This window comes from Mus caroli, unplaced genomic scaffold, assembly GCF_978045245.1.
Source record: "Mus caroli unplaced genomic scaffold, Mus_caroli_1 scaffold_2, whole genome shotgun sequence".
In the NCBI taxonomy this organism is placed as follows: domain Eukaryota; kingdom Metazoa; phylum Chordata; class Mammalia; order Rodentia; family Muridae; genus Mus; species Mus caroli.
Genome location: NW_028227257.1, coordinates 112,062,434 through 112,614,099, shown reverse-complemented (window position 1 = coordinate 112,614,099; position 551,666 = coordinate 112,062,434). Strand labels below are relative to the sequence as shown.

The 551,666-nt window shown below is 42.0% G+C and overlaps 2 protein-coding genes across 10 annotated transcripts in view; one reads left to right on the top strand and one right to left on the bottom strand.

Annotated features, from left to right (window-relative positions):
* B3galt1 (beta-1,3-galactosyltransferase 1) overlaps positions 1-115,624 on the top strand; it is a 569,427-nt gene extending 453,803 nt beyond the window's left edge. For 5 of the 8 annotated variants that reach the window (XM_085834810.1, XM_029469650.2, XM_029469661.2 and 2 more), the window contains 2 exons: positions 62,052-62,176; positions 110,665-115,624. In XM_085834810.1, coding sequence (XP_085690936.1) covers positions 110,895-111,875 — 981 coding nt within the window. In that variant the 5' untranslated portion in view covers positions 62,052-62,176; positions 110,665-110,894 and the 3' untranslated portion in view covers positions 111,876-115,624. Of the gene's footprint in view, positions 1-4,324; positions 4,493-6,162; positions 6,263-62,051; positions 62,177-110,664 lie in introns of those variants that run through there. The other 3 variants (XM_021155605.3, XM_029469656.2, XR_003834954.2) reach the window with 2 other exon arrangements.
* A 99,289-nt stretch (positions 115,625-214,913) lies between these two features.
* Positions 214,914-482,485, bottom strand: Stk39 (serine/threonine kinase 39). Of its 2 annotated transcripts, XM_021156379.3 has the most exons (18): positions 482,036-482,483; positions 421,607-421,719; positions 408,206-408,314; positions 401,824-401,965; positions 400,627-400,682; positions 381,960-382,069; positions 381,533-381,634; positions 379,263-379,396; positions 372,043-372,091; positions 371,871-371,936; positions 316,087-316,209; positions 315,970-315,999; positions 310,565-310,627; positions 308,605-308,672; positions 268,883-268,935; positions 265,110-265,178; positions 225,403-225,467; positions 214,914-216,467 (listed from the first exon to the last, which is right to left on the bottom strand). In XM_021156379.3, the coding sequence occupies exons 1-18, from the start codon at positions 482,277-482,279 to the stop codon at positions 216,393-216,395; spliced, it is 1,671 nt and encodes a 556-aa protein (XP_021012038.1). In that variant the 5' UTR covers positions 482,280-482,483; the 3' UTR covers positions 214,914-216,392. The 2 variants fall into 2 exon arrangements, with proteins under 2 accessions (XP_021012038.1, XP_085690934.1); XM_085834808.1 differs by lacking the exon at positions 310,565-310,627 and having other exon boundaries at positions 482,036-482,485.
* Between the last annotated feature and the right edge of the window lie 69,181 nt (positions 482,486-551,666).

Below are 551,666 nucleotides of genomic sequence, written 5' to 3'. Positions count from 1 at the left end.
GCGTCATCATTGTGGAATTTACGAGGCAGAAAGGAAAGAAACTGTGGATGCCCAAGGAACTCTTGATCAGAATTCATCTGGAAGGAAGAGGCAATTCACTGCACTTACTGCAGAAACTCATGCTCATGGCCTCCTTTCTGATCTCTTTGTAAGAGTGGAAAATGTCTTTTTCTAATGTCAGAGCACAGTGGATGAGAAGAGTAAACAGAGGGTCTTCTCTGACCCAAATAAGTAGGTTCTTTTCAGCACTCCTCAGCCATCTTGCTTAGGACAAAGTCCTTGTTCTCTCAAGCATCCTTCCCATCTGTAACATGAACTAACAACAGTTATTACCATCCACTCCCTCAGAGGAAGTGATGAGGAAGAATTTATGTTGAAGGAGCCTGGCACACTAGAGCATTCGCCAAGTGGAGCTATCATTAGATGGAAAGAAATAAGTCGGCGGCCTGTTCAGTTGAGTGTAATAACAGGTTATGTGAACAGCATCTTAGCCTGCCCACCCAGACAGAATCATTAAATTCTAAGCCAGCTCTGTTGTCCCCAGGATCATAGGTCTAAAGTTATGAGATATGTTACTTCTCCATGCTGCTAGTCGGTGATGTCAGGTTTCTTCCAGTAGATTAGTCACATGCCGGGAAAAGATGAGTGATTAGTCATATGGAAGGTTGTGACCATCTCCCTCATAATCTTAGCACAAGACTGATTGCAATCTGAAAAAGACAAGGGCTTCTTTCCCAGCTAGGCCTTGTGTATCCAGAGGTCAGCCTGGGGTTGATTTGACTTGATTTCCTAGTTGCCTTCTCATCAGATAGTGTAGCTGGCTCGTGAGCATTCGGGATGTGCCTTACAAAGCCAGCCTTCAGTCATACCATGATTCTGTTCCCACAGGGAAGAGGACACTCCCGGACTCCAGCTCTGGATGTAGGAGCTGCTACGGGCTCCCTTCCCGTTATTCTCTGCTACAACTAGCTTGCTGCTTGTCCCTTGCTCTACGGAGCTCAAAATATGCAGGGTTGTTTTTTTGCTGAATACGATATTAAGAAAACAAGGTTAACTTCTCTTTTAGCAGGGCAGGCAATTGCTGAAATATGCTAATTCAAATAAGAGGAGAACTGTGATAGGTTTTTGTCTCTCTTTCTTGCTTGCTTTTTTTGGCTTCCCGTTTATGTTAAGTCCTATTCCTCTCCCTTCCCTCCTTCCAGCTCTGTCGGATAAAGCCATAAAGAGAGAAGGAAATTACATCCCAGGAGTCCCTGTGAGGCAGCACTGTGACAGAGCCCAGCCTGTATCAGCACACATAATCCTACCTTATATTCACCCCTGTGTATCTCAATCTGCCATGCTAGATTATGCATCAAAAGGACCATAGGGGTTTTATTCCCAAATTTTAACTCCAAGCCTCCACTCTTCTGTGGTTCATCATCTGGCTTAGGGATGTTCTAAGGTGATGTTAGTAATAGGACACAGGTGGGGACATGAAAGAAATGAGGACATTCAAGGTATACCTCTAAGGTCTCACAACCTGATGCTTCTTTAAAAAAAAATGTCATAGCGAGGGCCGTCTGGCATTTCTGTAGGCCAAAATATCACCCAGCATCCTCTGCTATTTTGCAGACTCCCCCCCTCCCTCACTACTGCCTTCTCTGCCCCCAAATCCCATGACATCATGTCTTCTAGTGTCTCTCCTTCAGCGCAATGCTTGGTGATCTCCTTGTTGGTCTCTTATTTTGTTTTCTGTTTGGTTTTAATTTTTATCTTGATATGGATGTCTTCTTTGTATTTCTGAATGTGGTTCAACTGGGCTAACAGGTCTCCTTACTTAAGCTACCCTGTCAAAGTTGCAGGTTTATGTATGTGTGTAAGACAGTCAGCTTTTCCAAGGCAGCCTAAGCTCTAAATGTTAAAATGAAAGAGTAAGCTCTCTAAAGATGTTTTCTGTATGGTCACCTAGTTGTGGGCTGGGCCTCTGCCTTAGGTGTGGCCAGTGTAATTTGAGCATTCTCTCTTCTTCTTTCTTTCTTTCTTTCTTTCTTTCTTTCTTCTTTCTTTCTTTCTTTCTTTCTTTCTTTCTTTCTTTCTTTCTTTCTTTCTTTCTTTTTTTTGGACATAGATATGCTATTCACTGCCAACTGGTTTTAACACTCCATGCTCCTATTTCCTCCAGTTTCTTATGTGTAAAGTACGGTTTGGTACAGAGCAGAAAATGGGAAGGAATGCATGAAGCCTGGAAGTTTATAGAGGAAAGAAGCTTGTTCAGGCACAGGGCTCTGGCAATTAAAGGGAAAAATCAAGATGATTCATCTTGTTAGGGTCTTGTGCTTTATATCACGGCAGCAATCTGAAGACTGGTCATGCATGTGAGGAAGGAGGCCAAACTGGGTCCTTTAAGAAAATATCAATTTATTTTTAAGGGTTCTTCACCCATGACACATAAGTTTCCATCAGGCTCCATGCCATTGATGCACAAGTATTGAAAGGTGGTTCAAACCTAAATCTGGGGGCAACGCATTTGACCCTCACATCCAAGGAATGAGTTCTGCCACACATGCCGGGGTTTTGTAGTGAACTGGAACAGAAAGCCAACAGCCCCATTGTTTAGAAAATGCTACAATTTGTACCTAAAGCACTCAACACTGTGCCTGGCCCACAGAGAACAGCCTTGTATTTTTCCAAGTCAAAATGAAAGAGTTAATAAGTCATGAAGGAACAAGAAGACACAGGGTCAGAGAAACCTCTACTCACAACGCATTCTTAGGAGCAAGCTGGAGCTTAGCAGCATAGAGGCTGAAACACATGGATACAGTGTTTTTTTGTGGTACCATCTTGAGCTATTGCAGCTTCTCTCCTTACTCTGACAAGAATCTAGGGGAAATCAACTCCAGGGGTGGAGAGGGATGGGGGTGTGAGTGTGCTGAAGGGCAATGCAGTCCTGTCTGCAGTGCGTGGCTCTGTTTTCCTGCAAAGTACATATACTGCTCTAAAGGGAGAAACCCAGAGCTTCCATAGATTTGCATTGATTTTGTGCTCATGTGGGCGTCTTAGGGTGTTGTTATAGCTGAGGCACTGTTGCACGGGTTTGTTTACTTAAGTTTAACTGCTCTTAGGCAAAGAGCAGCTTGAAAAATACAAGACTGGCCTCAGACTTATTTAACTCAGATTTTCTGTTGTCACTAGGGACCAGAACAGAGGTACTTGTTAAAAAGTCTAAGTAACAGCCAAGAAGGTCATTAGATGAGGATGCTCATGTAAGGAGGCAGCTACACTTAGTATAAGTCACACAGAAATTAGACAGAAAATTTATCATCACAAAGACTGGGTTTTACTATGTGGCGTTCTTTTAGAAAAATTTAACCCTGCAATTAAAGTAAAAAGACCTCTTTCATGATAAACTCATGACACAGAACTGATTTTTGACTGGGGGTACAGTTCATAATATGAAAATGACCGTAATTGTGATGGCTGTGGTACTTGTGTGAGCTGTGGACAGTGTAAGAACCACGGGTGTGAGGAAACGAATTGTTTTGATGAATGAGGGAGCTAGATGTCACAGGAGCAATTGTCCCCTATAATAATCAGGCCAGCCTACTACCTACAACATGCTGAGCAAGGAGGTGATCAGGGACAGAGTGATGCATTAAAGTGACAAGGAGAATCTGCCACAAGCCAGGCTCAGAGCGTCACAGCACCATTTTTTTTGTAACATAAAGTAAAATGCTGAGCTGTGTGAAGTCCCTTTTCTTTTCCTTTATGTATAAACAATTATCTTCTATTAGATCAGATCAGTGTTGCCCCATAGATTTCTTAAGACGTGTGCTATCATGAAGAATAACAATTGGCTATTGCAGGGATTTGACTTCTCCACTACTTTCTTAAGCTACCTAGTAAATGTAAATCTCATCTTATAATCTGTGCACTGGGGCGCTTAATAAGTATAATGAGGAAATATTATAAATTTCTATAGAATGAAGGAATAAGGAGACAGGGCTGTTACCCAGATTATTGACACTCACTCTGTAAAGGGTATATAATATTTTTTAATGTCGACACCATTGCATATACTAGAGATGGTAGTCTAGATACAGAACATTTAAACTGGGAGTGCAGAGGGTGCCTTATGTGTTCTGTGCTCCCGTTTGACCTGAGATTCCCTGAGAGCTTCAGGCACACGCATCAGCAGCATGATCCTGAAGATGTACAAATCTTTACCAAAGGCAGAGAGAATATAAAATGATGTAGAGCATTGATTACAGAATGGTAGTTTATCTATTATAACATGTTTTTCAGTAATAAGAAAAAAACCCAGGTTTTATTTTTTTTCTTCTAGAGCAAAGGAGAGAATTTTTTTAAAGTATGACGATGGCTAAGACAAAGGTTGGCCTTCTTCAGGACCTGTCTCTTTGCTGACCCTCCCTTTCTGAAGAAGTGGCATACATGAGAAGGGGCTACATTCCTAAAAGCTTGGACACGGGTTATGAGAAAGAATGCATTTCAGGTCAGGAGATTCACCACATTGTTTCTCCCTCTCAAACATTTATTTCATTTTATTCATTCTTATAGTGTTGTTCAGTGATAAAGCAAAATAAGATATTTTTCCTTGAGACATTTAAAGAGAAAAGGAAATTGTGTGAAAGAGCTGATATCTGGCAATCCAGAACACTGAACCAGTACTTCATAGGTTTGTAAACAACCAGGGCACCGTAAGCCCCTGTATTTCATAGCCATCCTTCTGGCATTTTGTTCCGAGCCATTCTAGAAGAGTACAGTTCACAATATGGGAGGGAAGATAAGACATCAATGCTCTTCTGCCTGAAATATCTTTCAGAGGATAAAAAAGTTTCCAAATCCTATATATATATTCAACCATGATATTTAATCTACACATATTTGAGACAGGGTCCAAAATGATAGGCCCTCACATGTGTTATACATGAGACATTTCACATATGTTACATAAGACAATCTGCCTCTCGTTCATTGTTGATTTTTCACCAAAGGACCCAGAATGTAACATACGCAGCAGAAGACAGTTGGTTAGACTCAGATGTTTGAATCATATAATACATTTGAAGAGGGAAGTATATACAGGCGTGATGTTTTTCTTTTCTTCTACTAATTAAAAATTAATACTTAATAATACCATAATACATATAGAATGATAGGTGTGTGCTGGATTTTTTTTAATCTGTTATATAAAACAGACTATTTAAAATGAGCATCTTTTAACAAACACCCAGTGATTTTCATCTTCTTTTTTTGGTTTGCTTTTATGTCATAATGACATGTCACTCAATATTTGATTAAGATTTTAAGTATATCTTCATGTAAATCCATTGAAACCATATCAATACTTCCACGAATTTTGGATTGCTATATCAAGAATACAGCATTTTCAGTGAGCGTTGTTCATTTTCCTACTCAGGTTCCTTTGCAATTGAAAGTATCTTCTCCGGGAAAATTGAGCATCCTCTAAGCAATGCTGAGGATATAAAGGCTGCTTTTCCTAGAAAATAAAAAGCGAGTCTTCTTCTAGCAACCCCCTGTCTTGGCAGCCAAATGTCCAGGAGGGTTTTGAAAGCCCTTTAAAGATAGAAGTTTCTGTGTGAGTAGAAGGAGGTGGAGTCCCCAGTAAACGGAAATGATGAAACTTAAAAAAGCACCTACCGATTCCCTACTTGGCCATGGTCTCAAATACTGGTGTGAAGGGAACTTTAGTCGTTGGGGTCTGTTTCCTTTTCTTCTCTTTGAGAATTTTTCCCACTGTGGTGTCTAAACTGACCCACCTCCTGAGCTTTGGTGATATTCCTGCCACAGACTCAAAAATAGCTGGGATGACAGGCATGGTCCACCATCTTGGCCCTAGGCTCCCTCTGCAGGGAGGAGAAATTACACCTTTTTTTTTTCCTCTGAGGGACTGGACAGAAACTTTCATTAAATATCTCATAGGAAGGATTTCAGAAATGACTCATTTAACTAACCTAAGCTTGATACAATGGGGAAAAATAAAAATCCCAAAGGCAAAACGCTTCTGTAAAATGAAGAACAACAACAACAAAAAACAAAACAAAACAAAAAAAACAAAACAAGAACCAAAACCCTTACTTTAAAGCACAGAAAGAACTCAGAGTTGTGATTTTTAAAACATTTTACTTTTTTTTTCCCCAGGGGTTGGTTAGACCTGAAGTCCATCACTCAGGAGTGAAATTTGCATATATTTGGTAATAAAAATTGTTTTTAGTTCCTTCATAGGAACAGCTGCTTTGTAGTCAGTAGTGATCATTTGCTTCCTTCGTTATCAAGCTGCATGTATGGTTGACATAGCTTAAAACAACAAACATTCTTTAAGTATGCTGACTGTACACAGAACAATACCAGGTTTTCTGACAATGTACAAATGAATAACTAAGTATACATTATCTTTAATTATAAATTAAATGTTGAATGTTCTATGAAACGTATAGTCCTTGGGAAATTAATATTTTATTACAATTTAGTATAGTGATCTTCAGTTGGTTTATCAATGATCAGAAGGGCATAAAGAAACAACTTTGGGTTGGTAAGTTTAATGAGTTTATATCTTGTAAATAAACAATTTACAATGTGCATAATATCTGTATTGTTAATCCAAATATAGACTAGATAGTCTCTGCGGAAACAACTGAGGAGACCAATTATGTTATTGTTTTCCTTCTTTGTGAACCACTCTCTACCCAACATAATCATGTTAAGATATCTGGTAAGCTAGTAAGGGGTGAAAGTACAAAGTGCCTTAAAAGAATAAATGAAAGTACTATAAGCATATCCTAAAGACAGTGGTTGTGCAGGCCCAGGGCTGTGAGCTAAGCTGTAGCCAAGAGGTTTTTGCATGGAACTCTATGAGAGGTGCTGAGAAATGAAATCATCTTACACATCAAAGATATGCAACATAGGGGTTGGGTCTCCACTTTTGAGTGAGAAAAGGTAGAATCATGTATAGAATTACCTCCACTTTCAACAGTCAAGTTTACTGTAATAGAGATGTGTAATATTTTTTTTCTTGCATAATGGCTCCAAATACCACAGAAGTATCCATTATACACCAAGTATCTTTTAAGAAATGTTTTCCCATCTATTCACTGAGTACAAGTAGTTCCCACTTGAGGTACCAACATTAGTGCCCCTCATCATTTGCTGAAATTATTCTAGCAGGTTTACAATTCTTTCAATGTATGGGGCATGCATGTGTTTCACTAGCATTGTTAATAATTCAGAGCTGTAGGGTAGCAACTGTTTACCCAGCAGAGGAAGAGTTTTGTACCCAGACATAAGTATAGTAGGTACAAATCTAAGCCTGAAGATAGGAAGGAATTGCTCCTGGAAATAGTCTGACATTATTCTATTGTCTCAGAAGGACTTAAATTAAGATGATGTAAACACAAAAATCCCTCCTAGTTTTTGTTTATGCATCTTGAATACACTTTTATTAATATGGAAAATGAATACATGTGGAGAGTTTAATAATTCTATTCTTAAATAAACACACTTTTTGATAAGAAAAAGAAAAACAATTATTTCTTGATTTATTCCAAATGAGCTACAGGGCCTAAAACATAACACAGGCAATAATGAATGCAAATAAGAAAGAAACCACAGTTTTCCTTCAGGCCTTGATTTATTAGAATGTGAGGGTTTGGAAATAACTAAAGGCAATCTGCAAACTATGCTGTAACCTGAATGTCTGGGCCTGAGCCCCAAATGCCTTGGTAGTCCTTGCTGCCCAGTGGTCAGGAAGAGCAGTTCAGGGACAGCAGCATGCATTCTTTCTTTAGGAATTGCAGCTCCCTCCTGTTTATGAGAAACCCATCACCAGAGAATCTCAAGATGGAGTCATGTGGGTCAAACTTCCCCTCGCCATGAAAAACTACTTGTGTAAGAATTTACATCATTTGTTGATCTTTTCAGTATGCCCGTGAGTGCACAAGGGTGGAACATGGTGTGCATGTGAAGGTTGGAGAACATCCTGCAAGTGTCAGTTCACTCTTCACTGTGAGGGTACTGGCTATTGAACTTAGGACTTCAGGCTTGGTAGCAAGCACTTTAGCATCTGTGCCAACTTGCCTGCAGCCGCCTAGCAGGTTAAAGGAAGAAACTATATATTGTGCCTCATGGTTTCATAAGCTTCAGCCCATAGTCCCTGTTCATGTGATGAAGAAGGATGTCACAGCAGCAAAAGCGTGAGACAGATGGACAGATGGACAGATGGTACTCATGTGGCAGATGGGAAGCAGACAGTAAGGAGGGAATGTGGGAACAAAGTGAGACTCATTTCCTCATGCCAGGCTCTAGCTCCTCAAAGATCCGACATCTCTTAAAATAGCATCAGTGCCTGGGAGCCAAGTGTCCACATAATTTCATGGAGGACATTTCACATTGATGGCACAACAGAAGGCTTTTCTCTATCCCAGAAAACACTTTATGGTGCTGTTTGGAAATAAGCAGAGAGTCTGGACAGCTCTAAGGTCACCAACTTGATCACTTTGCAACATGGATTAACCATATGCATATAGCTTGTGATGCCAGCAGAATGTGTTTGTGATGGGCTGGTGCCAGGCCTTGCACACATCATGATTCCCCGTCACCATGGGATTATTCGCTAGGTGTGTACACTGTTGTTTGTATTTGCATGGACGAAGGATGGGCAGACACACTACAGGGAAACAGAGGGCACGTAAAAAGTGCAATGAGGACCCTCTCATTACTCTTGGAGTTACAGCAAGTTTGAATCCAAAAGAAAATGAGAGTCCTCCAAGCATAACACCATCAAAGCTAACTGGAAAGGTGGCATAATGCTAGGGAAAATAGAAATAACCAGTAAATCTCTCACTCTTAGACCAAGGTTTGTGTGTGTGTGTCTAAATATTCAGGTTTTTAACTAATTTATTTTGCTTTGCCATTTGATTAAATAAAAAATCATAAAGATAAGGGGAAAATACTTTTTCACTGCAGAGTATCATCACTGCATGGCCAAATCCTTGCTGGATAGTACTAAATGGGGGAAGAGTTTGCCTTGGCTCATGGTTTCAGTCAGTTGAGTTCATGATGGTTGCCCTTACACGCAATGGTTTGGGAAGCAAAAGTCATGAGAGTTATGAATTTTATGGATGAAAAGGAGCAGGTACTGAGAGCCAGAAAGGTAAAGAAAGTGAATGGGCAGGAATAAATCAGCCCATGACACACTTCTGACCAGTAAAAGCATACAGCCTTGACCTGGCAGCCGGCAACTGTGCAAGCATCCTCTATCCAATGAGGACAGGAATAGGTTACAAGCCATGATTTTTTTTAAAGCATTCCAAAGTTTTGAAACAAGCTCTTCCCATTATGTCTAGAAGGCAAGCTGCCAAACCACTGAGCTCCCTTCAATCCTCAATAACTGTAGAGATGCTTCAAGCTGTGTGGGTTTATATCCCAAGAGGGAACACATATAGGACCTGGTGTGACAGCTCTATCAACAGGAAATCAGAGTGGAAACCTGTGTCAAAGAAGAGATTTATGAATGGCAGGAGAATCATGTAAAATTCAGTGATCTGAACTTGCCAGTGACCCCAGAGTCTCCAAGCGTCATTTGTATTCATTACTCCGAGGAAATGACACATAACTCAGGGAAAGAAACCTTTCTGCGGAAACTTCAGCCACATAGAAAATTCTCATACATTCGCTAACTTGCCATGTTCAGATGAAACCTAGCAATTTATTTGAGGCAAGTCTGTACCAGAAACACCTCCAAAATAAACGTGACTTGCTATCGGCCTCCCCTAACCTATATTGTCTGACAGAAAATTAAATGCAGGGATGGTATCTGTCAAATATCTGAATAAACATAACACTGTGGCACTGTATTTACTCCATGTTCCCAACTAGGCAGTATTTTGTTCTTCTGCTCTCAATGAGTTTATTAGCATCTGGTTGGATTTTTGTTGTTGTTTCTGTTTTTGCTATTGTTTTTAGTTTGGGGAATTTTTTCCAAAGCAAAGAATCATCAACTTTCTGAAAAATGCTAGATTAAAATCTTCCCACTTGGTATTTACGTTGGTACCTCCTATGAAAGTCTGCTGATTTCTGTGACATATGGCCTACTGCTTCAGGGGCCATGGAATGATGTTGCAATTACAAATCCCCTCCTGATAAGCAAGGCAATTATTTTGATAGCAGAAGAATTTAGTCTTGAAGATATCAAGTCAGAAATTAAAACCTTAGACACTCAAACTGACATACAGAAAAACAAAGGTTAATCCTAGTGGGCCGGGGAGATGTTGTGCCTCTGGCAAACTCTTAAAATTCACCTTTTCCAAGGCTTCATCGCCAGTAACTCTCCCGGGCACCTGAATTTTCCTACTTTTAAAATGCACTTCAAGTCTATGGCAGACATTTGGAGATGACAAGATTTTACTGAGTGTCACAGCAAATCTGAGAAGAGTCTGACCATAGCCAAGGTAACTTTGGACCCCGTTTGCTTCCACTAAAGCCATCTTCAGCTGAGAATCTTGTTACTTTTGCTATGTCATGTTGAAACCGTGACCTTAGTCCTCTCAGAACAGCAATATGCTTTCAGAATTACCTAATTTTCTCACCTAATTCTCCTGTAATTGAAACAATTTTTAATTTTTTTCTATCAAATCTATCCTTAATAGGATTGGTGGAGCAGGCACAACATATATTTGAGGCCATATTACATAGTTGGATTCTCTTGGCCATGTCTGGTGCTCTGGGCCAGGTACCTCTGGGATCCCAGGCCAGCCTTAGCAGGAACATTTCCACATGTCTTTGAGATCTGATTCCTTGTAGCTACAGCCTCCAGAAGCACAAATACTACACTGTGCAGGTGTGGGTAGTGGTGGGCACTATTAGCCTTCATCCTACAGTGTTTCCCATCCCTCATCAAGGCTCGGCAACGAAGAGTCAAATCCAAGTCCTATAGATCTCAGGATCCTCTTTGTGTTGGCTTCAAGCTTTCGTTCCCATCATCATAAAGTTTATGTACAGTAAAAATTGCTTTCTGCCGTAGGTTTTTATAGCAAGTGACAAACGCATACACCTGCATAATGACCACCACTATTGATACACCAAGGGCTTCTGTCATCCCAGCACTACATACTACCACACAGCTCATTTTTAGTCAGAGTCTGAATCCTTGATGAGTAGAAAACTATCATCTTCCTCTTTAATTTTGGCATTTCAGAAATATCGTGGCCACAGTGTGGTTACTGGATATACTCCAAAGGCCTATTGAGAGATCTTTCCCGGTCTGTGGTGCTATTGGAAGGTGGCAGAACATTCCCAAGGCAGGGCCAAGTGGAAAGAAAGTAGAACCTTAGGGTAATGCTCCAGAGGAGAGCCTGAGACTCCAGCCCTTCCTCTTCTTATGTCTCTGACTTCCTGGGTCATTTATGAGGTAAGCAGGCCTCCACCACATCCCTCTGATAGGATCAGTTGGGCTGCTACAGGCTGAAAACATCAGGGTGACATAGCCATAGACTGAAACCTCTGACAGTGTAAACCATTGCCTCCTCATGGCTCTTTGGAGTGATTTTTCTCAGACATTTTGCTATCGTAACAGAAAATCAACTAGAAGTTGTCTGGGCTGAATTTCCTGACTCAAAACTACAGACTATGAAAATATCTAAAGGAAATCACATAGTAAATGCTTGGGTTTCCTTCTGCTTAGCGCAATACACTTGCCATACATGCGGCATTAATTCATGTACATATATTGGCAATTTGCTCCATGCAGTGTTGCGTACTATTCCATTAGGTGGATGTATATGTTTTTGCTTAAGATATCTACCTCAGTGAGGGGCTTCTGTAATCCAGAATCAGATACGTGTGAAAAATATGGATTTCCATTGCATTGTAATTGTCTGTGAGTAAAATTTCTGCATCACATGGTAAGCTTATCTTTAACCTCATGAGGAAATGTCAGGCTGCTTTCATAAACAGGAGACTACCCGTTTGACAAGTGAACTAGTTACCTATGCCATTTCTAGTTGTCCAGTGACTTCCTTAGTGCTGAGTTTGTGGTCCTCTGGTTTGCTTGTTTGGTTGATTTAGATTTGAGTTACAGTTAGCCATTATACTGAATAGACATTGAAGTTTCATTGCTATTTACATTTCCTTGAGAACTAACAGGATTGCAAACATCTTCATGGACCCACTTGCCACTTCTTTTTTTTTTTTTTTTTCTTTACCAAGCTATCTGCTTCTTTCGCTTGTTTTTAATTGGTTATTTCATTTATTTACATTTCAAGTGTCGTCCCCATTCCCGGTCTCTATGAGGGTACTCCCCCAGCTACTCCATCAAGCCTCCACAGGACCATGGGCCTTCCCTTCCATTAATGCCAGATAAGGCAATCCTCTGCTACATATGAGGCTGGAACCATGGATTCCTCCATGTATATACTTTGTTTGGGAGCACTGGGCGGGGGTGAGGGGTGGTTAGTTGATATTGTTATTCTTTCTATGAGGTTGCAATTCCCTTCAGCTCCTTCAGTCCTTCCCCTAACTCTTCCATTGGGGTCCCCGGGCTCAGGCTGATGGTTGGTTGTGAATATCTGCATCTGATTAGGTGCTGGCAGGGCCTCTCAGGAGACAGCTATACCAGGCTCCTCTCAGCAAGCACTTCATGGGCATCCGGAATAGTGTCAGGGTTTGGTGTCTAATGATGTGATGGGTCCCTAGGTGGGGTGGTCTCTGGATGGCCTTTCCTTCAATCTCTGCTCCATTTTTTGTTCCTGTCTTTCCTTTAAACAGGAACAATTCTGGGTTAGAAGATTTGAGATGGATGGGTGACCCCATCCCTCACCTGGGGGCCATGCCTGTCTACTGGATATGGTCTCTACAGGTCCTCTCTCCCCTTCGTTTGGTATTTAGGCTAATGTCATCCCTGGTGGGTCCTGGTTTTTGTTGAATAAATAGATAATTTAACTTAAAAGATTTGGAAATAACTTTTCTAATACATGACAGAAAATTTCATTCCTTTAACAAGCTCGTGGAGGGAAAAAATAAAAAACAGAAAAACAAAAAACAAAACAAAACAAACAAACAAAAACCCTTAATGAGCGCTAATTTAACAACTCTTTTCCTTATTGGAAGTCTTTACTGAGCCCCAAGTCACAAAGATTTTTCTATTTTCCTCTAAGTGGTTTAGAGTTTTGATATCACCAAGTCCTCCTAATGGGGGTCATTAAGTGTTTTTGCATATTCTGCGTGTCAAAAAGAGAAAGGGGAAAGTTATAGTAGCAGAGAAGACCTTTTGTTCCTCTGCTTGATTTTTAGCTCCTTGGAGACAATAGCTTCATCTCACAGTGACATCACTGTGTCCTGTGCTGTCCCCTCCTTGCCAATTCTTTATTATTAACTGCTACTCTTTCTGATACACCAGCTTCATATTTCAACACTGGGCCATAAAACCAAAATGGATTTACAGTCAGCTTCCTCTCTTGTTTGAACATTGATTTCATTCAAGTTCCCTGGAGGTTCTAGCTTAAAAACTAGGTGGAAAATGCATTCTGAGATAGCTGTTTAAGGATGGTGTAACTGTAGGTGAAAGTGTCTTCCTATTATTTCATAGATGCTCGAATTCTAAAGACCTATTTTCTTCCCATCCCCCTCTTCTATTTTTTATTATTCTAATGGATAAATACCTGTGCTTGAAGATGACTGATGTTTGCCTTAATGTTTCTAGCCAGTGCCCTCTTTCCTATCTTCCTTGGTGTCTGTACCTTTGACCTTTTAGGAAAGAGAACTAGGATGACTCCATGTGACCATTTTCAAAGGACATAATACATAAATGTAGAGGAAGTGGAAGGGTCCTTTTGAAAAGGACAAGAAGAGAAAAAAAAAAAGCCTGGAGGACAGTTTTGTAAGAGGACCTCTTCTCATAAGTATTGGAATTTGGCAAGGAAGTCTTGCTCATAACCTGGCAAGCAAAAACCTAAACCAATAATTATTTTTATTTATTTATTTATTTATAATTAGATATTTTCTTTATATACATTTCAAATGCTATCCCGAAAGTTCCCTATACCCTCCCTCCACCATGATCCCCTACCCACCCAATCACACTTCTTGGCCCTGGCATTACCCTGTACTGGGGCATATAAAGTTTGCAATACCAAGGGGCCTCTCTTCCCAGTGATGGCCACCTAGGCCATCTTCTGCTACATATGCAGCTAGAGACATGAGCTCTGGGGGGTACTGGTTGGTTCATATTGTTGTTCCACTTATAGGGTTGCAGACCCCTTCAGCTCCATGGGTGCTTTCTATAGCTTCTCCATTGGGGTCCCTGTGTTCCATCCAATAGATGACTGTGAGCAACCACTTCTGTATTTTCCAGGCACTGGCATAGCCTCATAAGAGACATCTATAACAGGGTCCCTTCAGCAAAATCTTTCTGGCATATGCAATAGTGTCTGGGTTTAGTGGCTGATTATGGGATGGATCCCCAGGCAGGGTAGTCTCTGGATAGTCCATCCTTTCATCTTAGCTCCAAACTTTGTCTCTGTAATTCCTTTCATGGGTATTTTGTCCCCTATTCTAAGGAGGAATGAAGTATCCACCCATTGGTCTTCCCTCTTCTTGATTTTCTTGTGTCTTGCAAATTGTATTGGGTATTCTATGTTTCTGGGCTAATATCCTCTTATCAGTGAGTGCATATCTAATGACTTCTTTTGTGATTGGGTTACCTCACTAAGGATGAAACATCCATTTGTCCAAGAATTTCATAAATCTATTGTTTTTAATAGCTGAGTAGTACTCCATTGTGTAAATGTACCACATTTTCTGTATCCATTCTTCTGTTGAGGAACATCCGGGTTCTTTCCAACTTCTGGATATTATAAATAGGCTGCTATGAACATAGTGGAGCATGTGTTCTTATTACCAGTTGGAACTTCTGGATATATGCCCAGGAGAGGTATTGCTGGATCTTCCAGTAGTATTATGTCCAATTTTCTGAGGAACCTCCAGACTGACTTCCAGAGTGGTTGTACAAGCTTGCAATCCCACCAGCAGTGGAGGAGTGTTTCTCTTTCTCCACATTCTTGCCAGCATCTGCTGTCACCTGAATTTTTTATCTTAGCCATTCTTACTGGTGTGAGGTGGAATCTCAGGGTCATTTTGGTTTGCATTTCCCTGATGATTAAGGATGTTGAACATTTTTTCAGGTGCTTCTCAGCCATTTGATATTCCTCAGTTGAGAATTCTCTGTTTAGCTCTGAACCCCATTTTTTTTTTGGTTTTTTCGAGACAGGGTTTCTCTGATAGCCCTGGCTATCCTGGAACTCACTTTGTAGACCAGGCTGGCCTCGAACTCAGAAATCCACCTGCCTCTGCCTCCCGAGTGCTGGGATTAAAGGCGTGCACCACCATGCCCGGCCTGAACCCCATTTTTAATGGGGTTAATTGAATTTCTGAGGTCCAGCTTCTTGAGCTCTTTATATATATTGGGTATTAGTCCCCTATCAGATTTAGGATTGGTAAAAATTCTTTCCCAATCTGTTGGTGGCCTTTTTGTCTTATTGACAGTGTCTTTTGCCTTACAGAAGCTTTGCAATTTCATGAGGTTCCATTTGTCAAATCTTGATCTTACAGAGCAAGCCACTCACCTGCGCAGACTATTCACTGAGGGATCTGGGACCCAAGATGGCTCCTCCAGGTGCTCTGACAAAGCCCTCCTGGTGGGGGCTGACACCTCTCCTCTGGCCAGGAAGGTGCCCAGATGTCTGGAGACTGAAAGGTGTCTGTCCCAGAAGCTGTGTTGCTTCTGCCTGTCCCAGAAGCTGTGTTGCTTCTGCCTGTCCCAGAAGCTGTGTAGCTTCTGTAGTCCTGCACTCTCATCTGTGCAGATTAGTCACTGAGGGATCTGGGATCCAAGATGGCTCCCCCAGGTGCTCTGTGGTTCTAAACCAATAATTAAATACACACTGCAGAAGAATAAAGTCATTCATGGTTTATATAGCAAATCATCACCATCTTGTTATGTGAAAATTGCTTGTTGAAAATTCAAGACTATTTTCTCCTGAAAGAAGAAGGTCTCACCAGTTCAAAGGGCTTACTAATAAGCATTTAAAAGCCTCAGGCAGGGTCAGGGGGGATGGGATAAGGGCTTTCTGAAGGGGAGACCTGGAGAGAGGAAAACATTTGAATGTAAATAGAGAACATATCCAGTAAAAAAAAAAAAAAAAAAAAAAAGTAAAGACAGAGACAGAGACAGAGAGAGAGAGAGAGAGAGAGAGAGAGAGAGAGAGAGAGAGAGAGAGAGCGCTTCCAATCCCAGATATACAAAAATCAGGAAACCAAACCACCATGTTGCTTGATTGACAAGCTGCAAAATAATCCTCAAAATCAAGTAGCTTGAAGAGGGGACACTTGGATGTCTTAAGGGCCTCTTAAAAGAGGCTCTTTGGAGAAATGGCCTGGAAGGAACCCTTCAGTAGCATCTTTTATGGCAGCACTGCTGTTTCCTTGAGCACTTGGTAGGTGCTATGCATAGTTTCTCATTTAGTCCTCATAGCAGTCCATGAGAATGGAGTGTTATTCTCCTTATTTCATGAACATAAGAAGTTTGGGTTTGCCTTAAATATCTGTATCCAGGTCACACTACTAAAATTTTTCTAATGGAGAATTTGAACTCAAGTTTTAAATTGAAAAGTCCCCGTTTTGAAGAGCTATTATTTATTATCTTACCCTGAATGCTTAACAGCTTGTAATAATGCTCTCTGAGCCATGCAGCGCACACTTAAAAATGCAGTCAACAGGGGATGTTCGCAACTTTTAGACATGCAGCACAAGGCCTTTCATTAGGTGCGTATGTATTTCACTTGCAATTACAAGAGTAAAGGTCACTCTAGTCTTATGTTTCCTTATTAACCTCCAAAACATTTTAGCAGTCTCAAATACGTGACTTACAAAGTCTGTTACTTGTCTCAAACCTTTCTAAATATACACTGTGATACTGATTATACATTATTGATATCTATCAAAAGGTAATTATCACTTAATGGAGCCGTCCGATGTTTCTTAATTTCCTCATTGCAGAATTTCCCCAGCCAGAAGAGAGCACCGCTTTAATCCATCATGCAGAGAGAGGGTCTGAAGTCTGTAATGTCACTGTTACCAAAAATATCTGTGAGCTTCTTCAAGAAGGAACAGAATTCTGTTCATTGTAGCCTAGCATATGACTCTGTGGAGATAGCCAGAAATGTCTGTGATGTGTATAGATGGATAGATGAATGAATGAATGAATGAATGAATGAAGTAGTCTTTCAGCAAACTGTAATGAAATACATAATTATGAGATGGATGAGCTAAAGAGTTCTTTATTCTTCGTTCTTAGAACTTAGTTGTTATTTCTTTCGTTCATAGAGCAGCAGTTTTCCCCTACTAGAAATGAACTATCATTGGTACTTTGGTTTATATTTAAATATAAGGGGCCTGAAGAGCTGGCCCAGTAGTCAAGAGAACACTGGCTGCTCATCCAGACAGAACCAGTTCAACTTAAAGCACCTACATTATGGCCTATAACTATATATCTGGTTTCTGTGAGCAACAGTCACACATGTGATGTAGAGACAGACACACAAGCAGAACATTAAAGCAAATAATGTCAAATAAGGATAATTTTGAAAATTATATTTGAAGGTAAGATTACAAAGATATACATATATAAATGAATACATCTCATCAAGATTAACTTACCATAATAGGATCTGTATTTTTAGAGCATACTCATAGCTCATAACTATATCTTCATGGTCTACACTTTCAAATCATTTCTATAACCTAGATCACCTACAACAGACTTCCATCAAAGGCTCATAACACAGTGTAAGTCTCAAGCAAAAGATGCATATTAGTTTTAAGACCTCTCATAAATACAAATAATAGATAAATAAGTTAGCTGAAGAAGAGCAAGACTTGTGTATATGACCATGTGAAGACCCTTCAATTTTACAAGACCCTCTCCAACTGACAATATGAAAATCTATAACCACATGATTCAGGCCTCTTACAACTTGGCAGATATCTCACACCACAGATGCTACTCATTGGCAGTCCAGTGTTTCTTCCCAAGACAGTGTTAGCCACCCAGCTTTGTATGTTCATCCCTGGTTATTCACTTATTAGATGGCTCCAGACTAAGGCTGTGGGGGAGCCATCATAGCCATGTCATACCTGAAAAATCTGTGAATCAGTACAAGTCCAGAGATGGTCCATCCCTGGATCCAAGTCTGGATGCATGGTTAATGAGCTGATGGTAAGGATAAACTGATAACCTATGACTCTGGATACTCACTTCAAAGACCAACACCTTATATAGTCTATCTATCTATCTGTCTATCTATCTATCTATCTATCTATCTATCTATCTATATATATATATATATATATATATTATGCCTATTAAAACTGTTCCCTTTTCATAATCTACTGGTCACTTGCTTGTTTATTGAGCCATCATATGGGTGTTAAATGGGTGATAATGGAATCACTGAGAAAAAAAATCTATTTGGTTCAAAAATCCAACGGAAGAGTAAAGCAACCACGTGAAAAGCATGCTCAATTCTATGATACTCATTTGAATATTTTCTCAGTGTTAGAATCATTTAAGAGCAAAAGGCCCATACATTTCTCTTAGGTTACCTTGGTAAACATCTATAGCTCACATTAAAATCAGAATATTATGAAAATATGCAAGATTCAAAACCATTCTGATTATCATTCCACAAGTTTCCTCTTTCTTCCTATACTTGAGAAGTCACTAACCTCTGGATACTTGCCTTTTAACTTCCCTGATTTTATTCTTAAATTAAACTTAAACTAATGAACTTGGTTTTCTTAATTACCTTAATAAACTTTAAAAAAAATTCAAATCCACTAACAACCAGAGGAATGCAAATTAGAGGCGCAATGGGATCTTATTCTTTGCCTATCAGAGCAGAAGCTCCAGTATTTAGATGATAGCGTTTAATGGTGATGAGGTTACCTTTCTAGATAATCACTCCTGTGTGCAGCTTGAGATAATTTAGGTCTCTTGGAAAGCCTCAAAATGTTTCTACTCTTTGATCTAACAGTCTGCTTTTTCAGACCTCTGTGAGGAAGAAGGCAAAGACAGATGTAGACCAAGATTTTTTCAAATAATGACATGTACTATTATCATTTGAGACCAAAAAAATTTAGTTACCTAAATACTCACAATATGAAAATAGTTGAATTGTGATGCATATAAATGGCAGTGCATGTTTCTCATAATGAAAGCTGTGTTAAAATGCTAAACATTTGAAGACTAGAGTGATGGCTTAGCAGTGAGCAGACCCTACTGCTCTTAAGCAGACCTGGTTGTACCTTGGCAGCCATCCCAAGTGGCTCATTACCATTTGTAGCTCCACTTGGCCTAGATCTGATGCCCTCTCTGGCCTCTGTGGCCACCTGCATACACATGGTGCACATAAACACATGCAGATGCTCAAAAATTAAAAATAACTAGATCTTTTCTAAAATAAGAATCTATAATGTGGTTATAGAGAAATATATGCTACAGAAAGTATAATTTTAATTTACTCAGATTATTTTCATTTTTGTTTCTGATTGTTGTTTGTATGTTTATTTCACTTTTCCTTCTGGGCCTGTCTTTATGCATCCTTTTGCATGTGAGTGGACATGCGTACAGGTACATGCTTATGTGGAGGCATTTGAGGTTGATGCTGGCAACCATCTTTTAATAATGATCACTCTCCCACCTTACTCATTACGAAGGGACCTCTCAACCGAACCCATAGCTTGCTTAGCTAACTTGCTCAGCAGAACCTCTGTCTCTGGCTTTCCAAACTAGAATTACAGGCAAGCCATTATACCCAAGAGTTTTTATCACTGAGAAATCTCCCCAGCCCTTGTGTTGATTATTTTGAAGCAGAGTGTCATGTAGCACAGGATGGCATTAATTTTTGCTATATAGTCCAGGTTGGTCTTGAACTCCTGATATTCCTGCCTCTGTTTCCCAAGTTTCAGAATTACAGGCCTCAGTCACATACCCTGTTCTCGTGTATATTTGAAAGTACATGCATATGCAGAGAAACTTAGATAAGAATCTCCATACCCAAATAAATGAAGTAGGAATAATATATGTTTTAACAATTTCTACACTACTGACAAAATGACCATCAGATTTTTTGTTTTAATCAAAGCTTAATAGAATATGCACTTTCATTAGATTTATAACTCTACCCTAGTTACTGTCAAAAGAAGCAAAGTAGATAATCAACAGTCTTTATGGTTCATGGGTCTTTCCCTAGGAATAGGAATATAAAAAAAACAAAACATAGGAACAAATATTAGTTAACTATGCAATGAGATGCTATAGTACAGGCACACATATGAATACATAATGGCATCTAGAATGTTCTCTCATCTTCACTGAGAACTTTCTGACATCCATGTTCACCACTAGCCCCTCCAGGCTCCCACATAGCCTTTTTTTTTATTTTTGGTCATGTATGCAATCCACATGCCTTGACACAGATAAATGAATAAGGATATGGAAAGGAAACCATGTGTATCAATGTTGTGTGGAAGAACTTAAACACTGTGCTACACCAAACATTTCTCTGTAATGATTAGTAGGGTATAGAGGATCAAAAGACCCCTTTCCACATCCCAATTCTGCCACTCACCAAGATTCCTCAATCGAGTCACTGGGCCTGTCTCCTCTTCTCTAAATTATGAATGACAGAAGTGGTGCCCTGGAGTTCTCCTGACAGTAAATCAGGGGAAATGAATGAATGGGATTGTGTGTAGTCTTGGCCCAGAACTGACACTTGAAAAGTTTACTTGAAATTGGGTTCAGGGCCTAGGCATGGATGGACCAGAATTGGACAGGATGAGAACTCCACTTTGACATGGTCTCTGACATAACTGTCATAAGAATTATTTTCATTGGTGCCCTGTAGTGGGTTCCTGGTCTATGAAATGGGATACTGTGTAACTGTAATTTCTACTTTTAAATGTCTGAGGGACTGTGATGGCAGATATGCCTTAAATCATGAGAGAAGTGGGACTGACATGTAGAAAGCTTTCTAAGTACATTTTAGAGCTCTTCACCCTGAGTTCAGTGGGGCTTTTTGTTTTGTTTCGTTTGGATTAGTTCTGGGAGAAAAAAAAATGTATAAAATACCATCCTTTAGTGTTGCTGTCCACCTATGAATTATTCCTCCTACTTATGTATATACTAACTAGAGATTGGTGTTATAAAAGCAGAGTAAGCAAAAGAACATAAAAAATCTTGTCTAGTCATTATCTGTATCAAATTCCTCACCAGGGACTGTTAGAGAGAAAATGGAATAAGAGACAAAATCACCATTCAACTTGTCTGAAATTTCAAGAAGGTACCATACCTGGGTATGAGGCTCTGCAGCAGACCACTTACCCAGCAGACACTATGCCCTGGGTTCAATCCCTAGGTTTATAAGAGAAAAATAACACATAACAATCAACTGAAAAAATAAAAGTATACAGCCCCATTGTTTAAAGTAGTTTAAGAAGAACAGAATTTCTAATGGAGCTTTTATAATAATAAAAGCATGAAATGAGCATATAACTGTATATATAAACTGAAAAACAGCATTTTGTAACACGTATCAATATAACACTATGAATGGTAATTATACATAATCACAGCAAACCAATAAATAATTTTCAATTGCAAACCTTTTATTGAGATCGCATTGCTCCCAAAAGAAGACATGGACAGGAAAAACCAACCATTTCTCAATTGTAAACAGTGTACCATATCTCTTTTTCCTTATGTCTAAGCAGCTTAATGTCATAGTGGCAAGTAGCAGGGTCCAGCGTAGATTCATGAGAGTGGTTCTCACATGGGTCATTAAGGCATCGATGCCGTATCCTTCATGTGGTGAAAATCCAAGGGGGTTGCCACAGAAGTCACACTGACTTTCGGTGCGTGGATATCTACACTTGGATTGGAATGAAAGCTGCAATGGCTTTCCTCCTCCTGACTGAATGTGCTGAGTACTTTCCTTAATTGATCTCATGCTCTAACCTCTAGAGGCTAATCTGTATTTTCTTTTCTCCTTTCCCTCCCTCTGCTTCTGTCCCTCACTGCCACCATGCCTTGTTTTCTTTTGCTTTCCTGCAGCTTCCCTTACCCTTACCCTTCCCCAACCCCTTATACAGTTCACCTTTCTGACATATTTTAATTTCTTTTTTTATTGGATATTTTCTTTTCTTTATTTAAATTTCAAATGTTATCCCCTTTTCCAGTGCTCCCCACCAGCCCACAGAAACTCCCAATCCCATCCTCCCTCCCTCTGCTTCTATGAGGGTGTTCCTCCACCCAACCACCCACTCTCGATTCCCTTACACTGGGGCATCTATCAAGCCTTCATAAGACCAAGGACCTCTCCTCCTATTGATGCATAACAAGGCCATCCTCTGCTACATATGTAGCTGGAGCCATGTGTACTCCTTCGTTGATGGCTGTGATGGTTTGTATATTCTTGGACCAGGGAGTGGCACCATTTAGAGGTGTGGCCTTGTTGGAATAGGTGTGACCTGGTTGGAAGTAGGTGTGTCACTGTGGGTGTAGGTTTAAGACTCTCACCCCAGTTGCCTGGAAGTCAGTCTTCCACTAGCAGCCTTTGGATGAAGATGTAGAACTCTCAGCTCTGCCTGCGCCATGCCTGCCTGGATACTGCCATTCTCCCACCTTGAAGATAGTGGAGTGAACTTCTGAACCTGTAAGCCAGCCCTGATTAAATGTTGTTTTTATAAGATTTGCCTTGGTCATGGTGTCTGTTCACAGCAGTAAAACTCTAAGACAATGGCTTAGTCCCTGGGGGTTCTGGGGTGGGGGTGGGGTTGGGGGTCTGGTTGGTTGATATTGTTCTTCCTATGGGGTTGCAAACCCCTTCAACTTCTTCAGTCCTTCCTGACTTTGGATTAATTTTAATCTTATAAATTCAAAGTATGTAAAACTCTTCTCTCTCTCTCTCTCTCTCTCTCTATCTATCTATCTATCTATCTATCTATCTATCTATCTATCTCTGTGTGTGTGTGTGTGTGTGTGTGTGTGTGTTCTGTGTAGTGGATTCAGGCAGAAGGGAGCAAAGAGTTCTCCACTGGCACTTATTAAAGGAGATATAATATGTGTTTGCAGCTGTTTCATCCTGGTGCTAACATTCTGAGAGAACAGGATGCATGAACAACTTCTGTCCTTTGAAGGAGCAGAGTCTTGTGGTGTTTTTTAGGCCCCATTTTCACAAGGGGAGGTGGGAAGAAAACTGATTTATGCATAGCAGCTTGAGCAAGTGGATGTAGGTGGCAAATTGTTCAGCATGAGCTTCTGCAGAGACTCATAAAAATATTAAAGCAATGCATTTTTTTTAGCTCGCCATCTTCTGCATGGTTGAGGAGAGAAAGGTTGGAGTCCTCACATCTTCTATGTCCTGAGGAAGTTATGACCGTTTTTTCTGTCATCTGGCAGTTTCTATAATTCACAATAGAATCCTGTGCAAGGTCTATGGCTATAGGACTGGAAAGGGGAGTGGGGTAGGTCTCCATTGCAATAATATAGCAAAAAGCTCTGGAAAGCATGGAGAAAGATGTAGCAAACAGAAAGACATCATTAGTTCCCCACTCACACCTTGAATGAATGAAATGCTAGACAGGAGTGAAGAATTTAGATTGTGTGCACAAGATTCTTGGTGGCTTTTAAAAGAGAACTCGAGGCAGAAGAGAGACATTTGGAGCCACTTAGAATTACGAGCATGTAGATATAATCTGAATGTAATGAACTGCATGATTTGGGAGAATGACAGGCTCATCAGGGAGCAGGGGAAAATGTTCCTTGTGGTAAATACTTTTTAGACCAATGGATTTCTTAAAGTTACCTGCTACAATAGATGACATTTATCCCATTTTGAAATGGCTCCAGGTGGCAGGAAATACATCCACAAGTAATTTCCTAGTTTTCTGATGCAGTTAGCCATGATCGATAACCTTTCTTTCATTGTTTGGTATTTATTGATCATAGACACTTTAACTGAGAATGACTGTTGAGACACAGACTGCGGCATGCTTTCTGATGGAGCATTAATTAAAGTGTGCAGTAATTTGCAGGCACTTCTCTTTACATCTGTCCAAAGTTTTGGCAACCCAGCGTTCAACAAAGCAAGCGAGCTCTGAATGTCTGCTTATGAAAGCAGCCATCCAAAAGAGCAGTGAGAACCGAAGTATCTCATGCTATATTGTTCTCTCTGTGCTGCTCACGCTATGACTGTCACTAATGCCCCAGTAATCATTGGATGATAGTGTGCTCGCCATCTGTTCAGAAAACTGAGGGAAAACTAGGAAAGATGGGCCACATTTGTAGTCCCTTCAACTTAACATTGCACATCCTAAGATATTCAGCATGTTGTAACATATATTTCAAATAGCAATTTGAACATTAGTAAAATTATTTGATTGCTAACTGCCAAGATCTTTTTGCACATATCGAAAGTTGCAGGCAATTTTCAAACAGATTAAGAAAACACAATAAAAGAGTTTTTTTTTTTCCTTTGCCTTGTGACATCCATCATATTCTTTAAAGTACCTCCAGGTAGTTAATTAAGTGCTCAGAGAAATTTTTTATAAACAGGCTTTTTCCTATCTAAAGAATATTTGAATAGCATATATTGTTAGGAGCTATGTAGGGGAGGCTAAGGCTAGAAGGTGACTCTTTGGGAGGTGGCCCACCATTTTTGCATGGCCTATGATGGGTGACCTCAGAGAGGCAAGATCCCAAGAGACTTCATCTAAGGATTGCTTCTTGTAGCTGACATGCCTTTTCCTATCATTCTAATTCTAATCTAATTATGGCTAGGCATGAGTCCACCCTATTGGGCAGTTTTTATGCAGATCAACATAAAGATGAGCATTCATGAATTAATGCAGTTTAGATGCGTTAATGATTTTATAGAATTCCTGGTTTAATTCAAATAATTTTAGGAAGAATGTTTTAAGAGCTGGTGTTAGTTGTTTTGGCAAAAAGATGTAATAAACTTAGAATGGAGAACAGGATGTGCTTACTCCTCATAGAACAATAAGTGAAGGCTGCACTATAAAAATTACAATGAGCTTTCTTGATTACAATGAAAGTAGAAATAGGTTTAGGACAGATTTGTGATCAAGGAAAAACATCCATTCAAGGTCAGATCCAAGGATAAAGCTGCAGGTGTGCACTGTGATAAAGCAAGGCCATGTGAAACTGTTGCTTTGAACTTATAATGAGCTTGTAGAATGAAATTACTTTGAACTTAACAATCAACATCCTTCTGTAACTGCCCTTTGTGTAACATTTTTATCTCTGTGATGTAATTTTCTAAGAACTTTTGTCTGAGAGGGTATAAGAAAGCCAGAGAAAGGGAATAATGTGTGGCATCTGGGGCTCTGCCTCATCCACCCACCAAATGGATGTGTGTGGCTTGCAGGGTTCTGCCTGATTCCCCAAATGTATATATCTATGTGTCTATTTGTATACATAAATGTGCAAATATATGACCTGTATACACATGATCGCTTGTGGAGTTGATGAGACAGGAAGAGCTGATGAGTTCCAAGCCTCTTGTCTGGCCAACAAGAGGTTCTTGAGTAGGAGAGAAAGGAAACCAACACTTATCAAATCACAAAAAGGAAGAGAGTTACAGAGTAAAAAACCAGTGCTTATTAAAGCACAATTTGTAAGAGAGATTGTAAGCCTTCTTCAGACACTGTGTCCCAATCAATATACTTATGGAGGATAGTGCATACCACACAATGTTTCAGGTCAGAGCTTCCAAAAGGATAAGATACTGAACTCTGAGCCCTAATAGTGTTCAGATACCACAGCCTAGCCATTTCTAGGGATGACCAAATAACCAGTGAGCCAAACCTACTCTCCTATCATTCCCTCTATGGAAAAGTGCTGATTTCAACCATCCACATGGATGGTTATGTTGTTTGTGCTAAATACGGTCTGTTAAAGTTGTAAGAAGTGTTTTGGAAGAGGAGAGGAGACAGCTACAAAGGTGGAACCTAAACACAGATGTCCACTGCACAGGACTTCCAAGGAAGTACTCAATTGTAACCACCACACCCCATCCACAAACTCTAGATGCTCTGATTGACATCTTCCTCCCTTCTTCCCCCCTTGCTTCCTTTCTTCCTCCCTTGCTTCCTTCCATTCTTCCTTCTTTTCTTCCTTTCTCCCTTCCTTCCTTCCTCCCTCCCTTCCTTCTTTACTTCTTTTCTTCCTTCCTTCTCTTTTTTTATCTGGTTTGAGAGCTGAACCACCAAGCAGATATTTTGATGCTGAACTATATTTTCTCCAAATCTCCTTAATTTTTTTTTTAATTCTGAGAAAGATTTTTACTAACTTGCCCAGATGAGTTTTGAACTTGTTTTACATCTCAAGCAGGTTCTTTGACCTTGTGATACACCTGCCTCAGTTTCCCATGTAGCTGTGACTGTAGGCCAGAGACACCAACCTAGCCCCGTTGGTGTGTCCATATTTTCTTGTAAACTATATATAGTCTGTTGGTACATTTAGAAACATAGTAGCCCTCTGGATTATTTCCTGACAAAAGGTGCCACATTTCTGAAGCCCAAAACATCATTCTTTCTGGGTTTCAGGTATGGATACCAACTTGATTTCAGCTCTGCAGGTATCATTTCTGACAGGCAAGTTTAGTTAGTATGTGAAATGTTGCTCTGTAGTCATCAACAGAGTACATCAGAGTAACTCACAGAAATTGCTATACCTACATATGTGAATCAAAGAATTGAAAAATGATAGCAAGATATTTTTCAAACAAAAAAGAATATCAAAGTTAAGATCTTCAACTGAGTAAGGTTCTCTGTTCTTTCAACATGAGGACTGACCCAACATATGAAACTATCTTATGACAGAAGCAGTGATCCTGCAGCTTTTGGCTAAATGTGTAATGTCTATGCTAGTGTAGTTTGATTAAAGTATGAGTTATGACTTTTTGGTTTTGCTAGTTTTACATTTAGTTTTCAAATCATGTCTGGGAAGAATTAAGGAGTCATATGCTATTGAAAACCATGAATAGGCTAGAGGTGTAGCTTAACAGTAGAGAACTTGCCTAGAATGTATGAAGATCTGAGATCAACTCCTAGCGCTGCAAGAAAGTCAAAGGAATGTGAAGACCCAATGTTGATGCATGCAGGGGACAAGCTAAAGTGAAAGAAGGCAAACACAGCAACACACTGGATGCCTCCGTGGATGTGGAATATCTGAGGCAGGTACCACAGAAGCAGAAATTACTTCAGAGGCTGAAAACAGAGCAGAATTGGGAACAGCAGCGTCATGTACATAGGGATTCGGGGGTGGGGGGTGGAGATACTTTTTTTTTAAATTCAGTGATAATAATGGTTGGATAAAATTAACAACAGTGACCTTTCCAGTTTAAAATGCCTAAGTTTATATCATGTGACTTTTCCTTTAAGTTAAATAGCTAACAGTTTTTTAAAATACATTTGAAGTCAGGCAAATATGATATTAGAGAGAGCTATCCTAGCCTAACACATGCTTGACAAAAACATTTCATAGGGACACAAAAAACTTTACATAAATAAGCATATTATATTATTTATATAATATTATATTATATAGTATAATATTATATTAATATAATATATAAATATTATATAATATATTATTTACATAATATATATTATTTATATATTATAATATATATTGCTTATTTATATAAAATTAATGACTAAAATGTATCCTTCTTAAAGGATTTTTATTATTTTTGGGGATTTGGGGCTCTGAAATATGGGAAACAGTGATTTTTGACAATTTTTTAAATATACATTTTATACACACACACACACACACACATATATATATATATATATATATATATATATATATATATAGAGAGAGAGAGAGAGAGAGAGAGAGAGAGAGAGAGAGGCTCATAAGAGATGCATGGCCTCCTCTATTCCTTAAAATCTAATGGATTTCTTCATAAGATTTTTCACAGAGTTTTAGATTTGTCCCCAAACTCTAATTTAATTTGAAGATTACCAATATAGTACCCCATTTAGTTGAAAGTTGTATCTGTATGTAAATCTTCAGGGGCCAAATAGGAAAATCGTGATGCCAAGAGCCTGAATATCCTAAAAGACTTTGCCTCAAACTCCAGTAAAACCTTCTTCCTTTCTGGAAGGAGACAGAACATATTTGGTTTCTCCTGTCTGTACTCATTGGGCTGTGTAAGGTGTAGGCTGCTTCTTTTTATGACTGGGATAAGAGAAACCATATATAAAAGACCAGAAAATTTAAATCTAAGTCAAGCTGAAAGGGAACACTAGAGTAGAGAGTCTAAAGCAAGGACCTGGAGAGAGAACTTCAACAGGATTCCCAGTTCTACAAAAAAAAAAAAAAAAAAAAAAAAAGGTATAAGTGAGCAGAGGCAGAGGAGACAAGAGTCACTAGGGAATTCTGATGAGGAACTAGTGTGAACTTATTGATGGCTCTAGTGACTTTATTTAGCATCCCTTCATGTGACTTGGTGGACAAGCATGGATCTTGAGTAGAACAGACATGGGTATTTTGGACAGTTCCTAAGTGCACAATCAAACACTATTACACCAAACGTGGTGGCCCATTTCTTTAATTCTGACATCTTATAGGTAGAGAGAGGAGGATCAAGATTCAAAGTCAACCTAGGACATATAGCAAGTTGAGGTCCTGTCAAAAAGAAAGAAGGATGGAAAGAAGTAAGGGAGGGAGGGAGGGAGGGAGGGAGGGAGGGAGGGAGGGAGGGAGGGAGGGAGGGAGGGAGGGAGGGAGAAAGGAAGGAAGGAAGGAAGGAAGGAAGGAAGGAAGGAAGGAAGGAAGGAAGGAAGGAAGGAAGGAAGGAAGGATGCAAGGAAGGATGCAAGGAAGGATGCAAGGAAGGATGCAAGGAAGGATGCAAGGAAGGATGCAAGGAAGGATGCAAGGAAGGATGCAAGGAAGGATGCAAGGAAGGATGCAAGGAAGGATGCAAGGAAGGAAGGAAGAGGAAACAGGAGAAAAAAGAGGAGGGGAGGAAGAATATGAAATGCCAGTATTCATCAGAGAACATGGGCTACAAGTTATAATTCCCAGCTGCCATACTTCATGTGTTCTATAACATGAACCCTACAAATAGCTTTTCAAGTGAAATCATCTTGAGAATTTTCAATTCAACAATAGCACAAAAGAATTTTCTCCTTCCCATGGATGTAGTATACTTAACTTGATATTCCATAAGTAAAGCAGTAAAGGGTACAGATAGGATCTTCCTTGCCCCTGGAGGGAGTTAAAGCATACTTGTTAACATTTTTTGACAATTCTTTTTCTAAATATAATTTCTAAAGAACAATAGAACTATTTGTGAATGCCTCTAAGCTTGCACAATTATATTTCCTGCCAATGTTCCTTTGAAGGCTGTTTTTAAAGTCAGAAAATTATTTCAGCACTAAAATAGAGATCACAATAAGACAGCATTAAAGAAGTACACATTTTAGGTTAAATACTAGACATGACTTATGACTCTATGCTTTATTTGATTACTAGGAAGCTATCACTCCTAAATATGTGGCCACATAGTGGTGGGATGTTTAATTCATAATGGTTTGGCAGAGAAGGCAAAAGCGAGTTGCCTGCCACAAATTCTCTATTCATAGGGGAATAAGACAGACAATTTTAAATTGAACACTTCTGCCTTCTACAATGCTTCTGATTTCATAATTCCCAAGTAAAGTTTGAAACAAACGCAGAAGTGATTAGGAAGAATGAAGAGCCTATATAAAAAAAAAGAATGCCTCTTTCAATGAGATTTAATCATGGAACACAACAGGAGTACACGGAGAAGAAAAAAATGCCACATGTTTGTGGCGCACAGGGGATATTTTTCTACTTATCTTTGTGTCAGCTAAAACTGATGATAGTGAGGGAGAAGATGGTAGAAGCTGAGGAGCCCTGTAATTATTATTTCCTTGAGCCAAGCGAGGTGTAAGATCCATTATAGTTCCTTCCCACCTCTACCTGACGCCTGACTCTGAGTCACTGTGTAATGATTCCACCCGCAGAGGAGGAGTTATTTTTCTGGAATCTGAAGTGGGAAAAAGTACAGTCATTTTCCACACATTCTCTTACCCTAAAGCTAGCTGGGAATTTATTTTCTTATCCCCAACAGAGCTGATGTTTTTAAGAGTAAATAAGAAGAAAGGGCAAAGTGACTACTTTGCATAGAGTATGGGGGACAAGGGAATGCTGATCCTGACCATATTAATGTCCTGGTGAGAGACAGGGAGAAGGGGAAGGGAGGGAGAGAAGGAAGGGAGAGGGAGACAGAGAGACAGAGAGAGAGAGAGAGCAAGAAGAGAAGTTAGAGATCATGTGCCCTTTGGGTAATCTTGGTTTCTAATGCCACGTCTTGTGAAATAGAATTCAATGAAGTTGCTGTGGTCATTAACTTTCTCTTTCTTGAGGACAAAACCCCACTCTTTAGATTTAAAAGCAGTTATTCCAGGCCAATAATCTCTGGCAGAAGCCAGGGCTAATGGCTACACAGAGTAAAAGTAATCATGATTATCTGCAGGGGCAACACTGGCAGGATGTAGGGAGGAACTAACCGAGAGAACTGCAAATTGGTATGAAGCAGGTGGTGCTGAGGAATTTGGAGCTGTGAATACCTGGAGAATTCCAAGCCATCTTACTTCCAAACCATTGCCCCTTGACTGTCTTTTTTTAACTTTATTTTATTTTTAATTTAATTTTTAACTACATATTTTATCCCCCCTCCATCCACCATCCGACTGCTCCACATCTCACACTTCCTCCCCACCCTACCCAGTCTCCATATGGATTCCCCTACCCCCACCCCACCTGACCTCTAAACTCCCTTGGGCCTCCAGTCTCTTGAGGGTTAGGTGCATCATCTGAATGAACACAGACCCAGCAGTCCTCTGCTGTATGTGTGTTGGGGGGGCTTGTATCAGCTGGTGTATGTTGTCTGTTTGATGGTCCAGTGTTTGAGAGATCTCGGGGGTCTGGACTAATTGAGACTGCTGGTCTTCCTGCAGGTTCGCCCTTTTCAGCTTCTTTCAGCTTTCCCTAATTCAACAACAGAGATCAACTGCTTCTGTTCATTGGTTGGGCACAAATATCTGCCCTTGACTGTCTTCTTAATGATCCCCACTGTACCAAATCCCAACATGTCAGCCCAAACACACAAGGGATCAGAAACCTGACAATCACTCTACTCTGTGCCTTATGCTGACCATTCCCAAGAGACACATTCTTCTGCATTGCAATCCACCCGATGTGCTTGGTTGGTTATCTACAGACAAAGTATAATAGAAGAGATGGCTTAATGCTTTTGGAACCATCCAAAATCATGTTTCTTTTCTCCTGATAGTATATTCTTAGAGGTTAAAAGAGAGACAATGAGAAGCAGAGAGAGAAATGCCCAGGTGCCCTCTTTTCATTAACAGTGACACTGCTAATTAGGATGTTATTTTTAGAGAGCATTCTGGCACCACAAGAGCTCAATAAAGTGATCGTGCCCCTCAAGCTAATCATTCCCACCTTGGGGAATTATCTTAAGCAGCAACATTTAAGCCTACTTGAACAAAGATGTTTATAGCCACCCTATTTGTAATCACACACAACTTGAAACAACCCAAATGCTCAACAATTAGAGAGTGATTAAGCAAACTCTGGAATTTCAATATGGAAACAAAGTCTGTGGCAATAAAAATGATGAACACTCCGTCTACATAAATACTGTAAAAAGCCTACGGAAAACAGCACCAGTTACAAAGGAGGCCATATAATATTCTAAGCACAGTATAAAATTGTGTGCTTGCTAATAGCAATGCCAGTGCCATTCTTAACAATAAGAAGGGACCATAGTCTGAAAGAGGTTATGTATTCCCTCAGTGCTCAGACCCAGAAATGTTCTGGATTTCTGTAATTTGGGATGTACATATACGTTATATGTATATGCACACATATAATGAGCTGTTCGAAAAAGGACCCCAGTCTAAGCAAGGAATTCATTGGCTTCATGGATACTTTACTCACACAAACTGAAAATGATTTTATGTAGTATTTCCCGCTTTGACTAGGATCGGTCACAAGAGGTCAGACATTTGTAGAATCCCACTGACAATCCAAAGGTTTCTTGTTTTAGAACACTTCAAATTTTTGATACTTGAATTAGAAACATTCCATCGGTAAACAGTTACTTCTCAGAATGAGCAAAGAATTCATATTCTTACAAATAATTTGTGTTTTTCCTTAGAAACTACAAACCTGCTATAAAACACACCACTTATAGGCACTTTGGCTCTATAATATGTGCTCTAATTACATTTATTTAATACTCTGTATGTTGAGTTATGGTATTCTTCTGACATAGACCATAAGCCCCCAAAGAAGCCAGTGCTTTAAAACATTGTACAATTAGATTTACCTAGAAATAAGTACCAACCTTGCCTTCAGTGACATTTACCACTTGCATCAAGATAAACCAAGGTCAAAAATTCTGTAGCAAAGTATTCAAACAAAGTGGGGCTCAGAGCGTGAAAAAACAGATCTGAGTAAGAAACACAAGGTAGAGGCCAGGGAAAGGTGATGGCAGTTATTGACACAAAGCAAGGAGAAGATGCTAGACTCAAAGACTGCAAAGGAGAAAGGACAAAGGGGCAGGTTCCTTGAAGAGCTCTGTGTACCATCCCGACCCAATGCTAGCTTTGTATTCATCCTTAGTCTTTGTTCTTAGAGATCATAAATACCTCCTGGAAATGATCTACCTTAGATTTCCTAGAAAGTTTTTTATTCCATTCTAGTCAGGCCCCATGTTAGCAAAAACAAATCAATTCTAAGATTTAAAAGAATAGAATTGGTTTCACTGGTGGACATCATGTTACATGGGCCTGTATCTTTATTAATGATATTTTATTTAGTGAATTATGGTTGGAATGAATCATATAGCTGATTATATATATATTATATATATATATATATATATATATATATATATATATATATATATATTCCCCTGAATGGCATGCTTCCCTGAGCATCTAGAATTATACCTAAGAGTTCAATATTATGTCAAACTCCAGCTTCCCTGCTGCTGTGGGCCTTCCCCTTTGGGAAGCAACAGCGTTTATAATATGATTACTGTTCATGAAGGCAAAGGAGCAAAGTCAGCAGCCTTTTATGAATGTTGACAATGCTATGTTCACCATTAGAGCTTTTCCACAACTACATTTCCAATTTTGTATCACTAAACTCTCAAATGTTCAAATCAGCAAGAACCATTGATTCATGGGTGCTACGTTGAAATCAATTTCCACCGGTCATTTCCGATCATTCCTACAAGTCAGCCTTTTTAAATCACTGTCGATATTAAATCAACATGGATACAAATGAAAGACCTGTTTTATGCCCAAATGTGGATGAGCTGAAACCACAAAAGATCTCTTGAATCCAGACCTTTTCTCTAAGTACAGAGTGAGGAAGTAAGGGTGAATTTTAGAAGAAATGGGTTGGACATCCACTCTCAGATAGAAGTGGGTTGGAACTCTGGTCTTGGGTAGATATTTCACTCTAAAAACCATGGGTCTTCACCTGTGATGTGAGATTAGTATCTCCTATCTTACAGAACTGCCACAAGGGCCTGACAAAATGCATAGGAAAACAGTAGGTCAGCTATCATATGGTATCATTTGAGTCTCTTTAAGAGAATGAGGCTGTGTTAGCTCATGGATTCATTGTCTACACTGCCTTCATGCTATTATCTTTGTTCAAAGCAGATTTAATGATATGACTTCTAGCCACTGCCAGAAAAATCTTCCTTCTATTTTTTCTTCCTTCTATGTTATGATAAGTACTTTGATAAGTTCAATGTTCATTGGAAATAAGCTAAGTGACAAGCACAAATAAATGTAAATAAATGCATGTCCATTTCTTTGTCAGGCATATTAACACACAGGAACACACAGACTATGATGACTTTTCAGGAAGTATCAGAGATGTAATATTGTGTTACTTCCTTCTTGATGGTATGAATGCATCTCTTGGTATTTCTTCTTCGAAACATGTTGTCTGTTTTGTTAGCAATCACAATTCTTACAGATAGCCCAGACCAATATTTAAAGTAAGCAGGGACTGACTTGTTGTCATGGATGCAATTAGAAACATCAAGGAGCTTGGGGTACTGTGGGCTAAGCAGATTCTCAGGCCCAGAGATTCTGACTTAAGTGATTTAGCATGGACCATGGACCTCTAACATGGTGTGACTGTGTGTGTCCTCGGGCACACGCATGCATGCTTTTAGTAATTAAAACATACACTACTCACTGACTAGAAACAAAGACATCCTTGGCTCGTTAGCAGTCAGGCCATACACAGGTTACAGGCATTAACTGGGGAATGGATATACAATCTGTATCATGTATCAGGAAGTGAGTGTACTAGCAAGTTCTCAAACAGACAACAAAGAAGCAGCTCTGTTGGTGATTAGAGCAACAAATCAGGACACCCAAGTTCTTCATCAGCAGTAGACGGATTAAATTGAGAAAATCATAAAAAATGTCCTAAGACTACCGTCTGTCATATAAGTCAATTTTTAAAAGAAATAAATGATGGCATCTAATGATACTTCTCTTGAAATGGCAAGAAGTTCAAAGGGCTGTCTAAGTCTCTTCTGCATCTTCTAAGCTGACATGTCAGGAACTCAGATTCCATCATGCACAAAGTATTTGCCTGTGTGCCCAAATCACTTCAGTATGAGGCAGACTTAGTTAACTTACCCATCACCCAGAACAACACAGAGCACATTGCTAAAGGATGCCAAACTGGAGCCTTCTCCAATGGACCATTCTCTTAGAGACCTCCATTGAAAGTAGAGTAGGCACTGAGAAGGCCCACACAAGGTATCATGTGTGTCAGCAATGAGGACCATGCACGGGGATCCTGTAGAGGTGAATGGGATAAAGGCAAGAGACCCAGGAAAACCACAAACTTGTCCTTGAGCCAAAGGTTCAGTAACCAAAACTTGACCCACATGGGTGGAGCCTTGCCCTCTTCCTTGCATCTCTCTGCTCTTTCTCCATGCAGAGATAGATGTGAGATAGATGATAGATAGCACGGAGTAGATGTGAGGAGTATCTGAGGAGTAAGTGAGGGGATAATGCTAAAGACAAAGACACACCCAGCCCCCTCACCAATGACTGCATCTGAGGCCAGAGCTGGGATAGAGTTTCTTCAAACCTACTGAGAAGGTGAGATTTTTATTTATGTGGTACTTGAATCTTTACATCAAATGAGACTCTCTTGTATAACAAAGCAGGTAGGAAAATCTCTGGAATGCACACAAAATAATAACCAAGGGAGAGGAAGGCAGAACTTGCAGACTAGATCTGGTGCGAAATGTGAGAAGAATAAGTGTTAATTTGTGGCTGCATTTCAGCAGGTCCAGCCCACTCCATATGCCTGTGTCTGCTTCCTGGGCAGAGAGATCTCCCTTGCCACCTCTAGATTCAAAGGGCTGAGACAACTTGAAATGGCATTTGGCCTCTTCAGAAACAAATCTTTCTAGTTCTGTAGAAACTTCTTCAATTTTTCAGGCTGAAGGCTTTTCTGACATTTTAAAGCTTGGTGCCAGCCATTGGCTCTCATGTCGCATAAATTACGTAACTCTTAGTCTGATGCACAGTCACTATACCACGTTCTCTCTCTCTCTCTCTCTCTCTCTCTCTCTCTCTCTCTCTCTCTCTCTCTCTCTCTCTCTCTCTCTCTCTCTCTCTCTCTCTCCCTCCTTCCCTCCCTCCCTCCCTCCCTGTCTCTCTCCCTCTATCCCTCTTTCTCTCTCCTTGGCAGAACTATATGGTTTTGTGGTATAACTGACTCCTCCTGGTGGGTTCTGAATCCCTGATAAAAACAAGAATGTAGATAGTTAGAAACACAGGCCCAGGAACCTAGCATTGTGTCTTTACTCTGCCTCTGCCACCAGCTGAACTATATTGTTTGTTTCTAACACTCCCTGGACTTAGTTTCCATATCAAAAAAATAAAATGGTCATCATATCTGCTTAATGGGTTTGTTTTAAGGATTACTTGCAATCAGGCCTTTTGCATGTGTCTGGGACCCACATGCTAAATGAAAGTAGATTGGTAGTGTCCTACAAAATAAGATAGTGAAGTTTACAACAATAGCCATCTCCATTGAATGGAGACTACCAAAGCAAACAGATAGATTTATTATTGGCTTGTAAATGTTATAACATCAACACAAAAAGAACACTTACTTCCCTGTGTATACACTACAGAACAGGACTATGCCAGTCAGTCTCTCCAGAGGTTTTCGCTTCGCTATCTGCCTCCTTTCCCTTACAGCACTATCATGATCAACAAGCTCTTCATACCCTCTTGTCATTAGCTATAAGTATAGACCCAGGACCCTTAAGACAATGTCATCTGACCCACACAAATTGTAACAGGGTTGAAGAGGGTAGATGCATTATACTTATACAGGATCCCTTTGTCTTCTGTATAACACACAAGGACCGACAAGTGGCTGAAGATAGACAAATGCTTTGAACTTCCCCGAGGAAGAGCAGCAGCTAAAGAGATTGGTGAAGCAGAAAGACTTTTTCAGTCCCATGTTCTATTAGTTAACCCCTAGTCTGGGAAGATTCTAAGTAAGGAATATTCATCATCTCACTGGCACATCCTGAAGTCACACTTTGTTGCTGGTCTTAAGGATCTTAGCTCAGGTGTGATTCCCTCTCTTCTTACAGAGAGCTTATTCCCCTTCCCTTTGACAACTCCATCACCTCTCACTTCTCCACCAGTGAAGGTCTCAATAGGCTTGTTAGCTAGCATCTTTTCCTGCAGGCCGAGTTGTTCAGTCTGGAGTCTTCTCCCGTGCTGTAAACAACTAAGAAAACCAAGATGAGCTTTGAATTCTATGTAGCTGGCACAGTGCAGCCAGAATGAGCACTGAGTTTGGTTCTGTGGAAGGAGACTTCTCCAAACTGAGACTTGTCTGGATCCATAACAGGTGGCTGGGGGTGGGGGAAGTCCTCATCAAACCACACACTATCCATCTTTGAATTATAGCAACATCCTCCTCAAGTGCAAACTATCTCTCAGATGTCAGATTAAAACCTTGAGAGGACAGGCATTTCTTCCACTGTAAAATCAAAAACAAATGAATGAATGGCATCATCTACACATCCCTCCAGGGATAGGTATCTAATCTTCCCTGGGAGACAGAGCCTGACTAGCTCCTCCCACCAGCCATGGCTTCTCTTTCTTGCCTAGTGCCATTCCTTGTTGGTTAAAATAATGAAGTTTCCTCCATCTAATTGATGGTCCCTTGGCTAATAAAACCCTCCTCGGAAGCTTTGAGATAATGGTCTGTGTTGACCTAATTAAGTTCTTAAGTAAGGTGCTCCCACTTTTTCCTAGTTGTGTTATTTATTTCCTCCTAGGTTGCCCTTTTATGGAGATGTGGCATAAATTCAAGGAGATCCACTTCAAATCCATTTGTTGGCTCTGCTTCAAGAGATGAATACAAATTACTGTTTATCCACCAAACACTTACATTGCATTCCTGCGTGCTGGGCAGCATTCTAAGTGTTTTATAAACATCGGCGATTTTCATGCTCATGACAGCTCTGTGGATAGGCATCTCATTACCTCCACATACATTTAGACATGGGAAATGAAGCAGAGGGAGGATAAGAAACAACCAGTGCTGCACAGCTGGTGGCAACAGGATGCGTAAACAGGTAGCCTTGCTCTAGAGCCCTTACACAGCCAAGGATGATCCTACCTGGTTTTGTGATACAAGCCAGTTTCTCTTTATCTCAATCAAATTACATTGCTGATCTACACAATTGGTCATTACTTTTTTTCTATATGGAAGGAAGATAATTTCTAAATGGCTAAGTGGCTTTTCTGAGTAATAATTAAGCAGATCTGAAATTCAGTGCATTGTGTCTAAATCCAAAAGCAAGCTACCATAGATACCTTCTGCTTTGTTTAGGTCTATGCAGGATGTACACAAGGGAATTTCTGCTGTAGAATCTTATTTCCTTACTTGACTTTGCTATCAATACAGTCATTGGATCAGGCCTTTAACTAATTCAGAGCACATATGCCCAGAGGGTACTGTAATGAATCCATTTGTAAATTACAGAGAAAGTCATAAATTATTTCCACATAAAGGGAGCATAGATCAAGGCTGCTGCATTCCTATGAGCATTGTGGTCCACCCTTAACCTAAATCATATTTTCTCCTTGTAAATGGGAAGGAAAATTACATTGTCTTGACCTTTGGATCGTTGGATCTTGTATTTATTTTATATATTTCTCTAAAGAATTCACAAGGAAATACAGTCACTTAACCTTCTCCTAGAAAAGGGTACAAAGCAAAAATCCTAGGCATGAAATAGACACACAGTGGCCATTGCTTCTTTATGGATTGAACTATTGAACAACTCATACTTTGATCATTATTTAGCACAATTTATGACTTCTAAGAGGCCATTTATCAATAACTCCTGAATGATTTTTTCAAAACAAGTACAAATAAAAAAAAGAACAATTTACTCTAATCTCTTTGATAGATTCCTGATTATCGTCTTATTGATCTCAGCCTGCCGAGACAGCATTGTTAGGTCCAGGTAGAGGCTACAGAGATGCTGAATACTTTTCTCACACTGAGGCAGAAGCTATTTCCAGTTTGGTTATCCTGCGGTCACCCTGTAGCTACCTCTCTGGGAGCATCCATCCTTGATCTCCATGGTTTGTATAAGCCAGCACATAGGTTTGTGTGTTACTTAGATTCATCTGCACATGTGCTTTAAATCATCTATAGATTGCGTTCAGTATCTAGCACCATGCAAGTAGCATGCTATATTATACTGTTTCCAGAAACAAGGAGGGAGGGAAGTGTGCACATGTTTGATGTACATTCCACTTAATGTTAGTAAGTTAATAGATGGGGTGTCGTGGTTTGAAAACATGAACCATGGATTTAAGGATTTTGTGGACTGGTGAAGACATGGAGTTAACAAAGAATATTGTGAGAGATGCCCTAGTAAAGTACAAGGTACTGAAGTGAGAGGAAGAAGGGATGACCAGCCAACCAAATGAATCAGCCCACACTCTTTCCTTTTGCTAGGTCTTGAGAGCTGAGTAGGAGATACTTAAACAATGTCTAAAAAGAAAATTGTGTGATAGAAACCTTGGCAAGGTACAGATCATACAGCATCTTGTACACCATGAAGACCTTTGAAATTTGTTTATAAAAAATGTCAGGACATTGGTCCTTTACTGGAAAAAAAAGAGAAAAGAAAATGACAAAATTGAATCTGCTGGATGGGTGGAGATTGCAAGAGTTGGGAATCAATGAGAAATCATCCTAGGAGCCCAAAAGAATGACATTTAAGGGCAAAACAAAGGCAATGGAAGAGCAATCAGGAGATAAATTGCTAGAACTGAGAGGATAGAAATATGGAAAGCATGGTAGATGACCTTCATTATATGATGTGTTGTGAGGAAGGTAGGGCCAAGCACTAAATTAGGTCAATTATTATTAATCACCCTTTTTTTTGCACCATCAAATAACAAGGAACTTAATTAAGACATAGTAACCATGGAGAACTATCACTATTGGGAAGCATAGCCCAAAAGCCATTTAAGCTCAGGATTGGCTCGTTCAGCCACACCTGCCAGAGTCCTTATTTCCTTTCTACCCAAGCTTCTATCTTTCCACCGTTCACACTGCTCACAGGCATAGGACAGGGAATACTGGGAATCCTCAAGGATTTCACGCCAACCTATGGCAGCAAAAAGGGGAGGGGCTTTATCCAAGTATCGATTTCAAATACAGAGATGTATTCCCATTCTTCTGCAGCTGCCCATGCAAGTTTCAGGTCTAGAACAGAATCCAGTGCCCAGGTGTCAGCCCTGACATCAATAGGAAATGAAGACCTACAGAGCAGATCCAGGGTCTACCTTTTCTAGCTCATAGTAGGGATAGAGAGGGGGAATTTTTTTTTCTACTAAAGAGGGTTTCAAAAGAATGAGGCTACATAGGGAATGGGCTGAATTCCTGCAGGAAAGACAAGAATTGAGAGATTCTTCCACAGTCTATTGTAGAGGTAAGGAAAGTGGACCCAATGAAAAATCTATAAAACCAAGATGGAAAATATACAAGAGTGAGAGACCTTGCAACACACAGAAGGGATGTCTCCATACAATCCTCCTCTCTATACCCTCCACACTTCCAGGGCTCAGGGAACTCTGTGGAAGTGAAGGTGGAAAAGGCTTAAGATCCAGAGAAGATGGGGATAGCAATGAATAAGGCTTTCTAGATGCAACAGAGCTAGCGCACATATAAACTCAACAGAAACTGAGGCAGAGTGCAGAGGGCCTGTACAGGTCTGCATCAGATGGGATGCTAGGGCTGAATGTGCAAGAGAACATATCCCTTCATCCCTAAACCAGATCCTATTTGCAATTGATAGCCATTTGAAATGAAAAATATAGTTTTCTCCTAGGGGAAACAAATCACTCTCAAGAACAGGCCCCATCCTCACCAGTAGATGGCCAACGGGAAATAAATTCAGGGGCATCTTTGGAAGTTCTTCCTCTCATAATGTTGTCAGGGCATTTTTTAAGCTTTACATGTCCTTTATGTATATATTATAGCTTATAGTTTTGTGTTTTTATAGGATTTGTAATGTGCAAGTGTGCATGAGTGTGTGTGTGTGTGTGTGTGTGTGCATCTATATGTGTGTCTTGTGTGTTTTCTTTGTCTCTTTCTCTTGTTTGCTTGTTCTTTTTCCTATTCCAATTTATTTGGGTTTGCTTTATTTTATTTTATTTTATTTTACTATTTTTTTCAGATGCCTGTTTGTTTTACAAGGAAAGACAGAAAGGATGTGGATACAGATGAGAGGAGAGGTGGAAAGGAATTGGGAGGAATAAGGGGAGAGAAAACAAAAATCTATATAGAATCTAGTGTATGAAAAATATCTATTTTAAATTTTAAAAGATATCAATACTCAAAAATAGTTTCCAAAATGTGAGCAATGTAACTAACCCATGTTTTAGGCACTGTGAGGACCACGCTGATGGCTTGCATAATTTTGATTTATAGCAGTATGTGTTCAGGCTTCAAACTGACTTGAGCTGACATATCTCACACCACACATGTAGCAGACACCTGGATCATAGACATTCATTTCCTGATTTCAAATGTCAAGATTTCTGTAGCTACAGACTGCATTTCCCTATGAATTCCATATACTTCCTCTTTGAAATACAGTGCCCTTGGCCTGCCTGCACAGGGAAAACACGAAGAACTTGGGCTTGCTTTAACATCAATACCAGCCTTTCCTCCAATGGGATTTTCAGAAAAGGAAGGAGTTTGGGGGAAATTTCTCCTCTGCTGGATGCTTTAGTCATGAGGCATCTAAGATGGTATATTATGCCCTATCTGACACCAAAAGTACTGTGCCCAGCAAGGAGACCTTAGTGCTCCAATGTCATAGCCTGGAGAACTGGTTCTACCCCAAATATTCTCAATCTCCTAGAAACACAAACATTTTCTCCTGTGTTTAACCTTCATCTGCTTCAGTTACCTTTTTCAGCTTTACTTATTGCTAAAGGAGCTAAATCCTCACAGTGAGCCTGGCAAACGCGATGTTTTTTTTTTAATAAAGAAACACACAACCTGGAACATGTTGCTTTAGTGTATGACGCAGGTTAGAATTATTTCTGTTGATTTACAACTGTATCAAAAATTACAGCAGAATTGGCTGCTATGTTACTCACCTCCATATCATTTTAACTAGATCGTCTAAGAAGCAAATTATATGTAGAAATTTCCCTCATTTCATGGGAGGAGTAAAGGGAGGGAAAACCAAAATTAGAATATAGTGTATGAAAAAAGTCTATTTTCAGTTTTTAAAAAGACAACACTGAAAATGTTTAACTGATATATTAAAATGTTGATTTCTCTAAATGACCCCCCAAAAAAGATCAGAAAGCCAAAAGGCTTTGTTGTGTCCCCTATTTTCTTTACCCTGAAACCTACCCACAAGGTACTTGGTAAAGCCCCTTTGATGTGTCAGAAAGGTCAACTTCATTGTCACGGTTTGTCTAACAAGCTATTTGTTGAACAAATTCATTTCGTTTCCCTTTTTAAAAGTTAAGTTGGAATGTACCAATGTGATAAACTCCTGACTTTCATCCTGGTCACCCAGCTCTGCAAACTCAAACTCATTAAAGATCTGACCATTTCCCACCTTGCTTTAAACTCCCTGTCTCCATTGAAGTAAGAAGGTAAATAGTCACAGCAGCTCCAAATTCCAATGTCAAGATAAAAGGATGTGGTTCTCCTTTTCCCACCTTTGAAATTATAAATGGATTGATGCAAAAACAAATTTCAGAGCCTTGAGTACTTGCTTGCTTGCTGTTTGCAAACAATGAGTTCCTAACAAGAATAAATAAACACGTGACTCAGTGGGCACCCTCAAAGCATAGTAAAGTTAGGGCAGGTCTCCGTTGTCAAACTGCCTGGCATTTTCAGTATTTAGATTAAATTTAGATTACCATAGGCAAATAATTATTCCTATATTCCCAAGAATATATAAGATTCAGAGATATGATTTAAAAGAGCCAAAATTATAAGGAAAATAACCTATAACAGAAACCTTAGGGAAAGATATTTTGGGACCATTTGGTCCCTTTTGAAAATTCTAATTAGGAAATATTCACTCTTAAAGTCTGTCTTTTAGACCTGCTTGTACCTATCACCCTGGCTTCCATACCTTTACCAGAATTGCATTTTTTATTTGTCTAAATTCACTAAAAGATTGGTTAGATTTTACCTACATTTAAAGAACCACACCCCCCAACTAAGCCTGTTCCTCTGTTCTATAGTACTATGAAGGCCTTTCACTCCAGTCCAGCGAACCCCATGCTATTCTGTAAGGAGGATCCTGAAGCCTGGACTCACCTCTGTTCTCTGATCAGCAGTCCTTACTTTCATTGGCTTTCATTGGCTTTCATTGGCGGTGATTGGAACATGCTTTCATGTGGTGGATGGAGCTCATGAGAGAATTCATCTCTCCCTCTGCGAAAAATAGTGCTAGAATTATAATGAGAAAATCCTTATCTATATAAAACAACATTTTTTTTCTAATTTTCAGATTTTAAAAATCAGTATAAAAGTAACTTATCACATTTGTTATCATTGCTTTGCCTGCCAGAGAGCTCCCAGCCATAGGGGGAAGTGATAATGCTTACAGATGCAATATCTGAGTCTTTCATAACCTGGGTCTGTTTTCCCACTTATTATTTGCCTTGTGATGGATATTTTATGCTCCTAAGTCTTTGGTTGAAAGAGATGAGGTGTATGTGTGTGCAGTCAACACTAAAATGGTCACTTTTTTGACATAAAGATTTTCTTAATTTACAGCTTATGGATGATTTTATCTTCCAAGACAGAGTTTCTCTGTGTAGCCCTAGCTGTCCTGGAGTTAGCTCTGTAGTCCAGGCTGGCCTTGAACTCAGGGATTTGTTTGCCCCTGCCTCCAGCTGGGATCAACGACATGCACTGCAGGATCACTTCCCAACTTACGGAGGATTTTATAAAGAATTACAACTGGGTATTTTATCCTTTTATCCTTTTTTCTGAAAACAGAGAAAACAAGAAATGATCATAATGGATCATTCTAGACATTAAAAAGCAATTACTAAAACAATGAAGGTTTTTTTGTTTGTTTGTTTTGTTTTTTGCCACAGTGAGGTAGACTGACAAGGGAAATTGTGGAAACGTTTCCCAGAGGCCAAGGACTAAATGGAGGATCTCAAATGTGGATGTTTTGAATATGTGATTATTATAGCCTGAGCATCACTTACATTGTTGAGACTTCTGATTCTTCTCTTGATCTTTGGCCTCTTGAGAGTCTGCTCCACCGCTCTGTCACTCCTGCTATGTGGAACAATATACTTCCTGTATTTGTTAGTTTTTCAGATGCTGTAACAAAATATCTGACCAAAACTACTTACAGCGAAAAAAGGTTCATTTTGGCTCACAGTGCTCTGGGCTCACAGAGCACAGTCCATTGTGGCATGGAAGGCATGGTAGCAGGAGTACACAGCATCTGGGCACAATACACTCATAACTAGGATCAGGGGACTGAGGATACCCCGCTTCCTCCTGTGAATTCAGTCTAGAACCTCAGGCCATGGGAGGGTGCTCCCCACGTTCAAAGTAAGTCTCCCAACTTCTGTTTTAAACCACTTTGAAAGCCTGCACTGACTCACCTAGGGCTTTATACCCTAGGTGATTCTAAATCCCATCAAGCTAACAAGGATAATTGGCCATGACATAAACCATATAGGACTTCAATGCATTTTTTGAAATGCCAAACAATTTTTTGTCTACTCAGAGTCTTCTCTTCATTAAAAATAACTGAGGGAGCTTGGATATTTCAGGGAATGCACTTTCATCTTATGTTGCTTTAGATGCCATTTCTTTAATATGGCACCTGTTGAAATCCTTCGGGTTCTTTTTTTAATTCATATAATCTATGAGCAAGTCATTATCTAATTAAAAGACACCTACACTCAGGCATTTCTCTCTCTGTTCATTAAAAATCAACTCCAAAACACAAACAATCATTTTTGAGCCCAGATTTAACATCATAATTAACATTAAGAGGTTTTTTTTAATTATAAACTGATACAAATAATGATTTTCTCACAAATGTAAACCGTTTAGAAATTGTTTCAAGCCATATCATTAGGCTTGATTTCTCATTTTGAAAGTCACTTTATGGAACACAGTAACTGGCACATCATAATTTCATTTCTTTGCCTGGTGTCTGTACTTATCAAACTGTGAAGAGACTGTAATCTCATTAAAAAACGAGGTGGAAAGTTTGAAGCAAATGTTAAAGGGCAGCCTAATTGCTTTATGAAATAGGAAACAGGGATTTCTTAGTTATAAGCAGAATTCTGACTTCACCAAAAGTTCTATTGATGAAATATTCACACACACAGAGAGAGAGAGAGAGAGAGAGAGAGAGAGGACAACATATGCAATCCCCCTCAAAAGAGCAGGGATTTTATTTTCTCTGCCCAATGTATGTTGAAAGTCTAAAACTTAGTCTGACTTAAACCTACTCTCAGCCCATTTACTGAACAAATACTAGAAGTTCAGGATGAGAGAAAGCAGGCATTTCATTATCAACTTCACTGACTAACTTTCATCTATTCCAGGAGATCAGTGCTAAGCAGCAATGTGTGATGCCTCCTACAGTTTGGAACTTCAAGATTGGTTGTCCCCATGATGGAATAGCCTATGGAGGTTCTTCTTACCATAAAAGCATATGTTTTGGGAAATTCTATCAAAACCTCTTAACCCATTCTTTTCACAGTTGTCCCAAGTCCTCCTCAAATGAGCAAAATCTAAAGAAATTAAAATATCAGCCATAGCCTTAAAGAAAATTATAACATACTCAAAAAAAAAAAAAAAGCTACCCTACCTAACCACAGACCTCTAAAAGTGTAGCATTATTCCTTGGTATTGAAAGCTCCCTTGGCTGGATGAGACAGTCCTTCAGCTCATGTTTCAGCTTCAGGAGGTCACAGAGAGACCTCGGGGGATTGGGGTGAGTACCTAGAGAGATGTTCAGTCTGCACGTTGTAGCCTAGAGAATCAAAGAGCATAAAGTGTTGAAAGGCAAAAATCAAGAGAAGGCATTTATAGAATGGGGAAACTTTCTGGACCTGTACCCTGAAACCCAATGCAGAGAAACTCCTGGAGAGGAGTCATATGCTGAGTTGACCCATGTAGAGTTGCTTCCATGAGACAAATTCATGACTGAAGGATAAATAACAAATAACACATATAAATTGGGAGCTAATGCATTGGCTCCTCAACAAAACTTGTTTTTAGGCTTAATTTCAAGAAAAATCTCTTGGGTAGTCATACACAGAGATTTGACACACCATTGCAAAGATCAGCACCTAAGATGCTGGCAATAAAGGTCCTTAAAGACAGTGATTAAAAACAAAGAAAGCTAACTCTTTTGACTCTAAACAAAATAAGTCTGTCAAATATAAAATCCACCGCATCAATTTTTGTCTTACCTTTGAATGAATAAGAATATCACTACAAGCTGGGCTGTGGTAGCACACGCCTTTAATCCAGGCACTTGGGAGGCAGAGGCAGGTGGATTTCTGAGTTCAAGGCCAGCCTGGTCTACAAAGTGAGTTCCAGGACAGCCTAGGCTATACACAGAAACAACAACAACAACAACAACAAAAACAAAAAGAATATCACTAGAAACATAGGAGGTAGAAGACAAAATAAGAGCCTTAATTTTTATGTAATTAAATAATTAAATTTCCCCAGACTACACTTAATATTTAAAAGGTCTGTGCAATGAGAAACATGAGCCTTATACTTGTGATGTCTTTTTTATTAATCATTTTATTTGTTTATATTTCAAATGATATCCCCCTTCCCTGTTTCTCCTCCACCTCCCCACATCCTATCCACCTTTCCCTTTGCCTCTATGAGGGTGCTTCTCCACCCACTCATCCATTCCCACCTCACTGCTCCAATATCCTTCTATGCTGGGGCATAAAGCCTCCACAGGACCAAGGGCCTCCCCTCCCACTAATGTCAGATAAAGCCATTCTCTGCTACACATGTATCTGGTGCCATGACTCCCCCCCCCCCCATGTATACTCTTTGGTTGGTGGTTTAGTCCCTAGGAGCTATGGGTGGTCCTGTTAGTTGATATTGTTCTTCCAGTGAGGTAGAAGTCCCATTCCACTCCTTCACTCCTTTCCCTAGCTCTTCATTTATGTTCTCCCGGCTCAGTCCAATGGTTGCTTGTGACTATCAGTATCTGTATTAATCAGGTGCTGACAGACTCTCAGGAAACAGCCATACCGAGCTCCTGTCAGCAAATGCTTCTTGACATCAGCAATGGTGTCAGGTTTTGATTTTTGTATTTTCTTTGACTGGTGTGTCAATGTCTTCTATGGTATCTCCTATGCCTGAGATTCTCTCTGCTATTCTGTTGGTGATGTTTGTATCTGTGACTCCTGATCTCTTTCCTAGGTTTTCTATCTCCAAGGTTGTCTTCCTTTGTGATTTCTTTAATGTTTCTATTTGCATTTTTAGGTCCTGGAGGGTTTTGTTTAATTCCTTGACCTGTTTGATTGTGTTTTCCTATATTTCTTTAAGAGATTTATGTGTTTCCCCTTTAAGGGCTTCTACTTGTTTACCTGTGTTCTCCTGTATTTCTTTTTTTAAAAAAAAAATATAGATATCTATTAAATCCATTTGGTCTTTCACTTCTGTTAGTTTCACTGTCTCTGTTTAGTTTCTGTTTCCATGATCTGTCCATTGATCAGAGTGGAGTGTTGAAGTCTCCCACTATTATTGCATGCAGTGCAATGTGGACTTTGAATTTTAGTAAAGTTTCTTTTATGAATGTGGGTGGCCTTACATTTGGAGCATAGATGTTCAGAATTGAGAGATCATCTTGGTAGGTGTACTGGCTGGTTTTGTGTGTCAACTTGACACAAGCTGGAGTTATCATAGAGAAAGGAGCTTCAGTTGGGGAAGTGCCTCCATGAGATCCAATTGTGGGGTATTTTCTCAATTAGTGATCAAGGGAGAAGGGCCCATTGTGGGTGATGCCATCCCTGGGCTGGTAGTCTTGGGTTCTATAAGAGAGCGGGATGAGCAAGCCAGGGGAAGCAAACCAGTAAGAAATACCCTTCTGTATCAGCTCCTGCTAACTGCCCTGCTTGAGTTATAGTCCTGATTTTCTTTGGTGATGAACAGCAATGTGGAAAGAGTAAGCTGAATAAACCCTTTCCTCCCCAACTTACTTCTTGGTTATGATGTTTGTGCAGGAATAGAAACCCTGACTAAAACAGTAGGTTTTTTTTTCTTTGATGAGTATGAAGTGTCCTTCCTTATCTTTTTTGATAACTTTTGGTTGAAAGTTGATTTTATTCTATATTAGAATGGCTACTCCAGCTTGTTTCTTGAGACCATTTGCTTGAAAAATTGTTTCCTAGCCCTTTAATCTGAGGTAGTGTCTGTCTTTGTCACTGAGGTGCATTTCCTGTAAGTAGCAAAATGCTGGATCCTGTTTACATATCCAGTATGTTAGTCTTTATCTTTTTATTGGGTATTGAGTCCATTGATGTTAAGAGATATTAAGGAATGTGATTTTTGCTTCCTGTTATTTTTGTTGTTAGAGGTGGAATTATGTTTGTATGACTATCTTCTTTTAGGTTTGTGGAAAGATTACTTTTTTGCTTTTTCCCTCCTTGTGTTGGAGTTTTCCATCTATTATTCTTTGTAGGGTTAGATTTGTGGAAAGATATTGTGTGAATTTGGTTTTTTTTATCATGGAATATCTTCGTTTCTCCATCTATGTTAATTGATAGTTTTTCTGGGTATAGTAGCCTGGGCTGACATTTATGTTCTCTTAGGATCTGTATGACATTTGCCTAAGATCTTCTAGCTTTCATAGTCTCTGGTGAGAAGTCTGGTGCCTTTATATGGTACTTGGCCTTTTTGTCTTACTGCTTATGATATTCTTTCTTTGTTTAGTGCATTTGGTGTTTTAATTATTATGTGACAGGAGGAATTTCTTTTCTGGTCCTGTCTATTTGAAGTTCTGTAGGCTTCTTGTATGTTTATGGGCATCTCTTTCTTTAGGTTATGGAAGTTTCTTTCTGTAATTTTATTGAAGATATTTACTGGTCCTTTAAGTTGGGAATCTTTCCTCTCTTTCACTATTGTGTCTAGGCTTTCCATGGTATCTACTGCACCTGAGATTCTCTATTTTATCTCTTGTATTCTGTTGGTGATTCTTGCATCTATGACTCCTGATCTCTTTCCTAGGTTTTCTATCTCCAGGGTTGTCTCCCTTTGTGATTTCTTTATTGATTCTATTTCCATTTTTAGATTCTGTATGGTTTTATTCAATTTCTTTACCTGTTTCGTTATGTTTTCCTATAATTCTTTAAGGGATTTTTGTGTTTCCTCTTTAAGAGCTTCTATCTGTTTACCTGTGTTCTCCTATATTTCTTTAAGGGAGTTATTTATGTCCTTCTTAAAGTCCTCTATAATCATCATGAGATGTGATCTTAAGTCAGAGTCTTGCTTTTCTGGTGTGTTGGGGTATCCAGGACTCACTGTGGTGAGAGAACTGGGTTCTGATGATACTAAGTAGCCTTGGCTTCTTTTGCTTATGCCCTTGCCTCTTGCCATCTGGATATTTCTGTTGATAGCTGGCATTGCTTTCTCTGACTGTGGCTTATCCCTCCTGGCAGCCTTGTGTCAGTACTCCTGGGAGACCAGTTCTTTCCATGATGAACTTGGGTATGGAGAGCTGTGGCACTGGGTCAGCTCCAGGGTGCAGTCAGAAACTGGAAGGATCCTGTACCAGGCTGCTCCTAGATTCCTGTATCCTGAGGTCTCTGGGCAGGTACCTCAGAGCAGAAATGGTGATCTTACCTGTGCTCACAGGTATGCCATAACTCCTGGGAGACCAACTCTCTCCTGGCAATATTTGTGTATGGAACGCTGTGGCACAGTTCAGCTCAGTTTGCTGTGGCACAGACAAGATTCTGATTCTCTGAAGAGAGACATGGAGAAGCAAGCCAGCATACTTCAGAGACTGTGGGAGTCACAAGAACAGCAAAACTGAGGCATACTGATGAGTTTTTAGCTGTCTTTGCTTTCAGATCCTAGTTCATCACTGGAGGTAGTCAGGACAGGAACTCAAGCAGGGCTAGAATCTGGAGGCAGGAACAGATACAGTGACCATAAAGAGTGCTACCTCTTCATGGCTTGCTCCTCTCCTGAATCTTTATAAGGGAGCAATTCATGTCCTTCTTAAAGTTCTCTATCACCTTCATGAGGTAGAATTTTAGATCTGAATCTTGCTTTTCAAGTGTCTTGGGGTATTCAGGGCTTGCTGCTGTGGGAGAACTGGGTTCAGATGTTGCCAAATAGCATTGGTTTCTTTTGCTTGTGTTCATGTGTTTGCCTCTTGCCATCTGGTTATCTCTGGTGTTAACTGGCCTTGCTCTCTCTGACTGGAGCCTGTCCCTCTAGTAAGCCTGTGATCCTGGGTGTGTCAGAACTCCTAAGGGTCAAGCTGTCTCTGGTGTGGGTGGGTTAGGTGGGGATCTGGAACACAGGATCCACTCCCCAGGTACAGTGCAAACTGGAAGGCATTTGTGATGTCTTATTCTCTACTTCACACACACATTACTAAAACTTGGCTAAATTCCTTACGAAAAAGCTAATAATATATCTGTTTTCTATTACATTTCCTCAAAAGATAAAAATGTTTTGATTTGCTACAGTGAGCAGCCTCAATGCCATGCCATAATAAGTTACAGACATACTTAATCTAGGATGATTCAGCATGGGGATATTTTACTTTCTTTAGATTCACTTACCACATTAGCAAAGGTTTCATGGAAATTGCAACCACGTGATTCCCATCTATTCCTAACATCATACACCACTTTCATTGAATTATCCCGGAAAAAAACCACCATGAAAAACCAACTATAATGTCTTGACATTGGGCAGAGAAGGATTCCATAAGTGTTTCTTTAGTGTCCCAACATAAGTTGAATAGCAAGATGAAAGAATTGTTCATTCTCTTCAGTCATCAATAAGTAGGTCACAGATACAGTAGTTAATACTGTAGTTCTCTCACACATGGGTATATTAATATGACATCTTGTAGTGAAGTCCTCCTGTGAACCCAAGCTTCATGTAAATTATACGAGCTAGTCAATGCCTGGCATATGAGTTTAGAAATTGGTGAATATGATTGCAGGCAGTTTCAGAGAGTATAAGGTAGGAAAGTAGATCTCAGCTTTGGACTTTACACCTAGTGGAAAATAAGGCATAGGAGAGAGAGGGCCTGGAGGCTGGTCTTTCCAGATCCCAGTGGGGCAGTCGATATCACATTATTTGATTGTTTCCTTTTTATTAATTTCAATTATAAATTAATATTTGAATGCACATTGTTATAAATAGTTTAAGCAACACAGAAGCATAGAGAATAAAAAGAAAGCCCTTTACACTGGCTTTCACATCAGCCCCCTTCTCTCCCCAGAGGTCAACCCTGTTAATTACTTCCTAAGTGTTTTAGTTTGGGATCATGCCTAAATATTTAATGCAATATAACCAAGCATTCTTACTATTTATGTAATGGGATGAAGGCATAATTGAAAATCTCATCATATTTATTATCTCCACATTTGATTATATATCCCTGTGATATTGCAGCTATTTCATCAGAAATTCTAGAAATATTCATGGAATTCATCTACTGCAGGACAGATGGTCCCTTAATATTTAAAATGCTGCAATCAGTGTTGTCGCAATGTTTTTATGCTACCAGGTTGAAAAATAATCATAACTAAATTCTCCAATGAAGCTGACAGTACTTTGGTTGAGTTTGTATTTTTTAATCACAAAGGTATATATGCATATTTGAAAAGTTAGTCGTGCCTAAAGTATGAGATATAATTGAAGCTACACATATTGATTGGTGTGCAGCATGGGGAAACCCCAACCACCCATTCACACACCTCCTAACCCCTGCCACACCGTCACCACACACAAATACCTTGGCTGGGACATACCAGTGTCAGACTTTAGAAAACTCCCTTTGAGCACAAAAATTCACTGAAAGTAACTCTTTAAAATCATCAACAATATAATTCTAAATGGGTCATTGTTTGATTTTCAGATATTTATGTAAGAACAGATAAGACCTTCTATTCCAAAATAGCTCAGTTATATTTTGATTACAGCATCAGAGTTTCCAAGGATCTCACGTCTCAAATAGTGTAATCACTTATACATAAGTTGATAATTGCTGTACAAAAATAAAAACTGTTGCTGAGGCAGAGGCATAATGTGGGCCTATGTAGAATCTTCTTCCAACCTTCAGGTTTCAATATATGCTTAGCTCTATTGTTTTAGAAAATATATTGCTGGATTCTGGATGTTAAAGTATTTATACTCTTCATGTATAGAAGAGAGAAAAGGACACTTGTGCCTATACTTTCTGGTAGAGCCTGGTCCATGCCAGGGCTGTATATCTTCTTACACAGTTCTCTGACCTTCAGCAGATGGTTTAGCTCTGCATAGTTGGTTTTATTAGCTTCCTAAACAAAAGCCTGAGAAATGAAAGAACACTCAGTTCATTCATCCAAATCTCTCCCAAGAAACACATTCCTGTTTATGGAGAACTCTCTACCTATCCGTTCTTGCTCGTATTGTGAACAGGATGGACAAGGCCCACATTTAGCCACATGAAAGGGTTGTCTTTTCACATGGAGGTAGAAGCCACAGGTCTCCTGAGTTCATTACTGTGTCTTTCCATGAAATATCACCCAAAGTATAAACACATTTGCCCTGAGTTATCATGCCTCAAATTTTCTTCCCCCCTACCCCCATGGAAAAAGAAAGTCAACTTCCATATATTTAGAAAACAGATCAGGAGTGTTTTAATCCTTTGCTTGAAGTAACTGCTATGCTTAGTTTAATATATACAGGTGAAAGTGGGTAATTCAGTGTAGCTGTTAAATTTAACACTGATCTCTCTAGCCATCTGTGTACCACAAAGCACATTATGGTTTATGGCCTAGAGTTTAAGATCCAGTTGCATCTTCAAAGCCTCCTAGCTCCTACTTGATGCCCCAACAGAACAAAAACACACAGACTCAAAGACAGCTTATCAGATAATTTTTAATAGAGTCCCAGAAAATTCTACACATATTCCCCAAGGTCATCGATTGCTATCTTGGCAGAAAAATGGTTTGTTTATCTCGTATCTGTCCAGATAAATGTATGACTTAGTCATGGTAAGAAATCAAGCAAAAATAATCACACAAGAACAAAGCATTAGGACTTAGCACCCTTACCCTGATCTGAGCCAGAATAGGTTGCCCAGACATCAGAGACATTCAAGGCATAGAACTGTGCACAGCAAGGTGATATATTTCTGCTGACAGAGAAAGGCCTGAGTGGCTGCAAAGACCCTTAGCTAACAGAATTCTCAAGCTCACAACATGGAAAAATAATGTAAAGTATTTATGAAACATGGAGTAAGTATGAAACTGTATTCATGTAGCATAACTGTAGGGGACATGATAAGATTATAAATGTTCCCTTATGAATGAACTTCTTTCTTTTCTAATGAGTGTGTGTGTGTGTGTGTGTGTGTGTGTGTGTGTGTGTGTGTGTGTGTGTGAAGGTGTGCTGCTGGGAGCTTCTAAAGGTCAAAGGACTACTCAGAATTATTACTTTCACTATGTGGACCTCAGAATTAAACTCAGGTCCTTAGGCTAGGCTGCAAGCACCTTTACCCAGTCAACCATCTCTTTGTACCTGAATTTTAGTCTTGAGTATTTGGTTGATATTCAGACTTACTTCACCCTGGAGATCATTTATGTTTATGGGCTTCAGCCATCTTCGTTTTCCAAAGGAAATGACTTAAACAGTGGTTCTAACCATTGGATTGTCTATTCCATTGCGTTCCTAAACTTGTTTATTCAAAACCTTAGTTAAGGCCTGACAGACACTTTTACACTTGATCTTAGCCAAAAGGACGAGACGCGATCATGACAGACACTTTTACAATGTCAGGTTAATCTATCTAATCCTTCTGCAGCCTATAGAGGAGAATATGTTTAACGTGGGTGTAACATGAAAGCTTTTTGTTGTTGCTAGTGTTATTGTTGTTTGTATTGTTTGAGATGGAGAATTGCTATATAGTGCAGGCATGGCCCTCTGTGTCTACCTCCTGGATATAAGAATTGTAGAGATCTACTACCATACCCAGCAGGTGTGCAATTTCTGTTCACATCAAAGTGCTCATTAGAGGTTGGCCTATTGTTGCCAGGCCTCAACTCCAACAAGTATCATTAATCTTAGAATATAGAACTCACTGTTCAGTGTGTTCATTAAGTACAAAGGGGCATTTCTTGGAAAATCCTACTCTCCAAGTGCCTACCTCCTATGTATTGTTGAAACTCCCTATCGTGGCAGTAAGGTCAGTATAGCTTCTGGAATCCAGACTTAAGCAAGAGAAATATTCTGTTAGAGTACATGCTACCTCACAATAACACCGTTGGATCAGGAGTTATTGCTGTTCTGCTGTCTGTATGGCATGTCATGTAAGGTTTATGCTACCGGTTTTGGTTGGATGTTTCTTGCTCAATGTGGATATTAGCTGAATGTTTTTCCAGTTGTCCTTAGTAATGGATGTCATATATATTTGTAAAAAGATAGATCTAAAGCAAAGTGTCCACAGAAAACTGAAGCAAAGAATTTGCCCAGTGATAGGTCAACCTTGTCTCATTATTGTCAACTGCATCTAGAATGTTGATGCCAAAAATCAGATGTGCAGTTCCATGAGTAATCATAGCATGGTTGACTGTTATCAGGGTTTGTAAAATGGTTGAGTGTGGCCAAAGAAATGCATCTGGCAGTAGTATACTCAGTCCAATAATCAAGTCTTTTCGTTCCCTAGGATGTTTGTAATTTTTAAAAGTAACTTCTACCATCAAGGCGGGGGGAGGGGGGAATCCCTTACCTTCAAACTCTGACAACCAAGTGTATACATGGATTGATTTCATTCATCAGTGTTTGCTTGGGACAAGGTTAAACTCACTTGACAAGATTCTTTGTAAACAACTCACTTAACAAGGCTTATATTTTCTAAGTCACTAAAACTTTCACATCCCCCAAAAGTATTATAAATTATATCAAAAACTTTAAAGATTCATGGCATAATATGTTATTTGAATAGTAAGATCTCACAAACAAGTTGAATTTTTCTTTCTTCCTTTTAAATCTCCATGATCTAATATATCAATTACATATAATATGAAATAGAAAACAAAGAGGTTGAATACTGAAAAAGTAGCTCCATTTAAAATCTAAAGATCAGATCATTCTTAGGAGTCCATTGTATGTGATTGAGACTCTCCAGAGCCCCTCTTGGCTGAACAGCAGCATTATCTTCATTCACATTTTACTGTCAATGACATTTTGCTCTTAATCGTGTGTATTTTCACTACATTTTTCAAAATCAAATGTGTTTACTTACACACTAAAACACACGTGCTCCCAGACATGCACACACAATTATTAGGAGTTGTGGGCATATTCTGCTGTCTCTATCACAATCCCTTGTTATCTGGATTATGCCTGTCTTTAAAAGGACAAGGGCTATGAAAATGGCTTAACAGGTAAATTACTTGCCCCGTAAGCATGACGACCAGAGGTCAGAACCCAAGTGAAATCTAGGTGAGCTCGGTGATCTGCCTTTAGCCTCAGCCCACAGGAGACAGAGACAGAGAGTCCCCAGAGTCAGCTGGCTATCAAAACCATCCAAAATGGCCAGCTCTGGAGACACCTTACCTATGTGAGGTAGAGGATGATCTATGAACATGCTCAACATCAAACTTGTACTACCACATGAAGGCATACAGAAGAGCTTCTATACCAAGACACATACAAATGTACAACTACACATACATAAACAAATTCCACACATGCAAAAATGGACATAAGTTCTTCTAGATTCCCAACTTTGAGAATAATGCAACAATATAGAAAAAACAACACAATATTTGCTCAAAGAAGTTTTGGATACAAAAGGAATTGTGATGGTCAATATTGATTGTCAGGGTAAGAGGATCTGGCAGAGTTAAACGTTTCTGGGCAGGCAGGTCTTGGAGGGATTATCTAGATTAGATTAATTGAGATGGGAAGGCTCACTTTAAATATTGGTAGCACCAGTCCATGCATGAGTCCTTGACTGGATAAGATTTTCTGAATTGGTTCTTTCTAATTCTAGTTGCATGTGCTAAAATTACCACTGCTTGGGCTAGAAAAATAATTCAGTTGGGAAAGTGCTTGCTACCCAAGCAGGAGAACCTCATTTGGATCTTGAGATTCTACATAAAAAGCCAGGCAAGGCAGCATGTGCTAGTATTCCTCATGCCTGGGGGACAGAGACAGAGCATCCATTTGGGCTTGCTAGCCAGCTATTCCAGAAAAATTAGCAATCCCTGGATTTACTAATAGACCCCCATCTCAAAAAGTAAGATAGTCACTGAGGAAGAGACCCCAGTATCACCTTCTGGCCTTTACAAGCACATGCACACATGCCTGAACATCCATGAAGAACAAAGCTGAGAGGGATTTCTGTATTGTCTGTGTCTGTCTGTTGATTAAATATTGTGTCTGCCTTTGTTTTGTACATGCCGTCTCCCATGGCATATAAGGATACACACCATTCAAAGGTACTTCAAGTAAAGAACATTGTAGACAGGCAGACTTATTTAGAATTGTGCCTTCAAAAGCTCCTGCTGCCCCTGTAACTAGTGAGTTCTCTCACACCAGCTTTCTGAGATTCCAAAACGTATTGGTAACTGTAGATAGCAACTTGCTTAGTTTGCCTTCATAGAAATTAACTTTGAAAATAGCTGGACACCTTTAAACTGAAACCTTATGTGAACTGGACAATAACTCTAATATCATCTCCCACTTAGCCTAACTTGGCTCCAAATGTATTTATGTTATTAAGCAAAGATATGGTATAATTAATGTCATTCTACGTCATTGGGATACGTGAAGAGCTGTATTAGTAGGGAATGGTAATATCATCTAAGTAAACTTATCTCTCAGATTTTCTTATATTTTTTTTCAGGACATAGCTTAGTCATCACTGGTGTGTAAACATTAACAGCATCACATAAACTTTGGAGCTCATTCCAATAGGTGGTGTACCAGAACCATATACGTGTGTGTATGTGTGTGTGTGTGTGTGTGTGTGTGTGTGCACGTGTGCGTATGTGTGTGTATATATATATATATCACCACCTGTTTTATATATACAAGATATATGCATGTATATATAAAGATACATGTATGTGTATATATATATATATATATATATATATATAATAATCTTTTATATAACTAAGAGGACTAGGCCTGGAGAAACTGAAGCAGTATAAGACCTCTTAGTATAATATGCAATTCCCCATTTGTATATAACCCTTGCAAGTCCTTTTGTATACATAACCTTTAGTATAATATGCAGTTCCCTCTCTATAACTCATATATAATGAAGAACTGATCACAGGGATCTGGGCCTGAAGAGATACAGAAGCATTCTCTCTAATCCAGGGTTTGCTGGTCAATCAGCTTTCCAGGGATTAAGTACTAGAGTGTAGCAGACTGACTCCTGGGACTTACCTATGACTTTTATAAACGCCCCATCCCAGCCATCACAGAAACCACTAAACTAATGCTATGAAGTCAGAAAGCATCACGCAGCACTGTGGCGCCTGTGCAAGCAGCCTGTGGCACACACTAGAATCTGCAGGGCCAGCCAGGATCTGTGAGAGCATCTCAAGTCTCACATCTACAACAAGCATTGTTCCTAGGACAGGACCTAATGCACAGAAGTCTTGGAATCTCGAATCTATTTGTCAGAGACAGCAGCTTCATTATTGATGAAACTTAGAGTTCGGAAGCCCTCTGTCCTCTCATCTGAGCCAACTGACTAATGAGATCAGCTGTTTCTTCCACTGAGCCTTCCCACTGAGTCACAGAAATCACCTTGATGAGTTTGCGAATAGGCAACTGAGCGCTGTGCATTCTGTTCCTTTCTACTGTCTCTATCCGCTTATTTTATCCCAAAAACCTGGATCCAGTGTGGCCAAAAGCTGAGACTAGAGATTTGCATGCAAAATCCTTTATCACAGTGAGAGATGGGAAGACCAGGGAGGTTAAACCTTATCGCTGTCTTATTTATCCCATAATGTCACCAAGATTCTCACTTAGCTCACACGTATAAATATACTCACAGAATAAGTGAATTTCTCACCCATAATTGACACTGGCAAAATTTCATCTTGCCAAGAGAGAAAACAAAAAGAACAATACTGATGGAATGTAACAGAATAATGTAGTGAGAGAACTATCATTCTTAGTCTGCTGAAAGTGAAAATTAAATTAAAATGGAGGTGATAAATGTAAGTCTAAGTTATTTCCTTATTAAAACACACACACACACACAACAAATTATGTAGTCAGTTTTCAGTGATTTGCCCAAAGAGAAATAGCTATAATGGCAATTACCCAACAGAATAGACAATGAACAAATTAATTTCTACTTGACTTTGAAATACTGCTTTGTATTCTAGAAGCAACATTTGAATGGGTTTGTAGAGTACATTCTAGAAAGTTACAGTGCCTCTAGCCTAATTACTAAAATTACATGGGAGAAGTCAAAGTGGCTTGTACTTTTCATCTTGTCCTATACAGCTTGTCTCTGTGGTCTGTGTTACTTCTGTGGTTAGATGTCTTTGCTTTTAGGATAATATTAAGTTTGCATCTATTGCATTAAGTTATCATCATCATTATTATTATTGCATTAAAAATTTTGCATCTCTGTGTTTTCTGGTTTCCATTTTACAGGTACTGGTGAAAATTAATTACTGTAGTTAAAAGAAAGCCACTCCCACATTTCCCCTGCTGTTGTTTGGTGGACTTGAATTTTTTTAGTATCTTAGTAAAAAACACATAACTACTTCAGAATAGGTATGCAAAATACAAAGTGTGTCTAAATAAGACTTAAAATATTTCAACTACAGTATCTGCCTATGGAAAAGTTAATTTAACAACTTGTAAGTTACCTCATCCTTTTTGATGGTGATTTTTTTCTCTTGGTAAAAATTGTGTTAAATATAACTGAAGAGTAGCTGGTCTAGGGAGTTGCTTATGGTTTCCCTCATTAGCATTATCTCCTTCAACCTTTGATTCCTTCCTCTTTTATCATTCAATGTTTTCATAAAATGTAACATGTTACCACTGCACATAATTCAGCGTTTATGTTATATTTAGCTCTTTCTTTTGCACATATTTTTAATATAAACAAGGGAAAATATTTAATAGTCTAGAGAAAACTCTTCCAGGTGTTATTTTCTTGAATTCAACACCCAATACTCATTTGAGTTATTAAAAGTATGTCCATGGCCATTACTTTATCAAAAGGCAAATAGTCTACTAAAACTATGGAATTTTACATTTACATTTAAAACTAATTTAGCCTAAAATCAACTAGTTATAAAATGTCCTGTTTGTCCATAGTTATATGGTACAATTCCATTTCGAGACTAATAAAGTTTTTCATACATAAGACGTTACAAAGATTGTAGTGACAGAGTGCTTCCTGTACGACTTCCTTTGCCTTGCCATTTAACTTAATAAGTATTTGGTGTGGGACCACATTCAATTTACTGTCTTTGAATACCTGAAGGGTATCTTGAGTTGGACCCTGCCAAAGCTCTGGAGAGGTAGGCTAAGCAATAGAAGTCTACATAGACCCATGTTCAAACACTCTCTTCTCTAAAACCATGAACAAGGCATTTCTTTTTTTTTGTTAAATTAGGTATTTTCTTCATTTACATTTCCAATGCTATCCCAAAAGTCCCCCATGCCCTCCCCACCCACTCCCACTTCTTGTCCCTGGTGTTCCCCTGTGCTGAGGCATATAAAGTTTGCAAGACCAATGGGCCTCTCTTTCCACTGATGGCTGACTAGGCCATCTTCTGATACATATGCAGCTAGAGACACGAGCTCCGGTGGGTGGGGTGTGGTGGTACTGGTTAGTTTATATTGTTGTTCCACCTATAGGGTTGCAGATCTCTTTAGCTCCTTCGGTACTTTCTCTAGCTCCTCCATTGGGGGCCCTGTGATCCATCCAATAGCTGACTGTGAGCATCCACTTCTGTGTTTGCTAGGCCCAAGAATAGCCTCACAAGAGACAGCTATATCAGGGTCCTTTCAGTAAAATCTTGCTAGTGTATGCAATGGTGTCAGCATTTGGAGGCTGATTATGGGATGGATCCCCGAGTATGGCAGTCTCTAGATGGTACATCCTTTCGTCTCAGCTCCAAACTTTGTCTCTGTAACTCTTTCCATGGGTGTTTTGTTCCCAATTCTAAGAAGGGGCAAAGTTTCTTAAAGGACAAACAGTATAAAAACCTAATAAGGATTTATTTATATATTATGGTAACAATTACAATGACATTCAAGTTTAATCAGCATTCAGTGAATGTTAGCAATTGCTACAAATACCCTTAGAATTTGTTATTATAATATAGTGAGGATGTTAAGATGGAACACAGGGCCCCCAATGGAGGAGCTAGAGAAAGCACCCAAGGAGCTGAAGGGGTCTGCAACCTGATAGTTGGAACAACAATATGAACTAACCAGTGCCCCCAGAGCTGTGGCTCTAGCTGCATATGTATCAGAAGATGGCCTAGTCGGCCATCACTGGGATGAGAGGCCCCTTGGTATTGCAAACTTAATATGCCCCAATACAGGGGAATGCCAGGGCCAGGAAGCGGGAGTGGGTGGGTAGGGGATCAGGGTGGAGGGAGGGTATAAGGAACCTTTGGCATTGCATTTGAAATGTATATAAAGAAAATAATAAATAAATAAATAAATAAATAAATAAATAAATAAATAAAGTGAGCATGCATGCCTACCTTGTGCAAACACTATTCCATCAGTAAAAGAGACACTATTATTTTCATTCTTTTGCATGCAGAAACTAGATAGCTTCTGTCATATTTAAGTTGAACCTAAAAATACCCATTACACAAGAATAAGTCTTGTAAAAAGAAATCATCTTGAATTTGAACAACTTGAACCAGCATATGGCTCCGGAGAACCCACTAGACATGCCTCTGTCCATACCCTACACTTCTACCCCTTATATCTGGATGCAGCTGTTCAAAGCCATCCACACAGATGCCCATGATTGGAGTCATGTTTCAGATATGGGGCAATATGCACTGTACTCAATAACTTTCTCAGCAGAACTGGGAGACTAGAACACTATTACTCCTCCATCAGAAAGCTTCGTTCTCTAGAAGTTTAGAAATCAAGAATCAGATCAGTGGGAGGTAGCATTTTGTTGGTCTTCAAACAATAATTTCATCAGGTCTGGTCAGTTTTAGCCAGTCGTAGAATGATCAGGAGTGAAAGCGAAGATCCTACTTGAAAACTATAACACTCCTACCTAACAGCTCAGCTCTACCTTGCTCAAGTATCTTCCCCTCTCTGGATGCATTTGGCCATCACTAAGAAAGTGAGACTATTACACTAGAGCAGTGGCTCTCAACCTTCCTAATGCTGCAACCCTTTAATACATGCCGTGGTGACCCCAACCATAAACCTACTTCACTGTTACTTCATAACTGTCATTTTGCTACTATTATGAGTCATAATGTAAATATCTGATATGTGACCTTGTGGGTATCACGATGCACAAGTTGAGAACCACTGGACTACATCATGGGTAACTCTGATTTTTATGTAGCCTTTGGTTTTATCTTTGCCTATATAAAGATTCATTTCTTTAATCAAATCCCAACATGTACACTTTAATAAATTCCACATAAAGTATATATTTCTAGGGTCCTTGAAAATCTTAATGTATGACGTCATGGGCCTGTTTTTCCTTATGACATCAAGGGTAACTAATCATCAGCTTGGCCTGAGTCATGCTTGGCTCTCCAGCAGGTCACATGATCTCTAGACAGACTCTGTCCCTGCTACTCCTCCATCCTACTGATGAGGCCTTACATCCTGCCCTAGAACTGGCTCAAACTCTCTTTTATTCTGTTTAAGCTTTTAAAACGTCTATACCCTAGTCTTGGCATGCCCCATTCTACTAACTACAAAATCTTCTTAAATTGGAGGATTCTATCCTTGGTCACTCAAACCCAATGAACTTCTTTTACATATAAACTTTTCCATCTTTCTGGTGTCTACTTAGGATTCTGCAATTTGGTGTGCATCAGCTTTTGGAGTGAGCCTCTCAAATCTCTACAGACCAATGGAGACCAACCAAGATGCTCTCTAGCTGAACTAAGAAGAAAGGCAGCAAGTTTGGCCCAAAAGGTAGGAGAAGATCTCAGTGCTCAGTATGGGTCTGGTCACAGAGGAAAGTTACCACAATGACACAAGACTAGAAGTCATTCTGTAATAACGAGTGAGTGATAAGCAATGTTGACCTTCATTTATTAGTGTCTACCTGCTTTGGTATGTAAAACACCGTTGCTATCAAAGTCCAGAGGAAAAAGAATCATGGTTCTATAAATACAGCTTTAAACACCATATTTACAGATGTATTTGAAACTTTTGACTGCTTTGAGTAAGTGGCCTCCTTGAACATGAACTTCTAGGGTTCATTAAAGATTTATTTATTTACTCATTTTATGTATATGAGTACACTATAGCTGTCTTCAAACACACCAGAAGAGGGAACCAGATCATCTTACAGATGGTTGTGAGCCACTATGTGGTTGCTGGGAATTGAACTCAGGATCTCTGGAAGAGAGGCCAGTGTTCTTCAGGTGACCCCAGACAGTGCTTATTTAAAATCCATTCCTCCAAAGCCATTGCTAATTGGTTTTTGAATCTTTGTTGAAATAACCTTGTCTCACAGGGCAATTATACTCCAATCACTTCTTATTTAAGTTGAACACAAGAAATTTGTATACAAAAATGATGGCAGGGTTATTAAAAATATTTACAATGCAAATGATTGTTAAAATAATCTTATTGAAAGTAATAAGAAGGACAACAAAGAGAGAACTCTTTCATATGTGATCTGTATTAAATAGCATGAAGGCAATAAAATGTTTTTCAAACCTTCTTTATTGTGATTTGGGAAGAGCACAATCCCTGCAGAAGGACACTGGATTCTACTTGATTCTTGCCCAGAACCTTCCTAGAACTTGTTGCATATCCCTTATCCTGTCTAAACTCTAATGTCCTTATCCACGAGGTGACCAGCTATCTCCAAGTGCCTTCTAAGTTCCAGTTGGACCATGAGGAAGCCTGCTGGTGAAGGGAATGAAATAGTTCTGAGTTAATTCCCAGCAAGATGATTTTCCAAAATCAAACTCAACAAAATGTCAGTGCACACACACACACACACACACACACACCTCTATGTCTGTGTCTTTGCTGTCAGCATTTTGAACCAGCTATATTGGTTTCCATGATTGTTTGGTGGGTGGGCTTTGACCCTTTTCTTCTTGACAGCATGCCCACTCATTTTTGTCACCTCATGGCCAGAGGTAAGATGAGGGATGGTGGAATGGACTTAGCAGCGACCGAAAAGGACAGATGTCAACGAATGTTCATGCTGTTATAGCCATAGTACTCCCTGAGTCCAAACCAATGCACTGAGCATTTAAATATGCAAGGTAGATTCAGCACAGAGTCAAACTGCAAAGACTGTCTTTTCTTGTAGAGTCCTAAGAGGTCAATGAAAACCAACTCCAAATGAAACTAAACAATAAAATGATAACACAACTACTAACTGTGATGAGTACCAGGAAGCAACATGAGTGCTCAGGGTGTGAGTGACCAGATCCTGACGTAGAAAGGGAAACCAGCAGAGGTATAAGAACCCAAGTGTGATGGTTTGTGTATGCTTGGCCCAGGGAGTGGCACTATTAGGAGGTGTGGCTTTGTTGGAGTAATTGTTACCTTTTTGGAGGAAGTGTGTCACTGTGGGTGTGTGCTCCTTTAGCTCTTTCAGTCCTTCCCCTAACTCCTCTATTGGGTGTCCCTGTGCTCAGTCCAATGGTTGGCTGTATCTGCATCTGTATTAGTCAGGTGCTGGCAGAACCTTTCAGGGGACAGCTATACCAGGCTCCTATCAGCAAGCACTTCTTAGCATCAGCAATAGTGTCTGGGTTTGGTGTCTACAGATGGGATGGATCCCTAGGTGTGGCACTCTATGGATGGTTTTTCCTTCAGTCTCTGCTCCACTCTTTGTCCATGCATTTCCTTTTGACAGGAAGAATTCTGGATTAATATATTTGAGTTGGGTGGGTGGCCCCATCCCTCAGCAGGGGCTGTGCCTATCCACTGGATATGGTCTCTACATGTTCTCTCTCCCCTTTGTTGGGTATTTCAGCTAATGTCATCCTTTTGGGTCCTGGGCATGTGGGACTTTCTAGTGGCTACCCCTAGTTCCTCATTCCCCACTGCTATACACCTCTATTCCAATTCCTGACCCTCTGTATTTCTACCATGTCTCCTCCCACACCTGATCCTGCCCCCCTTTTCCCACTCCGTCCTGTCTTCCTCCCAGATTCCTTCCTCCCTCTACCTCCCATGATTATTTTCTTCCCCCTCTGAATATGACAGAAGCATCTACATTTTGGTCTTCCTTCTTCTTGAGTTTCATATGATGTGTGAGTTGTATTATGGGTATTCTGAGCTGTCTCTCTCTCTCTCTCTCTCTCTCTCTCTCTCTCTCTCTCTCTCTCTCTCTCTTTCTCTCTCTTTCGACTAATATCACAAGTGTGTCCTCCATTTCTGTATTGTAATACATTTCAGATTAAAAGTCCAAAATCCAGATCATGAGACTGGAAGACACAGGCTTTTGATCTGGATTTTGAGGAAACTGTGGCCTTGAAAAGCTTAGGCCCAGACATGGTGGTTTATGGTTTATACTTATAATCCTAAGAGGCAAAGCCAAGCAGATCTCTTAGTTAAAGGCTATCCTGGGACAGAGCAAATTCTAGGTAAGAAAATCTTAAGTCCAGGCATGCTATTACAGGCCTCTTAATCCCAACATTCAGGAGACAGAGCCATGCAGATCTCTGAGTTTAAGGTCAATCTATGGAGCATTTCCAGGACAGCCAAGCTTAGACAGTGAGGGAGTTGGAAAAGAGAAAGCTGGTAGTAGAATAAGGGTGGCCATGTTCCAGCCGCAGCAAGCAGAAGAACTTTGGCCATGTAGCTCTGATCTAAGATTCAAGAATATAAGGGACTACTAGGACAACTGATGCTGCTTATCTGGGGATAAGAAATTTGAGGTGATTAAGAAGAAACCAGCATCACTAAGGTAAAGTCTTCTGGGAAATGTTTGATATGATCTTGTAATCCTAATGCCTGTTTGGGAGCTAAGAGCCGTTGTCTTGTCTTGTCATGTTTTTTCTTTTCTTTTCTTTTCTTTTCTTTTCTTTTCTTTTCTTTTCTTTTCTTTTCTTTCTTTTTTTTTATTTTGCAATTTACTTAGTTTTTTTTTTACTTTTTTTAATCTTTTTTTATTAGATATTTTCTATATACATTTCAAATGCTATCCCGAAAGTTCCCTATACCCTCCCTCCACCCAGGTCCCCTACCCACCCACTCCCTCTTCTTGGCCCTGGTGTTCCCCTGTACTGGGGCATATAAAGTTTGCAATATCAAGGGGCCTCTCTTCCCAGTGATGGCTGACTAGGCCATCTTCTGCTACATATGCAGCTAGAGATATGAGCTCTGGGGGTACTGGTTAGTTCATATTGTTGTTGTACCTAAAGGGTTGCAGACCCCTTCAGCTCCTTGGGTGCTTTCTCTAGCTTCTCCATTGGGGACCCTGTGTTCCATCTTATAGATGACTGAGAGCATCCACTTCTGTATTTGCCAGGCACTGGCATAGCCTCATACAAGACAGCTATAACACGGACCCTTCAGCAAAATATTTCTGACATATGCAATAGTGTCTGGGTTTGGTGGCTGATTATGGGACAGATCCCTGGGTAGGGTAGTCTCTGGATAATCCATCCTTTCGTCTTAGCTCCAAGCTTTGTCTCTGTAATTCCTTTCATGGGTATTTTGTTCCCTATTCTAAGGAGGAATGAAGTATCCACACATTGGTCTTCCTTCTTCTTGATGTTCTAGTGTTTTGCAAATTATATCTTGGGTGTTCTATGTTTCTGGGATAATATCAACTGGTCAGTGAGTGCATATCTAATGACTTCTTTTGTGATTGGGTTACCTCACTAAGGATGATATCCTCCAGATACATCCATTTGTCCATGAATTTCATAAATCCATTGTTTTTAATAGCTGAGTAGGACTCCATTGTGTAAATGTACCACATTTTCTGTATCCATTCTTCTGTTGAGGGACATCTGGGTTCTTTCCAGCTTCTGGCTATTATAAATAAGGCTGCTATGAACATAGTAGAGCATGTGTTCTTATTACCAGTTGGAACTTCTTCTGGGTATATGCCCAGGAGAGGTATTGCTGGATCTTCCAGTAGTATTATGTCCAATTTTCTGAGGAACCTCCAGACTGACTTCCAGAGTGCTTGTACAAGCTTGAAATCCCACCAGTAGTAGAGGATGGCTATCCTGCTGAAAGCAATGTACAGATTCACTGCAACCCCTATCAAAATTCCAACCCAGTTCTTCACTGAGATATAAAGGGCAATCTGAAAATTCATCTGGAATAACAAAAAACCTAGGATATCAAAAACTATTCTCAAAGATAAAAGAACCTCTGGTGGAATCACCATGCCTGACATTAAGCTGTATGACAGAGCAATTGTGATTAAAAACTGCATGGTACTGGCACAGTGACAGACTGGTAGATCAATGGAATAGAATTGAAGACCCAGAAATGAATCCACACATGTATGGTAACTTGATCTTTGACAAAGGAGCTAAAACCATCCAGTGGAAAAAAGACAGCATTTTCAACAAATGGTCCTGGCACAACTGGCAATTATCATGGATTAGAATGTGAATTGATCCATTCTTATCTCCTTGTACAAAGCTCAAGTCTAAGTGGATCAAAGACCTCCACATAAGACCAGAGACACTGAAATTAATAGAGGAGAAAGTAGGGAAAAGCCTCGAAGATATGGGCACAGGGGGAAAATTCCTAAACAGAACAGCAATGTCTTGGGCTGTAAGATCAAGAATTGACAAATGGGAACTCATAAAATTGCAAAGCTTCTATAAGGCAAAAGACACTGTCAACAAGACAAAAAGGCCACCAGCAGATTGGGAAATAATTTTTACCAATCCTAAATCTGATAGGGGACTAATATCCAATATATACAAAGAGCTCAAGAAGCTGGACTCCAGAAATTCAAATAACCCCATTAAAAATGGGATTCAGAGCTAAACAAAGAATTCTCACCTGAGGAATACCAAATGGCTGAGAAGCACCTGAAAAAAATGTTCAACATCCTTAATCATCAGGGAAATGCAAATCAAAACAACCCTGAGATTCCACCTCACACCAGTCAGAATGGCTAAGATCAAAACTTCAGGTGACAGTAGATGCTATCGGGGATGTGGAGAAAGAGGAACGCCATTATCTTTTCAATTCACACTGAGCTGCCCTGAAGACTAGGATAGGCGGCCCTCAATAGTTTCCACTAAATAATTTGTAATATTGGGGAATTTTGGAACCCTTTCATTTCTTCATATAAATTTTGAATTTTCTACCAACAAAACCCAGGAAAAAAGCACAAATGTTCAAAGGACCCTTACAGAACCTCTAGGGTTTACAAGGTGTGGGTATTGTCTTTTGCACCTAAGGTTTTGTTTGCAAGCAGAATATGGTCCCCCCCCCACACACACACACACATACAGAGAGAGAGAGACAGAGACAGAGACAGAGAGAGAAGAGAAAAAGCACTTTGTATTGTGACATGCAGTCCATCCTCTTTGGAAGGAAGGGCTGAGTCAGGCCTCCCCTGAGATTAAACAGCCCAGGGACTTACTTATCCTTGACACTGCTCAGATAGAGCCACTAATGTGGAGAGGGCCTTTATTGGGCTTCTGAGGGTTTAGAGGAAGCCCATTCATCTGATATCTCAGCCATTCTTGTAGCTTAAGGATTTTTATTTGAGGTGAATGAAATCTTGATAAAGGAAACGAAAGCGGGAGAAGAGAAGGGAATTGGTCTAAGATTAAAAGTTACTTTTTAATACAGCCTCAGCTCTGGGCCCCGTGCTTTCATATACACTATTATCTCTAAGGAGTGTGGGAAAGAGCTCACTGAATATGCTCACCAAGCCAAGGCATGGGAGACCACAGACATACCAGGCCTCTTCTCCTTACATGGGCCTGCTATTTACCCATCACCATTTAGACTAGATTGTAAATGCCCTCTATTCTGTCACCATCATCAAGTAAAAGGTGACCAAGTCTGGAGTTTCTAAGGTCACCGAAGTCTTCTTCCAAAAGTGATGTCCTAGAAGACTATTGTTCTAATACAGACATGAATTCAGCAAAGCTCCTGAAGAAAACTGCTTTGCAGGAAGTGCTGCTCTGCTAATTGCTGCTCTTCCCTTTGTTCGGTCTCATCCTCTATAATTAGCGCAGTCTTGAAAACAGAAGTTGTCTATGCCATTAAAATCCTTACACAGCAAATCCCCTAATTATTTCATATTTTCACATTAGGGACTAAGATATTTGTGGTGAAGGGTTGAATCTGTTTGTTATTTAATTACTTATAGAAGGAAGACAAAAAAAGCAAGACAAAAAGATTATTAAAAATTTTTCTGCCTGACTCTCACACATACAAAGGCTCACTTCTCTTTCCCTGCCTTATTCCCTCCCTCTCTTCCTCCCTTCCTGTTACCACCCCTTGCTGTCCTTATCCCTCCTGCCCTTACTCCATTCTGTCCTCAATTCTTCCAGGCCCACCTCCTCCTATCCTTATACCCTCCTGTCTCTACCCCTTCCTGATCTGTCCCTACCCCTTTCTGCCCTCACTCCTCCCTGTCCCTAACCCTTCCTGCCCTCACTCCTCTCTGTCCCCACCCCTTCCTGCCCTCACTCCTCTCTGTCCCCACCCCTTCCTGCCCTCTCTCCTTCCTGTCCTCATCTCTCTTGGGATCAACTTCAGTTATGACTGTTACCTTTTCGTATTAAGAATATCACTGTTTCTGCCTGACCCACAGGCAAAGCTTCCCCTTTGACCTTCCAGGGCCTTGTGTACTGACCTCAAACATACCTTTGCCTTGCTTGATTGAGAGGAGTGGAAGGAAGACAACCAGGAATTCACCCAACTAGTTTCTCTCTCTCTCTCTCTCTCTCTCTCTCTCTCTCTCTCTCTCTCTCTCTCTCTCTCTCTCTCTCTCTCTCTCTCTCTCTCTCTCTCTCTCTCTTTCTTCTGTGCTGACAAATAGCATTTTCCTGTGTCCCTTAGAAGTCCCCAGAGTTAGACTTTCTAGCAAAGAGGAGCAAGTGGGAATGATGCACTTCATTTGGAACCAGAGTTTTAAGGACTCAAACATGCCCTTCCCAGGACCTCTTGTAGTATCTGATGGGAAAACAAGGGCAGCAGTTCTGTGGATCCCCAGAAGGAAGTAGCTGGCCACAAACCACCAGGGAAAAGGCTCTCTATCCAAGCAGTAAAACCATGTTGGGTGGCTACACAAGTATATAGTCCTCTCATGTTCAGATTCAGAAAGTTCCAGCTTCTAGTACAGCTACAGGTTTGGATCTACCTAATACAAGATGCAAGTGCCTTTGTGTGTAATTGTGAGTGTGAGTTCCTCTATTTCAGGAGCCCCAGAGGACTAGAAGGGAGGGGGAAGCCCTTTCATCTTTAACTGTGAGCTAAATTAAACTGAATTGGTACCTCATTTGGAAGTGGAGCAGATGGTCATCAAAATGAAGAGTGGAGGATGTTCCACACCATCTCCAGGACTGTGAATGCCATTTTTCTCATTTGCAAGCATCTGTCTAGAATTTTGTAAACAATCTCATAGGTGACTGACTTGGATTGCAGAACAAAAGGAATACCCAGTTACTTTCCATATGAAAATGTGTCCTACTTCATTACGCATTCAAATGCTCATTATCCCAATCAGTAAATACATAGTGGGCACATTGTACATGCCAAGCTGGCTTCTAAAAGGACTGATCAGTAACAGACCTGGCTTTAGCTCTCTCCAAGTTCAAAGTCCTAAGGGAGATCCAAGTATTCTGAATTAGATGATCGCACAACTGAAAATACATTCAGCTTGTGATTTGGGCTATTGGGTTTGTCCTACAAGATAGTAAGGATAACATTGCTTGTCTCTCAGATTTTGCTATAATTTTAGTTAGCTAAGATTTAAATACCATGATTGTAAACACATTTGTACTGTGATTAATGCTTGAGCTTTAATACCCAATAAATTGTCTCTGTTAGTGTTCACATTAATTTAGATAAAAATTATGATCTTGAAAGATAAAGGGGGCATTGGAAGTTGCAGGCTTTCGGGGTTGGCGTTCTCAGGGAGATGAGTCATGCTGCTATCTTTGGCCAGTCCCCACCAGACGGTAGCCATGAACAGTGGCATGTATGGCGGAAATGAGGTTGGTGCTCTTGTTTTTATGAAGTCATTGTTTTTAATAGCTGAGTAGTATTCCATTGTGTAAATGTACCACATTTTCTGTATCTATTCCTCTGTTGAGGGACATCTGGATTGTCCAAAGAGTTCCCATGGAGGGACCCATGACTCCAGCCACATATGTGGCATAGGTTAGCCTTGTTGGACATCAATGGGAGGAGTGGCCCTTGGGCCTGAGAATGTAGCAGCCTCTGGTAGACATATGTGAATTTCTTTTCTGATAAACCAACAGTTTCCCAATGGAGCAAGGCCCTCTGCAGAGGAGACTTTCAGAAGGCCTGAAGAGGCTTCTGGTAGGTAGAAATTAAGGAGGCAGAGGAAGAGGTGGGGAGGTCAGATGAGGGATGGAACAGGAAGACTAGACTGTGCATATTATATGCATGCTACATATGGTTTCAATGAAGGAATTAGGCACCCTGCCACTATACAGTATACTTTAAATGGATTCCAAATCCTTCAAATGCTTGTTTTAAGTAAGCATTAATTTTAAGAGTTTGTTATTTTCCCTACAATAAATCAAAGTCATTTGCCAGCTTCACACTGTCCTACAGCCCATGGCTAAATTATCTTACTTCCTTGTCTTCTTACATCTGAGACAAATATATAACATTGGGTCTCCCCTGATCAGGAAAGTTCAGAATGCACCTCACTCTTCTCTGCTTAGGAAAGCTTAGAATGCACCCCACACTTCTCTCCAAAGAATCCCCTCCTCTGAGTCTTTCAGGACTTGAAGAAGACTCTTGAGTCTCCATCCTTGAGTCTGCTTTTGACTTCTCCAGACACCGAAAGGGTGTTTGTCAAACTGCTAAGTCAAAAATCTAATAGCCAGTGTAAGGTTGGAAGGTTATTTTGTTTCGCTTTAAAATTAAATATTTATGAAGACTTTGGACTATGAAAAATCAAAGCAAATTATTCACACTTCTCCTCTGTCCCTTTCAGCACCATATACTAACCCCTTAATGTCAACACCACTTCCTCAGGCTCAGAGCATGGACTGGAGTCATCCAATTTCTCTAAAGTAAGGCTTCCTGACAGTCTTTATCAGAACAGAAGAGAGGCTTCTATGACATTTGGCTTCCATAGTTACCTGCCTCATGTCTTCAATTCACTTGAGGCCTGAATCACACAATGGGAATGTACTGGGTCACCTAAACTCTACCTTGTTTTATGTGTTCAGTGACCCCAGTTACCAGGGCTTAAGGCATGTCCCTCCCCTGACTTCATACCAGCACTTGGCCCAGCTTCTTCCATGTCTCCAGAGCCCAAGAAGGAGGAAAGCAGAAGCACAGGCACATTGGCCTCTGGTGTTCATGAATCTCTTCTTCTGGGACAGTTCTCCAAGCATGTAAGTAAGCCATTATCCAAAGAAGAGAAATAATGGAAGACAGTGAGATAGACTCAGACTCTGAGCTCTGCAAACACTTTGGGAAGGCAATAAAATATCATTTTTCCTGAAGAGATCTTTGAGGGTCAAGCCTGAGAAGAGTCCTTGTCAGGGATGGGCTAAGGCCTTAGAGGAGATGATGGAGGCTGATAAATAAAGTCAAGAGAGGGCCTAAAGTCAGGAATGGGGTGAGAGGCATGAACTTGTATAAAATGCAGGAGTATTTGAACATTAAACAGTCTGCCAATGTGGCCTGCAAAATGTCCTTTGCATTAAGACAGACAAGCTTCCTTTTCTGAGGCAGAGCACTCCGGGCTCAGGAATACCACTGTGGCAGACTTTACAGAGGATATATGCACTGTGAGGCTGCTGCCCTGCACTTGGCTTTTCTCATGGTCTGTTTGTTTAGGGCCTTGGAAGGGCTGTAATCAAATTCCTTCCAAACTCTGCTTTGGCCACTGAGCACACTGGATTGCAAAGCATCCCATTTCACAATTCCTGGGTTTAAGACGTTTGCTAAAGCACTCCTGAGCAGTTGTTGAGCTAGGATCATCTGCACAGAGGTGTGCTTTCCTGGAAATTGGTGACAGTTATTCCCAGCAGATGCCAGTGGTCTCTAGAGAGACTGCTGGAGAGACTGCACAGAGAATTCTAGAAGCACTGCAGGTCATAAACTTGTCACAGCCAAAGCCATCATCTCCTCCTTGCTTCTTGCTCTTAGGGCAAATGTCCTAAAGTCTCAAACAATGCTTAAAATAAGTATAGACTTATATCCCCAGCAGAGATGGATAGATAGATAGATAGATAGATAGATAGATAGATAGATAGATAGATGATAGATAGAGATATATACACATACATACATACACATATATATGTACATATATGTGTATATATGTTTACATATATGTGTGCATGTGTGTATGCATATGTACATACATACATAAATTCATATTCAGCTACTAGTAAAGCTTCTTATTTGGCTCTACCCTATGAACACCATGGTTTACCTTTGACTCCCTGAACCCAGAGCTAAGAGCCTGCGAGAGCCCCTGTCTCCGTAGATGTTCATCAGATGAGTCAGCATAGACTCTCAGAGCCAGCATTTGGAAGTAGAAAACTGTCCTTCATGAGGTAGTCTTCCTACACCCCTAACCCCCCCAAACACACACACACACCAACGACTTCTGTAAGCTTCCCTAATGTCATAAAATATTCCTTACAATCTAATGAAATGTGTCTAGTGTTTGATGAACTGTCTTATGAATTAATGAGCAACCACAGCATGGAACATTGTCTGTGGTTTTTTGAAACAGCCAGAAATCTGATCAGGGGAGGTGACTTGCTTGATGAGACTGTCCACAGTGATGGGCGACCTTTTCCTGTACTCTCTACATGAGAGCTGTTAGTCACTGTTGCATAGTCCCAGCTGAGCAATTCAACTGTATCCTTTCCTTTGTCAATTAGGAAAGTAAATCAAAAGGCAAGGAAGATGAAATGATAATTTTACGAACTGGAATCCACTCTGGTTTTCAAAATTCTAGTCCTAACTAGAGAGATCATTATGCAACTGTTACTGTGTAATGTGTGCTGTGCATTCAGTGAGCTGAGCCTGTCATGTAATATCCCGCTTCAACTAGAAGTAACTCTGGGTGGTCCATTTCTTTGAACCTTCATTTCTCAGACTAGTACTCAGGACTACTGAGCTTTCTAAGAGTAGTGAATGCCTCGTGTGGAATTGGAATTCAGACCTTTACATTAACGTGCTCATGTTTCAAAACCTAGTGACCATAGTAAGTTATGGCATCATCACAACTGACTGGAATAATTGGTAAATCAAAAATAACACATAGAATTTTCTCACAAAGCATTGCTGCTTCTAACAAAGGAATCTCACTACCTTGTCTCAACCAATTTCTCTTATTGATTGAGCCACTTTAGCTCTTGAAAAACAATACAAAAATAATAATAATAATGTTTTACTAAATGTCAATTATGTTTACTCACTATATTAGACATTTTAGAGATTTTTTTTTAATATAATGTCACACTTTGTAACCATGGCTGGCCTGGAACTTGCTGTGATGAGGCTAGCTTCAAACTCACAGAGATCTGCCTGCCTCTGCCTCCTTAATACTGATATCAAAGGCAGATACCAACCATGCCCAGCTAGAGGCATTATTTGTAACATACCTGAAAATTGTATCTGAGGTATCTAACATTCTAGCAGGACAGAAACTAGAGAGTGAAATCTCATTTAAATATTAGTGTCATTGTTTCAGCATCCAACACTAGCCTTTCGGTTTGTGTTTTCTCTACCCTCACAAGATCATTCTTGGCCAGTGGCCTCCTCTGTAGTTTTCCATCAGTTGAGATTCAGGCAATGGTTTACAAATAGGGCAAGATGAGATGGTCTAATGTCAGAGAGCAGTCCTCAAAGACCAGTAGGCATAAGAACCTATGTGTAGGAGGGTGGGATAGTAAATACTTTCAGAAAGAGAAACCAGAAGAAGACTAGTGCTCTGAAGAAGGTCCAAACTCCCCAGGGGATAGAGAGGAAGGCGTGAAGGGGTGTGGCTGGTAAGCAAGTAGAGGACATGGTGAGGGGCATCTCTTTCCAACGGGAGAAGCCAGGAGATCAGAAGAGTTGACTCTATATTCCACAGAGTCCTTGATGGGGAGACAAAAGAAATCTCTAGAATCTAGAAGGCATGACAGATTTCAGGAAGGAGACCCACACAAAAATAATAAGTAGCCTTTTTCTAACCAAGTTCTGACACTTGTCGGGGAGTTCTGTGGACACATGACTAGATCAAGTCTGTCTGTCTTTCTCACCAATCACCATTCAATCTAAAGTTCATGGACCAGGGACATGGGTACAAATGACTAAGCAAAACAAAGTACCCAAGAAGCTAAAGGGGTCGGCAACCCTATAGGTGGAACAACAATATGAACTAACTAGTACCCCCCAGAGCTCGTGTCTCTAGCTGCATATGTATCAGAAGATGGCCTAGTTGGCCATCATTGGGAAGAGAGGCCCCTTAGTCTTGCAAACTTTATATGCCTCAGTACGGGGAACGCCAGGGCCAAGAAGTGAGAGTGGGTGGGTAGGTGAGTGAGGGGGGAGGGTCTGGGGGACTTTTGGGATAGCATTTGAAATGTAAATGAAGAAAATACCTAATTTAAAAAATTAAATTAAAAAAAAAAAGTGAATTCTCCCCAGCCCTTAACACTAGAGCAGCCTTCTGAGTGACAAGCTGCATAGGGATCAGGCTTTTCAAAACCACTGAGCAGGGCCAGAGTGGGGAATTTATGGGGCAAGCATTCCCCGATTGTCACAGCTGGAAGGAGAAAGATGGTAAGTGGGAACGAGGTAGGGTAAGAATCAAGGGATGATTAAAAAGAGCAATGTTGGTCAGAGAGGAAAGTCAAGCCTTCAGCAAAATGCTTCCAAGTTTCCAGCTGAGGAATAAAAATGTTCACTTCCTGCCTGTTTGCCTACATGTTGGCACTACAACAGTCTGGGCACATTGTGATGCACAACTGAACATGATGCTACCAGTGGTGATAATCCTGGAAAGGCTTGCATAGGTCCAGTGGTGCCTTGTGTTGTGCAAAGAATTGACTTCCAAATGGCCAAAATTGAGTGTCTGGGGCTAAAATAAATAAGTTCTTCTTCACCTATGTTTTCATGAAGAGCTGATATAATCTCTTTGATTTTTTAAATTAACAAGTCAAAAGATCAGCCTATTTGATTAAGCATGTATGTTCACAGCAAATTGATCTGCTGATGAGATTTGGTTCCCAGGAAGAAACAGTATGGTCTGAAGCTAAGACACGTAGCACGTAAGCCAGTCAACCTAGACTTGGCCCTGGCGCCTGCTACAAGCCAGTTGTAATAACATGGTTGGTGAAACCTCTGAGCAGCCAGCATCCACATCCTGAATTTTACTGATAATCTAATCAAAGACCAAGGCTCATTAGAACAAGAGAAATCTCTCTTCAGATGAAAATTCATCACTGAGGCTGGGGAGATGCTTCAGTAATGAAGAGCACTTACTGCTCCTGCAAATGACTCAGGTTTGGTTCCAAGCACCCACATCAGGAAGCTAACAGCCAACCATAACTCTATCCTCTGAGTATAGAATGTCATCTTTCTGCCGCAGTCACACACATGCACTGCACATACATCAGCACAGGTTCAAACATACACATAAACAAAAATTAGATAAATCTTTAAAAACTGGTGTCCCTTTTGAGGACTGTCACATAACCCAAGACATTTGAACGGAAGACCTCACATGATCATCAGTCCTTTGAAGTATCAACACTGTATCGGATGCGCTAACTCATGCAAGGCTTCCCATGTTTGACTCTTAGTTCAGTCGTTCTTCCTAACAGTTTTGAACAATAGCCTTTATAAACAGTTTAATCCTGCATGGCTGAAGACTGTACACAAAGCAGTATAATCCCTAATGCAAACTCTTATTGTTATGGGTTGCAGCTGCTGTGACTTCTGTCTGGAACTCAGCAAGGACTTAATGTTCACAAGCAAATAGAGTAACTACTATGTAATTACAATGTAGTCATTCAACTACTCTCAAAGTTTACTTTTATTTTTTGGGATATACTCAATTTTAAAACCACACGGCTTCTTCCAGAACAGGCAAGTGTGTTCTTAAAATGCTGCATAAAGAATTTGAGGTAAAAAATCTGTAGCTCAGACATTAAGATTACAAATGCAAAAATGAAGGTGGAAGAGAGAATAAATAAGATTGTGGGGAGAGGTATGAATAGAGAGGGAAAGACCAGAGAGATATTTTAATAGTGGATTTCTGTTTTCTTAGTCATCTCATAAAATCACTAAATATCTCTGTTTGGAGAAAGCACAGAAGAACAAAAATCAGATATGCAAAATTGGATTTGTTACAGGTACAGCCTATGCTTATGACAACTATTGGGGTCTCAGAAAACCACCCCACATGTATAGAATATATATTTATTAGCCTTCTATCATGTTGGATGTATATTATATACCATCTGGTCTATGAAAATAAGACACTATGTAAATAGATAACTCAGTAGGATGGAAGGTCATCACTGTATCCTGGCTAATCCAAATTTGAATTCTGACCTCACCAAGGAGCCAGAGGGGAACCAACAAGGCTTTTGATAGTGTTCACCTTCTTTGATGCTGTGTTAATTGTAATCTTATGCACCTGCTCCACATAGGTTCAGAAGTCACTAAATATACCAGCTTTCAATTTCATCATTCCTCAAAAAGAGATTAGGGGGAAACGTCACTAAATTGCCAAGTAGTAAGAAGAGTCGCAGTTGCTACTAGTTGTGATCACTGTGTGAAGAAATGGCAGAAGAGATGTAGACACTCCTGATAGAGAGTTGTAGCAGTCCCCTTGGAGTACACACTAGATAAAACCATCACTAAAAGCTAAAAGTAGGCAAAGTAAAGGAAAGTGCAGTAAGAAGTCGTAGGATTTTGCTTTTGACCAACACCAGTTTAAAAGTTCAAACCACACAATAGGTGACAAGATGAAAGGATTTGTTTAATAAAGCACACGCACATTTGCACAACCATTCAAACAGTTATGTGTTTAGTTTCTAAACCTAAATTCTGTAAGGAGCAGTCATCTGCTAGCAACAGCATGATAAAATCAGTGACCCTGCACGGGTGCTGATAAGAAATGGTAAAACTTTAACAGCTGACTACCTTCCTAATAAATATGTCTTCTGTTGTCTTCACGGGGCCTGTTTAGGGGTGACGTGTGGGTGGGATAGTACAGCAGTTAAGCTCAAAGGAACAGATCATAAGCTGGTGAATCTCAAAGAACGAAAATTCTTTCCTTTGGAGAAGGGATGGCTACAGATGGCAGCATCATAGGTGGACATGGGTTACTGAGTCATAGAAGCCTGGGTTACGAGTCAGCCAACTTGCTAAGCAGTGACAAGAAGCAAGGCCAGTGGAGCAGAAAGGTCCCTGGCTACAGAGTTGATGCGGAGAGAATACTTAGGTTCTTGAGTGACGGTGCATAATTTCAGACCTTCCCTCCTTCACTAAACAGGCCTCCTCTGAAATGAGTCAACACCTTAGATTATGCATTATGCAAATGACAGCAGTGGTAGCTTGCCTCCTAATGCAGTCTCCCTGCCAGAGTTTTCATCTACTCCTACCTTTCCATTTTGAAAAGTTAAAATAAGTATGGCTCTATCTCTCACTGACTTCTTTGCCCTTGAAATATAAGGGCAAAGAAGTAAGCTCACATCTCAGGGTCCAAGCTATAAGGCAGGTGGCAAGGCCTCCTGAAGAGGGTTTGAAACTGGAATGCATGGGCTAGGCAATAAGTGGAACGAAAGTATTGGAGGCACCAGTAAATCTTGCAAGTGAGGCTATGAGTATCCCAGGAAAATCCACTGCCTTAAAAAGACTCAGAAAGCACTGCAAGATGCTTCAGTGACCAAAGTCAGGCAAAAGGTACTGTCCTGAGAGAGCTCATCACAGAACGAGCATGTGTGAATTAAACTCTTCCTTCTTCCCTCAGAAAAATGGATCTTAATCTAGAGGCAAGAGAGTTGAAAGCTGCCTGTGTCTCCTCACATAAGTGCTATAAAGGCATCATGAATCTATCTGAGCCCATGAAACTTCTGATACACACTGAAATTATGCAAAGCGCTAGTCCATATAAGAAAGGTGGCATCTACTAGAAGCTTGGTCAGGTCCTTGCACTAGTTCCCAGAAAAACAGTAAAGATTCTCTTTCTGTGAATCCTAAGATCCATTTGCATGGAAACTATTTTTTGCCTTATGTAGCTGATTATTCTCAACTCTTTGAGAATACTGCTTCAACACTAAACTTTTAGCTTTAAGGATAGAATCATTTTTTTTAAATCAAGCTTAATGCTGGGTCTATGTATCACTGGGAGACTGAACATAAAACATTAGTTTATTAGTTTTCATCTCAAAACATTCTCTAAACTCAGTCACGTCTAGGCAATGGCACTCCTGTGGGTCCTAAGGTCTTCATATGTGCTCACCCTAACTTGCACTCTGAAGTCTTGGTGTGTGTGTGTGTGTGTGTGTGTGTGTGTGTGTGTTTGTGTGTTTGTGTGTGTGCATAGAAACTTAAATACCTGCATCCATTATATTGACGCATGCTTGAAGTTAATAAAGTAGGTCTTGGTTTTGCTTAATTGAACATCAGAAGCTATGAACTTGACTTTGTCTTGGTCTTTAAGCAATTGAATGCAATGTGGCTTTTCATAAATGATAATATATATATTTCATGTATATAATATTAATATTATATATATATATATGAAAGAAACAAATGAATTAAAATTCATTCCGTTAACTACAGTATACAAAGATATATTATTGCCCAGCCACTTCATATGGAGGATGATAGAGACCTATTTTATGGGATGTTCTGCAAGCAGAGTAAAGGCAACAATCAAAAAAAATAAAAACATGTGAGTTCTTGCCAGTTCTTTAGACTTGATTCTGAGTTTTAAAAGCCTGGCAGGAGAGAGAAGCCATAGTCTATTGTGACACTCACTGTCACAATTGCCTGGCAAGTACAGGTCCTCTGTGCATATCATGTGACCCCAATAAATTTTTCCCACATGTGTGTACCCTGTGGAATGCATCTTCATATCATTGCCTTCCTACATGATATTAAAATGAATCAGAAGTGATTAATCTCTAGTGCTCTCTATTGTCCTTCAAGGATGATACCACCTGCATATATTCAGGACAATATGAAAAAAACAGCATCCATAATGGCTAACAAATTGTATTAAAGTATTTAGATGCAATTGATCATTTCATCTAAATGCTAAAATCAATATACTGATTTACTAAGTTATAGTGTATATTATATGCCTACTTGGCACTTATTTTATTTTTGTGCCTCTGAAGTGGGCAACTATATCCCAATTTAAAAGTGAATAAATTATTGCAGAGCAGTGGTACTGATACTAAACAGTAGAATTTGAATTCAGGTTCTCTTACCACGTGATCTGTAGCTTTAAATTCCTCAGTAACGCCGTAACAGATGCTCTATCCAAATTACTGACATGATCTATAATCACAAGAAGTAAAGCATATTTCTAGCTCAGATTTTCATAAACAATTGATCCTAACAAATAGCCAGAGTATTTCTAGTCCCATCTGACTAACTTTATGACAAATTTTATTTCAAAATGCTTCACATTTGGATCACAATTTAGAAACTGTCCCCACAACTTAACGTACCTATAGTAAGATTCCATTCAGACAAGGCCAGGCTAGTCCTCCAGGATCCATCAGGAACCTGATTCACTGAGGATTTCTGTGATGATTCTAGAGATAAGAATTTTCATACTTGACCATCAGATCAAGTCATTTTTGAACTAGCTCATCACAGACCCCCATGATCACTGATTTAGCCCTAAAGAACTTCCCCATGGTACCACAGAGACCTTAGGTGAGATGAATGCTCACTGGAGAATAAACTCTGATAAGCTCTGAGATAACGTGAGAGACTTAAAACAAAAGTAGAAACACACACACACATAACGTGGTTTTGTGTGTGTGTGTGTGTGTGTGTGTGTGTGTTACTATCATAAAGACTACAAATGCTATACTGTTCTCATACCAGCACTACAGGGGTTAATACTAAGCTGGTCTGTGAAATTTGCTCTTACCTTATAGATTTCAATTGCTTCCAACATTTTTTATGACATACGTGTGGCCCTGGACTAAGTCATAGTCACAGATTAATGATCCGGGTGGGGAAATCATGTCTGTCACTAGTGCCATGAGAATGATTTGAGAGGCTCTAGGCAGCAGATCATTGTTAGTGCCTTTGTTCTTTGACACAACAATTGAGACATGTGAAATTTCTAGGACACCAGGAACACTGTCATCTGTTCCAAAAAGTCATGTCATGGCAGTCTCTGAGAATACTAATAGGGCAAAGTTGGGAAGAGGGGAGAGTCTATTAGACTACAAATCCAACCATGGAGGAATGACGGCACAAATGGAATACAACAGTCAATGAAAATAAATGGTACAAGAATAGGCAATAGCAGGCAAGTGATGATGCTTGTTAAATGGAGGGGGAAGAAAACACATGAAAGGATACAAACGACACAATTCCATATGACTTCATGTTTATAAATGAAACAATAGAAAGCACAAATGGAAAATTATCCCCTATCTGCTTGTCAGTCGTGCTTATATCTTCACCATAGGGTTACAGTTGATTTTTTCTCCTTTTTGTTTTAGTGTTTCTTTTCTGTCTGGTGCTGGTAGCATCTTTGTAACACTAAAAGCCTTCTTAAGAGCAACAGAGCTTCAAAATGTATTATCAGAAAGAGAAAGGTTAAGAAAATCTAGAATAATATTTACTACACAGAGAATTCAAAAGAAAATCTCCAGTCCCCCATTGAATGAGGTCTCATTTGTAAAATGAAAACAAAAACCAAAACCAATGAGAACCATAACAAACCAGTGAGATAATCATTGACAATTGCAGGAGGGAAAGCCATGACATCCTAACTATCCAGGTGCACACAGCATCCCAAACTATGTCCTTAAAATGTCCCTAGTGAAAACAAAATTCTGTAGCTATGGTATAGGTCTATCTCAAGTACTCAAAGGCATTGATCATGTCAAAGAAACTGAACAGTCCTGCAGTGAATAAGCCTGATAAACTTTGTTCAGCTAATGTTTCTACCCATTGGCATCTCTCAACCCAAAATAATCAGTTGAAATCTTGACATTGCTCCTTTAGGCTTTGTGAATACTTTAATCCTATACTGAGCACTTTAGTCCCTAGTTATTCTAACCAAGTATAAGATAAATACTGATTCTGGCTTCTTATGTCTGTCCTAGGAACCATGTGCTAGGGCTCCCAGAGAACCTGAGACAAGAACACTTTTCCATTCATCTTCTGGGATCTACATGGGCCATGAAGCCCATTTGTACAGTTGTGTATCGTGCCTTGAAATATTTCCAGTTATTAAATTTCTATTTTTACCTTATTCCTATTACCCCAAAATGCAACGTATCCTCTTTAATATGGCGGTAAATGGCCCTGTAAAACGTTTTTCAAGCATATACTAACCAACTTGACAGTAGGTCTGAGGAGTACTTTCAGGAAAGCCATCAGCCATGAAGTAACATCATCTCCAAACTTTTCAATGTAAATATTCTTCTCCTCAGTAGTTTGGATGTCACACAAGGGAAAGCACCTTGTGAGGGGACTTCATAGAAAACACAGCACAGCAGCAATTTCAAATCATGGCGGTGGCATGGGAACCCAAGGTGAAAAGTACCATTTGCATCACATTATCACTCCTTAGAGATGCAATGTACACATGTTGCTGCTGGAGCTGGCAAGATGGATGGAATCACAAATGACCCACCACAATAGCAAGCCAGATAATTTATAAAAATCAGTTCACAAAGATTCAGGGTAGAATAATTCAATACTTTGACAGCTGACAACCTGAGAAAAAGTGAAAAACGATGAGGAAAGATTGAGACTCTATATTGTATGTCCTGAATTTCTCTTGTATGTATGCCGTGTGTGTGTGTGTGTGTGTGTGTGTGTCTGTGTGTGTATGTGTGTGTGTTAGGACGTTGTTGTGTGGGGGTGTGTTACTGCTTCCCAATAGAGTTGCCCTTAAAAACATCCATGTTTCAATATTTCATCCTGAACCTTCTGTTTTGCTGTTTGTTTGTATGAGACAGGGATTCTCTGTGTACCCCTGGCTGTCCTGTAACTCTCTCTGTAAACCAGGTTGGCTTGGAACTCACAGAGATCCCTCTGCCTCCCAAGTGCTGGGATCAAAGGTGTGCACCACCACTACCTGGCTCAGAACCTATATTTTTATTCTGGAAGCATAACAATTAATTTGTAATGGGCTTTAGGGATTAATTCCAAGATATAAATTTCCCTGGAAAGGGAAGAGATAGAGGATACCATATACTCAAAATGTAAAATAACTCAGATATGTTCCCATATAACAGAAATATTTTTAAATATATATATATATACTTCATATACATATACATATATATATATATATATATATATATATATATATATATATATTTCCATTACCTTTACTATCTCAGCAAAGGACACTTGCTGATGCAGTTATTGGATGACAGCTTACTGTTTGTGGCTAGCTAGGAGCTATTTCTCCAATTACTTATTCATTGATTACAATATATCTTGTACTAAACTATTATGCAAAAGCATAGCAATAAACATAATCATGAGGGTGATAAAAAACAGGGAGAAAGCCAGGTAAAATCTTGGCATTATAGAGGTTACAGCTGATCAAAGAGGCATAGTTAAGAGCAATTGAGAAAATTAGCCTATTGATTGCGACATCTTCCCAAATGACAAAGTAAGCAATCAGCCTGAAGCACAATCAATTGCAAAGTTATGAGGACATGTGGAAGTGAAAAGTGATAAAGGAGAAGTAAATAAACAAATACATCCATGAGCAATGAGCTTCCTGTTCTTAGCATACACCACATTCGGCTATGAGCCTAATTGCCTACTATATTTGCAACAAATCAAGTAACTTATCCCTTATCTTTCTTTGTAAGTGCTCTCATGCCAGTGAACGTCTACTGTAGATAACCCATTTCCCCCTAGAAAGCTTTTGGGAATCATTTTTTACATTTGAGATCAAACTATGAATCATCAAATCATTTTTCATCAAGAATATTCCTTTTAGTTTTAGTACCTTATAATCTGTACCTCAAAGTCTCCCTTACATCATCCCATGTAGGTGACCATCAATATCTGCCTTGGCTCCTTAGTTGCAGAGAACTTGTAGTTTAGTTTTCATAGGTAGTATGTTAATGCATTTTTAAGGTGGGGGTTGTTGAGGTTGGGGAGATAATGACTCAGTCCCTAAGTGTTTTGTTTGCTACACAAGTATGCATGAGCACCTGAACTTCATGCCTAGACAACACATAAAAAGATAGACTCTGGGAAAACCGGAGATGGATGGATTACTGGAGCTCAGTGACCGACTACATTAACCTAGTGAGTGAACCCCAAGGCTTTGAGGGAACACACATGCGCACACATGCATACCTCAAGGTAGACACCCAATGTTTTCCTCTGACTTTCATGTGTATATACAAACAAACATATACAAAATATAAGATTGTGAAATGTACTAAATGTACTAAATATAAAGAGAAGGATAATGGTCTATTTTAAGTGCAAAAGATGCAGAGAGAATAGTAAGCTGTCAGGACATTTCCACACTCTCCAATAGGAGCGTGTATGCTGGCGTGTATGATTAGATACTAAAATTAGATATCACAGAAAAGAACCAAATGAATCCCCAGCAATTTAAATCCCATACTTATAGTGGCCTATTTTAAAATGAAGATTGTAAGCTTCCAGTGAATTGACATTGAGGGAAGAGTTCCCTGCAAAAGATCTTTCAGGGTATGATCACCTTAGTGTCATGGGACATCTAGTCAAAGGATAACATGGTACACATTTTGAAAATCAGGATTTTTAAGTAAATCTTCTATTCAAACAACTCTTCTTTACAATGCTATACACCATTGTCCAAGATAAACACAGTTCAGATTTGTCTCCTTTGCGGTGACTTTTCTCTTTTGAGAACAATCTAAACTTATATAACAATAATTAAACTCCACATACCATGTTAAAGTAGACCACCTGAAATGTGTATTCTCTTAATCTCATTTCATGTTAAAACAGTAGAGAGAATTCCATGTGATGTGAGACTCTTAATTGCAAACAACAAACCCCATTCTATAAGGCTAAGAAGGAAAAGATACCTTTAAAGCAGTTGGCACCCAGGAACCTTGGCAAAGGTGTGGTATGGTTTGGGCAAGTTAGCAATCAGTAAAACATGGCCATGCGCAATGCAGCCCTCAGTCCTGGGTGATTCTTTGGGAGCTAGCGTAGCGGACATCCCATTGCTGCCACCACCAGCAAACTATCACTTCTGTTTCTAGAGAGCCAGATATTTTTATGAGTCTATCTGTTTTCTAGGTAATCCACCAGCCATAAAGTAGCTGCATCTGAGTCTTACCCAGAGACATCTGTGAGCTCTCTTTCTCTAGTTCCAGTTATAAAGAGGCCTAGGAAGTTACGTTTTAGCTTCTTTTATGTTGGCCTATTACAGGAAGAAAAGCGAAAAGTGGATTGGAATGAGAGATAAATGACCAAGTCTTCTACAGATGACAAGTTTCTTAGACACAGTCACACAGCTAACAAATGGTAGTATCTTGGATCCTAAGTAATATGGTCTTCCAAAGATAAAATAATGGTCATCACCTGGCCTTTAGAGCTCAACTCAAGTATGCCTTAGTCTAAGCTACTTTTTTCACTTCTAGAATTACATACATTTATAACATCATTACTAATCTAGATAGAACAATAATATCCTAATAGGAGCAGCCCAGTGAATGGAGAATTCACAAAAGATATATTCTTCGTGCTTTGCCTGATTCTCATTAAAAATGTCAGCTGTCATAGCTGTGTGTGGTAGTTCATGTCTGTAATCCCAACACTACAGATGTAGCAGCAAGGGGACCAGGAGTTCCAGGTTATCTTTATCTGGGCTACCTGAGACTCTGCCTTATAAAAGTGAATAAATCTGACTGACACAAGCCAGGCTAGCCTTTGAAAACAGAAACTCGGAGAGAAGATGTGATGCAAGCAACTCTGAGCCCATTTTTTCCTAGCCTTCACATTCTACCACATATAAGGAGAGTAAGAATAAAGTAACCCAACCACCATATAAAAAATAAAAAACACACGGGCTGAAAAGATAGTCCAGAGGTTAACGGTTTTGGTTGCTCTTCAGAGGACCCAGGTTCAATTCTCAAGAGCTGGCAACTATCTGTAACTCTGATTCCAATGGGCCTCCACAAGGGCTGTATGCAGGTGATTCACACACACACACACACACACACACACACACACACACACAGGTACTCACACACACACACACACAAACAAAATGTACTTTAAAAGATAAGTAGACACTATATTGTGATGATCCACACATTACAGTCTAACAGGCAGTACTCAGATCCAGGTTTAATCACCCTGTAGTTGTGTGAACCTGGAGCTATACTGTCCACTTCATAGAGGTAAGTGTTTCTAATATCTTTATTTCTTTTTTTTTAATATTTTTATTACATATTTTCCTCAATTACATGCTATCCCAAAAGTCCCCCATAGCGCCCCCCACTTCCCTACCCACCCATTCCCATTCTTTTGGCCCTGGCATTCCCCTATATTGGGGCATATAAAGTTTGCAAGTCCAATGGGCCTCTCTTTCCATTGATGGCCGACTAGGCCATCTTTCGATACATATGCAGCTAGAGACAAGAGCTCTGGGGTTCTGGTTAGTACTGTTCCAACAATAGGGTTGCAGATCCCTTTAGCTCCTTGGGTACTTTCTCTAGCTTCTCCATTGGGAGCCCTGTGATACAGCCAATAGCTGACTGTGAACATCCACTCCTGTGTTTGCTAGGCCCCGGCATCGTCTCACAAGAGACAGCTATATTTGGGTCCTTTCAGCAAAATCTTGCTAGTGTATGCAATGGTGTCAGCGTTTAGAAGCTGATTAAGGGATGGATCCCTGGATACGGCAGTCTCTAGATGGTCCATCCTTTCATCACAGCTCCGAACTTTGTCTCTGTAACTCCTTCCCTGGCTGTTTTGTTCCCAATTCTAAGAAGGTGCACAGTGTCCACACTTTGGTCTTCATTCTTCTTGAGTTTCATGCGTTTAGCAAATTGTATCTTATATCTTGGGTATCCTAAGTTTTGGGCTAATATCCACTTATCAGTGAATACATATTGTGTGAGTTCTTTTGTGATTGTGTTACTTCACTCAAGATGATGCCCTCCAGGTCCATCCATTTGGCTAGGAATTTCATAAATTCATTCTTTTTAATAGCTGAGTAGTACTCCATTGTGTAAATGTACCATAATTTCTGTATCCATTCCTCTGTTGAGGGACATCTGGGTTCTTTCCAGCTTCTGGCTATTATAAATAGGACTGCTATGAACATAGTGGAGCATGTGTCCTTTTTACCGGTTGGGACATCTTCTGGATATATGCCCAGGAGAGGTATTGCTGGATCCTCCGGTAGTACTATGTCCAATTTTCTGAGGAACCGCCAGACTGATTTCCAGAGTGGTTGTACAAGCTTGCAATCCCACCAACAATGGAGGAGTGTTCCTCTTTCTCCACATCCTCGCCAGCATCTGCTGTCACCTGAATTTTTGATCTTAGCTATTCTGACTGGTGTGAGGTGGAATCTCAGGGTTGTTTTGATTTGCATTACCCTGATGATTAAGGATGTTGAACATTTTTTCAGGTGTTTCTCTGCCATTCGGTATTCCTCAGGTGAGAATTCTTTGTTCAGTTCTGAGCCCCATTTTTTAATGGGGTTATTTGACTTTCTGGAGTCCACCTTCTTGAGTTCCTTATATATATTGGATATTAGTCCCTTATCTGATTTAGGATAGGTGAAGATCCTTTCCCAATCTGTTGGTGGTTTTTTTGTCTTATTGATGGTGTCTTTAGCCTTGCAGAAGCTTTGTAGTTTCATGAGGTCCCACTTGTCAATTCTCGATCTTACAGCTCAAGCCATTACTGTTCTATTCAGGAATTTTTCCCCTGTGCCCATATCTTCAAGGCTTTTCCCCACTTTCTCCTCTATAAGTTTCAGTGTCTCTGGTTTTATGTGAAGTTCCTTGATCCACTTAGACTTGACCTTAGTATTTGTTTCAGATGAGGTTTCCTTCTTTAGCCCAGGCTATCCCAAAGCTCATGGGACTTCTCCTGCAAGCTCAAGAGCTTCTCAAGTGCTAAGAGAGTAGGTATATTAGTCAGAGTTCTTTAAAGAAAAAGAAATGATAGAAAAAATATATGTAACATGTATTATATATTCTAGAATATATATGCACACACTCTAATATAACATAGATATATATAATATCTATGTTATATAATATATATATATATATATAATCTAACAAATGTGTGTGTGTTTGTGTGTGTGTGTGTGTGTGTGTGTGTGTGTGTCTTACAGGCTGTAGTCAGGGTAGTCAAACAATGGCTGTCTCACAATGGAGAAGCCAAGAATCTGATAATTGCTCAATCCTCAAGGCTGGACATCTGAGCAGTCCCAGCCTAGTACTGAAGGCTTTCATAACTCCTGGGAAGCCACTGGTCTCCAGACTCTGTTGGACAGGAGAGGAAGCTGGTTGGAACATCAGTGCGGGAATTCCATAGGAACAGAGTTATAGGTGTGAGCTACCACCCCATATTTTCCACAAGATTACATATGCTATTTGAACATGACTTTGTATAGTGCTAGGAAACTGATAGGCATTCGTTAAACAGAAACCACCATTTAACTGAAAAATATCTAAATGTCGTAAAGTTGATTTAATAAATCTTAGAAATGATGTGCTGTAGAATTCTACTCAGCCATAAAGATGGCAATCCTTCTGCTTGAAAGCGCAGAGAAAAGAAAAGAAAGGAAGGTATTTTCCCCTTTAGTTTCTGATGGAGTTACATTTGTATGAGCCTCGATGTTTAAAATGAATGAAATGACTATTTCCTTATAACTGACCTGATTCAAATTGTACTTGAGGTCTTTTCTAATTTCTCCTACAAGACCATCAAACTATCGGATGGACTCTCAAACTGTGTGCTAAGAAATGGAAAGCAAATAATTTAAAGTTCTTAGAAAAAGCACTTGTACCATCTGTCTAGTACATGTTGGGGAAAAAAAGACTATTAAAATGAAGTCTTTAAAGACAAAATAGCCTCAGAATTTCACAGAAAGTCATCTCTAATGGGCCAAGAAAAATGTGCTTTAAATGGGACTTTTTACAACATTCAAGGAGTTTCAGAAACAGCCTGCCATTTCAGATGTAAAGAAAAGTAAAAGTTATGTCTGTGTAAGTGCAAGAATCACAGTGAATTATCTTTTAACTTCACATTGTCATGAGCAAAACCTGTGCATCTACTTGTTTTGTTTGTCTCTGATGTACACTCACCAGTCCCAGAAACTGGATTTAAACATTTGAGTTATGAAATATATTTCTAGCAATAACGAGGCACAAAGAGAAAACAGAAGGAAACCTCTTCCTTTCGGGACAAACTCAAGTTTGTGTCCAAAGGCAGGGAGTGCTGCTAAGATTGAGAGTGTTACATACAAGACCTCTGTGCCACCGTCCCACGCATTTGCCTGGGAAGATAGTGTCAGAGCCTTGTTTTTAAGGAAGAGGTGCCCGGTGCCAATGATACTGGAGCAAGGGCAGAGTCCTGGCTTGTGGAAGTGGGATTTGGGGCAGTCCGGGAACCCTAACGACAGAAAGGGACATTCTGGGAATGTCACACTGCCAAGAGACTGCAAGAGCCACAGAGGTGAGGCATGGGGTAAAGAAGAGAAAACTCGGGTGGGGCTGGTTAGAACCCAAGGGAAGAAGGATGGCAATCATGGGAGGTTTGTCAGGCCATGGGCAGGCGGCTGTTGGCAGGTACTATTCTAAAGAAAGAAGCCCATGGAAATAGAGACACTTAAAAACTCCAAGTGTGGAGACATTCCTTCTCTAAGAGCTTTCTAAAGCAAATACAAGTGGCAGGATTTCTGATCAGGAAAAATTAATGATATTTTTAGAACAAAGAGATATTTGAGGGGAAGAAATTCTCAGCTGATTTCATGAGCAGCTTATGCCTACAATCTTAATTTCTGTTATCTGTTGCTCCTGTGCCCTATCCAGAAGACTAGATGTCTGCAAGTCTCTATGACTATGAAACTTCAACCTCTGAACATCCTAAAGCCCAGGTATGAGGAGAGAGATAATTGATAAGTATAGAATACAGATGGGAAAACTGAGATGAGATAAATACAAGAGACTTCATAACGAAAAGGACCAAGGGAGTTTAAGATTGCAATCTCTGTTTGTGGAGTCCCTGTTAGAGAAGAGGCGATAACTTAGAATACACGCAGGAGTGACTCAACATGAGAGGGATGAGTCCAAGCGCCAGGGTGATTAAAAAATACCTGGCCTCTACGCATAGGTAGAATACAAACACTTTGTCGGTAGGAAGTCATAAACAAAAGAACTAAGAGAAAGGAGGACATGGAGACAGAAACCTATGTGGAAGGTAGTGCTCACTGCAGAGGAAGATGGACAAACATTTAGTGGTCAGTTTGTGTGGTAAGAACCCAGGGTGGGAGGGGGCAGGCAGAGGTGAGGACAGTGAGGAAGTGGCCTTGATGACCGGATAATCAGTAAAGAAAAGAAACAAGTTACGTTTCATATATCCTGTGCCTGATAAGGAAACCAGGCACAGAGCCCATAGTTTCCCAGAGTAGGAAGAGAGTGCCTCCTGTGGCTACTAAGTCTGGCCCATCACACTGGTTTTCATTTGTAAGCATTTCTGTAATAATTTGTACCATTTTCAGTCCAGACAGTTAATAGGTCTATTGGGTCTTTGATAGAATGATACACTTTGCAGCTCTGCATTCTAGATTGGTGCCATCCCAATGTTAATGAGCTATACAGGAGGAATGCGAAGTTACAGTTGATATCAAGTTTCTTAAATAACCAAGTTTCTGAAAATAAATCGTGGTATAGCTACCTCGGGATAATTTAGTATGTTTATAATGTTAATTATGACTACATGTGTGCTATTTAGAAGGCTGAATTTGTGGACTTCTAGTGTTCTAAATTTACATACGAAAAATCTCAAAGCTCTGTCACACAGTACTAATAATAAATAGTCATGATGACATTTCCTCTAGCTAAATTTTACTCTTGACTTTTGAGCAACAGCCAAATTTAAAAAGAAAAAAAACCTGTTTTTATGCCAATTATTCAAGGTACACTGGCTAGTAAAATTCCACATAAAACATTTGTGTGTGTGTGTGTGTGTGTGTGTGTGTGTGTGTGTATACATATGTGAGGGTGCAGCCAGAAGCCAAAGGGTGGCATTGTGTGTCTTCCCTATCACAACCACCTTGATTTTTGAAACAGGGTCCCTCACTGAACCTCCAGGTTTGGCTAAACTGCCTGGCTGTCACACCCCCAGGGTCTGCCTGTCTTTCCCTCCCCTGTCCCCAACACTGGGGACATCAACATAAGCTGTAGCATTCAGTGTTTTTATGGGGGCTGGGAATCTGAACTCAGGTCCTTAAGCTTGTACAACAAGCACTTAAGTCACTGGGACATCCCCACACTGTAAACGTTTTACAGGCAAAACATTCTGTCCTTTTCTTTATTGTGTTTGCATTAACAATGATAATTATTATTAACAATGATAATTGTGTTCTTGAGGTAAAAAAAAAAAGTTTATATAAGATTTTCCAATAAGTTATCTCATTGAACATTACAGTGACCTTGCAAAGTGTGACTGCCTGCTAATAGTCTCTTGTGATAGTTGAAGAAATAGAAGCCTAGATTTGCAGGCTTCAAAAATGATGACCAAAATTCTAGAAACTGAATTTAGGTCTTTCCCTACTGTAAGATTAATGTCCACAGAATCATTTTGCACTGACAGCAGCTGTACTGAATTATTTTAAGCTATTATGGTTCCTAATAAATTGTTCAATAATGAAATATTTCAATTAGGAAACAAATGTGAAGAAAATTAAAACTCACACATTCTTTTCTAGATGTTATCAGTTGCTATATCGTACTGATCTCATTATTTGTGAAATAGGACCCAAAATTATACCACCCTTCTGTATTGGGCTAAGAAATATCTCCCTAGACATTGTGCATTATACAAATAGTTAACATACTAAGATTTTTTTCTGATTTATATACTTATCCATTTATATCACCCTATAGACCCCCCCCCCCAGTAATGGACACGATTTTGGTAATGCAGAGTTCAACTATTAACTTGTCCCAGCTGCTATTTCTATTAATTGGATGTCTCTCCTCTCATCTTCTCCCACAGTTCTAGTAGAAACTACTGGCAATCTCTTTTCCCCACAGACCCATCAAGTGGCCAAGCTTCTAGGTGCCCCTGACTAAATAGGTAGTTGCCCTGCCTGTTTTTAAAAGAATGTCTTCTCTAAGGCAGTCAGGATACAATACCCATGGCTACCAAGGAACCGAATCATTTATTTAACATAATAACCTGGTCTCATTTTCATCTTTTTTTTTCCTGAGAGGATTGTGTGATATTTAAAAAAAAAAAGAAAAATTCTCTGAATTCTAGAACTAGGGCAACACATTGATTTTGAGAAAGCTGTAATCTTCCTCTCTAATTCCAAGTGCATGCTCTCAGCTGCTGTGAAATAGAACATGGTTTGCAAAATGCCCTGAGCCCATGCAAAGATATCCTTGCCCTGGCCACTCCTCTCCCAGGTTGGCCCCATTCTTCTAATCGTTGGGGATTCACAAAGATCTTTGCTATAAATGCCAGAGTGTATTAAACTGAAAAGGAGAAAGATCCAAATCTTTTTCTTTTTTTCAATCTGGGGAGGAAAATAAATGATTTCAACTGCCAACCCCTGTTTGAAAAAAAAAAAAAGTTTTGTTTTGTTTTGCTTTAGGCTATTTCCTTATTGTTTGTGATCGACTAAGTAAGTTCAATCCTGGGGCCTCTCTGAGAAGATTCATAATTAAAATTTTAAAGGGAACAAATTAGCTCTTAACCTGTCAGCAACTGACAGTCAGAACTTTTCCTCCTACCAGCATCCAGGGGATCACTCCTACAAGGGCATCATTTCTTTCCTAGTAGGAGATTGGCTAAAAAGAACTACTTAAGAGAAGCCAGCATGCTGAGATGAGGAGGGATAATCAGTCAGCTGGTTGGGTTCCTTCAAGGACTATTATCTGGTGGTAAGCATGTTTTATTTCTTCCTCTCCTCTGCTTATTTACAACATAATTACAAAAATGAGAGAAAAGGAGGGAGCCAGGCATGAATATAGCCATATGCCGGATTAATGCAGCCTGCTAGAAGCTCCACCCGATGGGGCTCATTTGTCAGTTAGTTCTGTTGCAGACTGAAGGTGCTTTGATTTCACTCATACACCTAATTATACTAATTATGAGTTTTTCACCCTTTGAAATCTTGAAAATTAAATGTGCAGGAGGGAGGTACATGAGGCAGAGCATCTCATCTTGCTGCTACCTAGGAGAGTGGAAAATATGCTAAACTGGGCCCCTAGGGAAGACAGGTTGACTCTTAGGTGTCCAGACCTCAGAATGCAATTTTACTTGGAACAGTTTTCATGGTTCTGATTTAGATAACATAGGGTCATTATGATGGCCCTAATCCAATGTGGCAATGTCCTTGTACAGGAGAATATGAAACACACAGATTCATGTACAAGACTACCACATGTAAATGGAAAGAGAAATCATGCTGTCATGTCTACAACAACCTTCCAGAAGCCAGAAGGCAGTCCTGGAATAGATTCTCCCTCGTGATTCTATGAATTTCCTCAGTGTCTGTTGTAATGTCTCTCTCTTCATCTCTAATTTTATGAATTTAGATCATCTCTTTCCACCTTTCAGTTAATTTGACTAAGAGTTTGCCAGTCCTGCTGAATTTCTCAAAAAACAAAACAATTTCATTGATTTATTATATATATATATACACATATATATATATATATATATATATATATATATATACACACATACATACATACATACATACATACATAGTTTCTATTTCATTGATTTTATCCATGAGTTTCTTTCTTGATGGTTGCTTCTTTAGAGGAATTATTTCTTCTTATTTTAGGACTTTCAAGTCTTTCAATAAGTTATTAATATGAAATCTCTCCTGTTTTATATATTTATGTTTATTTGTTTGTTAGTTGACTTGTTTATTATGAAGACACTTAGAGCTATGAACTTGCTTCTTAGAACTGCCTTCACTGTGTCCCATAAGTTTGGGTATGTTGTGTTTCAAACTTCATTTAGTTCTAAAATGTTTTAATTTCCTTCTTCATTTTTGTCTTGACTCATTTTGCATTCTGTACTAAGTCATTTGGTTTCTATGAATTTGTGTATTTTCTGCTATTTTGTTGTTGGTGATACCTATCGAGCTTTACCCCATGGCAATCAGACATGATGCAGGATGTTATTTCAATTTTCTTAAATCTGTTAAGACTCTTTTTGTGTCCTAGTTAATGATCAATTTCAGAGAAAGTCTGTGAGCTTCTGAGAAGAAAGTATATTATTTAGTGTTTGGATGAAGTATTTAGTAGATGCCTGCTATGTCCATTTGACTTCTTATGCCATTTAACTCCAGCATATCGTTGTTTAATTTTTGACTCAATGATATTATGAAAGTGGAGTGTTAGAGTCACTCGGTACCACTATTTGAGAGTCGATGTGTAATTTTAGCTGTGTTAGTGTTTTGTTTAATGAAATTGGATAGCCTTGCGTTTTGGTACATAACTGTTTAGAATTGTAGTATTCTCTTGGTTGGTTTTACCTTTAATGATCATTTAGTATCTTTTCTGATTAGTTTTGGTTTAAAGTGTGGTTTGTCTAATATTAAAATAGTTACAGCTGCTTACTTCTTGGAATGTCGTTACTTACTTCTGCTTGCTTGGAATGTCGTTTGCCATCCTCTTACCCTAACATAATGTCTGCAGTTGATGATGCAGCGTGAGTTTCTTGGATGCAGTATAAATATGGATCCTGTTTCCAAATCCCATCTGTCAATCTGTATCTTTTTATTGGCTAATTGCTATCATTAGTATTAAGTGTTCTCAATGAAAGTGTTTATTAGTTTCTGTTGTCTTGCTATGATATGGGTTTTGCCCTTTCTTTTGATTTTCTGTTCTGTGATGCTTTGTTCCTCTGTCTTCTGAGGTGTGATTAACCTCTTTAGACTGAGGTTTTCATTTTAGTGCCCTTTGTAAATCTGGGTTGGTAGATAAATATTGCTTAAATTTGCTTTTATTTTGGAATGCTTTTATTTCTCTGTAGACGGTGCTTGACAGCTTTGCTGAGTATAATAGTCTGTGATGGTAAATGTAGTCTCCTAGAGTTTGTGGAGCATCTGTGGTCTCTCAGCATTTGTAGAACATGCATCTATACCCTTCTGGCTTTCAGAGACTCCACTGAAGTTAGGAGTTATTTTAATGGGCCTGCCTTCATGGGTAATTTGGTCTTTTCCTCTTGCAGCTCTTAATATCCTTGTTCTGCATGTTCAGTGTTTTGATTGCTATGTGCCCCCTGGAGTTTACTTTCTGGTCCTGTCTGTTTGCTCTTCTTTATGCTTCTGAAGTTTTCTGTGTTTTTTTGCTAGAAATATTTTCTAATTTTGTGACTTGGGTTTCTTTTCAGTCCTCTATTCCTGTCATCCATAGATTTGGCCTTTCAATGTTGTCCCACATTTTCTGGATGTTTTATGCGACTGTTTCTAGATTTAACATTTTTCTTTGACTGAGCTATCCATTTCTTCTACCTTGTCTTCAAAACCTGAAATTCTTTTTGCCATGTCTTACAACCTGTTAGCTAAGCTTACCTCTGAGGTTTTAATTTTATATCTAAGGTTCTAATTTCCAGTTTTATTTCAATTTGAGTTATCACTGGGGATTCCACTTCTACTTTTGTGTCTTTATTTCACTCAAATATTTGCTTTCATGTTCTTCATTAAGGCATCTGTTCATACCATCTTCGAGGCTCTTGAACATATTCATAAGCTGCTATTTAGAATTTCTTGTCTTGTGCTTTAGCTAAATCACATTTCTCAGGGCCTATTGCAATATAGATACTAGCTTCTAGGTGGCATATATTGTCTTGGCCATTCATTTCTGTGCAAGTTCCATTCTTTTGTTGCTCTTGTCTGCTCTAGGTTTTAGGCAAGTATGGTGGCTATGGTGTACCTGGTAGAGAATGCTTTGTGTGAATGGTTGATGCAAAGCAATGCAGATGGGCTAGGAGGCAAAACTTCAAGGGGCAGCCTTAATGAAGAACATGAAATTGAGAAGATGGGCTCCTTCAGACAAGCTTCCACAGGAATAGGAGTAATTCTAGAGAGACCCACATGGAGGACAAGAGTGAGTAAAAACCGTCTACCTACATGTCAACCTATTACAGCACTGGGAGTTCCTGGTAGAAAGAATTTCTGCAGGTTTTCAGATGTCATAATGGAATAGAGATGGGCTAAAAGGGAAGGCTGAGGAAGTCTTCCAGAAAGAGCTAAGGATATCCAAATCTGTCTACAAATGGCAGAGGCCTCAGGGAGTAGAGGTAGGGTAAGAAGGAGGGACTACAGGCAGGCTACCCTAGGACAAAGATTAAGGATTGAAAGACAGGAATGAAAGGGCTAAGGGGACCTGGTTTGTACCAAGAGGCAGAGTCTACAGGAGTGGAGGAGGGAGTGAGAGAAAGCACTTCTGCAAACAGGATTAAGTCTGCAGAGATTGGAGTCCATAGGGTGTCAGGATAGTGAAAGAATGCTTACCTATATCCCAGCCCAGTGTGGTTGCTGGGGTCCCTGACAGAGTATTTCTGCAGAGTGGCAATTGTCACAAAGGAGTGGGCCTGACCTATCAGGGAGGACTGAGAGGGTCAGTGGGAAAGGGCTAAGAGGATCCTGCCATTCAGACTCTCAGATTACTTGGTGCCCACCTGCCTTGGTGAGAGACTGTTTTTCATTCTCTAAAATTTCTAATACTTTCAACACCTGAAAAGACATATACAGAAGCTCTTTGGGCATCCTTTATTCCAGCAAAGATGAACAAAATAATTAGTCCTTACCCTACGTGCCCCATGATGGACATAGACACAGGAGTATGCTGGGTTCACTAGTGACAATGACCACTCCCTGCTAGGATTCCCTCTGGTCAAACAAAAGAATACTTGTTTAACGAGTTCAGGGGTCTTAAAATTAAATCATTCAAAGTAACAGGCAACCCATCATGCCGTTTCTTCGAGAAATGTGTGCTTCTTAAATTGAAAATTCTGCCCCATTAACTCCCTGAAAGGTGAAGGTGGCTATTTACTGGAGAGCTCTGTGATTGAGCTAATCCGCAGTACAGTGAGGCCCCTGGAGGGAACGTCTTTCAAATGTTCTAGCTGAATGTTCCTATTGGAGGGATTTGTAGTTAACGGCTGACAAGTTAATGTGTCTTCAGTGTCTTAACGTTGTGGTAAAACTGCTAAAAGCTATGATAGATGTTATGTGCGCAACTTTCTGTTTTACTGATATATGAACTTGCCCATTAAATAGGATTCTAAAAATGTTCTCCAACTCACCAGAAGGTTCTACTACCATCCTCAACTCTCTAGCTGGCTATGATTTTCCTTTTGACTTTCTTTTTTTTTTTTTCTTTTTTTTTTTGTAGTTAGGAAGACACAGTTTATTGTAAGTAAAGAAACACAGGCTTACCAAGGATGAGATTGGATAATGACCAGAAACACCATTGTGCCAATCCATTTGTAGGTAGACTCTATATTGTTTCTAAAGGCTCTAGAACAGATAGCTTCCCTCATGATTGACAAGCCCATGTGGGTTGACCTTCTGGAGAAGGCAATGGTCCATGAACTATTCTTCTGGATAAGAATTACACGAGGTTGGGCCTTCTAGAACTAGGTTCATTTCGTTATCAATTAATAAGCAGGCACTCGTGGTATGTAACGTCTCCTCCTGGGATATGATTCAGACCACATTTCTCTGACCAGTAGCATCCTACAGTTCCCGTCCTTGTCTCTACAACTGTGGTGTAGGAGGAGGGCTGTAGCCCTAATATCCTTCAAGGTGGCTAGCTACTTAACAATAGTAGGTAACTCCTTTTGACTTTTAATGGATCTCTGGCTTTGAGTTTTTGAGGACAAAAAAAAAAAAAATGTTTCTCAAACATCTTTATTGGCATCTCACAAACTTAGAAGTGCAAACACAAACACTGAGACAAACTCTGACTACTTAAAAAGAACCAATCAATCTCCATGCTCAGAGCTTTGGAGCTCTGTGTATCACATGACTCTGTCTCAATCTTTAGTCTCACTACTTCCTGGCCCAGAGGTATATCTCTGAGGACCACCCAAGAACTCGAATTTGTTTATCCATTAGCTATAAGTACACATTACTGCTGGCCAGTCAAGATTCTTCTACTCAGGCTCCCTTTCATATTTCACACGATTCTGTTTATATTTTCTAATTGGATAAATGCTACCTTGCATTTAGTGTTGATTGAGGTGTGAGGCTATGCCAATATTTGTTCTCATGTCTGATGAAAAAGATGGTCAATAAAAACAGTGATTCACTCTGTATGTACGTGGGCTTCAGGACTTCAGAGAAATGCACTGTGAAATGCTTCTAACTCCTTCAAATATTGGCATCCCCTCACCCCACATCACCACCTCCATTAAATGCTAATGTGCTTTCTGCAATGAGCATGTTCCACTAATCAAATACCGCCCCCCCCCACATACACACAGCATTGGCTCAGTACAGTGCATGCACACGAGGATGAACCATGTAGTATCTTGGTGTTTACGTGTTTTCTCTCATTTTATGCCTGTTGCATATGCTGTTTGCCCTGCCTACAATGCCCAGACTCCTTCCAGATAATTTCTGGTTGGTTGTGCTTCACATTTAGTTTAGCTGAGGGGCCACAAAGAGTACTGTGTCCTGAGATGTACCAGCATAGACTAGGGTGGCTTTTCCATCTACCACAAAGCCTATTATCTCCCAACAAGCCTTAGGAAATTGGAGAGTGATCACTTTTCTGGTCACTTACTAGCTGCAATCTTGAAGGAGATGTTTAACATATCTGAGCTTCCCTTATTTCACCTATAAAGTGAGGAAGACATGCCTTTCTTGTAACACTATAGGAATGGTGATCTATAAAGCAGAATAAAATGCCATAGAATACCACACATCACACAACACCTGGTCTGGTATGTGTATTTTATTTTATTTTATTTTATTTTATTTTATTTTATTTTTTTTTTTTTAATATTTTTATTACATAATTTCCTCAATTACATTTCCAATACTATCCCAAAAGTCCCCCATAGCGCCCCCCACTTCCCTACCCACCCATTCCCATTCTTTTGGCCCTGGCATTCCCCTATATTGGGGCATATAAAGTTTGCAAGTCCAATGGGCCTCTCTTTCCATTGATGGCCGACTAGGCCATCTTTCGATACATATGCAGCTAGAGACAAGAGCTCCAGGGTTCCGGTTAGTACATCATGTTGTTCCAACAATAGGGTTGCAGATCCCTTTAGCTCCTTGGGTACTTTCTCTAGCTTCTCCATTGGGAGCCCTGTGATACATCCAATAGCTGACTGTGAACATCCACTCCTGTGTTTGCTAGGCCCCGGCATCGTCTCACAAGAGACAGCTATATTTGGGTCCTTTCAGCAAGATCTTGCTAGTGTATGCAATGGTGTCAGCGTTTAGAAGCTGATTATGGGACGGATCCCTGGATACAGCAGTCTCTAAATGGTCCATCCTTTCATCACAGCTACGAACTTTGTCTCTGTAGCTCCTTCCCTGGGTGTTTTGTTCCCAATTCTAAGAAGGTGCACAGTGTCCACACTTTGGTCTTCATTCTTCTTGAGTTTCATGCGTTTAGCAAATTGTATCTTATATCTTGGGTATCCTAAGTTTTGGGCTAATATCCACTTATCAATGAATACATATTGTGTGAGTTCTTTTGTGATTGTGTTACTTCACTCAGGATGATGCCCTCCAGGTCCATCCATTTGGCTAGGAATTTCATAAATTCATTCTTTTTAATAGCTGAGTAGTACTCCATTGTGTAAATGTACCATAATTTCTGTATCCATTCCTCTGTTGAGGGACATCTGGGTTCTTTCCAGCTTCTGGCTATTATAAATAGGGCTGCTATGAACATAGTGGAGCATGTGTCCTTTTTACCGGTTGGGACATCTTCTGGATATATGCCCAGGAGAGGTATTGCTGGATCCTCCGGTAGTACTATGTCCAATTTTCTGAGGAACCGCCAGACTGATTTCCAGAGTGGTTGTACAAGCTTGCAATCCCACCAACAATGGAGGAGTGTTCCTCTTTCTCCACATCCTCGCCAGCATCTGCTGTCACCTGAATTTTTGATCTTAGCCATTCTGACTGGTGTGAGGTGGAATCTCAGGGTTGTTTTGATTTGCATTTCCCTGATGATTAAGGATGTTGAACATTTTTTCAGGTGCTTCTCTGCCATTCGGTATTCCTCAGGTGAGAATTCTTTGTTCAGTTCTGAGCCCCATTTTTTAATGGGGTTATTTGACTTTCTGGAGTCCACCTTCTTGAGTTCTTTATATATATTGGATATTAGTCCCTTATCTGATTTAGGATAGGTGAAGATCCTTTCCCAATCTGTTGGTGGTTTTTTTGTCTTATTGATGGTGTCTTTAGCCTTGCAGAAGCTTTGTAGTTTCATGAGGTCCCACTTGTCAATTCTCGATCTTACAGCACAAGCCATTACTGTTCTATTCAGGAATTTTTCCCCTGTGCCCATATCTTCAAGGCTTTTCCCCACTTTCTCCTCTATAAGTTTCAGTGTCTCTGGTTTTATGTGAAGTTCCTTGATCCACTTAGACTTGACCTTAGTACAAGGAGATAGGAATGGATCTATTCGCATTCTTCTACATGTTAACAACCAGTTGTGCCAGCACCATTTGTTGAAAATGCTGTCTTTCTTCCACTGGATGTTTTTAGCTCCCTTGTCGAAGATCAAGTGACCATAGGTGTGTGGGTTCATTTCTGGGTCTTCAATTCTATTCCATTGGTCTATTTGTCTGTCACTATACCAGTACCATGCAGTTTTTATCACAATTGCTCTGTAGTAGAGCTTTAGGTCCGGCATGGTGATTCCACCAGAGGTTCTTTTATCCTTGAGAAGAGTTTTTGCTATCCTAGGTTTTTTGTTATTCCAGATGAATTTGCAGATTGCACTTTCTAATTCGTTGAAGAATTGATTTGGAATTTTGATGGGGATTGCATTGAATCTGTAGATTGCTTTTGGCAAGATAGCCATTTTTACAATGTTGATCCTGCCAATCCATGAGCATGGGAGATCTTTCCATCTTCTGAGATCTTCTATAATTTCTTTCTTCAGAGACTTGAAGTTTTTATTATACAGATCTTTCACTTCCTTAGTTAGAGTCACGCCAAGATATTTTATATTATTTGTGACTATTGAGAAGGGTGTTGTTTCCCTAATTTCTTTCTCAGCCTGTTTATTCTTTGTGTAGAGAAAGGCCATTGATTTGTTTGAGTTAATTTTATATCCAGCTACTTCACCGAAGCTGTTTATCAGGCTTAGGAGTTCTCTGGTGGAATTTTTAGGGTCACTTATATATACTATCATATCATCTGCAAAAAGTGATATTTTGACTTCATCTTTTCCAATTTGTATCCCTTTGATCTCCTTTTGTTGTCGAATTGCTCTGGCTAGGACTTCAAGTACAATGTTGAATAGGTATGGAGAAAGTGGACAGCCTTGTCTAGTCCCTGATTTTAGAGGGATTGCTTCAAGCTTCTCACCATTTACTTTGATGTTGGCTACTGGTTTGCTGTAGATTGCTTTTATCATGTTTAGGTATGGGCCTTGAATTCCTGATCTTTCCAAGACTTTTATCATGAATGGGTGTTGGATCTTGTCAAATGCTTTTTCCGCATCTAACGAGATGACCATGTGGTTTTTATCTTTGAGTTTGTTTATATACTGGATTACGTTGATGGATTTCCGTATATTGAACCATCCCTGCATCCCTGGGATGAAACCTACTTGGTCAGGATGGATGATTGTTTTGATGTGTTCTTGGATTCGGTTAGCAAGAACTTTATTGAGGATTTTTGCATCAATATTCATAAGGGATATTGGTCTGAAGTTTTCTATCTTTGTTGGGTCTTTTTGTGGTTTAGGTATCAGAGTAATTGTGGCTTCATAGAATGAGTTGGGTAGAGTACCTTCTGTTTCTATTTTGTGGAATAGTTTGTGAAGAACTGGGATTAGATCTTCTTTGAAGGTCTGATAGAACTCTGCACTAAACCCATCTGGTCCTGGGCTTTTTTTAGTTGGGAGACTATTAATGACTGCTTCTATTTCTTTGGGGGATATAGGGCTGTTTAGATCATTAACCTGATCTTGATTCAACTTTGGTACCTGGTATCTGTCTAGGAACTTGTCCATTTCATCCAGGTTCTCCAGTTTTGTTGAGTATAGCCTTTGGTAGAAGGATCTGATGGTGTTTTGGATGTCTTCAGGATCTGTTGTTATGTCTCCTTTTTCATTTCTGATTTTGTTAATTAGGATGCTTTCCCTGTGCCCTCTAGTGAGTCTGGCTAAGGGTTTATCTATCTTGTTGATTTTCTCAAAGAACCAGCTCCTTGATTGGTTGATTCTTTGAATAGTTTTTCTTGTTTCCACTTGGTTGATTTCACCCCTGAGTTTGATTATTTCCTGCCGTCTACTCCTCTTGGGTGAATTTGCTTCCTTTTGTTCTAGTGCTTTTAGGTGTGTTGTCAAGCTGCTAATGTGTGCTCTCTCTAGTTTCCTTTTGGAGGCACTCAGAGCTATGAGTTTTCCTCTTAAAAATGCTTTCATTGCGTCCCATAAGTTTGGGTATGTTGTGGCTTCATTTTCATTGAACTCTAAAAAGTCCTTAATTTCTTTCCTTATACCTTCCTTGACCAAGGTATCATTGAGAAGAGTGTTGTTCAGTTTCCACGTGAAGGTGGGCTTTCTATTATTTATTTTGTTATTGAAGATCAGCCTTAGTCCATGGTGATCTGATAGGATGCATGGGACAATTTCAATATTTTTATATCTGTTGAGGCCTGTTTTGTGACCAATTATGTGGTCAATTTTGGAGAAGGTACCATGAGGTGCTGAGAAGAAGGTATATCCTTTTGTTTTAGGATAGAATGTTCTGTAGATATCTGCCAGATCCATTTGATTCATAATTTCTCTTAGTTTCACTGTGTCCCTGTTTAGTTTCTGTTTCCATGATCTGTCCATTGGTGAAAGTGGTGTGTTGAAGTCTCCCACTATTATTGTATGAGGTGCAATGTGTGCTTTGAGATTTACTAAAGTTTCTTTAATGAATGTGGCTGCCTTTGTATTTGGAGCATAGATATTCAGGATTGATAGTTCCTCTTGGAGGATTTTACCTTTGATGAGTATGAAGTGTCCCTCCCTGTCTTTTTTAATGACTTTGGGTTGGAAGTCAATCTTATCAGATATTAGAATGGCTACTCCAGCTTGTTTCTTCATGCCATTTGCTTGGAGAATTGTTTTCCAGCCTTTCATTCTGAGGTAGTGTCTATCCTTTTCTCTGAGATGAGTTTCCTGTAAGCAGCAAAATGTTGGGTCTTGTTTGTGTAGCCAGTTTGTTAGTCTATGTCTTTTTATCGGGGAGTTGAGTCCATTGATATTAAGATATATTAAGGAAAAGAAATTGGTGTTTCCTGTTATTTTTGATGTTAAAGTTGGCATTTTGTTCTTGTGGCTGTCTTCTTTTAGGTTTGTTGAGGGATTACCTTCTTGTTGTTTCTAGGGCGTGGTTCCTGTCCTTGTATTGGTTTTTTTCTGTTATTATCCTTTGAAGGGCTGGATTCGTGGAGAGATAATGTGTGAATTTGGTTTTGTCGTGGAATACTTTGGTTTCTCCATCTATGTTAATTGAGAGTTTGGCTGGGTATAGTAGCCTGGGCTGGAATTTGTGTTCTTTTAGTGTCTGTATAACATCTGTCCAGGATCTTCTGGCTTTCATAGTCTCTGGTGAAAAATCTGGTGTAATTCTGATAGGCTTGCCTTTATATGTTACTTGGCCTTTTTCTCTTACTGCTTTTAGTATTCTATCTTTATTTAGAGCATTTGTTGCTCTGATTATTATGTGTCGGGAGGTATTTCTTTTCTGATCCAGTCTATTTGGAGTTCTGTAGGCTTCTTGTATGTTCATGGGCATCTCTTTCTTTAGATTTGGGAAGTTTTCTTCTATAATTTTGTTGAAGATGTTCGCTGGTCCTTTGAGTTGAAAATCTTCATTCTCATCCACTCCTATTATCCGTAGGTTTGGTCTTCTCATTGCGTCCTGGATTTCTTGGATGTTTTGAGTTAGGATCTTTTTGCATTTTACATTTTCCTTGATTGTTGTGCCGATGTTCTCTATGGAATCTTCTGCACCTGAGATTCTCTCTTCCATCTCTTGTATTCTGTTGCTGATGCTTGCATCTATGGTTCCAGATTTCTTTCCTAGGGTTTCTATCTCCAGTGTTGCCTCATTTTGGGTTTTCTTTATTGTGTCTACTTCCCTTTTTAGGTCTAGTATGGTTTTGTTCATTTCCATCATCTGTTTGGATGTGTTTTCCTGTTTTTCTGTAAGGACTTCTACCTGTTTGATTATGTTATCATGTTTTTCTTTAAGGATTTGTAACTCTTTAGCAGTGTTCTCCTGCAATTCTTTAAGGGATTTTTGTGCTTCCTCTTTATTGTCTTCTTCCTTTTTAGCAGTGTTCTCCTGCATTTCTTTAAGTGTGTTATTAACGTCCTTCTTGAAGTCCTCTATCATCATCAGGAGATATGCTTTTAAATCCGTGTCTAGCTTTTCCGGTGTGTTGGGGTGCCCTGGACTGGGTGAAGTGGGGGTGCTGGGTTCTGATGATGGTGAGTGGTCTTGGTTTCTGTTAGTAAGATTATTACGTTTACCTTTCGCCATCTGGTAATCTCTGGGGTTAGTTGTTATCGTTGTCACTATTTAAAGATTGGAGCAGAAGCTGTGTTCCACTCACCAGCAGTCCCAAAATCCTGCGGCGGGGGTCGTGGGTAGCTGGCGGGTGTCAGGCAACCCTGCGCTCCCGCTACCCTGGCGCTGATCCGGCCGGGTGAGGCCTGTGGCCCTACTCAGGCTGGTTTCTGCTTCCCTAACTAATGCAGTCTCAGGTCCCGCGCAATTGGATTGGAGCAGAAGCTGTGCTCCCCTCACCAGAAGTCTTAAGATCCTGTGGCGGGTGTTGTGGGCAGTTGGCGAGTGTCAGCAGACCCTGCGCCCCAGCTGCTCAGGTGCTTTTCTGACCGGAAGAGGCTTGTGGCCCTATGTAGGCCGGATTTCTCTCTCCCCAACCAGAGCAGTCTCAGGTCCCGCGTGATTGGACTGGAGCAGAAGCTGTGTTCCACTCACCAGCCGTCCCAAAATCCTGCGGCGGGGGTCGTGGGTAGCTGGCGGGTGTCAGGCAACCCTGCGCTCCCGCTACCCTGGCGCTGATCCGGCCGGGTGAGGCCTGTGGCCCTACTCAGGCCGGTTTCTGCTTCCCTAACTAATGCAGTCTCAGGTCCCGCGCAATTGGATTGGAGCAGAAGCTGTGTTCCACTCACCAGCAGTCCCAAAATCCTGCGGCGGGGGTCGTGGGTAGCTGGCGGGTGTCAGGCAACCCTGCGCTCCCGCTACCCTGGCGCTGATCCAGCCGGATGAGGCCTGTGGCCCTACTCAGGCCGGTTTCTGCTTCCCTAACTAATGCAGTCTCAGGTCCCGCGCAATTGGATTGGAGCAGAAGCTGTGCTCCCCTCACCAGAAGTCTTAAGATCCTGTGGTGGGTGTTGTGGGCAGTTGGCGAGTGTCAGCAGACCCTGCGCCCCAGCTGCTCAGGTGCTTTTCTGACCGGAAGAGGCTTGTGGCCCTGTGTGGGCCGGATTTCTCTCTCCCCAACCAGAGCAGTCTCAGGTCCCGCGTGATTGGACTGGAGCAGAAGCTGTGTTCCACTCACCAGCAGTCCCAAAATCCTGCGGCGGGGGTCGTGGGTAGCTGGCGGGTGTCAGGCAACCCTGCGCTCCCGCTACCCTGGCGCTGATCCAGCCGGGTGAGGCCTGTGGCCCTACTCAGGCCGGTTTCTGCTTCCCTAACTAATGCAGTCTCAGGTCCCGCGCAATTGGATTGGAGCAGAAGCTGTGCTCCCCTCACCAGAAGTCTTAAGATCCTGTGGCGGGTGTTGTGGGCAGTTGGCGAGTGTCAGCAGACCCTGCGCCCCAGCTGCTCAGGTGCTTTTCTGACCGGAAGACTATTTTATTTTATTTTATATTTTACCTATTTTATATGCATGTGTGTTTTGCCTGCATGTCTATGTATGCATTAGTTGCATGCCTGGTGACTGTAGAGGCCAGAGAGGGAATCAGATCTTATGGACCGACAGTTACAAGTGTACAAGTGGTTATGAGCTTCCATGTGGGTCCTGGGAATCAAACTGGGTCCTCTGGAAGAGCAGCCAATGTTCATCACCACTGACCCATCTCTCCATCCTCTTGGGATATGCATTTTAAAATGAGAGATAATGAGCTGGGTATGGAGATACATTTCTGTGGTCCTAGCAAATCAGGAGGCTGAGGAAGAAGGTCATCAGTCCAAGGTCATCCTACACTATGCAACAAAACCTTGTCTCAAAACTCAAAATAATAGTAATTTGGAACCACTGAAATGAAAACTGAGTAATGATGCTAGGATTTATCACGTGCACTAGCTGTGGAGGGAAGAGTGTTGCTTCTTTTGTGGAGAATATCTGTAAATATACAAACTTTCTTTGCACACTCATTTACCACTCTTGTGTTTCTAAACTCTCCATCTATCTGTATTTACACAATCCTTTTGTGCAGACTGAAAGAAGAAAACTCACTGAAACATGTCCTAAAATGAATTCTTACTCCTTTAGGACATATCTCTGTAAGAGAAAGAAATGATTAATATGTAAAAATGGATTGCTACAGAAATCTTTGGATGGGATTTGGAGAAGGTAAATCCTCCCTCATATTCTTAGAATACACAAATAAGCAACTGACTTTTCCACTCAGAAAGGTTTGTGGATGCTGCTTACTATAGGACCACTGCATCTCTCTATAGTCCCACACATCTCATGGCTTTCATCCTTACCTTGGCCTCTAGCTTTACCCTACTAGTTAGTCTCTCATACACATCATGTTCTATGAATGTGCTCTTTATTTTGTCTGTGCAACCATTATCTAGATAACTCCTACTTGTGTTTGAAGCCTCAACTTAGCTTACTTTTTTCTGATTTACAGTCTCCATTCATTGTTCCATCACTGCTTGACCCTAGGATGAGTAGAGAATGGTGGCTTCTGGAAGTTTTCTGTGCCTGGTCTATTATACTGTCCCTTTTCTTCAAATACTCTCTTTCCCAGTCCACTACTATGCACTTCAAAAGTTCCAGGCTGAAAATTATTTTAATTATTTGCTTGAAATCTAAACTGTTAGGCAGGATTTCCCAGAGCAAGGATTTGAATGCTAGTTCTCTTTTCTCAATACTCTGTAGGAAAAAAAGGAAGGAAGGAAGGAAGGAAGAAGCCAGGCGTGGTGGCGCACGCCTTTAATCCCAGCACTAGGGAGGCAGAGGCAGGTGGATTTCTGAGTTCAAGGCCAGCCTGGTCTACAAAGTGAGTTCCAGGACAAAACAAAGTGAGTCTGGAAAAACAAAACAAAACAAAAGGAAGGAAGGAAGAAAGAAAGAATGAACGAATGAGAGAGAGAAAGAGAAGAAAGTGTTTCAAGTATTTGATTAATTGGTAGATTCAGGGTTAGTAAACCCCACAAGTGAATGGATGAATTTTGAATGAAGACGGCTGTGAAATGGGGGCTAGTAACTTGACTCTGTAGGGACAGAAAATGGATAATAAACCCGGAGATGAAATAACTAAGGAAATCCTCCACTAATTGCTTGATTACTTTGCCCTGAAGATAACCTGGTTCCTTACCAAGATGCTTCTGAGTCCCCTGACATCTTAGTCATGGTTGGCTCACAGTTTAGTAGGATAAGGGTGAAGAACAAAGGGATGATAAAGATATTCTTAACAAATGGGATAGACACGATGAAATCTTGGTCAAGTTGGGTTTCCAATACCATCATGATTCTCATTCACCAGTCACTGTGATTAACATGAAGTCAGTATTTGTGTACCCCAAACTGAAAGTCCCTTCTCACGTTCTCTACTACTACTAGTTTTCCTCAGTTCCTCTTCTTACCTCTAAAGCAAGGGTTCTCAGCCTTCCTAATGCTGTGACCCCTTTAGTATAGTTCCTCATGTTGTGGTGATTCCCAACCATAAAGTTCTTTTGTTGCTACTTCATAACTGTAATTTTTCTACTGTTATGAGTCATAATGTAAGTATATGATATGAAGAATATCTGATATGTGATCGTTGAAGGTTGTGATCCACAAGCTGAGAACTGCTTGCCCTAAAGTATCACACTTCCTTATTTGCTTGAATCCATTCATCCTGACCTTCTCGTTATCATCTTCTAGTGCACCTTAAAGCAGAAATGTTCTCTAGGAGGCTACTGGATTATATATTTCAGAGTTCTTACTGGATGGAGACCTGATTATGCAAAAGTTATGTGGTTTGAACCCACTATACTATTCAGTTCAATAACAAAAATCCAGTATTCAATAACAGAAATGAATTATTGTTGATCTCATGGTTAGCTCTAAGCTTATACAAGAATATGGGTTCTAAGTTGGCAAAAACTAAACAGGCCAAGCGCATAGTTGTCTCTCAAGGAGACTTTGTTGAAATTAATATTACCACCTTTGCTTTCCAGCGCTATTGAATTATGCTCTAACTAGGAAGGAGGAAATAATTTTTTACATGAATGGACTGTAATTTGACACATGTTTTTGACTGGGATATTGTTTATAAGCTATAGAAAACAATGCTAGTTTTAGAAAGGATTACTGTTTCAAACAACAACTCCATTTGAATGCCAGTTTGTTTTTTGTAACATCTTCATTGAATTTGTGAACTTTAAGCTCAACTGTCACTTTTATTATATGCTTCCAAAGTGTATAGACATGTCACTCAGCAAAACAAGTTAATAAATGAATTTATGAACAAATTAAAAAGACCAGTCTAATTTCCTCAAAGAAATATATAGGGTCATTGATAACAGAGAATTCCATGTCATTTGGGACAACTCTGAAATCAGTATAACTAGGGTGGTTAGTTGGTAGTTTCCATGTTTTGGTTTGTTTCACATAACTATAACCAGTGTACTTCAGAAAACAACATACAAAGAAGAAAGATTTCTTTTGGTTGATAATGTCAGAGGTTTGGCTTCATAATTTTTGGCTTACTTCTCAGTCTGAACACCTCTTGGTCCCTGAGACCATAGTTGAAAGAATTCAGACAAGACATGTAAGCCTAGTATAGAGGAGGTATAGAATTTGTTTGCTCAGAAGAGCAAAGCCCGGTCTGAAGAGAGGTGGCAGATGACAGTCAGAGGGATCAGAGTATCCATCTACATCTTAGGAAGAGTTTCACCATTTCTACAATCTTTAGCTCATGCAGCTCTACCAGAAGAACTCTGTCATTGGCATTCAAAGAGTGGGCAGAACACTTGGATTGGCTCGTACAGGAGCAGGCAATCTTATCAGAAAGCCTTCTGAAGTGCAATATGCACAAGGTTTAGGATTCCTAGCTCAGACTTAGACAATTATCTACTAACAAGACCCCAGGTACTTTAACAAGGCAAGTCTCCTCCCATAGTGAGAGGTATGATTCGGGTACCAGTCTTCTGACCAATTGTTAGAGTCTCGAAATCACAGTCTTTGTTTTCTTGGCTGTTGACTATAAGGGAGGGGTCTAATTCAGTGTCCTCCAAGCCCACAAATTTCTAAGTGGTACTTAACAGTAAGAAAGATGAGTATGGTCATGGGAGAATGCAGGCATGGATGCTATTCACTTCATGGAAGAAAGGATGCAGGCAGTAACGAAGGGATCAGAATCATGTATCTGCTCAAAGCTATGGTTTTAGAACCTCCTTCCTCCAGCTATGTCCCATCTTTCTAGGGCCAAACTTTCAGTAAACGAGTGTCTTTGGAAGGTACTTTATTCCCAGCCATCAAAGAATAAGTCTATTTTCCAAAGCCTTGGAGAAAGCAGAATTACATGGTAAGAGCTGTGCCCACTGCCAAATCAGGAACAGGTAGCAAGTCTTCCTAAGAAAGCAAGGTATTAGCAAAAGTTTGTGGGCAGTTATCAACACATTCTCAAACAGAGAATTGGAGAAAACTAAGAAATGTTAAAGGTCAAATTTTTTTAAAGATTTAGTTCTGTATTTATTTTATGTATGTGAGTACACTGTAGCTGTACAGATGGTTGTGAGCCTTCATGTGCTTGTTGGAAATTGAATTTTTAGGGACTCTGCTTGCTCTGGTCAACCCCACTCACTCTGCTGAGCCCCACTCTGGCCCAAAGATTTATTTATGATTATACATAAGTACACTGTAGCTGTCTTCAGACGTGCCAGTAGAGGGTGACAGATCTCATTACTAGTGGTTGTGAGCCACCATGTGGTTGCTGGGAATTGAACTCAGGACCTTCAAAAGAGCAGTCGGTGCTCTTACCCACTGAGCCATCTCGCCAGCCCAAAAGTTAATTTTTTTTAATCAAAATCAAACGATTAAAAGCTCAAAGTCAGAAAAATGAAAGCAATATGAATTGAATGTGAGCTTGTCTGATTTAAGAGCAAAAATTGTGCCTAGCTGCAAAAAATAGCCTTTTGTAAGAAGCAGACCCTTTGTGGAAAATTACTGATGTTAGCTTTACTCCAGAGTCACCAGTGCTCGTGGTCAATGTATTCATGTATTGAATATCAATACACATAAACAATTTCTGTTCATGGGAGAGGAGAAGCTAGGAGGTTATTTCTGGGGCTTCTTGGGTCTTATGAAGATGAATGACCGTGTTTACTTTAGTCATTGCTGGCAATTCTTACACCCTTATTGTGTTTATTCAAGAATATGAAAATGGCTAGGTAAACATGAATAAAACTGTACTTTATTGATTTTGCAGAGTTCTGAGGAAGATTTCTGAGGCATGGAGCTTCCAGCAGGTTTGGAAGAAAGTAAAGTGAATTCCGTGATGCAACAACACAAGTGAGGTTTGTGGGCACCCACCAAACCAACTCCTCTCTGGCAGGAATTTTAGATTGACGAATACTATGCTGCCTTTGCAAAAGGACAAGAAACTAGTGCCCAAAAGACGTGTTCTTCAGCATTTGGATTAGACCTGTTCTCAAGACAATGGCTTCAAAGGTCTCCTGCCTCTATGTATTGACCGTTGTGTGCTGGGCCAGCGCTCTCTGGTACTTGAGCATAACCAGACCTACTTCATCCTACACTGGCTCCAAGCCATTCAGTCACCTAACAGTTGCCAGGAAAAACTTCACCTTTGGCAACATAAGAACTCGACCTATAAACCCACATTCTTTTGAATTTCTGATAAATGAGCCCAACAAGTGCGAGAAAAACATTCCTTTTCTCGTGATCCTCATTAGCACCACACACAAGGAATTTGATGCCCGCCAGGCAATCCGGGAGACATGGGGGGATGAGAACAACTTCAAAGGGATCAAGATAGCCACACTTTTCCTCCTGGGCAAAAATGCTGATCCTGTTCTGAACCAGATGGTGGAGCAAGAGAGCCAGATCTTCCATGACATCATCGTAGAGGACTTCATTGACTCCTACCACAACCTCACCCTCAAAACCTTAATGGGGATGAGATGGGTTGCCACTTTCTGTTCAAAAGCCAAGTACGTCATGAAAACCGACAGTGACATTTTTGTGAACATGGACAACCTTATTTATAAACTCCTGAAACCCTCTACCAAGCCAAGAAGAAGGTATTTCACTGGTTACGTCATCAACGGCGGGCCAATCAGGGATGTCCGCAGTAAGTGGTATATGCCTAGAGATTTGTACCCTGACAGCAACTACCCACCATTCTGTTCAGGGACTGGCTATATCTTTTCCGCTGATGTGGCTGAACTCATTTACAAGACCTCGCTCCACACCAGGCTGCTTCATCTTGAAGATGTGTACGTGGGACTGTGTCTTCGAAAGCTTGGCATCCATCCTTTCCAGAATAGTGGCTTCAATCACTGGAAAATGGCCTACAGTTTGTGTCGGTACCGCCGCGTCATCACTGTGCACCAGATCTCTCCAGAAGAAATGCACAGGATCTGGAATGACATGTCAAGCAAGAAGCATCTGAGATGTTAGGACTTCTATGAATGTAAATAACTTTCTTTTCTAAGAAATGGGGACTAAGATGTTGGTATTTACAGGTGTCACCAAGGGAACATGAACTGGTCAGGGGTTTGTAAATGTTTTGCTTTCTGTTCCTAGTTCTTTCTCGGATCAGTATTTTACGCATATTGGGCTCGGCCATGGAAATGGTGAGAGAGTTAGAAGGGCCAGATTTCAGTCTCAGGTCCTAAGACATTGCCATTTATTTCAAAAAGTGACTCTATATAACTGCCAGGATTGGTGCACTGTGCATCTGAGATAAAGATCTGGGCCAGGAGATAGAAACTCAAAGTAACGTCCTCATACCATCTCTGCAAACGTAAATAGTAATTCTTTCTTTAAAAAAAAAAAATCAAAACAAGTCAGAAAAGATACGCAGTCAGGAACACACACTAGATGTGATCACTAATGCTGTGTGCTGTTGTCATGTAACATTTTTACATACATTGCCATAAAATGTGTATAGAATTTGAGATTCTACCAATAATTGATTTTATCCCTAGAGTAGGGCATCAATGACGAAATAGATGAGGATGTACACTTGTGGATCAGTTATCCTGTATGTATAGAAAACATCTCGGCATAGATTCACAAGAATTAAATCTGGTCAGCAGGTGGGTTGTACATAGAAATGCTACTTTAAGTAAACAAGTAAACGTTTTTTTCCCCAGAACAAATATTATATGATGCCACCAAGGAGACTCCAAATGTAGTACTCTCACCTACTTTCTTCCATAAATGCCTTTAAGTGCATTTTATGGTTTTTGGATCAGTCAGGCATATGTCTCCATGTGTAGAAAACACATTGGTAGGCGGCCCAGAAATAATGCATAACAATTGATAAAATGCAAATCTAGGTATCCATTCTAATTAACATGAGCTTGGCAATAGTGTACAATGCCCCTTTCACACATTTGCAAAGCACATGAGAACATCTTTAAGGAGTACCAACCTTATTAAAAGATGTGCCCCTGCTACCAGTAGAAGAAATGCTCTCTTAGCATCTACAGCATTCACATATGTTTAGTTAGCAAAAGTGCGTTGAGATGTTCTGGGGATTCTGTGGCTGAGATCCGTGGGAAGGAAGACTAGGGAAGCCAAGTTGGGATCCCATTGATGCCACAAATTTATATGGACCATTTGAACAGGCATCTCATTTTTGATGTACATCTGTAGGCTCACTTGTAAAATGGCTAAAAAGAAAAAAATCTACCTCACAGGTACTGTGAGAGCAAATCACATTTGCTAATAAGTATTTCGAGATCTTTTAGTTTAAAAGGTGCTACATAATGCCATGTATCATGCACAATGCTAAATGCTAGAATGATTTACAGTAATGATAAAGATGGTTATCCATTGTGGCAGCATCATCCTAATATCACAATTTACCATAATAAAGATTGACTGTGAACTATCAACGTACCTGATTCTTCCAAGACTGGATGTTTCCTTGGCTATACGTTAGTTGATTGGAGGAGCTTCCGTTTCTCCCCCAGTATCTCGTTTTTGGTGACAAATTTTTCACTTCAGTGTGTTGCCTTGGCATCCCAGGATGTTTAAAGCAAAAGAATCTATTTTGCTTTGGGGAGGAGCTTTGCATAGGTTTTGCAAAACACAACTGAAATCGTGGAAACGTTTGCCCTGTATTCTTAAAACTCTTTAGAACAAGTAGGGCTAATCTACTCCCTCAGAGGACAGATAAGCACTCAGCAAATCTCCACAGTGGCACATCTACCGTTGGTGCACCACTCCTTGTCGTGATGCAAAGAAAGCTGGAAAAGTTGCTCATTTGAGCTATTTTCTTTGCACCTTGACCTCTGCAAAACCCCCCATAGAAGCTGATAGTAATGGGGAGACAAAGGAGTACACGGAGTCCCATAATCACGGAATCCCTCGCTAGGAAACACTTAATATTTCATCACCCCCAAAGTACTGACTAATATAGGACTTCCCATCCTTTAATGTGATGGTGTCAAGTGACCTGGGAAAAGATGAAGCAAGACAAGGTGAGCCACCCTCCCACCATCTAGCCTCAAACCCTATGAGCTCCAATGGCTGAAAGCCTCCCACCCTCAGGCCTCTTTGGCCTCGCAGCAGTAAAGCTGAATGCAGTCTCTGTCTCCTGCCCTGGCCTTGCATCTAGTCCATGCTCAGCCCAGCCACTTTCCATGTCCAAAATCTCACACTATAATAACGACGTCTGTACATCTATGAATTGCTTTATATGTGTGTGTGAAGTATGTATAGAGCCCTAATCTTGAAAAGGAGCAAAAAAAATCAACCAGAAAATCACTTGTCTTAAAGAACTGTTTCTTAACTTTTTTTATGCTACATAATGCCCGTATGACAAACATGTAAATAGACATCCAAGAGTACATGTACATATTTTAAAGGCGCTTTTCTTGTCACCTCAATTGTATGTATGGCTAGAACCTGCTTGATATGTAACATTTTCCTCTGCATGGAACTTGATGAGGCAAGGCCATTTGTCCAGTATCTCAATAGCCTTAAGCATGTTTGTTCGCTGTTTGGTTTTTTTTTTGAAGTTCAAAAAGAAAAAAAATGGTTAATTTGTCAAGGAAGAAAAGTTCTAATTTTCTACTTTTGTTAATTCTATGACAAGAAGCTGGTCAAATTATTGTCATGGTTATTTATTAAGCCATTCATAACATTTGTTTAAGAAAAATATTTCATAATAATGGCAGTATTCTGGGGCTGGGGGGTTTCACTCAGTGGTAAAGCACTTGCCTAGCATGCAAAGGGCTTTGGGTTCAGTCCTCAGCACTGCAATAATACAGTTAAAATAATGTCAGCCCTACTGTGCCAGAAGTCACTCAAAGAATTTTTCTAAGTACTGTCTGGTTCCCCATTATTTCTCCATTATGTACTGGATAATATCAGCACCTAATCTTAAAGGTTTTTCTTGTATTTCTTAGAGGAAAGGATGCTTTCTCTTTGGTGCCTCGTTTATGTGGCTTTGTGACCCCCTTGGAGCAGTTTCAGTCTACAACAATGTGCTTTTAAATAACCAGATTCAAAACATGAAGATCATTTTTGATTTGAATTAAATATGGAAGGGCAAAACCCCTTGTGTGATAAGAAATGGAGGGGAAACAAACTCTTTACAGAGAAGTCACAGAAGGAGTTTTTCAATCAAATTTCTTCTAACAAAAGACAATGGGATATTTATGTACAGTGTGTGGAATTCATTTTCTACCTTTGCTAATATGTGCATTCAAAGCGGGGAATTGATTGTATCATTTCTGTAAAGGGGAAGGTACTTTTTATAAGCCACAGGTAACTTGTGAATGAAAGACGAAATCCACTAGAGACGCTTGATGATAATTGACATTTAGGTATATTGTTATATATGAATGATTGTATTTATGTATTTATTTGTTCAAAATTGTACATATGGTTTTACCAAAAGTAACTGTGTGTTAAAGTGCACTCTTTGGGTTTGTAGTACTATTTAGGGTTACAAGGGTTGCCAATCAAGCTGCTAATCAGAATACTATTTTTTTGTATCGGTGTTACAACATGTGACGAATAGACAACACTGTCTTTTCATTCATCCTCTTTCCTTTCCTCTTGAAATGTAAACTGTTGGTTGAAAGCACGATGCAATTGTACAGGCCCATCTGCCAAGAGGAAGATCATGGTTTCATAAGACTGATTTTTTTTTTTAAACTCCTGGGACAAATAAACAAAAGAAGAACTCAGCCCGTTTTTCTGCTTCTTTCAAATGGCTCTCTTTGGGGAGATGTGATTGTTTATGCCCACCCACTATAATCTTTCTAACAATTTCAACATAAGCAATGCTTTAAACAACTCAGAGCTTGTTCATAAAAGCATGAAGCAAATTAGTTGTATGCTTAGAGAGCTTTTGGTCCAATAAATAAGCTATGGACGACCTCTGGGTTTAGGAAATGTGCTTCTCACCTGCTTCTCATTGGCTTCAGAGAAGTGTTTTACTATCCAATTAAGTGTGTGTGTTGAAAACCTCAACAAATTCCACCTACAGAGGGACATTCTGTTGAGAGCCTGCTTAGCACACCAGGGCACATTAAATCTAAGGCAAAAATCTCATTTAGTGTTGTATCCATATATCTACTTAGGAATATTCACATATGGTTTAAGAGTTAATTTATGAATGAAAAAGTTCTTCCACCATTCTGTAGCACAGGTGAGTACATGCTGACTCCTGATTGCTAACTGTTAGCAAGAGACTAAGAGCTAAGAGACTAAAGCACTTTTTAATATTATTATTAATTTTGATCCAGCTAAACAGGTCTTCATTTTCTAAAGAAGATGTTAAGTTTGGGTTTAACTTCTCCTCCCGTGATGCCTCCAATTTCACAAGGGCAAAATATAAGCTGAAATATGTGAGAAAACAATAAAAAAACCATAAAATATGCAGTTTTGTATGCCATGTGACTTTTTAAAGAGCAATATTCTCAGAGTATTGTAGCAGATCAGAACAATCCTATTCATTTGTGGACATCATAGAAATGCAGATTCTTTACCTGTACCACAGACTTGAAGCTCAGTCATCTAATGTGAGAACTGTAGGCGACCCAGACAAAGTTGAGGGCACAGATCTGTGAGTTTAGAAGCTGTGCTTCTCGCCTTATTCCCATCGACTTCAGAGAAGTGTTTTACTATCCAATTAAGTGTGTGCGTTGAAAACGCCAACAAATTCCACCTGCAGAGGGACATTCTGTTGAGAACTTGCTTAGCAAACCAGGCCATGTTAAATCTAAGGCACAATCTAAGGGAAAGGAAGAGCAGTGACCGTCATGCCACAGCCTATGAACTGCATCCAGCCCACTTCTAGTGAGCTAAGAAGTGTTTCACAATGAACATGTGGGCACTTGCACTGAACTCAGCCTATGTCATCTATTATTCTAGCAATGGGAAATCTATTTTTTCCAGTAGTAGATGCATCCTGAAAAATAAGCCATTGCTATATTATGTTTTAAACTTCAGCAATCAAAAAAAGCAACTTTACTTTGTCTTGCTTTAAGTGATATATATGTATATATATATATATATATATTTGCATGACTTAACCTGTGAAGTTTAAAATATTTATTCCTTGGTCCTTTATCAGAGAAGCTTACCAACTTTGATCTAGACAAAGAAACACTATGAAAGGTGTTAGACACAAAAGCCCTACATTATGAAGAGGGAATCACATGGATCAAACATTCTAGCATTGTCTCCCCATGTCGCCAGAGAAATGACAATCTGGTCATGATAATGAATAATGCTGAAAACCAACAGCTGCGTGTATTTTTAAAATAATTCCTCTCTCTCTCTCTCTCTCTCTCTCTCTCTCTCTCTCTCTCTCTCTCTGGGTGATTTTTTTAAAAAATTATAAAGCTTGATTTTAATTATAACAATTACCCACAGTTTAATTAATATATTGCTTAAAGATGTGTGGGTATCAGACCAAAGAGGGTGGGTTTCAAATAGCTTGATTGTCATAATTACAAGCATTCTGTTTTCTCATTTACTTAATTGATTGCCATAGATTTCCAGATGAATTCACACCGTTGGAAGAGAATTGAATGTGTTTCTAAAGGAGGAAAGGGCAAAACAAAAACGGAGGTGGGCTGTTTAGAAAAACGGCATGTAATCCGTGCGAGCCTGAAAATTGCCCTTGATAACATCTCCTTACCTTTTTGCTGATTAAAATAAGAATTGTCTAAAATGTAATAGAAATGAATTTTAAAGGTATTATTGATTCAATACATCTTTAATAGCAGTGACTCTGTCTGCAGCCAGTTGCCCAGCGCTCAAGAAACTTCTGCATCTCATTTTCCTTATGGAATCTATCAGTCGAACATTACATTAATGATTTGTTAGGTCTCTTGCAATGACCCAAGTCCTCACCTGAAGAGATTATGGCATAAGAGGTGATTTATTCTCCCGCTGAGGTTTACCTCAGTGTTTACACAGCAGTAACTACTGGACTGACTTGGCCGACCTGGAGGAATTACTTGCAATGGGGCAGTAGGGGGCGCTAGCGATGAATACTGTTTTTCAAGCATGACCTCAGCAGGGTAAATGGGGGAGGTCAAGGCGGGTGGGGGACGACGGGAGGGGGGGGAACACACTAGAGATTTTCTGCCACTGCAATATCTTAAAATGTGTTTAATCTTAACTGTCGCCCCGTGCAGTGAATGCTGCTATCTCCACTTGACAGTTGGGGAAGCAGGCAGCAGAGAATTTGTCATTAAAATGGTGAATTTAGGTCCCTAGCGCTAAAAGCCCATGTTCATTGTCAAACCTGAAAAGACAAAAACAAGCAAACAAACAAACAAAAAGATAAAGAGAACAGAAAACAAACCAAAACTATGAGGTCACATTTAAGCAACACGAAACATAAGTGAAAGAGTCAGGAATGTTACATCATTGATTTGATTCTGCCCAAGTCTAGTGACTATGAAAAGGATCAGAAATCCGTGACCCCGCTCACTTGGGTGAGCCCATATCATGAGGAAGTTTAATCGAGCTTCCAGCCCTCAGAGCTCACCCATGTTTCAATCGAGGGAAGGGACGATCTATAAGTTTAATTATCCATTTTCCCTCATGGAAGCAAAGGGTCCCCTGGAGAGACATTCATCATGAGCTAGCTGCGTTAAGAAGACAAGCCCTCTGCACTCTGGGTCTGTCCCACCCTGCCTCAGACCACACTCAAATGGGCTCTTCTGTATCTGTTTTTGCTTTCCTTCTCCTGGTTTTTGCGATGTACGTTAATACACATTTCCTGTAGGGGGAAAAAAAAAAACCAACTTTAAACTACAACCTCAGTCACTGAAGAGCATTTCACCTGTGATAAGACACCTTTTCTCCCAGGAGGATACAGACCACAGGCAGCACACACGGTAAGCAGCACGCTGGATAAGGGAACGTTGTAGTTTCAGATAGCTCTGTGCCTAGCCTCTATCTAGAAATCCTACTAAAGTGATGAGTGGTGGTTCTGAGATGCAGCAGTCTGACTTTCTTTTATTCTCTCAGACAATTCTGATGCCATTGCTTTATGGTTGTACAAAACTAGATTATACAGAGCAATACTACCATTCATTAAGCATTCATGTGGGATATATATATATATATATATACATATGTATGTATATATGTGTGTGTGTATATATACATATATATATACATATATATGTATATGTGTGTATATATACATATATATATATATATTCCCTTTGTAAACATTCACAAAAGGAACAAAAACTTGGAAAAATTAAACATTAAGGTCTTGAATTTCTAACCTCTGTGATCCCAGCACTTGGGAGTTAAAAGCTGGAGGTTCAGGAGTTCAAGGCCAGCCTTACTTACATAATTGGTTCCATCAAGGGCTGGAGAGATGGCTCAGCAGATAAGAGCACTGTCTGCTCTGCCAGAGGTCCTGAGTTCAATTCCCATCAACCACATGGTGGCTCACAACCATCTGTAATGGCATCTGCTGCCCTCTTCTGGTGTGTCTGAAGACAGCTGCAGTGTACTCTTATAAATAAAAAATAAATAAATCTGTAAAAAAAAAAACCGACAATACAAACACTGAAACACTGATAGATTTTTTTAGGTCAGAAACTGACTCTCTCTCTCTATCTATCTATCTCTGCTGTGTGTGTGTGTGTGTGTGTGTGTGAGTGTGTGTGTGTCTGTGTGTTGTAAAGTTTACCCTAAGACCTGATGAAGAAAGTTAAGGTTCCACAAGAAAAAAAAATGAAAATAAAAGTTTTTAAAAATAAAAAGTAAAAAGTTAAAAAGCAAAACACCATGCTCCTATTTTGGTATTTGCTGTAGTTTAAACAGGAAGTAATGAACAAAGAACTCATGTAATGAGGCTCGGGTTCCATGCTAATGGATCCAATGTCTCACAGGTAGCTTAACTAATAAACTCATTCATTTCCTGTTAGCGTCTTGACGTTTTCTTCTCATTTGATCATGAAAGCCATACTAGGATGTCCTAGACAGTCTCCTGTATCCTTGGCCCCTTTCTGCCTACCCTTTTGGCTTGTGGCCTCCACAGGTGAGCAGCTTCACTCTGCCACACATTTCCACCATGAATTTCTGCTTCTTCAAGGCTCAAATCAAGTCGGCTGCCCTTGCTCATAAACCTGTGAAACTGTGAGGCAGAATAAATCCTTTCTCCTTTTAAATGTTTTTTCTCAGGCATTTGCCACACCAACAGAACACCAGCTGACTAACGTGCCCAGCAGCCAAATACAAGATGCAGTATTAAAACTAATTGGAAAAGGTAGAGGCTCATGACCTACGTACCAGGTGACAGTCAGGTCTAGTAGCTTTGCCTTCCAAATAGCTACCACTTACCAAGACAAAGAGTAGACCCACTGATTAGCACAGAGAATAGGTGATTCTGCAGCATAAACAGAAAGCTAAAAGGAAAGCATTGGAGAAGGCCACTAAAGCCCACTGTATGTCAACACATGTTAACCACCTCCACATATGCTACCTAGAGGGTCAAACTCTTCCCTGGGAATATGACCAGTCCACTTAATATACCTCTCAGAAGGACTAATGTTTAGGGAGAGATGTTTGGGAGTTAGGAAAGAAAGAAAGAAAGAAAGAAAGAAAGAAAGAAAGAAAGAAAGAAAGAAAGAAAGAAAGAAAGAAAGAAAGAAAGAAAGAAAGGAAGGAAGGAAGGAAGGAAGGAAGGAAGGAAGGAAGGAAGGAAGGAAGGAAGGAAGGAAATCAAAGTTAGTCCCTCACCAAAAATAAATTCAATATTTATTGTTGCCTTCGTTTGGTAATTAAGAATTTAAGTAGTCCCTATAATGTTAAGAAAAACAATGACTAGAGAGAAACCACTAAAATCCCATATCTTTTGATTTAAAAGCCATGATCCCCCTTGAAAATTAAGTATGGGGAAATCCTGGCTTAAAAGTCCTAGTATGTCCAAGATCATTTGGGCAGAACAGTGTTTGGGGTTTACAAGTGAGTCTTTCAAGTAGGGGGGGAAAAGGTCTATAATCAAGACACAGAGCCTAAAGAACACACAAATAGCCAAGGCAACAGGGTCAGAGTCTAGAGAAGAGTCAGAGAAACAAGCTCAGGGCATCTGCTGAGATTACCATGATTAAATTGCCAAACACTGAGACTCTGATTTTCCTGCAAAGCTCCCACCCATGGAAACCCCTATTACTAGGAATTGAGATCCTAGTACAGAGCACGGAACTACTGCATTAGGATCTAGAAATAACCTAGGTCAGATAAAGCCAGACATAAATGCTTTCAATGAAAATCAAACTTCATGGTTTTCAGTGATGTAATGTATACTTCCCACTTAAGGTCATAACAAGAGGAAGAGAAAATGATGCACTAAAGAGTGAGTGATTAAGGCAGTGAGAATTTTCAGAAGCCATGATGAGTATGGAGCAGAGGGTGGGGGTGGGGGTAGACAACAGTGATTCAGGGAGACATGGGAGAGTATCACCGTGTACCAGTAACTCCCAGAAATAGTCCTCTGCCTTTGCCTTTGTGGAAAGCAGTTACCACATGAAATTCAATCCACTCTCACATCAAATTCTATTGCAGATAAGAATGGAGGTGTTCCCCAAAGCTAGATTCCAATCTGTGTGGTTTCTGAAGAAGGATTTGAAGAAATCATATTCTCCTGCATTTCACTTTGAGTATTTGCCTGTGTGTCCTTTGCTTTGCTTCTGAGATCCATACCAAAACCACTACACCCTTTTGCATTAAACTCTCATGCCCTGAAGATTGTAACTCAGAAATTTCACAGACGACATGCCCAGCATTATAAATGGAGGAGGTTGTTGTACACGCTTGTTTCTCATCATGATGGAAGATCATTACCACCCAAATAACCCCATTTTAAAGAATAGCTTTAAAGTGAAATGATGAGATTCCCATTAAATCCTAACAAACTTTATGACTTTGAACAGTTTCTATTGAGAAACTTGCCATTTTGTATTTGTGACTTGGGTAATCTCCCATGGCAGACTGTTGACGCAAGTCTCTGGAGGCATCTCCATTTATTCATTCAAGGGTTCACTCGGAAATATTTCTTAGAGGTTAATGAGGGACCAGACACAATGGTAAAAACAAGAAATACATATTGACAAATGTACTGAGCAATGTTCTTTTGAAACCCCATGTTTACTTGGAATAATATTTAAGATCAGACTATTTCTTCATCTTCCTAATCCATGGATGCCTTCCCAAGTGATGCTTCACGCGAACAGGACTTGTGGTCCACATTCATCAAACAAGAAGATCTCAAGTCATTGTCTGTGGGATCATCCCTTTTCTCTCTCAAGAATGAACTCCAGTGTACCAATGTCTATTAACTAGAGAAAAGATAGTACTGTACATACCAGTATTACATATACTTGAATCTCCAAAATAGAAACCACATTCAAATACAAAAAAAAAAAAATACATTTTAAGCCAGGCAGTGGTGTACAAGTGAGTTTTAGGGCAGTCAGGGATACACAGAGAAACCCTTGAAGAAGAAAAAAATGTGTCCTAATCAATACATTGTGGTGATAGGTTCTTGTGCCCTTGAAGAAATGAAAGGTTACATAGAATTCTAAATTCTCAACAGGTTTACTAATGTAAAATAACAATATCTTTTTGTGAAATTAAAGTAAGCTACTGCACAAACGAGCAATGCATATGATTCAGTGAATCGCTCCAGCCAAGCAGACCCATCCCAGCCCTTTATCCCAAGTCAGTAACTGGCCAGTCTGCGCTCGCAGCCATAAGTGTGCGAGTAGACATAGTCTGAAATCTTACAGCACTCCACAGTTGTGCTGCTAGGGCTGAAGTGTCTCTCACTCACTTTGATTGACTATGGCATAAATACTGAACAAAAGCACACTTGAAGTCTTTTCTCCTTCACAAAGTAGCTGCCTCATGTTCTAAAATGGTCTACGCCACTCTCAATGTCTCGAACATTCAGACCTAACCCAAATACTACTTATTCATGGCGTTCTCTATTATACTTTGTCATGACAAAAATAAATAAATAAAGTGCATTCAAGTACACCAATCTGTTGTGTATTATGAGGACTGTGAAATCTCTATACATTTGATGATGACCCTTATTGTCCCCAAGTAAGGCTCACCAGAATCAGTGTGGAAGCACTGAACAACCCCTGGTATAAAAGCATACACTGGATCCTCCATTGCCTGTTTAAGGAGCTGGTAAGTTTCTTTGGAAAGGAGAAAATCAATGATAGCCAACAATAGACTTTGACAATATGATTGATCTTCTCCATAAAACTGCTTTTTATTTTCAATTTTTCCTATCTCAGTATTTGGGCAATTAAGCCTCAGTGACATTGGAAGTCCAGGAAATCAGCCTTAATAAGTTTTCTAGCTTTTGAGAATATATATATATATATATATTTGAGATTTTATATATATATATATATATATATATATATATATATATATATACTGCTTGGTCTGTATAAAAATACTCTCATTTATGTTTTTAGGCATGACCATTTGCTGTGCCTTTTTTCTGGGGAAGACTATCTCTCCCATTCCTTACTTGCCTTTAGTTATTTGGGCTTTCCCCTGTCTGGGTTATCATGTCTATTATTGTTTTCTTTGTTCAGTTTGTGCTTAAGCAGTCCTTTGATGAGAGTGAATGGGTAGAGTTTCTGACATTCCTAGGAAAGACAGTCTCACAGCAAACTCCCAGATCCTCTGGCTCTTGCAGTCTTCCCACCCATCTTCCCCAGTGATCCCTGAGCCTTTGTATTACAGATGTATCTGCTGGTACTGGGCTCCACACCTACTGCTTTTGATTGGTTGCCTTCTATAATGTTCTCCGTGCGTTGCAAAGAAAAGCTTCTTTGATGAGTGGTGAAGACTACACTTATATCTCAGGATTCAGAGCTAGGAGCCTCAAATGAGAGAGGATTGTAACATTGCCTTTCTGAACTTGGGTTACTCACACAACACGATTTCTTTCTGGGTCTACCTATTTACTGGGTCTCACCCTGGAGAGAAATGAAAAAGAATTAAATCTCTGCCTATTGCCTTAAGGGTCTTCCATGTTGGGATCTCTGTTTGGAAACCTCTGCCATGTTCCCAAGCCCTCCTCTCATTGGATCACAATGACCTCTCAGTGCCCAGCTCTCTCCTTCCCCAGGACCTAGTCTTCGCTCCACCCTGGTAATCTTTTCTCTCACAATTCCCCTACCCATGAATTCTGAGAATTTTCTCTCCATCAAGGCACTTACTCTAAGTATCTCTCTTCAGAGATACTGCCCCAGCAGAAATCTCTCTCTCTCTCTCTCTCTCTCTCTCTCTCTCTCTCTCTCTCTCTCTCTCTCACACACACACACACACACACACACATTTGTATAGCACCTTATTAGATTTCTCTATCCGAATTATCAGTGTTTATAGTTGTCCGTTGATCTGAGCATTCCTTGGCTCCATCTCCTTTTCTAAAACACAATCTTCATGAAGATCCTTGCCTGCTTTGTCCGCATCAGATATCCAGCCTCTCACATGGACTTAAACAAGGACAGTGTTCAGAAAGCAATTGTGGAGCTCCTAAATCAATTAAGTTCATGGGCACCTCAAGGTAACTGCCAACATTTCAAGCAGTTCTCAAAGCAAAGAATATTTCTCCCTCATTGTAATTTTTTTTTAATTTACTCTGTCCTTTCGAAGTAACAAAAGTCAAAAACCCAATTTAGGAAGTTTCAATATCCAAATGTATGTTTAGCCACTAGTGATTTCCTTCCAAAGGCTTACACACAGCACAGGCCCTGTCTGCACAGGAAATAACTACCCTTGTTGTCCATTGGTCCTCTATTTTTTTCCATAAGCCTCCTACCATTGAATATAATCTTTCTAACACTCAGAGGTCTGATTCTATTATTTCTTACCAGTTACTCTTCCAATGGGAGAATGAGGGATGAAGGTTAAGATTCCTTAAATGTGATTACCTGACCCTTGGGAAGTCAGCCCCTGTTTTGCCTCAATCTTCCCTTAATATCCTGGACTCTAACTTTATGTCCTGCATTTTTCACACAGGCTATCTTTTCTGCTTGAAGCCTTCCTTCTCCCTCTGTCTTACAGTCCTCGCCTGTTCGGCTGGTAGTTGATTCTCACACTGTACCTCTGAGCTCTGAAACCTTCCTTGTGGAAGTCCCCCTCAATGCTTCTGTCTGCCTCTTAGGAACTACATTAGACAGGCATAGAAAGCAGCTTTCTCTGCTGGGCCACTGTCCTGCACTCATTACCCCTGCACCTCTGTGGATCTCACCCAGACAGACCTCCACAAAGGCAACTGTCACACCTGCCTTCATCTATTTGTGTAGTCTGTCACACATGTATGCAATAAAATTTCGCTGGCACCTGTTATGTGGTGTGAGACATATCATGTGGGCACTGCGGACAGAGCAACAAACACAGAAGCCAGCAACAGAAGTCCAACCATTACAATTATGACTTGTTCATAGAATAATTCTATGTCCAGTTTTCAGAACAATGCTAGGCCAAAAGCATGCGATGCCTACTGCATTTCTCAATTCAGCTGTTACACACTGAGCATTTATAGTCTGCCTGGAAGAGCAGCAAAACAAATTTTTGAAATTCAGGTTTTTTTGTAGCTCCTTAGAGTACATCAGAGAAGACAAATGCCAAGCTAATCACATACAATTAGACGTTGAACACTGAGACTTCAGCTACCTGACTGTCAATCACTTATTTGCATGCTGTTTATTTTGCATCTCTATTGGGGTAAAGGTCAGCAAAAATATAACACCCTGTGTATTTGTAAATAATGTTCCTTGGAATGTAGCCATCTGGTGATCTGTTTACAGGTTGTCTGAGCATGCTTTGACTCTGCCAGTTAGAAGTGAGCCTTTGCAACCAAGATCATTTGTCTACAGAACTTAAGGAGTTACTTTGTGGCTATTTACCATCAACCTCCACATTAGAGGAAAATGAAATCTACTTATTCATTGGTTAGCATGTTTTTTTTTTTTAATAAAATAGGGTGGAATGGAATGGTTCAAAAATTGATGAAACTGTGAAGAATAATGGAGTGAAATGGAGAGGAAGAGAAGAGGAAGGAAGAAAAAGGGCTGGATGAGGGGAGGGGGAGGAAGGGAGGAAAGGGAGAAGAGGAAGGGAGGGGAGAAGGGGCAGAGAGGAGGAGAGTGGAGGGGAGGGGAGTGGCGTGCCAGCCAGGGCAGCAGGAGAGAGCATTGAGAGTCTGCTCACACTGCATCTGCAGTCAGGAAGCAGACAGAGATGGCTGCTGCCTTTGTGCTTACTCCCTCTTTATTCAATCCAAAACTTGAGCCCAGAGAAGAGTGTTGTTCTATCCAGGGTCTGCCTTCCTTTGTAAGTTCCCACTTTCTGAACATATCTTTGTAGACACACCTAGCTGAGTATTTTTATGAGTGACTCTAAACCTGTGAAAATCCACCACTGTGTTAGGACTGGAGTCTATCTCAGAGAAAAATACTTACCTGCATGAGTGTGTGCAGCATCCTAAACACCAATTTTGGCAGTAAATAGCTTTCAGTGTTCTTGTTGTTTTTTGGGGTTTTTTGTTTTTGGTTTTGGGTTTTTTTTTTTTTTTGGTTTTTTTGTTTGTTTGTTTTAAGATGGAAAAGATGTTTAGACATTTATCCCACTATTCCATGAAATAATATTTGGCAGCTCATTAACCCAGTCACTCACATAACAACTGAAAAAATGAACAACATGAATCAATGAGTGATTGGCAGATATTTCTCATTCAACAAACATTTGCAATTCTTTATTTAAATTAAAACTTTATCATGGTGTTGTCTAGATGAAAATTACTAAGACATAACCCTCTTCTAGGAGGAACTTAGTGTGTACAGAAAGAGTAAATCCTGATTATATATAATGTGGTTGTTTTGTATTAGAGATATAAAGAGAATCACACATAAAGATGAGAAAGCAATTCATGCCATGGGGCTTTGTGTAACCACAGTAAAATAGCACAAACAAAGACAGGTGAAGCAAAGTTAGCAAGAATACATATGCACCTAAGAGGGAGAACAGTAGTGTGAGAGGAAGCAGAAGGAGAGAATGTTGCTAGCATTTTATGAGGCTGAAACCTAATAGCTGCTCTAGAAAGTGGAAAGTGTACTCATTGGAAAGTTTTAAAGCATTGTGGTGTTAATACTGGGGTATTCAAGTAGGTTTTAGATTTTAATGAACATTTATTTGGGCACAAGTGACAAAGGCTAGACAAGGAGACTAGACCATTCAACTGCAGGACTGAGTGGGTTAAGTATTTGATCATTACACATTCATACATGAATTGAAATTTCACACTATCGTCCGTGCATATGTACAATTACCACATCAACTAAGAATACTGCAGGTGCAGCAGCTACATACCAGAGTTCCTCCTTGCTGAGATATTTTGTCATGGCATGCATGGCAGATTGCCTCATTACTTAGGAGAACAGGCTAAGAGTGCTGCATGGTCCATCACCCATACATCAGCTTAGTCACTGTGGATCAGCAAGACTAGCATTAAACCTACATTCCACTCGAACCTCTAGATCTCTTTCTCATGTAAACGCACATGCCCTTCCTTTGTTAGTAATGAAGAAGTGCTCAGGGAAAGGATGGGGTTAGAAGAGGTGACTCAGGTGGTCAGGTGGGATCTGCACTCAGCTGCTCCTTATTCTTAACTAATCCACAGCTTTAATACACACACACACACACACACACACACACACACACACACACACCCCAATCCCCTCTGTCTTAGGGTTTCCATTGTTGTGAACAGACACCATGACCAAGGCAACTAAGGTCCAGTCCATTATCATCCTGGCAGGAAGCATGGCAGCATTCAGGCAGACATGATGCTGGAGGAGCTGAGAGTCCTAGAGCTTTATCCAAAGGCAACAGAAGGGGACTGTCTTCTGCAGGCAACCAGGAGGAGGCTCTGATTCCATAATGGGTGGAGCTTAAGCATAGGTGACCTCAAAGCACACAGCCACAGTGATACATCTCTTCCAACAAGGTCACACCTACTTGAACAAGGACACATCTCCTAATAGTGCCTCTCTCTGTGAGCCAAGAATTTAAACACATGAGTCTATGGGGGCCAAACCTATTCAAACCACCACACCACCATTGCAAGATGCTTATTATTTAATTTTTTTATATTTAATAGTCATGTGCTAATTGTACATATATATGGATTATAGTATGGTATTTCAATACATGTATGTAATGTATAATGATCAGATCAAATACTTATCATTTCTTTGGTTTGAAAACTCTATGACCTATTTGACATATTCAACTAGATGTTGTGAAATATAGAGCTTCTTCTTTTTATGTACTTATTAATTCATTATAGTCCCTAAACTTTTCTAAGTCTATAGTTATGCTTTTGTGATAACACTAGTGATATTTTCCATTATCTTGAACCCTATTTTATTAAAGGCATAAATATTTATGTTTTTTCACTTATTGCGTATATCATTTATATCTTTGCTGTGGTACATATAATTTAATCAAAATGTCTCCCAGCATCAGATATTTCTGACAAATAATGTTAATAATCATTCCAAGAATTCCTGGGTTAGGAAATTGCATATTAACATTATGCATTTTCTTGCTTTCAAGATGCAACTTCTCCTGCCATGAATACTGCTAACTTGATGGAGGAGAGGCGAATCGGGAAGCACAGCCTGGGCTTGGCTTGTTCTTTGAGAATAGAGCATTTCTCCTGTGCCTTGGGAGAAGTCACGCTGTCGCCCGCCACTCCTTACCTTTCCTGGTAGAAGCCTACCTAAGCAAAGCTTGGCCTTTGGCATCCAGAGGAAGCAATTTCTTCCAGCACCACAGAAGCCGCTAGCATTCGGCCCATCACATTGATCTCTGCTTCCCCTTTAGAGACCTAAGTGAGTCTTTATTTCTCACAAAGGGGAATCAAATGCCTGTGTTTGAGCCAGAGCATTTATGTGGTGTGAGCAGCTCTCTGCCACAGTTATCTCAGAGTTTATTTTATTGTATTCCCAGGAAAGCAGTCAGTGGAAATCATTAAGCAGAACCTGGCTTGCGGAACTCAGTGTGCACTTTGGATGTGAAAGGTCTTCTTCAGTTCACTTTAAAATAAGCCCATGCTGGGAGGCATCGCTTTTCTAAGACTTGGGGCAGGAAGGAGACAATAGCAGTTGTTCGCTTGCAGGTCCAGGAAAGACACAAGGATCAACATAATAGCCATCCTACATATTACATAATTAACAATATTATCCCCTTATCAAGTTCCAGTGTCACAAAAAAAAAAGGATGTATTTTTCTTTGTGACATTCCCAATTCTCATTCTGTCCTACACCCTAGGGAGTTGGTGCAAGCTAAGTCTTATATGACTTCACAAATATAGGCCAGAAACCATCTTTTCTTTTGCTTGAATAAGCTGCATGTTCAAAGACTCGGGCTCCACATGGAAGTTTGGGGGGACTATCAGCACACAACCAAAAAGCTTTTCTCTGCTGGAAGAAGAATGGAAGAGAATAATCTCAGTGCCGACAGGGCTTTTGAGATGCTCTAGCCCCAGTGACTCTCCCATGGCTCCCACTCACTGGGCCTCCTGAGTACAAAACATCAGTACTCAAGCCTTCAGAAATATAAACAGCCACATCCTGGCCCCTGGGGTTCTGAAAGAACCGAGCAAGATCATAGGTTACTCTGCTGCAAAGCCAGGCCTGAAAACCAATAAAAGAACCCAACTTATTATATTGCAATAGAGGAATGGTCACCAGAGAGGAAGGTATTCAGCCAGGTACATACAGAGGCAAGAACAAAATTGTAGACCTGTTACACTAAAACTGTTTTTTACCTAAAACTATAACCACATGCCAAAGCTTTCAAGCATAACTTGAGAGTTCACTGAAACACAGGAAGAAAATAAGTAATCCCACTTGTGGGGACTCAGTTTCAGAGGCTACTTCTATGCCTTCTTCACCAAAAAGAACCCTGGTAACCAATTACGTAGACACAGAGTGATAGTCACTGTATCTTCCGTCTCCTATGCTCGCCCTCATTTTCCTAACAGAGATTCACAGGGAATAGGGAGAAGAATGGCAAAAATGTGTTTAAAAATATATATTTACGAGAAGTCTCAGCACATCCAAATAGACCAGACTTGGCTAGATCCTAGCAATATAGCTAATGAACAACAACAACAAAAAGAAATAGTCCCTGCCTTAATAAAGTTTATACTTAATGGCGTTTAAAATAATTACATAGGCAGTTTATAACTTAGGATAGTGAATATTATGATACGCTAATGGGCTATAGAAGTGACTATCAAAGCCTTCATATAGTGACAAAGAAATGCCTTTCACTAGCAGACATTTCCTATTGATTCATAACACTTAGAGAAAAGAATCTTAAAATGCATACATAGCCAGCTATAATCTCAGCAACTCAAAATTCCATCCAGGGCTATGATGAAATAGCCAGCCTAGAACTCCCACCCCCTTGAAAAACAAACAAACAAACAAACAAACAAACAATAAGCCTGGATCAAATGATCACCAACAGCTCTTCCAGAAACCTGGAAATGAGCTAAAAGCAAACTACTATTTGAGGAGTGTTTATTCATTAAAAGAAAGAAGAAAGAAAGAAAGAAAGAAAGAAAGAAAGAAAGAAAGAAAGAAAGAAAGAAAGAAAGAACGAGGGGGAGGAGGAGGGGTGGCGAGAGGGGAAGGGGAAAGGGGATGGGAAGGAGGAGGGGGATGGGGAGCGGGAGGGGGATGGGGAGGGGGAGCGGGAGGGGGAGGGGGAGGGGGAGGGGGAGAGAAACCTGCCAGAACTGTACATTACAGCAATGGCAGCCAAAGGCCTTCTTACTTTTTCCTTCCTCGTTCCTCCTTTCTTCGCGGACCCTGGCTGGGGTAATGCTTTTTTCCTGGGTGAGGCTAGCCATGGTAGTAGGAGGTGGCCAGTGTGAACATCATCACTGAAATGTGCTGAATCACTTCTGTTTAACATTTTATTGGATGTTTTAACAAGTACAATGAAAGCAAACAAACAAACAAATAAACAAAAAACACAAACAAAAAAAACAGAAGTTCAGAGAATGAAGCAGGCGAAATAAAAGTGTCTTTATGTCTAGACAATGTGAGCTGAAGGGTAGAAAAACGCCAAGAACAATGACCAAACAAACTCTCCAAACTACCAGACGCCATCAGTGGATTCAGTGAGCCTCTGTTTTATACGATCTACATACAAATCATTTGTAATTCTTTATAATAGCAGTAAACAGTTCAACATGAAATTTTAAAACAGCGCATTGTCTAAAGCATCAAAAACACTGAAATATTTAACTTGCTAGCAAAAATAGTCTAAGAGCTATATATCGAATACCGTTATAAGTTACTGGTTAATAAAATATTAAATAAATGGAGACATCTCATGAGGGTGGCAGAGATTGGGTGGCTAAACACCTCACTGGTTTTCTCTTAATTGGAAGCTTGACTTTAAATTTTACATAGAAATATATGAAACCTTGAACTGAATAATCAATACAATTTAAAAAATATATAAGTAAACTTGGAGAACATGCATCAAACAATTTTAGAAGTCAATACAAAATAAATTGATAAACCAAGATCGTGTGATATTAATGTAAGGCAAGAAACTGAGTTTAGGAAATAGAACTAAGAATTCCAGAGGAAATCCTTCAATAGCTGGTCCAAGAAATCCTTAACAAATAATCATCAATGGTCAGATAAGACCTTAAAAAAATGGCTTCAGACCTTTACCTCACGCCTCACACACACACATGAAATCCATCCAAAAACTAATTATAAAAGCTTTAAGTATAAGGGGTTATGTTAAACCTAACATCAGAGAGGTGGTAGGCAGGGCAGATACCTGTCCATAAATGTCTCTTGACTGGTTGCAGAGCTTGAATACTTGGGAGGGACTTGCCTGAGGACTAGAGAGCCTCTGGGGAGGACTCTGGTGTGGTGAGGAGAGGAGGGAAGACAGGATTCCCAGCTGTGAAGGAAGGGATGAATTCCACACCTGGCAGCACAATATCAGAACTGCATCTCCTCGAAAGCTCCATTTTCTCCTCACTGAGCACACTTGGAGAAGAGAAAATAAATTCTCTCCGTTGGGGGAAAAAAAAGGACACACTGTAATGAAAAAGAACTTTAAAGACACTTTAGCACATAAAATCTTTGAGCTCCATCACTGACAATGCTTTACAAATTTATTTCCAATTTGCAGTTATGCTGAGCAGACATTCTGGGCTGTGCAGCAGCAATTCGGGCTGCGAGCTTCAGTCTCATCAGCTGAGCATCCAAGACTGCACAAGAGTACCTGTCACAGGCCATCAGGTGGCCATTTATCCAGAGGTATCACCATGAGATGGCCAGCCAAGAGAGCCCTGAAGTTATTTCCCTCACCATTTTTTTGCTAAATATACAACTCCATGAAAGCAGATTTCTTAGCAAAGAATTTTTGCTGCACAGAGAAGACTTTGAACAGAAGCAAAGAGAGCATTGAGTTTTCCTGGATCCCCAGTCCTGGCACTTGCTAATTGGCAACCCTTGGGTAAATCAAGCAAACCCTGTGAAGACAACGCCCTCTTTATAACACCAAGGGTACCTGGTTTATAAAACAGTGCTGCAGAGAAAAATCAAAAGAGATAATAGCCTTTTCCTCATGTTCTATAAAAAGGGGGAATATTTTTATCTCACTATTATGTCCCCAGCAATTATCATTGCAGAGGCACAAAAGAGTCCCTTAGTAACTAGGGGCTGCACAGAAGAAGGTATGAATAGACACTCTTTAGACTCTGACACTTGGGGACATTGCAAGCCTTGTTTATTTTTAATTATTTCTTCCAGGGGGGAAAGCTAGTATTCTTTTTCTTTTTCCCTCTCTCAACTTCAGCTCCTCTCTGGAGTAACTGCTCTTTACGATTGCTGCCTGACTTTCATCCTTGGAATTGCTTCCAATATGGTTTCGTTTGTGTTTTTCTGCTTTCTGCACCCTGTGGCTTCTACTGTATTAGCATATACCCTTCATTGAGCTTTCTGAAAGGAACATATTGAAGGGAAACTTACAGTGGCTTCAGATCTAAGCGTGTCTCATTCTGTCCTCTCATTGATAAGTGAGCAGGCTGCCATAGAATTCCTCACGGAAGACTCTTCCCTTTGAAAATGTAAAAGCAATTTCCCATTATTTTCTATAAGTTAATTTTAGAATTAGTAGAGGGTTTTTATTTTTATTTAAGAAGGAAGACCAAGAACAGCAAATTATTCCCACTCAGAAACAACCCTATTAATGTTTCCATGTGTGCCCTTTGATGGCAAACATACATAGTCATATTTTAAATATTTAATATTTAAATACCTTCATATATATATATATATAATATACATATATATGAATATATATACCCAAACATACATGTGCATATAGTTTTACATCATGAATGATATAATGCTGTAGCATGCCATTCTCAAGTCAATATGTATCATTAAGTTACTTTAAGGCCCTTTTCGACACTAAAGATCAATGACTCTATGATTTGTTTAGGCTAGATTGTCACATATGGATTGTTTCAGTACAAGCAGCCGACAGCTTAGGAGCTGGATTCATTGATACTAGCATGAAATAGAACTGTGGCAGAGGGAGATAAGGTTAACTACCTGCCAAGTGCTTTTCATTTAAGGATACAGGAGGTTCTCAGAGAGCATAAAAGAATCAAAGACATATTACAGATGTGGTTCAATAAATCACCTGTGTCTAGCCTACAGTCAGGAAAGCCATGTTAGGTTTGGAGAAAAGGGCACAGCTGGGTCTCTGGAGGAGAAAACACATTGTGTCTAGCCTTTAGGATGAAAGCAGACCATGTTTTCACAGAGTGCTCAAGGTTGTGAATTGGAGGCAAGCAACTAAAGCCAGTTTCAAAGGTCGACAATTATAGATGACAAATGACAACGTAAGTAGCTGTCCAACTGAACCCAGACAGGCTTTGGTGCAGTAAGAGTTCAGAGAAGAGATGGGCTTCCGATAGAAAAACAAAGCAAGTGCCACAGGTGAGGGGTAGTGTACAGAGTGTGGTTCCCGCTGAGGACACAACCAGGTCTCACAGCCACAGTACAGCTACCTTTGCAGGCCTGACTTCCAGGTGGAGGCAATGGAGCCCACTCACCCTTCTTAGCATTCTGACTGCGATATCGTTAAGAGACCGAGGTGAGTCACAGAGGTGGGGCAGCGCTGGAAATTGGAGATATTTATCAGCAAGTTGACAGTCTGGAAGAAATTTCTACTGACAAATCCCAATAGGGAAAATAACAGCAGGAAGCAAATGTTTTAGCATGAGAGGTGGACAATGGATCCATTCAGAAAGAAAAGGGGAAAGAGGGAGGGAGGAGGGAGGAAGGAAGGATAGGGCTGAGAGGGGTCTGCCTCCTCTCTATCCAAATTAAATTCATAAACTGAGTAAGCACAGGTTTCTAGAGGACCATTGGAGTTCATTTTCTTCTCGGTCACATCTACTGACTTTAGATTGACAGCACCCCAGGTCACATTTACTAAACATCCCTAGAACCCATCCCTGCTGTAACAAATTACCAAACATTTAGCAGACCAGGGTACAGGTCTGTAACTTTATGGTTCTGCAGATCTCAAATCTTACTGGGATCTTGTGGGGTAAAATGAAGACGCTGATGGCTCTGCATTCAATGCATTCCAGAGTATAAGAGACCACCTTACCTTTCCATACACAGTCTTAGCACAAGGCGCCTTCCCTCTGTCTTCACAGTCAACAGAAGCAGCCAATCTCTCCTCTCTCTCTCTCTCTCTCTCTCTCTCTCTCTCTCTCTCTCTCTCTCTCTCTCTCTCTCCCCTCTCTTCTCTCTTCTCTCCTCTCTCTTCCCTCTTTCCTTCCCCTCTTTCTCTCCTCTCTCTCTCCCCCCTCTCCTCTTTCCCCTCTCTCCCTTCTCTCCCCTCTCTCTTCCCTCTCTCGTCCTTCCTCACATACTCCAACAGCCTCTGTGCTTTCTTTCCACTCAATAACTAATCCAGAAAGGTCTACTGACATTAGAGTCAACTGGCTAGCAATCATAATTCTATCTGCTGCCTTCATTCTCCTTTACTGCCTGGAAGAACATGTTTGCAAATTTCAGATATTAGAATGCAAACATCTTTGGGAAGGGGCATTATTAGGCCCACCACTGCCATGAAATGGGGATTATTAGTAAAAAGAAACACTTTTGAATGCAGCTATGAAACTTCCACAGACTGTCTCTCCACATGGTCCCTACCAGGTACACAGCCTACAAACACATGATTAATTATTAGCTTTGGCATGATCTAGTCACTGGTTTTATTTGTTTTCGGTAAATTACCAAAACATTATCACGGCAGGAAAATAGAAAAATATTAATATATTATCGGGCATCCTATAGTGCCTATGCATATTCAAGGAATTAAAATATTTGTACATTTATTAGCCTTTTATGCTTTAGAATAGTCTTACTTTCACAGAAAAATTGAACTAGAGGCACACAAATGTCTCACTAATAACCAGTCAACCTCCTTATCAGAGTCTACCATCAGACTGGTTACGCTTGTTACAATAAACAAATACCTACACTGACAATCATCCGGAGTTTGTGGTTTACATTAGGTTCTACTCTTCGTGCTATACATTCTGTGGCTCTAAATAGACGTATATGTTCATGTCTCCAACACTAAATGGGAAAGTGTTCCCACGGCTCCACAACCCTGTTGTCTGCCTTAATTATCTTTCGTCCCCTACAACCTGCTGATAACCACTGACCTCGATATTTTGCTTCTTCAGAGCAATCGAGCTGGGATTACATGACACTGTCTTTTTTTTTTTTCTTTGTTGTGATCATTTATGTTTTTGTACATTTTTCTCCATGGCCTGAAAGGTAATTTTGTTTGTTACTTAAACACTAGTGGATTCTTGCATACACACCAGTTTATAGTTAATCTTATCATCTCTCTAGGCTGATTCCAAGTTATTAAACCACTGAAAACATCAGCAAGCAAGTCTTTGTATAGACAGAAGATTTTGATTCCTTGGGGTAAATAGCACTGATGCTCGGGGTTTGAACCTTGCTTGTGGGTACTGGTACCTAATCACTGTTTTACTTTGAATTTCTCTGATGGCACAGGCATCTTCTCAGCTACTATTTGCCACGTGTAGACCTTCTTTTTCAGGTATCTTTTTCCATCTCTGGTCTGTTTCTTTACTCTTGTTTGGGTTAGGTTTTTGTTTATTTGTTTTGTTTTGTTTTTCTTTAAAGAGTTAAAACTTTCTGGCGTCTGGATAATGGTTCTCTCTGAATTGTGTATCTTGTATCTTGTGGATATGAATTCTGTTTTCTTTCCATCTGTGACTTGTCTTTTAAGTCTCTTGACAGTTTCTTCCATAAAGCAGAATATTTATTTCTAGAAGTCCTTTCTGCCAGTTCTCTCTTGGAGCATACCTTCAGGGTTACAGCTGAAGAATCTCTGTTAAAATCAGGACCCCACAGACTTTCTCCACCATTATCCTCTGAGAGTTTTATAGCTTTGTTTTATGCACTGAGTCTGTGATCCATTTTATATCAAGTTAATATTTGTGAACAGCGTAAAGCTTGTATCTAGATTCATTATTTTTCCATGTGGATGCCTAGTTGCTCAGTGCTATTTGTTGTTAAAAAAAATCACAATTTTTTTACCCACACACTATCCCTAATTTTTCATACTCTGTGCAATATTTTTGTGATAAAAATAAAATAACAAAATTTGCCATCTTTTCAAAGTGTAAAGGTTGACAGTATTAAGCAACCAGTCCTCTGAATTTTTACTCTTACAAACCCGAAACTCTACTCATTAGATAGTCCCCAGTCCCCAGCCCCTGGCCCCCAGTTCCCAGCTCCCAGGCTCAGAGAAGCATCATTCTGGTCTCTGTTTCTATTGGTTGAAATATTTCACACAGGCAAAGAGAGTATTTGTCCCTTTATGATAAAATGTGTTTCATTCAGCAAAATGCTCCCACAAGTTAATTTACACTATAGTTCATGTCAGGGTTTCATTCCTCTTTAATCTGTATAGCATGTTTTATCACATCGTATTTATCTACCAGCTCACTGATGGATGGACACTTGAGTGGCTGTTACTCCTCTCACATGAATAGTGATGGTTTGAATATCCATGTATAATACATTGATGCCTTTGTTGCATTGATGCATTCTAATTTGGAGTTCTTTTAGTATTGTGTATGGAGATTTTTGTTTTTTATTTATTCTTTGAAAATTTTATACCATGCATACTAGTCCTATTTTCCCCATCCCCTAACTCTTCCCAGATCCTCCCTCTATACCTACCGAGCTTCATGTTCTTTCCCTCTCCTAAACAACAACAACAACAAAAAGAAATAAACAAAAAGAAGAGAAAAGAAAAAAACACTACAAAACATGGGTTACTGTTGTTGGTGTAGGTAGGCCCTGGTTCTTCCTCCTAACCCAATATTCCTAGAAATAAGTATCAGATTCAACATATATTTAGAAATACCTTGGCCATATAAGTTAGACTATGATCTATGATTAGATCATAACTAAAGATAACCCATTTATTTTCATCTACATTCTGCCATGTTACTGGTTATCTGAACTCAGGTACCATATGTCCAGCTTCTCACATCTTTCCTGTAAATCTCCTACCTGGCTCTATCCCAGAATTTTTTCTCCTCTATTTTCTGCCTAAGCCACAGGCCATAGATTTTTAGCTAACAGGTAATGAATCCATACAATTCCCAAGATATTCTCTCTATAGGGTACAATTTGTACTGGCTAACTGCTCCTGAACACGGGGCTTATCCTAGAATATGGTTACTATGCCCTGTGTATATTTACATCATAGAAGAAAAATATCTTTCCTTTTTCATCAGGAAACTGTTGTTCGTGAATAGCTATTTGAATAGGTGTGGGACTTTGTGCCCACTTCTCCTTCTTTGTATTGGAGTTTGCTCTGACTTGAGTTGTGCAGGTCTTTGGCACACTGCCATACCCTTTGTGAGTTCATATCTGCCCAGTCGTGCCTGAAAATTGCTGTCTCCTTAAAATCATCCACCACCTCTGGCTCTTACCATCATTCTGCCTCCCACCCCTTCTGCATCGAGCCTTGAGCCTTGAGAGGAGATGCATGATAAAGACATCGCATTCAGAGCTGAGAATTGCAAAGTCATTCACAGTCTGCATGTTGTCCAATTGTGAGTCTATATGTTAATTACCATCTACCTCATGAAGAATCCACTCTGATAAGCTTTCTATTTTTATCAAAGCTACCATCGTACTCTTCTTTATTTTTTTAAAATTTTGTTTAAAAATTGACAGAGCACTACATACTTATAGTCAACTATTGACAGATATCTAAGTTACTTCCACTTCATTGAATTTTGGAGATGAAAACTATGTATCCACCTAAATCTGTTCCAGTGTCTTTTATAGGAGAAATCAGCAGTAAGGATACTGTGTATTTTAAATGAACCTCTCTGAGGTAGTTGAATTGGCAGTCCAGTTGATCTAACAAATATAAAAATCTAGCTCAGCAGTTCCTTCAACAATGCAAAAATAAAACATATAAAATTCTATATTGGCTAAATATTGATAGATAGAATGGAAAGCATCTTTCAGAGGGTAAAATAACAATTATTTTATAATATGTATATGTAACTAAATGTATCTTCAAGTAGAAATTAAATAAGATTCTATATTAATTAGTTCAAAGTAGCATGAATGAAAGTTCCAATTTTATAATAAATAGTAGAAGCCATTATAAAATTGGAGACAATATAGATTTAGTAACATCATCTATGTTGAAAAATGCCAAAGGTTTTGTTTTTTGACTATTCAAAACTATAAATCAAATTACAGTTTATATAAGGATTACAAATATTATAACTTTAAATTATATGTGTGTTATGAGTTAACAGAAAATAATGATATATGTGAATATCTGTACCAAAAATCCTAAGAAGAGCATGGGCAAGAACATTGAAAAATACCGAAAAAGAATAAAAGTATCAAAGAAGAGCATAAAATTACAAATATAAGATAACATGAGACCTTGGGTTCAGAGTCTGCAGACACTCCCAAGGTCCACACAGGACTCTCCACAGGATCTTAGGACCTCTGGTGAGTGGAACACAACTGCTGCTCCAATCCAATCACATGGGACCTGAGACAGCATTAATTAGGGAAGCAGAAAACCCGGCCTGACTAGGGTCACAAGTCCCTTCCAGGCGGCACCAGCACCAGCTCCAGGGCACCTTGGGTTCAGAGTCTGCGGACACCCCCAAGGTCCGCAGAGGACACTACCTCTCCTGGGCATATATCCAGAAGATGTTCCAACTGTTAAGAAAGACACATGCTCTACTATGTTCATAGCAGCCTTATTTATAATAGCCAGAAGCTGGAAAAGAACCCAGATGCCTCTCAAGAGAGGAATAGATACAAAAAACTGTGGTACATTTACACAATGGAGTACTACTCAGCCATTAAAAAGAATGAATTTATGAAATTCCTAGGCAAATGGTTGGACCTGGAGGGCATCATCCTGAGTGAGGTAACCCAATCACAAAAGAACTCAAATGATATGTTCTCACTGATAAGTGGATATTAGCCCAGAAACTTAGTATACCCGAGATATAAGAGACAATTTGTAAAACACATGAAACTGAAGAAGAACGAAGACCAAAGTGTGGACACTTTGCCCCTTCTTAGAATTGGGAACAAAACACCCATGGAAGGAGTTACAGAGATAAAGTTTGGAGCTGAGACAAAAGGATGGACTATCTAGAGACTGCCATATTCAGGGATCCATCCCATAATCAGTCTCCAAATGCTGACACCATTGCATACACTAGCAAGATTTTGCTGAAAGGACCCTGATATAGCTGTCTCTTGTGAGACTATGCTGGGGCCTAGCAAACACGGAAGTGGATGCTCACAGTCAGCTATTGGATGGATCACAGGGCCCCCAATGGAGGAGCTAGAGAAAGTACCCAAGGAGCTAATGGGAACTGCAACCCTATAGTTGGAACAACATGATGAACTAACCAGTACCCTGGAGCTCTTGTCTCTAGCTGCATATATATCAAATGATGGCCCAGTTGGCCATCACTGGAAAGAGAGGCCCATTGGTCATGCAAAGTTTATATGCCCCAGTACAGGGGAACGCCAGGGCCAAAAAGTGGGAGTGGGTGGGTAGGGAAGTGGGGGGGGAGTATGGGGGACTTTTGGGATAGCATTGGAAATGTAAACGAGAAAAATACCTAATAAAAATATTTTAAAAAATAAAAATTAAATTGAAAAAAAAGATAACATGAGAAACGATGCAGAGGGGATTCACGGATCCTGAGTGAACAGAGTAAGATCAAAGAAATGATTAACTAAGCAAATAAAGTCACCTAAATCGGATAATATGCACACATAGAAAAGGTCATAATCACCTACATTATTAAGTCATATGGAAAGAAAACCACAGAGATCTTGTGTGAGATGAATAAGACAAATGTACTTCATTAAAGAGAACTCAGAATTGAGAGATACTATCTTCCTCAAATGCCTGCTAGGAATGAGGAGACTAGGGGGTGCAATTCCTGAGTGCAATTTTGCCTACAAAGACCCTGGATGACCTATGGGGAATTACCTGAGCTGAGGGTGCACATATGTGGGTTGGGCCAGCATACACTAAGGCTGGTCCAATAAATTAGCTCCCAAAAGAAATGTGCAAAGATGGTGAGTTAAGGGTCCACTCTACTTCTCCGTATGAGATACCATAACCAATCCACTGCTTGAGACAAGCCTGACAAGAAAAACAAAACATACAGCGTTGTATCTGAAATCATGATTGGATTAAGAACTATTCCAAAAACAGAAACACAAACCTAACACTGCTGTAGTCAAGAACATGAAGCAAGATAGGGATGGTCCCTAGGGGAAAATATACTATTACCTGTCTGCTAAAGCAGCAGCTCCCAACCTGTGGGCCAGAACTGCTTCGGAAGTGTGAAAATCCCTTTCATAGGGGTTGTAAATGAGATATCCTGCATTATGATTCATAAGAGTAAAAAAACTGTAGTTATGAAGTAGCAACGGGAGGAACTGTATTATAAGCTTGCCCCATTAGGAAGGTTGAAAACCATTGTGCTGAAGGACTTTGGCAATAGAATTTCTCCAATAGAATGACACTGGGTATGTCAACCACACCTCAGGTCAGGGCCTATGCTAAAGAGCAGTTGGCCAACAGAATTCAGACGCTGTGGGGTGTTTTGTTTTTTGGGTTTTTTTGGTTTTTGTTTTTATGGTGTCTTTATTTGTTCATTTTGGTTTAGTTGGTGCTGTTTGTTTCCTGTCTAATTAGCCTTTTTGTTTTAATTTTTTTTCTTTTTAGAAAGAGAGAGAGAACATGAAGTTAGGAGAGTAGAGAGGTTGGAAAATGGGAAAGAATATGATCAAAATATATTGTGTGAAAAAAATTAAATAATATTCTTTAAAGTCACAAGAATCCTAGTCAAACCTTAATAAAAGATTAAAATCATTGTAAGTGACATGTTTGAGGAAGGACATGACTTCATCCATTTTAAGAGGCCAGAAAATAATTATAGGAAAGGAACTTGGCTAGTAACATTTAGTACAATTAATTTGGAGGTAGGAGAAAAGTTGTTAAACATAAAGCAAAAGTAGAATCTCTTTTTGATGATGCTATGAAATTGAGAAAAATCCATTTATTAGGAGCTAGGGATTTTAAAGTTCACATGGAAGAGGAGACAAGTCCTTGTAATTATAATAGTTCAAAAGGGAATCCTTAGATAACATCCATGCTAACCATTAGAAAATTAAAATGAGATCTATGGCCACAGAGAGAGTAGTAGAAAGTAAACCAGCTTTTATCGTCACCAGCAGTGGCCGGGCTGGTCGAATTTAAAGCATCACGCTTCTCAAGAAAGAGCAAAAAGGAGCTATAGGTGAGTGTCTTAGTTAGGGTTTTACTGCTGTGAACAGATACCATGACCAAGACAAGTCTTATAAAAAAAAAAAAAACAAACAAACATTTAATTGGGGCTGGCTTACAGGTTCAGAGGTTCAGTCCATTATCATCAAGGTGGGAGCATGGCAGTATCCAGGCAGGCATGGTGCAGGAGGAGCTGAGAGTTCTATGTCTTCATCCAAAGGCTGCTAGTGGAAGACTGACTTCCAGGCAACTAGGGTGAGGATCTTATGCCCACACCCACAGGGACACACCCATTCTAATCAGGTCATACCTATTCCAACAAGGCCACACCTTCAGGTGGTGCCACTCCCTGGTCCAAGGATATACAAACCATCACATTCCACTCCCTGGTCCCCATAGACTTGTTCAAAAACATGAGTCTATGGGGGGCATACTAACATAGCATAATGCAGAATGCATTTAGTCCAACTTTCAAAGTTCTCATAGTCTATAGCAGTTGCAACAATGTTAAAAGTCCAAAATTCAAGGTCTCTTCTGAGATTCATTCAACTTAATTAACTGTAATCCCCAAAGCAAGGCAGGAAACCAGCTGGGCAAACTCCAAACTCTGCATCTCCATGGCTGATGTCAAAGCGGTCTCCAGATCTCCACTCCTTTTTCATCTTTGTTGACTGCAACAAACTGCTTTCTCCTGGGCTGGTTCCACTCCCTGTTAGCAGCTTTCCTCAGCATGTATCCCATGGCTCTGGCATCTTTAAAATCTTTGAGTCTCCAAGGCAATTTCAATGTTACAGCTTCTTGTTTCAGTGTCTTGGATTCCACTTGATCTTTTGGACTCCTCCTAAGGGCTGGCATCACTTTTTCAGCTCTGCCCTCTGTAGCACTCTAAGCTCAGGTTGATCCACTCCACTATGGCTGCTGTTCTTGGTGATCATCCCATGGTACTGACATCTCCAATACACTGGGGTGTTCCGCTCCAACTAGGCTTCACCAATAGCCTCTTGTAGACTCTCTTCAGGGTGCCAAGCCTCAAATCCTTTGCATGACCCCTTCAGTCCTGGGCCATCAACTACAGCTGAGGCTTCACCTTCTCCAATGGCTTTCCCTGGCCTCTCACAGTGCTAAGCCTCAGCTTCTCTTCATGATCCCTTCATTCCTTCACTAGCATTACCACCTGAGTGACTCTTACACATTACCAAGTCCATCCGTAACATAAGGTACAATCTTGGGTATCTCTGGAACACAGCTTCTTTGTGCTCCCAGAAAACAATTTCCAGAAGATTTCACCTCAGTGATGCTGGTCTCTTCTTAATCACTGCTAATTCCTTAGCTCCAGCTAACCAGCATCAATTTTCCCAGTAGTTCCTTCCATTCTTAACTCTAGAGCCAGAGCCACATGGCTGAAGCTGCTGAGTTCTGCTGCTTGCATGACCCCCTTGTACTATTACATTGTCACTGGCTTTCTGTTTTCCAACTCCTTCACTGCCTAAGCTTGGCTCTCCTGGATCTTTTTTCTGTAGATCATCCTTGAACGTGGAGATCAGCATGCCTGTCTCCTGGGATTAAAGGTGTGTATCACCATACCTGGATCTAAATTTAGCTGGGTAGGATCTTGCCCCAAGGTCCTACTCCCTTAATCTTTTATCTCCTAGAACACAAGATTTTGCTCCATTTCACTTCCTGGTACCCCTTTAATACTCAAACCATATATTTTATATTTTTCCTTTCTAAGCTTGCTATGCTTGTTCAAATTTCTCTTCATAAGACTTGACCAGAGAACAAAGTCTCTGCTGGGCTTTTTTGAAACTTCTTTTGTCAATGCAATTAATCCAAGTCTCTTCACCTTAGCCTCAGGCAAACTTTTCAGACAAGGGCAAAAAGTAGCCACATTCTTCACCAAAATACCACAAAACCAGTCTTTATGCCACATTCTGAAATTCTTCTCCTTTGAAATCTCTTGGGCCAGGTCAACACAGTTCAAATCACTCCCAGCAACAAAGTCTTCCATATTCCTACTAGGATGACCCATTAAGCCCCATTTAAAGCATTCCACTGCTTTCCAAATCCAAAGTCCCAAAATCCACATTCTTTCAAATAAAAGCATGGTCAGGCCTATCACAGCAATACCCCACTTCTGGTATCAACTTCTGTCTTAGTTAGGGCTTTATTGCTGTGAACAGACACCATGACCAAAGCAAGTCTTATAAAAAAAAAAAAACAAAAAACAAAAACACCAACATTTAATTGGGGCTGGCTTACAGGTTCAGAGTTCAGTCCATTATCATCAAGGTGGGAACATGGCAGTATCCAGGCAGGCATGGTGCAGGAGGAGCTGAGAGTTCTATGTCTTCATCCAAAGGCTGCTGGTGGAAGACTGACTTCCAGGCAACTAGGGTGAGGATCTTATACCCACGCCCACAGTGACACACCCATTCCAACCAGATCACACCTATTCCAACAAGGCCACACCTTCAGATGGTGCCACTCCCTGGTCCAAGTATATACAAACCGTCACAGGTGAGAGTTAGGTCTTCCTTACAAATGAGCACAATGATGGCACACACAGAAAGTGGGAAATCAAGAGAAAAGAATTTCAAAGATAGTGTGTGTGTGTGTGTGTGTGTGTGTGTGTGTGTGTGTGTGTATTCATGTCCTGTGATTAAGAAGGAGGAAGTTGCTGAAGATGATGGCATAATCCTGTAATCCCAATACTAAAGAGGTGGAAACAGGAAGCCTCAAGTCAAGGCAGAAGAAACCTGTAGGTGGGAGGGGCTAAGAAAACTCCCACTAGCTTGAGTTCTACAATGAAGAATGAATGACCAGGAGTGAAAAGCAGCCTAAGTCCACAAGTCCAAGACCAGCTCAGTTTACATTGTAAATTCTAGAGTAGCCAGGGATACATAGAAAGGTCTTATTGCAAAGAGAGAATGTGGAGGAAGAGAATAACAGGGCACAAGAACTAGGCAGCTAGCTTGGTGAATAAAATGCTAATTTCCCAAGCACACAGACTACAGATTGGTTCCCAGCATGCACTAAGTTCAGGGAGGGGGTAAGGTGGTCTGACTTCATTTCTGAGACGATAGAAGATGAATTCACAGATAATATGGAAGTCTCCAGCCTCAAGTCAAGGCAGAAGAAACCTGTAGGTGGGAGGGGCTAAGAAAACTCCCACTACCTTGAGTTCTACAATGAAGAATGAATGACCAGGAGTGAAAAGCAGCCTAAGACATGTTAGTGACATGCCGACAGAGGAGCCTGTCAGCCATGGTGTCTTTTTCTCCTCATAAAACTCCAAAGCTCAGAAACCAGAATAGTGAGAAATTGAGCAGATTTGCCAACATGCCAGTGGGATTTCTCCAAAAAGGAGGATTTCATACTAACTCTGCCAGGGCTCCTCTGTGCAGCCCACTTCATTAGGACTGTTGGATCAGAGCACAGGTATCTATGGTTCCTTCCCTCTTGGCTCAGTACCCTGCAGTTGGGAAGCCATTATCCTCTCCATGGAAGCCATCAGAAGAGGCACCTGGCTCCTTGGAACAGAGGCCAGGAAGCCCCCCTGCTAGCCTGAGCTGCCTCTGTGACTCAGCAGTCCTAGGCTCCTTCCACAAGCTCTTCCGCGCTTACTCTAGCATGGCATAGCCTCTCCTCTGACCTAGGGAGCACCTCTCCTCAGGGTCTGGCCAAGCCCTTCATCTTCATTAAGTCGTCATTCCCCAAGGAAGCCTGGCCTGACTTCTCTTCACAGTCCCGTTCCATCTGTGTATGAATGATCAGAATCTGATCAATAAGAGGGATATTTGATCACTTTTGGATCTTCAATACAGAGGAAAGCAGCTTTAAATAAGTATTGGATATGTGAATGAATGAATGAATGAATGAATGAATAGTGATCTGTCAGGGAAATGATACCTCAGAGCACCAGTTCTCAGCATGGTCCCTCACCCTCCAATAGCAGCATCATTTAAGAACTTGTTGGAAATGCAAACTCTGGCTCCCTACCTGCATAACTCTGGGGACTAAGCCTTTCCATTTATGTTCTAGTCAACGCTCCCTGGGATTGTAGTATTTGCTGAGGTTTAAAAGCCACAACCCTGTAGATAAGTATTAAATTGGTTTCAGATTCTGGGGCAGGGGCAAATGACAGAGTATTAAGGAAACAGGTGCAAAGCAGCGGGGACAGCTGGGGACTGTGGTGAGACAGAGCAAGAGAGCAAATGCCCCCACCAAAGGTGACCCGGGGCTCTGCACTCTGAAGCTCTACATGAAGGTTCTGTCTGTTTTCTAGGAGATTCTGGGTTTCTTATTTTAATGTGACATTTATGCATGGTTAACTTTTAGAGGCTACATGCAGTACATTGGCTGGTCTGATGCAACCTGTGTGTTGTGCTATCTTAAATGAGGCATACAAGACCTCAGGTGAGTTCCAAGCAATAGGAGAGATGTGCCTATGTGGTATTTTTTTCTGGCCCTGTTCCTGGTTGTGAGACAAGGGGGGAAAAAAAGGAAATATTTGGCTTTAGCCAGCTAAGTCAGCTTTACTTCAGCTTAGCGGCAGACTTGTATAAAAGCCTAATCAATACTGCCCTTGCTTGTAGAATTCTCTGGAGAATTGGATATAGAAATTTCACAGGAAAGACTATAATACACATTCAATAAAATGATAGGTTTTTATTCTGACTATCACCCCAGCCCCAAATTATGCAGAGAGAGGTTGAGAGGAATAACAAGAAAGATTTCACTGTTAGCTTCATTTTCGGATAGGTTTTTAAAATTTATTTATTTATTTACTGTATGAAATTGTTCAAACTTTTATAGATATAGCTAGACCATTAAGATCAGCATCAAAATAAGACTAGCAACAGCAATAACAACCTACAATCAAAACTCATCCTACCCCCGCCCTCGCTCAACACTGACACAGTGAAAAACGCCCACACATTTCATACAGGGCTGAGAAACTGACAGATGAAGAATTTGTTGAAGAGGAGCCCTGGCTGGACCACAAAGCACAAATCTTTAGAGTTCTTTATGGAGATTGTTTCAAAGACATGGTTTTAATTTCTTAAGAGGTTTTGTAATGATAGCCTGTTTCTCCACATCAACTGGTAAAAGGACAGCAAAAAACTCAGAGGAGTTCTAGAAAAATTCACACATTAAAAACACTAATGAGACAGCTAAATTGTCCACTGAAGGAATAGAAAAGCAAAATCGACAGGTTTTTATTCAAAGGAATGTCCTTGTCTTTCTAATAAAAAGAGACTTGTGAGCAAATAGAATAGAAAGAAGAATTCCTAGGTGTCTGGGGACTCTGCTGAGGAATTCATGGAAATGAGCAGCTACCACAACCTGTAGGCTCAAATAGGCCCTGTCGTATGGTGAGGCTGTGTATCATGGTGAGGCTGTGTACAATGGGAGACTGAGGGGCTGTGGACCACGGGAGACTGTTTACCATAGTAAAGCTGTATTCCAAGGTGAGACTGTATTCCATGATGAGTCTGTGTACCACTGTAAGGCTGTATTCCATGATGAGTCTGTGTATCACACAGTAAGACTGTATTTCATGGTCAGGCTGTGTACCATGGTCAAATTATATAGCATGGAACTGTGTATACCTTGGTGTAACTATATACAATTATGATGTTGTCTGCATACCATGGTGAAATTATATACCATAGGAATGGTATTCCATGGTGTGGCTAAGTACCATCGTAATGTCTGTATACCATGGTGAGGCTGTGTTCCCTGGTGATGGTGTATTCCATGATGAAGATGTGTTCCCTGGTGAGGCTGTGTGGTAAAGTGATGCCATGTACCATGCTGTACCAGAAGGCTGTATACCATGGGTAGATGTGTACCATGCTGGAGCCACACACCATGCTAAGGCTACATATTATGCTGAGGTTGCATGCCATGGTGAGGGTGAATACCATGGACTAGAAAAGGAACAGAAAGGAGGGTCTGAAAGAAAATTCCTCTTCAACAGCATTGTAAATCACTGACTTCCCTTCAAGTGACAACAGCTACTCAAGGAAGAACACATACCTCCTAGGTTCCTGCTACAACACAGAGACAAGTGACAAGTATTGGCACACTCTTTATTTTTGTTTCCTTCTTTATTGAAAACAATGTAATACAATATATTCTGATTACATTTTGTTTTTCTCTTTTAAAAAAATGCCAGAATTGTCCTACAGATAATAACACTTCCTATAAAATTTCATTTTTAGAGAAAAATCATGTTTGGAGATTATAAAAAATATATGTAATTATGAAAACCTTAGAATATAATAAAAAGCACTGAAAAGGAAATCAAAGTCATCCATAATGCTTCCACTTGGAAGCAGCTATTGATATTTCATATACATCATCCAGCCTTCATGTAGCTACATTACACAGCAAGAGAGAGAGAGAGAGAGAGAGAGAGAGAGAGAGAGAGAGAGAGAGAGAGAGAGAGAGAGAGAGAGTTAGGCATAGGCATGGGCTTTGATTTTGAGACCAAACTAAGCCATTTTTTCTCATAACTGGCCAAATCACTTAATATGCTTTCTCCTTTTCAAACATAATACTATCTCTTTAAACATTTTGCTGTTATGTGGTACTCTTATTCAATATGTTTTTATGTTTCTTTTCATGTATTTTGAGTGTAGTATATTTTAATCAATTCCTTTTATTATTTGTTCTTGCATGTGAATATTTGTCAATACTTCTGGCTCTTTTCTCAAGTAAACAATTTAGATTGGAATGGTTAAATCAACTGTGCTAAAAATCCCCAGACGAAAAAAAGCTATTCAAATACATAAGGAAAAAAGAAAAGTTTGGCCCATAAACTCATCTGTGGGAGGCTGTAGCTGAGACAGGAGCCAGGGGCCCAGGAGGCATGGCTGAACACCTGCCATCCCTTAGGGTTACTGGGGTTCAAGGCCTGTGCTTTACTGGGGACCAGGCTGTCTGTGCACAGCTCAATGCCCCATACCCATCAAGCAAAAAGAAAACAAGAGCACGTGGTCCTCTGGAAGGTCCCAGAGATGGGTGGAGCTGTCACAGTCCCCTGTGACTTGTGAACTGAGAGTTGAAACCTGGAATAAACCTTATCCTTCACAAGTTGATTTTGGTCTTAGTGTTTTATCACAGCAATAAAAACCTAAGACAGCTAAGACAGACCCTATTGCTGGAAACACCACATACTTGAGTCATAAAACATGGAAAAAACCAAGTAGGTGCTGAGCTCAAAGCTTCATCTGTATTGACTAGCTTTCCTAGTGCTAGAAGTTGCTATGTACACTACCGGTGGAGTAAAAAATAATGACTGGCCTGGGTAGGAGTGGCCACTGTTGCAATAGTGGCATGAGCATCATGAGAGTAACCAATCACGTTCTGGTTGTAGGTAAGAACCACTCTACAAGATAAACCCATCCTTGGCATGGTAATCAGGCCACAAACCTATGGGTACACAGGTAATAGACCCTAGAGGAGAGCCTGCTACTATTACTCAGCTAAATGGACAACTGAAACAACTCCCAATTACTTATTATTATTATAATCATAGAACAGTGCATCTCTCAACTCTCAACAGAGAAGTCTCTATTTGTAATAGGTGGTGATTAATACTGAGACTCATGATTGGTCAATGTGAAGAGAATGAGAGCACAGAATACTCAACTCTGATTGGAGCATATATACTGCCTCCTCCTCCCAAGGTTCAGGAAACACTACAGAAGACAGAGGGGGTGAAAGCAGGCAGGAGCCAGGGGAAGTGAATGAGTACAAGGAAACAGTATTTTCTGCATGCAGCAGCGCAACTGCACATAAGCTGCACACAATGGTTGTGATGGTATACACAAGACATATGCAAGACCAATCCAGACTAGATGTTATCATGGAGAGGGAACTTGATCCCTAGATGAGATGCAATCAGCAACTGTTAGTATCTTGGGAAAGGGAGGTGTCAGCTTTCTCTGAAAGTATAGCTCCCAGTGAATCAACATTCTTCAGTGGAAGGCCACACATCAAAGAATATTTGGGTAGCACAAATTTGTCTTGATGGTTAAAAAAAACAAACCCACAAAGTTGGGTAAGAAAGATAAGGGAACTAAATCTGAGAAGAATTATGGGAGGGCAGAATATAATCAAAACACAGTTTGTAAATGTCTCAAACAATTAATAAAATTTTAAGAAAGTAAGAGCCTTTATTTTAATATAAGAAAAGGTATAATTCTAGACAAAAGCAATAGCAAGGCATAGAGGGCATCTACAGAGATAAAGGCAGTAATACATTAATAATCTCAGGCCATTTCAGTAGCTATGAAATCACTAGAAGAAACAAGATGTTTGGGGAAAAAAATAATTTCAAAAGAGGAAGGATTTCTGGGTTGTGTATAGTTTCTGGCTAGTGTGAATCAAGCTGCAATGACTATAGTTGAGCAAGTGTCCATGAGGCAGGATGGCACTATATGCCTAAGAGCAGTATAGCTCAGTCTTGAGGTAGATCGATTCCCCATTTTCTGAGGAACCACCATATTGATTTCCATACTAGCTGTACAAGTTTGTACTCCCATCAGCAATGGAGGAGTGTTCCACTTGCTCCACATCCTCGCCAGCATGATCTGTCACTTGTGTTATTGATCTTAGACATTCTGACAGGTGTGAGATGGGATCTTAAAGTAGTTTTGATTTGCATTTTCCTGATGGCTAAGGATGTTGAACATTTCTTTAAGTGTTTCTGGGCCATTTGTGATTCCTCCATTAAGAATTCTCTGTTGAAATCTGTATCCCATTTTTAAATTAGATTACTTGGGTTTTTTTTATATCTAGTTTCTTGAGTTCTTATTTTATTATACTAAATGTTTATAAGATGTGGAGTTGGTAAAACATCTTTTCCCATTCTGTAATCTGTTGTTTGGTCTGACTGATTGTGTCATTTGTCTTACAGAAGCTTTTCCATTTCATAAAGTCCTATTTATTAGGATCTTGGTGCCTATGCAATCAGTGTTATGGTTAGAATGTTGTCTCTTATGCCAATAAGTTCAAGGCTATTCCCAACTTTCTCTTCTTTCATGTTCAGTGTGTCTTGTTTTATACGGAAGTCTTTGATCCACTTAGACTTTAATTTTGTGCAGAGTGATAAAGATGGATTTATCTGCACTCCTCTACGTGCAGATATCTAGTTTAGCCAGCACCATTTGTTGAAGATGCTTTCTTTTTTTCAATTGTGTATTTCTGGTTTCTTTATCAAAAATCAAAAGTACACATATTTATGTTTGTATGTAGGTCTTCAGTTTGATTTCATTGATCAACATGTCTGTTTTTATGCCAATACCATGAAGTTTTTATTGTAATAACGTTGTAGTACAACTTGAAATCAGGGATAGTAACACCAGCAGTTCTTTTATTGTTCAGGTTAGTTTTAGTTATCTTGGTTTTTGTTTTGTTGGTAGTGGTGGTTTTGGTTTTGGATTTTTTGTTCGTTTGTTTTGTTTTTCCATATGATGTTGAGAATTGTCCTTTAAGTTTGTAAAGAATTGTGTTCAACTTTTGATGGGGATTTCATTGAACCTATAGATTGCTTTTGGTAAAATGGGTATTTTTTTCCTTTGGGTTTTTCAAGAGAGGGTTTCTCTATGTATCCCTGGCTCTCCTGGAACTCACTCTGTAGACCAGGCTGGCCTTGAACTCAGAAATCCACCTGCCTCTGCCTTCCAAATGCTGGTATTAAAGGCATGCATGCCATTGCCAAGTTGGAATAATTTAAGGAATATTGGTGTTAATTATTCTTCCAAAGTCTGGCCCTATGGGAGTTTATTGTTTGTTTATTTGTTTGTTTATTTGGCCTGGGAAACATTCTTTTAACTTTTTATTTTGAGTTCCACATCATGTACCCTACTTGTACTCATATGCACATTCTTTGTATCCATCCTTTGCCCTTGCAACCTCCCTCCATAACATAAAATTAAATTAAAATAAGAGAATAAACTAAGCGGTACTGTGTCACAGTGTGTCATACAGTATACACTTTTGTCCACACAGCTTTACTTATAAATAATCATGCAATGAGTCATTGATCTGGTTCGAGTCCTCTGGCTTCTGCTACACTCTCAATACTGGATACTCACTAGGACTCCTCTCTGATGACCTGTTGTTGCCCTCTGTCATGGAGATCCTGTAGCTTTGGATCTGTAGGACCCGTCCCCTCAAGCATTTCAGAAGACCATAGATGGAGTAGATGTTGGAGTGGGCCAACTCAAAGCCTTGGATCTGGGCTCAGAGGTAATTGAGATGGTCAGCTCACCAACCTGTGCCCACACCACCAGGGAGAGTTCTCCAGCACTACCCGGGCTAGCTCACCCAATGCTGTAGCCAGCAATGGGCAGGGTCAGCTCTCCTACTCTCATATCCTCTGGGCCGACACTATCTATCACCCTCTGCTATCAGGGTCAGCTTTACTGTGCTGCCCAGGTGAAGTACGGGGACTTGGGAGGCTTTTAATGACTGCTTCCATTTCAAAGGAGATAGAGAAGGATGCTACATACTCAGCAAATGAAAATTCCTCTGAGAAGACATTTCACAACTTAATATCTATTCCCCAAACACAAGAGCACTGACTTTTATAAAGAAATACTACTGTAGCTTAAATAACATATTGACCCTTACAGACTGATGAGAGAGACTTCAATACCACAATCTCACTAATGGTCAGGTTACTTAGACAAAAACTAAACAGAAATTCTGAAGCTAACTGATATTATAAGCCAAACAAACCTAACAGACATTTACAGAACATTCCACCTGAACACAAAAGAATGTACCACCTTCTGGCTACCTCATGGAACTTTCCCCACATATCCAGACACAAAGCTAGTCTCAATAGATTAAAAAAAACTTCCTGCATCCTAATCAGACCACCACAGATTAAAGCTGGATATCAACAAAAACAGAAACAACAAAAGTCTTACAAACTCACAGAAACTGAAAAACTCATTACCGAATGAAAAATGTGTCAAGACAGAAGTAAAGAAATTAAAAGACTTTCTAAAATTCACTGAAAATGAATACACAAACTTATGAGACATAATGAAAGCAGTGCTAATAGGAAAGTTCATAGCACTAAATGCCTTCATAAAGAAGTTAGAGTGATCTCATACTAGCAACTTAGTATCATACCTGAAAAGGTTCTTGGTTGTTTAATTGTTTGCTTACAAAAGTTACTTTAATGAAGACATGCTCTTTTAAAATATGCATGATTAACAGTCAATATATTTGAAATGAAAGGAATAAGTAAAAGAATGTCACACTCTACTAGAGTAAAATAGTAGCACAGTATACTATTATCATATAGAAAGAAAGGAAGTAATATCTACAAGCGTTTTCTTGCATAACATAATACAGATCTTCAGAGAAACAAAGGAAGTTCTCATGTTTGCTACCCCTGGAAGTGGCAGCTTTGTTGAAGAGACATGGGTAGTAATGAGACTCCTCCCGTTAGAGATACTCAATCCTCCAGTTGCCAGAAGTACCTGGTGCCCAGCTCATCCCTTGGGAAGTGTCCTAGATGGCCATGGATACATGAAGCTATGCTATGCTGCTCCTAGTGCAGATGGTATAAGGTAGAAGGAGTTGTGGGTGGTCTCTTGCCTTTAAGAAGGACACGCCATACTGGATATCAGAACCCCAGGACCCCAGGAGACACAGGTTGTCCTGAGCTCCAGCCTTTGTATTTAGCTGCATCCCAGTTCTGCACTTCCCTCTGCCTCCACTGGTTTCTTTCCACTTTGGCTCTCTGTATACAACTCTCCATCCAAGAGTCTATTTACCTCCACAGTATAACCCAAGACAATGCTTTCTTGAATCCTTTGAATGTTGAATGCTTCTGCTAGGATCCATTCGTATAAATAAATATCAGGTAGGATTTTTTTAAAACTTTCTATTACTTATTTAAAATTTAAAAACTTTATTATTGATGTTGACTATTAAAAATACAAAAACTGTTCATACTTTTGGGGTACCTTATGATATTGAAATGCATGTATACATTGTGTATTATTTAAATCATGCTCATCATTGTCTCTCAGACATAATTTCTGTATGCTAAAAGATCAAACTTATTTTTCACAATGACAGTAAGAGTTTCCTCTCATAATTTATTTTCTAATTTTATTTGTGTCTCTTTATGTTTTTAAATCTTTGTAGCATATCATTCAGTCACTATTTTTGAACATTAAATTTGTTGATAATCTATGCTTTTTACCCTAGGTTGTACATGGGGGAATAAGGTGGGATTATTGCCACCAACTTAAAAAGATCATTTTTAAATAAGTTGACTTTAAAGTATGTAATATGTAAGACCTGTCTGTTTTGTTTTGTTTTGTTTTGTTTAAGTTGCAAAAGACATAGCTTTCATAATAAAATATTGTCAGGAAATGGGAGGCACTAAATTGGCAGTCCTTGCGATAGAACTCAGAGGCAGAAGATTGTTCTGGGGGAATGTGGTCATGATGTATTGATTGAATATACATAAACAGAAGCTATTGTCTGCCAGAGAGTGGGCAGTGGAAAGGAAGTGGAAGAGGGTCCCAGAGATAGAGAGCAATGCCGTGGACAAAGGAGAGAGCCGAGCGTGTTTGGGTATGAGCGAGAGCCCACCTGCCTCATGGAACTGGAAAGATAAATTATGGTCAGATTAGAAAGGGCACTAAATGCCAGGCTAATGAGTTTGGGTTTTGTTCATCAGAAGCTGCCTCAGATTTATGGGCAACGTAATAGCATGATGGAAGTGGCATTTTAGATTTTGGCAGCCAGCCATATAGATCGGGGTCAGGAAGAGAGGCAGGAAGGTCAGTGTCTGGCTTCAACTATGAGCTGAACATGAACTAATAAGGGCAGTGAGAGGGTGCTGGAGAATGAAAGAAGTGTGTCAGAAATAGGAAATGTATGGAAAAAAACATACAGCATACATTAGATAAGATCGTGACATATGGTGGTGATGGACAAGTTCTTCAAAAATGAAATATACAGTAGAAGCCTTGGTAGCCAGACAAGGCTCAGCACCACTGGCCAAAAACAGAACAATGCCAAAGCCCACTTATTTATAGTAAAGATCCACTGTCCATTTGGCCTGACCCACCCAGCACCAAAGAGAACAATGAGCCAGAAATTTCAGAGTTTAAACCGAAGACTCACAAGCAGATGATACATTGGGATAATAAAGTGAGGGGTGAGACTGTATGTATATTGGGTTGTTCTCACATTTTCTAAGAAAGAAAAATATACAGATGGAAGAGAATGGATAGGTATCACATTATAGGTCATGTTTCAAGAGAAAGTCAAAGGAGAAAAGGAAGTGATTTTTTAAAAAGGTAGGGATGGGAGGTTAGCTGTGTGAGATCCTTCAAAAGGGATGCAGAGAGTGAAAATTTAGTAAGGTCTATGTCCATAGATTTCACTCTTGAGATGGCAGTACAAGCTCTGCATAACAGTTCACAATGCTGCAGGCATAGTCCAGGGTGCTGCTGCACTGGCAGAAAGGCAACATGAAAGCCTAGCACGAGCTTTGGACCTTGAGATCAGCTTACCTGGGTTTCAATCTTATGTTTCCTAGCTGTGTGGTCTCTATGCTTCTCTTTTTCCCACCTTTAAAATGACAGAAACAATAGTTTTCACAATCCTTCCTTCACAATGTGGGTGGAACTAAAGGTGATGAACGTAAATTATCGAATTCAGTGTAGGGTCCAGAATAGCACTGAAATGTACTCATTTATTGTTGCTGGTATTACTGTTCATGGAATACAACTGGGTGGCATTAAACTAGGGTCTTGGTAGAAAAAAAAAAGAGAGTAAACCAGAAGGAGAGCTGGGCAAAGCATCCAGACATAGGTATGCACCTATCTGGATGGAATTGGGATAGTGCCAAGACAGGAGTAGAAGTTGCCTGTGCCAAGACGAGGAGGAAGAAGACAAGGAAGAAAAGAAGGAGGAGGAGGAGGAGGAAATGGAGGAAGAAGAAGAGGAGGAGGAAGAAGAGCAGGAGAGAGAGGAGGAGGAGGAACAGGAGGAGGGGGAAGAGGGACGGAGGAGGTAGAAAGGAGCACACATCTGAATCGAAGTAGAGTAGACTGGTGCTGAAAAGAGGAAGTGACTAATCACCCTAGCAAAGAAGAACCAGTCACCTGAGATGAAAGAAAAGGGAGACTGCTTTGGTTGGGGAGGGAGAAATTCGGCCTACATAGAGCCACAAGCCTCTTCCGGTCAGAAAAGCACCTGGGTAGCTAGAGCGCAGGGTCGGCTGACACCCGCCAGCTACCCACAACCCCCGCCACAGGATTTTGAGACTGCTGGTGAGTGGAACACAGCTTCTGCTCCAATCTTTAAACAGTGACAACGACAACAACTAACCCCAGAGATTACCAGATGGCGAAAGGTAAACGTAATAATCTTACTAACAGAAACCAAGACCACTCACCATCATCAGAACCCAGCACTCCCACTTCGCCCAGTCCAGGGCACCCCAACACACCAGAAAAGCTAGACACAGATCTAAAAGCATATCTCCTGATGATGGTAGAGGACTTCAAGAAGGACTTTAATAACACACTTAAAGAAATACAAAGGAACACTGGTAAACAGGTAGAAGACATTAAAGAGGAAGCACAAAAATCCCTTAAAGAATTGCAGGAGAACACAGCTAAAGAGTTTCAAATCCTTAAAGAAAAACAGGATAACCTAATCAAACAGGTAGAAGTCCTTAATGAAAAACAGGAAAATACATCCAAACAGATGATGGAAATGAACAAAACCATACTAGACCTAAAAAGGGAAGTAGACACAATAAAGAAAACCCAAAATGAGGCAACACTGGAGATAGAAACCCTAGGAAAGAAATCTGGAACCATAGATACGAGCATCAGCAACAGAATACAAGAGATGGAAGAGAGAATCTCAGGTGCAGAAGATTCCATAGAGAACATTGGCACAACAATCAAGGAAAATGTAAAATGCAAAAAGATCCTAACTCAAAACATCCAAGAAATACAGGACACAATGAGAAGACCAAACCTATGGATAATAGGAGTGGATGAGAATGAAGATTTTCAACTCAAAGGACCAGCAAACATCTTCAACAAAATTATAGAAGAAAACTTCCCAAATCTAAAGAAAGAGATGCCCATGAACATACAAGAAGCCTACAGAACTCCAAATAGACTGGACCAGAAAAGAAATACCTCCCAACACATAATAATCAGAACAACAAATGCTCTAAATAAAGATAGAATACTAAAAGCAGTAAGAGAAAAAGGCCAAGTAACATATAAAGGCAAGCCTATCAGAATTACACCAGATTTTTCACCAGAGACTATGAAAGCCAGAAGATCCTGGACGGATGTTATACAGACACTAAAAGAACACAAATTCCAGCCCAGGCTACTATACCCAGCCAAACTCTCAATTAACATAGATGGAGAAACCAAAGTATTCCACGACAAAAACAAATTCACACATTATCTCTCCACGAATCCAGCCCTTCAAAGGATAATAACAGGAAAAAACCAATACAAGGACGGGAACCACGCCCTAGAAACAACAAGAAGGTAATCCCTCAACAAACCTAAAAGAAGACAGCCACAAGAACAGAATGCCAACTTTAACAACAAAAATAACAGGAAACAACAATTACTTTTCCTTAATATCTCTTAATATCAATGGACTCAACTCCCCGATAAAAAGACATAGACTAACAAACTGGCTACACAAACAAGACCCAACATTTTGCTGCTTACAGGAAACTCATCTCAGAGAAAAAGATAGACACTACCTCAGAATGAAAGGCTGGAAAACAATTTTCCAAGCAAATGGTATGAAGAAACAAGCTGGAGTAGCCATTGTAATATCTGATAAGATTGACTTCCAACCCAAAGTCATCAAAAAAGACAGGGAGGGGCACTTCATACTCATCAAAGGTAAAATCCTCCAAGAGGAACTATCAATCCTGAATATCTATGGTCCAAATACAAAGGCAGCCTCACTCACTAAAGAAACTTTAGTAAATCTCAAAGCACACATTGCACCTCATACAATAATAGTGGGAGACTTCAACACACCACTTTCACCAATGGACAGATCATGGAAACAGAAACTAAACAGGGACACAGTGAAACTAACAGAAGTTATGGATCAAATGGATCTGGCAGATATCTACAGAACATTTTACCCTAAAACAAAAGGATATACCTTCTTCTCAGCACCTCATGGTACCTTCTCCAAAATTGACCACATAATTGGGCACAAAACAGGACTCAACAGATACAAAAATATTGAAATTGTCCCATGCATCCTATCAGATCACCATGGACTAAGGCTGATCTTCAATAACAAAATAAATGATAGAAAGCCAACATTCACGTGGAAACTGAACAACACTCTTCTCAATGATACCTTGGTCAAGGAAGGAATAAAGAAAGAAATTAAGGACTTTTTAGAGTTCAATGAAAATGAAGCCACAACATACCCAAACTTATGGGACGCAATGAAAGCATTTCTAAGAGGAAAACTCATAGCTCTGAGTGCCTCCAAAAAGAAACTAGAAAGAGCACACATTAGCAACTTGACAACACACCTAAAAGCACTAGAACAAAAGGAAGCAAATTCACCCAAAAGGAGTAGACGGCAGGAAATAATCAAACTCAGGGGCGAAATCAATCAAGTGGAAACAAGAAGAACTATTCAAAGAATCAACCAATCAAGGAGCTGGTTCTTTGAGAAAATCAACAAGATAGATAAACCCTTAGCCAGACTCACTAGAGGGCACAGGGAAAGCATCCTAATTAACAAAATCAGAAATGAAAAAGGAGACATAACAACAGATCCTGAAGACATCCAAAACACCATCAGATCCTTCTACCAAAGGCTATACTCAACAAAACTGGAGAACATGGATGAAATGGAGAAGTTCCTAGACAGGTACCAGGTACCAAAGTTGAACCAAGATCAGGTTAATGATCTAAACAGCCCTATATCCCCCAAAGAAATAGAAGCAGTCATTAATAGTCTCCCAACTAAAAAAAGCCCAGGACCAGATGGGTTTAGTACAGAGTTGTATCAGACCTTCAAAGAAGATCTAATCCCAGTTCTTCACAAACTATTCCACAAAATAGAAACAGAAGGTACTCTACCCAACTCATTCTATGAAGCCACAATTACTCTGATACCTAAACCACAAAAAGACCCAACAAAGATAGAAAACTTCAGACCAATATCCCTTATGAATATTGATGCAAAAATCCTCAATAAAGTTCTTGCTAACCGAATCCAAGAACACATCAAAACAATCATCCATCCTGACCAAGTAGGTTTCATCCCAGGGATGCAGGGATGGTTCAATATACGGAAATCCATCAATGTAATCCAGTATATAAACAAACTCAAAGACAAAAACCACATGGTCATCTCGTTAGATGCGGAAAAAGCATTTGACAAGATCCAACATTCATGATAAAAGTCTTGGAAAGATCAGGAATTCAAGGCCCATACCTAAACATGATAAAAGCAATCTACAGCAAACCAGTAGCCAACATCAAAGTAAATGGTGAGAAGCTTGAAGCAATCCCTCTAAAATCAGGGACTAGACAAGGCTGTCCACTTTCTCCATACCTATTCAACATTGTACTTGAAGTCCTAGCCAGAGCAATTCGACAACAAAAGGAGATCAAAGGGATACAAATTGGAAAAGATGAAGTCAAAATATCACTCTTTGCAGATGATATGATAGTATATATAAGTGACCCTAAAAATTCCACCAGAGAACTCCTAAGCCTGATAAACAGCTTCGGTGAAGTAGCTGGATATAAAATTAACTCAAACAAATCAATGGCCTTTCTCTACACAAAGAATAAACAGGCTGAGAAAGAAATTAGGGAAACAACACCCTTCTCAATAGTCACAAATAATATTAAATATCTTGGCGTGACTCTAACTAAGGAAGTGAAAGATCTGTATAATAAAAACTTCAAGTCTCTGAAGAAAGAAATTATAGAAGATCTCAGAAGATGGAAAGATCTCCCATGCTCATGGATTGGCAGGATCAACATTGTAAAAATGGCTATCTTGCCAAAAGCAATCTACAGATTCAATGCAATCCCCATCAAAATTCCAAATCAATTCTTCAACGAATTAGAAAGTGCAATCTGCAAATTCATCTGGAATAACAAAAAACCTAGGATAGCAAAAACTCTTCTCAAGGATAAAAGAACCTCTGGTGGAATCACCATGCCGGACCTAAAGCTCTACTACAGAGCAATTGTGATAAAAACTGCATGGTACTGGTATAGTGACAGACAAATAGACCAATGGAATAGAATTGAAGACCCAGAAATGAACCCACACACCTACGGTCACTTGATCTTCGACAAGGGAGCTAAAAACATCCAGTGGAAGAAAGACAGCATTTTCAACAAATGGTGCTGGCACAACTGGTTGTTAACATGTAGAAGAATGCGAATCGATCCATTCCTATCTCCTTGTACTAAGGTCAAGTCTAAGTGGATCAAGGAACTTCACATAAAACCAGAGACACTGAAACTTATAGAGGAGAAAGTGGGGAAAAGCCTTGAAGATATGGGCACAGGGGAAAAATTCCTGAATAGAACAGTAATGGCTTGCGCTGTAAGATCGAGAATTGACAAGTGGGACCTCATGAAACTACAAAGCTTCTGCAAGGCTAAAGACACCATCAATAAGACAAAAAAACCACCAACAGATTGGGAAAGGATCTTCACCTATCCTAAATCAGATAAGGGACTAATATCCAATATATATAAAGAACTCAAGAAGGTGGACTCCAGAAAGTCAAATAACCCCATTAAAAAATGGGGCTCAGAACTGAACAAAGAATTCTCACCTGAGGAATACCGAATGGCAGAGAAGCACCTGAAAAAATGTTCAACATCCTTAATCATTAGGGAAATGCAAATCAAAACAACCCTGAGATTCCACCTCACACCAGTCAGAATGGCTAAGATCAAAAATTCAGGTGACAGCAGATGCTGGCGAGGATGTGAGGAAAGAGGAACACTCCTACATTGTTGGTGGGATTGCAAGCTTGTACAACCACTCTGGAAATCAGTCTGGTGGTTCCTCAGAAAATTGGACATAGTACTACAGGAGGATCCATTAATACCTCTCCTGGGCATATATCCAGAAGATGTCCCAACCGGTAAAAAGGACACATGCTCCACTATGTTCATAGCAGCCCTATTTATAATAGCCAGAAGCTGGAAAGAACCCAGATGTCCCTCAACAGAGGAATGGATACAGAAATTATGGTACATTTACACAATGGAGTACTACTCAGCTATTAAAAAGAATGAATTTATGAAATTCCTAGCCAAATGGATGGACCTGGAGGGCATCATCTTGAGTGAAGTAACACAATCACAAAAGAACTCACACAATATGTATTCACTGATAAGTGGATATTAGCCCAAAACTTAGGAAACCCAAGATATAAGATACAATTTGCTAAACGCATGAAACTCAAGAAGAATGAAGACCAAAGTGTGGACACTGTGCACCTTCTTAGAATTGGGAACAAAACACCCAGGGAAGGAGTTACAGAGACAAAGTTCGTAGCTGTGATGAAAGGATGGACCATTTAGAGACTGCCGTATCCAGGGATCCGTCCCATAATCAGCTTCTAAACGCTGACACCATTGCATACACTAGCAAGATTTTGCTGAAAGGACCCAAATATAGCTGTCTCTTGTGAGACGATGCCGGGGCCTAGCAAACACAGGAGTGGATGTTCACAGTCAGCTATTGGATATATCACAGGGCTCCCAATGGAGAAGCTAGAGAAAGTACCCAAGGAGCTAAAGGGATCTGCAACCCTATTGTTGGAACAACATGATGTACTAACCAGAACCCCGGAGCTCTTGTCTCTAGCTGCATATGTATCGAAAGATGACCTAGTCGGCCATCAATGGAAAGAGAGGCCCATTGGACTTGCAAACTTTATATGCCCCAATATAGGGGAATGCCAGGGCCAAAAGAATGGGAATGGGTGGGTAGGGAAGTGGGGGGCGCTATGGGGAACTTTTGGGATAGCATTGGAAATGTAATTGAGGAAAATATGTAATAAAAATATTAAAAATTAAAAAAATAGGAAATAAAACATTCAATAAACAAAAAAAAAAGAAAGAAAGAAAAGAAGAGGCGTCGTCATATAAAAAGGGCATTTTTAATATCCACTTATCAGTGAGTGCATATCTAATGACTTCTTTTGTGATTGGGTTACCTCACTAAGGATGATTTCCTCCAGATACATCCATTTGTCCAAGAATTTCATAATTCCATTGTTTTTAATAGGTGAGTAGTACTCCGTTGTGTAAACGTACCACATTTTCTGTATCCATTCTTCTGTTGAGGGACATCTAGGTTCTTTCCAGCTTCTGGCTATTATAAATAAGGCTGTTATGAACATAGTGGAGCATGTGTCCTTATTACCAGTTGGAACTTCTTCTGTGTATATGCCCAGGAGAGGTATTGCTGGATCTTCCAGTAGTATTATGTCCAATTTTCTGAGGAACCGCCAGACTGACTTCCAGAGTGATTGTACATACAAGCTTGCAATCCCACCAGCCATGGAGGAATGTTCCTCTTTCTCCACATCCTTGCCAGCATTTGCTGTCCCCTGAATTTTTTGTCTTAGCCATTCTGACTGGTGTGATGTGGAATCTCAAGGTTGTTTTGATTTGCATTTCCCTGATGATTAAGGATGTTTAACATTTTTGTCAGGTGCTTCTCAGCCATTTGATATTCCTCAGTTGAGAATTCTTTGTTTAACTCTGTGCCCCATTTTTAATGGGGTTAGAACACCCAAGATACAATTTGCAAAACACAAGAAAATCAAAAAGAGGGAAGACCAATGGGTGGATACTTCATTCCGCCTTAGAATAGGGAACAAAATACCCATGAAAGGAGTTACAGAGACAAAGTTTGGAGCTAAGATGAAAGAATGGACTATCCAGAGACTACCCCACCCGGGGATCCATCCCATAATCAGCCACCAAACCCAGACACTATTTCATATGCCAGAAAGATTTTGCTGAATGGACCCTGTTATAGCTGTCTTATATGAGGCTATGCCAGTGCCTGGCAAATACAGAAGTGGATGCTCACAGTCATCTATAAGATGGAACACAGGGTCCCCAATAGAGAAGCTAGAAAAAGCACCCAAGGAGCTGAAGGGGTCTGCAACCCTATAGGTGGAACAACAATATGAATTAACCAGTATCCTCAGAGCTTGTGTCTCTAGCTGCATATGTAGCAGAAGATGGCCTAGTTGCCCATCACAGGGAAGAGAGGCCCCTTGGTATTGCAAACTTTATATGCCCCAATACAGGGGAGTGCTAGGGCCAAGAACAGGAGTGGGTGGGTAGGGGAGCAGGGCGGGGCGGGAGGTGTGGGGAACTTTTGGGATAGCATTTGAAATGTATATAAAGAAAATATCTAATAAAAAAGAAGAAAAAGAAAAGGGCATTTTTGAGGAGCTCAGAAGGAGCATAAACAAGCATATACCTTTGTCCTCTAGGTAAAGAGAGCAACAAGGTCATTGGCCATAAGTGAGAAAGGCTAAATAGCAGAGAGGCTCTGCACATGTTGACAAATATTGGTAAAATCTAGTTTTGAGCTGCCTTCAACTTTTCTTTCTTTCTTTCTCTCTTTCTTTCTCTGTTTTTCTTTTTTTTTTTTTTTAAGTCCACTAGTGGTCCAAACAGAAAGAGAAGAACAAAGGAGTGTTCAAAGCAAGCAGGCATTGTAGTGGGGTTAACCTGGACTGACCCTGCAGTACTGAAAAGGGAACTGGCAGTGGGAAAGCAGCCCTCTACCCAACCAGTCCATGTCCTCCTGCTAGGAGGCAAACCAAGAAGAGCCTCCCTCCCCCCTAAGAGGAGGCCATGCTCCATCAAAGCTCTAAGAGGACCACACAGACACCTTTAATCTGACAGTGTGAACAATGATCCCACATGGTAGAAAGCTGAATCTTCAAGGACCTTTTAGATCTATAGTTTCAGAGAGTGGTCCATTTTAGCCTAGAATAGAATTAGATACCAGGTGGTCTCCCTGGTTCAGCTCCTTTATGAAAACAGAAATGGAGAACAAAACAAAACAAAACAAAAAGCGAAAACTCTCCTCTCAATCAAAGAAAAATCATTTTAACAAAAGCTATATCTACTGGGAACAATCCAACTTAATCTGGCAGGTCGGTCCTTTGTTTTCAGAATGGTGTTGGCCAGTTGGTGGGCAGCATGTGGTCATTTTCAGCAGTGGGCTTCGTAGTCAGATGTCACCCATGTGTGCTTTCCTGGGCTTTTTGAGTTTTCTCTATGCAATAATTTCTCTGTGTGCAATAGCATCAAATATTAACACAGAAAGTGCATGGGAGAGAGCTTATCCTGCAGGGCTCCAAGCCTATTTGATCTTAAGAGAATATGAGGGCTTCCGATGCTATAAACAGGCAAACAGGTGGACCTGATGAAGATAAAGTGCTGTGTGCCAGAGCTCATTATTCTGAGTATCGTTGAGGCTGCCTGACCATTAGACTGGTCTCTATTTTTGCCATCAATACCACCCTGGAGATGGCTTATTTGTAAAAGGAGCAGGGTGTAAGGATATGCATTTATTTGTAAAAGAGGCCTCCACATACACTTTGGAGCTAATACTGTGTTCTTGAACTTTACCTGTGACTAAATACATTTTATTTCTTACAGCTGAGCTTCAGTAATTGGTTTTTGCAGGCTCAGACACATCCAGCAAGGAAAATATGAGAAGCCGAGCTTTCCTCCCCGCTTTCCGAAATGGCTTTTACTGCAGATGGGAAAAGCCATCTCAGCTCCGAGCTGGCAGTTCCCAAGGTCAAACCTCAGAGAGCTGGCACCCGGGAGCCCAAGCGAGGAGCAGGTGGCTTTGGAAAAACAAATGACCCTAAGTATGGGAAGCATCAAAGGAGGGGAGAATGAGAGGAGTCAAGAGAGGCTGTGGTCAGAGAAGAGGGATGGACAGAGTCTCACATCCACAGTTGGTGGCAGCTCAGCATGGTTTCTTTTCCTGGTTCTGATGCAATCAGAGCTGTCTGGAACTGCTTAGTAAGCCATCAAATCACACAGCCCAGTCAATTCCAGGCCCAACTAGGATTGGAGGCTGGGGAATCATTCTATTTTGTGAGATTCAGCTGTGAAAAGAAAACGCAGGCTCATCCAATAGATTGATTCATTAAATTCATTCAGGGGGGAAAAAGGCTAAATATACAGCAGTTGATTTGGCCTGGAAAACATTGGTCCATAGGTCCCACATAACCAGGAGATTTTGACCAGTTGCTCTTCTTCCATTAGGTTTAGAAATTTGAGACTAAAGCAGGCACTAGGAACTATATGTGCATCAGTGGCTACACAGAATCAGCAGGTTCCCCCTCTGGACTAAATTCATAGCACAATGTAAGGACTTCTGTAGTTCCCAGGCCCTTTCCTAAATAATCTCATAGCTCCCGCTCCAAACACTCAACATCTATTCTTTTATGCCCTTCTGCAAGGGACTCCTTGTTGGGGACACCTGTAAGACCCAATCCTTTGCAAACCCTTTCTTCCCTGAAACTCACTTTATAAACCGTTCCGCCTGATACTGATAGAGAATGGCCGATGGAGAACTGCTCTCTTGCTACCTTTTGTATTTTTCTCAACCTTCAGGTTATAAACAGAAGCAGGGCCAGGAAGGAGTGTTGGAGTGTTGGGAACACTGGAGTGTTGGGAACACTGGAGTGTTGGGAACACTGGAGTTATTCAGAGGGCACTGTATAAAGCATCACAAGGACTATTAAAATCACTATTCACCTCTGAATGTCTCCGTTTGTTTCCTTGCCCTTCATAAACTGTAGAGCTCTCTGCATGGTGAGCTGTTCTGCTCATATGTATTGTGCTCATATGAGCTGTATGGGAGGAAAAACACAGTTTTCCTCATAGGCTTCTCATCTTGAGGAAAGACAAGTACCTGGAGTTTTTCAGATGTTAAAACCATAATGACCTTTTAAACATATTTATTGTTTATTTATTTCCATTAACTTATTTACTTTACATCCTGATCACAGCCCCCTCAAAGCCCCCCTCCTACAGCCTCTCCCCCATCCCCCCTTCCAGTTGGCCTCTGAGAAGAAGGAGGGCCCCTCCTAGGCACCAAACCACTCTGGCACCTCAAGTCACTGTAGGATTAGGTAGATCCTCTCCTACTGAGGCCAGACAAGACACTCCAGTCAGGGGAACAGGATTCACAGGCAGGTAACAGAGTCAGAGCAAGTCCCACCCTCTCCAGTTGTTGGGTGACCCTCATGAAGACTAAGCTGTACATCTGCTACATATATGCCGGGGGCCCAGGTTCAGCCTTTGTATGGTGTTTGGTTGGTGGTTCAGTCTCTTGGAGCCCCCAAGGGTCCAAGTTAATTGACTCTGTTGGACTTCTTATGGAGTTCCTATCACTCCAGGTTCCTAAATCCTTCCCCCAACTCTTCCCCAAGACTTCCCAAGCTCCATCTAATGTTTGGCTGTGGGTCTCTGCATCTGTTTCAGTCAGTTGCCAGTGGAGCCTCTAAGAGGCTAGGCTGCTGCCTGCAAGCATAACAGAGTATCATTAATAGTGTCAGGAATTGATTCTTATCCATGGGATGGATGTCAAGTTGGGGCAGTCATTGGTTGGCCATTCCCTCAATCTCTGCTCCATCTTTGTCCCTACACTTCTTGTAAACAGGACAAATTTTGGACAGAAGGGTTTGTGGGTGGGTTGGTATCCTTATTCTTCCACTGGGAGTCCTGCTGGGCTTCAAGAGGTGGCCACTTCAGACTTTATGTCACCTGCTGCAAGTCACAGCTCGAGTCACCCTCAGACTCCCTGGAGCCTCGCCCATTCCAGGTCTCTGGCACATCCTAGAGATTCCTCCACACACACTGATTTCCATTCACTCTCCAGGCCCTCTCTCCCAGGTTCTCCCTATACCTCCCTATACCTACAGTGTGTGAAGGTTGTCTTTGTGCTTGGTTGTTGATTCCTGTACTGGCAGAAAGAGCTGAGTACTGGGCAGATTTTGCTATTGTTACTATTATGGTTCATCATCTCCCTCAGTATTTTGTAAACATACACCTTCCTCACTCAATGATGGGCTTAATAAAGACCTGAATGTCACTAGCTGGACAGAAAAGGGAAGGTGGGGCTTTGAGGGCTAGGAAAGGGTCTCTATGAGAAGAGATCTGGGAGTATTTGCCTGTGGGATACAGAGGAGGTTGGACATACTGAGAGTGACAGAGAGGCAGTGGGCCACGTGGTAGGATGTGGACTAGAATAGTTGGGTTAACTAAATTAGATGACCTCTCTGGGAGGCAGTGTGAGATAGGGCTAAGCTATAATAAAATTAATAAGTCTCTGTGTCATTGTTCATTTGCTGGTAGGTCCAAAAAAAAAAATCCATCTATATAAAGTGTCACCAAAATCCAAAGAAGGGAACTCTTCAGGGAAGAGAATGGGAAGAGAAAGGGGGTCATAAGTTGATGAGAGTTTAATAGGTTGTTGGGGTTTTTTGTTTTGTTTTGTTTTGTTTTGTTTTGTTTTGTTTTGTTTTTTAAATATGCCCTGGTACCAAAAGCATGGATATGAGTCCAGCAAATGAAACTTGCAATTAATTTGAAAGAAACTCATATCATTGGCCTTTGACTTTGTCAAAGTCTCCCTCATTTATCAAGAGAACCTTTAGACTTTAGGAACTTAGTTTCCAGATGACTCCTCATGAGAAGAGGAAGGCTTTGCTGGTTTCTGGGAAGCACTGGGTGAGACTGCAAGTGATGGGTGTGCATCACTGATAGGACTCATGAGAGTCTTTTCTCTGAATGATGTGTACTCAGAAGTCCAGCACCAATCTAGATCTAAGTGTGTGCCTCTCTATTGTTTGGAAGGTTGCAAATGGAAGCTGGTGATTGGGTTTCACTGCAACAGTGCAGTACATTGAACACACTACGTTACTTATTCCTGTTCTGACTCTCGTACAGGAGAGCGTTGTGAATCGGAAGACATGGTAAAGGTTCAGGAGAACTGAATTGATTTATATCCCCTATCTCCATAATATTTGCTCAGGCACCAGGTACTGTAGAGGGATTTGTAAAATCAATTCCTCCCTGTCTTGTCCTTTACTTACCTTATTGGAGACAATATTCAAGAACCCAAGTTTGATTCTTACAAATTATACTTGAGATGGTAAGGTACTTGGTTAAGATTATAGGTTTCCAGACAAAGATGACCCCCTTCAAATACTGAATCCTTTGATTACTGATGCATAGGATTTCAGCAAGTTACCATGTCTGTGCATAACTTCTTTCATCTATAACATGGGGATTGTATCAGTGCCTTTATTAAATGGAGGTTGTAAATGTTAGATGGCATAATGTGTGCAAAAGCATGCAAGACACGCGTGGCACATTGTAAACTATATATCTATAACAGCTATTGTCATCCTGCCTATTCTTTGCTAAGCATATTTATCTCTTTCTAATTCTTCACTCCAATATTCAGGAAGAAAGAGTTACATCATGTTTCAAGAACTAGCAGGGCCACTGGAGTAAGGGAGCGGTTTCTTTTCTAAGACTGGGAGACAGACTCCCTACAGAAGGCAGTTTTCTTTCTTCCTCTGCCTGTTGAGTGGTAAGGTGTAGTAAGATGGGGAACACCCTGTGTCCAGCATGCCCTGCAATTATAGGGTAAACTGTCTCGAGGGAAAAGACTATGGGCCAGCAATGTTCTTTAGGAAAATCTTAAAAGGATCCTTTATGTTCTCAATGGGCCAGGTTAGTAGGTAGGATTCTGAAAACAGATCATGACAAGGCAGCATGTGTGCAGAACCAAGGTCATAACATTTGGTGGCTGTTACCATGTAGGTAGCTGAAACTGACACATAATCATCATTGTATTTATTATTATTATTATTATTGTTATGATAATGATGATGATGGTGGTGGTGGTGGTGTGTGTGTGTGTGTGTGTGTTTGTGCTGACACATGTGTGTGTCATCATGTTCTTGTGGAAATATTTTAAGAGACAAAATACCAGGATGAGACTTCTGCTGCAAGATAGTATCTCCCATGTATGACAGGGAAGCTCTACCCTGGAAATCTCAGGAATATGATTGCCTAAACAAAACATTAAAAAATTGACAATTAATGTGCCAGTGTGGATGGTTGAATTCTCACAGGGTTTTACCCTAAAAGAGCTATAGTCAATTACTGGGGAGTGGGAGGTAAGCCCAGAGGTAAGCCCCTTGACAGGCTAGCCAATCCCAAGAGGTCAGGAAAATACATATGACAAACATTAAATTATCTCAGTCCATTGCATTTATAAGCTTATGCAAGTATATGTGCAATTATAATTAGTGCAACTATAATTAAGGAAAACAAGAGTCCAAGAATCTCAAAAGTGGGGAGAACTCAAGAGGAATTGGAGAGAAGAAGGGAAGGAAGAGAACTATGCAAATACAGTGTTTATGTATGAAATTCTCAAAAGAAATGATAATAAAAGCTGGACCCAAGGAAGTTTCTACTGTGTTTTAGAAGGTTTACTAATCCATTTATAACTTCCTTCTGACTAGTTAAAAATACATTGGGGTTGTAAGTTTTATCATGACCAGATTGGGATCTAACTAGATACAGCTTCTACAGATGTAATTGGTTTAAAATAAGATCATTGCTGTGGGCTTTCATCAGTAATATTGGCTGTTCTTACTTAAAGAGTAATTTTGAACATAGACACATTTCCAAGAATTCCACAGGAAAACTAAGGCAGAGGTGGGACATGTGCAAGCCAAGGAGTGCCAGAGATTGCCACCAATCCCTAGGGAGCTATAAAAGAGTTAGGGATATGTCTCTCGAGGGCCCCAGAAGAAACCAACCTTGATGCATTTTGATCTTGGAGTTATTGCTTTTAGAGCTATGAAATTTCAGAGCATGAATTTCTGCTCTTTAAGCCACCCAGCTTGGGGTATTTTATGATAAGCTTAGAAAAGTACCATGAAAAGTGAAGAAGCACAATAAAGTAGCTCACTGAGTGGTTGAAAAGACCGTGTATGGCAAAACATACTGGTGACTTAAGATATACCTCCTGGAGCCGGGCTTGGTGGTGCATGCCTTTAATCCCAGCTCTTGGGAGGCAGAGGCAGGCAGATTTTTGAGTTCGAGGCCAGCCTGCTCTACAGAGTGAGTTCCAGGACAGCCAAGGCTACACAGAGAAGCCCTGTCTCAAATAATAAAAAAATAAAATAAAAAATATATAATAAAATAAAAAGAATAAAAAATTTAAAAATAAAATAATAATAAATAAATAAATAAAATAATAAAAAAGATATACCTCCTGATGTGTTTGCTTTTGTGAGCCATCTTGACAGAGCTATCAGGTGCCCAGAAATTGAGCTAAACATAACTGAGGGGAAGTTTCTGAAAAACATTAAAATTTTCCTTAGTAGACTGAAAAAAACACTGCTCTCTCCCCCACTTCCCAGTGACAGCATCATTGTCCACACAGTGTGAGTGGCCCCTACGCAATCAGAAGGAAGAAAAAGAGGTGAATAATAGAGAAATCTGATTACCTGCCTTCATGCTGGGACATCCAGCTTCCACTATTTGTTTATCATTATAATATGAGTTTATTTGCTCAGAGATATTACTTACAAATTAGTATGATTCATCACATTATTCCCATATATTCCTTTGATCATATTACCCCCTCTTACCATATTTTTGTTTTATTTTTTTTTAATTTATTCTTCTCTCTTACAATGCTTCCTGAAGTCAGCCTCCCCTCTCTCCACTCCTCTTCCTTCCCCACAACCACCTCCTCACCCCACCCCCCAGATCCTCTGTTTTCCTTCTCAGTGATATTGGCCGAACCCAGCATAACAACATGCAATAAGGCTAGGCACAAACCCTCAAATATCAAGGCTAGAAGAGGGAACCCAGTAGGAGGAAAAGGGTCCCAAGAGCAAGCAAAGGAGTCAGAGAATCCTCCCTCTTGCCTTTAGGATTCCCACAAACACACCATGCTGCATAAGCATAGCTTGTGTGCACGGTGTCCTCATGGTGTTCTTGACCCTTCTGGCTCCTACAGCCCTTCATCCCTCTTTTCCACAGGGTTCTCTGAGTGCCACGTAATGTTTGGGTGTGGCTCTCTGCATCTGCTCCCATCACCTCCTACCATTTCTTACCCTCTCCTTTCTCCTTCTATTTTCCTCTTGTAGCTCATCTTTGAAATTTAGCTCATCTTATTTTATCTTTTCACATATGGAAGAAAACATTTTATAGTTATCTTTCTGGGTTTGGTTAACTTTGTTTAAAAATGTGCCATCGGTTTTTCTATAAATGATATTATTTCATTTTTCTTTATGGCTAGGTAAAAAAACCAGTGTGTGTGTGTGTGTGTGTGTGTGTGTGTGTGTGTGTGTGTGTTATACTCTGAAGAAGAACTTTTCTTGAGTTTTGAGCCAAATGGCCTTCAGACTTCAAATATTGCATTAGCTCCTGACTTGCAGACCTTCATTGCTTGCCTGGGTCTCAATACAGGTTTGAAGTGGTGTCAGAATTTATTGTTCTAGAAGCCAATATTATATCACCCCCAAATCACACTGACTCTGTTTCTGTGGAGAACTCTGATTAATATAACATGTGTGTGTGTGTGTGTGTGTGTGTGTGTGTGTGTGTGCGTGTGCATGCGTGCGTGCGTGCGTGTGTGTGTGTGTTTTAAGTTCTATTGGCAACTTCAACCTGTGTTAAGATCAACAGGCTAGTCCTCAAGATGCCCCCTATCACTGATTCTGGCTCCTGAGAGTCTATGAGGGTGACCCTAGCTGAGACTCCTAGCGGCTGGGGATATGGAGACTGAAGTGGCCACCTCCTGTAACCAGGTGGGACTTCCAGTAGAGGGAGGGGAACACCAACCCACCCATAAAACCTTCAACAGAAAATTCTGCCTACAAGATGTGCAGAGTTAAAGATGGACCAAAGATTGAGGAGATAGCTAACCAATGACTGCCCCAACTTGATATCCATCCCATGGCAAAGAACCAACCCCTGACAGTAATAATGATGCTCTACTATGCTTGAGGACAGGAGCCTAGCATAGTTGTCTCCTGAGAGGTTTCATCCAGCAGAGGATGGAAATAGATGCAGAGACCCATAGCCAAACATCAGGGGGAGCTCAGGAGAGTCCTGTGGAAGAATTGAAGATAGGATTAAGCAAGGGGGAGGGGTCACGGACACCACAAGAACCTGAGTCCATGGGGCTTCACAGAGACTGAGCCACCAACCAAAAAGTATGTAGGTGCTCGACCTAGGCCCCTTACACACTTGTAGCAGATGTGTGTCCTCTAACAATTGGAGCAGAGGCTCTGACTCTGGTGCCTGCCATTGGAGGCTCCTTTCCTAAGTTGGTTGGACCTCAGTGTGCTTAGTCCTGCTTCAATTTGATGATTTGATGTCCCAGGAGGTACCCAAGCTGGGGAGAGGTTCACCTTCTCTGAGAAGAAGGAAAGGGGGTAATGGGGGAAGGATTTGTGAGGGTAGGACTGGAAGAAGAGGAGGGAGGGGGCTGCTACCAGGATGCAAGGTGAATAAATAAATTAATTTTAAAAAAAGATCAAAAAGCTTTGTTGATATCAAAATCATCTGAGGATATCCTCACTACAACTGTACAAATTTACTTGTCTGTGTGTTCCTTAACTTTTTCATACAGTGTCTAGATTAAGTATAAATGGAGGAAGCAGAAGTCTATTTTAAGGTTCTGTTTACCTGTACTTAATTTCCTGTCAGTAACATAATGGCTGACTTGTGCAAATATATTAAATGGTACCTTATTTTAAACATTAAATCAAACAAATATAATTTAGGTTCAAAAGGAAAATAAAGCATCCTTTCTATGCATCAAAATATACCTGAATAAATCTATTTTTATGCCTCTCCCTCCCCTTCTCTGAGTTCACTCTGAAATCAATAACACTCAACAACTCGTTCTTTGGAATTAAACCTTGAAAGTTCAGGCTATCATGAAAATGTTTACCATGAGTCAGCAACTAAACTTGGGTCAAGTGTAAGTGGTCCAGTTCTCAGTCTTAAATTTAGTAAGCTCAGTCCATGGCCTGTTCAACACTCAGAACTCTGGAAAATTCACAGATGACATGATGCATTGGTGCTTGCATCCCTGAAGCCTTTGCCGATTCCTCAGCTAGCATTTTTAGAAAGCCCGAGGGTCATGCTAATGCTGTTCCAGGAATAAGTGTAATTAAGACTGATTTTCTGGTCTCCTGAAAAGCAGAAAAGTGTACACTCCTAGGCAAATTTATCTGAGTTCTAGTTTTGGCTCTCTCACTGACAATTGGCAAGACATCAATAGTGAACCCTGAACAGACATGACGGGGAACAGAGTGTGTCAGATTGGTGGTTTCTGTATTGATGTTCTCCTGGTTGTAATTAAAGTTTTCAAGTGTTTGGGTATCAGTTATTTTCAACATCCAAGAAGTGGGAGGAAGTTAAAAAGTTTACTCTCCCTTAGTATTTCTGTTTATCTGTCCTTTTTGTCTTTTTGTTCAATAAATATCTATAGGCTATCTGTTTAGGTACTAGCCATTTGGGGGAAATTTGAGTACTGACAGGAAAGAAGCTATGTTTCCTCCAGCCTGCTGAAGCTCGGTGTTGGTAGTTGAGATTGTAAAGAAGCAGTGTGTCCTGGTGTCAGCTACATTCGTGTGGGATTTCAGAGACCCACTGAACAAGTTTGTGGTAGAAAAAATTCTCTATATGTCCTTTTTATCTCTTCATCAAATCTAAAAACTTTTGTATTTCATGTTCTTTGGAATTAAATGTAGAGGTTTGCTCACTGAGTACCTTGTATTTCCTAAAACCTTATATACTGGTTTCATCTGAGGCATTCTGGTTCCTGACACTAGTACATTTATTGAGTGTTGTGTTAGTTTTGTGTCACTGTGACCAAAATACTGGCAGAAACAACTTAAAAGGAGAAGCTGTTGGATCTTTCAAAAGTTCCCAATTTCAAGGGAATTCAGTCTGTCCTGATAGGAAATACAGGTGGGCCTCAGGCCATTGCCATGGTGAGTAAAGAAGCAGAGAAAGACCAAAATCCCAGGCCAGATGTGACCTTCAAAAATGTACACATAGTGTCACTTTTGGCAAGTTAGACCCCACCCTCAAAGGTTCCATAGTGTTGCCCAACAGTGCTACCAACTAGAGAACAAATATTCAAATAATAAGCCTGTGAAGTCATTATAGATTTAAACCAGAACAGATTTTTCTATTGACAATTTTTTAAATTTTTATTAGATATTTTCTTCATTTACATTTCAAAAGTCCCCTATACCCTCCCCCTGCCCTGCTCCCTTACCTACTCACTCCCACTCCTTGGCCCTGGCATTCCCCTGTACTGGGGCATATAAGGTTTGCAATACCAAGGGGCCTCTCTTCCCAATGATGGCCAACTAGGCCATCTTCTGCTACATATGCAGCTAGAGATACAAGCTCTGGGGGTACTGGTTAGTTCATATTGTTGTTCCACCTATAGGGTTGCAGACCCCTTCAGCTCCTTGGGTACTTTCTCTAGCTCCTCCATTGGGGGCCCTGTGTTCCAGCCTATAGAAGACTGTGAGCATCCACTTCTGTATTTGCCAGGCACTGGCATAGCCTCACAAGAGACAGCTATATCAGGGTCCCTTCAGCAAAATCTTTCTGGCATATGCAATAGTGTCTGTGTTTGGTGGCTGATTATGGGATGGACCTCCAGGTGGGGCAGTCTCTAGATGGTCCATCCTTTTATCTTAGCTCCAAACTTCGTCTCTGTAACTCCTTCTATGGGTATTTTGTTCCCTATTCTAGGGAGGAATGAAGTATCCACGAGTTGGTCTTCCTTCTTCTTGATTTTCTTTGCAAATTGTATCTTGGGTATTCTAGGTTTCTGGGCTAATATCCACTTATCAGTGAGTGCATATCAAGTCACTTTTTTTTGTAATTGGGTTACCTCACTAAGGATGATATCCTCCAGATACATCCATTTGACCAAGAATTTCATAAATTCATTGTTTTTTTTTTCATGCCATGCACATGTTTTATTTTTTTATTTTTTTTTGATGTCTTTTTTTTTATTTTTAATATTTTTATTACATATTTTCCTCAATTACATTTCCAATGCTATCCCAAAAGTCCCCCATAGCGCCCCCCACTTCCCTACCCACCCATTCCCATTCTTTTGGCCCTGGCATTCCCCTATATTGGGGCATATAAAGTTTGCAAGTCCAATGGGCCTCTCTTTCCATTGATGGCCAACTAGGACATCTTTCGATACATATGCAGCTAGAGACAAGAGCTCCGGGGTTCTGGTTAGTACATCATGTTGTTCCAACAATAGGGTTGCAGATCCCTTTAGCTCCTTGGGTACTTTCTCTAGCTTCTCCATTGGGAGCCCTGTGATACATCCAATAGCTGACTGTGAACATCCACTCCTGTGTTTGCTAGGCCCCGGCATCGTCTCACAAGAGACAGCTATATTTGGGTCCTTTCAGCAAAATCTTGCTAGTGTATGCAATGGTGTCAGCGTATAGAAGCTGATTATGGGAAGGATCCCTGGATACGGCAGTCTCTAAATGGTCCATCCTTTCATCACAGCTACGAACTTTGTCTCTGTAACTCCTTCCATGGGTGTTTTGTTCCCAATTCTAAGAAGGTGCACAGTGTCCACACTTTGGTCTTCATTCTTCTTGAGTTTCATGCGTTTAGCAAATTGTATCTTATATCTTGGGTATCCTAAGTTTTGGGCTAATATCCACTTATCAGTGAATACATATTGTGTGAGTTCTTTTGTGATTGTGTTACTTCACTCAAGATGATGCCCTCCAGGTCCATCCATTTGGCTAGGAATTTCATAAATTCATTCTTTTTAATAGCTGAGTAGTACTCCATTGTGTAAATGTACCATAATTTCTGTATCCATTCCTCTGTTGAGGGACATCTGGGTTCTTTCTAGCTTCTGGCTATTATAAATAGGGCTGCTATGAACATAGTGGAGCATGTGTCCTTTTTACCGGTTGGGACATCTTCTGGATATATGCCCAGGAGAGGTATTGCTGGATCCTCCGGTAGTACTATGTCCAATTTTCTGAGGAACCGCCAGACTGATTTCCAGAGTGGTTGTACAAGCTTGCAATCCCACCAACAATGGAGGAGTGTTCCTCTTTCTCCACATCCTCGCCAGCATCTGCTGTCACCTGAATTTTTGATCTTAGCCATTCTGACTGGTGTGAGGTGGAATCTCAGGGTTGTTTTGAGTTGCATTTCCCTGATGATTAAGGATGTTGAACATTTTTTCAGGTGTTTCTCTGCCATTCGGTATTCCTCAGGTGAGAATTCTTTGTTCAGTTCTGAGCCCCATTTTTTAATGGGGTTATTTGACTTTCTGGAGTCCACCTTCTTGAGTTCTTTATATATATTGGATATTAGTCCCTTATCTGATTTAGGATAGGTGAAGATCCTTTCCCAATCTGTTGGTGGTTTTTTTGTCTTATTGATGGTGTCTTTAGCCTTGCAGAAGCTTTGTAGTTTCATGAGGTCCCACTTGTCAATTCTCAATCTTACAGCACAAGCCATTACTGTTCTATTCAGGAATTTTTCCCCTGTGCCCATATCTTCAAGGCTTTTCCCCACTTTCTCCTCTATAAGTTTCAGTGTCTCTGGTTTTATGTGAAGTTCCTTGATCCACTTAGACTTGACCTTAGTACAAGGAGATAGGAATGGATCGATTCGCATTCTTCTACATGTTAACAACCAGTTGTGCCAGCACCATTTGTTGAAAATGCTGTCTTTCTTCCACTGGATGTTTTTAGCTCCCTTGTCAAAGATCAAGTGACCATAGGTGTGTGGGTTCATTTCTGGGTCTTCAATTCTATTCCATTGGTCTATTTGTCTGTCACTATACCAGTACCATGCAGTTTTTATCACAATTGCTCTGTAGTAGAGCTTTAGGTCCAGCATGGTGATTCCACCAGAGGTTCTTTTATCCTTGAGAAGAGTTTTTGCTATCCTAGGTTTTTTGTTATTCCAGATGAATTTGCAGATTGCACTTTCTAATTCGTTGAAGAATTGATTTGGAATTTTGATGGGGATTGCATTGAATCTGTAGATTGCTTTTGGCAAGATAGCCATTTTTACAATGTTGATCCTGCCAATCCATGAGCATGGGAGATCTTTCCATCTTCTGAGATCTTCTAGAATTTCTTTCTTCAGAGACTTGAAGTTTTTATTATACAGATCTTTCACTTCCTTAGTTAGAGTCACGCCAAGATATTTTATATTATTTGTGACTATTGAGAAGGGTGTTGTTTCCCTAATTTCTTTCTTAGCCTGTTTATTCTTTGTGTAGAGAAAGGCAATTGATTTGTTTGAGTTAATTTTATATCCAGGATGAGGCCTGTGGCCCTACTCCAAATTCATTGTTTTTAATAGCTGACTAGTACTCCATTGTGTAAATGTACCACATTTTCTGTATCCATTCCTCTGTTGAGGGATATCTGGGCTCTTTTCAGATTCTGGCTATTATAAATAGGGCTTCTATGAACATAGTGGAGCATGTGTCCTTATTACCAGTTGGAACATCTTCTGGCTATATGCCCAGGAAATAAAGTTGCTGACACTCCCCATAAACAGAGAGAGAGAGAGAGAGAGAGAGAGAGAGAGAGAGAGAGAGAGAGAGAGAGAGAGAGAGAGAGAGAGAGAGAGAATGAATGTAGGCACACACACATACATGTATATATACACATACATATACACATACAAATCAAGACATGTTTGGGATGAATTCTATGGTACGGTCACAAGAACAAAGTATGAATAAAGATATGACCCACTCAAGACTGTGACAAAGACAGTGGGCTGAATACTTATACTAGTAGCTCATTACTTTGACCATTTCTTGGAGTGGTTTTTGTTTTGCTTTTGTTTTGTCTTTTTAAAAATTAATGATTTTATTTATTTACATTTCAAATGTTGTCTCCCCCTTCCTGGTCTCCCTTCTGCAAACCTCCCACCACAGCCCCCAGCCCCTTTGCCTCTAAGAGAGGGTGCTCTCCCCCTCCCACTCTCGGCTCACCCCTCTAGCATCCCTCTTCTCTGAAGCAACAAGCCTCCACAGGACAAAGCACCTCCCCTCCCATTGATGTCAAATAAGGTAGCAGGAGTCATGGACCCACCCATATATACTCTTTGGTTGGTGGTTTAGTCCCTGGGAGCTCTGTGGCATCTGGTTAGTTGATATTGTTGTTCTTCCTATGGGGATGCAATTCCTTCAGCTCCTTCAGTCCATCCCCCAACTCTTCCATTCAGGTCCCCAGTCTCAGTTCAATTATTGGCTGTGAGTATCTGCATCTGTCTTAGTCAGGTGCTGGCAGAACCTCTCAGAGGATAGCCATACCAGGCTCCTGTCTGTAAGCACTTCTTGGCATCAGCAATAGTTGTAAGGGTTTGGTGTTTGTGGATGGGATGGATCCCAAGGTGGGGCAGTCTCTGGCCTTTCCTTTAGTCTCCTCTCCATTTTTTGTCCCTGTGTTTCCTTTAGACAGGAACAATTCTGAGTTAAAAATTTTGAGATGAGTGGGTGTTGCATCCCTTCACTGAGGACCATGTCTACCTAGTGGAGGTGGTCTCTTCAAGTTCTATCCCTCCCATGCTGTTGTGTATTTTGGCTAATGTTATCCCTATTGGGTCCTGGGAGCCCTTCACATCCCTTGCATCTGGGACTTTCTAGTGGTCCCCACCACTGATAGTTATATCTATTCATTCTCCTGGGAGTTTGACTCCAGAAAACTAACAATCTAACTTAAAAATGGGGTACAGAGCTAAACAAAGAATTCTCAACTGAGAAATCTTGAATGGCTGAGAAACATGTAAAGAATGTCTAACATCCTTAGTCATCAGGGAAATGCAAATCAAAATGACCCAGAGACTCTACCTTACACCAATCAGAATGGCTATGATCAAAAGCTCAGGTGGAGAAACAGGAACACTCACCCATTCCTGGTGGGATTGCAAGCTGGTACAACCACTGTGGAATTCAATCTGGTGGCTCCTCAGAAAATTGGAAATAGTCCTACCTGAAGACCCAACTATACCACTCCTGGGCATATAGACAAAAGATGCTCCAACATATAACAAGGACATGTGCACCATCATGTTCATAGCAGCCTTATTTATAATAGCCAGAAGCTGGAAACAATCCAGATGTCCCTCATTGGAAAATGGATACAGAAAATGTGGTACATTAACACAATGGAATAGCTCAGTTATTAAAAATGATGACTTCAGGGGGTAGTGGAGCGCAGGGTTGCCTGACACCCGCCAGCTACCCACGACCCCCGCCGCAGGATTTTGGGACTGCTGGTGAGTGGAACACAGCTTCTGCTCCAGTCCAATCACGCGGGACCTGAGACTGCTCTGGTTGGGGAGAGAGAAATCTGGCCTACATAGGGCCACAGGCCTCTTCCGGTCAGAAAAGCACCAGGGCAGCTGGGGCCCAGGGTCGGCTGACACTCGCCAGCTACCCACAACACCCGCCACAGGATCTTAAGACTTCTGGTAAGTGGAGCACAGCTTCTGCTCCAATCCAATTGCGCGCGGGACCTGAGACTGCATTAGTTAGGGAAGCAGAAACGGGCCTGAGTAGGGCCACAGGCCTCAACCGGCCGGATCAGCGCCTGGGTATCTGGAGCGTAGGGTTGCCTGACACCCGCCAGCTACCCACGACCCCCGCCACAGGATTTAGAGACTGCTGGTGAGTGGAACACAGCTTCTGCTCCAATCTTTAAACAGTGACAACGATAACAACTAACCCCAGAGATTACCAGATGGCGAAAGGTAAACGTAATAATCTTACTAACAGAAACCAAGACCACTCACCATCATCAGAACCCAGCACCCCCACTTCGCCCAGTCCAGGGCACCCCAACACACCGGAAAAGCTAGACACGGATCTAAAAGCATATCTCCTGATGATGGTAGAGGACTTCAAGAAGGACTTTAATAACACACTTAAAGAAATACAGGAGAACACTGCTAAACAGGCAGAAGACACTAAAGAGGAAGCACAAAAATCCCTTAAAGAATTGCAGGAGAACACTGCTAAAGAGTTACAAATCCTTACAGAAAAACAGGATAACATAATCAAACAGGTAGAAGTCCTTACAGAAAAAAAGGAAAACACATCCAAACAGATGATGGAAATGAACAAAACCATACTAGACCTAAAAAGGGAAGTAGACACAATAAAGAAAACCCAAAATGAGGCAACACTGGAGATAGAAACCCTAGGAAAGAAATCTGGAACCATAGATACCAGCATCAGCAACAGAATACAAGAGATGGAAGAGAGAATCTCAGGTGCAGAAGATTCCATAGAGAACATCGGCACAACAATCAAGGAAAATGTAAAATGCAAAAAGATCCTAACTCAAAACATCCAAGAAATACAGGACACAATGAGAAGACCAAACCTACGGATAATAGGAGTGGATGAGAATGAAGATTTTCAACTCAAAGGACCAGCAAACATCTTCAACAAAATTATAGAAGAAAACTTCCCAAATCTAAAGAAAGAGATGCCCATGAACATACAAGAAGCCTACAGAACTACAAATAGACTGGACCAGAAAAGAAATACCTCCCGACACATAATAATCAGAACAACAAATGCTCTAAATAAAGATAGAATACTAAAAGCAGTAAGAGAAAAAGGCCAAGTAACATATAAAGGCAAGCCTATCAGAATTACACCAGATTTTTCACCAGAGACTATGAAAGCCAGAAGATCCTGGACGGATGTTATACAGACACTAAAAGAACACAAATTCCAGCCCAGGCTACTATACCCAGCCAAACTCTCAATTAACATAGATGGAGAAACCAAAGTATTCCACGACAAAACCAAATTCACACATTATCTCTCCACGAATCCAGCCCTTCAAAGGATAATAACAGAAAAAAAACAATACAAGGACAGGAACCACGCCCTAGAAACAACAAGAAGGTAATCCCTCAACAAACCTAAAAGAAGACAGCCACAAGAACAAAATGCCAACTTTAACAACAAAAATAACAGGAAACAACAATTACTTTTCCTTAATATCTCTTAATATCAATGGACTCAACTCCCCGATAAAAAGACATAGACTAACAAACTGGCTACACAAACAAGACCCAACATTTTGCTGCTTACAGGAAACTCATCTCAGAGAAAAGGATAGACACTACCTCAAAATGAAAGGCTGGAAAACAATTTTCCAAGCAAATGGCATGAAGAAACAAGCTGGAGTAGCCATTCTAATATCTGATAAGATTGACCTCCAACCCAAAGTCATTAAAAAAGACAGGGAGGGACACTTCATACTCATCAAAGGTAAAATCCTCCAAGAGGAACTATCAATCCTGAATATCTATGCTCCAAATACAAAGGCAGCCACATTCATTAAAGAAACTTTAGTAAATCTCAAAGCACACATTGCATCTCATACAATAATAGTGGGAGACTTCAACACACCACTTTCACCAATGGACAGATCATGGAAACAGAAACTAAACAGGGACACAGAGAAACTAAGAGAAATTATGAATCAAAAGGATCTGGCAGATATCTACAGAACATTCTATCCTAAAACAAAAGGATATACCTTCTTCTCAGCACCTCATGGTACCTTCTCCAAAATTGACCACATAATTGGTCACAAAACAGGCCTCAACAGATACAAAAATATTGAAATTGTCCCATGCATCCTATCAGATCACCATGGACTAAGGCTGATCTTCCATAACAAAATAAATAATAGAAAGCCAACCTTCACGTGGAAACTGAACAACACTCTTCTCAATGATACCTTGGTCAAGGAAGGAATAAAGAAAGAAATTAAGGACTTTTTAGAGTTCAATGAAAATGAAGCCACAACATACCCAAACTTATGGGACGCAATGAAAGCATTTCTAAGAGGAAAACTCATAGCTCTGAGTGCCTCCAAAAGGAAACTAGAGAGAGCACACATTAGCAGCTTGACAACACACCTAAAAGCACTAGAACAAAAGGAAGCAAATTCACCCAAGAGGAGTAGATGGCAGGAAATAATCAAACTCAGGGGTGAAATCAACCAAGTGGAAACAAGAAAAACTATTCAAAGAATCAACCAATCAAGGAGCTGGTTCTTTGAGAAAATCAACAAGATAGATAAACCCTTAGCCAGACTCACTAGAGGGCACAGGAAAAGCATCCTAATTAACAAAATCAGAAATGAAAAAGGAGACATAACAACAGATCCTGAAGACATCCAAAACACCATCAGATCCTTCTACCAAAGTCTATACTCAACAAAACTGGAGAACCTGGATGAAATGGAGAAGTTCCTAGACAGATACCAGGTACCAAAGTTGAATCAAGATCAGGTTAATGATCTAAACAGCCCTATATCCCCCAAAGAAATAGAAGCAGTCATTAATAGTCTTCCAACTAAAAAAAGCCCAGGACCAGATGGGTTTAGTGCAGAGTTCTATCAGACCTTCAAAGAAGATCTAATCCCAGTTCTTCACAAACTATTCCACAAAATAGAAACAGAAGGTACTCTACCCAACTCATTCTATGAAGCCACAATTACTCTGATACCTAAACCACAAAAAGACCCAACAAAGATAGAAAACTCCAGACCAATATCCCTTATGAATATTGATGCAAAAATCCTCAATAAAGTTCTTGCTAACCGAATCCAAGAACACATCAAAACAATCATCCATCCTGACCAAGTAGGTTTCATCCCAGGGATGCAGGGATGGTTCAATATACGGAAATCCATCAACGTAATCCAGTATATAAACAAACTCAAAGACAAAAACCACATGGTCATCTCGTTAGATGTGGAAAAAGCATTTGACAAGATCCAACACCCATTCATGATAAAAGTCTTGGAAAGATCAGGAATTCAAGGCCCATACCTAAACATGATAAAAGCAATCTACAGCAAACCAGTAGCCAACATCAAAGTAAATGGTCAGAAGCTTGAAGCAATCCCTCTAAAATCAGGGACTAGACAAGGCTGTCCACTTTCTCCATACCGATTCAACATTGTACTTGAAGTCCTAGCCAGAGCAATTCGACAACAAAAGGAGATCAAAGGGATACAAATTGAAAAAGATGAAGTCAAAATATCACTTTTTGCAGATGATATGATAGTATATATAAGTGACCCTAAAAATTCCACCAGAGAACTACTAAGCCTGATAAACAGCTTCGGCGAAGTAGCTGGATATAAAATTAACTCAAACAAATCAATGGCCTTTCTCTACACAAAGAATAAACAGGCTGAGAAAGAAATTAGGGAAACAACACCCTTCTCAATAGTCACAAATAATATAAAATATCTTGGCGTGACTCTAACTAAGGAAGTGAAAAATCTGTATAATAAAAATTTCAAGTCTCTGAAGAAAGAAATTATAGAAGATCTCAGAAGATGGAAAGATTTCCCATGCTCATGGATTGGCAGGATCAACATTGTAAAAATGGCTATCTTGCCAAAAGCAATCTACAGATTCAATGCAATCCCCATCAAAATTCCAAATCAATTCTTCAACGAATTAGAAAGTGCAATCTGCAAATTCATCTGGAATAACAAAAAACCTAGGATAGCAAAAACTCTTCTCAAGGATAAAAGAACCTCTGGTGGAATCACCATGCCGGACCTAAAGCTCTACTACAGAGCAATTGTGATAAAAACTGCATGGTACTGGTATAGTGACAGACAAATAGACCAATGGAATAGAATTGAAGACCCAGAAATGAACCCACACACCTATGGTCACTTGATCTTCGACATGGGAGCTAAAAACATCCAGTGGAAGAAAGACAGCATTTTCAACAAATGGTGCTGGCACAACTGGTTGTTAACATGTAGAAGAATGCGAATCGATCCATTCCTATCTCCTTGTACTAAGGTCAAGTCTAAGTGGATCAAGGAACTTCACATAAAACCAGAGACACTGAAACATATAGAGGAGAAAGTGGGGAAAAGCCTTGAAGATATGGGCACAGGGGAAAAATTCCTGAATAGAACAGTAATGGCTTGTGCTGTAAGATTGAGAATTGACAAGTGGGACCTCATGAAACTACAAAGCTTCTGCAAGGCTAAAGACACCATCAATAAGACAAAAAAACCACCAACAGATTGGGAAAGGATCTTCACCTATCCTAAATCAGATAAGGGACTAATATCCAATATATATAAAGAACTCAAGAAGGTGGACTCCAGAAAGTCAAATAACCCCATTAAAAAATGGGGCTCAGAACTGAACAAAGAATTCTCACCTGAGGAATACCGAATGGCAGAGAAACACCTGAAAAAATGTTCAACATCCTTAATCATCAGGGAAATGCAACTCAAAACAACCCTGAGATTCCACCTCACACCAGTCAGAATGGCTAAGATCAAAAATTCAGGTGACAGCAGATGCTGGCGAGGATGTGGAGAAAGAGGAACACTCCTCCATTGTTGGTGGGATTGCAAGCTTGTACAACCACTCTGGAAATCAGTCTGGCGGTTCCTCAGAAAATTGGACATAGTACTACCGGAGGATCCAGCAATACCTCTCCTGGGCATATATCCAGAAGATGTCCCAACCGGTAAAAAGGACACATGCTCCACTATGTTCATAGCAGCCCTATTTATAATAGCCAGAAGCTGGAAAGAACCCAGATGTCCCTCAACAGAGGAATGGATACAGAAATTATGGTACATTTACACAATGGAGTACTACTCAGCTATTAAAAAGAATGAATTTATGAAATTCCTAGCCAAATGGATGGACCTGGAGGGCATCATCTTGAGTGAAGTAACACAATCACAAAAGAACTCACACAATATGTATTCACTGATAAGTGGATATTAGCCCAAAACTTAGGATACCCAAGATATAAGATACAATTTGCTAAACGCATGAAACTCAAGAAGAATGAAGACCAAAGTGTGGACACTGTGCACCTTCTTAGAATTGGGAACAAAACACCCATGGAAGGAGTTACAGAGACAAAGTTCGTAGCTGTGATGAAAGGATGGACCATTTAGAGACTGCTGTATCCAGGGATCCGTCCCATAATCAGCTTCTAAACGCTGACACCATTGCATACACTAGCAAGATTTTGCTGAAAGGACCCAAATATAGCTGTCTCTTGTGAGACGATGCCGGGGCCTAGCAAACACAGGAGTGGATGTTCACAGTCAGCTATTGGATGTATCACAGGGCTCCCAATGGAGAAGCTAGAGAAAGTACCCAAGGAGCTAAAGGGATCTGCAACCCTATTGTTGGAACAACATGATGTACTAACCAGAACCCCGGAGCTCTTGTCTCTAGCTGCATATGTATCGAAAGATGGCCTAGTCGGCCATCAATGGAAAGAGAGGCCCATTGGACTTGCAAACTTTATATGCCCCAATATAGGGGAATGCCAGGGCCAAAAAGAATGGGAATGGGTGGGTAGGGAAGTGGGGGGCTCTATGGGGGACTTTTGGGATAGCATTGGAAATGTAATTGAGGAAAATATGTAATAAAAATATTAAAAAAAAATGATGACTTCAAAATTTTTGTAGGCAAATGTTTGGAACTAGAAAATACTATACTGAGTGAGATAACCCAAATCCAAAAGGAAATACATGGTATGTACTCACTGATAAGTGGATATTAGCCCAAAGGCTCAGAATACACACAATACAACTCACAGACCACATGAAGCTTAAGGAGAGGAAGTTGGATGCTTCAATCCCTCTCAGAAGGGAAACAAAATAACAAGGGAGGCAGAGGGAGGGCGGGACAGGGGTGGGAGAGAGAGGGGAAGGGAACAAATGTGGGGGCAGGGCTATGAACAGGAAGAGACAGGAGAGAAGTCCTGGTGTGGTTTTCATATGCTGAGTTTTCATGAAAAAGCTGTTTAAGCTTCATTTCAGAGTTGTGGGATTTTGTGACTTAAATTTTGTTGCATGATTTTTATGAAACTCATTTTTTTTTGCATCTTTTGTCACTGTAGAAAAGCAGTCCCTGGCAGTTAAATAGTTTCAAGAAGATCATATGGAAGAAAGGACTTCTTAAGGAACCATCGAATGCAGCTAGGGTTTTTACTGGGGCAAGGGAAAAAACCAGAGAGCCTGTCACTCTGCTTTTCTCTTACCGGATTGTTGTTTATAGGCTTCCTAATTCAACTGCCAGTGGTAAAAGCCCTTACAAAAGTTACCCTCAGAGCTGAACATCAACTGAAGTTTTAAATATGTACTTCTTACCCAGAAGCCCTTCCCAATCATGGAGCATTAGGGCTTTTTCATCCTAACCACACTCGGGCTAAGAGAGGTATTTATTTCCCATGTTTTTCCAATTTTCACCCAAATTATTCATTTTCATGTCCCCAAAGGGCATTTGGCAACAGAGAGACGCAATGTTTGTTCACATTAACCCATTTTAAAAACACTTAAGGAAACAACGTGAAGTCGCCTAATCCCCGTAATAGCTCTACCAACTAATGACAACTCTCCAGGCTCTGGTGTTAGAGGGGGAAACATTTGGTTCATTTTGTGAGGAAAATAAGCCAAGCATCACCTCTTATTTCTTAAAGGGAACAAGGTTCAGTGATAAGAATGGGTTGCTAAAGAAGAAGAAAATACAACTGTGAGAATGCTCAATAACCATATTTCTTGATTGAAAAGTTGGGCACACTTTCCTGATTATGAACAGTCTCCCTCAGGCTAAAATAAATAATTTTATTTAAAATTTTTAATTAAAAAATAGCTCATCCAACTCTTCCTATATTAGTGGAATGCTTACCCCCTAATCATGATGCAGGTTTTCATGGGGTGGATGGGTTCTGGTATAAAATAATGCCTTGCAACACTTTGTCCTCATACAGGAGACTTGAACACTCAACACCCTCAAGACTCTTGTGAGACACTGTCAGTGTGTAAAGGTGGGACAGGAGCCTCAGCCCAGCTACTGGCTGGGATCCTTGTCATCTTTTCTCACTTCAAGAACCAGAGCAGTTGCCCAAATAGCAAAACTCATTGCATCCTCATCTCCAATTCAAGGGTATCCAACCCCTGCAGGGGCTGCTAAGAGAACTGATTCTATGCTTGCTTGGTTGGTGTTTGGTAAGAGCTACACAGTAACTAAATGGAAGCCAGTTTTATTTATTGCAGAAGATTTGAGAACCCAGAGTGCTCTGTAGAGACAGCTTCAGCATCTCTCTCCAGACATCTCTCTATTTGACTCACAGGGAAGGATGTAATTTCCAGAGAATCCATGGGCTTTCCCATCCTACTCTCGCTTCTTTACTGACTCAAAGTTTCAAATCATCCAACAATACCCATTTGGTTCCCAGGCAGATGAGAGGAAAATGACTTGACTTAGCATCCTCATGAAATGGGAATTACCAGAATGATCTCAGACTTTTAAACATAAGCCCTTCAACAAACCAGTTGTTGACAAGCCCAAAGCCCTTCACTATTATCATCACAAGGGTCTGTATTTGGTTCAGGGTTTTTGTTGTTCTTTGGGTCAACAATCTAATAATCATAAAATACCTATAAAGTGGTGTTTGTGTGGGTTGGAAGATTATTCATGGTGGCCAAGTAAATTATAGAAGTGCCACAATGTTGGGCAGCAAAGTCCAGACAGCCAATCAGCTGGGCCAGCCTGGGCAGAGCTATATGGGAAACATACTCTCATTCTTTCTAGATGAAGCAGACCTGATGATCATTTTCAGTCTCCTGGCAAGAGATGCATCAGGCGCTCCAGTAAATCAAATGCTCAGCTCCCAATCCTATTTAGTGTGTTACCAAAGTTCCTGTTGGGCACATTTGGGGACATAGGCTACCACTGGCCAATGAAGGTAGCAGATTAAGGGAGAAAGTCAATCACTTAAGTGAGTTTTTCTTGGAGGGATTTTGAAAAGATCATAGAAGTGGAACATTACTATGTAAATGTGATGGTCTCATCCCCATCTTTCCAGACTGAGCCCTGTCATGCTGCCTTCTGCCTCCTAACTTGCTCTGAGCAAGATTGCTATGGTCCCCAAAGTGCCCTAGTATCCCCTGACATTTCTGTTCTCATCAAAAAGCTGTTGTCTCCTAGAGTCTGGCAGAGGCATGAGCGCTAATGATTGCCCAGCAATGTTTAGACGCTGAAAGTCCTAGCCTACACTGCTATGCTATGAGTATTTTAAAAGATAACTCCCTTAAATGAAATAAATCCGTAATTGCTAGGAATTTTAGTCAGCATGAAAATGGAAAATCAGCTCTGAGGAAAAGCTTCCTGGGATAATTTTTCTTGCTGTTGATGTCACTTCACAGCTTCGCCCATGTTTCCCCGTTTCCCTAGGAAATCCTTCGTTTATCCATCTTCCTCTACTGAGAGCCCACAATATCCTCCTTACTGCTTCCAGAGCTTAAATACAGCAGTCAATCAAATTGAGGACTCTAAACTTGGAGAGCAGCAGACACAGAGCAAACTAACATACTTACAGTGTGAGAAGACAATAGGTGCTCCTAGAAAACATGAGGGATCAGGGATGCTACACGGGTATACAGAAGGGAGACATCTAACTGCAGAAATCGGCAAGGTCATGGGGAGGCATGGATACTTGTACAAAGACTTGAAGAAGGGAATGGGATTGCCATGGAGATCTAAAGGACCCTGACTATAAAGAAAGGATCATAGCCGGGCGTGGTGGCACACGCCTTTAATCCCAGCCCAAAACAAAGCAAGATAAAACAATGTCTACATGTAGAAGAATGTAAATAGATCTATATTTATCACCCTGCACAAAACTCAAGTCCAAATTGATCAAGAACCTCAACATAAGCGGGGCAGTGGTGGTACACGCCTTTAATTCCAGCACTTGGGAGGCAGAGGCAGGTGGATTTCTGAGTTCCAGGGCAGTCTGGTCAACAAAGTGAGTTCCAGCCAGGGCTATACAGAGAAACCCTGTCTTGAAAAACAAAACAAAAAAATAAAACAAACAAACAAACAAAAAGATCACAACAATACTGATGTGTTAGGGAAACAGCAAGGCCATATGGATGGGATGGAGTAGAGAGAACGGGGCACAGAAAAGGTGGTGAAGCCATTTGAGTTGGTTGGGTTTTTTGCTTGTTTTGTCAACTTGACATAAGCCAGGATCATCTGAGAAGAGGAACCACCAACCCAGATGGTGCCTCCATCAGTTTGCCCTGTCGGCAAGGCTATGGGGCATTTTCTCAATCAATGATTTATGTTGGGGGTGGGAGGTGGGGTGGGCAGTCCACTGCAGGTTATGCCATTCCTGAAAAGCAGCATTCCTGCAGTGGCCTCTTCTTCAGTCCCTACCTCCAGGTTCCTACCTTGACTTTCCTCAGTAATGGACTGTAATTGGGATGTGTAAACCAAATAAACCCTTACCTCCCCAAGGTGCTTTTCATCATGGTACTTATCACAGCAATAGAAAGCAGATTAAGACACTACTTAAGGTGTGTCTCAGCTACCCTCCCAGACTTCTAGCACAAAGGGGGTGAGGTGGGGTTATTCAACAGACTTCAGAAATGAAACAAGAGAGACCCGTGATTCGCTTTGCACAGAATTGGTTTTAGAACTAGTTTTAGCTAGTTGTAATAGTGAATTCCCCCAGGCTGAGGCAAAAGGATCACAAATTCTAGCTAGACTATGGAGTGTAACTCTGTTTTGGAGGGGGAAAAAAAAGTATAGGCCAGCGACTGATTACACTTTTCCAAGATCAGTACAAAGTCACAGCTTCATATTGACATAAGGAAAGGAGGTATGGAAATCATTGAACCTACACTCCCACCTCCCTGTATTCTGAGAAAGGTGGACAGTGTGTTTGAAGAAGTCATGGTATTTGCGTGCTTGGATGCCAATCCTCTTCTAGATGGACTTTGATCAAACAGGTCCTTTGAACTCTTACTGTACGTATATCAGCATCTTATCAGTTGCTAACCCAAGGGCAGGGAATGAATTCAGACCCTTAGCCTCAGCAGTCCTCAACACAGAATGCAGGTGTAGAGAAAGCTCTCTGGCCCAGTCACTGTTAAAAAATTAATCACTGCTGTGCAGCCAAGGGCTGCAAGGTGATTTCGTAAAACATTAAGTTTATAAATCAAATATCTGCTTGTGTACCCAAGTGTTCATTCCAGACCAGATGTCTCTAAGGTTGACATTTTGGGATCATCCTAACTTTAATATATTCTCTCTTTGATTAAAAGCTTCAGTGACCTCTGGACCCACTCAGAAAATAGATCTGAAAGACCTTTCTCTTTTAATACCAGGGAAGTTATTTTCTGTGCACAGTAGGAGAATCATAAGATAGATAAAGGCTGACTTCCATGGAAGACTCATGGGGCAATTAATCACATGATTGCTGAAATCCCAAGACTCACTGAAAAGGGAAATTGTCAAGGAATCCAAGTTTGAGGAAATTAGCATAAACCAGCTGTGGGACTCATTCATTCCATAATATTTACATTATTATTGCACACCAAGTTCTTTTTATATGTGTGTGGATACAAGGGATTTTTTTAAATGTGTCCTTGCTACTTCACAAGTGTCAGCATCAAGTAGCCAGCATTGTCTTAGCTGCCATGGCCAGTAAATACTGAAGGATTAGCCATGGGCCAAGTACCCTCACATGAATGGAGCAAGAATGGGAACAATGGGGGCATCTTTTCTACAACAAACATAACTGACTCCTGAAACCAGGAGAGTCTTACCAGATACGAGCCTAATATACCGTTATTCAAAAATGAGAAGGCAACGAGCCATCTAAAAGGGGAGACAGAGAAGTTTGAAGCTCAAAGGTGATCTCTTATCATGTTGCGTATCGTCCAAATGCTATGTGTGAATGAACTTTAATCTTTTTAAAGAAGCATTGTGACTTGACGTGCCAGGATGGGGTGATACTCGAGGGCTTCCTCTTCTCTAAGGGGACGGAGGGATATGTGAGGGTGGGACTGGAAAGAGAGGGGCGCTATGATTGCCATCAGGATATAAAGTGAATGAATTAATTAATGAAAAATGCTGATATTGAAAAGTTCGCAGTGGGAGTGGGGAGACACCTGACCATTAAGCTCCATGGAGTGATAGGCATATGATCTCTTTTCTCTCAGCATAGTATAGCATCATTCTGCTTAGCAGTTCTTGGCTGATCTTTTCAGCAATTTGCTACTTAAAGTCTACTTACCTGTCAATCACTCGTAAATTCCTTTCACCCCGTTGTTGCGGGTGCTATGCAGTCCTCTCTTAATGCATTTAATAGTTGTTGTGACTTTGAAAGGCTGCCAACCTAGAGGGACAGCTGAGAATGCTGCTCCCCAGCCAGACCATAATGTCCTTCCCTTCCTCAATTAGACACTACCATTTGCAGTTTGTGGAGTCTGGATTCATTGCTGGTCTGACTGCAGTCATTAGTTTTCTACACTATACTCCTGCTGATGGATTGTTTCATTGTCTTGTGCTTTGGTTTGCCTTTTATATTATCGGATTTTCCAACGCATTGAATGATGAATTGTTAAACATCTCCAAGCTTCATTAGAAACAACTCCTATAAGCTCACGCCCTCTTGTCAGGTTGAAAGGCAGCCAAATGACATAATAAATATTGGGATCTGTGGATTTAACTGGCAGGCAATGTGGCAGTGCAGGAAGATACAAATATGTTCCAATCCCAATACCACCATGTAACATCCATGGACAAATTACTTAACTTCTGTGAACTTCATTTCCTCCGTGGTCTGAAAACTGGACACAAGCACCGAGTATATGTTATAACCTGAAGAGACAATATATAACAGGTACCTAGAACGTGTAAGTACATTGTAGCTACTACTAGTAATAATTAATATTAATCACCTGTCTTAGTCAGGGTTTCTATTCCTGCACAAACATCATGACCAAGAAGCAAGTTGGGGAGGAAAGGGTTTATTCAGCTTACACTTCCATGCTGCTGTTCATCACCAAAGGAAGTCAGGACTGGAACTCAAGCAGGTCAGAAAGCAGGAGTTGATGCAGAGGCCATGGAGGGATGTTCCTTACTGGCTTGCCTCCCCTGGCTTGCTCAGCCTACTCTCTTATAGAACCCAAGACTACCAGCCCAGGGATGGTCCCACCCACAAGGGGCCTTTCCCCCTTGATCACTAATTGAGAAAATGCCTTACAGTTGGATCTCATGGAGGCATTTCCTCAACTGAAGCTCCTTTCTCTGTGATAACTCCAGCTGTGTCAAGTTGACACAAAAATAGCCAGTACAATTGACCCCTTGTCAACTTGACACACAAACACATCACTAGTAAGCCTCAACCCTTACATTCTTATTCATCCCCGAGATCTAAATAACTTTAAAAGTCCCACAGTCTTTACATATTCTTAAAATTTCAATCTCTTTAAAAATATCCATCTCTTTTAAAATCCAAAGTCTTTTTACAATTAAAAGTCTCTTAACTGTGGGCTCCACTAAAACAGTTTCTTCCTTCAAGAGGGAAAATATCAGGGCACAGTCACAATCAAAGCAAAAATCAATCTCCAACTGTCCAACGTCTGGGATCCAACTCACGCTCTTCTGGGCTCCTCCAAGGGCTTGGGTCACTTCTCCAGCCATGCCCTTTGTAGCACACACGTCGTCCTCTGGGCTCCAGATGCCTGTACTCCACTGCTGCTGCTGTTCTTGGTGCTCATCTCGTGGTACTGGCATCACCAAAACACTGCGTGACCCCTTCAGTCCTGGGCCTTCAATTACAACTGGGGCTGCACCTTCACCAATGGCCTTCCATGGCCTCTCACAGTGCCGAGCCTGAGCTGCTGTGTGACCCCTTCATGCCTTCAAAACCAGTACCACCTGGGTGACCCTTACACATTACCAAGTCCCACTGCAGAAGGAGTACAACCTTGCCTATCTCTGGAACACAGCCTCTTTGTGCTTTCAGAAAACACTTCCCAGAAGATGTCACCTTAATGATGCTGGTCTCTTCTTAATCACCGCTAATTTCTTAGCTCCAGCTAACCAGCATCAATAGTCCCAGTAATGCAAAGTTTTTGCTTTAGTAGTTCTGGTATCTTGTTAATCACAGCTGATTCTTCAGCCCCAGCTAACCAGAACTACAAAATCTTCACAATAAAAACAGCAATGGCCCTGAAGAGAGTCTTTAATTTTCCCTCTGAAATTTCACAAACCAGGCCTCCATCTTCTGCACTGTTCTCAGCATTATCTTCCAAGCTCCTACACAACATCTGACAGAGCTCTTAACAACGAATGGATCTTCAAGCCCAAAGTTCCAAAGTCCTTCCACAGTCCTCCCCAAAACATGGTCAGGTTGTCAAAGGAATACCCCACTCTGCTGGTACCAATTTGTCTTAGTCAGGGTTTCTATTCCTGCACAAACATCATGACCAAGAAGCAAGTTGGGGAGGAAAGGGTTTATTCAGCTTACACTTCCATGCTGCTGTTCATCACCAAAGGAAGTCAGGACTGGAACTCAAGCAGGTCAGAAAGCAGGAGTTGATGCAGAGGCCATGGAGGGATGTTCCTTACTGGCTTGCCTCCCCTGGCTTGCTCAGCCTACTCTCTTATAGAACCCAAGACTACCAGCCCAGGGATGGTCCCACCCACAAGGGGCCTTTCCCCCTTGATCACTAATTGAGAAAATGCCTTACAGTTGGATCTCATGGAGGCATTTCCTCAACTGAAGCTCCTTTCTCTGTGATAACTCCAGCTGTGTCAAGTTGACACAAAAATAGCCAGTACATCACCTTTTACAATTTTGATTCTCTTTTGATATTATAAATTTCATTATAAGAACTTGCAAATGAACTATTCTTATTTTAACTATCGACAGAATAAAATTGCTTGAAATGCTATGAGTATGTATGTGGTTTGCAAGACGTGAGGGGCTTTGACATCGATCCAAGGAGTCATGAAAGGCACTGTGGCTGCCTTTACAGATGTACTCCCACCCAAAGTCACAGCCATTCCTAAAAGAAAAAAGCCAAGGCAAGAAGACCTCTCAGATAATACCCTAGGTATGGAGAGAAGTCTCTGCACCTGTACCAGTGGCTTGTTAGCTTTTGTCTTCTCAAAATGAAAGAGTTCAGTCAAGAGACATGGACCAAAGAGAGGCTGGACTAAGGAAAGTGACAGAAAAAAGTGACCTTTAATTCATCCAAATCACGGTAAACCAGGTCTCTCTTTTGGGTTGCTTCTTGTCATTCTCTTCTAGAAAAGGTCACAGTGAGGCGTGTTGGTGACCACCTGGCATATAATGAAATGTTGGTCTTTTGAAGGTGCACAGACTTCATCAGTACCCAAGTGAGGAAAAATGCCCTGATCCCTGAGCTTTGATACATGAGGAACTATGTATGTACCTGCAGCTTCGAGCACATTTAACTATGATGGGTGTCCTGATCACCTAGAGATGTAACTACCGAGACATGGATGTAATTTTCTCAGGTCCCTCATGCCTAACTCCTATTGAGAATCCTGCAGATTCCATAACTGATCTCATGGCTGTCAGTTGAGACACTTTGTAATCTTTTAAAATGGAGGTTACAATTAATTTGTCAGGTCGTGCAAACAGGAACTAGCTTTGAGCTGACTCCTAGATACTCTCCCAGCTCAACTTTGTCTGCCTTCTACCTAACACAAGTGCACTGATCTGGAAGCCAGACCTGTCTAATGGAGTCTGCAATGTGAAGACCATAGTGCGTCCTCAGCCTCTCTTCTCAGCATGCACCACTGGCTACTTCTCTGCCAGTGTCTCCAGGAGGACAAGCAGAAATCAGTGAAGCGATGGAGAAGAGCTATGACACCATACCTCTTTCTAATTTCCATTAGACTAGTTCTGACACATCGTGTACGCATGTACAATACTTTGCTATAACAAAGGATGCTAATTAGCTGATGGGAATTTCTCTAACCTAATTCATCACCAGTGCAACTGTTACAAGTGGATAGGTGGGCAGGATCAGCCAAGCAGCAACTGGCCCATTCCTACCTCTGCTCAATTACATTTCTAGAATGTTCCTGTTGAAGAAAAAGCTGGTTGAGTAATTAATCCTTCTCTATCTAAACACGAGTTTACTGAGCCTGAATGATGAGAAGTGGAACTGTCACACTCACAGATATCAAGGAAGCTGAAACAGAAGGCTTTATGCCTTACACATTAATACCATAGAACACAATTGTTTTTCATTTAAATTATCTTAGGTTCCAAAGTCTATTTAAGATGAAAAACATTTAAGATGAAAAAGCCAAACTGAAGCTGCCTTTTCTCATACAAGTGCCTGGTCCTTTGATGTCAAGAACATTATTTACCTTCGTGTGTTTACAGGACAGATCACAAGATCCTGATAAACAGAGGAAGCTAATAATACACACACACACACAAACAGAGAGAGAGAGAGAGAGAGAGAGAGAGAGAGAGAGAGAGAGAGAGAGAGAGAGAGGAGAGAGATTATATATCAATATAAAGCAAAGAAAGCAAGACTGTATAGTGACAAATATGAGTCAGGTCTCCTTACATGAGTCTAAACCCCCTACCCCCAAATGAACTAATATCAACCTCAAATGCTCTAGGTTTTCCCTTAAAGAAGCAGCATGCTGGAGTGGAAATGCTTTAGATTCCAATAGTCTAGGATTCAAATCCTGTCACACCAACTGGTTGACTTTGGAAAAGTGACCTAAGAGAACTATTCCTGCATCCATAAACTGTATACAATAACACTTGTGAGGGGTAAGTAAATTCATGTAGGAGCAAGCCTTTGTGTCAATGCTGTTTCAGAACAAATCTGCAATGAGGTGTTTCTTGCATTGAATCAAGAGTGTGCCTAATGTGATAATTAAGAGTATGGTGTGGAACCAGACATCCCTATACCAACTTTCTGCTAAACAGTGTAATATTTATTATATTTTATAAACAGCATAGATTTTTCAAGCCTTCGTTTTCTTACCAGAACCTCTGATAGTTGTTTAAGATTCAATCAAATGATGCAAAGTGCTTAGCAGAGCTTCTGTTTGCATCAGACTATAAGCAGCAAACAAAAAGGAAAACAAACAACAACAACAAAAAAAACCAATGAAACAACAACAAAACACCTGTGCAAACACTCAGAATGCATTAAAGCAGTAAATTTTGAAATTTATGGCATGATTGACAGAAGCAAATAGCCCTAACATTGTTATTTAACTCATGTACATCTTCAATGGAGAAGTACGTGAAATCAATCAGTAGTGATTAGAACTGTCTGCAACCCTATAGGAGGAACAACAATATGAACTAACCAGCCCCCCCCCCCCTAGCCCCCAAAGCTGTGTCTCTAGCTGCATATGTAGCAGAGGATGGCCTGGTCAGCTATCAATGGGAGGAGAGGCCCTTGGTCTTGCAAAGATTATATGTCCCAGTACAGGGGAATGCCAGGGCTAGGAAGCAGGAGTGGGTGGGTTGGGGACCAGGGCAGGGGGGAGGGTATAGGGGACTTTCAGAGAGGAAACTAGGAAAGGGGATAGCATTTGAAATGTAAATGAAGATAATATCTAATAAAAAAAAAAGAATTGTCCTACATACACTGTTGAGTGAGAAAATGAAGAATGGGGGTTCTGAATTCACACTTTCCAAATAATATGAATAGGACTGGCATCTCAGCACCTCAGTTTTATATTTCTTTTTAATCTTCTATTACATTATCATTCACCTATTTGCATTTTATAAATATCCAATATTTAAAAAAAACAATAAAAGACAGGCTCATACAAACTCTGCCTGAATGCACTCTACCTAGTTATAATTAGATAAATTTTGGATGATATGTCACTTAACCCATCATAATGCTGCTATCACAACTGTATAAAACTAAACTGTCTGTTTGGACCCAGAGCCTTTTGAAAGAAGGATGCTGTCCTACTTCTCCCAGATTTTGGTCCCGTTAGTTTACTGAACACTCTGCTAGAACATCAGGTTAGTTTCTACAATAATTTTTCTCTGCGATACACATCTTTATTCCTCAAGCCAGTATTCTAATGATGGATACAAGTGCTATCCCCGTAATTGTCACTGGCCTTTCATTATTCAGTAATAAACCCAATAATAAAAGACTGTAAGCTTAGATAACATTGTTTGCCCTTTAATGAATTATGAGTTACGGGCTCAGTAAGTCTCTTCAGCTAATGATGTTTGTTTTAAAGCCAATAATTCATGCAGGGAGCATTTTTTACATGGATTACTTTCATGTTGCTGTGAGCACAAATTTTGAAAAAGAACTCAAGGGAAGATTAATTTTGGAGCATAGTTTCAATATATCATAGTGGAGTAGTCACTGAAGCAGTATTATGTGATTGTTAACATCATGGTGTCTGAGTGGGTGTGGCCACTGCCCCAAGATGGTGCCCGGGACGGCTGCCAGGTCTTATGACCTGCACCTGACTACCTCATTACCTCAGACTTAGCCACATCCCAGCTGCCTGCACTTCACAGACGCCATGCCTTGTCAGCTCGCCTGAGGTATCGTCACTTGCTGTGAACCTATGGACTGCTGTTATGTGACTGGGGTGATTGGGAGGAGTCAATAGGGCATTTAAGGTGTGCCCCCGGGGTTGTTGGGGAGATTCCCGTTCCTGTATTGCAATGCGAAGTGTTCCTGAATAAACCTGCTTGAAGAAGGACAATGTGGTGTTGCGTCTTTCCTGCTGGTCGGGGTGGACACGACAAGTGGTGGAACCTGTATGGAGACTTCTGCTTCGAGAGAGAGCTGCGGGTCCAGAACTTCAAGAGGTCAGAGTAGCTGGCTGGAAAGCTCCCAGGTAAGTGGGACTATTCAAGTTCTCGGTTAGAGACAATAAGGTTCCTGGCTAGGGACAATTAAAACAGTTATGGGTAACACAACATCAGGGCAGTCCGTTCACCAGGTATTAAAGGATTTGTTGAAAGTAAAAGGAATCGGGCTGAAAAGGGAGACGTTAGAAAACTTTCTAAAGGCCGTTGATCAGGTGGCTCCATGGTTCCCTGTGTCAGGGCATCTTACAGGGCCTAGTTGGGAGAAATTAGGGAAGGATCTGAAGTTTGCCGAGGAGCAAGGGGTCCTCGTCAAGGGGGTGCAGTTGGTCGAGTCTGATTTTAAAGGGCCACTGCTACCTAATACTGTAGGACTCCTGCTGGGCCGTAGCTCTGTGACCCTTCAAGGGCTGGTTGTACACCCTGGAGTGATAGATTCAGATTATACTAGACAGGTCAAGATTATGATTTCCTCACCACGGGGAATTGTAGCCATTTCCCCTGGCGATCGTATTGCACAGCTCCTCTTATTGTCAAGTTGTCATTCCAAGTTTCCAGCTAATGATAAAGAAAGAGGGAATAGAGGATTTGGTTCTACGAGAGCCACTTCAATTTACTACTCCATGGACCTTGATGAGAGACCTCTACTTGTATTGCAGGTAGAGGGAAAAGCTATTTCAGGATTGTTTGATACTGGCACTGACCGAAGCATAATTAGCATAAAGGACGGGTCATCAGCTTGGCCATGTCAGCAGTCAGAACAAACCCTGAGAGGCCTGGGCTATGCCCAAATGCCCGAAGTGAGCTGACACTGACTCACTTGGAAGGATCAGGAGGGCCATTCTGGTTGTTTTCAGCCTTATGTGCTCCCTGTTCCGATCTCCCTCTGGGGACGGGACCTTTTGCAAGAAATGGGATATAAATTGACAAATGAGTTGCCTTATAGCCAGCAAGCTCAACAAATTATGCAGAATTATGGATATCAACCTGGAAAAGGATTAGGGCCTCAATTGCAGGGCAGGAAGTCCCCTATTCCTGTGAGTTCGAAGAAAGGTTGTGTTGGACTGGGTTTTTCCTAGGGACCACTGAGGAGGCCATCCCCATTACTTGGAATACTAAGGATCCAGTATGGGTTCCTCAGTGGCCTTTGCCCTCAGGGAAATTACAGGCTGCTAAAGAATTAGTTCAAGAACAGTTACAGATGGGCCATATTCACCCCTCTACTTCTCTTTGGAATACCCCCATATTTGTCATTAAGAAAAAATCAGGGAAATGGAGGTTGTTACATGATCTTAGAGAGATTAATAAACAAATGGTCATTATGGGACCTATTCAAAGAGGTTTGCCCTTACCATCGGTGCTTCCAAAGCATGGCCAGTGATAGTTTTAGATATTAAAGATTGCTTCTTTTCCATCCCCTTGCATGAACAAGATGCAGTAAGATTTGCATTTACTTTGCCTTCTATAAATCATGAAGAACCAGATAAGAGGTTTGAGTGAGTTGTTTTTCCCCAGGGCATGGCCAATAGTCCCACTATGTGTCAGCTATATGTAGATGCAGCCTTATATGAGGTTAGACAGGAATTCCCCAGAATAAAATGTTATCATTATATGGATGATGTCCTTCTGGCAGCACCTACGGAGGAAATGCTGGATTTGGCATATAGTAAGACCATACAACAGCTACAAAAGAGAAGGCTTACAGTAGCCCCTGAAAAGGTGCAGAAGGCAAGGTCATCCATTATTTAGGAAGCAAAATAACAGAAAGATATAGAACTCCACAGAAGATTCAAATCAGAACTGATCATCTAAGGACTTTAAATGATTTTCAAAAGTTGCTAGGAGATATTCAATGGGTCTAACAAATAAGCAATTGCAACCTCTTTATGACATCTTGCCAGGAGCGTCAGCCCTGGATTCAGAGAGAGTTCTTAGAGAAGAAGGAAGGGAAGCCTTAAAGTTAGTAGAGAAGGCTATTCAAATTGCTGCTTTAAAGAGGAGAGAGGTTGATCTTCCTATATCATTATGTATTTTGCCATCAGAAAATCAACCTACTGGAGCCCTTTGGCAAGGGGCTCCTTTATTATGGATCCATCCTAAAATTTCCCCCACCAAAGTGTTATCCTATTATCCTGCCGCAGTTGCCCAATTGGCATTGCTGGGTTTACAGCAATGCGTGTAGCATTTTGGCACCTCTCCTAATGAAATTATTGTACCATATGATAGTAGACAAGTTGAAGTATTGTCTGCCATTGTAGATGACTGGGCAGTTTTAAGATGCAGTTTTTTTAGGCAAGATAGATAATCACTTTCCCAAAGATCCTATTTTACAGTTGTGTAAAGCTCACCCTAATTTTTCCTGTGATTACCTCTCAAGTACCATTGAAAGGGGCTCGTCTAATTTTTACAGATGGATCCAAGTCAGGATGTGGAGCCTATTTAATTCAAGGCTCTGCACCTATAGTTTTACAATTCCCCCCTGCCTCACTGCAAGTTATAGAATTACAGATTGTGATTAAGGTTTTTGAACAACATTCAGGGGCCTTTAATTTAATATCAGATAGTCAATATGTGGTTAATGCTCTTGCTATTTTGGAGGTGGTTGGTAGGGTGAATCTTAGGTCCAGCATTGGGGATTTATTAAGTAGATTACAAAATTTGCTATTGCATAGATCCTCCCCCTTTTTTGTTCAGCATATCTGAGCTCATACTGGGTTACCAGGTCCATTGGTGAAGGGTAATGACAAAGTGGATAAGGCAGCACAAGCTGCTGTATTTCTGGCATGTCCTGCCCTCGACCTTGCTCGTGATTTTCATTCTAAATTTCATGTAAATTCTAAAACATTAGCCTCTTACTTTGGGATCACCCAAGCAGAGGCCAGGGAGATTGTCAAGGCCTGTCGGGCCTGCACTTCTTTATTACCTCAACCCTCCTCTGGAGTTAACCCAAGAGGGTTACTCCCCCTACACGTTTGGCAGATAGATGTTACTCATTTTGCCGAATTTGGAAAATTACAGTTTGTTCATGTTTCAATTGATACTGCCTTTGGAGTCATTTTTGCTTCTTTTCATACTGGGGAAAAGGCCCATCATGTCATAGCTCATTGCTTTGAAGCATGGGGTGCTTGGGGTCAACCCAAAGAATTAAAAACTGATAATGGCCCTGCTTATACTTCCAATACTTTTGTTAGCTTTTGTAAGATGATGGGCGTTCATCTTGTACATGGTATTCCCTATAACCCTCAGGGGCAGGGAATAATTGAACGTGCTCATCATACCTTAAAAGAATGCTTAATAAAACAAAAAGGGGGAGTTGCCCTAGGGGCGATTTCCTGGGAACACCTTTCTATAGCCTTATTTACTCTTAATTTTTAAAATAAAAATAAATTTGATTGTACTGCTGCAGAGAGATTCAGTAATCCTGATGCATCTCAGAAGGGAACTGTTATATGGAAGGACGTGTTGGATGGCCAATGGCATGGGCCAGATCCAGTGTTGGGCTAGAGGGTCTGTTTGTATGTTTCCCCAGGACCTCCGCCAGCCATTGTAGGTACTTGAATGACTGACTCGAGTGCTGAAGGATGACCAGAGGTGTGATACTGATTCTCCTGGGAATACTGATGATGGTGACGGGGTGCAGGAGTGAGGAGCTACAATGGGGCATCATGTCGGTGTTTCCGAAGCCGCTACCCTTGACCCATTCCACTCAAGTGTTTCCTCGTTTCTTTACCTCCAATACATCTTTACAGCTACCCTTTTTACCTGATGATGAAGGAGTGGCACCGGTGACTGAACCTCTCCAGCTTGCCCAGTGAGGGGTATTATGCTTTCAGCTTATTGTAAATATTTCTCAAGATAGTGCGTGTATGCATTTGTATAATCAGACTGCTGTGTGGTTGGATAGACTTTTTAATAATTCAACTGGAGCTAATGCTACTTGGATCAGAGGAACTTGGCCTGCGAGCATACCCAAGGGCAATGCTAGCATTCCACCCCAACCACGCTGGACCCAATTTTGCAGAGGCATACGAGACTCTTTGCCTCTGTGGACTGACTGTCAATCCCAGAAGGCTGCTTGGGCGGTGAAAAAGTATTTTACCTTTTCTCCATACATCAGTACCACGCATAATCAAACGTTTGCAGGTTATAATTGGGCATATCAAAGCCCAGCACAGAGAGGGGCTAATAATCCTTTTAATGTATGGTTGTTATATGGGGTAAATGGAAGCTGTACTGATTTGTCACCTCTAAGTATACTGATGGGAGGGGCCTAGGGAAATGCTAGTTGTTATTGGAACAGGTCTGATTTGTTTGAAAATTCTGTGAGTGTTTTGGCTTCGAGAATCATAGTAGTGATAATTGCTTTTATAGTATGTATTGGAATGCATCTGTATTTTCCTTGGCTGTGATAACCCATATGCCTAGATTTGTACCCTGGACAGTGCAAGCTCCATCTGTGATGACACTGTTTAGACCTAAAAGAGATTTTGAGATTACCACTGCCATAGTCAAAGCAATATCGCACCTCAAGGAATGGACTGGCATAGGAGGGCTGGCAATCATCTGCGTTGCCACAGGAGTAATGGCCCTGTGGTGCATGTGCAGGCACTGTTGATTCAGGCTTTTGTAGCTCTAGAGCTGGGACAATCATCTCAAGTGTGGCTTGGCATGCTAGAGAAGTAGTCAATGATGGGTAAGACTCCCTGGAGGTGTTACCAACCTAAAACAGGGACCAGACCACTGCTGTCTGTCCTCCCAATGATGGGTAAGGAGCATTATCACAGGGGGCAACCTAAGACAGGCATTCTCTCTGCCAAAATAATAAATAAGGGGGAGATGTGAGGAGCGGGTACGGCCGCCGCCCCAAGATAGCGCCTGGGAGAGCTGCCAGGTCTTATGACCTGCACCTGACTTCCTCATAACCTCAGACTTAGCCACATCCCTGCCGCCTGCACTGCACAGACTCCATGCCTCGCCAGCACGCCTGAGGTGTTGTCACTTGCTGTGAACCAGTGGACTGCCTTTACGTGACTGGGGTGATTGGGAGTAGTCAGTAGGGTATTTAAGGCGCGCCCCGGGGTTGTTGGGGGATTCCCGTTCCTGCATTGCAATGCGAAGTGTTCCTGAATAAACCTGCTTGAAGAAGGACAATGTGGTGTTGCGTCTTTCCTGCTGGTGGATGCGACAATGGTGGACCAGAAAGCAGAGTGTGTGCTGCAACCCAGGGCTGGACAGATAATCTGACAAAGCCCTAGCCTTAGGATGTAGTTTTTGCTACTTGGGTTAGAGCTCATCTCCCAAAGGTTTCACAATATACCCAAATGACAAAGTGGGGACCATACTTTCACAACATGAATCTGTGAGGGGCATTTAAGATTCAACTTGCAACCTTTGGTGTACCTTTTTTGGTTGTGTGAACCTTATTCACATGAGTATTCATAACTAAATTAGCATTCATTGATTTTGCATAATATTCACTGATATATAATCTAACTGTTCAGATTGTATTTGCACTACTTTTAGATTCTCAACCTAGTTACAGATAGGCTTAGTATACAAGGAAAAACATAAAAGATAAACAGACACCATTATTGCCTGATTATACAATTTCTTTGTACCAAAATTGCATCTAGGAAAGAACTGGGATATTTTGGAGACAAGCACTGTTGCCTAATATTTTTGGCTTGTCCATTCCTGTGGGTTGGGTAAGCATTTTCTGAATGATGTTTTGAATACAAGCTGATAATGTGTCTAGCGGGTTGAATAAGTGAATCATTTAATCATGCTATAAATATATACACTTATCCACTTATACTACACAATTTAAACATTAATATAAATAGAATATTATAATCATTGTAATCATTCCTGATAGGATACATCTCAAGCTGGAAAAACCTAGAAATGATTTCAACAATATTCAGGAAATCCTCTTAAAATAAAACTCATTATTCTGCTTTTCTTTTTTTAGCTCCTACCAATAGGCAATGGAAAAATCCTACTTAAATTTGTATATGACCAGTGTTTTCTCTATCTTATTTTTATTTGAAAGTGAAATTATATTTAAGGTGTACACATTTTTATATACATTGTATACTGATAATCACAATAAAGAAAAACCTATACACCTGACTCTTCAAATACTTCACATATTTCTAAGTGTAGTGAGAAGAGTTAGTATCTACTTCAGTGAATTCCAACTATATACATTCAATTTTATGGCAGATCTAAAATCCATGACCCTTCTGCCTTTGCCTCTCATAAATGTTATCTTGCAAGTATGTACATGTACCACATGAGTGCCTGGTGCAGGTAGATGGCAGAGAGTTTGTTGGATGCCCTGGAAACTGAGATATGGCTGGTATGAGCGACCATGTGGGTGCTGGGAACTGAACCCAAGAGCATTAATTACTCTTAAACAATTAATCATCTCTCTAGATATTCCCTATATATTTTGAATATTATTTTATCAGATACAAGGTCTGTAAATACTGTCATGCAATCTATAAGTCCCCTTGTCATTTGTTGCCTCTTTCATTTTCTGTGTAGAAACCTTTTAGTTTGATGTATATAAATTTGCTTATTTCTGTTCTCTCTCTCTCTCTCTCTCTCTCTCTCTCTCTCTCTCTCTCTCTCTCTCTCTCTCTCTCTCTGTGTGTGTGTGTGTGTGTGTGTGTGTGTGTGTGTGTGTGTGTGTGTGTGAGCTGAGGAGGAAGGTAGCTGGGCATTGCATTCAACTATGTGTCAAGATCAACATTAATGCCAGAGATGTCCCGTTTTACTCTGTTTTTACAGTTTCATGACTTCAATTTTAAGTCGTAACCGACAAATATCTGATATTGTATATGACATAGGAAAAGGATCCAGTTTGTTGAAGAATATTTGATCATACTGTGAACCCCTAGATTGAAATTTTTACTGGAAAAACTTGTTTCTATTTATGGTATGACTCTGCCCTAGGTTTTAATCCAAGAGCTTTCTGCTCATTGTAAACAGGATTAAATAAAGCCAACCACAGGTCAAGAGACCGCGCAAGCATCCAGTTGACAGGAAGTGAGCATAAAGAAGTGGAGAGAGTATTTACTATTAATTCATATTTTATCCTTAGTAGCCATAATGGTTTTTTTGTGTCAAATATGGAAAGTGTATTGCTATGATATAAGCCTTAGAAACAGTTATAAATGAAACTAAGAAAAATGCTTACTCACAGACAGGAATTATTCTTTTGTTATAGACCGTTTAACCATCTTAAAGGTACGGCAGTTGGTACCTTTGAACAACCAACATGTGTCGTGTCCTGCTTATGCATAACTTGCATAGTCAGTGACTGTTCTTGATAATATCTTTTAAATTTTTCTCAGAAGCATTCTTTATTTTATGTTCCTTTTTTTTTGAGATTAGAGGAATGTTAATCTGTTTTCCATTGCTGTAACAAGTCCTGTCCCCATAAATTTACCGCTATATTAGCCAGGTATGGCTTTAATTTTCCTATTTTTCTTTCTGGCCCTATATACTTGACCCACCCTGTACTTTGCGTCACCTGAGGTAACATTCCATTCCCTGAGAGCTGAATGTTTACCTCCTGTAGAAGCTAATCTAAATGACCAGATTTTGGTGAGATTATGGTTACATCTGCTCCCATGTCTACTAAACATTCAATATCAATGCTACTCATTTGTATTTGTAGTTTTGGCCTCTGATCACTCATAGCAGTTTTCAAAATTCTTGTTTTCTAACCTCTCTCTCTCTCTTTTTTTTTCTACTAAAGCTGTTCTGTCCTTGATTGCATACAGAGAAACACTGTTCTTAACAATGGGCCTTAAATATCTTAATTGCTCTATGGCCGAATTTCTCCTACACTGATAGGGGATGATTGAATACAAATTGATACCTGGGCCTATAGGAGGCCTTTTAGGGCATTTCCTGGTGGCCAAGGATTACCTACCCTGCCCCTTGTTGTTCTGCATTCATTAGTCCAACGCTGGCCTTTGCCACATTTTCTGCATATTCCAGAATGCTGGGGTCTTCTTTTTAGATTGTCTCCAGAAAAAAACAAAAAACCAAAAACATTCATTTCCAGGAATACCTTGCCTACAATCCCTTTTCATATTCATATATATATATATATATATATATATATATATATATATATATATAATCATTTTATTCACTTCAAATAATATCCTTCTTCCTGGTTACCCCTCCACAAACCCCGACCCCATCTCCCCCACCCTCCCCTTTGCATCTATGAGGGTGCTCCTCCACCCAGTCACCCACTCCAGCCTCAACCCTCTAACATCCCCCTACACTGGGTCACCAAGCCTCCCTCCCCTGCCATTGATGTCAGATAAGGCAATCCTCTGTTACATATGTATGGCTCCCTCCAGACTCTTTGGTTGGTGGTTTAGTCCCTAGGAGCTTTGTAGGGGATGGGAAGGTGGGAAGATGAGGGAGGTTCTAGTTAGTTAATAATGTTCTTTGTATTGTGTTGCAATCCCCTTCAGATCTTTCAGTCCTTTTATAAGCTCTTCTACTGGGGTCCCTGGGCTCAGTCTGATGATTTCCTGGAGTATCTGCATCTGTTTTGGTCAGGTGCTGGTAGAACCTCTCAGGAGAGGGTATATCAGGGTCCTGTCAGCAAGTATGTCTTGACATCAGCAATAGTGTGGGGGTTTGGTGCTTGCAAATGGGATGAATAGCTAGATGGGATGGTCTCTAGATGGTCTTTCCTTCAGTCTCTGTTCCTTCCCTCCACCCCCCAGCTTGCCTTTGGACAGGAACATTTCTGGGTTCAATTTTTTGATATGGGTGGGTGACCCCATCCCTCAACTGGGGGCTGTGCCTATCTACTGGAGTTGGTCTCTATAGGCTGTATCTCCCCTTTGTTGGGTATTTTGGCTAAAGTCATTACCATTGGCTCTTGGGAGCCTCTTGCATCCCTGGAGTCTGGAACTTTCTAGTGACTACCCCCAGTTCCCCATCCCTAACTGCTACATGCTTTTATTTGATTTTCTGACCCTCTGTACTTCTCTCCTGCCCCTTCAAAAACTTGTCCCTCTACCCTTTCCTTCCTCTTCCTCTCCCTCCCAGGTCCTTCCCTCCTCTACTTCCTGTGAATATTTTGTTCTCCCTTCTAAGTGGGTCTGAAGCATCCACACTTTGCTCTTCCTTCTTCTTAAGCTCCATATGGTTGTGGGTTCTATTGTAGGTATTCTGAGCATTGGGGCTAATATCCACTTATCAGTGAGTACATGCCATGTGTGTTCTTTGTGTCTGGGTTACCTCACTCAGGATGATATTTTCTAGTTCCATCCATTTGCCTACAAATTTCATGAAGTTATTGTTTTTAATAACTGAGTAGTACTCCATTGTGTAAATGTCCTGCATTTTCTGTATCCATTTCTCTGTTGAGGGACATCTGTTTGTTTGTTTGTTTGTTTGTTTTTGCCAGCTTCTGCCTATTATAAATAAAGTGGTTATAAAGATAGTGGATCATTTGTCTCTGATATCTTACTGGCTGATTCAAATGTAGATATACCTTAGGAAAAATGTTTGCTAATTACAATTTGCTCCTGAAAACATACCAAGAGGAGATTCTATCAATTATCTAGGATATGAGATAGGTTTACAGAAAATTCCCCAAATAGAAAGTACAAATCAGGAAAGATCAATTACAAACCCATAATGATTTTCAAAAATTGCTGGTTTATATTAACTGGCTATGGTCCATAATTGGATTAACTACTCAAGAGCAAAGTAATATATTCAAAACTTACAAGGTAATAAGGGCTTAAATAGTTCAAGAAAATTACTAGCTGAGGTTGAGAGAGAATTGGTTCTGGTGGAAAAGGAATTACAGGATGTACATGTGGTTCATTTGGATCCAAAATTGGATTGTGTTTTTTTTCCCCTATAGTCATTCTCCCACAGAAGTTCTTATGCACAGAGAAGATAATAAAATAGATATTTTTAGCATACAGAGTAAAAACTTAAAAGATCTATGTAGAAAAGGATTTTGAATTGATTCTGAAAAAAAAATGAGACTGTGTCAATTAGCAGGAATAGATCCAGCAGAAATTGTAGTACCTTTTACTAATGCTGAAATTGACTCATGGACAGAAAATGAATATTGGCACAGGGCTTGCTGTAATTTTTTTGGGAAAGACTATCAAAAAAATATCCCCAAAGACTTCAGTTTATAAAAACAACTAATTGGATTCTTCCTCATATAGTAAGAAGGACATCAATTTCTGGAGCCCCTAGATTCTACACTGATGCAAATAAATCAGGACATAAGCTTTTGGGTTTTCTTTATAAATAAAAAGAACTTTTTTGTTTGGTATTAAAAACACAGTTAAGAGATTTAAATTCAAAGCCTTATTACAGTTCAAACTTATTTCCTAAATCTCTATGAGTTGGAGTGTTTGGAGCTAAGATAAAATATTTGAGCAGGGCAGTGATAGCCTTTAATACCAACAGAGACCGGCAGAATTTCTTTTTTTTTTTTTTTTTTTTTTTTTTTTTTTTTTTGGTTTTTCGAGACAGGGTTTCTCTGTGTAGCTCTGGCTGTCCTGGCACTCACTTTGTAGACCAGGCTGGCCTCGAACTCAGAAATCCGCCTGCCTCTGCCTCCCGAGTGCTGGGATTAAAGGCGTGCGCCACCACGCCCAGCTCGGCAGAATTTCTTAAGTTAGTTGTTTTCTAAATTCTACAGTTACAATGAACAAGGTGGTGAGGGCACCTGCCTTTAATCCCATCACCCAGGAACAAAACTCAGATACAGCTCCTAATTGGTATGTATGAACACTAGAGAAATCACATACCATATTTATATATTATTATAAAAGCCCTTTACATGGTAACTAGAAAGGCAGCTAATTTCCAATGGAGAAAGGAACAAAGAGCACCTTTTCCAACTGCTAGAAAAGCTCATCACCATGCATGCAACCCTGACCAATATTAAGCCAGATGATACCCTAATTACGGATACCACATTTATTGGTGAATTGGCAACTGAGGACTCCACCAGCATTTACCTGTTGGCTTCTATTGCAAATGCTTTCCATATATAAAGAATACATATTCTTTGAGAAACAAATTGGGACATTTTGTGAGGGACATTTATTATGTGGAGAACTTTATATTCAGTCATTGCCAGCCATCCTATGGTCATACATACACCCCTTAAAATAATGGATTGAATCCATTTGAAGACAGAGTCCTTCACATACTTGGCCATGGGGGGTGGGGCGGGGAGCATTACAGTGGAACTGATACCTATCTGAATTCCTTTGTGATCAGGATGTGGTAGCAAAAGGGTCTGTGCCTTCCTGCACTGATGAAATAGCTAGCTCAGTTGCCTATAATCCACATTCCTAAACTTCTTACCCTTCCCCCAAAAGAGGCACCTATCAAACTGTGGGAACCAGCAGAATGGTCACAGCATTTGGCTAATGCACGATTTACTGATGGTCATAAGTCACCGATGGAACCAAAACTAATGGAAAACAGCAGCCTATAGACAATACAGCCTACACAGCATAGCTGTAGCCATTTTGTTACTTTCCTGCCAGACACTTCATGTTGTTATTGACACAGAAAAACAGCTTGACTCAGAGGAGGGTCAAGATGACCACATGCCCTGTTATGTTCTGAGGTTTGTTAATAGTAAGAAGTTCTACAACCATAAGTTCCATTTAGGACCAATTAGAAAAAGCAGTCACCTAGAACTCTTCGACCCAGAATAGCTTGAGTCAAAGCTGACTACTGGGCAGCACTTCCTACACCTGCACAGGAGCTCATTATGGTTTTCACCTTTACAAACTGGCTCCAAGAAATATTCACGGTCGCAGTTTGACTCCTGAGTCTAGACTGCATTCCTGATCATTCAGTCTTGGGCTGTACATTCAATAAACAACCTCTGTTTAACTGAGATCGGTATCTGAGTGGTTTGCACAGAGATTCCTAGACCTCAATAGTCCAGTATTGAGGAAGGAATTACAAAATTAGTGTAGCACTATTGGCTATAGAAAACCAACTAGGAAAGCAAACTGAAAATCTCTATCCTCTCCAATTCATGGTATGTGTATGCTGGTATAGTTATATAGTCAACAAGACAGAAAACCACTAATGCAGTGGTAAATGGTAACAGTATCTGGTATGAATGAAAATGGCAAAACTTGGAAATGACATCAAAATTTATTTAGCTCATAGAGGCAAAATACACAAAAATATATAAAAATCATAAAATAGTGGACAAACTGGGCACTGTGTTTAATTAAGACTAGATTAGTAAATTTTGCCAGAGAACAAATTCAGAATAAATCAGCAACAATAGATTACATATTCAAAAAACTTGAAAGTTTAACCTTAACACTAAAAAAATAAGAGGAAATTGATAACCAAATTAAACCAGGACAGCCCTATGACAATAACTATTATAACAAATCCAGAGCCAGGCCATGGTGGTTTGCATCCTTAGTCCCAACACTTTAGATAGGCACATGCCTTTAACCAATCCCAACACATGGGAGGCAGAGGCAAGCACATAAATTTTACAATGGTTTAAATTTAATAGCAGCTTACACCAATCCTTGACATTATTAATACTCTGTTATACCTGCAGACAGGAGCCTAGTATAACTGTCCTCTGAGAGGCTCTACCCAACAGCAGACTTAAACAGCCTTAGCCAAACATTGGACAGATTTCAGGGACACTTATGGAAGAGCTGAGAGCATGAATTAATGGCCATGAGGGGGAAGGGGACCCCACAGAAAGAACAACAGAATCAACTAACCTGGACCCCTGGGAACTCTCAGAGACTGAGCAAGCAACCAAAGAACATACACTGGCTAGACTGAGGCCCTCAGAACATATGTAGCAGACATGCACCTATGTTTTCATGGCCTTAGTGGGAGATGATGAGTCTAATCTGGCAGATACTTGATGGGCCACGTTGGGGAGATACCCAGGGGATCCCTACCCTCTCAAAGGAGATAGGAAGAGGGAGGGAATCTATGAGGGAAGGACTGGAAGGGGAGCAGCGTTTGGGAGCTACCTGTAATAGGCTGAAATTTAAAGTCAATGTCATTTGTGATAAAAAAGTAAATATGCTTAAACTTTGAATTTATATATGAAGAGAAAGCAGAGTATGGGTATATTTAACCATACATACTAAGGTGATAATACTTTTTGTTGCCAAAAAAACATTTTGCCCTAGGAAAGATTTAATCTGCCAAAAAAAAAAAAAAAAAAAAGAACTCCCAGAGTTAGGGTTGGGGCAGGGTTTTGCTCTTATCTTTTCAGGCAAAAAAAAAAGCATCCAACTAAGGAATCTGGAGACCACTGGACAAATGAAATATCTGAGGTAAAAGGATGAATCATCAAGAGAAAATATCCTAAGGCAAAGAGTAAATTGTCCACCTCCAGCTTGTCTCTGCTTCCCTCTCTGACATAAGTGGCAGATGGTCTTTCTGCAACCCCAGTTCAATTAGAAATTAAAGCTGGCTTTGGGGTCGGTCTCTTAGTTCACCAAACCCACACATGCTTGTTAAAGAAAAATCCAAAATCTCTGTCTCCTACCAGAAGAGCCACCTGTATGGGACAGAGGAAAACTAATAATTAGGGGCTATTCTATTGCCACTAATCTCATAATCTTCTGTTTTCCATTTGACTCTCTAAAACTTTTAAAGTGAAAATATCTCAAAGCCTGTAAAATTATTATGTATATATAAACTTCCTGTTGTGGTATTAGTAGTCATACAGAATGCTAACTAATTCTAGAAACAAGCTTCATCTAACTCCCCGTCCGTGTTTTCAGGGTTGGGTCTGAAGCAGGTAACTAGGAATAAAGTTTTTATACCTAGCTTTACTTACTGGGTCATTGCCCTCAAACTTTTCTGAGATCTTCTAAATATGGCATTTAAAATATTTTCTATCACTTCTGACAGTAACCTTTGAGGTATCCAAGAAGATGATGGACCCCCGAGATGACTAATATAACCACTGGAAAAATTGCTTCTTCTGCCACCAGGTTCTACACACACACACACACACACACACACACACACACACACACACAAAATGGACACCTTTGGGTTGACTGTTGTGTTCTACCTAGCCAGAACTTTGCCACTAAGCTGACCAACACCACCCCATGATCAACTTTCAGATTACAAACTGCTTAGGACATTCAAATTGCTGAGTTCATATGAGACTGACATGAACACCTTACAGTACTTTAAACTCAAAAATACTTAAATCCTAAAACTGCCAAATGCAACCAAGCTGGATATTGTAAAAAGCTTGGTAGAAATACCTTCACTATTGTAAATAGTTTTACTGTATTAGAGGTAAAATCTTCTTACTTAGATAAAATGTGGGAAATGTCTCAGGACATTTGATCAGGCTGTAAACCCTGCCATAGTGTTGCTTACTGAAAAACAAACAAAACAAAACCCTGTTTCTAGTTGTGATGAGGCTCAGCCCTAGCACACACCTTTAATCTAAGAGTTCTGCTTGTTGAAAATAAAATGAAATTTAGTCCACCATAGGTCAATAGATGAAGCAAGCAACAAGTTGACAGGGAGTGAACACAAAATAAAAACTAGCAAGAGGAAGTCAGGAGAATGAACAGAGAGAGGCACAGGACGTATAAAAGAGGGACATCCAGTTTGAGGGTTTTCTTAGTTTTTTTTTTTTTTTTTGAGACAGCATGAAGGAGAGATTCCTTTTGGGACATGGGCTGAGAAGGAAGCTTGGCTGGGTGCTTTCTTGCCTCTCTCCCCAGCATCTGGCTCTTATTAGTAAATCCAAGTGGCCGAGATTGTGTTAAATACAACAGTTTATCCTTTTGCATATGGAAGTTTTATCTTCTCAAGAGCCTTCGCAGAAGACGTAGTGCTTTCTGTATTGTATGTTTTGGTTCATAAGTTGATCACACAGTTGTAGGCTTATTTCTGGAATCTCTACCCTATGTGTATGAGGGGGTCTATCTTATAACACAACACTGGGATTATCAAAAGCTTTGTTTCCCAGCCGAGTACTAACAGGCCCTTCCCTGCTTAGCTTCAGAGCCCAGGGATTAGTTATGTTCATAGCAGTTTAAGCTTAGGCTGTAGATGACTAAAACTTTGTAGCAGATATTGAAAGCAGTAAACATGGCAGTTTAGCCGATTTCGTTCTTAAGTCTGCTTAAGCTGTCTGGGTTGTTGTTTTTCTATACCAATTTTAAGATTTTTTTTTCCAATTTATGTGAAAAATAGAACTTAGGAATTTTTATAAGGACTCTATTGATTTTTATAGAACCCTTTGTACTGTTGGTAGTGAGGTAGTGTAGTGGTTAGGAAGTTAGTCCAAATCTGAGTATTTTCCCAATTAAGTAAACTCCTGCAATGAATAGTGTTCCAACCTTTATCTTTGTTTTCTAAGCAAACTTTATTGCCTGTTTATCCTTAATTCTCATGTGCTTTAAAATCTTTGTTCCATTTATGTGAATGTATGCAATCTACCCCCTCACCTGCTATTAGAAAAATCTTTTGAATATGGATACAGAAATTAAACGACACTTAATTATCATGGTGCAATGTCATTTTAAAAGTCGAATATAAAGGTCTTATCGTATAGCATTATTTTTATTTTATTAAAGTATAATTACATAATACTTACCACCTCCCCCTCCTCCTGTCTACATCTCTTTCGTCACTGCCTTCTTGTACCCAGCTAAATTTAATGTGCTGAGTCCATTGTGTGTTGCCTGGATACAATGTTCACAAACTACAAACTGGATAGCCAATCAGGGGGCTCGTCCCTGGGGAAGCTAATTCTCCCGCTCTTAGCAGTTGCTAACTGCTTATAGCGCTTTATCTACAGAGAGAGCCCTGTAACGTTTTCCATCTCTGCTGGGATGTCAATTGTGTTGGAATTTTCAGGTCTTGTCTAAGTATCCATGTTGAGATTTCACCTGGGGGGTCTTCCTGATCATAGCTAGAAGGCACATATTCACAGAAGGCTTCCTGGTCCTTTGCCGGCGACAATCTCTCTGTCCTCTCTTCCATGATGTTCTCTGACACTTAGGTATAGGAGCTATGTTGTGGATATATCACTTGGGGGCAGAGGAACACCGCAATGAGTCGTTGTCTGCATTTTAACTAATTGTGGAATTCTGCAATGGTCACAGTCTGCTGCAGAAAGGAGCTCCTCTGACAAGAGGTGAGGGCACCTGTCTATGGACATAAGGATAAGTAAATCTTTAGAATGCAGATTGGAATTATATCGATTTAGGACAGTGGTGGTAACAGGTTTCTCTTCTAAGGTCCATGACCTCACTAGCCATGTGTAGTTGCATAGGTTTATATGACAGGCTTTCCCTCCATTCAAGTGGTCTGTGAGTCCCCTTAGAGAGCTGCTGGTTAACTCCAAGAGATAAAGACTCACTGCTGCACCTACAGAGATATCTTACAATGCTGGCCACGTGGTTCGTAGCATCAGCAGCATTGGACTACTCACTACTGTCCTTTGTAAGTAGCTCGCAGAGCACCTTCTGGTAGTATAAATAATCTTCAAAGCGGAGGATATGGGATTAATTATAGCTCAAACTGTCTGTGCCCTTTGTCTGAAGTGTGTGCTGTCTTCAGCCATGGGGACTTACCTTCAACTTCTGGGGCTGCTCTTATTCACCAGTGGTACTGAAAACTGTCAAGAACGTGTTCTTTGTGTCAGGAAGCAGGATCCAGAGTGCCCTGCTTTGCCAGCAGCTCTGAGAAATGGTCTGGATGAGTCACTTAACAACTCTGGACAGTCCGAAGTTTTCCTAGTTGGAAGGAATTGTTCTCTTTTGTCCCTTGGAGCCCCACTGCTTTCCGGGTCTGCCTGTCTCAGTGGAGTGTGAATGTTTCAGTAATCAGTTAAAACCTATTCTCTACGGCTGTGACTTCACGTGCAGGGCATTCGTCCTGCGGGGACACTTCACACTACTCCCCTTGCTTGCACGAGGCATCTTAGGACAGGGCTGAATTGCGCAGTGAAGATGCTGGTGACGGCTGGGGGAAGAATGAAATGGAGGAGACTTGAGTGCACTGTGCAATACACTTTTATTTTTCCGTTTACCTTTGCAGTCAGTCATCTTTGAGTAATTGTGTAAACAACAGAATGGAATGGAATTACATTAAATTGTATGCAAATGGTTCTAGAACACCTTAACGATTATGACAAGGCAATTATAAATAACTTCTTTCCTTAGTAATATATATTTGCTTTTTAAAGTACATTAAAGAGCTGCCGTATCTAGGGTTAGCTAGGAAAGAGCAATGGTACCATCCCCGGAGCCCACCTTCTTGAAGGTCTTGACTCCAAATTTGAAAATTCTAAGGTTTACTAGGTTCATAATACATAGTCAAGCAGGAGGTTCTTGGGTTGGAAATATTTATTCTTGAACGTTTACAGCATTTTTACCTTTTGTCATTGCACAAAACCCTTTCTGTTGTTTTTTTCACACCATTGTGTATTCTGCCGAGTTTTTCAAGTAAAACTTGGATTCTGGTGTTGTCAAGTTTATTGCCTTAAAAACAACAAATCCTATCGCCTAAGGAGAGCCAAATTGGAGACGGGGGATGTAGTTAGCAATCTAACAGAACGGCAGCAAGGTTACAGTATCCTAAATGTCCAGATGAAGCAAAAGTATGCCTCCTCGTGTAGTGCAGGTTTGAGATCTGAGACTAGTCCAGAGTTAAGCAGCCTCAGGCACATTCGTAATATGAAAGTTTGCAAGGCACCTCCCTCTCCCAAGAGACGACTGGATTGTGGGCTGGATTTTAGGCAAACCAACCAAAAGAGCAAGCATCCAAATTCTTAATTCAGTCATTTCAAAAATTAGAAGCTACAAATACTCCAAAGATTGACCTGAAACCGTTGGTTTAAATAACAAGAGATCAATTGCTGAAAGCATGTAATCAAAACTTTCCCCCTCATAGCTACGGTGTGTAAAGCATAAATATATGAAAAATAAAATTCACAGTCAGTTTTAAAACTAGAATTCAAGTTTGGCTAATAAATCTTAATTTTATAAGTATATTAATTTCTAAGTACAACATAAAAGAGGCAGTATTGTCAGATGTACAATTAAAGTCTTAAACAGAAATACAACAGTAAGAGGAGAAAAGGCTTCTGGTAGAAGATTCCTTTTGCTGCCAAGAGATAGGACCACCTGAGTGTGTTTCCGACGTCTCACTTACGGGCTAGCCAAATTGACTGCTAAGAATAGTAAATAGCTCTCTGGAAAGGAATCAGCAACAGTTGCGCAGCTGTAGGGCTTGCCTGTGCTCACACTGTGGATTGCTGGACAATAAAGCAGAACTCGGAGTGCTCACAGTTTTTTTTTAAAAATTATTATTATTTTTTTATCGCACTTCATCGAAGCCAGCCTCTTCACAATCTTCTTATTTGTTGGGATTTGGGAGTGAGGGGGTGAGAGGAAGGAGGCAAAGGGGGAGCTGGGAGAGGGAAGGGGCACGACAGATGAGGGTGACAGCAAGGGGCGTACATCAGCTCACGCTCAACTGGGCGAACCCGATCAGCTTCACTTCGTCAGGAATCTCCGACCCATCGCAGCCAGAAGCCTGGAAGGGAAGGGAGGAAGAAACCATCAGTGCACTGGGGGTGGGGGTGGGGGTGGGGGGCAAAGCCATTCCAGGTCACCAGCTCCTCCTCAGGAAGAAGCAAGCCTCAAGTACCACATGAGTGAATGAGTGATTGCTGGGTGCCAAATGCTGTTAGAAATGTAGTCCTGGCCGGGCAGTGGTGGCGCATGCCTTTAATCCCAGCACTTGGGAGGCAGAGGCAGGCAGATTTCTGAGTTCGAGGCCAGCCTGGTCTACAGAGTGAGTTCCAGGACAGCCAGGGCTACACAGAGAAACCCTGTCTCAAAAAAAAAAAAAAAAGGAAGGAAATGCAGTCCTGGTGTGTCAGGGGATGGTTTTGTGCTGTGTATTCAGAAGCAGATTTGTGTGCCCGGATCTCTGCCTACAGTCTTGACTATGGCATGGTCTCAATGTAATGTAAAAATTGTTTTCCATCACCTCTGATTGGTTAATAAAAGAGCTGAACAACCAATTAACTGGGCAGAAGAGATAGGGAGGGGATCCCAAATGGGAGAGGGTAGGAAAGAATCACAAGGGGAAAGAGGTGGGAAAACCACAGGGAGAGACTAGGAGGATTTGCCATGAGATCGCAATGAGAGAGTAGCCACAGGACACACATGGACAGCAAACCAGGGCAAGACCAGAAGATGGCAAGTAACAGGGTATTTAGCTGGGTAGTAGTAGCCTAGTTGGGTTAGAATAGAACAGAATCTGCCTAGTTATTAATGCTTGAAGTTTATTAATAAAAAGTGCCAGCTCTCCGTGTCTTTATTCCAGAGCTAAAACGGGCTAGAACGGGTATAGAAATGCCCTGCAGTTAATGGGAGCATAACAGGTGCAGAAAAATCCCTAGGAAATATTTTTGCACCGGTGGCTTCAACCAGCAGAGGTATGGTGAGATCTACTATCCATTCTAACAGTACCATGCTTCCCTAGGCTTATAAACAAAATTCATATTCTACCTGCCCCTGTGTCCTGAGTGGGAAGACTTAGGTGCCTGGAAACATGCCTTTCAAAAGGGAAAGTGGGGTCCCAGATCACTTCTCCCTGCCATTCGTTTTGTGGCTGTATGATTAGTGTTTCTGTCCTGCCATGTATCCTCATGCGTTCCCACCTATTCCCACCCTGACTCCCACCACAGGCCCAGATCAGTGAATGGGTCTGACCAGTCATGGACCGGAGCCTTCACGACTTTTAGCCAAAGTTGTCATTTTCTCTTTTGAAGCTCATTATCTGAAGTACTTTGGTTTCAGCAAGAGATGGCCTTACACGGTATTGTAACAGAATTCTTTCCTTTGACAAAATTTGATCCATATTATTTTAACACATTTTTTAAACCTAAAATCAGAGCAAATCATAGTGTACCAAAACTTTATTACTCCTATTACTCCCCGATCAGAAGATATGGAAAATAAGCCGCGCTTTCTGGGATAGTATCATTGACCCTAATGTGTTATTTTCATCCCTGTTCATTTCTTTTATCCATATAAGTATGTGCATGGGTACAGACACATCCTTGGGCACACAGATATACTCATACACACATTCACACTCATACACACACACTCACACACAAGGATGTGGGGAGATCACTATGTTTAAGGTTTTTCTTCATCTCATCATCACATTGATCAGAACTAGAGATTGCAGAAATGCTAAGGGTGCTGGTGGTGGCGAATGATTAAGTTTCAAAGGGCCACATAAAAACTTCCAGTCTCAATTCATGCTAAATTATTTCCTCAAACTCCTCTGCCGACGCCACCCTTCACCTGATAAGTGCGGCTTATGTATGTACAGTGTTCAAACAATTGTGAACACATGAAACCTGCCTGTGTCCAATGCACCATTTCTCATTAAGTACGAATATAGCTAAAAAGGCATTTTAAAAATTTGAAGACATTTTAGTTAACTATCTCTAAAATGACATTCAGAGTAGATTACGCTGATGTCAAATCAGTGCCCTGAAGGTGAGTAAGATCAAGTAGCATTTACAGCAAAGATTCAACGCTATGCCTGCCCACTGACGACACCGACAATGCCATAGCTTTCTCTGACAGCTGAGCAGCTCAGTGAAGAGCAGCTTTCAGACTCTGCTTCCCCTCACTTCCAACAAGGAAATCCAGCAGAGCAGGCAATCCAGCAGACACAGTGCTGAAACACTCTCAACTCGTACTTTCCTGTTTCCCTACAGCTGCCCCTTCTCCTGTCCCAACACCTTCCCTCTTCCACCCTGTGAGGCTCTCCTTAATTTCCCTGACTGGCAGCAGAAACCATGGGATTGGTAGCAGGTGAGTGACAGCAGCTGAGGACATGCTATTGCCACCACTGCTGGTGACAAAATGCTCCCAGTGGCCAGTATTGAAGCCGTCAAGAGCTTCAAAGCTACTTCAGAGACAGGACAAGCAGAATACCAAAATTTCTTGAAACAAGTAAGAATAACAAACCTGACTATCCACAATGGTTAAGCTGACTTGAAGCAAAACAGAACTAGGAACTCCTTCTTCCGGTGCAGCGGTTTAGTAACAGGCCTTTGGTTACCATGGGCACAGAGGAAGACTCTCCTGGCTTCCCATTCTGTGCCACGGCATCCAGCAGGCAGATGTGCTTATTTCTTGAACAGCTTTTGCTTGGGTGCCTCTAAGACTCAGGCATCTTCCATGGCACCTGCTGTCCCTGACCAATGCTATGTTTAGCTTCTCTCCCTCTTTCTCAATCTACAAATCACCCAGGAGACCATGAACACATGATGTCATCACTCAAGAGTCAAGGGACCGATACTCTGTCATGAAACAGTGTTCCAAACTTTAGGGCTACAATTTACTGTTAAAAAAAAAAGATCAAAGACTCCAAATATGTTTATGTGGGGTACATTCATTGTACTGACTGTTTTGAAAACTAAAACTGAGAAAACAAGTATTGCCTGAGGCTATATCTCAGTGGTACCTCACATACTTATCATGCATGAGGCTCTGGGTTCAGGTCCCAGTACCCCCCAAATGTAAACAAACAAACAAACAAACAAAACCTTGCATTACAAACATGTTTGTGTAGAATATATTTACTATATTAGCTTAGAAATTAAAACATACAGTTTTAAAATATTTGTTTACTGATCATTAAATCTAATAATGAACTCACTCCACATTACCATAAATAAAAATCTTCATGGAAAATAATACATCTCTCCATCACCTCCCACAAAGAATCAGCAGCAGCAGCAACAACCCTTGAGAGGAATGACATGATTTACTTCTTTAACGTTTTTTGCTTAGTGGTCACAGCGGGGTTCTCAGACACATATCTGTATTCACTCTCCTCCATGACACCTCTTGCTCTGAAGTACATGAAGACAAACCCAGCCTCACACAAACACGTATTTAGAAAAGGGAGGTATTTTTAGAAGCCTTTCCAAATACTATCTGCTACAGTGCCGGAACTTTCCCAGTGGTGATTCTGAAAGGTTAGCTGCCGCGTGGAATCTGAACTTTCTGTGCTCCATTCCATTAAAGACCGTCGGTCCTCTCTGCCCTTTGAGCGGATCTTTACCTGGTATGATTTTTAAGCACCATCGAGCTTTATAGATCTTCTAAAGGTTATTTCATTACAGAATATGACTGTTAGACAGTGTAAACAAATTGTATTCATTAATATGGCCCGTCAGCAGTCTCTTCGGAAGAGTGTCTCAGTACTGGGGAGCTGTCATACAACAGCAGAGAATAGTTTGCCAAAAATCCCATTTTCATTTGAAAATTCCAGTTCATTACCAACAACAAATATTGTCAGGTTTTAAAGTGCTGTTTGCTACACAGCTGAATCTGATAACAATAGTTTGTGAGGTTTTCTTAGTAAGATGGTTTCCTGGGGGAGGGGGAGGCAGGGTAAAGAGAATCTTAGCTGACAATCCACTCTTCATGGTGGCTTTCCCTGAAGCCCCTCACTGTATTTCCATTGCATACCAAAGGAAAGATCAAACTCCATTTTATTACATTATTACATGGGCATGTCCTCTAGTTGAAATTAATAAAACTGGAAGTGTTCCCTGTCTCATTAGGAACAGTTTTCAATGAAGCTGCCATGACGGTTTACAGGGATGAGGTGTAACCAGGAGGATGGACTGAAGCTCCTGCCTTGCTTTACAGCAACATGGTGAGATTTACCCACCATGACCTTTGTACCAAGATCAACATAGTGGAAAAGGCAATACAACTCCGTCTTAGTAGGACTGGACATGTTATGACATCCAGAACCCTCTAGAAGGGTCACAGGGAACCTCAGAAGCCCATGACATACCTACACCTTGTATACCTCAGCCTCAAAATGAAGTTTAAAGAATGGACAAATGGGATTCTAGAAAATTAATTTGTCCACAGCAAGCAATCACCAGGTCGAAGAGACAACATGCAGAATAAGAACAAAACCAAACTTTGCTAATTATGTATCAGACAAGGATTCATCCATTCAAGAATATGCAAACAACTGTGAAAGTTAAATAACCAAGTGCTAAATCATGCGATCAATAAATGCTTAATGAATGGAATAGATAGTTTTTAAAAGAAAAAAATAATAGAAGAAGTCAATAAATATCTGGAAAGGTGTTCAACATCCTTGGCCACTAAGAAAATGCTAATTAGAACTCTGAGGTTTTATCTCACCAGAGTCAGAGCGGCCATCTTTAAGGAAACAAACAACAATAAGCGTGGGTAAGGATACAGGGTACGAACAACACTTATACACTGGAATGACAACGTGTCCTGTCACCACAGGCCTCAGGATGGAAGTCTTTGTCTTTCCACTGCTGTGGCAAAATGCCATGAGCAAGCCCACTTACTAAAAAACGGTTTAATTGGGCTTATAGTTTCAGACAGAGTCCATAATGCAGGGACAGCTGAAAGCTCACATCTTGATCAGCAATCAAGGGGCAGAGAAATAGTCTGGAAATTGTGGGCTGCTTGAAGTTCATCCCCGTGACACATCTCTACCAAAAGGTGGCTATGTTTCAGATGTAGTGGGAGAGTTTGAAAACATACTAAAACCTGTTAGCTTCTGTTCCATGGTGATGATTCAGCTGGCTTGGGTATAGCCTGGGGATCCTCTGAGCTCCCCAGGAAATTACAAGGAACCATGGAGTTTGAGAACTGTACTTTGCTCCAGTGCTCCATGTAGTGGGTACACTGTATGACCTATGAAGCCTTGGTCCTTAAGCTTCAGGCTCAGAACTTCAGCTCTCACATAGGTAGACCCTGTGACTCAGGTCCCATCTGTGCCAGCACCCTGGGCCTGAAATAGGGCCCTGGCATTGCTATTTTACCAGGTTTCTGGCCAACTCTGTGGTCTCTGTCTCACATTTGGACAGCCTTTGCTTCTGACAGAACAAGAAGCTGGGGTGGCCTCTTGATCCTTCAGAACAAGCCAAGAGTCTTAGATTTCACTCTTGTCCCCTACAATAAGGCAAAACCTCAAAACTCTCAAGTAGTTTTGTCTGTTTTGACTTCACCCACATTTCAAGAAAAGTTGTGGTCCAGTCAAGCAGCCTCCAAGACGACATTAGCACTCGGTTATCAATCAGCAACGCCCTTGTGAAATCTTTATCTGTGCCTACATAACGGCATTCCACTTCGGTAACTAAACTCTATACTGCTCCTGCAATGGGGGCCAACTGGATGTTAATTAGACTCACTCCCATTGGTACTTTTTTCAAAAGCAAATTAAATATATCTTATCTCACATTGTCACTGATGCAATTTTTAAAATTCCACATTGAAAGCAGCAAAATTCACCTACATTACAAAAACGGCAGGGTAGCTAGTTTAAAAACTAACAATTCCAAAGCAGTGTCTGCCGCTGTTTCAAGCTCAAAGCCAAGAAAAACTGAGCTGAAATGGCCCCATGGCTGATGCACTGTGTTAAAGGTAGAGAAGAAGCCCATTCCCAGCCATGGTCATGGAAATGTACTTGTCAAGGAAGGCTGAAGATCCTCCTGGGCAACGGTACAAGCAAACTATGTGCCTGTGTGTCTGTGTGTATTTGTCTGTCTGTTTGTGTCCTTATGTGTCTCTGTGTGTGTCTGTGTATGTAGGCATATATTCATACACATATTTGCACAGAGAGACACACAGACACACACACACACACACACACACACACACACACACACACACACACGAGATAAAAGTCTTACTATAGTTCTGTCTGGCCTTCAACTCACAAGTCTGCTTGCCTCTACCTCCTGAGAGCTGGGATAAAATGTACACACCAACGTTGGCCCTTTGTACTATTGGTTTCATAACTGATCAGATACATAAGGTAAGGACACAGGTGAACTGACTGCTGGTGGTGGTGGTGCTGGTGGTGAAATGGCAAGTCATCAATCTACAGGAGGAATGCTTCCAGCTCTAGCATCAATAAGGGGGGGAGGGGTTGCCTTCAAAGTTCTAAAAGCCCAGATTGCACAAGCCATTAAAGAGGAGAACCGGACCAACGGCCTGGGCATTAGGGATTTTTAGACGCCCCCACTACAGTCCCAGGAGTGAGACAAGGTTCAAGAGTTCAGCAAGGAGAGAAATAGTAGTAAGACCTCCCTGTTCCCCAGGTGATTTCTAGACCCCCGATGTTCTCCCTACAATTAGAATCAGGATAAACAGCTGAGAGATGAAAGGACCCTGAACCACAGCAGCAGCTTGGGAAGGATACCACTGCTGGAACGCTTTGATCTTTTATTCTTCAAATAACATAACCAAGTCGATGAATGAAAGCCAATGCATTGGGATCTTTGAGTTTCAGCTGGCTGCCCATGGCTCAAATTAGCTGGATGGAGTGGGCCTTAACCTGCTGGTTGCTGATAACAACAAAGAAACCTCTGAGGCTTTAACAGGGGCTCGACAGACAGGAACAGAAGGTCATTTCTGAGACTGGTTTTATTTAACATTTCTAACTCCTGGGGTTTGGAAGAAAGACTACCAATGTCCATTTCTTGAGAACACTCACACTGCTAGCTGTCTAGTTGAGGCAGGGAAACATACAGACGGATCTGCTAACAGGACTCTTCTGTATTTGGCAGCACTGATCACTGGTTAAGGTACAGAGGAGACCCCGTCTCAAGCAAAGTAACTACATCCAGGCATATAAAAGGAGAAACCACAGAGGAATCTAAGAAAGCACAGGCTTGGAGGCCGCCTCTGAAAGACAACATGGCACTGTAAGCATGGGCTCTGAGCTAGACCAGAGTTGAATCTTTAGGATCTACTGTGTAATCCTGGACATCAGGTTGGCCTCAGAGTTTGAGATGTAAAGGGCCCCACCATCAGAGGGGAAGTGCAGCAGGAGATGTAGAAGAGAAGATGATCAGAGAAGGCTTCTGCATCAAGAGCAGGCTGAGGGTTTCAGAAGAGGACAGTAGAGAGCCACTCTTTCCAGCACTCTGGGACCACAGAGTTCTGCACACAAAGCTGAGCACTGAGCACCTGTCGTTAGGAAGATGGGTCTCAGAAGCAGAGCAGTGTCCCTTACTGAGGTGCTGAGCATGCAAGAGAGAATCAAGACATAATCTGGGAAACCTAAAACCTGACCCGAGGAAGACACGTGGAGAGTGTTGTCGCTCCTACTGTGTTCAGACGGTGTAGTAGCTGCTTTCAGAACAACTTTGTTGAAAGAGGGGCTAGGGTCACTAATGTAAGTTCACACATGGTAGGAATGAATCAGCATGAACGTTCCAAATGACTGCCTCGGTGCACACAGCCAAAATGAGGAAAACGTTCTTCAACATGCTCTCACTACATGCTCTCATATGAATAAAATATGTTCCCAAAATCACATGTGAATTTCCAACATGGTTGGGGAGAAATAGTAGACAGCCCTACAAGAGAGCTCTGGGTCTTACAGTGCTCTAGACCAAGGAAAATGTTCTACTGTTCCTGGGTGTAGGCTGTGAAAGTTCTTGTAGTTTACATGTGCTTACAAAGCCTAGCTCTCTGAAATGAGAGGAGAAGCAAGCCACAGAAGATTCACGACCACCAGGCTTGTCTCTACCGTGCTCCCTCATGCAGCAGTTGCAGCCCACAGGCAATTTCCGTTTGATTTTCTAGGAACAACCGGGGGGAGGGGGGGGATTGCGGGGGGGGGGGGGAGGTCATCAGTATCGTGTGCACAGTCATGTGTTGGTCCTCTGAATCTTAAACTGCTTGTGGCTTCTGATTGGCCCTTGATAAGATTAATTCATGTCTTGAAAATGAGTTATTCACTCTTCCTTAATACCCTGCTTGTGAGAACTGCTTGGAAAACCATCAGTGTTAATGATCTGGACTTGAACTCCCACTTCACTGTCTCTTCAGGATGCTCACTGTTCTGTCTTAGGTGTAAAGTGTGCTAGCACATAGAAAACTCTTAGGACAGTTATCCTCTACAACAGTGTGGTGGCATGGTTTCAGAGTAGGGGGTGAAATGCTGTCTTTGCTCACCAGCCTTTGGTGAGCTGTTCTGCCGCGGTCGTCTCCAATTACCTGAACCATTTACACAACGATCGGCCTCTATTTTTAAAAGCTGCAACCACCTGGCTTCCACTAAGGAAAGCTTCAGTCAGAGCACTGCTTTGAGTTACATTTAATTTTGTCTGTATGGTCAAGGTGTAAAAGAAAGAAGTTCTAGAGGAAAAAAGAAATGGTACCCAGAGCTTTGAGGGTCTCAAAGGGCCATCACAGTCATAGTTCTGATGAGGCAAGAATGGCCTACATTCACAAAGGAAGAGGTTCCAGCCATGATGAGAAGCAATGCTCCCAGTGTGACTGAGGCAACTACTGAGTACAAAATGTGATTCTCCCGAAATCCAGCAACAACAATGCTAAGCGTGCAAAGGTACAATACCTCCCTCCCAGGGCTGGCCCGACAGAAACGTGACGTCTACGTCTAACTTCCCACTTACCAACTTAAATGTCAACGTTTTTAAAGCTTTGGGGTCATCTACAATCTTCTGTAAATTAGCAGCCACTGTAAAATACAAACACAGAGACACAGTGTCCAAGTTATTTCAAATAGCTCTGGATTTTCACATCAATGATTCGGAAAATTTGACTAATGATGCAATAAACTGCAAAATCATTCCTTTCACAGACATTACAAAGTCCATATAAATGACCAAATTACTTTCATACAGATACTCTCTAAAACCATTTACATCATTTCTGTCACCTCCTATCTATGTGCATCTGGATTAATCACTGTACATCAACCCTGCATTTCCTATAATAAAATTTGAAATTACTTTCTAATGGAAAGTAGAAATGACCGCAGCTCCAGAGTCTCAACTGGTTGGCTTCTCTGAAACTCATGACTATGAAAATTATTAGCCAGGAGGGGGCAGTGTGCAAGAGGAGAGGGGCTGTTACAGACTTCTCCTGGCCTGTAAATCCACTCTGTTCTCTGCATCCACTTATAGCAAGGCAACATGATACAGCTGATGACGCTCACAGCTCAGGCAGGCCAGCATGCTCTCAGAGCACATTTATCCCTCTCTATGGTGATGGCCACCTAGCCCAGCACCTGAGTCAGTGGGCCAGGGTCATGCAGGGAGACTGCCAGCACATAGCTCTATACTGAGAATCTAGGCTCAGCGTCAGCTGATCCATCAGAGGTCGGCCCTGGTCTCTGTGGAGATCTGGCGTTTGTGTCTAGTGGCAGTACAGACAGCCGAGTTTTCCCAGTTGCCCACCTATCTTGAAGTACTACTTAAGAGTAGAATTATCAAAAAGCAAAGAGGATGAACACTGACCGGTACCCTGCATACATCTAGACCTCAAGATCAAACTACTGAGAGTCAAGTTGGAGCCACTGCAAAGAGGTTACTTCCAGAACAAAAACCGAGAGCAGCGGGGGGTCTCTGTCATTTTTATGTCACGAGAAAAACTATCTGCTGGTTCAGCAGCTAGATATCATTTTCCCCTGAATTTTTGAGATTCAAAACTTTAAGAAGACAGTATAATACTTCTGCATGCTATGAGTTTCAAATAGAAAGCAGAAGGAAATCTATGAAAATTTTGGGTTTTGGGGGGCGGTTTGTTCTGTTTTTTAATGGTCGACAGGAATCAACCTAGATATAAGGATTTTCTATAGATTTAGTTCATTTTATCTGCTAGTCACAGAGGAGGGCAAAATAAAAATGACAAACTTGATATGGCCATTTTCTCTTTATAAATCACAATTATAAACATATGGTTTTAGCTGCATCTATTGCTCTCTCACTAGTTCTATTCTGGACAATCTGAAAGGTTTCATTTTTTTTTCTCACTCCCACTCCCTTCTCATCTCCTCTTTTCCTCTTGTATTAGCACAGGCAATTGGCAAGTACATACCTACTGAGCTTAGCCCAAGCACTGACACCCATGAGGCTGGCCTTACTAAGCTTCATGAATAGATTCTAGATACTACTACAATCATCAGGAATGTGTGCAGGAAACTGACTCACAGAGTGAGATTTCCAGCTATGAAATACTGTCTACCAAAGAAAGCCACTATTTACTGTGTCAGGACACTCTGACTATACGCAAATTGCAGCAAGGGAAGACGGTGCCTGTGTTCTTAAGACATAAAAACATTCTAATAGCCCCGCTGATTTGGGCTGATTTCATGAGTGGCTGTAAAGTCTTCACATGAATTTCTGTCCTTTCATTAGGCTCCCTTGGCTAATGCGGGTGATTTACTGCCTTGTTCTGGGTCATCTATTTCTCGGTTGCTCTCTAATGTTCAGCCAAAAGCACTGCTCTGTCCTGCACTAATTCACAGCTCTCTGGTGTACAAACACGTGCAGGAGGGCCAACTTCTAGGGAAGTGTCTAGCAGCTTGTCTGCGGACTCAAAAGCAGGCATGGCTGCTGGCACTTTAAACAATCACCCCAGGACCCAGGCTCCCTGAGTGTGAGTCCCATACCTTTGGGACATTAGAAATTCAAATTCTGTCTTCAGCTCCGAGTAAAAATAGCAAGGCTGGCCACTTACCTGACTCCTTAACCCAGCTGCTAGGCTCATTTTCAATTTAGTTGATTCTAATTTGTTGTAAAGTGCTATAAAACACCTTCATTTAACTGACATCCTAGAAAATTCAGGGTGATGCTAATCTCTCTTCCAGCAGCAATACTCATTAAAAAGATGGGTGTCACTGTTTGCTCCCTTCTCCTGACTGTGCACCTGGATTTCAAAAATAAAAACGCTCCTTACCTGGAACGTGAGCAGGCGAAGAAGGAACTGCTGGGTAGGAGCTGCCTGTGACTCAGAGAACACTAAGCCCACTGGTTTAACAGACACCAACCATCCTTTGGAAATACTGGCTGCTAAAGCCCATTTTCTTAGTGGCCAAGAAATAAACTTCTCTAAACTCAGACTTCCTCAGCTAAAATGCAGGTCTCCGGCTTTTGTGCACACTATTCAGTCTTTTGAGTTTGCCTCTCCTCCCCCCCCCCCCCCCCCCGCCCGACCAATCAGTCCTAAGAGCTTCTCTCTTTGGAGAAACAGGGCCACACCGAGGCCCACAGGAGTGTACCTCTTAAGTCTCCTTTGCTGTTTTTCTTTGCTTCACACTGTAGGCTTGGAGGTCCTTCAGGGATACGTTTGTATATACATTTCTTTTTAATAATGCCATAAGCTATAGCAAGAACTTGATTTATGGAACTGTAATAGCATCATTAATAGCCCCCACGGAAGCCATGCAATTACCTCCCTGGGTCTAAACAGAGAAGGAAAAAGGATTGTCCATGCCATCAGTCAGTATCCGGATGGCCAAGTACACACTTCTTTGGCAAGTGAAGCCAGGCCTTCCCCAGACAGTTTGATTTTCCGAATTTTCAGTTACAGAAGTAATGATGACTTAAGGATTATTTATAGCCTGTGATTACATTCCGAGCAATTAGTCCAAAGGTACACTTCTCTCCCAGGACACCGGTTTATTTCATAACCATCCCCTACAGTATTGATGCCCCTGTGATGGGGTGCTAATTTAATCTTACCTAGTACTGAGCAAAAGCTCACCGAGTCTGAGTAAGACTTTAAGATACAACGAGCAAGATTTTGGAACGCAAGGCAAGGTGATGACTTCAGTCTGATGATTTATTCAAGAGACATCCTGCATCTCTGATCTCACACTGAGCCAATATGGAAACGTAGCAAGAAATGCCAAAGGCAGGCAGCTAACCCCAGCTCCGAGGAGAAAGGGAGGAGAGGGGAAGGTGGGTCGGACGTGTGTCACTCCAAATCGGATGTGAAGTCAATGCCCACTTACATTCCAGATTAGCAAGGAGTCTGAGACTTCCCTGAGTACTTGCCCTACATCTCCAGGTTCCCGACTTCATGGGGTGATGCACAGAAGTACAGTGTGATACACTGGAATTCCCTGGCTAGAACATCTGGGTTCAAATTCTACCTCTTGCTTGGAGCTGGTGACCTCTCTGAAGTGTAGGTAAGTCCTTTCTGCCTCTGTGTGCTTAAGTGCTTCTGGAAATTCACTATGATAAAACATTCAAGCTTTGTGCTCTGGGCAGCTGTAGTACCTTAGCTGTCTTCTCTTCAGTCTTTATTGCTCAAGGCATCTTTTTTTACACTCATTATTTACGTGAGAGCCTGGGTCACGAATGGGAGGCATCCTTGGACATTGCCATATCCACGGAGTCTAGATACTTACTAGGTCTACCTATCTATTTCTTTAGCTATTTCCTGTTCTGGATCTTTCCAGGAATGACTCCCTAAGTCCGTTCTTCTCCAGCCATGTCTTTACCACTGGCTCTTGCTAAAATCGTCTAAGTCTAATGTCCTTGTTAGATGCCCCTTCTTAGAATTGGGAACAAAACACCCATGGAAGGAATTACAGAGACAAAATTTGGAGCTGTGACGAAAGAATGGACCATCTAGTGATTACCATATCCAGGGATCCATCTCATGATCAGCCTCCAAACGCTGACACCATTGCATACACTAGCAAGATTTTGCTGAAAGGACCCAGATACAGCTCTCTCTTGTGAGACTAGGCCAGGGCCTAGCAAACACAGAAGTGGATGCTCACAGTCAGCTATTGAATGGATCACAGGGCCCCCAATGGAGGAGCTAGAGAAAGCACCCAAGGAGCTAAAGGGAACTGCAACCCTATAGGTGGAACAACAATAGGAACTAACCAGTACCCCGGAGCTCTTGTCTCTAGCTGCATATGTATCAAAAGAAGGCCTAGTCGGCCATCACTGGAAAGAGAGGCTGATGGTCTCTCTGTTTCCAGCCTTGGCCCCAGAAGCCAGCCTCTGTCAGTAATTGGCTATATCTGTTACCATATACCAGTTGGTACCACTTTTATGTTTAAAGTCCTTTTATGGCTTTCTAGATCAGTATACGGCCCCTGCAAAGTCTATACAGCCCTTGAAGCCAAGGCCCCAGCTCTACCCATGGCCTGATCTCCCACTGTTCTCTCTGGGCCGGTTCTAGTCACAAACAGCCTCCATACTGACTTCAAGCATTCAGAGTAGGCTCCTACCATGAACTGCTGAACCTGCTGCTGCCTCTACCCAAGGAGAAGCCCTCCTCTGAGGCTGTCTCCCTCTTTTTCTCTTTCTACACAAATCCCCTAGCTGAGCTATCATACTCCTTCACAGAAATAGCCTCATTTTCTATCTCTTTACCCAGGATTTTTTTTTCTATATCACTTATCAACTCCAGACATACTGAGAGTATTTATGGATTGTTATTTTGGTGTGTACATAACTTCATGTATGAGCTAAAACCTCTGGATGAGTTTTTTTAAAAAGCAGTGTCTTGTTTGCTGCTATTTTCCTAATGCCTGAGAGTGAATGCAATCTATGTTGAGCACATGAAACTAACATGTGGATTTCTGAGATCTTTGTTCTTAGCTGCACTTAGTGAATACAATGCAGACTTTCTCCCTAGAATTGCGCACATGAACACTTGCATGCCATTTTCAACGGATACAAGACTCTGAATAAGCCCAGGCTAAGAGCATCTGATAGAAGAAGTATTCTTATTTTAGAAGAATGTCTACAAGTATGTTTCCATATTCCCAATTGTTTCCCAAAGCAAATGAAAACGAACGAACTCTTGATTCAATCTCAACTGAGTATCAGGTATCACACACTAATCTATGTTTTTCAAGACTGGCCATTTTCCTTCGTTTTTTTTTTTTTTTTTTTTTTTTTTTTTTTTTTTTTCCAGAGATGAGATTTCACTTCTACCCCAATGAGGTAAAATACAGCTTTGAGCAGAGATGCTAACCCAGAACTCCCTGTCAGTCAGGTGAGCCCTGTAACAAGTATTCTGACCCTGCCAATGTTCTGTTGAAATCTGTCTGATCAATGTCAGCTCAGAATGAAAGCCAGGGTCTCCTGTGGGTCTCCACAGCTCACTTGAGCAGTCTGCTCCATCTCCTCTCACCCCTCTGCACTGAAGGGAAGAGAATGAAGACAGAGGCGGCTGTTCTCCATGTTCTGGGGCTACTGTTAGCAAATAACTCTGAACTTAAGTCTCTCTTTGAGAGTTCCCCGAGGCCAGAGAGCAGGCTCAGCCCAGGTCAGGGCTCTTCCCAAACTGTTACTGCATCCAGTGACTGGTCATGAAAGTAAGAAGGCCCCGGGGCTTCAAAGCTAGATGACCCTTCTCTTCTTAAAAGCTCGCTTTGATGAGGGTCTTTTCTCTAGTTGGAACAACTTGATTCTTCCCCATTCAGGTTGCTTAATTCCCCAACAGATGTTCATTTTGGAAACCCTCAACCCCAAGCTTTCCTGGATACAAATCTACACTTCTCATTTTCTTTCTGTGAACACCTTCAGGCTCTGCTCATGAGTAGGCCCTAGAAGGAACCTCCATGTACAGAACTCTGAGACAGTGCAAAAATGAGGAAAGAAATGTTGGAGGAAAATCAGAAATGGCCATATTAACTACTGTCTTAGTATTTTCACTCAGTTAAAATCCTGGTGAGGATTCTAGGGTCTTACATGTACTACAAATATGAGCTTACAGGAGAACCAAGTGTCACACAGTGACACAGAGTGATATGCACAGAAGGATGAAATTTATGGGAGATAAAAGGAACGGAGACATATGCCTGTAATTCTCCATAAGATACAGGTAAATTCCAGTTAGTATAATGTGAACAAGGTGTGAAAATCTGAACTCATTTGACAATGCAAAACTGTGTTATCAAATATGTTATATGTTATCTATCCTTTAAAATCCAACTGCAAGATTGGTGCTGAACTTTGATGCTGAATTTTGATGCTGAATTTTCTTTAATGTGTTGAAGGTACAATGTTACAAACTGGCTGACAATATGGTAATGAAAGTGTCCAATAATCATTTATGTTATTATTGCTCATTTGCAGAACAATGAAATGGTATAATCAATACAGTTGTAGCTTCATTTTGCTAATGGTAGTGATAGACCAATAAATATACTTACAGTTACCTCTACAAAGTGAAGATGAAGAGAAAGTAAACAAACAAACAAAGCAAGCATTCTTCTGAGATAATGGCATAAACCCACTCATTTGCTTCGAGAAACAAACGGGGTCTTCTTGGGAGATACACAGTAAATCAGCCCTTGCTTCCTAGAATATGAAGAATTTTATAGGTATCTTAGCCTGGGCTTTCAGCCTTAGAAGCCTCTACATTTTAGGTGAAGCTTTGTGTGCCCACTTCCCAGAGACTGAACCAGAGAACAAGCATGGGCTGGATATATGCAGCAGGCATGCAGCTTGGTCTTCATCCCGGTTCCCCAACATCTGGAGCAGGGGTGGGGAGAGGTGTCCCTGACTCTATTGCCTGACTGTGGATCCTGGGCTCCCAACCAGGCTGCCTTGCGTGACCTCAGTGGAAGAGGATGCACCTAGTCCTGAAGTAATTTGATGTGCCGGGGAGGGCGGTACCCAGCAGGTCCTCCCTCTTCACAAAGGAGAAGGGAAGAGGGTAGAGGGGAAGGGCTCTGTGAATTGGGGCCCAGGAGGAGAGGGGGGCTGCAATTAGGATATAAAGTGAATAAAAAGAATAAGCAGAGGGGCAAAGGTTAAGACTTTAAAGGCCATGGCCCCATTAGAACTACAGTGCTCTATCTAGAATGGCATTTGCTATAGGTAAGTGAGTTTTGATTGTCTTTGTTGAGAAAACAATGGTGTTCCTTCATAGAATGGCACATGTAACACCTTCCTCTGGCTCCTAGCGAAAGGGGCAACATATCTACACAAGTACAGAAAAACCACATTCCTCTGCCCTTCAAAATTTCCCCAACATCTGCTTGCTGTAGAAACCCCAGTTCTCTTACACTATGGGTTTTTAATGAGCAGGTCATGAATTTGACTAGAGTTAAACAGAGAAGACAGGGAGAAGGGATTCTACACAGGGATCTATCCAAATTTGATTTCCAGAGGCACAAAGAAAAGCTTTCCCAGCTCTCTGATGTCAACAGAAAGTGTTTATTTAATTATGCTAGATGACTGGACTCCGAAATGGGAGTCTGAGACCATGAACATAGTTCTGGGAATGCTAACAGGGCTATATGTGCATATGGCACAAAGGGAGATGAATTAGAATAAACTTTAATGGCACATATATAAAAATATTATAATAAAACTTACTTTGTACACTAAAAAGTAATAAAATTAACACGCATGTGACATGCACATGTGCACACACACACACACACACACACACACACCAGGTCTAAATGGCAATCTTCTCACAGTCACTGAGAGGGAAGACTTCCAGGCAAGTGCTACTCATGTAAACAAGAGAAACTGCTGTCCAATCAAGTCTATCCATAAGGCCGAATGATAAATTATCCCTTTCTATGTATATTAAAAACTAAACCAATCTTAAGAGTTGTAGGGGGCGCTTGCTCTCCTGCCCTTGTTCTCTTACCCTCTTCTCCCCACTCTCTCCACATGCTGATAGCTGGCCTCTTCTCTCTCTCTCTCTCTCTCTCTCTCTCTCTCTCTCTCTCTCTCTCTCTCTCTCTCTCCCTCCCTCCCTCCCTCCCTCCCTTCCTCCCTCCCTCCTCTCTCTCTCTCTCCCCCCAACTTGCCTCCCCATGCCCTGAATAAACCCTATTATATATATACTTGTAGGGCAAGGGGATGGGATGGGGGTTTTCTGAGGGGAAACCAGGAAAGGGATAACATCTGAAATGTAAATAAAGAAAATATCTAATAAAAAGCACAAAAAACAAAACAAAACAAAAAAGTTGTCATTACAAATTTGTCAAATCCTTTGAGCTACAGAAAGGTACCCATCAACATATGTGTGTCACAGGAAAATGGAAAGCATCGCTAAACTTCAGGGGCCTTTATCTTCACTCTCATTTTATCGTGCTGTGTTTTACAGGGAGGATTTCCCAAACACAGCTTGAGCTTCAGTCTTCTGACTTCTGGACCTGGAAAAGCTCCGGATAAGTTAAAATTAATGAGATAGCAACTCCACTGCTTCCAGGTGATGCAGTGGACTGAAGCAATGCCATCTGCTACCCAGACAAAGCCCCGGGGAAATCCAGGGGACTCTGCTTAGCATGTGGCCACAGCCTTCCAGAAGGAAGACATCTTACAGCTGTGGTTAGCCTCCCAGCTGAGGCCTCAGCCTTTGTTGAATGTGTGCCTCTGCCTCTAGGAGGATGTCCACTTAATCTTCACGTGATGGGAGACTGGCTTCTTCATTTGCCACCTATTCCAAAGCCTCTGAAATATACTTCACAGACAGCGTAAGATGCAGAGAAACACTGAGTTCACTTTAATAAAAATTTATGTGTTTGAGTGTGTTTGCCTACATGTTAGTCTGTGTGCCATGTCCACACTTATTGCCAATATAGGTCGGAAGAGGGCATCAGATGCCCTGTAACTGGAGTTCTGGACAGTTGTGAGGCACCATGTGAGTGCTGCCAACTGAACTCAGGTTCTCTGCAAGAGCAGCCAGTACTCTTAACTCCTGAGCCATCTTTCTAGCCTCTAAATTCACTTTTATAATAATAATAATAATAATAATAATAAATAAATCCAATTAATTAAAGAATTAACAGAGACCTCAAACTTACGCTATGACATAAGCAAATGATGAATCCGAAATGTAATCCTAATCTAATATTCAATAAGAGACTTCTTCATATCTTACACTAGTGAAACTCATGGCCAGTTGCCAAGCCTCTCTTATCTGTCTGTCCACATGTTATAGAGTTATGGAATGTGTACTGAAATGTAAATCAAGTCATGGCTTCCGTTGCCAAGAGTCTTGCCACAAAAATAAACAAAGAAACAGTGGGGTGGGGGAGAAAGAGCCAAAGTCCAGCATGTGCTTAATCATGTAGTTGGCTGAAGCTGGCTCATGAGCCAGTGCATGGCTCATCCCTTCAGTAGTGTTCCCCTCTTCCTCAAACCACAGCCCCTCCTGCCCCCAATATCCTTCAATCACATTTGATCCTGTATTATATGAATAAATGGATTGGCCATGCTCTATGGGATTCCTAATGCATCAATAAAGCAGTGGGGCATTTTTGCACAGATTTTCACATCACTGCTAGAAGAAGAGCTGAAGAGAGGACCTGCAGACTATGAAAGAGGAATGGATGTAAGTATCTGCATCTGTCTCAGTCAGCTGCTGGTAGAGTCTTTCAGAGGACAGCCATGCCAGGCTGCTGTCTGCAAGCACAACATGACATCAGTAATAGTGTCCGAGTTTGGTGTCTGTGCATGGGATGGATCCCAAGTTGGGTTGGTCTCTTGATGGCCTTTTCCTTGGTCTCTGCCCCATTTTTGTCCCTGAATTTCCTTTAAACAGTAACAATTCTGAGTCAAGAATTTGGAAGATGGGTAGGTGGCCCAATGCCTCAAATGGGGGCCATGTCTATCTACTGGAGGTGGTCTCTAGGTTCTATCTTCCCACTGTTGGGGATTTTCAGATACTTACAGTCAACCATTGGACTGAGGTTGGAGCTCCCTATGGAAGAGTTAGGGGAAGAACTGCAGGAGCTGAAGGGGATTGCAGCTCCATAGGAAGAACAACAGTGTCAACTGACCTGGATCCCTCAGAGCTCCCAGGGACTAAGCCACCAACCAAAGAGCATACATGATCTGGTCTCTGGCCCCTGCTACATAAGTAGCAGAGGACTGCTTGTCTAGCCTAGTGGGAAAAGATGCACTAAATATGATACCCCCGGGGAAGGGGGAAGCTAAGGGGGTGAGGTGGGAGTGGGAGGGTGGATGGGGGAGCATCCACTCAGAAGCAAAGGGTGGTGGAGGAGGGGATGAAGAACTCCTGGAGGAGGGACCAGAAAGAGGGCAACATTTGGAACATAAATAAATAAAATAACTAATAATAATTTAAAAAAAAAAAAGAGGAATGGAACGCAGTGATCAACAACCTCACAGAGAAGCTGCTTTTTTTCGGTGCGGTTTCCAACTTAATCTCTGTATTCTACTTTCAGCATTGAAAACAAATAGCTTTTAATTTGTTACAGGAATATAACCTGGGGTGACTATGGTAGTTGACTTTGTACATCCTGCTTGAACTTATCTAATAAAGTGTGAGAGATAATTGAGCCGAATAAAGGACCCTCTTCCATCACGTGACTAAATCACACCTCTATCCAGGGGCCTTGCTGCAAAAGGGATCCTGGTGGAGAGTAGCCAACCCTATTAGGGTGACACAGAGAGAAACAGCCGATTCAAATGTCCCTGCCCGATCTGCTGTGGCAGGAGGTGTAGTGGGTTAGACCCACTGTGGGGACTGAAGCACAGGAAACTGAAGTTCGCCAGTTGGTGGTTGTATGGCCTAAGTAATTGGCTGTTTATTTTATTAATTAATAATCCTCATTTAAATTTTTGATGTCAGTATTTTTTTAAAAGTACACATACAATTTAAAAAACAAACAAAACAACAAAACAAACAAACAAAAAAAAACAAGCACTAAGAATGCTTCCTATAGCCGGGTGGTGGTGATGCACGCCTTTAATCCCAGCATTTGGGAGGCAGAGGCAGGTGGATTTCTGGGTTACTGGCAAGGAAGTAGATATAAAAGCATAGACATCTGCCCAGCTCTAGTGTTTCATTTATTGATTAGTTGTACAGTCCTGGTACAGACCAGGCTGGTTCGAACTCAGAAATCCGCCTGCCTCTGCCTCCCAAGTGCTGGGACTCCCAAGTGCTGGGATTAAAGGTGCGTGCAGCACCACTGCCCAGCAGCAGCTCTAGGGTTTTAAAGGCTTATCATAAATATAATAAGTCTTGTGCTTTTTATCTGGGAACTGAATGATCAAAGGTGGTGTAGAAACCCCGACCTGAGATAAGATATTTATAACAAAAAAGCTCATAGCCAATGAAATGAGAACCCAAACTGGAATTGGTAGGTGATCAAGAAAGTCAATTCAAACTGATAATCTATCAAGAAGATGTGGTGATTTAGTGAACCATTTGAAGCCTAACTTTTCTTTGGAATTGTTTTTAGGTAATATATAAAATAATGAGTTTCCTTTCCCTTCCCTTTATACTTCTTTGTCCCCTGCATACAGTTCTTCCTGATATACATACATATGACTGTGTGTATATTGGGGGGGGGGCGCATGCTTATATTTGTGTGTGTCTCCATACATTCTGCAGATTCTGAGAGGGAACACATGTATATTTATGTTTGTGCATTTTATATTTATATGTTTGTGGCTGCATAGATTCTGAGAGGAAAAAGGTTTGATGTTCTGATTTGTGTCATTTTAGCTTAGTATGTGGATGTCCAATTCCATCTAGTTTCATTAAAATGATATAATTTCCCTCTCTGTGGTTGAACAAAATTCCACTGCTATGTATAGTGCCATGTTTTATGTGTTCATCTGTCAGTGGGCATATAACAAAACAATCCAAATAATGTCTTAATCTCATTAAATCGTAACTGAACCTGGAGTCATAACTGAATAGCAAGAGAAACTACAGAAGATATACAAACACACAAAGATGGAATCCAATGCTGAATATACACAGGGGTCATGGAAGAAGTCAGAGAAGAAACTCAAGACATCATAGTCCAATGACAGTGAAAACAGTACACCATAACCTGTGGGATGTGGGAGGGCGGTGATAAGAGGACGTTTTCAGCCACAAATACCTGTGATAAAGGAGACATATCAAATAAACAACCGAAAACACCAAGAGTGAGCTGCATGAACATTAAGATGGAAAGAATTAATAAAGATAATACCTTAAGTAAATAAGACCAAAAGATCGATACAAAAAAAAAAAAATCAATGAAACAGAATCGGTCCTTTAAGAAAGACATAAAGTAGTCACTTTCTTAGCAGACCTGTTCAAAAAACAACAACAGCAACAACAAAAACAAAAACAAAGAAATAAAAAGTAGAACCCAAATTTAGAGAAGAAAAATGGATATTAAAACAAACATAAGTAAAATCCACAGGTCATACGTAGTATTTTGAAAACATTTTTATATGTCAATATCCAAAATACAAATCCAAAATAATGACCAAGGAAAATCAATCAATAAGTAAAAATCCCAGACCCCCGAGATCTCTCAGATACTGAGCTACCAACCAGGCAGTATACATGAGCTGGCCCAAGGCCCCTGACACATATACAGGAGAAGACTGCCAGGTCTGGCCTCAGTGGGAGAAGATGTACCTAACCCTCCAGAGACCTGAGGCCTCAGTGAGTGGGGAGGCCTGACAGGGCTGAGGAGGACATCCTCTTGAAAACAGGGGGAGGAGGAATGGGGTGAGGAACTGTGGGAGGGGGGACCGGGAGGGAGACAATAACTGGATTGTAGAAACATAAAAGTAATAAAGACAAACAAAACCACAGGCAAATATCTTTGAAGAGAGATGTAAAAGTCCTCAGTAAAATGCTAGAAAATAAAATTAAAAACACTTTAAATGATTACAAGACATGAACAAGGTGATTGGTCATGTAGGATGGTCCAACTTATGCAAATAAATTAACATAATAAAGCACAGTTGTTCCATCAAGGAAAAAAAGCATGGTCACCTTAATAGGTGCAGAAAAAGCTTGGGATAAAATTCAACATCATTCTATAATACAATCCCTGAAAATTAGGTAGAGATGGATTATGTACAAAACTATGACAATAAAACTCCAACTCTGATTAAAAAATAAAGGCCATATCACAACAGAAGCATCTACAGCACAGAGAAAATGAGAGCAATTCCTCTAAAATTAGGTTAAAAAGGGAAACATGGCCCTTACCCCTTCTATATAGCATGTTTTAGCCTAAAACAGTCAGGTGGGGTTAGGGGAGGAATACTAACAGAAGAATAGAAAGTCAAATCATCCTTGATCTTGATTATATGATTCTGTACCTATAAACTTCCCGAGTCCACCAAAGGGTCTTAGAAGAGACAAATAAAATCAAGAAGATACCAGTATACAAAACACGCATGCAGGCATCAGTAGCCTTCCTTCTAAACAACCACAAAGTCACTGAGAATGAAATCAGGACAGCAATGCTGTTCCTGATGACCTCATGCAAGCAAGCTCTAAGCAACAAACCATAGCAAGGAAATAAAGCAGGACTCCCATGGATAAACCCAACTAACTAAGAGGATGGAAATTATAAAACAAGAGCCAGGTGTGTGGCACATGCCTGTAATCCCAGCACTCCTGAGGCAGAGGCAGACAGATCTCTGTGAGCCAGCCTGGTCTACATAGTGATGAGTTCCAGGACAACCAGAGCTACATACAGAGACTGTCTCCAAAAACCAAACCAAACCAAACCAAGCCACTGGAGAAATTGAAGACACAATAGAAGGTGGAAAGCCCTCTCCCCAACTCTCATGGATCAACAGTATTAAGATTAGTAAAAATGTCTATGCTATCAAAAGCAAATTTGAAGTTCAATGCAATACCCAACTGCTGGGGACAGCATACAATGTCAGGGACTGCCTGCAGTAGGCCAGGATGGAGACATCTCAGTAGCCTGCGGCAGCTCCTTGTAGAAAAGAATGTCACCTGAACTCTGAGCAGAAGACACATCCCTCCAGAGGACCCACCATCTGAAATAAGGGGCTGCCTGCAGTAGGCTGGGAGGGAGACATCTTAGTAGCCTGAGGCAGCAATTTGTAAAAAAAAAAAAAAAAGCAAAAAAGCAAAAAAACAAAAAACAGTTGTTTCCATTTCTCTTAACCTTAGTCCTGGACAACAGCTGTATAGATTTCATTCGTGCGCCTTGGTGTGCATAATTATTCAATTATAACTGACTTTCTTACTTCTTTCTCCTTCTACTCTGGTGAATTCTGTGAAACTAGATTTTTCTTGATGTATTGATTCTTAAACAATTAAAAATTGAGGCATGGGGCACAGCACAGCACAGTCCTAATGGTCCAGGTGCATGCTGCGTGTTCTCATCTTAGAAACAATGTAATAACTGCACAATGGTAGTTCCAGGTTAATGCTTGATTTGCAAAGAAAGTTGGAAGAAATTAAATAGAGCCAACATTGGGATCTAAGAAAGAAAGAAAAAAAAACTATTTTAGTTATGAAATAAGTTTAGCACAAATTTGAGAGTGGTTCCTGGATAAGCAAGTATAGAATATGTAAAATCATTTATTAGTAAAACTAAGTCAAAACACCGAACTCTTAGGAGAGTCATTGTGTGCAGTGTGCAGAAGCAGAAAGCTAAGTGGAACTATTGAGTTAAGTGTTAACTTGATTCTTTCTGGCCACTGCCTGGCAGCTTTGCCCATGTCATTTATCATTAGAGCTTCACAAGAAAATGCAAGTAGCTGGCCTCGGAGCTCTGAGCTCTGAAGTATAATAAGTTAAAGTTTAAATAATGATAAGTTTGCAATTATTATTACTTTGGCTATAGGCTGGGAATAGGGAAGCTTGAAACTTTGGGGAAGAATTGAAATTCTTGATTCTTTGTGGGAAGTGGTTATTCTTTTGAATTTTATTTGACAATGATTATACAATGTCTTTTTTTTTTAAACCTGCTTTTGGAGTATCAATAAAAAACTGGGGCAAGAAAAATGTGAGTGAGCATGAAAAGAGCATTTGAGGAGTGAGTGAACAGAGAATGTGAGGTGTGTATGGACAGTATGTATGTGAGTGAAAGGAGAGTGCATGTGGTGTGTGTGTGTGAGGTGTGTGTGTGATAGTGAAAGGCGAATGCACAGAGGTGTGTATAAGTGTGAGAGTTCAAAGAAAGAAAAGAGCACAGGAGGAAAGCAGAGAGCCCAAGAGCATGCAGAGTGTGTGCAGCCTCAAGCGAGCGAATGAGCAAGAGAGAAAAAGAGCAGAGAATGAGAGAGAAGAGAGAGAAACTTAAAGACTTGAAAAATTGTCTGTCAGCTTGTACCCCAAAAGTAGTCTGTGTACATTTATTATGTGCCTTGCAGATATCCCTGCTCCCAGTTGAGAACTCTGATACTGTGTCAAGGCTGGACCCCAACACCCAACTGAAAACAAAAATCTTAAAATTTGTGAGTAAGCGTAAAAGATTCTGACTGAGTAACACAGTCCTGACCTGGAAGGGTAATGATGGACTCTCATCACAATATCTCATTTTGAAATATACTGCAGTAACAAAATCAGCAGGGTTAATTTGGGGGAAGGGGTGAATAAACAAAGCACCCAAAACCAACATAGGAGTAGATAGAAGCCACAGAAAGAAACACATCTACAGTCAACTGATTCCTGAGTCAGGCATCAAGAACTCATGTTGGCAAGATCTCTTCTTCAACAGCGGGTGCTGCGTAAAGGGAGTGTCTGCATGGAGAATACTGGGCTGAGACAAGTTAAACCTCTCAGTGAGTAAAAGTCAACTCAAAAGGAACCAGAGAGTAAACGTAAGACCTCAACTCCTGACATCACCAGAGTAAAACCACCATGGAAGTGTTTCAAGCCATTGAAGCAAACAACGGTTTCCAGAATAGAACTCAAATCGGAAAAAGAAGCAAGGGTTGGCATGTGGATTTACATCAAATTCAGAAGCACCTGCACAGCCAAGGAGACAACCAACAGAGTGCGAGAGCTTAAGGATTGCAGAAAAATGTTCCCTCTTACAATGGTCTTGTCTCCAAGACACACAAACATGAACAGATCTCAAAGTCAGAAATACAAACGGGCAGTAAATACATAAAACATGCTAAGTCCCTGTAGCTCACAAGAGAAAGATGGATCAGAAGGACCTGAAATTCCACTTTCTCCCATTCAGAATTGATATTAATAAACAAAAACTGCCAATGACAAATGCTGGCCGGTTTTGGGGTGGGGTAGGGTGGGGTTCTTCCACATCGCTGGTGGGCATGTAAATGAGCACAGCCAGCATGGAAAACAACAAGGAGGTTCCTTAAAAGCCTGCAAACAGAGCTATGTCGTGGTACAGCTCAGACCCCTCCTAGGTGCATAACGGAAAGGAGATGGAGTGAGCATACCTGACACACCTTCTGATTCATTCTTTTTTGGTAGCACTTTTCACAGTGGTTTGGATCTATCAACAGATGAATGGATATATGATATATATATATCCAAAGAAGGATGAAGCCATGCCATTAGAAAGACTGCTAGAACTAAAGCCCATCACGCTACATCCAGTAAGCCAGACAAAAAATACATCATGCGTTTTCATTCATACACAGAATCTAATAGTTTTTTTTAAAAAAAAATGGAAATTAAAGTGGGTCCTAAAGTCCTCATCTGCAGGCTCTCTCTCACACACAGTCCTGCGTGATATATCCTTAGACACCCCTAAGCACAGGGCAATCACCCCAATGAAGCAGCATAGTTGGGGCAACCTGATTTGTTAATGGAGAAATCACTGAACTTCATTATGTTCCCTGTCTTAATTGAACAGATAAATCTTCTATCAGGGCATCTTCCCCTCCCACCCCCATACTGTTCTCTTATCTTGAAGGCAATAGAGAACAGCTAAGTGGCTACAAGTGTAAGCTGGCAGTCCAGCCTAGAGGAAGCTTGTGTACTTGAGCCTGGGCTCCATCTACACAGCTCCAAAGCAGGCTTAGCATGTGGGAATCCCTGGGTGCTAACAACAATGCAGGAGGTTTGGAGGTGTGTGTGTGTGTGTGTGTGTGTGTGTGTGTGTATGTGTTTTGGGAGTACTAAACAACTATAGAAGAAAAGGATTCTTCCTGGGAAAGAACTTCTGAGTTGTTTCTCTGTTGAATACATGTAGCAGAGGAAGGACAGCTCTAATGTGTCACGATGGAAGAGCCATCTGGAATCAATGACATCAGCCCTTTTGTCTCCACGCTGGGCTGTGTGTACCTCATTTTGTGATCTGGAGAAAGCTGTTTATCTGACATTTGAAATTGTCGATAGAGGGAAGTTCCAATCTTCCATCATTACGCCTTCCCACAGTACACTGTTACAACCTGATTACCCAGCAGTGCATCTGAAATGAAACCACAAGCTTTCCTTATTGAATTCTTGGTGAATACACAACATTAAATAGTGTGTGTGCAGGAGGAGTGGTTATCTAAATAGTAATCCAATGCACAGTCTTAAAGAATCCATATTAGAATAGCTATTAATAGCATATTTGTTTCTACGCCTTAGGAAATCGAGATATCCACTCAGACCAACCATACTGCAGACAGATAGACTACTCCCAAGCCCACCCAGACAGCTCAGTGGGCAATGACACTTGGCAAACTTGACAATCTGAGTTCAATCCATAGAATCTACATGTTACAAGAGAACCAACTCTCGGAAGTAGTCCTCTGAAGACATGAATTTGGATCCTCCAAGAAGCTACAGAAAAGCTGAGTGTGAAGGCAGGCATTTGTAACCTCAGAGCTCAGAGTAGGGGCAGAAGGGCAGGTACATCTCTGAAACACACTGGACAACACACCTAGCTAGTCAGTCTGTGAACTCTGGACAGCAAGAGACCTGTCTCCAAAATAAATAAATAAATAAATAAATAAATAAATAAATAAATAAATAAATAAATAAAAGTATAGAACAACTGAAAGACATGTGTGGTCAAACCAAGGCTTCCACATACAAAAATACCCTTTGGCATGTGAGCCTGTATGCACAGGTGCACACATTAATGCTAATAAGTAACACACACACACACACACACACACATGGGGCGGGCCAATTATCACAACTTTTGTTATGATATCAGAACTTCTGCAGGGGGTGGCTGAACTTTCAGAAACACTATGATGTGTTTCATCAGGATCAGATACCAGAGGCTCCTCACACACATCAGAAACATAATAAAACTGAATTTCAGAGTTTAATTACTGCTATAACAGACAGAAGACATCATTCTCCTGCATCAGCCTTAGACATCCCCCCCCACACACACACACAGAGAGAGAGAGAGAGAGAGACTTTTCATGACTGGTAACAGGAGAAAGTGAGGGGAATGGTTGTCACACTGATTTGGGGAATAAACACACGCAAGCAAATACATCACTTATAAAAAAAGGAATACCACTAGGTTGCAACGGGAGGTTCAGGCAGTTCGGTACTCAGGTAAACAGAGCTGTTGCTAGTGGGGATGCTGTGGTGGGAGGATGTGGCTGAGGAGGCTCATGCCAGGTGCAGTAATGAGGCGACACAGGCAATCCACACAGAAGAGGAGCCAGGGAAGAGATACTGACTTGGGGATGATCATCAATAATGCACTGAGGAATAAAAATCAGAAGAATGTTTGACAGCAGTGAAAAGGGCAGCCAGGGCTGTGGGCTGTGTGTGTAGCCGGAGAGAGAACAAGTCTGAGCTGCTTATTCTGATGCTATTTAAGGCAGCAAGTTCTCATTAACTCTGGGCTGATCTGGCTTTCCCTTCCTGCTGGAAAAGAAAGGAAGGAAGAAAACCAACCGAAAAGCTGTGAGCTACAACTCAAGAGTATCCATGGTTCAAAAGACAGAAAAAAAGAAAAAGAAAAAAAAATGCAGGCTTCAGCATGTGGAGTTCTACTATAAAATGAATACCTCTGTCACCTAGCCCTTGCTCAGGCTTGTCACATAACCCTGTACACTGAGTGTGTGGGGAAGAGGGTGAGCGGACTTAGATTTACCACTGCGGAGAACAACACTCAAGTCTACACTGTGCAGCCACTTCTTGCACTCTGATCACACCGTTCCTCTTCATAGCAGCCACAGTGACTATGTATGATGCATGTGCAGAAAAGTTAACCAGAGAGTTCCATAGACTATCATGAACATTATCAAAACATGTCAATTTTGAGACACAATTTTAGACAGCCAGTTTTCTCTTTCTTTGATGTACTCTGTTCACAGCTGCCTGGTGATGGAGTTAAAGCCAGCCGGTCACTCGGATGCCAGTGAGGAATGCCACCCAGGAAGTGACACCTCCTAATGGCTCCCATATGCGATCCTCTGCTTCCTCAGTGAGAGCCTCAGTTATTTTATCAGCTGCCGATGACTACCTGTTGGCAAAGTGTGCGAACTGACACCTCTTCATTCTGTCATTGAGGAGTTTTGTATGCTGGAATAATATTTTTTTTCCAGAATACATAAAACTATTATTAAAGATTATCAATAAACAATTGCTGGGGCTTAAATTCTTGCAGTTACAATGTGGATGTGGAGTCTGCGCTAGCATTGTCCCCTTTTTATGATGGAAATGGAAACACAGAAAGACACACCAACTTGCCCAAAGTCACACAGCCTGTGAGACCTACACAGGACTTTAAAGCCTGCAGATTAGCTCCCAGCACTTGCAGGGCCACTTAGAATTGGTGCTACCTCTCAGAGAGACATTTACATTCTTAAAGCAAGCTAAACATACCTCAAGGTCAGCAACTCAGGTACCCAAGATTTGGGAGACACTACCGGGGCCCCTCCCCGCACATAGGGTCCTATATCAAAGAGCCAGAGTTAGTGTGAATTCTGTCTCACATACTAGCTGACCCTGCTCCTGACACACAGTCAGGAGCAGGGAGATCTCTTTGGTGATCCAAAGCGTGAGCTGTGGGAGGGAGGGGAGACCTCCATGTTCTCCACCTATGAACATTTTATACAGAACTGGAACTAGTAATTGCCAACATAAAGCACTATTCTTTTGCTTTTGGGGCCTTTCAGCCCAGGGTTTCCAAACCCTTCAGTAACTCCAGATTGACAGCCGGCTCTGGTAAAGCTGTAGGAAAGGGAAGCTGCTCAAGGGATTACTTTCTTGTTGCTACTTCTGTGTCTTTTTCTTGTTTTCATGAAAAAAAAGACATTTTTTTTCCTGCTCTAGGGAAGAACAAATCTTAAATTCCTTAGGTGAAAGCTTTATCTTATTCACACGAGAGGGAAACCACCATTAGGATAGATGATTGTGGCACAAGTGATGTGGTTTTAACATCAATTTTAGGAATTTATATATAAAAATCCTAAGAGATCATGTGAATGCTTCAAACTACCTTAAGAATGACAGTATTTGGGGATATTGAGAAAAATGCCTCTAGAAGACTTCCGGAGGAGATGGATGAGCAGATAGGTTACTTGATTGCTTGATTATGGGTCGTGTTTTACAAGAAGAGTAGCCATGGTAACAAATAGTCAGCCATGGCCTACGGTTTTACCCATGAATGAATGACACCAAGGATAAATGATCCTGTGGACTGGTTCTGGTGGCAATCTTGCTGCTGCCCAATGCTTCCAATTCATTGTCCCCAAGGAACCGGTTGTACTGATTTAGTCTCTTTTTTTTTTTTTTTTTTTTTTTTTTTTTTTTACAGCAAGAAGAAACACAAATCTAAGACATTAAATAGAAGGTTGATTTTAACCCAAAAGCAGTTTCTCGTGGGGACAGCTAGAGGGCAGTGGATGATGGGGGTAGTGGAGCCAAGCCAAAGATTCGGACTCTCAGTGCAGATCATCAGAGAAATTCCAAAGAATGTTAGGTTTGCAATTTTTCACAACACACAGAGAGAGAAGGGGGAGGGAGGGAGGGGCAGGGGAGAGAGGGAGGGAGAGAGGGAGAAAGAGAGAGATTTTTTTTTTTACAAAAGTAAAAACGAAATAATCACTTCCGTCCAATTAAGGGTTATTTGCATCACATACATTATAGACAGGGAGTTTTGCTAATTGCAGGAAAATGTGAAGTCAAAAGAAAACACATCAATCACCCATTAGATTCTCAGTTATATAAACAGGGCCCTAAAGAGAGGAAAACTCAGGATCAAGGTTGCCTAGCCAGGTGTACACAGAACACGCTACAGCCTTCCTGACAGTGCACTCAGAGTCCTTGCTGACATGCAGAGAAAGCCTCGTGTAAAAGCACGAGGCCTGACTGAAAAGGTGCAAAGAATCAGAAGCTGAAGAACAAATGAAAAGGAAGTTCAAAGACCAAGTAAACAGCTATCAGAGGCTAAACAGAGCAGCACTCCTCCCCACCACATATTCAGGTCAGGCAGCACTCCTTTAATGACAAAGGATGACAGTGACATACTTTCAGCATCAGCTTATCTAAGATGCAGTTTCCTAGAGCAACCCCAGAGGAGACTGCCAGGGCCTGACACCTGCTCTGCAGGCAGTCCTAAGACAAACGAGGGCCCTGTTCATGGTCAACTGACAGGCTGGCAAGATTATGCACAGGATTTATTTCCGGCTGGCTGGAGGTCACTCAAACGTATATATTTTCCATTACCAAGGAGTTAATCTGCCATAGGTCCTCCGTGTGCTGTTCAAATGTACACCTAGGTTCTTACTTTAACACCAGCTGAAAGTTGGCTCTGTTCTGTGGGAGATATTGGCATTAGTCTTTTAATGAGAAATGGTGAGATAAAAATGATGAATTCATTCTTGCCTGGCTAATGCAGTAAAAAACGATTGCACATCTAACTTCTGGCTTCTGAGAAATAATTCTGGAAGGTAGAAACTCTGAGTGCCTACCCTGCTTAGTTTATAAATCTCCACAGTTCAAATGTGAACCCCAACGTTTGCTGCTAGTAAATGCCAGCAATTTGATTAAGACCTACAAAATCCAATAGCAAAAAACGGCCCCGTATATCTTTATAATATGCGCAATTGTGTGTTGGAGTCAAGTTAGTAATTCATTCATTCAGCTACCAAATATTTATTAAATAAATATTTTATCATCCTAGTGTCCTAGGAAACAGTCAACAGAGCCAGCAAAACCCCCTTCGCACATGGAAAGTTACTCAGTTCACTCACGTGACCTCTCCCTCACAGCAAAGACAGAGAAGTAATGTTTTCAATATGTAACACTCTAACTGAGCTACGGTGTTCAACTGGGGTCTAAAATGGTGACGGCACATGAGAAATCTAGGTGGTGATGGGGTTCCATGGTAAGGTCTTCCATGGGCTTTCGAGTAAGGTCACTGGAGATTACATAGGTGTCAAGGTAACAAATGTTTGTGTGTGATCATGTTTGGCAGACTTTAAAAACCTTTAAAGTTTGCTAAACCACACAATCATTTTGATTATTTAAATAGTATAATGGCCAAGTAAACTATTACTGAAAAAAATTACAAGTATTCTGCCATATACACTTCCCTAGTGATGGAAGTTATCATGACAGACTTTTAAGTCATCCTAGAAAAACAAACAAACAAACAAACAAACAAACAAAAAACCCCGAGAGATCATTAGTATAATGGCTATGTCTGCCTGTATTGCTACTAACACTGGAATATCTCAGCCCGGGCCATCACTCAAAAGTCCGGATGGGGGTGGATGCTGACCTGGGTTAATGATGGTTGGTCCACCTGAGCGGAAACAGGAAGATAAAGTCATAAAGTGAGTGTCTAATGGGAGTGGAAGAGGTTTTGGAGTTTGGTCAAATAAGAAGCACCAGGAGCAATGAAGGACATTATGGTGATGCCATAACCATCCGAAAGCTAGAACGGCATGGCACGCGCTGCCAATTCAGTATGAAGATACGTGGCTTCTGTGTGTAGGTGAATACGGCAGTTTTCCATTTTAGGATGGGAACACATCCGGATCCCAGAGTGAACACATCATTCACATTAACGATTCACCAAGGGTCTGTGAGAAGAGGAGTGGCCCTCATGGTGGATATTTCGAAACAATCCTCACGAGACACAGGTCTTCCTTCTCCTCAGGGGGACAGCTTCACGGCTTAGAACTCCATAGTCCAACAGTCTGCTATGCACCGGCTTCCAAAGTTGGACCACGTGGCCCGCGCTGATATTCTTCTAACCCAGATGTTGTCTGGGAATGCTGAGAACTCCCACTGAGGTAAAGCAGGATCATCATCAAGCTATTGAGCAGTACTCTCACACTGGAGCCTCATCATCCAAACAGCCACACTTGGCTCTTGCTCTAAAAGTATTCTAACCCTATGTGAATGGCATGCTCTGTGTGTAGAAAGAGACTGGGATGGCACCAGTTAGCACGAATGTGCTCTACAAGACTGCAGAGTTGTCTCTGGGGGTCCAGAAGGAGCACTGCACGTGGGTGAGGAGAGGCAGAAGGTTGGCCCAATTGCATTCGGATCTCCTCTGTTTTCTGAGGTCGGTCAAGGCTGTGTTCTTCCATCAACTATCTGTCCTAATTTTCAAATGCCGGCAATCAATTCCAAAAATTGTATTTGTCCAGGCCAAGCCAAGTCCGTGTGTAGGAGAGACTGGAGCCTTGGGCTCTAAGAGTGAAACCTCTCCATGATGGCAAAAGCCTAGAGAAGCAAGCAGCTCTCCCTGGAGTCAAAGCACAGAGTAAAAAGGACGCGGGTGGGTTATCAACTAAGCAGTGGCTCAGAATCTTTGCGGTAAAAACTCCAAGCTCCACGAATTTCAATTTTGGTATGCCAACAGAGGAAAAGTATTCCACAGGCACAGAGGCACTCAATTAAGACTGCCTAGGTTCATTTCCGTGAGAACTGTGATTAAGACTTGAGATGGAAAATGTGGGCTGCAGTAATTTTGAAAAAAAAAATCACCTCTTTTTGGCAGTCTGGGATTTATTTTTTTTTAACATATTCAAACAAAAGGAGTCATGGTTTCAAGTCAGGGGAAAGCCTATAATATATAATTAAGAATGAATTCCTGCATACCAAATGGAGTTTAAGAGAACGGAACAAAACAACACAATCAGAAATGAAGTGCCAACTGTGCACCTGCCATAATAGAGGGCTTGTTGATTAAAAATAAGAACACATAGCATGCGGAATCCAAAGGAAAATACATAAACAAACTAGATGTTGCTCTCTTGTCAAGTGTGAGACACTCACCTATGAAATCCAAGCCCCCGCGGGAGGCGCATGCTGGTTTTTCCTCCTCTTTAATATTCTTCGCTTTTGAAAATGGGTTGCAAATAATGTGTCTCAATAGCATCCCGGAAAGCTATGTGTCGCCACTGTGGCATAACCTAAAAGTGATCTAAGAAATTCTCTGAAGAATCATCTATACCTAGAATGAGTGTTTTATGGAAGACATTTTAGAAGAGTAAGATTTCAAGGCCTGCAGTGAATACAACTGATGCCCCACAAAGGGGTCACAGGGATGTCAACCCTGCACTAGTACAGGGTTTGTTCAGCAATGGATGCTAGGTCAACCTAGACCAGCGACTTGACAGAAGAGATAGGCAATTGGGAGCTTCTAAGAGCCATTCCTTGGAAAAAAAAAATACACGTTTGCTATGGAGTCCTCATAAACTGTTGGGATACATGATGTCCACTGTGATTAGTTGGTCTACAGTTAGCTAAGACTCTCCTCTCCCCAGCTCCAGCCCCACTCCACCCCCTACGGGCACTTCCTGCCTATTGCAGTTGCAAAACCCACCATTCCGCTTTCGATTCTCCAACAATTGTATAAGAGGCAGATGAACTAGCCCTAAAACATAAAGGACAAAATGTCACTTGCCCCAGCCTGAGAGGCTGGTCTAGGTCTATTTCTGTAGCTCAGCAGTCCATGGAACCCTGGGGTCTGAGTACAAAAAAGACTGGATTGCTGAAATTCCAGACTTGCAGGTGCTAAGGGACAGGGTCATGGGACCTGTCTTATCCCCAAGGCTGTGCTCCTTCACTGAGCAACACAGTCTTTTCAGTAGTCTCCAAAAGTCTAAATAAAGATGCAACTATTTTAAAGTTAACCACAAAAAGCTCCCAAGTTGAGCATTCCTAATCTGAAAATCCAAAGTCAGAACTGCTCCAAATTCAAAACCCTTTCAAGCACTGTCAGGATGCCGCAAGCTGGAAATACCACACTGAAACTTCAAGATCTGTTTCAGGCACATGGCAACGGAAACACTGTATGAAACTGCCTTCAGGCTATGTCTGTAAAGTGACTATGAAACATAAATGAATCTTAAGATCAGATTTGGGCTTCATCTACAAGATGTCGTTATACATAGGCAAATATTTAAAAGTTTGAAAAACTATCCTCCTGTCTGAAATACCTCGGGCCTAAGAGCTTGGAGTAGTGGATCCTTAGACAGCACAGCATGGAAGGCCGTGCAGCCACCAGAGACACTGACAGCAACAGGTTCTATGAATAACCAATGAGGTGGTTATGGACTTCACCAGAACCGACCTGGAGTCAGGGAGTTAACAATGGCAGGTACGGAGACCACAGTCCTTGTGGCTGTTTCTGATGTACTGCTCATCTCTACGGCTCACAAGCATTCAGAGCCTTTTCCTTTGAAAGCACTATGGAGAGACTAAAGCTGGTTAAAGGGAAGACAGAGACAAAGGAATGACTAGTGGGCCCGGACACCTTTAACAACTAACTCATAAACAATCCAGAAATCACAAGCAAACTTGGCCCAAGCCCCCGCTTCCAGTCTGCTAGGACAAAGGGGCGCAAAACATGAGCTTAGTTTACTGAGCCTGCATTCTGAACGTGCGATCCTTTGAATACTCACTTTCATCTCGGTAATTATAGTGTTAGTCTCCGAAAATTCGCTCAATTCTATTGCAATTAATGGACTTGAAATGGCAGGCTTACTTCGACTCGACAAACATGAATATTTCCCACATTCTGTTCTCTATGACGGTGATAATAGTCCTACTGCATGGATGGTGCTACCTCAGCCCACGCTGTAATTTATGTCACAATAGGAAATGCAAATATGCAGCATTCTCTTTGGGAATATACATGAAGGCCCTTTGGTCACGAATTAATGTAAAGAAAAATATCTGCAATTAATGCCTGTGTGTTCTCTTTTGTCAATATTCTAATTTCCTTTTGATCGAAAAACTGGATAGAGAATTCCTGAATGGCTTCTCTGAAGTTCTTCTGGGTCCCCAAACATTAAATTACCAGTGAGTTTTCAAACCTTTCAAATACAAGAGAATCTAGAATATTCAAACATTTCAGCTTTTGTTTCTCCAGTTGTCAAGGACTGTATTCCTGTCCCTCTGTGGTTCTGACTAGCCTCAGCCTTGAGTGGGGGGGGGGGGGGCAGAGAGCAGGTGCTGAATGTGTCTAAAGAGATGGGAGATAGCAGATCATGGATGGCATGAAAGTGGAGAAGGGAATCACTGGAAAGTGAGGTTTAAGCAGGATGGGAGTGAGGGCTGATGGAAGCAAGAGGGAGTGTTACTCTAAACAAAGACTGTAGGAGGAAAAACCCAAACAGAAACCTACTACTTGTTAAGCTAATTAAAGATATACGTTTAAAAAATAAGTTATGATAGAGATGTTTTGTGTGCCTAGATATTACTGGTTCTAGACACATCTTTATTAGCTGTTGGTAAGAAAAACCCCAAAACGCCCCCCCCCCCCCGAATAATGCAGGCTCACGCCATTCCTCTTGGTTACCCATATGAAGTACCTAAGATGCTACACCACATACCTAGGTTGCAAAATATAGACGAATCAAGTTGGAACTGTGAGGAAAGTTTCCTCTATGCTGGCAGTTTTCACAGTGCTTGAAGGCACTGTGTAAGATGCTGCCTTGGGTGTATATGCGTGTGTGTGTGGGGGGGGGAGGGTATAACAACAGTCTTACCAACAGTGAACCCTGTTTACTACAAATGACAACTTGCCAGGTAAGAAGGTTTCAGGATAGCAAACTGCTCTCTAGTTGAATCTGAGGCCTGAGGCACAGGAGGGAATTTATGTCTGGTACTGTGAAGCCAATTCAAAAATCCCATGGCTGGGAAGGTCTTAAATCCCATGGGGATTCATATTCTTTTTGCCCCCTCCTCTCCCCCTCCCGCTTCTCTCCTGTTTAAAGCCACAGACAAAGGGTATTCTTGTCCTTAATCAGAGAAGCCCCTCTGCCCAGTGAAGGGATTACATTCAGAGATTCTGGACTGCTCAGGGTTCTGAGAACAGTATTGGGATTGGGGGGGTGGGGGTGGATGGTTCAGCCCTAAACAGGAAATCTGATTCTCACCCCTTTTGTGTCAGAAAACATCATGCAAGACCTGGAAGTTGGAAAGAGGGGCTGCACAAAGCGACCTGGAGGGCATGCTGCATCCTTTGTAAGCCCAGTCTTACAAGTACAACTGCCTTCACTGGCCCTGGGCCAGACCGGCCCTGCCAACGCCCAATCATGCACTGGGGGAGGGATTCACGGGACCCTGTCATCTACTCCGAACAACTAGCTACTGATGGAGAATGGGAGAGACAGGTGTTGTCATCAGTTGTCTACCAATGGTGAAGCTACCAGGTTCCATCCGCTAGCTCCCAAACTCAAGGTCACTTAGTTAGTTCAGTTGAAAATCAGTGAGTTATAACAAAACAGAAAGACATGAACATGGAAAAAGAACCTGTGGGGACTGAGAGGAGGAGATAGGAGGGTGGAGTGGGAGTAAATGGAACTCACTATATACAAGTATAGGAATGTAAAACAAACAAACAAAGAAAACACTAGTCAATAAAAACAAAAGTAGTGGAATAAACATTTGCATTTATTTATGCAGTAAAAGGATCCAGCTTAAATTGTATGCTGGGGTGTTTTGCATAATGACATGAGTCTAAAGGAAACTATTACTTTGCCTTTCTTTATAGGAGAAGAAAAAGGAATGCACAGAGTTCCTGTTTTATACAAAGTCTCAAAGTTGAGCAACTAGATTTAGTTGCAAGTCGTTATGGCTGGTGGCTCTCTGTAAGGTCCCTGGTGATCTGGCCCCTGCTCACTGTGCTTATAAGATCAGGTCACTCTGACCTGACTGTGTATTCTGAGTCCTTTTTTTTTTTTTTTTTTTTTTTTGCACATATGCTCAGCACAGACAGACACAAGCACTCATCTCTCCCAGGAAGAACTTCCTTATTCCTAACCCCAAGGTGGCCCATGTCTAAAACAGTCTTTATAACTCACAGCGTTTCCTTCATACCGGCACCTCTGGGGGTTGGCAGTCTCAGAGGTAAAACGTGTACTGGCTTACTGAATGCCTGCTCTCATATTAGACTGAGGGCTTCACAAGGGTAATGACTCTGCCTGCTTTGTGTACCAGGTGTGCCGGGGCACAGAGCGAGCGGCATGCTTTATTCACTGAATAGTTACAGCAGCTTCGGGCTCTAGATGACAGAATATACAACCAGTAACAGGAGTGCCGAGAGGGCTTCTGGAAGCAGCACACCTGATGTGGGCACTGACCACAGGCTACTTGATGACATTTGCTGAGCCATATTTTGGGAGAAGAAAGGGAGCCAGTGAGACCACCATTGCATAGACAATCTAAGAACGCCTGAGACAGGAATTCCCAGTAGAATCCGGTTGCTTTATAGTGGCTAACTATTCAATCTGAAGATATCTGAACTGCATTGATATTTCAGACTATGTCTAGAAAACTAAGCTGTCATTGCTAATGCAACATAAAGCCACTGTTCGGAATTATATTAAGTGTAGGTTTTTTTTTTAACATAAAAAATACACCCTGAAAAAAATCCAAATTAACTTATCATACCCATAATATATATATATGTAATATACATTTATCAAACACTAAACACAACTTTTAATTTTCTTTTTTGAAGAAGTCTTGACAGTCTCTGTAATGCTGCTATGTCAGGGGCTTAGCCCATTAGCCAGCATAATCTATTACATTTGTATATGGCTTAAAAGCAGCGACATCTAAACTATGACTTCTAGGTTGTATTCTTTATTTCTAGAAGTAGTGTATCATTTTATGTAGGTATTATCTTATGACTTGGGACCACTGACAAAAGGACAGGAAAGAAAGAAAGAAAGAAAGAAAGAAAGAAAGAAAGAAAGAAAGAAAGAAAGAAAGGCCCAACAAAACAACAAAACAAAACAAAAACTGTGAGGAAGATGTGTAAAGAAGCAACAGTCCCCCCACAGCAAAGGAAGACAAAGCAAGAATTAAGCCATGGATACACTGCTTTCTAGAGCCTTGGCCAACAAATACAAGATGGTAAGAAGTCTCAAGAGCTAGTTATAAATTAGCCCTCCAAGGAGTCTATTACTGAAAAAATGCTTTGTATAAGATAGCCTCATTTTCAGTAATGTGTATCTCACGGCTAAATAAACTCACTAACGGTTGAAGGCATTTTACTGTTAAGAAATTAAGTGGAAAAAAATGTTTTCCAAGTCTAATGAATAGACAGCTCCTTCGCTGTTTGCTGCAGTGAGCTCTGGGCAGATGGATTCACAGCCAGGCCCAGGAATCTGCAGCTATGTGTCTATCTTAGGATGCTTTCTGGGCTATGGTTTCCCATTGAATCCTCCTGTAGTTCACTGAGCAAGAATCCTACAGGAAGACCAGCCCTGTGAGGTGTACAACATAGGTTACCAAATAACAGCCTGTGCTACTGAACAATGTGTGTCAAGGTTGACTTTTATAACTGGAAGAGCATAGGTCTAATGAATAGGGCCTGGTCAATCTGTTGGAAGGTGACCAGGAAAGTGTCTCTTTTTCTTAAAATAAATTCAGGGGCAATAGCATTCTTACACACTGTTTCTTGGATCCTAAACCTGTGTGGTTGAAGAGTAAGAGCTAGGTTTTCCTAGAGTCTTCAAGAAGGTCATTGTCCAAAAATGGTAATAGAATTTAGGATGCGAGATAAAAGTTAAACATAATTGGATATGATTCCAACACAGTGATATTAACCAATACTGAGACCCAAAGTGTGGACTTATTTTCTTAATTGCATTTTGATTTGCTAAGCAATAGCTTTATTCCCTGTTGCATAAGAATTTACTTATCTTGCATAAGATACAGTGACAGGTTTAAAAAATAGCAGTGAAATTTCATTTGGTGGTGAGAGAGACCTGTCAGACTATTAATAAGTACAATGGATCATGTTTATACCTAGAGTCCTGTATTATTATTGGAATAGTCATACTTAAGCCCAGAGACTGGTGAAACAGATACACACTATATACAGACCCATGCACGCACACACACACACATAAGCATGTACATCCACACATACATTGTAGACCACGAAAGATGGATTTTGTCTACTAAAGTGAACAATTCAACATGACTCACTTAAGTCTGAGACACCTTGTAATGTTAAGTGGTATGTTACCACAAGGACTAAACTTAACTTCCTTAGCCAAATAAATCGACTTTAATTAGTTCTATCAGAAAGATGTCCTTGTCATAAGAAAAGACTGGCAATATGGGGCTTAGCCATCAGTCTGAAAGTCTGAATACACTAAGCATAATCTTCGCACATACCTGATTTTAGAACTAAAAGGTAGATTAACTTTTTGATTAAAACGGGACAATTTAAAGTATCCGAAAGAGCAGGACTCTGGGGACTCAGACTAATCCACTGGCAAGCTCTTACTTCACTTACATGATAAAGCTTGGCTGGGATCTATGTTTACAAGGGGTTTTCTACAGATAGTACCCATCTCCCCAGTAAATAAAAAGAGGTGATACTAACTGGTAAACAGAGTTTACAGTGTAGTTTACTGCTGTTCTGATTCATAATCTTGTAATGTAGAAACAATATCTTTAGGGCGATAACATGTCATTTTACAGGAGACCTTCCTAGGAATAGCACTTGTGTGTATGTGGAAAGGTAGAGTTGAACTAACTACACGATGCCCATCTATCACAAGGACAGGTCAGCAACCCCTTATCCAGAGGCAATCCTTTTGGAAAAATTGCTTTTGTATATGTGTCTGTGCAGTGGGGACCCAGACAGCATAGAACTCCTCCCCGTGCTATGACTCTTACATTTACTGAGCAAAGGGGGTATTCAGACAACCAGGAGCCCCGAGTTGCAGAGAACTGGCAGCAGCAGTTAGAGAAGAATCAGAAACCCTGACATAGTTAACTGTTCAGTGTTTACTATTGGCTTATTAAAAGGACCCAAGGAAAGGAGTCAGCACTGGAATATTCAATCCTACATACACGAAGGGGTTGTTGTTTGTTTGTTTTTGTTTTTGTTTTTAATTTTAGTTTTAGAAATGTGCATACAGGTGTTTTGCCCTGTCTAGGTCTATGCCCCACCCCAGAAGAAAGCCTCAGACTCCCTGGAACTGGAGTTGTGAGCCTCCATCCCGGTGCTCACCATGAATTGACCCCCAGCCCTTTGGAAGAACAATCAGCTCTCTTAGCTGCAGAGCCATCTATCCAGTCACCCCCTCCCCAACACAGAATTTCTGATCAAGAGCCATTCAACTACATTTATTGACATTACTCAAACTGTCTCCAAAGCTGCCTAAACCCAGAGGGTGTGTAAGAAGATATCTTCTTTTCTAAAAAAAACTACCATTATTTGTTTTAAAAAATAGCATAATTGTGCACTATAGACGATTTTGTTCAGGAAAACCTTTCTTCATTCAATTTCAATATCGGTAAACGCCATGGAAATGTGGCTGAACTGAATGAAAGAGAATCTCACTCTTTCTACAGTCTGTCATGAAAGCCCAATGCAACTCAATCCTTCCGATCACCCAGAACAGACGTGCGCAGTGCTAAACGGAGATGGAGAACAGCTGTGAACTCTCATCACACGTTCCCAAGGGATCCAAGGTTCTGTTGCTTACATACTTTGGAGCCTAAAAATGCTTTACTATCACCTAGAAAAACAAAAGATGAAACTCCATGCAGGGTCTACTATGGCATGAGTGGTAATATTAGTATTTTCTAAGGTAAAATAAATGTATGTGTTTGGCTTGCATGTATGTCTCTGTAACATGTGCATGCTTGGTGGTCCAGGAAGTCAGAAGAGGGTATTGATTTCCTGAAACCGGAGTTACAGGCAGGTGCCAGCCGCCATGTGAAAGCTGGGAATTGACTCCAGACCCTCTAGAAAAACAAACAAAACGATCCCAACTACTGAGACATCTCTCCATTCCCAACAAGGTTAGTTTTAATTTTGTAAAAATGTTAACTATCCATTAGAGTAAAAAGTATACCAACTTCCAAGCAGTTAAGATAACCAAGCAAATCAGAAAAGCAAAGGAGAATAATAACATTGTGAAGACACAGAGATTGAGGAAGAAGGACAGCCCGCATTAGGATACTGAAAACAAAAAGTAAAGGTGGCCCCCGTGTGAATAGGGCGAACCTGGGATGCTTATGAACAACGCAAACTCCCAGCCTCTCTGCCCAGGACTCCTGCAGCTGGGACTTGAGGTTGGAGCCTGGAAGTTCACACCTGTAAGAAGTGTAAGATGAGATCATGATACAGGAATCTCACTGTCTGGACTCCCCAAAACATCCAAACTCAAGAACATCCTAGTGGAAAAGACTATTTCCTTCCTAAAAGTCATGTGATAAGAATGAGGCGGAGAGAGGGTGAAGGAAGAAAGGCACACAACTGCAAACCAAACTCCTGTTGATCATAATTTCATTTTAAAGGGGCAGCGATGTTGTCACTGTCCTAAATCATCCATTCAGGTGCTGCTCCAGGGGTAAATCTGTGAAATGGGATAAAGTGTATTTCTTTATCTACCATATTGAGTGGTAAGGATGAGAGAGAGCCCATAGCTGAGAAGACAGGTCCCAGCACCAGAAGCACAGCATGATGAGAGGTGCATGCCATAAAATGATAAAAACCCACGCTCTGAGGCTCTATAGGTTTGTCTTCCAGCTTATGGATGTGAAGGGCTGGCAGGGGAGCGGACATTTCCGCAGAGTTTACATGCAGTCCTGCGGAAAATGATTCTTTCAGAAAATAATGAACAATATCTCTCAAAGTCCTGAGCCAACTTACAAGGACATATATGTATTTTCAAGTAGGCCATATCTATTTATTAGTATTGAGTATTAAATTTTAAAAAACATTATTTTCATAAAATTTTCATAAAACATTATTAAAATATGCTTCATAACATCTGGCTCAAAATGTATCAGTAATATTGCATAAAATAATGCAGAAATATGTCTCCCTTGTTAGAAATAGACATTCTAACATCTGCTTTCAAAATCCACCTCTAAAGAGAGCCCAGGCAGGGTGGCAGAGAACCCTAGTGACAGCAGTCAGCAGGCACTTTGCTCACACATGAACCGGCCCACCCTCCTCCAGTCCTCAGCTCGGGCATCTGGCCCCTGGCCTCTGCACTGAGTCTTGCGGCTGCCTGCCGGTGGTGGCCCCTGGCCTCTGCACTGAGTCTTGCAGGCTGCCTGCCGGTGGTGGCCCCTGGCCTCTGCACTGAGTCTTGCGGCTGCCTGCCGGTGGTGGCCCCTGGCCTCTGCACTGAGTCTTGCAGGCTGCCTGCCGGTGGTGGCCCCTGGCCTCTGCACCGAGTCTTAAGGCTGCCTGCCGGTGGTGGCCCCTGGCCTCTGCACTGAGTCTTGCAGGCTGCCTGCCGGTGGTGGGCCCTGGCCTCTGCACTGAGTCTTGCGGCTGCCTGCCGGTGGTGGGCCCTGGCCTCTGCACTGAGTCTTGCGGCTGCCTGCCGGTGGTGGGCAGCTTTGAGGAGCTCTGCATTCTCCTTACAAACCCCATTCCTTTATCCAACTGGTGAGATACCAAAAGCCATTAAAGAAAATGACAAAGACCTTGCACAAGTCCAGGGAAAAATTTAGAACTACTTTTATAATACAGAGAAAGCCACATGGTTCTACGTAGCCACCTCCTAGGGAGACTTTTCCCATGGGTAACTGATCCTCAGGGGTGAGAGGGGATTTTTCTGAATTCTTCCTATCAGTTTTCTTGGTAATCCTCTTTAAAATAACTGTAACCGAGGACTCCACTCTTGTCTATTTACATTTTATAGCCAACCTAGGCAGACAAGATAAGCAAATTTATACATGCGTATCATTTACTTTCTTTTTGCCTCAGGAATTTACTTTTTTAAGCAACAGCCAGCCAGGAGGCAGTACCGTCTTCTGCATGTCTATTTACACAAGGCCTGAGAGTGTTGCCTGCTTCTTGCCTAAGGTGGTGCTAACTTTAAACATAACAGAGGTGGGTTTATGATTTCCGCCTACAAACAGTGCATAAATTTTGCCCTGCCCTTGTTCTCCGTGAAAGCAGTCATTCTGGGCTGTACAGTGGCCTTCCTTCAATCCACACTGTGCCTCGTGAAGCTTTGCGCTCTCCAGGCAGATTACCCCACAGCTAGGTAATCAGAGTTTTGTAATGTGTGTTTGCTCTGCTGTAGTAAACGCCATGGCACCCACTGCTCCATCCCATGGAGCACTGCCTTTTTCAGCTCTTTCATGCTACCGTAAGCATTTTGCCCAACTCAAAGGAGAAACAGTGATGGGAAAAAAAAAGATTTTTAATCTATTTAAATGTTAGCTATGTTATATCACAGAAGCTGAAGAAAAGCGCATGAAAAGGCTATTTTATTTTCTGTGCAGCCTCCCTCATATAAACTTAGTTCATTTTGTAAAGGCTACTTGAATTTTACTATCTTTAAAATAAGATTCTCAACATGCCACTATAATCTATTCAGTATGATTCTTTTCTGATGAAAAGGTTCTGAGATAGCTGTAGGGACCAGAACAGAGCTACAGACACATGTTTGTGGTGGAATTCACTACTAGAATCAAAGCACTTCAGCAGTGATCATGGATTAGCCCAGAGTACAGATAAAATCGACTGCCTTTAAGAAACTAATGTTTAAGCCGGGCGTAGTGGGCACACCTTCAATCCCAGCACTCGGGAGGCAGAGGCAGGTGGATTTCTGAGTTCAAGGCCAGCCTGCTCTACAAAGTGAGTTCCAGGACAGCCAGGTCTACACAGAGAAACCCAGTCTCAAAAACCAAAAAAAAAAAAAAAAAAAAAAAAAAGAAAACTAATGTTTAGCTTGGTGTGGTCAAGCACACTTTTAATGCCAGTACTTGGGAGGCTGAGGCAGGTGGGACACAAGCTTGGGGTCAGCCATAGTGAGATGTTACCTGATAACTATCTAGAAATAATAAGGGAAGGAGGGAGGGAGGAAGGATTATGTTCAAGAAGAAATTCTACAAATAGTAACATAAGTGAAAGGCATAAGGTGCTGTATATGAATAGACAAGGTAGGAAGTATGAAGCAATGAAGACAGAGCTGGGGAAGGGGAGTCAGGGAAGGCACTTTGGCAAAGCACCGAGAGACACAGGGCAAGCCTATGTGAGCGTTCAGAAGGGCCATCTGGAGGGCAGGCATGTGTAGTTTGCTGGTGTTACAGGCTGGTGCGGCTGGCAGGTGTGTGCGTAGTGGAGAGAAGAGTGGTGGTTTGAGAAGTGATTGGGACATACATGGAAGGGGTGCACACCACTGGCCCCTGGGTGGAAACACATTCCAGGGTTTGACTGAAGCATTAGTGTAATCCGGTCAATTTTTCAGTTGGGATGTGACTCATGCACAAGTGTGTCCTTTGGGAGTTCATGACTCGGTGGTTTGGGGGACAGTCTCGAGATTGCATATCCATTACTTCTCTGAATTCCAAAGTATCCATCGCATCCAAGGCAAACAAACCCTCAGAGCCTCTGCATTTTACTCCTTGCCTGAGCTGGGCACTGTGAGCAGCTTTCATGCCTGGGACCACGTGATGCTTTATGTGTGATCTAATTCACTTACCTATCTCTGGCTGACTGGATTTGGGGGAGCAAAGGCAGAATCCAAGATCTCAGTAAAGACTGGTGGTGATAACTGGGCTGGGGGACGAGAGGGATTTAGCATAGGGTGTTACAATTAAACATGAACCGATCCTCTCTAGGCTCACGTACTTAAATACCTGATCTGCAGCTGTCGGAGGAAGTCGCACAGCCTTTTGGATAACTTCTGTAGAATGGAGCTTGAGGGCTTCCACTGACCTAGGGCTGAGAACTCTGCTTCCTGGTATCAACCACATGCACCAGCATGCCACGAACACTGACATGCCTTTCACGTCAGGATGGACTGGACTCTCTCAAACCAAACTAACCTTCCCTTCATTACGCTGTTTTTAATGTTTGTTTGTTTGGTTGGTTGGCTGGTTGGTTTTTTTGGTCACAACAAAAAAACACAGATGAGAACTGAGACAACTAGGAATTCTAAGATGCTGTAATCATTTAATTTGGAAATTTGGTGTGAAAGAAAGAAAAGTCAAGGATAACTGTCATGTGTTGTCATGAAAGCCTAGAGACAGATCAACGTCACCCTGAGACAGAAAGACCACTGTTGGGTGGTGGGGAGGAAACACCAAGATTGCAGTTTGGAGCCTGAAAATTAAATTTCAGATATTGAATGTCCCCCTGAGGGAAGAGGATTTTTAAAAGGGGGAGGGGCGAGTAGGTGGATGTAAGTCAGGTGGGACTACAGAAACACCAAGGGCTGTATTTTGGAGACTGACAATTAAATTTCAGATGTTGACTGCCCTCCGAATGGAAGATGATTTAAAAGGGGGAGGAGGGGGACTGGCTGTTAGTCTACAATGCAAAAGAAGGTTCTGAGTCAGAAACTTAGAGAAGGATGGTGACTAATACCACACCATGTGACATGCCAAAGAGCAAGTGATTACAGAAGAAAGAATGCTCTTAGACTTCCTGGATACATCAGTGTCTACAGGTCAGAAAGGTGAAGAGAATCCAGTAAAATACAGAAAGAAACTCACTATCTGGAGCGAGGAACAAGAAAGGGTTCATTTAAAAGCCCAATGATCATGGAGGAAGGTCGTGCCTTCTATACCCAGTACTTGGGACATAAAAAGAGGACAGACAGGTAATTAACCAGACTCAGGGAGGTGGCAGTCTTCACTCCACTCCAGTTGCACCCAGCATTTCGCCTGTCTCCTCACTGTCAGGCTGGTCATCTCCAGATGTGGCTTTGACAGTAACAGCTGGAGTGGAGGAGGAAGGCCAAAACCTGGCTAGAGTTTGCTGGCTGGAGACCACAGTAACAAAGGAAAGAAGGCAGAGACGGGTCTATAAGCAAATTTTCTTATAAGACATTGGAAAAAAGAACAGCTCTAGTAAAATGTAGGGTCAAGGGAGAGACTCTGTAAGATGTGAAAAATAAAAGCTATGAGATGCTGCTGGGTCATAAGGAGTGAAGACTTGAGAGGGTGACAAGGGAGGCAGTGGAGAATCCCTAAGACTGGTTAGCAGGGACATGGGTACATATACTGTATCTGTTGACTAATCAACAACTAAAGTATAAAATGACACCTACTGCTTTGGGAAAACAATTAGTTTGTTTGTTTGTTTGTTTCCTACAAGAACACAGGAATGGCACTTTCTGAGGCTGTCTCAAATGCTTGGACAAGGATAAGCTGTCGGAGTCAGGAAGCCCCATCACCAAGAACTGCAGGTTACACCCTCTGGACCTTATCTGATCTCAAGTTTATCTGTACAACAGTGTCTAAATCAACCTGCCCCCTTTACTGCACAGAAGTGATTGGACCATTGGCCAGTGGTGCACGCCTGTGACCTCCTAACCTCTATAACTGAGGCTCAGAGGTACAGTACCAGTCCAGTGGCTAATGTTTCAATGTGTCACTTCTTGATTCAATGTTTCAATGTGTTCAATGAACAGGGACTACCCCCTCCCCCAACAATTCCATTCTTTATTCCTTCCTACAGGGGGGCATTAGTGGGTTATTTAAAGAGTCTTAAATTCCACTTGCACTTGAGCAACTGATTTTGAGTTCTGTCTGCTTAGTACATGGAGCACAGTTCTCTTCAAGGAATATGTATACTTCAGTGTATCCTGATTTTGGCAGTAACTGTTCTCATTCTTTCTTTGGGTAAACTAAGAAACAAAGGTATGGATGTTTTTGTTTGTTTGTTTGTTTGTTTTCTCTTCTAAACAAGGAACTGGGAGGTTCAGGGTAAGAAGTCAGATGTAAAAAGGAACTGAAGTTGGCTTGATGGTTTTTTTCTCAGTCTTCACTTTACATTTTAAGAAAAGAGGCAAGAGCTCAGCTGGCCAGAAGTCCTAACAGGACCATAAAGGAAAGTCTGAAAGATAAAGGTGGCTGAGGGGATACAAGCACAGGCATACATAAATATGTGCATTATGTATGCAAATTTTACTTAGAACATGGCACGTCTCCTTACGTACTCACTCCTTGGCAAAGGAATGAGAGCTTTAACTGTCTCTACTTTGCCTATAATTAGTGCAAAAGAATTTGTTTTCCTACTTTGCATTTGTCACGCCATTTGTTTATACAGGACAGTGTTGCTGAGTTTTTAGCCAGAATTATAATTCACACCATAACCCAGTGTATCCTCATTTAAATAAAATACAGAAATTTACTTTTCAGTGATATATATTATCAGGTTTCTAGGAGCCAATTCTGATAGATATGCTAATCTACCTCAAATTCTCTGAGTCACACACTCCACCATCATTGAGCAAAGACTTATTTAGAATAAATGAATTCTTCAAAAACTGGAATAGGAAACTGGGCATGATGGTGCACACCTTTAATCCCAGCACTGGGGAGGCAGAGGCAGACGTATCTCTGTGAGTCCGAGGTCAGCCTGGATTACATGGTGAATTCCACTAGAGCCTGGGCTACACAGACAGATTCCCTGTCTCAAAACAGATACAATTCAAACAAAGCAAACAACACAAAACTTCAATCATTACTGTTTTTGAAGAATATTTTGAAGGATTATTTTTCAAGGATACCTCAATACATTTTTATTAATGTTAGTACAATTAATTCAGTGTTTGATCATTCACATATTGAATAACCTCATCACTCAACCATTATTAGGAATACACAGGGACAGACCACATTTTAAAAGCCTCATAGACCCACTGTTTCCAAGAGAGCATGGAGCTGTTGAGTGAGCAGAGGCAACCACACCAGGCTTGCTCAATGATGCTAAGAGACTTCTTACCTCCCAGTCCTTGACAGAACTGCCTGTGACTTCTTGCTCTATCAGCATGTGTGGCTCATGTGAGCTTCTCTAACTACGTACAGGTGTATTTTTTTATTCATTCAAAAAAAAAAAAAAAAAAGATGAATGGTATAAAGACCCAGGGTTTCAAGGTAAAGGGACTGAGTACCCCATTGCGTGGGTCTGAGAAACACAAAACTTTACTAAGAATCTGTTTCCTTACCTGTACAACAAATGAATTGGGTTGAATGTTCTTTAAGGCCCACGCCAACCTAAATGCAGAACTACAATATGATTTTTTTTTCTCTGTGATACTTATAGTAGCTCATAGCATAAATCACGTTTACAAAAAGGGGAGGGAAATACACGAGACACCTTTGAAGAAAATTGAATATGATTCTTAATGCAATTTCACATAAACAAAAGAATTTACGAAGATTCTCTTTTACATTTCAGAGTGAATTATTCCTTAATGAAAGATTTTGCTTCTAAACACATATCCATTTGATATAGCAACAAAATGATACTGCATACTAAAAATCAATTTACCTATAACTACATCATGGCCGTCAACCAAGCCAGCAGAGAAGAGCTCCTGAGACACACCGTCTGCTGTATCTGTCCAAATGTGAGATGAATATGTATTAGAAACCGGAACATAAAAATCAACAGCCCAGCCCAGTACAAAAGAGCATACATTTCAGTTACTAAAATCACCCAATGACTTTAATCCATCTATTCAGATCCTATTAGGAAAAAAAAAATCAGAAACACCAGGAGGTATATTTTCCCACAAGTCATTTGTATTTTGTTTTTTATTTAACAGATGTTACTGCAAAAGTATTTCATTTTGGTGAACCAAAAAACTTCCTCTCTGGCCACCATCTAAATTAATCCTCTAGTACATGCTGGAAGACCTAAGTGTTCGTCATGACATTGCTTTCCTCTCGTGCCAAGGTTAATTCCAGCTGCCATCAATCCCTTTCAATCATTCGTGGCTGTGGAGTTAAGAATTTATAGCAAAGGTTGAATGGGTGGGATCTGATACAACAGCCCGTGGGCTTGCTGGACTATTAAGATGAACTATTTAAATGTGTGCTATTAAGAAACTCCTTTAACACAACATTGATCATTTGATAGCAACAGATTCATTCTCTTACATAGTATGGCTGGGTAAATTAATGTAGTTTCTCAATGGCAAGTGACAGGAGTTGGCAATCTCATAAAGATGGGACTGAACAGGCTTGTAGCAAGTGGGTGAGTGAATACAGCCAAGATTACTTAAATGAGAGGTTATGAATGAGCCTGGTAACACTAACTTTAAAGACTAAAGACTTTTCAAGGAGGAAGAACATATTGAAATATGCTCAAGAGAACTATTACAGAACCCTGTGTTATAATGAAGGAGATGGTTTGGTCTCCATGGCTTTCAGATGTTCTAAGGGTCACGTAGTAGCACTGGCTACAAACAGCAGGATAAGTGTTTTCCAAGGTCAGGGAACACGCAGCCACAGAGCTGCTGCATCAGACAAACATCAAAGCACAACTGCAGAAATCTACCCTCAGCATCAAACAGCTGTGGCGACTACATAAATGAGCTTACAGAGTAGGTGTGTGTACGTAGACATTGCGTATGTGTGCCATATGCACACACATACATGCGCGGGACCTGCTTTTCATACTTTGGGGGGATTTAAAGTATTTTACCTGGTGTGTGACACTAAGAATACAATCAGTGGTGGTGGCGATGACACAGCAACGCCAAAAACATCCCACACACATCCTACGTTGCGGTGCATGGCTTGTCTCCTTTGCTCAAGCTCCAGAAACGACAAAAACCCAATGCATATAATTGATGCTTCTGAGGGTTGTGTCTTTCTCCCATTTCATAATGGGATGCAACAAACAGAAATGGATGGCAGGGACTGCTTACTAAACAGTGAATTCCACACAAGGTAAACTTGTCTTGGGCCTTCTCCTTTTGTCGCAGGTTAAAAAATAGAGTTTATAAAGGTCTCTCATGGAATGATATGTCTCTTATGTGGATAAGGGGACTTGAGGATAGATCACCTAATGGTTACGTTCCCAGAGTGACTCTTTCTGAAGCTGCTGGCACTCAGAATCTCTGTGTTCCTGGTGATCATCCAGATCTCCGGGAAGGGAAGCCCTTTTAATGAAGGTACTGAGCGACAGGCTTGCAGGAGGAAGTCTTTTATGCCTCGAGTGACTCGCTAGCAGCTAGAAGATCTGAATCTTACATTTCAGCAAGCAGTGTCACTCTCAGAATGCAGCTGAAAAGGGACATGCCAAGCACAACTACACCAAACCAGTGCCAGGGTGATAGTCACTCCCTGGTGATTAAATTGGACAGCAGGTCCTATTTTCAGGTCCCCTGGGCACCAGATGAATCATAGCGGAGTGGCAACTGGCTAACGCTAGCTGGACAAGACAGGAAATACTGTTTCTGTGTATGGCATTCAGAGGTCATTTTTCTACACAAGTAAGTAAAGACACCTGTAATAGTTTAGACCAGAAATATGATTATTTCAAGTTTCCTAGAAATTTATTTTTTGTTCTACATTGATGCTAAACAGGTAAAAACATTACATCTTAGCATCTACGTACCAGAGTATACAACAACATAGTAACTAAAAGAGTGTGTCTTCAAAAGACAGCAGAGGTTGTTCTGTGTGTCCATCCTGTCTTATGCCTGTTTATAGTTAGCATAATCATAATGCACATGAAGTGTATATGCACGTGTGTATCACAGATGATGCGTGTAGAGCAGGAGGCACCAGGAATGTCACAGACAGCATGACCAGTCCTAACAGGCCTGTGCTCGCTTTCCAGTAAAGGACAATTACCAGACAAGTCACTGCTATCGTATCCACCTGGCAACAAAAGCAGAGACTATTCATCAATCCCTGGCAACTGAGGCTGCCGCAGGCACTGCAAATGGACCAGTGATGATGGGACCGGCTTGACCACGCAAATCCTCAAGATGGAAATCCATTTCTTTGTTAGTTCTTAAAATTAAAATTGATTTTCATTGCTGTAGTCAATTTTAAGCAACTGGATGAAAAGAGGCAACCTCACTGCAAGCATCTGCCCCTTCTCATGCTTGGAACATCTATTATATCATTAGCAGATCTTATTCACAACACCGCCTGGTCAATATGTTTATATTATGACTAAATGAATGGCCTTTTGATAACTGTGACTGCTGTCGTACAATCTCGCAGACCAATCTAAAGTTATTAAAGATGGACACACTTGAAAAGAAAACCCGGCTAGCCAGCTCATTAGGGCCCAGGGCATTTATTTTGTAGAGGATACTTCAAATTTTTGTCTAATTCAAATATTCAGGGGGTGGTTGGTTTTATAGAGAGGGCCCATGATCAGGACTGGAGTAAATCTGGGACCCCAAACATTTAAGGCCTAAGAGTGGAATGTATTTGATTGACAGTACTTAAAAACCAACTTGTCATGATTGTGTATGGACAGGACACTCCAAGCCTTGAAGTGCCTATTGCTCATGCTGGCTCCTCCAGGCAGTTGAGAACAGGAAGGAGGCTGGGGCAGTTTAGTGCCTGAGTAGCTCTAAAGCCAAGTGAGCTCTGAACTCATGGACACTATCAGAATGCATGAGACCACTGTACTTTACATAGGTATTCGGGGTAGACCTTGAAGGTATGTAAAACAGAGAAACCACAGGCCATAGAAAAGAGTTACAAACTTAGCATGTATTAATGTCTGATTTTTACTTCTCTGAACTACAGGATATACAGTAAATAATGCAGCCTATATTTTTCCTTGTGATACATATCTATTAACCAAGGTTTCTTGATGTTGTTCTGTATGCCCAGGCTCTATGCCTGTTGCAAAACATAATAAAAAATAGAAATAATACATGGCCTTGTCTTCTGGCATCCAGAAAATGTACAAACAAGCAGTCCAGCCATTAAGCAGTTGAAGTAACATACTTGAGTTATTCAAATTACACGGAGGCCATAAGAGAGGCGGAGTCTTCTGGGGTAATTCTCACTGTCATTTCCATTAAAAGCTGCATCTCCAGCCCATATATATTTTCGTGGTTAAGCTAATACATCTAATTTACATGTGTCTGTACACCGTGACACATGTGCCTCACTATATTCACATAGTGAGTAGTAGTTTAGAACCCATACAATTAGCAAGTTCTTTCTCTCTTTGTTTGTTTGTAGACAAAACATTTTTGAATAGCAAATTACAACCATACACTTGTAATCAATTTTTCATTTGTTTCTTGTTCCACCAAAATAATAATTTCAATTAAAACTTGCCTCTTCCTGGAGTAAACTCAAATCGTATGTCATTAAGTTCCTTTCTGGAGTTTCTGAAACACATAACATAAAGCACATTAAAATCTAATGAGGCAGAGTTTAATCAAACCAAATTACTCTCAGTTTTTACAGGACGCGACTAACATGGAGGAAGTATTTTACAGTTTTAGGTTTCTCCCAAATATCTTCTCAAGTGGAAGATACAGTTATGATACCAATAACTGAATAGATATATTTGATGACATTTACCTCACATGAATATGCTGATAACACAAAATCCCCAAGACAAAAATGTTCATTTTATAAAAGCCATACTAACCCAATAAGCTTAAATCCACTTTCAGAATACACATCTTTAGAAGCATATCATCTAAGTGGTGTCCTGTACAGTTTTATTCCCCTGGACAGTAGCAGTTTAGTAACAGAACTTTAAAACAACGTATCAGGAACAACAGATGCTGTAATGAGTTCAAGACAAGTATCATATATTAAATCATATAAAAAAAACCCACAAGAAGCTGTACTTGTTGTTAAAAGCCTATTCCAAATTCAGGGACCCGTGAATGTTGAAAAACTCTCCATTGATAATAAACATTCTATAAGATACAGAAACTGTAAAAATATATACATAAGTATGTATTTAATACAAACTAAATCACACTTGGAAAAAATCTAGGAGAATTTCTTTATTTAAATGAAGTTTAAGTAATGATAAGGTGAGCTGTAAACTGTTAAAAGTATCTGTCTGTCCGTCTATCTATCTATCTATCTATCTATCTATCTATCTATCTATCTACACACACAAACACACACACACACACACACACACACACACACACACAGGAAAATCATGTCAGTAAGAGCAGCCTGTGCAACCAGCATAGGAAGCAGAAGGAGGAGTGTCAGGTTCCGGGGTTAGACTGAGACAGAAACAGAACCCAAGCAAATGCCCTTGACGATGCTCCTCTTCCTGACTGAGGAGATCTACCAACCACACCGGGTTTAATTCTCAACCCTGTGTGATAGCTTCTGCTGATGTGTTTCTGGACCCTTTAGCCCATTACCCTCCCCAGACTTTTGGGCTATCAATTCATATCACACTAAGCACAAGGAGGCCAGGAAGCCGGAAAGGACTCAGTATCCGCTAAGAGAAAGCCCTTCTCACTCCCTAGAAAAAGCTGCGCCACATTTAATACCAATCCACAAGGGACAACGGGCAAAAAAGAAGAGGACAAGAATTCAAGGCCAGATGTTCCTGAACCTAGAAATCTGCATCTGCCCTCAGGTTTCACCATCTGGACTTGGCCACAAGCCCTCTAAGAGCTGACATCTTACAACTATGCTTCCAGTAAGACTGTGTGGAACTCTCACTACTGAAGAGTGTGGATCCTCATCCTAAAATATCTGTCTGTCTGTCTGTCTATCTATCTATCTATCTATCTATCTATCTATTTATCTATCTATCTCTCTCTATCTATCTATCTATCTATCTATCTATCTATCTATCTATCTACCTACCTATCTATCTATCTATCTATCTATCTATCTATCTATCTATCTATCTATCTACCTATCTATCTATCTGCCTGTCCATCTGTCTGTCTGTCTGTCTATCTATCCATCCATACCATAAAGTAAATTGGAGACAATAGCAGAGTGTCAGAAACCATTTTAGAACTGGTTTATAGTTTTAAAATTCAGAGCCAATAAAAATGTCATCAATTTACTTGAAAGAAAACTAATTAACTTTCCTAATTTCAAATTCAAATATTTTATAAATAAGTACTTCCTTAATGAGGGCTCATCTCTAAAACAGAGCATTTGTCTAATATGTGTGTGGACTTGGTTTTGATCTCCATTGCAAAAATAAAAGTAGTTTTCCCTCACAAAAGAGAAATAAATGCACAAGCAGACTGAAATCGTTTCACATGGCTGAATATGTAGAGTTCATATGTTGCAATACAGCATATTCTCTAAGGAAAAAAATCCATTAATAATGTATGTAAAAAGGAATGAGTGAGGAAGTAATTGGTTTCTTAATATTATAAACGGTTCTGCCCGCATACATTCTAGAGGGAGCCTGTGAACTCCCAGGATTCTTTTCTGTATCTATAGGCTCTGGATCCTCGGAATCAACCAACTACAAGTCAAAAATGCACATGGTGAAAAGTAAGCCTGCACTCAACATTCTTTTTAAACAATGTAACAACCACTTACACAGCACTTGCCGTGTATGAAATGTGTCCCCTAGACATAGAGTATTGTCTTGTAGAGAGAAAAGGGGCAAAGAGAATCAGAGGAGTAAATAGGGAGCAAGATGGAGGTAAGGATAAAGGAAGGACTAAGGGGAGGAAGAACTAACACTACAGGCCGTGTGAAAGGGTGGATGAGAACCCACTACTGTAGAAGCCTCCTAAGATATATACATATACCTTATATAGAAAGGAATGTAAACGGTCTCACCATATAAAGGGGAAGCAATGACCCAACTAGACATCTTATGTCAACAGGGAAAAACTCCAGTACTGCAAATGGGTTACATCTTTTTGAGTCAGAGATGGTGAATAACTGTTAAGAAACATGTCTTCTAGACCTGACGGGGCTGATGAACATGGACTCACAGAGACAGACGGTGACAGTACACATGAGACCTGCGGTCTCAAGACAGGCAAAACCCCAGGATGGCGGAGAAGTGAGCACAACACCCCACCCTTATCAGAGAAGCTGTCTGAGATGGGTAAGTGCTGGGAAAGGGGAAGAATAGTCTTCTCTATGGAAGGGACACTGGGTCTATTAACCACACGTCAGAGCAGGCCCTGTGCCCAGCAGCAGCTGCCAACACTAAGTGGACCCCATGTGAGGTTACTGCTCTGGGATTCTTCTCCTATTGACTTTGTTTCCTTATAGTTCCTTTTGTTTTGTGAGCGCTGAAGAGAGGCAGGGACCCAACATGAAGTTGGGTGGGGCAGGAATGCAGAGACAATCTGAGAGCAGTTAGGCTTAAAACAAGGAAAAGCATCCCATAAATAGAGTACAACACCTTGTCATGATACGTGCGTGTCTCTTCATATGGTATGAGTCACTGAAAGAAATCCACAGATCATTCACAGTATGTTGCTTCCAACATACTTTATATGTTAAATGAAAAATATTATATAGGAGAATTGAATACTTCAGATTTTTGAGTTAATGGTAGCTATGTATTTCTCCATTTGATTCCAATAGTCAGCTACTGAGATATGCAAAATATCTCTGCCTGTTTATTCTGCTTCCCAATGCCCACCACTTCTCCCCACTTTACATAATTACATTCACTGTCTTCCTTGTTTCTAATTTTAATCTATGGCAGAGGGACGACAAGCAGTTCTGTCCTGGAAATACCTGATATACACAGAAATACTCAAGTCACTGTCACTTTTAAGAAAAAGCCGCATCTTCCAAGATTTTGCATGTTGCTATTGAATAATCGTTGAAAACCTCATTAGTAGTCTCGGTTGTGCATGGTATATATAAGCAAACATTAAATTAAAACCAAAGTAATCTAGTCAGAGCAAAGGATCACTAGAAAGGAAGGACTAATACTCTATGTAATAATGAAATGGCTCCTGGAGAGAAAACCCAAGGCACTTAGTTGGATATTAATCGATGTCATTGCTCCTCTCTCATCTGACTGCTCTTGCCTAAATTAGTTTTCTCTACTCGGGTCATGGCAAAAGAAGTGCATGCGTGAGCTGCACCCAGAACATTCTCATGAACATCCTAATTTTTTAAAATATTAATATCACAAAAGCAGTAACCACCCTTCATAATCCCCTCAGACGTGGACTAAGGAGTTTGCCTCTCAGCAAGTCACTCTTTATGACTCTGAACCTAAGTCGCACCTTTGAAAAGGTCGCTGTGATTGATTGTAAGTAGTAGGCTTGTCCCATCAAGATGATATATACTTGGGAAACTGCCTAATTGGATCTAACTACTGAAGGTCATCCTTTTATAAAGAATTAATCTTTTCAGACTCATACTTACACCTTTAATTGAAAGTACATTCGCTTTAATTGATATGGCACAGGATACTCTGGATTTCGGGGAAGTAGAAGAGAGGGGTGGTTTAAGGCCAAAAATAGCCTTGCGGCTTTACAGTGGGAACAGTTTCTAGACCCAGGCTCCCAGGCTGCGACTCTTATAAAAACAAAACAAAACAAAACAAAACCTCTCCTTACTCCTAAAATAAGAGCTATTAAATCTGGTAAAGCTAAACTTCTTACTGCTTGTTGCAGGCATACTCCTTCTCAGAAATGCAAACAGCAAAGCATTTTACTTGAAATTTATTCTTATAAATGAGAAATGTGATCATACGATATGACTGTGTATCCTGCAGCTCTTTGACCTCTCACTCGCTCCCCTCCCTTGAAAACCTAGTCAGCTCCTAGAGACCATGGACATTTTAGGCTTTGTGTCATCTTCCTATTTTAGTCTGTCTCTCCCTCTTCCTCTCCTTCTCCCTCTCTCCCCCCTCTTTCTCTCTCCCCCCACAGTGGCAGATTACTATATCCACTATTCTGTGCTTTAGTTTTAAGTTCATAATGTATCTTGGATTTCTAAATATCAGTTCATTGCAAGCTTTCAGACTCAGTTTACTACAGCTGCGAATCCAGTGGCCCCGTGCTGTGCCTCAGTTTTAAGTTAATAATGCACTGTGAAATTTCCAAATTTAAGCTCACAGCCTTTTCTGTACAACAACAGTTTCTCACTCTATTGCTCTATCCTTTTGGCAGTTCTTTCTTTCTATCCTGTGAAGAGATTGCTTTCAGTCTTTCACTATTACAAACAGTGAGTCGATGAATAAGCCTGTTCTTATCTCATTCTACAAAAAAAATAAAAATAAAAAAAATAAGCATAAGAGTAAGTTTCTAATGGTCAGTTGCTTGGTTACATGGGCAATGTGATGAGTACTGCCAATTCCTCTTTGTCTCACTTAGACCAATTTCCACAGTCACTGGCAATTTGTAAGCACTGTTACCACAACTTTCAAAGAATGATGTAGGGAGGGTATTATAGAACTCAGGTGATACAGAAAGCTGATTTCCCATGGAAGGGACACAGCCAGTCCTCACCACTTATTGGTGAAAGACAGACAAGAGTTTGGATTCACTGTAGTTGTTCAAACTCTCCAGAGACACGTGGAATTTTGACATCATATGCAAGCCCCGTACTTTCAATTGTTAATGCATAACTTTCAAGTGTTGATGCTAGGCACAGAGTTCAATGAAGTGGACAAACACTACCTAGCGAGGCTGAGTGTAAAATATAATATCTCTTGATATTAACACACAAACTGTGGGAAGCAGAAGCACACAAAGTTTTGCTAAGACTTTGATGCTATTTTTAAGAATCTACAAAAAAAAGTCATAAATAATGCACTGACTCATAGGCCATGAGCATTGGAAAAATTAATCATGGGAAAGAAAGATAAGTCCAAAGAAATTTAATCAAAAGGAAAATATGATCTTGAAAATTTGAAGTGGTTTCAAGCATTGAGTACCTGTCACTTAACAATGGAAAGTGTGTGATTTGGGGGGTGCGTGGTATTGTTTTGTTGGTTTGGTTTTATTTTGTGCCCAAAATGAGTTCACAATCTAGGTTGGAATGTGTTAAGCTCTTCTTGCGCTGTCAATTCATCTTCAGGTGACACAATGAACACTCCAAGGAGACAGCTGTGGCGGCAAGGACCACAGGGGAAAGCAGGTAACTTCCTGGTGGGCTGGGAGCAGCAAGGCTGGGAAGCTACAGAGAGATTTCACAGGATGTCCTATTCACCTGGCCTCCTAATAATGTATCATATCAGGGCTATCTGACAGCCACTAGTCCTGGAGGGTCCTAAAGCCAAAGTGTAGGCTCAGGACCACCAGAATTCTCCAGCTTCAGGTTAATGTCTCTTAGCCAGTGCTGACAATAGAATGGGGGCTTGTGAACCCCAAGAACCTACTTGATGTTATTTAGAGATGTGCAGGTTCAAGTTGCCAAAGGGCATTGGTAAAAGAACCTGGCATTGATATATTTCAACTACAGTGATATGCAGCTGCTCTGGAGTCAGCAGAGCCATTAGAAGTCCTGTAAGGCTGGAAGAATCAAGGGGTGACAGATGTTACCCCACCCTCTAAGGATCTTAAAGTCCATAATGCAAAAACAACTGAATTTTTTTCCTTACCTATGCCTAAAATTCCAAGGGAAGAGAAAGCATTGCGCAGAAGTCCTAGAAAGTGCCCCTTCTCGGGGAGCAAGAGAACATTGGCATTGATCAAGTAGAGGTTCATCTTCCATTCAGCTTGCTCTAGCCTTGCACGGCCCTGATATACAACTATCTCCATGGCCTGAGGTGAAGGCATAGACTACAGTTCCTTTGGAGCTGGCCTTTTCTCCTCATCTCTAGGAAGAATCTACTACAGGAGGATGAGACAATGTGAGCTGAGACAACAGAGAAGTATGGATCCTAGCTGACAAACCATTTCTTCGGCCTTCCGTGACTGATTTTCTCAGCTGTGAGAAGGGAGAGGTAATTTCTAGCTGCTGTGGCCTGAATAGGTCATTCAATAAGCTTGTCTATGGAAAGGTGTTCCACAGAGCATCAGTGTTAGGAGATGGGCATTGAGGAGAGTTGTTTTGGTCATTCTCAGAACAAACTTCAAAGTCCTCATTATGCCTTAGGCACCTGTGGTGGTCTGAATTAGGAATGTCTTCCATGGGCTCCATATTTGAGTCACTTGGTCCCTGGATGGTGGCACTGTTTGGGAAGGATGTGCAGGCTTTAGGAGGTGGAGCCTAGCTGGTGACAAAATGTTACTGGGAGTTGCCTTTGATGGTCTACAGACTTCACTCCTTCCAGTTTGCTCTCTCTGCTTCATGTTTATGGTTGAAAGGTGTTGTCTCAGCCTTCTGCTTTGGTCACTTGCTGTCATGCCTCTGCTGCCAATACAGACTCTGTCACAGCAGCAATAACAACAACAGCTTAGCAAGCCTCCCAGTCCTAACTCCTGTCGATCTTCCCACCCTTGGCTCACCTGCTTCCCCTGCTCATGTCCTGTCTCCCCTCAGTGTGTGAAATCCTGGGCACCACAGCACTGTGGTAGATCCAACACCTGCCCCTTCAAAAAAGACCTCTACTGTTCTGTTGGTCTCTCCATGCCTGATCATTCCCATCCTGCTCCGCATGACCAGTGGAGGAGATGGAGGTGGTTGGATGTGGATGAGCCCACTTCTTCCTTGCTAGCTGCCCAGGTTCCACACTTCTGTGCAAGGTTTTGCACAAAGGCAGTTATGCAATTATTTCCCTCATTCTTAGGATTCTTTTGGTATGCACCATAGTGCCTAAGGGTGTACAAATATTTGTTAAATGAGTGAACCAATGAATGAAAATCATCAGTCAAGTTTTTAGAAAAATGCCCCCAGGCTTCTGAGACAGCACTCTCTGTCCTTCCCCTGTTCCCTAGCTGCCTTCTCTGTCCATTCCAAGCACTCCTAGCTTCCTGTCCCCTCAGCAGCTCAAGTCCCATCTCTTCTTATTCTTTCCCTGAGTGATTAATTTCAAATCTATAACTCAATCCCAGCAACTTTCCTGGAGCTGTAAACCCATTAGTCAATTGCTTACATGGTATCTTTCCACATCAGAGTCAACAGGCACCAAAATCTCAGTACGTTCCAGATGCAAAGCATCGCTCTTCCTGCCAATGCACGTCTCTGTCTCTGCTCTGAGGCCGACAACCAGGACATGCAGGTACTGCTCTCTTAGATTACTCCAGGCATCCACTCCTCCACCACTTCATGGCGGCACAGTGTCACCGGACACAGATTAGAATAGTTGATTTAATGGACAATGGACAGTTCATACAGCACCGCTATCGGTTCCTATTGTTTATAGAAGCGTGAAGGTTTATAGAGAGTGAAAGGGGCAGTCAAAGAGTGTTTAGGGTACGCTCCTTGCAGGTAGATGCAGCCCAGGATGCAAACAGTTACAGTTAATAAGAAATGAAAAATGAAAAATTAGGAGAAGCTGAAGGAGCTTACAACATAGGCTAGCAGCAAGAACCTGGAGGAGAGCCCCCCCCCCCATGCTGCCACCCATGTTGCTCAGAATCAATGTCCTTTCTTATGGTTTGGCTTCTCTGCTGCAGTCTTGACTACATTCGCGGGAGCCATCAGAACATGGAGATGCCTATGCAGAGCCTGACAGAGCAGTGATTAGTGGCCATGTGCAGTATTCACTCTATCACTCAGTTTCTTCTGCAGTAGAGAGAAAGTGATGCTTCCTTCGAGATTAGAGAAGCTTTGTGGCAAGGCTCTGAGAACTCCTGGCACGGCCACGAGGAATCATCACGGCTCATCTATTCTGACGAACACACACAGGGAAAAGACGTGACTCCAGTCCTTGAAGAGTTTATAAGCATCTTGGAGATGACAGCTAGCATCTAAGAACTAGAAAGAAGACCCACTATAAGGGGATCAGTAACATGGCTTAGCAGGGGAAGGCAACTGTCACTAAGCCTGATGACAAGTTCAATGCTCAGAACCAATGGGGTAGAAAGAGAGACTCAGCTCCTACAAGTTGTTCTCTGACCTCTATGTGTGCACTGTGGTTGTATTACACATACAAAATAAACAGTAATACATATATATATATATATATATATATATATACATATATATATACACACACATATATATATACACACACATATATGTATGTATATATATACACACATATATGTATGTGTGTATATATATATACACACACATATTTATGTATGTATGTATATATAGGTATACACACATATATGCACATATACATAAATACATGTATGTACTTACATAATACACATATATGTATATATACACATACATATATACTATGTAAGTAAATATATATGTATATATGCCAACCAGTGGTAGAAAACAATTTAGACAAGCAATGTCAGACAATTCTGGGACAGCCCATTTCCCACTCCTGACCCTCACTGCAATTCACCTTTCAAACACCTGCCAAATTCATCTTCCTCTCAGATCAATCACAGAATCATATAATTTTACAACCAAAAGGGGCCCTTGAGGTCACCTAATCCATTCCCCTCTTTCCTCCAGTGAAGGAACTGAAGCATGGGGATTAAGTGGCTTGCCTAAGATTACACAGCTGGTTAATTCACTCAATACTCCATAAATCCTTATTGATCACCTACTAGGTGTCAGGCCCATGCTGGGAGCTATTAATGCAGAAATGGCACTTAGAACTGGGAGCTGAGGCTTCTAGACCACTGCCCTCTGTTCATGGTTGGTTCTTGAAGTGCAGGCAGGGCTCCTGGAGAGTTGCAATCTCTAATAGAGACTCTTTCCTCAAGTGCACCCCACACCTAGCTAAGAATTACTATAGGCAGTGAGACACTGTAACACAAGTGTTACGGGCAGCCAGCGAAGCACTGTAGCAGAATTATTACAGGCAGTGAGACACTGTAGCAGAATTGTTACAGGCAGTTAGACATTGAGACAGATATAAGAGTGAGGACTCTTGAGGACCTCTCAGCACTGTCTCCAAGGTCTGCTGGAGTTCAGATGCCTCTGATACATATAGAGCACATGTACCAGGAGGCACATGCTCCAGGAATGTAAGAATGATACCTGTGTCTCCTACCGTCCCTGTCCAACCTGGCCTTGCATTAACTTGCCACAAGACAGTCCTTTAAAAAAAAAAGCTAGTGAGATTTCCTAAGATAAAAATAACTCAGCATTGTATTTCCTTTTATCTATAAACATGACCTTGGCTTAGAAAATATAGGTTGGTAGTATTCAAAATCTTCCTGTACACTGATCCATTAAGAGTCACATAAGCCAACATCAAAGAGATCAGACATTCACAATGGTCCATTTAATGACAAAATATGGAGTATCAGGCACACATACATATACACATACACATACAACATATACAGCTTACATATATACACACACAGCTCACATATATACTCACTCACACACATCACATACACACCCAGCACACATACAGATACCACATAAACATACACACACACACACATATATATATATATATATATATATATATATATATATATATACACATACACATGCACACACCACATACATACTTTACTTACCACACATACAGACTCTGCATTCATACATACATTCAAACACACACACACCACATGTACACTTTACACACACACATGACATACACACCCTGCATACATACACACAATACACATACACACTCTACATGCATACACATACAAAGAGTGTGTGCTCATGCATACATACACACACCACACACACACACACACAGACAAACCATGTACATAACTACACTACACCCACACTCCTCCATCAAACTACACACAGTATTTTTCAGAACAGAGTCTTGACATATTCATAAAGAATGTGCCATTAAGTCCTAACTGTCTTTAGGCTATTCTGCTAGTGGAACCCATCTCAAGCCTCAGCTGCTTTGAGGGGACCATGCTGCACCCCAAAGCTTTAGCTCAACAGTCCATCGTGCTCCCTCAGTCCTGGCTATGTGCTTTGCCATGGCTAATGGCCGCATGAGAGCTGCATACGTAGAAACTACAGATAGGCCTTACAGTGCCGAGATATAGCAACAGTCACCTGCACAACTGATCCCCTACGAATGTATGTTTCATCCAGAGGTAATCTGAACCTCTGATGGTCTCCTTTACTGCCCGGGGAATCACCAGAGTGAGAATACACCATTTCTTTCCTCCCCACCCCCTACCTTCACCCTCAGTTCTGCTTTCTCTTCTTACTTTCTAAATTACAAAAACAAAATGAAGTATGGAGAAAGACACAGAAGTAAAACTAGCACTTGTTTACCTTCCATCCTGAATGTCAGAGCGGTAACACTCCTCTCTGTTTACTTCATAGTAGAATGCATAAAATTTTAATAACATTGCACCTACACACCACAAAATCAATTGAGTTATGTCCCAGCTATGATAAATCACAAGAGACTAGATTATTGTGTAAATACTTCTTCCTGTCAAGATTATGAAGTTCTATTTTCACTGTGGTAAGTAGTCCTTTCAGCACGTGAATATGTGCACTGAACTTATTTCTATCTGGGATCATAAATGAAAAAAAAAAAAGAGAGAGAGAGAGAGAGAGAGATTCAAGCAAGCTGATTGCTGTCCAGCTGGCAGAACAAACACCACAGCCTGGCCAAAGAGTAAATTTGGTTTTACTGTAGAAAGAAACACTTAGTGTATAGACTAGGTAGGAAGCTCTGTATACGCCCTTCTGGACATCAGCTGAGGGCAGCAGAGAACAGCCCATATCAACATCTGTTGTGCCTAATAGTATAGGACACATTCCACTTAATTCAGACAAATCAGTCATCACTGCTTGGTTGGAGACACCTCTCTTCAATGTATTAGGTTTCCAAGCCAACACCCTAAGTCCTTCATAACAAAAATGCAGATCCCTCTAAGGCAAAGTTAATGAATGTCCTCTTGGAACTGAGACATAGTATCATAGTAGGTATAATTATGCAGACTGGTGAGGTTCACTGAAGAGAGCAGAGCTGATTCAGCAGTGGAAGATTCCAGGAGGCACATTTTTTTTTTAAAGCTTACTTATTTAAGGCATGAACAATCACCAACTCTAGTTAGCGTAAGTATCATTTTCTTTGTCTATTCTTTAGTTAATTCTTATAAAATCAATGTTACTCATTTCAAAAGTAAACAAAATGCACAATGAACATTTAGGTGTCAAACACATAGAGGCTGAGGGCAGGGATCAGGGGTAGAGCATGTGCCTACAATGGTACAAGGCTATGAGTCTGAGCCACAGAACAGCAAATAGATAGATAGATAGATAGATAGATAGATAGATAGATAGATAGAGATAGATAGATAGATAGATAGATAGATAGATAGATAGATAGATTAATTAGTTAAGAGAGCAGAAACTAGACAAAGGGAAGAAAGTGATGTTACTATTTATACAAGATGCTGGCTGCTCCAGGTGAGGATGGAAGTCAGTAGGTCCTGCCTGGCTTGCTGCTAAGGCAGGCAAAGAGAGACCTATACAGTTATTACTTTTCCAACATAGAAACATGCACAGTGGATTTCTATCCCTTGACTTTAATTTCAAAGAGAAAAATGTTATGGAATCTCTTTCATAAGGGACACCTAACAATGTCTTCAACTCTGTTCTGTAAAAGACAGAAACTTTTTTTCATATGTCTTCAACTATATGGAGCAAGAGATGCACATTTTTCCCTCCACATGCTGCAGGCACGATATTAAATCTTACTTGAGTGATGGCGTTTCTGCTAGAAGCTGAAATAAGATAGCCCAGGTGCTTTGTTTCCTGATGAAGCCTGCAGAGAAAAGGACAGCCTGTCCCGACCTCTGTGCCCCCTTCTGGGGCACCAGAAGAGTATTTATCAAGTGCTGCATGGAGACACGGCAGGACCGTGGCCCCTGACAGGTATCTAAAGTGGTCTTGACTACCTAAGTACTGACCAAGGTGTTTCATATAGGTGAAACATCGGTGGGAAACAGGCAAAACTGTGAGGGTATTTTCCCTGGCGACATATTTCAAGGTTGTGCTTATAAGCAAACGCATTTGCAGTCCATTGTAGATGACTCTTTTGAGCAGTGTTCTACGAACATTTAGCACAGACAGCTAACCAAAACCTAAGGAACATATATTGGAAAATGTCAAAATTTCCAATGGGTACCCTACGTGTCTGATGAAAACCTGGACAATGTCCTCAACTGAATTCCCAAACCTCCTACATCCAAAAGAGAGGAGAGATGATTTTGCACAAATTTTAAATAGAGCTACCACGCATGGCTGGCAGGCCTGTGATCCCAGCATGAGGGAGAGTAAGAAGGATCATGAGTCTAAGGCCAGCCTGAACTACATAATGAGACCCTCCCCCAAACACACAAACACACAACAGATACAAGAATATAAGTATCCCAGGGAACTTTAATAATGCCACAAGAGTATATGAAATGAATGGATAATAAAGTCTTTCAAATTTAGCCAGCTAGAGGAACAAGAAATCTGCATTAACTTTCATATTCCAATAAATTCAGAATCATCTTACGTGCTTAAAAAAATATGCTGATATTTTTTGATCAGCATGACACAAAAATAGCCAATTATATATATATATATATATATATATATATATATATATATATATATATATTTGGTTTTTTGAGACAGGGTTTCTCTTTTAGCTCTGGCTGTCCTGGAACTCACTCTGTAGACCAGGCTGGCCTTGAACTCAGAGATCTGCCTGCCTCTGCCTCCCAAGTGCTAGGATTAAAGGCGTGTGCCTCCACCACCTGGCACCAATGCTATATTTTACAGCAATAATATATATGATTAAAAAAAAAACATGTTGGAGAATCTTGAGCAGCATCTCTCATGTGCGTAACTGTGTGATGAGTCCAAGAGTCAATATCTATGGATAATGTACTCTTACATATGGACCACTAATGAAGATCTGCCCAGTAGTTTCTTTTACAATGTGGCTATGAGTATACAGGCTGTTAGTCACTAGTACTTTCTTTTTCTTTTTTAATTAGTTTAGATTTCTTGACCTTCTAACTCAAGAAAAAAGAGGCCAGCCGGAATGTATAAGAGTTCTCACTCCACAGAGCTGGATACACTATTTGCCCAGTTACAGTAAATTCCTATCCGTGTGCTTTCAAGAAGGCACTAACACTGGTGCCCCTGGGCTTGGCAAGAAGGGGTTTCCACAGCACAGCCAAGAGGACCCCTTCGCACGTGGTTAATGCAGTGGCAGAGCTTCTCTCTATCGGTTTCTGACAAAATGAGATAATCATTGATTCACTGTCAACTTTAATTTAAAGCAAGAGAAGTATTTGATTAGAGAAGGCAAATGGCTGGATGTCCACGAGGAAGATGGAAGGATAATAAGGCCATCAGGAATCAGTGATGAGTCTTTTCAATAAATACTCATGGTCTAAAAGCAGGGGCAGTGACAACTCCCCCAGTGTGAGCAGCAGGACCTGGGACCCAGGTAAATGATGAGTAAAGATGTTTAGAATTAAATTGATTGAATGGGTGCAACATTTCCCCTTTCCTGCTGCGCAGTATTATGTGAAATGCAAATACATTTGACAATGTTTCTAGGTGTATATGTGGCCAATGGAAACAAACAACCAAATTAACATCAACAACAAATCTTTCTGTGATAAAGGCACTTAAATTGCTGCACAACTCAGATTTCTGGCAAGAGCAGAATCCACAGCCAACAGTAGGGAATGTAAACTCAATCTAGGCAAATATCTAGGATATACTAGCTATGGCCCGGCCAGCACTTGGGTATGCATAGTAACTCAGAAATACCACATTTGTGCTTTTAAAACTCTGTTGCTAAGCCACTCGTGCAAAGAGCTACAGGATGGCCAGTCATATGAGGAGTCCTGTGATCGGTGGGTAGGAAATAGGGTATGCCTCTCTGCAGCAGCCTCTCTTCTGCCTTTCTCCTAGCCTCTCTTCAAAAATCCTTGATGTGGTTATTAGGGAAGTGGAAAGAGAACAAAAGGCATGTTCCTGAAATTCTAATGATCTGGCCTTCACAGAATTTGGCTCGGTTTTCCAAGTTCATCATTTTCATTTCTACAGTGAATTCAGCACAGTAAATGCTCACAGCATAATGATAATGGGAGGGTCTGATTACAGATGGTTTGGATGAGCAAGTACACATTCCCATGCTGCAACACCTACATATTGGTGTTGACCAACACATTCAGCTACATGTCTGGTTCTAGTTCTGGTCCCATAATCTTCCTCATCTATTATGGTTAGTCTTCAATGTCAATTTCACTAGATTTAGAATGACTTAGGAAACACACCTCTGAATAAGTCTGTGACAATATTTCTTGGGAGTCCAAGGGGAGAAGACTCACCCTGAATATGAGCTGGATACCACCGTGCCACTCTTCCTTACTATGGACGTAGAGAATTTCAACCATCTCATGCCCCAGCTGCGATGTCTTTCCTGCCATTAAGAACTGCAGTCCCTCAAACCCTGAGCCAAAACAACTCATTCAAACTCACAGCACTTTGAATGAAAATAGGCTCATCTATTTGAATGCTTAATCGAAATTAGTGGAACTGTTTAGGAAGGATTAGAAGGTGTGGCTTTGTTGAAGGAGGTGTGTTACTGGGTGTGAGCTCTTAGCCAATGCTCTGGCACCATGCCTGCCTGCCACCATGCTCCCCACCATGATAGTCATGGATTCATCCTCTAAAAGTGTAAGGAAGCCCCTGACTAAATGCTTTTTTCTGTAAGTTGCTTTGGTCATAGTGCTTTGGCACAGTAGTTTAAAAGTAAAACACCACCCTAAGGGGTTTTCATCAAATATCTTGTCACAGAAATGAGAAACGTAACTAAGGTATCCTTCTTCACTGGACCTGAGAAAGTGTCCATATCAAATACCAGCTTCTCACCATAAAGCCAGCATAAATGTGGCACTTCACGGGCGGGCAGGTCTATATCTTCCCAAGGGTCACCAAGGCATTTTATGGTTTGGGTGTTTTGAGTGTTTTTTGTTTTGTTGTGTTCACCTGTAAAAATTGATTATCTGCAAATAGAAATGACACTGGTCTCTAGCACAGGTTTTGAAAGCAGCTGAGATTGTTACTGGGCTGACTTGAGAACTTTGACCATGATCACAGTGCAAAATGAACCCACGACAAGCAGCTCATTCATTCTCCTGATAATCCACCTCACACTTCTTTCTGGTACTGCTAATGTAAATACTTGACTTCATTTGCTAGTTCCATGATCAAAGTTAGAAATATTTATTTCCAAAACATGGCTCTGGTGTTGGCTCCTGTCTGCCAGCTTAGGGAATTCCCAGTCCACGGAGGTGCCCAGCACCCAGGATCACGGTACGAGCAGTCCTTTTGACTTTCTTCATGGGCACCACAAGAGATGCACACATGTCAGGGACGCTGTGTTGTCCACCCTGCTGAGCCTCTCAGGACACAGACCCGCCTGAAGAGAGAGTGTTCCCAGCCCACAGTGAGCTTTAACTGAGATCCATCCCTGCCATTATGAGTCTGTCACTGTAATCACTCCTGGCTATCGGTGATAGCACGGGGTGTAGAAAGATGGCATTTACATGTTTTGCATCCTCCACATCAGCAATCTGCTTGGATCACCAAATGAGCAGCGGGCGCCTTGCTCATTATGTAACTTTTTAGCACAGTAATAGGAGCTCCTGCTGAGCCAAGTGGGAGAGAAAAAAAAATACAATTCTCATTTTTATGTGCACTTTAGCATACTGACCTCCTTTATCCTGTTGATGTGCCCATTAATAAAACATTTTTTAATGACCTGAAAGGCTTTTTATGAACTAAAGTGTGGGCCTGGCTGCCAAGCAGCTGTGCATTTGAAAGAACGGGAATGAGTATCAAAGCTGGCTGTGATGAAGTCTGGCCTTGAAACTCCCTATGTCCAGAATGGGTGCTCATGGTTTTTGACTGGCTATCAATGAAAAAAGATTTCTACAGTGGAGGAGTCTCAAAAGATGGAAGGATGCTTGTAACACAAAGGACGATTCACGGGTTGCAGAACTGACTAGGTAGCAGAGCACTTACCAAACACGCAAGAGGCCCTGAATTCATCCCGAAAACCATGGAAAATGAAATGTGCAATTTAGTTTCATTTAACCATCTGAACTAAGATTTTTCTTTTCTATAAGCCCCTTTCAATTTCAGAATAATTATAGTAAGAAGATAATATAACTACTATTTAAACCTACAAGATCGTAATGGGTGGTTTTTGAAAGCAACGAGTAGCTTAGTTTTTCCTTGGTTTCTTCTTACACAATGCCTAACAAGCAAAAATACGTACTAAACTAATTCTTCAAACCTCAACAAAATATAACAGAAACCATTTAATTAAGTAGAAATGTTCAATTCTTTCTAGGAAGTTAAGATCAAAGTCCTAACGATGAGTGAGGTAAAAATGGAGGAGATAGAAACTCATATGCTCAGCGTAGGCACGTACAGGACAGGCAGAAATGCTCTGGGCTTCGAAGAGAACACACAGGAAGGAAGAAATGTGCAGCTTACTCAAGAAGGTTTTGACTGATCACAGAATTCCTAACTAGAAAGGAAGCTAACGTGCATCAAGTAGCATGGCCTTCTGTCCTGAAGAGAGCTTTCATCTCAGACATTACAACCTAACCAAATTTCTCCATCATACACTGCCACTCCTATGGTAATCTGTCTTCTCCTAAAATATAAACATTTCTTCAAGATAATTGCAAGTATTTAACCAAGCACAAAGTATCTGAACCTTCACAGTGTGTGCTATCAAAATGAATGCTTTAAGTAAGGAGAAGTCGAGTCTACTAAACTCCTAACTTGAGGGGAAGATAGCTAAGGAACTTCAAAGCTACTTTGTAGATTTTCTCCATTGAGACAGACGAGGACAGGTTGGCCAAGAACCAAGCTTTTCTGCCAGAACATCCCAGATCAGTCCAGATTGTGATGTTGCAATCCCAGAGACTGAGCTTATCCAAGCAAAGGAGCTTTTGGCTGGAATCGAAGATGATGTAACTAGAGAGGAAGACTGATACAGGTTCCCCAAATTCACTCATCTGTGTAATTTTTAAACATTAGAAGGTTATACTACAGGACTCCATGAGAGTCCGAGCCTTTGGAAACATAGGAGTACATTACTGATCGCCTCCAGGCATCAGATAAGCTTCAGGTATGCAACACATCTTCACTTTGTCTCTAGAAATGAGGAACCAACAGAGCTTCTAGGGATGTGCATATTCCTCCATGGGAGGAAGGATCAGTCACATAATAAGACAGGGATAGGGACAAAGATGTTAAAAGAAGGGTTTTTCAGTGGAACCCAGATATCTCTTGCTGCTTGCCATTCGTCAACTCAGGTGACTCTCAGACGACTACTTCTGTCTTCTCCAAGTCAATAAGGATGCCCTCCAGTGAGGCTCTGGTCACCATTGGCAGAGTAAGGCAGAGGTTGGGGCATCCTAAGCAGGAGGCTTCTCGGAGAGGCTAAGAAGGGGGCTGAGATGAACAGTTGATACCATAACATTTCATTCTTAAAGGATAAATTCAGAGTGCTCCGGAATAATTTAATTTCTTTCTCTACTTTATAATAAACATTTTTATTTCAAGAGGGGGGCTTTAGGCTTGCCTTGTTTAGATAAGAATTACATAGGGGCACGTGGCATGAATTCTTTTAGAGCAACAATAGAAATATCAATTTGCTCACAAGTATGTACAGTTTCATGAACAATTTCTAAATTAAATTTAACTTTTAAAAGAGATAACTATTTTTAAATATAGAGTGAATTATTTTAGTGGATTGGAAACTCATTAACTACCCAACGGTCTTTTCATGAGCTCCTTGATTCTGTCCACCTGAGGATTTTAAGACTTGGCTCAGCAGAAATGCAAGCTATAAAATTCAATGATTCCTGGCTAATCTGTCAAATTAAATTAGCAAAAATTATAAAATGATTACTGGGAACGAACAATGCTGGTAAGGATACAGTCTATTAGACCTTCCTTCCCTGCCGCCAGGGGTATAAACTGATACCACTCGACAGAATCGTTTGGCAACATGTTTCCAAAATATTTAATCAGGTTATATCCCCTGACCCCATTCCACATCAATGAATTTTTATGTGAAATAAATTAGAAAACTGACAGTTTTCTATATAAAGCCAGTTTTTAGAATACTGTTTATGATGGTAAAATTCTGGAACCAAATTAGACTCCAGTGATGAGAAGGCTAATAAATTGCAGTAAAATAACAGAAAGATATACTCATATACAACTATTAGAATTTTGTTTATAGAAACAATTTCTAATAGAACTTGGAAATGGTTATGGCATAATCCTAAGTATAAAAAGTAGAGCACAGAATTGCTTATGCACTATAATTGGAATAATTTTAAAAGATACCTAATGTAAAAGGAAAAGCAGAAAATACATAGAAATGTTGATCGCATTTATTCCTGAGAAATGGCCCAAGGGGTAGTCATGTTCTTTATAGCTTTGTATGCTTTGCAAATTTCCTCTGTGGAACAAGTATAGCTTTTATAAAGGGGGTGGTACTGTTCAAGAAGGATATCCCAAATTGCCTTAAAATTACTCACCGTCTGTGTGAGTAATGAGGACTTTAAAATAAATGGTAATTGAGCTAAGGTTTAAAGACATAAACCTTCTCGTCAGCTGAGAAAACATTTCTGTTTTTGAAAACCTTAGAATCTCAAGGACTTAACTCATCCCATCCGAATGTGTATGTCCATCTCCTCTGCCAACTGCTAAGGGTTCTCTGCTCTTGGCAGCCGCCACACTGCCACTTCGCAGTTGAGCACACACTTCAGTACTCCCTGAATTGAATAGGGTGATGGCAACTGTCTGCTTAGTGCAGACGACTGTGAACCAATAAAGTTGCACAGGCCTTATGCTTACTGTTCCTTGGGCTTTATGCACAATGGATGTCGCGTGGATAATGTATGTCTTAGCGCATACACACCCATTTGTTTTGAGACAGTCTCTTACTGAACCTATAGCTAGATAAGTGGTTCTCAACCTTACTAATGGTACAACCCTTTAATACATTTCATCATGTTGTAGTGACCATAAAATTATTTGCATCACTAATTCATAGCTGTGATTTTGCTACTGTTATGAACTGTCATGTAAACATCTGTTTTCCAGTGGTTTAAAGTGAACCAAATGAATGGAGACCCAAAGGTTGAGAAACACAGAGCTGCATGATTTGGGTAAAATGGGTGCCCAGCGATCTCCAGTGCTGGCATCATGGCTACAGGCTGTCATCCCTGGCTCTTACACAGGCTCTGGAGATCCAAACTCAGGTTCTCACACTAGAACATCAATCATTTCACCAGTGGGTCCATCTCTCCAACTCCTAATTCATAGTCAATAGAAAGTATTTAAGGGATTCCACGTATTGGGAGTAGCGGTCGGCTCGGAGGATACCTCTGAACAATAATACAGAACTGGTCTTCGGCTAAGTGGAAATAAAGTCCAGTGAGAGGTATATTTAGAATAAAAGACAATAAAGTTCCAAAGGATACACTAGAGCTATAGACAGCAGGCTCCTATTCCATCCTGTATGCAAAGTGGTTTCCCTGCTAAAAATCTCATCTATGTTGTAGGGTTTACACTTGTGAGTTACACTGAGCTTTTGTTTTTGAAAATTTGCAATATCTATCTCTACATTCTTAGTACCATGCACAGAGATCTCCTTTCTCCAGATGATATAAAAATCTGATTTTTAAAATTTTTCCTATGAATGATAACTGTTGTAATTGCCCGTGTGATGTGTAAACATGAGAGTTCTTCTCAAGGCACACGCAGCTCACTTGCTGGGTGTCAGGTCTCGTCTCCTGTATTAACTGTGGCCCTTTCTCTGTCAACAGCACTTCTTCCTGTCTAAGCCCAGGGCTCTTCCCTCAGAGCTCATCACAGGAAACAAAATAGACAAGAAACTGGTTCAGGCCCCAAAGAGCTAGCCTGATGCTATACATCAATGAAGATAAGCCCTTGGCTTCCGAGGAAGTTCAATCTAAGAAAATGCTATGTAAGAACATGTTTTTTTCACTCCTGAAAAGAAATACTATAGGCCAAGATCTGTGTTGCTATCCAAGATTCTTCGTGGAAGTGACCATGAGATGAACACTTCTTGAATTTGGTTTCAAGAAAACTTCTGCCTCCATACAATGTTTTAATTTTACAAGTTTTTCATATTGGGAGAGGAGAACCAGGAAATTCTAGTTTCCTGGCTGCTTATGAGCCCAGGCTTGTTGCTTCAACGTGACTGTAACTGCCCGTTTCCTGAATCAGTTTGCTTTTCCTTCTGGAGAGATGTTTCATGTGCCTGTGAGCTTCATCCTGCACCACCTAGTCTATAATCTGCATGGGCCGTTGCCTCACATCTTCCTTAGAGAAAGGCACGGTAGACACAAGTCAGTCATTTCCCACATATGCATCAACGCTAACTCAACTTCAACTCCTGGCTAATTCTAGGCTATGTTGTGGCAGTCTCCTTCCAAGTCCTTATCCACACACCTCCTTCAACAAATATGGCTAAACTTCTTAGTTAAAAGCATGTCTCACAGCCAGTTTAAAATGCTGCAATTTGAATAGTTTTCTTCCAATGTTTACACCTTCATTTGTAGCATATTTCTAAAATGCACATGGCATGAAAGAGCCATGATTTTATACTGAATTTTTGTCTCTAAGTCTACCTGCATCTTTTAGAGAAGGCTTCGAAACTGATGCGGGTGGGATGTTTCCAACCCTGACAATTCAATGATGAAAATCAAAGACAGCAGCCAGGCTCCAGACGGAAAGGCAAGAGGTTCGCAAGGACATATCACTATTAAAGGTATCACCAGAAATCAGAGACAAGAAAGCAAGCACTAAGTGAAAGGCCAACAGAGATTGCTGCTGGGCAACTCCAGACAATGGAGACTTGTGGGGATTCCTTGTTTAAATGCATGATTTTTATTGAGGAGCTGTTGTTAACCTCTCTTCAGGTCTCCTGGTCTGAATCAGTGTCTACCTCCTCTCCTGGTATATGTTCCATGGATCATGTCAACAACTGAGCAGCACAAATTCATAAACAAAGCAGGACTGATTTTAACATTCACAGCAATTTCCATTTTTTTCCTTGGCCATAGGATCAGCACCCGTCACATGACATAGGGTGTCTTTTGGGTGGTATGGTGGTAGGGATGAGCATGTATCTATGGGAGAGTTAGCTCTTCAGAGACTACCTTCAAAAGCAACCTATACTCAAGAGAAATACTCCACTGTTGTATACTCAACACAGACGGGAAATGCTGTAGCCCACCCAGTTTCTGTTTCTAGCCAGGTCATGCACAGCTCAAGAGGGGGGTGGGGGGGTTGCGGTTAGGATGGAGCCTGGGGATTCCTGTATTAAACAAAAGCTGTACCTAAAGGGTGCTCTGAACGAACTGTGAATTTTTGAGGGTGTCTAGCGCTTTAGTCTAAGATTTCAAGTTCAGTCATCCTTCTGTGGTTAAGAGCTATTATTTTTGACTGGCTGTCCTCACTGAGTCCGTCCCCACTCACCTTCCGATGACCAGAAACCCCGCTATGATGACATAAGAAAGTTCAAACCCCACTGCTGCTCAGAAACCTGCTGTGTGTTTTCCTTGAGTATTTAACTTGTTTTCTTTACTTCTTAGAAAATACTTCCAGCCCAGCATTTGACATATGCTTAAGTACTAAAACAAAATGTTTGTGGAACAAATGGAATTAATTCATCTGAGTTCTATTTATTAGTCATTGTTAGAAGAGAGAGAGAGAGCCGAACTACTCACCAATAACTAATGAAAGCAAGTCTAATCCAGAAAGTGATGACTTCTAATTTTTTAATTGAAAATAAATAAAGCAATCCACAATAACAGAAGCAATTAACTGTGCATATATGGAAAGAAAAACACCCCCCCCCATGCAGCTAAACCTCTTTTCCGGTTTGATTAAACTCTGTCGAAGCTGCTTTAAATCCTCAAACAGACTTGCAGTACATTCTCTCTGCAGATGCCCCTTGCAGAACTGAGCAGGCATGGATGGGAACAATACTGTAGGGTTAAGCTGGCACCCTAGCATGGGCATCTCCCACCACTGGCGGAGACCCAGGCCTCCACTCACACCACCATGGTCCCTTTCCAGGCCCTCCCCTGGCTGCTGACCTCATCTGCTGTGCGTCCAGCTTGTTCTCTCCCTAAACACTCTGATTTCCTTGCTGTTTCAGACCCCAAGCTTCCAGCAGCATTAGTATGGATGTGTTAAGGTAAGAAGATTTTAATTTCCATTCTTTATTTGTTGTCAGGGAACGGCAGATTATGCAGTAAAGCAATCCCTGAGTGAGGATGTCTTCATATAAAAGACTCTCCACATTCACAATTTTTTTTTTCAAAATAATAATAGATGTGGGCACCACTAGGAGGATGTAGGTCACGGAGAGCAACCATTCAAGACAGAGACAGAACAGAGCAGTGCTTTATAAAGATAATGACCATTCCCTTCCAGGGAGATGCTCTTTGAAAGTCCTTGGTCATCAGTGTTCTATGTAAAAATGTTTTTCATATGGCGTCTCTCTTCTGAGTTATGCAAGGATGTATAAATAAAAGCTGCTGACTTTTGAAGGAGGGGGGAGAGGGAGGTCTTTGCAGTATTGTTGAGTACATCAAGGGTATTGACAGTTTAACCGCAGATATAACTTCCCTTTAAGGCATCCTTAGACTTAATGGACCTTTGTGTAGTTTCAACACTAATAATACAGTAGTAGAGAAGAGGACAGAAAAATTAATTACCACACAGTATGCAACTGGAAGTCCAAGGCCACTATGACAAGTCTGGTGTCCTTAAGCACGGTGATATACTGAATACCACAGTGCCATTCCAGCTTAAGGGGAGCAACTGAGTGCCCGCTTGGCTTGTCCTTAAAGTCATTTTGATGTGACCAGCTGCTTATAACAATTACTAACACCAAAGAGGGCAACTACTGATGCTTCTCCAAGACAGAGGAAATCAAAGACCAGTGGTGCCAATAACAAGGAGACCAAGGCTTTCCAGCTCATCACATCCAGCGATAGCTGGTAAAACCAGTGAGAATTTATCAGGAAGGTGAGTCAGGGTGGACTGGTCAATCCCACGTGCAAAGAAGTGCACGCTGGTCAGTTATCAGAAGACAAGGAGAGTGGAAAGAGACAAGGGAGCTACATGCCACAGGGCATTGGGCAACAACCAACTCCCATCGTAAAGCCCCACCAGGTGACAATCCAAAGGAGGCTACTGTCAAAACAAAGCAGCTGTTTTACAGTCTCCTTTCAAGTTATTATGATGACAGAAAAGATCATTTATTCCTTCTGGTAAATATGCAAAACAAGTTCACCAAAGAATCACCCTGACTACAGGGGAAAGAAAAAAAAAAAAAAAGAAAGAAAAAAGAAAAGAAAGGCCGTCTGCACCAAGGCATCATGTTTTAACTATCTCTTGATCCCTCCTCTTCTGAGAGGCTAAGAGCCAAAACACCTCAATCTGAGCTTCTCCATCACGAGCCGAAAACTGCACACCTGTCATCGTTTGATGAGTTCAACTCAAGACACAGGTGCAGTAAAAAAAAAAAAAAATGCTGTATAAAATTATCTGCAGTCTGTGCACATACACATCTCTGCAGCCTAAGTGAATTTTGCGATCAGACCCGGGGTCCGTTCCTGAGATATCTCATGATGTATCTAGACACTTACATATAGATATATGTGTGAATATGTCAAAATATTTTTTAAAAATCTGAAATCCAAACTGCTTCTGCTCGGAAGCATTTCAGATAAGGAGCATCCAATGCATAATCTGTAGAGTAAACTGTGACCGACAAAAAGAAATTCTAAATAAAAAAGAGGTTTTTATCACTTTGAAATTAGTCTAGCAAATATAATGTAGTCAGTCCCCAAACTGTGCTGTCTGCACACTGAGAATTTCTTCTCCCTTTTGATCTGCAGGGCACAGCTGGAAGTCTTACAGCAGAGCACCTGACATCCACTCCCTAAAGCAGGCTCCCCAAGGGGCCTCCATATCCACCCACTCCATCTTCAGGTGGCTCCTCGGGGATGTGTACATAAAAGTAGCCGGCTTTTGATGGGCAAGGAAACGGTCCTGCTTTCAAACCCTTCATACCACAGCAGAGACCTTAGCTGACTCCCCCTGGCCACACTGACGCTCGGTGCACTCTGACACTATGCTCAGTTGTACTACCTGCATATCCACCATACATTCCTTTGACTAGTTATTTGGTGGGTCTCGTGTTTATGTCTCTACATTATTAAACAGAAGTATAAAACATTTGTTAAAGGCCAAGTTTTATGTCTCATAACATTGCCCATGGCAACTACAGTTGCCCCCAGATAGTGACTCTATAGCTACAGAGCTGCTTGCAAGGAGGGAACACAGGCATTTTATGACCCCTTATTCCCTGAGCAAGTAGCCAGCAACACAGGCAAGGTGCACAGAGGGTGGCTTTAGAGCTTGCCTGTACATGCACACTTGTAACATGGTATGACAAAGGATCAGTATGGCAGATAACTGCGATCTAGACCTCTGACCCTTACTGTCCTCTTCTGGACTGTCTCTGACCTCCTCAGCTGAAGGAGTGAAGCTCCCTAGCCTAGAACTCCTCAGACGGCCCTACCCAAGTCTCCACAGAAGAGCCAACCTGGGTGTAACTGTCTCAGAGGACAGTGCTCAGAACGCTAAAGGTGGAGGGAAGATCCTACAGGACCCTTCACAAGCAGGACAAACAAAAGTTAAAAGTTTCATTTTTACCCCTCCAAGTACAGACTGAAAACGAATAAATGTGGGATTATTAAGTATGTTTTAGTCCCAATGTTTACAGCTCCCCGTTCTCTTTCCGATTTTTACTCAGGGGGAAATGAGAGACGAGAGAAATAGACCACTCTCACAAACAAACAGTTTTTCTTGGCTTACTTGGCTAAATCCTACAAGGGAAGAACAGCCCTTCCCTGCTACGGAGCCGTGTTAGGCTAATGCAGTCAGAGGCCAGTCTGGCTTGGATCTCAACTGTGATTTACAGTGTGGTCGTTTAAAGTGGTACAGCCCATGCTGTGGTAATAAACATTCATTTCAAGCCTTTTAGGGGACTAATATTTCATCTGAACACTCTCCGAGAAAGACGTTTTCTTTCAGAGGAGGGAGCGAAGCCCTGTAATGGAATCATAAAGAGAGAGAGGCAAGGAGGCTGAGAACCCCAGCTGCCCTCTCTCCAGGCTGACCTTCTATCTGTCCCTCTGTGAGGAGCTCGAAGACGAAAGCCAGCACCCAGCAAAACAGAGTCTGGCTCCTGAGTCTCCAGTAAACACACAATCACACACAATCACACACACAGGTCCTCTGTCCTGAACACTTGGAGTTGCCTCCAAGGTCCCGATGCCGGATGTTCTGACGCACCAAGGGTCACCAAGGAGGAACCGTGTGAGAGACTCTTCTGTCAAAGAAAAAAGTCTACTTTTTCACTCAGGGCAGGTGCCTTCATGAACTTTTTTAGAAAAGAGACATTTTTTTGCGCAAAGAAAATCAAGGCATAGGATTTTGAAAAGGGCAAGTGTTTTGTGACCAGATAAGCCAGACAGTATCTCTGCTATACAAAGTTCTTGATACTTACATCAAAATTCCAATTGTCCGTTTGAAGTTCAGTTTATTTTCCTACTTGGCTCACTGGGGAGTCACTGATTGCCAAGAGCCAGAGTTGTTTAATCTTCTTAAACATCAACAACAACAACAACAACAACAACAGTAAAAGGTTTGATGGAGTTCTGAAACTATGACCATGGATTTCTACAGTGCTAGCTGCTGAACTCTTGAGAGATAAGGTCTGCTTACTCTATGTATCTGATAAAAAAATTACTGATAAAAAATCTATCAAAAGACAGATTTTTATTTTGTCACGGTTCCTTAACACCATCACATTTCCTGCCTCCTTCTCAGTTTGCATGTCATCATCAATTTTGAGGACCCTGGATCAAGAAACTTGGACTCCTAGGTCACCTCTAGACCCTGGCACTGTCCAGGGAGTGGGTACGTGAGCTCTGCTGAAAAACACTCTGTCAACAGCCGTGCCATCCAGTACCTGGCTCTTGCTTTGTCCTTTCTGCTTGCTTTCCTATGGACGCTCGGCCTTCTGCCGTTACATATCTGCTTCCCTATGGATGCTCGGCCTTCTGCCGTTACATATCTGCTTTGTTTTCCAGCTTTCCTACCACCTGACCACCAGCCACAGGCATCCAGACATGACCCCAAGTGCAGACTCTGCTGCCATCCTTGCCCCATCTCTGGAATCCGATGGGTGATTTCTTGAGTAAAGTTACCAAGTGATTAGATCCATGGCTTCCTTTACCCCACAACCCCCTCAGTAGAATCCCACTGACTTAAGTCGACTCTATCAACTTTGCTGGTCATCTCAGTGTCCCGATGCAACAAGCTGCCGTCAAGATAGGGCTCTTCATCTTTTACAAATGCAACAACCGGCAATATCCTGCTGACAATACTCACCCAGTATCATTTTAACTATTAGGCCTTAGCCCAGACATTCTTTGAAGTGTCCAATGATGCCCAACAGAAAACAATGTGAAATAAGTTCATTAGAAGACAGGCTCTGTATGTAGGACAGAGGCTGAAAATGAACACTCCTCCACACTAAGCATTTCCTCCCCAGCTTCCTCCCAGCAGCAACTGGAATCCATTCCTAATGTCTCAGTGTTACCAATGAAGAACAGAAAGTTGACTTTCTAAGCTTATCAAATGGCCTGACAACTGTTTTACCTGGTCTCTTTCAAAAATTTTAATTATTTCCCATTTACAACAGAATAAGATTCAAACACAATAGCACAGGGTTTTTAACAGACTTTGCCAATGTGTCTGTGTGTGTTTGGAGGGGGATGGTGGCTTTAGCTCCCATTTTCAGCTATGCTAAGTAAATTTTAAAGGAGTATCCTCCAGGATCACATAACACCAACTGAAATTCCCATTCAGATAAGTAACTGGAGTGTGACTCCAGTCAAATCTATTAACTCTTTAAGTTTGGAGTTTTGAGGTTTTGGTTCACTTGCTTTTCCAGTTGTAATTGAGAATAACTTTAATATTTATTCTACACCATTAGAAGTACAGAGAAGAAGGCAGGCATTCGGAACACTGTCTTACATGCAATTAGGTAGCAGACAATTCCATCCCTACCAGTGATCATTTCATCCCTGACTGAAAACGTGGGATCCCTTGACTGTACATAGAACCCTGTGTCTATGGTCATGGTCTTCCTTGAGAAATAATCTGCCATTTGGAGTAAAGAGGTTCTTTGTAATGATGAAAGATTTAATACACTCTACAGATATACCACTAAATAACTGGGTGCTAGATTCTAAAGGAGAAAACTGCATGGGCTTGAACCTCTGCCTTGGAGCTGCTATTGGGAAACAGACTTCCACAAATTACCATGTATCTTCTTACCCTTTAAGGACATGAGATAGGTGATGGCACGTTCCCTACCATTGTTTCTAGTACATGTGGTGATGGCAATTCCTCTTCAATTGCTTCTGGTACATTATAAAGACATACAATATTAAAAATCATACACATGTCCACTTTCTTTGTAGCGGGTGACATGCTATAAAAAGTTGGGTACCCTCAACTGTTTTATAATAATAACACAAAAGTCAGGAAATTTCACTGCCTATCTTAAAGTGAGTTGTCAGGCTCAATGTGAGGTGTGTGTGTGTGTGTGTACCTCAAATAGAAAGAAAAGTTATATACCTTTAACTGAAGAGAAACATATTATTTCTCTACCACCAGAGTTACAGACACCTAAAAATATTCAGGGCTGAAGCTCAAAAGCCCATGTGTGTCACCCAATGCAGAAGATGGTTTGGAGAATTTTAGATTGAAGTTACTCTGGAGAGCTTATTTGAACCACAAGGGTCCTTGACAGTATAGACTTCCTCATTGTGGTCCGAAGAGGGTGTAACAAGCCCAGAGAGGCACCCAGCTGCTGCCATAGGACTGGATAACACAAGAAACATCTACAAGTTGGGGACGATGGGAAAGAAAATATCCCCACAGATCTCCCTATACACAGTGAGCTTCTAGCCCACACATCTGGGAGAGAACCAGGCTATGCTGTCTTAGGTTACAAGGCTTGCAATAACCTGTAATGGCAGCAATGGCAGATGAGAACTGAGACCACCCAAAGAAGTTCACTGGTCAGCTGAGACTTCCCACACACCACCAGTTAACTGTATGAATTTCACCAAGATGGACAAAGTATTCTAGGGAATAGAGGATTGCAAAATGAAGTGGAAATTATACTCCAAGAAGTCTGCTTCCGCTGGGAAAGAAAAGTTAATACACAGAAGACCCCCAAATGAGATATGCTTGTTACAATTCCAAGACCCGATATCTGAAGGAGAAATCTTACCCAGCATTATCTCCGGGGATATGGTAGCTGAGAACAGAAATAACTTTGCAAACAGTCTCTAGAATTATTCAGCTCCAATCAAGGGGACAGATCCTAAGAGTCAACCGCTCCTGGTAAAACTGGGGGGAATTTTTAGATTGTTAAAGAGCAGAAGGTTACCTTAGCAGCAGCTAGAAGGGTAGAATATAAAACAGGAGAAGGGAGAGACTGCAAGAGCAGCAGAAAAGAGAAAAAATATGTATGAAGGCATTTGTTGAAATTTCAGGATATTGTCAGTCAAAGTATCAGGTGATTAACACTGACTTAAATGCCACCCAAACTTCTGAAGGTGTCTCCTACTTTTAAGATGTGGTTTTGCATGCAAGGACATCAAAAGGCTTGTAAGAATAGAGCAAGAGTTCATGGAAGACGTGTGACTCTCAGGATGTGACCTACCCCAGTTCAGCATGAGAGACCACCTGCCAATCATGTGGTCGGACTGACAGTGGGATCATGATAAAGCAGGGCATCCCCTGCTTCATGCATCACTGTGATATTAGGGCTCTGTTCCTGGCACCAACTGCTCATGCAATATGGCACAGTGCGTTCCACTTTTCTGAGGTGAGATGAGAGGTCCCCTGAGAAGACGGAGGAAACTATAAACGTGCATGAAGGATTCTACTTTTTAGCTACTTAAAGGTCAAATAAGAAGTACAGTGCATAGCTTCAGTGTTTTTTCAATGAGAAAAGAGGGGATGAAGACTATGGTTCTGTTAGGTGTCTTAGTGAAGAATTCTATTGCTGTGAAGAGATACCATGATTATGGCAATTCTTATAATTTGTTGGGGCTAGCTTACAGATTCAGAAGTTTAAACTGTTAGCATTGTGGTGGGAAGCATGGCAGAACACAGGCAGATATGGCGCTGGAGAAGGAGCTGAGAGTTCTACATCTAGATCAGTAGGAAGCAGGAAGAGAGAGAGAGAGAGGCCCTGGGGCTTGGCTTCAGCTTCTGAAACCACAAAGCCCACCCCCATCCCCCAGTGACACACTTCCTCCAATAAGGCCCCACTTATTCCAACAAGGCCACATGTCCTAATACTTTCAAATCGTGACATTCCTTGTGAGCCTGTGGGGACAATTTCATCTGAAGAAATGAGAGCGCCCCACTGGAGAGCACACTATCACAGAGAAGTCTGGAGAAGGAAGCATATTATGCTGCTTCTATAAAGAGTAAGCATTGCGACTAGAGGTAGAAGAGGCACTAGATACCGGTGGAAACACTAGAGGGGAAATCCAAACGGGGTATCCACATTGGACGAAGGACGCTCAAGCATGCACACACTCAGGGTGGCTTCTCTGCTATCTCCCCACAGAAAAGGTCATCAGACTCTACAGCACAGACTCCAGACTTATTTTAGATGCAAATATTTAAAAGAACAAAGGATAGAAATTATACACATGTACCAACCTGGCTGGAGATTTTTTATGGCTAATATCTAGTTACTGTGTTTTGGGCTGTGATATAAAATACCAAAATCCAGCTTGTAAGGGACAGACAGCATCACATGGTTCCTGTCCCAGGAACACAGCCTCCAAGAGTGTTGTTGGCTGCTATGGGCATAAGGCTTGTTTGTGTAATAATGTACATGATTTCAAGTTCCTCCTTTGAGGACTGTCCTTCTGCTAAGTTTAATGACTCCATGATAATCAATGACAGCATGAGTCCTGGAGTCGAGGATGTGGCTAATGCCTCAGCAAAATGGTAAATGCTGAGACCTTCAGGACAATCTATAAGGCTGTGGGAAAAAGTTCTGAAAACTGAAGTTCAAAAATATATAACTTCTCAACTATGTAAAATATAAAAATGCTATATGATTTATATAAATAGCTTCACAGATCTAAAGAACAGGGACAGCTGAATTATGAGCCAGCTTGTCAGAAAGATACTAAGGAAAAAGATGAAGAGATTTAGGGAGTGGCGATCACAGGGCAAGATTCCACCCAGCTAAGTTTTTTCATTTGTGCTTACAAAGGCAGGCGGATCCCTGAGTTCAAGGTCAACCTGGGACAAAAGGAATTTAGGTCTGGGCAACAAAATGGTAGCAATGCTAATTTCAGGGTGGGTTCCCACTCACTTAGCTTACAGTCTGTGCTTAACAAAGGCAGACATATCTCTGAATTCTTTTGCAATGTTTTTTAAAAAATGTGCGTGCTGTCATCTTCTAAGAATCAAGGTGTTAAGGTCTTGGGATGCTGACTTATGGAATAATCAAAAGAGAACCTAGGGTAATAACTGAATTAATATGTAAATAAAAGACTGGGCTTCTGACCTACAACAGATGAGCTATCCAGAGAGTTTTTAGAATAGCCAGAGAAAGCTGCCTCAATACACAAAGGGAGAGCAGTCTGGAAACCCATGATTTAACTTCAAGTCCTCTGTTTGCCAGTCTCAAACATCCCTCCCTCAGAATCCCTCTCCAAGCCAAGAGGCTTGCCTTGCCAACTAAAAACAAAGAACTGTCCATATAAGCAATCCTGTGAGTCACGATATAAAAATCCAGTAAATGGGTCTGTTCTTAAGAATCAATTTTTCTGTGTGTGAAATGGGGAGCTATATAAAATACTAAGAACTCAGTCAATTGCCCATCTCTTTCAACTATCGAACCCTGCATGGCAGCTCCTAATACCCTAGGGTGCTCCAAGAAAACCAGGGCAGGACTGGTTGATTATAACATGTCATTTAGAAATTACCCCGCCCCCACCCAAAGCAAAACAACAGGATGAGCCCCAATCTCTGTGTTCAGCTTCTGGTGAGCAAATCATGAGTAGGGCATCATCCATTTCTGCAGTTTGTCAGTGCAGGCTCTTTAGTTAGATCCTGCTGCAGGACTCAGCCACACAATGATGTCTGCTGCTGCAGGGATGTTAGCATTCGCAGATAACCCATGAGCCACAACCAGCTCTTCGAGGGCCCCATGTGCTCTGACTCTGACTCGGTTATATAAGGTAAAACTTCAGTGCAAATGTGATTGTTTTTTCCTCAAGCATCAACCACTGTTGCACAGTATAAGCAATATGTAATATATAATGTATGTACAGTGCTTGAATGTGTAAATGTTTGTGTGTGTGTGTGTGTGTGTGTGTGTGTGTGTACATGTATGTGGAGGCCAGCTGTCAACCTTCCATATTGTTCCTCGGGAGTTTGGGTTTGTTTTTGTAATTGTTTTTGTTTGTTTGTTGTTGAGACAGGGTTTCTCACTGGTCCCTAGGGATTGCCAACTAGACTAGGATGACTGGCCAGTGAGCTCCAGGGATCTTACCATCTTCATTTTCCTAGAGCTGAGATTACACATACAATACCACATCAAGGAATTTATGTGTGTGCTAGGGATAAAACTCAGGTCCTCTTGATTACACAGCATGGGTTCTCCAAAACCTGAGAATTCTTCAAGTGACAAATAACGGCTGCCACCACTGTGTCAGGGATTGAGCCCAAGGGCCTGGATGGCAGGCAAGTGCACTACAGCTCTGTAACATATATTTTTAAGTACTGTAGGTCTTGACTCATTCAATTAAAACATAAATAAATTATCAAAAAGGAGTGTGCAGATATAAATTCATCAATATAAAATGAATACAAGACATGTTACAAAACAAACTAGCCAGTATATGCTGTTTAACAAAAAAATAAAATGATAGTGAAATGGTATTTTTAAAAAGTAAACCCTGTATATACATGCATTTTGGAGAATATTTTGCTTTTATTATGAGGTGATAATAGTATGAGTGATCTTCTTTTTCCTCTTTTCATGGGACTGCAGAGTAAGGCCGAGTCCTCCTGCACACTAGGCAAGTGCCCTACAACTGAGCTACACTGCAGCCACTTGCTTCTTCTGTTGCCTTTTGCTTTAACTGTCTTAAGCTGACTGTACATGGCTTGAAAATAAACAAATAGTAATAGCTTTTTAAAACTCTATACATTCTTTTTTATTATTTATTAGGTATTTTCTTCATTTACATTTCCAATGCTATCCCAAAAGTCTCCCAGACCCTCCCCACCACCTCCCCTACCAACCCACTCCCACTTCTTGGCCCTGGTGTTCCCCTGGACTGAGGCATATAAAGTTTGCAAGACCAAGGAGCCTCTCTTCCCAATGATGGCCGACTAGGCCATCTTCTGATACATATGCAGCTAGAGACACGAGCTCCGGGGGTACTGGTTAGTTCATATTGTTGTTCCACCTATAAGGCTGCAGACCCCTTTAGCTCCTTGGGTACTTTCTCTAGCTCCTCCATTGGGGGCCCTGTGATCCATCCAATAGCTGACTGTGAGCATCCACTTCTGTGTTTGCTAGGCCCCGGCATAGCCTCACAAGAGACAGCTATATCAGGGTCCTTTCAGCAAAATCTTTATACATTCTTTATTGCCAATAATATTTACATTCAGTGTCTTCTGGCTTAAATAAATATTTTTTAAGTTGGAGTCTTATAATTAGTCAATTTCAATTTTCTATTTTGCTCCCTTTACCTTGCAAATCTTTCTTAACATAAAGCACCCTTCATTTATCATGTTTCCTAGCAGGTGCAATTTGTATACACAGAATACAACACCCTATACTACCTTGCATCCTATATATCTACATGTCTCTCTGTATCACATCACTAGGACACTAGATTAGCATAAGACCAGATGCTTGCCAGCCTAAGCAAAGTAGCATTGGGACTACAGGAAGTCCACCTAAGAGATCTTTCTTTTTCATCCATTGGTAAAAGTGTAGATCGAGAGGAAAAATGAAATCAGGCAAGTGATGAGACACGCTTTTGAAATTATCTAACACCACAAACACTGGCTGACAATTCAATCATCACCTTTAACATCCCCAAGACAAATATTTTTAGGCATTTCTGTCACAACATTAATGATGAGTTTATCAGGAAACATTGTTAAAAGCATATTCACACAGAGTGTTAATGAGAAGAGTGAAGTATTAGCAGTCCTGAATATATTCATTTCTAAATGCATTCAGGACAGAACCAAATAAAGCAAGACTGGGTCAAGTGGAGAAGGACAAAGACTCATGTGTCTAGGACAGTGAGGAACATGACTGTTTCTGCTTGAAGGCTTTGCAGTGCAAGACACTCGACTCCATGACTTTGAACCTTGAATTCTTAGCTGTGAGATGTCAGTACCAGTAGTGATGTTTCAATAATATATGATGATTAACAAGACAAAGCACATAGCATGTTTATCATAGTGTCTGGCACATACTGGGCACTTCGCCATTCAGAAGGACACCACCAATGATAAACAAACACACAACAATTCCTCCAATTCCCAAAGAAAAGAAAATATCTGGACAAGAACACCCAGGGTTAAGTAACACGGCAAATATATTTCAGACTAGAGGACTGCACTTCTAATAATTTGTCACCTGCAAAATAATACATTATCACTTCATTGAGAGGCAAAAGTAGTCTTGTCGGAAATAATATAGGACTGCAAGTCACTTTCGGAGGCCAGCAGCCTGGCACAGCCCCCAGATGCCTCCTACCTATTTCTCAGCTCAAAATGGAGCTACTGAAAGTGTAAACACTGGTTACTATGGGAACAAGCAAACCAAAGATAACAGCCAGACAAAAAGCCCCCACCTACACCTAACTGCTCATAGCTTTTTAAATCTGTCTTCTGTTGCACTTCTCATTTTCTATGTTGTTTTGCAGAATCAGATCTCTCTGCCTATGAGGAGGCTGCTCAGAGCGAAGGGACCTTTGTCTCTTCCCCAAAATCTTACATAAACAAAGCAGCAAATAAGTAGTTTGTTGAAGAGAGGAGGGGAGGGTGCAAAAAAGAGCTTTGCATAACAGAGCTCAAGGCCCATGGTATTTAACCCCTGGGTGGGCAATTAATCAAGGCTCTTGGCCACTTGACTGGAGAATTATGCAATTAACCCTATTTCACCAGCTGGAAAACTAACTAATTCCTCCTGAACAATGATGAGAATAGAATTCTGGTGTACTCATGCTAACACTGCGGCCAGCACTTCCTAACAGATTAGCGTGCTTTCTGGAATTGTAATTTTCTAAGTGTATTCCCTACAGTGTGCCTTTTAGTTGGAAGATTAAAACAGTAATTCAATAAAGGTAGTGATTTGTTGTACTTCAGAGTTTCTGTTAAGGTAGAATTCTACTCCAGAGACAGTCTTCCCCTACTAACAGGGCTAGTGTATTCATCTGGGGCCTTGGCAGGGCCATCTGGATCTGAGGATACTGCTACCTCAGAACAAGCTAAACTCATTATGAGCCAACAAATGGGACACACTGAGTCAGAGGATCTACATACATCAAGTGCCGTGGTCGACTTCTGCAAACTTTAAAATGCAATCTATACAGCTGAGCAGGGCTGTCAAAGCATGAACACAAAGGAATTGACATATTAACACAACTGATAAACAACGTTTTTCCAAATAAGTGACTTGATTCTAAAATCTGAATGTTTTACGTACATGAGTGTTTGCCAGCATGTGTACGGTACCCACAGAGTCCAGAAGAGGGTACCAGATCCCCTAGGACTGGAGTTATAAAGGGTTCTGAGCAACCATGTTAGTGATGGAAATTGAATCCAGGTCCTCTAGAAGACCACCTGGTGCTCTTAACCGATGAACCATCTTTGTAGTCCCTGTGACTACTTTTGAAAAAGATTTATATAATTCTCTCTGTGCAGGGCCATGGAGATATGTCTGTAGAGATAAAGACATGCCATCAATTCCTCTGGAGCTAGAGTTTCAGGTGATTGTGAGCTGACCAATGTGTATGCTGGGAACCAAATTGGGGTTCTATGCCAGACCAGCAAAAAGTTCTCAATTACAGAGTCACGTCTTTAACCCCATACTTTTATTGGATTAAAAGTACATGAATGGTTAAAATATCTGTATAATTTTTTGACTTGATCCAAAAATGTTGTAAGTATGTCTTGACATTATGTGAAACAGAAGGTGCCGTCATAGGTGGGGTCATCCTGCTGAAGTGCATCCACGGACATTCTGATCTTGAGCCTTACTCTATGATGTATATTTTATATTACATATAACCTAAATAGATACAGTATGGAGAAGAAAATACTGGTGAAGTGCATAAAGGAAAAAATCCACATCTTACCCATGTCCAGCACTTGACACAGAGACCAAAGGCTTAAACGTGATTTCTCAATCTTATACATAATCTATCAGTTTTAAAAGATAGTTAATCCTTTTCAGTGAAAAAATTAGACTTTTGCCTCCTTGGTCATGACTACTTGTTGTTATGACTACCTTGCTATGACCACCTTGCAACCATGTCTTTGTTTCAGGAGGTTGCTATGACTAACTTGTTATGTTCTAATCCTAGAACCCAGCCTTTTTTGCCTGCCAAATCCCCCATTTGGAAACTCCCTACCCCCGAGCTACAGAAACCTTGTCTTCCTCATTTCCAAGGCTGACCTCATGAACCTAGCCTTTAGGGGAGGCAGTGTTCATGAGTAAAACAGCTTGCTTTAATTAATTATTTGCTTTAATTAAATGTTTGCTTTAATTAATTTGGCCATAATGATGTGGGTTGGTGTTCTTTCTCCTTGCATCTTTGAGATTAGCAGCATCTAAATACCTACTTGACGTATATGTACATTGACATCTAATGGACATCACAGGCCTAACATGCCCAAAACAAAGCTCTTGATTCTACCCCAACCTGAAACTCTGACTTTCTTGTCTACCTCAGGAAATAATGATTAGAGCTCCATTAATATTTTCTGTCAAACCCTAGAGTAGTCTTTAAGTATTTTCTCCAAAATTGGTCACACTGCCTCTATCAGTCACAACCTTGGTCTGAATAAAAGATTCCCAGGTCAATGGCACAGAATAGTTCTTCAATAAGATAACAGAAGAACACGTCTTCAAATTAAGCAAATACATGTAGGTCTTAGTTAGGATTTCTATTGTTGTGAAGGGAGATCATGACCATGGCAACTCTTATAAAGGAAATTATAAAGCCCCATTTCACTGGGGCTGTACTACCTTCCAGGGGTTTAGCCCAATATCATGATGGAAAGCATGCCAACAGACAGGCAGACACGGCGCTGCGCTGGAGAGGCAGCAAAGAATTCTACATCTGTATCAGCAGGTGACAGAATAGAGAGTGACACTGAGCCTAGCTTGAGTTTCTGAAATTTCAAAACCTACCCCTAGGTTGACACACTTCCAACCAGACCACATCTGCTCCAGCAAGGCCACACTTCCTGATAGTGCCACTTCCCATGAGCCTATGGGGGCCATTCATTCACAGCACCCTAATACCCATATAGATAGAAGCACACACAATACAACATAGACCGGGCTAGAAAATAAACTCTGAACAGCACATTGCTGTAAAAACGTTGAATATATTTCCATAACATGGCTGCAGTGATTGTTTTAAAGTTTAATTCAGTTCACATCACTCTTCTGCTCACAGACTTTCTCACTCTCTAACAGTGAAGGCAAAATCTTTTCCAGAAGCTACACAGGCCCCCACACTAAGTCTGACCTCATACCCTGCCCACCTCTCTGCCCACACGGGTTCCCTGCAGCTTATATAACTAACTGCTCATCAGTGCTTCCTCCACAGACTCCTTGCCTGTGCTACTCACTCTGCCTCAAGCTTGATCCTTAACTTCCACTAGGACATCTATATTCCAATAAGACCTTATTTAGAGAGGTGTTCTAGGGATTTCAGAGCTCTGGAATGATCCTAAAAGTTCTATTTCCTCATGTACATAGCCTATTTCATAACCCTCTCCCCTTGGTATGAAGACGACTAATAAATAGGGTGAGCTATTCCTAAAAGCCTGAGTCTACAGGTCTAAAGAATTCAGTTGGCCAACAGCCCAGGTAAGCTTAGCAGAAGACCAGAACCTCAGTAGGCAGAGTACCTTAATTTCAGTCTTATAAGATATTGGAGAATGCAGCAAAGCCAGCCCTGCACTTCTAACATGATGAAACAATACGGGAGTGTTGTTTCATGTCACCACTTGGGGTACATTTTACACATCATTAAGTCTGATATACCTGTCTTTGAGTTACCATTACTGTGATGAAATACCATGACGAAAGCAACTTGTAGAGAAAAATCACTGTTCCTCATCAAAGGAAGTCAGGACAGCAACTCAAACAGGACAGGAACCTGAAAGCAGGAGCTGATGTAGAGGCCATAGAGGATGCTGCTTATTGGCTTGCTCCCCATGTCTTGGTCACCCTGCTTTCTTATAGAACCCAGGGCCACCAGCCCAGGGATGGCACCACCTGTAATGGGCTGGGCACAGCCCTCCCTAGTCACTAATTAAGAAAATGCCCTATAGGCTTGTCTACAACCTAATGTTATGGAGGTATTTTCTTAATTAAAGTTCTCATCTCTCAAATGATATTAGCTAATGTCAAGTTGACATAAAACTATCCAGTACAATACCGTCAATAATATGTACCAACATTCCCTTCCTTTCTTTTCATTTGATGGAGGTTTTTCTTTCAGAGAATTAGATATACAATGAACCAAACTTGAATATTTAAATCTCTACTCTGGTTCAAAAGGCAAAAGTATGAAATGGCCTACTTCATTCTTTGGCTAATATTGTACTAATTGTACATATTCCTCAAAGCTACTGCATTGTAATATTTTCTGTCTTTGGTTTCTACATCCACTCTAACTTAAATGTCACCAAGTACTCCTGTGACGTGCCCTAGAAGGTGTAAACACGCCGCAGAGTCTGCACACCTGTAAGAAGGAAGGGTATTCAGAGCAATGGACTCTCTTCCTATGGATTCTGATAACTCCATGAGTGGGAAACCAACCTTGGCCTTGCTGGAGATCCACTTTGCCCAGTCACAGCTGTGAATATGCTCATTAACCACAAAAGCTTTGTGTGTAATCCTGTCAAGAGAACCCATGACTCCCCTTTATACCTTCAGAAATTCAATAGCATCCTGACTGACCTACTGGCAAAGTAGGCTGGCTGCAATTAAGTTTACCCAATTTCCCTTCCTCTGGAGGTACTATATCCTTAACAAAGAACATCTGCAAGGACAGACCTTTAAGTTGAAAAAGGTCTTAAAATAGAAACAGCTTTCATTCAGGAGGCTGGGGACTGTCAGGCGCCATATTTGTATCCATTTCCTAGAAGATTGAAAGTGCTTTCAAAATATATCTGTCATTTCTCCACAGTGGCTGATCAAACCTGCCACTGAAAAATGTTCCGAACAGGCAACTTGTAGTACAAGCATGGTTTATTTCTGTCAGAAACTGACTGCCGGAGTGTGAAAGAGACTCATTAAAAATCTCTTACTGTGATCTTACATTGTTAAAAAGGAAAAAGAAAAAAAAACGATTAAAAAAAGCAAGGAGAGAAAAAAATGTAATGAAGTGTATATAGAGCCTACAGATGCTTTCAAATGGTGTTTCTCTTATTAATCGTTTTGCAAGCAATGAAAGGAGTATAATTAGTTCCAGGAATGTGGCATACATTGTTGTTTGGGAAAATCAAGTTAAGTTAACAATTTCATCTTATCCTAATATTATGAAAAGTTAAAGGAGGAGGTCAGAATTTTGTAGAGGGAAAAAAGGATGCAAAATAATTTTATTTACCTTAATCTTAAAACAAGGTTGACTGCACAAGGACCTTCTCTGTAGTCTTCATTAGCGTTTGGTTGGCCCTTTGAAAAGAAAAAAACAAACAATGTTGTAAGCTTTATTGGGAAAAGGATAAATACAGTCTCAATATCTCTTGATTCCTACAGCCCTTTCTGGAAACTTCAAGATTAGTGCTTATCCCAGAAGGTCTTTTTTGGTTTCCCAAGACCTTTTTTTGAGGCTCAGAAAGATGCTTAATTAACGTCATACTGTGGGTGTGAATGCTCCCTATAGACAGCCTCAGTCATAGGGTGGATTCTGTGCTCAATACTGCTGCATCTTGTCCAAATTAAGGCCATCCATCTAAAGTGGCACTTTGTTGGTCCAGAGAGCAGAGCCAACATGCACTGGACCTTGGAGATGCACAAAGGTAAGGAACCTTGCCAGGGATGGTTGTGACACTTGTAATTCCAGCATTAAAGGCTATGGAAGCAGAATTGCAAATTTAAGTGCAGCTTAAGCCACATACCAAGAACTTGTCTCAAAAAGGCAAGAGCTAGGGGTGGGGCTCAGGGGCAGACTACTTGCCCATCATGCATAAAGCGTTAGGTTCTATCCCCAGACTGTATGTGATGGGGAGGTGGTGGGATGGGATGACTTAGGTACATTAAACATAAGCATCAAGGATGAAGACAGATTAATCAACGTTCTTTCTCCCTACACATCTCACCTATCATTCTGATACAGACCATCCATCATGGATGCCTCTATGACACAGACTATTCCTGTGAATACCCAGGCTTGATCAGACCTCCTTGTTGAAGTAGAAAAATAAAAGATTTCAGGTAAAGCTTGGCTCTGCTGGTAACCTACTGTATAGCATGGGCAGGCAATTCTCAGAGCCTGTTGCTTCCTTTACAAAATAGGTATCCCACTTCTCTCAAAAGGTTGCTGGGAAAGTAAGAGATGTAAAAGTGAGCCATGAAATTAACATAAAATGTTAATCGATGCAGCCCCCTTTTCCTGTTTGCCTCCTTTGCTTTTGGACCCATACTTCCTCCTAATTTGTCTTTTATGGGGAAGCTAACCCTATGGTTAACTCAGAGTCTTTGACTGAGTTGGATGATAAGAGTGTAAAGACTGAAAGTGGATCCTACTTCTGCTTCTGTGTAGCTAGCAACATGGCCTTGCACAGACCAGTTAACCTCTGCATGTCTTTCTGTAGCTGTAAAAGACAAGGAGTAGCTACCAGACCTCAGAGAGGTTTCCTGTAGTCATGGAGCCGCTCTGTCTAAACACCTCCTCAATTCACAGCTGCCTCATAAAATACAGAAGCAATAAAGCAGAAAGACATATAAGCAGAGTGTGATTATATAGCAAAACATTTGGGCCAGTCCTGGGGCTCTGTATCCACAACCTTCCCTCGATGCCTTCACCACCCAACACAACCACAGCACATGCTCCTGTCATACACGTTCTAAGTATGCATCATACATGCGCTGCACAGGCACTGCACTGCTATTTTAATAAGACAAGTTGTAGAGATCAATTGGCACATAAAACTCAATGATAAAAGAATCATCAGGAGAGGTTATAGAAATCCAATCGGAAACAAGGGAGGAAAGTATCAATTAACCACAGTGTTTGATGGCTGAAGCACAACAGGCTTAATCATTTTCTTCTCTTTACTTAATGCCCACAGTACTGGTGATTCCAGAGGCACCTGGGGAATCTATTCCTTCTCCAAAGTCTGTTATTTAGGGCTGAGCATCTTGTAAAGGATGGTTGAGAGTGGGGATGGTCTCTTTCTCCATACCTGCTTAAAGAGATGGTTTCTACTGTTGCTTTTTTAAGCCCCGGATTTTGGGAGCACTACCCTGAAGTTGACTATAGGTCTAAAACCCGATGAAGTTGTCTTCTCTATGGAGTTGTCTACAAAGCATTTCAAATAAAAATAACTGGCAGAGGAACCAACCTGAGAGTCGTGCACAGAGAGAGACTGTATTTGCTCAGGGATACCACCAGCGTTCACTGAGATCTGTTAAGAAAAGCAGTGTTATGACAAGCAAGGAAGCCAAAGGGAGAGAGAGGTTAGTGACTGGGACATTGCATCCTGATCATCAGAGATGACACTTCTAGAAGACCTTAGGCAACAACATCTAGATAAAGTATGGCCCACCTGCTGCTGGTTACCCTTGAACCATAGAGCCTGCTTGCCCTGCCATTCAGAATCTCATGGAGAAAGGGGAAAATCTATGCAATGAATACTCTATGCATGCTTTAAAAGAATAACTCAGTCTCATACTATCATTCCCTCTGTTGTTAAGGGGGCCTTAATGAAAAGATATGAAGAGTGAGCAAAACCTGCTTTTTACATCATTACTTCGGGTAATTTTTCACTGTTGCTTGGGCAAGTAAATATGGTGGAAAAACCAACAGAACGGCAAGAGTGTAACTTTTCACTCGAGAGTTTTGGTCTGGTCCTAAGGTATTTCCGCCTCGAGCTCTGCTTTTGTGATCACTGCCCTGCGGCATAAACTTGAGAGAGTCAACAACAACAACAAACCCCACCACACTCAAAGAGAAACAGCAATGAAAATGAAGGATAGAGATCTTATTTCTAATTCATTACCAATACTAAAAATCAGCAGAAAACTTCACAGCAAGCATTTTCTCCAGTCTAAGAGTATAAAATGCCTGCTCTCTGAGTTCACTCAAAAAGAACAACTTCATTCAAACTGAAGCAATGGTGAGAAGTGTTATTAATTGTTATTCACTATTTACTTAGGTAACACTCATGCCTCTGGATTACTCGGAAATGCATGGAAAAGTTAAGGTGGGCAAATGGATAAACAGGACACATGTACGGAAAAGCAACATTAGTGACAGTGGAAACACAGTCTTTGGTATGTCACTACAACAGAATTTAATTCTGCTTTATTCTTGAAAATTTGCATAACATGTTCGTGAAAAAATGACTCTTAGAAACACAACAAACCTCTGACCACTTCGTAGCAGAGGACAAAACCCTCAACCTAACACCCCCCCTAAGAATCATGCAGGCTGATCCCCAGTCTGCCCCCTCCTTCCCTGACCCCTTGCTCCTGAGCTAGCATCAGGACGGAGAGCCAGCCAGGTGACTGGACAGAAGTACCACACACCTTGCAACGTCCCACATACGTCTAACACTGCATGTCATGAAGCAGCTACTTCTAGCACAGGACACGTGACTCCTCCAAACATGCACGGGTGCTCAAGGTAAGAGAAAGCTCTCCTATACAAAGTGTGCTCACTACCAATCAAGTGCAGTTCCGACTGTCACCGCTGTGAGATAACTCTATGAAATTAAGCCACAGCTGCATAACTCCATCAAACTGAAACCCCACAAGAAAGCTGACAGGATTAGCAGCAGTTACCTTTCCACAGTACAGAAACTGTACCAAATTGCTTTCTGTCTAAACAATTTGCTACAAGAAAAAGTCCTTGAGCGGATATGCATTTTGACGGGAAGAAAGAAGAAAAACTAGAGATGAATGATGGCTATAACTCTGGACACAGACTCTGACAGTCTGACAGGGACCTCAGACCTGGTCAAAGAGAGGCAACTGCTTCAGAGCTTCACAAGGAAAAAGAGGCACTGCCTGCTCCCCAAGTCCTCAGAGCAGGGCCTTGTCTGCTCTCTTTCTATTTTTAATAACACTGTAAGAAAACGCAATGTGTTGTGTTGGTTTGCATCCTACTGGAGCAGAAGACGGGCATCAGTGGACAGACTAGTAAAATCTATTAAGAATTCCGAAACTTAGCTGATAATAATGTAGCAGAATCCATTTTTGAGTTTTGATAAATATGCCCAGATTATGTAAAAATTGGACACAGGGAGAAACTAGGGGAGGAGTCCACTACCTTTGCAGCATTTGTACGAACTGAAAATTATTCTAAAGCACAAAGCTGATGTTTGGAATCACAGATTTCTGATCACACATCTCGCTTCAGTCACAAGTACTCTGAAGGGCAGTGACCTGCACTACACTGCAGCAGCTGCAACCCAGGCTGAGCAGAGCAGCCTGTGACAGACAGAGGTCAGCATAACATATTCAGGAAGAGATCAGGCCTTTTCTCTGCCTTTATACAGAGAGAGAAAACAAACACGTCTGGAGCTGCTAAGCAATGGAGAAACACCTTTCATCAGGATGGTATTAAAAGCTAGTGGCAGTTTAAAAAGAAAAATCAAGCAACAGAAATAAATGTAATCTTCACATGTGCTTAATCTTTAGTTAAACCTGGTAAAAATTAATTCAGTCTAAATCCGTATTGAAATACTTCTCTAATGAGAATAGTATCCGAGAGCCAGCAAACAGAGACTTTCGTAATTATCCTAGACACAGGAGAGCAAAGCCCTTCAACAGCCTCCTTGTGGGATCTGCTTAGCTTAAGTCAAGGGCAATTTTTCAGGTGATTTCTGAAAAATTTCAGCTTCCTTCTTTTATTATTTATTTGTTCATTTATTCAGTCACTCATTCAGGGGTGTCATTCTGCACATCTGGATTCAGAGTGACTGCTGCAGTTTTCCTAGTCAGGTGTCTAGACCCTAACCACTAATCAGAAGTTACAAATCAGAGTTGCTTAGACCTAACCCTAAACTAGAAAGGAAATTCAACTCTACTGGCTGAGTCTAAGAATCAAGGTTTTGCCTGCTGTGATTGGAGGCAGGGCAGCAAGTCTTTTCACATCTTCTAACCGACTTGACTTTTTAAGGGAACTGTTTAAGTGAAAGCCTGCTGACTGCCTTCCTCCGTTAAAGGAAACCAAGGGGAACTAGATTTAAATAAAGTCAGCATCATTTGTCACGGAGAAAATTAAGAGAGTGAAGCAAAAATGACCAGAGTCATATAACAGGTACTTACTTCAGAATCTGACAAAAAGAAATCCCAAACCACTTCCCAAAAGAAAAATCAAAGCCAAAGCCAAGCAGTGCATGCCTTTAATCTCAGCACTCAGGGGGCAGAAGTAATATATGTGAGTTCTAGAATAGCCTGGTCTACAAAGTGAGTTCCAGGACATCAGGGCTACACAGAGACACCCTGTTTTGAAAAAAGAAAACACACACACACACACACACAAACAAAAAAATCAACAGTGGGCAGTAACTAGAAATTTTTAGTATAATTTATGAGCTAGGCAACACTACCCGAAAGAGTCCTTAGCCAGGCCTTCCTCCTAACCCTTCCCCAAAGACAAAAGGCTCCCCAGAAAGCAGCCATTCTCCACTTGGTGCATAAATCCCCATTGTGTCTAACACCGTTCCACACAGACATGATGTATGGGCTCAGTTTTTGATCAATTAATTCTCTCTAGTTCTAATATTAGTATTGTTGTTAATGAACATTGGTCTCCGTGGACTTCTGTCTCCAAGTAGAACAAGATGATAAATAGAGGAGGGCAATTATCCATTTGCTGCAAATTATTAATTACTGGTGGGTAAGCTTCCCAGAAGATCATAATTTTCAAACTGGGCCAATTTTTCAAAGTGCTGGGCTATGAGTTTCAAGCAAACCAGCTGAACTCTGAAACCTTAAAAAATCCATACTGGAAATTCTCTCCAAGTTAGAACCTCCAAATTTGGCCTAAGGACTACCTTTCCCTGGGTGCCCCACAGACAAATACCTACTCAGACCTTCTTGTCCAATCTTCAACAGGTTCTGTAATGCCTGCACCTGCATGTGCTCATTAGCCTGCTAAGGATGGCACACAGCCTCTCACAAGCACAGGACTCGTAAAACACCACATCTCGCTCTGTCTACACAGTGGTACCAGAGCTGCTGTTGCTGAACTTCACATCAACTACCTAACACCTTGTGATCTTTTATTCTTTCTCTGACCATATAAATATTATAGCCTATTCATACCTCTCTGTTATGCTTTTATTCTAGTGCCCGGATATTCGTGTTACCAGCAAACAGAAACAGTATATTCTGTATGCGAAGGGGACATGTGTATAAATAAAATACTACCCTCATTTTCTAGCCAAAGGTGGCTGGACCACAACACTTTTTGAGTCAACAACAGCATGTGGAAGCCTGTTCACTTGCTCTGCATCTATGCAGAACTTACCCCTTTCGTCAGAGACAGTTTAGATGCAAATGAAAAGCCTTCAGCTCTGTGCTCTGCTCTAGGCACAATGGGAACATAGGCAAGAGAGGGTAGAGTTCGTTTTAGCTAGGTACGATTGTTCTAAACTCCCAATACAACGTTACCCCAGTATGCCCCACTGCAGGGGCTCCGTGGTGGTTTTCCCATAGAGAACAACGTCCCTGAGCAAAGTTGTAAAGTATGAAATAAAGAGAGGAATTCAAAGAACAAGCAGTGAGAAGGGGGGATCTGAAAGAGAGCCAATATTGGTAGGCAGGGACCTGAGAAAGCACAGCAGAGACCTCTCTTAACCGGGGAGATGAAGAGAGCGCAGGGTGCTCTGAGGGGCAAGGGCACAGTGTGGCCTATGGCTCTGCAACTGCTCTGCTAAAAGCACAGCCAGCCCTGAGACTTCAAACCCAAGGTAAGGTGGACTTCACTTAATCCAAAGGAAATGTCTGCTAATTAAAAAATAAAAGGAAGACGTTGGGATATCGTTTCTAGGCCACAGTTTTTCAGTTCTGTAATGAGGCCTTAGGAAGGTAGCTATTAATTACTGACTGGGAGATGCTGGGAGCTATTTAAATATTCTCAAATTTCCTCTATGAGAATTAGCATGCTGTAATCATCATTGGGCATTAGGATAATTAATCATATGGAGGAAGTAAGTAAAAAATAAATGATCTCAGTCAAAAAGTGACCAGTCGTCAGGGTGTTTTTCACTTACCTCTAATTCACCCAGCACATGGAAAGGGCAAGACATATACATTCAACCGGCTCTCTTTTTTTATAAATTAAAGTATAAGGGAAATTTTACCTGCATGCTTTCAGTATTTTCCAAATGGTGTAACACTACAAGCTAGAAATAATTATCTCCCTGTGAGGGCCAAGGGTTCCTCTGTGTGTGTCCAATGGGATTCCTCCAGTCTTTGTGGCTACCTCATAAGCACTGTGATCACCCCACAGCATGGGGAAGAGCAGAGGCTCACAGACTGGAGTCATTTGCCACACTCTAATTAGGCCAAGGTAACTCTGACAGAATCCAAGCCAATAAAATCTATGTGCTTTCCCTTTCTCTCCTGCTCCATGAGATTTTCAGAACCGTCTCCCAAATGGATCAAACATTGCCGCCACATGGGGGATTAGAAAGTGAATAAATAAATATGCATATACACACATACATGCATACATACATGCACCCATCCATACATGCATGCATACATTCATACATACATAATCACAGCTCCTCACCTCTGGGTTCTCTTCTTTTACTCTTCGTGACTGCAAAACAAGGATATGTCCATTAAAATTCATGGAATTCCACAGAGCCAGGATACAAGACAGCCAGTGGTAGCCCAGGGCGGTTACCTTCTCTTGGGAGGCGGCTGCCTTCCCCTCCTCGCTCTTCTCATCCATCTCGTCATCGCTCCACTCCCAGTCGCCGTCTTCGGTCTTATGAAGGTGACCACTCGACCCAGGAACTCGCCTTACCTGCACCAAAATAAGCCACACTTTCATGGGTCGGATGGGCACAGCAGTCATTGGTACTGCTACTTAGGTTATCCAGTACACACACAAGACTCTGAAAGGTAACCCAAGAGGGTCTCAATCCACAGATAACTGGAAGCTAACATACCAAAAGATAATACACCTTAGACTTCTACCCTCAACATCCTTCCAAATATACTTTCTTGAAACACATTAGTATCACATATAGAACAAAAAAAAGTTTTTAAAGAATACCAAGCATGTGAACCATTAAAAAAAAAAGACTGCATTTTTCACTTTTACTTAAGCTAGAAACTTAGTTATCACACAAAGTCATGAGCCAAGTTTCAAAATTGCCTATGGAAATGCGCCCAAGTGGCTGACTGCATGTGGACTGTGCAGAGGCAAAGAAATCTGGGCACCTGATGAACTGCATTGAGTCAGAGTACCAGCAGTCTAAAACCTTATGTCCACAGAGCAAATCCGCTTCCACAGCTACCTTGCTCCTTTTCAGAGCCTGACATTAAGCTTACATCCCCAGGATTCTATTCAACCTACTTGAGCAAAACGAGACAGCATTAGACTAGCCCTAACACACGTCTCAGCACATTTGCCACTTGTGAGATGATAAGTGCAGCATCTTCATCCTCAACTTGGACATCAGGCTTCCTGCGTTATTGCATTTGGGGACACGGTGTCAGTGTGTCATATCAACCATAGGGCATGCTTTCAGGTGTGCTGTGGCCGGTAAGGAAAAGCTTTTATGAGGAGAGGACAATGGAGAATAGGCTGCTGTCTACAGTAATGTGAGATGTGATTTGGCAAAGCTGCGCAACAGCTGAGCACCATGTGAACAATCAGCAGGCGGGTCACTGATTCCCAGGAGCTTCAAGTGGAAGGGCGCTCAACCCCTTCATTTCACAAACGAGGAGATGAAGACCCAGAAAGCAACCCAAGGAAAAGCAGCTCATCCCACCCACCACGACCCCCTGCTCTCCCCAACTCCCCTCCCATGTCACTGAAATCAGAAAGAAGCTATCTAGAGAATGTGCTGGGAAGACTTTGAAAGTCTATGATATGGGAAGTCCATGGGTTCCGGGGAGACCTGGGATGGGAAGCGTTCCTGTCTTGCAGTCACAAAGACCTAGGTTGAATGCCCAGAGCCCTTGTAAACAGAGCTCTGCATGACGGTGTGCACAACTTCAGTTCTGAGGAGAGGAAGACAGGTAGATCCCTGAGATTTGTTGGGGAGCCAGCCTAACCTAATCTTGGTAGTTCCAGGCCAGTAGAGGGGCCTGAGTTTAAAAAGGAAAGGTGGGCATTATGTAAGAAATGTCACCCATTAATTGTCTTCTAACCTACACACACACACACATGCACGGACGTCTGTGATGTGACAAAGACTATTTTTCTGCAATAGAAACCACTGAGCCATATCACAGGCATGTCATTAAATAAGAGAGAAACACTGATAGCTTACAAGTCAAGTAGTATCTATGTCCTGTTAACAGGAAGACATGAACAGCGCATGCTCAGAGGTGGGCTGCATTATCATGCATCATCTTTGAAAGTAACTCTGACTGCCTGTTCATAAATATTTGAGCTCCAAAAGAAAAAAAATTCAGAAGAACGAAAAAGTTCCTCATAATTTAACTTTTGAAGAATGCAGTCATTTTTTAGCACTACAAAAACCAAAACGTCACCCTCTGTGCTTAGCATAGTTGTTTTCTCCCACTTGGATTTTGAATTGCAGCAAAAAACCTATTATCATGTTAGCCATTTTAATGGTTCTTATAGATGCTGGCAAAGTACTACAGAAATGGATGCTGAAATGCACTTAAGGATTTTTAGAACAGATTGCTCATTTCCAAACTATCAAGAAATGGGTAAGGGAAGAAGAAATAATTCTCTACTGACATATACAATTAATTTCTTTGGCAACACTACTCATGATGAGGGGTATTTGTTAATGACTACATTTAAAAGAAAGGGACTTAGAGTTGTGACAATTACAAAGCTGAAAGCCTTTCAGCTAAGAAGTGAGAGAGCAAATAAAATCGTAGACCAAAAACCAAAATAAAACTCCATCTTTATGAAAAGTTGCAGAAACCAAGGATCATTGATAAATTTAATATTCTCTATTAAATGACACAAAATGCACCTCCTTCCTCCTGTAAACAGCTCAGACTTGTGCCCTGGGACACAGACCACGCCTTGTTCTGTCCAAGTACTGCCTTCCTGAGATCTGTCAGTTTCCAATCTATAAGCCACACGATACCTCTCCCCTCTGTGTCTGCTTTACTGCAGAACCCTGGCTGCTTCTCTCTTAGTTTTTATTTGCTGAAAGAGAAAACGATAAAACACAATGTCTAGGATTATAGCCCTGGCTATTGAGAGATATGATAGGATGGGCCTTTAACCAGCTGCTGGTTGAACAAACTAGTAAGTATATACGGTAACTTAATCAGAACCAAGAACATCCCAAAACTTATCAAGGAAAATATAGATTTAACAGTATCAAGAATAAAAACCCAAGTTTGTGCAGTGGTCCTCAGCTCACTCCTAAGGATAAAACTGCAGCAAAAATGGAAAGCCGGGTTTTATGTTGTGTTTATGTGACAGTGACAACGAGTAAAGAGGAAAAGAAAATCAATTGCACGAAGTTACATCCTTGGAGGGTGTTTACGAGAGCAAAGCCACAACTTTTACCTCACAGAGTCAAAGCACCTAAATTCCCCATATTTTACAAGTGGCCTTCTGACTTAGGAGTGTGAAAAGATTTGGGGGAGGGAAGCCTTTATTTTCATCTCTTTTGATGACTACAATTCATTACAGAAAGGAACCATAGCTCTAATTTCCCACTAGGGCGGGGGCGGGAACAGAAAACAGACAAGAGGAACAGTGGCCACTGGGCAGGTGTCCAGCACAAATATTTGACACAGCAGCAGGCAAAAGAAGGGAGCATGGTGGGACAAGGCCAGCATGCCCTAAAGGTTCCTGTGGCATCTTTTTTCTTTTCCTTTTTTTTTTTTTTTTTGGTTTTTCGAGACAGGGTTTCTCTGTGTAGCCCTGGAAGCATCTTTTAAGTATGACTTTCTACACAGCCCCTGATTTCAGACCAGGACAGATAAGGAACCTCTAAGGGAGCCAACAGAGAGACTTGTTATACATAGCCTTTGACCACAGAGATGGATGTACTGCTGAGCAAAAGAAGAATGTGGTCCAGCAGGCACACCCAGCCACTGACCGACCACCATCAACACCTGCCGCTGCCACATAACCCTCTAGACACTGAGTCTCGGAACCTCCTTGGAATAATTTTCACCGTTATTGAGATGCCCGAACTCAGCTTCTCTTCCCCTGCAGACCCACCATGTGCCTGCCCCTGCCCTGCTCCCGATCACGGGGGACGAGCCACCTCAGCCGCCCCCCTCCCCCAAGCTCCAATGAACAGCAGAAAGCAGCACAAGCGTATTTCTATTTCTAGTCTTTCTACTAACAAGAAGCATTAAAGTTGTTTCTAATTAATTGCTGTTTTTAACATACTTGAGGCAATGCCAAGCAAACAAAAAGCCTTCTAAGTTATCAAAAATTAGCAAACAAAATGAGACGTGGTAGGGTTTCAGCAGTAAGCATTTCACTGTCTCTGGGGCTCAAACCTTGGCATCAGCTCTCCCGGCATGCATCTCTGTCCTGAATGTGCTGCCTGGCCTCCAGGGCCCCTCCAGCTCTGTCTTCTCCTGCCTGCCACCACACACAGCCTGGAGGTCTCTCGATTGGCTGACTCTCCTTGCTTGCACTGCCTCAAGCTTCACACTCCCCTCCTCTGGGTGACTGGTCCAGTCTAGCACAGCACTGAGAAGGCCGCCTGGGTCAGCCTGTACATCCAACTCCCAGCTGTCGTGCAGGCATGGCTACACCCATTCTTTGACCTCAAGCTCTCAATTCTGTGTTCATTCTGTTTGCGCTCCATCATTTATCCGCCTCTGCCTGTGTCTGCTCTCTGTTCTGTCTTAGCCATAAACATGGCTGCTTCTCCCCACTATGCACTGTCACAAAATGGTGTGACTGTGCGTCCACAGGCCTCCTCCTCAGCCGCCCTTTCCATCCTGAAGGATGACTTCGGAGCACAGCACGTCTGAGTTTTGATTTCCAAGTCCATGGCTGGATATAAACACCTTAGCAAGGCCTGAAAAGTAAATTTCAGAGTTCTCTATGAGCAGCCTCATTCCAACAATTCTCCGATGTTATCTGAGTTAACACCTCTAGATTTTGCCTCACGTCAACCACGTCCATCACAGCAGTCAAAGGGCATGATCAGCTAAAGCTGTCAGCAGGACGCCTGCCTCATGATAAACACCCAAGACCTGAAAGGCGATATTATTAATAGAATTAATTCTTCCTCACAGCCAAGTCTATCAAACACCTCATTTTGCAGCTTTTACCTCTTCCCCTCCCACAATGCACTGCCACCACCGTCCCTGTCAGCACTGGTGCTGCCTTTCCCAATAAACACAATGTGAGCTCATCTCCAAGCCTTCACATTTGTCAAGCAGTACACACTTACTTTCTCACTCTGACCCCACGGGATGACTCCAGGCATTTAACATTCAAATCTCTTGAGATTCTGCCCTGACAATACATTTTCAGGACTCACTCTCCACTCTATCCCTTTAGATACACCATAGCTGGGGTGTATACAAATTACATTCTTCCTTGCCTCTGCTAACTTAAACTTGCATGACACGTACTTTGACCTGACTTGTCTGTCTGTGTTCTCAGATACTCAGGAGGCTATGTCAGGAAGACAGATACTTGAAGGCCTATGTGGGTTATGAGTTCAAGGGCAGCCTGGGTAACCTAACTAGAGTCCAGCACCTTTGCCTGTATCTGACTGAGTAAGTTAGTGCATCTCTCAGGGCTGACAAAACGAAGCAGACGCGAGAAAGAGGGGCTGCTAAGCCTAGGTCAGAAAAACACAACGATGTGGCTATATACCCTATACGTTCATTCATGGAACTTCACTGTAGTCACGTGAACACTTGTGGCCAAGGTGCTCAGGAACCACACAAGCATCCTCTGTGTTCTGCAGGTTCTGGGCTACCAAAGAGCTTCAGGAAGCCCATGTAACCGAACCTCTACGAGGTCAGACAGCAACAGGCCGAGGCTTTCCCTAACTCCTGACCCTTGGAAAACAGGAGATCTCCAAAAAGAACTGCTGCTGTCTGAAGCCACCGTACTTATGGTCACATGGCACACAAAAGGAATAATCAAGGTAAGGGCTGATAAGGAATTCATTCAATTCCCTTTTCCCTTCTGAACACTGTGACTCTTTGAAGATGAGCAAGTTGCAGTTGATAAGTCCCACTATGCCCGACCACAGACCTGACCGTACTTTATACTTCTCAAGTAGCTTCTTGCAACTGTAGATGCGCTGGGTCTAAAATAAATCCCATTTTAATTCACACTTACAAATTATTTTCATCTGACCATGTTATTGCACATTAAAACATCAAGAAGGAAAAAAACCAGCTTATTGCTTTTAGGCAGAGATAAGTCACTTCTGCTAAATTGTGGCCCTTATCCTCACTGATTCCTATTAACACCTTTTAAACTCCAGCTCGCACTGCCCTGAGAAAACCTGGCATCCCTATCTCTACAGCATAAATCGCAGTAGACCGGGGACTTGGGAGGGTTCTCTCGGTGATCAGAAAAGCGTGGGAAGACGTTGGTAAGTTAATAATAATGGGTGCTTCCAAACACTGAAGGACACCTAGCAGAACTTCCTCAGAAACCTGTAGGGTGTTCTACTGTGAAAACTAAAAAAATAAATAAATGCTGCTGTTCGTGTAGAGACAAAAGAATTTTGTAACTTTGAAAAGCCAACATGAAAGGGTAGCGTCTTCAAAGAGAATGTAGGGAAGTCTTTCAAAGAGGCAGCACAGAATAGAGAGGCAATTAGACTTCTTATTCTGTGTTAATCCCATCAATTTCCCTATATGGCATTCCTCCAAGTAAGGGTGACACAGAACAATGACAGCCGCTACCAGCCACGAAAGGAAGCAGCATCCAATTTTGCAACCATTGTCTTTGCGAACCGAAGCTTCTGCTGGAATGCGTGCCAAGCTGATATGTAACTTCAGCTAATGAAGAACAATGGGAACGCTCGGCCGTGGGGAGACAAATAACTCAAATCGAGAAGACACCCTTCTCATACAGCCAAGGGAAAAGGAGAGAATAATGTTTGGCTCTGGCACAGAGAAGAAGCTGCCTGGATTCTGCAGCAAGTTTAAAGGGAACTCAATTCCACAAGGAGAGCTGGGGACTGAGGAAGGTGAGCCTGCAGGCTTACTGTAGCTTCCAGAGGGCAGTAGAACTAAAGGCTGGAGCCAGAAGGATTCTCCCAGGAAACAGGGCAGCAGGGTGACGGTCTGTTCCCACTCTCTTGTGTCAACCTGGGTACACCGCAGTCCACAGTCACTCAATCAAAAGGTAATCTAGGTGAGGCTATCGAAGGTGTTGAGCCTATGTGATTAAAACCCACAATCAAATCAAGGGAAATTACCCTTGATAAACTGGCTGGCCTGATCCAATCAGTAACAAAGCCTTCCAAGCTGGGCCAGGACTCCTCTGAAGAAGCTGTCCCCGTCACAGCTTCTATCCTGCTTCAGGGGCCAGCCTGCCCCTTGTGATAGGCGGCTCTGCGGACTCCAGCCTACCCTCAGCAGTTCCACAGTTGAATGTGTCCTCTCTGCGTGTGTAATGATTCTCTTTCTGGGTCTCCTGCTGGTTCTGTTTCTCTGGCTGCTGCCTGACTGAGCCACTTACTACATCTTACAACCACCGTTACTGGGATTTACAAAAGGCAGGTACCCAGCAAAAGAGCGATAGACACCAGTGCTGGCATCCTCTGGCTTTTTGCTAACAGAAACTGTTAGCATCCCCAAGTGGAATCCTTAAGGAAATGGAACAGAGGAAAGAGTAAAATGAGAAGCGACTACAGTACATGAACCACGATAACTTAGGTGACAGGCTCGTGCTATGAGAAGACACCTACCAAGACTAGGGGGCGAGACATTGGTTCAAATAAACCTATGTTCAAAGAAGACAGTCAACACTGCTACCTTGGTAAACCTTTCACGGAGAATGACCTTTGATTAACAACAGGGATACAGTCTGGAGAGATATCCTGAAAGGACTGTAGCCATCCAGAGCCTTAGTGAATATGACACTGGACAAGCCTTGCTCTTCTCCCCAATTCCCTCTATCTTGCTAAAAAAAAAGGGGGGGGAGTTAGATTACATTCCTAAAACAAGACACCGAGGTCTGTTCTCTTATTTGGCCACTTCCTCCTCCTGAGGTGACCACCAAGGTCCAGCTATCAAAGCACTGAAGTCCAGCAATCCAAAAGCTCCCTTTACCTCACCCAATGAAGGTGTCTGATTAATCCTAACGCAGGGTGATACCCTTCACCTTTATAAACTGCTATTTTCCTAAGGGCCATGCCGATCTCCTCTCTACCCAGCAGCACAAACACCCCTCCCCTATCCCTCTCTCCCTTCTCCTCCATCCTCCTCTACCTCCTGCCTCTTATTCCCTGCCCTCTGTCCTTCTAAGGCAAATAAATCCCCTCTGTGCTGACAGCCTGGTCTTGGACTGTCCTGAGCTGAGACTTTCATATCCTAAGGTATTAATTTGCTGGACTTAAAAACTAATCCAAACCCAGAAACGCATTAGATAGAAAACGGTCCTGATCTTATATTTCAGTCAAGCAACCTGACCCATACACACACACACACACACACACACACACACACACACACACACACACACACACACACACACAAACCTTTTATTCAAGACAAGGTCTCATGAAGCTCAGACTAGCTGCGAACTTTCCATGTAGCAAAAGATGACCTTGAACCCCTGATCCTACTGCCTATATCTTCATCGTGAGCTGCCTTGTCTAATGTATGTGCTACTACTAGGGATTTAACCCCTGACCTTGTACCTGATGATACACAAGCATCCTACTAATCAATGTATATCCCAGGTTCCAAAATAATTAATTTGTGTTATAGTAAATTCGTGTACATGAATTCCAAAGTGTTTCTTCGTAAAAATTACTAAGCACCACTCTAAAGCAGCTTCAGTTCTAGTCGTCTCAGATCCCAGGTTAGATGACAGGGACGGGAAAAAGCACACAGACGGTAAACATCCACCAGGAAGCCCCAAATAGAGCCTTAAAGCCCTCACCGAGGTCCACACGGCATGGCCACTGCCTGTGAAAGGGGAACGTGGCAAGCAGCGGTCGCCGGTGCCGCTTAGAAGCGCATGGTGCCTGAACTGCTTGTCAGGGTCATGCTTAGGGGGCTCAGGTGGAAGCATGCTTATTCTCTGACTGTAAAATCAACAGACATCCACAGCAGAGGACAGTGTGTAGCCAATTACAGGAGTCATGCAGACCATCAAGATACAATCAGTAGAAAAACCTAGCAGAGGCCAGAGCGTTCAGCAGCATGCAAAGGACTACCTTAGTGGCACACGCATAAACGTCTAGGTAAATCTGTGTGCTTCTGGAAGCATTTAATTTACAGGATGTGGGGAGGTCTGCTGCGTTGACAGGGGTGCTTCTGCTTCTATCTGTTTTGGGCTTCTTTTTTTTTGTTTGTTTGTTTTGTTTTTTGAGACAGGGTTTCTCTGTGTAGTCCTGGCTGTCTGGAACTCACTCTGTAAGTAACATTTCTCTCTCCCTCCTTAGTTCTATACCCACTTGGAAGTAAGCCTGAACATCCTCTCAGCTCCAAAACATCAGCTTTGCACTTCAAAGGTAATGTCCAGGGCTGTGGCTTCCGCCGTGAGTATCCTGTCACTGTGACACACTTTAGACAAGACTTATCTGGTACTCACATGCTGACCAGCACATTTCTCTCTCACACAGGCAGATCTATAGTGATGCAAGGATCCCCAGAAGATGGGGGAGGGGGGAGAATGGGAGCACTCCTCAGTTCTCTAGTCCCTCTCTGGTCATCAATCAGATGACTGCTGAGCCATGCAGGAGCAGCCCAGGAATGCTCCACTAGAGGGACATCAAGTGTGGAGAAGAAGCCCTCACTAGACTATCTTTACTTATCAGGCATTTGTACTCCAGTCAAAAAACAAAGGGTTTAAAAATTAAAATTATAAAGCCTTTATAAAGTGTCTTTAAAAGACTTTTGAAAAAGTTACCACTTTATAAGTAGTAGTGAAAAGGAACGGAAAAGACTGACTTTCCCAGGGACTGAAGCGTGATGTGGACTTGGGTACCCCACCCTTTTCACTCATTAAAAATGAAACGAATGAGGCTTCTAAAACCTGACATGACAGTGGAGTCAAAATAAGAACACCAGGCTAGAAAGACGGCTCAGTGGTTAGGAGCACTGACTGCTCTTCCAGAGGTCCTGAGTTCAATTCCTGGCAACCACACGGTGGCTCACAACCATCTGTAATGGGATTCAAAGCCCTCTTCTGGTGTGTCTGAAGACAGCTACAGTGTACTCATAAACATCAAATAAATAAATCTTGAAAAAACAAACAAGAACATCAACTTATTTCCACTGGCATCTGTTGCTGTGAAAGTCAGGATTGCCAACATTTCTAACAGTGGCTTCCACAGGAGAGACTCACGGGCACTGCAAATGGCTTTCTCCAGCAAGTAAAACCATTAACAAAACACTTTACCACATAATAACTGTAATTTATTTGGTAATAAAAAAACATCAGAGAGATGATCATTTTGATGTTTTTACTTAACTGCAAGTTTTTATAATAAAATTTATAAAATAATAAAGAAATGCAATTTGTGGCACAAGTTCATATTTGCTAATGTCTGCCTTATAATTTCTCACTGTCAGAGACCCAATTCTCTGTGCGTTATTATAGAACATTATTCTATAGAATGATGGATTCTGAGTTTGTTTTGGTTTTTGTTTAAGCTGGCACTTGTTACAAAATTATGAAGATACAGGGAAAATATTCTGGATTCTAATTTAGTGGCAGCTAAATACATATTTTCTGGTTGAATCTCATTTATCTGGTGCCCATAGAAAAATTTGCTCAAAACAAACTTTGTTTTATAATCAAACTTCCCTCCAGGTTTCCCCACATTTTTCCCCAGAGAGGAAAGTCCAAGCCCAGCAACAATCCATCACAGAATCCTCAAAGGGACATTAGGGTGCAAGCAATTAAGAAGACCTTATTAGTTCCCCGAACCCATGGCTCTTCAAAGTCCATGACCCACAGACCTAACATCATCAACAGATGCTGCAGGGACAGAGAACCCACCAGCTCTGTGAGCAACCAGCACCACTACACACAACACTTGTATCACAGGCACTGGACAGTGTCACCAATGAATACATAAAATCAAATAATAATCCTAAACGAAAATGCAAGACACGAGACAGTCCTGGACCTACTTAACATCACGCTGAGACTCAAAGGCCCACAGTCACATCCTTGTAGAACTATAGTCCATTGCCATGACAGATCATTTCATTGTGAGGAAATGACTAACAGAGACTACAGAACAGGGTGGTTGGGAAGCCTAATTTATTCTACCTGCTTGCGCAAAGTACCAATTGATGTCAAGATAACTGCAGGCCATTTTCTGAGCATCTGAAGATCCTGTGAGGAAGGACATAGCTCTAAATATGAGTAACAGCAGAGCTGAAGGTGGAAACAGATGGGCCCATCTGCCTCTGAGCTGACACAGTAACATCCTGTCCTGCTGGGGCTAATTCAAAGAAGCAAACAAGTCCACATTGCTTCCGTGAGCTCGTTTTCCTTAGTAGCCAACTCATTTACACTGCCTGTTGTCTTTGAAGGGCAGAGGTGTCAGGCGTGAGGGTAGTCAGCGAGCATGCACCCACTCAGGCTTACGCCCAGCAATGGTGGATACAGTAGGGGTGTGTTTCCAGCACAAGTCTGAGCTGGTAAGAAAAGTCAGTGACTCCACCATGAGGTCAACCTGCAGAAGCATGCCTGATATTTAAACTCTGCTCTCTCCTAACCACTGGCCATTCTACCTAAGCCCAGACCCCACATTCATCCGCTTAAGTTAGAAAATTGCCAGGAGATGAGGAATCTCGGTACCTCTATTTCCACTTGAGGCTTAAGCCTCTTAGAAGGTCCCATGTCCCTGGATGGCGCAGTGTTACCCTCCCCTAAACACAGGAATTCAGCTTAGTTAGGGAGGCACCTCCCTTAACTACTGGGTCATAGGAGCAAAACACTATGCCCCACAGGCAGGAAGAGTGGCAGGCCTCCTCTAAGTGTTGCTGACTGTATAGGACCAGGCCACCCACTTTTTCTTCTTTATGGCACAACATTCACTTTGGCTTAAACATAAACTTCTGGCTTTAAATAGAACATTCACAAACACAGAGAACCACATTATCACAACAAACCACATTAGCACACCAGCTCACATACTGCCAATCTGACTTATCTATAAACCATAGCTCCTTTTGACACACTATTGTTTTACCAGGGTGTGTTCCTTGTCTAAGATGTTGGTTTCATAATGGTATGTCTTGCATCTTCTTACTTGCCCACCCCTTCCCATCCCACCTTATTCATTCCCTTCCCTTTCATGGCACACATGTGTAGAATATAGGTTTCACTTGAGGGAAATGTGGTGTTTTGTCTCTCTGAATCTGGCTTATTTCTCTTAACATCACTATCTCTATTTCTACCTATTTTCCCCAAAATTACATAATTTAGCTCTTCTTTGCTGCTAAATAAAACTCCATTATGTGTATATAATCATAGTTTTCTCTATGCATCCATCTGTTGGTGAACAAATCCAAGGCACTGCAGCATCTCACCTGTGAATATGTTAGCACGCATCTCTAACAGAGATGGCTGAGTGCACCACACTATCATTTTCCTACCCAGAAAACTATCACTGATTCTCTTAGAGAGAATACCGTCTATGTTAGAATCATCCTCACCGAGTCAAAATGATTTTTTCTTCAGTTTATTTATTTAAACTAGTGTATACCAACATGGGAAAATAGTCTGTATCTTTAATCTATAACAGATCTTAAGGTCTCTCCTAAGAAGTAAGATACTATCCCCATACAAGCATGATCTGTATTGGATGCTGTGTTCTTCACAAAATGTTTCTTCATTGTTTTCCAATTGCTAACACAACAGATTGCTTCCACAAGGACCAGACTCCTGCCTCTTACAACATCAGGGAAATTAATTCTGGGTCATTAACAAAAGGTGGGATGCAGGCCCCACTGTAAAAATCCTCCAGACAGAACTTCTATTTCTGGGGTAACATTCAACTGCACTTCAATTCAATATTGGAAGGGCATTATAAATTATACTTATCTTAATTTATTTCTTACTATAGAGAGGCTGCTAGAGCAGTGAAATAAATAATATAAATTTCCTTGTAAAAGGTTCTAGCAAGCCATATATTCTAATTCACATATTTTTCCCAACAAAGACAGTATATGACCAACTCCTGGTTTTAAAAGAATCCAATAAATTAGAGTTGTATATTCTCATGGGGTTAATAAAAATGAAGCACAGAGGGAGAAAAACCCTAGTCCCAGGATCGGTAGTTGTGTATGACAAAATGAAGACCCAAAGTGAATCCAGTCTTCCCAGTGGGTCCACGTTATCCCAAGGGATCTAATTTGTTTATGGTACCTGCCAATCAACAGTGGAACTAAGAATGTGTGCAAACCAGTATCTTCTATTTGGTCTGCCTGACCCCAAGACAGGCCTCAGAGGTAATCTGCAGGTAGAGAGGAAAAGCAAGAAAGGGACCCAGATCATTCAGAAAACCCAATGTCTACTCTTGAACTGGGAGCCTGGGCGTGGCCCACCCATCTGCTGTCTTGTGTACAGTGGTTTCAGTGATGGAACTTGTTTAAATTCCCACCGCAGTGCCCTGAGTTTGCAGGAAGCAAGCCAAAAGATCCTAAGTTGTACACCCTTCTTGTGTGGACACTGCTCAGGTCCCCCCGGCCCCCCTCATACCCCTCCCCGCCACCCTGTAGCTGTCTCTCTTCCCTCTGCTTCTAACACACACTGGCATGAACTGTGAGTGAGCTCCCAGGTCTAACCACCCGAGACACGTGTGCATGTCTTCTGTAGAAGGAAGATTTCCATCTACCTCACACTGAACAACGGAAGCACCACAGTCTCAAGGAAGTCTGCATGAACCGCACTGTGCAGCCCCCCCCCCACACACACACTTCTGACTACCTAACACATCAGGCAACATTTGATCAGAATGTTGTCACGCTGCCCTCTGCTAATCTTTGGAGTACCATCCTCCTCTGCAGGCAGGTTCAAGTCTACACTGGAAACACTTCAGACGTCATCTAATCATCTATGAACTTATTGGCTACAGAAACACCTACCAAGGAAAAGATTGCGGATTAATCATATTCACAATAAAATATGAAGATCATCTTGGGATAAAGGACTAAAGTTCTTAAATCACAGGGGCTAATTAGTCTAAGAAAAATAGCTGAGGCAGACGCTTTAATACCTAGCTTTTGCATTTTTAGGTACTAATCATATTATCTACATAAGTGCTAAACATGAGGCCAAGTGTTCGGGTTCATACTTTTTTTTATTTCATATCATGTACAGATTTTTTTTTTACACGTTGCATGTATTAAGTCAGTGATTCTAAATCTTACTAATGCTGCAAACCTTTAACATGGTTTCTTATGTTGTGGTCACCCCTCTCCCAACCATAGAATTATTTTTTGTTGCTAATTTTGTTAGTGTTATAAATCGTTTGTAAGTATCTGTGTTTTCCGATGGCCTTAAGAGGGAACCTATGAAGGGGTCGCGGCCCACAGGTTGAGAACCGCTGTATGATATGCTGCTGTCCAATGTTTTTAACACAAAATTGCTTTGTATCATAGAAACCTCAGGGAGTGAAAAGGATGAAATCAGAATCCTTCTCTGAGGTAGCAGCTGAGCACAACCGTCACCAGTATAGGGGAACTTTCCAGACGTTTTCTGAACCAGGACTCCAACTGCACCCAGTTGTCACTGCTGGAGTCACTGTTGAAGCCACTCATCTCAAAGGATACTGCTTACTGCATCAGCTGCTTTTTACAGGTAAATGAGATGAAATGTCTGAAATATTTAGTTCAGTTCTCAAACTCCACATGTACTCTAAAAAGGCCAATTTATAGTGAATTCTACTCTGGACACAACAAAAATCAGAGTCCTGATCTTCAAAACCTCTTAGGGAACGAATCACTGTGCTGCAGACTTGCCTACTTTCTTAGAGATATGCAGCATAATATGATGAATTTGGAGAGTCAAGGTCATTATGGATATTACTAACGAATGGATGACAATAACATCAGGCCAGATTTTCTCTGCCATCTCTACACACAGATAGAAAATGTGGCATTTAGGTTATAATGCCATAATGAGATTTAAAGTATTGATGACACACGTCTTAATTGAAGACAAACTTCCATGGGATATTATTTTCATATTCGCATTCTGAATTATACTCTTACAAATAGCTGAATCAATGAGCATATGGGGGGGAGCCTTGTAACTGATATAACTGTACCCAAAAGTCTATAGGGAAGAGAATAGAACAAGCTATTGGTTTATTGTCCTATGATCCTTTCTGAACTCATGCTACTATGGGTCCTTGCCCTACTAATCCAGCTTTCCTATCACTAGTCGGAGGCAATATTGACAAGAGCCACCAAGCACTACACCTTGATCAACCGTAAACCTCTTCAGGCAATGCAAAGACACCCAGAGCTGCTCCTGAGAAGCTGCCCAAGTTCTCTGCATCCTGGACAACTGACTGCTTTTTCAGCTATCCATACCACTACCCAGCTGGGGCCTCTGAGAGTGCCCACGGTTTTCTCACTGCTCCTGCAGTCAGTTTAACTTTTCAGCTAGTCTTGTGAATCTCCACATCTTTTTATTGCACAATCTTCTCAGAGGTTCTGAAGACTGAAGACTGTAGCCCTGAACCCCCAGCATGGGGAACTAGCTGGCAGACTCCAGGTGGTTGAATAAGATTTGGGTAACTTGCTCCATAGTGGTAGGATGAATGAATGAATGAATGAATGAAATGTTTGAATTAATACCAGTACAGCACAGAATTCTTTTTTGAAAATAGTTAACTGAGTCTGTCTATGAAGGACCTAAAGGGAAGAATAGAATTTAGTATTTATTTGGGACTGTGTGATCTTCATGTTATAGAATGTTTTTAGTGCTTGTATGAACTGTGCAAGTGAGCTTTACTGATTTATGATTTGCAAGATGGATCCTACTAGATAATCGTCTATTTCACATTTTTGTTAATTATAACTCATGCATCTGAATCTACCATGTAAAACAATATTAAGAAAATGAACCAATTTACCCTATTATAATATTTTTATCAAATATATTAAATTAGAATGCTACATCTTATAGGCTCCCAAACATATGCGACATTTTATATTTTACTGTGCAAATCAGTAATCAGAGTAAGTGTGTGCTGCAAGGAGAGGAAGGACCATGAAGGGACCACTATCATTCTTAGCCTGCATCAGCTCACTGCTGCCACCATACAAACCAAATGGTACAGGCTTTTCCTTACCTATTCCTTCCCTTTTCTCCCCTTCCTGTTATTTAAAACATGATTGTTGTATTATTTTCGAGAAGAAACTCTCCGTTGTTTGAGTGGGCCAGCCTCAAGATGAGCCTGGCGGGGCTGGGTTGTACACACAGAGGCATGAGAGAGCAACAAAACGGCTGTCCCTGAGTTGGCCGACTGAGTGTTGGGGAGACTGACGCCACAGCAGTGGTCAGTAGAACATAGGGAGACATGCCAGAGCATGCATGATCATCCACCGAGTGGAGTCACCGAGCCACAAGGAGCTTCGTCAACCTGGAGAGCCAACCGGCTCATTCGCTTTTGGAAGGCTTATTACTTGGAGGTGATTTCTGTGCACACAGTGGACACGGTGCAGTGCTGGTAGACACAGTGCAGTGCTGGTAGACACGGTGCAGTGCTGGTAGACACAGTGCAGTGCTAGAAGGCATCCTCAAATGAAGAACAACCTTATAAGCCTAGTTAGCACTGAAACCTAATTTTCAGAAAGCTTCCAGCTCATTATACTTTTTGCTAATATAACAGGACGACTCAATTTTAATGCCTTATCAGGCACTAAATTTTATTTAATTTAAATTAACAACATGGGTTTGTGCCTGTTGATAACTTCTGTCTCCCTATTTACCTACTACAATCCCCCTTCCTTTCTCTCTTTTTATGAGTCTGTAGACTGAACCCGCAAATACTAGACAAGCCTTCACTGAATTACATCCTCAGCCTCACAATCTGTTTCTTATACAAAACGACAACAAGCTAACATAAACTACATAAAATCTGTATCATAAAATCTGAATAATGACCTTTATTATTTTTTTAGGTGACAATGAGTTGGCCAAAGAAAACATTTTTAAAACACTAATGAAATATACTAAAAATCTATCACAGGAAATCCAAATTTGACCTTATGTCCACATAATTTCTTTCTTTTTTTTTTATATATTTATATTACATATTTTCCTCAATTACATTTCCAATACTATCCCAAAAGTCCCCCATAGCGCCCCCCACTTCCCTACCCACCCATTCCCATTCTTTTGGCCCTGGCATTCCCCTATATTGGGGCATATAAAGTTTGCAAGTCCAATGGGCCTCTCTTTCCATTGATGGCCGACTAGGCCATCTTTCGATACATATGCAGCTAGAGACAAGAGCTCCAGGGTTCTGGTTAGTACATCATGTTGTTCCAACAATAGGGTTGCAGATCCCTTTAGCTCCTTGGGTACTTTCTCTAGCTTCTCCATTGGGAGCCCTGTGATACATCCAATAGCTGACTGTGAACATCCACTCCTGTGTTTGCTAGGCCCCGGCATCATCTCACAAGAGACAGCTATATTTGGGTCCTTTCAGCAAAATCTTGCTAGTGTATGCAATGGTGTCAGCGTTTAGAAGCTGATTATGGGACGGATCCCTGGATACAGCAGTCTCTAAATGGTCCATCCTTTCATCACAGCTACGAACTTTGTCTCTGTAACTCCTTCCCTGGGTGTTTTGTTCCCAATTCTAAGAAGGTGCACAGTGTCCACACTTTGGTCTTCATTCTTCTTGAGTTTCATGCGTTTATCAAATTGTATCTTATATCTTGGGTATCCTAAGTTTTGGGCTAATATCCACTTATCAATGAATACATATTGTGTGAGTTCTTTTGTGATTGTGTTACTTCACTCAAGATGATGCCCTCCAGGTCCATCCATTTGGCTAGGAATTTCATAAATTCATTCTTTTTAATAGCTGAGTAGTACTCCATTGTGTAAATGTACCATAATTTCTGTATCCATTCCTCTGTTGAGGGACATCTGGGTTCTTTCCAGCTTCTGGCTATTATAAATAGGGCTGCTATGAACATAGTGGAGCATGTGTCCTTTTTACCGGTTGGGACATCTTCTGGATATATGCCCAGGAGAGGTATTGCTGGATCCTCCGGTAGTACTATGTCCAATTTTCTGAGGAACTGCCAGACTGATTTCCAGAGTGGTTGTACAAGCTTGCAATCCCACCAACAATGGAGGAGTGTTCCTCTTTCTCCACATCCTCGCCAGCATCTGCTGTCACCTGAATTTTTGATCTTAGCCATTCTGACTGGTGTGAGGTGGAATCTCAGGGTTGTTTTGATTTGCATTTCCCTGATGATTAAGGATGTTGAACATTTTTTCAGGTGCTTCTCTGCCATTCGGTATTCCTCAGGTGAGAATTCTTTGTTCAGTTCTGAGCCCCATTTTTTAATGGGGTTATTTGACTTTCTGGAGTCCACCTTCTTGAGTTCTTTATATATATTGGATATTAGTCCCTTATCTGATTTAGGATAGGTGAAGATCCTTTCCCAATCTGTTGGTGGTTTTTTTGTCTTATTGATGGTGTCTTTAGCCTTGCAGAAGCTTTGTAGTTTCATGAGGTCCCACTTGTCAATCTTGATCTTACAGCACAAGCCATTACTGTTCTATTCAGGAATTTTTCCCTTGTGCCCATATCTTCAAGGCTTTTCCCCACTTTCTCCTCTATAAGTTTCAGTGTCTCTGGTTTTATGTAAAGTTCCTTGATCCACTTAGACTTGACCTTAGTACAAGGAGATAGGAATGGATCGATTCGCATTCTTCTACATGTTAACAACCAGTTGTGCCAGCACCATTTGTTGAAAATGCTGTCTTTCTTCCACTGGATGTTTTTAGCTCCCTTGTCGAAGATCAAGTGACCATAGGTGTGTGGGTTCATTTCTGGGTCTTCAATTCTATTCCATTAGTCTATTTGTCTGTCACTATACCAGTACCATGCAGTTTTTATCACAATTGCTCTGTAGTAGAGCTTTAGGTCCGGCATGGTGATTCCACCAGAGGTTCTTTTATCCTTGAGAAGAGTTTTTGCTATCCTAGGTTTTTTTGTTATTCCAGATGAATTTGCAGATTGCACTTTCTAATTCGTTGAAGAATTGATTTGGAATTTTGATGGGGATTGCATTGAATCTGTAGATTGCTTTTGGCAAGATAGCCATTTTTACAATGTTGATCCTGCCAATCCATGAGCATGGGAGATCTTTCCATCTTCTGAGATCTTCTATAATTTCTTTCTTCAGAGACTTGAAGTTTTTATTATACAGATCTTTCACTTCCTTAGTTAGAGTCACGCCAAGATATTTTATATTATTTGTGACTATTGAGAAGGGTGTTGTTTCCCTAATTTCTTTCTCAGCCTGTTTATTCTTTGTGTAGAGAAAGGCCATTGATTTGTTTGAGTTAATTTTATATCCAGCTACTTCACCGAAGCTGTTTATCAGGCTTAGGAGTTCTCTGGTGGAATTTTTAGGGTCACTTATATATACTATCATATCATCTGCAAAAAGTGATATTTTGACTTCATCTTTTCCAATTTGTATCCCTTTGATCTCCTTTTGTTGTCGAATTGCTCTGGCTAGGACTTCAAGTACAATGTTGAATAGGTATGGAGAAAGTGGACAGCCTTGTCTAGTCCCTGATTTTAGAGGGATTGCTTCAAGCTTATCACCATTTACTTTGATGTTGGCTACTGGTTTGCTGTAGATTGCTTTTATCATGTTTAGGTATGGGCCTTGAATTCCTGATCTTTCCAAGACTTTTATCATGAATGGGTGTTGGATCTTGTCAAATGCTTTTTCCGCATCTAAGGAGATGACCATGTGGTTTTTGTCTTTGAGTTTGTTTATATACTGGATTACGTTGATGGATTTCCGTATATTGAACCATCCCTGCATCCCTGGGATGAAACCTACTTGGTCAGGATGGATGATTGTTTTGATGTGTTCTTGGATTCGGTTAGCAAGAACTTTATTGAGGATTTTTGCATCAATATTCATAAGGGATATTGGTCTGAAGTTTTCTATCTTTGTTGGGTCTTTTTGTGGTTTAGGTATCAGAGTAATTGTGGCTTCATAGAATGAGTTGGGTAGAGTACCTTCTGTTTCTATTTTGTGGAATAGTTTGTGAAGAACTGGGATTAGATCTTCTTTGAAGGTCTGATAGAACTCTGCACTAAACCCATCTGGTCCTGGGCTTTTTTTAGTTGGGAGACTATTAATGACTGCTTCTATTTCTTTGGGGGATATAGGGCTGTTTATATCATTAACCTGATCTTGATTCAACTTTGGTACCTGGTATCTGTCTAGGAACTTTTCCATTTCATCCAGGTTCTCCAGTTTTGTTGAGTATAGCCTTTGGTAGAAGAGCTTTTGAAATTATGTGTATATCCTTCTACCAAAGGCTATACACATAATTTCAAAAGCTATACAAGACTTGCCATTGTAAACACGAGAGCAAGTGAGCATGAGAGAGTGAGAGAGAGCGAGAACAAGTGAGCAAGTGAGAGAGAGAGAGAGAGAGAGATAGAGAACCCACAACACAGTACGTTCATTGTCTTCAAGGGTGTTTCCAGCAGAGAAGTAGAAAGGTTCGAGGATAGAGGACAGGGAGAGCAGAGCAAGAGCAAGCCGCCTGGTGATGCTTGGACAGGCTCATCAGTCCCCTAAAAGGCCAGTCAAAACTAGACAGAGTGAGATCAGCAAGGGCTGTGTTAGAAAGGAAAGCCAGGGCCAGGCCAGCCCTGTCCAGGCTCTCCTGCAAGAAGCTGGTTTCCAACTTAGGTAAAGAGAGCCATAAAGTCAGAGGTCAGCTCCCGAATGTGTTTCTTTGTATTTACAGCATTTACTTAGTAGACATTTTATCATACAGCTCTAAGTACTCTGTCTATTGTTTCATCAGTGTCACAATTTTACATGTCGTTTGTACATTCACCTGAGTGTCCAGCCATCATCACCATCAAGTTTAGAACATTTGGAGTTACTGCCAAAGGAAAGTTGTATGCCTATCAGCAGACATTTTCCATTACCCTCCGGGGTCTCCTACAAGGCAACCACTCATCAGCTTCCTGCCTCCATGGATTTGTTCACTCCAGATGGTGCACAAAACCAGAATCATCCAGAGTGTGGACCTCTCTCCAGTCACTAGCCAATGACAGTTGAGATACTGCACTTTGGTCTATAACAAATAATGTGGCTATGAGCATTCATAGCATAGCTGGTCATACTTCTTACTTCTCATCAGTGTGTGCCTAGCAATGGGATGTCAGGGTCATGTGCTAATCTACTGAAGAAATATGTGTTTTCAAAAACAGCCACACCCTTTTATTTCCCAATTAGCACTCATTATATGAGGGTTACTCCAATTCCTCCACACCCTCTGCACACTGACTACTGTCTGTTTTTCTTAGTGATTATAGGACAGTATTTCTTTCTGAGTTCGGTTTTTCTTTCTCTCCCTTGCATTGTCCTTTGTATTTGATCAAGGATACCCTGATCACAAGCCCTTGCTCTTCACAAGCCACCTTTGAACTGGCAAAGTGACAGACTACAGGTCAAAGCCACCAGAAGAATCTGTACCCTCCAGAAAACACTCTAACACATGGCCCAACTACCAGGCCTCACCAGATCCTAAAATACTACGGAGGCCAGCCCCTTCCAATCCTGCCAGCTGTGACTGTCTTCCATCATAAATTTAGACTGCTTAAAACTCTCTTCCCTAAATCAATTTTCCCTTTGGCCTCAACATCAAAAATAGCTGGGCTTCTTCCAAGTAGGAGTCTGGGGTTCTGAACGAAACAAAGATGTGACCTCATCCCCATCAAGGGAGCTCAGGGCCAAGCTTGAGACCCACCACCTTGAGCAACGCCATCACCCAACACGGTGGTTTAACCAGACAAACCATCCATGTTAACAGCTTTGTGCTGCCAACGGTGGCGACTGCACTTTTCCTGTGTGCTGCACTGTATGGACAGTGACCAGTCCCGGCTTTCTGCTCACTTTCCTATTCTTGTGCCCTCTTTCCCTTTGATCATCAAGTAAACTTAATGCAGTGATGGCTTATATCTTTCTAATCTATTCCCAGTCCTTTCTGAAATAATACGAAGTAGTAAAGAAAAAACACACCAAAGCATTGCCAAGAAAGCATCAAAAGAGCCTGCAGCTGCAGGCCCTTCACTGGCCATGCACATCCCTAGGCAAATCATTATCTAAGAATCAGAAAGCATAGCCCTCTCTGTACCTTGGCAAGAGGGAAAATGGTTTTAAAACATTCTAAACTGGACTCAGGCTCCAAAATAATCTGTGGAAAGGGAAAGACGGGTCCAGCAGGATAGAGGAAGAGGTGGCCCCTCTCTCTGCACCCTCATGGATGCATGCAGAGGTCACTCCTCCTAGGACACCTGATGCTACTCAGGGACACAACAATTGTAATTTGTTACATGACTTAGTATGGCTTTACCGTACTAAAGAGTGCAGTGACAACGTGAAAGGATTTACTCATCCAGATAGAAAACCATAACCCACAAATGTCAATCAGATCAAATTGGTTAAAAAAACAAAACAAAACAAAACAAATCAAAACTTACAAACACCTGTGACATAAACACACAAGCAACTATTACAGAAACATTAAGGTCTGTATAGAAGCATGCTGACTGGCATGGAACAAGCTTAAGTCTTTTATTAAAGGAAAATAAAAGTTCCTAACACTCAGAATAGCATGACGGTATGTGTTAAATTGTATGCATCCATCTGGATTTCCAAACACACATTCACCATAAGACAGGCCTAGGACAATGCTAGTAAGTACTTAGCCCTCAGTGCTAGTACTCTTGGGCCAAGTCTACATAATCAGGTGCTTTATCAATTTTCTCATAATAGGCACGCACTGCACTAATATTTTTTTAAGAAAACTATAAATTCAGTGCCCACATAGTCCTGGACTCAGTGGGAGGAATCTGAAAATGAGGAAAGACATGATAAAAGATATGATGGCTACAGTTGGTGTGAAACTGAGGTCAGCGTGGGTAGCCTATGACATCATGGTGTAAGATTGGGTGTTAGCATATCCAGCACTTAGGCACAGCCCCCAGTTGAAGGATGGGGCCACCCATCCTTCTCAAAATTTTAACTGAGAATTGCCCCTGTCTAAAGGAAACGCAGGGACAAAGAGTGGATCATCCCATCCATCCCATATGCAGCCACCAAACCCAGTCACTATTGGGGATGCCAAGAAGTACTTGCTGACAGGAGCCTAGTATAGCTGTCTCCTGAGAGGCTCTGCCTGAGCCTGACAAATACAGATGCAAATGCTTGCAGCCAAACATAAGACTGAGCACAGGGACCCCAATGGAGGAGTTAGAGAAAGGATTGAAGGAGCTGAAGGGGTTTGCAACCCCATAGGAAGAACTAACCGGACCTCTCAGAGCTCCCAGGGACTAAACCACCAACCCAAACACACAAACACACACACACACACACACACACACACACACACGAAGGGACCCATGGCTCCAGCTACAAATGTAGCAGAGGATGGTCTTATCTGGCATCAATGGGAGGAAAGGTCCTTGGTCCCGTGAAGGCTTGATGCTCCAGTGTAGGGAATGCTAGGGCAGGGAGGTGGGAGTGGATGGGTGGGTGAGGGAGCATCCTCACAGAAGCAGGGTGGAGGGGGTGGGATAGAGTGGTTTGGAAAGGGGGATAACATTTGAAATGTAAATAAATAAAATAACCAAGAATTTAAAAAAAAAAAAGACTGAGGGCAAGAGTGTGTCAGATCTATGACATCGTAATTCAGGAGCATGGCAGGAACTGTGGAGCTCTAAGCATAGAAGGAGTTACACACGCACTGCGTGTGTTTTCGTGCCCATGCTGAGGGATGGATGGTTTTGGGAAGGCTCAGAACCAGATTAAAGGAAGCAATCTTTCCAGAACAGGATAGAGTAGTGGAAACCTTTTTCTATCCTACTTCTCAGGGCCACCGCTTAGGGCTCCAGTTTAGCATCCTCCCTGGGGAGTGCCAGGAAAGGCACTTCCCATACAATGCATTTCCATGACAGGCACTTAGGCCACACCTGCTTACATGACTGCCGGGGATGCCCTTTACCATACGTCTCCAACCTCAATATGTGCCTGGCAGGATAACTTGGCATGTACGAAAAGGCTCATGTGTAAAAATGACTACCGGAAGCACTGTCTGTGACTGTAAAAACTCATAGAAAACTTCACAGAAAACTATGAAGCAACAGATGACGGGCTGCAAAAACTACAATAAGTTATTACACAGCAATAACAATAACAAGTTGTATAAAGAGTGTGGAAAATAATTCAGTGTGAGTGTGCGTGTGTCGGGGGGAACAAGGCAGAAACTGCATGACCTTTTAATATATTTTCTGTTATACTGTTTAAGCTTGATCAAACTAACATCTGAAGATCAGTTTCCAGCAGGCCACCTGTCAGGTCACTGGGTTGAACTTGCTGCATTAAATCCTCTGGCACTGGCCTAAAATTTCATCTGTGTAAAAGTAAGAGAGAACTCAGTAGAGTGCACACATTCTAATATTCTAATGAAGCTCACAGCTCCGCCAGTGTCCTGCAACCTAACATTCACTCGCGGCAGTATAAGGCCAGCACTGCCTGCGGGACAGAATAGGAGAACAATTCAGCCAATGGAAAACCAGACTTGGACTGTGAAGGAAATACGTAGTCAAGACAAAAAAAAAAAAAAAAAAGTTAACAGCTCAGACAGTCTGAAAGCGCACCGCCTTGTTTTCCAGTGGGCCTACTTCAGAAAATTCCCCTGTGGACGTGTTATCTAATTGGCATAAATAGGCTGCCAAAGCGAAGTCTGAACTTACAAGCAAACTTCAAAAGCAAATTCAGGCTGACAGTGTACAGCAAGAAACCTTGGCTACGTAAAGGGAAATTTTAAAATAAGCATTTGCTGTTGCTTAGAGAATCTCAGTATCCTAATACCAATTGTGTCTTCCAGAAGGACGGCATTCATTTAATCAGGAGGTTTAGGGTTAATAACGAAAGGACATGGATCTTCATGAGGAAAAAAAAAAAATGAAACTGGTTGTGTCCTGTTGAAGGGCCATATTCATCCCAGAACCTTTCTTACACTGAAATTCAAAGTAAAAATACTGTTTCCCTCAAAAGAGCAAAAGAGGCATCACGTGAGGCATCTTACCCTGTAGACCCGGTTATGCCTGCTGTGAGAACAGTAACACATGCACACACACACACACACACACACACACACACACACACGTCTTACCTACCCAATGCAAAGAACAGAGAGCATATCCAAGATTATGTTACACTTCGCCAAAGCTTAGCATACAACCCAGAGTCACACACGTGATGAAAGCTAAAGCTCATGGAATCTGATCTTTCTATAACAAATCAGCTACCTGAGAATACTAACCCCCAACACCTTACTTTACATTGAAAAAATTTTTCATTATTTGTTGTTTTACATTTATTATTAATATATGCTTACAAAATATGCTGTGCTATTCCACTAGTTAATTCCACTAATTCCACTAGTTAATGCTTTTAACACTAGTTAATTTTGTAGTTATTAAACTGTAAGACAGACGGTGACTATAATTTTTATCCTCAACTTTTATTCTCAAATTCTCTAAATTTTGCTTTATTCTGACTCGAATCCCCATATGAAAACGGCACAGCAGAGCGTCTGGCACTCGTGAAAAGCCTCCACTCTTGCATCTGAAAGCCCTTCACATCAAGGTTTGCTACAGGAAAATGACTTAAAAGGTTTGGGGAATCTAGGGCTTCCTGGAAAGATGACTAATGTCACTTACCACGTGCCTACTTGAAGGAGGACCACATCAGTCCTGAAGACATTACAGCTAATTAGAGTCAGTGCGTGGCAGAGGCCATTTTTCTTGCCAGGTTTATAAAGCATTAAAGTGTAGAATAAGCCGAAACATGCAAACCAAGAAAGTTTGAACACACCAACTCACTACCTGACCTTAAATCTACCATTTCATGGCCTCCACATACCAACTGTGGTGCTTGTGCACACACGTGTACACGCACATACACACACACAATTCATTAAACCTGCCCCAAAATGCCATTTCACACCTATATATTTGTGTTGAACTTTGTAACACACAAAACTAGCTGTGAAACAGCTGCCCTTTGCCATGCCTCGCAGGTTCACTGAGTCGGTCATAAGATGATAACTCTTATGAAAATCACCCCACCTCTCACACACTGCTGAAAATGCCACTCCCAATCTTATTTCTTTGTTATGCTACCAAATAAGAATAGCTACTATTAACACTGTTCACAGAGACTGTGTCCTAGATCCACGGCATAAAAATTGTTCACACTTCCCTACCGCCTGAGTAGAGGGTCCCCGAGTCACTCACTTTTCTACGGCTCTGGCTTTTGTGCCAACAGGACTATGGTGGGTGAATCTGACTTAGGAACTGTAAATGTGTGCTGTCAGAGTATTTCCAAGTCAACCGAATCTTAAGTGTTTGTCACAACTGACTCATCAACTCCAGCAAAATCCTGTACTACTGCAGACGACATGTTCTTTTAAACTCCCACTGGACACACATGCTGCCTGGAATCTCATAACTTTCTAACATGCTGCCTGGAATCTCATAACTGCTTCAGTTAAATGCAAAGACTGCTAAGTTAAGAATCCAACTGAAATGATATCTTGACCTTACTTTTCCAAAACCACTTTCCTCTAGAACGTTCTCTCACAGTAATCCAGAAACAGAGGAGGATTTTGCTAATGTTCCAAAAGTTAAAAGATTTGGGAGCCAAAAGCATGGCTCCTCTCTCCAGAAGGCTCTCCTTTGGTCTTTCAAGGACTGGAAATTCCTACCAAACACTTCAATCCTTCTGAGTAGTATATCAATGCACATTGCTTCTGCGTTTTTAAATCCACACTCTGAGCACCTCACTTGTGTCATCACTATCTGCATGTCCACTCGTGTAGAAGACTACTTTATTCTACATAAGATGCACGGGATCATACAGCATTCACAAACACTAAATTTTTTGCATACTTACTCTGTTAGAATCCTGTTTAGCAATCAAGACTCTATTGAGTACAGTTACTACCTGAGGAAGCCAACCTTGAAGAAGTTCCATAACTTAGCCAGAGCTCAACCTGGACAGAACAGAGGAACCAAACCTGGGTCCTGGAGAGCCTGGCTCTGCATGCTGCAGTTACATGTTCACATACAGTGACCAGCATAGATTTCATATATCTAAGTAATAGATAACAGCTTGAAACACATGCCTTCCTGGCTGACCCCTGGTCATCACCATGAACTCTGCTGGCTGTGTTGTTTGCTTTGTTAAAGAGTATTGTTGGGAAAGATGTACCTAAATGCTACCATTTAGTTTTGACTGCTTTTAAGCTTTTTAAAATTAATATCATTCTGACCATACTCACTTCTTACTTGCTCGTTTCGACTCAATGTTGCACTTCTTAGACTCATATATACTGTTCGTTTCCACATCAATATGCTATCCTGACGAGGTGTGTGATATACATCATTGCTATTCTCCTGTTTAAGTTTCTATAATTGGGTTGTTTCCTTTTATCTGTGATTTTAAGCATGGCTGGCTTGATCATGCTCATAAGCATCTTCTAGCACAGTGTGCAGGTGGGAAGTTCCCGAGTTTTAGAACATGGAAGGGGTCACATTTCACTCTCATCAGAAGTGTGACAGGACAAGCTGGGCAGGCATGCTACTCCTGGGCTGCTCAGGTTTGATCGCAGAAGGAAAAGGCCATCCCCTCTCACAACCTTCCTGACCTGCACTTCACTGATGACTGACAGGGCTGCAGAGCCTTTGATGGGATTCTAAGCCACTCAGATTCCTTCACCTGGAAGAGCATGTGCATCGTATGTTATATACTCTCTCTACTGAGTTGAAGACATGCTTCGTATACTCAAACTGCCAGTCAATTCAGTTATTTGCCTAAGGGGACAGAAGACAAGCACATCTGCAGGTACTGGGGAGGTAGGGTGGGGAGAAGGTGGATGGGGAACTTGGTGTTGGGATGTGCTGAAAACAAAAGAAAAAAAATAATAAAATGTATACGTATGGATGGGTGGATATTCAAACATGTGTAAGTACATATGTTTGAGTTTTGCAGATTCTATTGCTGATGTCCCATGATAAACACTTGTCCCCCACTTTAATGTAGTTAACTTCAACAATGTCCTTTTTTTGGTACGAACAGACTCAATTTTATTTCAGAGAAACTTCTCTGATCCAAAGTAATACACCTTCTCTTTCTAAAAGCTCTCTTGTTCTCTCTCTCTCTCTCTCTCTCTCTCTCTCTCTCTCTCTCTCTCTCTCTCTCTCTCTCTCTTTCTGTGTGTGTGTGTGTGTGTGTGTGTGTGTGTGTGTGTGTATGTGTATGTACGCATGCACGTGTGTGATGCTCATTCCTGCGAGCATCCATATGGAGGCCAGAGGGGACTTCTGGGTACCATTCCTTGGGAGCTGCCCATTTGTTTGTTAAGACAGGGTTTCTGACTGAGGTTCACTGTCTTGCTAACAAGCTCCAGGAACCTAGAGCTCTACCCCCGACCCCAGCCCTGAGCTGGAATTTCGAGCCTGTGCCACCTGACATTTGGTGTGAACTCAGATTCTCTTGTTTGTAGGGTAAGCCTTTTACCAACTGAGCTAACAACTCTCAACCCCTGTCTTAAATGTTTTGCCTTTTACCGAAATCCTTATAATCATTAGGGAGAGAAGTTAAGAGTGTGTGTGCTTTGGAGATGATGGTGGTGGTGGTGGTGATAATGGTGATGATGACGATTATCATTATTATGGCTGTTCATCTTGTCTCAGAACTATTATTTAACAGAATCCTCCCTCTTTTCTATGTAGACCTACAACATATCACAGTCAAGTTTTATTGCAATCCCAGGGTCCATCTCTACACATCGCTGACCTATCCCTATCACAGTATCTTACAGAGGCACACTATGTGTTCTTGAGTCTTTGGATATGAATTAAACTAAAGAACAGTCTTGTTGAGTGGCTTAGGTTGTCTGTGGGAAACCTGGCCTTGGAACAGTTCTGACCCTGTCAATCACTTGGGGGTAAATGCCTGACTCCTTGCTGTGTGAGTCTGGCTTCTCTGTCCATTTGCTAGGTGTTCTTCAGTGTCTTCTAGCAAGTCTTTTATATAATTTGTTAAATCTAGTCTGTAAAAGTTGCACCCCTGCTGGGCAGTGGTGGCGCACGCCTTTGATCCTAGCACTTGGGAGGCAGAGGCAGGCGGATTTCTGAGTTCTGGAACAGCCAGGGCTACACAGAGAAACTCTGCCTCGAAAAAACAAAAAATAAAAAAATAAAAACAAAAAAAGTTGCACCACTAGTAAGTAATATCTTGCTCTACCTTTCACTTATGAAACTATCCAGCCTACTTTCCTTCTTGACTCAAGTTTAGTAAGTTACATTTCTTCTTACACTTTATCTCACCTACATATCTGTCACACGGCACTTCACAGTATATTACAGGTTTTCCAAATATCTGCAGAAACTATAATTTATTAGCAACATCTTTGCTGCTGCTGCTGCTGCTTCCAATGCCACTAATTTGGGCTCATACTTTTCTCAAGTTCTCCTCTTTATTTTCTGCAGTTAACACTGCTCATTTTCTGTGTCAAATTAGATGCCTAGCTGGTTAATTTTCATGTTTCTTCCTCCTACGGTTCCTTTAATGCTGGTCTATTAAGTATAATTTTTCTCGGCTTAACGTTTAAAAAATGCATTTTCATTCTCACCTTTGAATTTTCCCCCAATTCTCTGAAGGTATTGAGTTATTCCTTCATTCCCAGGCTTCTGTTTGTGGCTGCTGAGCTGGCTGCAGTTGTCACATTATTACTTACGTACAGCTGATCCTTCGTTCTTCTCCTGCTGGTCTCCCCAACTCATCCTCCCAGTCCAGCTGGTTCTAGAGCTTTAAACCTTTGGAATTCCATAGTTTTGCCTAATGTTTCAAAGGGCAGATTGTCTTCTTATTTATCTTTTATTTTGTTTTGCTTTGTTTTTGAGACAAGGTCTCTAGGAGCCCACGTTGGCCTTGAACTCACTACTTAGCCACTATCCTTGAACTTCTGTTTCTCCTACCTCAATTTTCTAAATCCTGGGCTTCTAGGCATGAACCACTGTCCTTTCTATGTAGCTAATATTTCTTTTTCTTCTGATCACACTACTTTTCTGTTTCTGCCATCTGGGAGTTCGGGCAGCTTCTAGAAAGTTAATCAAATGTTCCCTTTCCTAAGTCTTGCTCCCTTTAGGAGCACAGTGAGATTGTACAGTCGTTTCTTGTTCTGTCCTCCGGACCTTCAGTCTCTCTCTTTAGTTTTTAATGTCCTGTCCCTATGCACTGCTACGCTCTTGAAAAATTCTCCATTTCACCAATTGTCTCTTCAATTATGTTTAATCTGTCCAGCCACAAAATCTTTCATCTTTCTAAGCCCTTCCTTGGGTATATTTCACGTATGTGTATGTGTGTGTGTCTGTGTGTGTATCTGCGTGTCTGTGTGTGTGTCCTCATGTTGTGCCATGTTTCTAATTCTAACAGGTGTTTCATTTCTAAAAATGAGTATTTATTTCTCAAAGCTGCTTTCTCCCTAGGGTATTCTGTACTGGGTTCACTTTTATGGGTCTATTTTTGTTTTAATTTCTATAAGCATTTCACATGTGGCTGTTTACACAAGATATAGAACAAGGCAAACGAGGCGCCTACAGAACTAAATATTTCTTCTTTTTTCAGCAGAACAAAATGTTCCTTCAAAGACTTAACTTCTGCCAGAAGGTGACGCCATCTATCTATGAACACATTAGACATGTCTTTTTATATATCAATCTTCCAACTTAATTCTTTGAAGCATCTCATGGGCTACACAGCCCTTCCTTACACTGCTGAACAAGGTCACAAACACATGGTCCCACTGCAGGCATGCGCTTTATTTTCCCAACACTTCCCCTTCCTTCCACATGCCTCCATTTCAGCTGAGACCAGAAGGGAAACATTAAATATAAACCATGCTTAAAGCCTGTCCCGCAGAGTGTCCCACCTTCCACAATGGCAAAAGCAGGGTCCTTATCTGTAACCACATACTGGATCCTAAAGAAGAGGAGGCGCCGCCACCACTGTCAATCAAATAACCAAACTCATTTCATGCTCACATGTAGAGACCATAAGGAAAATAATCTAAAGCAAAACTAGTTTCATAAAATGATTAATTTTTTTTATAAATTCAAAGAAAAGTTTAAAAATATCTATTTGAATATCTCTCTCTCTCCCTTTGCCCCCTTGGTGGGGGTGAGGGGTGTTGCTGAAGTCAAAGCCTTGAGCACACTAGGCAAATACTCTAGCACTGAGCCACATGCCCTGGCTCTCCAGTATCTCTCTAAGTTGCACTGTGTAATGCGCCTGAAGTTTCTACAGCCCTTGGAAGTGAGTGGCATAAGGCACTGTGTACAACACTCCTCAATTCCATTGAGGGTGGGTGGGCTCTGCCTTCCAGTCATCTAAACACAAACAAGAAAGAAAACAAGAACACCACTGGATCTTTCCTGGAGTAGGTTTGACAGGCATCGGCCCAACCTCCCAGTAAGACAAAAAATCAGGCTCAACACATTCACATTTGTCCTTCTGGTCAACCTCTATTAAGCCCCAGTTTTATCACACTGCATGCCAAGCACCAAGACCAGAAAACCAAATAGGGTGGTCCCAAGTCTTAACCAACTCAGTCATTCATTACTTCTGTCATTTGACTGCAGCTTAAGCAATGTTTTCTTTCAAAAGCACGAGTCCAAGTCTTAGCCACTGATTTAAAACCCAGTCAGTCTTCATGCTACTAGGTATCTCCTCTTGTGATCATTAACCTTGCTCATCAACTTGACTGGATTTAGAATCGCTCTGGAGCGGGTGAGGCACGTCACTGGGGCTTGGGGTTGGCTGTGAGGATGTTTCCTGAAAGAATTAACTATGAGGGGAAGATTCACACTGAAAGTAGTGATGGTACCCATGGTCTGGAAGCTAGACTGGAATAAAAAAAGAAGGAGGAGGAGGAAGAGGAGGAGGAGGAGGAGGAGGAGGAGGAGGAGGAGGAGGAGGAGAAGAAGAAGAAGAAGAAGAAGAAGAAGAAGAAGAAGAAGAAGAAGAAGAAGAAGAAGAAGAAGAAGAAGAAGAAGAAGAAGAAGAAGAAGAAGAAGAAGAAGAAGAAGAAGAAGAAGAAGAAGAAGAAGGACAACGACAACAAAACCAACTGGGTGCTGATGTTTCTTTCTCTCTGTCTCTCTGTCTGTGTGTGTGTGTCTGTCTGTCTGTCACACACACACACTTCAAATTTTTGGATATCCAGGTGGTTCACAGACTTTGTTCTTAAGTGGTTTGGATTACTGTCTCAATCTTGTCTACTTATTGGTAAACAGAAAATGATCACGTGCATTTATACAGCTGCTGAGATACATGGAGGAAGTGATACTTATCAACTGGCCCAGCACTGCAGCCTTGCCAGGTGTCCTGAAAGATAAAGGATCAACACCCGACTCCATGTGTCTATAGCCTCTTCGACTGCCTTGGCCATGATGGGGCAGCTCCAGCACCAAGGACAGTATCTAAGATCTCTTTCAGGTCTTCAATTCCCAGGTCATTATGGTTTCAATTTTCAGGTACTTAATCCATGCACACAATAAAAACTCACCCATACAACAAGGTCAGACCATTTCCAAAGCCTCTCTTGATGGCCCAATGAAACCTCTCCATGTCACTGCCTCCTACTCCGCACTTGTTAAGACAAAACCTCACCTCCCATTCATTAGTCTCCTCAACATCTTCTGGGCTTTCTGGAGATGGTGATGGCCTGTGCTACTAACACCAGAGACACCAGAGGCAACTTCAACCATGACAATGAGAGCGCTGTAAATGCCAAAAGAAGCCACACTTTGGGAGACTCCACATCTCTAACACAATGCTACCAGGCAGACTGATGTGAAGCCTAGCAATGATATCTGCTACCAGGCAGACTGATGTGAAGCCTAGCAATGAGGCTCAGATGCTCCAGCAACATGCAGAGTTCTAAGGGAACACTGAGTGATGAAGGGGTCAGAGAAAGATAAGCAGCAGATACAAGGTGGGCATTTCAATTACGGCTAGATAATCAGTCAGCAAGATCTCACGCTTTGGTGTCAGTTTAACAATGTGGCTTTTCCAGCCCAGGAAGCAGGACACAGTGGGGCTATCCCTGTAACATGCAACGTCACCACCTGGCCTGCTTACTGAAGGAGCTATGTGAGTCACACTTTGTTACTGTGACAGATAACTAAGAAGTTCAGCTTCTTAAGAATAAAGGGATTGTTTTAGCTATTGGTTTCCAAAGCTTTTGTTCAGGGTCACTTGGTTGGGTCACCTTCAGGCCTGTGGCATCACAGCAAGCCATGATATGAAGCACATCCTGGAGGACACCTGATCACCTCATGGTGTCCAGGAAACCAGAAAGAGAAGCAAAGACAGAGACGGAAAGCCGCTAGTATGTAACTACCACCTCAACAGCACACACCAATCACGCACCCTATCAAAGAAACTCGCCCGGCCTCCATCTTAAGGACACACACACACACACCAATCCCTTTGAAATAATGCCGCAAAGAATTGCCTCTCACAGGCACACACACCCATCAAGCCCCCTCTGAAAAAAAAGAAAAAACCAAAACAAAAAACAAACAAACAAACAAAAAAAAAAACCCAAAAAAACCTCTTTCAGGTCCCACACCTACCAGCCTCAACTCTGTGTAAGCCACCTCTTAAATGTGCCACACCCTCCAAACAGTGCCACTCAGGCGAGAAGAAGCCTTTGAATCACTCTGAACATCACACTCCAGATCCCAACTTTAATGGGCCATGGTCCAGGATCTGCCTATCGTGACTCCCCATGTACAAGGCATGGCTAACAGGCCCTGTTTGTCTCAAAACCACGTTCTATGAGGAAGCGACAGGAAGGGGAAAGGCAAACGTCTACAGGAGAGGTAGTAAAGAGAAGCGGTAGGTTGTCATAGAAACAGCATCACAGGTGACTTTACCGCAGTGGTTCTCAACCTGGAGGTCACAACCCCTTTGGAGGTTGAACGGCCCTTTCACAGGGGCCGAATATCAGATATCCTGCATATCAGATATCTACATTATGATTCATATGAGTAGCAAAATTACAGTTATGAAGTAGCAACAAAATAGTTGTATGGTGGGGGGGTGGTCACCACAGCATGAGGAAATGTATGAAAGGGTTGCTGTGTTAGAAGGCTGAGAGGGACTGCTGTAAAGAAAGGGCTGCTTGGGAGGTATTTATTACTGAAAAGAGATAGATTCTGCCAGGGGTTGGCATGTATTGAACGAATAGGGGATGGTGAGAACTTAAAAAATTCACCAGCCATGAAGAAATCAGGCCCAGCCGGAGGACAGTGATCCGCCCTACAGGGAGCGCCATCTTGGCTCCGGGACTCCACCGAACTTAGTCTGCAGAGGTGAGAGTGAGGACCACAGAGGCAGACAGCTTCTGGGACAGGCGGGAGCCACAGAGCCGCTGAGGCAGCACCCTTTTGGGGCCGCAGACATCCGGCACCCTCCCAGCAAGAGGACAGTGATCTGCCCTGCAGGGAGTGCCATCTTGGCTCCGGGACTCCACCGAACTTAGTCTGCAGAGGTGAGAGTGAGGACCACAGAGGCAGACAGCTTCTGGGACAGGTGGGAGCCACAGAGTCGCTGAGGCAGCACCCTTTTGGGGCTGCAGACATCCAGCACCCTCCCAGCCGGAGGACAGTGATCCACCCTGCAGGGAGCGCCATCTTGGCTCCGGGGCTCCGCCGATCTTAGTCTGCAGAGGTGAGACTGAGGACCACAGAGGCAGACAGCTTCTGGGACAGGCGGGAGCCACAGAGCCGCTGAGGCAGCACCCTTTTGGGGCCGCAGACATCCGGCACCCTCCCAGCCGGAGGACAGTGATCTGCCCTGCAGGGAGAGCCATCTTGGCTCCAGGGCTCCGCCGATCTTAGTCTGCAGAGGTGAGAGTGAGGACCACAGAGGCAGACAGCTTCTGGGACAGGCGGGAGCCACAGAGTCGCTGAGGCAGCACCCTTTTGGGGCTGCAGACATCCAGCGCCCTCCCAGCTGGAGGACAGTGATCTGCCCTGCAGGGAGCGCCATCTTGGCTCCAGGGCTCCGCCAATCTTAGTCTGCAGAGGTGAGAGTGAGGACCACAGAGGCAGACAGCTTCTGGGACAGGCGGGAGCCACAGAGTCGCTGAGGCAGCACCCTTTTGGGGCCGCAGACATCCGGCACCCTCCCAGCCGGAGGACAGTGATCTGCCCTGCAGGGAGTGCCATCTTGGCTCCGGGACTCCGCCGAACTTAGTCTGCAGAGGTGAGAGTGAGGACCACAGAGGCAGACAGCTTCTGGGACAGGCGGGAGCCACAGAGTCGCTGAGGCAGCACCCTTTTGGAGCTGCAGACATCCAACACCCTCCCAGCTGGAGGACAGTGATCCGCCCTGCAGGGAGCATCATCTTGGCTCCAGGGCTCCGCCGAACTTAGTCTGCAGAGGTGAGAGTGAGGACCACAGAGGCAGACAGCTTCTGGGACAGGCGGGAGCCACAGAGCCACTGAGGCAGCACCCTTTTGGGGCTGCAGACATCCGGCACCCTCCCAGCTGGAAGACTGTATTCTGCCCTGCACAGGAGCCCTCTGCCTCAGGAGCAGGGAGCACATCTTGGAGCCAGGACTCCTCTGAACTTAGGAACGTAATCTGCACAGCTGAGAGTGTGCACCACAGAAGCTGACAGCTTCTGTGACCTGCCAAAGCAACACAGCATCTGGGAAAGGTCCTGTTTTCGGCCTTCTTCTTCGGCCAGATATCTGTACACCTTCCCTTTAAGAGGAAAGCTTGTCAGAGAGAGTGCTCTAACCACTGAAACTCAGAGGAGAGAGCCTGTCTCCCAGGTCTGCTGACAGACGATACTCAGAATCACCAGAAGAAAAACCTCTGAACAGAGACAACTATAACAACTCCAGAGATTACCAGATGGCGAGAGGTAAACGTAAGAATCTTACTAACAGAAACCAAGACCACTCACCATCATCAGGACCCAGCACTCCCACTTCGCCCAGTCCAGGGCACCCCAACACACCTGAAAAGCCAGACCTGGATTTAAAAGCATATCTCATGATGATGATAGAGGACATCAAGAAGGACTTTAAAGAACTACAGGAGAACATGGCTAAAGAGTTACAAGTCCTTAAAGAAAAACAGGAAAACACAACCAAACTGGTAGAAGTCCTTAAAGAGAAACAGGAAAACACATCCAATCAGATGATGGAAATGAACAAAACCATACTAGACCTAAAAAGGGAAGTAGACACAATAAAGAAAACCCAAAATGAGGCAACACTGGAGATAGAAACCCTAGGAAAGAAATCTGGGACCATAGATGCGAGCATCAGCAACAGAATACAAGAGATGGAAGAGAGAATCTCAGGTGCAGAAGATTCCATAGAGAACATCGGCACAACAATCAAGGAAAATGTAAAATGCAGAAAGATCCTAATTCAAAACATCCAAGAAATACAGGACACAATGAGAAGACCAAACCGACGGATAATAGGAGTGGATGAGAATGAAGATTTTCAACTCAAAGGACCAGCAAACATCTTCAACAAAATTATAGAAGAAAACTTCCCAAATCTTAAGAAAGAGATGCCCATGAACATACAAGAAGCCTACAGAACTCCAAATAGACTGGACCAGAAAAGAAATACCTCCCGACACATAATAATCAGAGCAACAAATGCTCTAAATAAAGATAGAATACTAAAAGCAGTAAGAGAAAAAGGCCAAGTAACATATAAAGGCAAGCCTATCAGAATTACACCAGATTTTTCACCAGAGACTATGAAAGCCAGAAGATCCTGGACAGATGTTATACAGACACTAAAAGAACACAAATTCCAGCCAAGGCTACTATACCCAGCCAAACTCTCAATTAACATAGATGGAGAAACCAAAGTATTCCACGACAAAACCAAATTCACACATTATCTCTCCACGAATCCAGCCCTTCAAAGGATAATAACAGAAAAAAACCAATACAAGGACAGGAACCACGCCCTAGAAACAACAAGAAGGTAATCCCTCAACAAACCTAAAAGAAGACAGCCACAAGAACAAAATGCCAACTTTAACAACAAAAATAACAGGAAACAACAATTACTTTTCCTTAATATCTCTTAATATCAATGGACTCAACTCCCCGATAAAAAGACATAGACTAACAAACTGGCTACACAAACAAGACCCAACATTTTGCTGCTTACAGGAAACTCATCTCAGAGAAAAGGATAGAAACTACCTCAGAATGAAAGGCTGGAAAACAATTTTCCAAGCAAATGGCATGAAGAAACAAGCTGGAGTAGCCATTCTAATATCTGATAAGATTGACTTCCAACCCAAAGTCATTAAAAAAGACAGGGAGGGACACTTCATACTCATCAAAGGTAAAATCCTCCAAGAGGAACTATCAATCCTGAATATCTATGCTCCAAATACAAAGGCAGCCTCACTCATTAAAGAAACTTTAGTAAAGCTCAAAGCACACATTGCACCTCATACAATAATAGTGGGAGATTTCAACACACCACTTTCACCAATGGACAGATCATGGAAACAGAAACTAAACAGGGACACAGTGAAACTAACAGAAATTATGAATCAAATGGATCTGGCAGATATCTACAGAACATTCTATCCTAAAACGAAAGGATATACCTTCTTCTCAGCACCTCATGGTACCTTCTCCAAAATTGACCACATAATTGGTCACAAAGCAGGCCTCAACAGATATAAAAATATTGAAATTGTCCCATGCATCCTATCAGATCACCATGGACTAAGGCTGATCTTCAATAACAAAATAAATAATAGAAAGCCAACCTTCACGTGGAAACTGAACAACACTCTTCTCAATGATACCTTGGTCAAGGAAGGAATAAAGAAAGAAATTAAGGACTTTTTAGAGTTCAATGAAAATGAAGCCACAACATACCCAAACTTATGGAACGCAATGAAAGCATTTCTAAGAGGAAAACTCATAGCTATGAGTGCCTCCAAAAGGAAACTAGAGAGAGCACACATTAGCAGCTTGACAACACACCTAAAAGCACTAGAACAAAAGGAAGCAAATTCACCCAAGAGGAGTAGACAGCAGGAAATAATCAAACTCAGGGGTGAAATCAACCAAGTGGAAACAAGAAAAACTATTCAAAGAATCAACCAATCAAGGAGCTGGTTCTTTGAGAAAATCAACAAGATAGATAAACCCTTAGCCAGACTCACTAGAGGGCACAGGGAAAGCATCCTAATTAACAAAATCAGAAATGAAAAAGGAGACATAACAACAGATCCTGAAGACATCCAAAACACCATCAGATCCTTCTACCAAAGGCTATACTCAACAAAACTGGAGAACCTGGATGAAATGGAGAAGTTCCTAGACAGATACCAGGTACCAAAGTTGAATCAAGATCAGGTTAATGATCTAAACAGCCCTATATCCCCCAAAGAAATAGAAGCAGTCATTAATAGTCTCCCAACTAAAAAAAGCCCAGGACCAGATGGGTTTAGTGCAGAGTTCTATCAGACCTTCAAAGAAGATCTAATCCCAGTTCTTCACAAACTATTCCACAAAATAGAAACAGAAGGTACTCTACCCAACTCATTCTATGAAGCCACAATTACTCTGATACCTAAACCACAAAAAGACCCAACAAAGATAGAAAACTTCAGACCAATATCCCTTATGAATATTGATGCAAAAATCCTCAATAAAGTTCTTGCTAACCGAATCCAAGAACACATCAAAACAATCATCCATCCTGACCAAGTAGGTTTCATCCCAGGGATGCAGGGATGGTTCAATATACGGAAATCCATCAACGTAATCCAGTATATAAACAAACTCAAAGACAAAAACCACATGGTCATCTCGTTAGATGCGGAAAAAGCATTTGACAAGATCCAACACCCATTCATGATAAAAGTCTTGGAAAGATCAGGAATTCAAGGCCCATACCTAAACATGATAAAAGCAATCTACAGCAAACCAGTAGCCAACATCAAAGTAAATGGTGAGAAGCTTGAAGCAATCCCTCTAAAATCAGGGACTAGACAAGGCTGTCCACTTTCTCCATACCTATTCAACATTGTACTTGAAGTCCTAGCCAGAGCAATTCGACAACAAAAGGAGATCAAAGGGATACAAATTGGAAAAGATGAAGTCAAAATATCACTTTTTGCAGATGATATGATAGTATATATAAGTGACCCTAAAAATTCCACCAGAGAACTCCTAAGCCTGATAAACAGCTTCGGTGAAGTAGCTGGATATAAAATTAACTCAAACAAATCAATGGCCTTTCTCTACACAAAGAATAAACAGGCTGAGAAAGAAATTAGGGAAACAACACCCTTCTCAATAGTCACAAATAATATAAAATATCTTGGCGTGACTCTAACTAAGGAAGTGAAAGGTCTGTATAATAAAAACTTCAAGTCTCTGAAGAAAGAAATTATAGAAGATCTCAGAAGATGGAAAGATCTCCCATGCTCATGGATTGGCAGGATCAACATTGTAAAAATGGCTATCTTGCCAAAGCAATCTACAGATTCAATGCAATCCCCATCAAAATTCCAAATCAATTCTTCAACGAATTAGAAAGTGCAATCTGCAAATTCATCTGGAATAACAAAAAACCTAGGATAGCAAAAACTCTACTCAAGGATAAAAGAACCTCTGGTGGAATCACCATGCCGGACCTAAAGCTCTACTACAGAGCAATTGTGATAAAAACTGCATGGTACTGGTATAGTGACAGACAAATAGACCAATGGAATAGAATTGAAGACCCAGAAATGAACCCACACACCTATGGTCACTTGATCTTCGACAAGGGAGCTAAAAACATCCAGTGGAAGAAAGACAGCATTTTCAACAAATGGTGCTGGCACAACTGGTTGTTTTCATGTAGAAGAATTCGAATCGATCCATTCATATCTCCTTGTACTAAGGTCCAGTCTAAGTGGATCAAGGAACTTCACATAAAACCAGAGACACTGAAACTTATAGAGGAGAAAGTGGGGAAAAGCCTTGAAGATATGGGCACAAGGGAAAAATTCTTGAATAGAACAGCAATGGCTTGTGCTGTAAGATCGAGAATTGACAAGTGGGACCTCATGAAACTGCAAAGCTTCTGCAAGGCAAAAGACACCATCAATAAGACAAAAAAACCACCAACAGATTGGGAAAGGATCTTTACCTATCCTAAATCAGATAGGGGACTAATATCCAATATATATAAGGAACTCAAGAAGGTGGACTCCAGAAAGTCAAATAACCCCATTAAAAAATGGGGCTCAGAACTGAACAAAGAATTCTCACCTGAAGAATACCAAATGGCAGAGAAGCACCTGAAAAAATGTTCAACATCCTTAATCATCAGGGAAATGCAAATCAAAATAACCCTGAGATTCCACCTCACACCAGTCAGAATGGCTAAGATCAAAAATTCAGGTGACAGCAGATGCTGGCAAGGATGTGGAGAAAGAGGAACACTCCTCCATTGTTGGTGGGATTGCAAGCTTGTACAACCACTTTGGAAATCAGTCTGGGGGTTCCTCAGAAAACTGGACATAGTACTACCGGAGGATCCAGCAATACCTCTCCTGGGCATATATCCAGAAGATGTCCCAACCGGTAAGAAGGACACATGCTCCACTATGTTCATAGCAGCCCTATTTATAATAGCCAGAAGCTGGAAAGAACCCAGATGTCCCTCAACAGAGGAATGGATACAGAAATTATGGTACATCTACACAATGGAGTACTACTCAGCTATTAAAAAGAATGAATTTATGAAATTCCTAGCCAAATGGATGGACCTGGAGGGCATCATCTTGAGTGAGGTAACACAATCACAAAGGAACTCACACAATATGTATTCACTGATAAGTGGATATTAGCCCAAAACTTAGGATATCCAAGATATAAGATACATTTTGCTAAACGCATGAAACTCAAGAAGAATGAAGACCAAAATGTGGACACTGTGCCCCTTCTTAGAATTGGGAACAAAACACCCATGGAAGGAGTTACAGAGACAAAGCTTGGAGCTGTGATGAAAGGATGGACCATCTAGAGACTGCCGTATCCAGGGATCCATCCCATAATCAGCTTCTAAACGCGGACACCATTGCATACACTAGCAAGATTTTGCTGAAAGGACCCAAAGATAGCTGTCTCTTGTGAGACTATGCAGGGGCCTAGCAAACACAGGAGTGGATGCTCACAGTCAGCTATTGGATGTATCACAGGGCTCCCAATGGAGAAGCTAGAGAAAGTACCCAAGGAGCTAAAGGGATCTGCAACCCTATAGTTGGAACAACATTATGAACTAACCAGTACCCCGGAGCTCTTGTCTCTAGCTGCATATGTATCGAAAGATGGCCTATTCGGCCATCACTGGAAAGAGAGGCCCATTGGACTTGCAAACTTTATATGCCCCAATATAGGGGAATGCCAGGGCCAAAAGAATGGGAATGGGTGGGTAGGGAAGTGGGGGGCGCTATGGGGGACTTTTGGGATAGCATTGGAAATGTAATTGAGGAAAATATGTAATAAAAAATATTAAAAATTAAAAAAAAAAGAAATCAGAATTTCACAATTGAATCAGAAACAAGAAAATAACAGTGGTTCTACATAGACATCAGTCAGCAAATGAAGAGTTTTACATCAAAACAGGATCACCCACCATTGCTGGGTGTCTGCACTCTGCGCACATAGAAAAGCAGGGGGCGCGCAATGACCTTTCTCGTCAATATCCTCAAATACCAAAAGGTAAGTGTGGTGTGACATTTAAATGCTTCCTTCCGTATGCTCACGTGTACAACGTGCAACCCCTCCCCTCCTCTGCACTCGCACGTTCACGGTGAGATCAAGGCTGCACTGGGTTTAAATGGTCTTGGCTTCAAAAAGAAAAACAAAAACCCAGGAGGTTGAGAAGGCAAGCCTGCTGGTTTGTCCCAAGGGTGGCCAGCCAAGGTCCACAGCAGATAACATCATCGGGAAGTTCTCCATGGGTGTGGACCATGCCAGACACCAGGGCCAGCACAGACAGCTGACAGGGGTCTCTGTGGTGAGCCCTGCAAAGGCGTGAGCCAGGGCATAATGGAAGGGCCAGTTCAGCGCTCTCCAGCTTGCAGTTGCTGTATCATTTGTTTGCCCTGGACAGAGGCGATTACAGTGACAGAGCAATGAGGAAAAAAATACCTCACAGCACTGCACGTTCAGCGGGTATCACACCTGGCCTAATTCCTTATACCAAAATAACAGGATGGTCCAGAGTCCCTCACTACCAATCTCCCAAGAGCAGGTCAGTCTGTGTTAGGATAGGGCCCACTGGAATCTTTCCTTGACTTACCACCGACAGTTTCAAGGTTGGAAATCTCGCTACAAAACTGCTAAGTACAGCTCTAGGAGAAAGTCAAAACACACCAAAGCTGTATCGCTGACTGCAATGCCAAATACTGACTTGTACCCGTGAGATAGATAGATAGCACATACTGTGTCTGCCTGTCTGTGTAAATAAGGTAGTACTTAAAAGTGTGTGTGCCTGTCTGTGCAAACAACGTCTGCCTGTCTGCTTGTCTGTGTAAGCAATGGATGTCTATCTGCCTGACTATGTAAGAAGTGTGTGTATGTCTGCCTGCTATGTAAGAGGTGTATCTATCTGCCTGTCTGTGTAAACAAGGTGGTACACCCTGTGCCTGTCTATCTGTTTATGTAAGTAATATCTGTCTTCCTGTCTGTGTAAGCAATGTGTGTTTGTCTCCCTGTCTATATAAGCAATGTGTGTCTGTCTGCCTGTCTGTTGTAAGTAATAAGGTGGCATACTATGTCTGTCTGTCCGTCTGTGCAAGTAATGTGTATCTGGCTTGCTGTCTATGTAGGTTGTGTGTGTGTGTGTGTGTGTGTAAAGCATTACTTGACTAGGACCCCAGACTAAGATGTAGATTTAAACAAAATGTCTTATATTTTAAGAATCGGTAAGGCACACTACTCATTAACAATTATAGGCCATTTTTTTTATAAAACAATTTCATTCCTTGGAATATATCCTAACAAATAGATAACATTTTAGCAGTAGGACACACCCAGTGATGTTCACCCCTCTGTAATTAAAAGAACTAATTAATTAATCATTCTTGCAGTAGAATGTTATGTAGCCATCAAAAAGACAATAGACATCACCTGACACATAAAGATATGCACCGACATCTGAAAACATGATAGTGTCTGATAGGCCCCAGCTTCGGTCTTTGGAGAGATGACTCCCTGGGGTGCAGATAGAGGGAGGAATACCTCCAGTCAGAGGGTGTAGCAGAATAGGTGAGACTCAAAGGTCAACAGATCTGGAGAACTACAGCTCACTGGTTGAAAGACGCCACAGAGTTGAGGATTCTGGTCGTTAAGCCTACAAATCAGTGAGAGGCAACAGTTGGCTAAGTCCACAAGGGGCTCACACTGAAGGCTCCCTCATGAGCTGGTGGCAGTGCCAGGAGCAGCTCTGAAGAGCTTGACCTTCAAGCCCATTTAGGTGGCCCAGTCTTTCTCTCCCTTATCTCCCCAGAGCCTTTCCTCAGGCCACTGCTTGAGGCTTTGTGTGAGGTCTGAACTTTCCCCCAACCCCGCATGCCCATTCGGGCCTGGCCAGTTCCCTCACATAGGCTAACAAGCTGGCTGAGGAGCCAAGCAGCTCCATGCAGTCTTTCAAGTGTGAGCTGAACTGAAGGCACTCCCTCCGCATGCCTCAGCCCAATTGCTGCCTAGCAGGCTGCACAGGGCTCCTTCCCTTTGTGTTTGAGTCTGGGAAAGCAAATAGAACTTCTCAGACACTTCTGAATCAGCATTTGAATGTGTCAGCAGTAATTAAAGAGCAAGCCTAAAAAAAAAAAAAAAAAAAAAAAAAAAACAAAACTGTTATCAAAGCAACCTTAACTAGATCCCTTCAATTTTAATTTGTTTTCAAAATGACTGAGTTTCAAAGATCTTTTCTAAAAATACAAAATAATTCTGCCTTTCGAAAAGTTAGTCCTGAATCTCTAATAAGCCGATCACATTTGATTAGCTCCAAACAAGGAGAGCCCCCATCCTTGCCCCCTTTTCTCTGTTTCTAAACTTGTTCTGCACCTCAGCTCCCCTACCATGGTCTCTGAGACTCAGGGAACAGGACCGGAAAGGGGGTAGGAAGGCACAAGGTAGGTTTCTCTCCACAGCACTCCTTCCTGCCCCCACAATGCCCCACACTTCCTGACTATCAGTGACTTTCAGCTTCCCACCTCCAAAATGCCAAACTCATTTTAAAGATTTTTCAAGATTGAGATGAGGAAAGTTTAACACGATTTCCCCTCAGCGGAGGAGAGGAGAAGATTAGGAATACAAGATTAGGGAGAATTAACTTAGCCTAGTATTGGAACACCTTAGTAAGTGAACAGTGCTTTTGGTGACAGGGGAGCACATGTTCCCTGCTGGCTAGAGGACAGCACTGAGAACATGCTGGGCGGGACTAAATGTCAACCCCCTGCACCAGCCACCTTGTTGAGTGGCTCAACCATCTGACGTTAGGCTAAGGACTCCCAGAAAGTCCAGTAGTGAAAGATTTTAAACCTTGAATCAGTTGCATCCAAATCTTAGCTGTGGACCAGGGGAACCCCAGAGAGCTGAGAGCAACCTCAGAGATGTCCTGGAACAAAGGTTTAGCTGTCTCCTCCTGCTCTCAGGATTATGCCAGAGGCCACTGCACCACCATCTTACTCCCCGAACTTTCCTTAAAAATACCTGCAGGGACAGTGCTGAGCACAGACTACACAGGAACTGACAGATCACTCACTGGTCCTAAGCCCACGGGACTCATAGGCTGCACCGTGGCAAGGTCGAAGGGCGGGAACTCAGCGTGACACAGAGTATGACAGAACGGGGTCTCGGGGTCACAGGGCCATGGCACTGCAGTCACGGGCCAGGTGATACAGACTAAGACTATGGAGCAGCTGGGGCTGCAGGAGGCATGAGAAAGCCTCACCCACCCTGGAGCTACAGCAATAGTGAGTGGCTTTGGTCCTCGTTAACAAAACACCTGACAGAAACAACTGTGGAGAGAGGGGTCGATTTTTGGATCACAGCTGGGACACGGTCCTTCATTTGTGGTGGGGAAGGCATGGCTGTGCAGAAGCTAAAGTCAGATGCCTGTTACAGTTCTAAAGGCTGGGAAACAAAAAGCTCAGGCTGGAAACAGGATGGGTTCCTACCCCCAAACGCAGCCAACATTCAACTTCTTCCTCCAGCTAGTCCTTGTGTCTCCAGACCTTCCAACTATCACCTCCTGCTGCCATGCAAATGTCCAAACAAAACATGACCGACCGTGTGAAGACACTGCGCATTAAAGTGCAGCTTGGTTGAGGGGCAGCTTTCTGAACCAGGGAGCGGACCAGCAGAGAGCCCTCGTGGGAAACACGTGTGAATTTCCCAGGTTCTATTTCCCGGTGCCAAACTCTGTAAGGCAATAAACCCACCAGTGGCTGAGGTGGGCACGGTGGAAACAGAGCCCAGAGGGATGAAGAAGGAACCATTCACGGCCCTGCCCTCCCGGTGCCGCAGGTCTCATCCTGGAAGCAGCACGAAGATTCCGTGTAGGAAGCTGTGGACTGAGAGTCAGACACAGAGGCTGGCGGACCGCGGGTGGGAGGTGGGATGCAAGCAGGGATAAAGGCTCTCCATCAGCAAACATACGCAGCCTAAACTGGAAAACACGGCCACGTACAAATCCTTGGGAAAGCTGAGCAAGTCTGTCAAAGGCAAATGGGAAGCACTGACTGCACACGAACATACAGCCCTCAAGCACGTGGCTGTCGTGCAACACAGCCAATGATTCTGCACAAGTGTTTCCAGGACAGAGTGCTGACAGCTCTTGGCAGTTTAAAACCAGCGTCTCTTACTTCAGAATTCTTATCGCTGTTTCCAACTCTCCAAAATGGATCCCCAAAGCTCCATACCTAACAAAGCTCAGTGTCTTGAAAAGTCACCTCAATCTAAAAGGCACAGGCTTTTCCTCCAAGTGAGGATCAGAGAAAAACAAACAAACAAACAAAAAAACCCAAACAAACAAAAACCACACAGCACAGCAAACCCAGGGAGCAGGGGAAAAATTTAACAATAAAGTGTTTGGCGGTTGTTTTGTTTTCTCTTGCTTGGTCGTCTGCACGGAAAGTAATATTCTGTGATGCTTTTCCCCTGTTGCTGCCTCTGCCCTCACCTCTGTCAAATTCACACGCAGCACAAACACTGAGCAAAAGGACACAATAGACAGCAGCAAGATAGTTTTTATACAACAGTCAGCGATTCCGAGGGTCAGGTCTGAAATGAACTATTCTGACAGCGCCCCCTAGTGGGAGAAGGCACTGTTCCCACCAAATGAAGTCTTCTAAACTGACCTTACACTTATGAAGGAAGAGAGAGTCTCTGCGCCTTCGCTGTCCCCGGGAAGACCTGCCCCAGACACTGTACCTGCCAAACAGTAGCCCTAACATTTCTAATACTGCTCTGTGGCTGTGAAACGGTAGAGACGAGATCTATCACCTCCACCATCCTCTCTAGGAGCATGTGGTCCCTCCATGGTACACCAACACGCTCAGTTGCTTCTGTAAGAGGAGAGTAAGAAACACAAGCCTTAAGAGGACTGCAGCCCCGAGCCTATCTGATGCACCTGCGTATCCCAGATACCCCTGTTGTCAACGTTACACAAGCTAGAATCACCTGAAAAGAGGAAGCCTCAACGAAACCAATGCCTTCAGACTCACCTGTGGCCATGTCTGAGCGAAACGCTCGTCACTGATGATTGACATGGGGAGGCCCGCCCACTCTGGGCAGCACCATCCCTGGGCACGTGGATGAAGGCAGTGGGCCTGGACTGTGTAAGAAACAAGCTGGCTGAACATGATCCAGGTAACCCAGTAGGCAGTGTTTCCTTACGGTTTCTATTTCAGTTCCTGCCCTGACTTCCCTCAGAGATAGACTGCTACTCGGACGTATTAGCTGAAATAAACCCTCTCTTCCAAGGTTGCTTCCTGTCCTGATGCTTATCGTACGTGGCAGCTGGAATCGAGTTTGGCTCACTTCTCCTCTTCCTTCCGAGGTAGTTAGCACATACTTGCAGTCCCTCCTGCCTCTGTTCACCCAGCACTAAGGTGTCTCGGAAACCAAGGAACTTCCTGAAAATAGCCTGATATTACTAAACTGTATTAATTGAATCATGAAATCCTGGAAGCACTCCGTTCTATCTCTCAAAATTAAGACTCTTGGTTTTGACATGAATTGCGTCTATTACATTTCTTTGGTTTGTTAAAAGAAAATGTAACACAGACTTAAAATTTTTTAATTCAAAATAAAAGTGGCAAGTACTTAGACCATCACCCTTCAATTACCTGCCCCATAAAAGAGCAGCCACCTGACTAACGGGATTACCTCAGTCAGCTTCTGCTCCAGGGCTGCGGCATCTGCGTGCCTAGCCTTCCCTTGGGTTTCTCTAAAGGCAACTGCTGCCCTCTACTGGGAAAAACGTGGAACAAAGCTGAAAATCCCCTCAGTTCTGGTTTCAATACCTGACTGAACCGCGATTTCAGGAGGGAGGAAGGCAACTTCGCAGAAGCTTAAAAGTCGTTTCCTGCTTTTCTCGACTGCAGAACCTAAACGGTAGGAATCTGAGACGTTGGCTTTGCAGTCACCTAGTCAGGATTCTGGCTGCAGCCAAGGCCCAGAGTTCCGGATCTCAACTTAGAGTGAACAGTACACACTGCTTCTCTCTCCTCTCCCCTGGGCCTATCTACCAGCTCCATGACCGTTCCCGCACCAGCGGTATATACGTCAGGGCACGTGATCTGATGGTTTGACCCTCTGCTACCCTTGGAGCTGCAGTGATGTGTGCTCTGTGCTCCCTAATGAAAAGTGAGTTCCACCGTCCGGGCTGTCCAGTATCTTTCTTCATCTCAGAGTCCACTACTGGGGGCAGTGGCAGAAAGAGATGCTATGCACCCCCAAACCAGGACCCCCTCCCCCAACCCAGAATAGCCAGCACAAAACAGACACAATGGCATTGTAAGAGCAAAGTGGTGATGATAGAGGCAACATGCGTGATTATAAGATGATAAAACGCACTATATGGTAACCACTATTTATTGCAAAATATGTCCCAACTGCTATGCTATATGCACTGCCCAATTCTATATACACAAGCACAAGAGGATCTTGCCTCTATCATTTATGAATGAGAAGCTAAGCTCATTATTTAATCACCTGTTTAACAAAAAGTGATTAACTAGTGGTGTACCAAATTCTCACTAGCGATGTCTCCCCTTTCAGATTTTTCAAGCCCTTCTACCACTTGAGATTCGCCCAAACCCACCAGGGAGCTACCAAACTCTCTAGCTTCCCATCGTGACACAGGACCGCTCCCAGCACGTCCCAGGTGGTCACAAATGGCATGGAGACTCCCTGGACCTCAGCTGTGTTGAAAGTAGACAACTCTGCATGCCCACGAGTAGCAGCCCCACCCCTTACGGAATCCATCTGGCTGATTTCCAGTCCCTTTGCCCTTCCTCGGGAGGTGGCAGAAGCAGCATAGACCGGGGATGAGGATGCAGCCCATGCCTACCTCACATTACACTTTGGGAGGTCCCTGTCATGCTATCATCCGGCAAGATGTAACAACAGTGCCTGCTCTCCCTTCCTTTGTGCGCCACTGTTTGAAACAAAGAAGGAAACAGGCGACAAAAAGTGGTGTGGAGGCTCCTGAGGAGGACCGTGCACGCTGCAGCTCCCCACTCTCATGCTCTCCCCTAGTGCATGGGAAGCAGAGGTTACCTCAAGGTAGCAGAGGTTAGCCCTGGCTCTTATAGGGCAGAAAAGAGAATATAAAGGCAACAGTAGTGAAATCACAGTTCCAAAGAATAAAGGCTGGGACCACCTTCCTCCTCGGTGAGCTTCGCCAGGAGCTCTCTGTCCATCCCACCCAGGGACCAGGGGCGCAGTCCTAAGGAGACCATCCCTGTCATCCACTCCAGCTGTGTGCTATGTGCTTGTAGAACACCCAGCCGTCCACAGCCACGAGTCACCCCGTTATTCACGTAATGTATCAGACTCAGCATCTGCTGCTGTAAAGCATGAGGCCAGACATCCTTGTGCTTCCATGGCTCAGCCCCGGGCAGCACAGAGTCAGAGATGCTGGCGCAAAGAGGTCAGGCTGCTCACTCTGGCCACGGCTGTGCCCAGCACAGACGGAGAGAGGATAACACCAACCTCACTTGCTGCCCGAGTCTGATGCAAATGTACCCTGTACACTACAAATCCCAAGGAATTCCTACCCCTGACATCCTATGAACGTGCACCATAATAACACAGAACATATATACACAGCCTTGGAAAAGAAAGATGTCATGACCTGGGGGATAAGTAGGTTCCTGTACTTGCATATTTAATGAAGAAGCTGACAGGTGCCGCCTAAAACAGGTAGTCACCATTAAACCTCAGCAGGATGGGAGGGAGGCAACAAGGTGTGCCTCGTAATATGATACACCCAGAATACAGCCTCACTCCTGAGACGCCTGTCAAAACACGCTGGTCAGTGCACTCATGAAGAAATATCAGCTAAGTCTTTATGGAAGGACAGTCTACGGAATAACCGACCTGGATTCTTCAAAAGTGCAGCAACTACAAGAGAAGCGCTGCTCCATATGAAAGGAAACCAAGCAGCTAAAGAAATTGCAGATTAGATCCTGTAGGGAAACTGACAACACTGGAAAATCAACAACTTTGATGAAGAGTGGGAGAAGTGCATAACAGAATGTAGAGATTAGTGTTAGCATCTTGCCTTTGGTCACTGTGCTGCTGTGGCATAGGAGACTGTCCTTGTGTGGGAGACACACAAAGGTGCAGCTGTGGGCAAAGGACGCCTTGTGTCCTTGTGTGCTATGTATTCCGAACTGTTCCAGGGAAAGAGCGAAAAAGAAAATATTTGCAGAAAGTTGTGAGATCTTCTTCTAAGTTTCTTGCAAGTTTGAAATTATTTCAAAACAGAAAGTGAAAGAATATATAAGGCACCACAGAATTTAAAAATGTGAACTTGGTTTTTCTTTAAAAAAAAAAAGATTTATTTATTTTATGTATGTGAGTACACCGTCACTCTCTTCAGACACAGCTGAAGAGGACATCAGATCCCATTATGGATGGTTGTGAGCCACCACTCGGTTGCTGGGAATTGAACTCGGCTTCTGGAAGAGCAGCCAGCACTTAAACACTGAGCCATCTCTCCAGCCCCAAACTGTAGTTATTTCTAACTAGTGATTTCGAAACACACACTAGAAGCAAATAGGGCTAATAGTTTTTAGGTCTTTAAAATACAAAAACAATCTTAGCAGATTGATAAAAGAAATTCGTAATGTTTGTGCCCATCTTGGCAGTGCTGACTTCCCATACTCCTTCTTTGTTATTTAGTTTTCTTTTATGTTGTTTTGTTTTGGAGACAGGGTCACCTGGCTGGCCTTGAACTCACACTGTAGGCCAGTCTGGTCTCAAATTCAGAGGTTTGCCTAACTCTGTCTTTGCCTCCCAAGTACTAGGATTAAGAGGCATACCACCATGCTAGCTCCCTTTCTCCTGATACTGACTAGCTAACGACTAGCCACTTCTAACTTGCCATCTGTGACATTACTACATGCTAACACAGACCCTCTAACATCTTGCCTCCCACCAGAACTCAGCAACCACAGTAAGAAGAGCTGTGAACAGTACATCTAAACCCAGACCCTCTCAGTTAAGATCTCCAGCTGACCAGTGACATTTAGCCATCTGTGTGGCTAAGACCGCTGGTCCCCTGTCTTGCCCTGTGTGGGTTTCAGAAAGCAAGTGAGTATTGGCTGCAAATGAGGTCATTCAAGGTTCACATCACGGGCACACAGTTAGGCAATAGCCAGTTCTGAATCTGAAATGGATGTGTACAATTGTTGGCATCTGGGTTCAGTTTTAACTCAACAGTGTGCTACCAGCCTTCTCACTCCAAGAGTATAAGCCATGGGCAATCATGCATCCAAAGGGAGATGGAAATAACCATCACATTCACACTCACACACACACACACACACACACACAAACACGAAAGCTATGTGAAAGGCAGAGATGGCACAAAACTCTTCCTGCTCATGAACAAGAACAAATGTGAAGTAGAAAAGAACGTCCTTAGCTGTGCTTAATGCAGCTTTTGTAGATTGTTGTTAGCTTAAGAATACAGGAAGCAGCTCAGGGTCCAGGAGCATCAAGTCCCTCACTACTTTTCATTGTATACCAGGGATCACACAGAAATTCCACATCAAAGACAAAAAATCAGAACCAAAGAAAATCAAGATGATACCTAAATGTCAGAATATTCCCTAAAGACAGAACAGTAAAAGCTGTTTTATAAGGAAAACTGTATGAATATGTGTGTGCTTGCATGTGTGTGTGTATGTGTCTCTGTGTGTGTGTGTGTGTGTGTGTGTGTGTGTGTGTGTGCATGTGCAAGCACATGAGTTCCTTACAAAAGAACAGTAGTGATGGCTACAAGGGATTTTCAGAGAACAATCACATATGAGCCTGTGTATCCTTTAAATATGAAAATCATCCATATTAATATATATGTTAATTTGGGTTAACAAGAAGGAATCATATTAAATACTATTTATGACAAATTTAAAATCAACAGAGTTGCAAAATGATCATAAGCTTTTGCAACAGACAAACTTGTTCTTTAGGTACTAGTTATAATAAATGGTCATAGTTTTATTTAGAACACAACAAAGTGGAGTGGACCAAAAAAAAAAAAAAAAGAGGAGGAGGACATGGAAAAGGAGGAGGAGGAGGGGGAGAGGGAGAGGGAGAAGAGGGAGAAGAGGGAGAGGGAGAGGGAGAAGCGGAAGAGGAAGAGGGAGAAGAGGAGGAGGAGGAGGAGATCATCAGTAACCTAGCATCAAGGAGTGATGTCTGAGGAGCAGGTCCACATCATTGGAACAAGGGTAAAGCTGAGGAAACCCCCCAAGAAACAGGACAGCAAGAAGCGGAGGAGATCCACCTCTGTGTAAGGAAGCCTAAGCATTAAAAACCCTAAACCAGCTTTAAACAAAAGTTACCAAAGTGCTGTGAAAAGCCAGGAAACATGGAAATATCCTATAGGAAAGGTTTTCACTACACATGGTGATTCAAGTAACATCTGCTTCCCATGGCCTCGGCAGCAAGAGAGTGCTGAACATGTGGTGAACATAGTCGTGTTTGCTCACCACCAGCCAGGCAGGAGGAGAGGCAGGGAGGCTGCTCTTCTGTATCATGCATGCGCAGAGCAAACAATTGCAGTCTATTGAGTGGGAAACTGGGTGGGCGAGGAAGCCTCGCTGTGACACACTCAAGGGGGGTAGAAGTTAATGTTTCTGGCCATATGCTATGGGGGGCAAATGAGACCTTGTGGTGGTGGTGGTGGTGGGAGTGTCAGCCGTGCCCATCAGCAAATCTCTACATGAGAAGTGTGGTACAGACAGCAGCCAAAATATACTTGACAATGCATATGCAATGGGAGAGTGGTCGTCTTTAGGATGCGAAATACCCAGGAAAGCATGACCAGGCCTTTCCTACACATGCTTAAAAACTACTTAATAAGCCTTTACAGACTTCTGAGATAGAAAGCTACTTTTTGTGGGAGAGACAGACAGCACACTAATGCCTAAAATGAAGACCTCAGCACCTAAGTACAATGGTACATACCGGCACTTACTTCTAAGGCTTGGGAAGCAGAGGCAGAAAAGCAAAAAGCAAAATAAAACAAGAGAAAATAAAATAAAATAAAATCCAATAAACAAGAACAACAATGATTGATGATGATGACGACGACCATGCAGAAAGACCTAAGGTATGTGAGAAGATACTGTTGGATATTCACATCTCTCCAAGTTCTACTCCTCACTGTCCCAACACAAAGGCAAAATGGGATTTGGGATAGACAGCACACTATGCGTAATAAAATATTTTTAAGGAAAGAAAATAAAGTCATAGCCTGAACAGAGTCTTCATTTTCTCAAATTGATCAAAGTCCACAGGGAAAGTCTGCGCTGTGTTAAGGAGCCAAGCATGGTTCGTTTTTCTGGAGATAAGACTGTAAGGTTAGAAATTCAATATTAAGAACCTCGGCCTTTATTGGGCATAAAGAGTCATTTTATTTCTTTTTTTTTTTTTTTTCATTTATCGACCCTCATGTTCCTCATGTTTGTTTTTGTTTAATTTTGAAAGGCACTCCTGAGCATAGTCAGACAGTTAATCTGGAAGCAGGGTCTAAGAAACATTAGAAGAGGAAATTAATGGAAAGCTAAAAATCTACCACAAATGTTCAATTAAAAACCCAGGCATCTGCCGGGCGTGGTGGCACACGCTTTTAATCCCAGCACTTGGGAGGCAGAGGCAGGCGGATTTCTGAGTGCAAGGGCAGCCTGGTCTACAAAGTGAGTTCCAGAACAGCCAGGGATATACAGAGAAACCCTGTCTCAAAAAAACAAAAAACAAACAAACAAAAAAACCCAGGCGTCGGACTTTAACACCTGTCCCATGGCAGGTGTAGTCTCCACCCCTCATCAAGGAAAGTTCTTGCAACAGACACCACTACGGAAAACCACAGCAGATCAAAGGCAGAGTTGTGGAGCCCAGTCCCAATGGATACATCTACAAAACACTCCCTTGCCGGAAACACTGAGGAACAAGGGGTGGAAAGACTGTGAAAGCCAGCGATCGGATCGGGGAGTCGGCTGTGAGACCCTGTCCCTAGCAATGTCAGAGGCTACACCCACAAAGTCTCACCAACCTCTGAAACACAACATGAGGAAGGACAGCAGCAACAGACATGCCAAAGTGGGTGGAACGCCCACGGGCCTCAACGCTACCTGCGGGCAACTGAGGAGAGCTGGGAGCGGGAGAAACAGTCTTCCCCAAGGACGAACAGACCGGTTGGAGGTCCAATACCAAACGGTGAGTCTTGAAAACATATACACACAAGTAACATCATATAGACTGAACAGATGATACTTAGGAATGTATGTATATACATGTACATATATGTATAGAACAACAATTAATGAAAAAAAAAAGGTCATGAAATTGCAAGAAAACATGGAGGGGTACATGGGAGGGTTAAGAAGGAAGAAAAGAAAGGGAAAATTATATTATATTATTGTATTATATTATAGTCTCAAGAGGTAAAACAAATAACTTTTTTAAAGGGGGAAAAAAACAGAGGAGGCTGGACCAGAGAGGTGCTCAGCAGTTGAGAGCACTGGCTACTCTTCCAGAGGACCCAGGTTCCATTCCAAGCCCCCACATGGTGGTTCCCTGCCACCTGTAACTCCAGTTTCAGGTCATCAGCTTCCCTCCACTGGCCTCCACGGGCACCAGGCATGCACACATGGTACACAAACACACATGCAGGTAAAACAGCAATACACATAAAATAATCATTTCCTAAACAATTTTTTTTTTTTTTGGTTTTTTCGAGACAGGGTTTCTCTGTGTAGCCCTGGCTGTCCTGGAACTCACTTTGTAGCCCAGGCTGGCCTCGAACTCAGAAATCCGCCTGCCTCTGCCTCCCGAGAGCTGGGATTAAAGGCGTGCGCCACCACGCCCGGCTGTTAAACAATTTTAAAACAGAGGAGGAGCTGTGTACAGTGACGACCGCTGCATGCCTGGAGTCCAAGCACTTGTGGCAAGGCGGGATCATCATGGATTTGAGGCCAGTCTCAGCTACACGGTGAGACAAGAAAGGAAGAGTGAAAATTAGGAGAAAAGACAGGAAAGTGGAAGGGCCGTAGGGTTGTCAGAGAGCTAGGAGAAGCTCTTGAGACAGAGCAGACTGGGTAGGAGGGGAGCGTCACACGTAACTTCAGTGTACAGAGACTGGGGCAGGAGGTGAGACATGCGGCAAAGACAGAAACACAAAGCGCCAAGCCAATAATCAGTCCCTGCAGACTGATCTATTACGGAAGCCGGGGTTTGGGGAGGGGGGGCTGGCAGCTTTTTGTCACCTCTGGATGACATTATGGACCTGTGATCAAAAGAGCGCAGGCTAGACTCCAATACCACCCAAGGAACCCACTCAGGATCCCCTCTCTGTCAACCATTAGAAGACCTCCATCTCTGCCATCTCTCCAGCCCCCAGGGCACACATTTTTAATTATTAATATATGACACTAAATTTAAAACCAAGTAACCACACTGATGGCTACAGTTCACTAGATTTCATACAAATCATAATGAAATCTGTAACAATCCGTAATAGGTAAATACGGATATAATCACATGCTATTTTGAGACTGTAGGTAATCTAAACTTAGTGAACATAAAGCAGGCTATAAGAGTATCATGAGTCTTTTGTGAGGATATTCAACTAACCTTTACAATCAAAATGGGGGTCGGAAAGTGGTTTGGTCAATAGAATTTGGGGAGCCGAGTCCACACTGTCAGCACTGACATCCAGGCAATCCAGGCACAACTGATACCCTAAAGATGTCTTGCCGTGGAGCTAAGAATGTTGACAATTCCATCCCTGGAGCTGGCTTAGCGGGAGCTGGCCACCCAGGCTTGACAAGGGAGTGAGCTTCCGTTTCAGTAAGAAATACTGTCTCAAACAAAGAGTGAAGAGAACCCGAGGGAAGATGCTTGCCACGGATCCCCGGCCTCCACAGGCACATGTGCACACATGAACAAACACTGGTGACTATTATTCTACACATCGCACATAGGAAACGCGCTTTCCTTTCATCATCCAAACCCTGCAAGCTTCGTGCTCTCTCCATGCCCTGAGATAACCAGAAGGAAAACTCCTTATCAGAGTCATGGGGTCAGGTCATCTCTGCACAGCAAGCCAGAGTGTGTAGGAATCATCTTCCTGTTGCTTCACTTCTGGCTGGAGAGGACCCTTCAGGATGATGGCGGCAGGTCACCCTTACCTTCTTGGCTCTTTGGGCTATGTCTGGGGTTCTTGTCAGCAGCTTCTCGATCAGGTACTCTCTGTTCTGCAAAACAAATTATCCCAACAACGGTTTAACATCAAATCAGATGGAAGCGAATTCTCAGCCGTTTCAAAACAGCGGATTGACTTGGGGGTGTTAAGCATGTTACCTTGGCTTTCTGGAAGAATTTGCATTTTAAAAGTTCTGCTGCTGTGGGCCTGAAAGATGAATAAGAAATCAGAGTTGAAACAATTGCCACATAATAAATAGACTGCCTTGACACTACAGCTTAACCTTAGAGCATTTTTGGATGACTGATGTTAGGGCAAGCAAAACCAACAACCAAGCTAGTCGCAAGCTGGCACCAAATAAAGCAATGTCGGTTTTCTAGTTCTTTCCAAATTCCTCTATTGCCAAACACATAAACTCATGTGAGTTAAGGTTTGGGCACAATCAATTTCCCAGCCTCCATTCGTATACTTCAGTATGTCAACTTTAGCGTTTCTGGGAGTTGGCAGAGCAACTGCTGGGAGCTAAATTCCTATGTTATTAAGAAGCCATACAAACTGCAATGTGACCTTGTCAAGGGAATGGCGGAGTGAACTTTGTTCTGTGATTTCCAAGGAGCAGCAGCATCTACTGAGAAGGGCTCACAGACAGATGTTGTGTGCTGGCTCCGTCTGCGAAGTATTAAAGCAACTGCTTCAACTGTATATGGACCACTTTTTTTCAAGGAAATTTAAAATAGCATGGTAATGAATAAAACGCAAATTCCCTTACAAGCATTTCTGGATATGTCTACTTCCTTATGGTATCATGTGACCTGCTTCTCTATGCTCTATGTGCTATAAACTTAAAGTCAGGTCCAGAGGCTCAAAGACATCTCATCATGCAGATGAATGGTGTCAAAACTGCCCATAAAATTACACATTTAGAAACATCCCCAATTGCGGAGTTTGGATAGAAGATGCATAATTGGTTGAGTTTGTAAATATACCAACGTTCACAGTTTGGATCTGTCCTTCTCAAGCTGTGCTTTCACGGAGGCGACCGATGGGCCAGACCACTAACACTGATGCTAAGTTTAACTGCTTGGTCCCCAGGCTCCAAAGCTCAACACTGGAAGGCCTGCCTTCTCCACAGCAATTAGCCAGTGTCGTGCTGAGTGGCGTCTTGGCGTGCTGTATAGATATCTTGTTGCTGAAACCCTTCCCCTGTGGCTTACCATTTTTGCCTTAAATATTTCACAAGAGGTAGCCAGACATTGATTTCCTACTTTTAGCATTCCTTCTATGTTCAACTGACAATCGTCCATAAAGAATAGCTTCCTTTGTCAATACTCCCTTAATTAGGAATCCATTTCGCATCAGCTTTCTCTATTTGTGTCTGTACAAGGGGGGGGGGGGAAGCTGCCCTAATTATGCTCATCCAGATAAGGCTAAACATGTTGGTCAATGGAGCAGCACTTGCCTAACATCCAGCAGGTTATGTCCTACAGTAAGAAAAGGAAAGGGGGGGAAGGAAGAGGAAGGAACTAGGAGTATGGGGTGAAGGGTAGGTTGCAGGAGAATCTTCAGGATGATAGAGGAAAAGGGAGAAGAGATGAGGGAAGCATTCTAGATCAAAACAGACTTAAAATACAAAGCCAAACGCAGCTCATTATCCTTGATCAAACACTGGGTTTGGAAAGGAAGGAGCAAAATTTACAAAGAACATTTAGAAATACATAAGTTGACCACAGAGAAGAAGCCTGTAAAAAAAAATAAAAAAAATAAAAATATACATATATGTGTGTGTGTGTGTGTGTATTGCTCATTTTCTGAAGTGATCACGTGATCACAAGGAAAAACATCATGATCACGTGGGCACATGACCTTGTTTGGAAGAAACACGTAGTGAAGTGTGGTCCCTTACTTTCAAATAATTCAGTAAATAAACAGAACACCCAGAGGGTGGGGATGCTAACAGTGATGGGATGGGGGATAGGGGAACTGGAGCAAACACTGAGCTACTTCCCACATTTTCTGTATGTTGTAAAATTTTCATAATGGTAAATGGGAAGGGAGACAAAAGCATCATGGGATATTAATATTTTCACAGGCTAGCTAAAGTACAAAGAGAGTGATACTGGGGTGAGGTGTCCTTGTGCCAAAATGATAGGCAGCTACTGCTAAAATGTGCCAGCACCTGCCTTAGTCTGACAGTCAAAATCTGTATTTCTGTGCAAGGCAGATTTTTAGTGTTACCACTTTTTCCTTTATATTTCAAGAATGCTAGTTATAAAATCCTTCTCGAAGAAGCCCAAGTCATGCATCCACTAAAACAGTTGCTAATTGATACCTGCTTTGATTAAATAAAGGTCTAAGCAACAGGAGGGCCATATCCCTTGGCAAACTCATTAAATGCATGAGTCTGCATCTTGTTTAAAAACAAAGAACTTGGAGATGAGAAAGGACTTGGCCATTTTACATAATGCATCGATTACTGTTCTGCTGTATATTTATTCGTCTTGCTCATCAGTCTGTGCTGCCTACCCTCAGAGGTGTGCCTCCTGGAAGCAACCAAACCAAGCTCAATGATCCCAAAGTCTCTGAGTCTATCTCCGTCAACCTCGTGCAATTCTGCCTTCAACTACGTTGGGGTTCTTACCTGTCCCTTGTTAGATTGTGACAAGCATGCAGTGCTTTTCTTGACTCAAAACTTTTCACATAACCAACCAGTACACCTTGCTCCTAAGTCAAGAAACAATTCGGAAGTCAACTTCTTTGGACACTCTCTCCCATCTTGTCTGAGTAGGACTCTGCTGGGAACTGCTGCTGCTTGCTGCTTGCTTGGGAGCTGGGCTTTTCCCACTCCTCTTCTCTATTCATCTCAGTCTATGATCCCTGTCCAGGATAGCTCCACTTAGTCATGTCACAGGCCCTTCCAAGGCAAAGGAGCCTGTAGGATTCATTTTTATATTCCCAGTGCCTGGCACAGAACAGTGGGCTACTGTAGCTTAATTTCACACCCCAGCGTGAAGTGAAGGCGATGCTGGTAGACATTTGAGCGCAGGACCGTAACTCCTGCAGCTAAGTTTAGCCAGCACTGAGGCCTAAGCATCTGCTCGTCACAGTGAGGAAGAGCAGAGGGGGGTGGGAGGGGAGGCACTAACATTGAGGCTCTGGCTAGCAAAACAAAGAATGGGAACAGGGGAGGGGGCCCATCTGGGGACCCAAAATGATTTTCCCTTTCCCGAGTAACCCCTCGATCCCCTCGTACACGCCAAAGGTCAAATGTTAAACCAAGGTAGAGAGAAGGCTGCAGAATGCTGGACTAACCTTGAGAAATGGAACTGGGAAAATTCTTTCCTTTCTTGAGAAAGGTCATTTCTATGGCAACCAAAAATATAAAGGGGGAAAGCATATTGCAGAGAAAATCCTTTTTCTGCCCCCTCCACTCCACTCTTATCCTCCATTACAATGACACCATAAAGTAAGGGAGGGATGGCTTAAAAAGCCCTCATTCTTTTTTTTTTTCTTTCTTTCTTTTTTTTTAAATAGGCACAATTGTTAAGTTGCAGGTCACTCTACTCCAATACAGAGAACAATTCAACAGCAGGTCACTGGTTTGTACTGAAGTCAGCTCCAAGTGTTCATAGCTTTAGAGTAAAACCACACATCTGGCAAGCTCCCTCCATGAGAAAGTAGGGGAATGGGAAAGCAGGAGAAATGAGGGGAAGGAAGGAACGTGTGAGGCAGGCGGAGGTGCTTGCTGCCTGCTGAACTCAGCTTCACAGAAACAACCAGGAAACGCTCTGTGCAGCTTCCGACCCTGCCTGCCTTCTGAGTTCTACTGGAGCAAGGGATCTTCATGCCCACCTCTCACGTGGCTGCTAACCACCACATAGCAGTGCATAGGTAATGTAACAGGGGACCCTGTTTTACAAGAAATGCTAAAAATGCTACCAGCCCCTGAAATAGTCCAGGCTATGAGTGATGACTGAGTCTGAATTCCGTAAAAACAATGCAGCCCTCAAGTACCCACATCATTGAAGGAAATCCCTCAACAGATTCCTCCAAGACAAATGGATGGGCCAAAGTCAACGGAGACTCAAATGAATCTCAAAGGATTCAGGATTGAGTGTTATAAAGTCAAAACAGTTCTAACAACGTGCTTTAATAAGCTCCAGCACCTTACTGACCTCAGGCAGAACTGCTGTGCACGGCTCTCCCACCCTCCCTAGGCAAAGTAATATTCCAGTCTATCTCACTTCTGACAGATCTATCTATACAACAGTAACCACTGCTCCCTCCCAGCCCCCAGTGCTCAAAGTAATTGTTCACTCTTTCTATAGGCTGCCATCATTTACGAATATGTTAAACTATACGGTCAAGGTTCATTTTATTAGGAAATAACATGATATTCTGCTATGCAACGCACAAACCTCTATGGGGCACAGGGCTCCTACACCTCAGCTCTGTGTCAGGAGGAGGGTGCAGAGTCCAGCCTGGGAGTGCAGGAGGAGATATGTCCTGGTTATCCCTGAACCATGGCTGTCACTGGTTGTCATGCCTCAGCACTAGGTAGGGTTTTGCTGCCTGTCAACTGCATAAGACTGCAGGGAGAGCTAATGCAGGCAACACAAATCTCGCAAGAATTGCCAGTTTTCTTACAACTCCTAAACCTTCTTGAATCTGGTTGCTGTTCCTGAAACTCTCTTCAGAGGATTTAAATCACCTCTAGACAGCAAACTCCCATGAGTCTCCTCATATAAAGAAGAATGTGCGTCCTTCTAAAAGCCTAAATTTGTTGTATAAATCAACAAAAGCATACCATGTAACAGTGATTTTAAAAGATACAGCATTAGTGTACTGTGATTAGTAGCAAAATGGCAGCGATTCTCCCTGCAAATGATGATGGCAGTCTCTATATCCTGAGTTCTGGGGCTCACCCCTGGCTCTGTGGGCAACTCTCGGGTGTCACTCCACCGCATCCTCAAAACGAGCCTTTGAACGACAATTACTACACCCATTAGATAGACAAAGAAACTAAGTCATGAGAATGAGAAAAAAAATAGAGCTCGGAATTCCCCTAGGTATTGAAACACTAAAGAAAGAGAATGGAAAGAAAAAAGTAAGAGAGAGAGAAAGCTGAAAGCCTTAAACAGCATGAACAGAACAGACTAAAACTTCTGGACTAAAATTGCTCTGGAAACATCACCAAAATGTCAAAATTTTGTCATGTGCATAAATGCTTATTTGTTTATTTCATGCTGGCTGTGTTTTAAATGATATGTTATATCAACAATAATTCTTTTTCTACACTCGCAATCCTGATGACTGTTTGTGTGTTTGTGCTCTTCCTCACATCCATCTTCAAGGTCTTTCCTTTTTCATGAACAGGCAGAGCCTCTGGGGCGGGGGTGCCGCACTAATGCTCTGTAACGCCTCCAGCTGAGAACAGCTGCATCGACCTTCACACGTGCAAGGAGGCCTCACCTGCTCACACACGCTAAACAGCGCTGGGAGGGAGAGGCTTCGCGCACACATCAACCCTAACTCGAGGCTGCCTCACAAACGTTCTGCCTCTCTTCTCTCTTGCTCACTGTCTCACTGAGGGACACACTGTCTCACACACAGAGGGGATCAGGATTCAGAACTCACACAGTGTAGAACACCTGGAAAAGTCTCTGCATTTCTCCAGAAACCAAACCGTTTAAATGTCTGTTAAATACACTGCACTGAAATCTAACTTCTTTGGATTAAATCACAAACCTGTCACTTAATCACACTAACAAGTCGACCCTGGGGAACGACTTTCAGAGCTGGGTGGCATTACTTGTCACAGCCACTAGGTGGAACCTCAACTTATTCCAGAATGCCAGAGGCTGTCAGTAAAGACAGAGAACTAAGCAGAAATGCAAGGCTATCTCGCACCAGGTGAGGAGGGAGGCTCAACCACTTCTCTGTCACATGATTTTTTTTGCCTTGTGGCAATGACACCCCTCCAACAAGGAAAGGATAAGCAGAAGCTGAAGAACAAAGTTAAAATCTAAGAGCATTGTCACCAAAAGGAGAGTGGCAAGTAAGGCCAGGGCAAGATCACTGGAGGAAGACTAACTCCTAAACACCAAAGGGAAGGAAGGACAGGAGAAACACTGGGCACAAACAGCCTGTGCGGATTATTGGTGGGAAATAATTAAAAACTCACAATAGCAAATAGTCCCAAAATACCACAGAGGCTGCTTGTAAGTTAAAGAAGTCTCGCCTAACTGACCGTAATGCTGTTTAAAAAAAAAAAAAAAGTTTAAAAGCTTAATACATTGAAGAATTTATGACTGGAATAAAGCAATGCCTTCTAACAACAGGGTTCCATCCCCGAATGGGGAACTTTCAGAATATTATTATTTATTACTATTATTAAATCTAAGCAAAACATCAGCACCTATGAACGTATGATAGACTATCCAGGACTATTAGGGAGATGACAAATCTATACAAGACATAGGCTTGCCGCTGATGTGCATCACTAAAACTCTCCTTTAGATGATAAAGGGTTCTGGGTTCCACTGTCTATGCCATGGGTATTTCAAAGTCCCGGGATTAAAAAGGGACAGTTAAGAAACAGATTCAAGCTGGGCGTGGTGTCGCACGCCTTTAATCCCAGCACTCGGGAGGCAGAGGCAGGCGGATTTCTGAGTTCGAGGCCAGCCTGGTCTACAAAGTGAGCTCCAGGACAGCCAGGGCTATACAGAGAAACCCTGTCTCGAAAAACCAAAAAAATAAAATAAATAAATAAAAATTAAAAAAAAAAAGAAACAGATTCAAAATGACAGTTGTTCCAGTGCAGGGCAGTAACTTTAAGAATACAGAGGAAACACTAAGTTCATTTAAAGCCATTTGCTTCCGCTTACAGGATTAATCTTTCTAGGTAAACTTTTCTCTGCTGCTAATCTGTTAATGGCACAAACAACTTGTTCTGCAACTAAAAGGAAGCTCATGCAAAATTCAGTAACTCGGCCTGGTTTAGACTGGAGCTAGCCGGATGTCCTGGGAGGTCAGCTCAACCTACCTAGTGCAGGTTGTAAGCTCGGCTGCCCTCACCCCTGCCAGCGTCTTCTGACATATGCTTTGTCACTTTCTCTTGGTGACAGTACCTACTTGCCTACCCCAAGCAAGCAGAATCAATTCTTCCTCCACCTCTCCCCCTCCTCTAGTCCTGCCCCCTCCCCCTAGTGCTATACGGGCTTCTCCCCCACTCCCACTCCCCACCCCCGCAGCCTCAGGCTTTCTCCCACTAACAGGATGGTGCACAGAGGCCAGAGCAATGTAGATTCTTCTCATCCACAAACATAGCTTTGTGGAAACTCAAAGGCGGGCACTCGCTCCCACTCCGAGAGTGGCATACCTTTTGGAAGGATCTTTCTGAAGACACAGTGACAGTAACTTTCTGAAGGACTTGCCGTATTTTTTCATCATTTCTTTATCCTCTACACCAGTTTCTAAAGTGGGCGGGTCATTTTGCAAAGTCAGCATTAGCACCTGCAGCCAAAACAAAGGAGGAGGCACCCTCTGTTGAATGATGATGGAACTTTCATCAGCGTTCCCACAGAAAGCATCTGCAGGCATGCTTTCCCCATGACTTTAATGAGCCTCCTTATCCTTTGGGTTATTCTCAAGGACAGAACTTATGAAATTTGTTCTGTGCGTTAAGAATGGTCTCTCAAAGCCACAGGGAAAAAAATGTTCCCTGGGAAGTCGCTGGCTCTCCCGGGACCTCAGGGAACACGTAGCTGCAGCACAGGCTGATTGGGAAAGAGTGGTGGTCAGGAGACAAAGGGGCATTCAAGTGTGAAGGCCATTCATAAGCAAAGAACCTGATGTACTAACACCCCCCCACCCCCCCCACCCCACACCCCCACCCACCCCCCACCCCCCCCACCCACCCCCCACCCCCCCACCCCCCCGCAACATATCAGCAACCCTAAAAATAAAGCCAGGGCTTCCCAGGAGGTAAAGGGAACACAACATGAGAAAACTGCTATAGGGGACTGGTTAAAAAAAATGAAGTAATAAGACACTGATGGTCGGGATCATAACCATAAGTTACAAAAAAACTATAATCATATCCAAACAAAGTACAGTTTCAAGTCAAAAGGAAATAATTCAACTTTCACACTAAGCGGAGCGTTTATTAAAAGCGAGTAGACTGTATAGCATGCTATTGACCTACAAAATGAATGAACCTCCTTAATGCATAAATCAGGCCTAATTTATGCAAATGCTATACGCGTCAAGACTCCTTTGGAAGACTTTGAGGCGTGTGAATAGATGAATGTTAAAAGTGACTGTTGTCTGTGAAAGACAACAGCCAGAAGGAGAACGTGGCTTCCTGAGAGCTCCTGAAAGAAGTTCCCGGTGAGCGAGCGACAAGCTGGGATTAACAAGTGCCTCTCCAGACTCATGTGGGAAAAACACGGGAGACCGACCGGGAGAGAAAGAAACAGAGAACATAAATGATGGATAAAAGAGGAAGTTCTCCAGTTCCTCTGATATATTTTCCATAAAAAAAAATCTCTTCTATGATTTACATGTCAACGTCAAGTTTTCTGCTTAAAAGAGATCATAAAGAGTTGCGTGTACATGCATTGAGTATATCACTGACATTTTAACTATATTAAAATCTTAGACAGAAACAGACACAAGGAAGTCCTGGGAAAACCATGAAAAAAATAGGGTTTATTTTTTGCTTTGTTTTTCTTTGTTTTGTTTTGTTTTTAAGTAGGAAAGTAACACCACTAAAACATTAAAAGAGATCATTTGTTCTTTGCTATTTCTATTGGCACTATGCAGTTTCCTACAATAAGAAAGTACACGGAGGCGTGGGTGGGGGGCGGGGGAGTTTAGAAAACAAACAGGGCTCAATCCCAAACCTCACATTCCCTAAGCACTGGCTCTATCCCTAGGCTCCACCCCACTGCTCACTTTATAAGCACCACTAGAGTTAGGGGATCTATTTATGAACAGATTTCTGTCCTTTTAAAATTTCTAAAGACGAAAAGTTGAAAAATAAAACCAGCATAGACCAGAGTTTTGATGAAACATCTTCATCATTTGCCCTGAACAACGGCAGCCTCAAGACAAAGTCTACTTGGGGAAAATTAGAAATGCTGCCTCTATCTCAGAGGTAGAGCAGATAGGAGAATAACAAAAACCTGAAAATAGTACCCAAAGTATATGGTGCCTCAAAACACCGTGACTCATTCCATCAGATGAGCCACAACACCACGCTCTGGGTGCAGGCTCAAAATGGAATAGATGATCTTTATTTTCAAAAGAAAAAAAGGAAGCAGCCTGGGACCCATCTGCAAATGGAACAGCCCTCTAATACACTCTTAGACCGTGCTGGGAGACCTGAGATCATCCTGCTCTTTCAAGAGTCGATAGGGCAGAGGCACGCATCTAGCTGCACTGAGGCAGAGTGCCTGGCATACACCGGTTCTGTCAGCGCTAGAGAACGTGAGTCAGCCTTCAACTTGGCCGAATTCCCCTGAGAACCCCCACAAGTCTAAGCGAAAAATAAGCATGTTCAGGAGACCTGAAGAAGCCATGCCCCCATCCCCACCCTCCACCAACCCATCACAGCTCCAACCCTATGAGTCTCCCCGGCGTCATTACTTTCATTGGAGGGTATTTGTGGTAAGGCGCTGCTCCAGTTGCTAATTCAATGGCAGTTATTCCAAAACTCCACATGTCAGCCTTGAAGTCATAGCCTCTCACCTAAAAAGGAAAAAGAAGATGAAGAAAACAAATAACTCACAATCATGTAGCAGGCCTGTTACACATCAGTACATCTACTACTGTGTCAGATAGCCAAAGCTGTTTATAAAATGTCAGTGTGGCTTGTGAAGGGCTAGCTAGCAATCAGGAATTTAAATCTACACTGTATGTATGACATATTCTACTATAATAGTTGATTGAAATGAAATATTAACACCTGCAGTGCATCAGATCTGTTTTATGTTAGATTAATTAGACATACTCAATATAGCTATATTAGTGATATGTATTCCTGTACTATAACAACCAAGGTAATTTTTTTTACCTGTTCCATGACTTCAGGGGCCATCCAACATGGAGTACCAACAAATGTTTTTCTGACTTTATTCCGTGTAACATCACCCCCTGTTGCTAAGAATGCACTTACTCCAAAATCTGAAAAGAACAACAACAACAACAAAAACCCACCTTAATTTATGTTCCACGTGGCTCATCAATTCTGATATCAATTCTCATCTCTCCCTGCTGAGCCCTAGGTAGTGATGGATGGGCTGTAAACACACTCGTGGAGGGTCTCAGAAATATGCCAGGCTTGCCCTGCTGTCTGCCACCTGCCATTCTCTACCCTGCAGAGCATGCTATCAGAGGCCATGGGCCAGGCAAGCTCACCAAACCATTGGAAGTTTTCTACTAAACAGGTACAAAAAGTCACCGTTTCCTTTAATTGCAATGAAAACATAAACACATTTCAAAATCCCAGAATATAAAATGTCTTGGGTTTTATCTAAGATCTTTTGAAGTAAGAGCAGTATGTAATATAGTTGTTTTTATATTTTATTGTGATTTTCTAGCCTATTTAATTCTAAGTTACCAAGCTCAAAATGTTAATATTACAAAGAAAAAAATGAATTCATCCCATACCATCATGTCCTAGACTAAATAGTATATATTAATACCTTGGCCAAAATCATACAAGCACGCCAACATATCAGGTGCCCAACGCTCACAACAAGCTTAAGTTTGTCCTTAAGCAAGTGGCTGCTCAAAGGAAGGGCTGAGTCAGCAAAGACTGGTTCTCTCTCCGTTCCCTTAGTGTTTCCTGGATAATTTTCATTAAGTGTGGATGGAGTGATATGTAGAATTAAATGTATCTCTTACTTGACTTCATTGATTAGGTACATGTGTGCGTGAGGACACGTGTCTGTGTGTGTGCATGCTTGTGGTGTGCACTTAAGTTTATCCAGTGTAGGGGTGTATGCACATGCTGTACTTGTGGAGGTCAGAGGCCACTTGTCAGAGTTGCTTCTCATCTTCCACAGTATCAAGGCTGCTTCTGCAGTGCTACAGACTACAGCTCCTCCCTGGCAAGCCGCAGACTTGCAGGTTTTCCTCACTGGGATCACGTCTTCATATAGGGCTCTCAACCGTGACTTCCAGGGATCGGACTCATATCCTTCAGGCTTAGGAGACAATCACTTTTACCCAGGGAGCTGTCACACTGGCCAAAACCATCAAACTCTTCCCAACGCCCATTGCATATTAGAAATTTGGAGTGTGAGATTACTTTGGTATACTAGATATGCATATAGACAAATCTGCAAAAGTAGCTTCTATAGTTGACAGCAGTGAACAGCTGCTGCTTATTAATGCATGCATCGTCATTTACATTTTTGCATATTGAGTAAAAGCAGGTTGTAAATTAAGGTGCCAACTCCTCAGGACTAGAATAGTTACTTCTTGAGTAACAGTCACATCAAGAATGCCCAGAGAGTGAAATGGTCGATAGAAAGGTCAGGGTGTAGCAATACATGCCTTTAACCCCAGCACTTGGAGGTACAGGCCAGCCAGGGCTACATAGTAAGACTCTGTCTGCCAAAAAAGGGTGCAAGCCAACACACATCGCAGGCTGCTCTGCAGTATGATCACTGCAACGCTGCTCTGACCGGATTCTCTTCTGCTGGTTCCCTTTGTTGACTGTCAGGACTTACAAAGAACTACCTCAAGTACAAACCTACACCAAAGGCATATGCGGGTTTGCTTTAGACCTCCGGCACTGTAACACAGCAGTATAATTTAGTAAGACTGTAACTAGCCCCATAAGTACAAATATGTTGGCTTTAGTTACAGTTAAACATATTCATCTCCCAGCAGGACATCAGTTACAAGCAAATGAACTGAAAATTAGGAAATGGCATATTTGATACACTGCTACTTGCATGTTAATAATGAATGTAAGTTATATTTCGAAAAAAAATGCCATACAATTTAATTTACATATACAGAGCCTACTCTGAAATTCTTTGGATGACTATACCACAGTAGCTCACAGAGGAATCAAGTGAACTGTCATTTGAAAGTACCTGTTACCCATGACTGACTATTCTAAGGCTTTTAAAAATATAAATTTTAATTTAACTTATATTTCCCACATGAAGTTCAACAGAGAATTCAACACTTAATTTTTATTGAAATAATCTTATCATATAATACTGAATATATATATATATATTATCTATAAATAATGCGGATAAAAGGCCGCTTTGGGGAAATATTAAATTCTTACACTAAAGGCAATATTTAAAGATGTGATCCAACTAAACTATAGTTATTAGTCTTCAATTCCTTAAAATTCTACCTGCTTACCTTATACATTTGAAAAGCAAAAAGAAGAGGAAGAGGAAGAGGAAGAGGAAGAAGAAGAAGAAGAAGAAGAAGAAGAAGAAGAAGAAGAAGAAGAAGAAGAAGAAGACAACAAGCAGAGGAAGATACATAGTAGCAATTAACTATTGACAATGCCTCTTCAATGTATCTTCCATGACTCATATGTGTCACGTACTTGTTCACAGCCTCAGCTGTGAACATCTACTTTAAAGCCAAAAACAGATGGTTAAATGTCTTTTAGAGCTCAAAAAAAAAAAAAAAAGGAAAAAATCCAGAGCATAAAACATCAACTCTACCATCCACTCAGCCCTACAACTGCAGGATAGATACAATTTGTAACTATGTGTGGCTAATACATACATAGAACAATGTATACTACTGAGAAACAGCTCTCTGACAGAAGAACACAGTGCACTTATACAAACAGGAAAACAGGTATATTCTGTTCTGTTCAGACAGTATACATGTGACAGCGAGAACAAGTGGGGGGCAGAACAGTGGAGAGAAACTGGGTTCTCCTAGGGATGCCAGCATACAGCTGATTGTGACCAGACATCCTTGAGTCAGAAATCACGCACATGTTTTTCTAGCAACAGAGACTCAAAACTGCTTAGGAAAGGAAAGGGGCCGGCGGGGGGGGGGGGGGGGGGGGGGGGGGAAACGGGTGACGGACAGGCAGCTGTAACTCACGGTGCAGTTAACAGAGTAGGACCCGTGACTTAGTGGATACTGGAATCCAAAAGGAGGAAGGAACTAGAAGACTCAAGACTTGCCAAAGAACACAGCGACAGAGGGCAGAAAATAAAATCACAGTCCTTCTACAAGAAAGCGAAGATCAAAATTAAGCATAGGGGGATTAATGTTAATGTCCAAGCTTGCCCAGCGTAAAGGCCAAATTGTGATTACACATCTCAGAAAGAGGAGTTCCCGGTTCTCCAGTCAAATGTTCTCTTCGTGTCATCAAAAACAATCTCTTAATAAGTGAACCTGAAGATGGGTTTTTTTGGTTGTTAGTTTTTAGTGATGGGGCTTTTTGTTTGTTTGTTTGTTTTTATTTTGCTTTGTTTTCTAATTTCTCCAACCCCCATATGAGTGGCTGTCAACTGAAATGCACTTCTGAATACCTAGTTAACATCCTCAGCCCCACCGGAGTGTTGGCTTCTCTGAGCCCTACAGGTTCCTTAAACTGACAGACCCCCAACAAGCACAGAGAGGACATTGTGGCTTAAATCACTACTGTGCAACCTATATAGTAACAGATATAAAAAACAGATTCGAACTCATCTCAGTTCTGTTAGGAACCAACTAACTATAGCATGTGGTTTTTAACAATGTATCTCATGTTTCTTGTGCTGTGTATACTGGGGTGGGGGGCAGTGTCAATGTGCCCTGAGATATTTGCCAGCATTAGTGGATCTTGCTCAGTCCTCAGTAAGGCAAGGCCTCGGTAAGGCAAGGCCTGGGCCTCGATAGACACCATGAGCTTACAAAGCTGTGCTTCAGATACAACTGCCTTTCCAGGGTGACCAGACGTGAGGAAATGCATGAGTGACCTTTGCATGGGGCAATAGACATGAATAATAATAACAACAGCAGATCACGCTCAGCTGCCCCTTTGCCCCCATTTCTTAGAGACAGAAGAAAAGCAGGACCAGGGAGAGGCGTGGTTTCCACAACTACAGAGTCAGGTGTAGGTGTGCCTCTTTCAAGTGTGATCCACTGTACAAATTCTTCCTAAAGTCATTCTTCCTAAAGTAGAGTTTTGACCTTGAAACTCTGATCAACTCTCCAACCCCCTCAAGATTGGCACTGGGGAATGAGGAAACTCCTCCAAGGCCAGAAGTCAGCATGCCTGAGGAGCCAGTCAGCTTCCTGTACTGCCTCTTCCCAAGGTGAGGTTCCCCAACTGTCACAAGAGCCAGCCAGGTGCCACCAGCTTCTAGAACTGACCAAGTAACCAACCAGTTGTTTCACTTTCCTAATGAGTGATTAAATCTGGTCTTTGTCCACCAGTTTATCTGTGCTTATGAATTAGATCACAGCGACATCTACCTTCCTTGGAGCCGTGCCATCCTCAAAATGCCTTCGGGCCTCCGGGCACTGAGAGCCAAGTCTAAGTGGAAAGCCGGAGGCCACAACCTCCTTCCTATCAGCTGGGAAAGCTGCAGCTAAAGAACAGAGGAGAGTTTGGGGCAGTACTTCCTCGAAGGAGGCAGAGGGGACACTTTAAGTGTCCAAGTGAGCACCAAATCTCTGGGTTTCAGAACGCTGCTCAAAAGAACTCAAACACCACTCTCAGAATTCATAGCAAAGGGGATAGAGCCCAGATGCGGTCAAGTCCTGGGACAGCAGCCACCTGCACTTAACAGGGCTCCTTTCCTTCTAGAAAACTTTTCCCTCTATCCTGACAGTGGCTTTTCAGCAGAGTCACTAAAATGAGCCTAACTGCCTGCCACAGGGCCACATGCACAGTGACTGGGGAGGTAAGAAGATACCAAGTGAGATCCGAGGGGAGCAGACTGCAAGGGGAGCAGACTGAGAGCTCTTGTGGGAAGGCCCGCACCTAAATGGGCTCCTTTGCCTCCCAAACTCCTCTTCCTGTGCCAGATGCAACAGCAGCCAAAGAAGGCAGGTGCTCCTGGCCCGGAGAGCAGTGCCTGGGTTCTGGCGAGCAGGGTCAGAAACACAGAGGTATGGTGCTCACCCAGACACAACACAGCAGACCTAGCAAGGAAGCAGGAAAGAGACCGTGACCTTCACGATGCCCTGCAGCAACTGCGAAACCATGTGGTCAAGATTCCTGGATACGGGAGCTATTCCAATGTCCTTGATGCTTAATCTCCTGTTAGACAACAACTCTAGGACTTGTACCCAAAGACTTAACACTTACAGTCCCCTGTCTCCCTCCAACCCAACCGAATGCACTGCCACACTGCCTGGCCACCAAGAGTTAACAAATACACCAAAGACCAGAGTTGCTGCAATCCCCAAAAGGATTTGGTTTTAAGAAAAAAAAAATCAGCAAGAAAACAGTTGACTACGCATTGCAATTTTTTATTATAAAACAGCTCCAGCATTAGCACAGCTCTTAATGCCAGGGGCATAACTCAAGATGAGTAATTGCAGAAGTGTCTCAAGGGGGATGGAGCACACACGGAAAGCAAAGTCTAACTTTTGCTTGCTATTTGTAGCAATAATTCCACAACCTTGATCGGAACAGCACACTTCTAGGAAATAGAAAAGAGAGCTATCTTTAAAGCTCTACAGTCTAGACTCTCAGAGTGTATGTAGTCCAGAGACTGGAATGAGCAGCGTCACCTGGAAGCATCTCAGAAATGCAGGGTCTCAGGTCCCAGTCCGAAGTCACTGGATCAGAATCTGCACGAGGGCAAGATGCTCAGCTGACTGATTGGGCACCAAAGTTGAGGTTTCCTAGCCAATCACTGTGCCTGGAAGACCGCAGTGCACCACAACTCTCCAGCTTCCCCCATTCACCTCTTAGAAGACTAGAGCTATAGCCGTGAAAAGAGAATGTAGGGAAAAGTATATGTGCCCATAAGGTCACATAGTTTGTGATGCAGTACATCCAAGGGCAACACAAGTGTAAGTGACATGTGACAGTCAACTGCCTAATCCAGTGACTCTCAACTATGCCCACTGCATCCAGCAGGCCAAGTAGCCAAGCACAGTCACATCTCTACAGGGATTCAGAAGCTTGGAAATAATGTCTAACCACATTCCTGTCAACTGCCCATCACTAACAGCTGCTCAGCGGAGAGGCTCAGTACAGGGAGAGAAGCTGTGGTGACTGTTTTCCACACAGAAGGTTACAGCCCCGATCTTTCCCACTCGTGAGGACACTGCCGAACTAAGGGTAAAATGTCATCTCCTCACACCAATAACCGTGAGCCCACTCGTCTTTTAAGGGACCTGATAATCGTCTTGGCAACTGAGCTACAATTAGTCATCAATTGCTTGCTTGCCACCTGCCCTGCTCCATAGAGAACCATAGTCTGGGGAGTGTGGAGGAATAGCGGAATCATCTAAAAACATCACTGCTGCCCCCACCATTTGCCTGCCACCAGGCCCCTTTCTCCCTCTTACAAGCAAATGGTGCTCACTGATCTGGTCTGACATTACTCGCTGAGGCCGCCATCCATAGGATAGTGGCTGAGGTATTCACACTCCAAAACCGTGATCCTGTGGAATTTCCGGAGTCTGGGCCCTGGAGGGTCACTTGTCAGCTGTTCTGGACAAATGCACGTTCCCCATCAATGAGTGAGAGAGAAGGGCACTCCTGGTGGTCTTGGAAACAGCAGACAATGACAATTTCACTTTTTCTGACAGCAAAATAAGAGGAGAAACTAGATGCCATGCTTTTACGTTCCTGAAAGGAAGACTTTTAAATGTGAAAATAAAGTAAACAGAAGGCAAGCATACCCAGACTCAGGGTATCATCTAGGCAGATTCTCCGTATTTCCACCAACCAGTTTCCTTCCAATGTGGCAAGGAAACTGGAGTCTTAGTCCAGCCATGTTGAAGGTCCAGGCAAAAGCCAGTTTTTCTCCCGTACAATGATAGACCAATCAACGGTCAACTTCCTATTGAATATGACTCTTACTGTGAACAGAGGAAAACCATGTTTCCCAGTGCACAGAAAGGCTAATTTAAAGACATTCTGACAGTGGTAGCCACAGACACAAAACCAGGCTTAATCACATCCTCCTCCATGCCTGAAATGATCTGCTGGTTTGTACGATTTAAAACAGGGCTGGAAAGGTCTTTAGTGCTTACAGTTAATGAGGATTCCCCGCAAACGTTTTGATAAGAGATAGGCCCTTGGAGAGCGTGTTGTCAACTCTCCTTATTTTCCAGCTGAAGGAACTGATCCCTGGAGCAGCTGAACTGTCAGAAAATATAGAGTTAAAAGTTCCTATGGGAGGTTGAGGTGGTGGGGGCTCCACCACAGGCACTACAAGGGCAGTCTGAGGAGACAGACACGAGAGCAATCTGCTTGCATGACCTTCTGACGGACTGAACTTCCACACACAAGTCTGTAACGGCTCAGCAGTGCTGGGATCCCTCAGCACTGAGGCCTGCTCTGTGGAGCAGCCAACACTGCTCTGAGATAAACACACTACACAAGGATCATTTCCAAAGCCAGAGTCACCCTTCTGAAGTCACGGGGGTCTGCAGCCGGCCATATCCAAAAGGACAGGCACGTGCATCTTAGATCAAATATTAATGCTTATAAGTTTCCAATGCAACATTTATACACCCGCAGGTGGCCTTTTTCAGGGGAATCTCTGCTGAACTGGCTCCATTACCAGAAGCTTCGATGAAACCACAACCACCCATCTGTACATTTGAAAGAGTCAGACCCTCTGCGAGGTGGTGAGAATAGCCCCAGTTGCCACAAGCACTCAAGGAAACAACTGACATCATTTTTTTTTGCAAAGTTCTAAGAAGGATTAATGGAGGATAGCAAAATATTCAAAGAATCTGCAGGATTTCAAATCTGCAATAAGGAAAACTCGCACACGTAAAACAACTAATTATTAATAGTATTCATGAGACTCGGTTACTCGGTATTTTTAAGCTCTCCTTGCAATTTATCAGGTTCTCACTTGGCAACCTGAGGCAGCTAGCCTAGCCAAAGTCGAGATTCAGTGCAGACCATGTCTCAAAAAGGTAAGGTGGAAAGGGATGGATGGAGACACCAAACACTAACCTCATTTGCCTCCAAAGGGGCAGGCGAGGGCAAGCACAACCATACAAGCCCATGTGCACACACATGCACACACCACACTGAGAAGACTAATAAGGAAGAGGACGTATGGGGAAGACACTGGAAGCTGAGCTATGGCCCCCACTCACGTGCACATCCATGAATACCCTCCTGCCGGTAACATGAACAAATGCACACCCCACACATGTAAACACAGGTACATGTACTATCTTACAGTTAAACATGTCCTGCCTGTTTCACTTTCACTCTGTCCTTGATGGCAAGAATATTCCCACTGTTTGTGACTCTGTCAACTTAGAGGACCGTGTGCAAATGCTTGATTGATATATGTCAACTAGTCCTTTAAGATACACTGAGCCCTGAGCATCTAACATTCACCTTCTGCCAAGGGCAGAACAGACCTTAACAAATAAAAAATGAGGAAAATAAATGAAAAAAAATCATGTACTAATAGACTCAAACTTAGTCTTTTTTTTCTAAGACTCTAGTTTTGCTCAGATCTCTACTGTTTTTATAATATATGAAAGTTACTGGTGATAATTAAAGCCCTAAAAAGAAGGAAGGAAAGAACAGAGAAAAGGAGAGAAGGAAGGCAGAAAGGGAGAGAGGGAAAGAGACAGCATCCCATCTACTTCCCTGATGCTCAACCCCACCCCCAACCCACCCCTCCATCCCACCCCCACCCCACGCAGTTGAGTGCACACAGCTGAGGAAGGACTCCAGCAGGAAGCAGGGCAAAGTGCTTCTTCCTTGCTGGATTCACCCTGTAAGCTTTCTTGAGTTATTGCCCAAGCTAATCCTAGCAGCTGCCAAGGGGGGGAAGCCGCTCACGGTCTGTCCCAGGTGCCTCTTGCTGATGGCATACAGCTAGAACGGAAGGAAAACCACATTTCCAGAGCTGATCGCACCCTGGGCTCAGGCGAGAGGTTTCACCAAATATCATCATCTATCAAAATCCCCCAAGCCAAGAAGTCACATCAACTTACCCTCCTTACTAATAAAAGTAATTTAAAAACCTAGTCTCTGAGATTTTTCTTATAATTAGTCATACCATAATTTACATGATAATGAACTATCCCTGAATCTCAAAGCAAGTATTTGGGTTGACTACAAAGCAACTCATAGCCACCACAGCTTCTAACCCATCTGTGGACTCTTATTTTCTAGGCACACCCAATATCCATGTTTTCTCTGCTTCACGCCCGTAGGATTTCATTCACTATTTAATCCATAGTTACTCAGGGCAAAGCAACAGTAAAAGGTTTTTTTGTTTCTTTCATTAAGAAGCTATCTTTGGTGAGGTGCACTGGCCTACCTGCTGCAATCCCTGCATTTAGGAGGTGAAAACAAGATTCTGGGTTCAAGAACAGGTGGGCAACAAATGAGCAAGCCTGTCTCTAAAACAAAAACCCACATTCAGCTTTAGGGGAAAATGCAAGTGCATATGTGTCTAGATATTTGAAATTCTCTCACCTCTGCCCTGGCCCGTTGTTATACAAGCTTATTCAGTTAATATATCAATTGTGCCTTATACCACCCACAGGCTCCTTGACTTGCAAGGAAGTGGGGCCTCCATCATGTGTCCCAGTCAGATCACAGTCACCAAGCCTTCCTAAACCCCTGCCTCCTGTCAGGCACTCTCTGGTAAAGTAGCCTTAAACAACAGAGTTTCTACCTTTGGGAGCTACCTGGTTTGGAAGGAAGAAAGAAAAGGAGCGACCCAGTTTCCACAGGGTACCACAGGCTAGATCAAGTGAGGGTGTGCAGAGACCATGTTCAAAGTTCTTAGGGGCTCAGACAAGTGAGGCAGGATTAGTGAAGGAGAGGGTGGGAAGGGTTTCACAAGGAGTGGCTGCCAGAACTAGAGGTGTAGGGTAGATGGTGTTAGCAAAGCAGAGAGGGTCCTGAAGACCAGGAGCATGTGTAGAGGAGACACAGCCACAGGCAGGTCCCCCCTCTTCTGCACAGTCATGGGTGTGTGTGTGTGGGGGGGTATCTTTATTTGTTGTAGCAATCTGTTTTAAACTGTAGGCTAGGAAGTGACCGGGGCAGTACACAGTGGACTCTTCCCTCATTCAGAATGGGAAATGATAGGGGCAAACAAAGGGGAACAGCAAAGGAATGGGGGTAGGAGGTCGGGCAGAGCATGGAGCCCTGCCCTTTAACCACTTCCTTGACATCCTGCAACACTGCAAAAAGGTAAAGCCCCGCCCCCTCCCACAAGCCGGCAACAGTTAGCTGACTGCAAAATGGGATGTTTTAACTGTGCTCTGGTGTTTCATTATCACAGATACGTACAGACTACATGGTTACAGGCCCAGAACGAGCAACCACATCTTCCAAGTAGGCTTCCCAGTGAGTGTCAGAGCTCACACTCTGGGCCATGGTGTCAATCAATACAAAACATACACTGCCAGCAACTACTCACTGAGACTCACTTCCTTTCAGAGAATGCCCATACTCACCAAAGGCTGCTTCCGGGACAGATAGAGTTTCCATATTACCTTGCTGCAAGCACCAGCCTCTCTCTTCCCCACAACACAAGAAACATCTCATGAACCTTCAGCAACCTCCCTCAGAGTCCAAGGAAGTCAGAAGGAACACAAATACCCCAGCCCGAGTAGGATTAAAACATCAGTCACACACAGTCCCCGTTCTTTCCCTGAGAATAATACCAATGCACTGTGGAGCACTGTGCGGGTCAGGGGGGCCTTGGACAAGAGTAGGTGGAGACCTATCCAAACCCCTGAAAATCTTATCTTGAAACTAGCCTGATGGCCAAATTACAGGTTAAGTTTCCTCTCTTCCTGTAAGGACATGCCAGGCAGGCACCTGGAACTCTTCTTCATGTCAACGAAGCATTCCCAGCAGCTCAGCCCAGCCAATAATGGACATTCACCCCGAAAACCCTGTCCACTCTCCAACATTTACAAATAGCCATTATAACCCCTTGAATAAAGAAAGCTATAATATGGAAAACTATTCCAGAGAAGGCTCCTTCCTCCCCCAGCACGCAAGACCTGCATACCCACCCCACCTGGACAAGACCTGCGTACCCACCCCACCTGGACAAGACCTATGTACCCACCCCACCTGGACAAGACCTGCATCCCCACCCCACCTGAACAAGCTTCCCTTACCTCTGGCCTGGTGTGTGCTGGCTCTGAATACCCAGAGGGCAGAACCAGAACCAGCAGGCAATGCACTGAAAAGACATTTCCTAGCAAGCTTCTCTTGGCCATTTTTGTTAGGGAGATTTCAGTCTTCAAAACTCAGGCAGAAGCTGACCCTGGGTCTAAGGCTGAAAAGAGCACCATCTGCCTCCCAGCAAGCAGAGCATAAGGAAATCAAACCGGCTAAATGGGATGCACTCTGTTAGGTTCAGGCTGCTGTGGGGGGGAAATTTCCAGTGTCCTGTGCTGCTCAGCCCAGTAGGACTCAACTTTTCTGTTACAGAAGGTCTAGAGACCGGAAACAAACCTTCACAGACATTGGTTGGTGTCCATAAGTCTACAATAAACTTTCCACCAGGGAGCTTAAAGGAAGCAGAAATCTGTTTCACAATGCTCAGAGGGCTGGGAATCCGACATGAGACACCAGTGCATCCAGTCTGGTGTTGCCCTGCTCTCTGGTAGTGCTGCAGCAAGTGAAGGATGTGTCTTCACACCGCCGGACGCACCTCTTTGAAAGAGCATCTCTTTGCAGCCTCCTTTAGACAGCTACTCATCCCCACCACAAGACCTGTTGCACTTCAGGAGTCCCAGTGGTAATGAGGTCCCACCATGAGTTTACAGGGGACCCAGAGACATCCAGGCCACAGTGTACATACCCCTAAATGGCAAAGCATGTGTGTGTATGAGCATAACATCTGTCAAATACGATACACCACTATGCATCTAGGAAGGGCTTTGGAAATCATGTTTTAAGGCTGGTGATAGTGACATATCACATGCCTGGAATCCCAGCACGAGAGGCTGAGACAGCAAGAGAGCTGGGAGTTCAGGGCCAGCCTGGATCGCACAGACTCTACCATGGCTCAACAGGAAGACACTGTTGGGAAAACACACAAAACCATCAGATTTTTAAATCCACATTTTTACACGACAGTAAGGATAATAGGCCACAGTATCCTACAGTAAATAGATTTGTAGTTGACCACCCCAAAGTGACCTGTTCATTATTCATTTGTGTTTGCTTGAAATACTCTCTTGAATGCACACGCTCTCTCTCTCATGAATTCTGGACAAACAGGCTTAGTCACTTGCCAGACAAAGCACTGCACTTTCTGTGACAATATGACAGAGCATCAAATTAGTAAATAAATGGCAAGTCGTGGGAAGAGCACAATTCTCAAACAATTACACCCCCTTTTATCACATACTGTGGGAAGACCTATTTGTTTCACTTCCTAAGACATCCAGTCTACCTTTACTGTGACAGAGTGACACACAGGCGTTCCAAGAGCAGCATACAGAGTGGAAGGCATTTTATTTAATCCTGAGATTACCCACTCTGGTTTTTAATCATGACACAAAAGCTGACTTTTACATACATGGGGGTCAGGTGTCTGTGTAGCCCTAGCTGCCCTGGAACTTGCTCTGTCGACCAGATTGGCCTTGAACTCACAGAGTTCTGGCTTCCTCTGCCACTCTAGGTGTGTGTCACTACCAGGCGGCAACTTTTATTAATCTTAAGAGTGTTGTGTGGTGTTGGGGTTGGAGAGATGGTTCAGCGTTTAAGAGCAGAGGAGCCAGTTAAACTCCTAGGTTTAGTTCCCAGCACCCACAAGGCAGCTCACAACTGTTTATAACTCCGGTTCCAGAGAACCAACACACATGGCAGGCAAAACACCAATATACATAGAATAAAACTAACTAAATAAATAAAACCAAGGACTGAAGAGATGGCTCAGAGATTAAAAGCAATGACCACTCTTGCAGAGGTCCTGAGTTCAATCCCCAGCAACCACATGGTGGCTCCAACCACCTGTAATGGGATGCCTTCTTCTGGTGGGTCAGGAAGAGCAGCTCCTCCTTGCATCCTGGCAGCACTGTAAAACAATAACCTTATATTCGTGTGTTACCTCCAGTTTTTAAATTGACACTTTAAATTCTGCACAAATACAACACTGTGCTCAGTTCAGAGAACAAGGAGGAAATGTAAGGATAATTCCAGAAAGCTAGAGCTCCAAAGGTGTGGAAACTGCTAGTTAAATACCTGTTGGACCACACCAGACATGCAGGATAGGGCCGATCTGTTCATGGAGGTACTATGAAAAAAGCCTAGCAGGAAACACGGAAGGACTGGAACAAGCCCTCACTGTGTGCCAGGCACACACAGAGCTTGGCCCTTCCTGCCCCAACCCAGCTGATCCTCAGAGCCACCAAACACAGGTTCTTTCTACAGGTGTCCTCCTGAACCCAGCCCCACCCCTCACCTCGTCCCCTTCCACACCCCATTCTCCCTCCCGGGAGCCACAGAGCTCCCTGAGGCACTCATGGTAAAGAAAGAACCTTAAGGTCTGAGACAGAAAGAAAAGTACAGGGAACCTCACCTCAGAGGATCCCAGTTGGGAGAAAGAGAAGGACAAAGTGTTCCAGACACCCAGGAAAGAGCTCAGATCATCAAGCTGACAGGAGTAATGGGATGAGGTGACTGGCAGAGTGCCAAGAGCCAGAACAAAGCAGGCGTTGACCTGTCTTTGCATTTCAAAGGCAACTGACTGCTATTCTGACCCTCTCCAATGAGAGGTTGTCTCATCCCCAAACAAGGAAAGTCAGTTTACTTCTCAAACAGCTTAACTCAAGATTAATGGCGACTTTCCTTCCAAATTCTATATTGGTAAGCTTACCTTTTTGTGACTCAGAAAGGCTTTCATGGTTGAAGCTCTTCTAAGACAAATCTGAGGTATACATAACCTCCAGGCAGTGCAAGTGTGGTCCTGCTGGCTGCAGGAATGTTAGGAATGACGGTAAGTAACACTAGTAACCATAGCAACAGCTTGAGTTGGTGGCTATAGTGTACCTACTGTGTGCCAGCAATGGTAAAAGGCAGTATTTTCTTTAATCCCCTCTAAAGGAAATGAGTCCTAAAGAGGCTCAGCTTGGTAACTCATCCAAAGTCAAGGAGTCGGTGAAAGCTGGCCTGGGAATTTCAAGCAGCTGATAGTCCGCTCTCATCGAGGAACCTGCTGTGACTGGACAGTTTCCGGGTTTTGCTCACATGTATTTTGCCTGTCACTTCCTGAACTGAGGTAGTTTTCCAAACTAGCCTTTAGAACTCTAGCCTTTTGGATAAAGAACACCACACTCTCCAAGGGCTGAGAGACTGTTCATAGGCACAAGATGCCAGCTTACATGACAGAAAAGCAAAACCAGACTGTCCCATACGAACAATAAAAGCCAGGAAAACCAAGAGGGAAAGGACAGAGCGAGAAGGAGCAGTGGAAGAATGAAAAGGACTGGGGCCAAGACAGGTGTGTGTGAAGGCTCCTTCCTACTACGGCAGACACTCAAACTCTCTGATAAGGGCGTCTGGGGAGATAACTTAGTGGTAAAAATGCCCACTGCATAAGCAGGAGGACCTCAGTTTGATCCTAAAACCTTAAAAAGGCAAATGTATTGGGGCTTGCTGCTTGTAACCCCAGCTCTGAGAAGGCAGAGACAGGAAGATTTTTAGGGCTTACTGGCCAATCAGCCTAATGTCCCAGGCCAATGAGAATCCTATCTTTAAAAATTTTTTTTTTAAAAAAATAAAAACCAAAGTGGACAGTACCCGAGGAACTAAACCCAAGATAAACCTCTGGTCTACAACATGTATATACACAGAGAGACACACACAGAGACACATACACACATGTACTTACACACACGTGTACATACACATGTACATACACAGACTCTCACACATGGGTACACATGCACACACATACACACATGCACACACATATACACACGTAAACACACTTTCACGCAGACACACACAGAGACAGGTACACACTTGTACTTACACACACATGTACATATACAAGTACATACACACAGACTCTCACACATGCACACACATACACACATGCACACACACTTTCACACAGACACACACAGAGACACATACAGATACAGACCACACACACACACACACACACACACCAGTTTGTTGGCAGTGTATGACTGACTTTCCTAAGCTGCTGCATCTGTTTTATAATGTCAGCCACGTGTATGGTTTAAAACTCAAAGTGTTAAAAAAGGTGATGTGCTTCGTCTAAGCCCTGTGCAACTGAACTCCCTGGATCCATGCACTCAGTCAGAGCCATCCTCTCAGTTTTCCCCACTTCTTTCACAAAAGGCAATCCTGCCTCTCACCTTGTCTCATTCACTTAACCTTCAGGGAGAATGGGCCTCCCATAAGAAACATCCCCTGTGTCTACTACACTTGAGACACTGGGGTTGCATCTCCTCTTTTACGTTCACAAACAAATCCTCCAGCAAATTATCTGGGCATGGTGGTGCATGCCTAGAACCCCAGTAGCTGGGAGGCAGGGGCAGCGTGACTGTCATGAGTTCAAGTCTAGGCTACACCCCCTTCCAAAAAAGATCTCCAACAAATAAGCTTAGGCCTCTAACACTCTAAACATACATGGGAATAGCTTGAGGGCAGATTCCTAGCAGAGCCGTAATTGTGGGTTAATAAATGATTAACAGCGCCCTCCCAGAGAGACATGCTGCCGACTCCAGAGACGCTCACGGCTCCCACCGTGGCTGACCAGAAGCAGTCAACACGGTGCCATTGGCTGTGAAGTGGGACACATGGGAGTGCCTTCCATAAGCTGCCTCACCTCAGCTATTGCAGAGACAAGGGCAAACTGTACCTCTAGGTGTGAGAGATAGGACCAGATTCATCTCGGCTACGGACGGAACTCTTGGGACTGCTACCGACAGTGTACTGACCTTTGCTTTGTGGTGGAGGTACCCCAATACACATTGATGCTGGATTTCTCTACCCATGACATTGAGAGTTTTTTCCTCTGCACAAAACTGCACTTCCACTGTGTGCTTACCCAGCTGTTCTTGCCCATTGTCCACTTTCCTGGCTGCTGTAAGTGTTTCCTATACTTATTAATTACAACCTCCCTCTGTGCAGGGGAGGTCCAGGGCTCATGAGATGAGAAACAGCACCTGAACACTGTCCACAGGCAATGGGAAATTATGAGTGCAAAGTTCCTGTACACATACATCTCCTTAAAATTACAGAAAATATGTCTCAGGACCAGTAAGATGGTTTGATGACTAAAGGTCCGTGCCCTGCCAACCTGCCAACCCAAATGTGATCTCCAGAAATCACATGAAGGTGGAAAGACAGAACCGCAAAAATTATGCTGACTTTCATCCACGCACAGTGCCATGAAGACACTCACAAACAAAACTTAAAATTAACTAAATCTTTGAAGTCGTAAAGATCTTAGCTGCTATTTTCTAGAATCCTTTAGATGGTTTAACAGAAGTGTTTACATGGGGGAGGGGGAAGGGGCGGGGCTACAATATGGCCCTTTGTCCATCTAGAACATTTTGCAGCTCCCAGAGTCTCTTTTATGATTATGTCATTGGATCTGTATGGGCGAGTTGCTTGCATGTGTGTTTACTGTGTACTTGATGCCCCATGGGCATCAGAAGAGGGCTTTAGACCCCACATCTGGGAGCCACCACATAGGCGCTAGGATCCAGTGCTCTTAGCCACCGACCCATCTCTCCAGTGCCAATCATCTGAGTCCCACACATTTGGGTTCAGTAGCTACCAAGGAAACCAGTGTGTGCCGAGACAACAAACACTGTCACCCCATCTCGCAGATGGGGAAAGTGAGGCTAAAGGACACACAGACATGACCTAAGTAATACACAGAGTGGGTGTAAATCAGTATTTTAAAGCGCCGTGGGCTTAACTGATGCACAAAGTTGCTTTCAGATTTCTTAAACCAACTACTATACTTGGCCAAACCTACCTTCTCTGTGAGAATCTCTATTATATGTTCTCCAAGAGAAAATGTGTTTGATATGAAAAACAAAAACTTCTTTTGCATCTCTAAAAAAATATCTTCTCTCAGTAGGGTGTGGTGGCACAAGCCTTTAATCCCAACACCTGGGAACTCTTTCTGAGTTCAAAGCCAGCCTGATCTACAAAGCAAGTCCAGGACAGCCAGGACTATTATACTGAGAAACCCTATCTTAAAAAAAAAAAAAAAAAAAATCAAAGAAAAAAAAAGTCTTCTCTAAAAGAGAAATCAAAAGTTGATCTTTACGTATCAAATTACAGAGGCCAAGGTCAGCATCCTGCTTGCCCACTGTCCAGTCTCACCTGAGGCGTCACGGGGAGCAGGAGGGGCAGGCAGAGTCAGCGGCAGCCACAGCGCAAGCGCTGAGGCAGAAAATGAAGCTTAGTAGCAAAGTACCTGCTTAGCATTGCCCAGGCTCGCATCTGACCCCAGTACCCCAAAATTTTAAAGCTTAGCATCTCTGGTAGAATTTGTTCTTTGCTGGACTCCTATTGAGTTTATGTGGATGAGTGTTTTGCCAGCGTGTATGTCTGTGCACCAGAGGACAGAAGACGGCCCTGGGGTCCCCAGAAAGACAGTTAATGTGGATGTTGGAACCTATACAAGAACAGCCATAAACTCTGAGCCATCTCTACAGACCCTAGACTGTGTGCTTTCTAATAACTCTAGAACTTCAGGTTATGTTGAAACAGACTTTTGCCTAGAATTAGGTGCTACGGTTGATTTTTGTCAAATAATGAGGAATGTTCAAAGATCTATGCTAAGACATAGGGTTCTTCCTACAACTCAAAATTAAGCCAATTAAGCTGACTCCCCAACACACTTACTAACAGAGGCTGCATCCATGATTCTCACCAAAGACAGTGCTAGCCATGGCAGCTAACATTTAATTGCTGGGAGACAGAGGCTGTACTCTGAGAAATGGCAGCAACAGTCTACTACAGGGAAGGACTGTCCCGCCAAAACCACCACCACAAAGAGACAGCGATGGCCGAAAGCGTGGCTGGGGCAGACCGGCAAGGAACTGGGGCAAAACGAGAGAAAAGATGGATGTGCCTACCTTCTATGCCAAGACTATCAAGATATTCTTATAACTCAAAACAACAACATGACAGGAGCCAGGCATGGGACGTGCTCACCCGATGTGGTCACTCAATAGCACACAGTAGTAATATAAAACTAGAAACTTATATAATGTTTTAAAATTTCAAACTCAATCAAAAACAATTTTCCAAGTGTCTTTTCTTGCAGGTATATAAAAGAAAAGCTATTCGGGTAGATGTAAGAAAATTGAAAATCAGATCATTACCAAAAGGTTCTGTGCTAAAATAGCATTATTTATCTGCAGATCGAGCCAAGATTCACCCAGGCTTCAGTCCCAGGCATTCTGTAAGGATGTGTCCATTAGAGAAGGGCAGCCCAGATACACTCTTAAAAGACAGTACATGATTTATCTATTTCACGACAGCTACCCTCCATCCCTTACAAACATCAGAGTCCTGTACACAGGGGAACGTTTCCCTTCAACAATATTACCTGCTATTTGTACTGAGCCATCCTCACCCAGAAGAATATTGCCAGCTTTCAAATCCCTGTTAAGGAAAAAGAAAAGCAGAGAACAAATTATAAAGCACAGGTTAACTATGACGCTAACACACTCAGGAAGATTGTAACACACAGCACACAAGCCAACTGCCTGACTCAGTCATTGTAAAATGAATATTAAAGCCACGTGGCAGAGTTTTAAAGTTGTAAGTGCACACTGTCATCTTACATTTTGCTCCCGAGGCACAGTTAAGATTTTAATAACAAATATTTTATGTGAAGCCATTATCTGCATTTAATTAGATCACTACTGAGTAGACTATTTTATGTTTCAGAATTAGGGATTATCCTAAAAGCCACATGACTGCCATATTTATGAAGAATTAAATCACAGTCTAAGTAGAACTATTCTGCTTCCACTTTGAGTTGCCTGTGGCACATTTCCAAATAGTCCCACAGCCCACGTAAAATGAATTTAATTCATTATCAATTTCTCCTATGGGTGATACCAAGGCTAAATGTTAATAATGATATTCTATGTGGTATTTCTTCACTATATGGAAGCTCTGTGGAGCAATTTTAATATTTTTTTAAAAAGTGATAATAAGAAACAAGTATTAAAAACCTATGGTATAGACCATTAAATACACAGCTCTCTCATGCTTCAGGGTGGAACAATGTTATTAGGACGAGGGTAAGTGCTGTCCACTTATAACACTCTGAAGAGCTGGAGTGATACTGTTGCCCCTGAAATATCCCATGCACATATTCTGTTGGTTCCTCCACTTTAAAACTTTGCACTCTGTGTCACAGAAGAAGAAATCAGGGTTGTTTCCTTCTGTCTCAAGCCAGGTACAAACCGGTAACATAAAATGTAAGTCTTACCTTCCTAAGAAGAGGGAAATGTGATCCAGTTCAAGCAAGTTCACTTCAAGAGTAATCGTGTTATCTAATTTCTTAATGAGTCCACACAGCTCTTAACACATTTTGCTCTACTTCAGTTTAACCATATAAACCAGCCCCAAGGATACCAAGAAAACACATCTAAGTTTATTCTTTGGAGGTTTGTTTTGCTTTTAAATATTACTTTTGAATAATACGCAAGCCCACTTGCCGGACTTACTTCCTTGAAATTCTTTATAAACTAAAGCTATACATTATATCGAGCAGACTGTGAGGATACCATACCTATGGATCTGACCGTTTCTGTGCAGATAGTCTAAACCTTCCAAAACCTCCTTAAGAATTGTTGCAATTATTGCCTCTTCTAGGACACCATTTTTATGTTCTCCTCGATTAACGATGTATTTGATGATATCCAACATGGAACCTGAGTGGACAGACAGAATAATTGCAAAGACGATTTTCATAAGCATATCCATTCTGTTTTAGATTAAGAACCCACTACTATTACAACCTAGATGTGACCATTAAAAATATAATCCATTTACTTAACTTCAATACTCCCAAGGAATGATAACAATAGGCCAGAAGCATTACATCTATTAATAAGCTGGCAACAGTACTTTGAGTGTGAAGTTGAAAGGGTTCTCTAAGAGTCAGGAACTAGAGTTCTATTGAGATAGCTTGGCTATCAAGACTGATGCCTGCTTTTCCAGATGACTGTGATTCAAATCCCATATCTAACCAACACTGGTTGGCTGACAACCAGCTACCTCTAACTCCAACTCCATGGGATCCAAAGCTCTCTTCTGCCCTCTGCGTGCACGCACACACACACACACACACACACACACCATACACCACAGCATACACAGATAAACACATATACATGAGAAATAATTATAAGGCTGAGAGGAGGGGGAAGAACTAGAAACGCGTTAGAGGCCACTGATAATGCGATCAGATGCTGACGAGTGTACAAGGCTGTGATGATTAATCTTCATTATCAAACTCACCGTCCTGGGAAATCCCTAAAAGTAAGCCAAAAGTATACTTGTACATCTGTGAAGGTGTTTCTAGAGATAACGGGCACACACGTGGCACAGTAACATAGGGGAAAGGTCATCCCGCCCTGAAGACAGGCAGCAGCACTGAACAGGCTAGGGCCCCACAAACACCAGCTGTTCATTGCAAACTGGCACCAATGATGCTCCAGCGAGCCTCTAGGGCTCCAGCCTCAGATGGAGGCTGCACCACTGGCTCCCTGCATCTAAGGCGTCCAGCTTTCAGCTTCACGGGTTGCAGAGTTGCCAGGTTCTCTGCCTCTCCACTGTACAGACAGCGGTCGGTGGACTATTCAACCTTCAAGCCCCTACACCAATTTTACTTCCCTTATTACTTGTGTGTGAACAAAACATATACCCCCACAACAATTATGTTCCCCTAGAAAATACTGACTACTAGAAATGGCCTAGAATGAGCTGGTCCCCAGCACACTTTTAAAAGATTCAAGTTGCAGTGAGATGTCTCAACAGGTAAGGACACCTGCCACCAAGCGTGACAACCTGAGTTTGTTCCTAGGGACTCACGTGGTAGAAAGAAGGAAGTGTCACTGCAAGCTCTCCTGACCTCCACATGCACGCCTGTGCCTTGGGTATCATACCCCTCACCCACACACAGTAATAATAATAAATAAAGCTTAAAAGCTGACTGTGGTCTCCAGGAGCACCGCAGGCTGAAATGGAAGGGCGTCGGAAGTCCAGGAGTTTAGAAACAGCTTGGACAACACAGTTTTAAAAATTGTCATAATATGAATTTATCTACTAGAAGGATATAAAAAAACTTTTAAGAGATTTTTTATTTAAAGAAGAAAACAAGTGAAGTCAAGAACCAAAACCGTTTGAGGGGAGAAAAAGACAGCAGAGAGTCACGAGGAAGCCGTAACAGCCCTTCTACCACCACCTACCTCAAAGGTGGAAGGCGGGGCAGGCCTGGGGCCTCCACATCACTGCCCATGACCTCAGGATTCTTTTGTGAGACTCTAAGCAATCTTGATTTTCATTTAATGCTTTATGCACAGGCTTTTCCAATGAATAAATACCTAGTGCTTTGTTTCTATATACAGATTGGTATCCTAGGCACTATGAATTCATGTTTCAACACATAGTAATAAATATTCTACACTGCCGGGTCATTTTTAAAGCTCTAATTACTTGGAGATTCGGCATTTCTGAAGAGTTAGCAAATGACTTAGCTCAGGACTGAGTCTACTCTAGGCTCTTTATGATGAACTAAGGACTGCTTCTCCCTCTCAGGTACTATTATAGCTGCCTGCCCCTCGTAAGGAGATGCCAGGTGGTCAAATATCACAGCAGAAAACAAAGGTGAATTTCCCTCCTCAGAGAGGAGAAAGCATTTGTTTACGTATCCGCTCTCAGAGTTTTAGGTGGCTTAGGAAAATAGTGACTCTGAACCCTGTCTCCTTTAGTGTACAACCTATAACCTAACTGGTAGCTGCGCATTTCTAGCCATCTGAAAGGAATGAACAGGAGCCCTCATCTGCGGACACTCCCCTTTCCTGTGGAGGCCTCCTGCAAACTTTGTATCTTACCTTTGAAAGCCCTGTTTGGAGACCAAACTGGACTCTCGGGCAGACAGTGCATTTTCTATCTGGTCCTCAAAACAGAAACCAGGGTTGTTGTGCTCAAGTTTATGAAAGTGAAAGGCTAGCCGAGGTGAGCTCTTCAAGCGGGACAGATTTGGAGACTTTTAGGGGTCCAGGTCACCAGAACTTGCCATTTTCTCCGAAACAGTGGAATCCCGGAAGACTCTGCCTCAACTGGTTAAGATCGCCTTGTGCCAAAGCACCAGAAATGCCGAGAGGAAGTGAGCAATCTGGAGCGCAGGGCTACAGTTCCGCTCTATGGCGTCTTCAGCCTTTTCTTTTTCCTTTTTAATGACAAACTAAAGTAGATACTCATGAAAACAGGCTGGAGGCAGGGCCAAGAGCATGGAGACATGTTTTCTAGAATCCTATGGAGGCCCACCCCTGTAAACTCACACTAACTACAGAGATTCCAATTCATGCCTGGGTCTCTGCTTGATATGATACAAGAGGGTTTCTTTTTTACTAAAAACTAATTAACTGGGAGCTAGAGAGATGAATAAGTGGTTAAGAGCACTGTCTGCCATTCCAGAAGTCCTGAGTTCAATTCCCAGCATCCACATGGTAGCTCACAACCATCTATAATGGGGTCTGATGCCCTCTTCTGGCATGCAGGCACACATGAAAATAGGGCACTCATACGCATAAACTACATAAATAAATCTTTAAAAAAAACACAATTAATTAAAATACATAACTAATTTAGTTATGGGTCTAAAGATCAAACTATATTAGTTTTGGCTCTACCGGGTCACCACAAAATTGTTTCCTGGTCCCAAGATAGCCTTTTCATGTCCAGAGCTTTATACAGGGAGCACCACGAGAGAGACACAGTAGAGAGAAAATGTAGACCTGCTGAGGAAACCATGCAGATATTCTAAGGTTCCATGTCCAAAACTGACCTGGAGAGAGTTTTTAAGCGGACATGTTCCTCCAGTACTGATCGTTAAGAGTGTGTGAGAGTTAGGGACCAGGGTCGACACAGGGCAGAACTTTTCAGCTCCCGTGCAGTCTTTGCACGATGGGGATGGTGGTAACGCTGAAGATGCTGAGATGGACTGACACAAGTACTGGACCTGTCTTGAACAGGATCTAGAGACAGAGGAAGTGTGCAAGAATGGCAGCGGTTACCATTTACATTCCCTCTTTGACAGGGAGGTTAAGGTGTTGCTTTGTTTGCAAGTAAAGCCCGTGGATGTGAGCGAGCCTGCAAAGGAAACTGTCACTAGGTTGGAGGTCTCTTCCCAAGGGCAGCTGACTCTCCTCAAAACAGTAGAGTGGCAAGCGCGCTTCTTTCCAGGAAAACTGTAACAAAATGTAGCGTGTAGTCACGGGATGCCAAGTTCAATGAATGCATCAAGTTCAATGGGTGGTTCTTTCTTCACTGAGTCTGAAAGCTTCTGCACTGACCAGGATGATAGCCTCCAGCCACCACAGATAACGTTAAAAAATGTGTGACAAAACACAGAATAGGAACTTAAGACTCCACCATGCTAGCCCACCATTCAAGTGCCTGAGTCTACAGAGCTCTCCCTTTATCACAGAATGCAACATGCTAAGGACCTGAATTGTCTTGAAAGGACTTTGAAGAGGAAAGCCTGGACTGAGGTGCAGTCTGGTGCTAGACACATATAAGGACCTGGGTTTGGTCATCAGCAATACAAACACACACACACACACACACACACACACACAGGCACGCACACACAAGCACATGCACGAAGACTGAACAATGATTCTGAAAGGAATAAATGATGGCTCCAGAAAGGACATGATTATACGGGTAAAGGAAAGAGAGACATCTAAGGCGGAAGAGGGGTGGACATGGAAGAGATAAGGTCCTCTGAGAACACATGGTAGTTAGGAGGATGAGCATCACCTAACCTAGCAGGGAAGGGGGTGGGATACTTAACACATGGCGAAGGGGACACAGACTCGAGGACATGAAACCTAATTACAAAAGGCTTTGGATGTAAATATTTCAAACTATGGCCTTTCAAGGACACTGACACTAGGGAAAAATGGCAGCCTACAGAATGGGAAAAGATTCTCACCAACCCTACCTAGGACAGAAGGCTAACATCCCAAACAAGAAGGTAGACACCAACAAACCAAATAACGTAATTTAAAAATGGGGTATAGAGCTAACCAGAGAATTCTCACCATAGGAATCTCGGATGGCCAAGAAGCACTCAGAGAAATGTTCCTTAGTCATCAGGTATCCTTAGTCATCAGGGAAACGCAAATCAAGACAACCCTGAGATTCCACCTTACACCCGTCAGAATGACTAAGGTCAAAGACTCAAACAGCTCATGCTGACTAGGCTGTGGAGCAAGGGGAATAGTCCTCCATTGCTGGTGGAAGTACAAACTTGTACAGCCACTCTGGAAATCAATTTGATAGTTTCTCAGAAAATTGGGAATAGTTCTACCTCAAGACCCAGAGACCCCACTCCTGGGCATAGACCCAAAAGATGCTCTACCATATGCCACAGGGACACTTGCTCACCTATGTTCATAGCAGCTTTATTCTTAATAGCCAGAAACTGGGAACAACCTAGATGTCCCTCAAATGAAGAATGGATAAAGAAAATATGGTTCATTTACACAATGGAATATTACTCAGCTATTTAAAACATCATGATATTTGCAGACAAATGGACAGAACTAGAAAATGTCATCCTGAGTGAGGTAACCCAGTTCTAACAGGACATGCATGGTACATATCACTTATAACTGGATTATTAGCCATAAAATACAGGATGCCCATGCTATAATCCACAGACCCAAAGAAGCTAAGCAACAAGGAAAGCCCAAAGAATGATGTTTGAATCTTACTCAGAAGGGAAAATAAAATAGTCATTGGAGGTAGCAGGAGGGAGGGAACTGGATAGGAGAGGAGATGGGGAGGTAGGAAGGTGAACTGGGGTGTGGTGGGAGCATTAGGTGTAGGGGGAGCTGGCAATAAAGGCCCTGGAGAGTGGATAGAAATCAGCACAGGGGCTGGGGAGTAGGGGCATCTCTAGATATTTGAGAGACATGGGATGGGGGAGCTCCAGGGAGTCTATGGAGGTAGCACTAGCTGAGAATCCTAGCAGTGGGGGACAGAGAACCTGAGCGGCCACCTCCTAGAGCCAAATAGGACTTCCAGTGGAAGGATAAGCACGCCAACACACCAAAAATCCTTACACACAAAATATGTCCTGCATACAAGATGTACAGGGACAAAGATGGATCAGAGACAGAGGGACTGGCCAACCAATGACTGGCCCTAATTGAGACCCATCCCATGTGCAAGCAGTAACCCTTAACACTGTTCATGAAACTCTGTTGTACTCGCAGATGCGCGCCTAGCGTAACTGTCCTCTGAGAGGCTCTACCCAACGGCTGGCTGAAACAGATGCAGAGACCCACAGTCAAACATTAGATGGAACTCAGAGAGTCTTGTGGAAGAGTGGAGGGAAGGACTGAGGGACACTGATGGAACAGGGATTCCACAAAAATACCAAGAGTCAACTAACCTGGACCCTTGGGGGCTCCCAGAGACTGAACCACCAACCAAGGAGCGAGCATAGGCTGGACCTAGTTCCCCCGATCCCCTGCACATATGTAATAGAAGTATAGCTTGGTCTTCATGCGGATCCCCCAACCATTGTAGTGAAGGTTATCCCTAACTCTGTTGCCTGTCTATGGATCCTGTGCTCCTAACTAGGCTACCTCATCTGGCCTCAGAGGGAGAGGATATGCCTAGTCCTGAAAGAGACTCGATGTGCTAGAGTGTGCTGGTACCCAGGGGCGACCTCCCCATTCTCAGAGGAGAAGGGGGAGGGGAGAAGGGGCAGTGTGAAGGAGGGAGTGCAGGGGGGCTTTGATCGAGATGTAAAGTGAATACATAAATTAATGAAAAAATAAAGTCAGGCCTTTCAAACCAAGATTGAGGGGCATCAAGTCTAAAACCTTACTTGGTATGATGGCTCCCACAAAACAACACAACTCACTTACCTCCACTTAGTAATTTCATGACCAGCCACAGCTCATCTTTGACCACAAAGGAGGTGTAATAAGTCACTACGTTGGGATGGCTGCATTGGCTCATGGCTTGAATTTCTTTCTGTAAGGGAATAAAAGGAAGAAGAAGAAAGAAAAACATGATACAGTACTGTAATTAAATCGCCTCCTCAGAGAAGGAACAGGAGGCCCGTGGAAACCCATTCAAGGAAGAATTTGTCCCCAAGAGAATAATTTGAAACTTTTCAGAAGACTTCACAGCAGACAGTGGAGCTGAGAGAACTGGTAGGCAGGGGACAACATTTTGGTCAGGCTGCCTAGGTATGCATTTGTCTTGCCAGACACAGGACAAAAGAACTTCAGCCCAGTGTGTTACCCAGATGACCCTCATGCCATTAGCCAAAGGCTCTGCAACACAGAACTGTATGTTGCTTGCCTCAACTGAAGTCGTCGTCGTCGTCATCATCATCATCATCCTAAGAGAGGGAGGGAGGAAGGGAGGGAGGGAAGCCTGAGCAAGCTCCAAGGAGAACTGGGTCTCAGTGAGCAGCTTCAGCTCTTATGGGTGATATCCTAACCCTCATCCAAAAGGAGACAGAACTTCCTCTGTTTCTGCAGTCTGCTAAATGAGGAAATGCCAGCCTACCATTCCACAAACTATGCCTCGGTCAATACTCCTCCTGGGGAAAAAAATGAGGGGTGAGGGGACAGGTGTGGACCAGGTAAAGCAAACTTGAGAACCATCAGACACACAGCTCACTCTGAGAGAGAGACTGGCGACTGGAACCCTGCTGAAGGGTCTGAGCTTCTGTACATTAACTGTCCTCTTCTCTCACTAAGATATCAGAAGAGCCATGCTTTGCAGTTCAGTTTGCAGACACTGAATTTGTTGGGATTACATTAAATGGCAAAGCTGTTAAATAAAACACATGGAAAAACTTGGATAAAGCTCATTTCCCCAGTGCTCGAGGCCATGCTGGTTTGGGGCTGGTGTTTAAGGTCCTATGACTATAAACCAATCTCCCATAGTTCAAGAACCATCCCTTCACGGTGCTGTCCACCAGCAAAAGACACCCCTGGTCACCAAAGCAGCTTTACACAAGCCATACACACGCGCTGTGAAAGAGAGGAGGGTCTTGGCATTCAACCACGCGTTAAGTTCTATTCCACGCTCCTGGTTAACGTAGAGTTAACTAAGCTGCCAAACCAGCACACCCCAATTTGGGCGCTTATCATGCATTATCTAGTCTTACCTAACCCTCAGATTACCCGGAAGATCGTGCACATCAGATAACTCGGCTAAAAGATGGCAGTACAGGAACCCAGGCACACACCTTCATACCTACATATCTTTAAAGCTCCTCCACGGCTCTATGAAACTGCCTGACATGTGTAGTTTCTTTCTGTCCTCTGCAGATGCTCTCACTCCCCTCGGCCAGCGAGCTCCTTCTCTAGGGAATCTGAGTAAACCTAAGGTATGGCGTCATTTGTTCCCGGGACCGTGCTCTTTTGCCACGACGTGCTTCTGGGGGAGAAATGAAGCACATCCCAGACCACCGCTTTTCCCAGTCACCGCCATCCGATGAGAAGCGAACACCTCCCCGATGCGGCCTGACGCATGGGGTGGGGACCAGCTTCTATAGCACGGGAGCAGACGGAGTACGCTGACTGCAGACATACTCTGACATTATCACCATAGACTCCTGTCAATGAATGCCTCTTGGCTTCCTAACTGCCACTCTTTCAGACTATTAATCAAAAAGGACAATCAATAACCAGTGTTTATATGTAAGAAAATTGTCTTGCCTTGACAAATAAATAAATAAATACTGCTGTATTGCCCAAGGATGGAATGAAAACTTTGTATCCAGTTCTTCCTAACAGAAAGATCCAATTCTGATTCCCTTAACTGGGTCACAGCCTATGCAGAAGTATAATTTGGGGCAAGGCTTCTGAAACTGGAATGTGTGCCTGGGGTCACATGACGGGGGTAGAAATATTCAGGTTCCACAGGACAGGTCTGGGTCACATCTAGGGAACCTTGTAGCTGGCTTTCCCCCAATGCTTATGTTGTGAGACCTAGAACCACTTTAAGGAGCAGAACTTCAGACTGAGCCTGGAGGTCAGCAAGGTGGCAGAGGGAAGGTTGGGAAACAAACCCAAATGCTGCCTGAGGGCCAGGTAGGAAGACAGGCCCTCCCGTGTGCTGCCTAGCTGAGCTCAAACTGAGGGAAGGCTCAGAAAGCAGAGACGGAAGAACAGGAGACACACAGTAATATGCCAACTGTTGGATGTCACTGGAACAGGTAAAAGTAAAATGGCAGCTGATTGGAAAGGTAGAGGCAGGAGGATCTCAGCTTTGAAGTCAGCCTGGGCTACATACATAGGACCCGCCCACACACTCAGCCCCCTAACTCTGTCTTTTACCACCCTGACTATCCTGGCAGGGTATTCATCCTTGTGGCGCCTCACTTTCCGTTCCTGTAAAATGGGACTGATACCACCTGCCACTTAGGCCCAGTGTGGGGAAAGCAAAGGGAAGTTGGCACACCTTTCCTCACAGGTCTAGCATGTAACACTGCACTCAAAGATAGCCTGGGCTACTGGTCGGTCACTCGACGCAAGGGTTACAAGCATCTGGTCAGCCAAAAAGGCACAGGGTTGACCCTGGCACCTTGTTCAACCTATTCCTGGAGAAGGTTCATGCGGCACCACCACTGGCCCTGCCAGCTCAAGGAGTTTCCTGTATTGCACACAGATGGGCACACTAGAGTCGGAAGCCAGCGTTACAACTGCTGCTGCTGCTACTGGACCTTCACCATCTGTGCTTCCCTGTCTCTCTGTGTCGGATTCATTTGTAACCCCTTGTTATGCTCTGCGGATCCAGGGAAGCTGCCTCCAAGTGTCTTAGAGAACAATCTAATTACATACTCGTGCAAAAGAAGTGAAAAGGACGAGGAGCCAAGCGTCTGAGAACAGAAGAATTAGGGGAAAGGTAAAGCCCGCGACAGTTATGAATCTTACCATTCGAATGCACAAGATGGCAAAATACACCTTTACAATGTATGTGACATCCTCCAAGTATTTAAACAATTCCTTAAGTGATATGGGCATAAGCAAACTAATAAAAAGACTTCAGAAAGTAATTCTCCAGTATGTATTTCCACAGTAACAGGATCGTCTGGAAGGGTGACCAATGCCTACTAACCATATACCATTAAAAGGCAGGGTTTAAAATAAGAAAGAATAAGGTGTGGGGATCCATCTATGCAGGAAGCCTTGGGCTCCATCCCCAGCACCATATGTAACAGAGCGTGATGGTTGCACGTTCCCTCTGCCAAGTGAAGGGAGAAGAGTCTGCAGTTTAAGGTCATTCAGGGCCACACGTAGAACACATAGGACAGCCTGGCAACACGATGCTCTATCTCCAAAACAAATTATATTAATTAATTTTATATCAAGTACATAATATAAATTAAGCCATTTTAATGTTTGCCAAAAATTAGAAGACTATTAACAAAGCTTTTACAAGGGCAAAGTGTTCTCCTGGCTGTCACTTTCGATTATGAAAATGTCACACCAAATTTTTAATTATGAAAGTGATATACTATTAGGAGGCAATCCCTTGCATCTTTTCAGGGACAAATATCAACAGAGAAAGCCCAATTCAAGGAGTGAGTCAAATACTCTATCTTATACTGTGACAAATGAACAACAACAACAAATGTGCTCTAACATTTAACTCTGCAACTATTTTCCTGTGGTCTGCTATCTGAGTTTATGGGAGTATACTATAATTGACAGCAAGAATATAAGTGAGAAAGTTCTAGACATTTTAAATCAGAAAGAAAAAATCTTTATTAGAGAAGCATGAATTCTGCCCCGGTTTGAATCTGTGTTGGAACGCTTTAAAAAAGAGAGCTGGCGTCACAGTGCAAAGTGTCAGGCTGCTTGGTCCACCTTTCAGAAAATCCCTCGGCTGTAGTGGGGAATGAAACTGGGGAAATATCTGCTCACTGAGAGAGCAGAGTGGACATCCCAGATTTTATGAGACTGGTTGAGGAGACATGAAACTGTGTATAAAAACAAATAAAAAGGTATTAAGAGGCTTTTTTTAAATTAAGTTACCTTAAACAGTTCTTTAATAAACAGTAGCAGCCATGAATATGTGTGTAACACACACACACACACTCACAGCTCACACATAGCAGAACCAGAATAAGGCTCAGCTATCCACAACTGTGACTGAGAACATTCAAAAAAGCCAGGTAGATGATGATGATGATGATGACGACGACGACGACGACGACGACGACGACGACGACGATAATAATAATAATAATAATAATAATAATAATAATAATAATAAAATGAAGAACACAGAGTGGTGTGCACGCATTTAATCCCAGCACTGGGAGGCAGAGGTATGTGGGTCTCGGTGAGTTCGAGGCCAGCCAGGTCTACAAAGTGAGTTCCAAGACAGGCAGGGCTACACAGAGAAATCTTGTCTCAGAAAGCAATGAATGAATGAATGAATAACAACCACAGAGAACTTCTTTGACCACTGGTATGCCAAACCCCTGGGAACCAAGAAGCCAGATGCCAACAATGCTACAGACTGTCTTGCCAGTACTCAGTGAGCAGAAAAGTGAGGTAAGCCTGTCCCACAGCACTGGAGTTCTGCCAAGGAAGAAGCCCCTGCCCAAGGGAGAACTGCCCCCAGCCTTCATTTTGCAGCCATGGACTCATTCCTTGTGGAAAACACAAACCAAAATAGCAAAGAAGGCAGTGGGCAAGAGCAAAGGTATTTGTCTCAACCCAAACATTGTCTGGAGCTCTAGAGAGATGGCAAGGGTTGGGTGCAGAGCCATGGAACATGTAAGGGGCTGGGGTAAAGTGCTTGTTTAGCATGAGGCCCCAGGGTCAGTCTTCAGCATCACAAAAAAGGAGACACATGACCAAAGACGCATCCAATCTGAAGTGCTGTCCACGCTTCCTCCTGCGAATCTGAGTGTATTCTAGGACTAGGTAGCTCTCTGTTTCTCTTCTGTATGAATGTATACTAGGTAGCATTCTGTTCCTGCTATGTATATAAGCATATACTAGGCAGGTCTCTGTTTCTCCTGTGTATGTGAGTGTACACTGGGTATGTCTGCTGTTCCTTCTGTATATATGAGCATACACTAGGTATGTCTCTGTTTCTCCTGTGTATATGAGTGTACACTAAGTAGGTCTATTCTTCCTGTGTATGAGTATACACTAGCTATGTCTGTTCCTTCTGTGTATATAAGTGTTTTGCCTGTCTATATGGGTGTATACTAGGTAGGTGTCTTCTTCCTGTGTATATATGACTGCACACTAGGTAGGTCTGTTCCTCTTGTGCACATGAGTTTACACTAGGTAGTTTCTCCTACGTATGAGTGTAGAGTAGATATAGGTCTCTGTTGTTGGCAAAATAGAAACCCAAAGAAGTCTCTTTTGCAGTGCTCATTTTTAACCACTGTTTGAAAAATCATATTCAGCCATTGTCTTAGTCAGGGTTTCTATTCCTGCACAACATCATGACCAAGAAGCAAGTTGGGGAGGAGGAAAGGGTTTATTCGGCTTACACTTCCATGCTGCTGTTCATCACCAAAGGAAGTCAGGACTGGAACTCAGACAGGTCAGGGAGCAGGAGCTGATACAGAGGCCATGGAGGGATGTTCTTTACTGGCTTGCCTTCCCTGGCTTGCTCAGCCTACTCTCTTATAGAACCCAAGACTACCAGCCCAGGGATGGTCCCACCCACAAGGGGCCTTTCCCCCTTGATCACTAATTGAGAAAATGCCTTACAGTTGGATCTCATGGAGGCATTTCCTCAACTGAAGCTCCTTTCTCTATGATAACTCCAGCTGTGTCAAGTTGACACAAAAATAGCCAGTACAATTGACCCCTTGTCAACTTGACACACAAACACATCACTAGTAAGCCTCAACCCTTACATTCTTATTCATCCCCAAGATCTAAATAACTTTAAAAGTCCCACAGTCTTTACATATTCTTAAAATTTCAATCTCTTTAAAATATCCATCTCTTTTAAAATCCAAAGTCTCTTAACTGTGGGCTCCACTAAAACAGTTTCTTCCTTCGAGAGGGAAAATATCAGGGCACAGTCACAATCAAAGCAAAAATCAATCTCCAACCATCCAACGTCTGGGATCCAACTCACGATCTTCTGGGCTCCCCCAAGGGCTTGGGTCACTTCTCCAGCCATGCCCTTTGTAGCACACACGTCGTCCTCTGGGCTCCAGATGCCTGTACTCCACTGCTGCTGCTGCTCTTGGTGGTCATCTCGTGGTACTGGAATCTCCAAAACACTGCATGACCCCTTCAGTCCTGGGCCTTCAATTACAACTGGGGCTGCACCTTCACCAATGGCCTTCCATGGCCTCTCACAGTGCCGAGCCTGAGCTGCTGTGTGACCCCTTCATGCCTTCAAAACCAGTACCACCTGGGTGACCCTTACACATTACCAAGTCCCACTGCAGAAGGAGTACAACCTTGCCTATCTCTGGAACACAGCCTCTTTGTGCTTTCAGAAAACACTTCCCAGAAGATGTCACCTCAACGATGCTGGTCTCTTCTTAATCACCGCTAATTTCTTAGCTCCAGCTAACCAGCATCAATAGTCCCAGTAATGCAAAGTTTTTGCTTTAGTAGTTCTGGTATCTTGTTAATCACAGCTGATTCTTCAGCCCCAGCTAACCAGAACTACAAAATCTTCACAATCAAAACAGCAATGGCCCTGAAGAGAGTCTTTAATTTTCCCCCTGAAATTTCACAAACCAGGCCTCCATCTTCTGCACTGTTCTCAGCATTATCTTCCAAGCTCCTACACAACATCTGACAGAGCTCTTAGCAACGAATGGATATTCAAGCCCAAAGTTCCAAAGTCCTTCCACAGTCCTCCCCCAAACATGGTCAGGTTGTCACAGGAATACCCCACTCTGCTGGTACCAATTTGTCTTAGTCAGGGTTTCTATTCCTGCACAACATCATGACCAAGAAGCAAGTTGGGGAGGAGGAAAGGGTTTATTCGGCTTACACTTCCATGCTGCTGTTCATCACCAAAGGAAGTCAGGACTGGAACTCAGACAGGTCAGGGAGCAGGAGCTGATACAGAGGCCATGGAGGGATGTTCTTTACTGGCTTGCCTTCCCTGGCTTGCTCAGCCTACTCTCTTATAGAACCCAAGACTACCAGCCCAGGGATGGTCCCACCCACAAGGGGCCTTTCCCCCTTGATCACTAATTGAGAAAATGCCTTACAGTTGGATCTCATGGAGGCATTTCCTCAACTGAAGCTCCTTTCTCTATGATAACTCCAGCTGTGTCAAGTTGACACAAAAATAGCCAGTACAGCCATTTCAGCAAAATTTTCTAACAAGTGCAGTTAAATATAAATTCAATTGGTATTATTTAATTAGTATGTGAAGAAACTGTGACATAACTTTTAAATGTGACATTCTAAAAGTGAAAACTATTTTTCCAACCAAATTATACATATTTATAGGCCAATGTAAGTTCAGAACTACAGAAGAGGATTTGCTTTGGGCATAAGTAATTATTCTCTCCTTTATTTAACACGTGTCCAGGTCTTCAAAATAGCCCTTCCCCAAATTCCCTTCTGAACCCTGACTCCAACTGGGCAACGTTTCATTAAAAAAAAAAAACACTCAAAACACTGAAAGAGATGAAACCAATTCCGGAGCTGTGTGGTGAGAAGTAGAAAATACACGGTTGAAACCTAAACTGTTCAAGTGGCGCTGCACGAAGTGAAGCGGGTTTGCATTCCATCACTGAAGGCGTGAGGTAAGAGACTGCACTGAAGAGCCGAATGCAATGGGTCCCACGTCAGAGGAGGAATGAGGGGGACGATGGGTAGACAATTCACTAATTAGAAAATTAATACGTTCAAGAGAATTAGAAACTACTCCAGGGCAATCATAAAGTGCTGTTTGGAGGCCAACTTGCAAAGCTGGAAGCTCTCTAGCGCAGGGTAATCTTCCTGCAATAAACAATAAATAGGACTTGAAAAAGGAGCAGCTTTGCTAACACAGCACAGACAAAGTTTGGTTTTATTTGGGGGTGGGGGGAGGTTGCTTGTTTGTTTCCTTTAAGCCTCAAATAAAGCAGGGACTTGTTCTCAGGAGGCCTGCAATGAACAGACTGGAAATCCTGCATCTAATTACGGTTAGAGGTTAACTATTGCTCTCAATATGATCATTAAACTAGGGAACTATCCAAAGCTTTGGTTTCTCCGCAACACTCTATAAATCAAAGCTAATTTATGCTTCTAACGAGGGGGAGGAGAGAAAAGAGGATGGAAGGGAGAGAGGGAGCAGGAGATGAAAAGAATAGAAAAATAATCGCCCCAGCAGCAGCAAGCAATGCCTTTTTGCTGAGGAGGAAAGAAAAAAAAAAAAGTCTTGATTTATGGATGACTCTTGTCTGTGGCAGAGCAAATTGCCTTGACAAGGATGATGGAGGAAGCCAAGAGCAGAAGCCAGAACTCTGACAACTGAGGGCAACCTGTGAGACTGGGATGGGCGTCTAAGTGGAGAAGAGAGCACATGGCATGCCCAGATCCAGAACTTCACAGAAGAGCTTTCTCTCCACAGCACAACACTGCAGTAAACGCACACACGGCACAACTTGCTAGTAATCTGTGTTCTTGTTTAAGTGAATCTGAAAGTGTATGTTTTTAAAGATCTTAGCTTCAAACAGCCACAATCCTAGAACTCGCAGGGAGGTGAACCTCTGCCATCTAAGGAGGTGATTCTCTTTGAATGAAGGAGAGGGAGCCGCAGGGTAAGTTCTCCCTACCCTGGGCAGCTGTGCTGGGTTAAGTAGGAAGCAGGCACAGCCTCTGGCTCTGGGACCTTTCCTTTCCCCTCCGACGGCACTCAGCAGTCAGCACTTTATATTGTCATTGTTTCCTTTGAAATGACTTTGTCCACATCTGTCATCCATCACAAACTGAAATCACAACATAATTTCATAATGTCATCCCTGAACGATTTTTTCCTTTCTTTTTCTTTTCTTTTCTCTTCTGCTCCCCACTGCCTTGCTCTCTTAAAGAAAAGGGAGCTTTGGCTGCTGAATTAAGGTTCCTCCTACAATGTATGGCCTAATGATTACAACTGCTAATAATAATGAATTGATAGTTCAGCAGCACAGGGGAGATGGACTTGAGTTCTCCGTAGCTAAACCAAAGACAGACCTAAAACCCAGGGGACCCAAGTCAGAGCTAAAGAGAAGAGACAAATGGTTAAAAACTAGGGTTCAAGAAAATGCTGGGCACAGTGGCACACATCTATAATCCCAGCACGTGGGAGACTGAGGCAGGAGAAGGGATGTTTACAGCAAATAATGGCTGCATGATGAGATCCTTAAAAAAAAAAAAAAAAAGCCGAATTAGCTCATGAGTCAAAAATGTTCAGTAGCCTCCGGATAAAGAAAAACATCCTGGAAGAAAAGTTCAATTACAAGGTAAATAGAGATGAGTGGTATGTTTATGGAATTTATTTTATTATCTGATGATGGTCTGAAAAGACAGATGCCTTCAAAAAAAAAAAAAGAGATGCTTAATTCTCTGCTTATATAATGGATTTTAAGAAGATTCAATGGTGCCCTAGGGTAGTGTTTCTAACCTTTGAAGCTGACCCCAAACCAGGGAAGCAAACCCTTTCAAGAGGCTCAGAGCTCCCTCCAAAAGGAGCTCACCAGTCTGCACGAGAAGGGTCAACCTCACTTAGCAAGTCTGAAAATTCCCACTGCAGAGCAGGCAAATCTGTTTATCAGCCTGCTGAAGTAGCTCCCAATCAACACAGGGGTCAGAAAGGCGTCCACTGCTCAAAAATCTCACTGCTCCTCCTCGTCCCAAATGAAGAGACTGACTTACTGCTAGACCAAGGAACAAGAACCTTCTAGCATCTAAGCATTTGGGAAATGTGAAATTCACAGATCCCTGCTTCACCACGAAAAGAGACATTCCAGAGGTGATAAGCTGCTTTAACTTTCCATTTATAACAGGACCTCCTCGGAATGCGGGCTGACACTGAAGTATGGGGGCCAACAAATCTTAGACTGGCCAGAGCACGTGCTGAGAGAGGAGGACATAAAACACAATGGTCACTTCATCCTGACAGGCTACAGCCAGTCACGGGCACACTCCGCAACAGACAAGAAAAATGCAAAGCCATACAGAGAGAAAGCCCAAGTTTAGAGAACTTAAACGTCAGCCAGTCTACTTGAATGCGACTATTCACTGTGCGCCCTCTCCTCGAGTTACTGTTAAACTACATCAAACAAGGTTTTGCACGAACAGCCAGCCTTGAAATTCAATATACAGCCCTGTGGCTTAACCTTCTAACAGATGAAGCACGCTATAGAAATGATATTTAAGTATCTATCAGATAAACAGATAAATGTGCTTTTGTATCCTCCACCAGCTTAACCTTGAAGAACTGGAGGCGAACTCATTTCAGCAGGGAAGTTTAAATCAGCACTTACTCGGTGCCAGTGAGTTCATCTGACATTGTTTTCCTCCCTTTATTCTTGGAGAAGTTGGCACCATGATTAACACTTTTAAACAACTTGTCTCCTTATTCAGCAAAACCTGGAGTCAAGGCCATGATTACAGGAAAGGTACTGTGGCTCTGTGTGGACAACTGTCCGAAGCGGCTGTGTGAGGTCACGTCAGGCTCTGCGTATAGATCCCTCCTATCATGGGACAAGGACCATGAACTCGGGAAAGATCTAAGGGTAGGGAACAGAGCAGGGAGTATCAGTCTGGGGGTGAAAGATCCTTTGGGGGAGGCAGATGTTCCAGGAGCTGGTAAATAGTTGATAATTGTGACTTCTATGACATAATGCTCTCACAAGATAAAGCCCCCAGTGGGCCATTGTTTCTTCTAAGAACAATGGTTTCCAGTTAACACATGGCACCCTCTATGAGACGAGGCAGTGCCCCAACCTGGAGATAATACACACTCATGGAATTAAAGGATTACTAGGATACCGGATGCCCAAACACTGCCAAAATGTGAAACCATAGGAATAATGAAAGTGCAAGCAACAGCAGTGGCAGAGGTCAAAAGGGTGCAGGCGACTCTACTCCACACAAAGCTCCTATGTCCGTCATCTGGACCACAAAGGCCTGATGGCCTCGGACAGGCTAGTAACAGCAGTATATTCTGAAGTACCAGAGCCATCCCTCCCACCATCTCTAAATACATCGACACACCGAAAGGCCCAAGGTTCGAAGTTAAGTAAAGGCCAAAGCAATTCATTTATTAATTTAACATCCTTTAAATTGAGAATGACATTGTTTTATTTTATTGAATAAATAAGTATGCATGTGTTTTCTAGAGCTTGGGTAGTACTGCAGCAAGATGAAAGGGCTCAGAAAAATTAACTACTGCTAATGGACAAGCTCAGAGAGTCTGATGGAGCCACGCACAGAGGAATGAAAAACACCACCTTTAAACAGACAGCTTGCTAAGCTGCAAACAGCCTGTGATGGTCCCAGCAAAGGGACCCTGGAGTAAGGATGTCTCTGCTGATCTCCCGTCTAGCCCTAACTGGACCATCATGCCTGTTTGCCAAGTGTGATTAAAAATGAATAAATAAATAAATAAATAAATAAATAAATAAAAGCTACCAGCGGCCCTGGGCGACACAGAGCTTGACAGAGACCAGACCACAGCATCGGGGGCACAGCTTGAAAACTGCTTCCAAGACTGCCGGGGAGCAGGCGTAACTCAAGCTGTACACACTGTATAAACACTTGGTGGCTGAGGATCCGGCAGAGACCACAGCGAAACGCAAGCGGCACAGGAGAGCTCTTAACGGGAGATTTCAAACAAGGCATGAGTGTTAATGCACGGTTCTTGATTTAGAAAGCCACGCACCCTCATGCAGAGCCACAGAAAACGAAGACTCCCAACAAGAACCCTCCGCTTCGGCGCTCTCTTAAAACGACCCAAAGCTATTAGGCAATGCAAAATCAAGCTACAGCTAAAAATCAAGTCAGTGGCTGAAGCAGGACCCAGCTCTCCCCACTGGTTAGTCAATGCCCTTTCCACCCAGGGAAGATGACCTTGGGGACTGGAGGAGGACAAAGACACAATTGTACTGGTGACTACACAGTCAGAGACAGGTAAGTCCTACACAGTACAACACCCATGCAGGCAATGCACGGCTGAAATTTTGAGAGAAAAAAAAAGAACCTCCATAAGTGAATGATTATTGTTTAACCAATAATGTTTAATATGTAATTGCAGGAGCCCTTGCCCTAATCTGAGCTTTGACTGGCAATCCACTGCTTCGGTCCCATTGAGATCTATGCATTGTGTAACCTGATTTAAAATGGAAGGCCAAACAGATCTGGAAAAGTACAGCTTTATCCTTGAACTTAATTTATACTATAGTGTACTGTAATTAAGCCTGAAATAAAAGCTATATTCTGAGGACAGACAAAAAGCTCTTGTTAATGGCATTCCATTCCCAACGTAGAATAAAACAAAAGGCTTCTTCATGTGGAGCCAACTGTCATCATACGTTGTCGCTTGTACGGTGCTACTGGACTAATATTTGTGCTGGGATTAGCGTCGGGATAACCAGTGAGCTAACTTCTCCACTGCAGTTTTCTTTTATCCTGAAATAAATGGCCAAAAGGTAAAAAAAAAGAAAAAAAGAAAAAAAAAGAACCTGGCAGGCAGAACGACAACTATATTTATGAGATTAAACTCCAAAACCCTTCACAGTTTGCTGGGTAACTAATAACCATTTGCTAAGCTGTTCATTTAATAATGAGTCAGTTAAGCCAAAAGCAAATGTTCCCTCAACCCGCCAATGCTCCTATAGTCAGACCTACTATAGAGCAAACAAGCTCCAACTCTTTCTGTAAGTGCTTCATTTCAGATACGAAATACAAGGTACACATTCGAGAGTAACAAACGTGTCAGCAACTGAAATGGAGTCTGCCATACATTACAAAAGAAAACCAAATTCATACGTGATTTTGTAATTTATAGAAGCACAAAGGAGCAAAAGGTACATTTGGAAGAATTCACAGCTATGTCATGAACTCTCAGAGAAGGGCCAGAGGAAACCAGACATCACACTCTGGAGTTAGAAACCACATGACCTCAGGGCGGAGCACACAACGTGCATGGAGTGTCACACTGAGACCACTGGGGGCTGCGCAGACCCAACACTGCAATCAACACTATTAATCATAGATCATCCCCAGGGGAGAAGAAAAGGGTGCGGCTCATACCCACCCATCCCCATCCCACAAGCCCCGGGCCAGGGAGAGCAAGTACCAGGAGTCTCCTCCCCTTATACTCACCAGGAGTTCATCCATACTCGTCTGGCATTTTTCCAAGTTGATCCGCTTTATGGCTACGCGTTCTTGCCTGGGTTTGCATAGGGCTGCCTGAACCACTGCAGTTGCTCCGCTGCCTGAAACAAAATAAAGAGGAAATCGGCTCCCATATACTGCACTGATGTACTGCTGCCTATGTATCTCTGTCTTAAATGCCTGTAATTTAAGTTGGAAATATTCAAAATGTTACCAGTGGCATCTTCAAAGAGTCCCTGAAGTCCTACAGTAAGTATCCAGAGGAGACAGGGGTATTTGGGTGTTTCCAGGTGTTTCTCTTAGGACATGGGACCAGCAGGATGAGTACAACTCTGCTTGAAATGGTGATGACCCTTGGGTCCAGACTCACTTCAACTACACTTACATCCCAGACTCTTCCTCTACTTCAATGCAACCCAAGTCAGCCAGTCCTGCCTGGGCTACTTCAGGACTTCCATCGGGTCCTGCATCTTAGCATCCTGAACACTCCTGGTGGTGGGGGTTGGGATGGGGGTCAGCTCTTGCTCTACAACTAGGAAAAAAAATAACCAGAAATCCGCCGTAGGATGCTCTTGTTTAAAACACAGCTCTTAAGGATGCCAAGCGAAATAATGCCAGTCTGCTAACAAAAGCTCTTGGCATTCCTGGGAATTTCATATTTTTTAAGGTCTCTTGATCATCATTAGCTAATGCACTTAAAATTCCTAAAAGACGGAGCCATGCTGTTATCCAAATTTTTTAAGAACGGAACGTAGAGGGGTAATGATTTGTAGCACGCCACTGAGAGCTTCTAATCAGATTTATATCCCACCAAGCCAAAAGACCCCTCGAGCAAGGCATCTTAACTCTGCAGATCATACCAAAAATGGCACTCCACCACTCACAAATAATTTCCCAGCCCCACATATCCAATAAAAGAAACACAGCCTAAACATAGGACTACACAAAGGGTACATATGTGACTCTCTAACCTTCATCTGGGAGAGCTGATTTAGGAACAATGTGACCTCCACAGCCCCGTCAGCTGGGACCTAGAGACCTGGAAGATCAGCCTAGTACCCTCCATGTTCTCTGCCTTCAAGGCTCCCACACATAGGAGCCCAACCTGTGTCAACCCCAATTGCTGAGCACCCACAGCACAGTAGCACTGTAACCATAAAACTAAAAGCATGTGCATCTTTATTATCAGCCTCATTTTATATGTGAGAAAACGGGCAACCTGGCAAAGCTGCCCCAGGTCACATAGCTAATAGGTAAGTACTGGGCTGGGATCTGAGTCAGTGTGCCAGACGCCCACGTCTGTGCTCTTTGTCTACTTCCCACAAGCCGGAGCACAGCCTGCCCTTCCTTGCTTGTGTCGGCCTTGCCAGGAAAATATTTCTTCAATACTAAATAGCTCAACCAAAGAGAACCACCCTGCAGAAAAGGTGCAAGTGAGCCTCCCTTTCAGGAGCAGGGACAGTACCGTTGTGTGACAGGGCTTTTCCCAGAACAAGAGACTGTCAGTGAAGGGAGCCTCGGAGAAAGCGCTAAGTAGCTGGTTAGCAGTGAGCCTGAAACCTAGCAGAGACATCCACAGTTTAACTAGATGCTGGCATCAGGCCTGATCACTCTGACGTCAATTTCCATCTTCCTCTCTTCCACCCTTAATACAGTCTCCAGTATTTTCAAATCAGAGCAATTGAAGAAGGAAAAGCAGGCCAGCTCCCATAAAGGCCTTAATTAACAGGTGCATATAACATCAGGTTCCCTCCCAACAGCCCTTGACTTACAACTTCAGGCTGAGATTCCCACTAATACATTCACGAATGTGGTCACAAATAAGGATTCTCCAATGAGGGAGAAGTGGGAAGTCTCCTGCTTTATAGTGAGCATCTTACTGGTTAGAACGACAGCCAGCTAAAGAATAATGACTTTTATCTCAGGCAGGAAATATTGAAGCTCTATGGCAGAAGCCCACTGCCATAAGGAATAGTCCTCCCTCCGTAATAGAAGAACGTAGGCCTAAGACCCCAGAGCAAGGCATGCTGGTTAGTGTGTGTGTGGGGGGGGGGAGGGAGAGAGAGAGAGAGAGAGAGAGAGAGAGAGAGAGAGAGAGAGAGAGAGAATGTGTTTGGTTGGTTGGTTGGTTGGTAGGCTGGTTCGAGATTGCCAGCCAGGATACACTAGTGGGTCGTGGATTCAGTTTTTCGGTGGGCGGAGGCCTTCCTTCTGAAGCTTCTCTTCAGAATATAACTTGCCAGGGAGAGCTGAGAACAGCTTTGTGCGGCTTTGGTTCAAAGCATGTTCTACTGTGAGTCGTGATCTAAACTTGGAAGCCTGCTGTAATAGAGTGAAGAGTCCCAGGGCTAAAGGAAGCCCATGCTTTGATGGGGAGGAAGAAGTGACCTGACAATTTTTCAAAGGGCCATTTAGAATTAATGAGAAGACAGTTTTGCTTTAAGGAGCTTTATGTACTTTGCTGAACAGATTAAAGGGAAGCCTGAAAAGGTAGGCTTGGAGATCCAATAAATAAGCAAGCGTTAGAATGTGTAGTGGAAGCAAGCGAAGGGTTAAACGGAGCCTTTCCTTAATGCTGAACTATGACTCACTAACATTTGATGGTGTGTTTCTAAGAACTAGCATCCTTGGGATTAGAGAGCCTTGAACATTTTTCATTTTATTCCAGACACCCATCCATCATGAGTTAAAATGTTCTCTAGGATGGTGGCCCATGTGCCAGACTAAGAAAGTTATGTATTCCCATCTTGTCAGGATGTTTTAAGTCAATGTAGATTTTTTTTTCTGGTAACTTTCTGGTAATTCCAGGTAAAGAACCACTTCTAAGGTTTAGATAGAAATTATGGTGATTGCAGCCAGAGGCCGAGTTTCCTTGAATTCATTACCAAGGTACAGGTCTGTCTTTGTGAGCATGTGTTCTCATTTCCTCGTTCCTGCTGTTGCTTGAACTGAAGCAATCACCAGAAAACTCCATAGCTGCATTCACACATCAAGTTACCCAAAGGAATACATCCTGGATATGCAATTCAGTGTCATAACTTTGGATTTCGACAAGTATTTAAGAAACTAACACAGACTCCAGTGCTTCTTCTGTTAAAAGAAGAAAGGAAATCAGAGACTGAGATGTAAATTTCACCTTCACCATGAGCAACCGTCTTAGTGTGGGTCTCCTGTGACTCCTCAGTCAGCCATCAGCACCTTGTTCCTTCGTACTTACCTCAGAGGTATTTCCATTACATGAACCAACATTCACAGAGCCTAATACCGTAACAACCCCTTGAAACTCTACTCCCTGGCAACCTCATTTCAAGGAATAGGCTTAACAGCCACAGGAAAACACCGATATTAATTCTTCACTTACATGAATTCATCGGCAAAACTAAACAGTAACTCAAGTTCTGCTGAGTGGCAAGCAATTCACTAGGTGATAGAAGTCCAAAGGTGGCTGCTCCTGATACAAGCTGGATAAATCTTTCATTTTGATCATTTCCTATGCAGAATAAAAGACGAGATCGGTAGCTACGGTAGCCTGAACTTTTACTACAGATTAAAACACATATGGTAAAGTCCCAAAGCATGATAAATTTAGAGAAAGGGCCTCTTGGGAGCATAGAAATCAGAGGTGCATCAGGGATGACAATTAGCATCATTGGAATTGCCAAGGAAGAATTCACTCTCCTCTCTCCTTACTCGGGGAAAAGTCACTGGGTCTGCAAACGAGGGAGACAGAATTCCGGAAACCCCGGTGGACAGTACCTGGAACTGTACTGTCTAGCCTCCTGAACTATGGAAGTAAATTTTAGTCTGTGCTTCAGACCACTTGCTCCATGCTATTTTGTTACTGCAGCCCCAGAACACTGACACAAAGCCATTCAATGTCTATTCTAAGCCACTCTGCCACTGACACCTGTGGTGAACGCCATGCTAATTACAAGTGCTGACCTAATTAAGTCTATAACCAGAGGCAAGAATCACCTGAAGTGCCTTTGGTAAATCACTACAGTTTCCATATCATAGCTTAGCAAGATCTTTTAAAATGAGGTTAGATGAATGTCTTAGTCACTGTTCTATTACTGTGAAGGGAGGGACACATGACCAAGGCAATGCTTAAAAAGAAAGCATTTAATTGGGGGATTGCTTATGATTAAGAAACCGAGAACCATGACAGCGAGCATTAGCTGAGAGCTTTACATCCTGATCTGCAAGCAGCAAAGCAGAGGTGGATTGGGGGGGGGGGGGCTAGGGGGCAGGCAGACAGACAGAGAGACAGAGACAGAGACATTCGGGCTGGCATATGCTTTTGAAACCTTAATGCTCTCCCCAGTGATACACCTCCTCCAACACGCCACACCTACTCCAACAAGGCCACACCTCCTGATCCTTCCCAAACAGTTCCACTAACTGGAATGGAGACCAAACATGCAAACATATGAGCCTCTGAGACCATTCTCATTCAGACCACCCCAAATAAGATTCTACACATTAAAGGTATGGATTTCCTCCGTGACTTTGGACCTAATATCTAAACTTCAGCTTCCTTAATAAACTAATAAAATCTACTTGTATGTCTCAACAGCAATAATGTGTTTCACATCCCTAAAGAAATAAAAACCCAGCCAACTGAGTAAATATACAGTACTCTTGATGGGCCTCACTGCTCCCAGCGAACCACGAAGGCAGCCAGCTTGACCTACAGGCTGTACGTGTATGGAACCTAAAGGACTGAGGCCCAAGTGCTTCTGCTTAGCATAGGTTTCATTCTGTTTAGCATCATGAAGGCCCTGTAGGTTTGACGGGAAGGAAAAAGCATTGAAATTGGAAGCGAAATGCCCAGTGCTTCTAAAGGTCTGATGCAACATGCTAAACAGTAGGACCTAAGATGGAAAAGACCACTCCTACAATCAAGCAGCAGTGAGAATTAATATTCTATAGCTAAACTTGATGTGATCAACGTTAGTATGTATCCTAAGGCACACCTTTACACCATATTTGACCATTAATTACATAGATTCACAGCCCAGTGCTACAATGTATTAGTTATTTATTCTTGAATGGATAATTGAATTTTTGCATGCCTCAGTTTCTTACAGGCTAGATGGCAATAATAATACCCAACTTAAAGGGTGGTTGACAGAATCTAGTAAATTAATACATGGGAAACCCTTGGAATGGTATCCAGTATACAATAAAACCTAATTAAGAATTCTAGCTAGCATTTGAGGTCAGATGGTATTGTCAACTTGTCATTTTAATACTGTATAATATTCCGTGGCATTGGTGAGCCATAATTTATCAGCCCTTGTGCTAAGAGTATTCTCTTATTCCAATAACCAGTATATTTCCTTCTAATAAGCAGCAACATCTAGTGTGTCTCCTCTTTCTCTCTTCTTTTCTCCCTCCCTCCCCTATCTCTCTCAATAACATTTTACATTTATTTAAGTTAAAGTCAGGATGTAGTTGATTACCCAAGTAACATGTCCCCTAAATTGCAAGACAGGGGCTGGGCATTGCATTAACCTCTGGATCTCATGACAGCCACTGGGAAGAAGTCTATCATCGAATCCTACTTACATGAGGAACACCGAATCAAAACCTCGATAAGGGCTAGGACCTTTCCTAGCACATAGAAAGACTCTTTAATTATGTTCCACAGCCATATACTCACTCTGCCAGTGAGTACAGTCCGGAGCCATCTCAGGTTTTCATTACAGAAGTGTTGGCATGTGGAGTATACAGTACACAAAACAAATGGCTTTGGCTCAAGTGCTTTCTTCCAGCCCTCTCTCCCCAGTTCACTCTGCTCTATTTATATCCAACCTCACAGTCCACAAAGCCAACCGGTCACATGAGCACCAGAAACCGACCAGGGGAGACTCTGGTGAATGGATGCGTGTGAGCTTCACAGAGGTACAGCGATTTAACCTGGAAAGATGGCCTAGGCTTGCAGAAAAGCTACAAAGCCAGATTTGTGTGAGCTCTCCCGGACTTCTAAGGCTGGTGGTTAGTGTGACGTTGTTGTTTTTAAACAACGTTGTTTCAGCCAAGAAGCAGCTTTCCAAGGGCCACACTTCTCCTAAACATAAAACTAATATTTGGTTTCTGAGTTGTACCCATTCTTACCTGATCGTCCAAAATTTAAAATATCTGTTAGGCCAGGCCTCTAAAGCTGTCATCTTACTGGATGAAAAAAAAAATGATCTCAGAAATGATTTGGTGGTGCCAGGGAAATTAAATATTCACATGTAAGAGAGTGAAATGAGATCCTTATCTCTCACCCTATACAAATACCAACTTCAGATGAAGCAGGGACCTTAACGTAAGACCTGAAATGCTCAAACTCTTAGAGAGAGAGAGAGAGAGGGGGAGGGAGAGAAAACACCTCGAGGTGCAACCCTAGGCCAGGCTTTACGAAAAGATCTCGACTTGGTCAGGAAACAACAGCAACAAGCTAGACTTTCATGAAATTAAACCCCTCTGCCCAGCAGAAGGAGACGCTCCGGTGAAGGAACAGGTGGGTGAGAAGCCGTGCTAAACACAGGCGTGACTGAGGACAGATAGCTAGAAGACATAGAGTCCTCCAGAACCGAAATAACCCAAACCCAGAAAACCAACCAACATCCAGGCTAATGCTGAAACACAGGGTGGGGAGGAGGGTCGGTGGGTAAAGTAGTTGCTGCATAAGAATTCAGTGCTGAGTTTGGACCCCCGGCACTAATGTAAGAAAGCGAAATGTGTGTGCCTGTAAAGCCAGCCTGAGGAAGAAGGAGGACACAAGAAGATCCCTTATTCTGGCTGGCTAGCAAATCTATCCAAATCAATAAACTCTGCATTTGTGAGACACTGTCTCAAACATGAGGTTACAGAAATTGTGAAAGGCACCTGATATTCTCTGGCCTTAACCTTCACGCACACACAAACACAGACAAACAGACAAAAGATGAAGTACAACTGGCCAGTCAACATGTGAAAAAAAAAAGTGCAACCAGTACTAGGTACTGGAGAAATGCAAATGACTACTATACTGAGAGAGCATCTCCCCCTGGTCTGAATGGCACTCAACAGAGAAAGCAAATAACACCAAGTGATGGCAAGGATAATGGCAAAAAGGACTCGTCCCGAGCCCTGGTGGGACTGTGAACGAGTCCAAGCACTATGGGAATCAGCATGGAGGTTTCTCAATAAAAAACAAACAAAAAACTAAAAATAGACCTACCATAACACCCATCTCTACCACTCCTGGGAATCTGCCCCAGAACTCTGAGTCAGCCTATCACAGAAGATGCTTGCACATCAATGTTTATTGAAGAACTGTTCACAACAGCTAAACTCACCAAAAACCATCTAGTTAACAGCACAGAACTTAAAAAAGCAAAAGGATCCCCAGGATGTGATTTTAGGTGAGGCATCAGGAGCAGGGGCGGGGGTGGGGGGTGGGGGGGTGGGGGAGAGCGGCGGCATGGGATCCAACCGGAATGAAGGCCATCCCGGACTCCAAGCTGAGTCATAGATAACAACGTCACATCCTGCCAACATAGCTGGAGAAGGAGACCCTGAGACCAGGGCAATTGAGACCATGTCAGAACAACAAACACTGTGTGCATATTTTCACAATTCGTGGATTCTGAATTTTATAGAGACCTAAGAATCATATACAAATGACATGAAAGTCATGCATCTCATATATGAAAGCTATGTGACATGCTACATATGTAGAATGACATATATGTCTATGACATGGATGTAGGAGCAAAACTGACTAGGGAGATGATAAGGGCTGATGGGAGGAGGGACGGAGAGACAGAGGATGGAGAGATTCATAAAATGGAAGACACTCCAAACATACTATTGTCTCACATGAGAATTCTCTTTAAAACCCACTGTGACGCACAAATGATACATGCCAATAAAAATTACCACACTACAAATGGTTCAGTGTGAAGCGGTCATGTTTCAGAGAAGTGTCCCAAACTGCTTTACTGTATGTTGACCTCTGCCTCAGTGGATTGTCTGCAAACAGAGAGGAAACCTCACAGAGCTACACTTCTGCCACCTGCTTCATCCTCTGTGACAGGAATACACAGTGACATCTCAAGTCACTCATAAAGGACAACTGCGAGAGAATTATCACATGCCAGCTGCTATAGGCATTAATGTACAAAATAGATTCTATCAGTGCTCTGTCCGCAGGAACGTACCATACCAGGAGGCCAAGAGGAGTCTGGCCTAGCAAAGCCATAATTTTCAATACAGCCAGAAACATGAATGACCTTGTATACACCATAGTTGAGTCATTGATATACGCCCTCTGCCTTTGTCAGGTTAATGAAAGGGGTTGAGATTAGGAGAGAGGAACAGAGAGAGAGAGAGAGAAAGAAACAGAGCAGAGAGACAGACAGACACAGCGACAGAGAAACTGAAAAAATGTCCTTAAGTTTCACCTCTGACCTTCCTGAACAAGCTAGCAAAGCATTTAGAGGTCACACACCTGACCATGAAAGGTGGCCCTTGTATGGAACTCATCAAAAACCATCTAATTAGTGCCACAGAAAAGCAAAAGGTAGCCCCGGGTTCTGATTTTAAGTGAGATAGCAGTAACCTGAGTATGGAATCCAGCTAGAAAGAATGTAAACGAGCTTACCTTAGGTTTCAAAGTACACTGGCCCTACACGGGACAAGCATGAAAGGTAAACTATGCTCACTCCCCTGCAGAAGGCACAGGGACTAGGATGGCTGTCATAAAGAAAAGCAGGTAGCAGTTTAATGGGCTTCCATAATAAATGCTAAGTTTAGGACCATCCAGGTAAATGCTAAGCATGAGTTAGACACCTGGAGTGCTGAGCATCTGTCTGGCCCCCAACTCAATGGGATTGGTAGCAAGAGTTAAGGCTCTGGCACAGTTCTCAACATCAGAAAATAAAAACGGTCTTAAACAGTCACGTGGCCCCTCAAAAATAAAATGGTTCCCTAGAATTTAACTCCAAAGTTAAGACTACTTCTTGTAGTCAAACACACAAGGTCTTCAGTAGCAAATGTGTTGTTGCCGTTTCTTTATTTATTTGCTGTTTTCCTATGGAGGAAGAGGACAGATATACTCCAGGGACGGAGTACAGCGCGCTTGAACTGAAGCCTTCCTGAAGAACCGCCAGCAGAGCCAGCCACTTCCTCAGGGCTTCCACAGATGCCCCCACAGCCCTCATCCCAGCACTCACATGCCTGTGGTGTCCTTCAGCCACTGTCTGAAAACAAATCCCTTGTAAATATCCCATTGGTGGTGAACCACATGTCCCTTCACTGGGGAGGTGATTCGTAGACGAGGGAGGTAGACATGTGTTCCATTCTGGATACGGACAAAGGAGAGGAGGTGCCACCAAGCTGCGTGATCTATGGGCAAGGAGCAAGTGCTACCTAGTTACGGAGCTCTCTACCTCTGCACTGCTCCTTGAGCAGAAGTTTGGCTGTGACAGTGTAGGGAACTCCTCAGTGTCCAGCCTTAGAGGCTAACAGCCTAAAGGCACTTCTCATTTCCATAGCATCCAGTTCCGTTCTGGAGTCAGGAGTCATGGCCCAACTGATTCTGTGCCTCCATTTCCATCAGAATACACTGGGAGCTTCCCACTTCAGAGATGAATCCAGCAGTCAGCAGGCAGGAACCACACAAAATGTGTCAGATTCATAGAAACTAGACTTCTTGGAAAATCCCCACCAGGGGAACCCAGTGACTGGCTGACACCCATGACAACCATCCATTCCCATCTCAGGATGTACTTTATCAGGTCCTCAACTACAGAATGTGCACACATTCTACAGAGAAAAAAAATATCTTATTTTAACACTCGGCAAAAGGAGCATGCTAAAGTCCTCACCCACATCTGACAGAACTGAACACTCTCCTGTTCTGCTCTGAGGGGGCAGTAGCTCCTCCCAGCAAAACCCACTTGTTCTACTGATTAAATCAGCCACAGGGAAGCCAACATTCCACAAAGGAATGTCCATTACCATTTGCACAGATAAACAGATAGAGCCACTGGCCAAAGCCAAGAAGCACGACTGTCCCGCTTTGACTATGCACACCACGGCCGTGGCCTCTAGGTCTGGACTCTTCCAACCTCAACCCACCTAGAAATGGGAAGGGCTGTAAAAACACAAACAGACTCCCTGCTTCCATGAATATGGGTTTTGTATTAAAAGGAAGAAGCCACCTGTCTAACTGGACACAACGCTGGGGACAGGATGCAGGATCTCATGGCCCGTGATGTTTCACCGAGGGAGAACCTTTTCTCCCAGCTGATCATATCAGAACCTTTAGGCTAAGCACTGATGTCACTGTCAGCTGTAGAGGACAATGTTCAACGTTGGAGGCCTTCGTCCAAAGGTCACTAGCCTGCCCATAACCTCCATTCAAGTGTCTAGGATAATCATATGGACAGCAACAGTTTGGACACTGTTTAGCAAGAATGTGTCAGACCCCAATTTATATATTACTAGCCTTGTATGCATGAGGACAGTTAGCACAGAGAGCCTTGCAGAGAGGTGGATAATGACCAACTTTGGCTTGCCTTTTATAACTGAGGAATCGGGCACAGCTACATCAGTTGCTTGCCCAAAGCAACATTGCTTCGAGCAGTCTGGTTGCAGACACCACCAGTCCTAACAGAGGTATGGGCAGGAAGCTGAGAGAAAAGGGAGGAAAGCAAGACCCTGAGGAGATGTGTGTATGACTCCTCGCTGCAGTCGCCTCTGATCCCACGAAGGCCCAGATCCTGTTAGTGTCCCCTTAGTGAATGCTACCGGGGGTAGATGCCTCTGAAAACAAACCCTACAACTTCCATGTGACAACTGTTACATGGAAAATGATGCTGAGAAAAAGATTCATTGTCCGGGATAAAATCTGTCTGCTCTCAGGTCGCTAGCCATCCCTAGTTACTACAAAGTGGTAGTAACTTAATACTTTCCTCCAGCTCAAGGACAGAGCTGTGCGGTCTTGTTTTTTTGTTTGTTTGTTTGTTTGTTTTTCTTTTAGAGAGAGAAGTCCTCCATTCATTCACTCTCACGCTGCCTGCGCCTTCCTTACCTTTGCATCAGAGTTCACTATCTTCAACACTGACCTGCTGCTTATCTGGTCTCCCCTGGCAACCTGGGTTGTAAATTTCAACCACAGAGCAGGAAATCAGGTGACTAGTCTGAGATGACAGCAGAACATAGGAGCCATCAGGAATGAAGGCACAGACTGCACCATTAGTGGACAGCAATGTCCTGAGAACCCTGGAGGCCATGGGAGGACATGCTGAGCAGGAAGAAAGAGAAGAAACATTCAAGGAAGAGCAAGATAAGTCCTGTGTCCACTGAGCCCAACCCTGGGTTTCTTCCTAATGGAAGCTAGCTCAAGATCCCACAACTGTATGAGAGGGAGCCTAGTGAGGAATCAGAAGGCTGCTGCTTCTCCCTACAGACTTGGGTCAGGGTCCGAGGTGTGAAGCGTGAGCAGACAGTTAGGTGACTGTAGGGGTTACCTGGTACCTTCCAACGTAGGTGTACAGAAGTTGATCTGGAGGGTCTGTTGTGTCTGTGCTGTGCCTTTCTATGCTGTCCTGAGTGACAGGATGCTGTTGGTTCGTGGACCACATGTTTTGCCTCATCACAAAGGTTCTGGGCACTCACTTCCTTACAAAAGAGTAAAGAACCTAGAAGCTTACTGGCCAACCACAGTGGGAAAGTTAGCCCTGGTTGGAAGGAGCAGATGCCTTAGAGGGGAAGGGGAAGTCATGGCTTTCTCCTGCTTTAAGAGTGCAGATGGAAAACAGTGCACTATGAGAAACCATATTTAAGGTTTTTCTGTGTAAATAATAGCTTTATTAAATTGACAATTCAACATCCACTCCACACTATTTCATATACATTTAGCACTTGATATTCAGTTACATTTTGAGAACCGAGCTACAAAGGAAAGATAAGAACAAATCTATTTCCTGTCTCAATAGACCAAGTAAAATAAAACTTTAGAATCATTTCCAGCAATTAAGTAGGCTAAGAAATGTCCTTCATAGCTTTGGGCATTTGAACACTGGCTCCCCAGTGGATAGTGCTGTTTGGGAGCCTGGGGAGGTGTGGCCTTGGTGTAGGAAGAAATCACAAAGGGTTTCAAAGACATTCCCAGTGAACTCTGCTTCCTGCTTGAGGTCCAGCCTCAGCATCCTGCTCTTGGGTGCTTGTTGGCATGTGTGCTCCACATCCGTGACTGCCCTCATCCTTCTGGAACCATGAACCTAAGGAAGTCTTCCTTCCCCAAGTCACCTTGATCTCCATGTTATACCGCAGCAATGGGAAAATAACTGATACAGCTCCTGGTCCCTGCAAATGTATTCTATTCATCTAGAGAGCTTGGGACCTCAAATAATATGAGAAGCTAAGGCTACACAGTAAATCATTAGTACAGCCAGATCATTGCATTTGCTTTTGTTCAGTATTATTAAAGCCCTCAGTAACACACACATCAAATACGTCACAATAGCAAACCTGTCAAAAATCCAACATATGCAAATTACCTGGTATCATAAAAAATATGTCATTACACACACTTTTTATTGAAACTACTTTTGGACCTGTGTGTATGTATGTACCTGTGTGCTTGTGTATATATGGCTATGGGTATACCTGTGTACATGTGCATGTGAAACCAGAGAACAGCCTTGTTTATTACAGTGTCTGTCACTGAACCTGCGACTCACTGACAGGCCAGACAGAAAGCCCCTGATTCTTGGTGTCTCTGTCTCCCAGTACTGGGATTATAGCTTATTTTTTTAATATTTATTTATTTAACTTTATGAGGATGAATGTTTACAAGTATGTATGTATGTATGTATGTATGTGCACCTATTGTGTGCATGGTACCACAAAGGCGAGAAGATAAGATCAGCACTGGAATGTTTGTGAGTCACTGCACAGGTGCTGGGAACAGACTCAGGTCTTTGCCACAGCGGCTAGTTCTCTTAACGGCTGAGCCATCTCTCCAGCACCCAAAACCAGCTTTTTATGTGGGGGCTGGGAATCTGAACTCGCAGCCTCATGATTAGATGGTAAGAACTCTGTAGGTTGGACCATCTCCCCGAGCTCTGCAGTGAAAGTCCATCCTTAGAGCAGGCGATCCAGGTACTCAGATGAGTGGCACCTGTTCTACTGAGAGATGTGAGAATGGCATGTGTTTCCGTGACCAGGGAGTCATTTACCACACTTCTTGCACTTTTTAATAGCTTTGTTGATTTAGACCAATGGGGCTTGTTAAACCAATCTCTTAACAAACTTCTGCATTTCCTTTGTGTTTCATTTATTCTGCTTCAAAAAGAATTGTTTAGCTTTTATAAGATTTTTCTTTGACCTTACTGGATGCCATAGTTTTGGTTAACTAATGTTTCTTTCTTGAATTCCCAGTGCTTACAAGACTGTTAATCACTCCTGTGATCTACCTTGCTACCAAGACAACCTCAAAAGCCTATTGGCCAAGCTCTTAGTTCTGTCTTCTGGACTATGGACTTCTGGGACAGGGTATGGGCCCAAATCCTGGAAAAACCCAAGATAGGGATTGAGCATTCTAATGTAAATTAGTTTCACTTTGTTACGTGGCAAAGACAGCGCTTCGGCGCATCCAGTCCCAGTATCCATATCCCTTCAGACATGAAGGATCAATACAAATGAATGAACAAACAAACAAATCCTCCCTCATTAAAAGGGCAGGAGCGAGCGGGCGAGTGATCAAAGCACACAGCACCTACTGACTGTGTGCAATACTCACAGTCAATAATGCTTTAACCATACCAGGAATAGCTTGCAGTTGAGAAGAACTTTAATTTATAGCTCATACAAAAAGGGTAGGGAGTATGTGCTTGTTCATTCAGTCAATAAATGTTGTGGGCTGTCCAGTATGGACCAAGCATTATTTAAGCTGATGGGAAGGAAGCAGAGAATACATTTTCTACCCTCCTACAGTTTACATTTTAATGTGGGAGGTGACAGGGACTTCGAAATATCATGAACAAGATCAATTTTAGACTGCAGTAAGTGTGATGGCAGATGTTAAACTGTAGGTAGTTACCATGAGGCCATTCTAACGCTCAGGTGAGAGGGTAGAAAGGAGTCACCCTGCAAGTATCCTAATGCCTTTGTCTGGGAAATTCACGGGACAGAGACATGGGTTGTGTCGAGCTTATTCACCAAAGGACAGGCAGGCAGGCAGGCAGGACACACAGGATACGACACACACACACACACACACACATGAGCCGTGTAAACCAAGAATGCTTCAGAGCACTGTGTAAAGAGTATGGCAAGATCCCGTTTAGATTTTACAGTTACAGTGCTCGCTCTGGGGTCCTGAGGGGAGGCAAGGCTGCACACAATACAGTCTGATGGAGCGTGATAATTACAGAGTTGCTACATATGTGCAAGCACACGTTGGTGGTGGCATGTGCACAAGCAGCCAAGAAGAGGAAGAAAGTGGTCGACTGGGGACGTATCTGGAACTAGCGTCTGGACTGGAAGAGAGTTTCAGGAAGGAAGCATTCTGGGATGAAAACTGATCATGTAATCACTGTTTCTATGGGCTGCATCTCCGATACACAAATATATGTTATTCACTCCATCCTTCCAGATTGGCCCATCCTGCTCCAGACGACAATTCTAAAGGACCAGCTACCGCAAAGTTGTTTGATTGACCTCCAATCTCACAGATAAAGGTAACCTCGGGTTGGAGAAAGCACCCTACCACCATCTCCCAAGTACTGAGTAATCAGAGTCACACAGAGGAAGACATTAGGAGTTCCTTCAGAGAGAGTACTGTCCCATCCTTCTTACAGAGGTCCAGACAGGCGCACTGCCTTCAGAAAACCAAAAGACAGAATTTAAATGTTTTGCCTTTACAGGCATTTTTTCCCTCTAATGCTTCCTGAGGCTTCAAGGAAATACCAAATAAACAGAAAGCTCTTTCTTCCCTTCCTTTACTAAAACAAAACTGTATTAAACAATAGTGACATTCTTTCTTTTAATTCCATTAACCAAAGCCTACCATGGTGGCATGCTATGTCTCTACACTCACTCACAAGCCCACACTCAAGCTCACACTCACAGATTGGACTCCCACGTATATTCCCGACTGTGAGCTTGTATTCTGCTGTTGCCAATAGTTAGGTCATAGTTTCCACATCTGTACTGTGTGTTTCTAAGGACATACACTGTGGTGCGACATGCCCAACGTGTTATCAAGCCATAAACTCTTGCCGTTGGCCCTTGCCTTCTCCTTTATCTCAGTGTGACATAATGCTGGAAAGGGGATAACCCACCCTTGATGCAAACTAATGCTCCAGCAGTGCCAAGTGAAGAAGCTTTGAGGCTTTCACACGGCCACCTTATTTGGTGATTCACCAACTCACTTGTAAAATCATTTACCTGTCAATGATTTGCCAAGCCAAGTGAGTATAAAGAGTCAGTCAATTTCACTTGGCGATTATTTACCAGGGAGAACCTACACCAGAAAATATTCACCACCACTACTACTTCTTCTTCTTCTTCTTCTGCTGCTGCTGCTGCTTTTAATGTGAGCATAGAACAGAAACTGAGAAGAAATCTCTTGCTCTCGTAACACTGTGGCTCCATCATGGCCTGTATTCACTAGAAAGCTAAGCACTGTCAGCAAGAGTCTCCCTGAATATCTTCCAGAAAGTTCTTAATTAGCTCATGATATACAAACATGTGGTTGATAAACTCAGAACTATACATATAACAGACAAATAAATATCACTGGTAGGGATGTGACCTTTAGGGTCTCCTAAGGTCACAATGCACACATGCAAACCACAAGCTCATTTATTCCCTTTACCAGCAAGCCTCCAGATTCCTCCCTGTAAACACCAGGCAATATTGAACACAGCAGGAGTTCTGGAACTGGCTGCAGCTCCTGATGCCTTAATAACTTCAGGAGCGCTACTCTTCAGAGGATGTGAAATATTTACCCGTGTCTGAGAGGAGACCAGCATCAGCAGCCTGTCATGTCCCTCCCCCACATCTCAGAGACTACCAGCACGTTCTCCCTCCCTTGCTTTTCTCTGCCTACTTGATTGAACCTGTGAGCCCAGCTGTTTCAGGAGAACATCTGAAGGAGGAAGCGGTGGTTATCAGCAGAACAGATGTTCTCATGGGAGAGCCTGGACTCCATCCTGGAAAGATGAGCCGTGTTCTGCTGCTTGGTACACTCTCCCATTTCAAAGCCACTGGGAGGAATAGTGCCATGCTAAGGAGCTCTATGACAACATCCTGTGCAATAGGAAATGGAAGCCTGTGTTTTCATTTTAAGATGATGCAGATTTTCTGAATCTTCTAAACTCAAAGGACAGCTGAAATCTTCACACAACTGAAATATCGCCATACCAAACCATGTCAGAAGTAACTCAACTGTAGCAGAGCCTCGGAAATGTCTCGGCCGCCGGGTATTTGAATGTCCTATTAAATTCCATTGTAGTATATGACCTGAATCATAGCTCCACCCATCTTCTTCAAGAACCATCATACCAAAAGTGACCAAAAATGATTTCCATTCACCTTTGCTTCATAAGATTGTCATGTAAAAATGTGTCTGTATAAAGGATGTGGTTGTAGCCTGTGAGAGATATCTTGGCTAACCAGTGGAAGGCCCTGGGATCAGCCCCTAACCCTAAAAACTAAGTATATAAATCTGTGAGCCAAAAGCTATATTATCAAAATGTCTAAAAAGTAAGAAGGATGGTGAAGACTACACTGTATTAAGCAGTGTGGCCTCAGCGATGAGCACACATGAAATTTACTAAATATGTGTATCCTGTACCACCTTCCCAATTCCCTCTCAATGCTAAAACACACATCCTCGAAGGAACCCTGAGCTTAAAGGGCAGTAAGGAGTCTATTTGGTTAAATAGATGACCCTGTTTCACTACCATTTAAACTAGACACTTCTCTTTTTGTATCAGTTACACTGAATTATGTGACCTTTACTTGACTTTACTGTTATAAAATTCAAAGAGCTCCGGGACCTATCATTGCCAGACAGAACAATCTCTTTTTAAGTCAGAGAAACTAAGAGTTCCTTGACAGAGATCTTATGTGAGGGCTGCAAAGTGGCAACCCAGAATACTATGACTGTTCGGCTGACACGTTTTAGCTAAGATCTCTAAGGTTTGTATTCACAGCCTAAAATTTACTAAACTCAACCAATGAGGATTTCAAAGTGAGTCTGCGGGGAAGGGGCGTTTTCATCAAGATGCTGAACTGCCAAAACCCCTCTCTAGGGTTTCCATTTTCCAGTCATACTCCCCAGCTGACTTCTAATTTCTTAACTGAATGATGGAAAGTCCATCCCAGATTTTCCCTTTAAAGATGTTTGCTTCATAGCCTACACTGCAGAGGCCAAGATGTAGCTGGCAAGGAGACGCCATGTCTCACAGAAAGATGTGGGTGGAACGGATCCCATGAAAAGAGAGGCCTCTGAGAACCCACACAGACCCAGAGTTCCAGCACAGAGGGGCACTGGTGTGTATTTATAGGCAAGCCTGGGCTGTTTATTTTGTCCTTATGTCAGGAAACTACAAACATTCATTTCAGAGTCAGTAGGCTCTGGCCATCAAGGGTCCACTCAGAAAGCCAGCCTTGTAGCCCCTTAAGCCACAAGTGTAAAAGAAAACTTCTCAAAATGCCCCAGCTGTAATGATTTTAGATCCTTGGATCCACAGGCTTAATTCAGTGAAGGATGAGACGAACTATACACAAATCATTTACAAGTGTGTGGAATATAAGCACTTCTACTGCAGTCCTGAAGGAATGTAGCTGGGATCTGAGAGAAGCTGCCCACAGCTCTCTTCTCATTCCCGAGCCTTTCCAGACCTCTGAAGGCAAAGGCCACCTCCCTGCCCCATGCCCCTTCCTCGCCCCAAATCATAAGGACCTTTGTCTAGCTGGGCTTCCTGCTCTGATTCCCAAAAGATTTCTTAGAATACAGAGTCAAAATCATGTTCCAGGAAGACCACTCAATCATAAGAAATCTCTAGTTATCATTAAAAGTAAAGAACAGACAACAGGGGTTGTTACGCTTGCTATAGCAGATTTGAAAAATGACTCTGTCAATGGCTTCAGAGAAACAGGAAACAACTAGGAAGAGGCAAGGCTTTCAGGACAGGTGGAGAACCCCCCACTTCACTGGAGAACCAGAGAGCTAGGAGTCCTGGTCCATCTTCCTTAGCGGTGGGCCTCCTGCTCCAGGACCACCGTGCTTCCTGAAAGAGACCCATGTTCATGATCAGCGGAACTTCCCAAACACAGACTCCAGGATACAGCCTACAGGGGGAAATCTGCCCTTGTTCCCTGGCTGATGGCTTTATGATGTGGAATGAGGAAGGCATATGTGTTATGAGAACAAACTGTTCTCTGTTCTCACTCCTGACTTACAAGAGTCAGAGCAACGTACCTTTTGAACAAGCCCTTGGAGACAGGAGTAGATATACTGCCATTACTCGAAGCTCTGACTAGCTTCAACAGAGATCATAGTAAAACACCAAGTCTAGACATGGTCTACGCATATTACCCACCCATCCACCCTAAAAGTGCCTTAATCCCATTTTGTGCCTGACAAAACTTGGCCCAAGTTAACATTTTTTTCAAAGGTGGTCCAATAAAACGTTGTATCTGGGTCCCTCTGGCACATGGAAGTCCTCCTGTGTGAATCCCTCTAAAAAGCAGAAGGAATCTTGCCTCTTGGTTTACTTGGTCATCAACTTACAGCCAGTCATGAATTACTGAGTTCTGCCTCAAAGATGCCTTCACCAACCCAAGTCCTAAGCACAAGTGGCTGGACCCCAATAATGACGCATATGAACTGAGTTACTAAAATCAGAAGGGACATAATACACAAAAGTTTGGGTAATCATTGAGATATTTGGAAACAAAGAGTAGCCTTAACATATCGTGCAGGCTTATCATTCTATGTGCTTGAGAAGTTCAGGGAGAAGGGTTACCTCACAGACAGAAGGACGGCCTAGACAGATAGTGCTTCAAGACCGGGCATCAACAACTCTAGCACACAGCAAGAGAAAGGAAAAAAGAGGTTGGAAGACAAATCTAATCAGTTAACTAGACAGCTATGGTCATACACAGAAGATGGTGTGCACACATTTTCATCTCTGCTTCCCACTTAATGCATGGCTATGGTCCTCGGGCTGGCTGTGGTGATGAGCTTCCTGGGAGGGAACAGTGTGGCCCTGCTTCATGTGTCATATGATGCCACTTCTAGAACAGTTTCACAAAGGGATCTCTATCTATAAACATCAACCCAGCATTACTGATAGACTGAGCTGATAACTCTTTATGGTAGCGTACTGCACTGCGTGTTACAGGATGTGTAATGGCATCTCGCTTCAACCACTAGAGGCCAGCTGCAGGTCCCTTGCTCTGAACCTGTGACAAGTGAAAGTGTCTACTGATGTGACAGATGTACCTAGAATGTAGATCAGAAGAGTCAGGACCAATCTCCCGTGCACCAAGAGCCTGGAATCTCAGAGTTAGAGGGGCTCTCCCTGAAAGAGGGAAGAGAAAGTGAAATGGGATAAGGCTAAATCAGACACTGGTTCCCTGAGGACTGAAATTATCTGAGGGGAAAATCCAGAAATGTGGGTGATCCAGATCTTAGACAATCTGCTTTAGGTGGCCAAAAATCAAACACACTTGGAAACAGAACAAAAAAGATGAAGCCAATAATAATAATTTTTAAGAATGGTGTTTAGCCCTGTGAGGCCCAGCTATATATAAAGTCAGGGCTTCATCTCCTAGGAAGCACTTTGTCCTAAGCTGTGTCCATGAGAAAGATCATGCCAGGGGTGCTGGCAGTGTCAAATGGAAGCCCCTATCATGGTGCTGATGTGATACTGAGACTAAACACTGTGGAATGTGGAACGTGGGGAAAGAGGAGTGGAAACACAAGACCTGTTCTACACCAGGGACCTCCTGCCACTTGGAACATAGCAAAAGGCGAGCCATAAAGCCTGCAGGCCAGATGTGTGTTCTTAAAAAGCTTGTGAAAGGCGCCAGGTGCACCCTTTCTTACCAGTCAGGCCAAGCTCCCTGCCCAGCAAGGAGCAAGATGTCCAAAGCAGCTGGATAAGCAGTCTGTGCTTACAGTCCCAGCTACTCAGGGAGCTGAGGCAGGAGGATTACTTGGATCTAAGAGGTCAGTTTTTATTCCCTGGCATCACAAAATGAAAAAAGTGTATATGTATGTGTGTGTATACACACACACACACACACACACACACACATATGACAGACTTGGATTTTTCTACACTATTTCAACTTTGCCGTATACTTGAATTTTCATGAAAAACACTAAAAGCACTTTTTTTTTAAAAAATTGTTTTGTTGGGTTTTTTGAGACAAGGTTTCTCTGGGCTGGAAAACAAAGATCCACCTGCCTTAGCTTCCCAAGTGCTGGGATGAAAGGTTTGCACCACCATGGACCACCTCTGAAAGCAAGTAACATTACTCTATCCTAGAATGCAACAAGAGGAAAATAAATATATGTTAAATAAAAATTATAGGCTATAAAAGACTATGAACACAACGCAAAGTTTGTGAGACTAAATACCGAAGTATTAATGGTTGTTCTCTTTTGAAAGTTTGAGGGTAGGCTAATGGGTGAGTTTTACTTTTCATGCATTTGTAACTTTTATCTTTTTTAAAATCAGTGTTTGTTGCTTTGCCATCTATACAAAAGGTATGCTTTAAAAGAAAAAGAAAATCTGCAGTGCTGCAATCAAATCCAGGGCACCCTACTGCTGCTTCTCACCTCCGGAGGAAGAAATTTAAGCCAGAAAACATTTGCCTTGTATGCACAGAGCCTGGATTTGGTTCCTAGTTCCATAAAAAAGAAACCTCAACAACAACAAAACTTTCATAAAATAATTAGTGGAAAAAATAGTCAAAACAATGACATCTATTGTAATTAGCATAAATTACTAAATTTGGCAAAAGACACTAATACATTACTTAATCGAAATGGGTTGGCAGATTAGCTTGACTCAATGGTAAACTCTATGCAAATATTTCAAAATCTGAATCCTTCTGTTCCCACACATTCCGGATAAGGAGTATACAACCTGTACTAAGAACTCTGAGATAACTACTCAGCCCCACGTCACAGATAAGAACAAAGGCTTGAAGAAGGAACTGCCCAGTGTCTCCAACAGCTGCCCCAGGAATGTTTCCAAGCTGGGTCTGTTCCCAAAGGCCGTGCCTTAACAAGTGGAGTGTGAGGAAGAGGACACAGGAAGGAGAGTGGAGAGAAAGGCAGCAGGAGAACTGGGGCAGCAAAGACTACAGACCACAGCTCAGCCTCTGACCCTGCAGGGCTCTCTCCTTAGATGACTTACAGACCATTGTGGAGCTATACACATATTCTGGCCTCAAGGACAAGCAATGTGTATTCTGGAGGGAGAGACAACACAGGCCGGGGATGTGGTTCCGTAAGGAAAAGTGCTGGTCATGCAGGACTGGTGACTTGAGTTTGAACCCCAGAACCCACAAGATGGCAGCAGGAAGAAATGGGCTTCACAAAGTTGCTCTCTGACTTCCACACATGTGCTGTATCACATACACCTGTGCATACATATATAAGTATATATGCATGATGTATGTGTGTTCATATACATATACATTTATACATATATATACATATATAAACATATATATATACATATACATATATAAACATACACACAAATATTTTTAAAAAGAGACTAGAGATCTTGATGTTTTATATGGAGAAACATATAGGCAAACTGTACCCAACCCCTTGACATAAAGAATTCACATTTGACCTGCTCACCCACCACCTGAACTCTGGCCAACCCTACCCGTCATCATTAAGACTTATACACGTAGCTAACCTAGAGGACTGCATCACTCTCAAGTGATCAAATAGAAATGTATTCTGGAGACCAGCAATGTTAACACTGTGTGCCAGTCACCGCCAGCAGAGCAAACACACTCTTTGGCTGGAGCATCAGCACTGCAGCCCTCACGACTGTCTAGGGGACTCCAGTCAAGGCTGTGAAGAAAGCTACACAGAGAAGACACTGTCATGGAAACTCACTGTTCAAAGCTGACGCCTTCACTTATAATCCACTCAACCATTCCCTTCCCCATCTCTGATGTCTCTCAAATCCTCATCTCCAGCTCCAGTCCAAGGGCTGAGACCCCAGTCTTGGATACATGGAAAAGACATCCCTAAACATCCCCAGTGCACAGTTCTTCCTGTGCAGAGAAGCTCTACCCTATCCAGTGATAGGCAAGGGCACATGACTGGTTGTGGCTAATGATCTGTGAGTAATATGGGCACTCCTCTGCACAGAGCTTGTGATGAGGGCCAGAACAGACCAGAGGGAGGCTACCTGAACTGCTGGGGAAGGACATCTCCCAGGTCCACAGACCTGTGTGGCTTTAATTCCTGGGACTGAAGGGTTCTTTGTTGCCATGCTGCAAGCAAGCTATTCTGGCCAACACAACAGGCTTGATGGCCATCCCAGGCATATCACAACTACATCTGATGTCACCTCCACCTTCTTCCACCTAAATCCAAAGATTTAGCCTACCTACAAGCTGTTTTCATTAACCCCCCTGTTCGGCTCACCTCCTTTTGCATCTCCAGGCCTATGTGAACCGAACACTCTAGCACAATGTGCTAACTTGTTATTTACAGAGATAAAAGTCCCAGGCTAAAGTCGTCCGACTTTTAAAGAGATGCTAGAATACATAAAAAGACCACCATCCTAAGTGTGTGTGTGAGGGCGTTTACTTATTCATGAAATGCTGACTTACATATTCAACTTGAATCCTTCCTCTTATGCTAAATTACTAATGAAACTGGGGGGAGGAGGAGGTGGTTTCAATCCCCAGCCGCGCTGCAAAAGGAACTTGAGCTCTGAAGGCATCTGGGTGGGTAGAATGGGCTGATACACTTATTGCTTACGTTGTTCTTGGAAACGGTCACACGGCCACTACTCTGAGAAAATGGAAACTGAAACTCTTCACAAATATCACCAGTGACTTTAAAAATTAAAAGCATAAACCCACAGGATTATAATGCAAATATCAAAAGTACACCTCAAAGGTCACTTGCAACCTTTTTTTTTTTAACCCTTCCTGGAAAGGGGCCAAGATTGCACTGTCTCAGGCAACAGCTATGAAAGAAAATTTATAAGTCGCGCTTTCTTCAGCTCTCTGGCTTACCACGCTGCTAACAACTTCAAGACCAGCTCTCAGATCCCACAGGCTACACACAAGGAGGTGCACACTCCTCCGATTTGTTTATGGGCCAAAATAAACAAAATGTCACACCTGCAAACAACGGCTCTGAAATCTGAACTTCCCAGCCTTTAATCTCCCTTTTGTTTCCCATGGGAATGCAAAGGAAGGTTTCCTATCAGAAGGGAAACTACACAAAAGGCCCTGTGATGTAATGGCTCCTCTCCTAGTCTTTCTCTTGTAGCATGAGACAAAAACATCCTCCAAGTGCTGATGGTGAGCAGGCGTGGTTCAGTTGGAAAGGGGGGAAATGGGGTGTCATTAACCCATCTTCTAGTCCTGTAATCACACTGAACAACCTGAATCTTCTGTTCCTCTCCTTCAACTTAAAAAAAAAAAATCACAATTACTTAGAGGCCATATAACTAAATATAAAATAAATATAAAATCTTTACATTTCAATTCATTCGATAGGCAAAGCATGTCTGTTATCTTTCCCACCCCACCTATCTCATCCCAAGAATGTTACTGTGGCCAAGTTGCTCAACGTCCCTGCTAGACACAGGTCTGTAGTACAATCAGAGTGGCTGTGCTTCATTTCAGCCACATGAGTCAAGAGGAAACAGCATTAAGTATTTATTGCTCAGCACACAAGTGTACCTGCTGACAAGAGCCATTTCTGTTCTAATTTATGTGAAGCTCACCAGCCCTGGGAACAGTAAGGTAGGCTGGAGGTTCCGCCCTGCAAGTCATCTCTGACCTCTAACCTAGTGACTTCCAAGTAACATTTGAGGGTAAGTATCTGTGCCTTAAGGACGGGACTTGATACTGACATCTGCTTTCCCGTGGATCTTCTCTTCACTTAGCTGCCGGCAGCAGCCATGTGCCTGCTTCACAGATGTTCTCGAGCATCCTGTCTTCTGCCTTCAAGTGGCTCATCAAAGGAAGCCCATACTCATTGTCACTGTGGAAAATAACCCTCCTGGGCATCGCACCATGTATTCCTGCAAGCAGCAGCAGTGGGCTGTGGTGCTGCTCTAAGCAACGCCTCAGTCAAGGTGACACAAAGACGAGACCTGAGACAGAACCCCTACTCAGCTGCCACCTGGCTCGAGCGGTTACTTCAAATAACTTAGTGATGCTGTGCATGTGGGCTCCGGGGAAAGGAGCCGTCACAGCTCAAGCTAATATTGACAAAGTATCTGAATGGCACCCGTAAGAAGTGCATTTTCAGTTCAGACCTTTTCTTTTTTCTCAGAGATGAGAGAAGGAAGCTTGGGCATGATTTGATGACCACTCGCTTTCCTTTCACAGGAAGGGAAACAGCCTGTAAGGTGAGAACACACCTTCATCCCCGTGCTTGGCAAACACTGGGGACCAGCCCAGTCACTCAGGGCGGTGTCTGGCTAAGGAAGTCACAAAAACTGACCCTGGAAAAAGCTCCTCGGCCTCGGGCACAGAGCACAAGTCTAAGAGACCAGCAAGGGAGGAGAGAGAAAAGGCGAAGGCAGCAAGGGCTGAGTGTATCAGCAAGGTTCAAGGTTCGATGTTGTGACTATGCCATGATGTCCTTTATTCAAAACAGGAACAAAAATGTGGTACAGATAACCAGTTCTTTCAGGCTGTCCCCCTTGATTCCCACACATACCATGTGATCACACACGCCCAACACCATCGAGCAGTGCTGCTAGCTAGTATGCCCCCCTACTCTCTCTCACATACAAATATATATATATACACACACAGAGTTTCTATCCCACACACATTGAATAACTATATTAAAAACATTTTTAAAGAAATAAATGTATGCAGAAAAAAAAACCTAACTAATTTCCCAATAGCTCAATAAATACAAATCGGGAGAGAATTGATTTAAAAGTCAAAATGAACACAACAGTCAAGCCTTTAGCCATCCAGTACACTAGTGTAAGACCACACCAGTGAGGCACCCGGCCCTCAGAGTTCCCTCGAGGCAGCATATGATAACTGCAGGTGGAAGACAGCAGACCTGGGGATCTACTCACCACAGAGGGAACCCAAAGGGAACACTGGGGCTGTGTTGGTTGAGATGAAAGGCTGGAGGATGGGACAAGTGGAGGAATTAAAATCAGAGAGTCACAAGTCATGGACGAGGAAGCGGCTCACTCTGAGAAATGTAAAAATAAAAATAGGAAAAGGCAGTGCTGGTCGCCTCTGTGACTGTCAGTCTCAACCTCCCCACAGGGCCATGGCTCCTGACCCAGCACCACAAAGAAAACCACTGAACCTCTGAAAGCCATCTAGATGTGACAGACACAGTTGAAACGTGGAACCGTCATGGATAATATTAATCTTTGCATGCAGCACTGCAAATTTACAGAAAACAGCATGCTTCCATAGGAGTGTGTGTGCATGTGTGCATGTGTGTGTGGGTGTGTGCAATGGTGCCCATGTACAAGTCAGAGGCCAATGTGAGCCATCTACCTTATCTGAGACAGAGTTATCTTTTAAATATTTATAGCTGCATGCTGCACCTGGCAGGCTAGCTGGCCCATAAGTCTCCAGGGTTTTCCTGTCTCCACTTCCTATCTCTCTATGGAAGCCACAGCATCTGGCTTCTATGTGGGTTCTGTGGATTCGAACCCAGGTCCTTGGATTTGTGTGACATGCACTGTTACCAATCAGTCACCTCTCCAGCACAAAGGTTTGTTTGCTTGTTTCAAACAATAGATTTTGATGTTTCCCCCCTCCCCCAACTCCTCCCAGATCCTGCTCACCCTCCTACCCACCCAACTTCATGTTCTTTCTTATTCTCTTATATATCTTATTCTCTTATATATTCACACACACACACACACACACACACACACACACACACACACACACCATGGAGTCTGTTCTGTGTTGGCAACATGACTGACAGACCCAGCGACACTCCATTGGAGAGAACTGAGTTTCCCTTTCCCAGCAGATAACAACTGCAGCCGGCTTCCTGGTTAGGGGCGGGACTTTGTGCTCAGTTCCCCTTGGCAGTACTGCGATTTCTCTGGCTTGAAGCTCTGCACCCTTGTGCTTGCTCTCGCAGTCTGTGAGTTCATTCAGTGTATCTGGAAGACACTGTCAGCTTGGACTCATCACCACCTCTGGCTCTTACAGTCTTTCTGTCTTCTCTTCTGCACAGATCTCTGAGCCTGGTGGGTAGGGGGTGGGGATTTGAAAATGACAAACTGTATGGGAAGCCATTCTCTTCTGACACATCCTACTGTGACTACTGAGCTTCAAAAGTGGCCTCTGACCGTCATCCCCTCCTGGTCAACCTGGAGATGCTCTCAGTCTTGCCAGTGTAATGTACAGCTCCTAGTATTATTTTTCTAGGCACATATCCTGAGCCAGGATAAGGTTTCCTATATTTCTATCCCATCGTTAGCTGGCATGTACAGGAATGTTACCTATAATGCTGTGTAGGGACTAGTGAAAGAAAATTAGGAAACCTGTGGCAAGAATCAATGTCTGCAGAAGCACAGTAAAATAAGCAGGTGACCCCTCGGCATGTAGTGCGGAATGGAGAAAGTAAGTAGGGGTTGGAGGCCTTGCTGCTGGGAGAAGCTTACTGAGCATGCTCAAGGCCCTCTGGTTGAAACCATCCCTCCTGGGTACTTTTATGCCAACTTGCCACAGCCAGAGTTATTTGGGAGAGGAAACTTCCCCTGAGAAAATGTCCCAACTACTGCCACATGGGCAAACCTGTGGTGCATTTTCTTAACAGATTACTGATGTGGGAGGGCCCAGCTCACTGCAGGCAGGGTTACCCATGAGCTGCTCCTAGACACTCTAAGAAGACAGGCTGAGCAAGCCACGGAGATTGAGCCAGTGAGCAGCACCCCTCCATGGCCACACTTCTGTTCCGGCCTTGAGTGGTGGCCCGACTTCCATTACTAATGGAATATAACCTGAGAGCTGTTCGGGTGGAATGACTCCTTCCCTCTCTAAGCTGCTCTGGCCGTGGTGCTATAGCACAGCACTAGAAATCCTACCTAGCCCTCCATCTGTGTAGGTAACTTCACAACATTCCTATGAAATGGTTAAAAATACAATGTTAAAAGCACTAAAATGGTCCCTATTGAATTTTAAGAATTTAGTAAATATTCACCATTGTTAATTAGTCCAAAAATGTTCACATCATATAGTAAATTTTCTATTAGAAAACTTTATTTCTTGTATCATCCTTTTGCCTACAATATTCACCCTCATCAAATATATATAAATACATACACACACACACACATACACACACACACACACACACACACACACACACACGAGTCTCCAATACCATGTTAAAGAAGTTACATTTGAATAAATCATATATATATAGACATATATATATATACATACATACACACACACATACATACATACACACACACAATTATGGTTTCAAATTCCCTTTGCTTGGCCATGCTTCTACAATGAGTATAGATAATACGTCAGAAATTTCTTTGCTCCTTGTATTTCTCAATGTGATTAATGAAAAGAAAGAAAACAGAAGGAAAAGGAAGCGAGGGAGGGAGGATATGGGAGTGGGAGTGGAGGTTGATCTGAAAAATAGATTACGGTATATATGAAAGAATATTTTGCAGCCATTTTTGTTACTGTAGGAAAACAGCATGGTATCGTTTGGGAAGCAGGCACTAAAATTACACATGCAACAGAGAGAGATGCCACTGGAGGCGAGGCCAAGCAGTATGTACCCAGAACCTGTCCCCCACAGCCAAATGCTAGCTGGCTGCTTAGAAGCTCTGCCGTCTCGTGCAAACGCTCCCAGCCTGGCTGAGATCCATCGTCACCTGTAGAACAGGATGATGACACCCACGGTCTGCCTATGGTGCTGTGGTGGGCACCTGCAAACACGTCCAATAGGAAGGGAAACGGTCAGTAACTCTGAGGTCCATGAAAACACTGACTTGTGGGACTGAGCTAACGGTTCCGCTGGGTAAGCGCTTGCTTTGCAGGCACAGGGACCCAAGCTCAAGCTCTAGACTCAGTGCTGTTCGTTTGGGTTGGGGTTTTTAATCCTGGTACTGTGGTACATGAGGATCCTTGATGCTCACTGACCAGCCAGCCTTGCTTATTTGGTGAGTTCTGGGCTAGAGAGAAAAGAGAGACCTTATCTAAAGAAAGAAATGAAGTTGGGGGTGGGGCTGAAGACAGCTCAGAGGTTAAGACAATGACATGAACACGCTCTGCTCTTGCAGAGAATTGGAGTTCCGTTCCCAGCCCCCATCTCAGAGAGCTCCCAACAACCCATACCTCCAGTCCCAGGGATGTAACACTCTTCTTCTAGAAACTGCAGACGTGTGTGTGTGTGTGTGTGTGTGTGTGTGTGTGTGTGTTCACACACATGAGCATTTTTTTAACCAAAAATGAATCTTTTCCTAAAAAGCCAACAATAACAATAAAAAAAAATGGCAGAAAACCTGAGAAACAACAGAGGTATTCCTGGCCCCCATATATTTGTAGAAGCACATGAACATACACATGTGCACCCATACACATAAATACACACACACATACATACATACATACATACACACACATGAATGTGAGTATGTTTTATCAGTCTAAATCATTCTTTAACCAAATTAACTTTAAAACACATGTGTGCAGGGTGCGGAAAAGGCTCAGCAGTTACAACAGTTGTATGAGCAAAAAGATCAAAACTGGAATTCCCAGAATCCACATGAACAGTAGAGGTGTGTAACAGCCCACCCATAGTGCAACAGCCCACCCATAGTCCCAGATTAAGAAAGGAGAGTCGGGGAGTCCCCAGGGCAAACTAGCTAAAGCTAGCTAGCGAAACTATTATCAGCCTACCCTGTGTTTGATTAAAAGATCCTGCCTCAAAAAAAGAGTAAGATGGTAAAAAAAAATCAAGGAAGATTCCAGGTGTCGGTATGAGGCATCTGCCTCCATGTTCACGCATGTGCAGGCACACACAGGGACCAGGCATACATACATGCATGTGTAGCACACATGTAAGGTAGAAACATGCACACCAAAGGTGCCATATTGCATGACTGCATAACTCTGAAATATCTAGAAAGCTAAGTCCTCCGAAGCAGGAAGCTCACTACTGATTGCCGAGCTCTGGCAGAGAGAGCCAGGGAGAGAAACTGTCTGACAGGCAGGCACAGTGGGCAGTGCTACCAAAACAAAAAAAAAAAATGTTTGGGAAGGAGAGAGAGGTAGAGATTATACATGTGAATGCTCTAACTGCCACGGAGGCATTCTGTCTAACGAGGATACTTTTATTGTGAATTTTTGCCTCAGGCAGGCGAAAATACACACAAAACAACACGTTTTTACAAGGGTCTATGCAGACTAAAGGACTTACTCAAACACGCAAGTGGCTGGCTCCAGGGGAAGGGGAAGGACAGTAAGTACCTCACAAAACTAAACATCTCCTTGTAAGTATGAGAAGAGACTCGACCAGACCCTGTTAACTGTGAGCCGTGAACTAGCCACGGGCTTCTGGAACTCTAGCCTGGGGGCCTAAGAAACTGTGCTGACTCGCTGCCCCGAAAGAGCAAAGAAACATAAATGCCATTGCACTCCAGTCTCCGGCTTGCCGCATCTACTCTCAGCGGAATAATACACTTGGCACACTCTTCATTCAAAATTCGCAGGGTGCCAAATCAGACAGCCCCGAGGAAGTACCAGGATCCATAGTCTCAACTTCCTCTCCTTGGGATTTCACACTTGTCTTTATGTGTGTATATACATAAAGATTTCATAATGACCCAAAACCAGCGTGTAATCATATAAAGCAAAATAAAGCCCTATGCTAAAATCAGGTGTGTTGTTTGTATATACACCTTATCACCAAACCTATCCCACAAATCACTACCAAGCCATACACATACATACATACATACATACATACATATACACATACACACACACAGACACACTCCCACACACTCACTCACGCTCATACCACTTTTACAATCCTCTAACCTGGAGTTGATACAACTTGACTTTTACCAAAAGGATAAAAACTTGAGCTAGATAAGAGTTCATTGTATCAAGACGGCCCTTCCCTAAGCCCTGTGACCACCTGGCTTGGCTGTCTGGATCAAGTTTAAAGGCCTGGAATTGGTTCAGAGGACCCACACACAGTGCCAGTATTATAAGTCCAGGAAACTGGCCTGGAGCACCCGGCTGCTCCAACTACCAGGTTAAAAACCCTATGTTCCGTGTCTGTTTTCCAGTCTTCAAACATCAGCATGTCACCTGCTCAGGTGCAGTGTACCTAACCCAGCTCGCCAGGATTTCCTTTTCCTCAAAATAAACTCAAAAGCTGCCCTTTTAAATAATTAGTCACGAATGTCAGTTGCCTTGAGGTGACAGAGGAGACAAACCTGACATTTGTGGAGAAAGAGCAGCTGGAAAGAATCACACAAGGGGGTGGAGTCGGGGACCCAGGGAAATGCTTCCTTCCAGGCTAAGCAGGCTTGCATTCTGCTTAGAAACCTAAAACAAGGCTTTTTATTCTCTAGTCTCCTTGTTGTAGGAGTCAAGACCACAGACCTGGCTGGAGGGAAAGCAGACTCTCCATCTACTTATGGGTGGGGAATCTGCACCCTAGGGCTAGAAGAGACAGTGCCAAAGGCTATCTGGCTCCTAACCTCTAAGGACTGGGCAGCTCTATAACACAATTACTTTTTTTTTTTTTTTTTTGCATAGCATCCCACCCACATGGAATTCTAATAAGCTTGACAAAGAGGATCATTCACCGTGGATAAAATCAGCAAAGTGGGGGAAAACTTTGTATGGAGGAGGAACAGAGGGAACAGGGCTTGACAGGCATAGGGCTTTCAAGGGCTTCCTTCTTCCTGGAGCTAAATGGATAAAGAAGGAGCCCTGAGAGGACTGGAGCAAGGACTCAGCCACCCAGAGATGGCGCAACCTGGACCAACAGCAAGAGGATCTGTCAGCCGTCTCAGGGCTGGCTTGGCTTTTTATTTTTGTTTTTCTTAGACTTGATGTTGTTTGTGTCCGGATGTTTATTCTACTTGTTAAATACTTAGAACAGAAGTCACAAAATATGTTCTGAATTTCTAACTTCATTTATTTTGACCGAAACAGACATGTGCCTGCTCACCCAAAGCAGGGCTTGCTTGGCTGTCTCAGTATTGCCTTAGAATTCCTGCAAGAAATTTCTGGGTCTGATGGTCCAAAAGAACGGGGCAAAACGCCTGCTTCTGCAGTGGAGCAAGCCATCTGATAAAGTGGCCAATCACCTCCTCCAAAACAGCTGTGACAAGCCACCTTCAAAGGACTTCACTGTTCTCTCGTGTGCTCCCTTCCGTCTACAGGCATACAGATCCCATCAGACCTCTAAGGGCCAGATCACTTCAGGAACAGCCTGGGACTCTGGTCTCCCAAGAAGGCCAAGGTTACCCCTCAGCCCCACATGCTCCCAAGCTTGGTAAGGACCAGCATGCGGCCAATTGTGCCACCCTCATTGTACACAGAGGCGTTGCCACTAAACCTTTCAAGAAGTCAGCCAAAGCTAGAGGCATTCGTCAGCTGGTAGTGCCTACCTTTGTATGAAACTCTGGGTTCCAACCACACACAAAGAGAAGGGAGGAAGAAGACAAGGAGGGAGGGAGGGAGGGAATAGACAAACCAAGATAGATGTCAGCTGAGGCACCTGGGGAATGGGGCTGGTTAGGTTAAGTTCAGTTCCAGCCCTGAGCCTGCAGCAGCCACAGGTATGCTTGGTCAGGTAAGGCCGCTCCTTCTCACAGGCCTGCCAGACAGCATTTCCACAAGCAATACTTGAAGAATCTTAGCAAGCACACAGAGCCAAAGTCAGTGACATGTGCTCAGTGCAGCTCTTCTTGTCTTCGAAACTCTCTCTCTCTCTCTCTCTCTCTCTCTCTCTCTCTCTCTCTCTCTCTCTCTCTCTCTCTCTCTCTCCCAAGACACCAAAGAGTGTCTGGGAGCAAATTCTTGAAGAGTGAGAGTGATGAGCTCCATCAGTTGGATCCCACAGGGAACGCCTCCCACAGCTGATCCACCAGCCTCGCTTTCCCATGGATGCTCATTACCATAGATGGGGCTTCACCTTAGGTTAGCAAGCCCAAGTCACAGACAGCCTAGTCTCAAGATGCAGGGGACAGCTTGGCTGTTCTAACTTACTGTAAATCTCTCTACCACCTTCCTAAACAGCAGAAATGCAGATCCAGAAAAATAAGTTTAAATCACATCAGCTCACATTTCAACAGCTTTTCATTAAGAGCCAGAATTTATCACTACTTCCTCACCGACCACAAAATGGACCTGTGAGTGAGTGTACACCTGCCTGTGAAGGTCAGAGCCAACTTGGGGCACTTACCTACTTCTATCAAGAAACATCCTTGTTCACATGGTTTACCTAAGACAGCTTACTAGCAACAAACCCTTTAAATTCTTCTCTTTCAAAATAACAAAATGGTGTATTTTCTATGCATTGTTGTTATCTCTGTATGAGGGTGTCAGATGTCCTGGCACTGGAATTACACACAGTTGTGAGCTACCATGCTGGGGCCACTGCTGAGCCATCTCTCCAGACTTTACACTCTCTTTGGTGTAGAGCACAGCTCACAAACTGTGAGTTGAGATCCCTTTGAGGAGGGGGGGGGTGGTGTCATATATCAGATATCTCGTATATCAGATATCCCGTATATCGGATATTTACATTCTGATTTACAACAATATCAAAACTGCAGATATGAAGTAGCAATGATACTGTGTCATTTATATGCAGGGACCAGCGGCCTGCTTTTAATGTCTGAATTATAAAGAAACTGGAATGGAACCACAAAGGCTGAGAAATTTCCTTTTCATGGTGGCCACCTGTCTTTCCCAGGGAAACTGCAGGAAGTCCAACCATCGGAGCAGCAGTGGTTACAGAAGCACCACCACATGTAACAGGCAGAGGACACAGGGACTTGCCCCTCCGCTCCCCCAGTTCTCTAAGCCAATGCTCACCCAAAGTGTGGACAAACTCCTGACTCAGAGAAACTCTGGACTGTGGACTAAGAAGGCTCAAAGTCAAAAGCAACCGAGTTTCTATTTTCCCATAGGCATCCAAGTACACAGAAAAAGGGAAACTACAGGGTATACGTCCCTACCAGTCCCCCAAAAGTTAAAAACCAAGCTATACCAGAAGGTTTAGCACTGAGGAGAGGACAGGAAGCCTGGGTTGGACACAAAGGTCATCAGACAGTCAAAGACAAATGGCTGTCCAAGCCACCATGCCATACATCATCACCAAATGGCCTGAGCCACATCAAGCCACAGTGGTTGAGCGTCAAAGCTCAGGAAGTATGCTTATTCTCCAGGAACAAAAAACAGGAGGCTGGGGAAGGGGGGCTTTATCCCCAAGTGATTACAATATGGGGAAGCTGGTGACCACCCTTAGAATTATCAAGATCAAAATTTGGGCGAGTATTTGAATTGAACTTTGGAGGATTCGTCATTTTGTACTTTGGGATGGGGGATAAAAACAGAATAGGATAGAGTTCCAGGGCGTTGGCAAAGGGGCTACGAAGGTAAGCAAACAGGAGCCCCCATTTTCTCCCAGGAGTCATAAAACAGTGCTGTAGAGGAGTGATGGGAGAGTACTTGAAAAAGCAGACCGTGGCCTGACCATCGGGGGATTAAGTAAGGAATAAATAACAAAATATAAAAAATAAAAACCCAAGAAGCTCACAGCACAGATGCCTCGGACTGCCAAGTAACCAATCAAACAGGGCCTTCTACAACCAATGACTGCCCTTCTCAGAGATTCCACCACCAATGACTGCCCTTCTCAGAGATTCCACCACCAATGACTGCCCTTCTCAGAGATGTGCTGTTGCAAAGATAGAGGAAATGACATCAAGCACACTGTGACATCTGGGGTGTCCTTCCTTATTCCTTTTCCATTAATGTACCTTACCTGGGAGAGTAGTGGCCCAGTGGTCTCACAGGTGGGTGGCAACTCCAGATAGGGAGAGAAGTGATACCAGCCCAAGTGTCACATTGACAGACAGTCACTACAAAAAATATCCAAGCAGAATCTTAAAATTTCTCAGCGGTTCTCTGTGGTATCCAAAGCTCCTAGAGTCCCAGACATGGACTCTGATATCCAATAAGAAGGTGGGGGAAATATCGCTGGCACATTTGAAGACTTTCCACTTAGGTAACCCCTCACTTAAAATGGTAAGACTTAACCACTAGTTTGTTACAGTGCAAAAGTAATATGCACACATTAGAAACTGTGCGATTGTTTTTGGATTTTTAATTTAACTTTATTTTATTTTGTGTATGGGTGTTTTGCCTGCATGTATATCTGTGTAGCAGGTCCACAAGTAATCCAGAAGAAGGCATCTGATTCCTTAGAACTGGAGTTACGAATAGATATGAGCTGCCATGTGAGTGCTGGAAATCAAACCAGGGTCCTATGGAAGAACAATGAGCCATCTCTCTAGCCTCATTTTTTAATTAAATTTCTATCCCATCCATTATCTCCAGCAATATGCAGTACCTTCTTGCTATGCCAGGCAGTAGTGGTGAGCCTGGCTCCCAGCGGGCCATGTGATCATGAGAGTGGAAAGCAACCCCATACTGCACAGGGTAGGTAAGCCATGTTGTGCGGTAGGCTGACCGTGCATTGTGATTTATGAGATTTTCAAGCTGTGATAGGTTAATCGGGACTGAACCACATATTAGTCAAGAAGAAATTAGACACATGACACTCAATCAATGTCTTGGAGAAAACAGATAAATTAAGGGCTTTAGAGACAGGCTCAAAGGTCTCCAGCTCTGTCTTCTTTCTGGAGGAAGGAAAGGCTTTTCCTGACAATTCTTCTCCTTCCCTCCTACCAAATCAGAGTCATTTGTAGGTGCCTGTCCTTCTGCCCACGCCCACGCCAACGAGACTGACGCCCTTTGCTGTAGAAAACTGGCCTCATCTACTCCTGACCTTCTCTCTGAGTCAATACAGCACATCAACTGACTCTGTAAAGAACATCTCTGAGATGCTTGCCCAGCAGCCTCTCTGCTGTCTACAGGTCCAAGTTTACAAACCAAAGCCTCCAGTTAGCAGCAACATTTAAAAGAGCATTGCACCTAAGTAATAAATCTTAACATGAGAAAACAAGATGATCAGCCTAAACACGGGCAGCTTTTCGTCTTCCTTAGAGAATGCACGGAGCACGCTAAGGTAGTATGGAACAGGGAAAGTTAGGGGGGCACAGGGAGGGTAAGAAGCCCTCTCTTTACTTTGGGCTCAGTGCTGCCATTCTTGCTGAGCCAAGGAACTTAACACAGCCCCTAAAGCCAAAAGACCTCACAGACAAAATGTGCATTTTCCTAAAGACATTGAAAGCAAGACTGGGAAGAGCAACAAATGGTTGGTTTTCTTTCTTTTTCTATTTTTTCTTCTGGTGCCCAGGGCCTCGTTCATGCTGTACCTGTGATAAGCTAAGTAGGTGCTTACGCTGAGCCCAAGCATTTGGAATCTTCCGTTCCACCATATTAGCATTTCCCTTGTCCCTCAATCTAAACAATACACCTCAGAAAAACTACCTAACAATTTTGTTTATAAGAGGAAGATCTGACGTTAAATGAGGGTGTCTGTTTGCTTGCTTGTGTTTTAAGGAAAATGAGTGAAGTCACACAATCTCAGAAAGGGAAAAAAGAAAAGAAAAATGAAGCACTTTCTCATACGTGGAATCTAGCTCGGATATGTATACACAAGCAAATGTGTGTGTGCCGGGTACAGTGTGCCATGAAGCAGAGGAAAGGAAAGGGCAAATACTGGGGAGGAGGAAGAACTGGATGCAAGGGATGGACCTGAGCTATGAGGGACGACAGAAAGCTGGCTGTTTTTCCGGTTCTTATTCCGTCATAAATCGTCTGCTTTCAATGGTGGGTAAGTGCATAAAATACATGAAAATATTCAAATTGTAAATCATAAGGGAAAGCCCCACAGCTTCTGCTCCAGGACTCAGTGGAAACCAAGTTATGTAGACTTACACAGAGTCTGGGTGATTTCGGTATGTGATTGGTGTTTGTTTGTTTGTTTGTTTTGTTTTTTAATTCATTTGCAAGTTTTTTAAAAAAATTAAATTTAACAAAATTTAAAACTTTTAAAGTTAAGTAAACCAGCATATATTTCTATTTAATTTCTAAGTTTTATTTGAAGCTTAAGCTCAAATCTTTTTAAATCTTTATAGATCTTTTCATGTTGTTGTCAACTATATCCTTGACAAAACTTAGAAAGATAGAGGACCATAGACATACAGACATTATAAAGATACCTAAGAGGAACTGTCCTGAGAAGCCTGTATGCATCTAAAGCATACTGTAAACCCCTTCCCTCCCTCCCTCCCTCCCTCCCTCCCTCCCTCCCTCCCTCCCTCCCTCCCTCCCTCTCCACCCTTCCCACTTGGATCCTCTCTGCAAGCTTAAGCCTGTGCTCCCTCTTGTCTTAATAAACTCACTGGCTTTAGTGAACTCTGGCTCATCCTGAGATTCTTTTCTGCAGCAGTTAAGAGCCCCATTTTCCCTGCTTGGAGGTCCCTATGGAGGGAAAGAACTCTTCTCTCTGCAGGCAGGGCAGACACCCTGAACACTGTCTCCCCAACACAGCTGACAATGCTGCTCTGTTTGGGCATTCCATCCACGGGAAAAATGAAGAAAAATCTAGTCAGTACAAGCAAGAAATTAGGTAAAAGGAACTAACACCATGCACCTCCCTCACTAACATCAGGGTAAGGAAGGCATCAGGAGGCACCAAAGGAGTTTCCAACCATTTCAGTGAACAAGTCAGTTTAAGGCAAGCAACGCTGGGGGGCACTCTGTTGATTTATAGGGCACAAGGTCTCCTAGGATGAAGAAGAAAACACTCAAAGAAGTAATGGTTTGGAAAGGACTTACAGCCAGGGCAACTGTGTGTATATATGGTCCCAGCACTGGGCAGACAGGGGGACTACCAACTAGGCAGGTAAGCAAGCAGTCGAGCAGACAGAAGCCTGGATGGTGGGGGGCAGGGGGTGGTGGATGGATAGATGGATAATAGATGGATAATACAGGACGAAGCAACAGGGACTTGGAAGAAAGAAACTCAAATTCAATATGACCCTAAGTTAATTTTGTTAGACTCCGAGCTTCGGTCCCTCACTGGCTGGTATGTCTATTAAATAGCATGAGGCTGGGGCTGCAGGCACAGCACAGGGGCAAACATTTGTCTCCCAAGTTCAACGTCCTGGGTTCCATCTGCAAATACACAGAGTTTTTTTCCCTCAAGCAGATGTGTGTAGCCAAATGACGAACCAAAGACAAGGGGAGCTGTTTCAACTGGATCAAAACAAAGCCGTCCAATAAATAAACAAATAAATATAACAAAAACAAACTAAACAAGGCCAGTATTTCTAAACGAAGATCTAGTTCCCACCAGTTCTCTGCTTTGCTTCAAAGATGAAAAGGTTTTGTTTTAGCTGAATAAGATAACAGAACCTCACGAGTCACCCTGAGGAGATGAAGAGTATACAGACTGCCTCTATGCTAGTCACACACACACACAAACACACACACACACACGTATATGGGCACACACTCACACACACGGGGACATACATACACATACATGCACACACAGGGACACACACACACACACACACACACACACACACACACACGGGGCCACACTGAACTCAAGCCTCAATACCAGGTTTCGTTCTCTAGCACTCTAAAGAATTTAGAAAGGAAAACAAACTAACTTACATATTCTTTCCCTGATAAAAGCAAAGAATCATTGACTTCAAATGCTGATCTAGAAAACGGTGTCAGAAATAACGTAAACCCATTGCTTCCTGAGTCTGTTCCTTTTGCATTGAAATTATTTACTTCATTAAATCATAATGAGCTGCTATTGATTTCTGCCCAAGCAGGAAAGACACCACTGAGGAGGATAATGGGAAATAAAAAAATTCCACGAAAACCAGAATACCTTTGCTCAAATTCACAAGTTCACTAAACTTACTCTGTGGCCGCTTACCGAGTTTCTTAGAACAATGGCAAACTTAGTTACTAAGAGCAACACTTTAAAAACATAGTTTCTTTTCATCTTTTCTCTTCCTTGTTGAAAGTTTAAACACTGCCGGTCTCAAGAGTTCAGAATTTGCTTGTGAGATAATAGCATGTTGTTAGCATACACGCATATCAAAAGGCATCAGATGCACACACTCTATAAGCCTTGGCATTTGTACAGCAAGCACTGGACTTCAGGAGCTGCTTCTGATCAGAACTACCAAGCTTAAGAAATAATCCTTTCCCACATTTCAATTTTGTCTTGGTCCAAACTTTGCATGGTAGCTAGAATTTTGCAAAGTGGATTAGAAATCCCTTTTTTAGGGCAGGTCAGTAGTCACAGGGCATGAGGTCCACAGAGAACAGAAGGACTTTGGAGATGGATATCTGGTTCTAAATCTTACACACCTCCACCCAGAAGATTACCTCACCAGCTTGGAACGTCCCTGACTGTTTTTCTCCTTCAGACTTTCCAAGTTTTTTGAGGTCAGAACCCAAAGAGGACTTCATCTTCACATCACCAGGAGGTAGAAAGGCCTAGTTCAATGGAGAGCCACTAAACAGATGATGGATAAACCCACCTCTCTGACCATCTAGCTGCTGGCCCCCACTTGCTCAGGATTTTATGAAGTCTTTTCCAGACTCCTTTCACGGCCTGGGACACATGATCACACTTTCTTAAAAATGTAATGTAGACGCTTCCGAAGCCCGCCAGTATCCTAGACTGTCTGCCAGGAGGTGACGGGCGCATTTATAGAGACATGCATTTGCATCTTTGAGTTCCCTTTCTTTTAGGTTTGTGCTGACTTTCTCTTCTTGCTTCAGTGTGGGGAACTACATACCCCCCAAAGGCTTCCTTACCTTATTGGAGTGAACTTTATACCCACTGCCAGAATCCCATGTTCTACAATGTTGTCAACGCTTTCATATTGATACTACCATCTGGTTGGTCTTCTGTGGGTTGTTGTTGTTGTTTGTTTGTTTGTTTGTTTTGATTTGTTTTACTTCCCAATGTCTCCATCACTGACTGAGACAAAGGACAGGGCAGGGCAATTTCTGCTTTATGCAACTTATTTACATCACCCATCCTTTTAGGTGGGTGAATGACTAAGAAGAGACGAGACTCCCTGGAGGAGGACTTTTAAGGTTCCTTAGTGTTTCATGTCATCCTCTTTGCTGATGTAGCAGCTCAGTTATCTTGAGGTAGGTCATGTAAAAACTAGTCATAAATGTAGGCAATTGCATTCCCACTGCTTTTAATTTGTGACAAATTTAAACAGTTTACTGGACTATCATTAGAGTCTTTTTTACCTCCTCAAAAGAAACATATCAAAATACTAAGTAAATATTTAAAACGTTATCTTAAAAATATGAAGCTTGGGTGAGAGTCCTCATCTAGTTTAAGACCTGTACAGCAGGTGCTGTTTATTGACAATGAACTCTCTGGTCAGTGAATTTCCAATTAACTAATTGAGATAAGAGTACAATGAAGTGGGAAATACGACAGGAGTGGCCCTCATAGACAGAGGACCTTCCATATAAAACAAGGCTGACAAACAGTAAATATACCTGTCTGAGCTGTTGTAAGGACTGAATATTAGAGTTACAAAAGCTTTTGAATCCAAGAGATGAAACACACTAATGTCATCATTTTAACTGCCACACATGGTTATACACTATATACTCACGATCACTCACTCATTCTTCTAACCTCAAAAACCATATGACAGTCTTGAACTTGATAAAAGCACCATGGAACCAAGAAACTCAACCGTGACACAGCCACACCTGATGCCCTGGAAGTCCTCCTGGTTTCAAGTCTACATGCTACAGGATATCATTTCAAAATAGTGACCTGCCTGACTTGGTGATACACACCATAATCCCAGCTCTTGGGAGGCAGAGGCAAGAGGATCTCTGTGAGTTCTAGGCCAGCCAGAGCTACATAGTAAGACCTTGTCTCACACTAAATAACTTTACAATACCTTTCTTCCATAAACTCACTCTCTGCTCTGAGTGTTTGAAGATGCTAAAGGCAGATTGGGAGTGAAAGGAAGGGAGGTAGCTGGAAGCCTGGAAAGGCCCAGAGCTGCACAATCCCAACACGGCTGGGCTCAGAGCCAGCTGTGTGGCCTTCGACAGACCACCAAGGTCAGGCTCACAAGCTACCAAATCAAGGCACTCCTATCAGTCCTCCCAAGCACCTATGTGAGTGAGCCTCAGACAGAGCTGTGGTCATTACTCAGTCCTGTCTGTGACCCGTGGGTGCTCCTGTGTGGCTATGTTATCCCTGATGGAAGGATTATTCTCAAGAGCATGAGAGAAAGGAACAAGGAGTTTAAGGTTGAGACTTCTGTGGACTACACAGCAAGACACTGACTCAAAATGATGGTGGTAGTAATGGTGATGGTGGTGGTGAACTTGCCAATCTGAATTGTTCTCGAAAGTTCTGGAATAGACAAATGTCTTCTGGAAGGTTTCTTGATTATATTACAAGCTGGGACATCCTACGAGAGTCAAATCTCTTAGCCGTCATTTTAACTTTTTAATGTACAATTTTAAATACAGGTACAAATACATCTTCTACCTCCACACAAATGAAGAAAACGATAATACATGCTAATATGTTGCACATAATCATCACTTTTGTGCATGTTTTGGGTCCCTTAAAGGATAGAAGATAGAAGGAGATGAAAACTAAACCAAAAAAAAAAAAAAGGGGGGGGGAATCTTCTTTTGAAATGAGTAACTTTCTGAGAACATGCCAATTCTATTGAAAGTGACAAGAGAAATCTGCATGTATGCTGCCTGTTAACCAGGGACACTGGCCAGGAGGGACTGATAAACAAAGGTCAGTACAAGACCTGTCACATGAAAAAGAAACAGTAGGGAAGTTCTTTATTTCTTCACAAAATAATAACTGAAATAGAGCTCGTTTACAAATACACTACAGCCCAGGCACCTGGTGACCATAGTCAACTCCCTGCAAAGCAATCAAGAGGAGATTAGCATACCTATGAGCGAAGGAAGGGCTTGGAATTTCTATGTTTTTAACAAAAATAATTTCAAAGATTTTTTTCCCTAAATAATAAGCAACATTGCAAAGTCTTTAATTAAAGTAATAATGCTTAATTCTGCTTATGGACTAAAATTGCATTTTTAAAGCAGATTTTAAAAGGCATTTAAATGACCAGAGGAAACATTCTAAAATGCAATCAGACCATTTAAAGGCCCTTTCCAAACAGGTTGTCCTTGCCTTTATTTTACCCAACAAAAATTCCAACCAGAAGGTAATTAAAACAATCTTTCCGTAAACAGGAGCTTAAATGCTGTCTCTCAAATCAGATTACGTTTCAAGTGATCCTAAACCAAACTAAAACAATGTTTTATGAAGTTAGTTCTTACTTGAAGACGTGCCAGCGAAGCTGCCCTTTGAGGTTCTAAGGGACACACACACTAAGGTCAAGAACTAAGTTGCTAACTGTAACATTCAAATGGCTAGTATTGACCATGGCCTTGGAGGGGAAGGAGGCACAGCAAGGAGGAGGAGGAGGAAGAGGAGGGAGAGAGAGAGGAGGAGGAGGAGGAAGAGAAGGAGGAAGAGGAGGAAGACAGAGAGATGAGGAGGAAGAGAAAGAAGAGGAGGAAGAGGGGGGAAGAGGGGGAAGAGGGGGGAGAGGGGGGAGAGGAAGAGGAGGGGAAGGGGAGGAAGAAGAGGAGGAAGAAGAGGAGGGGAAGGGGAGGAGGAGGGGAGGAGGAGGAGAAGGAGGGGGAGCAAAGAGGACAGTTGACAGTGTCCCTCCAGAAGACAGGCTGAACTCTTCCAGAGGGCAATGACCAAGCTTTCATCCTTGACACAGAGAAGCAGATTGCCAAATACAGCACAAAATTTGGGGTATCAGATTCTCTTCCCCATATCCTGGGAAGATACTGCTGAGATAAACTATTGACTCAGAAAATAATTCTTCCAGGAGTATCAGGTTCAGAGTACATTTTTTTTTTCAGAACCTCGCTGCCCTTACATAAACAGGATGAGCGAGTTCATCTTCCCTAAAATCAAGCAGAAAGGGCAAGGACAAAAGGTACCTCTGGATTCAGGTATCAGCACTTCCAAGTTTCCGATCATTTACAACTGAGGTAGGACATACATTTCCCAGATTTATACTCCATATGGGAAAGAGGAGGTTAATTCCAAGGAAAGTTTTTAGTGACAAAAACAAAAGACAAACAAACAAAAACCCTGCCTTTCAACCAAGTCATAAACATACAACCTGTTATTTATCCAAAGACTTCCTTAATTCAGGACCATCTCTTACTAACTACAGGTGACATTGATTCTCTTCCCCATGCCCCTCCTGGCTCCATTCTTCAGAGCCATTTCAAATAGATGCCCTGTTAGTCACCTAGGAAGGACATTACCTAAATTACTAGCATGAGGTACCTGCCATACCCATGGTCCCTGGTCAGCTAGGAGTTTCTGAAGCTATGCCTATTAGCCAAGTGGGAAGAGGGATGTCTGCATTTATGACCATCAGATGTATCACAAAAGCAATCTAGTAAAAACTGTCAAAATCTGGCTCTCTGGGATTAGGACTGAGAATTAATAAGAAAATTCAAAAATTATTAGTGTGGCCAAAATTGAGAAACCAAGTAGCCCTAAGGGGCCTCAAATGAGACAAAGCTTGGACTAAGCAGAAACCAGAGGAGAGATGCATCGTGGACAGGGGAAGCAGGTGAGGACAGAGGCAGGTAAATGGGAGCAAACGCAAGTACACTGGTCAGTGTAAAACTAGCAAAAGAGGATCCGGAAAGCCAGGCTGTCCGCTCCTGCAGCTGGGATCATGCCCCACTCCCAGTTGGGGCAACACCTCTCTCTACAGCCTTCCATGGGTGTTCAACTTCTCCTGGACTCCCGGAAAGCCCTGGGTGGTGAGCATCAGCCTTAGCTCGCTCTTCTCCCATCTGTTCTTATTAAGAAAATACCACTGCTTGGGTAATTATAATGAACTCCTACTCCTTCCTCCCAATCAATCAAAAGAAGAGGCTACTCAATTCTTTTGTAGTCTACAATCCAGATTCCTCAACAACCTAGAAAAGCTTTCCATACATTTCTTCCCAGAAATGACTTTCATGACATTTCCTTTTCAGTTAACAAAATGATACAACTTCCACTCTGTAAACTCGGGTGACAATGTTCCTCTTTTCTAATTCACCACCGTCTCACCCACCATTTCTCTCCACGGCAAGGGATGGACTAAGTCACTGCACTATCTGTATCTCCCAAACTTTACACTACGGACTGATAACTGTGGACCCAAACTTGATGTATTAACCACCAATCTGGATGCAGGACATCTAAACAGAGAATTAATTCAGATTTGGGGCTGGGGTTGGAGAGATGGGTCAGCAGCCAAGAGTAGGGTAGGAAATAAAGCGAGATGCCTTTTAGATGCTCCCGTCTAGATTTAAAAGTCAGTAAGGGGCAAAGAAGCAGGCAATTACAAAAGACTGCAGAAAAATCTCACAGCGCTCTCCAAAGTATAAATCCAGACTCCAGATACATGTCCCACGGAATGCCGCGAGCCTGGTCCCACGGAATGCCGAGAGCCTGGGGCCAGCTGAGTAGCTTGAGCAGTCAAGGCATTGGCTAAACAAATGAAGGCGTGTCTGTTAGTGCAAAACTCAGTCCTGAAGAGGAATCAGCTACAGAAGACACGGATCAATGAAGAACAACCTAGAATGGTCACTGTCAGTATCTGCAGTCTGCATGTTTTAGTATGGATATACACAGAAAATACAGAGAAGTAATTGTACAAGCAATATAAATGTAGATATAACGTTGTAAAATAAAAGGTATAAGCTGTCTAACAATAGGTTTGGTTACCACACTACACGCACATTTTGGAAGTATGTGTGTACTTCTATACAGTTGCCAAGTAAAAAGAAAGAAATGGTACCCACAGAAGCAGCTATGGAGGCTAACTCTGGGCAATGGCAACCGAGGGGTCCCTGAGGAGCTACCACAACTTAAATCTTACTTTAGATAACGCAAAGTTTAGCCGTGACAATAATTATTTCTATTTTATTTTTTCATTCTAATACTATGAAATCCTGGACATTTAGAAGAGAAAAATTATTAAACAATGCCACTGAATTCCTAGGGATTCATTTTTCCCCCTCATGACCACAAAAGAAGATAGGTAATTCTATAAAACAGTATCACATATTTAACCAGTCTAGAAAAAAAAAAAAAAAAAACTACACTGCCACTTCCGGGTTTAGATGAAAGGTCAGAGCGGAATTCTAAACCTACTGCCCAGTTCAGACAAGGATGCTATTTTATCTACTTGTGCGTGGGGGTGGGGACTTCATGTGAGGGGGCGTGTGCTGTTCAAACACAGGAGGTCTTGTGCAAGCTGGGCACGTGCTCTACCACGCAACTGTATCTGCAACCTGGAAAGTTAGCTGCTCTCAACTTTCCTCTAAGCCATACCATTTAACTAAACCATTTAACTTCCACTAAGTAAAATACCAAGTCTCAGAAAAGGGTGTTACAGGGGAGACGAAGAAACAAAGCCCAAGTCTGCAACAAGTAATTCTGGGAAACATTCAATTATAACATAAACATTCTGTGGCTCTGAAAACACTTCTGTATAGCAAAGAAAAAAATGTGTTTCTGTGCTCGCCTCAGTAGTACCAAAGTGCACCTGACTATGAGTGTGCACTGAATTCTCAGAAAAGAAATCACTTCGGCCAATCAAGCATTACTCTAAAATTAGTTTGTTTGTTTGCTCTACACAAATTACATGTGATAGCCCTAAATGGGGGCGGAAAAAAAGCAATTCCTAAAAATATCAATTCACGCTTTTTTTTCCCCCAGTTTCAGTTTCTGATTTGTACCTATCTTGCCAACACCAAACTTCAGACAGTGCCCCCGGGTCCAAAGTGATAAGGTGACAGGTGGCTGCTCCCACTTTTCCTTGTCTGTGTTACCCAAGGTTTGCCTAATGGCCATCTAGGATGACTTACGAGTACAGTGCTGGGAGGAGTTTTTAAAAGTGGAGTTATTTATAGCCCCGGAGGCATATTTATAGCCTCAGAATCATCCTTTTCTCGTGCCTTTTCCCTTCTGTGGGAAAGGGGCAACTGGACCAGTACAGGACGGGTCCTCCCCCAGTCCCATCTTCACGTGTGCATCTGTTTACCCTTTGTAGTACAGATCACTTAGCACGAAGTCTCCAGCTTTATAAAGAAGGCACTTAGCCCTCTTCCTACATCTACAGGCCGTTGCTATTTGAAAATAAGGGCATTTACCAGGAAAGCCTTACCGGTTTATATAGGGTGAAAAAACTGCACAACTCCTTGCATTCTATGCCTGCGACTGGTACACAATAATGTAAGCATAAAGGACAGAGTCTATTAATAAGCATTTCTAGTTTTCTAATCTTAAGAGCCTGTTTAGAAGTTCTAGCCAGGAAGAGGGCGAGCAGCTGCTCGGATAACCTTGACAGAAGAAAGGGCGTCTTCTCTCCTCTGGAAGATCTACCTCTTTGACAAGCCTCAGCTTCAGGAGGGATAAAGGTAAATGCATGGAGAGGTGAGGGAGGGCACAGGTGAGGGAGGGACAGGTGCCTAGCAGTCAGATCAGCCCAATTAACCCTCTTAACAGATGTCACTGCCAAATTGCCTGATAGCCTAGGTTTGTGGGCTTTTGAACCTAATGGGCTGGCAGTTCCATTTACAAATAAAGCAATAAAACACTGTTGGATTGGCTTCAAAGTAGAGACACTTCCTTGATTATCTAAGCAACAATAGGCCCTGAAATTAAGCAATGTGTGGAGGGTATGTTACTCTTAGGGCTGAGATAGACGCAGCTCAGTGACTTCTAGGTGGCAAGAGGAATGACTGCATATGCATGTAAGCACCTATATTTTTAATGTGCTGTAGAATTTTCAGAAGGAAGCATCAAATGGCAAATAGGCCAGCACACACACACACACACACACAGGAATCAGTATGTCTAGCTTCTTTAAAAGCAAGTTACACACTCTTAAGGCCACCTTTAGAACAACAGTCACCCTGATGGCGAGTTTAACAGCAAACTGTCTTTGAAACCTATAGTCACCGATGGAACGTGGAGAATATGGTCAGGTTAACTGATGATTGTCAGGCACAAAATGAAACACCAGTCCCCCACACTCCACAAGGCAGCCCAGCAAGCTCAACCTGGACTCTAGGAGGATGTCTGGCTGACAGATAAGAGCCAGCACTCCTTAGGAACTTGGGAAGCTGGCTCCCTTCCACCAAGAGGAGTCATTTCCCTTACCTATGGTGGAAGGGACATATGGCTTACCTGTAGTGCCAGGAACAGTCAATATCACAAGTGCCTGTTATACATTTCAAAGTTCAGGCTAGCATCCTAGCCCTTCTAACCATCTCTCCTACCCTAAACTTTCCCCTACTCATTTCTCTCATTTCTCTCCCCCTCCCCCGTCTCTCTCCCCACCCCCTCTCTCCCATCTCATTCCCTTAACCACACCATGGGGGTAGTGATGTCATTAGTTTATAGAGTGACTTCTACCATAAGCAAAAATGTTGAGGCTGGAGACTTTAGTGCTAGAGTGTGTGTCTCTTGTGTTAATATTTGTGAAATTCCAGCTTCCATCCCTAGCGTTAAAAATACATAAAACATTAAGATAATAAAAATATAATTCATAATATAATAGTACTCAAATAAACGTACCACTGCTTACAGCACTCAAGAATTAGCCACAGAGTCAGTGGATCCCTCCCACCATGTGCCCTGGAATGAAACACTTCTTATACACACACACACACATGCAAACTTGCTGTGACTGGTTCTAATAATAAATAAAACTCAGCTTTCATATTTTGGTTTCTCCTTTTCTTCGAAGTACTCAAAACAAACAAAACAAAACAAGACCAAACAAACAAAAAAGGAAGGGGCATTTAATATTTAGATTAAGACAGATATAAACAGTAAAAACTTATCTAAGATTTATTTACTCTTAGTTTTCATATGACTTTCTGCTTGCATGTGTGTCTGTACAAACACATATATGCCAGGTGCCAGTGGAAGCCAGAAGAGGGCACTGGACACCCTGGAACTGGAGTTACAGATGGCTGTGAGCTGCTGTGTGGGTGCTGGGAGCTCATGCTGGATCCTCTGCTAGAGCAGCCAGTGCTCTTAACCACTGGGCCACCTCTCCGGCCCTGACCTTATTGTTAACAGGAATGAGAAAACCAGCAGAAGACTCACACCACTGGTGCCAAAGAGCCCACCTCTCTTTTAGAATACTTTAAACTGCTACACAGTTGCAAAGCTGCCTGTGTTGTTGCTTCTAGCCGGATTGAGAGAACAGGATGTCAGAGGCAGCCGGGGAGCAAAGGCAAGCGGGTCGGGAGTTCAAGGACATCGTGCACTACACAGATAGTGGAAAGCTGCCTTGGCTACATGAGACCCTGCTAGAAGAATAGGACATGAAGCTTTCTGATAAAATCCCGCATCTTCGATGGCAGCAAGCAGGAAGGTGCCCCTATTAAAGCACCTCACCCTCTCTTGAAGCCTGGATGGAGTGTTGCTTTTTAAACAAGCAGTGGGTATGTGCTTTAGCGGAAGTAAAGGATCTAGCCCCATCCTGCTGTCTGCCCCAAACACCCCTCTTCTTAGGCTCATGCTAATGACCACAGTTGGAAGCCTCACAGAACACTTGACCCATTTCAGCCTCCACACTACACAGGAAATGTTTCCACTAGAGTTCTTACTTAAGGCCAGGCACTAGGTTTGACTATCCACAAACTTGAAAGGGCATTGCTAAGAAAAAAGGAAGGAAAGGAAAGGAAAGGAAAGGAAAGGAAAGGAAAGGAAAGGAAAGGAAAGGAAAGGAAAGGAAAGGAAAGGAAAGGAAAGGAAAGGAAAGGAAAGGAAAGGAAAGGAAAGAAGGAAAGGAGAGGAGAGGAGAGGAGAGGAGAGGAGAGGAGAGGAGAGGAGAGGAGAGGAGAGGAGAGGAGAGGAGAGGAGAGGAGAGGAGAGGAGAGGAGAGGAGAGGAGAGGAGAGGAAAGGAAAGGAAAGGAAAGGAAAGGAAAGGAAAGGAAAGGAAAGGAGAGGAAAGGAAAAGCACTCACTGTTTCTCCAGCCCATCACTTGGAGGGACACATAGCGGGGACACACACACTATTTCTAAAAGGCCTCACATTGCACCCTCATCTCTCTACACAGACACAAATTCCTTCTCCTCACAAGGCTGCCAGCCCCAAACAGGAGACAGCGAGCCTGATTTTGTCTTGAGGGGGTGACATCAGGTCTCTCATTTGCTTTGTGATCTAAAACTTTATTAAACCATTATATATATATATATATATATACATATATATATATGTGTGTGTGTGTGTGTGTGTATGCGTATATACATACATATGTATTACATGCAGCTCTAGCTCCACCCAACTCTTAAAGAAAAGAAACTAATCTGCAATAAGTGCCAAAGATAAACTAAGATATTATTTTTCCTAAGGGGAGTTAATTTCAGATATTCTAATTTCATCTACCAGTACCTACAAACAAACAAACACACACACACACAAATACATAATCAAGTCAGCTTTCTCTTTATAACATAAAAGAAAATCAACTGAAGTTATCCGGGCCACCATATCCAACCCTGACTCTCAAACATATGCTTAGCTCTAAGTAAACTAATGCTTCCAAAAACAATTTCTCTGTAGGGATCTCAGAACTTACAGAATCATGGCAACATTCCCAAAATGAGTTAAACGGACACGATAAAAACATATACCTGAGCCAGGCATGGCGGTGTATGTCTTTGATCCCAGCACTCAGGAGGCTGAGGCTGGTAAAGCTCTGTGAGTTCAAGGTCAGCCTGGTCTACACAGCAAGTTCCAGGACAGCCAGGGCTCCACAGAGCAACCTGTCTCAAAACAATCAAACAAACAAAGAAATTATACCTTAAAATTACCTCCCTAAGTCAACAAGAGTATCACCCCACACAGAAGCAAATGGCTCTTCTGAAAACATGAACAGAACTACTTCCAAGAATAAAACCAGTGTAGAAGGGAGCCAAACATGCTGGCACACAGCAGGAGCATCATGCTTGCCTCCCCTTTGTACTGGTAAGTCCGGGTGGAACCTCAACCTGTACTTAGACATTGCCCTTACACTGGTAGAGACTTCCTGATGACATAGAGGCAGTCTCTGGGCGGTGCTGAGAAACCACCATCTCAGATGGTTCGCGTTCACTGTCAACTAGACTGAACTGAGACACGCCTAAGAGTCAAACCTCCAGTTGTATCTGTGAGGATGTTTCCAAAAAAGATTGAGGAGGGAAGATGCACAGTCAATAGCGAATATGGGCGGCACCACCCCAGCGTGGTTAAAAGATGGACAAGAGTGCCAGTATTCACCTCTGCTCCCTGACCAGCAGAGATGTGAGCAGGCAACCTCCCAGCACCGTGCCTGCCCCGACCAGGATGGGCTGCATCCTCAAACTGTGGACCACCATTAAACCTTCCTTTTGCTTCTTGTCGGATATTTGAGTCAGGTATAACAATGAGAAAAGCAACTAACTAATACACCATTCAACATCGCCCTGTCAAAATGTCAGACAGTGACATAATCTGAATTTGTATTGATCAGTCAACAGTCACCAGCCATGACTGGATACTGAGGACGTGAAAGGTAGAGTATAACTAAAGGGTGGGGTTGTGGATTGGATCTGAAATGCCCCCCCCCCCATAGACTCACATTTTCAAAGTTGGGTCCTCAGCCTCTGGTACTATGACTTGAAGTCTACACAACCTTAACGCGGTAAGACCTGATGAGAAGCAGCAGGTCCCCAGAGCAAGGCCTTCCATCTACTTAAGGCTACTTACGCCTGCCTGCCGGGATCCTAGCCTTCTCTCTCTACTTCCTGGTCCACAGAAACAGGAGGAGCCCCCGCTGCACACTTTTGCTTCCCGAGCACAATCGTAACCTCACTGTCCCCTCAGGCTTCTAAAATCATGAGCCTAATTTTTCCTCCCTTAAGCAGTTTCTGGGCATTTTGGGTCACATGATGCAATGGTAACAAGCACAGATCAGCCCGTATCCCCGCTCCTCAGCTCAATGTCAGTTGAATGGAAGTGGCCACATGGAGACAATGACTGCATCCATAGTTGTTGTCACTCTAACAGCTACAACATGCCCACTTCAATCAACCTGTAAGCTGAAAACGGAACTGTTTCGGACAGTTCTTTTGTGTTACACACAGACATGAGGCCAGGCCACAACCAATCACTCACAATGTAATCGACTACAGAACACTAGGTAATGATACTGGCTGAAACCCACTCCTACCTAGAACTCGTGAATCTGGGTCTCTAAGGATGGGAAGCACGGCAGGCAATGGGGCAGGCAATGGACTCTGCCTCTGACTTTGGGAGTCTTCAGTTATACGGCAAAGACGATGGGGTGGACTTTTCTTCAACCTCTCCAAGTGGATGTCCTTATTCTCCATTCACATCCGTGCCGTTTCTCACTTGGGCACTTAGAAAGATGAGCAATGAATGGCCTGCACCTCTTTCCCTAGAAGCTCCTGCCCAATGTCTGCTTTCTCGGTCACCTATAATTAAGCAAAGGTGGAGAGTGGCGATGGGAAGGAGGACAGGAAAGAGGAAGGGACAAGAAGGGGACGTGGCAACTGAGCCAAGTAAGGAAGAAGGACTAGCTCTAATTAAAAGCTAAACATTGAAGGCCAACAAGAACCACCCAGAGAACACAATCTTTTGCAATCGCCAAGAGAAACATTGTCTCCATGTGGGAGAGAAGAGAGCAAGTGGAGTGTGCCCTCGTTACAAACCTGCCACAAACAGATGCCTGCAGGTCAAAACAAGAGCACGGATCCAGCTAAGACCCTCACCATCAACAGAGTGTCCACGAGACACCTCAAGCCCTTCAAGGCGGAGACTTCCAAGTACTCTCAGGGAAGATCTAGCCATCTTCTTACGTGGCAGAGTCATCTGCCTGCTTCCAAGCAATTATTCTGGCAAAGAGTTCCAACAGAAACTCAAGTTGGAAAACCTAAAACCCCAAAACTGTCACCACATTTATGTACTTACGTGAGAGAATAACTACACACAAGAGTACCCCCTATTTCTAGGCAGCAGAAAGTTGTATTAAATGTAAATTGCTGCAAAGAACATGGCGATAAAATGGTTGTTGAGGTCTCTGAGTGTGTACACACACACACACACACACACCCATAAACACACAATGAGCTCAGAGGATCAATCACCTACTTCCTTCAATGCCCAAGACACTTCTTCCAGTTATGCCAGAATTTATTCTCAAATAAACTGTTTGGCAAAGGAAAAGAAACTTGAAATACTTCAGCATTTGCTCACATTGGATTCTAACGTGTGTGTTTCAATCAATTCTAGAGAGCAAGCCTTGCCAAGCTAGTGTCGGAGAGGCCTAGGTCTCTTCTCTCTGCTTTCCAGCTAAGCCAAGTCTGAAATGCCTTTTTAATTAATACACTGGCTTCTTCTCTAGTATCATAAATTCCACCCGTGAATAGCATATTTGAAAAAAGAAAGAAGGAAAGAGACAAACCTTGGAATACTTGCTCCTCTTGGAGCATCTTGGAACTATCTGGTATAACTTAAACAGGACTGTCCTGAGAGAAAAGGCAAAGCCTCAGATAATAACTTAAGGAATTCGACTGAAATGAGAAAAGGACCTCGTTTCCAAAAGATGCACACAGAATAGTTACAGCAGGCATTAGATCAGGTCTGACTTACAAATTGAGCTGAACTCTGCAGTCTTGGCATGCACCACCCCCTTCCCCTTCCCATTCCATCACTCTCTGTCCACTGCAGGTTACAAGGGTGTAACTCCTGTCTGCATGACTAACCCTGGAGTCTCACGGTCCTGCAATTCTGCTCTTGCATTTCATCCGACTCTCATCTCCAATATTTCTGATTTCTGTGCAGTAAGCGACGCCAAGGAACTTCAAGGCAAGGGTTATATTTAAACACTCGAACAGCAAGAGATCACTGTTGCATTCAAAGAAGGAAGGGAGTACTGGGCTCCCAAGAGCTGTGGCATGGGACACCCTTACTCCTCCTACCATCAGGCAAGCCTCTAGCCCACGTGGGCCACTTCCAGGTTCCATAAATCAGGAGGGGGAGCCTCTGCCCCGCACCCCAACATAGGCAGGTGGAAGCACTAAAGGAGCTTCCTAGTGATCATCAGGGTTGAGATGCTATCTACAGAGTCCTTAAGCTGATTGGCCCAAGGTCAGCTAACTGAGCAAGAATCATCAAAAGCGGGATCAAACCCTCAGGGTCAAAGAAGGCAAACTCAGATGGCAGGCAGTGACATCTGTCCCCAGAATTCGGGCTTGTAGCCAGAAAACAAGGATCAAATACTGCATATGGAGTGTGTGGTGTGGGAGAAGCTCTGACCATCCAAGGCCAGGATGAACCCTCGGAAAACTATCCTTCCAAGAAAGGAGGTGAGAGACAGAACAGGACCACTGGAGGGAGGCCAGAAGAGCTAAGGGCACAAACTGTTTCTGTGAGGAGAAATCATTTTTTTTCTGGATTTTAAAAGCATCCAAAGCAGAGGTGACAGGAATGAGGACAACACAGTGCTAACTGCACACGCTTACTTAATGTAAGAACAGGCACCAACACACATGTAGCTTACACACGCACTTCTCTCCAGTGTGTTCACTGCACAGGTACACGTTCAACATGCATGTTGTACTGCAAGAGAATAAGACTAAAAAGGAGAAACCCAGAACTTAGGGCACACAGACACAGTGTTCCAAACAGAAGAAGACTGCCCAGCAGAGGCAGGAGAGGGTGGAAGCATTTCCACTGTTGCACAAGCTTCCCCCAGGCTGGCATGCCATCCTGAAGATGGAAATGCAGAGACAGGGAGAGAAAGGGAAGCAAGAGGCTCAATACTGGGCGGGGCATGGTGGCACATGCCTTTAATCCCAGCACTTGGGAGGCAAAGGCAAGTGGATTTCTGAGTTTGAGACCAGCCTGGTCTACAAAGTGAGTTCCAGGACAGCCAAGGCTATACAGAGAAACCCTGACTCAAAAAACCAAAAAGAGGCTCAATACTGGTCTCAGAGGGAACCTGGAGGATGACTAAGGGCAGGTAGAGGGTATGTAAGCCTGGGAACAGGACCATAGACATCCTGATATAGCAGTGAACCTGGGAACAGCACCATAGGCATCGTGATTTAGCAATATCAATTGTGATAACACAGCATACTAGAGCTGGAAACAAAAATGGAGATCAGTACATCATTACAATAATCTTCAAAAGCACTGATAAGGACGTTAAACCTGTAGGGACAAAAATGGAGAGTAAGACAGACACACACACAAACACACACATAATACATTTATACATATTATATATTTAAATACAATCTATAATATATTTAACATATTATATATTTAAAATATACATTATATATTTATATTTATAAATTATATGTTTATATATAACACTATGTATAAGTTATATATATTGTTCGGCTGTGTGTGTGTGTGTATCAATGTGGTGACCTTGCAGATGTGAAAGCCTCGTTAGGGTAGAAAAGTAGCATAATTCGCATGTTTTGCACTTGGGGGTTTTCAGATGGAGAAGGAACAAGAAGAGCAGGAATGGAGGAAAATTAAGTTCCACGAGAACTGGGAGGTGTGGCTGGAGGTGAAGTGAGAGGCTCTGGGCATGATCTCCAGTACCACAGAAAGAAGAGGAAAGGTTATCAAACCTCTAGTTCAAAGTCAGGGGAGGCCTTTGCATTTCTGGGTCAGCCATGGAGATGCAGACAGTGGAGCAGCGGCAGACAGGAAAACCGAAAATACCACAGACTGTGAGGCAGAAAGGGACGCCTAGGTCATGGCCAGTCCAGGTTGCAAAATTAAAAACAAAAAACAAAAACAAAAACAAACAAACAAGAAAATGGGGCTAGACTTGCCTGCTGAGGAAGTGCCCAAGGCTTCTTTCTGTCCACAGATGGACAAAGGCTATTTTAGCGAGCACAACTTGGTTTTTGAGAAAGACCAGGAGCCAGATTACAGTAGGCAAAGAGTAAGTGGGAGGCTCCTCCAATCGGCTCTGCTGTGAACACAGGGGCAGAGATAAAGGAGCAGGCAGAGGAGGAAGGTGCAGGAAAGCCAAGAAAAAAGCCGGACATGATGGGCCAGCCTGTAATCCGAGGGTTTGGAAAGCAAGAACAGAAGACTCGGGAGTTCAAGGCCACCTTCAGCTACCTCAGCGAGCTCAAGAGCAGCCCGGACCACTCAAGGTTCTGAGAGCTTTGTAAACACTCCCAACCACCACAAACACAGGTTAAGGGGAACAGGGCTGTAGGTCAGTTACGGAGAACCTGCCACGCATGCACGCATGCATGAGGCAGCCCGGGGTGCAACCTCCAGCACCACAAAAGGAAAAGAGATTTCAAACTCTTTCTGAGATGAGGGAAGGAAGGAAGAAAGGAAGGAAACGGCAGAGATGACTTTATCTTAGCATAAAGGGCCCGGTTCCCCCACTTGCTGGGACAGCAGTGAGTATTTCTTTTAGTCAGCAGCATTTCCTGCCCGCAGCGCAGCCACCGAAGGAAGGCCAGCTCAGAGGTAGAAGGAAGGTACAGTCGGAGCAGGTTGCTCTCAGAGATCTTCCATTATGGGCTGTTCCTCCAGGCAGCCTGCCCACAGGATGTTCTCACCTCTTGTCAAAGAGCCATCTGGCACCTAAAGTCCTGAGCTGTCCAAATCGCCCCGAGCCCTACAGGTCTCTCCAGCTTCCTCCATGAAGTCTCCAGGGTGTGTGTGTTGGGGGGGGGGGGGGGGGGACGGGGCGGGTTGCCTGGGCCTAGGTAAAGCCCGCTTGCCTGGCCTTCTGATTTCCCTTGCATGCCACCTTCCAAAAAGGAGGTCTGAGTGTAACCTCACTCCTTTGCACTCCCCCCCCCCCACCCCCCTTGGCAGAAACCAAGCAGAGTAAACTCTTGAAGCCACTTCAAAGGCCTGAAAAGCCAGGACTGTGTTTTGTCCTGATAACTTGAGTCAGATTAGCAAGCGAGGTTCTACAGAAGTTAGGGCTAAGACTAATTGAGTGTGCCCCGTGCCAAGCACTGTTCTAAGTAAGTGTTTTACACGCTCACAAACCTATTTTGCTCGGGCTACCCATGTGGAAACTGTGTACAGGCACATCTAAGTAATTTGTTAGAACAAATTCTAACAAATTACTCACAACTCACAAATAACTGGTCACAACTACCAGAGAAAACCATAGCAGGACACGAAACAAACAGACCACGGCTTCTGACTCTGGAGTCATCATGGCTGACATTTATTTTTAAACACCATTCAAAATGTACTGTAAGATAAGCCATAAGAGTCAAGGCAGGAGGGAGGAAGGGGGGAGTGCACATTATTGGTCATGAATCAAATAACAAAGCAAAACAGAACAAAAATAAGCAGAGATAGCAGTCTGTCTTCCAGAAGTTTCTTTTAACCTTGAGAGTTTTCCCACTCACCAATCTCACTGGCAGATTTAAAAGAGCATGCTTGTTAGGAATACAGTCAATGCCATTGAACTGTATACTTTTAAAAAAAAATGGCTAAAGGCTGGAGTTGAGGCTCAGAGACAAGAGTGCCACTCTAGCAGGCCACATACACACTCCACAAGCTAAAGTGGCAAAATGTCTACGTCTAACTTACCACATTGTTCACAAAGTGAGCCATTGGGTGCTTCTTTTCCTCTGTACATTTTAAAAAGTTAGGCAGCTAAAAATCAAATCCCTAACTTCAACCAGGTTATCTCAGTACTCTACTGCAGGAAGAAAGGGAAGAGGGGGGAGGGAGACGGGAAGGGAAGGAAGAAAAGGCAGAAGGGAGGGAAGGAAGGAGGGACATGGGAAAAAGACCCTAATGGAAGTCAAAGGAAAACACTAAGGTTGCTGGCATAAAGGCCAGGAGATCCAGGGCTTCAGCTCTCCCAAAGACTGTCCGATGCAGCCACCCACTGTCCTCAAACTACCTCTAGGCTGTCACAACCCAAGTGCTAATCCACAGACCGTGGACCTTCCCAGAGGCTCTGAGAGTGCCCTAGACTGTTTGCAGATCTCAATTTGATGCTCTTTCAAGTGACCACCAGCCCTGTTACCTGAGTCTTGGAAAGAACTTGTGGACCTCAGCCTCAGGAGAGACAACAAAATGAGCAGAGGGACCCCTACTTCACCTCAGTCTAGTTGTTTTCTGTTGCCTAAGACTGCAGATAAGTGTTCCTTTCAGATCACTCCAAAGGACCACCGTGGGGGAAAGGAGAAAACGTCAGGCACCATGGAGAAATCAGACACAAAAATTACATAAAGAAAGGTCTTTCCTGAAGAAGAAGAAGAAAAAATAAGGAAGACAATCAAACATTCAGAGGCAGTGCGTCTATTTATTGTTTCTAGGTGGAAAATTAGGGGAGATAAGAGCACTTCTGGAATTACCTGATTCAAATTCAGAAACTGATACTGCCAAGACAGACCTCGTTCGAGGAGAGAAGTTCACTGAGGCTGTCTGTCTGTCCATTCTATTACGGATGCCCGAGTCAATGTTTACATAACTCATCTTTTATTCTTTGTTTAGAGAGTCAAGGCGATCCTATTAATACTGCCAACAAACTCAAGTTTTCAGCTGGCATGGCTCAGGTGCCCTTCATGCCTCTGCAGAAGGACTCCGAAGGCGAGGTCAGATGGGCAAAGTTGGAGATCACGAAGAGATCTGAAATTCTCCAAAGAACAGTTATTTGTCCAGAACCCAGAAACATCGGGCATGCCCTGAGCACAGGAACTCAATAATCCCGTGTGTCGCCCCTGTTTGGGCTATACAGCTCCGTCCGGCAGACTGGACATTATTTCTAGGTCATGCCTAAACTTCTGAACCAGATTACGCCTAATAGCATTACAGTTTCTCTGTTTCTTTTACAACAGAACGGCAAGCTCCACACAGACAAACTTTATTTTTAGACTTGGAAAGTCCTGTGTTTGTTTTTTCTAAAACAGAAGAACTCAAATAACTGGACCTGGTCTGTTTGGGTTTTAGAAAACTTAGCCCGTCCTAATACTGAGGCCCTGTCCCGGACCCAGAAGGAAGCAGAAGAAAAGGTGCCTGTGCTTTGTGCCACGCTGGAAGGTGAAGCACCCTGCCTCCCGGGGCTCCAGGCTCTGGCACATCTGAGCCTCCTGCTGGTTGTGGTTCAAACTGCTGGAATCGCATCATAGGACACCTGCTGTATGGCAGGGAGAGGCACTGCTGTTGACTGGCTTTGACTTTCAAACTGGTTTGGTATCTGTACTGCTAACTTCTTGAATATAATGTTTAAGGCAAAGTGCTTAACCACGAATTGGCCCTGAATGCCTCAACCAGCACGAAAGGCTAAAGGGAGATATTCAGCCCTTGCAGAACCCTGTTCCAGCCATTTGTCAATAATAAGGGTTTCCAAATACCTGTCTGTTAGGATGGGAAAATGTGAGATAAATATAAATCATAGAAAAGCTGAACAATGTGTAAAACCAGAAATGAAACAAGCAGGTCTTTCTGTTCTTGAATCCCCTAGGTAAATCTTTCCTCTTCACTAAAAATCAACCAACTATAATTAACACTGATACCACAAGCAGGGAAGGCCTTGTAATTAATCCTACTTAAACTAAAAAAGATTTTATTCCTTAACTCACAAAAGAAGCCAGCTCAAAATACTGTTCCCAGAGTCAAGGCTTACATTTTAACCCTAATGATTAACAACATAAGAATATAAATTAGTTGTATGTAAATTGTTCTGGATCCTAGGGAAAACTGTGTGGTGGGAGAGACCAACCAACTCAATTCAGAGTTGCTTACGGAAGGCAGCAACAGGAATAACTCAGCACCGCACAAGCTCTGCCTGGGACTTCAGTGCAGAATCAGCCAGACTCCCCCATGCAGAGTATCTGTATCCCTCCATCTCTGTGCACTCCTTCAGCACATCCTATAGGATCATTCTTCCGTATCTCCTAACTCATCAGCACATGATTTAATCATGCCTACCTGCATTGCCAACACATGCACAGAACCTAGAAGGCCCCAAGACCTTGATGAGCAATCAATAACAATGAGGATAGGGACTTCAGAGTATATAAAGAAGGGGTCAAAAGGAGCCACCTAACTATGTCCTGGGAGAAGTGCAAACTTCTCCAAAGATACTCACTTTGTCCTTGGACTCTGAGCAAGACTGACTAGGCAAAGGTCCCTAGGAATGGCCCTGCTTCAGTCTTCGATATCAATACACATGTATGTATGTATGTATGTTTGTATGTATGTATGTTTGTATGTACTATGTATGTGTATGCGTGTCCATTGTGTGTGTGAGCATGGTAGGGAAGAGCCTGCAATGACAGCAATCAGCAATCACTGTGAGAATGTAAGAACTCAAGGAGCAGCAAAGAAGTTCAGAGTGAAGAGCCTTACATGCGAGGCTAAAATAGTTTTCACTGAGGACTCTGGGCTTTGAAAGCACTTGGTGTTATTAAATCCTGACAGAAACTTCAAGATCCATCCCTGAAGAGTCTTTAGCTAAAAGTTATGAAAGATACTAGGAGAATTTTGTCTATAAATGTCTATAAAGACTATATGCAGCCTTTGCATTCCAAAGTACATAATTACTACACATATACACATTTCTGCCTATCAAACACACAAATATATACATATAACATATATATGTATATTATTATGTGTATTTATGCATTGCTGGAAGTCTCATTCACACACGACATAAAAGGGGTTCCTTGGAGTGTCTAGTGAAGTTATATTAATTATAATTGTTCAAGAGGAAAAATAGAGAAATCTTTTTTGAATGAAAGAAAAAGATAACTTGAATTTCCCCCCACCCCCATCTTTAAATATCAAGATTATGAGCCAGCAACATCCCCAGTCCAGAGTTCATAAGGTTATATGATGGGGCCCACTTTGCCTGGCAGCATCCGTGAGGCACAAAACTTCTAAGAGAATGAACCTTTAGGTAAGGTTCTAAGCTAGAGGACACCACAAATATCCTGGCCCTACACGTGTTTGGCTCAAAGAAAAGTAACGCGGGCTTCTTGCCTCTCGACTTTGCCAGGTATTTAAAAATGTAAGATAAGATGGTATTAGTGAGCTGCCTAGGAGACACCCAAAGGCTGGGCGCGGATCGTGGACAGCCTCGAGTTTCACCCCAGCAGATCCTCCCGGCGCAGGGCAGAAGGCCAGCGCGGCCGCTCACCGGCCCCGGGGCTGGCAGCAGGCGGCGCGCCCGCAAGGAGGGAGGCAGGTACCGGGCGCACCGCGCGCAGAGCCGGGTTGCAGGGCGAGCATGCGGCGGCTGTCAGAAGAAGGCCAGCATCCTCCCTGGTTTGGGCAGGCGCCTGGGCCTCTGCCACTACTACGTGGCTGGGCTACCCACCGAGAGGTCGTGGCAGGAGGCAGAGGCGCAGCTATGCCCGCAGGGTCTCCCAGGACGCGTTTCACCCAGCACGGCGCGGGGGCGCGGAAGCCCAGGGCGGCGCCCCCGCATCCCCACCCCGCCCAGGCAGCCCATCCGCGTGGTCAGCGGCCACGAGCTGCGGCCCCAGGGCTCGAGGGGGGAGGAGGATGCGGCGTTACTGGGTTCCAGCTCCGCCGCCCCGGCGATCCGGGAGATAAAAGTTTGCAGCCTGCAGCTCGTCTGCAGTGCGAGTCACATCCGCCGCGCCACCTCCTGCAGCAGCCGCGCTCAGGGAAGGAAGGGACAAATTAAAAATTAAAAAAGACAATAAAATAACTGTTGAAGCCGGTAGGCCCCGAAGCCGGCCGCTCTGCCTCTGGGCGTGCAGGCAGGCAGGAGAACCGCATCCCGCACCCACTCGCGCCCAGTCTCGGCGCCCGGCCTGGACCGGCCCCGCAGCACCCTCCGCACTGACCGATAACCTCCTGGAGCTCGTACGCGTCCCTGCAGATGGGCCAGCCGATCGCCTGAGCTGCCGGGGCCGGGGCTGGAGCCGCAGCTGGAGCCGGGGCCGGGGCTGCGGACGTCGCCGGAGCCGGGGCCGGGGCCGGGGCCGGTGCTGATGTCGCGGCCGCCGGGGCCGTCGCCGCCGCCGCTGTCACCGGGGCCGCCTGCTGGGGAAGCTGGACGTGCACGGGCGAGCCGCTCGGCTCCGCCATGATGCTGCGGGAGGAGAGTGAGGGGACGCGCCGGCCGGCGGACGACCTTCCACTTGAAACTTCCCTAGCCTCGTCGCCCACACCTCTCGGCCGGCGCACGCCCTCCCCGTCCGCCGCAGCCGCCGCCGCCGCCGGAGCCTGCCACGAGGGGAGGGAGCCAGCCGGAGGCCGAGCCGGGCGGAGGGAGGAGGCTGCGCCGCGGAGGCGGGGACGGGAGGAGGCGGCGGCCGCCGCGCCCGCCGCGCGCCCCGATCCTCGCGCGCACGGTGCTCTCAGCGCCGAGGGGAACCGCCGCCCCCTCCCGTCCTGCTCGCCGCCAGGGAAGTTTCCACGCGCTGGGAGCTGGGTGGCTTCGGGGGTGCTTTCGGGGCTTGCCCCGCACCCTTCCTGCCCTGCTGCGCCTCCGCCCTAGACAATTGCACTCTCCCGAAGAAGCCCCCCTGGGACTCCGAGGGCGGGGTCGTTGAACGGCTGCCAGATTCTCAGCCTGCTAACTCTCCCCGAGCGAGCGAAAGAACCTGGAGTTCTTTTACAAGTTAGCGAGGGAGACACCTACACGGCGTCGGTTTTGTAGGACGCCGGTTAAAAAATAACCCAACTTGTAACTTTCCGGTGCTTTACCTGGCAGGAGCCCTTTCGCACCTTGCCTAAAGTAATCGCCGGAGCCGCTCTGAAATGAAACCCGACTCCCTAAATCCCCGGCTTTCTCTTTTGTTCAAAGCCACTTGGACCCCAGGAAGGTGATGTCAGGGGCAGTGAAGTTACAAGAGGAGAAAGGACTGTAACTCAGAATCAGAGCGCTGGCCTAGCATGCTATGGTTCTATCCCCAGCACCTTTTATGCGCTTAAAACCATGCTCGGTGGTAAAGTGCCAGCTTAATACACTTAAAGTCCTTGGTTCGATACCAAGTACAAATGAATACATAAACAGTCACATTAACCCTTTAAGACCCTAAGGTCAGACGGCAAGTTTCTTTGACAGGACACTATGAACCTACTGGGCCATAAATTAACTGCAATGGAAAGTTTTGAATAAATGCTGCTTTTTCAACACTCCCCGAATTACCTCATCTTTAAAATAGCTGTGGCAAAACCAGAGATCTTTCTAATTGCAGGTGTCACATTTGAATGTTCGACTCTCATCCCTCCCAGAGGTGACCACTATTAAAAGATTCGTGTCTCAGGCTGGAATGGTACTCTGACTCAATAGGCGTATTCGTTATGTGGCTGGCATTAGACTGGCTGGTTCTCACGAGACAGCCAGGCTTGAGAAAGAACAAAGCACAGGAGAGCCATGAAACTCTTAAAGGGATAAAAAAAAAAAAAATCTCCTTAAACTCTTTAAAAAGTAATTCAGAAGAAACTTAGACATTTGCTAGGAGGAAAAACCAGTTGTCTGGCAAAAGCAATGATGTTAACTGTTTACTTAACCCCTTAGGGCACTATGGGACAGATGGATAAATTAGCAACTAGCATGACTTGCTCAAAGAGCTAAAATTTATGCTGCTAAGAACTTGTATTTCCTTTTGTGCAGATACACTATTTTTTTAAAAGCCAGTATATTTATTTTAATTTATGTCAAGAAATAGACTACTTCATAAACAAACTCTAGGCCTCTGATGAACAGGGCGGTTCTTTATCCCAAGTCACTGGTTACCTCTCCCTGAGCTGCTCCCATTCCATCCAAAGAACTTTTAAGGGCTGCTTTTAAAGGAAAAAGAGACAAGATTAACAGAGCATTCCTCCACGTTGTCTACGAAGTTATATCTTGACTTGCGATCATGAAATGGGATTGTGAAGGCCAGGAAAGCCTTTAAGACATGCTAGGGAAACATGATTCACAGACTCCAGGCAACCCCAGACCACTTGGTTTCCCACAAAGAACGACTGTTCCCTCCTCAGAGGCCAGATATCTGTCCTCAGCCAACCACTTTCTAAATGACTACCAGGGAAGCCATTTGTAAGAATTCTCATGAGCTCAAGGCTATTAGTGCTTTTGAACTGAAGATTAGGTTTCAACAGAAGACTGGAAACTCCAATGTTCTGGCCAGGAAAGGAACCTTCTTTAAAAGAAAAATCATCTGGCATGAGACTTGGCTGAGGTTACCAGGGTATAGAATGAGGTATGTAAAGAGGAAGCACGGACCCTTCTCTTGTCTTGTTTTCAAGTCTCTGAATGAATGAATCCTATTTTTTTAAAATAAATCTTGTTTGTATTTTAGTGGCATCCTTGACCAGAAACACAACATAAACTTAGTGACCAATTTCCAGGATACCTAAATACCTCTTAAATATATACATTTCCAAGTGCAAGTACTGGGATCCCTCAGTTATTGATGGAAACATTAACAACCAGATTCAATCTCATGCTTTTTTATCACTTATAAAAGCACTGCTCTCTTCTTTATATATATAAGCCCGATGACAAAGGACCCTGGCACTAGATGTTCTTCTAAATTCAGCTTAGTTACCTGTGGAAGGAAGGGATGGGTATGCCACACCCTTGCATGTTGTCAATCTGGCAACCATTAGGAAAGCCACTGAGGGAGACAGACACCTGCCCTGTGATGAGGAACAGTCCTTCTTTGTGGGGAATGAAATGACCCGTGCCTGATTCAACCTGTGATTGGTCTCATAGGTTCCATGTGTTACTCCGATGTCCCCCAAACTTCCTTGGCATTCGTAATCCTAGTCCATGAGTTGAAAGTAAAAATACAAAGTCGTCTGATAAAATACCGGCTATATCTATCTCATAATTGGTTTTCTCCTTTCCCCATAAAAGTTCTCCTGGGGAGGATGGGAGGGAGCAGCTTTCGGAGAGATGAGCAGATACCGCTCTGTATAAAGAGATGATTGTTCGTAAGGTGAAGGTCCCTATAAAAGAGGCCTAAAGAAAGGGAAGAACAGGGGTACACACCCGTAACCTTAGCACTAGGAAGGCTGAGGCGGAGAAGGATAGCTTGTGTGCAGCCAGCCTGGATTACAGAAGGGAGACCTTGCTTCAAGAAAGAAAGAAATCCTCAAAGCCTATGCGCTCCTTCCTGTGCTTGCCCTTTCCACATCTCTCCCCAAACTGCGTGCTCATATGCGCATGCGCGCGTGCCCGTGTCTAGTGTTGGGAATCAAATCCAGGGATTCATGTTCCGTAATATCTGCTATACTCCCAGCCCCAGCTGAGGAAACTAGAAGGAAATAGCTATAGAACAGAAATTAAGGTTCACAGGAAACACAATTTCCTAACTGGCATATTTGGGCTTTCTAGCAAGGAATACATTTCCACTGTATACATACCACCTCCCCTAAGGCATTTTGTTTCAGCAGCAGAAGCAGGTCAAGGTATTCTGGTCTTGACTCACTACTCATCTGGAGCATCCTTTCTATGATTATCAGAAGCGTCTCCAGACATTCTCCCACTGCTTATGTAAACTAAGAATATGCACAATGCAGTGTTTAACTATTTGCAAATGGCATCTATAAATTCAGTCATTTGTTGATAAGAGAGGATGGTTAATCTCAGGCCCAAGCCTTGACAAGTTGGATTCAATTCACACTTTGTCTACAATTGTTTGCATCTACGATTTTGGAAGATAAGTGACTACCTGAGTCTTGGCTCTCTCTTTGTAGAGTCAGCCTAGTTACAGCTTCTATGTGACCTTTTGGGGTATGATTTGTATAATGGCTAAGTGACACATAGTATATATTTAGGAAAAAATACTGCCACTATTGCTATCATATCTCCCCAAGAGTCTAGTAAAATCTGTAGTGTTGCAATAGATATTTTCATTGATGATTGTGACAGAGGTAAGTTCCCAAGGGACAAGAATTTTTGTCCCTTTCATATGTTGGTGGGTACTTAGTCCAAAAATGACATCTGGCACACAGGACATTCAGTAAACATTAGGTAAATGACAGTGACTCTTTTCATCTTCTTTTATTTCATGTTATTATTTTATTTGCAGTAATGTGGATCAAGCCTAAGACCCTGTACATGAGAGGCAAGTGCTGCACCACTCTCCAGCTCTGGACCACTTTTGATGTGGCCAGGTATTGTGCGGCCATGGGTGATCACAGCTGACTCCAGAGGCCTAGGCAAGAGGACAGAGAACTGGAGGCCTGCTGTGGCTACACAAAAACCCAGCTTCCAAAAATACCTTTTAAGCATCAGAATGAATGACCCTGCATCAACGAAGGTTCAGATGAGAACATCGGCAGTGGAAAGACCGATGGCAAAGCCACGGCCATAATCAGGTTAGAGAAAAGTTGGCGTGAGCTAAGCCACAACTGAAGAGAGAGCAACAAGAGGGTGGGTGACATATGAAGCCAGCCTGGGCTATGTAGGGAGAACTTTAAAGGTCAAATTGCCCCAGTACATGAGAAAAACAACACATTACACAACACATTTTACATAATATTTTAGTAATATGTCTGATAATCAAGAGTCCTCAATGCAATTTACATAACATCTTAGAAATACATCTGATAATCAAGAGCTCTCTCTTTGCCCAGGGCTAACAAATACTTTAGCCTTATGAGTCTTGTGAATTTCTAAGCCTCCAGGACTCTGTCCGTTTCCTCAGCCTCCTTCAGCTTCCTCCCTCCTCTCTTCCACGCATAGGAAATTTCTACAGGATGGACATTGAACAAGCTGCATTTTAACTGGGCTGGCTTTAGGAGTGTGTGCACATGAAGACCATCACTTTTAGAACCAGCACCATACCAAAGCCCATGCTTTCCAGACTTGTTTCCAGTATCTAGTTATCTCTCTCTCTATCTATTTATGGTGTGAAAGTTCGAATCAGTAAGTTGATCTTGTGCTCTACTTCTGAGCCGTATGCCTAGACATTTAGTATTATTTTGAATAGAAAAAAAAAAAACAACTATGAACATGTATCTTAGTGAATCCCCAGGTATCACTGTTCATGTGAGTGTTATCATGAATGTGTGAATATATGAGAACTGAGCATGTTGGTGCACACCTGTAATCCCAGGATTTGTGGGGCTGAAGCAAGAGGCAAGCCTGGACTATACAGTGAGACTGGTCACAGAGAATAAATAAATAAATGAATGAATAAATAAATAAATAAATAAATAAAAGCAAACAAGAGTTACTGAAGCTTTTTAACTGTGAAGGCCAAGCCACCTTGCACTTAATATAGAGGCAGAAGTGTGCTGTGCTTCCCATGGTCAACCTGCTGCTGACTTTGACACGAAGCCCAGAGCAGTATTATTTAATATTTAGGTATAACTCAGTATAGTGCTAAGGTGTCAGAATACTTGTTTACTAATAATAACTGCAAAGAGGCTCAAATCTATTATAAACTGATTTATTGCAAAGACATTGCCCTTTCAACTTTTCACACATAATTTATGAAAATAAATATATGTGAATATAACTTCAAGACATGTGTTCTCACTTATTTTCCAAATAGCTCTCGATAGCAACTTTCTATTGGTTTTTATATTAAATACAAAACTGCTCAGGTGACAATTAGTGCTTCCTCATTAATCACCGAAGTCTCTGAACATAATTTAGGTTCTAGAATACCAAGCTCCCTAAAAGCCCTGTCATCTACCTATTGGCAAGGGCATTTGTAGTTAGCCAAGGATTTGTTGACTGAAGCACAGGATATATTACTTTTATGATGTCATTACCTAATGTCTCATCGTCCTATGCAGAATAACATCAGAATGGAATTGGAAGAGGCTTGATTGCTCACTGCTGTCTCCTTGAAGAATCTCAAACAGGAGTTCATGCATTAGGTATAAGATAATGCTTTCTGAAGCTATGTTGTTCATCCTTCTTATCTTTAGAATCTTCCAAATGCTGAAGATATCCCAAAGCCTTTACTTCATCTCCATTCAAAATTACTTTCACCCTCCCCCCCCCAAAAAAAGTATTTCTCAACCTTGATTGAATATTTGTCTGCCTTACATCTCTGACTTCTCTACAAGGATCTCAGCTGGTCATTGTATAAGGTGAGGGCATGGGCACTCCAAGGTGTGGTCAAAAAGAAGGTTTTAATTGTAGATATGAGGGAGCCAGAGGCCTCTGGAAGAGTCCAGAGCAAGGAGAGAAAGTAGTAAGCTAGGCATGGCCAGCAGAGTAAACTGGGACATGAGGAAAGAGAGAGATGGGAAGTGCAGGTGAGGAGGATCAAGAGAAGAAGACAAAGAGGGAAAGCAAAGAGAAGAGGGGGAGCAAGGGAGAGACCAAGGGAGGGACTAAGAGGGAAGACCATAAGAGGGGACCCAGGGAGGGACCAAGAGAGGGAAAAAGAGAAGTGACCAAGAGAGGGGACCAAGATTGTGCATAACTGAAATGGCAGGGTTATATAGGACTGAGAAGCTGGGAGAAGGGGAAGCCCTGGAGCTGAAGAAGTTTACAGTACAGATAGGGTGAGTACATGGACTCCAATGTACTTGCAATGCTGAGAGCCCGCAGGCCAACATGTCCGTTGGTATGCTAATGGACACCTATGGTACCCATTTGCACTGCATTTCTTTTGGACCTGACAATCAAGAGGAGAGGCAGCATGTGTTACCTGGAGGCTAAGGGTTGAACTCTCTTATGAGGAGGGAGGGAAGGTAAATTTAATGTTCCCTTCTGACAAGGAAGGCTCTTTTTCTGTTCAGTGCTAGGGACTGAGCCCAGAGCATCATACTCCAGGCAAGCACTCTTCCACTGAGTTATAGCCTCTACCGCTCACCCAGTATTTCTAAGAACTATGGAAATATAAATGGTTTGCTGGTTGCCATGGGAAACTAGAAGACAAGACCGTCTCACCCTTAAAGATTAAATGAGTGTTGATATGGTGGTGTAAGTCTTTAATCCCACAACTCTGTGAGTTTAAGGACAGCCCGGCGGGCACAGTCAGTTCTAGGCCAGCCAGAGCTACATAGTGAGACCCTGTTGTCAAAACAAAACCAAAAGAATTAAAAGAGTCAATAAGATTCCCCTTACTCAGAGCTGGAGAGATGGCTCACTGACTGCTCTTCCAGAGATCCTGAGTTCACTTCCCAGCAACCACTTGGTGGGTCACAACCATTTTTAATGGAATCTGATGCCCTCTTCTGGTGTGTCTGGTGTGTACTCATATACATAAAATAAATAAATATATCTTTAAAAAAATTCCCCTTATCAGTGTCCAGATTTCTGGAACCATAGTTACTGCTCTAAAATTATTGAAATAGCCAAATAGCTCTTAAGTTAGAAAAAATAATAACCAAAACCGTAAGTCACATATCCATTTGGAAAAAAATGTGTCCAAGACTAAATAAGTGCCAGGTATGTATATAATATAAAACACAGCAGAAAGTAACTTCAAGAGATAATTTTTGGAAAAGAGATAAAAACCCTCACCAATCTTCCTGGCACTGAGCTCAAGACAGGTCAAGGCACAACCAAACCCCGTATCAAGGAGTAATATGGGAGTCAGCCAATCCAAATAATTAGTTGCTTTTATTATTGACTGCCAAAAGCTTTTTTTTAAAAAAAATCTTGCATATGTGCATGGGTGGGGGTGTGGGGAGACCAAGAGAGCAGGTAGATTCTCTGGAGCTGGGACGATAAGCCACTGTGAGCTGCCCGATACTGGGTTGAGAACCAAACTCAAGTCCTCTGGAAGAGTTGAACACTCTTAACTTCTGAGCCATCCCTCCAGCCAGGAGGTTTTTGTTTTGGGGTTTTGTTGTTTTTAAACAGTCAATTGTATCTTCCTAATGAAAAAGTTAGTATTTCTAAGAGAAATTGTAGGAAATAGCAAGAAAATAAAGACATGGGCCAGGGTCACTGCTCTAAGGTACTCGAGAGCCTGGGTTGTATTTCTAGCATTGCAACGCATCTTTATAGAAATTGAAACTGGGGCGAGGTTGACAGCAGGTTAGGCAGCTGGACACACATCAAGAGTTATGAGCATTTGACATGAAACACGCAGGCGAGGACGGCAGAAATGACATTGGAGAATGGAAAGAACTCTGTCGGAAGGGGTTTGAGAGCCAGGGGCCAGGCCTGCATCAGGGGAGCAGGAACCGTCCAGGTGCATGCGCATATGTCTACACAGTGAGAGCCATGGGGCCGAATCCAGCCAAAGAGGCTGGCTCAGCACCTCGTAGTATCAAGCCAGAAAGCCAGTCTAATAATGCCAGATCTTCACATCGTTCCAAGAGCAGCCAACAAATGATTCCACATGAATCTTCCCAGTTTTTAAATACTTGCTCAACTTTATAAAATGCCGTACAAAGTCTGATACTGTATATGCTGTGTTTAAAAAATATTATTAAATACAATCTTTGAATAAACACATCTTTAGTGAAATACAGATTAGATCCGTAAACTCTAAATCCAGTTGTTAGCCTCAGAGAAGAAAGGATTGGGGAAGAGAGAACAAAGGCACCCAAGGGCTTTCTGTTACATCCGTGATGTTTTATGACTTTAATAAAAATCTGTAATAAGTGTGGCAACACTGTTAGACCGTGTAGTAGGTTTGTGAGTTTGTATTGCATTACTGTCCATGCTGTTCTGTACATTTGAAATATCTTACAATTAAAAAACAATAACAATTTGCAGGCCGAATGAAACACTGGCGTCCACATCATTTTACTGAAGGCCATTCCCAGCCTTTGAGTAGCGTGTCCACATAGCCACGGGGCTCATGCAGAGGTCAGACCAGAGTGAATAATAGTTTGGTTGCTACCAAAGCAAGACCCATGGGATATAAGTGGTCTGCAGCCTGTATAGGCATCAAAATCACTTATTCAGCTTGCTAAAAAAAGAAATATTTGCTCATGCTTAACTGGGCACAAAGTTACTTGTTCATAGTTCTAACTCTTTGGGAAAATGAAAAGTTTGAACCCCTGAGTTAGAAGTCAGTCCAGACAATATAGAAATCCCATCTCAAAAAAAAAAAAAAGAAAAAGAAAAAAAGAAAAACAAGTAGTAAGGGACTGTGGTGGAGGTGTAGACCAGTGATGGACCTCTTACTGTCACTGTATGACTCCTCACGAGCACTGCAGAAGACAAATAGAATCCTCACAACTGATTCTCCTGGTAAAACTTAGATGTTTTTTGTTTTGTTTTATTTTCTGCGTTCTCTGAGACAGAGTTTCTCTGTGTAGCCCTTGTTGTCATAGACTGCACTCTTGTAGATCAGGCTGGCCTTGAATTCACAGAAATTCACCTGCCTCTGCCTTTCAAGTGCTGGGGTTAAAAGTGTTCACCATCACTGTCCAACTTGTAATGATATATTTTATATGTTTGTGGTATACCAGAGCTTAAAATGTGACAGCAGGAAGAACCGTGCTTTGACATAGAAAAGCCACACTAGCAAACTAGCAACTGTAACTGTTCAAGGTTGGCTTTCCTAAACTAGACAGAAGGATATATACAGCAAAATAACAAATGAGACAAAAGAAGCCTTTTTTAAATAAGAAATAAGAGTTACTTGTGATACTTTGATCTTCTTTTCTTTGTATTTTTTTCCTCTTTCTTTTCTTTTTTTCACCTTAAGATTCTCTTGCTTATTTATGTATGGTTTCTAGTTTTGTGGGGGTTTTTGTTTGTTTGCTTGTTTGTTTGATTGATTGATTAATTGATAGGTTGGTTGGTTTTTCAAGACAGGGTCTCTCTATGTAGCCCTACCTGTGCTGGAACTCACTCTGTAGACCAGGCTGGCCTGAACTCACAGAGATTCACCTGCCTCTGCTTCCCATCACTGCCTGGCTTGGTATTATGCTTTTATAGGATTTGTGTGTGTGTGTGTCTGTGAATATGTGTTTCTTGTGCTTTTTCTTGTGACCTTTTTTATGTTTGGTTTGTTCTACTAGATTTTTTTTCTTATCTACTTTATATTTATTATTATATATTACATCATTATATAATATTAGTATATTATTATTACTGCTACTATTTACTATTATTATTTAGATGCCTGTATGTTATATAATGAGAGACAGAGCAAAACAGGGATGGATTTTACATTAGGTGGGAAGGTAGGAAGGATCTGGGGAGAGTTGGGGGAGGGAAAATAGTTATCAGAATATATTGTATAAAAAAAATTCTATTTTTAGGGCTGGAGAGATGGCTCAACAGTTAAGAAAACTGGCTGCTCTGAGTTCAATTCCCAGCAACCACATGGTGGCTTACAACCCTCTAGAGGGAGCATCGGATGCTCTTTTCTGGCATATGAATGTATATGCAGCAGAACACTCACACATTAAATAAATAAAACATTTTTTTAAAAAATTAAAAGTCTATTTTCAATTTTAAAATACCATAATTAATAAAACAAAATAAAACTTTTTTTTTGGTCCATATCAAAACCCAGAGGAAGATATGGCTTTGTCTCATACATCCCTCTGTTCCTTTATCCTCTCCCCCTTCTCTGATTTTCAGCGTCCTCTGCTAAAGGAGTACACTTGTTAAAACCAATGAACTTGCATGATCTTTGCATCATCCAGAATGAAAGTCCTCAAGGATATAAGTAATTTCCCCCAAATGTTTGTCACAGTGAGACACAGCTAACATCCACCCTAGTAGTTATAGACTCGGTACCTCTGTAAAGGAGCAATGACAATAGCGACCTTTCCTTAGGAAACCACCAACCAGTCAAGACAGAGGTGGCTCTCCTCATTGCCTATCTTTGTTCAAGTCCCAACAAGGACCCTAAAGGTAAGGAACACAGTATGACCTGGGAGAAAATGTGGAATATATGTAAGAATGTGGGAACAAGTATTGAGACCATAAAATCAACCAGACAATTTATTGTTAAGAGATCACTAAGCAGAGATTAAAAAAAAGATTTATTATATTTTATGTATGAGAGTACACTATAGTTGTCTTCAGACATATCAAAAGAGATGGATCCCATTACAGATGATTGTGAGCCACCGTGTGGTTGCTCGGAATTGAACTTAGGACTTCTGGGAGAGCAGTCAGAGCTCTTAACCACTGAGCCATCTCTCTCCAGCCCCCTAAGCAGAGATTTCTGTCGTGGAAACTTAAGGGTTCGTTGGAAAGTTGGTTGAATAGTGTTTTGCTAGGGCAAACACATAAAGGAACATTTTGTTAAAGTGGACACAGGTATGAAAAGCTAAAGCTAACATTTCACTAAAACAGCCACAGGAGAGAGGATGTTCTGCTAAAACAAGCAGGTGAAAGAACAAATGATAAAAGATTCTTTGCTAACACACGTTTTGGTCTGCCTTACATTATATAGTTCAACTGCATTGGTCGGAACACCATAAGACACTTCTGGTGGTGTGCTGTAATTTCTTACCACTTCCAAGGACTCGGGCTGATTGGATGCATGTGCTGAGGCAGGACCTGTGCTGAGGACGCGTGATGTTTGAAGGGTATAAATAGAACTCTACAGAATGATGGGGACAGAGCTTGGCTTGCTGGTATGGATTTGCCTTTCATATTGCTGGCCATGGGTCTGAGAAAGGTGCTAATGATATATTTAGTTGGCTGGCAGAAACATGGCTTATAGAAATGATTAGTCTGGGGCTGTAGCTTAGTCATAGAGTGAGTGTTTAGCATAAACAAAGCCATGATTTTAACCTTACACAAACACACACACACAGACACACACAGACACACACACATACACACACACACATACATTTCCTTACTCCACCACCACCACCACCAACAACAAAACCATAAATACTCATGCTCTTTGGTGATCCTAGAATATACACCTTTTACCAGCAGCTTGAAAAGTGGACTTGCAAGGGGAAGCCCAGTTCTGTTGCAGTTTGAATGTGAAATGTCCTTACAGGTTTGAATTCTAAGACCACGTTTGAATATTTGGTCCCCGACTTGGTTGTGTTGTTTGGGAAGGCTGTGGAGCCTTTAGGAGATAGACCCCACTGGAGGAAGTGAGTCACTGGGGGTGAGTCCTGAGACATTATAGCCAGGTCTCACTGTCTCTCTCTCTGCATCCTGATGGCAGATGTGAAGTTGCCAGCCAGCTCCCTCCCCTGCCACCATGAATCTCATACCTGCTGCCATGTCTACTCTGCTAGGATGGAAAATATCTCTGATAGGATAAACGCTTTCTCCTTTAAGTTGCTTTTGTCCGAGTATTTTATCAAAGCAAAGAGGAGGTAGCTAAGAAACGTTCCAGGATTGCTCTCTTCTGTGGACTATATCTTACTATGAAAATTACTGTCACTGATTTAGAAAACTGAAATGCCATGGGATCCTGAGGTGACAGAGTCTAAGCAGTGGCACTTAATGATGAATGGTAACGTGGATGTCATTAACAAATAATGGATAGCAGAAAAGAAAAAACAAAAACAAAAGCAAATCAACAACAATCAGAACATCCTGACTGTTGCAGATACTGTTGCAGGATACTGTTGCAGATACTGTTGCAGATACTGTTGCAGATTTGTCTGGTTAATTATGGTCCTCTTAAAAGTGAAACTAATATGAAACCTACTAAATTCCTACTGATGTGAATTATTTGTAGCAGAAAAAGTAAAAATTAATGGAGACAATTTTAACCCAAAATACAAGAATGAGGAACTATGTATGGTACTTCAGCCATTTCCAAGCCTTTAGCCTGTTTGTAGGTCCAGAACCCACTAACTAAAGGGGGAGACTGACACCCCTTGAGAAAGGACTCAAATACGTATTATTGAAATGTAGTTATCTATTTTTTCCCATCCTTCTCCTAGGGGAGCTATAACCCTATACCAGATGCTTCATAGAAAATGAAACAATCAGATGTTTCCTGTGCTGTTTAGATAATTAGTTCTGAACTGGCATTGATTTCAAGATACCTGAAATGGCCGCAGTGGCTTTGCAGGCCAAGTAGGGATTACTGCAGTGAGTCATAGCTGAGTGTTAGCTGAGATGTAACTAACAGTGAGTGAAGTCTGCCCCAGATCCCAGCCTATGGTCACTTCCCAGCTTCCAGTACATCACTGGAATCCATATAGTCAGCATCTGGCACAATCCCCAGAGTGGTCTCCAAAGCTGTGCAGTCTCAGTCATTCTGGTGGAATGACTGACCGCAGAACTGTGTGCCGTAAGCTTAGGTGCTATCTGATACACCAAGCCAAAAGCTGGACATTGACAGAAGCTCTCTGTCACCAAAATGGAGTGATGCACGCATGCTGAAACAGTAGCAGGTCTTGAAGGGTGCATGAAAGGCACCCAAGGGGCCCTTGGTACCTCTTATGCCACATGCCTTCTTCTTGCCAACCTGCAATTATAGCTCAGCAGGGAGTCCACTATGCTCAGATGGCAGAGGACAAGCCTATTAGGGCCTGATCTACTGATGGCACATTACACAAGCTCCACCCTGAAGCAGGCAGCTATAGCACTGTGCCCTCTATATGTCCTACTATAGGACAAAGTCTGGGCAGTGCACTTACTTGTGCACTTGTGTTAAGAAGCCAAACTGGCTAGACATGAAATTACATATTGACTTGTGCACATAATGATGGTTTTCCCAGATTGTCACGGACTTGAAAGGAACATGATTAGAAAACTGGTGACTCAGTCACTTTTACTAGAAATAAAGTTGTTGCAGTGACAACATAAACAATAAATATGAGTGCCACATCGTGTCTATCAGCTTTCAGTCTATGATAGTCTAGTGGAAGAGATTTAAAAAAAAACTATAGTGGAGCATAAAATTACCCAGTTGCAAAATATACAACAGACAGGTTCAAGGGATAGCTTTGTATATGCAAATAAGATGCATACATTTTGTGTTGCATGTGGGTAGAGTCCTCTCTACAAATAATCAAAGCTAATTAATGTTCCTGTCAATTCATGGCTGAAGTGAAATAAAACCTAAATATAAAGTTTAATATGACACACTATTGTGTATTCCCAATATGTGCCTACAGAGGCATTATTAAGATGGAGAGCCAGTGATGCAGGGGAGAGGGCAGGAGGGTGAGTGAGCAGTGATGCAGGGGAGAGGGCAGAAGAGTAGTCAGTGACTGAGGGAAGAGCGTAAGAGAGTGTTCAGTAAATATGGCTGTGGGGATGTGAACTAATGCTTTTATCCTGCTACCCTGTTAATCTTGGAGGACTCAGCTTCATGATACAAACCATGAAGGCATGGATTTAAATAGTCACTATTTATAAGTCAAACAAAAAATATAGGATTTTACCCTCTGTTCCTGGAGCTATTTGAGAATATTGGGAGTAAAGTCATGTGAGGCTATGAGAGCAATGTGGCCCTCACTGATCTCCAGGATTGATACAGCTGGTTTGGCTGGCTAGCCAAGTGTATGCACCTTAGCACATTGCTCCATCTTCTTCTTTCCCACAGTTTCATGCTCCCTGGGAGAGAACAGGCTTCCCAAACAGAGGACCATTCTTCAGTCAAGGTTGTCAGAATGGCTGTTGTCTTAGGCAGGGTTTCTATTCCTGCACAAACATTATAACTAAGAAGCAAGTTGGGGAGGAAAGGGTTTATTCAGCTTACAATTCCACATTGCTGTTGATCACCAAAGGAAGTCAGGACTGGAACTCAAGCAGGTCAGGAAGCAGGAGCTGATGCAGAAGCCATGGAGGGATGTTACTTACTGGCTTGCTTCCCCTGGCTTGCTCAGCCTGCTCTCTTATAGAACCAAGACTACCAGCCCAGAGATGGTCCCACCCACAAGGGGCCTTTCCCCCTTGATCACTAATTGAGAAAATGCCTTACAGTTGGATCTCATGGAGGCATTTCCTCAACTGAAGCTCCTTTCTCTGTGATAACTCCAGCTGGGTCAAGTTGACACAAAACTAGCCAGTACAGCTGTAGACCTCCAAACTAGATCTTGAGAATGTAACATGGCTAAGCTCCCACAGTCCTGCCCACCAGGTTCTAGTTCTCTGGCGAAATTTAACGTGAGGACTGAGGGAACATTGGTCAGATTGTGGGCTATAGCAGATACTGTACACTCTGTCAGTGAATTAATAGGAGATAAATAATGTTAAGGATACAGAGAGCTGTTGAAAGGAACATAAAAACACACAACCTCACAGATCTGCGTGATCTCTTGCCCACATGGGGCCAAGGGTGTCAGCAGTATGAATGGTCAGCATTTGACAGATATTTCAGCTCAGCATGGCAGAGGCAGCTTTTAGAGTTGCCTGTGAGGAAGAGGTAGGGTTTTAGAGAAGATGAGTTGGCAGTCTGGAAGAAGCTGGAGAGACACACAGTCTTTCAGAACTGAAAGAAACTTAAAAATCAAATGAGCAAGAGGCTGAAGAAGTTCATGTAAGTTGTGAGTTTAAGTTATAGTTTTGCCTGGTGGGCAGTCAGAGGGCATGAAGTCAGGATTTCTCCTTTGTTCCCATTGCAAGCTTAGGCAGAGAGCAGCCTGCCTGCTGTGTGGGGTACAGGGTTCTTTGCTTAGGGTTTGCTGGTTATTTTCATTTCGTTCCTTACTCGTTTTGTTTCCTGTCTTTGAACGCTTTTTTTTTTTTTAAGTTCCTCTCGGGTTGAGGGGTTTTAAGTCTGAGCACATCAAAGCCAAGGAACGCACACATACTTTGTGGTATTTCTTTTCTTCAGACTTGACTCCCCTAAGCCTTGGGAAGGGTGTGTTTGTGAACAGCCACCAGGAAGGTATCATGTCAGGAAGCCTGGTGGCTTGCAGGCAAACATGGTGCTAAGAGTTCTCTATCTGCATCTGAAGGCAGCAGGGTGCGATAGTGCAACACTGGGCCAGCCTAGAGCATCTGAAACCTCAAGGCCCACCTGCAGAGTCAAAGACAGGCTTTCCCCAACAAGAACACACCTACTCCAGCAAGACCACACCCACTTCACCAAGGCCACGCCTCCTAAAAGCGCTACTCCCAGTGAACCTATGGGGGCCATTTTTTGTTCAAACCATTACATGGCCTCTTGCCAAAGCTTACAGTATTCTGCCTTAAATACTCATGGTGCTCTGGCCACAATGCTTTGCTCTACCCTCTACTTCCCCTGCTTATCACTTTCACAGTCATCTTCCTCGCCTGTCAATCACCCTGCCCACGCTCCTGCCTCCCCTCGCCCCCCCACAATCCCCTAGGTAGGAAGACAACCTGTATTGCTGTCCCAACTATCCCTCTGGTGCTTGTTAATTGTAGCTACGCTTCTCTTTATGGCCAATTCACACAGGTTTGAGGACAGTTCAAAGGAAGTTTATTTTATGGTTATAGTTTAAACTTTAAAGCCTATCAAAATGGAAATTTAATCACCAATTTGAATCACCCTTGTTTGGGGTAGGCAAGTAATTGCTGTGCTTTGCTTTGCAAATTCTTGGGGCTGTGTATTGAAATCTACCAACTGAAGTCATGTCTTAAACTTTATTAACTCATATTTTAGAATGGAAAATATTTAAAGGAGAGATCAATTTATTCTCAGCGGGGGTAGGGCGGTGGTGGGGCATGAGATTGGTGACATTTTCTAATCTATAACCTGGTTGCTCCTGAGAATGCTACCAAGTAACCCTTTAGTGGATTACTTAAAATTTAGTGGATTAGTTTAAAACTACCCTATTCATTGTAGTTTTTATCATTTAAGCTTACCTCTGTAAACATTGTACTTTACTTAAAAATACTTATTTACATGTGTGTTATTTATGAGGTGTGTGTGTGTGTGTGTGTGCTTTATTTTGGAGTTACTGGACATTTGTCAGCTGCCTGATATGGACATGGGGATCTGAGCTCCAGCCCTCAGGACAGAGCAGCAAAGGCTCTGGACCACTGTTCTATCTTTCCAGCCGTTCTCTGCATCTGTCCAGCTTCTTTCAAGCCACATGTACCATATACTTTAATAATTTTACCCAGCTTTATGTAAATCACATAGCAAATACTGAAAGTAATTTCACTCCAGGGTGTGTAAAATTAAAGCACACAGCCAAGGGCTTACTGGGAAACTAAGCTAAGTGTAATCATGGGTGTAGACAGTCTGAGCATCCCACAAGGACGGAGAACTGGAAGGTTTCTTGATGTGTTTCCCCTGGCAGATAAAGGATTAGCAGTGGCCACTGGGTGCATGCCTGAGATACTGGACTGCTCTGTGCCTAATGAGGGGATTCCAGTGATAGATGCCGTTTCTATTACCTCTGCCTTAGTGGCTTTGCAAAAGTGAGTGGAATGTTCTGCTGTATTTTAATTTTTTACTTACACACTTCCACAAGCTCTACATTGCCTTAGTTCAAACTTGGATAATTCAAAGTACTGTATGTAGCTCTTGTTAGGATTTAATTATGTCCGGTTCATGGCAAGAGAATTTACACCTCTTCGTTTCACTTTAGACAATCTGTGCAAAAGGCAAGGACCTGCACCTTTCTGCTTGAAGGACGTGAGTCAGTTCTGAAGTTGAGCAGTGGGATGAACCCTTTGGGGTGCACCACCAAATAAGGACAATATGTTCACGTACCATGTAGCCTCTGAGATGGAATCCGGGCAAGGATTACTAGCTTGTGGGAGAACACACAGGTATGTTTGGAGAAATGGAAGTTTAAGAACCCTGGGTATCGTTTGGGGATAAGAGGCATGGGTACAATGGGTATTAGTCAGGGAATCTGAATGCTGGTTACACATTAAAACCTGGTTTTGTTTGTCTGTTTTTATTTTTTTAAAGTCCCAGTGTTTAAGCCAGTTAACCAGAACTTCTATGGAAGGGCAGGGTCTCAGCATAGGGTGCTGAGAAAAATATCCCTTACACTGTGAAAGCTGAGATGCACTGCTCTTTGCTTGTAGATGCAAAGGACTAAGGTCACGTCTTCCCACAGTGATTTTCCAGCACCGATCTCTACAGTACATGCTGCTCAGAATCACTTCCTAGAGGCCCTGGCCTCTTGCTTCCTCCCTCCCACCTACAGATCTATCAGTCATCAACACCTTCAGACTGAACTATTTGCAAGTGCAAAGGCATGCTCAAGGAATGAAGCTGGAGCCAGACATCTCATCTGAAAGCATGCTTCAGACTTACATGGGGAGGGTGGTAGGTGATAGTGGTGGATCTTACAGAGAATCGTAATGTTCTCAGCTTAAGATACTAGTGATCGTGAAAATTCAGTGAGTAAATATATAGAAAGCATTTATATAACTGCATGCAAATTGAACGTGTGTGAAAGGTGAGTACATGAATATAAATACATGTAAAGGTCAGTAACACATGTGGGGAACCTGGCACACTGCAAATGCTCAACACAAGCTGCCAGGAATTGTCTTCATTAGTGTTCTCATCTATCTCATATATTTGTTTTCTTCTTTGCAATTATTTTTTTCTCCCCATGTAATTATCCAATGGTTACCAATTTTAACCATTGGCCCCATGTAACAGCCCATGGTTCTCATTGCCTATAGCTATATGGAGAGAAGCTTTGAGAAGAGTGCCAGTGGTTTTCTGTACGTTTCTTCCTTCTCTATGAGACCAGGTGGATGTCAAGGGAAATAGGAGTGAAGGGAGCAGAAGTGGTGGGCTTGGGCTGGGTAGAACCATGCATAGAACAAATCTGCAAAGTCAATGCAAGGAGATCCAGGATGCCCTTAAAGCAACAGTAGGTGAGACTCCACTAATACCTGAGACAGGGTAAGCTGTTGTGGAGTGTGGAAAGTTGGGCCAACAGTGCCAGTCACTGGTGGACTGTGGAGGGGAGTGGGAAAGAGAAGAGAGGGTTTACTGAGAGATCAGAAAAGACCCCAGAGACAGCACTGGAGGGGGCCAGGGGGAGGAGACAGCAGCGGTGGAGTGAATACGTATTTGGGAGAGCAGAGAAAGCATTTGGAGCTAGTTGGAAGGGCAACCTCATTGCAGTGGGTGGAGACTGTGAGTTGAAGGTGGGGCCTCAGAGAGAGTAATCTTTCAGGAAATGGAATGTGGAGCGTTTGCCCTGTGCATTAGGGAAAATGGCGCTCTGTCTCCCACACTATTCTCTGTTGCAGTGTGAGTTTGAATTTCTGAACTCCTAGCTGTGCAAGAGTAGCAGGTAGAGTTACAGAAGGTGGGGACCGAGAGGAGTAAGGTCAAGTCAAGGCTGAGGAGGAGTTGGTTGAAAGTCAAATGAAATGATTACCGTAACCAAAGTTACAATTTGGGCAAATAGTCAAACCAATGAGAGGTCTGTGTTGCCTGTCACTAAAGAACAGTCTGGATGCTTCGATATGAAATGTACAGGCTTTGGGGAAATAATCAGTTACATTTGTGTTTTATGTTTTGCCTCCTTATAAAAATAAGATGTGCTGCTTCTTATTCACTGGGTGGCTCCGGTGTCATGTGCGCTCACTTAGCACAGGATCCCGTTACTGAGACCACTTCTGAAAGCCACTTCTAAAATTAGGTCCTCGTGATTTTTTTGTATATGAGACATAATAATTGACAAGCATCTTTAGTTTTGTTTTGGCTGGGTACACACATCACTCATTTACTAACCGTTGCTCCAGGCCATTGTTGGCAGGATGCTGAAGAAGAAGTGCTGAAGAAGTGCTTACGTGGCAAATAAAATAACCCCCCGCTGGCAAGCAAGGTGGAAAACAAAGAGAAGGCCAAGCTGAAGACGGACTGGACTCCTGGCAGCAGTTTGGAAACTTCAGAGATGGGGTCTTTTTTTCATAACCCAGATCATGCAGCCTATAGTCTTCAGTGGTCACTTCCCTCATTCCTGGACACTGCCCTGATGGTCCAAGGAGAGATTAGTCAGCTTGTGTGACCAAGGCTGGAACACTGTCATAAAGGGTTACCTTCATCTTCTGGATTCTGGAGGTGGCACAGGGTCCCTGAAGGATATGTTGAGGAAGGAGTCTTGTCTAGTCATCCAAGGCATAAAACTCTGCCAAAAGCTCAGATGACACTCAGACAGAAAGTTAACTGCTGTACATATTAGGTCTGGTCCCCTCCAAAAGGGGTATTGTCTACTTTAGAGTTTTTGTTGTTGTTGCTGCATTTTCAAATGATTCTCACAGGGGGATAATTATTTTAAAAATAACAACAGGGAACATTTACTCATGAATGCTGAATGCCAGGAATATTCCTACCGTTAGCTCAATTTTTATGGGTATATAAGGATGATACACCACTTATAATGAACAGAAGAAGAGAGTCTCTTCCCTGGAGCTGCAACAGGACCCCAGCTACATCCTCCTTTCTCCTCACCCCTGCCCACATCTCCTGTGGATCCCACAGGCTCTCCCCTCCAAGCCACCCTTCCTTCCTTCATTGCTTTTGTTGCTTTATCCCGAATGCCAGCAGCAAAAACAATCCTGAACCATAAAAGTACTCGTGGATGTCCCACCATTCCTGATTTCAAGCTGTACCACAGACACCCATGGTATTGGCATAAAAACAGAAACATTGATCAATGAAGTCAAATGGAAGACCCATAAATCCAAACATGTATGGACACCTGTTTGTTTGTTTGTTTGTTTGTTTGTTTGTTTGTTTGTAATAAAGAAGCCAGAAGTACACAATGGGGAAAGAGCATCTTTATTAAATGGTGCTGGTCAAATTGAATGTCTGCATGTAGAAGAATGTAAATAGATCTATATTTATCACCCTGCACAAAATTCAAATCCAAGTGGATCAAAGACCCCAACATAAAAGCATCTGCAGTGAACATGCTAGAGGAGACATGGGGGAAGAGCCTGGAACACATTCGCACAGGAGATAACTTTCTGAAAAGAACATGGATAGTCAGGCTCTAAGATCAATAACAATAAATGGGGCCTCATGAAGCTGGAAAGCTTCTATAAAGCAAAGGACTTTATCATTTAAACAAAACAGCAGCCGACAGAATGGGAAAAGATGTTTTTACCAACTCCACATCTGAAAGAGATTTAATATACAAAGTATATTTTAAAACTTCAAAAAAACTAGATATCAAAAACTCAGTTAATCCAGTTAAAAATGGGGTATAGTTCTAAACAGAGAATTATCAATAGAGGAATCTCAAATGGCTGAGACATACTTAAAGAAATGTTCTACATCCTTAGTCATCAGAATCAAGGCCCTCCCCTCAGAGCTCATAGAGTACTGTGGAGGAGGAGGCAGAAGGAGTGTAAGAGTCAGAGGGGATGGAGGATGTTAGGAAAACAAGCCCCTCCCCCACCAAATCAAGTAAGCAAAGAATGTATGAGCTTATGGAGACTGGAGCAGAAAGCACAGGGCCTAGGCAAGTCTGCACTCGGTCCTCTGGGCATACATTATGGTTATTAGCTTAGTATTTTTAATGGGACTCCTGACTGGGAGAACACGTGGGTTTCTAACACTTGTGCCTGCTCTTGGGACTCTTTTTTCTCCTGTTGGGTCGCTGTGTCCAACATTGATATGATAGTTTTTGTTTCATCTTGTTATATTGAATTTTTCATGTTTGTTTGTTATCTCTTAGGAGCCTGCTCTTTTGTAATGAGAGACAGAAAAGGAGTGGATACAGAGGGGAGAGGAGGTAATGAGGAACAGGCAGGGGAAACTATAATCAGGATATATTGTATGAGACGAGAGTCTATTTTCAATTAAAAAAAAGTAGCTTGTTAAATATCTGGGAACATATTTAACTTAAGTAGTAAGAAAAAGTAAGATTAATAAATGATTACAAGTGGTACAACTGTATCCTTCAATTTCCCAAGATACAACCCATAAAATCCAAGATGGAAGGAATTCAGAAAATCCTCTAAATTTTTAATATGTTTAAGGTATGAATGAGAACATTTCTGCTATTTTATGTTTTATTCCAGAACTGCCAAATAGAAACAAAGTATACAGAAGAACAAAGGCAGGAGAGAAAGAAAGGAGTTTCACAAAAGTGTCACTAAAACGCAGAGGAGTTTCCACAGGGAACGCTCCAGGGGTACAAGGCAGGACAATCCCAAGGTTAGAGACCAGAAAGTTCTAGAGTTTAAGGGACTGCAGTGAGAACGCCCAATGGAAGCTCATCTTTTTCTTCTTTGTTTCCTATTTTCTTGGATTGTTGGAAGAAGTGGCTTGTTGGGGAATGCATTAAAGAGCAAAGTCATTGTTTTCCACATCACGTCTAGATGAGCTGTGTTGAATCTAAACCCAAACCCAAACCAAACAAACAGATGAGAAAAGTCAGGTGCAAAGTGTAAGTGACACAATTAGTTCAAAGGTGTCTACTCATGCAGCGAGTGGCTAGTGCATGTGATAGGTAATGCTTCTTTTGTTTCCTTTCATAACACATGTTCATATGGTGGAATTCTGATCCATAAAAATGGCATCATCATCATCATCATCATCAAACACTTTCCAGACCCAGGGATACAGTTTCCCTGACATTGCATTCTGGAGGGAGAGGAAGACAGGAAACAGAAATGTCACAATGTACAGAGTGTTAGCTGGAACACTTGCCTCAAAGGACAGAGAGTTGCTGGGTCAGACAAGCCTAAGTTTAGGTCAGAGAGTCTGGCAGAGCCTTTCAAAGACACTGAGATGATAAATATGTCAGAGAACAAACACTGTGAGCTTTGCAGGAGAAAATAATAAATCCAAAGGCTCTGGGTTAGAAATGTTCTTGCAGGAGTCATGCCACAGAGTGTCTGGAGGGGAGGCAGGTAGGGGACAGAGTGGAGCATATGTGAATCAAAGGGGGCCTTGAGCCACATGAAAAGAGACTTCCAGATAGACTAGAGATTATTAAGATGCAGTTTTACTTTAAATTGGGGGAAGGAGGTGGTTTAGCTGGTAAAGCATTTGCTAGGCAAGCCTGACCATCCAAGTTTCATCCCTGGAACCCATGCAAAAGTGTGTCTGCTGTGGGACTCACATGAATGATAACATGTTATTAAACTGAAGCCTTGTAGTGTTCAAGTGTCTCTTAACAGTTCTCATTGTGTGGTAGATGGTGGTAGATGCCGATGCAGTGAGTGAGGTGGTGGATGCTGATGCAGTGAGTGAGGTGGTGGTGGATGCTGATGCAGTGAGGTGGTGGTGGATGCTGATGTAGTTAAGTGGCTAACCAGGGATGGATGGATTTGTGCCTGTCTCCAGTGGAAAGTTTTCCTACGAGTGAAACATGAGGGACCAAAGATTTCATCATCAGTCATTTCAGCTCCGGTTTGAGCCTGTATTTTCTTGAGTGACATTTCAAAATTGCTGAAGGATGTTTACCTTTTGGGTTTTAATCTGGACATAGCACATACAATTTACTTTAAAATATGTGATTAGAAATGCCAATCACATTCCTATAAGCAATACCCTGTCTCTATCACTCAGGATTTAATAGATTTAATCTCAAAATGAAAACAGTGTGACTATATTGCTAATAAAACATGATTCTCTGATTTGCTTTAAACAAACAACAACAGGGCCTAGTGAGATGGCTCAACCAGTAAGAGTCCTGGCTGCTCTGCTAGAGGACCCGGGTTTGATTCTCCCACACCCACATGGCAACTCTCAACTAACTGCCTATAACTCCAATTCTAGGAGAACTGGCATTCTCTTTTGGCCTCCTGAGGCACACAGCTGGTTCACAGGCATACACACAGGAAAAACACCAACACATAAAACCAAAAAGAATGACAATTATTTATAGAACACGTGTTGTGTAACTGTATGTCCCCTACAGACCCAATAGAACAGGGAACCCCTGGGACTCTTTTCCCGGCAACAAGCTCTGCAAGTATCTATACAAAAACACAATATTAATTTAATTTCGTGCATATAAATAACTCCAAGCAGATCACAAAAGCACAGGGTAACAGTGTCCATATGCTACTGCCTAAGTTGGTGCTTCGTTTTTTATGATGATTCCTCCTAATGCTGTGGAGTCCTCTTAATGTTATGAAGAAAGGGTAAACAAACATTTTAAGGTCTCTTCCCCTAAGCAAACATTAGGACCACACAGGCATTCTTACCTGCCCAGTGCTGATGTTTCGAACCGTGTGGAAACCAGTCTTATATTTGAGGTCATCCGAAAAGCTGACACCAAGGCTCATGGCGGGAAGGCAAGAGTGAAACATCATCACACCCTGTCTCACGTTTTATGTTCAGTCTGCTTTTTTTCATGTTTGGTTCTGTTTTCCTGTGTCAGAAAAGATTTCCTTGAGCTTTGCTTCTATAAGGACTCAAGATTCAAGTACTCTTTACCAAGCGAGCTGCAGTTCACAGCTCCATTGACCTGTTTGTGATATGTCAACAGTTTGTATAAAATATCCAAGGCAGGCAGAGAAGCAGACTCCAGTGGAGAACCCGAATGACCTGAATTGAAGCTTTAGGACACGTATGGCAGAGGGAGAGAACCAACTCCCCCACAAGGTTGCCTCCAATTTGCACGTGTGCATCATAGCATGCTTGTGACTCTCCCTCTCTCACAACTAATATAGCATAACAAGAAACTAAAATGTCCGAGGGTACATAGTATTCCTGAAAACTAGGATGAGACATAAAAAGCACCAGAGGAAACAAATGAGGAGGAGATTCTATCTGTGTGTGGTACACAGCTCCGGTCTGTCTGAATGAAGGCCGTGCTCTCTGTGCGCATGTCTAACACCAGTGCTCAGTTAACTTTTCCATCACACCACATAGGCACCTGCGCGGCTTCTGCCTGAACTGTTTATATAGAAAGAAGCTTGGAAACCAGAAGCACAAGGAACAGATGAAAGGTGCTACAGCCCCCTTTACCTGCCTCCTTAGTCCTTGGAAGAGACCTTCTTGCTGGTAATCATAGGAAAGAGGGTAGATGGAAAGATAGCAGGAGCATACCCTACTGGACTCCCATAGTTCTAACACTTGTTGCTGATGAATAGCAAACCCAAGACCTACTCCCGTTGCATCTGCAAAGCTCTTCTGAGAAACCAATGACAACCAGGGGTCCCCTTGTTCCTCAGAAATGAAGCAAAACGGGAAGAAATAGACCAATGAATGAGCCAGAAGCTGAATATACTGCAATGTCCCTATTAAATACCAGCTTGGATTAGCTGCAGGATATGTATTTATTACTTATGCTGTTTCAAGTTTAAAACACAAATAGATTATATTTTCACTTTTTTATGTCTAAAAAAGCAATTGTTCTAAACTTAAGTATATTGTTGAATTTCACCAATAATCTGAAAGAATTACAAAAGTAGATTATCTGGTTTATTTTGCTTTAAATAGTTTAAGTCTTCTTGGATTTTTTATTTGACTTTCCAAACATCAAATAGTATCAATAGAATAAAAACAATTTATGTCACATATACCATTAATGGTTAATGGAAAGGAGTCACCAACAAGGGATATATATATATATTCTTACCGGAAGGCAATTGGAATACAGTTTATGGGAAGAAATTATCATTAAATTTATTCTTACTCATTGTCCATGTTGGGATATTTGATTTCTTGTCAATGACTATTCCATTAGTTGGGGTTCTCTGAAGGAGAAGAACAGTTAGGACAAAGACCGTCTTCTGAGGATCAGGCCTCTCCCTGCCGTATGCAACTTTGCCTTCATTGTTTGTAGCCTTTGGTAAGGACTAGAGTATATAGGCTGGAGAAAACTAGAAAAGAGGTGCTCCATTTATGTGGCTACTTAGAAACAAACCCCCATTCTAGACAGACGTGATGGCACATGCCTTTAATCCCAGTACTCAGGAGACAGAGGTGGGTAGATTGCTGGGTTTGAGGTCAGCCTGGTCTACAGAGTGAATTCTAGGACAACCAAGACTTTATAGAGAAACTTTTCTCAAAACAAACAAACACAACACAATAAAAAACAACAGCAATAAAAAACCCTAAATATGGAAACCCTGATCCCTGATGAGTAAAGTCCTTCCAGGCCTGTTGAGATGAGGGGCACCCAGGCCCTGTAAGTAACCTCTTACCTACTCTATGTAAGGAAGCCTAACAAACCCATTGGTTTTCCAGCCTGGTTTGTTCCTTGGAACTTAGAAAGGGGTAAAAGTTGTCTATGTGTCCTTAACAACAGCTATCCTCATGAATTTTCAGAGCTCTGATTAACAAAACTTAAACAAAAGTAAATGCTGCAAGTCAGCCTGGATAAGAATATAGACTCCAAATGGAGTGAGCCACAGTCTTCTCCCCCCAAGAGTCCAGTGAAGAGGGAGAAACAGGAAAACCAGAGCTAAGCACTTTGCACACAATTTGGCATTAGCCTGTACATGGATGGGTAATAGCTGGTTTCTAGGGAAGCAAGCATCACACATAGTCTGAGACAGCACATGTGGAACACATTTATTCTGGGTTTGAAGGGTAAGTGATGTACTGGGAAGAGATAAGCTTCCCTGGAAAAGTGAGCACGATGTTTGAGCTCATCACCCTTAGACAATGGGGCTGTGGTACTGACCCAGGACTCTGGGATCGTCCCAGGATACTGGGAACATGGACAGCCTTGGGCAAGGTTAGTGATGGTATTGTCTCAGCTCTCCGCGGTCTGGTTACTTTTCAGTGAAATGAGGATTTAGTAATGTTTGCTAGTGACTCAGAATGGAATGTGAGTGGACCCCCATTAAATGCTATCAGATGATGATAACCATGCCCAATAAAGAGGTCTGTTCAAGAATTTTCACTAGAATTGCGAATTAATTAGCTGGGGAGGACAGAGGGAGTGGAGGCAGGATGTCATCTGTGCAATGGGGCATAGAGCACGGGCTTTTGAATCAGAGGCATGTTTTCAAACTCTTGTATCACTTTCTAGGTGAAGACTAGATACATTGATAAAACCATCTGAGATACTAATGCTATGTAACAGTAATGAGAGAAGATGCTGAAAGAAGGAGAAGCATTCAGAAAGGGAAGGCAGATACACTTACTACCCTGGTTATATAAATGTAGCATGAATGCTAAACTAGAAAACACTCTGAAAAAGATGGGGAGGAGTTGGAGAGCAGGCCAGGGAGGTGGCCACTGGGTGGGTTTCAGAATAGGAAGCACTGAAACCAAAAGGGGGTTGGAAAGTCAGGCTTCTGAAAAACAGTGGAGGGCTCCATCAGTTGGGTAAGGGTTAGGTAGAAGCAAGCTGGGTATGGTGTCGCACACCTTTAATCCCAGCACTTGGGAGGCAGAGGAGGGAGGATTTCTGAGTTGGAGGCCAGCCTGGTCTACAAAGTGAGTTCCAGGACAGCCAAGGCTACGCAGAGAAACCCTGTCTCGAAAAACCAACAAAACAAACAAACAAACAAAAAACCACCACCACCACCACCAACAAAAGGGTTAGGTAGAAGCAAAATCAAAAAGGTTGTGGTATTGAATGGGAGGTTGCTAATAAGGCTGTAGGAATCATTAAGGTGACATTGATTCTCTTAAGCCATTATGACCTGTTTGACATCTTAAACTATCAACTGATACAAGATTTCAATGTAGAACTTTTCTTTTACCGGGGTAATTTGGAAACTCATTACGTGGTCCAGGATAACCTGTCTCAGGTCCCTGAATAATAAGGTTACAGACAGACTACCGTGACAGCTTGAAATCCCCCCTTTCTTAAAAGATGCTTTGTTAGTGGCTCCCTTTCCAATCTGTAATATTATTTTAAAGTATCCATGAAATTCAATTGCTTTGAGTAGCAATGGTTTCTGTAGAGGTTGGATAGGAATCAAAAGTGAGGATGTATTTGTTCTTTTTCTTGAGCAAAACTTCTAGGTTGTACGCTGGGATGGTGTGTAGTTTGAATGTGATTGACCCCCATCGGGTGTGGCACTATTGGGAGGTATGGCCTTATTAGAGAAACTGCATCACTGTGGGCAGGGGGTGGAGCTTTGAGGTCTTGTATATGCTCAAGCCACATCCAGTGTCACAGTCTCTCCTTGCTGTCTGCAGACCAAGATGTGGAACTCTCAGCTCCTTCTCCAGCACCATGCCTGCCTGTATTCCACCATGCTTCCCATCATGATGATAAAGGACTGAACCTCTAAAGTGTAAGCCAGCCCCAATTAAATGTCTTTTTTTTTTCTATAAGAGTTGCCATGGTCATTGTGTCTCTTTATAGCAATAAAACCCCAACTAAGACAGAAGGGGAAGGGAGGAGTTAGAAAGAAGTAGAAAGGGATGAAAAAAACAAAATATTACATGACTGCAGCATTCGATGATGTAATTTGGAGAGAAATAAAAACTGAGGGTGGAGAACATAAATGTTGGTGCTTATTCTATTGGTACCAGTGATTTAGATCCATGGTGTCCAGCAGTGTGCGGATACTTCCTGTAGCCAGGGAGTCTAATAAATAGAAGATCTAGTTTTGCTTAAACTGCTCTAGACTTTGCATCTTAGCAATTGAATGTGAACCAGGAGTGTTGTGACTAGGTGTTTGCCACAGGGAACCAATCTACACCGTGGCTGAGGGCATCTGCGTAGCCTTTAGCTAAGTGTGTAGCTAAAGTAGTCACAGCTTAGATTAGTCTACAGTTTCCATTTGTTGTCCTGGTGCCCAGAGGACCCCTGAAACTTCCTGCATTGTTGTAAAACTTGGAAAGAGCATGAGACGATACACTTTCATGAGCCTTATCTAGAGGTGAGAGACAGAGACACAAAGATATTCTCTCATCTGGGCCTCTTCCAGTACATCTAAGCTTGCCCTCTGAACTCATTGAAAGAAAACTTTTATAACCGCACTCATGTGCAAGTCATCACTTCATGGAGTTTAAAAGGAGTCAGAATCAAGATCTGGCTGGAACTGGGGGCCACCAGATCTCAGTTCCAGCCATTTAATTAACTTTCTACATGTGGGAGCCAAAGCCAGCCTGTCAGCCCTTGAAGGCCTATATTTATCTTCCTTTACAAAGGTCATTTGTTGAGATAATTCCTTCCCCAGAGACACACAAACAAACCAAGGACAAACCAAAGTAGTGATTTCACCAAATTCACCTTTTCACCCTTGGAAACCAATGAGTTTATTGGGATTTACTTACAGAGCATGGGTTAGGGATTGTTGGCAGAAACCTGGATGATCCCAAAGCATCCTCACGGGAAAGTCTTCACCCAGCATGGATAACAGCTTCCCAAGCAAGCAGAATAGATGGAACAATACAGTCAATTAACCTTTCCCTATCTACATACTCTAGAATGCTCTGAGACAGGAGGCCACACACAGTTAGGACAGACTTACATACAAATGACTGGGAAGACTGCCCAGAAACTCAGGTAAGGGTTCAAGAGACCCTCCCCAGCTCTTTCTTCCATGAGATTTTGTAAAGAGTTAATGAAACGGATTGTGCCAGACACGTGGGCACATCTGATCTGAGGAAGGTGGTGGCTGATTTGCAGGGAAGAGCACAGTCTACAGCGGGACCCTTCTACTAACCCTGTAAAACAGTGACAGAGAGGCTTTTGGAATTGTTTGCATTTCAATGATGATCCTTTAGCTCTTCTCCAGTGTCACACATTATCCTATGCTAACTGCATTACTGGTCCCCAAAGCAGCACAAACGAATAGGAAATAGAGCAATACAGTGAAAGTTTTTTTTTTTTAAAGATTTATGTATGTTATGTATGTGAGTATACTGTCACTGTCTTCAGACACACCAGAAGAGCGCATTGGATCCCATTACAGATGGTTGTGAGTCACCATGTGATTGCTGGGAATTGAACTTGGGACCTTCAGAAGATCAGTCTGTGCTATTAACCGCTGAGCCTTCTCTCCAGGCCCTACACTGGAGCATTAATGCTGGCATTGATTCCTTCTCTCCAGCATCTTTATTTTGCTAGATCAATGTAAGAGCATCAGGGATCTGTGCTGCAGTCTGTACATATCTGCTCTCACTTACACTACCTCTGAATTTGTTGTATCCGTCAGATTGTGGGTGGGCCAGATCAATTCAGTAACCACATGCAACTAGGAACACTCTGAAGAAGTCTGTCTTTCCTGCATATCTTTATCTGAGAAAAGAAACCATTTTGGAATCTTAAAGGCTTTGCCATTGTTTGTTGTTGTTGTTGTTTTGTAATGGCTAGAAGGCTATAAACTGACACTCTGAAAGCTGTTTCTTAGCAACATTAGCTTAGACAGGTAAGCCTGGCACAAATAACTAGTTTAATGATACCTTTATTATTTTTATGGAGTCCACATTTTGAATTGGCAAATGCCAGTCCTTCAGTGCCACATAACAGTGATGGGGGAAAAACCCTGGAATGACTTGGTCTGTGTTTGTTTGCTCAACAATCCACAGAAAGTACTTTTGTGATTAAATGTGTGTGTGTGTGTGTGTGTGTGTGTGTGTGTGGACCTTTTCGCCCACTCCAAGCTGACAGTCAGTTCTCCAGTGAATCCTCCAGCAGACACCAATCATTTGTGCGGCACACAATCCCACAAATGTTTAAGAATTCCTGCATAATAGGCCGGTGTGACTGTTTGACCTCGTAGATGAATGCCTTGCGGACAACCCCACTTATGCTGAAGAAGAGGCTTATTACTGTCTTCCTTTTGATGTAGACAGCACATTTTCTCAGACCTTTGGAACCTAGGAGCTTTCTAGTCAAGATTCAGATCATTCTGGAATATCAAGTTTCCTCAAGTTTCTTTCATCCTCAGAACCACACTGCTTTGTTGAGTTTCTCTCAGAAGGTCAGAGTAAATGCCAAGTCTCCTGTGTTTCTGTTCATCCCACTGAAGGCTTGACACGGTCGTTGTAATAGCTTTGTTTCTGGCCAAATTCTCCTTTAGAATGACTGTGCCACAGCTCCAAAATGCTCTCTCTAAATGAAGGAAATAAAAAACTCAAATCACTCCCCACCACTACATCAGCAAAAATCAAGAAGTTTAATAATCATGGCTGCTATAAAAGAAATTTCTACAAATTATTTGCAGATGTGGAGGTTGTGGATAAATCTTGCTATGTTATGTAATCTCCCTTGAAGTAGAACATTGTATTAATTGTAATTAGCGGCTTGGTGGCTTCTTTAACTACATAAAAATCTTTATATAAAACTTATGTTCTTCCCAACCAGTAAGAAGGACACATGCTCCACTATGTTCATAGCAGCCTTATTTATAATAGCCAGAAGCTGGAAAGAACCCAGATGCCCCTCAACAGAGGAATGGATACAAAAAATGTGGTACATTTACACAATGGAGTATTACTCAGCTATTAAAAAGAATGAATTTATGAAATTCCTAGGCAAATGGTTGGACCTGGAGGGCATCATCTTGAGTGAGGTAACACAATCACAAAAGAACTCAAATGATATGTACTCACTAATAAGTGGATATTAGCCCAGAAACTTAGTATAACCAAGATATAAGAGACAATTTGTAAAACACATGAAACTGAAGAAGAATGAAGACCAAAGTGTGGACACTTTGCCCCTTCTTAGAATTGGAAACAATCACCCATGGAAGGAGTTACAGAGACAAAGTTTGGAGCTGAGACAAAAGGATGGAACATCTAGAGACTGCCATATCCAGGGATCCATCCCATAATTAGCCTCCAAACGATGACACCATTGCATACACTAGCAAGATTTTGCTGCAAGGACCCTGATATAGCTGTCTCTTATGAGACTAGGCCAGGGCCTAGCAAACACAGAAGTGGATGCTCACAGTCAGCTATTGGATGGATCACAGGGCCCCCAATGGAGGAGCTAGAGAAAGTATCCAAGGAGTTATAAAGATCTGCAACCCTGTAGGTGCAACAACATTATGAACTAACCAGTACCTTGGAGGTCTTGACTCTAGCTGCATATGTATCAAAAGATGGCCTAGTAGGCCATCACTGGAAAGAGAGGCCCATTGGACATGCAAACTTTATATGCCCCAGTACAGGGGAACGCCAGGGCCAAAAAGTGGAAGTGGGTGGGTAGGGAAGTGTGTGTGTGTGTGTGGGGGGGAGGGTATGGGGGACTTTTGGGATAGCATTGGAAATGTAATTGAGGAAAATACGTAATCAAAAAAATTTAAAAAAAAACTTACGTTCTTAACATTTAGTATATCCTCTGTTTACAAAATAGGAACTAGTGTTGTGTATAATAGATCTGTAAAAATAGTCTTCATCTAAGACCTTTCAGAATGTGATTTTTGTTCTTCTTGATGTTGTTTTCTTGTTTTTTGAGCCAGGGTTTTGCTATGTAGCCAAGAATGGTCTGGAACTCAACAAGATCCTCCTGCCTCAGCCTCCCCATTATGAGGATTACAGGTGCACACTAGTGCACTGATAATGATTTTTCAACTTCTCCCTTTAAAAACTGAAGGAAAGGCCAAACAGAGGCTACCCCACCTGGCGATCTATCCCATATGTAGACACCAAACCCAGACACTATTGCTGATGCCAAGAAGTGCTTGCTGACAGGAGCCTGGTATAACTGTCTCCTGAGAGGCTCTGCCAGAGAGAGTCTGACCAATACAGAGGCAGATGTTCAAAGCCAACCATCATCAGACCAGAACCCCCCACCCCAAGAGTACCCAGGGACTAAACTACCAACCAAAGAGTACGCATAGAGGACCCATGGCTCCAGCTGCATATGTAGCAGAGGATGGCCTTATCTGGCATCAATGGGAGGGAAGGCCTTTGTCCTGTGAGGACTTGATGCTCCAGTGTAGGGGAATACTAGGGCAGTGAAGCAGGAGTGGGTAGGTGGGTGGGAGAGCACCCTCATAGAAGCAGGGGGAGGGGGAATGTGATGGGGGTTTTCAGAGGAGAAACCAGGAAGGGGAATAACATTTGAAATGTTAAATAAATAAAATAACCAATAACAATAAAAAATACTTTACTTCTGTTCTTGGACTCTGGATTGATCATATGACTTATTTTGGCCAATAAAATGCTATGCTACAGTATTTGCAAATTTTAAGCCAGGACCCTTTGTAGACTTTACTAGCTCTCTTGTAAGCTTGTTGAATGACTTCATACAAAAGTCTAGACTGGGCTGATTAAGATCCAAAGGGATCTTATTGCATCCTAGCCAACAACCAGCTACTTTTGGTCAACTTGGCCACCTATCACTGAGCTAACAATTAGTTCAGCTGAGAGTTAAGAACCACCAAACTTATTGCAGCTCCTAATGTGGAACCACAGAATTAGGAGTTAAATAAAAGGTTATTATTATAAATAGGATGTGTTCTGGAATATGGTTATACTGCTTACTGCTAAGTTCAAGAAACATGGTTATAAACATTCCCAATGGCTAAACATTTTTGGATTCATTTGTTCCTGTTCTTGTTCTTCTTGTTCTTCTTGTTGTTTGTTTGTTGTTGTTGTTGTTGTTGTTCTTCCTCTTCTAATAATAGTAACAACAATAATAATATGTATGTATATATGCTTTACTTTTATATTTGATATTAACATATTTTATTATAGAACATTTGAAAAATACTGACATATGAAAGGAGAAAGGAAATAAAAATATATGAAACTTTACTACAAAAGAACCCCAGGTGCAATATTGGTGTATATTTTTCCAGTCCATTTTTTTACATGTAGATTTATTTTTATATTATTTTATGTATTCTCTTTTTAACATAAAAGTTTTTTTTAGATTATTCTTACCTTTCCAATGCAATTCACAACTTGCATTTTAAAACATGTCAGCTTAGTAGTCCATTTTACTTATATAGTAGTTTTATATTTTTAAAAAATAGACATCTATTATTTTATTTTAGATTTCAAAACTTTTTCATTCAGTATATTCCTATTGTTTGCCCCCTTCAACTCCTCATAGAGCCTTCCCTACCCATCCTTCCAACCCACTTTATATTTATTTTCTCTCTTAAAAAAAAGAAGAAAAACAAAAAAGCACACATACCAAAATCAACCAAGCAAACAACAACAACAAGGACAACAAAAACAACCAATAAAACTAATAAAAATCAAATGCCAGAACCTTTGTTTTGTGTTGCTCAATTATTCCCAATTATGCAGCCTGACTTAGGCTGTTGATATAGCCAGTGTCAACTCCACTATAGAAGACTGTCTTTCCTCTTGTAGCAGCTATCAGTGGTATACAGCTTCTCAGTGGGATGGGGATTTAGGCTCATTTCCCTTTCTCCATGCTAAGGCTGTTTTTCCCCTAGCTTGAGCTTGTCAGGTCAGCATATTAAGCATGCTCTCACGACCTCTGTGAGTTCATCTGTGCATCAGCTTTGGTTTCCCCATAGAGTCCCCCACTACCTCTGCCTCTGACAAATTCTCCTCTTCTTTTTCTGGGTAGATCATGGAGTCATTTTACTCAAGCCTAATTTAGGTGTTGTGGGTAAGGGCAATTTTTTGTATATGATTAATATGTATGCTCACTGCAGATTTTAAATAACAATTACCCTTGATAATACAATGGCTTCGTATAGTTAATCAAGACTTGAGTGGAAATTGCTGTTTGCCTGTAAGACAGAAATTCTTCTTTGAGGCTGCAGTATCAACTCCTGCCCTAGTTTCTAGACCCCTGATCTACTCTCCTTCCTTTAGACTGTCAGTCCCACAATCAGGCATTCTGGCTCCTTAGAATAAAACCTGAATACATATATCCTACTTGATTAGTTTCTCTGTGAAACACTGACTGGTGTCCCTGAGTGAAAGAGGAACGACTCATAAATTTTAATGAGTATTGCCAAATAGTCCCTTGGGGGGCTGTAATAATTTATACACCACAAGTTATATTAACAGCTTCCTTTTCTCTTACCACCCCACCAACTTAGCGTGATACTAAGCATTTGCCTGTGTAATGAGTCCAAGACAGAATCTTCTTTTAATTCTGCAATTCTATTCGCTAGATGAATGAATGGTTTGGCCAACGTATTCCATGTGATTTTGATTGACAGGAAGTAGGAACATTACTTTCCCACCCAGTGAAATCTGTTATCACATTCTATGAAGTTGGTAAGATGGACATTTTGATACTATAAAACAATACCACTGTCAGGTGCTTAAAATAGATACACAAGCATTTTAGATTCCACTTCAGATGCATCCCTGCTAAAGGCATGCAAGAGTTTCATGCGCATACATCTCATTATTGTATGTTTATTACCCATTAGTCTGAAATACTGCTTTAATCAGAAGTTAATGTCGGGGTAATTGTCTGATTCTAAATCTCCTGTCATGCTCCACTGTTCTGGCGTCTTGGGTTTGATTCCTACAGCTGTCTATTTCCCAGAGGATGGGAAAACAGAGGAAAGCACTTTCTTTTGTTTATCATTTTCATAGATGTTTTCCTCATAGGTAAACATGGGATAATTTATATTATCACTGCAGTTACTTTCCATAATTGATTTATTAACTGCCATGCCACCGATGGAATCCAGGGCTTATTTAGATTAGGGCTGCACCACTGAGCCATGCCTTCAATTTAAACAGAGTTTTATTTCTCTCTCTTTGGATTTGACATCTAAAACCACACTTCTTAGATTTATTTATTTTATAATTTTATATGCATATGTGTTTTGCTTGTATGCATGCGCATCACCTATGTATCTCCTGCCCACAGAGGTCAAAAGAGGGCTTCAATATCCTAGAACTGGTGTTGCAGACAGTTGTGAGCTATCATTTGGGTGCTGGAATTTGAACGCAGGTCCTCTGAAAAAGCAGTCAGGACTCTTAACCACAGAGCTATCGTTCCGTCCTGCTTTGAGATTGTAGTTCCATGTTGCTAAGTATGTAGAATACCTTATAAATAACTGACATACTGATAATAGGAGCTTTTCACTTAATACTTTAAAATAAATTTCTTTCTTTAAAACCACAACAGTATCATTATACATATATTATACAATTATCACTTTCAAGATTTTATAGTATTTATTTTTATTTGGAAAAATTAATACTACTGGCCAACTCTGAAAAGATAATGTTCAATATTTCCACTCAGCTGGGCAGTGGTGGCACATACCTTTAATCCCAGCACTGGGGAGGCAGAAGCAGGTATATCTCTGTGAGTTCGAGGTAGCCCTGGTCTATAGAGAGACACAGGGTTATACAGAGAACTCTGTCTTGAAAAAGCAAAAATAAACAAATGAACAAACAATAAATAAAATAAATTTATTTCTTCATGATTTAACATCTAAAATATCTATAACAGATATAATGTCAGTCAGCAATGGATATATATAAATATTTCTACATAATAGTGTGTGAGAACGAATTTATTGTAATACTGACTTTAGTCCCAACCTCTTCTAATGATTTCTTTTCCTATGTTTTTGTTTGTTTGTTTGTTTTTTAGCAGAAAGGATCTGGCTTGGGGCTTGCATGCTAGGCTAGCACTCTACCATTGAGTTACCTCCCCAGCTCTAATAAATGCAAGGACAGGCATAGGCTCAGGCAAGCAAAATGGCTTCTGAAATTTGTTTGTTTTTATTGCTCAAATCTATCTACTAATGACCATGCTTTTGAAAAAATCACCTGTAGTGTTCATTGAAACCTAGAACCAGGGCTCCATGGTTAAGAGCAACTTGCTGTTCATCTAGAAGATCAGAGTTCAATTCCCAGCACCCACACAGCAGTAGTTTGGAACTCCAGCGTCAGGAGATCCAACACTCTCACACAGACACATGTTCAGGAAAAACACCAATTCACATTAAATAAAAATAAATCATTTCTAAATAAAAAATTCAAATCTCCCTCTTCATAAGCTGACCCAGTAGGTGTGGCCCAGTCCAAATTTGCCTCTCTTACAAACTATGAGATGTTGCTGCTGTCTGTAGACAAACAGCACTGTACTAATTTGTGAAAGCCAGCCCAAAGAAGCCCTGTTATTTTCCGTCTAAGGAATCTGCGTCGCATCTTACCTGTGGCTTCAGTCAGTGGAAAGAGAGGCCCATTGGTCTTGCAAACTTTATATGCCTCAGTACAGGGGAACACCAGGGCCAAGAAGTGGGAGTGGGTAGGTAGGGGAGTGTGGGGGGGAGGGTATGGGGGACTTTTGGGATAGCATTGGATTTTTTTTTTTTTTTTTTTCGAGACAGGGTTTCTCTGTGTAGCCCTGGCTGTCCTGGCACTCACTTTGTAGACCAGGCTGGCCTCGAACTCAGAAATCCGCCTGCCTCTGCCTCCCGAGTGCTGGGATTAAAGGCGTGCGCCACCACGTCCGGCTGGGATAGCATTGGAAATGTAAATGAAGAAAATACCTAGTTAAAATTAAAAAAAAATATATTTTGCACTCCACCCACTTCTCTCATTGTAGATGTTACAATAGCACATATTGTTCTACCTTAATTTTCATTTATAGCACACACACACACACACACACACAGGCCTTTTAATATATGTGTGGGTGCTGGGTCCACTGCAATAAGATTCTTGGTATTCGATCAGTGCACTTAGCCCAGAAACCCTTGAAAAACATCTCTCCTTCTTTCATAAGGATGACATACTTAACTGCATCAGTAGTGATCAAGAACAAACATGATTTCTGAACTGCTCTTGTAGCTAAGTTTCATGCTGACTGAAGGGCATTAAGAGGACACCATCATATGGGGCGTCTCAAGAGCTTGCTTAGGAGACAGCTCTCCAACATTTCTGCATCCTCTCCATCATTTCCTTTTTGCATCCCGGAATTGGTTACTACCATCATGAACCATAAAGTTAAGGCCACACGCAGAGAGAATATAGAGAGTCCAGGTCTTTGTTACAGTGCAATGCTTTACTATGTATTCAAAGCTCTAGAAGAAAACTACTAATAGTTATAGTGGTTGTTGGTCTTAATTTTCTATCATTTGCTACTGAACCTATCTTCACTTATTCTTTGAAGCATTAGAAATGGCATCTAAATAGTTAACTCTTAGCAAATACTCTTTTCTTCCAATTCTGAACCCTTATTATCAAGGATGCAGGATGACAAACATCGGTTGCTTCCTCTTGCCAATATCTTCATACATCTAATCGAGCAAACAATGTTCTCATAAATTTACTAATTTAGTACATTCTGTTTCAGTTACCACACAATAAGTAATATCCTTGAGCACACATAATTACATGCTTAAAGGGTCCTCTAGGCAAATATATTTATTTGCCTACCTTTAATGTATTAATAGTATTCTACTACTCAATGCCTACCAGAGGGTTTTCCCAGGACTTCCTTGTTTGTTGTAAAGTCTTTTTTTTTTTTTTTTTTTTTTAATGTTTCCTTCCTGCCACGAAGTAGATGAAGTAGATCTGTTTCTACCTCCCTCTTCTTCTTCTGGATCAGTATCCTTTATAGCTCCTCCCTCCACTATCTATATTAGTTACTTGTGTTATTGATAATATGAGACAAATACAACTTAAAGAAGGAAAGGTTTATTTTAGCTCATAGTTCTGGGGTATAGTCATGTATACCTGGAGAGGCCAGGGTGTCAGGATTGGGACAGTTGGCAACATTGTATGTGTTGTAAGGAATCAGGGAGGAGGGGGAAGAAGGAGAAGGAGAGGGAGGAAGAGAGGGAGAGGGAGGGAGAGAAAGAGAGAGGGAGAGGGAGAGGGAGAGAGGGAGAGGGAGAGAGGGAGAGGGAGAGAGGGAGAGAAGGAGAGGGAAGGAGAGAGGGAGAGAGGGAGACAGGGAGAGGGAGACAGGGAGAGAAGGAGAGGGAGGGAGAGAGGGAGAGGGAGGCCTGTTGTTCATGTTTACTTAGCCCACAACCCTATCCAATGGATTGGTGCTGCTCAGAGTTAGAAGTTAGGAGAGTCTCCAACTTCTAATGTAGACAATCCTCTCTCTCCAGGCTACCCAGAGGCTAAACGTAGTGTAGATAATTCTTCAAAGGCACATTTTCTGGTAGTGGCCTGTTTGTTTCATTTTGTATGTGACATTTATCTGTCTGTTGGTCTATCATTCATTTTAAAGGTATAGCATTTAGTGTATATACATTTTTGAATATTATATTTTCATTGTTGATTTCTCCTTTATAAATATAAATGGATTATATGCTCCATTTATTGATATTTAAGTTCTATTTTTATTATAATAGTGTTAATTTTTTGCTTTTTATGTTTAATTTCATTTTGACATCTTTTGATTATTTTAATTAGACCTTTTATTATTAGTCTAAAGTTGGCAGTTGGCTTTTTTTTAACCCTTTATGAGAGTTGATTTTATTTTGTAGTAGAACTCAGGCATTTGTACTTGTATTTGTTTTAAATTATTTTCAATGTTTTCTTGGTAATTTTTACAAAGTCATTCTGGTTCTTTCTTTTCTCCATTCCAGGTGTTTGAAAGTTTTGTTTTGTTATTAATAGTTATGGGGATAGAAAAAATTCTTTTTTAAAAGAAAATCCCAAGTTTTAATCCAGTCCTCATGAGACAAAGAGGAAGAATCCTCCCCCCGACCCCCACCCCCCCACACAGCAGAAGGCAATGTAACCACGGAATAATCTCTGCTGCCCTGGGGAGCAGAGAGCCTCCAGTCCAGTAATTCAGCCATTTCCAGACCCGGCTGCTAAGAACTGGGAGAGATAAATTTTGGATTTTTTAATTGACCAAGTTTATTTGTTATAGTACACTGGGAATTCACAGTTACATTTAAGTTTTTGGAGAGCCAAAGTGAACAGATTATTCTATGTCAGAATATAGTTCTGTCTATGTCAGTAGTCATATACATTTATGTTATATTTTTCCTCCTCCTCCTCTCCTCTTCCTCTTCTTCCTCCTCTTCCTCCCCTCTTCCTCTTTTGAGGTAGGATTTCTCTGTGTAACTCTGGCTGCTCTGGAACCTGCTTGGTAAGACCAGGGTGACCTTGAACTCAGAGACCAGTCAGCCTCTGCCTCCTGAGTGCTGGGATTAAAGGTGTGTGCTACCACCACCCACATAATTTACATGTATCTTATTGTTTTATTTTCCCATTTCCACTTCCTTTTCAGGAGAGGGCCCATGGAATTTTCCAGACCTTTAAATTTCAAGTGTTAATATCAACTTATGTCTTAGATGCACAGTTATTTTTATGCATAGTATTTTATTATTTAACTATTAAGCTTTTTAAACTTTAACTTTAGGCTTTATTGATTGTTAGTCATTTGCACTTTATTTTCTATATCCTAATCTTAAGTTGGAATAGTTTTAAGACTTTCTGATAAACTAGAAAATGTTTGCAGCTCAGACTGCACAGTATGCTTCTCTTCCTTTTTGTTGATATTGAGTCTACATGGAAAGTATAGGCAACCCTTGCTCTGCAGCCAAAGGCTAGACTAGCCTTTCCTGACTGCAGAAATGAACTCCAGTGTTCAACACCATGTACAGCCTTAGCTGCATAAAGGACCACACAACTTCTCCAGGAAAAGCAAGGCATGTCTGCTGAGATCCTGCACATAATTATGTTGTCACAAAAGCAAGAGTGCTCAGTAAAGGCACTGGCTTCATTTGAATATGCTCCCTTATTAACTAAACTGAGCATTAGCATTGAAAGAAGAAATATATAACACAGGGAGACTAGAAAATAAAATGCTGTTAGCATTTTAATAAAATATACCATTAAATAGCCCTCACAGTTCCTTTAGCACTGTATAATTAATTTGTTTCTAGATTTGTTTCCCTCCTTGCCTCCCTCCCTGCCTTCCTCCCTTCATCCCTCCCTCCCTCCTTCCTTTCTGTCATTCATTCATTCATTTTTATTTTGAGAAAAGGTCTTTCTCTGTGACACAGGCTGGCATCAAGTTTGTGGCTGTCTTTCTTCAGTTTTCTGAGTGATGGTATTATAGATGCATACCATACACCCAGCTGTCTTTGTCTTTTGAGTCACCAGTGTGTCTTCACAGGGTCATCTGCGTTTGGACTAGAATCCTGGAAATCTTGCTTCTGTCCTTTGCTCCAGGCTAAAAGTGGTCTAAGGTCAGCCAGTTCCCAGGGTTCATCATTGAGAGGTACCGTCTTTCTCACGAGACTCTCAGACTGTATCTTGTTGGACAGGGGATTTCTGGTATAGTGTCCCAGTAAAAGAAAATGATCATGTAAGAACTGACTTGGCTACTTGATTGGCTGTCATGACTTTATTTCAATGACTATACAATTAGAATGGAGATCAACTTGCTCTATTGGAGTATATGTTACTACTTCGTTTTTTAAAAAAAGTCACAATCAGTTCTTAGGATAAAAACAAATCATGGACAACAAGGACACTGAAACTTCCCTGTAGCTCACTTTCCCACTCTGGAAAGATTACCATCGCTAAAAGACTTACTTTAAACCCAGTTCACCTGGATGAGTTATCTTGTCATTAACAGTTCTCACCATGAAATTCTCAGAGTAAATTTGAGCCAAGAAATATAGGACATAAAACAACTTTGATATATATTCTCCCTCTCCCTCTCCCCCTCCCCCTCCCCCTCCCCCTCCTTCTCCCCCTCCCCTTCCTTCTCCCCCTCCCCCTCCCCCTCTCTCTTTCCCTCTCCCTCTCCCTCTCCCTCTCTCTCTCTCTCTGAAAGAATGGTTTAAACATTTTTTTCCAAGATTCCTCTGGGAATTCCCAAAGATAGTTTTTGTTAAAAAATGACATCGTTTAAGAATGTAGCTTATTTGTTTGTTTGTTTCCAAATTTAGAGTCTGAGCTTGGGAAGGCCAACATCAAAACAATCATCTGAGTGAACTTGGTCACTTGAGGAAGCTGAGATCATGGGAGCTTGAGAATGGCTTGAAATTCCAGTCTGCCCCCAGAGTCTTCATGTTACTCTTGATTGGAATAATTAAAAGAGTTAATGAAAAATTAGAAACTGTTTGCAGCTGACACTGCACAATTATCTTAGCTCTCTCTTTGTTGTCAGTGATTCTGAATGGAAAGTGTGATCCTTGTCCCTTAGCCAAGGGCCAGCCTTTGCTGAGTGTTCAGGTCTACTTAAAACTCGAAACAAGCAAACAACTAAACAAACATTCAATACATTTACCATGAATGTCTGTCTAAGAACCTGTAAAATAAGTAAATAAAGGTAGGTAGGGTTGCTGAAGACAATATAAATGGTTGCCAATGGGATTGAAATGGAACACTATCAAAAATAACAAGGCTTTAGTCATGGGACTACCTTTAATTTTTCTACATTTATTTTTGAAACGAGATGATGTTCTGGTATGATGCCATAATCCTGGTCAAGCTTGCTCAGTGACATGTACCAGGTCCCAGATTTCCTCTTGTTTAAAATTGTGTCCCTCTAGATACAGGCTATTGGACTAGGCTCCAAAATCCTGATGTTGAAACTCCAAAAGCATGAGGATGAAGCTTCCATCGTGGAAGATACATATGGAACATTTGGGGATGAATAAGGGCACTCTCCGATGTGGAGAAGTCAGTTTTTGCTGTTAAGAAAATAAGGCAATGCTTAGGCAAACAGAGATGGTGACAGTGTGTCTTTCTTTTGTTTGTTTTCTTTTTAATTCTGGAAGACAGTATCATGAAGACAACATTCTCTTATCTTCTTGTTCCTGAGGTCCAGCTATGCTAATAAATGTAAAATGTTTGTGTTACTTCAAACCTCTCTTAGGTCCCATGAACAGTAAATTCTTCATTGAGCTTAAAAGCAAAGAAAATAAAGGGGTTTCATCACTAGCAAGCCCTCAAAGTCAAACTGTCTTATTTCTCAGATTTCTTAGGGTGTCTCCTTGCTTAAGAATGGGTGTGTTCTGAGATGGGGAACAGAGTCAGTGGTAAGCCATCGCCCTGGCTTGTGTGAGGCCCTGTATTTGTTTAATCGCCTACACTTCATGAAAAGAGTAAGCACATTTTGATTGTCAATTACTAAACAATTTACAAATGTGAGCATCTTTAAGCCATTCACATTTCTAAAATTCGAATCTTTAGACTATTATTTCTGTTAAATGCTTTTAATTCTTGTGGATAACTTCCTTGAAATTTCCATTAATGATGTTAGGATCAATGGTGAGGTGGCTTATGTGATTCTGGTCTCTAGTGTCTAAGAATGTGGTCATCATTCATCTATCAGAAAAAAAGGTCTATGGTATTTTATTATGCAATGTTGTTAACTCTTGAAGGAAGCTTTAGGTCGGGACATCTATCAACTGAAAATCTTATACATATTTTCCTGGATCATTAATTCTGACAGTACCTCTGTTGAAATAGTTCTGTTTTCTTTAATGCCAAGATTCATTAAATATAGGTAATAGGACTTGTATTAGGGTTTTCTAGAGTAACAGAACTTATAGAGTGAATCTCTCTCTCTCTTCTATCTCCATATATATACACACACACTCTGTCTCTACATGAGGCTTTTCTATGTCTACTTAATCTAGTTGCTTCCTGACCCAGGAATTCTAATGATTCTAATGATCTGCTGGAAGTGGAGACTATTTTAACTTGAAGGCACTTTGAAGATACCTAACGGTATAGAGAGGAGCTTGGCCTTGCTCCCTTAAGTGTGTTCAGAGTACCTGCATTAGTCTATAGTTGGGCAAAGTCATCTCACAAGAAGTCCATTGTGCTATTATTTGTTGCTTGTCTTTTTGTTGTGAGAAAATACCTGACAAAGGCAGCTTAAAGCAAGATGTGTTTATTCTGGCTTCTAGCTCGAGGGAAGCCCACAGTGGGAAGGAAGTCATGGAGGCAGGACCTTGAAACAGGAGATCAACCTGTACCCACAATCCTGTGGCAGAGAGAAATGGATGCTGGTGCCCAGCTGCCTTCCTCCTTTTTACTGAGCTCATGATCCTAAAGCAGGGACTGATGTTGGCACACTTGGTGGGCTTTCCCTCACCTATTGGTCTAATCTAGAAAGCCACTCCAGGACATGTCTGGAGATTTCTTCCATGGTGATTCTAAATCCTATCAGGTTGACAATCAAGATCAATCACACAATAATAAAGGATCAAATATTTCACATGCTGTACTGCATACTCACTGGCAATTAAGAAGAATGTTTATGTGAGACCTGACCATTGGCATACACTCAGTGCACACAAAAGAGCTGTCTCTGCTGAACGCTGTTTCTTCCAAATCATAGGGAAGTGGACAGTGACACCCTGAGCTAGCAGAGAGAGTGTCTACAATTTTGATCTGTCAACATATATAACAATCAGGAAAAGATTCTTCCATGAACAGGGACATATATTTGGGGAATAAATAGCAAGGCAATGGGACTAGATTCTCTCTCCATGAGTATATCCACAGGGACTGGCAGCTATGCCAGGACATAAATAGGTCTATAGCATGTCTTGGATTATATATTTGAATACGAGCTTGGTTACAAAAATCACTTCCAAGGAGTGGTTTGTGGTTTTGTGTTCAGGTTAAACATAGTTGTTAAGGTCCTTTGAGATATACCTTTAACATAAGATAGCAACGACGTTTGTACAGAACGATATTTCTAAGAGTTTCTGTGTCACATTTAGAATAAGGCCTTCAGAAATGACATTTCTTTCTTCACAATCCCGTAAATTACTCTGTCTATTGTCTCTCTGTCACCTCCTACTTGTATGTCACCTATCTGTCATCTCCATACCTATCAAATCTTTATTATCTTATGTTTGACTATTGAAACTACATGTATATACATCCTGTGAAATGTTTCATCATTATTAAGAAATGTCATACATATGTATGAGTAGAGTCAATTTAAATGTAAACTGTGATCAATATCAGTTAGGCTTATTAACCAAAGTTCATTAAGAGTATTTCCTGTTGTTTTGGAGATGAGAATTATAATATTATCAAATTGGAAACTTTTAAAGATTTATGTGAGATTTGGCCCTAGCCATCTCATTGTTACAATTATAACATCCCTTACTCACAGAGAGCAGTTTTTTTTCTTTTTTAATGTTATTGTTTAATCTGTGGATCCATGATGTTATGATTAGCTGGAAAAGAAGGAAATTCTGTGCACTTTGTTGCTTTCAATCTCCTGATTGACAGGAAAAAATAACATACGAGTATTATCTTTTGGCTTTCTGCTCTACACGTTTACATGTTTAGTTAACTTGGTCTGCTTGAACGGAACGACATCAGTGGGTTTCACATGTGTGTTGATGTAAGTATTGCGTTTCACATGGAGAAGCCAAGTTCAACACATCAAAATTAATTTCCAGCAGATTCAACGTCATCGGAACTAAATAACAAACAAATGAGCAGGATCTGGGGAGAGGGGTAACTGTAGTTCAGAGATCAGAATAAATGGTGCTCAGCCTGATGGTACAGCTTAGTGGCAGTGTGCCTGCAGAGCACGAAGACCCTGGGTTCCTTCCCTAACGTGGAAAGAAAAGAAAGATTCTAGGATAACATACTTCTGAGATTATTTTGCTTTCCACGACTTCCATTCTCAGGGTCTTAGGGACCTCAGTGATAGAAGCAGCCCTGGCTGATGTGTGGAGTGCTTTGCATGTAGAGGAGTGGACTATGTTCTTGGGCTTTAGTTGTTTCTCAGCTGATCATAAACCACTTCTAGGTGTCTGTGACTTAAAACAAGGCTTCTTAAACTTGGTGTAATGAATGCTTTTTCAATATGATAAAATTAACTTTTTTATTTATTTCTTGTTATATATATATATATGTATATATATATATATATACACACACACACACACACACACACACACACACACATATATATAGGGACCAAGGAGGGCAATTTACAGCCTGTTATGTAGCTTCTTGGTGGCTAGAATTTAGGATATTAAGAAGTTTCAGATATCTTTTTATTAAAATTTCTTCTGTACTTCCTCATTTTCTTTTAAATCTACTCTGCTTACAGATTCGAGTTATCTCTTAGAAAAGGCCCTAAACATCCTGAAACAAATAAAAATCTAAGAAAAGAAAGTCAATTTATTGCCATAATATTTTCCTGGATTGTTTGTCCTTAATCGTTATTAGGAATTAACAATGGTATTCTTGTTATTGCTCTGTGTCAAATGGCTCGCCCTTTGTTCACGATCCCCAAAGTCTGTGAGTCTCTCAAAAACTGGAGAGTCTTAAGTTTTGATGGTGCTTGGCCTTGTAAGTTCTTGTTTTATGTGGCACCAGTAGGGGTCATTTTGTGGTGTGTACAGCTGACTGGTCTGAGCCCCAAACAGTCCACTTATTAGCTAGCACTTTGGCGAGCAATGGTAAGAGGGCTGGGGCAGTTGGAGGAACTCTGGGTGGCTTTCCTTGTGTGGTGGTTTAGGGAGCAATGGTTATGCTGAGGTCTGGTGGTACCCAGACCAGGGTGAAGGCTTCCTTACTTCTGCAGTCCCAAAGATGCCTTGTGCCTAGCATCTTTTATTGGCTGACACAGTCATAGCTTACTTAGACTTAAGTGGAAGAAACACAGACCCAACACCCCACAAGAAGGAGTGATTATGAATTCATGGTAATGTCTGGAAAAACTGGCAAATCCTCTGTAAGAAAGAAGCTTTCCCCCCAGATCCTCTAAAGTCTTAAGTATTCTTTCTTTCCTCTAGTACGCCATGCTACTTTATGAAATCCGTTGGCTTTAAATTTACTTACATGAAGTTTACAGTTTTATGACATGTATTCATATTTAATATAATATATTGTAATTATACCCCCTTCTATTTCTTGTCTGAAATAAGAATCTCCATTTATATTATAGAAGCCTACATATTAAACACATTCTCTGGTAGGAAAATCACTCATGTAAAAATGGATTTCATGACCAAATACAGGCTTTCCTTTAAAACAAAAATTCTAGCTTGTTAACTATCCTATAAGTAAAACACTTTGGTGTTCTCAAAGTCGATCTGTGCAGGTTAAGATTTTTTGTTTGTTTTGTTTTGTTCTGTTCTGTTCTGTTCTGTTCTGTTCTGTTCTGTTCTGTTCTGTTCTGTTCTGTTCTGTTTTTGATACAAACTAAAGTCACCTGGGAAGAAGAATGCAAGCTGATGAAATACCTCCATCAGGTTGGCATCTGACCATGTCTGTGGGTCTGTGGGTCTGTGGGTCTGTGGGTCTGTGGGTCTGTGGGTCTGTGGGTCTGTGGGTCTGTGGGTCTGTGGGTCTGTGGGTCTTTGGGTCATTGTTTTTACTACTAATAGATAGATGTAGGAGAGACAAGCACATCACAAGTGGTACCACACCTGAGCAGATGGACCTGGGATCTATAAAAAAAAAATAGTGGAGCAAAGCCATAAAGAGCAAGCCATAGAGAGCAAACCATAGAGAACAAGCCAATTTGCAGCATTCTGTGGCCTCTCCTTTAGTTCTTCCCTCGATTCTCACCTTGGGTTCCTGCCTTGGCTTCTTTTTAATGCTAGACTATAAACCTGTAAGCCAAATAAACCCTTCTCTAACTTGCTTTTAGTTGTAGTGTTTATCACAGCAATGGAAACTAAATTAGAACCTTCGGGTTTTACTTTTGTCCAAAATATGTCTTTCTACTCAATACCATTCCTCCCCACAATTCTCTACAAATAACAAGCAAGCATTGATTGACAGATTGGGATGCCTGGCACCTCCTTCCTCTTGATTGACAGATTGGGCTGCCTGGTACCACCTTCCTCTTTCCCACTAACACGATTTAGTTACATCTCTTGACAGCTGAAAATGATGGCTTGCCAATATTCTCAGTGATATGTCATTTGAGAAATTGCTCTCTTCTGTATAATTTTCTAACCACCCATTTTCTTAGTTTCCCCTTTTCTTTCCATTTCATATTGCTTGTTCTTATTAAGATAAAATAATTGAAAACAATTTTAAATTATCTGTCCTCTCTCTGAAGTATGTTTATTCTGTGCTTAGTTTTAAATATTCACTTTGTAGAAAAGAAAATAGATGTTAAAATTTTGCCTGTTAGCCCCCATAACAATTATGCTGTCTTTATATGCTCATCTCTGTCACTATCAATCTCACACTGTGAAGCTGCATCCTACTACCCTTAGAAGATTGGAAGATTCTGGTAATGGAGGACCAGCAGGTGCTCTGTAATGTTATGTGTATGCCCCGTTGAGTTATTGGTCTGCAAACCACAAACCAGGCTAGTTTCCCTCCATTTAATTTATCTTCATTAATTTCCCTTAGCAATATTTTTTATAGTTTTTAGTATACAGATTAAGTATATTCTTACTAAATGTATAACTTTACGTGGAGAGATTCAGGATTCTATACCAAACACTAAACGCACACACACACACATTCACACACACACTCTCACTCACATACATACACACATTCACACACACACACACTCTCACATACATACACCACACACACACACACACATACACACTACACCACACCACACATCAAAGACAGACAGACATACACACCACCAACAAAACCATTATTCTAACATTTCAGCATTTTGATTCCACTATAAATAGCATTTTTTTAGCTTCTAATTTCTTCTTCTCTCATATGTTCCATCCCAACTACAGTTTCTTCTCCTTCCCATCACCCAGTCTCCCCTATGCACACCATCCCACTTACCCCCAGATCCATTTTCCCTTCCCCTCTTCTCAGAAAAGAGCAGGCCTTCCAGGAAGATACATCATCCAAATAAGGCATAACAAGCTACAATAAGACCAGGCACACGTTCTGATGTTAAGGCTGGACTAAGCAACCCAGTAGGAGGACAAAGGTCCCAAAGGCAGGCAAGAGTCAGAGTTAGCCCCTGTTCCCACTGTTAGGAGTCACACAAGAGCACCAAGCTACACAACCATAAGATAAATGCAGTGGACCTAGGTCGGATCTCTACAGGCTCCCTGATCACTTGAATCCCAGTCAGTTGATTCTGTGGGCTGTGTTCTTGTGGTGTCCTTGATCCTTCTGGCTCCTCCAATCCTTCCTCCCCATCCTCTGCAGCACCCCACCCCCAACTCCACCTAAATTTTGGCTGTAGGAGTCTGCGTTTGCTTTCATCAGTTGCTGAATGAAATCACTCTGATGACAATTATGCTAGGCTTCAGTCCCAGCGCACCCTGTAGGCATGACAAACTGTAGGTCAGAGGTTTTGTGACTGGGTTGGTGTCCCAATTCCTCCACTTGAGGTCTTGTCTGGTTATAGAGAACGGCCAGTTCAGGCTCCCTCTTCCCCACTACTAGGAGTGTTTGCTAGTGTCACCCTTGTAGACTCCAGGGAGTTTTCATTGCATTAGATTTCTATCTCACTCCTGAAATGCCCCCTAATTCCAGTCATCTCTCCCAGTGTTCTCTCCCTAGGTCACCCCCATTTGATCCCTCCTTTTCTCATCTCCACCCACTCCAAGTCTACCCATGAAATCTATTCTATTTCCTCTTCCCCAATGAATCTCTCTTGTTAATTTAGCATATCTGGGTTTGTGGATTGCAGCATGGTTATTCTTCACAACTAGTACGTACTTAAGCAAGTACATACCATATTTGTCTTTTTGAATCTGAGTTATCCCACTCACAATAATTTTTTTTAGTTCCATCCATTTTCCAGCAAATTTCATGATGTCATTTTTATGTTAACAGCTGAGTAATACCCCATTGTGTAAATGTGCCACTTCTTTCTTTTTTTTTTTAAAGAAAAATTCATTTTTTAGTTGAAGGACATTTAGGTTGTTTTCAGTTTCTGTTTAATATGAATAAATCTGTTATGAACATAAGTGAGCAACTCATAAAACCAGAGACACTGAAACTTATAGAGGAGAAAGTGGGGAAAAGCCTTGAAGATATGGGCACAGGGGAAAAATTCTTGAATAGAAGAGTAATGGCTTGTGCTGTAAGATCGAGATGTGACAAGTGGGACCTCATGAAACTGCAAAGCTTCTGCAAGGCTAAAGACACCATCAATAAGACAAAAAAACCACCAACAGATTGGGAAAGGATCTTCACCTATCCTAAATCAGATAAGGGACTAATATCCAATATATATAAAGAACTCAAGAAGGTGGACTCCAGAAAGTCAAATAACCCCATTAAAAAATGGGGCTCAGAACTGAACAAAGAATTCTCACCTGAGGAATACCGAATGGCAGAGAAGCACCTGAAAAAATGTTCAACATCCTTAATCATCAGGGAAATGCAACTCAAAACAACCCTGAGATTCCACTTCACACCAGTCAGAATGGCTAAGATCAAAAATTCAGGTGACAGCAGATGCTGGCAAGGATGTGGAGAAAGAGGAACACTCCTCCATTGTTGGTGGGATTGCAAGCTTGTACAACCACTCTGGAAATCAGTTTGGCGGTTCCTCAGTAAATTGGACATAGTACTACCGGAGGATCCAGCAATACCTCTCCTGGGCATATATCCAGAAGATGTCCCAACCGGTAAAAAGGACACATGCTCCACTATGTTCATAGTAGCCCTATTTATAATAGCCAGAAGCTGGAAAGAACCCAGATGTCCCTCAACAGAGGAATGGATACAGAAATTATGGTACATTTACACAATGGAGTACTACTCAGCTATTAAAAAGAATGAATTTATGAAATTCCTAGCTAAATGGATGGACCTGGAGGGCATCATCTTGAGTGAAGTAACACAATCACAAAAGAACTCACACAATATGTATTCACTGATAAGTGGATATTAGCCCAAAACTTAGGATACCCAAGATATAAGATACAATTTGCTAAACGCATGAAACTCAAGAAGAATGAAGACCAAAATGTGGACACTGTGCCCCTTCTTAGAATTGGGAACAAAACACCCATGGAAGGAGTTACAGAGACAAAGTTTGGGGCTGTGATGAAAGGATGGACCATCTAGAGACTGCTGTATCCAGGGATCCATCCCATAATCAGCTTCTAAACGCGGACACCATTGCATACACTAGCAAGATTTTGCTGAAAGGACCCAAATATAGCTGTCTCTTGTGAGACTATGCAGGGGCCTAGCAAACACAGGAGTGGATGCTCACAGTCAGCTATTGGATGTATCACAGGGCTCCCAATGGAGAAGCTAGAGAAAGTACCCAAGGAGCTAAAGGGATCTGCAACCCTATAGTTGGAACAACATGATGAACTAACCAGTACCCCGGAGCTCTTGTCTCTAGCTGCATATGTGTCGAAAGATGGCCTAGTCGGCCATCACTGGAAAGAGAGGCCCATTGGACTTGCAAACTTTATATGCCCCAATATAGGGGAATGCCAGGGCCAAAAGAATGGGAATGGGTGGGTAGGGAAGTGGGGGGCGCTATGGGGGACTTTTGGGATAGCATTGGAAATGTAATTGAGGAAAATATGTAATAAAAAATATTAAAAATTAAAAAAAAATAAGTGAGCAACTGTCCTTAAGATAGGATGTATATGGCCAGGGATGGTATGGCTAGGCCATGAGGTAGATCAATTTACAATTTTCTGAGAATACATCACATTGATTTCTAAAGTGGCTGTACATATTTGCACTCCCAACAGCACTGGAGGAGTGTTCTCCTTGCTCTACATCCTTGCCAGCGTGAGCTGTCCCATGAGTTTTTTATTTTAGTCATTCTGAGAGGTGTTAGAATGGAATCTTAAAGTAGTTTTGATTTGCATTTCCCTGATGGTTAAGGATATTGAACATTTCTTTAAGTGCTTCTCAGCTATTTGAGATTCCTCTGTTGAGAATCCTATTTGGATTTGTACCCCATTTTAAAAATTGGATTCTATTTAGTTTGTTGAAGTTTAGTGTCTTGAGTTCTTTATATATTTTGGATATCCCTCTGTCAGCTGTGGACTTGGTGGAAAGCTTTTCCCATTGTGTAGTCTGTCACTTTGTCTGAATGACAGTGTTTTTGCCTTACAGTTTTTGGTTTCATGAAGTCTCATTTGTTAATTGTTGATTTTAGTGTCTGCACTATTGATATCCTGTTCAAAAAGTTGTGTCCTGTGCCAATGTGTTTAAGGCTATTTCCCACTGTTATATCAGATTCAGTGTTTCTGGTTTTATGTTGAGGTCTTTGATCCACTTGTTTTGTGCAAGGTGATAAATGTTGATCTGTTTACATTCTTCTACATGAAGACATCCAGTTTGACCAGGGCCATTTGTCAAAGATGCTGTCTTATTTCCATTGTATATTTCTGGCTTCTTCATCAAAAATCAGATGTCTATACATATTTGGATTTATGAGTCTTCAGTTTGATTCCATTGATCAACCTGACTATTTTTATGCCAATATCATGCAGTTTTTATTACTATTGCTCTATAGTGCAGCTTGAAATCAAATATGGTGACACCTTGGATATTCTTTTGTTATATAGAATTGTTTTAGGTACCTTGGGTTTTTGTTTTTGAATTGGAAATTGACTATTCTTTCAAGGACTATAAAGAACTGTGTTGGAATTTTGATGGGGATGGAGTTGAATCTGTAGATTGCTTTTGGTAAGAAGGCCATTTTTATTATGTTGATCCTACTAATCTATGAGCATGGGAAATCTTTCCATGTTCTGTTGTCTTCTTCAATTTCCTTCTTCAAAGACACTAATTTTTTAGTCATACAGGCCTTGCACTTGCTTGGTTAAAGTTACCCCAAGATATTTTATAATATTTGTGGTTATTATGAAGGGTGCTGTTTCCCTGACTATTTTCTTTGTCCTGTCCCTTTGTCATTTGTATATAAGAAAGTTACTGACTTTTTTTTTTCTTTGCTGAAGATGTTTATCAATTGTAGAAGTTCCCTACTAGGATTTTTGAGGTTGCTTATGTATACTATCATATCACCAACAAAGAGCAATATTTTGACTTCTTCCCTTCCAATTTGTATCTCCTTTGATCTCCCTTAGTTGTCTTGTTTCTCTAGCTAGCACTACTTAAACAGATATGGAAAGAGTGGACAGCTATGTCTTGTCTCTGATTTTAGAGGAATTGCTTTTAGTTTCTCAGCATTTAATTTAATGTTGGCTATAAGCTTGATGTAAATTGCCTTTATTATATTTAGGCAAATACTTTGTATCCCTGATCTTTATGAAATTTTTATCATGAAGATTTTTTATCATGATATTGGATTTTGTCAAGGGCTTTTTCAGTGTCTAATAAAATGATCATGTAACTTTTTTCTTTCTGTTTATATGGTGGATAACATTGACAGATTTTCATATGATGAAGTATCCTTGCATCTCTTTGATGAAGTCTACTTAATCATGGTAGATGACCATTTTTATGTGTTCTTAGAATTTGTTTACAAATATTTTATTATTTTTTCGTCAATGCTCATGAGGGAAATTGTCTGTAATTCTCTTTCTTTATTCAATCTTTATATAGTTTTGCTAAAGGGTGATTGTGGCATCATTTTTAAAAAATGGCAATATTCCTTCTGTGTCTGTTTTAGGGAATAATTTGAGGAGTATTGGCATTAGCTCTTGTGAAAGTCTGGTAGAAATCTGAGCTAAAACTACCTGGTCCTGGGCTTTTTTTGGTTGGGAGACTTTTAATGTGTGCTTCTATTTCCTTGGGGCTTATAAGACTATTGAAGTTGTTTATCTAATATTGATTTAACCTTGGTAACTGTTATCTATTGAGAAAATCATCCATTTATTTTAGATTCTCAAATTTTGTGGAGTACAGGCTTTTGAATTCTTTGAATTTTCTCAGTGTCTGTTGTTATGTCACCCCTTTCATTTATGATTTTGTTACTTTGAATACTGTCTCCATGCCTTTTTGTTAGTTTAGATAAGGATTTGTGTATCTTGTTGATTTTCTCAAAGAACCTGTTCTTTGTTTCATTGGTTCTTTGTATTTTCCTCTTTGGTTTCTTTTATTGATTTTAGCTCTGAGTTTGATTATTTTCTGCTCTCTACTCCTATTTAGTGTGTTTGCTTCTTTTTGTTCTAGAGCTTTCAGGTGTCCTGTTAAGTTGCTAATATGATGAACTATCCTTGCATCTCTTTGATGAAGTCTACTTAATCATGGTAGATGATCTTTTTTATGTGTTCTTAGAATTTGTTTACAAGTATTTTATTATTTTTGCATCAATGTTCATGAGGGAAATTGTCTGTAATTCTCTTTCTTTATCTAATCTTTATGTAGTTTTGCTACAGGGTGATTGTGGCATCATTTTTTAAAAATGGCAATATTTTTATTTTTATTTTCTTTAGGAAAGCACTTAGTGCTATGAGTTTTCCCCTTAGCTCAGCTAAGTCCCATAATTTTGGGTATGTTGGCTATCCATTCACTTTCATTGGATTCTAGGATGTCTTTAATTTGCTTCTTTATCCTTCCCTTAACCCAGTAGTTATTCAGTGTAGAGTTGTTCAGCTTCCATGAATTTGTAGGCTTTCTGTTGTTTTTATTTTGTAGTTGAAATCTAGCTTTTTTTTTCATTTTTTTTTGTATCTCTTGAGACTTGCTTTGTGAACAAGAATGTGGATCAATTTTGAGAATGTTTTGTGAGATGTCGAGAAGAGGTATATTTTTTTGTGTTTGGGTGAAATGTTCTATAGATATCTGTTAGTTCTATGTACTTCATAACATCTGTTAGCTCCATTCTCTGTTTAGTTTTTGTCTCAGTAACTGGTCCATTGGTGAGATTGGGATAATGAAGTCTCACCTTATCAATGTGTGAGAATCATCGCATGATTTTAGCTTTAGCTATTGCAAATGTGGGTGCCCTTGCATTTGAAGCAATTGTTGAGATGTTGAGAATTGAGATATCATCTTAGTGATTTTTTTTTCTTTAAAGAGTTTGAAGTATCCTCTCTCATCTGGTTTTTTTTTTTTTTTAAGTCTATTTTGTTAGATATGAGAATAGCTACACCAGTTTGCTTCTTGAGGACATTTGCTCAAATATCTTTTCCCAACCTTTTACTCTGAGTTAATGTCTGTCTTTGATGTTGAGTTATGTTTCATGTATGCTGCATAAGGGTGGATCTTGTTTTTGCATCCATTCTGTGTCTTTTTATTGGGGAAATTGAGTCCATCGATATTGAGAGATATCAATGGCCAAAGACTGTTAATTTCTGTTATTTTGTTGTACTTGTTTTTTGGTGTTTGTGTGTGTGTGTGTGTGTGTGTGTGTGTGTGTGTGTGTGTGTGTGCTTTTCTTCTTTGAGTTACTCTAGTGTGAGATAATTTATTGCCTGTGATTTTGTGGGCACTGTTAACTTCTTTTGGTTGAAGCTTTTCTACAGTGCCTTCTGTGGGACTGAATTTGTGGACAGATACTATTTAAATTTGACTGTATCCTGGGATATTTTGATGTCTACATCTATGGTGATTGAAAGTTTTACAGGGTATAGTTGAGTTGGCATCTGCAGTCTCTTTGATCCTGTAGCAGATCTGTCTAGACCCTTCTAGCTTTTAGAGCTTCCATTCAGAAGTTGTGTATAATTCTTTTTTTTTGATTTTTAATATTTTTTCTTACATATTTTCCTCAATTACATTTCCAATGATATCCCAAAAGTCCCCCATAGCGCCCCCTACTTCCCTACCCACCCATTCCCATTCTTTTGGCCCTGGCATTCCCCTATATTGGGGCATATAAAGTTTGCAAGTCCAATGGGCCTCTCTTTCCAGTGATGGCCGACTAGGCCATCTTTCGACACATATGCAGCTAGAGACAAGAGCTCCGGGGTACTGGTTAGTTCATCATGTTGTTCCAACTATAGGGTTGCAGATCCCTTTAGCTCCTTGGGTACTTTCTCTAGCTTCTCCATTGGGAGCCCTGTGATACATCCAATAGCTGACTGTGAGCATCCACTTCTGTGTTTGCTAAGCCGCGGCATAGTCTCACAAGAGACAGCTATATCAGGGTCCTTTCAGCAAAATCTTGCTAGTGTATGCAATGGTGTAAGCGTTTGGAAGCTGATTATGGGATGGATCCCTGGATATGGCAGTCTCTAGATGATCCATCCTTTCATCACAGCTCCAAACTTTGTCTCTGTAACTCCTTCCATGGGTGTTTTGTTCCCAATTCTAAGAAGGGGCACAGTGTCCACATTTTGGTCTTCATTCTTCTTGAGTTTCACGTGTTTAGCAAATTGTATCTTATATCTTGGGTATCCTAAGTTTTGGGCTAATATCCACTTATCAGTGAATACATATTGTGTGAGTTCCTTTGCGATTGTGTTACCTCACTCAAGATGATGCCCTCCAGGTCCATCCATTTGCTTAGGAATTTCATAAATTCATTCTTTTTAATAGCTGTGTAGTACTCCATTGTGTAAATGTACCATAATTTCTGTATCCATTCCTCTGTTGAGGGACATCTGGGTTCTTTCCAGCTTCTGGCTATTATAAATAGGGCTGCTATGAACATAGTGGAGCATGTGTCCTTTATACCGGTTGGGACATCTTCTGGATATATGCCCAGGAGAGGTATTGCTGGATCCTCCGGTAGTACTATGTCCAATTTTCTGAGGAACCGCCAGACTGATTTCCAGAGTGGTTGTACAAGCTTGCAATCCCCACCAACAATGGAGGAGTGTTCCTCTTTCTCCACATCCTTGCCAGCATCTGCTGTCACCTGAATTTTTGATCTTAGCCATTCTGACTGGTGTGAAGTGGAATCTCAGGGTTGTTTTGAGTTGCATTTCCCTGATGATTAAGGATGTTGAACATTTTTTCAGGTGCTTCTCTGCCATTCGGTATTCCTCAGGTGAGAATTCTTTGTTCAGTTCTGAGCCCCATTTTTTAATGGGGTTATTTGACTTTCTGGAGTCCACCTTCTTGAGTTCTTTATATATATTGGATATTAGTCCCTTATCTGATTTAGGATAGGTAAAGATCCTTTCCCAATCTGTTGGTGGTTTTTTTGTCTTATTGATGGTGTCTTTAGCCTTGCAGAAGCTTTGCAGTTTCATGAGGTCCCACTTGTCACATCTCGATCTTAGAGCACAAGCCATTACTGTTCTATTCAAGAATTTTTCCCCTGTGCCCATATCTTCAAGGCTTTTCCCCACTTTCTCCTCTATAAGTTTCAGTGTCTCTGGTTTGATCCACTTAGACTTGACCTTAGTACAAGGAGATAGGAATGGATTGATTCGCATTCTTCTACATGTTAACAACCAGTTGTGCCAGCACCATTTGTTGAAAATGCTGTCTTTCTTCCACTGGATGTTTTTAGCTCCCTTGTCGAAGATCAAGTGACTGTAGGTGTGTGGGTTCATTTCTGGGTCTTCAATTCTATTCCATTGGTCTATTTGTCTGTCACTATACCAGTACCACGCAGTTTTTATCACAATTGCTCTGTAGTAAAGCTTTAGGTCCGGCATGGTGACTCCACCAGAGGTTCTTTTATCCTTGAAAAGAATTTTTGCTATCCTAGGTTTTTTGTTATTCCAGATGAATTTGCAGATTGCATTTTCTAATTCGTTGAAGAATTGATTTGGAATTTTGATGGGGATTGCATTGAATCTGTAGATTGCTTTTGGCAAGATAGCCATTTTTACAATGTTGATCCTGCCAATCCATGAGCTTGGGAGATCTTTCCATCTTCTGAGATCTTCTATAATTTCTTTCTTCAGAGACTTGAAGTTTTTTTTTTTTTAAAGATTTTTTTATTTATTATATGTAAGTACACTGTAGCTGTCTTCAGACACTCCAGAAGAGGGCGCCAGATCTCGTTACGGATGGTTGTGAGCCACCATGTGGTTGCTGGGACTTGAACTCTGGACCTTTGGAAGAGCAGTCGGGTGCTCTTACCCACTGAGCCATCTCACCAGCCCGAAGTTTTTATTATACAGATCTTTCACTTCCTTAGTTAGAGTCACGCCAAGATATTTTATATTATTTGTGACTATTGAGAAGGGTGTTGTTTCCCTAATTTCTTTCTCAGCCTGTTTATCCTTTGAGTAGAGAAAGGACATTGATTTGTTTGAGTTAATTTTATTTTATTTTATTTTTTTTTATTTTTATTACATATTTTCCTCAATTACATTTCCAATACTATCCCAAAAGTCCCCCATAGCGCCCCCCACTTCCCTACCCACCCATTCCCATTCTTTTGGCCCTGGCATTCCCCTATATTGGGGCATATAAAGTTTGCAAGTCCAATGGGCCTCTCTTTCCATTGATGGCCGACTAGGCCATCTTTCGATACATATGCAGCTAGAGACAAGAGCTCCAGGGTTCTGGTTAGTACATCATGTTGTTCCAACAATAGGGTTGCAGATCCCTTTAGCTCCTTGGGTACTTTCTCTAGCTTCTCCATTGGGAGCCCTGTGATACATCCAATAGCTGACTGTGAACATCCACTCCTGTGTTTGCTAGGCCCCGGCATCATCTCACAAGAGACAGCTATATTTGGGTCCTTTCAGCAAGATCTTACTAGTGTATGCAATGGTGTCAGCGTTTAGAAGCTGATTATGGGACGGATCCCTGGATACAGCAGTCTCTAAATGGTCCATCCTTTCATCACAGCTACGAACTTTGTCTCTGTAACTCCGTCCCTGGGTGTTTTGTTCCCAATTCTAAGAAGGTGCACAATGTCCACACTTTGGTCTTCATTCTTCTTGAGTTTCATGCGTTTATCAAATTGTATCTTATATCTTGGGTATCCTAAGTTTTGGGCTAATATCCACTTATCAATGAATACATATTGTGTGAGATCTTTTGTGATTGTGTTACTTCACTCAAGATGATGCCCTCCAGGTCCATCCATTTGGCTAGGAATTTCATAAATTCATTCTTTTTAATAGCTGAGTAGTACTCCATTGTGTAAATGTACCATAATTTCTGTATCCATTCCTCTGTTGAGGGACATCTGGGTTCTTTCCAGCTTCTGGCTATTATAAATAGGGCTGCTATGAACATAGTGGAGCATGTGTCCTTTTTACCGGTTGGGACATCTTCTGGATATATGCCCAGGAGAGGTATTGCTGGATCCTCCGGTAGTACTATGTCCAATTTTCTGAGGAACCGCCAGACTGATTTCCAGAGTGGTTGTACAAGCTTGCAATCCCACCAACAATGGAGGAGTGTTCCACTTTCTCCACATCCTCGCCAGCATCTGCTGTCATCTGAATTTTTGATCTTAGCCATTCTGACTGGTGTGAGGTGGAATCTCAGGGTTGTTTTGATTTGCATTTCCCTGATGATTAAGGATGTTGAACATTTTTTCAGGTGCTTCTCTGCCATTCGGTATTCCTCAGGTGAGAATTCTTTGTTCAGTTCTGAGCCCCATTTTTTAATGGGGTTATTTGACTTTCTGGAGTCCACCTTCTTGAGTTCTTTATATATATTGGATATTAGTCCCTTATCTGATTTAGGATAGGTGAAGATCCTTTCCCAATCTGTTGGTGGTTTTTTTGTCTTATTGATGGTGTCTTTAGCCTTGCAGAAGCTTTGTAGTTTCATGAGGTCCCACTTGTCAATTCTCGATCTTACAGCACAAGCCATTACTGTTCGATTCAGGAATTTTTCCCCTGTGCCCATATCTTCAAGGCTTTTCCCCACTTTCTCCTCTATAAGTTTCAGTGTCTCTGGTTTTATGTGAAGTTCCTTGATCCACTTAGACTTGACCTTAGTACAAGGAGATAGGAATGGATCGATTCGCATTCTTCTACATGTTAACAACCAGTTGTGCCAGCACCATTTGTTGAAAATGCTGTCTTTCTTCCACTGGATGTTTTTAGCTCCCTTGTCGAAGATCAAGTGACCATAGGTGTGTGGATTCATTTCTGGGTCTTCAATTCTATTCCATTGGTCTATTTGTCTGTCACTATACCAGTACCATGCAGTTTTTATCACAATTGCTCTGTAGTAGAGCTTTAGGTCCGGCATGGTGATTCCACCAGAGGTTCTTTTATCCTTGAGGAGAGTTTTTGCTATCCTAGGTTTTTTGTTATTCCAGATGAATTTGCAGATTGCACTTTCTAATTCGTTGAAGAATTGATTTGGAATTTTGATGGGGATTGCATTGAATCTGTAGATTGCTTTTGGCAAGATAGCCATTTTTACAATGTTGATCCTGCCAATCCATGAGCATGGGAGATCTTTCCATCTTCTGAGATCTTCTATAATTTCTTTCTTCAGAGACTTGAAGTTTTTATTATACAGATCTTTCACTTCCTTAGTTAGAGTCACGCCAAGATATTTTATATTATTTGTGACTATTGAGAAGGGTGTTGTTTCCCTAATTTCTTTCTCAGCCTGTTTATTCTTTGTGTAGAGAAAGGCCATTGATTTGTTTGAGTTAATTTTATATCCAGCTACTTCACCGAAGCTGTTTATCAGGCTTAGGAGTTCTCTGGTGGAATTTTTAGGGTCACTTATATATACTATCATATCATCTGCAAAAAGTGATATTTTGACTTCATCCTTTCCAATTTGTATCCCTTTGATCTCCTTTTGTTGTCGAATTGCTCTGGCTAGGACTTCAAGTACAATGTTGAATAGGTATGGAGAAAGTGGACAGCCTTGTCTAGTCCCTGATTTTAGAGGGATTGCTTCAAGCTTCTCACCATTTACTTTGATGTTGGCTACTGGTTTGCTGTAGATTGCTTTTATCATGTTTAGGTATGGGCCTTGAATTCCTGATCTTTCCAAGACTTTTATCATGAATGGGCGTTGGATCTTGTCAAATGCTTTTTCCGCATCTAACGAGATGACCATGTGGTTTTTGTCTTTGAGTTTGTTTATATACTGGATTACGTTGATGGATTTCCGTATATTGAACCATCCCTGCATCCCTGGGATGAAACCTACTTGGTCAGGATGGATGATTGTTTTGATGTGTTCTTGGATTCGGTTAGCAAGAACTTTATTGAGGATTTTTGCATCAATATTCATAAGGGATATTGGTCTGAAGTTTTCTATCTTTGTTGGGTCTTTTTGTGGTTTAGGTATCAGAGTAATTGTGGCTTCATAGAATGAGTTGGGTAGAGTACCTTCTGTTTCTATTTTGTGGAGTAGTTTGTGAAGAACTGGGATTAGATCTTCTTTGAAGGTCTGATAGAACTCTGCACTAAACCCATCTGGTCCTGGGCTTTTTTTGGTTGGGAGACTATTAATGACTGCTTCTATTTCTTTGGGGGATATAGGGCTGTTTAGATCATTAACCTGATCTTGATTCAACTTTGGTACCTGGTATCTGTCTAGGAACTTGTCCATTTCATCCAGGTTCTCCAGTTTTGTTGAGTATAGCCTTTGGTAGAAGGATCTGATGGTGTTTTGGATGTCTTCAGGATCTGTTGTTATGTCTCCTTTTTCATTTCTGATTTTGTTAATTAGGATGCTTTCCCTGTGCCCTCTAGTGAGTCTGGCTAAGGGTTTATCTATCTTGTTGATTTTCTCAAAGAACCAGCTCCTTGATTGGTTGATTCTTTGAATAGTTCTTCTTGTTTCCACTTGGTTGATTTCACCCCTGAGTTTGATTATTTCCTGCCGTCTACTCCTCTTGGGTGAATTTGCTTCCTTTTGTTCTAGTGCTTTTAGGTGTGTTGTCAAGCTGCTAATGTGTGCTCTCTCTAGTTTCTTTTTGGAGGCACTCAGAGCTATGAGTTTTCCTCTTAGAAATGCTTTCATTGCGTCCCATAAGTTTGGGTATGTTGTGGCTTCATTTTCATTGAACTCTTAAAAGTCCTTAATTTCTTTCTTTATTCCTTCCTTGACCAAGGTATCATTGAGAAGAGTGTTGTTCAGTTTCCACGTGAATGTTGGCTTTCTATTATTTATTTTGTTATTGAAGATCAGCTTTTAATATTCATTCTTTATTCTGTGCATTTAATGTTTTGACTAGTATGTGAAAGAGGACTTTCTTTCCTGATCCAAGCAATTTGGTGTTCTGTATGCTTCTTGTTCCTTTTTTGGCATGCCCTTCTTTAGGTTAGAACATTTTTCTTCTATTTTTTGTTAAAAATATTTTCTGGACTTTTGAGCTGTGAATCTTCTCTCTCTCTTCTATTCCAATTATTCTTAGGTTTGGTCTTTTCACAGTGTCCCATATTTCCTGAGTGTTTGTGTCAGGAAAATTTTTGGATCTAACATTTTCTTTGACTGATGCCTTTATTTATTTGATCATGTCCTCAATGCCTGAAACTCTTTCTATCCTCTCTTGTACTTTATTGGTTTATTGGTGATGCTTGTGTCTGTAGTTTCTGTTTGCTTATCTAGATTTTCCATTTCCAGATTTCCCTTAGTTTGTGTTTTCTTTTTTGCTTCTATTTTCATTCTAGGTCTTGAAGAATTTTATTTGCTTCATTCAACTATTTGTCTATTTGTTTTTCTTGGCTTCTTTGACATTCTTTAAGGTATTTATTTATTTTTCCCATTTTTTGATTGTCTTTTCCTTGATTTATTTAAGGGATTTTTCATTTCCTCTTTAAGGTCCTCTATCATCTTCATAAAGTTGATTTTAAGGTTGTTTTCTTGCACTTCAGCTGTGTTGTACTATTCATGACTTGATATAGTGGGATGACTGGCTCTGGTGGTGACATATTGCTTTGGCTGTTATTGATTATATTCTTACACTGATGTTTAAGCATCTGGATTTAAGGTGATTATAGTACTAGGTGCTGATTTCTGGGTTTGATGGATAGGTATTTTCTTCCTTGGCATCTTTTTCCTCTAGTGTCTTTTGGCTAGATAGGTCTGTGATTGAGTAGAGAGTCTCTGCCTGAGTTGGGACTCTGGACTTCTGATGGCCTGGATGGCCTCTGGGCCAGCAGTGTGGTACTGCCCATTGTGGGTCCTGGAATTCTGATGATATATGTGGCTTGTGGCCTGGCTCTGAGTCAGTCAGAACCATGGGGTTCAGGATGCTGGCCTGGCTTCTGGAGGTACCACCGGAGGCCTCCAGAAGTTTTCAGGGAGCTGGTCTGGCCTCTGTTGTGGGCTAGGTTATGGTAAAAAGGAGAGGAGGAGTGTTGGGGAACATTTTGTGCACTGTATATTTGAATTCTGTACCTGAAAAAAATCTGTGTACAGTTTGTATTTTGTTATTATCATTATTATGAAGTATTTCTTGACTCAGTATTTTGTCAAACATTGTTTTCCATCATCTTCTGATTGGGCAATAAAGAGCTGATCAGCCTATTAGCCGAGCAGGAGAGAAAAGGTGGGATTTATATGCCTTGAGGGAGAAAGAGGGGATCTTGGTTAGGCTGAGAGTCACCATGAAGACACAGCTAAGAAGGAGACCAAGATGAGACAAGATTGCAGGAAGTGGATAATTGCTAGCAAACAGACTTAGGAGTAGGCCAGGGAGTAGAGTCAGTTTAGAATAGCTCAGAACCTGCCCAGCTTAGTCACTGAAGCTTTTCATAAATATATCAGGTCTCAGAATCATTTATTTGGGAAAATAAAAGGGGCAATAGAAAAGCCCCCGAATTACTTTCCAGAGGAGTGTTTGGGGTTTTGATGAGCAGGGAGGGACCTGGCTTCTGGTTGGGTAGGAGGCTTGGTATTTTTTAATTTAAAAGCTCAATTACTTTCTGCTAATGTATAGAAATGTAATTCTTTTTGGTATAATGATACATATCCTGCACCCATGGGAATTTCTATTACAGAGTAGTTAACTGTCAAGTTTCTTAAGGTTTTCTACATGTATATCTGTGCTGTCTGTGATACAGAGAGACCACTGTTTCCACTTAACCTTCATGTTCTTAAATTTTTCCTCTTGCTTCCAGGACGAAGCTAAATGAGATGGTGATGGCAGATATCTCTGTCTTGATTTTGTTCCTACCTAGGGAAAGTGTTGGGTATTTTACCATTAATTGCACTTTTAGCTGTAGAATATTTATTGATCTCTTTTTTTTTATCATATTGAGAATTTTTATTTTTGGTTTAGAATGAATATGAATTTTTATCTTTTCCATTTATTATAAATGGATGTGTAAAGTTTATCAAGTCATTTGTCTGAATATGTTGAAATAAATATGATTTTATCTTTTATTCTGTTAATGTGATGGTTTGTTAGTTTCTTTTAAATCTTTGAAAGACAGGGATAAAATCTTTGCTCCAGACAAGGACATCCTCTTACATTACTATATTACAGTTACTTGAATTAAGAAAGTAATATTGTTGAAATAATGCAAATGAGTTTTACAGAACTCGTGCAAGTTTCCTAATGTCCTTTTCTTCCTCCAAGGTTTAACACAAAGTTGCATTTCCCCCTCAATTATACTCTTTTGGTTTCCTTCATTCCCTTCCCATTCTATTGCATTTCTTGATACTTTAAACATTTGATTCCTTTTTTTAACCATTGCATGTATGTGATGGTTTGTATATGCTCATCCCAGAGAGTGGCACTGTTAGAAGTAGGTGTGGCCCTGTTGGAATAGGTGTGACCTTGCTAAAATTGGCGTGTCACTGTTGGTGTGGACTTTAAGACCCTCATCCTAGCTGTGTAGAAGCCAGTATTGTGCTAGCAGCTTTGCAATGAAGGTATGGAACTCTTAGTTCCTCTTGTACTGTGCCTGCCTGGATGCTGCCATGTTCCCTCCTTGATGATAATGGGCAGAACCTCTGAACCTGTAAGCCAGCCCCAATTAAATGTTGTCCGCATAAGAGTTGCCTCACGCAGGCAACCCTCCCTAATTACTGCAATGGCCGCAAAGGCTATAAGCAGACAATGCTGTGTCACTGTGCTCCTGGGGTCAGAGGACATCCTTGGGTATCCTTCCTCTCCTTTCAATCTTGTTTGGTGCCAGGACTTTCTGTATTGTAACAAAGCTAACTTTTAGAGATTCTCCCTCCAGTGTCAGCCTTCCATTTCCTGCAGGCACATGGCGATTGCACATGCGCGTGTACTATGACTGGTTTTATTGATTCCTGAGCCATCTATCCAGCCCCGATTCTGTAAAATGTATTAAATGTATTTTAAGCATCAGCATATGGTTCAATAAAATATTCATGTACACTTCAACAAATGTGTAATTTTTGCTAGGTAGAACATTCTATAAACATTGATTGACTCAGATTGTTTGTGCTCATATTTCCACAGATGATTTTTGTCCATTTGTATCAATTTGTATTTTAAAAAAAGCAAAGTTGCAGTCACAAACTGCTTTCTAAATTGACCTAGTCATCTTTTCTGTTTCGTCATATTTCTTTATATGTTGCAGTGCCCTGTTACAAATATGCACATTGGTATCTTTTTACAAAATAGGTAAATACACACACACACACACACACACACACACACACACACACACACACACACGATTGGTATGTCTTTTAGAGGAACTGAACTTTTTTTTTATAGAAACTTACATTTTAAAAAATAATATTTTGTTAATTCTTTGAGAATCCCATACAATGTAATTGGACAGATTCATCCCCCAACTCTTTCATAATCATGCTCTTACCTTTACATCCCTTCCTATCCAATATCGAGATTTCTTTGCCTTTCCTTCCCCATCACATCCCATTTGTTTTGCCCACCTGGAAAATGGGAGCAGTGCCTGCCCAGAACTATGGTCAACCTACCAGGGATCATGCCATTAAAGAAAGCAGACTCTCATTTCCCAGCATCTCTTCTGGGAGATGCCAGTAGCTCCTCCACTAGTGGGGCCTCTCTTCCCTGCTCTGCACTGGGGGTTTCTGCACAGATGTTGTGCATGCTGTCATAATTTCATGTGTGTGGTTCATATGCGCAACTGCCCTGTTGTGTCTGGAAAACACTGTTTCCTTGGTGTTATTGACACCTCTGGTTCTTACATTCTGTTTCCTCTGTTTCTGTGAAGATCTCTGAGCCTTGGGTGGAGGGGTCTGATATATATGTCCCACTCACAGCTGAAAATGCCACGGTCTTTATACTCCGCACATTGGCCAGCTTTGGGAGCCTCTGGATTAATTGTCATCTTCTGCATCGAGAAACTCCTTTGATAAGGGTTGAGATGCTCTGACTTACTAATATAGTAGTAAAGACATTAGGAGTTATTTTAGTACTATGTCCATGATAAGAAACAGACTTAAGGAATTTAAGTCCACTAAGACAACTCTAAAGTAGATATTGGAGGAGATTCTGTGAGAAATTCAGTCTTTCCTCACAAACAGGTTTAGCTGACAGCCATAAAGAGGAAGCCTCCACTCCTTCCTCTGCTCACCCTCTTTGCCCCTAAGTTCTCTTTACCCTCCTCTCCCATCTCTCTCTTCTCTCTGGTGCTCTATCCTCCCCCATCTCACTCTCAGCCCCTTCTCAGGAAATCCCTTTCCCCAGGCTTAGAAAAGTGATAGGACAGTGGTATACTGGAAATTTTCCTTTCTAGGACTTTTCACCCCTTTTGTAAGACTTGTTTTATCCCCTGTTTATCCCCTGCATAAAGCTCCCTTGGTGGGGAATTGAATTTGTGAATGCTTCCCTTATGAGCTTTGGTGTAACTTATCTTCAGCTATGAAAAGGAATTTAAACCCCTCTTAGAGGATCCCTTTGGAATCTCTGGCCAATTAGATTGTTTTCTGGGCCCATAGCTTTATGCCTGGGTAGAATGGATGCCAATTTTGGGCATTTGTTTCTTAGAAAAAAGAGAGAATGAGGAGAATATGGACTTTTAGGGTCATTTGGAAGAGGGAACAGTCCTTCTTGATCCTGGTGTTCTAGCCAGGACCCTGTAATAATAACCTTGAGGCTCATAGAGAACATGAAAGACTTGAAAGTTCTTTTTGTAAAGGAATCCAAGAGTAAGTCCCCAGATCCCAGACCATCAACAATGGAATGAGGAAGGTCAGGACCCCATCCTAAGATAAGCCGATCGATCAAATGAAAAAAAAAATATTCTGGATTGACCACAGAGGACTTTCTAGGTCGATCAATGTCGAAACTGTGCTTTGTGACCCTTGGTTACCCAGAAACATCTGAAAAAAAAAGATAGAAAATTGGAATGGAAAAAACTCCTTTAAGAATCTCACTTTGTCTTAGTTAGTGCTCTATTGATGTGAAGACACACCATGACCAAGTCAGCTCTTACAGAAGAAAGCATTTAACTGGGGGCTTGCTTTCACTTTCAGAGGGTTAGTCTATGATCATCAAGGTGGAAAGAATGTAGGCATTGCACTGGATCAGTAGCTGAGAGCTTTATAGGCAGCAGGCAGCTTGATGGGATGGAGTAAGGGTTGATGTGGGCTTTGGAAACCTCATAGCCCACACCCAGTGATGGATTACTCCTCCAACAAGTCCAGGTCTTCTAATCCTTGCCAAACAGTTCTGCTAACTGGTGATTAACATTCAAATGTAGGAGTTTAGAGGGGCCATTCTTATTCAAATCACACAAAAGTAAGAAAATGTGAAGAGAAACAGAAACATAAAGTTCAGATCATGCTCTCTACGTTGGGAAACGTTATTGTGGAAAAAGTTACTTCATGATATTTAAGTATGGAGTCTCTCTGTGTACTGAAGTGCCCTCTATAGTCCTTAGGGACTATCTTGGATTTTTCAGCCACATAAACAGTGACACAGAGGCTTATTAATATTTAAAAACTTAGGCCTTTTGCAGAGCAGGCTCCTGACTACTCTAATTTGACTAATCCTGGCACTGTGTCATGCCACATGGCCACGTCTACCTCTGTTCCGCTCTTGCCTGCCTGTTCACCTCCACACCTGATTTCTTCCTTGAGAATCCCTTTCTCTGCCCAGAAGATCCTCCTTCCACTTCCTGCCCAGCTATTGGCCATCAGCTCTTTATTCCATCCAATCAGATACAACAATCTAGATTACCTTAGGCAGTTGAGGAAGAACAAATATTTACAAAATAGGAAACCTGGTGATGAGCCATAGAAATGACAATGCCAGAATCCTGCCAGCATTCAGCTCTATGCCAGTACAGAATTAGCAACTGGATATGTGGAGACTTGCCTTCACACGCGTACTCCAACAGCCCCAAGTGATGGTGCTATTCTGGGAAGTGATAGAAACTATAGGAGATGTAAGCAGGTCACTGGTGAGCCGAATCTTGTCTCTCCCCCGTTTTCTGTCTGCCAGGAAGTGAGTAGGCTTGCAACTCATGCTCCTGATGGCTTGATGCTCTGTGTTAGCAGATAGAGGAAGGATGCAGCAGTGAGTGTGGACTGACTCCTCTGAAGCCAACAGCTAAAACAAATACTTTCTCCCATAAGTTGTATGTATCCGGCATCTTGTCATGACAGTAAGAAATCCAATGCATGTAATAATGGGGTCATTTGAAATCAACATACTGTTCTACAAAATGAAGATATAAATACTCATTGCAATTCTGAAAGTAGGTTAACTCACTTGAACATGAAACAACTGTTTGCTATGAATTTTAACACATACTCTAAATTTGTTAGTATATAGAATAATGGACAGGAACCAATTGTTTGTCCTGCAGGTAAGCCCACCTAAATGAGCTAAATAACTTCACTTGGACCTTGAGAAACCAAAGGTTGCTACTTACAAATGATCTTTTTATGCTGAACTTTACTACGGACTTGTAGTTGCTAATAAAAGTTATAACTTGGAGGCTGGTAATAAAGCCGGGAGAGTAAAGATACCTCCTTCCAAGCCTTCCAGTCTGAATTCAGTCCCTAGAACTCACAGGGTGGATGGAGAGAACTGACTCCTGCCAACTGTTCTGACTGTCACACATGCTCTGTGGCACACACACACACACACACACACACACACACACACACCATAAACCAATGTAACAAACATTTTTAAAGGGATGACTTCCTGGATTTTAAATAATTCAATTCAAAATGTGTCTAAAAGTAACCAGCCTTTTTGTCCTGCTTAACTTTTCTTGGCAAGTTGGCAGGTTCCGTGTGCTAATTCCCCAGTTGAGTCTCTTGTCAACTGAACTGTTTCTAAACGCAGGCTATTTATACAAAAGCTCAGGGCAAGCTATGAGAACACAGCTGCCTCTGCCTTCATAAGATATTCATGAGCTGTGCTTAGCTACACTCTCTTGTTACAGCAAGTAACATTGAAACGATATTATTTTTCCCAAGTTACATAAAATTTGGCTTAAACTGATTGATACTGGATTGGAAGGAACACACTCTCGGCTGGAGCTCAATCCCTTTGCTCAGCCAAAGACTGTGGGGTTTTTCACGCTAGCCAAAGAGCTTCCTGCTCGCACTTCTCTGTGGGAAATAATTTCACGTCTCGATGGGAAATAATTTCATATCTCAAGGTCTATTGCCTCCTGACCACTGTTTCTTGTGACTACAAACTGTTCCATTTAACGATTCTAAGCCATGGGAAACTCACCTTCAATTGTCTTCTGTCAGGGCAGCTTCCGTTGGGGTCCACATCTGTGGGTGGCCTCGGTTACCTGTACAGCCTGTCTGGATTCCCTAGATAACAGCTAGCTACCCAGGCAGCTGAATTCTGCCAAAGATGCTTGCTGGAGCTGATGAGAGGACCACCCACCACAGATCTCAGCTGATGTCCCTCTTTCCAGTCTCCGACATCGGAGGTGATGGAATTGGGTGTGTCCAGTCCCCTTTCCTGATTCTCAAAGTGTGGAATGCTCGTTGACTACCCTTCTGTCGGAAAAGTGGCTTCTGAGGAACGGTCTATTGCCGGGATGTTTTGTTTGTTTTGTTTTGTTGTGAGACAGGGTTTCTTTATATAGCCCTCTATTGTCTGTTAATTGGATGGCCCACGTCCACTTCTCTGATTAGCGCCTGTCTCTGGGATAACCCAAGGAAACTGCTGGTACCTAGCTTGCGGAAGCTTTTGGAACACGGTGTCAGGAATGGAACCTTCTGATGCCTCTCTCGTCTTCTTGTCTTCACAAGTCTGCTGTTCTCTACGGATATCTACTCGTTCCCTTAGATAGTAAATGCAGGTAGCAATTTTGGCTGTGACTGACACTTTTGTATTCTTTAGCAAACCTACATTGCTGCAGCACCTTCTGTGATTATGGAAACATCCGCAGTCTGTGCCGCT

Bases quoted from the DNA above. Each gene is read 5' to 3' on its own strand.
- Stk39 (XM_021156379.3), bottom strand. From the start codon at position 482,279: ATGGCGGAGCCGAGCGGCTCGCCCGTGCACGTCCAGCTTCCCCAGCAG. The intron at 225,468-265,109 runs GTAAATTGATTT...TGTATTTTACAG, and splicing joins CGGCCATGATGTAGTTATAG to TGGCTGCTAATTTACAGAAG. The intron at 216,468-225,402 runs GTAAGTGGGAAG...CTTCCCTTCCAG, and splicing joins AAACGTTGACATTTAAGTTG to GCTTCTGGCTGCGATGGGTC.